The following is a 544,617-nucleotide window of genomic DNA, read 5'->3' on the forward strand; positions in this document are numbered from 1 at the left end:
TACACAGCTGTCACACTGCAGGAACTTCTGGAAGGGGTTGTGGCATTACATACTCTCAAACTCTGTCAAGGACACAGTTCACCCTCTAGACTACAAACTCTGTTTAGAAGAACAAATGAATTCTTACTCCTTCCTGCAGAAATGTTCTGGCAAAAACCATCACATTTGGTCAGTGCCCCTAAGCCCTGATGCTGAAGCATTTGTAAACCTGCCTCTTCCCACTGACCTAAAAGCTAAGATTTAGTTTACCACCAGTTAAGAAGCAGTCAGTCTTATTTGAAAACAGGAAACCACTTATTTCAGCTCAGATCTATTTCTAATAATCAGGAAAGTGCTAAGCCTTCAGTTTCTGTGATACACACAGCATATCTTGTGAAGTTACTGTAGTGCAGTGGTTCTCAGAGTGCAGACCCCGGACCAGGAGCACCTGGGAACTCGTTAGAAATGCAGATTTACAGGCCCCACCAAGACCTGAGTCAGAACCTCTGGGGGACAGGGCCCAGCCCTCCTCTGGTGGTTCTGCCCCGCGTGGACGCTAATGAAGTTCAGCCCACACCCCCTTTACTAGTGCACCCATCCCCTACTGTTGAGGGCCAACCAACCACCCACAGTGGCCCTTCTGGAGCACTGCCCTTGGCCAAAGGGAGCCACCTTGCCAGCCACGCTACCTGCTTCCCTGGGAAAGACCTCAGACAATGACCAACCGGTCCCTTTGCCTCAACTGGGACTAATTGTGCCAAATAATTCATATTCTAGTGCTTCCCAGTGGATGAGAATGAGAATGAAGCTAGACTGTGGTGGAGACCACTCCTGCTTATGGCCTTCCAGGGCCCCCTCCAGCTTCCGTCCTGCCCCTTCTCCTGAGAGCACGTACAGGAATCCCAGCACGGGCTCTGCTCCTAGGGAATCTGGTCCGGGGAAGTCACTTTCAGTCTCAAAAAGCTTACTATCACCACAACATGTCTGTCTACAATCGCCACAATTATTTCTCCCAGGGCAATTCTAAAACCAGAACACTCATATCTAAGATCAGACGAATGGGGCTTAGATGATGTGGGTGACAGGACACCACCAACTTGCAATCGTTTTTGGATCTGAATCTTTGTGTATTGTGGCCCAGGGGGCGTTTAGCTCCTGAGATGGTGTAGCATGGTGGAAAGAGACAGACCCGGGTTCAAATCCTGCCACGGCAACTGCCAGTTGTGTGAACTTGGGCAATACACTTACTTCTCTCTGCTTCCTCACCACAAAACAGAGATCACAACAGTGCCCAAGACGCTGAATTGTTACGGGAACTAACTGAGAAAGCGTAGACCACTCAGGGCCTTAGCCTTCTGCTCTCAACAGGCATGATTATGGAACTTACCTCAGAGAGCCTGTGGGAGGATACAGGAGATGACCCAGGTACAGTTCTTAGCAGCGTGCCTGGCACATGGTGTATACTCAACAGATGTCAGGTGCCAGTACAGCGAGCAGGCGGTGAACATTCATTCCTTTCCCACCACTGGCCAGGGGATTTTAGACCTGTCTGGAAGCTCCTTAAAGACTCCACTGCATCTCCCTATTCCAATGATCATAATTAAATTGCTGTGTAGTTCTTATCTCCGAGAACTGGATTTATAAGTAAGCTCACATATAGTGAAATTCTCTGTGAATTTTATTTTTGGTAGAAAACAGATATCTACAGCCAGAAGGGGCTTGAAGAATTGAGCCTTCCTCCAAGTCTTGCTTAAACTCACTTGTGGGCTTAGCGTTCGGGGCTCCAGCTGCTGACCAGCCCTATCCTGCCAATGCGGCTCACAGCACAGAAGTGTCACGCACAACTGAGCAAACGCTCAACGTAGGAAAAGTGTTCCAATCACAAGCCACAACTTCCGTTATATCCTGTGACCCCTCGGCCCCAAAATGAATGTTTCTCTGACATTATTTTTACTATAAAATATCACTTAATGATTTATAATTAGCCAAAAAGAAGAGGTGAGAAAAACATGCATCCTCCTGTTATCAGTTAATAATATGTTCGCTTTGAGGGACTAATCCTATTTAATCCAAAGTGAAAAGAAAGAGTGAAATGAAGCCCTGCCAGCTTGGCAGCAGGCAGGCGGGTCTGGCACCTGACCAGGAAAGGTAAGAAAAAGTCAACCGCGCCTCCCACTGTGTGGCCAGGAAGCGGTTTGTGTAGAAACGGGCTAGGATTCATTTGGCGACTTCTCAGTCAGCTGTGACAAACCGAAATCCTGTGAACTGTACCCGACACCCAGCGTGTGGAAGCCTGAGAGGCCGACATGCCCTTGAGCATGCGTGTCGCCCCCTGGGAGGGGCTGAGGAGGCTGCATGGAAAGACAAGTAGACCGAGACATGTTCCGAGAGACCTCTGCCCTAAGAAAATAAGATGTTACGAGACTGTGTTTTTTCTATTTTTATAACATTTTATATAACTCATAAAACAGTGCTTGTATAAAAATTCACACAAAGTTGCTAGAGAGCATACAATTTCCAAAAAATGTCCTGGGTTTTTGTTACATTCAGTTTTCTAAGGATGCACTCAAATCAATGGTAAAATGCAGACATTATGCAATATTTCATCATCTTTGGTAAAACTATCTTTATTATTTTGTCTCCTCACAGTATTAACTCTGATATCCACTTTGTGCAGGGTCTGCTATCACTAGGATGTCAGAAAATCATTAAGGCTGGATCTACTCGAGGCAAGTATTTCGAATGGCAGGAACAGCCCCTCGGCACCACCACTACTTCATATCGTCTATCCACATGGCCAGGCAGGGTGAGAGCTCAGTGACCTCCAGTTAGGGGTCTGAGACACCCCTCTCAACCAGGCAGGAAGCAAAGATTCAGGGAAAAGGTGGAAACGGAAGCCATCTCTACAGGAACCCAAGGGCCATGCCGTGGTGTGGACAGGCCAGCAACTCCTACCATTTAAACAGCTAATCCACTTACCACTATGTAGATCCCATTGGTTGGTTGATGATTGCTGCTGATGTGGTACCCCCTCCTCCCAAACTTAAAAAGAGAAAGGAAGTTTTGGGGCCAACACTGAAGGGGAGGGACACACTAACATCCATGACACTAGACATGACTTTATTCCCTGTCAGACGTTTGTTGTCATGTAGACACAGCCAAAGTGAACTGAAGCGGGATTAGAACATCTAGTACATTCATGACTATCTTCATACATTCTTTAAAACTTACTAACAGAGAAAACGAGGGACACTACCACCTATTGTGACTTGCTATTTTACTTGACAGTAGAACGTGTCTGTGCTAATTCTTCAGTCTTCTGGATAAAAGGTGAAACAAGACAAATCCAAAAAACAAACAAGTAAAAACCAAAAATTTAGATGGGGACAGGGAAAGGGTTTGCCAACAGATTTCATGGAAAACATTAAATTTTGAAAAAAATAAGTATTTTGTACTTCTATTGCTTCATGTAAAAAATCGCCCCTGGAGCCCACCGGGATTGCTGGAGAAATGAGGACACCATACAGACAGACACAGGACCTGCAGGCGTTTCCTGGTGAGACAGTCTGGAGGGACAGGAAACAGCTCTCAAAGTGTGTCCACCTCTCTTCATGAAAGGGGTTCTAAGATTTGGGGGGAAGAAGCCCTACCCAGGAAAGGTATGAAGGAAACCACCAAAGTGTGGTTTCTAAAACTTGAACATGCTCTAGGTTATAAAGAGACATATTTCATTTCCAGAACCTAGAACTTGTTGATTTCTGCAATGTGGGTAGACAGAATATTTTTATTATTAATACATGATTGTGCTTCTGACATTGCAGGGTCACATTCCACCCTCTAGAAAGCAGGGCAATTTTCACATGGCTTGGAATCCTCTTGGCTACATCCTGGAGACCAGAACAAATTCCAGGGCATCCGCCAAGCAGCAGGGCCAGCAGGCGAGTACCACCGCCATCTTTGGGTAGGGCGTGTGTGTGCATGTGTGTGTGCGTGCGTGCATCTGTGTGTTGGAGAGACTAAGGCATAGAGAAAGGCCCAAGTGAGGGGGAAAAGTGAGTCTCCTGGCTGCTCCAGTCCCTTCTTTCCAGGCACAGAGGTTGCAGGTGTTATTCATGTAGGTCCCCTTCCTCTCACTTCAGTGTTTTAGTAAGAAATGTGTGTGCACATGTAAGTGGATGAGAGAGCGTCATTAAGTCTCTGTGCATTTCTAAATTTCAATAATTTAGGTCTGCAGTTTTAAGAGAAATAATCTGTAAATGACATTTAAAAGCAAACTTACTAAAGTCAGACCAGCAACTTTACATTGCTCAAAATCCTGCCATTAAAAAAAAAATGCCCACTAGGTGCAGGCAAAATGATGTCACACAGCCCTGGCACTGAAGTCCTCATCAGCTGTATAAAGAAAATTCACAGATTGTTTCTATTCCTGCATTTTAAGGTAGCAAACGATGAAGGCATTAGGTCACTAACTGTAGCGTTCCCAGGGCTCCCTGACTGCTGTGCGTGGGCCAGTCCATGTTCTAGGTGTCTGGTAGGTACTCAGTTTGGGTTGGACTGTTTCCTGTTTCCTTTCCCTCTTAGGCATTTGGCCCCCAGAATCAGGCAGGTAAAAGTATTCTTTTTAAGGACTTTACCTATTGGGGAAGTCCCTGTTTGGAACTCCCAGAGAGCACGCCGCTGGCCTGGAGCAGTGCGAACTTCCCAACCAGCGGGGAGAGACAAGATGTCTCAACCTGAGGCCAAGGGGCCAGCCAGATGTAGGACAGCAGGACCTTCTAGGGGGTCTGAGGGGAAAACTCTGCGTGGACCCTGGGAAGGCATATGGGGACCCCATATGAAATGACCTGTGCCCTTCCAATACCAGGTGTCCCCAAGAGGGCCTGAGGCCTAGGCCCGCCCTGAGGAACAAGGATGTGTCCTGACTGGAAGAGCTAACACTGAGGTGTGGTGAAGTCACCATACAGCTCCCAGAACCTGGGTTTTGTACAAATACACACACGGGAAGTAAACAGTTCTTGGTAAGCCCAAAGGGGCCCATCCTTAAATCAAACAAGCCAAATAGCCACACACTGTTTTCCAAGGAAACGTGTCTGCTGCTCCAACCAGCATTCTGGTGTGGCAAGGGAAGGGGGCAGTGGAAGGACACAGCTCAGATGAAGACACTGTGAACGTGTTTCCACGTCTATCTACATTCATATCATCATCATTATCATCATCATCATCATCATCCAGTGTTCTCATCTACAGAGAGTGCGCACAACATTCTACCGACGCAGCAATGACGAACAGACCAGGCCGCGCACACACACCCCCTCCTTGGCACCACAGTGGAAGGGAGAATGCGACCATGGTCAGAAAGGACATCACTATTCCATCCCCTCTACTGCCATCCAAGGGGCATCTTGACTTTTCTAAAATCAGATGTAAAAGACAAGATTGGTAAAATCGGTCTCTCTACCACCTGAAGCTCTTATTAGCCATCATGCATGAACATGGCACTTCTAAAAATTTCATAAATCTGAAACCATCTTTAAAAAAAAAATCCTAGCAACTGAAGTCATCTTACAGTACTTCATCTCAAATATTTAAAAGATTTTTTCTCTAAGTAAAATGGCCCCCAAAGAGCCCAATGATTTTTTTAAAAAGGGTTTCTTTTTAATTAAAAAAAATTGATAAAAATGGAAGATGTAAAATGTGGGAAGAGGAACAAGAGAGTTGCTGGGTTTGCATTTCAAATTGCGAGGGTCAGGGAGGACACAGCCAGGGAGAGCGTGCCCCACTCTGAAGCCTCTCTGTTCTCACAGCTCGGCTCTCCCCACACTCTGCACCACCAGGGAACACAGGACAGAAGTCCTAAGTACAAGAGACCAAAAACGCAAGGCTTCTTTCTTGTGGTTGGGTGGGTGTGTACGTGTGCAAATGCAGTAAGCCACTCCCCAATGACATAAGGTGCGGGTCTATGGGTACCATACGCGTGCTCCAAAAGAAACGCTCGGTCCGCAGGTTGCCCATCACTTCTCCACTTTCTTGGCTTTCTTCAGGATGTCGCATTTCTTCCTGTTGGGGCGGCGGCACCGCTCGTCGATGCTGGGGATACATTCGTAGTGCCACACCTCCTCCATCTTCTCCACGGGGTAGACGGCTTCCACATAATGGCGGATGAGCCTCAGGCGCGTGGGGTCCAGCTGCTTCTTGTTGCAGGCCCCGGAGTGGTTGTACTGCAGCCGGAGGTTCTCGGCGGTGAAGAGTTCCGGGAAGAGCCGCACAAGCAGCCGGGCGGCGAAGTTGCCCACGGAGAGGCTCTGCTGCACGATCTCGCGCACCTCCTTGTCTGACAGCAGGTAAAGCGAAGGCACCGGGAAGTCGGGCGAGGGGACCACCAGCTCGTCCAGGGGGATCTTGCAGAAGTCCTTGCTGCTTCTCTCGGGAGGCAGCGGGGGGCCCTCAAATTCCTCTCGGAACCTCTCGGGGTTGATTGCATAGCTCGCCAGGTCCCTGCACTCGGGGCCGGGCACGTGGACCTTGCGCTGCTGCTGGTAGGAGCGCCTCTGCTCCGTGTCCCTGCGCCGGCAGCGCTCGTCCAGTTTGCCCACAAACTCCAGGGTCCAGACACGGTCGTTTTTGGCCCGGGGGTAGAGCAGCTGCACGTAGTGGCGGATGAGCTTGATGCGGGACGGGTCCAGTTGCTTCTTGCCCAGGGAGCCGCTGCAGTTGTACTGCTTGCGCAGGTTCTCGTGGGTGAAGAGCTCGGGGAAGAGGTGCACCAGCAGGCGCGAGGCGAAGTTGCCGATGGACAGGCTGCTCTCGTAGATGCTGCGCAGCTGCTCCTTGCTGAGCAGGCAGTCGGCGCCTGGCACCTCGAAGTCAGGCTGCGGGATCTCCAGCTTCTCGAAGTCGATGGGCACCAGCCAGATCTTCTTGGATCGCCGGCCGGGCCGCTCGCCCTCGAAGCTGTCCTCCACTTTGACCACGGAGATGTCGTCGGGCAGGCTGGAGGAGTCGTAGCAGTCGTCCCGCGGTGGCTCACCCTCGCTGCCCGCGTCCAGCCCCAGGCCCTCGAGCTCGTCATTGATGCGCTGGGCGCACTGCTGCAGCCAGGCCTCCTCCTCCTGCATGTCGGGGAAGTAGATCTCCGTGTAGTTGCGGATGATCTGCAGCCTCTGCGGGTCCAGCTCCTGCTTGCCGCCATCCCCGTAGCAGCTGTACTGCTCGCCCAGCTTCCGGTGGTCGAAGAGCTCGGGGAAGAGCCGGTGGAGAAGGAAGACGGCGAACTCGCCAGGCGAGGAGGCCTCATCCAGCAATTCCGTGAGGTCCTGCGTGTCCACCACGTGATCCGAGGCGATGGTGCTGCTCCGGTCCAGAGACAGGGCCTCCTCCTGGTCCTTGTTGTCCAGGAAGTGGCCGGCATCCACCTGCTCCGGCTCAAAGAAGCTGGCGACCTGGCCGCCCGGCTGGCTGTCCTCCATTTCCCGCTGGGCCCAGAAGCGGCTGAAGAAGTCGTTGAGCTGCGGCAGGCACTCGGCCTGCCACACGGCCGTGTCCTTCACCGACGGGTAGTAGACCTCCACGTAATTGCGGATGAGCTGCAGGTGCAGCGACTCCAGCTTCCGCTTGGCAGCGAAGCCGCAGGCACTGCAGCCGCGGGAGAAGTCCACATCGCTGAAGAGCTCGGGGAAAAGCTGCACCAGCAGGCGGCAGGCCAGGTCCCCGCCCGACAGGCTCTGGTCCACGATCTGCTTGAGCTCGGCCGCCGTGAGCTGGTACTCGGGGGGCGGCTGGAACTTGGCCACCATCTCCGTGGGGCTCACCTGCTTCTTGATGCGGCTCACCTCCAGGGAGAGCAGGTCCACCTTGCTGTGCAGCTGCGACATGTTGGAGGAGAGTGTGTTGAGCATGTAGAACATCTTCTGGATCAGAAAGTAGATGTTGGGGTCCCCGTCGGTGGCCACTGTGGCACTGCCGCAGTCCCGCTTCTGTGGCTCGTTCAGGAGCCGCAGCGGTGAGGGGCTGTTGCCCGCGTTGGCCTTCTCGAAGAGCTCGTAGGTGTTGAGTGCATCCCCCATGGGAGGGTTCTTCTTCTCCATGATCTTGTGCGAGATGCCATACAGAGGCTTCTTGTAGGAGGGGGTGGTCACGTCGTTGCAGGGCTCCTCCTCGCCCGGCCACACGGAGCCCGAGTTCTTGCCCCTGCCGGCCTGCTCCCCATTGCCCTGGCAGGGCGAGCTGTTCTCCCGGTTCCGCATGCCTGCTAGGAGCGCCTGGAAAACACAAAGTGTGTTAGGCGGGTGTTCTTTTTTTTAAAGATTTTATTTTTCCTTTTTCTTCCCAAAGCCCCCCGGTACACAGTTGTATATTTTAGCTGTGGGTTCTTCTGGTTGTGGCATGTGGGACGCTGCTTCTCCATGGCCTGATGAGCGGTGGCATGTCCGCCTCCAGGATCCAAACAGGCGAAACCCCGGGCTGCCGGAGCAGAGCGCGGCGAACTTAACCACTTGGCCCCGGGGCCGGCCCTAGGTGGGTGTTCTGATTCACTACACTAGACATGGATCTCTGTCATGCACAGGGGCCAAGGTCCATCTCAGGAGCATGTGAGAAACTGCTTCCCTCACCCTAGAATCCCTGTGCCCAGCCAGGAATGCACCATTAATACACACTTGCATCCTAGCGCCACATCTGCTCACTCTCCCACTTCCTGAGAGAGGCTCAGGCTGGACCCAGAAGGCTTCGAATTCCTGCAGGACACCAGTGCTGGACTTCCCGCCCACAGAGCCTGACCGAGCATAGAGGCTGGCAAAGCCAGGTGAGAACCCCGCTGGGATGGGAGAAAGACCATGGGAACTCAAGGAGCTTCTGTGATGGCCCTGCCCTGGGCAGGTCACCTCATCGACCCCATCTCAGCCTGCTCTCAGACAGGGATAATGATTCATGCCTATGGCAGCTCAAGAAGCAGCAGTGTGTCCTCCAGGCTGCAGCCTCTAGGAGAGCAGGCGTCTTCACTCAGGATGGCTCCTGAGATGCGCGGTGGTGGGCACAGAAGAATGGGGGTCTAGAGAGCGGAATCTGCTGCCAGCTGTACCACTGCCCGGAATCACATCTTATCCTGGATTGGAAAAAAGGCAAGCCCAGAACTTCCCAGAGCTGATGCATCTGTGAGATTCCAAGAAGTGATGGGAACTCCCAGATCTCTAAGTCTTGCTCTCCTTGTTGGTCCAGCAGCCTTTCTCCACCAGAATTCCAGGAGAGAAGCCCAACTGTCCTAAGGCACGCACTGTATGTAATGAATTAACCTCTCTCCTATGCATACTATCCAGCCTTGCTCAACAGAGAGTCTGTGAGAGAACTAAGCCCTACCAAAAGTGATCTACGGACTGTTTTCTCAACTCGCCCAAAGATGGCACACTCCGCAGGTCCACTCTTCTGACTCCCAGGCAAGCTCAAGATGCCCCTTAAGGAGCCCAAACCTTGAGTCCAAGCTCCACCACGGGTCAGACGAATGGCAATCACCCTGACCATCTGGAACCCAGGTGCTTACTGCTTTCATCAATGGTTTTCCCCATTGCCAGGCCCTGCATGTTTTAAGAGGCTTATTTACATATATATGGACAAGTGATTTTTGACAAAGGTTCAAAGGCAATTCAGTGGAGAAAGGATAATCTTTTCAACAAATGATGCTGAAACAATTGTATACACATATGCAGAAATATCTGTTTTTAATCCTATCCAGCCTTGCTCAACAGAGATTCTGTGAGAGAATTAAGCCCTACCAAAAGTGTGCTATATAAAAAAATTAACTCAGGGGTTGGCCTGGTTGAGCAGCGGTTAAGTTGAAACGTTCCGCTTCCGTGGCCCGGGGTTTGCCAGTTCGGATCCCGGGTGCGGACATGGCACCACTTGGCAAGCCATGCTGTGGCAGACATCCCACATATAAAGTAGAGGAAGGTGGGCATGGATGTTAGCTCAGGGCCAGTCTTCCTCAGCAAAAAGAGGAGGATTGGCAGCAGATGTTAGCTCAGGGTTAATCTTCCTCAAAAAAAAAAAACAAAAAAAAAAAACCTCAAAATGGACCGTGGGCTTAAATATAAAACCTAACTTAAAATTCTAACTCTTCTAGAAGAAAACATAAAAGAAAAACTTTGTGACCTTGGTTTAAGCAACTATTTCTAAGATACATCATAAATACAATTGATAAGAGAACAAATTGACAAGTTGGACTTCATCAAAATTAAAAACTTCTGCTCTTCAGAAGACACTGTTGAGCCAGCCCTGATGGCCTAGTGGTTAAGGTTCGGCATGCTCTGTTTTAGTGGCCCGGGTTCAATTCCTGGGCGTGGAACCACACCACTCCTCTGCCAGGAGCCATGCTGTGGCAGTGGCTCAAATAAAAGAACTAGAAGGACTTACAACTAGAATATACAACTATGCACTGGGGCTTTGGGAGGGAAAAAAGGAAGATTGGCAACAGATGTTAGCTCAGGGCAAATCTTTCCCAGCAAACAAAACAAAAACAAAAACAAAAAAACACTGTTAAAAGAATGAAAAACAAGCCTAGACTGGAGGAAAATATTGGCAAATCATTTATCTGACAAAGGACTCACATCCAGACATAAAGAACTCTCCAACTCAACAATGACATACAGCCCAATTAATGATTTCAACAGCCAAAGAGGACGTATAAATGGCAAATAAGCACATAAAAAGATGCTCATTAGTAACATGCTCAGTAAAACCACATCACCCCCACCAGAGTGGGTATAATCAAAAAGATGGACAATACCCAGTGTTGGAGATGACGTGAAGGAACTGGAACTCTTATATGCTGCCGGTGGGGATATAAAATGATGTAACCACTCTGGAAAAGTTGGTATTTTCTAAAAAAGTTAAACATACACGGGATCCTATGATCCAGGTATTCCATTCCTAGGTAGTTATTCACCAAGCAGAATGAGAGCACACAATCATACAAAGACATGTACACAGGTGTTCATGGCAGTCCTATTTGTAAATAGCCCCAAAATGGAAACAATCCAAGTTTTTTATCAACAAGTCATAAAGATAAACTGTGTTGGGGCCTGGCCCTGTGGCCGAGTGGTTAAGTTCACATGCTCCACTTTGGCGGCCCAGGGTTTCAGCAGTTCGGATCCTGGGCACAGATATGGCCCTGCTCATCAGGCCATGCTGAGGCGGCGTACCACAACCAGAGGTGCTCACAACTAGAATATACAACTACATACTGGGGGGCTTTGGGAAGAAGAAAGAAAAGATTAGCAACAGATGTTAGCTCAGGTGCCAATCTTTAAAAAAAAGATAAACTGTGATATATTCATCCAATGGGATACTACTCAGCAAAGGAACTGATGAAGATGATACTTCCGGAGTCCTCGCTTTTAAATAGAATAATCTGACTCGTATTAGAGAAAGGTTAATTTTTCTCTTGCATCTCTGCAAAAGAAAAGCTACTTTACTCTCTCAGGAATCTTTAGATAAAGGCATTTTTCTAAGTGTTTTAATTATCCCATGAAGCCGGCCAATGCTTTCTTCAGGATTCGTCTGTATAAGCTGATGGAGGTCAGAGGCACCTGGCCCCCTACATCCACCCACCCCACACACTTCCCAAAAGCACAGGACCAGGGGCGTGCTGGGATGGGGGAGCCTGTGATGGGTGGCCTGCCACCTGCCCCTCTCCCTCCGGGAGTCTCCTCACCGAGTTGTCTCCATCCTCATCACAATGCATGATGGTTACATGACGGGACCATGTCATTCTGGAGTCTATCCCTGGTGCCTAGCTAAGTGCCGGGGACACAGGAGAGCTCAATGAGTGTTTGTGAACCGCACGCATGGATGTTAAAGCAGGGCAGGGGTGCCAGCACTCTCAAATATGGGCTGTTCAGATAGGCCACCAGCTTCATGATTAACATGACTGCAGAGAGGTATAAAGGAGGGGATAAGGGCTCAGCTCAGGTTGTCCTCTGTGCAACCTTGGCCAAAGTATGTGATTTTTTATGCCTCAGCTTCCTGTGTGTACCGCAGGGATGAATAATGGTACCCACCTCACAGGGTAGTTGTGAGGACTTAATGAGACAATGTATGTACATAAAGCACTGAGCTGTGTCTGAGTCACAGCAAGTGCTTAATAAATGTGTACTGTTACAACGTGATTACTGTTCAACAATGCTACTCCCAAGCCAGAGCAGAGAGAATACAGCGGGCTTTTTATTAAACTAGCTGTGATGGTTACCCTCAGCCAGCAAACAAGAGGAGGACTTTCCCACAGTGCAGCAGGGGAGGGCACTCGTGGAAGGCACCTCTGAGGTCTGCTGGCCCTAAAGGCTGGGGGCAGGGAAGAGTACAGGAGAAATGAGCTGAAGGGGGGTTAAGCTCTTTCAAGTTCTTTTGTTCTGCTATCCGGCAGAAAGCAGAGGACTGTGAAGGGAGGGATGGAGGGTGAGAGGAAACCACATACCCACATCAGAAACTTGGAGAAAGGAAGGGATGGAGATGAAAATCTCTACCCCTAATGCAGCCTGTTTGGAACTGTGAGTAGTGACCTGTTAGTAAATGATCAAGTTGAATTGGTAGGTCATGACCAGCATAAGAAGAAAGAAAGAGGGAGGAAAAGAAAAGGAAAGAGAGACAAAAAGAAAAGCAGGAAGGACAAGAAAAAGAAAACAGGACAGAAAATATCAGAGGACATTGTACACAGTAAGTAAATTCAGGAAAGTTTTGTCTTATTTCTCTGTGTGCGCCTAGATATTTACATGCAAATCCATATGTGAGCTGTATGTCTCTAGAAGGTAGATTTATAACTGTGGGTCACTGTTGAAAAGCAGTGGCCTAATAAATTCAAAGTGCCTTACTTGCTAATTTCTGTAGACTGTAAATTAGATTTTTAACGTCTTATTCACCATTAAATTCTATTACACCAAAATAACCTTGGTGGTCCCATGGATCCGAAGATAACCATGAAGTTTAACCAATATAGAGAAATCTGAGTTTGTAATTCCAAACATTAAAAAAGTCATAACTAGGGGCCCCCGTGGCAGAGTGGTTAAGTTTGTGCGCTCCACTTCGGCGGCCCAGGGTTTCGCCGGTTTGGATCCTGGGTGCGGACATGGCACAACTCATCAGGCTAAGCTGGGGCGGCGTCCCACATGCCACAACTGGAAGGACCCACAACTAAAATATACAACTATGTACTGGGGGGCTTTGGGGAGAAAAAGGAAAAATAAAATCTTAAAAAAAAAAAAGTCATAACTACCTTAGGAGTGATTTTAGAAGAGGGGTTTTTGCTTTACCACAAGTGGTCCCACCAATACATTTAAAATAAGATTTGCTGCAGAGAGATCAGAAGCTCACACGCCACATCACAAGAGCACATGATCTCGAGGGAGGTCTGCCCTAATTAAGACCCAGAGTAGAAAACAAGTACAGGGAGAAGTTTCTGGGTGAATTGACTGAACACCAACAACAAACAGAAGTTGTCTGACTCCCCCACATTCCTACGGCAGGCAGAAGGCCAGAGTACACTGGAATGGAAATCCCCTCCACAACTCTCAATATTCAGCCTCATTAATAAAAATATTTCAGTTTCTACCAAGCATGTTAGAAACACTGCCATCAATAGAAACATGTTTGGCTAACTGGCTTGAATAAAACATTAAGTTAGAGTCCCAGTAGAGGGCAACATTCTTCACTCCCAGAGACCACGGATATACAGTTCAGCACAAAACACAACACAGCACCCAAGAGAAGGTTCTTAGATACCCCTAGACTGGTGTCCTGTCAACTCAGGGCTCCAATTAATTCCACAAATGCTGCCAAAGCGACGACGGGCTGGCTGCATTTGCTGCTGCTGATAAAATCTCTGCTCAGCTGTCTAGGAGTATCAAGAAATCTTTAAATCTGTGCTACTTGGCACTGGATGTCTGGCTGACACCATTCCCAATGCTCCCAGGCTCATCTTCCAACCATATGGGAACTCGGCTGCACAGCTCCAGCTCTGCGCTGCCAGCCTCGATCCTGGATGTGATCAGGGCATTTACTCTACCACCATGACCCTCAGACTCAGGAGGGAATGCCCAAATCTCTTGGCTGGAGAATCCGGTGAAAAAAAAGGGGTTGATGTTGGGTTACAAGTGAGGGGTCAGTAGACTGGGGAGATTTCCATGTGTCTGTGCCCAATGACATCCCAGGGACTGGGTCACCATGGAGATACTCCAGGCATTAAACATCTTCCTCAGGACTCCAAATCCAAGAGCAGTCACTGAATTCAGTTCAACAAATGATGAGTGGCTAAGTGGTGCCCAGAGAGTCAGCAAACTGGAACACCAAGAAAGCAGCATGCCTTTGAAAGAGCAGGGAGTCAAGAATTAATGTGGCATCAAGGCAGACCATGTGAAACACCTCCCAGGGGGCTGGCGTCACCACCCCCCCCAAATAATCAGGGCAGGGGTGACACTAATATTTTTCCTTTTCAAGAGAATTTTTATCTTCGTCATCATTAAATTTTATCATCATCCTCATCCTCATCATCCTCATCATCAAATGCCCAGACATAGTTAGCTATAAGGTATGGAAGAGCTCTCTCACTGAGAGCCCAATATCCGGCAGATACTGTGCAAGGCCCTGGGCACACAGGCAATAAGCCAGACACAGTCCCTGCCCTGGTGGCTTCTCCCCTCAGGGTCATCCTTATACTGCCGACAGGGTACAGTGAGGATGAAGAATGTGCTATGATGCCTAAGAATAAGAATCTGGGGAGAAGCAGCAACTATAATGAAGGGAAAAGAGAAAGACCTGAAAGGATGACAAAGTGTCAGGGCAAGACGTCCTCCAAGGCTCCTCACAGCCTCTTACAAACGCCCCACGGCCCTTTGGGCCGCCAGCCTCGGGTTTAAGGGCACAGCTCTGAATCGAGCAGGTTCGCCTGTGCTCACGTCTCTGAGCCTCGTCAGAATGGGAAGGGCCACAGGACCTCTCTGCTTTGGCTGCTGTGGAATTATGATGTCTCCAGCTGGTGCCACCCTAATGAGGAGGTGTTCAGTGCAGTTGCACTGAATAAATGAGATGACATTTCTGTTCTCCAATTGAAAAACAAACCACAGTGACACTTCAGGATTAAAAACAAGTAAGAAACAAAAACCCCAGGAGAACAAAGCTACCTTCTGCCTGGCACAGGGCTCCTGAGTATCACCCCCACTTCCGTGAACAAAAAGATGATTACCAATAAAAATGCTGGCTACTCACCTCCCACATCTGCTGTATTTGGCTACGGAACCTTTTGCGGTGGAGGTGCCAAATAAGTCTTTACACAGCCTTTTGTTAGGTTTTTTGAGGGCCGTTTTATTTATCTTCTAAGCATTGTACTGAATGTCACTCACAAACAAGCTGTCAGCACTGACGGAGTTTGACTATGACTCACCTTTAGCATCGGGGCTACCCCTCAACCTCCCCCCTTCGTCCTCCTCCCCTTTCCGTGGGGCTGGGGGAGAAGGTGGAAGGTGGTCTATGTTCTGACTTGGACGGAACTCAGAATCGAGGGTGCTCAGGCCTGCAGCATCCTGTAGGGCATCAGACGGCCTCCCTTGGCAATTCCATGCCACTCTCATTCAGATAAATGTGGAGGGAGGCAGCGGAATACTGACCACAGGGTGGGAGTTAGAGAAGGGGGTTGGGGCAATAAATAACCATTCTGAAGGTGGATGTGGGGCAGGCCCTGTGCCAGGCTCCTTACATGGGCCGTCTCACGATCCACACAAGAAACCAAGGAGGTGAGCAGGGTCAGCCCTCATCACCGCGGAGGAACCTCGGAGTCTGGGAGGCCACATAATTGGCCGAAGGCCACATGGTGAACTCTCCCCTCATTCTGGTATTTGTTATTCCTGTGGGCTGGATCAGAGAAGGTGGGGCTCACCTCCCTGGACAGCAGGGACCCCAGAGCCGGAGTGTTCCCAATCCTCCTGGCACCTCACAGTGGGAATGCGGCTGCCCCACTGGCATCCTGGCTGTAACTTACATGCCCGAGTTTGCTCACCTTTGTGGTGGAGATATTAAGTCTCTCATCATTGGTTTGATATATGGATTAAATGATACAAAATAAGGAATGGGCTATTTGTTGAGCAGGTACTTGATAACTTAATGTACTTCCTTTCCACTTTTACTTTTTACTTTTTAAAATTTTTTTAAAAAATAGCCCTGACCTAACATCTGCTGCCAATCCTCCTCTTTTTGCTGAGGAAGACCGGCCCTGAGCTAACATCCGTGCTCATCTTCCTCTACTTTACACGTGGGATGCCTGCCACAGCGTGGCTTGATAAGCAGTGCACAGGTCCGCACCTGGGATCCGAACTAGCGAGCCCCAGGCCACCGAAGTGCAGTGTGCGAATTTAACCGCTGCACCACCAGGCCAGCCTCCTCCACTTTTCTGATGATTATTGCTTGTTTCAGCCTCTTGATCCCTCCTGTCTCACCCTGTGGTGAAAGTGGTTAAGAAAGCCACATATACTCCCCAAATCGTGTTGATTTTTTGAAAAATCAACATATACTATAATTTCATAAAACTGATAGATTGTTCAAAAGTCCCCAGGTTCTGAGGCTACTGATAGATGAATTTACACAAACTTAAAAAAAAAAGTATTGTCTGAATTCACACGCCACTTTTCTACAAGGAGCACAAGAATTTCAGGGGCCAGCCCCGTGGCTGGAGTGGTTGGGTTTGCATGCTCTGCTTCAGTGGCCCAAGGTTTCTTTTGCCAGTTTGGATCTGGGGCGCAGACATGGCACCGCTCATCAGGCCATGTGGAGGCAGCGTCCCACATGCCACAACTAGAAAGACCTATAACTAAAAATACACAACTATGTACCGGGGAGCTTTGGGGAGAAAAAGGAAAAATAAAATCTTAAAAAAAAAAAAAGAATTTCAAAAGATTTATACTTACATACATTCTTTTTACAGAACAGGAAGGAAGGCAAGGATATCAACCTCACTTTGTTACACTAAGGAAAATGAACACAGCTAATAAAATACCCAAAATAAAATCCAGGACTTAACATGTTTTTTTCACTTCAAAATCTAATGGGCTAGAACTGCCTGCTGTATCCAATCCATTGTAAACATATGTGACAGGTTAGGATGCGTAAATTGGACAAGTCATATTAGAAATATTCAGGGCTGACCCAGTGGCATAGTGGTTAAGTTTGTGTGCTCCGCTTTGGCAGCCATGTTCACGGGTTCGGATCCCGGCCACAGACCTACACACCACTCATCAAGCTACGCTATGGTAGTGTCCCACATACAAAATAGAGGAAGACTGGCACAGATGTTAGCTCAGTGACAATCTTCTTCACCAAAAAGAAAAAAAAAAGAAAAAGAAAGAAAAAATATTCAAATGCATTTTTGGTTCCTTTTTCTCCAACAATGTCAGAATTCCTGCAAGATGCCTGAAGGTCTGGCTAAATTTTATTGCCTTCACAGATAATGACGAGCAACTGCACCCCACACCATCCAACGATGCTCAGGGGATCCCTCCACTATGAACCTCGATGGGGCTCGAGCACAGTGCAGATCTTTCTGACTTGCTTCACATACTGAAGGAGTCAACTAAAATATAAATCCTAAGAACTTTCTCCTTCCCTTTCTGCCTCCAAGAATACAAAGATGCTTCCTGCTCTATGATGCCATGACAACAAAAATTTACTGAATGAAAGGATAAAGAGTGACAGCATTTGTGCAATGAGACAACAGGGTCACCTCGGGTCTTCCACAAAGGCCTCAACCTGGCCTACGCGTGGTCAGAACTCCTTCTTGCTGGGAGAGCTTGCTGTCCCTTCCTGTGGTGAATTGTTTACAAAAAGGGCCCCAACAGCTCCCCCATCCTGTGTGAAAGCCTCTTTGCCACGTGACTTTGTTGCTCCTTCCACCAGGAGGTGAAGTCGGTTTTTCCACCACTTCAGTCTAGGTTTGGCCACAGCACTTGCTTTGACCAATGGGACACTAGCAAATGTGATGCAGACAGAGGCACGAGGAGTGTCTGCCCCCGGGGCTGGCCCTCTCTTGCTCCTAGAACTCTTTCACGTCATGTGAACAGGCCCGGACTAGCCTCCGAGAGGGTGAGAAAGCGCATACAGGGAGGCTGCAGTCATCCCGGCCGCCCAGGTGAGGTCCCAGAGATGGGAGGAGGTCATCCCAGACTACCCAGCCCTGACACGTCAGGCCAAATTGCAGAACCACCAGCTGACCCTTAGAACTGTGAATAAATAAAATGGTGGTTGTATGGGGGCTGGCCTGATGGTGCAGCGGTTAAGTGCACACGTTCTGCTTCTCAGCGGCCCGGGGTTTTCCAGTTCGGATCCTGGGTGCAGACATGGCACTGCTTAGCAAAAGCCATGCTGTGGTAGGCGTCCCACGTATAAAGTAGAGGAAGATGGGCACAGATGTTAGCTCAGGGCCAGTCTTCCTCAGCAAAAAGACGAGGATTAGCAGTAGTTAGCTCAGGGCTAATCTTCCTCAAAAAAAATAAATTAATTAAAAATAAAAAAAATAAAATGCTGGTTGTTTTACACTGCTAAGTTTTGGGGTGGTTTACCACACAGCAAAAGTGAACCGAGGGGTCGGCCGGGTGGCCAAGTGGTTGAGTTTGCGTACTCCGCTTCGGCAGCCCAGGGTTTCACCAGTTCAGACCCTGGGCACAGACATGGCACCGCTCATCAGGCCACGCTGAGCCAGCATCCCACATGCCACAACCAGAGGCACTCACAACTAGAATCTACAACTGTGTACTGGGGGCGCTTTGGGAAGAAGAAGAAAAAAAAGAAGAAGATTGGCAACAGATGTTAGCTCAGGTGCCAATCTTTAAAGAAAAAACAAAAAAGTGAACTGATACACTCAACTTTGTGCTCCATTTCTTGACCTCTGGCTTTACTTGCAAACTGGAAGTTTACAGACTTGATCATAAGCAGAAATGTAATGTGACGCACAGAAGAAAGTGATTTCAGGGGTTCCTTTAGGAACTTAGCATAGTGCTTCCCAAAGTTCTCAACATTTTCAGGAACAACCTCTAGGAATCTGACCCATAGAAACACCCACAGAAGGGCACTGGGCTTATGTATGTGGATGGTGCCTGTGGCACCATTTATAATGATATAAATGTGGAAAACACCTAAATATCAATCATTTGGGAAAGGGATAATATATTGTGGTTTAAAATAAAACATCAGAAAGAGCAAACAGATAACCATTTTTCAAACAAGCTATTCTACCAACCACCTTGCAGCTTTCATTTGCCACGGCAGGAATCTCAGGGATCCGAGGTTTAATCTGTAGTCACTACTCACTGCACTGGAAACGGCCGTCCCCGCATGACACTCTCCCCAGAGTCACAGCGTGTGCAGCACGTGGCTGGTTCAGGCAGTCAGGGGGGCAAGGGTGGGATATTTCTAATTAATCCTTTACAAAAAATGCTCATAGGTATTTAAAAAATTCAACTTTTTTTCTGGGCACTATAGCTTCTTAAAAATGTATTGCTTGAGTATTTCTCACAACAGTCAGAAAGTGGAAAAGGGGCCGGCCCCGTGCCCAAGTGGTTAAGCTCATGCGCTCTGCTTTGGCGGCCCAGGGTTTCACCAGTTTGGATCCCGGGCCAGACATGGCGTTGCTCATCAGGCCATGCTGAGGCGGTGTCCCACACAGCACAACCAGAATATACAACTGTGTACTGGGGGGCTTTGGGGAGAAGGAGGAGGAAAAAAAAAAAGAAGATTGGCAACAGATGTTAGCTCAGGTGCCAATCTTTAAAAAAAAAAAAAAGAGTGGAAACAACCCAAACGTCTATCAACTAAGGAATGGATAAACAAACTGTGGTTAATTCACACAGTGGAATATTATTTGGCCATAAAAAGGAATGAAGTACTGATACACGTTGCAGCATGGATGAACCTTGAAAACATCATGCTGACTAAAAGAAGGCAGACACAAAAGGCCACAGAGTCTGATTCCATTGACATGAAATGTCCAGAATAGGCAAATCCATAGAGGCAGAAAGTAGATTAGGTGCCAGGAGCTGAGGAGGGGTAATGAGGAGTGAGTGCCAATGGGTAGAGGATTTCTCTGCAGGGTGATGATAATGTTCTAAAATTTATTCTGCTAATGGTTGCACAACTTCGAATACACTAAAACCACTGAAGTGTACAATTTAAATTGGTGAATTGTATAGTATCTGAATATCTCAATAAAGCTGTTTGGGGGGAAAAAAACCCAAATAAATACATAAATGTATCAGTCAACATTCCATGATGGGGAATGGAGGTTGGCCCTCATTATAATGTAAACATGTATATTTAAATCCTGGTGAAAATCTTAATCTCATCATTTTGCTAATTAAAGAGAAGAACAGTTTTTACTTATTGAAGACCTATTAAGTCTCTAAAATCCCTGAATTCCCAATTTATTTGAATCTGCCCTGGCACCTCATAGAAGAGAATTAAAACCAACCAGTGACAACCCAAAGAGGCCCAGGCTGACCCTCGGTGGTGCTCTGGCTAATGACAAAGAGCCTTGAAAACATGGGCTGTTTTGGACAGACATGCACAAGTTGAAATGCCTATCTGGGTCCCCCCCAAAGAGCCTGTGTATGTGTGTCTGGGCTAGAGAGCTAGGGAAAACGTCCTTCTAAGAGTTTAAGATGTAACCTGCTTGGCTGTGGGGAGGCTCGCTGGTGAGGCAGCCCAGGCAGACACATCCGCATCTCCCACGGCTGCCTCCCTCCATCTTATCTTAACTGTCTTGTCTCACATCTGGACTGCAGGCTGCTTGAGGGGGCACCATGTCCAGTTCCATTTTGTGAGGAAGAGTGTTGCCGAGCTAACATCTGTGCCCATCTTCCTCTATTTTATGTGGGACGCCTCCACAGCATGGCTTGACAAGCGGTGCTAGGTCCGCACCCAGGATCTGAACCAGCGAATCCCAGGCCACTGAAGCAGAGCACGTGAACTTAACCACTACGCCACTGGGGTGGCCCTGTGTTACGCCTTCATCAACACTCCTTGTTATCAACAAGTTTTTGCTTTTCCTGTGGAGCAAAGCAAAATGATGAACTCAAAAGCAGCTGCAGAGGCTGGCCCCGTGGCTGAGTGGTTAAGTTCGCACGCTCCACTTCAGCAGCCCAGTTTTGCCAGTTTGGATCCTGGGCACAGACCTAGCCCCGCTCACCAGGCCATGCTGAGGCAGCGTCCCACACAGCACAACCAGAAGGACCTACAACTAGAATATACAACTATGTACTGGGGGGCTTTCAGGAGAAGAAGAAGGAAAAAGAAAAAAGAAAAGAAGATTGGCAACAGGTGTTAGCTCAGGTGCCAATCTTTAAAAAAAAAGCAGTTGCACTGGAAAGACTGCCCTTACCCCGTAATGAATCCAGACATAGACAACATTTCCAGTTAAAGACACCCTCTAGCAACTCAAGCCAGAGATGGGACAGCTGGAATGAAAGCCTTCTCAGGCCCAAAGGTTTAGCAGTTGCCCGATGCCCAGAGTAGAGAGATTCAACGTCTAATCAGAGGGTTGGAGCCCGAGCGAACCGTGGAAGGGGCTGGGCCTCACCTCGGGAATCAGCCGCCGCCTCTTCACGCTGGGGACGGAGTCGGGCTGGCCATCGCTGCCCGGCTGCTTGCGCTTGCTGGAGTCCTGGAGGGCAGTGAAGACGCTGTCCAGAGGGTGCTTCTCGGCAGACCTGGAGTTCACTGAGCAGTCCAGGGCAGCATCTTCGGCCTCTGTCTCCACTTTCACAGTGTTATTTTTTAGAACTGTGGCAGAGAAGAAATAGGGCTCAGTGGGAAAGATCACCGGGCCGCTCAGAGATTAGCAGGGTTCTGCAGGCGCCGGGTGTTCCCAGGCCGCCCCCCGCCACTACCACTCAGATAATAATGTCCAGTCACAACAAAACTGCACTTTCCAACCAAGTAATTTCATCTTACCACATGAGCGCTATACAATAAAACCATGTTCCAAGAACATTTTTTTCAAAACTGGTCTTAAAGTCTTTTAGGTGGGAAGGGCGAGGAGATGGAAGGAGAGAAACAAATACTATCTTTTAAATGAGGCTTTTTAAAAAGCAACTCTGGAAAGATACATAAGATATTCATAACGGGGGTGTGGGTGGGGGGGATGGGAATGGGGTGGGAGGAGACTTCATTGATTTTCATTAGGTATCTTGTTATGTCTTTGAATCATGTGAATGTATGACCTAAAAAAATATCAAGCTAAAAATAATTTTTTAAAAGAGGCATTTTTTTTACCTTCTTCTACATCTTCACTGAATTCAGTTGCGTTCATCTTCTATTTCACTAAAGGAAAAGACAAAGACAAAGTCGCGATTTACTGCTTGTTTGACTGAACTTGCCGTGCCCAGGAGAATGTCCCCAGCCCTCCCAACCCAGGCTCCGGGCGGCGGCAGGTTCAGCGGACGCTGCTCTGCCACATCCTGGAAAACTGCAGCCTCTTATTCTTGTTTGCAGTTGCTCCGAAGCAGCCAGCCTTCTGAGTGCCTGCGGGGAGCACTTCTCCAAGACTGTGTGCGCAGAACGCATCCTAACACACGGGTTGAGAGCCACTGACAGCGCGAGGGGATAGTTACTCGAGAAAATCAAGTCTTACAAAAGACCCCAGTTCGGATGATCTTCTGTGAGGTCCCTGCTTCATAAATTCCAGCCACAAAAGGAAAAGGCTGACTAAGGATGGAGGCTGTGCATCCCATGGACCCGAGCAGAGGTCTTAGGACCACAGGTGGTCCAAAAAGACCTGTGCTGTCCATGTGGCAGCCACTAGTCACACGTGGCTACCGAGGACTCCAAAATGTGGCTAGTCCAGATGGAGATGTGCTGTGAGTATAAAATACACACTGGATTTCACAGATTTAGCATGGCAAAAAAGAGTGTGAAATAGCTCATTAAAATTTTTTTATATTGATTACATGTTGAAATGATAATATTTAGGATTTACTGGGCTAAGTAAAATACTTTATCAAAATTAATTTCACTTTTTTTAATGTGGCTATTAGAAAATTTGAAATTACCTATGTGGCTTGCATTACATTTTTAATTGGATGGTGCTGGTCTAGCCCTGCCTTCAGAAGCAACAAGAAGAAAGAGGCACTGTGAGTTTTTAAAGCTCTCGAGCTCCACACAATCTGGTCCAAACCCTTCTTTTTATTGACGAGGGAATGGGGCTGACGAGAGGGGGCTGTAGGGTCTGGTGCAGAGCTAGCCTGACTCCCACTGCGCCAGCCGGAATGGAACAGACACCATGATTAAAAGCACCGTTGCAAGTCTTTGAGATTCTCCAAGTTACCTAAGTGTGCCCATAAATATATAAGGTATAAATGAGACACAAGCAGCCCTGGGGGTCTAGTGGTTAAGAGCTGGCATTCTCACTGCCGCCGTCCAGGTTCATTCCTAGGTCAGGGAACCACAACACCTGTCTGTCGTCATCATACTGTGGCATCTGAGCGTTACTGTGATGCTGAAAGCTATGCCACTGGGATTTCAAACACCAGCAGGGTCCCCCATGGTGGACAGATTTCAATAGAGCTTCCAGACTAAGACAGACCAGGAAGAAGGAACCGGCCACCCACTTCTGACAAACTGGCCATGAAAACCCCATGAATAGCAGCAGAGCCTTGTCTGATACAGTGCTGGAAGGTGAGAGGATGGCACAAAAAGACTGGGCAGAGTTCCACTCTGCTGTGCACAGGGTCGCGGGGAGTCAGAATCCGCTCGATGGCACCAACAGCAACAACAGCATTAACAACAAGAAATGAGGTAGTAACACTGGAAAAGAATACACATGGCAGCCAGTACTGTTGCCATTGAGGGGCTGTGGGTCCCATAACTAATTAAGCTGCCTGCAAATACTGAGGTCCTATTCTGGCCGAGGATCGGGAGAGCAGGACGAAGGAGCATCTCTATAAGGAAGAGCGATGCTATCTACACAGGTCAGTAAACCTTTTACCGAGCAGCTGTGAAGAGTGTGTGGGCCCTTGTTTTAGATGGACGAATGGAGTGAGGGGGCAAGGGAGGGAGTGTGTCAAGGTGATCCATGCACACGACAACTTCAAAATTCACTAACAGTAGCCACACTCATAGAGTGCTTATGACGTGGTGCACTATTCTCAGTGCGTCACAGTAACCTTATGACAGGCACAATTCTCTTCCTCCCTCTATTACTAATTTCCAGAAGAATGAATAAGAAAATTTAAGATTTATTTGAAACTGAAATTAATTTCTACTTACCAAACTATCTCTTACCTGAAAAACTGAACACACAAGGTGCTACTGAGGGAAAACAGACAATCAGGCAACTTCCAGGGTCCAAGAACTACTTTACCAGAGGTGACTGCTGGCAAATACAATCGCCACTGCATTCCAAGGAAATAAACCTCGAGTGTGATAATGTCACATGACCTGGGCGTCTGGGGGGACAGGCAGGGAGAACTCCTTTCTTTTTGGACAGGAAAGTTAGCCGACGGCAGGCAGGAATTCAGGCCGCCTGGGTTGCAGCCCAGTCGGGGGGGCCTCTCACGGAAATACTTCAGGCTTCACCCTGACACCCTGAGCTTGCCAAGTGCCCTCGGAAAGCCTGCCATGCGGTCACATACCCCACTCCCTCGAATCAAGGGCAGCGGCAGGGAAGCAGGAGAGACAGGAGGAATGGGGAAAGGGCTGGCGGAGAGGGGACAGTGCAGAAAACAACTACATTTGGGAGAGGAAAGGTGAGACACAGAGGAGATGGAGGATGGCTTATTTGGGGGAATAAAGGGAAACCCACGACGACTCTGGCTAAATGGAAACTATTAAAAGGACGAGCGACTCCCAGAAGAAAAGAAAACAGGGCTCGATGAGAAAACACAGGAGACAGGACCACAAGTGCTGCCCAGCACCGGATGCTATCTGATGCGACACCTGCCAGCCCTTTTCTCTGGAGCAGCGCTGAGCCCAGAAGGCAGGCGCGGGCCACCAGCGCGGGGCCTGGGGCAAGTGTCAGGGTCGCCTCTGTGGGGAGGGCCTTGAGGGGCAGGAAGGGGATTTTCTGAACAACCACCATGTGACATGACAGCAGGCAATTTAGCACCTGAGTTCTGAGCTCCTGGTGATCCTCTCATCAGAAAACGATGGTGGAAGAGCACACATCTGAGCCGCCCCGGGTGTGGGAGAAGGCGGGGTGTGGAGGGGAGGCGGGGAAGGGTCACGGGGGTGAGGTGGGAGGAAGGGGCTGCTGGCTTCCTGGGCATGCTAGATGCCCCGTGTGCATCTGCTTTAGAAAACATTTCCGTGTTCATTTATAGACGAGTGACAGATGCTAGATTAGCACTGCAGTATGGCGGCCCCTTCCCTCCCAGCCAGCAAGGAAGTCACACTCATCGGGAAGCTGGGGAAGGTCCCATGTGCAAGGCCTGGAAGCCCAACACTGCAGCTGGCTCCTGCTGTGGGGAGGGCGGAGGGTCCTCAGGGACATCTGCAGCCCACCGCACCAGGCCCCTCGTGTGCGCCCCCCTCATCCTGAGCGACTTGAATCCCAATCTCACCAGGAAAGAAAGTGAGGGCATACACCGTAAATATACACAAGTTTTATTTGTTCATTATACCTCAATGAAGCTGGAAAAATTATTTTGATATCATTTTGATTATGGAAATAAAATATTCAACTATTAGAAGGGCAAAAAGGAGGGCAAGTAACCTGCCCAGTGTCACACGGCTGTTAGTTAAGTGACAGAACTGGGATTCAAACCAAGTCTGTGTGTATCTCCCATCAGCCACCGGGAGAGGACATAACAGGATCCTCATTCTTCTGTTAAGGTTCTTCTGATGACACGGGGACAGGTCCCAGCCTTGGATTTCTGTCCAGCAGCAGCAGCATCCAAATCCCCCTTTGTCTCCCCGTAGCTACCCAGAATCCCCTCTCCTCCGTGCTTATAGACTCCATCCCACAGTACAGAAAAGTTTCTATGAGAGGGATGTGTGGGTCACTCCCCGGCATCTGAGGTGACGTGGTGACGGTACACCAACAGCGTCACGACTGGGTGGAAAGGGGATGGGCATCACGTGGCTCCCTCCATTTCCTGGTCACCTGTCCAGACGAGGTCACTGGCTTGCTCACCCTGGGTGGACATGGAGCATGCCACAGAAATTCCTTTCCTTTACATAATAACCTCAGGAGCTAGCAACCACTGCGGCTCCCGCCCACCCAGGCTGCTGGGATTACAATCTCCTGTGCCTGCTGGACTTGGTAGAATTTCTTATTTTAACATTCTCTCCTTTTCAAAACCCTCTTATTCCTCTCACCACGAATCTCAAACCGTGTCCTTGAAAATCAGCCTTCTTCCCAAGGGGTGGCGGTTCCCTGTTCTCAGAAACACCTGACCAAGGCGAAGGAAGACTCAAACGAATGAAGGGGACGTGTGTCAGAGACCCGCGTAGCCGGCTCCCCCCCGAGTTAACACACCACAGGTTCTAAGACATCGGGGACTTATCAGAGGGTAACTCTCAAATAGGACAAATCTCCAGTGGTTAATCTAATAAGTGGAAATGCTTGTTACATATAATTTTTTTAAACCAAATAGTCTAGGAAGCCACAGGCAAAGTGACCTGTCATTGGTACGGAAAGGTTTTAAATGTTGCAGAGCTTGTAGGAGTGGATATAATTTCATTAAAATGCCTACTGGTGTCTATCCTTCTAGAGTGAGATGGAGAATGTTCAATTTTCCATGCAGGGCACACGGGTAGGGAAGACAGAACGTCATCAGAAAAGCCTTCAGTTTACAAAAAGCACAAAAGGGAGGGTAATCTTGTTCAGAAATAGGAAGATACTTTAGCCACTCAAATATCAAATTACAAAGGATGAGTTGCTTAAATTGACTACATAAATGCAGTAACTGGCGGGGCTACCTCGGAGCCGGCTGAGCCTGACTCCCCACCAGCAGCATGCACCTGGCTCGGGGGAGGAAGAAAGCCTGTGAAGAAGGACAAGGGGGAAGGGAGGCAGAACCATTCGCGGATGCAGAGAAAGAACGAACTCTAAGAGATACCACAAAGAAATGGAAAAGCAGGAAAGATTTACAATTACAGGTCAATTTACATGTTCAGAGTTCATCTGAAGATGGGAAGATGTCTAAAATCTTTTTTTGGACTAGATCATACATGTACATGAAACAAAATTCAAAAGATATAAAAGGATATTTGGTTAAAAGGCCCACTGTCCCCCAGCACCAGGTTACTCTCCGGGAGCCTAGCATGTGGCTTTTCCTGTGTGTCCTTCCAGAAACATCCTGTGTCAGGTTCTCGAGTGTGATTCATCGACTGCAGTGGGCTGACTTACATCGGCTTGCACGGATTGTGTCTCCCCAACTCCACCACTAGTGGAGTCAAGTCATACCTTGAAATTGGCCACGGTGGGAGTATTTATACCAGAGAAACTGACACTTTTCCAAAGAGGGGGTTTTCTTTTCTTTTGGGAGAGTCAGTACATCCAAGACCCTTCCAGGGGGTCCATGAGATCAAAACCATTTTCCTAGTGACACTGAGATGTTATCGCCTCTTTTCTCTCACAAGTGTGCAGGAGAGTTTTCCAAAGGCAACATGATATATTGTTTGCAAAAGATTGAGTACAGAGGCAGATATGAAAACCCAGCTGTCTTCTATTAAGTCAGACCTTAAAGAGATTTGCAAAATGTAAACAATACCGCTCTTTCCACTAAGAATTTTTTTTTGGAAAAGGTATTTTTTCATAAAAAATGTTATTGACATTAACTTGTAATGGATTTATTACAGTTATTTTTAAATGAAGCAAATATTTAACTTATTTTTAGTTAATAAAAAAATAATTTAGAGCCAGCCCCAGTAGCCTAAGTGGTTAAGTTCAGTGTGTTCCACTTCAGCAGCCCGGGTTCAGTCCCTGGGCATGGACCTGCACCATGGGTTAGCAGCCATGCTGTGCTGGCAGCTCACACACTAAAACAGAGAGGAAGACTGGCATGGATGGTAGCTCAGGGAGAATCTTCCTCACCAAAAAACCAAACATTTCTGTTTTAATTTCTAACACGGTAAATATAGACAGGTATAACCCACATAAACAAAAGCTCTCTGGGGTCCTCAATAATTTTTAAGAGTATGAACAGATCCTGAGACTAAAAGGTTTAAGATCCTTGTTCCTTGTTTTTTTCACTTAAGCTATCATGGGAATGTCTGTATCACTTCTTCCTTCAGTTTGAGTTCTCCCAGAAGCAGATTTTGAGACAAGGATTGGGAGTGACCAGTACCTGTGGGAGGAGACAGACAAAGGCTGATGGTCAGCACGGGGCATAGTAACGGGCTTCCGGCAAGGAGAGCGTGCCCTGGCCGCAGGCAGTGCTGAGGGTGCTGATGGAGCTGTCCCAGGGGCAGGTGGCAGCAGGGGGCAGAGCCAGCCCCTCCGGTGACTCCTGAAGGCAGAAACCCTGTGTGCCATTCCCACCCACCTCCTCACCACGCTGCCCTGAACTCTGCACACTCAGCGGACACACCATGGAAACCACAGCCCACCCACATGGAAGGCGCTGTGCCTAGAGCTGTAAATTTCACCTGGCAATCCTAGGAGGTGGGAACTCTTGTTAGTCTCCTTCTACCAGTGAGGAAAATGAGGCACCGTTTTAGAGCCAGAAGGGAGCTCAGAGATCATCTTGTTTCATAAGTGTGGGACTCAAGGATCAGAAAGGTCTGGAACATGTTCAAGATCAAACCATCAGGAATGGGCCCCAGTCTCCCTGCCCTGTGCTTTGGTGGCTACACGCCCGGCTGTGTGACAGGAGCTATTGGTGCCGGTGGCGGGACTGTCCTCTGTGCAAGGGATCGAGAGCTTATTCACAGGGACTGCAACCAACACAGGGGCAGAGATGGGAGGAACAGGAGGGTAAGATGGAACCTGGGAACTCCGTCGGATGGGAGGACGGGTAAACACCAAAGATAAAAGTACTAGGAAGAAAAGAGCAGTCCGAACCCCAAGGTCAGAAGAAACTACACTAGAGTTTCTATGACAACCATAACTGACATGGAGTAAACACAGGCTTCAGGCACAGCTGTGCGGGCGACCACCCATGCTTACAGTTCTGTGATCCGGACACAAATAGTTTTAAACTCTAACATATACTTCCAAGACTTTTTTCCTTTGGAGGGAGAAATAATGTCAATCAAAGCAAATTCTAGGGGGAAAAAAATCTACTTAGGGAATAACTTGGTCAATGTTTAAACGGGCCTATCTTGATCTTCCTCATCACTTTCAGCTTCTAAAGACCTATAACCAAATCCTTCTGTTACTTACAGAGCCTCCCGCACTTGACAATTACGATTCGCAGTCACGGCACTGAGTAAAGGCCAGGAGGCCCAAGCACCTGGGCCAGGAGGTCTGTCACTTCCCAGTCGATCCTGGGTTAAGCCCAGCAGGAAGTCTAGGGTCAGACTGAGCATGGAAATCCTACCATTAACTGTTATTAATTACTGATACATTTCCACCCAAAAATGCAGAGAAAATGGGAGCAACAACAAAAGTGAACGTGACTTGGATTGAGATCACCTTTGACTATTGTTATTGCCATTACACAAAGTTAGGAAGTCAACATCTACACATTTTCTGAACACACAACTTCAAAACCTCTATTGACAGAAAGACCTGAGCATTAAATTAGGTGTAAAGATCCAAAATCAATTGTTCATTACAGAGTTATCCAGTCAATAACAACATACTTCGAAGTTCACTGGGGATATCTAAACTACATAATTAAAAAATGCCATAAAGCAGCTGGAAGGAAATATGCCAAAGTGTTAACTACCTCCAATTAAGAGGATTATGGATTATTTTTTTATTTATTCCCCGACTTTCCAAATATTCTACACTGGGTATGCAATTCTTTGATAATGAAAAAAAAATTTTTTTTCTTAAGATTGGCAGCTGAGCTAACCACTGTTGCCAATCTTCTTTTTTATTTTTTCTTCCTACTTTTTTTCTCCCCAAATTCCCCCAGTACACAATTGTATATTTTAGTTGTGGGTCCTTCTAGGTGTGGCATGTGGGATGCCCCCTCAACGTGGCCTGATGACTGGTCCACGCCCAGGCTCTGAACCAGCGAAACCCTGGGCCGCTGGAGCAGAGTGCATGAACTCAACCACCCGGCCACGGGGCCGGCCCCCCCAAATTTTTAAAAATGAAAAAATAAGTATAGCAATCTTTACTGACCAGCCAGGTCATATTCTAAGTTAGGTCCACACACAGCAATAAGCTAAGAATGGAAAATCAAATCACTTAACTTTTAAACACTTAAAATACCGATGCTCTAAGAAACAATATAATAGCTGATACATTAGTGAAGACTTTCATTTCATAACTGTCCCTGAATTATCGCGTCTGAAGGTGTAGAAAGCTCCTCAGCATGGGGAGAAGGGAGACCAGAAAAAAGTGTCACCTGACAAACCCACGCATGAGTGAGAAGGTGAAAAGATCAGCTCTGGACACTAAGGAAATGTCTTTCCTGGTGGGGGCGTTACAGGCCCTATCGATGCATTTGCCTGATACTTCAATTATTTTCTGAAATAAGTCAAATTTCATGGAAGGAAAAAAAATCACAATTCAGAGTATTTCCTGGATCAGGGATCCAAACTGACCCCTGAGGCCAGGTCACCGGGGAGGTTTGGGTTTGTGGCTGGCTGGGAAACTTATGGACTGGAGAGAAGCTGAGCAATCCACCAGGGCCAAGATGCCCAACCTGCGGGCTTCTGCATTCTGGATGACGATGACTGTGAAATGGGGTCCTTTCTTCAGGTTCTCTTCTGTCTGAACACCCTGGGAGATGTTCCGACCTGCACCTGGAGCCCTCCTTCCCTGACTGGGTACTCAGAGACCTGCTCCAGGGGGCCCTGGCCCAGGACAAAGCAGCAGGAGGCAGTGGGCAGAGAGGCGAGATGTGAAGGTCTGGGGAGCGAAGGCCGGGCCAGGCCACAGATAAAGGGAGGAGGTGAGGTCACTGGTTACAAGGAGTCAGGCAAGAATCTGCCTGGGGGAAATCCTCCTCTGCAGGAGTTGGGATGCAAGCTGACACAGCACCCCGAGCAGGGGGCACTTGGCGGGGCGACTCCTTTGCCTTCACAGGATCGCTGGTTTCTTTCCTAAACGTCCCACAGGCTTCCAAGGGAAAGCGTTCTCTGGCGCTGCCCAGTGGGGGCTGGGAGTGACCCGGTGCCTCTCTACCGAGTTCTTTCAAAAGACCCAGCCGCTGCGAGAGCAGTGGTCCAGGCTCCCAGGCTCTGGAGAGAGCTGCGTGAGGCCCCTTGGCGGCACAGAGGCTTGCGGCTGGCCGGAGTCACACAGGCCCAGAAATGGGAAGTACTTGGGCTTCCTGAAACCTCGAGGTTCAAAACCCAGCCAGCTGACTCAGGATTCTGCCCCACTAAACTGGAAAGGTCCACTGAACTCTGGACTCGGCCCCGGGCTGAGGGGCAGGGCCGGGAAGACGTGGCCCCGCAGCCCTGACCTCGGGCTGCTCAGGTGCAAACCCTCCCAATCTTCCAAGTCCTGTCTCCAGATGTCAAGCGAGGCAAACCCTTGACTCCGGGAAGGTCTCCCGGAGAATTCGAGCCCCGGAACAGGAATGTGAGTGGAACCCGAGACCAGGGGGATGGTGGCCGTGCAGCACCGCCACATCCGAAAGGTGAAGCAAAGAGAATGTGCTCCGACCACTGTGAAGGTGTTATTAACAAACACACTCAAGGATTCAAAAAGTTTAGCTAATATCTAACTAAACCTTACTTCACCCTTTTCACAACTGTCACACCACACGACGTGACTTTGATCTCTCTGTGCTGCTGGTCATACTGATTTTTAAAAATGAAACAGAGAAGCAGGGCAGTGGCTAACATTCACGCCGCGCCGGCTCCGTGGTCTGAGCGCTGTACGTGTTCCCCCCGCAGGCTCACGAGAGCACTCTGATTGTGCAGGTAGAGAAAGGGGCGGGGGGTGCAGTCTGGACCTCACTTGGTGGGGCGTGCGGGACGACAACACGGGACGGGACAGGACGGCGGACTGCAGACAGCAGGGAGAGGGAGAGGAGTGGGGTGGACCAGGGGGTGACGGCCTCGTGTCCGCCTTCCGAGAGGAGCTGGGATGGAGGAACGGGGCATGACCGTCCCCAGCTGTGCCTTCTCCCTTTCTGCGGAGCACCATTTGTAGGCTGGGCTGGGCAGGCAAGTCAACAGCCGGATGGGCCCTCCGGCCACCAAGGTAGGGACAAGTGCAGTTGATCTCAAAGACAATGGAATTCCCTGCTAAACTTCAGGGTCAGGTGGGCCGGCATGGAGCCCCTGGCTCCACATGCATTAGCTTCTCACACTGGGCAACATGCGTGCCCACCCAAGCCGTGGTTCTTCTGTAAAATGGGGCCCGACACACTACCTCCTCTCAGGAGAGCTTGTGAAAACTACAAAGGAGCAAGTGCCTGGCTCACAGCCCTCAGGAAATGTTACCCATTATAAAGCCCTTTTTAAAAAAAGATTTTTAAAGTGCATGTTAATAGTGAATATTTTAAAGAACTACAAAATTAAATTAAATGGCTTAAAACTTTTACAAAGTTTAGTAACTTTTAAATGGTAGAAACAACTGGAAGCGGGTGAGATCAAATAAAATGCTCTCCCTAAGGATGACGGGAAGAATGTTCCCATGCCATCCGCCCTGCGGGGCTCGGCTGGGAGCCGCAGGCCCCCGGAGCCCGGCCCTCTTGGCAGTGGTACCCTGCCCATGGGACTCGCGGGACATGTTTGCAATTTGTTTTTATTTTTAGACACATCTGCAAATGCAGTTTGAAAAATACCAGTCCTCACAAAACCAGGGCAATTTCCCCCCAAGTTTTTCTAAAGCTGTAATTGTCACTGCCTGCCTTATTCAGTCAGAGCACATCTTCCAGCGGGCCACCAAGTACAACCACACAGCCCTGCCTGCCCGCCTGCCCGCCCACGACGGGTGTCTAACCCTACGGACACTGCATTTTCCGAAGGTGACTAAACGTGACGTCTTCTGCAGCTAAGGGGTTCTACTTATCAAGCTCTCCCTGGTTTCATGAAGTGCTTCCTCCTTAGACACTAATAGCAGGAAGCACCAACCCTGGCACCCAGAAACTGGGGCTCAAGGAAGAAAGGTGGGCCAGCAGCCACTCATGTGACTGACTGTCCAATGGTCCAATGGTGACTAATTTTCCTGGGAGATAGAAGCTGAGTTTCCTATGTAGTTCCCACTGTTTCAAGCGTGGTGTCTTGTGACCACATGAGCTAATCAGAGTTGGGGCAGAGTCTGGCGGACACTCCCGCCCACCAGCACAAGCCTCCATCCTCCCACTTACTGGCTCCGTGCTCAACCAACAGCCCCTTGCATGCAGGAAAGACCAATAAACGATTTACTCAACTCAGCACTGTGTTTCACTGGCCAGTGATCACTGACAATCAGACAGGGAAGAGGAAAGGTGGACGTTGGTAGAGAACAAGAACCCAAGAGGGCTGACTTTAAAGACGTGTTTCAAGTGGGATTAAAAATGGAGAAACAGCATATTCCCAGGTGAGCTGCAGAGAAAAACTTGGCTCTAAAATAACAGTTTGTAAAAAGTCTGATCATTCAGTGACTAACATGTCACTCTGAGTGAAATAGCACTTCTCCTGTTTGACACACTGAAAGCCCGATGCCAGCACCGAGAGCTCTAGCTTGGCATGTGCAGGTCACGTGTGGCAGCTGGTTCCAGAAACCACAAGAGCTCTAGCTGAAACGACGATGTTGCAAGAGATACTGGAGCATCAGGAGGGGGAGAAGAGCAAGAGTCCAATCTGGAGGGGGAAGAAACAGCGAGAGCAAGGGGATGCTCACAAAGCACGGAAAATATTCATTTTGTCATACGCGCTTTTTCTGGACTTTGAATTTTATTTTTTAAAATTATCATACAGTAATATTTACTCTCCGGGGGGAGGGGTGTTCTCTGAAAGATACCACGTGTATACATCCCTGTGACCACCACCAAGAAGAGGATACCGAAAAGTTCCATCACCACAAGGGTTAATTCCACAAAAAATTCCCTCAAACTTACTTTAGCCAATATTGGGCACAATGAATAATCAGGATGACAGTCCTAATTCACCACTTATCGTCAAAATTAAGTGCCAGAAAAAAAACGCCACACCCCAACCTCCCATACACTAACACCGAATTATTTTTGCTGGTTGGCTAGCAACTTTCAAGTGTTTCTGTATTATAAAGTTTGAGGTATTTAAGAGACAGATTCCCCAATTTTTCATCATGGTGTCAATACAATCCATAAAAGCTTGTTTCTTTCTTCGTTGCTTCCGGGGCTTTCTAGACAGCTCTAAAAAGTGGCAGGTGGGACGTTCCTGCAGGAGATTAAATTCACCAAATCAAATCTGTCATAGTGAGTTCCAATTTTTCTCGTCCTAATTATCAGACCTCCTGCTATTCCTTTGCTCACGTAAGAGATGCTTAGGAACTCAGAGATAACACAAACAGAGACTGCGAAGAAAATGTTGCAATGTGTTGCAGTGCTGACCATCGCGTCTACTAGGTCCTAACTGGGCTCTTTTCTTGCTATAACTAGTGCTTCGTGTGTGGCGGGGGAAGACAAGGACATGAAACTTTTCTGTTAAATTACTTCCACAAGGAGATGGCGTCTCTAGTAAAACCCACGTTCAGTGGGGGAGTTTTTACGTGACAGATTTTAAAGGCTCGGGTTTTATCGTGAATTTCATTTCAAGGGCCATGCACACACCAGCTAACTGGCTAGTAGGAACAGGCTGCACTGACTCCACCTTTCTTCTAGAATCCAAGAGGCTCTCCGCTTATTTAGTAAACATTTATTGAGCACCTACTAAGTTATCAGACACTGGGGTCGTAGCTGAGGATGTAAAACGGTAAGGAAGATACAAAATCTTGCGCAAATCTCAAAGTCGAGGGTGAGGGAAGCTGATAGGGTTCTGTATGGTGATATGAAACCGAAAACTAGGGATGGGTAGTTAAAAAAACAAAAACTACGGGGGTGGGGTTGGGAGCATGGGTAACAAAAGGATCTCCTCCAGGCCTCTCTTTTACATACCGAGCTAGCCCAGGAGCTCACTTCCTAGCCTCAGTGTCCTGCAGCCGTAGCTTGCTGGCAGTTCGCGTTGCCCTTGGCCCGTTAAACATTCCAAAGTTACTTTAAGAAGGTGAAGTTGAACGTTGCCGACTCAAGCGCTACTCCTAATCTGCGCACTTGCGTCTGGTTAGCTTTTGCGTGTAAAATCCTGCCAGACGGACCACCCGGGCAGTCAAACTTGTTCACCTCCGTAAAAATCACCTTGTAAAAAGTATATATGCACCGGCACCCAAGGCCCTCCCGAGCTGCGGCACGCCGAGGGCTAACTGTGCGTGGGAAAGCGCGTTTGCCAGAAAGAGGGGAAAGGGCGGCCGCGAGGGGCGGCGAGCGCTCCGGGCCCGGCCGGGAAGGCCTCGCGCCAGCCGCGGTGCACACCCAGGCGCCGGGCCCGCCTCCAGCTCCCGGGCAGCGGGAACCGCGCACCGCGCCGTGGACGGCCGGGGAGGGAGCGCTGCGCCCCCTGGCGGCGGGGTCCGGCCCTGTCCGCTCCCGGCCGCCGCCGCCGCCGCCGCCGCCGCGGGCCTGCCTCGCTCCATTTGCAGACTCTGGAGGCAGCGTCCCTCCGAGCGGCGGCTCCTCGGGCCTCCTGCTCCCCGCTCGGCATCGCGCGGCAGTCCCCGCCCCCTGCTCCTGCTCTGACACCCCCTTCTCCGCGCCGAGCCGTCCCCAAGCAGCCCGGCCGAGCGCGAGCGCCGAGCCCAGCCCCGCCGCCGCCGCACAGCCTTCCGCCAGCCCGGCCGCTCCATCGCGGCGCCCGGCGGGGGCGCGGGGCCGGCGCGCGGCGCGAGTGGGGCGGCGGCGCGGACCGTTCCACTCCGTGTCCCCCCCCCGCCCCGCGGCGCGCGTGCTCCCGGAACGCCATGGAGCCGCCGCGTTCCGAGCGGGCACAAAGGGGCGCGCGGCACAATGGGCGCGGCGAGCCCGTGGGCGCCCGGCGCCCGCTCCGGCGGCCCGGCTCCGCGCGGGGTGGGCGCTCCTGCCGGCGGGCGCGCTCTGGGCAGCCCCCCTGCGCGTCCCCTCCCCTGCTCCCGCCCCCACCCCGGCATGGATGTTGCAGCGGCTCTCCCGTCCGGCCGCCCCCGAGCCGCCGCCGCCGCCGCCGCCGCGCGGCCGGCTCGATCCGCCCCGCACTTACCTGGGACACGAGTTCTGTACTTTGCCGAGCGGGCCCGCGCCGAGTTTGGGCGCCACGTGGGGGGGCGGGGGCGCGCGGGGCCGGGGAGCGGGGGCCGCGCGCGGAGGGCCTGGCCGGGGCGGCCCGGGCGGTTGCTGGGGGCGGCGGGCGGGCGCCGTGTATTTTCCCCTCTCTTTGTGTGTGTCCGTGCGCTGCGCTCTCGCGTGACGTGACGGGACTCCGTGTGTCATTTCCGCACAAGGACACAGGAGCCCCCGCTGCAGTGGAACCACAACCCCTCCGCCCCCACCCCCGGCCCGCCCCTCCCCCTCAGCGGGGCACACGCGGGACCGGCGGCGGCGCTCGGGCGTGAACGGCCGCGGCGGGGAGCTGGGGCGCGCACTCCGGGCCCGGCGGCCGGCGCGCTCGGCCGGCGCCGCGCAGCTCCACGTGGGCCCGCGCCGGCTGCCCGGGTGGGGGCGGCGGCCGCGTACCCACGGCGCCGGGGCAGCTCGGGCGCCCGGGGTCCCTTGCTCGCCGTGTGTTCTCCCCCCGCGAGGCATCTCCTGAAAACGTGCTTTCTCAGACCCGAGGAGTTGGACCTGAAAAGCCTCTTTTTCTACTTTTTCCCCCCCCCTCCCCGGGACGGCGACTGTGCGGGGCGTCTCCTCCCCTGGCGCCCGCGCCTCTCCCGCATTTTTGGCATCTCGGCGGTGGCCTGGCCCTCCCGTGCCGGTGTTCCCGCGCCGCGCGCGGCACAAAGACATCGGGGCGCGGGGACCCCGGTGGCCCCGCGGAGCCGGCATGGAGTCTGGCGGGCCGCGGGAGAGCGACCCCGGCGCTGGGAAACGCTGGCTCTGGCCACTCCCCCAGCAGGGTGGCCGCCCTCTGTTGTAAACCTAAGAGCTAAAAATCTGCCTTCGACTCGTAACCCGAAGTTTTGAGGGTGGAGGCTGCAGAGCGAGGGACTCAGAAGTGCGCGCGCTCGCAGACCCACTTGCCACAGACAGACCCACAGGGTATCTGCGCCGAGCGCTTAAAATAGGAAAACACGAGTCACCGACTCCAAGGCTGATTCTTTCGACTCCTGACTCCCGGCCTGGAGATTCCAAGTTGATAAATATGAAACCTACCCCTCGGGTATTTTCTCAAGTCTCGGTGACTTGGAGGGGTGTGGTGTTTGTGAGGGTCAGGGAAGCTCAATCCAACAGTTAAGCCACGTTTACATTTTAGGCAAACAATGAAAATGTAAATTTTTTAAAATCCTTCAATTTGCCGATCGAGGAAAGTATAAAAAGAAAAATGCAAATGATCCCATCTGCTGCTCACAGCTGACTGGCTGCAAGGGAGGACCATGTGGCCCAGCCCTGCGCGGTCAGTGAGGAGGTAGAATAGATTTTAAAAGAAGGCATATGCTAGCTCCTTCCTGCCCAGTCGCGGAGAGGGTTTGAATTAACGTATAGTTTTGGATTGCCATATCCTCTTCCAGACCACTCCAATTGGGAATTTAGTAATCAGACAAGTTCCTCCCCTTCGGGTCTGAAATCAAAAGGCACAACAAAGTTATCTAGGACCTTGAGGAACTACGTGGAACATTCTCGAACTGTATTTGGGTAGCCCATTTGAGAAGTCAGTACTAATTGCTATGCAAAATTAGCAAGCAGCCGGGAGCACCGAGCCCTGCATCCAGGGGGTGCTTTTATAAAGGAATCCATACGTGCCCAGTGTCATTCAAAACAGGATGATGAAAAGAATGGGGCCAAGATAGCAGCCCTTCAAATTCAAAAGACTAGAGTCGCCCTATCTACATTTAAAATAGGGCGGGGGGAGGAAGGGAGGAGGGCTGCTTGGAGGAGAATGGTTAATTTATACATTCCCAGAAGACAGAATGGAGGCACTTCGATTTCTGCCGGGAACTTGACTTTTACGCTCGCGCGTTAAATAACACGTAGGATACAGGACATCGCTTGACTTAGTTAACAGATACAGCAGTTTTAGTCTCACCTTCAATTTAATGTGACAGAGTCTAAAAAGTATAAGTTGAATTTCATCAGTTCAGTTTTCTAGGAGTTCCCAGTAGAAGAGTTAAGAATAGGATTTAAGCTCACTTTGTAATGTAATGTACTGTAATGTAAAATGACCTTGCTACATTTTTACCAAAGGGACTAGATAAAATGTGTGTTGTGAAGGGATATATCTTTAGCCAATCGTTCACAGTAACAACTCAGGTATTTAAGGAGAAATTAAATAATAAAACAATAGAAATAAAATAATAGAAATTAACATTTCTTTTTTCATATTGTTTGAAGCTAAAGACTTCGTCAAATACAATAACTGTATTAATAAATAGCATCTAAGGGTAAGCTGTGTGCTTAAGAGACATAGCTGACTTTTCAAAATCTCTCTCTGGAAACTACGAAGTGACCTTGAGGATTATGGTAAATTGTGTATGTCTTAATTTGCATAACTGGATCAATCTGCTTAACAAAGTAAGCTGTTTGTTCCAAACAAGTTAACAGATAGAAATAGAAGGTACTGCTATCTAGGAAAGGGGACCACCTACCTCAAATGGTTTTTGTATGTTTACGTGTTTCTTTTTCTTTTTTTTGAGGACAGGAAAATAGAACATAAAGGTGAAAATAACTACATGGGAGTAGTTGTATTACTGTTGTATTTTGGAGCCTTTAAAAATAATAGTTCTGAAAATGCTATTGGATAAAAGTAATGCCTTCTGAAAAAAATATGAATGAACATGGGGTAACTTGGGGAGAGGAATGAGGTATGAAAAACACAGTTCCCACCCAACAGAACCCTAAGTCAGCAGGAGCGACTGTTCATGTTCATAAGGATGCGTATAAAGACCTGAAAAAAATAACATGCGTTTTAGAAGTCTGCTTGATTGGAAATTTCTTAATTAGAAATGCATTTTTCAAGATTTCAGGTTAGAGCTGCTGCAGTTGATCTAATGAACTCATTTGCAATTTTACCTGAGTAAAATGCAGCAGGGGGAACCTGGCTACTTGGTCATATAAAGGACTCACAAAAAACAGTAACCGGAAAAACTCAAATGGAAAATGACACAGCATTTAGTAAAGAGTGGGATCTACATAAATAATGTAAATACATATGAGTGGCAGACAGACAGACATTAGATTTCAGATATCTTTTTACTGTTACTCTAAAGGTTTTTCTCATCACTAAAATATATTTATAGTTGCCAAGACAATATTTAGTAGGGCTTTTTTTTTTTCTTTCAGTAGTTAAGTCTTAAAACAACGCAACAGATTTCACTGTTACTTCTGAGACATTTCCACTCTATTTCTTGCCTGCTGGATGTCTAATTTTGCCAAGTCCTCAACTTCAAACAGAAGTAGCTGGCAGATCCAGATTCCGTGAATACTCTCACAACAGAAAAGTCAGAGGGAAAGAGTGGAGGGGCAGGAGAGAATATATTAACTTTATTAAATAGAACCGAAGGAAAGACATACCTTGCTAAATAACTTGCAAAACTGACTCGGTTGGGAAGTTGGGCTCGGGAAGTTAAGTTTAACCCCTCATGTGCTGTTGCGGGGGGCGCTACCTTTAGTGGAATCGGGAGCAGGTAAAGGACAGGTCACGACCCAATGTGGAAAAAAAAAATGAGGTTTTGAATGAAAAGCTGCAGAGAATTTGTGCTGGGCAGTTTTCCTTATGGGTAGAAGAACGAGTTAATAATTTACAGCAGCTTGCGATTTTAGGCACCCAACACAGCCATTGGGATCTGATTTTAGTGGAATATCTGGCTTGCACAATAGGATTCTGCAAAAAGGAACGTTAGGGAGAGTGAAAGCGGCAGCAGTCCCACTCTCAGTTTCAAGCCCTTGAGAAAACAAATGCCATCCGGACTTGAGCTCATTCTGAGCCCAGAGTGCTGGCTGGAGGCGCTGCAGCCACCAGGGCCCCGACACCCAGAGGGGTGCCCAAGGGCCTGCGGTTAGGAGTCCCCACACGGATCGCACACCAGCAGTGACAGGCAGGGAGCAGGGAGCCGGGCAGGCTGGTTTCCCAGCCAATCAGAGCCCATTAAAAAAGAAGAAAAAGGAGACATATCCTGCTCTAGGAACTGGCCCATTTTTAAGAAATTATTTCATGCTGTGGATCAAAAGCCTCTCTAAATGAAATGATATAAATACATACATACATGTACTTTTTTAGTCTTATTTGACTTGTCTAAAATCTTCTCTGCAAAATGAAACACCTCACAGAAATGAACTCGACACCCAGTGATCCCACTAGGAATCCATAGCAGAGTAACAATCAAGGCCCCAGCTACAGGAGTGTTCACTGCAGGATCGTTCATGAGAGCAAAAAATTGGATGCAGCCAACCCAGTGGCATCGTGGTTTAAGTCTGCGTGCTCCACTCCGGTGGCCTAGGGTTCAACGTTTGGATCTCAGGCACGGACCTACACAGTGCTCATCAGACCATGCTGTGGCAGCGTCCCACATACAAATTAGAGGAAGATTGGCACAGATGTTAGCTCAGGGACAATCTTCCTCACCAAAAAAAAAAAAAATTGGAGAGAACATAGAAACTAGTTAAATGACATGTGCTACGGCATACTACATAGGCTTCAGAAAGAGGGAAGGTGCTCTTTCTTATGGATACGGAAGAATGTCTATGACGTTATTGAGTAAAAGAAAATTACAGATCTATATATAGCATAATCCCATTTTTATACAAAAAGAAAAACATGTATGTACACATATCTGGGTGTGAGTGGAAGGTCTGGAAAATACAAGGGTGACAATGGTTACCCCTGAGTACAGGATGGCAGGGAGGGAAGAGGGACTTTTACTTTTCCACGTTGTACTTCCATTTAATGTTTGATTTTCTCTTTTCCCCCAATGGGCATCTATTGCTTCTGGAGCCCTTTCTACCTCCCACTGACTAAAAGAGAGTCGTCACCACAGCCTAAGGAGCAAAAGTCACCCTGGAGTGGGAAAAGTCATGCCGAGCAGCCGTGAGAACCGGGATTCGCTCCTGACACTGTCTCCCCTTCTACGTATTCTTAGGGCTTAGAAAAAAAAAAAAAAAGAAGGGAAGAAATCTTAGTAATAATGCTCCAAAAGAAAATATGCCATTTGGCTACAGAATCCATGGCTCCCTTCCCCCAAGCTTCTGAAGTGTCGACACCGTATTTTAGAGACGTAACTATGGATCTGTCTAAGGATTTCCCTAGAATCGTGGCACGCTGTTAGGGCCTGAGAAATAATAGGTGCTGACTGCCTGATTCGACCATACGGCGACTGAGGCAAAAAGGAAAGGGGGCTTGCCTGAGGCACACGGGCCTCTGGAAGGATGTTTTGGGTTCCTCTTTCTTTGCTATTCCCACCAAAGGCCAAACAAGTTTTAAAAAAAAGTCAGATTCTACCAAAGCGTGAAATATACAAGGTCTGTGCTTCATAGAGTTGTGTTTGTTTAAATTCACAGCCCCTAGGGGGCTGGCCCGATGGAGCAGTAGTTAAGGGCGCACATTCTGCTTCTGGCGGCCGGGGTTCACTGGCTCGGATCCTGGGTGTGGACATGGCACCACTTGGCAAGCCATGCTGTGGCAGGCATCCCACATATAAAGTAGAGGAAGATGGACACGGATGTTAGCTCAGGACCAGTCTTCCTCAGCAAAAAGAGGGGGATTGGCAGCAGATGTTAGCTCAGGGCTAATCTTCCTCACAAAAAAAAAAAAAAAAAAAATCACAGCCCCAGCCTCCAGCCTCATCCTTTAGTCCTCACGCAGCTTGGATCTCTTCCTCAGGAGGCCTCATGTCTCCCTTGTCTGGGTTAGGGGCACTGCTATGGCACCTTGTTTTTTCTCTGTCATTGGGACTGTTAGGGGCTGAATTGTGCCTCCCCCCCACCCCCCGCAAATTCGTGTGTTGAAGTCCTACCCCCCCAATAGACTCAGAATTTGACAGTATTTGGAATAGGGCCTTTCAAGAAGTAATTAAAGTTAAATGAGGTCATATGAGTGGGCCCTGATCCAGTAGGACTGGTGTCCTTACAAGAAGCGGGGGGTGGGGTCGGGGGGAGTGGGGGTGGTGGTGCCTCCACTCAGAGGAAAGGCCTCATGAGGACACAGGGAGAAGGCAGCAGTCTGCAAGCCAAAGAGAGAGGCCTCAGGAGAAACCAACCCTGCCGGCACCTTGATCTTGGGCTTCCAGCTTCCAGACCGTGAGGAAATCCATTTCTGCTGTTTAAGCCCCCCTGTCTGTGGATTTGCTTACAGCTGCCTGAGCTGATGCACAGACCCTGCTCACATGAAGCTATAACTGTCTTCTTATCTGTCTGTCTTCCCAACTAGAATGTAAACTCCAGGAGGGCAAGACCACGTTCAGACGCTCTGACTCTGTGGCTGAGACACAGTCAATTCTCGGCAAATATCTGCTGAAAGAATACTCGAACTGTTGTTAGATCTCATATGTTCCATTCCTCTTGCCCTTTTTATGGATGAAGAAACAAAGGGTCAAAGGTTAGGAGCAGGACTGCTCCTACTCCGTAAGAATGGTGCCTCCTGGAAGTGTCCTTGTACCACCGCTGCTGTTACAAGGGAATAGCCCAGAGGCAGGCAGCTAATTCATGGCGGGATCTGGGCCCCATGCCAGAACCCCCCACCTCCCAGTCTATGGCTCCATCCACCAGACCACACCAACTTGAATAATATCACACAGCTATAATGTTGTCTTGGTCTGCTCAGGCTGCCATAACAAAGCACCATACACTGGCTGGTTTAAACAACAGAACTTTATCTTCTCACATTCCTGGAGGCTGGAAGTCTGAGATGAGGGTGCCACGAGATCAGGGTGCCAGCATGGTTGGGTTCTGTGAGAAGTGTCTACTTTGCAGATAGCCACCTTCTTGCTGGGTCCTCACAGGGTAGATAGAGAGCAAGCTCCCTGGTCTCTCTTCTTATTAGGGCACTAATCCCATAGTGAGGACCCCACGCTCATTACCTCATCTAACCCTAACTACCTCCCAAAGGCCCATCTCCAAATACCATTACATTGTGGGGTTAGAGCTTCGACATATGGATTTGGGAGGGACACAAACATTTAGTCCATAACAATAGTGTTTTCAGATTTTGTCATCCTCTTTGCCATTGATTGCAGACCTGAGAGAGGTGGAACAGGTATATAACCTCCCCACACCAATCCATCCCTTTATTTTTTTTGGAGGAAGATTAGCCCTGAGCTAACATCTGCTGCCAATCCTCCTCTTTTTGCTGAGGAAGACTGGCCCTGAGCTAACATCTGTGCCCATCTTCCTCTACTTTATATGTGGGATGCCTGTCATAGCATGGCTTGACAAGCGGTGCGTAGGCCCACACCCGGGATCCGAACCAGTGAACCCCAGGCCACCAAAGTAGAATGTGCAAACTTAACCACTGCGCCACCGGGCTGGCTCCTCCATCCCATTTTCAACCAGATGAGAAGAAAATAATGTCCAGAGAGATTTCAAGGTTTGTAATTCATTCCTTCATTTAACAAATAATTATCGCCGGCCTAATATGTGCTGGGCACTGTGCCAGGCTCTAGATGCATACCTGGCAATTGGCATGACCTCCTTTATACCCTAAGTACTAATTCTTCTGCTGTTTCCCAATTAAGTCTGTTATTTCCCAACTTAATTGTTCAAAACATCAGTCGTGCTGACCAGAAGAGAATTGAATCTTTCCTTTCAGAGAATTTCATTCTACTCTAAGACACAAAGGCGCACTCAAGTGTTCCTTCCTGCTCAGGCTGGGCATTGCTGCCTCCTCTGCCTTTGCTCATGATGCTTCTATACTCCCCTTGTCAACTCCTAGTCCTCCTTCAAAGCCCAGCCAAATGTGCCCTCCATTGTGAAGTTTTCACCATCCCCCTTCCCCACAGAGGTAGCGCACCCAGGTCTATGCTCCCACAGTGCTCCACTCATACTCTTACTGCAGACAGCCCTTAACTCAGCCTAACTGGTATTACTCGATTAGACTGTTTATTCGTGTCTTCTGTGATGCTCTTGTACGGGACTCCATGAAGCCTCAGAATGCGTGTCATCCCTCCTGTTGCCTTCTGTGATAAGTATCTCAACTGGCTCTTCTTTGCTATGACTGTGACACATGCACTAGATGCTCCAGCTGACTGGGCTGGCGGCTGAGGCTTGAAATGTAGGTAGCCATCCAAAGCTTCTGGTGGACGATGTCAGACTTTCCTGGGTGGCTTGGTGCCAAGCCCTATCCAATAGGAGGACTCTGAAGAGGACGATGACAAATCCCCACAACCAAATCTTTTTAAAAAGAATACATGTTGGGTGGTGATGTTCTTTCCTAGAGCTGCCATAACAAAGTACCACAAACGGGGTGGCTTAGAGCATCGGAAATTTGTCGTCGCATAGTTCTTGAGGCTAGCAGTCCAGAATCCAGGTGCTGGCCAGGTTGGTGCCTTCTGAGGGCTGTGAGGGGGATCTGTTCAGGCCTCTCTCCTGGCGTCTGCTGGCCTTCTCCTTGGCTCGTGGATGGTGGTCTTCACGTCATCCTCCCTTGTAGTGTGTGTCTTTGTATCCAAATTTCTCTTTTTTATAAGGACACGGTCATATTGGATTCAGGTCCATCCTAACAACTTCATCTTAACTTGATCATCTGCAAAGACCCTATTTCCAAATAAGGTCACGTTCACAGCTACTGGGAATGAGGACTTCAACATCTTTTGGGAGACACAATTCGACTCATAATAGGTGGGAGAAGAGTAGCACGCTCACCTGGACTCAGTCCTAACATCCTAGAAGTACCGGGTCCCAGGGGTAATGTTCTGCTGACAAGGTGGCTCCCTCCGCTATAGCAAAACTCCAAGGATTTTTGCAAAAACGTCTGTCACTGCAGGAATCTGCCTTCCCTTTTATTTCTAAAGAATGTGCCTAATTTAATTTTGCTGCTGCTCGGGGACTCGGCCATTTGCATTCATATTTCCATGCCTCCACTGCTGTCGTTGTCCTGCAGAGAGAGGGGGGTGATAAATGCTTGTGCACTTGCCAACTGTAGAGCACAGGGCTTATGAGGTCGGACAGACCTGGACTTGAATCCAGGCTCCAACTTGTACTGAGTGTGAGATTTTGGAAGCTGCTTGAGCCTTAGCATGTCCATAATCACAGCATGTGGCAACCGCACCCTACGGGGTGGTTATAAACGAGGCAGTTCTGTGCGGCACTACACAGTGGCTGGCAGAAGGTTAGTTCCATAAAGGAGAGCTGTTATTTTTTTATTGGTTACGAATGAAGTGAGCGAACTGTTGAAATAACTAGCCCGGGCACATAACAGGGTTTTGAAAAACTCATTTCTGGTTTAGCAGCAAAAGCACAAAGTTTCATATGACCAGTCTCAACGCTGTCTGGAAGACACCCGTAGAATACCACTTTAAATTCAAACTCCACCCAGAAAGGAAAAAAAATACTACCATGTAATTCTAAAACATCCGATGGTCCCCAAACCACAATTCTGATGTTCCTTCTCCTTACTCCACCTGTAAGGAAAGGAACAAGGAGTCCTGCCATTTTTCTCCAGGGCAGGTCCTGGTAGCTTCCGTCACGTGTGCACACTGCTGCCACTACAGCCCTGAGCTAAGGAACCCAGCCAGTGAGAAAGGAGAGGTGGTGCCTGCAAGTCTCAGTTCATGCATTTGTGTGTACGAAATAACGATTTTCACAATTTACTTTCTGTTTTGAGCCCCATCCTTGTGGAGTCCTCCCCACCCCCACGGGCTTCCAGGGGCCTCTGCCCTGCAGGCACCTGCCCACATGGGTTCCTGCTGAGCTGGCCCTCACTCTGCTCGCCATGCCCTGCAGGCAGCGGCTCTGCCATGCCCAACCAGGGACATGGTCATCTCTTCGCAAGGCTGCCTAGAACAGGCCGAGGTGATGCGAATGCCTGCAGGGAGCACGCAGGGGAGTCTGAGAGTGAGGCAGGCAGTTTGCCTATTAAGCGCATTAGGAACATTCTTCACTTCCACAAAAAAACACACTAGCTCCTCTGTTTCTTTCAACATGAGCCATCTTCCGTCTATCTTTTGTTTCCCCATTTATGGAAAAGATCTTGGGTAAAGAGAAACATCCTCTCCTGTCTGGAACACAGCAGGGCAGGTGTCATGAGTGGCAGCTAACCCTTGGCCTCAGCGTAGGGACACAGCACGGACTAGGGAGGACCCTATGGGGACTCCGGGCACTGATTCCTTATCTCAGGCAGGCAGCCCTTTGGTGCCAGCACAGACTGAACCCAGTACAGCCAAATCTGCCAATTATTCAAGAGAAGCCCAAACCTGGATTTTTATGTGAAATTGCCTAGATTTTTAATGCTGAATGACCGAAATTCACACGGCCAAACAAAGTCAGGCCTCTAGCTTGTGGTCGCAGCCCACAGCCACACCTTCTCCCAGGGCAGGCGGCCTCCCAGCCAGGCTGCCGCAGATCCCACATGGTGGCCCTGCTTGTCCCCACCACCATGTCCAGGGTCCCCCTGCTTCTGCCCATGGCTCAAAGCTTCTCCCTACTGGGGCTTAAGCTTTTAGAAACAAAAAAAAGCTTGAGGGTGAGTTCAGCTTTCTCCTCTGTCTCCTGTTTTCGCTAAGACAATAAACCCAGACGGGAATATCTGCTAGGAAGCAGGGAAGGAAAAGGGGAAATACCAGGAGAAAAACTATAGATTAATGTCTCAAAAATAATATCCTGCCACACATACTTACTGAACATATCTGATCTGAGGTTATCTATCAAACAGTTGCAGAATTTCTCTGTGCTGTGGACTCTAAGAAGCACTAGGACAATCTTTGAGAGAGGAAATCCCAATTCAGCCAATTAATCAGATTCCATTTTTCACAGTAAAATAATATGTATCTAGCACAGCATCTTAATAATATATTATGATGTAACATTTAGTTTTATTAATATAGCACCTTGTTTTCTTGATTTTGCCATGGGCAATTTCTGAATTCAATAATAAGGTTTTTGAGAAAATATGTAATACCTTGAAGGTTTATCCACTGAGTTCATAGTAAACACATGATACTAGTTATTAATGAGCCGTCATTGGTTTAAAGGACTAACGTTATTACTGAGCCATTACTGGATTAAAGGACTAAAGCCACACAACCCTTGTGCTTTGGGAAGATGACAAATTTGGGAGCAGAAAGTTCAGACTCAAATCACTTCTGTTTCATCATTTTCTTTGGTGGTGGGAGAGATGCTGATCCCACTGTGTTACTGATTTGAGTGGTCAGGAGTCAGGCAAGAATATTAGAAATACACCAGATGAAAATCCTTCAAGTAGACGACCTTATTACCCTCCTGACCTATATAATCAGCTTGGAGCAAAGACAAATAATTGCTCTTTGGAACCTGAGTTTATGAGTTTGCAGGAAAAGGGGCCAGAGGAATTCAGTAATCCACATTACCTGCTTCTTCCCTCTGAATATTTTACATTAGAAATTAGAAAAGTTTGGGATTACTTTTCTCCAATAAAATTAAAAACATTTTTTTTTAAAGGGAAGTATTAGCCTCAGCAGAAATAAGTGGCATATGTACAGTGGCAGGGAGAAACTCATAAGTTTTGGGACAGACATGGCACATATATTGTGGTTCTCTAAGACTCAAACATTTCCTGAATTCTCTTTCTGGAGATACTGAAATTTTCAAATGCTATATATAATAAAATATATTACATCCAATTTGCTAGCTGGTGATTTAATAACACTTAAATATTTAAAAAATTAAGACATAAAAGTTACAGCTTCTGGAGTCATGCCAATTCTTCACGAGATGCTTGTTGCAATCCTGGCTTTCAGTAACTAAACTGTGTATTTGTGGAAACTGCATTTATTCAGCCTTGACATTAGGTAAGTAAGTAAATTATTTTAGTGCCAAAGGGATCTCTAGTCTGGAATACGTGAATGTGTTTTCCCAGTGCCCACATTCCCAGAGGATTCTTGTAGAGACAAAATTTGGCTCATTCAATTGTAGAGGGAGGTGGGAGAGACCATTTAGCACCTAAACACAGGGCTGAGCACCCGTGAAGTTGGCAGGAGGTGAGACCTCTCCGGAAGATGGCCCAACTGGCTTTAATGTGACAAAAGCTTTCAAAATTAAACAAATATTTATTGAACACCTACAACTGCAAAGCTTTGAGTCCTTTGGGGAATTAAGGAACGGGTAAGTGAGGTCCCTGTCCTCGCAGAGCTTTCAGTCTGCCCAAAGAACCCATCATGAACACTGGAAACTGTAATACAAAGCAGAAGGCGGCACCAGAGACACCCAGAGAGGGGGGAGCCAGGGAGCTGGAATAGATCCGGAAGGCTCTGTGGAGGAGGAGCCTGTACCCGGAGCCCGCAGGAAGGCTGAGTGGGATTCTGACCCAAGAAGCCTGGAGGAAGGGCATTCTGAGCAGGGAAGACTGCAGGCAGCAGCTGAGGCAGGAGACTGCAGGCGATATCTGGAAAACTATAAATAGCCCTTTTGAGTCAAAAACAGAGAGCCTTGAAGTTAGAGGGCAGGCAGAAGTAACAGGTAAGGTCAGAGAGAGCTGGTGGACAGATTAAGGCCTTTCTCTGGTCTGTGACACAAGTCTTCCAAAACCTGACACTCAGCTTGGTGCTTGACTATTTCATGGAAGACAAACATGACCTCCGGCAGCCACAAGCCAAGAGGACCCTCATTGCAAACGGCCAGCTCTCTCAGAGTGCCTATCTCTGACGTCCTTTTAGTGACCCAGCCATAACTCAGAGGTGGAAGGATGCCAGGAAGAGTGATGGGGACAGAAACAGAAACAGAACCAATAAGTGCCTCCTGCCCCCTCTACAGTCTTGCACCTACATGCAACTTCCAAGAGGCCCAATCTGTGTCTTCAAGGGGCGCGCCTAAGAACACTGGAGCAGGGCCACCTGTTTATATAGGGAAGGAAAAGCTGCCCCCCAAAACGGAGAAATTTAACAAAGAAGTAATCAAACGAAGAATTTCTGAGCCTGCTGGGTGACAAGAGATCATCCACAAAAGGCAACCATAAATTTAAAATGTCATGGCATTCAGGTAATAGGGTTAATATTCTCTGGATGGAATTTTCCACTTTGCATGTCATCCCTTTTTTTCCTGTTTGAATTTCAATAAATCTCAATCTAGTAATGGCTTTTTATAGCCAACCAGAAACACTTGCAGTAATCAAAGGCTCTAAAATAAAAAATATAGTGCTACTATCTTGTAAGCATTCATGGGATCCTTGATAAGCACAGTAAAACCCCATGATAATGCACACATCAGAAATAAAATTTTAGGTATAATGCAGAATTGGCAACTGGCTCTCATTCTCTGCTTAGCCCCTATTTGAGAACAGGACAGGGGTGAGGGTCAGGATGGGGGTTAAAGTTCTATGCTAGGGTTGGGGTGGGGGTCTTGGAGTGGAGGCCAAGGTCATGAAGATGAAGGAAAGGCATGCAAACTTGTTTCAGAAAGAGACGAGGTGAAGGATGAGTCTCTGGTTCTCAGTATTCTCCCAGCTGAATCTCTGAATCTGGTCAACTAACTGGGACATTTCTGGAGTTACTGATGCTCTTCTGCTGCCTCTGAATTCAGAATTGTCCCCAATAATATTTAAGTTGGAGCCAACCACCACCACCAGGTGGCACCAAATCACAGCTCGAGTTGGGCATGAATTTAGATAGGGCAGCTGGACTCCCAGAATTCCTCACCAGTTGGCTTCACACTGGTCATTTTGTTGTTAACTTTGCAAAAAATTGTGACCTTAGATTTCACATGACTGAATTCTTTGGATCTCACTTATCCAATTACAGTAGGGTTTTACTGTACTAATTTATGATAACCAACAATTGAGGCAAGTACTCTCTTAGTAGACGAAAGACCAAAGGAGACTAAATTAGATATTATGCTAATTGTTTTATATATCTTCAACAAACTAGGAGGTATAGTTTGAATACTATGAAACTACCATTTTTATAGGTCAAAAATTGTCAACTACTGACATTTTCACATAGTTCAATCTAATAGTTATTATTGAACTATTCCTTGGGTGTTGAGTTCTATATATACTTCATAGTTTGAGCATATTATTGTATTATTAAATATTTCAGTATGTGTATTTTATGTCTGCTTGATCCATTTCTGAAAGATGTAGTTAAAATCTTTTAACTATAATTTGATTTATCCATTTCTCCCTGCAGTTTTTTCAGTTATTCCTTTGTATATTTTGAGGCTGTATTGTTAGGTGCAAACATGTTTTTGATGGCTATATCTTCTGGCCCTATTGTTCCTTTTATCAGCATATAACACCATTCTTTGTCCCTTATATTTTTTTGCCTTATATTCCATATTGTCAGATATTAAGATTCTTCCCCCTTTTTCTTTTGGTTCATATTTTTTTCTTTCTTTTTTTGTTTTTGGTGAGGAAGATTGGCCCTGAGCTAACATCTATTGCCAATCTTCCTCTTTTTCCTTGAGGAAAATTGTGGCTGAGCTAACATCTGTACCAACCTTCCTCTTTTTTGTATGTGGGATGCCGCCACAGCATGACTTGATAAATGGTGTGTAGGTCCATGCCTGGGAGCCAAACTCATGACCCCGGGGCTGCCAAAGCAGAGAGCACGAATTTAACCACTACACCACTGGGCCGGCCCCTTTTTCCATCTTTTATTTTCAATCTTTCTGTGTTTTTTTGATTTAAGTTTCTCTTTCAGACAACTTATTATTGGACCTTGCTTTTTAACCCAGTCTGAGAGTCTGTTTTTTAATTGGTAAATTTAATTTATATTTATTATAATTCATTCGAAGTACTTATTTCTGCCATTTTATTCTATATTTTCACTTACTATACGTTTTATACTTCTTTTCCCCTTTCTACTTTCTTTTCTTTTTTTTATTGAGAGATAGGTACATATAACATTATGTTAATTTCAGGTGTACAACATGATTAGATATTTATATATATTGTGAGATGATCACAGCATATAAGTCTAGTTAACATCTGTCATCATACATAGTTACAAAGTTATTTTTCTTGTGATGAGAACTTTTAAGATTTACTCTCTTGGCGACTTTCAAATATGCAATGCAATCTTATTAAGTACAGTCACCATGCTGAACATTACATCTCCATGACTTATTTGTTTTATAACTAGTGATTCTATCCCCTTCACCACCCTGACTCCCCTGCCCTGCCTCTGACAACCACCAATCTGTTTCTGTATCAATGAGTTTGGGGTTTTTCTTAGATTCCACATATAAGCGAGATCATTTGGTATTTGTTTCTCTCCCTTTCTCCTTTCTATTGGAGAGTTTTTTTTTTTTTTTTTTTGCTGGCTTAAATGTTGAGCTTTCAGTCTGCCTGGAACCTCTTTTATTTCAAAGCTCATGTTCTGTCTGTTGTACCATACCAAGAATTAGATGTCAGTGGAACCTTAGATATTTGTCATCTACACCACTGGATGTAAAACTGGAGTGTGTGTGAGAATTACCTGGAAGCTTATGAGAAATGTTGATTCCTGGACCTCTTCAGAAATTCTGGCTCAACAGGTCTGGGCAAAGCCCTGATTCTAAAGCAAGCCCCTGATTTTGATGCTGGTGGTTCACAGGCCACATTGTGGAAATACTGTTCCCCTCCAACCCCGTAACTTTCCACATGGTAAGCTTTACACTGTCCTTGCCCTTTAAATATCACTTTTTCAAGATACACCCTGGGGCGGGCTCTGATCATCTCCTTTCTAGAGTCCTTCTCACCTTACATTGTCCTATATGTTAAAAGAAGTCTCTAGACCTACTTCCACAATCTATATTCTTCTAATTAGAGTTTGCAGTTCATTGCTCCTTTACTATTACTCTATTTGGCTTGCTTGCTTCATCATTATAAAAACATACGTCCTTTAACAGCACTTACTGAATGTCAACCTCTGTAACAGGTGCAGTTTCGGGCACTCAGCAGCCACTTTACTAGGAAGCATGACTGTCTCCATTTCTATAAGAAAGTAAGAAGAAACTTGGGGAATTTGCCTAATATCCCCTTCAGTGGAGAAGCTAGTATGTGAACCCAGATTTGTGTGTTCTATTTGTTATATTCCACTACCTTCAAAGCGAATCTGAGGGGTTGGCCCCACGGTCTAGTGGTTAAGTTCGGCGTGCTCTGCTTCAGCAGCCTGGGTTCTGTTCCCAGGTGTGGACCTAGTCCACTGTCAGCATCTATGCTGTGCCGGCAACCTACATGTAAAATACAGAAAGATGGGTGCAGATGTTAGCTTAGGGCAAATCTTCCTCAAGCGAAAAGAGGAAGATTGGCAACAGATGCTAGCTCAGGGGGAATCTTCCTAAGTGGAAAAAGAAAAAAGAGAGAATCTGATCCCAAGAAGCCCACAGGGTAGTGGGGAAGCCACAAATAATCTCAGTTTCCGGTCATCTTTGTATCCAAGACAATGCTTTGCACATAGTAACGTTAAATAAATGTCAGTGAAAAGAAAGCATGAATTTATCCTGGTTTCTTACTTCTTCCTCTGTTGATGGTTTCCAAGTCAGGGGAATTACAATCTGGTAAAACAAAGAAGCAGCAAAGAGGGCTGTTGGGGAAAACATGAATTTGGAGACAAAGCAGAAAGAAGAGCCTATGTCACACAGTGAGTTTCTTTCTCTGAACAGCTACTGTAACAGGTCATCGAAGTCCCATTATGTGAAAATTGTCCATTATAAGCCAGGGCTATTTTCATTTTGCATTCTTCAGTTTATTTTTCTAATTAATTCAATAAAAGTTTTTAAGCAATACAAAAATGTAATATTAGTATGATTTTCTCCTTCCGGTACTCAGTTTTATAATGCTGATGTTGGACATAATAGAGCAAGCAACTATAAGTAATTGTAGAAATTATTGCTGGGAATTTGCATATGAAATACACACCTTTTACTGCCTCTAGTTGGCATTGTTAACTAGGTTATAAATAGTACAGCGGACACATTGCAAACAGAAAGTGCTTTTTGATGGGCACATGCTATGAATGGAAGAAGTGTTCAACACAATGTTTAAGTCGAAAAGCATTCATTAGAACCAGCCAAGAGGGAAAGTGGCTTATTTCCTAATCACAACCTTGCTTAAGAATCCAGTCATATAGAAAGACTATGGTAATGCTTTCTAAAAACAGATATTTATGCAACTATTTGGGTAAACAAGTGATACATCTAGTCTATAAACATATTTTAACGGTGTTGATAGGCACTTTTAAGAAAATTGAGCTGTTCCCTTTGGATTAAATAATCTCGTACAATGTGCATGTGGAGCGGCAAAGGAAGTGATAGGCCTAAGATAGAAGTGGAGAGTGCAGTTTATATTTATACCACTCTTGGAGATAAAGCTCACAGTAGGTCATTTTGCTGAAATCATCTACTAGAATTTGAAAATTGAAAAACCTTCTTGAAAAATTTTATTGTGACAGAACAAAAAGATGCCATTCATTCTGATTGTATGACCATAAAAATTGTAATTAGTAGGGCAGTCTTTTTGCTGGTGTTTTATATTGCTAGAGGGCAAAAATTCAGTAAGTGTTACTATGCAGCCTGCTTCAATCATTATAAGGTATAGGTACAAAGACTGGTGATGACTTTTGAAATGACAAATATAACATTTGTGGACATCATTACATTTTTTATGGGCTGTAATAATTTGATTTTCAAAAGTTTGTTTTTTTTTGTTTTGTTAAATGGTTATAAAGCAACTATGACACAGAATTTTAATGATGAACTACTCATCCAGATGACAGAAGAGGTGAGGGGGCTAGGGACAAGATTTTCTTCCTACATATTTGTTTTTAGGTATCTATATTTGCCTGAGTGCCTGGATACCATAGTGATAGCCTAGCAACAGCTAGATACAAATTAAGGTAATCTGTCATGCCAGTGTCTGATCATAAAAAGTTGGTAGGTAGCATGCTGGGAAAGAAAACATAGATGTTTAGATGTTTAATGGTTTAATCAAAAACAGACTTGCTCTCTCTACTACCTGCCTTTGTCCATCTCCTTACCTCACGTTTATATATATGTGAATCTCTTCATAAAGAGATTAGAATCTAAAAAAAAAAAATCCCAAACAAACTCCTGTGTTATAATTGATGGAGTAAAACAAAATGTAAACCCTTCTTAACTAGGGAACAAAACAACATATTTTAATCTTTCTGAAATAGAAACTAATGGTCACACTAGTGCATGAACAGTGTTTTACAAAGACTTTTCAAAAGGACTTTTTCATACTAACGGGCATTTGATTTCTCTTGATAGCTGTTAGGATGACAAAGTTACATAAAACATCAATACCTTTGGACCAGCAGACTTGGATGACATGATGGATACTGCAATTTTTAAATTCAACATGCCATATGATGCCTTTCATTATCTTTATTGTGGTAATTTATATGTAAAGCAGAGAAGTAAAATAATCTGAAAGGAAGAACATAACATTTGGAAAATAAAATCACCTTGCTTTTTAGGGCTATTGATTTTATTTCAAATACCCCAAAATGGTAAAATATAGGTTAAAGCAAATAGTTGTTAGCTAGTTGAACAGAGATGGCAAACAGACGTCGAGTTGTGTGCCATCTCGGATAAATTAATAGTGGTTGCCTCGAGCGCTATGTTGAGGAGGATTCTGAGGTTCTGTAACAAAAAGGGCTGTGAATGATGAGTGAATGTCTGTTAGCGCTAGGAGGGAGACCAGACGGTAAAAGACTTGTTAAGTGGGATGCAGGGTGTGGAAGGGAAAGAGAATTAGTCCAAAAGACCCAAACACAAACTTTAAATTTATTTTTTCTTATATTTTATATTAAAATGAATGCAAATCTTACATTTAATTCCATAATATATATATCTGGCATGCCACAAAGTTTAAATCACCTGTAAAATTACCTAACCTCAACTTTGTAGAAAAAAAGTATGTTCTTAGACAATGTGCATGTTCATATCTGCGGCTTCCCACAGCCCCTGCAGGCTGCGAGTATCCCCGGGAGTCTCTGCACCCTGTTGAGTGAAGCCACGCCTAGAAGACGGAGAGAAATACAAGCGTTTAGATCTGTGCACGCTAAGGGAAGATTCAGAGAAGTTAAGTCACCGGCTTGTCAGTGGCGGAGCTGGCATTTGAAGATTCTAAAGCCCAATTCCCTAACAAAGACTCAGTCTTTTTTCTCCAAAGACAAGTCCCAGGATGCCCTGGGATTCAGGGTTTGGTACTAAAGTACTGATCTGAAAAATGACTTTGGGGGCCACAGAAGACCAAATAGTAACTAGTAAATTGGCAATTTTAGTATAGTTGTTAAAAAAGAAAAGCCTGGTTTCTGTTTGGGGTGGAAAAATTGTGGAAACAGTGGTGATGGTTGCACAATAGTGTGAATGTAATTAATGTCACTGAATTGTACACTTAAAATGATTAAAATGGCACATTATAGCATATATATATTGTGTATATATCTATATCCACAACGAAAAAAAGAAAAAGAAAAGAAAATCATGATTCAGGGATTGGAAGATTAATATTGTTATGATGGCAGTTATCCAAAATTAGATCTATAGATTCAATGCGATCCCTATCAAAACCCCAGCAGGCTCTTTTGTAGAAATTGAGAAGCTGATCCTAAAATTTTTATGGAAATGCAAAGGACCCAGAGTGACCAAAACAATTTCAGAAAAGAACTACCAGTATAAATGAGGAAATGCAAATAAGATTTGATGGATTGTATCAATGTCAATGTCCTGGTTGTGATATTGTATTATAGTGTTACAAGATGTTACTACCGGGGGAAACTGTAAAGGGTATATGGGATCTCTCTGTATTACTTCTTACAACTACTTGTGAATCTACAATTATCTCAAAAAAAAGTTTAACAAACAAGCAAAAAAAGAGTTAAGTTGGAGGATTTACACTTTCCAATTTTAAAACTTAATATAAAGCTATAGTAATCAATCAGTGTGGTACTGGCATAAGGATAGACATAGAGATCAATGGAATAGAATTGAGAGTCCGGAAACAAACCCTTATATTTATGGTCAACTGACTTTCTAGAAAGTTGCCGAGGCAATTCAAAGGGGCAAAGAATACTCTTTTCAACAAATGGTTCTAGAACAACTGGATGTTCATATACAAAAAAAAATTAATTTGGTCTAGTGGTTTTCAGTGGGGGCGCTTTTGGCCTCCCAAAGGGAGGGAACATTTGGCAATGTCTGGAGACAATTTTGGTTGTCACAACTGGGGGCAGGAGTGCTACTGGCATTTGTGAGTAGAGGTTAGAGAAGCTGCAAACATTCAACAATGCGCAGGGCAGACCCCACAACAAAGAATGATCCAGCCCAACATGTCAACAGTGCCGAGGATCAGAAACACCCATTTAAACCTTTACCTCACATCATATGCAAAAATTAACTCAAAATGGATGATAGACCTAAATGTAAGAGCTAAAACTATAAAACTTTTAGAAAAGAATATTGGAGAAAACCTTTGTGACTTTGAGTTAGGCAAAGATTCCTTAGATATGATACCCAAAGCATGATCTATAAAATAAAAAATTGATAAATTAGACTTCATTGAAATTAAAGACTTTTGCGCTTCAAAAGACATCATTACAAAAATGAAGTTAAGCCATAGACTGGGAGTAAATATTTGCGCATGATATATGTGATAAAGGACTTGTATCCAGAATATATAAAGAACACTTATAACTCAATAATAAGACAAACAACGGCAAGGGGCCAGGCCGGTGGCACAGTGGTTAAAGTGCACACGTTCCGCTTTGGCGGCCTGGGGTTTGCCGGTTTGGATCCCGGGTGCAGAAGTGGCACGGGTTGGCAAGCCATGCTGTGGTAGGCATCCCACATATAAAGTAGAGGAAGATGGGCACAGATGTTAGCTCAGGGCCAGTCTTCCTCAGCAAAAAGAGGGGGATTGGCAACAGTTAGCTCAGGGCTAATCTCCCTCAAAAAAAAAAAAAAGAAAAAAAGAAATAGGCAAAAGATTTGAACAGACATTTTACCAAAGAAGATAGATAAATGGCAAATGTGCTCATGAGAAGATGCTTAATATCATTAGTTGCTAGGGAAATGCAAATAAAAATCACGAGATACCATCTCATTCCTACAAGAATAGCTATAATAAAAAAGAGAATACCAAGGGTTGGCAAGAATGTGAGGAAATTGAAACCCACATGTGTTGCTGGTGGAAATATAAAATGATACAGCTACTTTGGAAAAGAGTTTGGAAATTTCTAAAAAGTTAAACATAAATTTACTGTAAATTTTACTCCTGGAGATGTACTCAAGAGAAATAAAAACTTATGTCCACACAAAGACTTCTACCTGAATATTCATAGCAGCATTATTCATAATAGATAAAAAGTAGAAACAACCCAAATGCCAATCAACGGATAGAAAAATGTGGTAAAGCCCTACAATGGAATACTATTTAGCAACAAAAAGGAACAAAATAATGATTAATGCTACAATATGGATAAACCTCAAAAACATTATGCTAAGTGACAGAAACCAGATGCAAAAGACTAAGTATTGTATAATTCCATTTACACAAAATGCCCAGAGAAGGCGAATCCACAGAGGCAGAGAGCAGATTAGTGGCTGCCTCAGATGAGGGTGCGAGTGGGGGCTGACTGCAGATGGGCACAAAGGACCCTTAAACCTGAATTGTGGTGATGCTTGTGCAATTTTGTAAATTTACTAAAAATCATTGAAAATTATATCCTTAAACTAGGTGAATTTTATGGTATGTAGATTATACTTCAATCAAGCTGCTTTTAAAAAAGAATGCAATTAAAGCAATTCTAATCTTCCAAAAAAAAAAGGGAAGGAAAGAAGGATAAAAAGAAAGAGAAGCGTGGTATGGAACTGCATAAACAGGCAGCAATTATGCAGCTCACAGTAAGTTGATCCTATTCTACGTACATAAGTTAAGTTGAAGTCACTGTGCAATTCATGATATAAGGGGGAGGGCAGGCAGGGAGACGTCACTAAAACGCCTAGAGACCGCAAAGGCATACAAATAGTCAAGTTACAATGATGAATTTAAGGAAGGAAAGATAGCAAGCGGAGCTTAATTCTTTGAGGAGGGTGTTGTTTTCTAGATCATGTAAAGCCTTAAAAAAAAAAGACCCAAACAAAACAAGACAATAACATAACACAATAAACCCATACTGTTACAGCATAAAAGACTGGAGTCAAATAAAGACTATTTGGTTTTTCTCAGAACAAACTCTAGGAGCTTCCTTCTCCCAAGTCTTTGAGGAAGCAAAGATGGCTTCTCTTCTCTTACAGAATGGTTTCTCCGTGGTCGCGGCCAAGAGCAGAAGCTATGACGATTGATGGAGGCCCTTTCCTGCCCTAGGAGATTGTGAACTTCAGCAGAGGAAAGAAGTCATCATACTGAAGTATGCCTGACTAAGTGAAGCAAGAGGAAGATACGTAGAGGTGTGAATCCATCTTGAGCATCATCTTGCAGGAAGGGGAACCACCAAGTGAAAAGATTAATCATTCAAGTTGAAGAATTTTAAGGGAGTGTGCTTCCCAGTTTTAACCTGCTGCTGTGGAGGACCTGCGGGGCACTATTTTTCCAAGTCAAAGACTTTCTTAGTAGCAGGTTAGGAGGTTGACTTATGAAGTCAGTCCAACCATTTACACCAGAAACCAGGAATAGAAATTCAGATACCTTGTTTAGAATTTAAGCTACTTTTTAATAATGGTCATGGAGACTGTAGCACTAGGGAAAAATGTTTATGATGTGTTATGTGAAAACAGCAGGATCCAAAGTTGAATTTATACTATAATTACAATCATGAAAAAAAAGATATGGCAGAAAAGGCTGGCAGAAACACAAATGAAATGGTGATACTGATTGTTAGCATGGTGAGATTATGAATGATTTTTTTTATATTTTCCAAAATTTCTTTAAAGTGGTTATTTACTGGGGCTGGCTCGGTGGTGCAGCAGTTAAGTGCGCATGTTCCGCTTCGGCGGCCCAGGATTCGCCGGTTCGGATCCTGGGTGCGGACATGGCACCGTGTGGCAAGCCATGCTGTGGTAGGCATCCCACATATAAAGTAGAGGAAGATGGGCACACATATTTGCTCAGGGCCAGTCTTCCTCAGCAAAAAGAGGAGGATTGGCAGCGGATGTTAGATCAGGGCTAATCTTCTTCAAAAAGAAAAAAAAGTGGTTATTTATTTAAATGTGTTCAAAAAGTGAAATTTAAGCTACTCCAACAGTCAAGGCAGTGGCTAGCCCACTGACACAGTGATGCGTACACTGTCAGAAGTGAGCAAATCAAGTTGAGAGGAAGCTGATGTAGCTTTTCCATGAAAATGGAGTCAGCATCTCCAAGAAGAAAGAAAAAGAATAAAAGCCTGAGAAACTTTTTCTTTCTATGGAAGAGAAAGAAATATATATTGAGGAAGAACATGCCTCCACCAGTATAGGCCTAAAACCTAGCACTTCAGAGCTCCAAGGGCAGGTGGGGTGAGCCAGAGGAGGGGGTGGACCCAATATCAGTGCTGGCCCCTCCGGACTCTCCCCAGGTGACATTTCTTTTTCAGTCACCTTTAGAAGTACGTTATCCCCTTAATGGAAAGGCAGGACCCATTCTCAAAGAATAAAACAGTTAATTTGAGGCAGGATCCCGAGTGTAGGAAGAGAAAGAAGTAAATGATTATCTTAGATTACTTTGTGTTTTTTAAAGAAGGTACAAATAACTGTGTTATTACTAAAACATGATTAACAATAATGGAAACTATTAATAATAATGGAATGACAATTGTGTCCTCATAGTTAAACGGATTAAAAAACCAACCCAATCTATCCCACCTTTTTGTGCTTTAGCAAAGCTGTGGCTGCCTTCTCTAGATTGAGGGAGCCATTACAGATTCTAAAGATAAATCCTGGAGCTTCTATTGGTCAGAAGGTGATCTTAACATAGGCTGACGAGAGAGGCAGGAAAGAATCTTCCTGAAATTAAGAACTCTAGCAAGGAGCTTGAAAAGGGTTTTCTGAAAAGTAAGGTTCTCCTTATCAGTGATGGACCTGCTGATTAGCTAGAGTCTTAAGGAAAAGGAAATAGGAAAAAGTATCCTTTAGCTGCAATTTTATTGATTACACACAATTCCCCAAATCCGCTTGCCCAAAGAGATCTGAGGTACAGCTGCTTGTCAGGATTTGAAAGGAGATCATCACGGATTATTCAGACTACTTTCTGAGTTCAATGTGCTGTCTATACTGGGCCTAAAAAAGATTTACATCTTTTTGGAGCATTTCACACTAACGTCTATGTCTTTTACCCTAAGTTTGTAGGTGTTACATCCTGGGCTAAGCAGCAATAACACTGTCATAATAAGATAAAGTCTCAAACATCGGGGAATGAGACCTGGACCAGGCAAACAACATCACTGATAACTTATTTTTAGGAGTGACTAGATAACACATTATATGAGCAAGAAAACATGAAGAGGATTTAGTGTTATCAAGTAAAACTTAAACTTTAATAATAGTCATAATCCTTATCTTCTTTCAAAGTGACTAATCGTGAAAGGCAAATAGCTCATTATATAATCAATATTTAATTAATATTGTTTTTTATGCCTGAAAAGTTTTTCTAAGTTGGGGAATTTAAAAGAAGACGATTTAGAGCGGCGCAGGAAATTGCTTTTTCATTTCTGGGGAAATATAATTTAAATGTTTAGAAAAGAATGTCCTAGGGATGGGACTGAGAAAGAGATGTGTCAGACAAAAGGAAGGATAGTCAGAGAAGGGAAGAATCAGAAGAGAGGTGGGGAAGCTGCAGTTGATACCGGCTCAACACAAGCTTGACATAAGCGAAGCCATATTGTAGAAAAGAAACCATATTGTAACTTTGAATGACCTCTGATTAACTAACCCAGACATGCTTTGTGAATTTTATGGCCCCTCCCAGCTGCTATAAGTTGATAACTTTGTTCTTTTGAGCTCCTTAGGAATGTGATGACCCCCAGGCAGAGTCTATGCTGACAGCTATCATCAATGACAAGTGAAAGATCAGGGTATGGGGCATTGCTCTGGTCTCTGATGCATATCCAGTGGAACAGAAGACTATTGGGAACTAAGACCAGATGTATGCCCTGCCTGGAGATCAGATGGAGGCCCCACTGGGATGAGGTCTATTTTTCAGGGACTGTTAAAATTTGGGTTGTCTATACTTTTTCAATTTTTTTTTTAAATTTTTCCTTTTTCTCCCAAAACCCCCTGGTACATAGTTGTGTATTTTTTTAGTTGTGGGTCCTTCTAGTTGTGGTGTGTGGGATGCTGCCACAGCATGGCTTGATGAGTGGTGCCATGTCCGTGCCCAGGATTTGAACTGGCAAAACGCTGAGCTAGTGAAGCAGAGCCCGTGAACTTAACCACTCAGCCATGGGGCTGGCTCCTGTCTATACTTTTGGAAAAAATTATTTATTTATTTATTTTTAAAGATTGGCACCTGAGCTAACATCTGTTGCCAATCTTTTTTTTTCTTCTTCTTCTTCTTCCCAGAGCCCCCAAGTACATACTTGTATATTCTAGTTGTAGGTCCTTCTGGTTGTGCTATGTGGGATGCTACCTCAGCATGGCTTGATGAGCAGTGCCATGTCCGTGCCCAGGATCCAAACCAGTGAAACCCTGGGCCACCGAAGCAGAGCGTGCTAACTTAACCACATGGCCATGGGGCCGGCCCCTAAAATGTGACGTTAGATGTTGTTCCAAAACCATTGAGCAAGGTACAAAATCCTAATAGTGCAAAATGTCAACCTGAAGCTGGGAACAAGAGAATATTTCCAAATGAGTGCTAAACAGTTTCATTCCTCCAACCCAGATCTATGCCCCAATTCAGCAGGAAGTAGCTAGATCGGTGGTCACCCCGAATCCCTAAAGAATAAGGAACGACTAAGGAATGGGTGGATTGAAACCAGCAGATAGTTAGCCATTGATGATTAGCTAGGAACTAAAGTGTTTTTTCCTTTTTGCAATTACTGATTATGGCTTTTAGCTGTTTAACCCACCCATCTTTAACTGTGCTGTTTAGGCAATACGCTATCTGACTCCCACTGGGTTCCTGCATGGATAACATCTCCCTGGAGCCTGGATCACCATGGTAATGGGTGTGTGAGCTGTTTTTCAGGAATTAGAACTCCTTGTCCACTTCAGGCCAGTTGAGACCATCAACCCATCAACTGGGCCCACGCAGATGTCCGATAAGCGACCTTTTGACGTCAAGAGGCTAAAAACTCCACCCTCAGATCATGCTAATGCCACCATTTTGTGAGCATGCGTCCTCCGAAGAGGCATGGAGTCTGACTATGCTTGCGCAGATCATCAAATCCCTCACCTCTCCTCATCTCCAATCATCTCTCTCCACATTTCAGACCACCTTGCCCCCCTACCCCATAAATATCCCTGAGTCCCTATTCTTGGGGATATGGGTTTGAGACTCATGCTCTCGTTTCCTCGCATGGCTGCCTTGTGATTAAAACCCTCTCTGCTGCAATCTCGTCATCTCGGTGTTTGGCTTTCTGGGCAGCGGGGGGAAAACGAACCCAGCGCAGTAACACAGTCAGTACCGTGAAATGCTGCGGGGAAGGCTGCAGGCAGGGGACGGCTCCAGACTTCACAGCGAGGCGGTTATCTCTGAACTGTAAGAAGGCCGTCTCAGTGGAGCAGGGCAGCGGGGACCTGAGAGATCTGTTGAACAAGTATTCTTTGAGGGTCTAAAGCCTGGTGCTGGTCCAGATGGTGGGGACCTGGTAGTGAACGACCCATTGCCAGGGGTAAGGAATTAGCAGACGGTAAGAAGGTACGCTGGTGAAGCTGGGAGGACAAAGTGGAGGTGGAGGACAAACGGGGCGGAGTGAGGAATCTCATTCCAGGGATAGGGACAAGAGGCACATTCAGAGGCAGCAGAGGAGACACTGAAGATTCAAGAATAGGGAGATGGGAAGCTACAGGCTCTAGATCTTTGGAAAGCAGGAAGGAGTCTTATTTGGAAAGAGAAGCAACGGAAGAGAGAAAGAGGCCCTATCTGCAAAGACTCAGATGGGGAGGTGGGGTGTGAGGGCAAGTCAGTCAGAGGTGGTCTTCTCAGCCGGCCTCTGCATCTGCAAATGGGGGCTAATACTTAGGCTCAGAGAGTGGTTGTGGGGTTTGAACAAGAGAGTATAGTTAAGGCCCTCAGCACAGTGCCTGGCATATACACGGAGCCCTCGCTAATGCAGCCTTTATTATACTTAACAAAGAAAAGACTCAAAGGGAGGAGAGTGCAGGCGGGTTCACGGGCCTGAAGTGAATGATGTTTGGAGGAGCCAACGCACAAGTTTGGGGGGACTAGGCGGAAGGAAGCAGGACAAGGGCTAATGAATGAATTCTTCCCCTTACCATGAAACTGGATGGGGGTGGGGGAGGGCAATGGAGAGGGGTGAAGGAGGAGACATTCTCAGGCCATAACTCTACCCAGTCAGTACGTTTCCTGCCTGTACTCGGGCAGTAGGCCGAGAAGTGTGATTAAGCATGTCTTGGTGCCCCAAATTTCTCCCCAGAGACTGTCTGAAATTATAAGAACTTCCTATGAGTTAATAAATAAATATCCCCGAAGAAGGGGCATGAAGAAAGACCAGCGGTATTTAATACTTAAGGGTGAATTAGCCAACGTGTTAGGTTTAACCAAAGCTTGCCAAGATGCTGAGGAAGTGAGAATTCTGCTAAGTAAGACCTGAGGAGAGAAGAGAGGCACGGCGGAGGCGGAGCTCTGTCACTCAACAGGGAGGGCGGGGCTGCTGCTCCCAGGGAGCCAGGAGGGCAAGGCGCAGAAGGAGTAAAGAAGGCAGCAGGGGAGATGAAAGGGAGGTAGGAAAGGTCCCAAAGGAAGCAGAAAGGTGGGTGTTGAAACAGAAGAGTCCAGGATGACACATCCTACACAGGAGAGCTGGGAATACTCGAGGTCACCTGTGAGGCAGCTCAGCGAGGAGTCTGCCATTAAGTTTTACGCATTTTTTCACAGTCTCTCTTTGGGTTTCACCTTCCCTCCTCTCTTATCCAGAAAGTCAGAAATGGCAAACTTTGAGAAAATAAAACAAAGCTGGAAGGGACTTCATAGATTCTCTCGTTTAACCATATTTCACAGATGAGGAAATTGAGGCTCAGAGGGAAGTGACTTGCTCAAGGTCACAGCAAACTAGCTGCTAATCCAGAACTAGAAGGGCCCTAGGATCCTGCCTTGGTGCCCTGTAGTACCTGACCCTCTGCCTGATGAAACCTTCAGCTTGCTTAAGTCCCTGAACACAAAGCACGACCCCTCCTTTGTGGAAGTTAATGATTAAAACCCAGTCTGATTGAAAGCATCTAACCATAGTTACTAATTAAGCCAATTTCTGTGAGAGAAGACATTTCAAACAGAAGAGTGTTTCCTTAAGCTAAATCTATAGGCCTTCAAGTTGCAGTAGCATAAGCTGTACAATTAGAATATTTCAAAAATACTTAAAAATATTTCACAGTACAATACTTTAAAACTCTGTAGCTTATATTTTCTCTTTATTGCAGGCCACATGCTGGGTCCTGATAAAATGGTTTTGTAACTTTTAGGGGGAGGAATTTAACTAAAATAACTTGACTTAGTGTTTGAGGGAACGAGGTAATAAAATCTGTTTGCTGTGTCCGCTGTCTCCAGATAGGGCTGTAATTACACCACATAAGGAAGAAAGGTAGCTGAGTCTCAATCTCGATCATTTATGTAAACTCAGCCTTCTTGTCAACGGCGTTCTCATATTGCATGCAAGCAAACCGCAGAAATCATCTCCTATGAACCACACAGAGACAGTGTCCGATTGCAGTCCTGTGAGATTGCTTATATTCTTTCTGTAATTGGATGTCTGTGGTTCAAGACCAAAATCTGACATTCTGAGGTTAAAAAAAAAATCACCAATGAATTCCCCTGTACAATAATTATATACCTGAAACTTGTAAAAATGAAAGGTATTCTCTACACCAAAGTATTACAAATGAATACATTTTACTTGAAATAAGCATCGTGTTCAGCTTTAAAAAAAAAAGTCTGGTTCTTTGAAATGTGTTTGAAAAAAATTTGGTCTTCAAGAAAGAAAAACAGGCAATTCCTACTACAGCCAAGTTAACATTTGATAACATTTTAATCTCCTACTTCAAATATTTGGCATTATCTTTTCAGCGATTTTCTCCCCCAAAATTACAAAAACCATTGAAGCACAAAGTAAATTCATACTGTATCTAAAAATACAAAGACATAATTGTGAGAAGACAAAGCATATTTTTTTTCTTAATCACTGAACTACCCTTCGTTATGCCAAACTGGTCAGTAGCTTTTGCTCTGACAGTCCTCCCTGGCTGGCACGGACAGTGTTTCTCTTGACACCTGCAGCTTCCATCTTGCTCTGTCCTCTCTAGAAGGAAAACCACAGGCCACTGCCCTGGCGCCATCCCTCCTCGGTCCAATCAATAAGGACTTATTTCCCGTCCATTTGCTGAGGTCACAGGAGCGAATCTCATTAATTATTTCTGCTACTGCAGCCTCAAGTGTGCTTCTGGCGTGACAAGTGAAAACTGCTTGACCTTTTTTTCTTCTAATTCTGTTTGTAGCAGTTCCAAAAAGAAGGCAGCATTCATTTAGCAATTTGATAAAAGGAAGAAAAAAATGTATACGTTTTTAAAGTCATTAACACATTTAGATATTTCATCAAGAAAGCTCTCCCGATCACCTCTTTCCCCAGTTTTTTCAGCTGATGAACAATAGTGTCTTTTTAATTTGGTGTCATGAAAATCTGGTCACAGCAAACACAATGTTTTCTAAAGCAGATCTGGCCTCCGAGGGAGGAAAGCTCTCCAGGGCCTCCAGTGCCTTGTTTCCATGGTAACGACACAGGTCAATAGCTGAAGTCACACCTTTGCCAGCTTTGATTGTTTCTCGCAACTGTTAAGAAACAAATGCACAATAAAAGTCAGTTTGTAAGGTAGCACAATTAAACTGGGGAGGAGAGGTGGAAGACAAAGAAAGGGAGAAACGATACAGATTCACTTGTTTCTGCTACCGTCCTCTGAGGTAAAGAGGACATCATTCCCCAATGACCTCCAGGCACTAACACGCCCTAAGGCTGCTTGGTGTCTGTGCTCCAGGGCAGCACAACAAGCTCCAATCGGCCTAATTACACCTCCTCCCAACTCCCACCCCTCAATACCAGGAAATGTGCCCTGCCAGGGGATCGCATAATGAAGGCAGAGGGCAATTATACCTCTGGCATCTTGAATCCAGCAGCCTGATATTATTATGTGAGGACGGCTGCACTAACATCCTAGTTAACTAATTTTTTTTTACACTGTATGTTGATACAATGGTCCATATGAAAATTCAAGAAAGACGTATAGCATTAGTTCTGAATGCTACATTATTATTACTTTTTGCTGAGGAAAATTAGCCCTGAGCTAACATCTGTGCCCATCTTCCTCTATTTTATTTGTGGGTCACCACCACAGAATGGCTGACGAGTGGTGTAGGTCCACACCCGGGATCTGAACCCACGAACCTGGGCTGCTGAAGCAGAGCACACCAAACCCAACCACTAAGCCATGGGTCTGGCCCCTGAATGCTATATTTTTAAAACTAAAAGACTTAATTTGACTGGGAAGAATGAACTAAAACACTCTTTGAAAAAATAAAGTAAATTCTCACCAACAAATGGAGTTGATTTCCAATCCCTCCCTTTGGTGGGTTTCCCTCCCTCCCTCTCTTTGATGTGGCAAGGACCAATAAAATGGTTAGACTTTAGAGCTGAAAAAGATTTATAATGATTTTGTCCATCCACTGCCCCTTGCCCTGATTCCATCTTCTCTTTCTCAGTGACGACCTCAAATGTCTGCCTAATTTCTAAAGCAGAAACCCGGGAGTCCTCCTTCATTCCTCGTGTCGTCAGGTACCACGGCAGTACTGGTGTTGCTGACCCATGACTGAACTTTCTGGCCCCCAGAGATCAGGTGGGGCCAAGTGACAAGTGCTAGTCCATGAATGATGCATGTCACTTCTGGGCTGTGGCATTTAACTGTCCATGTGAGTCACTGTAGAGCTTTTCCTCTGGCACATCAATCAGCCACACTGGAGAAGCTCCTCAGCCTGGATCCCAGGGTGACCACAATGAGCACGACCGTGCCTCTCCAATCTGCACGGAACACGTAGTGTGGGCAAGAAACACTTCTTGTTGTTTGATGACAGAGACTGTGAGGTTGTCTGTAGCCATCTTGACTGATACAGTCACTAAGTCCTAGCCATTCTACGTCCCTTACAGCTCTCAAATTTATCCTCTGCTCTTCATTCCTGTTGCCACTACATTAGTTCAGGCTATCATCATCCCTCGCTTGGATTGTTTTTTGCAATCACCTCCTAAATAGTCTTCCCACCACCGGTTCTGTGCCCTTGGACTCCATCCATCACGCTGCCAAGGAGATCTTTATAAAATGCAACTATGATTTTGCTTAAAACCCTTCGCTGCCTTCCAACGGCCTTAAGAAAAAAGTCCAAGCTCTTTCGTGAGGCATGAAAGACCTTTTCCTGATCTAGCTCTTGTCCAGCCTGTTCTTTTCCCCTTTCATCGTGTATTTAGGGAAACTACTTGCAGCTCTTATGTCCCCTAAGACTGTTACCCCCACCCTCCATCAAGCTCCCCAAATTCCACTTGAGTGGGATGCACTCAGCTAGGATGACAGCCCTAAGGGGCTAGGTACCACTCTTTCTCTGGGCTCCCTGTGCATATCTGGAGCACGGCATTACTATACAGCGTTGTATTTTAATTCTCCCTTCACTTAGCTATCCCTTCATTAGACTTTAAGCTACTGCATAATGCATGAAACATAAAGGAATAAAAGAAATAACCTGCTTTATTCCTCTAATCATATAGACGAGAGAACAGAGGTCCAGAGAAGCTCAGCAGCTCACCCAGGATCACAGATGGATAGTGGCTAAGCTGCAACCAGAAGCCAGGTTTTCTAACACCCTGTCCAGCGGCACTTAATACTATCCTCCCCTAGACTCGCAACACACCACAGATATTTCCACACTGCACGTGAACTTTAGGACTATTTCAGCCTAGGGTTCCCTGGCTTCTTGCCAATTGCTGAATGCATGAAGGCACTAAAATGGTGCTGGGTATCAGAGACAGCCAGATTCAAACTCCCATTCCAGCTTTATAGTCTTTGGAAAGCCATTTAATGCTCTGAGTTCTAAATGGGGACAGTTGGGAGACTACATGATTTAGCATAGCGTGCTTGACAGTGTCTAAAACACTACAGCTACCCAGAATGACTTAATTTTTCTTCCTCCTCAAGCCCTTAGTCACTGCCCAGAAAGCCACCTCACTTACCAAGGTTAAGTATATTTTAGTTTGATGCACAAACACCTCAAAGGAAGCTGGACTTGGATCAGACCAGCCTTAAAGATTTGGAAAAAAGGGAAAGAACATGCTCCCTATTTTCATTATCTTTAATTCTCTCAAATCTAAATTAGACAGGCCAACATTCTGTATTCTAAACTTCTAGGTTGGTACCTGCAGTCACATGGATATCTGCATGACTGGGTTTCAGTTGACAAGTATTAATTGAGCACATACTATGTGTAAGGAGTACAAAAATCCTTCTCTGTTTTATGGATCAGTAACTAATTACCTGTATATAGTGAAAAGCAGCAAAACCAGGTTACAAGTGTAGGACTGCAGATGGTCAGAGAAATGAGAGATCAACTTTATTTTATTTAAAAAAAAAATTTTTTTTTGAAGATTAGCGCTGAGCTAACTGCTGCCAATCCTCCTCTTTTTGCTGAGGAAGACTGGCCCTGAGCTAACATCTGTGCCCATTTTCCTCTACTGTTATATGTGGGACGCCTACCACAGCATGGCTTGCCATGTGGCGCCATGTCCGCACCCGGGATCCGAATTGGCGAACCCTGGGCCACCAAGAAGCGGAACGTGCAAACTTAACCACTGTGCCACTGGGCCAGCCCCGAGAGATCAACTTTAGTTAGAAGAGATTCAAGAAGGCCTTACAGAGTAAGTGGGATTTGAGGAGTGTCTTGGAATGTCAATAAGTAGTGATGTGGTTGGGGGAAGCAAGGGAATTGTAGGGAAAGAGTAGCTTGAGGAAAGGTACCGAGCAGACCAGAGTGCAGTGTCCGGGGAACAAAAACAGACAATGTGACACAACTTGTGGGAGTAGGTGTGAGGGGATGGAGGAGGGCTCTGAAAACCAGGCTAAGAAATCTGAACTTTAGTTAAAGGAATTTTTTTTTTTTTAAGATTTTAGTTTTTCCTTTTTCTCCCCAAAGCCCCCTGGTATATAGTTGTGTATTTCTAGTTGTGGGTCCTTCCAGCTGTGGCATGTGGGATGTCACCTCAGCATGGCTTAACAAGCGGTGCCATATCTGGGCCCAGGATCGGAACCGGCAAAACCCCAGGCCGCCAAGCAGAGCACACGAACCTAACCACTTGGCCACGGGGCCAGCCCCAGAAATTGTTTTTATTATGAAATATTTTTAAAGTACACAAATATTGAAAGACTAGCACAGGAGTCAGTAAACTATGGCCCCGGGCCAAATCTGGCCCCCTGCTTTTCCTAAATACAGTCTGTCGGCACACAGCCACGCCACTCATCTCAGCGTTGTCTAGGACTGCTTTCATGCTATGATGGCAGAGCTGCCGAGCTGAGGAGCTGCCACAGACTTTATGGCCTGCAAAGCCTAAAATCTTCACACTTTAGCCTTTGCAGAAAAAGTCTGCTGACTCCCAGACTACCACAGTGAATGACTACAAATCCTCTCCCTAGATTCAAAAACTGTTAACATTTTGCCATTTCTGTTCTTTCCACATGTATGTGTGTGTATTTTCTGAACCATTTGAAAGTAAGCTGTGGGTAGTGGTATGTTGGCAAATTAGCTCTCCTGGGGAGGAAAAAAAGCCCTATTTGTAGCATTTGCAGATTTTTGTGGTATAAATACTCCTGTCATAGCTGATTTCAAGCTACCAAGGGTTGTGGAATCACAAAATTCTTGAATATTTAACAATAGGCTCTGAGCTGGTTGGACTTAGCTTGGACACACCATGGGCTGCAGGATGCTTCACTCTTGTGTTGACACGCATCTCCGCAGATAAGAACATTCGCCCACATAAGCAGATACTATTACAACACAGCTAGGAAAGTTAACAATAATTGTCTATTATCTAATATCTAATCCATGTGCAAATTTTCACAATTGGCTCCAAAATGTCTTTTTTAGTCTTTTTTCCCCCAAACCATGATGAATCCTGGTTTACACATTGTACTCATTTGTTATGACACACCAATCTTTTTTCCCCCAAGATAGCGCCATTTTGAAAGGAGCAGGCTGTGTTGTACAATGTTCTATGTTCTGGATTTCTCTGATTGCTTTATTTAGTTTGTTACTCTATAAACTTTATTCAGCTAGACTTAACTGAATATTTGATGGTGATTTATTTGGTATTTAATTCTATAATGAAGAGTAATTCAGATTAAAGCAAAAGAGTACCCAGGATGACATTACTGCAAGTTACTCAAGCCCTAAAAGAGTTAATTTCTCTCACTCAACGACTACTGCACTTCCAGTTAATACTCAGATCTGCTCTCCACAGAGGCGGGCTCACAGGGCTTCACAAACCAAGGGATCTGACAGCTTCCATGTGTAAAAAACACCCATTTCATGACCCACCAGTAATATAATCCTTCATGGAACGTATTATTCCTTACAGACATCTGTATACACTTCCACCAACGAAACATAAACTATTGGCTCAAAGGAAGTCTTTTAGATATAATTAACAGACCATAAAAGAGACTCGTTTTTACTATAAATTAGAATACACAATAGGTCTATCCTGACAAAACAATCTTGTCCTTTGTAAATAAATGTGACAAAAGATATATTAAGCTGGAGTTCCTAAACTTGGCTGACCCTAAGATTCACCTGGGAAAACTTTAAAATGCAGATGCCTAGCCCTCATTCCTAGAGATAGAGTCAATAAGCCCTAAAAAATGGTTCTTAGGCCATTCCAATGATGAGCCAGATTTGGGAGTATCTCACTCACCGGGGCAAATATTTTGAGTTACTGTATTTTAAAATAGCTGTGTTGGGTTTATACCATTTTAACCACACTTCCAACTGGTTGTCTCTGCAGTGATCAAATTCAACTGAACAAGCATTTATTGGGCACCTATATGGCCTATGCATATAGTAGGGGCTGGAGACACAGAGAGGAACACATTTACTGCCTCCAGGACTACCTATGAGAGGGCCTGTCATAGGGCTGTAGAAGCAGAGAGGATTGAATGGAACACTGAGGGACTGGACCCGTGACCTTGGTTCTAATAGCTGTGAGAGAAAGGCCACAAGTAAAAAAAATTCCACTTTTGCCTTCACCTACGTTTCACCTGGGCAAATCCCAAACTGACGCATACAGAACTTTACATATTAGGATGTGGCCAAAAGTGCGAGTGTGCCCACTCTGTCCTTTATGGTTTGAAAAACACTTTAGAGATAGGATAAATAACCCCCCAAAATACAAAGAGATGAATTATCAGTCTGTTTTATTTCCCTGACATAGCACTTTAGGGCACTAATATAATTAAATCTTGAATTAAGTCAGCTGAATAACTAAGTGCAGCATCACCTGAAATAAATTAAGTCTAAATCCCCTGCTAGAGCATCCAATTAAAGATATTAACACAGAGAGAAGAGGATGCAAAGTACTTAAAGTGCATTATCATTGAACATTTATTAAAAGGTGTTATTAGACACCTTTTCAATGATAAATGTTGCTTTTATGAGACCCTGTTTTTTCTTTTTTTTTGAGGAAGATTAGCCCTGAGCTAACATCTGCTGCCAATCCTCCTCTTTTTGCTCAGGAAGACTGGCCCTGAGCTAACATCCGTGCCCATCTTCCTCCACTTTATAGGTGGGACGCCTGTTGCAGCATGGCTTGCCAAGCAGTGCCATGTCCACACCCAGGATCCGAACTGGTGAACCCCAGGCTGCTGAAGAGGAATGTGCGCACTTAACCGCTGCGCCACTGGGCCGGCCCCAATGAGACCCTTCTGAGAAATCCTTGTATGCCTCTGAAAACTATTTGGTTCAAAAGTCCTCTTAAAATATTAAAGACATGCCCCTGCCATGGGCTCTAAGTAGCTTTATGAGAAGCAGAGGCAGCAGCCACTTTTCTCTAGTGAAACCAGAGAAAGACTTTATGACCTAGAAGAAACCCCAAGCACACTTTTATCTTCTCACCTCGTTTTGCAGAAGATACTGGGATGAGAGAGGCTAAGTGATGTGCACAAGAGTCCACAGTACATTTGTGAAATAGCCTGGGTTTCATTACTGCACATCCAGAGCTCTTCCACTCTATAGCACCGGAAAGGATTTGCAGACAACCCAAGTTATCTTTCACCCAACCAGGCAGTGCTTAGAGAGAATGAGGATGCTAAAACTCATCTGGAACATGGGGTAGACCCTGTTCTAAAGAAACAAGAGTATGAAACAATATGTTAAAGTTTTTTTTATGGTTGAAAACACCTGGACAAGGGTAAAAGGAAACAAATTGAAGCCATTCTGTTATGGGAAGAGACCACGTACCTCCTAACCACGTGGTAGAAGAGGGCCACGCTTCCCTAATGGAGATCATGAAGCTGGCAGAAAGGTAAGATGCAGTAACGATAGGAGACTTCAACCTCTGAACATTTGCTAAAACTCACATTCTATAGTTGACAAATTCTTGGCGTGCCTGACTGATAATTTTATGTATCAGAAGATAGGAGAAATTTTTGCTTAATTATGTCAACATAATTATATGTAAAGGTGATAGAAATTTGGCAAAAAAAAAAAAAAAAGTAATGCCATCTTGGTATTAGAATCAGAGGAAGAAAGGACTAGCAGGCCTGGTTTTGGACACCCAGACTCTAGATTAGGAAAGTGCATTGCAAAAATAACTTTAGTGAAAGATTGCCATGATTCCAAGAGATAAGTGGAAATACAGTTCAAGGGTGATGGGAGTCTCTGAAAAACTAAATTCCAGCAAGGGGCATAATTAATTATGAAAGAGACCAAAATAATGGCTACAAAATAAGGTCTCTCAGGGCTCAGATTTGAAAAGGCCCAGGTGTACAAGGAGGAGCCTATCCCCTCTCCACTGCGGAGCCATGGCTGAGCATCTGCTCTGCACAACACACCACTGTCCAGATAGGATGTTATCCCTGATTTGAAAGAGCTGACAAAGGAGAGAGACAATGCTGTAAAAATTGTGTGGGAATCACCCATAAGTCTGTGTTATCACTAGGACACTTGTCATAATGTTTCAAAGTGCCGTACCCCATAGAAAAATGTTCAGAAACATACAACCTTAGAATCTGTGAGAGACTGATGGGGAGGGACGTGAGGAAAGGAGATGATGACAAAAGTAAGGGCCTTCAAAATTTAGAGGCTATAATATGTCAAATAAGAACAAGTATGCTCAAAATATTTGCAAAAGATAATATATTTATTTTTAAGAGAAGACAAAAAGGAAATAGAATAAATAAAGAATGACTTAAAAATTGTAAAGACTAAAATTCCATGAAGAGGAGCTTTAAGGATGAAATGTGCATTCAAGTAGCACATCGCAGGTTGTCAGGGGGACCTTGGATGCGGCTACCATCCTGGCTTTCCTCTGGCTCCTGGTGTCCTCTGCTTTCCAAGACCACCCAGCCTCCCATTCCAAACACAACCTTCTCCTCTAGGACAAACAACCATGTAGCCCTGCCGATCTCCTCCCCGCCGGCAGCCCTCTCACTCATTTTGTCTGCTGTCCCTGTTGGGCTTTCATCTTCTGGCACTTCCTCCTCTGTCTCACTTTCACTCTGGAGACCTGGTTCCCAGTCCAGAGCACCTTCACAGGGGCGTCCACCCACCTCTGTCCTGCTCGTGCGTGCTCAGAATGCACATCAATGTCCTTCCCAGCTATTGAAAGACTATGAGAGATCTCAGAGCTGGGAGATTCAAATGACTAATGTCCTCAAATGTAGAACAAAAAAGCAGAAGATGAGGACAAAGGTGCATTCTGGAACACAGACCAGTGAATTTATGAACAAGTATGGCAAAATTCCAGAAAAGGTTATTAAATAAATGGTTTGTGAGCTCTCGAAAAAAGGCAGTGGTGGTCGCAGCCCCAGGATGGGTGGGGCACAATGGGCAAGTCATGACAAAGAGCTCTCATTTTTCTTTTGATATGGCTACTTAGCTATTCGCTTCAGAAACAGTCAAAACAGAGTATATTCAGATTTTGGAAACTCAGTCCTTCATGGATAAGACATAAAAGTGGGGTCTGGATTAGAGTGTGGTAATATCGATTCACATATGTCAAACAACTATTGTTAGAAAATGTTTAGTAGTGGATTGAGCAGAAAAGCTATCTCTAGTGTTGTGCTTGCTATACGACTCAATACTTGGTTTCTTACCCTTATCACAGTTCTACGCATTGCTTGAATGAAGATGGAGAAGAAATGCACATTAAATTTTAATTTTCAGATGTCATACAGCCAAAAGAGAAAGATAACACATGGATAGCATCAAAATTTTAATGATTCTGACACGTTGAACAATAGATTGACACTAGCCAGCTGAAATGTAACAGAGGTAACTGTATAGTTGTGCATTTAGGTCAAAATCAATTGTAGGAGTGTAAACCTCAGTTTGGCAGTGACTCATAAAAAATGTTGAGGATCTTTGATAAACACATTCTTTATATAAGCCAAGACTGTGATGTAGATACAAAAAAAGGCAGTTGCAAACTTTGGCTGCATCAACAGACGTACATGCCCAAAACACAGGTGGGAAGGGGCTTACTGCACTTTTTGATGGTCAACTCACATTTACAAAACTGTGTTCAGTCCTGGGTGCCATGTGTCAAGAGGGGCAAAGACAAGATAGATTGGGCCCATTATTAGGAGGACGAAGTATTTGGAAACATGTCATCTAAGGAATGTCTAACCTGGAAGGAAGGCTTAAAGGAGGATATGAAAGCCATCTTCAAATATCTAAAGCAATTAAATGGAAGGAGGAGCAGTCCTGTTCTATATGCTTCAGGGGGCAGAACAAAGAGCAATACGGTGAGCTTCTCTGGGAAGCAGATTTCAATTACAAACAAGAAAAACTTTCAAATGACCAGAGTTGTCTAACAACAGAAAAATTATTTTTGACAAGCTGTGAACTCCCTATTATTGAAAGTCCTCAGTGGCTGGATGACCACGTCAGAGAAAGCAGGAACGAAACTCTTAGCTGATGGGGGAGGTGGAACAAGGCTGCCACCAAAGACCCATCCAACTCCAAGATTCTAGCTGACAGTGCTTCAACTGAAAGATCTGGTCAACTTCTGAGCGGCAAGGCTTAGTACAAAAGGAGAAAATACAATTGAAACCTTTCTCTAATATAATAAACTGTTAAATGCATTGCCAACAACACAAAAAGCATTCCTTTTACTTAGAGGAACAAATTAAAAGAATCTATAGAAAAAAATCTATTGATCTTAAATATCTTACTTTGATAAAAATGGAAGGAGATGGAAATAAGAGAATTTTCAGTGATTTCCTCAATCACACGAATTCACATGCAAAGACACAGTAAGAATGGTAGTGCTTCCCAACACCAAAATAGCAATAATAATAATAGCAATGACAACAAAGACAGTCCCATATCATGTGTGTGCAGCACTGTCCTAAGATATCTAAATCTATATCTATGTATGTCTATGATAAGATAGACATAATAGTACCTACGTCAGAGGGCTGTTGTGAGGACTGGAGAGAGAGAGAGCTATATATATATATAGATCCTTAAAAATAAAAACTTATTTTTGCTAAAAATCTCAACCAAAGACTGACTGTAGTAGTGGTACATGGGGTTTCACACAATGACAGGACATTGCCTCATGTCATTTTCACTATTTTTAAAACCAATCTCAGAGTTCATCATACTCTAAGTCATTGGATAAAGGATTAATGAGTTCAAAATGATAAATATAATTTATCCATGCTTCAAGAATTTTACTGTTCTCTAATAAAACATCGGAGTATTTTTCTTTTGTAAAAGAGCCTATAAAATTCCTGTAAAATAGATTTGTATTGAGCTTTAAGATACTTTTTCTTTCTTTCTTTTTTTTTTGGCGAGGAAGATTAGCCCTGAGCTAACATCTGTTGCCAATCTTCATAGTTTTGCTTGAGGAAGATTGTCACTGAGCTAATATCTGTGTCAATCTTCCTCTATTTTGTATGTAGGATGCCACCAAAGCATGGTTTGATGAGTGGTGGGTAGGTCCACACCTGGATCCAAATCCATGAATCCTGGGCCACCAAAGAGGAGCATGTGAATTTAACCACTATGCCACCAGGCCGGCCCCAAGATACTCACTTTTTAACAAGTTCTCTTTATTCTTTTGCAGAACTAAAATCATTCTGTGTAATTGTGTGAGAGTGCATGACACACACGCTATCTTCCACTGCTCTCCTTTTCCTGCCGAGTCCTGGGACCTGAAGCCCATGGACATGGGAGGTAAGAGGGAAGGTGGGCTCTAGCAGGGATGAAACACCACTATTTCCATCATGGTGGCCCTCCAAGCACCTTGGAGCAGAATCCCCCAGATGAAGCCACACAGGAAGCTTTTTTTAATCTTAGAATGAGGAGTTCTCCTAAGACTGATGAATTCATTTCTGCTGTTTTATACCCATAGAAACAATAATCATGGATAGGCAGCGAGCAAACGTTAGGAAGGAAACTCTGGACCTGGACATGTGTGACCTTGGGCAAAGCAACCTCTCTAAGTCCACCTCACCTGTAAAATCGCAAAGAAATATTTATACCATATGGAATTATTATGAAGAACAAGTAAGATAATGTACATGAAATTACTTTGACATCAGTAAAATGCTATACAAATGCAAGGTGTGAAGGAGAAGGAAGCATGAGGTTCACTGCAAAACTTCATGTAACGTTTACATAATGCACCTGGCTTTAATTATAAACCTTCATGGACCATTCTACATAGATTCATGAAGGTGATTTAAATCTCTGATTATTAGTGAATTGGAAACATGCTTGTTTCTGAAAAATGAACTTCCAAATCATCTTGACCATTTAAAATTTAATCTATTCGCCCTAAAAGGAAAAAAAATGATAAAGACAGGTTTGGTATCATTTTTCTTGCCCTGTCCGCCACCGGTGTCTATTAGGCTCAGTCTGGATGGTGTGTGGCCTCCTGTTCAAAGTGAGATTTCAGAATTGATCTTAAGGCTCAGCCTCTCAGCTAGGACATTTAGGAGTCCATGTTGTGGACTAACTATCTACAAAGAGCTGCCCATAACCAGATGACTCATTTCGTATAAATTATCATGTCTGAATAAATATATCCTGATTATATGTATAAATACCCCTAAATCATATATATTGACATACCTAAAATTTAGCATCCCTACAAATATACATAGGTAGTTTAGCGATATTTTCATGTAGTTAAAAACATTTCACTGGCATACTCAAAATTGACCTAAATTGTTGACTCTATGGCAGAGAATTCAGGCAAAGAGCTACTTACTAAGTTAAGAAACAGAGGTCAACCTGTAGCTCAGGGTAGAAGCAGATGTGCCTGACTTAAAAATGTAATTAAACAGAACAAAATGTACTATTTAACTCTTAGTTTATAAACTTTCACTAACATTTGACAGGTTGGACATTTGAGGTTAGTAATATGGAATTATATTAAATTGAGCCTTAATTACATAGGAAAAGCAATCACTGCTTATGTCTTCTGAAAGAAAATTTAACAATGTATAAATAATCACAGATTTATCCATATTCTGATTCAAAGCTAATTTTTAATGTTAGCATCATATTCTAAAGAAGAACTTATTTCTACATATTGAAATTCAAAAAGCAAAACTGGGACTGTGAAGTTTTTTAGCAAACTCTGTAATAAAAATTCAATAAGCAAAACATATCATAGGTTGTAGAATGCAGCGATGAGCCACTCTTGCCTGTAGCTTTTTTAGGAGTGAATCAATAAACAGTAAGCTCTGTAATCTCATGACAAATACTATGCCGGTTATTTAATTAAAAAGAACATTGTGGGACAAGAGCACTCACAACATGTAGGTATCAAACAGTCCTGGGGTTATTTGAGGAATACATAAGCTATGAATTCTAGTTTATTCTCCATGAATTAAAAGTTCATGGAGAGTAAATTTGGGTTTCTGTTATTTTGTTCGAGTCCATATCTTACTCTTCCATTTCTTAAATCCTTCTTATGTCCCAAGTTTTCCTCTGCTTTAGTATTTGGATGCTGACACCTGAGGATCACTTGCTTCAAAACTACTATCACTACCACCACCACCATCTGCCTGACCGTAGGTTCCTAACATACTGACATGCGCGCTGATACAAGATGAGCTCAAAACACATTTTTGACTTCCATCACCAGAAAGTACCTCAAACAACAGAACAACTCTATCTACTGAGCGTAATGACAATGAAATAAATTAATACTTCAGCCAAAACTTCCAGGCCGGCTGCATCACACTGGGGGCAAATGCAGGAATCAATGTATGGAGTGAAAAAGTTACTCTCTGTGCCATGTAAATGTAATCATATCTGCACAATTAACATCTCTTCCAGATGTAGGACGTCTCTAATGTTACAGTGTAATTGAAGATGTATATGTTATCTAGATCCGTGCCTCCCTCAAGAGAATGGTGATGAGAACTTGTTTAAATGGTTATGTCTATAAAACTTTCTTGGAAGAGTGAACAATACTTACCAGTTAAAAAAAAAAAAATCACTGGGACCAGCCTGGTGGCATAGTGGTTAAGTTTGCACATTATGCTTCAGCACCTGGGGGTTTGCCAGTTCAGATCCTGGGCACGGACCTACAAACCATTCATCAAATCATGTTGTGGCAGCATCCCACATACAAAATAGAGGAAGATTGGCACAGATGTTAGCTCAGCAACAAGCTTCCTCAAGCCAAAAAAAAAAGGGAGGAAGATTGGCAACAGATGTTAGATCAGGGCCAATCTGCCTCACCAAAAAAAAAAAAAAAATTACTGTACTGGTTTAGCAAACATAAATCCTAAGACAGTCATTTACTAGCCAATCACTATTTCTGAGATCAGAACTGTTAGATCACAGAGTAATGCATATCATTTTCTAGATATGTGTAAGACCAGAGCCTATATACAAATTTTCTCTTACTCCTTTTTGTAGCATGTCTAAAGCACCCTGAGAAGCAGTATGGTGGTAAAGAACACACACTGTGGAGTCAGCAGACCTGGGCAGAACCATGATTCTATGAGATACTAACTGTATGAACACTGCTAGGTTATTCAACCTCTTCTCCATAAAATGAAGGGATTCAGAGACAGAATTTGATAGAACCACTTGATTACAGTGCTTAGTGTGTCTTGACCAGAGTGCACACTAAAAACCATGCATACGATGGCGTGCATCTTAAAGAGATCACAGCACATAGAAAGGCCTATGACCTTTCCTAAGAGGTACACACAAACCTCGTCAGGAATGAATCAAAGATAAAGGTTAGCATAACTTCCTTAGATCTAGAACTGGGAGACCTTCCACAGGGGGCACCATTGCGCCATGCACGAATCAACCTTCAGAGGTTCTGCTCTGGCTTTATTATACTCTGGTGGATAGGTAAGATCTTTCAAGCCAGAAAGTCAAGGACTTTCGGGAAAGGGACAAGATTTACTCGCCCGTAATCTTTAGTAGCATCTTACACATCACTAACCTAATGTTGTAGGTCCTGTGATCTCTACTGCTACCTCAGTAATTCCGTTTGAAAATTGAGGTGGCACAGCCACCTTGTTATTTCAGGAAAGGTGGTTAAGCACATCCGGATCAACACTCTGTCTGAGGTGCTAAGTGGGGAGGTTAAGTAGTGCCTATAGACGCTGCTTAGGAAACAAGGGGGAATGGCTTCAGATGTACCAACTAAATGATTTAAAGCTTTCTGATAGATCAAGCACCTTGAAATCACAAAAATCCTTAAATCTGTACTAAATCAGGCTGTGGGATTAGTGTGAGTTTGGAATATCAATCTAGGTAATGACAAAGACTTCTAACTTACTAAAACCACATTCAGCATCTACGAGAGGTCTCTCTCTCAAAAAATACAATTTTGGAAAACCCATGCCTCTCAACTGTTTTTTATGACAAGGAAAGAGGCTTCCCTTCAGATCTACTTAAAACTGTTTCAGTAGACTAAACAGGCTCCTCTGTGGGGACAGAAGGCTCTGCCCTCTACATAAAGGCATATAAGCACTCCCTGTGCACAGGTGGCTCCTGATACCACAAACTGGGAGCAATAATTGAATCCAGCTATCCTGCAGTGCAGAGCATTTACCCACAGAACCAGCCTGGTGGGCATTTTTCGTTAGCTTTCTAGACTAAGATTCACAAGGTTACCCCAACTGAATTTGTTTCAACCCAGGGAGTGCAGGGCATTGAGGATGTAACCATTTGATTAAAAATATACTCGGGGGGAAATAACAGGAGCAAAGGTGCAGTCCAATATGCCTTATAAATTAGAAGAACAGAATATAGGCACAAACATCTGGCGTATCTTGGGTTTTCCTGAATTCAACAGTAGTTCAACAGGTATTTACCGGATACCTAGTACGTGCCAGCACTGTGTTAGGCCCTCAGGAGATAATGGTGAGCAAACCAGACACGATTCCAGGCCTACAACAATGACCTGGTGTTCATTAAGCATCCAAGTCTGCCTTAGCTTCCTGATAAATGTTAGATATTTTGTAGACATGTAATTTTTTAGGGGCCAGTAATTCAAAGTGGTAAATTTAAGAATGTGAGAGACTGCCCCACTAAATATGATTGTTATGAACTAAACAATTTAACATTTTAAATATAAAATTAGAAACCGAAGAGCAACAAGCTAGGAATATATGATTTGAAGAAAAACAGAGCGATTTACAACTGCCTAGAGGACTGAATTCAAACAGTATCAATAGGGGCCGGCCCAGTGGTGAAGCGGTTAAGTTTGCACGCTCTGCTTCGGTGGCCCGGGTCTCGCCAGTTTGGATCCCAGGTGCGGACATGGCACCTCTTGTCAAGCCATGCCGTGGCAGGCATCCCACATATAAAGTAGAAGAAGATGAGCACGGATGTTAGCTCAGGGCCAGTCTTCCTCAGCAACAAAAAGGAGGATTGACAGCGGATGTAAGCTCAGGGCTAATCTTCCTCAAAAAAACAAAAACCAAAAACCAAAAACCAAAAACCAAAACAGTATCAATAGTATTTGGGCTAACAACTGAGAGGGTGGCATATTTTATGATGTCATAAAGAGGCTTATCATTTATATCATTTAATAATTTTATTCATGATCCACAAGAGAATAGAGATTATGATCATTAAATCTGTTGATGCCATTGAGGTGTGTGGGATTGCTAACACCTCAGAGAACAAGAATCTAATTTTAAAATAACATTAAGAAATTAGAAGAACAGATCATCAAAGCAAGATGATAGTCACTGGGGACAAATGCAAAATAATATATTCAGAGACTTACGGAGGAAAAAAAACTAGCTTGATGACAGGGAATGAATGCATGTCCAGAGGGCAACTGTTTTGAGAGAGGACTTGAGGGCTCATAATAAGGCACAACTCTGGTTCAGCAGACTAACTGCCGCTTGTGTGATTGGAATTTATTTTTGGTTAAAAGTTTCACATGGTACAAAAGCCTCTCTGCTTTATTATAAACGGAAATTGAGCAGTGATTATTTTTCCATCATTAATAATTGTATTTTGAAGGAGATTTAGAATCAAAGCCAAAGTTGCAAAATCTGACTTTAGGAAATTAATCGTTTTGAAAAGCAGATTGAACAAAATATAGTCATTATTGCTGCAAGGAAAAACACTTGTCTGAAATGTGATTGCCAAAAGAAAAATAAATGGTTTTATCTGATTTTTAAGGAAACGAGGAGGGGAGGATTTCAAACTTTCATACGGCGGCTCTGGCAGCGTCTCCGGCAGCGACCCCGTGCTGTGGGCAGGCCATCAGCCCAGCGCCTGCAGCGTGTGCTCAGTGCACTAGCTCTCCATTTCCTCAGCTGTCCTCCAGCACCTCAAACACTCCTTGAGGCCAAGCCTAAAAATTCACAGTGTAAAAAATCACATTTTCCAACTGCATTTCTGCCTATTGCCAAAGAAGCAAGCAATTCTTTAGGAGCCGAGAATTAAATTCTGGTTATGTCACTAAAAACATGACTTCGGGCAAGTTATTTTTCAGTCTCATAACCAGCTCAGGTCATAATCTGGAAAAGTTCCAATTCAAATCAGAGTCTACACTTTTAAAACAGAAATCTTTATGCCTTTATTTACATTTTTACGTGTTGTCTTCCAGTCTTTATCAAGCATATAAAGTTTTACATAGTTGCACCCATATCATAATGGTATTTGGATTTTTTTCTTTAAACTCTATATAAATATCTCATCCATTTGGACCAGAAGTCCTTTATGGAAAAAGATGGGAGAAGAGAATGTCAATGCTTCTACACGGTCTCCATAATTATCACTAAAGCAGAAATGCTAAATGTTAAGACACCTTCAAGAAGTTAGAGGAAATGAGAGACTTAGTGCATACAGTGATGCTGTATGGAATATTTTACCAAAGGAGCTAATGTAAAGTCTCAGGGTAGGAGAGGCAGCATCTGCCCAAGAAAGGCGTACAGGGAAGAGAAAACACAGCAACATCTGGTCTCTAAACGTGCCAACGTGAAAAGCTCAGAGCCAGTTAGCTAGGGTTACGGGAAAGAACGAGCACACAAAAAGAAGAAAAAAAAGTCTGGCTTTGTCAGTAAAGAAAGGACAATAATATTTATAGAAAATTTTCTATACTCAAGGTTCAAAAAAGTTGAAGTTTGGACTCAATATGCAGTAAAATGGTTGAAGCAATCTATGTATAATAAAAGAGCAGAAATGGCTAAAAGGACAAACCTTGGAAAGGAGAATCATGACATGAGAGGAAAGACTCTTTTTTTTCTCCTTAAAGGCAAGTGATGGTATGAGATCATGCAAATGCAAATGTCTGTGGACAGCACTGTTTGCTGGTGGGAAGAGAATTTTAATGTGCACCCTATGCAAATGCGTTTTATAATAAAACAAAATGTGCAAGGCCTTCTGAGGGCCGGGGGGCGGGAAGAAAAGAGCAGCAGCTCCAGACACCGAGCCTGAGAGGCATGGGAGGACAGGCCGAGGAGTGGGCCATCGCAACCCTGAGCTAATTCCAGGGGAGAGCGCATGGCAAATGCCCACTCCCCACAAAAATCGCTCTTACATTTGACTGAGAACTGGAAGCCTAATGAATTAACACCTGCAAAGTCTTTCTTTATTGAGTGCTTAACCTTGAGCAATTCTCTGTGCTTAGACTGAACCTCAGTAAGAAGACATTAAAAAAACTCAACTCTCTGTTCTGTACTGAGTCATGGGGAAAATTATATGAACTGCACAGTAAAGATGGAGATGAATAAAAAGAGAGCTCCTATAAACCAGTTCGAGTCTTTGTGTCAAAATTAGCATGAACGTCAAAGCCCATTTAAGGCCCAGGCCCGGGCACTTGTGAAAGAATGAGCAGGAGGCCGACTTGCAGTGCTGAGAGAGTCTGGTTTTGACCAAGTGATATTTAGTCAGATCTGTATATCTGAAGCAATTATTAAAAAGACTTTGGGAAAAAGTCTCTGTCTCTGTGATGGAGATATTTAAGCCAGCCATTTTGAAAGTGTTAAAAAATTAAAATTGTGGGAAGCCGAACCATAGGTGCCATGTTTTGCCTGAAGTGGTAGAAATACCATCTGCCTCGGTCTTTCAGCAGCATGCGTATTTCAAGTAGCAGGAGGCTAAGCTGCAGGCATACGCTCAGCTCCAGCTGGGGAAAATACACAGACGTTTGTAGATGTTTTTCTAACCAAGGGTAGTCAACATACTCGTTTTCTTTCAGACGTATATATTAGTTACCATAGCAAACCAAGCGTGAATGTGGCCCGAGAAGCTTCTCCACTGGTCCCCCACATGCCCGTGAGTTTCTACTGTTCAATAGGTGGCGCTCTTCCCTCCAGCACGGCGCTCAGTCAGCTGTGCTTAACCTTGGGGCCGGGAGCCTGGGGAACATGGACTAGCCTGCGAGATGCACAGCCAGGCTGCAGACCAACTGCTGTAATTTAGAGTCCCATAGCACTGTGCCTATGAGCAAAACTGTTAGCACCAGTTTTTTGGTCACAATTCACTTCCGGTGACTACATTCTGTTAATAAAACTTTTCCTGCAGTTTTAACTAGATAAGATGTTCCCTGTTCTGCCATTTTAGAAGCTACTAGGTAGAATCACTTGATAAACGGCTTCCATCCTTGCCCAGTCCCCAGGTGGACAGGTTTCAGTAGTGGGTAGAGTGCTCCTGTGCTGGTGTTAACCACTTACAGAGGTGAGAGAGAGCTAATGAATTAACAGTTGTCGAGGGGCTGGCCAGGTTGCATAGTGGTTAAGTTTGGGCACTCTGCTTCGGTGCCCAGGGTTCACTGGTTTGGATCCCAGGTGCGGACCTAAGAACAGTTTATCAAGCGATGCTGTGGCAGGCATCCCACATACAAAGTAGAGGAAGATGGGCATGGATGTTAGCTCAGGGCCAGTCTTCCTCAGCAAAAAAGAGGAGGACTGGCAGTGGATGTTAGCTCAGGGCTAATCTTCCTCAATGAAAAAGAAAAAAGTTGTCGAGTGCTTTGATATCTTGAGATGAGAGGCATTGCAGCAGTGTAAAGTATTCATATCCAGGTTCTATCACAACAAGAACTCAATTAAAAAGTAATTCAATTTCTTATCTGAGTGTTTGAGGCCAGACCACTGTTTTGCTGAATGTGACAGACATTCTCGAGATCCAGCTGAGACTGATTTTGAAATGATCACCTCTTGTGCCCTCTCCCCTACTTCGTTGCCATTCTGAAACTTGACAAAATTTGAAAGATGGCATATAAAGCCACAGAGCACATGGCCAAAATAATTTTCTGTGGTTCTTGAAATCTGATTTTTCAGATAAAATTTGGCTCTTGAGTAAATACTCACCACTTAGAAATGAAGAAATTTCCACCAACAAATAAATTTCATGATAGTCTCCAGAAACGGCTGGTGAGTTTTTTTTTTTTTAATTAATGTTATGATAGATTACAACCTTGGGAGATTTCAGTTGTACGTTATTGTTAGTCATGTTGTGGGTACACTTCTTCCCCCTTTGTGCCATCCCCCCACCCCCCCTTTTCCCTGGTAACCACCGATCAGATCTCCTTGTCAATATGTTAACTTCCACCTATGAGTGGAGTCATATAGAGATCGTCTTTCTCTGACTGGCTTATTTCGCTTAACATAATACCCTCGAGGTCCATCCACGTTGCTGCGAATGGGCCAATTTTGTCTTTTTTTATGGCTGAGTAGTATTCCATTGTGTATATATACCATATCTTCTTTATCCAATCATCAGTTTCTGGGCATATGGGTTGGTTCCACATCTTGGCTATTGTAAATAATGCTGCGATGAACATAGGGGTGGCAAGGGACTCTTGGGATTTCTGATTTCAGGTTCTTAGGATAGATACCCAGTAATGGGATGGCTGGGTCATAGGGTATTTCTATTTTTAACTTTTTGAGAAATCTCCATACTGTTTTCCATAGTGGCTGTACCAGTTTGCATTCCCACCAACAGTGTATGAGGGTTCCTTTTTCTCCACAACCTCTCCAACATTTGTTGCTCTTGGTTTTGGATGTTTTTGCCAATCTAATGGGTGTAAGGTGATATCTTAGTGTAGTTTTGATTTGCATTTCCCTGATGATTAGCGATGATGAACATCTTTTCATGTGTCTATTGGCCATATTTATAGCTTCTTTTGAGAAATGTCTGTTCATGTCCTCTGCCCATTTTTTGATCGGGTTGTTTGTTGTTTTGTTGTTAAGCCGTGTGAGTTCTTTGTATATTATGGAGATTAACCCTTTGTCGGATAAGTGGCTTGTAAATATTTTTTCCCAATTAGTGAGCCGTTTTTTTTGTTTCAATCCTGTTTTCCCTTGCCTTGAAGAAGCTCTTTAGTCTGATGAAGTCCCATTTGTTTATTCTTTCTATTGTTTCCCTCACCTGAGGAGTTATAGTGTCCAAAAAGATTCTTTTGAAACTGATGTCAAAGAGTGTACTGCCTATATTCTCTTCCAAAAGACTTATTGTCTCAGGCCTAATCTTTAGGTCTTTGATCCATTTTGAGTTTATTTTGGTGTGTGGTGAAAAAGAATGGTCAATTTTCAATCTTTTGCATGTGGCTGTCCAGTTTTCCCAGCACCATTTGTTGAAGAGACTTTCTTTTCTCCATTGTAGGCCCTCTGCTCCTTTGTCGAAGATTAGCTGTCCATAGATGTGTGGTTTTATCTCTGGGCTTTCAATTCTGTTCCATTGATCTGTGGACCTGTTTTTGCACCAGTACCATGCTGTTTTGATCACTGTAGCTTTGTAGTATGTTTTGAAATCGGGGATTGTGATTCCGCCAGCTTTGTTTTTCTTGCTCAGGATTGCTTTAGCAATTTGCGGTCTTTTGTTGCCCCATATGAATTTTAGAATTCTTTGTTCAATTTCTGTGAAGAATGTTCTTGGGATTCTGATTGGGATAGCATTGAATCTGTAGATTGCTTTAGGTAGTATGGACATTTTAACTATGTTTATTCTTCCAATCCATGTGCATGGAATGTCTTTCCATCTCTTTATGTCGTCGTCAATTTCTTTCAAGAAAGTCTTGTAGTTTTCATTGTATAGATCCTTCACTTCCTTGGTTAAGTTTATCCCAAGGTATTCTTTTCGTTGCGATTGTGAATGGGATTGAGTTCTTGAGTTCTTTTTCTGTTAGTTCATTGTTAGTGTATAGAAATGCTACTGATTTATGTATGTTGATTTTATACCCTGCTGCTTTGCTGTAGTTGTTGATTATTTCTAATAGTTTTTCTATGGATTCTTTGGGGTTTTCTATATATAAGATCATGTCGTCTGCAAACAGTGAGAGTTTTACTTCTTCATTACCTATTTGGATTCCTTTTCTTTCTTTTTCCTGCCGAATTGCTCTGGCCAACACCCCCAGTACTATGTTGAATAGGAGTGGTGAAAGTGGGCACCCTTGTCTTGTTCCTGTCCTCAGAGGGATGGCTTTCAGTTTTTGTCCATTGAGTATGATGTTGGCTGTGGGTGTGTCATATATGGCCTTTATTATGTTGAGGTACTTTCCTTCTATACCCATTTTGTTGAGGGTTTTTATCAAAAATGGGTGTTGGATCTTGTCGAATGCTTTCTCTGCATCTATTGAGATGATCATGTGGTTTTTGTTTTTCATTTTGTTGATGTAGTGTATCACGTTGATTGACTTGTGGATGTTGAACCATCCCTGTGTCCCTGGTATAAATCCCACTTGATCATGGTGTATAATCTTTTTGATGTATTGCTGTATTCGGTTTGCCAGAATTTTGTTGAGGATTTTTGCATGTATGTTCATCAGTGATATTGACCTGTAGTTCTCCTTCTTTGTGTTGTCCTTGTCAGGTTTGGGGATCAGAGTGGTGTTGGCTTCATAGAATGTGTTAGGGAGTACTCCATCTTTCTCAATTTTCTGGAATAGTTTGAGAAGAATAGGTATTAAGTCTTCTTTGAATGTTTGGTAGAATTCTCCAGAGAAGCCGTCTGGTCCTGGGCTCTTATTTTTGGGGAGGTTTTTGATTACCGTTTCTATTTCCTTACTTGTGATTGGCCTATTCAGAGTCTCCATTTCTTCCTGATTCAGTTTGGGGAGGTTGTAGGAGTCTAGGAAGTTGTCCATTTCTTCCAGGTTGTTCAATTTGTTGGCATATAGTTTTTCATAGTATTCTCTTATGATCCCTTGTATTTCATTGGTATCTGTTGTGATTTATCCTCTCTCATTCCTAATTTTATTTATTTGAGATTTCTCTCTTCTTTTCTTGGTGAGTCTGGCTAAAGGTTTGTCGATTTTGTTAATTTTTTCGAAGAACCAACTCTTTGTTTCATTGATCCTTTCTACTGTCTTTTTTGTTTCAATATCGTTTATTTCTGCTCTTATTTTTATTATTTCCCTCCTTCTACTGACTCTGGGCTTTGTTTGTTCTTCTTTTTCTAGTTCTGTTAAGTGTTGTTTGAGGTTGCTTATGTGAGCTTTTTCTTGTTTAGTGAGGTAAGCCTGTATTGCGATGAATTTCCCTCTTAGGACTGCTTTTGCTGCATCCCAAATGATTTGGTATGTCGTGTTCTCATTTTCATTAGTCTCCAGATAATATTTGATTTCTTCTTTAATTTCTTCAATAATCCATTGTTTGTTCAGAAGTGTGTTGTTTAGTCTCCACATGTTTGCACCTTTCTCTGCTTTTTTCTTGTAGTTGATTTCTAGTTTCATAGCATTATGATCAGAAAAGATGCTTGATATTATTTCAACTCTCTTGTATTTATTGATGTTTGCTTTGTTTCCCAAAATATGGTCAATCCTTGAGAATGTTCCATGTGCACTTGAGAAGAATGTATAACCTGCTGTTTTTGGATGAAGTGTTCTATATATATCTATTAAGTCCATCTGGTCTAATTTTTCATTTAATTCTATTATTTCCTTGTTGATTTTCTGTCTGGATGTTCTGTCCATTGGTGTTAATGGTGTGTTGAGGTCCCCTACTATTATTGTATTGTTGTTGATGTCTTCTTTTAGTTCTGTTAAGAGTTGCTTTACAAATTTTGGTGCTCCTGTGTTGGGTGCGTATATATTTATAAGTGTTATGTCTTCTTGGTGGAGAGTCCCTTTTATCATTATATACTGTCCCTCTTTGTCTTTCTTTATTTGTTTTGCTTTGAAGTCTACCTTGTCTGATATTAGTATAGTGACACCTGCTTTCTTTTGTTCATTATTAGCTTGGAGTATTGTTCTCCATCCCTTCACTCTGAGTCTGTGTTTGTCTTTGGGGCTGAGGTGTGTTTCCTGGAGGCAGCATATTGTTGGGTCTTGTTCTTTGATCCATCCTGCCACTCTGTGTCTTTTGATTGGGGAGTTCAATCCATTTACATTTAGAGTGATTATTGAGATGTGGGGGCCTACCACTACCATTTTATGTCTTGTTTTCTGGTTTTCTTCAATTTCCTTTGTTTCTCATCCCATGGTTTAACCTGTTCTGATGAAGAGCTGCTACTCTCTGTTGTTGTGCTTCTACTTATCTCCTCTGCTCTTGGTTTTGTAGCCCCTTTCCTTTTTTTGATTTTTCAGGAATGAGGGTTTTCCTGAGGATTTCCTGAAGAGGTGGTTTTGTGGCAATGAACTCCCTTAATTTTTGTTTATCTGGGAAAGTTTTTATTTCTCCATCGTATTTGAAGGATATTTTCGCTGGCTAGAGAATTCTCGGCTGTAGGTTTTTGTCCTTCAGATTTTTGAATATATCATTCCACTCTCTTCTAGCCTGTAAAGTTTCTGCTGAGAAATCTGCTGAGAGCCGATGGGGGTTCCTTTGTAGGTTAGTTTCTTTTGCCTGGCTGTCCTTAGTATTTTCTCCTTGTCGTTGACTTTTGCTAGCTTCACTACTATATGCTGTGGGGTTGGTCTTCTTGCATTGATAAAGTCTGGAGATCTATTGGCTTCTGTCACCTGAAGATCCATCTCTCTCACCAGATTTGGGAAGTTCTTAGCCATTATTTCTTTGAATAGGTTTTCTGCCCCTTTCTCCTTCTCTTCTCCCTCTGGTATACCTATAATCCTTACGTTGCATCTCCTAATTGTGTCTGATAATTCTCGGAGAGTTTCTTCATTTCTTTTTAGTCTTACTTCTCTCTCCTCCTCTGCCTGCAGCATTTCTATATTCCCATCTTCCAAATTGCTAATTCTTTCCTCCATATTATCAGCCCTACTGTTCAGTGCATCTAGATTTTTCTTAATCTCCTCTATTGTGTTCTTCATTTCCAGTATTTCTGTTTGGTTCTTCTTTATCGTATCAAACTCTTTTGTGACATAGCTCCTGAACTCGTTGAGTTGTCTATCTGAATTCTCTCTTAACTCATTGAGTATTTTAATGATGGCTGTTTTGAAGTCATCATCATTTAGGTTATATATTTCATTTTCTTTGGGATTGTTGTCTGTGTATTTGTTATTTTCCTTCTGTTCTGGAGACTTAAGGTATTTTTTCATATTGCTTGATGTTGTAGATTTGTGCCTCCGCATAGAGATAGAGATTAGTTGCTCCTTCCACTTGTTTCTGCTGGTGTGGTGGGGGAGCAGCTGTTTATACTGCACCAACCAGGAACCCCATCCTCAGTTGCTAACTGGGCCTGGGACCCTCCTCGTAGTCACAGTGGTCCTTTGGATTCCCTCTTCTGCCGTGGGGGCTGTCACGGGGGGGCTTCAGGCTGCTGGTGCCTACTGTTGCAGCCCACCTAGACGTGCTCCCTCCTTGGGGTCTCCAACGGTGTTATGGGCTTTTCCAGTGGCCAGGGGTAGGATCACTTATATTTGCCACTCCGTCACTGTCAGCACCCACAAAATTTCACTTGTCCACTATGGGTCGCAGTAGAGCTATTGGCATCTTCTACAGTCTGTGGTTAGCTCACCTAGCTATGCTACTTTTGTCCCGGGGTCTTCCAGCCTTGTGGCTGCCGGATGGGTGCTCTCTACTAGTGCTGTGCAGAGGCTTTCGCTGAGGCTGCTGTGAGTCTGTAGGGTTTCCCCATAGGCTACGGAGACAGGTCGCTGGAACTCCACCCTGCCCCAGTCCTGTTCCCCAGGAACTCGGGGAGCCCTTTGCCCTGACTGGGGGATAGCCGGAGATCCTGATTCCAGTGGTAGCTGGTCAGCTGCTGTCCAGCCTGATATTCTCCTCTCTGGGACCCTCCTGGTGTTGTGGATGCTGGGCATAGCCCCTCCGCTAATGGCAGACAGAGAGTTTTGTCTGCTGCCTGGGCGGAACTCTGGAGCTTCCCCCCTGGGCCGTGGAGCCGGCCTCTGGAGCTCCAGCCAGCCCCAGTCCTTTCTGAGATCTCCGGCAATCCCTTGCCCCACGGGGTGGGCAATGGCAGCTGGGGGTCGCCGCACCCTCTGGGATTCTCTCCGGGACTTTCCCGGAGTTGTGGATGCTGGGAGTGGCCCCTCCGCTAATGGCAGACAGAGAGTTTTGTCTGCTGCCTGGGCGGAACTCTGGAGCTTCCCCCGCTGGGCCGCGGAGCCGCCCAGCCCCAGTCCTCTCCGAGATCTCCAGCAATCCCTTGCCCGGCTGTGCAGGCAGTGGCAGCTGGGGGGCTGCCACGCCCTCTGTGATTCTCTCTGGGACCCTCCGGGTGCTGTGGACACCAGGAGGGATCTCCCCGCCAATGGCGGGGCGAGACTCTCCCCACGGGCTCAGGTGTGTAACTCTAGAGTTTCCCTCTGCGTTTAGGAGTAATTGCGGGGGGTTTAGGTAGGGTTCTGGTCACCTGTTTCCACCGTCACTCCTCTGGTGTGTGCTCGCTCCTGCCCTAGGTGTGTGTTGATCTTCTGGGGGCATCCGTTGGAAGAAAGCCGCGTGCAGGTACTAGGCTGTTCGGTCGGGGTTGGAGAGTTTTCACCTATCTCCACCTCCTCCCAGAGGGAAGTCCGTCCACCTTCCGATGTATAGTCGCGTGGGTCTCTCAGACGTCCTGAGATGCTATCTGGATATCCTTTGTTAAGCAATGAGTGTCCAAATAATTGTAGACTCGAAGGGGGAGAGACAAAGAGGACTACTCACGGCGCCACCTTGGATCTTCTCCGGCTGGTGAGTTTTTTAAATGTAGTTTTACAGAAAAATCTACCAGAGGAGCCCTAAGCTGCTAAGCACGATGCTTGCATTGGTCAGCATGGGCACCATGACCATACTACAGGGCCATGATACACTGAATAAGGGACAATATTGCAAGCTGTACCCTGCAGACATCTCCCTGATACTTGGTAGGGATGGTTATAATCTTTTTCCCCATGTTACTTGGGTTTAGGTCTATGTAAGGATGATAGGTCTGGATTAATTGCCTAGATCAAGTTATGCCCTTAAATATCAGAATAGCACCACATATTCCAGAGGGGTTTCTGTTTACTGGCATGAGAAATATCATCTCTAGCACTTGGCGAGGCAAGCTTTGGGCTACTGAACATTGGGATGGACTGTGTTATACAGTCAGTATACTCTTAAAATGGCTAATTGGAGTCTGCAATCCTCAATTCCAGACCACTCACAGCCTCTTGCATTTCTCCTAGCATAACACTAATGCAACACTCTTCCACACCCATTTACCAAGCACTCCTATGTGTAAGCCTGTGCTGGGTACTGACGATGTAGCCACGAACAAGGCCATCAAGGGCCCTGCAGTCAGAGGCTCTTACATTCCAGTGGAAGAAGAAGGAAACAAGTAACTAAATAAAAATAATAATTTTAGATTATGATAAATGTTAACATTTTCATAGAAGAAAAAAAGTAGAGCAAAGGGAGAGTGGCCACTTTAGATATGGAGATGTGAGTCAAGGAAGGTGCGATGGAAGGCCTGCGTCAGTCGTGTTCACAGTGGTAGTTAGCGCCAGCACAGGGCCTTGCACATATGACATATCAAACACTTAGTGGTTGGGTGGATGAACGGATGAAGGAATGAATCTGGACCTCAGGAGTACACAACATAAGAATGTTCCCCCCACCCATAAAAAAAAGAATGTCTCCTCTCAAATTTGGGCCTAAAGAGTCGAATAGCACTCTTCTAAACTGCTCATTTTGTACTACGGAAACTGAGGGAAGACCAAAGAGGTTAAATGACTCACATCAGATTCTGCAGTGAGTTGGTGACAGAGCCATTTCTTGATCCAGGGGAGTTTCCCTAATCCAGCCTGGGGAACCAGTGAGGACTTCCTTCAGAAGATGATCCTAAATTAAGCCTTACAGGAGGAGTACGGGTAGCCAGATAAAGGGGAAGGGCATTCCAAGCAAAGAGGACAGCATGAGTCAAGGCATGGAGAATAGACACAGTAAGTGTTATGTAATCTGGTGCTGCTGGAGCACAGGGTGCGAGGAGAAGAAGCTGGAGAGTCCCTCTAGGGAGTGAGACTACACAGTGCTTTATATGAAATCTAGTAAACCTTGAATTGCCTTTGAATGTTGTCATGGAGCCAATGAAGGGTTTTAAGCTGGAGTGTGAAACTGTCAGATTTGTGGTTTAGACAGACATTCTGACTGGTAATGGATCTGTGAGGACAAAAGAGAAGCACGGAGACCAGTCAGTAGGCTTTCCAGTGGTTCAGATGAAGAGACTCAACATGAGGGAGAAAGAGCGATCAAGAGGAGGGTATGGATTCAAGAAAACGCAGGCTCTAAAGTGGGCATGACTTGGCCATGGAACATAAGGGTGAGGGAGTAGGAGTCTCACGTGGTTGACTGATGGGATGACAGTGCCAAGATCAGGAGAGGGAATAAGTAAAAAGGCTGAGAGATACAACACTAAGAGTGAACCCTAATGTGAACTATGGAACTATGAGTGATAATGATGTGTCAATGAAGGTTCATTGATTGTAACAAATATACCATTCTGGCACAGAATGTTGACAGTGGGGAAGGCTGTGCATGTGTGGGGTTGGGAGGTAATGGGAACTCTCTATACTTTTCACTCAATTTTGCTGTGAACCTAAAACTGCTCTAAAAAATAAAGTCTATTAAAAAAAAAAGACCAAGGATGTCAGCGAAAATGCCGAGCTCAGTTTGACACATTGAGCTTCTTTACCCTGAGAACTCTTTACCTTCTTTATCTTGGGGAGACCCAAGAAGAAATGTCCACAGCCCACGATTGGGTATATGATAAGGCTCAAGCAGACATCTAAGATAGAGTGACAGACATAGAAGTCTTTAGTTTAGAGATGCTCCTATTGATCCAATTTTTCTTGAAGGAGGCAAAAGTTTGTAAGGCAGAGGAAAGGAAGGACTGCACTTCAGGCAAGAAAAAGAGCTAGAACAGAGGCATGGAGCCACGGGCGTGCACCTCGGGGCTGTCAGGAGACACAAGGTTCCGGATCAGCCCTGGAGAGATCACGGTATGGTTCAGTTGTGCTACTGCATGAGGAGCCCTTACAGGTCATATTTCTGCCTCCTCGTCTTTGGAGAGCAGGTGTGCTCACACCCTGGATATTCCTGACTGTTGCATAAATCAGGTGGCTAGCATGTTCCTCTCCTCTAGCCAAGCAGCTGTATGCATCCCACACACGTGCTAAAATGTTCCATTTGTCCTGAGGAGCAAATGGAATGTGACCCAAGAGAGTTCACAGACTCTCACTGGGGCACAGAAATCTGAACTCCTGTGGCAGTTTTTCAACAAGGCTGTGTCAGAATTATCTGTGGAGCCTCTTTTCAAACCCTTCCATCCTGGCCCTGCCCTGCTCCCCCTGCCAGGGGATTTTGATCTGGTGAAAGAGGGTGTGACGCTGCGGTAACCTAGGCACGTGTGTTTTCAAAAGCTCCACAGGTGATCAGAAAACGACCACCTTTAGGAGTCTAATGGGCCCTGTATGTGCTTCCCAGGTATCATGCGATGGTGCTAAAAGCTGTTTTCCATCCATTGGCCAATGGCATCTTTCCAGCAATGGTTACTGATCTTACCCAGTCAAGTGTTTTTTACAGCACTTCCCACAACCTGACATTATATTATGGATCCACTTAGTTATTTATTGGTTATTGATCTCCTCCATGAGACTGTAAATGTCATGAAAGGAAAGACTTGATCTGGTTCACTGTTGTATTCCCAACACCTAACACAGTGTTTGGAATGAAGTAGGCACTTGATAAATAAACTTATCGTTGAACAAATCTTACTTTACCTGCTAATGCCTGTTACTTTACAGGGACTGTCCCTCAGCTTTGAATGAGATGATTCTCTTTTGACCTTTCAAATATAAACAAAAACCAAGTACCAAATTGAAATGTATAAAACTGTGTAGTATGTATAAAATCCACCTACCTTAGCATAGTCTAATCTTCCTTTCTCTTGAGCCTAAAATAGAAAAGGGGGAGATTAGTTAGTTCTTTAACAATTACATAGTGCTTCTACAATTTTTGCCTCTCAAAGAATAAAAGTCAACTCTCTCCCCACTTTCCTCTCCTCTCTAACTCTATAGTGAACTATATAAAACACATAAAACTTTCAAAGATATTGAAAAGTTGAAAGAACAGTGCAATGAGCACACATACACTCGCTGTCTAGGTTTGACAGTGTAGACACCATGACTTCACGCCCCCATACTTCAGCACACATCTTGTAGCATAGGACATCATACATGACCACATAACCACTATCACATTTAAAAAACTAACAATGCCATATCATCCAACATACAACCCATATTCAAGTTTCTCCAATTGTCCCAACAATATTCTTTATACTTTTTTCCCCAAACCAGAATTAATCAATATTCACATATTGCATTTGGTTTTTATGTGTCTGTCCAGCCTTTTAAATCTAGAGAGTCTGTCTTCATTTTTCAAAAAATGAAAATAAAAACTGTTAACGTTTTTTTGTGAAAATCATCGGCTTTTTGAGGAGATCAGGGAAGCTGTCTTACAAAATGTCTCCCTTTTTGGATCTGTCATATTATTTCTTCATTGTGTCATTTAACTTATCCCTGTTTTGCTTGCCTACTGAAAGTTGGGTCTGAAGAAGCTTGTTTAGATTTAGGTTAAACATTTTTGGCAAGAATACTTTATACGGAAAATTATGTATTTCATGTGGCATCAATTCAGGAGGCACAAAATGTCAGGCTGTCCAACTCTTAGTAATGCTACACATTTGACCACTTGATTAAGGTGGTGGCCATCAGATGGCTCCACTGTAATCACATATTTTCTCCTGTATAATTAGTAAGTAATCTGTGGGGTAAGTTTATTTTTCCACTTCCCTTGGCACAATTTTTATTATGTTGTATTAGGTCAAAAGCCCTCTACCTCCATCAGAGATGAAGACAGGGAAGAAAGGCAGACGCGAAGGAGGCCTCCTGCGTAAGGTTAGATTTTATTTACAAAATATTTTTAGTTATGAAAAAACAATTTAAAATTAACACTCAAAAGTGCTATATATCAAATCTGAACGTAACAGAGACGATCAATGTGTTAGTCTTTGCCGATAGGTCAGCTCAACTTCAGAATAAAACTTCTCCTGTCACCTCTGCACAGAACAACGGCCCTTCCACTTAGGAATAGGTTAGTTTTTGTTTCTGTTCTTTTAAGACTGGCACCTGAGCTAACATCTGTTGCCAATCTTCTTTTTTTTTTCTTCTTCTCCCCAAAGTCGCCCAGCACATAGCTGTATATTCTGGTTGTGCTATGTGGGACGCTGCCTCAGCATGGCCTGATGAGCGGTGCCATGTTCGCACCCAGGAGCTGAACCAGCGAAACCCTGGGTCGCCGAAGCAGAGCGCGGGAACTTAACCACTCGGCCAGGGGGCCGGCCCCCTGAATACGTTAGTTCTTGAGATGATTTTGTTTCCGAGTCCAAAATGACACTATACAGATAATGAACATGGGCAGATTACTTTCATGAGAGAAAAGGAAATGTTTATAATTGGTCCTGACTCTTCTTGCTCCTTTACAATCTTTAAAAAGTTTATCCAAAGATGCCTGCATTTTGTTTTTCTTATTGTCATAATAAGCAACTTAGAACAAGACACTGCTCATGTATAGCTGTTGGGACCATCACAAATCACTCTAAGTTAAAATTGTGACTTGAATGTTTGAAATGAAACAAAAGTCCCCTGCAACCAGTGTACTATGAAAAAGAAGTTGGGGTTTTCAATCTGCTCTTCAAAGTTTTTTGGGGGGGGGTTAGGATTTTCAGTGAACTAAGTCCTGAGCTGCATTACACCAAGGGGAGTGTGAGTCAGTTCTTAGACAAATTTTAAAACCAGGCTTATTCCTGTCTCTGATCAGGTATTTTATATTTACTTGTTTTGTCTTTCTGTCTATGGACATCTTTTCCCAAACTAAAGTAGTTTTGTCTACACTGAAAATGCCCCTCCACCCGCTGTAACTTCAGCAGTGGTAGGGAGCCCTGGAGCACCTCTGTATACGGCACTCGTGACTTACCGCTCCTCTGATGCTGTGCAAATGTGAACTGGCTTTGATCCTACGAATAATCCATGGCTTGTGACCAAAATTTCAGCAGCAGCATTTCGCAATATGCTTAGTCTTTAAGTTCTCAAACTCCCAGCTGTCTCTTGAATTCACTTTAGCTTAACAGATATTTGACACTGAGGCTGATCCTGTGGTCACAAGTGTCCCACCTTTTCAATTGTTCGTCCTTTTCCTCGTCTCCCGCTGATTAGTATGGATTGCTCAGGCACGGCACTTTCCAAATGCTGCACGAACTGGACGCCCTACAGAATTGTTCCTATTGCCAAACAACTCACTCCCGAAACATGTACCGTTTCCTCATGACTTTAAATTTTGTTTCCGTTCTAACCAGCTCCTCTTCATTCTAGCTCCTTCAACATCCTCATCTTTCAGCGTTGAACAAGAAGGATATGTTAAAATGTTGAAAGTGGTATTTGTTGAAAGTTAGGAAGTTGAGGAGCTTTTGTATCTTGAGATTGTCAGGTAAAGCACGGAAAACTAGACAATTTACAGGGACTTCGGGTGGACTTTTCCTTTTGGAGGTATTGAGCCATTTCCCAATTTTGTCTCATAAAGAAAATCAACAGCAGTTTCTTCAGGTAGTAAGTGAATATAATGCTGCTTATAGGTAAGGAAATCTAGAGAGGTCATCACAAATTTTTGTAAAACCATTTTTCCCATCACATACTTTGTTTATAAACTAACCATCTTAGGGATATTATTTTGAAGCACTTGTGCTTAATCAATCACAAGCTATTTTCAAACTCTTTCATTTTATTTTGTATTCCTAGCTTGGCCACCACCTTTCACCCAGTAGAGATGTACTTTCTGGGGGCAACGGCAGAGAAACACCACATATGTAAATCCTTATCTGTTCAACATCAGCTCTTAAATCTTTTGGAAGCTGAGAGATTAGAAGCCTGCATAAAATGAGAGCACGCTTACCACAGCCATTACAGCCTGAACAGACTGTAACTATTGATATGCAGCTCACTTGAACATCCTTTTTATTTTGTCACAGTAAACATTCCAGTTCTATGAAACCATTTCATTCTTAACTGCTTTAGCTTGTACATAAAAGGATCATTTATTTTATAAGAAAGTATTACAAATATTTAAATCTTTAGGTATATATTTCCAGCTGCTATGTGGGTTAATATCTACATATGTCATACACACACCTGAAGAGTACATATTCTGATGTAAATTTTTTTTCACAAAAACCTTTTAGAGTTTATAAAAACCTAGCAAATTAGAAACAAATGCAAATGATCATTTAATCCCCCACATAATTAATGCTTCTCATAAACATTATCGATTCTATTTCTTTTTGTAAAACAGTTAATTTGAGAGGGGCCATAGTTTCTGTTTTACCTAATTGTTGCTCATTCATTCAATCATTATCCACTGTGCACCTATCCTATTGTGTGTCAGGTAGCGCTTAGGCACCGGAGACACAGCCATCAACAGAACAAATATAAACTTCTGCCCTCGTGGGGCTTACCCTGTAGGGAGTCTTGTTTTAGATAGGCTCTACATACGATCTCCCTCTAGAACTTAAGCTCCATGAGAGTAGGGAAATTTTCTCTCCTGCTCACAACTGTTTTCCATGTCTCAATCAGCTCTGGCTATATATAGTCAATGTTCAGTCATTGTGAATGGTGAATAAATGAATAGATGGATGAGGGCTTTTTCTTTATATGTGTCAGTTATGTGCTGTCTATTCAGGAAACTTACAAAGCAAAGTTCATTTTACTCACTCCTAGTTCCAGGATTGCGGGGTGGTTAGGTCTATTATGTAGTTAATGTAGAGACATTAGCTGGTGCCTTACAAGTAATTTTTACCCATATTGAACGATACTATATTTTCTCTTTATTGCCTAATTTTTATTTATAAGTAGACTAAGGAAGGGAATCTATAGAAAATAAATTCAAACAATTCATGAAAATCCAACAACAAAAGGATAGAACAGAGAAGAATGATGGAGTAGCCTTCTCACAGATGCAGTGGCTTAGCGTAATTAAGTGCCTCAACCTTGAGAGCAGTGTGTTGAAGTGGAAAGAGCCTGGAACGGAAGTCAGGAGACCTCAGGAGATTTTAAGATGCACATCTCAAAGCCTCATGTGTTAAGCAGGCCTTGTCTATGCAAGAAAGCAAGTGGCCTAAGATCTTAACTGTGACTACTCCAAGAGGCATGGTGACCTCCTGGGAAGATGGATCTCCTGGGAGCCAGAAAATATGGTTTCTGGTCCATAATAGGTTAATACCTCCAATAATGTTTAAATTTTTAATTGGGTCTTAATTTTCTTATCTGTAAAATAAGAACATTGGACCAGACCAGATGTTCCCAAATGTGGGGCTCTCACGAATGCTGGGCTGGCTGTATCAGAATCACCTGGGTAGCTTGTTAAAAATGCAGATCCTCAATATCCTAGCCCTGAGATTCTGGTTCATTTGAGGATCACTGGTCTGGACTATGTCTAATGTCCTTGTTAATTTATGCATTTGTATGCATCAGAGTTTACTTTAAAGGCTAGAAGAGAACAAACTCCTTAAGTCTCAAGGAGAATGGAGTGCTGTAACTTTCCCCCCTTTTTCTGACATCTGCCACTTATCATGTATATTTCTAGCAGAGCAAGATATTATTAAAATAACTTTCTCACTGGGGCCCAAAATAGGCTGATATAAAATAAATGCAGACTGTATTTCAACAGCCAGCAGTCCTGAACCTCTTCCTGCCACACTGTTCATCTCCAGAAGACACTGTAAATTCTACCATACACGGCAATTCCCTGAGGGCTTCATTACTAGGGTCTTTAAAAGGGATTCACTCATCTTTTTGCCTCCTGTAGGTGTGCTTCTTGTCAATCCAGGTCATGAGAAAAGAAAGTAATTTTTCCTAGTCTTTAGCAGTTCACAGAGAATGTGTGGTTTGAACCTTGTTTTATCTTAAAAAATGTGAAAATAGACAAGATAGTGTGCCAGTGCTCGTGACACTGGAGGCCTCCTCGGACAGCTATAGTGAGCACTGTAAAACAATATTCGGTACAAAAGCAAAAAAAGCCAGCACTCTGATTGAGAAGATGCGCAGAGGGATTAATTCCAAAGGTTTATATACCAGTCTCTGCAGACCAAAGGCAGATAGATTCCCTGTTGGTAAGTAACGGATGTACAATGTGGTCTTTTACTTTAAGAAACAAATGCTTTTTTATAAGTCAGGTAACAAATAAGCATTGGATGACATAAATGAACTGTTTCCAATTTCCAGCTACTGTTATCTGGACTTGAAAGCTGGATATGAAGAAACCTCTTTCTAAAAGCAGAAAACTAATATTCCACAGCAGGGAGTCCAGCCATTGCTAGAGACTCATCATCTCTACTTAGCATGTTATTCTTCCCAAATGCTATATTTTGGAATAACAGTCTTTTCTTTTTTTTTTTTTTTTAAGATTTTCTTTTTAAACCTTCAAGGAAAACTACCTGTCTCCTCAAACTTTTTAGTTGAAAGAACATAAGGAACACCCATTTGCCCTCCATCTAGATTAATCAATTGCTAAAATTCTGCCATCTTTGCTTTCTCTCTAGATGATCACTTGCTGACCATTTAAGTTGTAGACATTGTGATGCCTCATCCCTGAATACTTTAGCATTTCTCTCCTAAGAACAATGATATTCTCCTACATAACAAGTTTAACATTTACTCTAACAGTTAAGATACAGACCATATTCAAATTTTCCAAGTTCAACCAATAGTCTCCTTTAGAGCTGTTTTTATCTCAGTCCAAGATCAAATTAAAAATCATACATTTCCTTTGGATGTCATGGCTTTTTACTCTCTTCTAATCTACAACAGTCCCTACACCACTACCTTTTCTGTCTTTCATAATACTGGCATTTTTTAGGAATCCAGATCAGTTGCCCTGAAGAAAGTCTGATTGTTTTCTCACAACTAAAGTAAAACATGTTTGGCATGACAGCTACACAGATGATGCTGTATAGTCTTTCTCCATTACATTAGGAGTCACACAGTATGTTTGTCTCATTATTGGTGAAACTAAGTTTGTTCACTGCTTCCCTCTGTATTTAATCAGTAATCTGTAGATGGTTTGAGTCCATATGAATATTCATTTCCCTACTAACCATTCATCCAATGGTCCTAATGGATCATCCACTAATGATTCTGGTTGGAACAAAAGATTACAATGGTGGCTGCAAAAATAATAACATTTTAAAGGTCTTTTGCCTTGGCACTGACAAAACTATCACTGGCTCCTTTAGAGAAAACAAGTCTTACTGAAAATAAATTCTCTGTACATTTGCATTGATATTAAGAGGTGGAGCTTAGTTTATATAAGGGAGGTTTGCTGGGGGACAGAGGAAGGGAGGAAGGACACCTCCATCCTCATCCCAGAATAGTTTGGGTATAATGCATGAGGACTTAAAAAGGCCACAAATCAGAAGTCTACCAGATCTACTAGCCCTGAAGTTGAAGCAGTCCGTTGAGTTTTGGCTTGGTAGGAAAAGCAGGCCTTGTATTGGTGGGCTCTCCAGTGACAGAGCTGGAAGAGAATCAGAATACGAAGGAACAGGGCAGGCTTCTTTGCTATCCTGACCATTCTTGCCTACTAATAAGAGAGCACAGAAGGCATCTGCAAGGAAGTCAACACCATTCAGAACTAGACTGCTCAGGTACCTGATTTTATCATCTCTTTCACCTGGGAAAGCTAATTTTCGGAGGCAAATGTGAATGTCCATGAAATTAACTTTCTCATATTCTCTTCCTGTTATCCAAGTTCAAAATCCTGGTTTTGGCCTCTGACCGCCTCTCCCCAGTACACACCTGACAGCTTCTCCCTATCATCTCAGTTCTCAGGTCCTATACATTTTCTCTGAAATGGGTTTTACATCTCACCTCCTTACCTTCCCATTCTTGTTGCCAACATTCTGATTGGGACTTTTCTCCTGCACTTATCAACAGGTTCCCAAAAACTTCCTAACAGATCTCGTTCTCTCTAGTATCTCCTTGTTCCTTTCGCCCTATATAATGCAGCCAGATATACCTCCCTAAAACACACTTCAGACCTCGACATTACCTGGCTCAAAACTTTTCAATGTCTGCTCCATGACTTCTGAATCAAGTTCATTTTCCACAGGCAAACAGCCCAACGTCTTTTTTTCTCAATTGAGCTAAAATTCACATAACATAAAATTTATCATTTTAACCATCTTGGTATAATTCAGCGGCATTTAGTATATTCACAATGTTGTGCTATTATCACCACTACCTAGTTCCAGAACATTTTTGTCATGTTGTAGCACATATTAATACTTCATTCCTTTTTACGGCCAAGTAATATTTTCTTTATCCATTCATCATTTGATGGACATTGGGTTGTTTCCACTTTTTGGCTATTGCAAATATTGCTGATCTGAACATTCATGTGCATGTTTTTGTCTGAACTAAAGTCTTACAGGCGTTATGTACTATTTCAGAGCAATTCTTCATCTGTCCCCAAATTGCCCCATGTTTTTCACATTCCATCCAAATTATAACACCTTTTTTTCTTTGAATACATTGTATGCTTGCTCATCTGCATCACCTTTTCATGGCTTCTGCCGCCTAGGAAGCCCCTCGTTCCCATCTTTGCTGTCAAGATCTTCTTCTTCAAGGACTCTCTCAGATATCACTTCCTTCAGAAACCCTTTCTTGACCTTCCCAACTGGATGTGAACTCTCTTTCCTTCAAGCTCTCCAAATGGCATCAATTAGTTTTCCTTATATTTGTGTGTTTTTCTTATCCCCTTTTTACAAAGCCCGCAAACCTGCAGGCAATTTACTGCTATATCTCCTGTGGTCGAGCACTTTGTTTCCTTAAGTGCAACAGAAAACTTTAAAAAATACTTTAATTTAGGAGACATCTAGAAATATTTCAGTCTTTGTGCTCTCATATATAGTTCTTTCAAATGCCCACACCATACACCCTCTAGAGTGGAGGATGTTGTCAATGTTACTCCTTTTGAAACAACTCAAAATAACATAAATAATTAGAAGATATCACATGGCATCAGTGAGGACTCTCTGAATGTGCATTTTCTCTTTTGTTTAAGAATATACATGTGTTATATTCATGCACACCAGTCTTGCCTAGCAATCTTTTGAATAAGAGATAATAGTAGGATATCTAGGGACAAACCAGTTATAGCTCAGCATTGGTAATATGTAGTTCACTTAAGGTAGTTTATGGCTAGTTATGACAGTGTCAGAATGTCACAAGCCTAAGTGACATTTCAGTATTTTCAGAAATAGCCAGGAAAATATAATCATAATTCTTATTTCTTCAGGTGACTTATAATGGCAGCTGAAAACTAGAAGGATCATTAAAAATAAAGCTTGCTGACCTGCAGTAGCCCCTGGACTCCCTGAGAGAGTCAGAGCTCTGTGGTTATCTGAAGGATTCTACTTTCTTTTATCAGGAATCAAAATGATAACTAAGTAATGACTTCACCTCCCTAGGGTGAATCACCCATTCACTATCAGTACCGTTACCTGATCATTATTTTTCAGCAGCTACAAATTTAAATTTAAAATTAGGGTAGGGAGGGATCTGTAGAATTTAGTATGGAGACATTGCTCAACAAATATTTTTCAGCTGTTTCAGGTCTGGTCTGGTGCTCTGAACTGACTCTTGTGAAAGGATATGGGGTGTGTGTGTGCGCGCGCACCTATGGGTGTGATGGAAGAGGGCTATTTAATCTTAAGATTTGGGGAGCTGGAGAGGAGGCAGGAAGACCTGATATGAAAAATTCCAGAGGTGCTCTTCCAGGCTTCATAATGATGTTGAACAGGCACTAAGGGTATGTGATCTCCTCCTCCGTTCCTGGTCTAGTCATTAATTCTCACTCTCCCCAGGCAGGAAATCAAAAGGGTAGATGGGACACAAACCTGTCTGAGCAGAGCGGGAAAGTAATTTTACATGTGATAATAAGAAATCATAGGAGATTTCCAACATTGGGAGCAAGACTTTTCTATTTCTCAGTGTCAAAACTAGGATTAAGCTTCTAATAGAGATAAATATTTTTCTTACAGTGCATCTCTTGCCTAAGAGACCTATTTCTTAGATTTATTTGAAAGCTGAAAGGAACCTTAGAAACGATCTAGTTCAATGCCATCATTTTACAGAAAATAGTAACAAGGATGTGAAAGACCATGATTAAAGTTATACAGATGCTAGTGAAGCCCAATCTAGAATCCAGGTCCTCCATGGGCCATTTCTGCTACGCCAGCTTGATTCTTTCTATTTAACAAAAAGGGCTGCCACCAAACAGTTACCCTGTGAAGACCATTCCACACAAAATTTTTGACAAATATTAATTGGATGACTATTCCATGTACGTCACCACGCCAGGTACTATGGATAATTCAAAGGTGAATTCACTATTACTCTTAAGAATCTTGCAATAAAATTCAAAACCGGGGGTGGGGGTGGGGGGGGGAAGATTACAAAAATGAAAAGGAGGTAAACACGAAGAATTTGGAAAGAGCACCAGAACTAATTTCAAGATTAACAAGCAACCTCCTTGAGATTCGAGATAGAACGTCCCTCTTAAATGTTATGCAAATTGTGCTCCCTAACTATGACTAGGGGGCATTCACAGAACAAGATCATTATCTTATAGCGCTTAATATAAACATGAATATTATAATTTAGAAGATTAAAATAAATTCAAGTAAGGAGTCTTTAATCTGAAGAATGTTGCCCCCTGCACGACAGAAACTAACTCCTTATTTCTTATTTGTTTCAGATGAATTCATCTTCTCTTCATCAGTGACCCTGTTCATGACTCAGACATGTGGATATAAGGAAAACAGCCTGAAGTCTTGGAGCAAACTACAGCAGCCTGGCAGGGCCTTGAGGGGGGCAGTAAACTGCCCGTCTTTCCTGAAGGATGAGGATTTGGAGATGATCATAGGGGACCTAGGCTGGAGAGCAGGCCATCATCTGCTCACGGACTTCCCCTCGACAGGGTTTACTGACCTCTGGACAAGATCCATTTGATTTACGTGGGTTACTGCCTGCAGCACAGGCTATTGGGAAAGGCTATCCCTTGAATCTAAAATCAAGTTTGGGATGATCATTCGGGAACATTTCACCAGCTGTTTAGGAAATCCTGGACTCTCATGTTGCCTACATTTACAACTTTGTATGCCTGCAAAGAAACTAAGAGTTAAATATGTCCCTTTCCTGTGAAGCTTCTTTAAAATTCACATCTCTGCTTCTCTTTCATGTATGTGGATAAATATGAATAGCCGAGGGAGAGTTGGTAGCTTTCATTTAACATATTTAGCTGGATCTTTTCAACCGAAATGTAAATCTGCAATGTATTCTAATGTAACCCAATTAGAGTTACTAACACCATCTGTATAGATATTTTTGGTTCAGCTGTCGAAAAACACACAAATACACCCTAGTAATACAATATTCAATAGCTGTGTGATATTTCATTGTACTATACGTCATTTATCCCTTTTCTATTTTTAAATGGATTGATTTTAATTTTTTTTCCTTTTTGAATTAATATTTTACTACTTATTTCCACATTAAGTCTGTGCCCACATCTCTGAGATTTTTTTCTTGGGATAGATTGTTAGAAGCGGAATTACTATAGAAAGTATATAAATTTTTACACTAAAAGTCTTGAAATAAAAACAAATACATGTATAGTATTTAAGAAGCCAAATAATACAAGACTTGTAACAAAACAACCTAGCATTCTCCAGACCCTGTCTGTCCTGTGTCCCTCTCTTTGGCTGTTTCTTCTGCTGTTTATCTTCAAATATTGTTCTCTCTTGATTTTTAAATTTTATACATTATCTATTGATCCTACCATGAAAGGAATAATCACATTTCTTACATGACCAAACATCATTTTCTCTACTCTCCTCGTGCTGATTACACTTTTTGGTTTAAATCAATATTCAGTATTTACGTTTTTATGCTACATAAATGTTATTCTCTAAGCCATGCAGAATATTATGATTACATTTCCCTTCTTATATAAATTTTTCACTATAGCTAATAGCTGCCTCATTTTATTTCATATATTTAATGTGGCTGTTTAAAATGTGGGCCCCAAATTCTTTGAAACTCTTCCCATTGATAGGTGAGGTCTACAGCTCCTCCCCTTGATTTTGGGTGGGCTTGTGACTATTTTGATAGGAGACCATGGAAATGACTGTATGACCTCGGAGGCTGGTTATAAAAAAAGATGCAGCCTCTGCCTTGTTTGCTGGAACACTTGCGTTTGGCTTTCTGAGCCAGCAAGTAAAAAGTCCAACTATTCTGAGGCTGCCATGCTGTTAGGAAGCCAAACTCAATGGAGGGTCCATGTAAGTACTCCGGTTAGTCAGCAGCCTGGTTTTCTCGATAGCTCAGCCCGGGCACCAGGTGTGAGTGGAGCTTCCAGAGGAAACCAGTCCCCAGCATCCCTGAGTCACCTCCAGTCTCTAGGTCTTTCTAGCTGAGGCCCCAGACACAATGGAGCAGTCATGCCCTGTGCGCTGCCCACATTCCTGACCCACAGAATCCATGAAAGTGATAAAATGGTTATTTTAAGCAGCTAAGTTTTGGGGTAATTTGTTATGCAGCAATAGTAACTAGAACACTTAGTTTTCTATGTATCCATCATTAATCTGTCCCTAAATTCTCAGTATGGTCAAGTACATTAGGTGATCATCAGTTCCATTTTTTTCCTTGGAGATTTCTCCTGGAGATCTCTGTCCTCTTGTCCCAATCTGGACCGGATGCATAGCCATCAGCCTAGGATTTGCTTGGATGAGAGACAGTGTAGCACATTACTTAAGGACATGGGTCCCGTAGCCAGGATGCCTGGGTTTGAATCCTGGCTCCACAACTTGCTAGCTGTGTGACTGTGCACAAATTAGTTAATCTCTCTGTGTCTCAGGCTTCTCATTAGAACATAGTAAGTGCTCTTCTTCTTGGCATTACTGTTGTTGTCGTTTATTCTTCCCTTCATGTTGTCCTGGGAATTCCCGTTGCCTCATGCCTATATCTGATCCCCTAGTTCCTAAAATTCCATGTCTTTCTCTTTCTTGGTTATTCCCTTGTCTTGACAGAATATATCACCTGCTCCCTGAAAAATGATGCTTGGGAGGTAAGTTGAGACCATGTTTATCTGTTTTAAATTGTCTTTATTTAACGTCACACTTGATAACAGGACTGGCATAAAATTCTAAGTTGGAAACAATTTTCTCTTTGAATGTTGAAGGTATTACTCCACTGTCTTGAAGCTTTCAGTGTCACTACTGTGGCCATTCTGATTCTTGATCCTTTGTACGTAGGTTTTTCTTTTTCTTTTTTGGAAGTATTAGGAACTCTTCTTTATCCCTCTTGTTTTGAAATTTGATAATCATGTGACTTGGTGTGGGTCTTTTAAAGTTCATTATTTAGGGCACCATTTCAATTTGGAGACTCAGATCCTTCAATTCTCGCATTTTTCTTTCCTTTTTAAAAAATTCTTTGTTAATTTTCTTACCTCCATTTTCAGTTTTCTCTTTCTGAGACTCATAATATCAATCTCTTAAAGTGGTCCTCTAATTTTTTTTATCTCTTCTCTTCTATTTATTACTGTCTTTTCCCTCAACTTTTGGGGAGATTTTCTCATATCTTCCATTCTTTTTCTGATTAAAAATTTTTTTTTTCATGTTTTTATATTTTATAATTCTGCTTTCTTATTCTTGGATTGTCCATTTTTATATATCCCCTGTTCTTCTTTCACGGATTTAATATCTTACCTCACTGAGTACACTGATTACAGTGCTTTTGAAAACGTGGTTCTTTCTCCCACGTCCCTGTCCTCTGAGTTCCCTCCCTCAGCTTGCTCTGGACTCGTTCTTTCATGGTACAGCCTTTTCTCAAACGCCCAGGGCTCCTCTATCACCTAGTCCACTTCTCTTGCCTATTCTGTGCACTCAGATACTCTGAGGTCTGTCAGCTGGTGGGCCTCACTGCAGGTGGGCTGGTCAGGGACATGGCACGGTGACGGAGGGAGCCCCAAACTTCCACATCTGCAGGTCTTTTCTCCTGGGTTTGACAGTTTCCCAGAAAGGAATCCTCTCGTTTTCTACCTGATAAATATGAGGGATGTTAAGCTAGCTGCCAGCATTTTGAGAGCCAATAAGGGAGCAAGGGTAGCAGAGGGAAAATCTTATCTTTCTGAACGCAGATATCACTTGGGCTCTCTCTGCTTTAGGTATGGCGGCGGCTAGACCCCCTCAGCTGTGCCTGGTTCCCCATGTCCAGAGTCTCAGATCAACCCAATCAATTAGAACCATGAAGTTAAATAAATTCCATGAAGCTTTGGATAAAAGGGCAAAGACTTTTTATACCAGAGTTTCTGGATTAAAAGAAAACCAAAAGAGTACCCTCTCATCTTTCACACCTTGTCTCCTCACAAAAAAAAAGGGGAAATTTACCCAGTTGATGCCCCTTTACTCTTCCCAGTTAACCATGCCCTTTTTTCTTTGATAATGCCTCAGAACTTGAGTGTTCAGGGTCCAAGCTTGTTTTAAAATAACCCAATGAGCTGACAGACGGAGCTCCTGGAATTCTGCAGCTTGTGCTACAGTCTACAGATGGGAAATTGCCGTCAGTTAAAGGGTGGTGCTATTACCATAGCCCAATTTTTGAAAGCCTTTAGAAAAAAAAATCTGAGTTAATTAGCATTCACCACAGGCACTAGTTTTGGGTTGCAGTATTCTAGGAACTCAGATAATAAGAAAACACAATATTGCAGTTTCTAACTTTTAACTAACACTTCAGGTCTTAAAAATGTAGATTATAAAGTAAGAATTTTACCTGTTACACTAATAGGCTGACCTATATGATCTATATGGCTGATGTCTTAGATCATCACAAAATGTGAATTATGTTCTAAAATCAACTAAGTACTACCGGTACCTAAAATGGGACTAATTTCATTTTACCTCTCCGATCTGCTTAATCCACAAATCTCTTCCAAGAAACTCCTGATGTAAGACTACGGGAGCTGAGTTCAGATGAAAAGTTGTGGAGTCACTGGTCTTTTCTTTAATAAAAGGCTGGAGATCAGAATTTATCTAGAAGGAGTAGTCAAAAGAATTAAATCAGTGAAATGCATGTACACTAGTATGTTTTAGCCATATACAGAAAGCATGAGTTAATACAATGAAAAATGAAGCTTAAGGAATGCAGTTTTTAGATGTACTTTAACAAGCAAAAGAACAGTCTGTACGATTAACAATAATCTTTAAAATTCTTTAAAATAATTTTTCCTTAACATTTCTTTTTTATTTGGCAGTAGCCTTTATTTCACTTTTTAATTTCAAGGTAAAAATTTAGAAAAAGATTTAATACATATAATTGCTTAATAAACTAATCTAAGATTTAATATATAAAAAACTCATCTGGAGATATTATCTATATAAGTATACATTCCCCCCTCTTATAAGCTATTTAAGCAACATCTAAGAAATACATATTAAATAGAATTTTAAAATTACATATACACAGAGAGAACAATATAACAGCCAATCTTGGGATATTTTATATTTCATTATGCCCATTCAAAAGAATCAGCTAATGGAACTAAAGCTTTCAATTTCATTTAGTATATTTCTAAATTTCATTAACATTTCACAATTCATTTCATATAAGGAACTATACGGGAACTGTAACAAAAATGCAAATATTCTTCCATTCTGTGAATGGCAACATTACACGTTCTTTAATAATCTCTAAGAATTCTTTCAAGAACCCTTTCAGGTGGTAAGAAAAGATAAATATCACAAATATGGTTTAAGTAAGCTGTAGCTTTCTATGAAAATTACACAGTATTCACTAATCATACTGTTTATATTACACAATAATCACCATCTATGACTGATAGATTTTAAGCAAACAATAAACATTTTTTGAGATATAAAAGCAGCTTATTAAATGGTAAAAGGTTTCTTGTCTATCATTTTTGTTATTTAAGTACTGGAAAAAGAGAAAGGGTGTACAAATACCTTATGACTCATGGCCATGTGCTTCCCATACTGAAATGCCATATCCTGAACCTCAGCACCATGCTTTGCTAATTCCATTGCAGCTTGGCAGCTCTTTGCTAATAAGGCACCATGGGAGAGAAAAGTCTGCTCCTTCCAAGTCGATATTCCAATATCATCTGTGATATAATTTTCCTAAAAAATGCAACAAAAGCCAAGATAAAAAAAAGCTTTAGGAGTAATTTAATTGTTTCAGTTTTTGAAAAATAAGAGTTAAGAAACGAACTATTCAAACCACTCAGGCTATTGCAACAAGACAGAACTAAAGATGCTGAAGCTCAGCTCTACCTAAAGAGAACTACGGAGGTGGGAACTGCTTTTTTAGGGTAATGGGGAAGAAAAATGAAAGAAATGCTGAAGCAAATTTTATTTTGAGCTGGGGAACTTCTATGAAGAAATATTTTTAGGATAAGGCAAAATTAGAAACTTGGACCTCCGAACTAACTCCCTCCTATATTCACATCAGATCTTAAGTGCTAGTATTCTAAAATGCAAGAATCCTATCGCAAATGTCAAGGGCATGATGAATAAACACCAGTTTCTTATAAACAGTTAAACAGAAAAATCAGAGAGGAGGTAACCCATTACAATGGAGTACGATTTATATTACATTACTCATCAAAGTTTATTCCCATAAGAAGAAACAAAGTGATAAGGGAGAATATAACTGTGGTTTATTTAATTTCATCTTTTTAAATTTTGAAAAGCGTTGTAATATCTGTAAGTATACACACACCTACTGCCTCTAGACCAGTGAAGTCTAATAAAAACATAATGTAAGCCACATATGCAATTTAAAATTTGCTAGTAGCTACATTAAAAAAGTGAAAAGAAACAGGTAAGGGCCGGCCCCGTGATCGAGTGGTTAAGTTCATGCGCTCTGCTGCGGCGGCCCAGGGTTTCGCTGGTTCGGATCCTGGGCATGGACATGGCACCGCTAGTCAGGCCATGTTGAGGTGATGTCCCACATGCCACAACTAGAAGGACCTGCAACTAAGATATACAACTATGTACCTGGGGGATAAAGCAGGAAAAAAAAGACTGGCAACAGTTGTTAGCTCAGGCACCAATCTTAAAAAAAAAAAAAAAAGAAACGGGTAAAATTAATCGTAATGACATTTTTATCTATCCCAATATATCCAAAATATTATTTTGAGATATAATCAACATAAAATTATGAGATATTTTACATTTTTTTAATATTAAGTTTTCAAAATCAGTGTGGATTTTACGCTTACAGCACATCACTAGCCGAATTTCAAGTATTCAATAGGTACAAGGAGCTAGTGACTATCCTATTGCATAGCTTTACTGCAGGCAGTGAGCTCTCTGAGGACAAGTGTGATGAAGCAAATATATAAAACAACATCCATTTTATGGTGTTTCTTTGAAATCTCAAACTAGAACCCATCTAGAAAGATTAATTTTCTTTCAAACACTTTCCTTCCTGCCATCCATACCATAATCCTTCTCCTTCCGCCATTATTATTTATTTTTTTTGAGGAACATTAGCCCTGAGCTAACATCTGCTGCCGATCCTCCTCTTTTTGCTGAGGAGGACTGGCCCTGAGCTAACATCTGTGCCCATCTTCCTCTACTTTATATGGGATGCCTACCACAGCATGGCTTGCTAAGCGGTGCCATGTCCGCACCCGGGATCCGAACCAGCAAACCCTGGGCCATTGAAGCTGAACGGGCGCACTTAACCACTGCGCCACCTGGCCGGCCCCTCGGTAAACAGGGGCCATTGAAAGGTCAGCTCAGATTTAGCCCCACTTCTTTCACCAAGCTGAAGGGAATCTTGAGTGCACTGATCAGACCAAATTCTCAGCTTAATTTTATTAAGCCTTTAAACAAAAAGAGTTCCATTATGACAGTGGCAAATATGCAACACAGCATTGTGTCATAATCAAAAAGCTACACAGGGGAGACACAGTTCATAAACTTGAGACCTGCTTCATGAAACATTAGGTATAAATAAAAACATTTAATTTTAGAAATCTGAGAATGTATTTTAAAATGTGCAAAGTTAATATACCATATTAATAAACCTAAGATAAAAACCATGTTATCTCTTCATGTATACTAAAGAGGCATTTGACAAAATTCAACTCTTATTCCTGATGGGAAAAAGAAGTGCTGAATAAAATAGGAACAGATGTGTATTTCTTTAATATGACAGGGGTGTGTGTCTGTGTGTGTGTGAGTATGCACCTGAGTGTGCACCCAAAAGTCAGCAAATATTTTATGGGGAAATACACGAGCCTTTCTTCCTAACATCAGGAATAAGACAGAGATGCACACAACACCACTGCTATCTAACAGAAGAGGCAAGAAAAGGACATATATATAAAAATTAGAAACAAAGAGTTTAACCATCACTATATGAAGACAATATAACTGTATGCTGGGAAAAACCAAGAAACTCAACTAAAAAACTACTGCAAATAAGAAGATAATTCAGTAAGGTAGCAGCATATAAAATTAATATAATTTATAATTAATATGATAAATGTATTAACCATAGCTTTCATACATAAAAACTAATCAGAAAGTATTATAAATAGGGTCTTTGCTTCCATTATATCTATGAAAAGAAAGATTAAAAAGCTGGGACTAAACTCAGATATATACAAAATCGATACAAAGAAAATGTTAAAATATTACTGAAGGAAAAAAAGTAACCTGAATGAATATAAAGACATATCATGTTTAAAGGTAGTAAGATCCAGCCTCATAAAGTTACTCCAATAAAACTAACACCTTCTGTCCCCCACTCCTCCCAGCTCCTCTAAACCAGGCAAGCTGATTCTAAAGTTTACACAGGGAAAAACCAAACAAGAATAGGTAGGAAAGAGCGAGCTTGATGGCCTACTGGTTAAAGTTTGGTGAGCTCTGCTTCAGCAGCCCGGCTCCAGTTCCCAGGTGCAGAACCACACCACTCCTCTGCCAGGAGCCATGCTGTGGTGGCAGCTCACACAGAAGAACTAGAAGGACTTACAACTAGAATATACAACTATGTACTGGGGCTTTCGGGAGGGAAAAAAAGAGAGGAAGATTGGCAACAGATAGTAGCTCAGGGTGACTCTCTCCCTGCAGAAAAAAAAGAAAAGGCAGGAAAGTTATGAAAAACAGGGGTTGGGGGGGAAGCAAATGATGTCTAGCTCTACCAGATAGTTTAGCATACTATAAAGCCTCAGTAATTTTTTGAAAATGTGTACTTTTTAGACAGACAAACAATGGAACAAGATGGAAATCCAGAAGTCAATCAAACTGTGTACAGGAATTTACTATATTTTAGGGAAACACCGGACTTTTCAGCAAATGGTGCTGGTAGGACCGAATAACTATCTGGAAAAAAATAAAGACTGATCTGCATTTCACACTATTTACCAGGATAAACTCCAAATGGCAAAAACAAAAGAAAAATAATCACAAAACCATAGGCAATGTGAGAAGACAAAAGACAATAAGGAAAAGTATTTGCATTTCCTATCACAGATAAACGGCAAATCTCCCTGTGGTACATTGGTGGCTCCCCCCCCCCCCCCCCCCCCCGCAGAGATGTCCACACCCTAATCCCTGGACCCTGTGACTATGAGCTCACACAGCAAAAGGGACTTTGAAGTCACGACTAAATTCAGGATCTTGAGATGGGTGATTATCCCACATTAACTGGGTGGGCCTAAGGTAAAAACGATCCTCATAAAAGGGAGGCAGCAGGGTCTGTGATGACAGAGAGAGGGAGATTAGAAGATATTATGCTGCTGGATTTGAAGATGGAAGATGCAGCCACAAGCCAAAGAATGAAGGCGGAAACTAGAAAGGGCAAGGAAACAGATTTTCCCCTAGAGCACCCAGAAGGAATGCAACCCTGTCATCAATTTGATTTGGGGGTTTCCGACCAATGAAAAAAAAATTTCCACCTCCCCAAATCTTCCATCTTAGTGTTGGTGAGGCTGGGAAGAAACAGGTGTCTCAAACATGGTTGGTGGAAGTGAAGACTGCATCGAAACGTTACAATATCTATCAAAATTACAAATGTATTTGCCCTGTGAGCCAGCAATCCTACTTCCAGGAATTAATCCCACATATAAACCCAAACACATGTGAAATGAAATATATACAAAGTCATAGTTTATTGTGCTGATCACCCAGCTGCCAGGGTGATCCTTTTAAAACATAAATCAGACAGACCACGTTGGCCTTCGTGCTGTTTCTCAAGCGCTCCAGGCAGACTCCTCCTTGAGGCCTCTGCACTTGGTGTTCTCTGTCACACACTCTCCCCAGATGTTTGCTTGGCTCCATTTCTCATTACTTTTGGGTCTGTAATCAAATTTCAATTCCACATCCCTCCCCCATCATTTCCTGTCTCTTTATCCTGCTTTAAACATTTTTCCTTTGATACTACTGGACACCTGATACAGTTATCTCCCCTTCACTAGAAAGTTGACTCCCTGAAAGCAAGGACTCTGCCTGTTCTGTGCTCTGCTGAAACATCAGCACCCAATATAGTTCATTAGGTATGCAGAAAATGTTTGCTGAATCTCTATCTTTCTTTTGGTATCTTTCTCTTTCTCTATTTTCCACCTCCCTTTATCTTTCTTAAATTGGACATAATAAATAAACTGAAATAATTCTCCTTGAATGCCTTCCTACTGTCCACAGAATCAAGAAAAACTCTACAGCACAGCATTCAAAGCATTCCATTTTGGTACCAAGCTTCTGGCTCCATCTCCTATCCAAAATATCCCCTTTGAGGGCTGCATTTCAGTAACACAGGACAAATTGCTGTTTCTTGAATAAAATACATATTTTCACACTTGTGTGAATTTTAAAATATTATTCCTTTTAAAGGGAATGTCATCTCCTCCCATTCTCTGCCCAGTAAATTGAACACATCCAGTTTAAATACCACTTCTTTGGGAAGCATTCTCAAATACTCCCACAAATACTCTCCTCTTTAGACTAACATTATCTTATTTATATTTCAATGTAGAACTTATTCTCTCTGAATTGTATGACTGCTTATTTTTCTGTTTCCCTGAGGGCTGGATATGGTTACCTTTATATTTTTTAATCTCTTAGGCCATATTTAATTTTAAACAAATGTTTGCTAAATGAATAGAACCATGTTTATTTGTTGTATTTATTAAGTAATTGAATGTTCTTTTAAAAATTTTAGAAGCTAATGAGTAGATATATCCATACAATGGAAAGTTATTCAGCAATACAAAAGAAGGAACTGCTGACACATGCTATGCCATGGATGAACCTCAAAAGCATTAAGCTAAGTGAAAGGAGCCAGCCACAAGAGACCACATACTGTATGATTCCATTATATAAAACATACATTAGTTGTTGCCTGGGCTGGGAGTGGAAATGTAAATGGCCATGAGGCACCCTATGAGTGTGTGTGTGAAAATGTTCTAAAACTGATTTATAGTGATGGTTGTATCACTCGATAAAGTTACTAAAAGTCATTGAATTGTATGCTTGAAATGGGTTAATTTTATGATATGTAAAATATATCTCAATAAAGTTGTTAAAAAAGACAAAAGGTAATGAGTATAAAATTTTACATTTCTTGGTCTCAAAAGCTTAAATTAATGTTTAAAAAATTTATATGACTCTCAATTAACTTTTTGTGGTTTGTATACCACCCTCATTTATTCATACAACAAACAGCTATTTAGGTTCTATTATGGGTCATGTTCCTTGCGAAGCAGTAAATAGATATGAAGATTAATAAATAGCCTGATCTCAAGAAGCTCTCAGTTCAAGAACAGCATGTATATATATGGATATAAATATATAGATAAATCAATTTGGTTCTATTTCAGAATAATTCTTGCAGGATCTCCAATGATCAAAGATTCAGTTTTGTTCATTATATTTTTTCTTATTGTGATTAAGATATTTTATTATTCATCATTTCTACATTTTAAATTATGCAAGTAATACACGATCACTGAAAAAAATTAGAAAATTCAGATAACCAAGAAAGAATTAATTTACAGTCCCTTGAAATCTGCTATCATAAGTTAATCAGGTCACAAACAATAATTCAGTACCTAAGTTAATCAGAAATTTTATTCCCTGAACACTCAATTATTACCTATTGTGACCTTGATTACAAATGAAACAAAGTCGCTCCATTCATTTCCATCAGTTTGCCATGTATATAGTAAAAGAGAATGCTCTTTTACAAAGGAAAAGTTAATGTACGATTGTAAAATACCAAGAAATCGGTTTGATAACCACATCCAAATCAGTATCTTCAGACATCAGATACATAGAATTGGTGTGAAATGAATGAATGTAGTCAGAGTAAGTGAGATTTAGATATACTTAAAGCATCAACTTACATATGTGCAGTTTTTACTGAAGATTTTATGATATATAAAAGGAAGATATGTTTGGTGGATATTTTACTTCTGATGGGATTTTTTTTCGAGAAAGGTAATCTATGCCAACATACCTGTTGAATGACTGTCAGAGAGAAGCACTTTAATTTTAAAAATGCAGGTCTCTTATTCACTGTCACATGACCTTTTTACTCAAGTAAGGCTGGTTCAAAAAACACACATGAAAAAAACTGAAGCTTGCAATATGTTGTTTGCCTAAGATAGTGGCACTGGTGGTTTTGCTCAGATATAACATGCTGTTCTCCTTCTGAGTTGTCCAGGGGACATGTACTTCGAATTGCTTTTTCTTCTTTTCTTCTTTCTCTTTTTTCCCTCCCCAAAGCCCCAGTACATAGTTGTATATTCTAGTTGTACGTCCTTCTAGTTCTTCTACGTGAGCTGCTACCACAGCATGGCTACTGACAGACGGGTGGTGTGGTTCTGCAACTGGGAACCAAACCCGGGCTGTGGAAGCTGTGAGAGCGCCAAACTTTAACCACTAGGCCATCAGGGCTGGCTCTTGAGTTGCTTTTCTAATGACAGTAATACATTTGTACATCCCTATGTGTATGAGGCCAAAATGCATTTGTAAAGTGGTGCTCCGGATTAAAGGTCTGGTCCAAGGTCACAGAACAAAGGCAAAGTAACTGACCCAGGAAGATGTCAAAGCTCCAACTAGAACCCGCCAAGCCAACTTCTACCCTTCACATGATGAGAAAAGAAGAGTTTAGGAAACTAAGAAACTGACTACATGTTGAGTTAAAAGTACTTTAAAGAAAGTATGCAAATATTTCCTGTTTTCATGCTTTCTACTTAAGATTCATACTCTGAGCTGCTATCTTTATAAACGCAGCATAAATTTGGGTTTGACAAGAGACAAGATCTCTCTAATGCCACATTTCACCATTTTAGATATTTGATTTGAATTGTCCTTTTCAGTTATTCTGAGAAGCTAACCAAGAGCCAAAACAGTTTACCAACTTTGTTTAAAAAAAAAAGTTAAGGTCAAGAAACTTTCAATAAAGACTCTATCTACATTTAGGGATAAGAAGGAAGCAAGGAGGAGAACAGAATCTAACATTTCCTGAGAGTTAACTAGGTGATGACATTTTCACATTCATTATCATACTAGCTTTCAAAAATCTTAATTGTCATTATTCCCACTTGATAGATAAGGAGATTAAAAGACTGTATTTCGACCCAAATCAGATATTAGTAAGTGGCAGAGATGGGTCTCAGACATATACCAATTAGATTCTATTTTGCTTAATACATGGTAGAAATACACACAAAATACCAGGTATAGTTTAAAAAGTAGGTTGTATTTAAGAGTCAATGACATTCATATATGTATCAAAAAGGCATTTTAAACCTGTAAATTAAGTCTTTTAAGAATATCCATTGAAGAGATTCAAGAGTCTAGAGCACATAAGTAACAAGATTAGAAATAGTAAATATCTTAAGTATTTTTTCAGGAATCCCAAGGAAGGGGAAAAAATACGATATTTTAACAGCATCATCTAATAAAATGAAATAATTTGTTCTAATTTATAATCCAATTACATTGGAAATAGTAAAGTAGCTATCTGGAAACTTTACATCTATGTAAATCATGGGAGAGAAACTGGTAAGATTTGATAAATGTGTATAACTAAAGTCTATTTTAAAAAATACTTCTGTACAATAAATAAAGCTATTAAAATTTTACTCACAAATTAGAGAGAAGAGTTGCCAGGGAATTTAAAAATCAGGAATTCTTTGGTCTAAGGCCAGCCAACTCCTTCCTGCACCCCCCCCCCCCCCCCACTAGCCAGGACTTGCCGAGATGTACGGGAATGATCATGCTGATGAGGGGTCAGGATGGAGAAGGGAAGACTATTTTACAGCACAAATCCATCAGCAGGAGGGATGCTCGGGATGGGGTTAGTTTCGGAAAAGTAGAGGGCAGCAGATAGTCTTCAGATGGGTTGCACAGTAAGGGCAGAAGGAAATACTGAATAATTCTTTAAGATGAACAAACTGGACAGCACCAAAGGGAAACCTGGCTTGCTTTGAAATGCACAATGAATGCTGGTGTTGGGCATACCATGTAAATGTGCAGTAGATGCAACTCAATTGATCTTTTGTGTGCTTACTATATGCCAGGCACTGTGGATTTGAGAACTAGGCACTATTCCTTGACCTTTAGTATGAGTTCAGCAGGGGAGAAACACCGTAATTAGTTAGAAAGTAGTTTGGTATGTGAAAAGAGAGCTACGCTTACAGTACAGAGAAGGGAATGAAGAGTTCTATTAAGCAAGGGTTAAAGAAGGCTTCATTGGGGGGACTGTTAGTTAAGCCTGGTTCTGGATAATAAACTGGAATTAGCCAAGAAGACAAGGTAGCGGATGACTTTGGGGCATCAATATTAGTTTTATATTGCTGAAGCATACAGTGGGAGAGGGAGGTGAAGGAAGACGAGACTAATTAGCTATGTATGAGGCCCAGAGGTTTGGATCTTATCATTTAGGTGCTAGGAAACTATTTTCAGCAGGAAATGATATAATTACATGTGCAATTTAGATTGATTGCTTCAGAGGCAGTGTGGATCAGAGTGGCAACAACTGGAAGGTTCGTTAAGGGGTGAAGTGCTATATTCTAGGTGAGCAGGGATGAGGTAAAGTGGTAGCTAGTGGGGAGTGAGAGGCAAGAACAATATGAGCTGCTCAAAAAAGTGAAACAAGACAGCTCTCTGTTGTGGACATGACGGTCACTCAACCAGGATCCACTTCCCTCTCCCTCTTTACTAACAAACCTTGATTTTGTTAAGGTGGCCACTGCTCTTGCCAATGATTAATTTAGGAACAGGTATGTGGTCCAATTCTAGGCAATGAGACACGAGGGAAGTCTACCAGAGAGCTCCTAGAAAGAGACCCAGGTAGAAGTGGCAACTGTTCCCTTTGGATTTTGCTTTGTCTTGTTGAGACACCCAGGACTACTGTAGCCAAACTGCCACCAGCCTGATAATAAATAGGACACTAGGAGGCGGAGCAGAGAGACAGAGAAAACTCTGATATCATGGAGCTGACATGTTAACCATCCCTGATACCTGACTCCCTTTGCACGTACAGTTAGAGTAAAATGTATTTCCTTACTTTTGTCTATTTAATTGGATTTTCCTTTTTTTGCGGCTGAAAGTATTCCAATGAATTCACTCCTTAAGATGAAAAATGTTTACACTATATGAAGTCTATACATGCCAACATTAACAACTGCTAAAACATTTTAGGAAGAATTTCCTTAGGATGCTGTATTAGTTATCTACTACCACATAACAAATTACCCTAAAACTTAGCATCTTAAAACAACAAACATTTTATTATGTCACAGTTTCTAAGGGTCAGGAATTCAAGAATGGCTTAACTGGCTGGTTCTGGCTCAGAGTTTCTCATACGGCTGGTCAGGCTATTAGCTGGGGCTACAGTCACAAAAAGGGGCTGGAGAATCTACTCCCAAGCTCACTCAGGCAGCTGTTGGCAGTAGGTGTTAGTTCTTTGTCACATGGGGCACTCACATGGCACGGTAGTTAGCTTCCCCAGAGCAAGTGATACAACAGAATGAGAGAGAGTGAGAGTATATCTAAGAAGGAAGCTTCGCAATCTCTTATAACCTAATCTTGGAAGCCACACATCATCATTTCTGTTGTGTGCTATTGGTCACACAGACCAACCGAATACAATGTGGGAAGGGATTACACAAGGAATAATAGAGGTGGGGCTTACTGGTGGCCATCATAGAAACTGTTCTACAGATGGAGTCTATAATTAGAATTACTGGGTCAATAGATCTGAACATTTTAAAGTCTCTTAAAACACTCTACAAGTTGTTTCACAGAAAGGTTCTTCTGATGTGCACGCTGACCAGCCAAGTTTGAGACTCTCTTTTTTCTTTTACATTTTTTTTTCAAAGATTGGCACCTGAGCTAACATCTGTTGCCAATCTTCTTCTTCTTTTTTTTTTTTTTCCTTCTTTTGCCCACAAGCCCCCCAGTACATGGTTGTATATTCTAGTTATAAGTCCTTCTGGCTCTGCTATGTGGGATGCTGCCTCAGCATGACTTGAGTGGTGCTAGGTCTGCACCCAGGATCCGAACTGATGAAACCCTGGACCGCCAAAGCAGAGTGCACGAACTTAACTACTCAGCCACAGGGCTGGCCCCAAGACTGTCTTGCCACCGAGTAGAATTATTGTTTTACTTGTGATTTTAACAGGTAAAAAGTGTATTTCATTTAGATATGGGAAGTCATTTCATTGGTTAGCCATTTGTATTTCCTCCATTTATTTATTTGTTAAAGATTTACTGAGTATCTTTTGTGTACAAGGCACTGTTCTAGGTGCTCACGATGCTGAGCAAAAGGAGAGAGTCCTTGCATTCCTAGTTCTTACAGTCTAATGGGGAAGCCAGATAATCAGATAGCCAGACAAATACATACAAACTACAAACTGAGATACTTCCAATGGGGAAAATGAACATACTTTTATGACAGCATGTAATAAAAGAACCTGACTGAGACTAGGGCTTTTGGGGATGGTTTGCCTAAGGAAGTGACACTTGAGCTGAAACAGGAAGGATGAATAAGGGGTAAGAAGTAAAGAAGATGAAGAAGTGTGCTCTAGGTTGCAAGGATTGCACATATGAAGGAGAACAGCACGTCTGAGGAATCAGAGAAGGCTATCAAAATAGGGCTGACATGCAGACAGTGACAGTGAAAATAACACAGGGCAAGGCTGGTGGGAAAGATTGGGGTCAGACTATGCAGGATCTTTTGAGTCACTTTCAGGATTTTGTTCTTTAGCCCAAGAGTGATGGGCTGAAATGGAACCACAGCAGCATCAGATTAGCATTTTGAGATTCCTGGTAGTGTGGAGAAAAGACTAGAAGATGGGAGGATTATACACAGGGAGGCAAAGGAGGAGGTTATTGGAGTAGCTCAGACAAGAGAAGATGGACCATGCAAAAGGGGTAGGCATGGGGTAAAGCCAGGCTGCAGCCTGTGCCACTGATGGTGGGAAGTGAGGGCATAAACAAGGTACTGGCCTTGACTACGGTTATGGACTGAATGTATGCGTCCCTGCAAAATTCATATGTTGAAGCCCAAAATGCCACTGTGTTTATATTTAGAACAAGAAAGTAATTAAAGTTAAATTAGGTCATAAGGGTGGAGCCCTGATCCAGTAGGATTAGTGTCTCTATAAGAAGAGACACCAAAGAGCTTGCTCGGCTTTCTCTCCACCATGTAAGCACACAGGGAGAAGGCAGCCACCTGTAACCCAGGAAGAATGCTCTCACTACAAACAGAATTGGCCAGAATCTTCAACTTTGGACTTCTAGCCTCCAGAACTGTGAGAAAATAAATTTGTGTCGTTTAAGCCCCCCAGTCTGCAGTATTTTGTTATGGAAGCCTGAGCTGACTAATATAACTACCTTCTCTAACAATCTGAGGATTCAATCAGTGATGTTTTGAAAGTATATTTATACTGTTCCTCCCAACATCTTTTCAGCATGGTCTTAACAGACATCATGTTAACATATTGCCTTAAAATTTGTCAAAAAGATCTGTATTCTGGTTATCTATTTCTGCATGACCCACCACCCCAAAACACGGCACAAAAAACAACCACCATTTCATTAAGCTCACAGATTCTGTGGGTCAGGAATTCAGAAAGGGAACAGAGAAGATGGCTTGCCTCTGTTCCATGATATCTGGGACCTCATTGGGAGGATCTGAAAAGCCGAGGATTGATTCAAAGGGCTGGGGCTAGAACAGCTAAGTTACCAGGGACCTACTTCCAATGAGATGGCTTATTCACCCACACATCAATCAGATGCATCTGGGACTGATGACTGGAGTACCTCCCCATGGTCTTCCTTCATGGCTTCTCACAGCACTAGTGGTCAAGTTTCAAGGGGGAGAAGACAGAGCAGTGTTTCAAGAGAGCGAGCATTCTGACAGACCCTTTTATGGCCCAGCGTGAAAAGTCAGGTAGTGTCACTTCTACCATGTTTTATTGATTGAGGTGATCACAGTCCCACAGAAATTCAAGGAAAAGGGACACAGATCTTTACCAGTGAATGGGAGGTGATGGGAGGAGAGTTAAAGAGTTGTGGTCTTTTTTTAAACCACCACATTCTACTTTTGAGGAGAATGCTCAGGAGAGCAACTGCTTTCTCTGCTCCCTCCCAGTTATGCTTCTGGCTAAAGTGATGATACAGGAGATGGAGTAAGGCAGCCATGGGGGTAAGCATAGTGAGGGGCAGAAGTATTACGGATGACTCCTAAGTTTTTGACTTAAGAATCTGGATGAATGGTGGTGCTCTTTGGGAAGACAGAGAACAACGGAATGGGTTTGGAGGGAAAGATCATATATCTGGTCATATATGTACTGAGTCCAAGATGCTTGTGAGATCTCCAAGTGGAAATATTAAGTTAGCACCAAAATATTTAGCTCTAGAGCTCAGGACTGATCTGAGATGGAGCTATAAATTGGGACTCACTGGTATATACACAAATCATAATTGAAGGCTTGGGTTTCACTTTCTGAATGGTCTATTCTCATCCTGTGATCAGAATGATCCTCTGTAAAACAATTTACATGCCTAATAGTGATGCTTTATCTCTCAGGCAAATAAACTGCCTTTTAAGATGTTTTGCTGCAACGGCCATCAGTGAGTGACCCAGAGTATCTCTAAATGGTGTACAAATTCAATTTAAACATTTAACAAATAAAAACGTTCACCAACCAGACCCACTCTAAACTTGAGGGTCTACTTAATTGGAAGGGCTGTTATATGTACTAAGCTTTCTCAGTCCCCAATAGCTCTTCTGCCTTCTCAATATCTGTATCGACCTTCCCTTTACCACCTTTGCACATCTAACCTAATACTCCTATATTTGAGTTCTAATATGTTTACTTCATAATACATTTGCTGCTTTTTCCTTTAAATAAAAACATTTTGTGGATTAAAAAATATTTATAGTACTATTTCTTTTTTTTACAGAGAATAAAATATGTTTTTATTCTATAATATGGCCTATAGTTACATTTAGTGAAATTTGTACATAGCATTCTGAGAATTTATAATTCTTTTAGACAGATGATAAAACCACACTGCAAAGAGCGATTTCTATAAAAGCTGGAAAGTTGTTCAACGTCTCCATTTGGCTCCTTGTCTCCTGCTTTGGGTTAAGATTTCTCTCTTCTTTTTGCACCAGGGCTGAGATGGACAGCATTGTTTTTCTTACGTATGTAAAGTGCCCAGCTAAGCAGAATTATTATTTTTATTCTGGGCTTGAGGAGGAAAGCATTCAAAATTAAAATTTCACATTAACTTATGGGCAAAGTCTACATTCAAAATGAGTAATCAGAAAAGCAAACAGAAATACAATAAAGCAACCAGACTGAATACATGTGGTCACTTTATTGAACCAACCTGACCAGCTAGGATAAAAATAAAAAACTTTATTTTTCTCCTGCTGGCACTTCACACCTGCGGTGTGGAGCAAATTCTTTTCATCTCCGGGGTGTAATCTTTTTTTTTTTATTGTGGTCATAATAGCTTATAACATAGCGAGATTTCAGTTGTATATAGCACTATTTCTTAAATGTGATGGCGGGCACCAAGGTGTTTTATTTTATTACTATTCTTTAAACAGTATTTATCTGTCATGTATTTTCTTTTGTATGCTTGATACATTTCATAATAAAAAAACATTTTAAACCATACTCAATAGCCTTTAAATCTGAATAAATTCAACATTTTTATTTGCAATGAATGATTTAAGACTGTGTCTACTTTATGAAAAAAGGATGTTAGTAAAATTATAGGTATTTATTATCACCACCACAAGCATTTTCAAAGTTTTGGGTATGTGAGTGACATAAGCTTGAATAGATGCCCAGCAACAATAAAACATGACATAGTATGTTTTATTAGCTTGTTAATCCATGCCTTGGGTCCAATGTGAGGGACAGGTTGTGAGTAAATGTGCCAGTGAAATACACCCCAGAGGACCTTAATGCTTTTATCCTGCGCTCACTGTTTTACTTTTAAACCTCTTAAACTATGTTTTCTTTTTAAGGTAGTTTTTACACGTATATATACTTGGGATATTTTTTACTTCAAAGAAAGGAAAATGAAGTTTTCCTATTTCAAATCTACAAATGAAAACTTTCAATGTGAACTCCCTTCCACTTTGCTAAGGTTAATTAGCTTCTTTGAACTCAAACTCAGTGGTTTCCTCTTGGGTCAACCTCTCCTGGCCACCTTCATTCTTTTTTATGAACACAGTCTGCACAGCCCTGGATTCTCCATCATTATTCTGTGCTTCTGCTTGTACACTGCACAATAATGTCTCCATATAAAACACTGCAGTCCTCTCTGGCTGCCTGAGGATCGACTGCCATCGTGGTAACTATCCCAACCAGGAAGTTCATGACCAACCAACTACTTTAGTGGAAATACATGGTCATTGATGTCCTTTATCCTGGGAAGGCAACAGTACCTAAGGCAGAAATTTAGGAAAAACTCACTAAAATGTACAAAACCATACTGGATGTCATCTTTGTATTTGGGTTCAAAACCCATTTTGGTGGTAGCAAGACAACTGGCTTTGGCACGATTTTATGATTCATGAACTCAAACACAAATTTGCAAGACATGGCCTGTATGAAAAGAAAAAGGCCTCCAGAAAATAGTGAAAAGAACACAAGCACAGATTGAAGAAAGTTAGTGCCGGCAAAAACAAGGAGCAGATTCTGCAATGACTTTATCTGCAGTGACAGTGCAAATTTTTCATAAGAGGATTAATAAACTATAAAAACTTTAAGAAAAGCACAAAAAACCCACTATAGGTGCTTCATGAATAGTCCTGACATGGCTTTCCTGAAACTCCAAGTACCAAACTTCCACTCTCTCCAGCCTGGGGAGGGCTGGTACTCCAGTTACTTTTAGTAGTTCCTAGCCCTGGAAGGCAGAGCTCGATCCTCACGCTAGAAGTCTCCAGTCAACTCCTCAAATCAGAATCCTAATGACAGGCGTGGCCTAGACCTCCAGGTCCCACAGATTCTCTGACTCCATCTGACTCCAGTTCATTATTGGTAAAGCTACCCCCACACTCAGTGGCGTTAAAGAGTAATCATTTATTATTGGTCATGTGTCTGTGGATCAACTGGGATTCGGCTAATCTAGACTGGTGGCTTTGCTTTTCACTGCACACCTCTGGGTTGGCTGGAGAGGCTCTGCTCTAAGTGTCTCTCATTCTTCTTGGACCAGCAGTCTAGCCACGGCACATTTTTCTCATGGTGGGACAGCAGAGGCCCAAGAGAGCCAGCCTCCTATTGGCCAAAGCAAGTCAAATGGCTGAGCCCAGAGTTAAAGAGCAGTTACCCTGCCCACAGTGGGAGGGCATCACAGTTACATGGCAAAGGACATGGATGTGCATATTAGCTATCTATTACTGCATAATAAATTACCCCTAACTTAGTGGCTTAAAACAACTAATAAACACTTATTATGTGGGTTAGGAATTCAGGAATGGCTCAGCTGGGTAGTTCTAGCTTGGGGCCTCTCATGAAAGATAAGAAATGCTGTATTCTGCAAAGAGACTGAAATGAACCTGTACAAATACCCTACTGTCTACTACTCTTTAAAACAAATTTTTTGTACAATGCAATAAACTTTATGGGAAAATGTTATTTAGAAGATACTTAGCACCAAAATAAATGACTGTGATATGTTAAGAACAGGTTAAAAGATGGTGAATGCTGACTCAATTCCACATAATACACAGTAAGAGAGTAATAAAACAGGAGACATAAATTGCAAATCACTTAATAAGTTGAGAGATAGGATACCTGCTGAACTCCTGGGTCCTTGCCCTACTGTTTCCATTGCCAACAGTCTTGTTTGTTGCTTCCCACCTGTATTATTTCAACACTCTTCCAGCTGGTCTCTCTGCTTCTAATTTCTCTGGCTTCCAATTTATCCTGTTCACAGCTTCTACAATAATCTATCAAAGATCTGATTGTATAAGATCCTATGGTGCTTTCATCCTGCTTACTATTTTAAATACACACTCTCCTATACAAATGTTCAAGATCTACCCACTGATTCATTAATCCGTTTTTAAATTATCACCCTTCCCTAGCAAGGTCCCTTTGCTCCAGCTCTGACGACAACTTTGTCTCCATCTCAGCTCTCAATACACATGTACCTGCTTTGTCTAGCACAGCTGCTAGCATATAAGAGGTACTCAAAAACATTTGTTGAATGATCAGGCCTAGAGTAACAACTAGGTAACCCTAAAACAAAATTACAAGTTTCTTTCCTTAGGTTTAGTTGAACCTGTGTCCAAAGCACCTTCATGTTTACATCAAATATATTTTCATAACACCTTCTGCCTCTCTGAACTCGCCTCCACCCACTCTTTGTTCATCCACCATGTTTTAGCTGGGTAGGCCTTCTTTCTATTCCTTGGATACGTTCAGCTGGTTCCTCCGTCAGGCCTTTGCCTGAGTTGCTTCCTCTTCCTGGAAGCTTTTCCCTCTGTTTTTTCACACTGCTAGCTGTTTTTTGTTTATTCGGATCTCAGCTTAAAAATTATTTCCTCAGAGAGGACTTCCATGAACATCCAGTCTAAAGTAACTCCCTCAAACCTTCACTATCACTTCTCTCTACTCAATTCTTTGCTGTGCAGTATACTACTATTTCTCTTGTTCATTTATTTACGTGATTAACTGGCCTCTCCACTAAGCTGTAAGCTCCCTGAGGGCAAAGATGTCTTGTTCACTGAGCCCTTGTATTGCTAGTGTCTGCCATAAAGCAGATGCTCAAAAGGTATGTTAAATGAATGAACAAATCTGACTTCCTAGCCAATGCTCAAAGCCAATTTCCTGATCCCAACAAATGTCAACTTCTCCTAATTCATTTCTACTATACCTTCTAAGACTCAGCCTAAAAGAAAATTACCTCCTCCAAGAAGCTTCCCCTGAAATACTGTTAATTCTTGAGGCTGCACTTTCTCCTACACATTTAGCCTGTACCATATAAAATTACATGCGGTCTTATAGATAAATAGCTCTCCAGTGGTTTCATGTGCATGTTTTTCCTCTGAACTAGACGTATCATCAGATCCTTGAGGGCAGGTCTGTTTTTTTGTGTAGCTTTGTTTTGAATGTTCTGGCAGCCCTCAGTGTGCTATTGTGCACACAGCAGCAACTCAATACTGGTTTACTAATAAGCACTTTATCAAAACTGCCTAATAGAGCTCTATGGCCAATGTAGGATTCATGATAACAAACAATTTAACCAGAATTCAGTGAGAAACACTTTATCGAGATTTCCCCAATTCAATCTCATTATATTAAAGGATCAGGAGAAAGAATCTTACTCTCTCAGTTGTCCGTCAAAAGAAATATCTTCACTGAGATATGAATTACTACATATCCTCTGATTTCTGAGTAGATGCTGGGAGAGTTGGCTCTTTGCAATTTTATGTTGAAGGCCCTATTCACTATATTCGCTAATATCCTTTACATAAAGGTCCACCACATATGTCTCTATTTGTTTAATTTTAGGAAAAATTTCTATATAAAAATTATCCGTAGCATTAATCACCAAATAATGAAAAATTCAGAACACAACCTATTTCTCTTTCACTCTTAGTTGGGAAGAAATAGCGTCAAATTCAAAATCCACTTACAGCACATTCTGCTAGTACTGATAACCATTTTAACTTCCTCTCCATATTATCCATTTTATTTTTATTTTCCTAAATTTTTTTTTTCTTTGTCCACCAAAATTCATTTACGTGTAAGTCTACCAAAAGGAATTCTTACATTAACCTCTCTGGAGCTCCTGACTCTTTCATCTGGAGAGTCTGCCAGCACCTGAACATTAAATTGACATCAAGTAGACTCATCCACTCTATAACCAATCCTCTTTTATGTTAACTCTACTATCCTTTTTTTTCTGGTCAAACAGTGCAAGACACTGGAGGGATTTCTGATTTCTTATTCTCACGGCTGAAGTATCCAATAGACACACTAAAGAAAACACTTAGGGTACCAGCAAAACAAAGCACCATAAAATTTGTAGGGGAAAAGTTTTACATTTGTTATTTTTAAAAAAATAATTCCAACACAAATCAAAAAATAAAATCATGAGGACTGGCACTTCTAGCAAGATGGAGCAACAGGACTACATTTACCCTTTCACCTAAAACAACTAAAACACTGGGCAAAATATACGAAACAAGAGCTTTTAAGACATTTGAAATCAGGCAACAAAAGACAGTGATCTCTGAGAAATGGGAAATAAATGAGTCTTATAATTGTTCCAGCTTATTGCCTGGAGAGAATGCCAGGCTGCAGTAGACCCTAACAGTTTCCTTGGGTTGAGGCAATGGACCTAAGTGGGTAGGGAGGCCAAAGGCATTAGAGTCAGGGACTAGAGTTGACGGGGCAGAGTACTCAGGATTAGAGAGCTGTATAGAGGGTTGTGGAGGTGTAGAGGGTTTCCCCAAAGTCTTCAGCTGAGTATTACCAATGTGTAGACACAAAGAAACTATTGAGAAACTATTGAAGTCTGGGGAAAGAATCATTCAGACGGTACAGATAGAGCAATCCTTAGAGCTCACATAGGGTTGGAGACAGCTCCTGTTCCCACCAGTGAGAATGGAAAAACTCGTAATTCACAGGGTATCAGCAGAGTACTCAGGAGGATTTTGCCTTAGCAGTGGGGAAAATTAGCCCTAGACTAAATTCTACTCTGGTCCTGCCTAACAATGCTTAAAAGTAAGACATCAAAGGATCAAACTGTTTCCAGTAACTTAACTGTATTCCAGAAGAAAGCTCAAGAATATTTATAGAGATACAAAAATATCTAGCGTCCAACAAAATAAAATTCACAGTGTCTGGCATCCAACCAAAAATAACCAAGCATGCAAAAAAAAGCAGGAAAACACAATGCAAAATGAGGAGAGAAATCAATTGAAACCAACTCAGAAATGACATAGATGATAGAATTAGTAGACAGGGATATTAAAACAGTTTTCATAACTGTATTCCATATGGTCTAAGAGCTAGAAGAAACATTGAACATGTAAAGGAGAAACATGGAAGATGTAAACTGGTGAACTTGAATGCACATCAATAGAAATTATCCAAAATGAAACACAAAAAGAAAATACTGAGGAAACAAACCAAATGAACACAGCAGCAGTGGGCTCTGTGATAACTTCAAGCAGCCTATTACACACATAATTGGAGTTCCTGTGAGGGAGGAGAGAGGAGGAAAGATAGAAAAAATATTTAAAGAAATAATGACCAAAACTTTTCCAAATTTGATAAAAACAATAAACTCACAGATCCAAAAAGCTCAATGAACCTCAAGCACAAGCAACATGAAAAAACTGACACCAAGGCACATCATAATCCAACTTCTCAAAATCAGTGGTAAAAAGAAAATCATGAAAACAGCCAGAGAAAAAAACCTGTCAATCTTGAATTCTATATCCAGTGAACATATCTTTCAAAAACAAGGTCAAAACAAAGACTTTTTCAGACAACACAAAGCTGAAAGAATTAATCACCAGCAGACCCACACAATATGCAATGTTAAAAGAAATCTTTTAGAAGAAGGAAGATAATACATGTGGAAATTTGTATCAACAAAAAACAAAGCAAAGCACTGAAGACAACTATCTGGGTAAATATAAAAGACTTTTTAAAAAACTTAAATCCCTTTAAAATAGAATTGAATGTTTAAAGCAAAAATAATGATTGTGGGATTTATAATATATAAGTAAATAAAATTTATGACAATGATAACACAAAACCTGAGAGGGAAGAAACAGAAATATACTTTCGTAAGTTTCTTACACTGTAAGTAAAGGTATACTGTTACTTGAAGGTAGATTGTGATAAGTTAAAGATATAGGCATACCTTGGAGATATTGTAGGCTTGCTTCCAGACTACCACAATAAAGCAAATATGATAAAGCAAGTCACACAAGTTTTTTGGGTTTCTGAGTGCATATAAAAGTTATGTTTACCCTATTCTGTACTCTATGGAGTGTGCAATAGCATTATGTCTAAAAAGACAATGTAGGGGCTGGCCCAGTGGCACAGCAGTTAAGTTCTCACGTTCTGCTTTGGCAGCCCGGGGTTTGCCGGTTCGGATCCTGGGTGCAGACACAGCACCGCTTGGCAAACCATGCTGTGGCAGGAGTCCCATGTATAAAGTAGAGGAAGATGGGCACGGATGTTAGCCCACGGCCAGTCTTCCTCAGCAAAAAGAGGAGGATTGGCAGCAGATGTTAGCTCAGGGCTAATCTTCCTCAATAAAAATAAAAAGACAATGTATATACCTTAGTTAAAAAATACTTTATTGCTAAAAAATGCTAACCCTCCTCTAAGTCTTCAGTGAGCTGTAATCTTTTTGCTGGTAGAGGGTCTTGTAAAAAATGCAACATCTGTGAAGTACAATAGAGTGAAGCACAATAAAATGAGGTATGCCTGTATATATTATAAACTCAATAGCAACCACTAAAAGTGCATCAAAAAGTTATAGCTAATAAGTAAAATAAGGAGACAAAATGGCATCATGAAAAATAATGTAAGAGAGGCAGACAAAGAAGAAAAGGAAAGAAAGAACAAACGGGATGAATGAAAAACAGATAAGATGGTAGATTTAAACTCAACCATATGAATAAACACATTAAAAGTAAATGATCTAAATATACAAATTAAAAGGTAGAGATTGTCAGACTGGATAAAAGAGTATGATCCTGCATATAAATGCTGCATACAAGAAGCCACTTTAAACATAAAAAAGTAAAAGGATGGAAAAAAATATACCATAAAAATTTTAATCAAAAGAAAGCTGGAGTGGTTATATTAATATCTGATAAAGTGGATATCAGAGAAAAAAATATAAAGAATGATACCAGAGATAAAAAAGGTCAGTTAATGATAAAGGGATGAATCATCAGGAAAACAATATGATCCTAAGATAATATAACGATCCTAAAGGTTAATGTGCCTGAAGCAGAGCTATGAAATATACATGAAGGAAAAATGGATAGAACTGCAGGGAGAAACAGAAAAATCCACAATTACAGTTAGAGACTTTAACACCTACCGTCAGTAATTGATCGAACAAGTAGAAAGAAAATAATTACAGATATAGAAGAACTTAAAGATACTATCAACCAAATCGCCATTTATAGAATACTGCATGAACAATAGCAGAATACATATTCTTTTTAAGGGAACATGAAACATTTACCAGGATAGATCATATCTGGGCCATAAAACAACTCTCAATAAATTTAAAATAATTCAAACCATATAAAATATGTTCTCTAAACACAATGGTATTATAAACCAACAACAGAAAGACATCTGGAAAATCTCCAAATAGTTGGAAACTAATGAACTTTCAAATAATTCATAAATCAAAGGAAAAAGATCAAAAGAGAAATTAGTAAGTAGTTTGAACTGAATGAAAACGAAAAAGCAGGGGCTGGCCCCGTGGCTGAGTGGTTGAGTTTGCACACTCTGCTTGGGCAGCCCAGGGTTTCGCTGGTTTGGATCCTGGGTGCAGACATGGCACCGCTTGTCAGGCCATGCTGAGGTGGCATGACACATGCCACAACTGGAAGGATCCACAACTAAAAAATACACAACTATGTACTGGGGGGATTTGGGGAGAAAAAGCGGGGAAAAAAAAAAGAAGACTGGCAACAGTTGTTAGCTCAGGTGTCAATCTTTAAAAAAAAAAGAAAATGAAAAACCAACATAATGGAAGTTTTGGGGAATGCTGCTAACGTAGCACTCAGAGGGACATTCATGGCTCTAAATGCCATATTAGAAAAGAAAACAGGTCTCGAAAAAATGATTTCATCTTAAAAAACTAAAAAAAGAAGAGGAAATAAAACCAAAGCAATCAGAAAAAAAGGGATAATAAAACTTAGAATGAAAATCAATGTAAAAGAAAGGAGAAAAAAAGAGAAAGTTAATGAACCTAAATCTGATCCTTTGAAATCAATAACATTGTTAAGCCTCTAGGAAAAAAAGAAAAGACACAAATTACCCATATCAGAAGTGAGAGAAGTGACATCACTACAAATTCTACAGAGATTAAAAGGATAACATGGGAATATTATGAAGCACTTTATGTCAATAATTTGACAACTTAGATGAAATAAAACAGTTCCTTTGCAGACATAAACTACCAAAGTTCACTGAAGAAGAAACACATAACTTAAATAGCCCAAAGTTTTTAAAGCAATTGAATTTGCAGCTTAAAAAACCTTTCCTACAAACAAAGGTCCAGATGGCTTCATTACTGAATTCTATCAAACGTTTAAGGAAGAAATAGTACTAATTCTACACAAACTCTTTCAAAAAATCAAAAAGGAGGAAATACTTCCCAATTCATTTTGATACTCACGCCAGACAAAGACATAACAAAGAACTGAAAACAACAGACCACTATCTCTCATGAACATAGATGCAAACATTAACAAAATTTTTAGCATACCAAATCAAGCAATATATAAAAAGAAGACTGCATCACAATCAAGTGAGGTTTATTCCAGGAATGCAAGGCTCATTTAACATTTGAAAATCAATTAATTCATCATGTTAACAGACTAAAAAAGAACCTAAAAGAGAAAAAAACTAAAAAGAAAAAAGATTTATATATATATATATGATCACCTCAATAGTTGCAGAAAAAAACTGTCAAAATCTAACATTAATTCCTGATAAAAACTCTTCAGGAAATTAGGAATATAAGGGAACTTCTTTACTAATCAACAGCCTCTACAAAACAAAAACAACCTATAACTAACATCACACTTAATGATGAAATATTGAATGTTGTCCTCCTGGCATCAGGAGCAAGGCAAGGATGTCCATTCTCACCACTTCAACATTGTATTGGAGGGTCTAGTTATTGGGTTTGAGATTTCATCTTACCATACATACAAACTAATGAGTTAGCTTGTTATTGTTCTGTGGTTGCTAACAGAAGACACAAGACGCCTGGGTCAGCGACAAACAACTTTACTATTCATGGACAGCAAGAAGCCTGTGCACCTGCATATTTGTGTTCGTTACCCTTGGCCCAAAGTCCTGCAGGGGAAACACTCAGATGGATGCTATGCTTTCAGTGGATTTGTGTTACAGCTAAACACTGAGTTTGGGGAATCCACTGCTTTTGTGTAAGCAGCAAGCAAGTCTGCTCTTTGGGAGTGATGTATATGTTTATTATCTTGATTGTGATGATAGTTTAATTGGTCCATATATATATCAAAACATAGATTGTGCACTTTAAATATTTGCAGTTTCTTGCACATCAATAAGGCTGTCTAAAAAAATGAGAAAGATCTTCCATTCCAAGCATTCTAGGCCTTTCTATATCATTAATTTTAACAAACATTTTTGGGCTACTCCTAATGCGCTAGGCACGCACTATTCTGGTTTGGGAATATAATGCGTTAAAAAAAAAAATCCCTCCTCCTATAGAGTTTACATTCCTATAGGAGGAGACTGGAAATAAATAAGAAGAAGAACATCAGATGGTGACAACTCTGATTAAGATAACCAAACCATTTAAAGAGCCTTTTTTTAAAATCACAGTTGTGTGGCTACTTCAGACTGGGTGGGTGGGTGGGGTCTCTCTGAGAAGGTGAAATTGATGCAGAGATATGACTATCAAGAAGGAGCCAACCATGTCAAGGTGGCAGAAGAGCACCTTCGGCCTTCACTATTATTTTGGCTTCCCAACTGTTTTCATTTCCCCTCAATCTCCTGTAAACCACTGCTGAATTAACTTTCCCAAAAGCTAATCTGATTATATAATTCCTTTCTTTATAAAGCTTCAATCCCTCTCTTACCTCAATTACTAAATATGGTATGAGCTCTACATTCTGGCATTATAAGTCTGCACACATGTGACAAAACCCACCTTTCTAGTCTTCTCACTACTCCTTTTTTCTTACATGGAAGAAGCCCTGATCTTAAATACGCTTTGCTACTTTTGATCATGCTGTTTCCTCAGCCTGGAATGCCATCCTTCTCCATCAATAGATATTTCTCATCCTTGAAATGTCCACTTAAATATCAAATTCTCGTTAATGTCTTTTCTGATTTTCCCAACCAGATGTGACTTTTTGTTTACATTTCCCTTCTATTATGTTTTTCAATGGGTAAAACTCATCTTACTCATCTTTTTATTAGATAGTGGCATAATGCTCTGCAGACAGGAGATAATCCATAACTTCCTAGTTGACTGAATTATCTTATGAAATAGAGCAAAGTTATATACACTAAGATGTTTACCACAATGTTGTTTAAATTAGTAAAAAAAGAAAAGAAAGAAAACAAGGTAAGTGTCCAAAAATAGCGGAATGGTTCAGTAAATTATAGTACAGTAGTATAATGAAATATTAAATAGCCATTAAAATTATAGTTTCGAAAACTTTTAATAACAAAAATAATAATCCTGGGGAGTGAATCAGCACAAAATATATATATATATATACAATAATAACTCCAAAATGGGAGAAATACAGAATGAAACCTAGAAAGAAATACACTAAAATGTAATCATGATTCATTTCTGGGGGATGATTTATACAATTTTTATTTTCCTCTTGACCTTTTTCTAGGCTTTCAGTTTATATTTAATAAACATGTATTTGCTTTTCTAACTAGAAAACAAGTTACAATAGTAAGATAATTACATTTAAAAGATTTTAGATATAAAGGTCTGTGGATTCAAAGCCAATTTTGCTAAAATGTAAAATATTTAGTACATACAGTGAGTAACATGAGTACAAATGTATAAGGCAGAGTTTGACTGGGGAACTCTTAGAATGGTAAACAACTGTTTAAAATGTAATTTTTGTCTTTAATATGCTTCTTTCTTCAATTAGCTAACAAAAAAAAACAGGTAGAGGGAAGACAGATAATATAAACACCAAAGAAAGCACAACGATTAATTTTTATTAGAAAGAACAAATGGTTCACAAACTAGCAAGTACAAAAATAAAAATGTTATTTTTCAATGGATAGAACAAAAGATGAATTTCCTAAGTTACTTTAAATGTTTACACAACTTACCTACAATTTGTTATGTAACGTAAGTCACACAAATTTTCATAGTTTTGAGGAGGATTACATAATTATCTACAAACTTCTTCTGGAGAAGGAGATTTGGCAGAATGAATTCAGTTCCAGTTTCCCTTCATTTGCTTTAATGCGTCTACCCTAGACACACAGATATTACCCCACGGAAAGCTACCCAGATTCTCCATCACCACATTAAGTAGCCATATAGAAAACAGACCGCTATTGTGTCCTTTTATCCCTAGAGAGATGAAATGGTTTGTAGCTTATTTTAAATCACAAAGCAATTCTTTTGTGTACTGAATTGGCCCAAGGCTACGGAGGTTGTGCAACTCACTTCCCACATGACCTCCACTTGTGGCTGCTTCCTAATCATGCCAGAACATGAAAACCTTGAAGGCGCTCCACATGGGGCGGTGCTCTTTCTGCCTCTGAAGTGTTTCCTGGGCCTAGTTAGAACAACCAAATTCTGAAAAGCCATTCTAATGGCAAGCATACTCAGAGGGGAAAAAAAAACCCAGACTTTTTCTGGTTAGGACGGGAAATGTGGTTAACCTAAATTGGACCTGGGGCGCAAATGGAGGCATCAAGAAGCACTCCCAGTGCTTCAGTTCAACTATGCATTTTTGCTTCCTTTATTAAAAAAAAAAAAAAGGCTCTTTAAATGGTTTGGTTATATTTAGAAATGTAACTGCTTAAAAAAACTGCTTTAAAGGACCGTGTTTGGGGAGGTGATGGGGAAAGAGGGCAGATGAACAAAGCTTTGCTTTTGAGTAAACTTATTAGCTAATCAAAGTCAGCAAGCAGTGCTTGCTAAGTAGCAGTTCACGTATGATCAACAGTCCTTCAAAGACTGTTGCTTCCTCTTTTCTCTTTCCCAGGAAGAAACATTATGTGGGGCTTGAAGTCAAAAAACCTGGGTTCAGATCATGTCAATGTCAAACATGCATTAACAATTTCCAGACACTATGCTTTCCTGCAGTTTGTCATCTCTGAATTGCAGGATTTTCCTCTATAAAATGGGTATACCAACAAATGCCACCCTTTTCATAGGTGATTGTGTAGAAAGAAAGTATAAGCAAGCTTAAACTGCTATCTAAGTATTTATTATTGTTGTTGCTATTAGGTCTGCCTGACATACAGAAAGTACTTAACAAATGTTCACAAAATTACTAATGATCTGGGCTAATTATAGTGGACAAACAGTAAGAGCAGATAAATCAAGAACCTTAAAACCAACAATAACACTTTCACTTAAAAATTAACAGATATTTAACTGTAAATTATTAATATCTTATATGGAACAGGGGCCGGCCCCATGGCTGAGTGGGTTGGGTTTGTGCGCTCCGCTTTGGCAGCCCAGGGTTTTGCTGGTTTGGATCCTGGGCGCGGACATGGAACCACTCATTAGGCCATGCTGAGGCGGCATCCCACATAGCACAACCAGAGGCGCTCACAACTAGTATATACAACTATGAACAGGGGGTTGGGGGCGGGGGAGCGGGGGGTGTGCTTTGGGGAGAAGAAGAAAAAAGAATCTTATATGGAACAAAGATGAACACCTTGAAAATGCCCCAGGGGAGAACAATGTCACAACTGCCAGGAGAGGTCACTGTAATCATCACAATTTGGTGGGATCTCAGGTATGGCAGAGGGATGCTAGCAAATCAGGTTTCCTGGAGGTATAGAGGCAGTAAATGAGAGGGTGAGAGCCTGAGCTCCAGAGTTCAAATCTCAACTAACAACTTGTGTGCTCAGGGGCAAATTACTTAATCTTTCCTAAATCTCAGTTTTCACATATGTAAAATGGGAACAGCAGTAGTACCGCTAGCAGGATTTCTGTGAAGATTAAACGAAGAAATATGGGTCAATTACTCACCACAGTGTTATTTGCTTAGCTATCATCATCTTCATCATACTATATACTGGGTGACTTTCTCTAAGTGGAACTAGACCAGGATCCTCCATTTTACAATCTGCCATTAACCCTCAGCCACGGTAGTGAACTATGGGATGTTTCTGAAAAAATGCAGCAAAGGGGGTCCACTGTGGTCACATCTTCTGCCAGGTCCCTATATACCACTATGCTGCTTAGGTGAAGTTAGATATGCCTATCGGGAACTGTGATTCCCTGAACCAAATGTTACCAGATGTCCAATGTACAATTTTTCATATTTCACTAAGTACTCTCTGAACTATCCTGAGTCCCTGGGTTATACTTTTAAATTTTAAGTTTCTTATCCAAGTTGCTCATGCCCTATGTTTCACTTCTAGTAAAATTTGTCTTTCTTTTTTCAAATGGAAATGCCAAAAAGCTTAAGATGTGCACACATGCATATTTTTTCTAATTTGCAGTGAATGAAATCTTGCTAATATAGAAGCTAAAGAAGTTAGAATAATGAAACACTGAGATAGGAGTCCCTTATAACAGTATATACCACATTAAATGATGGTGATGGTCAATGAAGCAATAGCTTCACATTCAATATCCTTCTGAAGTGAAATAACTGCATTTTAAGGAAATAAAATCTAACCCTTCTTGAGATGTCCTGCTAAATGAGTCAAAAAACCCTAATTCTAGATCTATAAAATTAATCAAAATAATCCAGCTGTGCAACCATCCTACTTCTTATCATAGAGAATGTAATAATGCAGTAAATTTTGGATCCTGGATATAAAAGACATTCCTCCCTCACACACCCAACAGTCATCTTCTTGGGATCCTGGCCACTCTTCTGGGACATCTGAAGGCCCTTTGCTCTGGGGAAAGGCTGGGCCTGGCCACCTCAGGCTGAGCTGCTCCTCCAGCCTGCCAGCTTTGTGATAGTGCTACCTGCCAGCCAGCAGCATGCTGGTGTCTACTGGGCTACTGCAGATTGAACAGATTGTGAATCCAGCCAGAGGATAAGAGGTTGTTTTAATTGGCTAAATCTGCTATGTACTAAGCGTATGGCCATGAATTCATAGCCAAAACACTAATCTAAAAAAAACTGTCATGTACAATTTAAACACAAAACAAGAATGACATTTTTGCTCATCAATCCTAGTTTTGCCACGAGCATTTTTAACCTAACATTTTATAATGGTTACCAAATCTTTACCTTTGCTGAAGTAGAATTTTCATGGTATACTCCTTGTACCAAGTCCATAAGGGCACTTGCTAGAAGTTCCACAACCTAAAAAACAAGAACAAAAATTAAAATAAACAGTTTAAAAAGTTTATCCCTATTTTTACCTCAGAATACCTCAGAGGGCTTAGTAGAAAGGTGGTATTTGTGCTTGATGGAAAAAACGGGGTTATGTGCAAAGATCCTGGCAAATAGCATTGCCCACCTGGATATCAGAGCTGTGATCCAATTTTTTTCAGTCCTAATTCAAGCCAAAAACCCAAAAAAGTCTTGTATGTGTAGCATTTAATATACATGAAAATCCAGTAATAGCCATTTTAAACAAGCTTAAATTTCAGATAACTAATGAAATCTTAACTCAATTTATTTTCTGTATGTTTATTCCTGTTAGGTGAACACTTTTTCAATATCTTCATTCTGGGAGCCATTACAATGCTAATTTTCATACTTAATACAGAAATAAAAGCAAAAGCAAAAGAATGGTTAAGCTTTCAAATGTGTTCATTCTGTTATACTAAAAATGCACTGGAGGGCTTCTGGGTCAAATGTACCATAAACAGTGAACATTTTTATAGAACTGCAATATTAAAATCATATTCATCAAACCTGTATTATTTTCAAGTCTCAGGCTATTAAAAAAAATGATCAAGCAAAATCAAGAGCTTTGAACTTGTTCCAGAATGTAAAACAAGCAGAAAACAGTAAATGGTCTCTTTGGAACTACTGTACAATTTAGAGTTGTTTGTATAAACCATCTTAATTCAGGAGGACAAAGTAGTGGTATTTATTATAACGTTTGATGCAGCCATTTCAAACAATAATTCCTGAAGGCAACCCCATCCGCTTCTTATGAAGTCTTAATATCTTGTATACTTAGCTTTCTATATCATGCAGTCCTGTATCAGATTTCCACTCTTTGCTTCCTAAAATTTAGCTCGGTTTTGATTGAATTAAAGGATTTTGTTTCAGCTTTTATCATTCTTGTAATGGAAGACACTATTAAGCCAAAGGATACAGACTCAAACAACAAGATACTTCAATATCAGGTACTCTGGATTTAATAAACATTTTTTTAGAGGCAAATTACATTAATTTGTAGAAAGACTTGCTTTAAAATTTTAACACGAGTATTTATCTCCAAATTTATATTTACATTCATACTGCATAATACACACAGAGCTGCTGATATGGAAATTTTGCTGATTAAAGGCATATTTTTTTCTAGCTTTGCAGATGGGTTAATTTGTAAGACCTATACAAAGTCTTTTTTTTTTTTTTAAATCACATTGCCCTTTAGGTAACCAAATACTTAAGAAATATTGTAGCAATATGAGCTGCAGAGGAACTGGAAGGACAATGATCCTACAGTGTTACCAGATGTGTTGAGTTATTTAAGTGGGGAAGAGAGAAAAATGAATGGATTTTTTCCCCCTGAAGGTATCAGATAAGCCCTATTCCCAAATCCTAGAGGATAGAGTATCGCCAATAGGTCTATGAAAGACTGTAACTAAATGCACAGCATCAGATTGGATTACAGTTTATACAAGCAACATCCCAAGATCCCCCTGATGGCTGGACACATAATACAGATCAATCACTCACTAAGAAATGTTATGGTTTTGAAACAGTTTGAGCTCTGAGACCAGCACCGGTAAAGTGAAGAGGGATTTACAAAGAGAAAGTCCAACACTCAATGTCAAAATGATGGCATAAACTTTTAACAACGGATCTGGCTCTGGATAACCACAGTGTTCCTTCACCTCCCTGAAATTCCAGACCAGACAGAAGTAACAAAAATATTTTATTCTCTGATGTTTTTTCTCTTAATGCCATTAGCGAATATAGGAAGACCTGTACTTATAAGTTCATAATTTATAAGTGACCTATACTTCCAAATGTTCATAATTACTTGAGCAGAATACTTCTTCATAGCCAATGACAACCATCAAGGAGAAAGCTTTGGACTTCCTTGAGTTAACAAGTCAAGGAAGGTAAGAAATTATGAAAAGCAGGAACAGCCTAGGGGAGTTCAATGTGTCCCAGGCAAGGGTAACTTACTCAATGCACACATAAATCTCTTCCCATTGCCTGAAATGTCTACTTTTAAAATTATACAAGAGAGAGTTGTGTTTAAGTATCATCGTCATTTAAAATTGCAAATATTTCTAGGAAGACCACAGGGCTATGAGTCACGCGTACTTTAACAAGACCACGAATGATCTGGTCTTCTTTTTCCCATTACGTGCCTTACTACCACAGGCGCTCACCTGTTTAGATATCTCCTGCATTTAAATATAAGAAAGCACTTGCTTAATGATACTTTCTCCCCTCAGATTCTTGAGGAATGATTTGTTCAAGCAACCCCAAATGGTAGCGAGGATAACAGCAGCCAGAGGAAAATCCAGAGCCTAACTGCCAGGCCGCCTGAGGCTAAGAGCCCAAGCCCCAGAATTCTTGGTGCTCTAGACAAGAGCCACTATGAGAAAGATTCAAGGACTTTCGTGTCTCAAGCCCAGGAGGGCAAGACAACACCTCCTACTAGAAAAAGAAAATAGGCTAAAAGAGCCTCCATGGTGGCCAGTCTAATAAGCCCAACAGTTTAGAGCACTGTAATCAAATTAGAGGCCGACTATCAATTTCATTGTGAGATTTGGGGCAAATCAATTAATTTCTCTGAGCTTTGGTCTTCCTCAACTATAAAATGAGGGGAGTTGCAAAACATAATTCCTTAAGTTATCTTCCAATTCTAAGATTCTGAGCTTCTACAAATGCAAATGTTAGTATTTATAATTAGGCATGGAAATTTGAAAACTGCTTTTTTGTAAATTTTGATGAGACATGTTTGCTCATACTATTATTTTCATCTGTTCTCTTCACGTGGACCTTTCCCGCTGTCTGAACTCTCCTGATTACTTTCTTTGTGAAACTTTTTGTACCCAAACTCCCTTGGTTCCAAAACCCAGAACATAATGAAACAATTTTCATTTCTTAAACCATTTTAAATCGTTTCCATTTTTTAAACCACTATGACCGGTAGCCCACCCTACCAACCGATGAAGAGGTCCTAGTTGGGTCAAATAAAGGTCACATTGCTGAGTTCTGGGTCTTGACAGGCTCTAATGCTTGGGAATAATTCATACATATCAGATTCAGAATGACATCAGGTTTAAGTGCAATGTTGCATCAAACAAATAATGGCACTAGTTGACCATATCACTTCCCTCTCTAATGAGTAAATATGTAGAGACTTAGAAGAGATTCTGGAACATAATAAGCCTCAGTGAGTGTTAACTTACTACTCTTCTGTACTTTTATATTATTACTCTATATTCAGTACAAGTCCTGGATAGATGAAGGGCATAGTACAGAAACCAAGATTACAGCGTTTTTTAAAAATTGTGTGCCCAAATATTTTGGAAGAAAGTGGGTTTTAATTCAACAGAAAACATGAAAAGATTATTTTAACCAAAATCAGAGATCTCTGTAACACTGACTTACTGCATCCTGAAACATTATTTCAAATTATATGACTGTCACCCCATCAATATTACAAAGTTTACTTTAGCTATCTAGAGAGTAATCAAACAGGAGATATAGTTCTTCATTTCTGGAGGTTGTGAGAATAGGAGGGTTGCTTACCTGTACATGCAAATGCAATAATGCTTTTCTCTTCAATTTGTGTCATATGTTTAAATCTGACTCTACAGCAATGCCATACATTATCCCCCAATCGTCTGAGTAACACCTTAGATTTCAGTGAGCCAGAAGTGGTAACCACAGTGTCAGTGATGTGAGCTGGCTTCTCCTGCCACTTTGTTTTGGCTACTAGGGAGGAGGTCACATAGGAAAGTAAGTGTATAGTGCACATCTAAACTGCTATTCTCAAGAAAACTCTTGATCTTTCCCACTTCAATCCCCACCCTCTCATCAAAGATAAGGAAGCGGTAGTATCCAGGTGCAGCTGAACCTTAGCACAGTTACAGACCTGATAATAACTGATCTTTGGAGTGAATTTCTTAAACGGTTAATTTATAGGACAAATTTCACCAGTCTCAGGGGAATATGTAATTGCTTCATTCTTTATCTTTTGGCAAGGGTAACTACAATTCAATGATTTTTTTAACTGAAAAACTAAAGTGATGCATACCCTCACAAAATTATGATTATGTCCTGAGCTATAATAAAATTCTCATCATAAAAATTAGAAACTGAGAGAAGTGAGGGGTAGTAGGAGAACAACAGTAGCCAAAAACATCCTCACTGTACTGTATACTGCTACACAAGGGTGTCTGCGACGTATTCCTAAGAAAAAAAGCTGGTTACCAAACAACAGCATGATAAGCACTCTGAAAATGAGGTCAATCTATGTATTTATAAATACAGAGAAAAATGTCTGAAAGGAGAGACAACAAAATATTACTAATAATGATAATGTGTAAGTGGTAAGATTCTAGATGATTTTTTTTTTTTTTAAGATTTTATTTTTTTCCTTTTTCTCCCCAAAGCCCCCCCGGTACATAGTTGTGTATTCTTCGTTGTGGGTTCTTCTAGCTGTGGCATGTGGGACGCCGCCTCAGCGTGGTCTGATGAGCAGTGCCATGTCCGCGCCCAGGATTCGAACTAACGAAACACTGGGCCGCCTGCAGCGGAGCGCGTGAACTTAACCACTCGGCCACGGGGCCAGCCCCAGATTGTAGATGATTTTTAATTAAAAAAACAACTTTTCTGAATGGCTTAAATTTATAATTGCTAAACTTACAATTTCTTAAATTTACAATGTATTACATTTTCTCTCCCCTTTTATTGTCCTGCTTTTATAATCAGATAAAACAATAAACCTACTTCCAGGGGGTGAGGTGGGGAGAAGCATACTCTGCTTTTAATCTCAGAGGCTTCAAGCTGACCCATGTTCACAGATTGGTTTATAGAATATATCAATCAATCGTCCTTAGATTAGCAAAAATAAGATCAGTAAGTGGTGGTAAGCATTCTGTGTAGTCAAGTTGTGCCTTTTTCAATAATTGTGATTCAGGAGTATTGTCAGTTAGCATTTGACAGATGGAATAGATTCAACAGAGTTGTCAATCTTTAACTAGTAAAACAGACCACTTAGGTTTGAGGAAAGGACACTCACGCTAAATTAAAAAGTAAAACACAACTAAACCTTTAGAAAAATGTAACTATAAACTAATGTGGCTCAATTAATGCTCAAACCGGCATATGCTGAGGTGATATATAATAAGGTAGTACAGTTGTATTTTAATTCACTCAAAAAAGGTTGCTATGTACTTAATTTGCTTGGTATATAAAAACTGTGGCAGCTATTACAGATTTATAACTGTCTTTCAAAAACATGCTCTGGAAACGTTATTTTAATGACGGTTTTTTACTACAGTGTGGAATGACAAGACAACGTGAGATCCATCACTCTATTTAAGAGGCAAATGAACACACAGCCCCTCAGCCTTTACTACTCTTAACAGCTGCTCGCAAAGGAAACAGTCATGTGTGTGCACACATCTGCAGTGCTGATGGCATTAATTACACACAAATTTATTGCACTCCTCCTTCCACCCCCAGGAACAAATACCAACGCACGAAGCAGTAACAAAGGTAAAACGCCCTTGGGGAAGAATTAATTCTTATATACATCTTGAGAGAAACAAAAGATGGATTTAGTGTAAATATGTCCTTTTCAAAGAGCTTTGGCATTTGCATGGATTTTTTTTAAGCCACAAAACTACACTGTCAGTGAAGTCTTGCAGAAAAATACTTTTATAGATAAAGATGCCGAATACCTGCTAATGGTAACCAGAGCAGTTAGTTTCACTCTTTAGTTCCTCTTCATACAAACGAAGCACAAAATATTTGAGAGATGCATTTAAAGATGGAAAGATTTACTTACATTACCAAGGTAAGGTCGAGAAGGACTGGTTAAGGAGTAGTGCTCTCCTACAGAGACCAATATTAACATCTAACATTTGTAAAGCACTTTATCATTTACAAACTGGGTTTAAGCAAACTATCTCATTCCAGGTGGATTCAGTCCCCAGTGCTCAGCCAGAGCTTGCAGGCTGGCAGCCTCAGTGGAGAAGCAACCTCTGAAGAGCCCAGGGAACAGCAGCAGTGGCCAAATAAGGGGTGAATCTACTCACCCACCACCTGGGCACAAACAACCCAGATGAGCCCTAATCTGCATGCTGATTAATATAAATGAGTGGCTTTAATAAAGCCATTGACGAAGTCGATGAAAGAATGGGTCTCTCCACTCCTTCCTACCGGGCAAGGACCAGGTTTAATGAAGACAATGATGAAAGGTCTGTTGCAATAAACACACTACTAACTCACAGGAGTTCTGGAGGAAGCTTCTAACTCGGCTTTTTGAAGGGAGCCTTTTCAATGCTGCCAAATGTGTAAGGCCATGCTTATTTGTGGGAGGGATGGCAATCTGTTCTAGTGAGCTGGAAGTTCTTTTGGCTAAGGGGGAAGAGCAGAGAGAGAAATGGCACTACCAGTAGGACAGGTGCAGCAAAAACTAAGCAAATTGATAATCTTAATTTTTAATTTAGAACAGCTGATACATTGGTGTATAAACTAACTACGGATAACATTTGTCAAAAAAGGTTCAGGAAAATTCCATGAACTACAGAAAAGTATAAAATCACAACTGATAAAACTTAAAAGAAATAGGCCACAAGTTCAGGAAAATGGCTTGAACATGAAGTCTTGAAATTTAATATTATATTGGCTAGTGCACTCATTCTATTAACATTAGTAGGTCGATACCCTACTATGTGCCTGGAACTGTACTAATGAAACTAGTTATAGCCTTACAAAGACAGAAGCCATTAATCTGTCTTTGATCACTCAGAAGGGTAATACATGGATGAGCTGCATGCCCTTGGGCCAGCCATCTCACTTCTCAGAGCCTCAGTTTGCCTATCTAGGTAAGAGGCATCTGCACGTTATCGATAGTAAGCCCTAAGATGGGAAAACTAAATGTGCGTCTCTATACATCTTTTTATTCATAACAATTGTAAGGAATAGTCAATTAGCCAAAAATGTAGATTTCTTTTACTAACAATAAAAAACTAATCCAAAAACGTCATTCACTTTTTGAATGGAGGTATGTGGTTCTTGGCCGACTGTTTGTCACTGAATAATGACAAATATCATCTATTTATTTAAACAATGACTAGGTTCCTGAAAAAGTTGCAGATAATTTAAAATGCTTTCATCAAGATGAAACTTTTCATAAGAAATAAAGGGAAAGGAGAAGCTTTCCAGTAGGCTAAAAACAGTTGGTTGTGTTGTGCCATTACTATAAAAACTGTGGTTACTGAGAATTGAATGCTTAGTCATGAAACAGAGAAAGTAATTCTGACATTATCAGACAACAGTCAGTTGCTTTATTTTCCACCTTCTCCAATACGGGCATTCCTGCACGTGGAGTCTGCTGTATTCAGGATGTTCCACGTTACTATGTTCTTTACTTAGTGGCACTGTTACCCCTTGTTCTGACTGAACTTTCCCTGAGAGAATTATGTCTGTCATTTCAGTGATCAGCACACTTTTTCCCACGTAGCTGATAACCTCCAGTTTGCTTTCACTGCTTCTTCATTTGAGGGCCCTCTCAGTGATGTAAAGTGATGCTTTCCAAGTGTGATTTTACTGAAAAGTTAATCACACCTTTGAGAAACACAAGTTCACAATGTGAAACTTCGGAACACCAGAATCAAAGTACAGTATTTCATTCAACTGAAAGAATGCTGCTGGATGAAAGAATGCTGCTGGCTAGAAGACTCCCAAATAGTATCAAAAATTTTAAACTGTAACCCACAGTAAGAACTGTATTTTACATCACGACACGGTACATGCATATGTATGAGTGCAAATTTTCATTAAAAAGTTTCATTATCCCTCTATTCTCTATTGCATTCCATTAAAAAAAAAGTGTTGCTGGTGATTTGCTAAATGGATTTCACCACCCACCAATAAATAGGATGTGATCTGTGGTTGGAAATATTATCTTACATCGTACTGATATATGCGATAGCTCATACTGTGGTTAGCCATCTTAATTGCACACGGAAGACTCCATATTTTTTACTTAAACATTGTTATTGTTTAATATTATCAGCTTAAACATTGTTATTCTGAAATATATTTGTAAAAGTGTTAATTTCTGTATCACTTTATACCAGAAACATGTAAATTAGCTGAATGTGAATAGAGGGAGGAGGCAGGATGAAACAATCACTCTTGGGTTCTATGGGGTAATTCTGTTAGGCTGTTTATCAGTCTTGTTGGTTTATATCACTGACATTGACTCTTAGCTTTGATTTTACTAGATTCATGAAAACAAATTGGCTCAGACCACATTTGGCCAAAGACTTAAAAATTTCAGGATTTTTCTGGGATTCACACATACATCTTACAAATTCTAGGGAGACCATGTCTTTTGGGTAACATAGTTCACTTTCCAGCTCAATCACTTCCTCTTCAAATTGGGCCACACTAAAAGGCAGATGTTTGTAATTTACAGACATCCCAAGGTTTGCACTTCAAAGGCAGCCACAGAAATAAAGGCATGACTCATATGCACTAAAATCCATGCATCTTGTCTAAAACTGTAATTGTATTTCTTCCAAATACCTTCTCGGCTCTTCAAAATCTGTGATTCAATAGAATTCTAAAAATAACTGGCTCTACTGGTACTGCGTTATAGAAAATTAGGTAATTCTTTTTTTCCCTCCTTAAAAAAAAAATCAGGTAGTAGAAACTTGAGACTAACTGCTTTGTACCCTTGCATCAAATAATGAATGCCCTTGGGTTAGAAGTTCTCCAATCTATAAAGATACAATTGGCTTTTAAACTGGTATCTCCCATGCTTGGCATAACACACACACAAAATTTTGTTCAATTACCAATACTGTCCTAATATGTGAATTAGTTATATAAATCACAACTATTTCAAAATAAATTTGCAGTTACCACTATTTTCAGAAATTTATATTTGCATATCACCTTATGGCTTTTAGAATAGTTGATAAATGAAGTCATATAAGTTTCTCATCACAAATCTGCCAGAAAGGTGAGGTCATTAATTTGGAGTATTGCTTTGACTGCTGAAATATGTTTATAAATCTCCAGATCTCAGACATTCATAAAAAATTTTGAGTTCTCTATTATATCTCTGATTTTATTAACAATTTTTCTCGATTCCTTTGTTTTTCTTCATATTTCATGCCATTTTCAGGATCTAGTTACGTGTTGTAAGTTTGGATTCTTTCCTACAACACTCGGAATTGTAAAATACTGGAATTGACAAGAATGTAGTGGATGGAGATAATGCTGCCTTTATTTTACAGATGAAGAAACCAAGAAAACAAGTCGCCTTTGCTTACTAGTTATTTCTGTAGAATGTTTCATAAAGCCCCTATTGATGTTTGCACTGAAATGTTTATTCCAATATTTTAAAACAACTAGTTGTTTAAGACATTATAAATTCCAGGATTGATAATGCAAAATTGCTGGCAAAAAAGGTATCATGGTGGGGCCAGCTGGTGGTGGTGAAGTTCATGTGCTCCACTTTGGGGACTGGGGTTTGCAGGTTCAGATATTGGCACGGACCTAGCACCGCTCATCAAGCCACACTGTGGCGGCCTCCCACATACAAAATAGAGGAAGACTGGCATAGATGTTAGCTCAGCAACAATCTTCCTCAAGCAAAAAGAGGAAGGCTGGCAACAGATGTTAGCTCAGGGCCAATCTTCTTCACACACACAAAAATATAATAAGATTAAAAAAAATGAAAAGGTATCATGGTTCTTTGTTGGTTTGTTAGTTTTCTACTTTAGTTAAGCATGAAGATTTTGGAATTAGATTGCCTGAAATTAAAGAGCAGCTCCACCATTTATTAGCAGTGTTACCTCAAGGAAATTACTTAACTCTTTCCTGTGCCTCAGGAGAGATTAAATGGGTTAATATACATGAAGCACTTACAACAGAGTCTACTATATAGTAAACACTCAAAACTATAAGTTAATATTATTTTTTAAATTAAAAATTATTAATTGTTAAATGTTTGATACTAATTTTAATAAATTTTAAATATTATACCTTATGAAGTTTCTAATTTCATTTGTAAAATGGAGTTTTAAGACACTAGATAAATAGTCTGGAGAAAAAGATGAATGATCTTAACTAGAATTCTGAGAGGTAAATGAGCTGTCCAAAGTTAAACGGCTAATTAAAAAAAAAAGGGGCAAGGATAGGAAGTAGGTCCACAGACTTCTACCCCAGGGCTCTTTCCACTTCTCTTTGTTCTTTATATGTTATCTCTGAGAAGTATAAAATAGATAAGAGCTATATAGCTCAACACATTATGAAAACATAAGTGACCCACAAGAGTGTAAGCTGAAGCTGCTTAGTAATGAAATAGTTAATCTGATATTCTAAAGAGGGAAATTGTCCTTTAAAAACTAAAGATTGGACATACAGTATAGTTTTGGTGTTTACTGATGTCTGACTGACTTGCTTTGCACAGTGAAAACGGCACCAGAACAAAGGCAATTAAGCCACATGAATAATAACAAAAAATTTAACACATTTTCCAAAATGTCTAAAAAGAAAGTTCCTTGGCACAGTCACACTTTCCAACAAACCCACTTTAATGTTTCCATAGTTTACAAAATCAGAAATGACCTCAGGGTCAGGCATTTGTCAGTTAATGACCTGTTGGGCTAATGGCCTTCAGCTTTGCCTTGGGCACACAAGTCCTCCAGTAGGTCATTAGCTGCCAGAAAAGGGCTCTTCCCCAATCACTATTGCTAAATAAATAAAATTCGCTCCTGGGTTAAGGCCCATAAGCCAATTTTGGCTTAGAGTGAATTTTTTCATTGAGTATTTACAACTCTGAGGATTCAAGAAAATGATGGGAATGCTAAAGCCAAAATTGTATCAATACAACTGAACTATATGTGGCTACTAATGAAAAGTAGTCACGTTGATCCTTTTGGATGCTCTTAAATTTTCTTTTGCTTATGGTGTTCAAATTCAGTATTAATCTAATACAGCAGGCACCAGACTACAAATGCACTGCATTCTGGAATTACATCTATAAGTCAATTGTTTGGAGCTCAGACCACATTTTCCCAACATACGTTATAAATGATTGCTAGGTTCTCAGGGCAGCCCACAAAAGCTTGGTTAGTCCTTAACGTTAGAAATACCATATAGTTGTAATTAAAAATAGAATAGAAAACCACAAACTTACAGTACCTGCAACTGAATAAAACAGGAAAACAAAACTAAATAGAAAATATTTAAAAAATGATTTCTAGGGGCTGGCCCCGTGGCGGAGTGGTTAAGTTCGCGCGCTCCGCTGCAGGCGGCCCAGTGTTTCGTTAGTTCGAATCCTGGGCGCGGACATGGCACTGCTCATCAGACCACACTGAGGCAGCGTCCCACATGCCACAACTAGAAGAACCCACAACGAAGAATACACAACTATGTACCGGGGGGCTTTGGGGAGAAAAAGGAAAAAATAAAATCTTTAAAAAAAAAAATAAAAAAAAAAATGATTTCTAAACATTGACAGTTACAGGGAAATTTACTTTAATAAGAGGATGAGAGGGTAGATACTGGTTCTTTCTTATGCCTATTTCATTTCTAATTATAGAATTTTCCTTTTTCTTAACCCAAGAGTATACTAAGCTTTACTCTGATGTTTTTCAACTCCAAGTAAAGTTTCTTGGTTTATTTTTCCTCTTGAAAGGAGCAAGGAGAAGGCAAAAAGGTGGACGGCAATTTTTCTGAAATAACAGGTAAGAGGAGAAAAAATGAAAAACTGGAGGCAAAGGGTTGAAGAGGATGTGTATACAGTTTGGAGACTACCTGAGATGAAATTAACTAAACTGTGAACAGTAAGAGACAAAGAAAGGGGCACTGTGTCCAAGTCTACCAGAGTGGAGAAAGGATGGGTGAAGAAGAGACATCAGGCCAGGTAGCTGAGGACGCAAAGGAAGGAATCTGCTCTTCATCTGCCCAGGACCTTGGAAACTCCTAACTCAAGAAGTTCCTCTTAGAAAGGCAGGAGTACTGAATAACTCAAGCTGGAAAATACATTTTTTTCTCCTTCTGGCTTTGGAGAAATAGCGATTTATGTCAGTGAAAATGGAGGAAAAAAGGCTGGTTTTAATTAATTTTATTTTGGAAAGCAGAAAAAGGATTTTACAAAAATTGAGTTTGCCAAGCTCAGTATGAAATTGCCATAATCAACACATTTCTACCTCTCATGGCCAACCATGGTGTGGGGTTCAACTCTACCCATTTCAGAGGATGTATTTTTTGTACAACACAGACTTTTTTTTTTAAATGGGCTTCTTTGAATGCCAGGCACATCAAAGAAATGCTTCTCTTACTCTTCTTCCTTGTAATCAGGTTTCTGGTTTGACACAGACACTCAGAGAAGTGTCCATTTTGCATGATGGTATCTATGCCCAAAACATACTTCATTCCACTGTTTAATGGCATGAAAAGGGCAAAGTTAAGGTTTCAATGAGATAGTAAATTCTAAAAGAACATAATACGTTCTCTTCTTATTTTTAGTACACTTCTCAAACACTAATCTTTTATCACCTTTACTTTAAAGAGCAAGGAAGCAGGCTCAGAAAATGGTCATAGTGTCTGTTTAACATGTGGCTATGTTAGGAAATGATAAGAAAAAACTGGACAAATTTGTTTGGGGATTTTGAAATTGTAATTTTATGACAGCATTTTGACTTCTCTACTTATTTGATATGGAGTTAGTTTCTTTTATTGTTACAATATATGACATCCCAGTTACCTTCTATACCCATTAACACTAGTCATGAAAATATACACTTGAGTAGGTTATATGTAGAAAAGAACATTAATCTTGGGTGTCGAACTAAAGAGGTTAAAAGATATTAATTCAATAATTTCCACAAGTAAAATAGTACTAAGACTCTAAACACACAAGGTCACAATAACACTTATTTTAAATGTATACGATAGAGAAAAATTTAAATTTCATATGCTATAGCATGTTTTTAGGTTTCACTTTTCAATATGAATTTGAAAGTAAAATTAATATAACAGATAAGATAAACATCAACTAACCAATAGCAGCCTCTTTATTAAAATATATAGACGGTGTAAAAGGAGATTTATATGCATAAATTAAGCATATTTATACAAACAAAATTCTTTCTTGTAAACAACATATTTTTGCCTTTAGGAAAACAAAGTTAACATAAGGAAATACATCAGCTATGTAAGAAGTACATCTGTGCCACTGGTTATTTAGAAATACAAATCACTTAATAGAACAGCTCCCAGGAGTGACATCACGACAATGTTCTAGGGTGTTTAGACCAGTCCCAGGCTAACTCACAGTCTCCCACCTGAGGGCGAGTGATAGGTCCATTAAGTGAAAATGACTACAAAGGTTAAAAAAAAAATAGCATGGTGAATTCAATTCTTGAAATACTAGGATTATCACTATACATATAAAACATTGGCTATTTAAAAAAAAAAGATGACAAGTAGTAATCCACACAGTCTTATTTGCACTGTGGCTAAATCCTAAAATATAAATCCAGTCTACAAATAAACATAGGGACCAAGGAAAACCTGTAACAGTCAGCTAGATTTCTAAATTATAGTGTTTTTCCATTTCATGATTTTTCTCCAATTATTCAGCATGTCTCATTGATAGACTGATGCTCAAACACTAAAATTTTAGATTCTGCCATGACCCCATCATTTCAGCATTCAGTGATGCTCTACATGAACACAATACAGAGCAACTTAATTCAATGGAGTTAGGGAATTTATGGCTTAAAAAGGCAGTCTGAGGTCTTTTAGTCCAAGGTCTTTATATGGTAAAGAACTAAAATAAAAAGTTGACCTTAGGTTCCATAATTGAAAGTGAATGAAAACCCAAGCATTAATTTTTAAACTCACTCTTGAATTCAAAATCTTGTTAATTCACATTTATGTGACTATAGCTATAACAGTTAGAACACAATTACCAAAGGATTAATATATCAACTTCCATACTTAGAGATATTTAAAAATCTAAGTGTTACCTAAGGCAATTACCTTGAAGACCCCTAATATCTTCAGGGAAAAGCCAAAGGGAGAATAATTGACTTTGTTAATTTTACTCTTGGCAATCATAAAATAGCTCTGAATTTCATATGACTGCACAACTCTTCATCTAATGGTCTGCCTCAGGAGAATTAAAGAGATAAACACATAATATAGAACTTCAGACAAGAATCCAATAGCATAAGAAAATGAGAAATTAGTAGAATGAATAAGTCATAAAAAATTAAAGTTGCTACAAAGATGCTAACTTTAATTACCAAGTTAAATATACACCCTCAGAGGAAAAGCAGACTGTGACTGTCAAAAAACAGTGACATACTACTATATACAGACATTCTGTATTCAATTCTGCCTGCTCCCTCCTTGCTGTGGTCTCTATTTACGTTGCCATTGCTGACAATTTTTCTTTTTTATAAAAGAAAATTAAAACAACATTACATAGAAATCTAACTTTACCAAGACATTAACCACATGTTAGAGAACTTAAGAAAACTTAATACTACCCCAAAGAAATATTTATTGCCACGTCCTCCTCCCCCCCACAAAAAAAACCCTATTAATGGTTAGTATTATCCTTAATCAACTTAAGCTTCTGGGAACTCATTTAATAAAATTAGTCCTCTTCTGAGATATAACTTCACTTTCCTTAAAAAAATATTCTAATGGGAATACTGCCAAGTATTTAAATGAAAGGAACTGGTTCTGAATTTGGGGGAGACACTTTATCAAAGAGAATTCTTGACTTTCAAGCATTTTAGTTACCCCTTACAATCTCCTCATTTTAAAATACAGTTCACATGATTTGGAAATCATCTATTATGATTAAAAGAGGGCTACTAAAAGCCTCGATTTGTAGAAGATCAATTACAGACCCCTGGACATGGTACTCAAGGTCTTTCATAAAAAGTGAGCCAGGGAAGCATCTTTTGAAATTGACCTTGTAGAGCCTTCAATGACCCTTTGAAGAACAAGGTGCAAAAGATCCATGTTTTGGATGAATAGGAGGGTTGCACAGAATAAAGGGTTCAGTTCAACACACAACTATCAAGTTGAAAAAAAAAACATACTATGGCCTAAAAAGAAAAAAAATTACTGACCAGATAAAGGTTGATAAAATGCAAATCTAAGGGTGCAAACCTGTGCAGACCATAAAGGTATAGGGCTCACTGAAGGGGAAGGCAATGCCTGATCATTCTTATTTCAAGGAGAAGCTTCAGGCTGAACTGTTGCTTGGATATGCTAAGGGTTTTTTTTTTTTTCTTTCTTTCTTTCTTTCTTTCTTTTTTTTGTAAATCAAGTAGTGCTACTAAAATCCAGTGCCTAATGGAGCAGATGGTGGAGGTCTTAGACTCTGGAACATTCATAGTGATGCTTCTGAATGCAAAACACCAAGAGTGGATTTCACAGACTGTGAATCTGATTTGATTTTGATGGGAGTAAAGCCTCCATTTTCTCTGAACTTGAACCACACTGAAAGAAAGAATGTGTGAGTGACACAAGCTGGCTAAGAGAAAGGAACACATTAAATATTATTCCCGTAAAATGAAGTGCTTAAAGCAAGTGAATACTTGTGTCATTATAGCATGATTATATTGGTACTAAATACCACAATCTTAATCTTATATAAGATTTTATCAGAATAGCTTAAAGTAAGTGAAAACTGATGATTAGAGAAAACAAAAATTTGTCTAAAGGCAACAAGTCTTGTTTTTTTAAGGTGGGGGCCAGGATGAGGGCTAATTACTGAAATGTGGACCTAATTAACTATGTCTATAACATCTCTTCCTCTCAGGTATGTGGGCTGAATCCATGACTAGACAGTGTGGCTAGAGCCAGTCATGTGCAGCTCAAGGCACCCAGAAACTATACCAGACCTGCCCTTTCTGAGGCCTCTTCCTTCTCCAAGGCCCAAAGCTCATCAGAGGCCACAGCAGGTATGGTGAAGAGACGAGACAGATGATGCAGTCAGAGTGGCTCCCAGGGACAAGGGATCACTTACCCTTCTGCTAACGTGCGAATTACAGTAAAGGAGGGAATTTAGCAAGACCCATCAAAGTAGACTATACACAGAAAATACAGCAATTTGAGGGTGAAAAAAAATAATGTCCAAAAGGCAATAAATCTCTGGAGAGAGATTTGAGATTATCTATTATTCCATTTTATATGGCCAATTCATTTCTTTTTTTATTTTCTTTGAAGATTGGTACCTGAGGGGCTGGCCCGGTGGTGCAGCGGTTAAGTTCGCACATTCCGCTTCTCAGCGGCCCGGGGTTCGCCAGTTCAGATCCCGGGTGCGGACATGGCACCGCTTGGCAAGCCATGCTGTGGTAGGCGTCCCACTTATAAAGTAGAGGAAGATGGGCACGATGTTAGCTCAGGGCCAGGCTTCCTCAGCAAAAAGAGGAGGACTGGCAGTAGTTAGCTCAGGGCTAATCTTCCACAAAAAAAAAAAAAAAAAAAGATTGGCACTTGAGCTAACATCTGTTGCCAATCTTTTTTTTTTTTCCCTTTTTCTTCTTCTCCCCAAAGGCCCCCAGTACATAGTTGTATATTCTAGTTGTGAGTGCCTCTGGTTGTGCTATGTGGGATGCCACCTCAGCATGAGTTGATGAGTGCTGCCATGTCCGCACCCAGGATCTGAACCAGAGAAACCCTGGGCCACGGAAGCAGAGTGCGCAAACTTAACCACTAGGACATGGGGCCGGACCCCAATTCATTTCTTACTTTAGCTTCCTTTTCATGTGAATATAAACTATATATTAAAGGTACTATACTATTTTCTCTCTAAAAATCAGCAGGTCTATCTTACGAAAATATGTAGCTTAAAATATGATGGGAAGGTAGGGAAGAATGCTACTTATCTCCCTTCTCTGTATCTTCCAGATTTTTGGCAGGGTATATGGTTATCCACAATAAAGTCTACATTTCCTAGACTCCCTTACAGCTAAGTGTGGCCATATCACTAAAGTCTGGTCAAAAGGATGTAAGCAGAAGGATCTCAGATAGCTTCTGAGAAATGTCTTTAAAGTGATGACACTATATAATTTATTATCCAAACTGGGACACTTGAGAGTAAAAGGGAGTGCTAAAATAATTAAAATTTTATACTTTTTGAAATTTGCATTTATTCACCAACAGTCGATTTTATCATATTGGTGGACTTGTTAACTAGTTCTACTCAAAAACTATTTTCAAAAATAAAATTTCAAAAGAAATAGAAATAACACATATCTATGTATATTAAAACAAAATGAAAAAGAATTTCTTTACATTGATTACCTGAATATTAAAAAACAGACAGTAGAATAATTATTCTTGGTACATATTCACACACTTTAATTTGTTTCTTAGCCATATCTGTCTCTAATATTGTGTAACTGGCTTTTTCTGAAGAATGTGCTTTTTAATATATGGCATTTTAAAACAAAACTGCCAGTAATATTCTTCACAGTTGCACTGTATGATTAATTAATTTGAAATTATTGATACCTTCAATTGATTCTTATTGGTAGATCACTATATCTTTAATTGAGAAAATGTTCTTTCTACAGGTTCTGAGTTAACCTGGTAAGCTCAGAGCAAATTTGCTAAATGGCAGGGATACTCAATTCTAATTTTTTTAATGATGAAAAGTGTAACTACTCCAGCTCAAATATTTTCAAGGTACTGTCTTTTTTTGCTTCCTTCAGAGTACCTTTCTTTGACAAATGTTTTTATTTTTATAAGACAACACTTGTCAGATAAATTGTTTCTATGATTCTTTTGAATGTTTTGCCAAAATTAGATGCAAAATCTAGCCTTTCTCAATTTCATTTCATTCCTGTGTGTGTATGCATAATTTATTCAAAAGAGGAGCACGACCAAAAGATTCTTCCTGCAAGGTGAGATATTCCAGATCATAATTATAGAATTGCAAAATTTAATCCTGTGTAGTATTTGAGTTGTTACAATTTATTTTGTTCAGTTCTTTCCTTGCTATTGTAGGGAAAAATTCCAATGGAAGCTTTGTTTTCATTAATTATAATTCCCTAAAAGCTTCATTTGCTGTTCCATTTGTTGAACACTTGATTTAAGATTTCTAACTGATGGGGGCTGGCCCAGTGGCGCAGCAGTTAAGTGCGCATGTTCCGCTTCAGTGGCCTGAGGTTTGCCAGTTCGGATCCCGGGTGCAGACATGGCACCACTTGGCACGCCATGCTGTGGTAGGCGTCCCACATATAAAGTAGAGGAAGATGGGCATGGATGTTAGCTCAGGGCCAGTCTTCCTCAGCAAAAAGAGGACTGGCGGGAGTTAGCTCAGGGTTAATCTTCCTCAAAAAAAAAAAAAAAGATTTCTAACTGATTTTGAACAAAATATCACGAAAATTTTGATGACCCATTTATAGCAAAGTTCAATACCATTGTTGGGTATAAAGATTTCAAAAATCTCATTGATGACAGGCAACAAAGAGAGAAAGCACATACTGCAGCGCTGAAGTGTATTTTTATACTCAACATCAGATATATCCCTCAAATCTTGTACTTCAGAGACTCTGACTATAAAGATATTTGTCAATTTTTATAACAATAGCTTCTATTTTAATTAGTATAACATTGACGCTTGTTTGGATGCAATTATGAATTATGGGCATGCCATAACCAAATCAACTACTCACAGGTTTCTCAATGTAGGGAGAACATTGTTTTTGCCATAACAGTGTGTATTTCACCAAAATTTGTCCTTTATTATTATTATAAACAAATAATTTTATCTCCCATATTGAACTTTCAAACTGAATTTCCAATCTCACTCATAATGGTTTTACCTCTGACAGAATATACTTCCAAAAGCTTTACCTTGATTCCATGAATGGATAGAAAAAACAAATCATTTTTAGAATTAACTAAAATGATTTAATTGTTTAAAGTAGCTGATGACAGACAACTAAAACTGGAATTATTTAACTTTTTTGCCAAGTTCTTCTCCTGCCAATAGAGCTAACAAACAAAGCTATTGCTTCCCTTTTTCTACGTGCACATAAAAACTTGTAGTCAAGAATGAGTGAAATTAACTTGGAAGAATAGTAATTTATCTAAATAAAAGTTAGACTTCACAGACTGCTATGCATATATATCTTCTGCAACTGCATGTATCAAATCATCATCTTCAGGAAGTCTCCTTAAAGTAACTACTAACTTTGGAAGTAGATCTTGGCACTTTTTCAGCAGATTTGACTCTTCTTGTTTTCATGTGGTCAGTGACACTGCTATGGCCTCCACAGAGGATAGTAAATATCAACAAACATTTTGTGCAAGTTACACATTCCTTACCAACTTTCTCAAGAAACAAAAATTCAGTACTTTTAAAAAATGAAACATATACTCTAATTATGTTGAGCTTACTGCTGCCAAAAGGGTTTATTGCAAAAACAAAGTGTTACCAAATAATAAAACAGCTATAGGCTTACATCATACAAGCAAGCAGGCTCAGTCTACTCCCTCTGCAAAGAAGTGATCAGCCTTGATTTCTCATACATACTTTATAGACACCAAACCTCTAACTTACACTATTTCCCACTGAGATTTTGGACTGGTACTTGGTGGCTTTGTGACTCTTGAAGCCCATGCATGGGCCATAGTACAACGGGGTGAAACACTAAGTGACCAGCTGGGGCAGCAGTGTCAAATCCTTCTGCCACCCGAGACAGGAAGGAGTTACCTGTCCCTAGACATTCAGTGCACTTTGTTGTATCAGCAATTGCCCTACATTCTGTTCCTGATTGGGAGGTGTCTGAAAGGGTTGGGAAAAGAGATGAGTTATTGCTGGTTGTCTTTCAGATATAATAAGACCTTAACATGAGAACTCTTTCCACTGTACATGGATCTCACACACTATTAGCCTACACTAGACAAAAACTGAGGCAGAGGCTGGACATATGAAGTGGAGATCTATGAAACCCACCCTGGTTTATTCTAATGTAATTATTAGTAATCATTCTGTTAAAAATGAAAAATCCAGGACAAATGCTAAGTCAGATAGGATTCTGGGAGAGCAGACTTAGACTGAGACTGTCCTTAGCAAACCAGGAGGTATACTCACTTGACCTTCAGGGGAAGGAGATGTGCCCTGCTCTGCTCCACCCCCACCCCCACCCCCACCCCCAGACTCTGCTTCCTTCCAACTGACAGGAGTGAGAACATGATGACAACTACCTTGGGCCATAAAGTGGTAAGACAGAAGGAGCCTGGGTTCCTGACTTTGTAGAATCACCATTCTAACCTTGGACTGACTAGTCCTGGATGTTTTTACATGAGAAAAAATAAACTCCTATCTTGTTTAGGCTACTGTTATTTTATAGTCAAACCTAATTCTAACTAACATATAAGAAACACCTCTACAGTCTTTCTAGAAAGCAGCTTGGCAATATGTATCAAGAACAGTAAAAATGTTTAAACCCTTTGAACCACTTTTAGGTATTTATCTTAAAGAAATAATCTGGAATGAGGAAATTGATGTGTAAAGATGTTTACTTCAGATTTACTTATGATAGTAAAAAATTAGAAGCAACCTAAATTCCAAAAATGAGGAATTTGTTAAATAAATATTTCATCTAAATAATTTAATATTATACAACCATTAAAAAGTCTATGAAAAGTGTTAATAACATGGGAAAATGCCCATGTCATAATATGAAGCGGGAAAAAACAAGCAGAATTTTACAAAAGCCTTATATGTGCAAGTTGTTACCTATGTTACAAAAAAAATTCACATACATAAAGGTAGGAATAAACAAACAAACAGAAGACTGAAAGGAAATACATCAAAATATTAACTAACAATGATTATCTCTGGGTAGTGAAATAGGTAATATTTATTTATATCTTCTATATATTAAATATTTAATACTATCTTATAATTAACAAATAATTTCATTTATAATCAGAAAAAAATATAAACTCATTTCAAAACTTTCTTAGCATTTACCACTTTTACTGGGTGTTGACACTGCATCAACAGCAGCAAAACTTTACTGAGCATCCACATGAGGGGCGTTGGGTGCACAGACCTCCGTGGCTCCAGCCATCAACCAAGAGCCACCTAAAGGTTACCCAGACCGAGGCAAACTCTGCTTTACCTTGGTGTTCTGTAGCAGAGCTAGTCCATTGCAGGCATTTGCTAGAAGAAAGTCTCCACTCAGGATAGCTATTTTATTTCCAAATTGCATGTCTTTCAGTGGCCCATCAGAAGATTGCAATTCATTTAAATTTACTATCCCACGATGTACAAGGAGAGCAGTATGGATAAGTTCTGTGATCTCTGCCAAACTTCTTTGACTAAAACATAAAGGAAAGATTTGTCTGAGTGTCAAAAATACCCTCTTATCAGTAATATTGGACTTCAGTTTTCAACAATAAAATATTTCAGTGATTAGTCTGTTTTTTTATTATTCCTTTCTTATGAAGTTTTTTATAGAGTTCTCCCCACTGAGTAGTTTGGGATCTACAAGCAGATCTTGACACCTTCCTTCTTTATAATCTTGCTCACTCTCTATCCCAGGAGTAACCAGGATTCCCCAGAGAGAAGCTGGCCAGTGGAGGGCCACCTTCCACTATTCCATTTAGATACTTTGTTTTCAGTATACCTCCCCCGCTTCCGTAACTTTAGGATTTCTGAGAATCCTTACTAGTATCTAACAGAACTCAAATTTAAGTGGGAACATAAGCTGTGTCAGACATTAAGCCAAGTATTTTTATACATTACCTCTTTTAATCCTAAATGCAAAGCTATGGGCTTTACAGAGATGAATAAAATGTGGTCTCTTTCTTCAAGGACCTTACCTTTCAGAATAAGAACTAAGATATACACCTTAAGTAGTAAATAAGATAGAGAAGGCCCTTGCGGAGCTTACAGTATCATACTGTATCAGATGGGATTTCAGGAGATGTTTGGTTCTTTTTTGTATTTTTCTATAGTTTGTACATTTTCTACAATGACAAAACTATTACTTTTATAATAATAATAAAATCAGTAATTACTAAAAAATTTAAACCTCATAACCCCCCTATGATAGGTATTACCAACCTCTTTTTACAGGTAAGAAAATTGTTGCATATAGTTAAATGACTTGCCTAAAGGCACACTGTAAGGTGGAAATGGAAATCTGTTAGAATCTGTTATAAATGGCCCCATGTGAATCATGCCTCTTGGTTTCCAAGCTCCTGTATAGTTCCTTCCACACTAACTCTGGGCTTGGCTATGTGACTGACTTTGGCCAAAAAGACATTAGCAAATGTGACACAAGCAAAGCCTGATAAGTGCTTATACATTAAGGCTTGTCCAAAGCAGTGACATGAGTGACCCCAGGCAGAACAAGCATCTAGCCAATCCACAGAATGGTAAGAAATAAAATGGTTGTTTCAAGTCACTAAATTTTAGGGTAGTTCGTTATACAGCAATAGATATCTGATACAGAAACCGTATATCTAGGAATGGGGTGCTGCTCACAAAAGCCTCAAATATGCCTCAATGGCTTTGAGTCTCAATGGTGGGGGCTAAAGGAAAAGGCTGAAGAAAAAGCAAGCTCTTAGTAAAAGCTGGAAAGGCAGTAAGGAGATTGTTCCTGCAGGACTCAGACAGGACATACTGGTTTTTAAGGTCGTTAGACAATTGGCAAAATGGTTGCCTATGGTAACTTGAAAGACAGAAAATATATCTAATAAACTTATGGATCTGGATAAGGAGATTTTCCAGCAGAATGCAGCAAATGTAAGCTGGAGTTTTTTCACTGCATATGACAAGGTAACAAGAAAGAGATGAGCTAAAGGGAGAATTGTTTAGTTTGGAAGAATAATTTAGAGGAACAATAAAGGATCAAAGACTTGCTAGGTTGAAAATAAAACTGATTCACTTTTCCAGTCTCTCCAGGACAAGATTCTCAAAGTAAGAAATGGTATTAGAAAAAAGACCAAATAAAAAGTACGGCTATAAGAACTTTTGTAAAGACCTAAATATTTAAAGTGATGCCTAGTAGACCCCTTAGGTAGACAAAGGGTCTTTAAAGAACTATAAGGGTATTGTCCCATGGCAGCCTGACACTAACCTAAAGTAGAGAGGTCTGTCTCAAAAAGAATTATGGATGTTGTTGTTAGGATATGGAATAAACTCTAATGAGATTCACAGAAATCCCAAAAAGTTTTGTTCTTTTTTTTTTTGAGGAAGATTAGCCCTGAGCTAACATCTGCTGCCAATCCTCCTCTTTTTTTTTTTTTTAAAGATTTTATTTTTTTCCTTTTTCTCCCCAAAGTCCCCTGGTACATAGTAGTATATTCTTCGTTGTGGGTCCTTCTAGTTGTGGCATGTGGGACGCTGCCTCAGCGTGGTTTGATGAGCAGTGCCATGTCCACGCCCAGGATTCGAACTAATGAAGCACTGGACCGCCTGCAGCGGAGCGCGTGAACTTAACCACTAGGCCATGGGGCCAGCCCCTAATCCTCCTCTTTTTTGCTGAGGAAGATTGGCCCTGACCTAACATCCGTGCCCATCTTCTTCTATTTTATGTGGGACGCCTGCTACAGCATGGCTTCACAAGCAGTGCATAGGTCCACACTGAACCAGTGGACCCTGGGCTGCCAAAGCAGAACATTCGAACTTAACTGCTGTGCCACCAAGTCAGCCCCTTTTTTTCCTTTTTAAAGATTTTATTTTTCCTTCTTCCCCCCAAAGCCCCCAGTACATGGTTGTATATTTTAGTTGTGGGTCCTTCCAGTTGTGGCATGTGGAATGCCGCCGCAGCACAGCTTGATGAGTGGTGCTAGGTCCACGCCCAGGATATGAACTGGCAAAACCTGGGCCCCTGAAGCAGAGTGCACAAACTTAACCACTCAGCCATGGGCCCAGCCCCTCCTCCTCCCTCTTTTTAATGGAAGTGACTATTGTAGTTATCTTGTTCCTGACTCACCATTGTACGTTGGATGTGTAGTGGTGGTGGGGTTGGGGTAGATAACTTGTACTTTTAGTTCCCAGGTCCCTGGATTAAGAGGGGCTGCAACTCTGGAGCCACATCCACATCTGGACCTAACATAAGTTATGAGATCATGGACCTGGAGCTTGATGCCATGAAATAGATGAGACTTTGGGGTCTTGGGAGGTGGTCAGTATATTTTGCATAAGGGAGGAATGTGAATCACTGGGACCAGTGGGTACACTGTGGCAGATTGTTACACTAATGGCCACTAATGAATCACATCTCCTGATATCCACGTCACATGTGGTCTCTTCCTTTATTGACTCTGAGCTTGATTATGTGACTTGTTTGGCCAATGGGACACCAGCAAATGTGAGACACACAAGCTTGGAAAGCTCTTTTGCATTGGGGCTTACCCTCTTGGAATGCTGCCCTGAGACTATATGTGAAGAAATCTAGTCTAGCCTCCTTGAGAATGAAAGAGAGGTGCCCAGCTCTCCTAGCCACACTCAGCCCCCAGTTAACCTACCAGGTAAATGCAGCCACATAAATAAACCCAGGAAAACCCAGCAGAGTAACAGTCTAGGCAACTCACAGAACTATGAGAAACAAATGATCACTATTTTCGTTTGTTTGTTTTTGAGGAAGATTAGTCCTGAGCTAACATCCACCATCAATCCTTCTCTTTTTGCTGAGGAAGATAGCCCTGAGCTAACATCCGTGCCCGTCTTCCTCTACTTTATATGTGGGATGCCTGTCACAGCATGGCTTGACAGCAGTGCGCAGGTCCGCATCCAGGATCCGAACCAGGGATCCCCAGACCGCCAAAGCAGAACGTGCAAACTTAACCACTGTGCCACCAGGCTGGCCCCAAAATGATCACTGTTTTAAGCCACCAAATTTGGGGGCAGTTTATTATGCAACAATAGATAACCAATAGAGACTTCAAAACCCAATCTATTTCTACTATACTAGGCTGCCTCCTAAATATGCCAGTTAAATGATTTTTAAAAGTTCCTCTGAAGAAGGTAAATTTGAGCTGGGCCTTAGAAAGATAAGCAGAATTTCCACAGCTGGAGAGAAAGTGCAGAGACAACAGTAGGGATTAGAAACCCCAGAATAAGGAAGAACAGGACTTAAGACTTCGCAAAGGCAAGAATAGAAAAATGTGATCCGGGGTGAGGTCAGTTTGGCCAGAGTACAGGGTCTGCGTGGATAAGTGAGAAATCAGAATCTGGAACTAGGTTATGGCAGATTAAAGGGTGTGCATTTTATTACTTAGGCAATGTTTTTGAGAAGGGAGGATTATATATATTTTTTAATGATTTGGGAAGAATATTCTGAAGGTGATACGTAGAAAATCTGAAAAAGTAAAAAAAATGAAAGTAGAGAGATCTTTGGAAGAAGCTATTACAAAGGTCCAAGGGAAATGTAACAAAAGGGCTTGACCTAAAGGTCAAATTTAAGCATTTAACCTAGGACAACAGCCTTAGACACGGAGACAAATAAATATAAAATAATCAAATAATAAATATGAGACTCTTCTTTCAAAAAAATATGGTACTAGCTTAACAACCATAATACAATAACTACATAAAGATACAATTAGATAAAGGAGCCAAGCAAGGTGGCATCTATAAAAGAAAAATCACACTTTTAATTTCCTTTGTTAAAAAAAAAAAGTAAAAGAATATGTAAAAATGACCCAGTGGAAATATTGTACTTGATTACAAATTGGAGAAGAAGAAGATGAACCAGTGAGTTAAACAGCTTCTAAGAAAACAGCAAATTCATGATTTAGATTAAAACCTCATTATATCCCAGAGAAAATGACCAAGGTTGGAGGCTTCTAAGACTACTGAGAAGTTAACAGAAAACATTAAAAAATTTTTTTAAAAATTATCCTTTAAAAAAGTGACTCAAAGAAAGGAATAAAAATGTATTTTATTAGTATCCTTTTTCTGGTTTACAAAATCATTCACTGTAAAGATCCATATTGCCACATTTCACAAAAATTGCACAATGAGATTATGAGCAACTATAAAACTCAAGAAGGTTTAAGCATTGGATAAATCTTTTATGCAGTTCAGCTTATGAAAGAAAGTAATAACCAGGCATGCAAGAAGTTGTAGGTGTTCTGAATCACCCTAAGGATGAAAATGAATGATTATGAGCTTTTAATAAAGACATCTATAATCATAAAACAACATTCATTAAATAAATAGCAGTCCGTAAGTGCCACATGGCCAGAAACAACAAAAACAATGGTAACAATAAAAGTGAAAACCCATCATTTGTACAGTACCCACCATTCACAAAGAACTTTCATTTATGTATCAACTGTGAGTTTAATTACAGCAGGTATGGGGAGGTTAAACACTTGATCAAGAACATTCAGTTTGTAAAGGACAAAGCTGGAACTCAGAGCCACCTTGTCATAGTGACCAAGGATAACTTAAAATGTTTATTTACTTAATGAATAGTAAATGAAGCCGGAAAAGAAGCCAAGTTACCAATGTTACCAATGCTAGTCTATGCCCATGACAAACTTGTTCAATTTTCATCCCTAGTTCTAGGCATTACAGAAAAGAATTTCCTAGGAGAAAGCATATTACGAGCATACTTGACTTGTTCATAGTAACTGGGGAAAGCAGTTGAGTCGTTTCCAATCATTTGATCAGAACCGAATCAAGTGATTTAGCCCAATCAGGGATCTGGATACTAGTTCTACCTCCATCTACAACTTCAGACAGACCATGGGCAATCCCTTAAAACGCTCAGGCCCTTGGTCTTCTCATCACTGAAAGGAGAATAATTAGAGAAACAGTTTCTTCCAATTCCTGAATTCCAAGATTCAGGGATTTAAAAAAAACAATTACCTAGCCTGGCAGTTAATAGTTAAAAAGAGACAAAAATGTTGTGATTAATGACACCTACTTTTCTACAGGAAACAGAAATGAAATGATTGGTCATCTTTAAATCTGTCCTGCAGTTCCACCATCTAGTACTGCACTCTCAACTTCTAAGATTTTGTCATCAGATAAGCAACTCCAGATCACATTATGCAAGAGTCTAATTTAGTGTGTGGCAGAGAAGTAGCGACAGTATGAAAGAATCTGGGAAAATTTTCTTCTCATTATCTTATTCCTATTTTAGCCACCCAAAGCAATCTAGTAAACTTTCAACGTACTGGATTTTCAAAATTATCTTAAATAAAAGTCTTCACGTCATTTTATGTACACATATTTTAGTACTCTTGGGTATTTTTTATGCTAAATCTTGATTGGAAAAGAGTCAAAAATGAATACCACTTATGTTAAGTAATCAGAAAAAGGAAGTAATTACCAGATTGAAAGAAACCCTGAGGATTAATTGATGTTTTCACAAGAATTTTCACCAAATCTTTCTTTCAATTATATGTTAAACAACTTCACGTGCTTTGATCCATTTTCTTCCAACATTTCTCCTAATTTTTCAGCATCCTAGGCTTTAGAAGTAAGGATGGCAGACATTGCTAGTTACCTATCCATTCTTTCCTTCCTCACTACCAACATACCTTCAACTATATTTGGAGTGACTATGTATTCACTTAAAATACTCACTTCTCCAAGATCCCCTGAGGCTAGAGGTGATTGCGGAGCACCTTCTGGCCAAGAATGTAAGTAGAAATCCACTACATGGAATTTCTGAGAAATCTACTGATTTCCTGGACAGATTCAGTTGGCGTGCACCTTTGGCATTTTGGGCTTTCCCCTTCTTCCTGTCTAGAACATGGCACAGCTGCATGGAGGCACAGTGGAGACTTGGGGATCCTAAAGAGGGCCCCCAACCTGGGGATGGTAGAGCAGGAAGAGAACAGAAACCTGGACCCCTGATAATCTACTTCTGTGAGGGCTATACCAGCTCTGAGAAGCCCATCTCTAGACCTCTTGTTATCTGAGATAAATAAACACTGCACTCTTTTAAGCTACTGTTTGTCAGAGTCCTGTTATATGCAGCTAAATAAATTCCTGAAAAATACGGTCAATAAAAGTTACACCATAAAAATGGCAAAGACATTTTACCCACATACTTCTACACTCTGGTTTTATTCACCTAATACTATCTTTTGGAGATAGTTGCACATTATTTACAAATACAGAGTTTCCTTGTTCTATTTAACATCTCTACAGAGGTCCACTGTATGGATGTACCATACAACTTTTGCTACTATAGGGTAACTAATAAATCTATTTTCAACAAATTTTAAAAAATCAGCCCATGTGTCACTTCTTTTGTGAAGTCTTTCCTCATTTCCCCAGAGATAACCCCTTCTACGCTTGAAAGTCTTTGAACATAGCTCATTCATTTATTCTGCTATTCCTTATGTTCCTTATGTTCACTTGAAATCTCTTAAAATGTTTTACATGTTTAAGTTGGTGTTAAAGTAGTAGAAGGGTCAATTGTGTTTCACCACACAGGCAAGGGAGATAAAAGACAACAGTCTTCTTTCTCTTTCTTTCTTACTCTATTTTTTTCCTTTTCCTTCCTCCTTCCCTTGTTTTTTGAGAGGTTTGAAAAAAATACAGAAAAGTACAGAGAATAATATAACAAATACATAATATTCCATCTAGAAATAGAAAAGGCTTACACTTTGTCATTTTTAACAAGTTTTAAAGATGCGTTTTTTTTAAAAACCTTTCTTTTGGGAATTTTCAAACATACGAAAGTGGTAAATACAGCATAAAGAACCTCTGTGGACCCTAATCTTGTTTCAGCTATACTTTTCACTCTCCTTCCACATTATTTTGAAGTCAAGACCACATATCATGTCATTTCATCTAGAAATATTTCAAATATCCTATTTTCAAAAATGCCTAATAGATGGGGCCGGCCTGCTGGCATAGCGGTTAAGTTTGCATGTTCTGCTTCCGCGTCCTGGGGTTTGCAGGTTCGGATGCTGGTGAGGAGCTACACACTGCTTGCCATGCTGTGGCAGGTGTCCCACATAAAATAGAGGAAGACTGGCAGCAGATGTTAGCTCAGGGGTAATCTTTCTCAAAAAAAAAAAAAAAAGCCTAATAGCGATTATGGCTCCCTCTGACTAAATTATTTATTACTAAAAATGAAAAAGATCAGAAATTAATTACTACATTAGTTTAGTAATTACTTTGAGCCAATTAATTACTGTATGCTGAGCACTTTCTATAAAATAATTTTCCAAGCATAATAATAACTCAATTAACAGATTAATAAAATCACGTAAAACACAACAGCTCTCTGAGGTAAGCATTATTATCTCTATTGTACAGAGGCAGCTGGGCTGCCAGGCTAAGTAACTTGCTCAGGTTCACATAGCTGGTAAACTGCAGAGCTGGATGCAAGCCCAGGGTTGTCTGATTCTAAAGCCCAGGCTCTCTGCATATCAATAGAAAACTAATAAAAATCCCAAACACAAACTGTACAAAATTCAGAGTGTTTCTGTAAGTACTAAATGTTAGGCAAGAGTCATTTATTTAAAATCATTTTATTTGAATTCTAAAAGCTTTTTTAATTGGAAAACTGACTTTTATGTTCATGCAAGAAGAATAAATTTGAAAATTACAAAGAAAATTTTGGAAAAGAAAGCAAATTCCTGCCATTCTAGATTTTAAAACTTATTGTGAAGCTATTGCAATTTTAAAAAGTATAGTAATATGAGAATAAACTAATTGATTAGTGGAACGGAATCCAGAGATACAAACATTTTTGGAAAATTATTTATAGTAAAGCTAACACTTCAAATTGTTAGTGAAAAGATTGATTATTCTTACAAAAGACATTGGGGCAGCTGGCTATTAATTAAAGGAAAAAGTAATAAAGTTATATCCCTACCTTACACCAAGAATAAAAGTACATTTAGAAGGATTAAAGATTTAAATGTGAAAAACAAAATTATACATTTAGGAAAACATTTTTATGACCTTGAGGTGAGAAATCCTTGTAAAATAAAATAGGAAGTCATAAAGAAAATAATGGATAAATTTGAGTAGTTAAAATACACAAAAATGTTTATTAGTAAAATAAACAACTTTTAAAAAGACAGGCAAATACAGACTTGAAATAAAGTATCTGTAATGCAAACAATAGGCAGAAAATTATATTCAAAATATGTGTGGAGCTTATTGGACAAGAAATTAAAAGGAAAAAGATAAACAGCTCAAGAGCAAAATGGGAAAGGATATTAAGAGATAATTCCAGAAGAAACACAAATGGCCAAAAATCATATAAAATGTTGCTCAATCTCACTAATAATTTGGAAAAGGAGTATAATAATAATGATGATGATGATGATGAGATAATACTTTCAGTTGATTAGCTTGTAAAAATGAAAAAGATCAGAAATGAGGCAAGCAGAAAGATGAAGAAACATGTGATCCATCGCTTCACTCCGCTGCTCAAACCCTCCAGTGGTTCCCCATCCCACTCAGGGAAAAAGCCAAAGTCCCTACAATGGACTCCAAAGTCCAGGACAACCTGCAGCTCTTCTAACCCCTAACCTCCCTGACTTCCTGCTACTCTCCTCCCTTTTTGCTCACTCTTCTCAGCTCCGTTAGCTTCCTTGGTGTTCCCTGAACATGCGAAGCCTGTTCTTGCAAAGGCCGTTTCACCTGTCTGGACTGATCCTCCCTTATATATCTACAAAGCTTGATTACTTGCCTCCTTCAGGTCCCTGCAGAGTGCACCTGATCAGTAAGACTTTCTCTGACCACTCCATTCATAATAGCAACCCTCCCATCCCTACCAGTTCCTCACTGCCTGCTTTTTTTCCTCCATAGCACTTACTGCTATCTGACACACTAGCTGTTTTATTTGTGTTTTGCTTTTCTCCCTGGCCCCACAGAAACAAAGCTCCATAAGGGCAAAGGATGGAGTGGGTAGGGGGAGGAGCAGAAAAACGTACTTCAAAAATACCAAAATATGAAAAATATCAAGGCATATGAATGATAATAAAAAGGAAAAGTATACGCTTTTAATGTGAAGAATCTTTCATGGTGATAACTAATTATAAATGTCAAATATTAATTTTTTATAAGTAGGACAGATGCAAAGTTCCAAGAAATTCATTCAATTCATTGCAATAATTACAGAAACATAATGATTTTCCTATTTTGCCATTTATTCACCTTGATAACCTAAGTGAAGATAAAAATTTGAATTTTGAGTTTGCCATGATCACAGCATTCAAGACTAGTTTTGATTCACTTTTGCATTTGGAAATGAAAATTCTGATTTTAAAAACAGGCTATTGAAACCAAAAATCTCAACCATTAAAAGCAAAATGCCAAAACTATAGGCTGTAGTAATGGTGACCTCCAAATAGAGATCCAGTCACAGGTTCAAGGGATGAAAAGAATGACCATGTACAAAAACAGGCACACAGATCAATGGAACAGAATTGAAAGCCCAGAAATAAAACCACACATCTACGGACAGATAATCTTTGACAAAGGAGCTAAGTACATACAACGAAGAAAAGAAAGTCTCTTCAACAAATGGTGTTGCGAAAACTGGACAGCCACATGTAAAAGAATGAAAATAGACCATTCTTTTCTGGCATTCACAAAAATAAACTCAAAATGGGTCAAACACTTAAAGGTAAGACTTGAAACCATAAGACTTCTAGAAGAAAATACAAGCAGTACACTCTTTGACATCTTAAAAGTATCTTTTTGGACACCATGTCTTCTCAGACAAGGGAAACAATAGAAAAAATAAACAAATGGGACTTCATCAGACTTCCACAAGGCAAGGAAAACAGGATTGAAACAAAAACACAACCCACCAAGTGGGAAAAAATATTTGTAAATCATATATCTGACAAAGGGTTAATCTCCATAATATATAAAGAACTCACATAACTCAACAACAAAAAATCAAACAACTCGATCAAAAAATGGGCAGGGGATATGAACAGATATTTCTTCAAAGAAGATATATGGATGACCAATAGGCACATGAAAAGATGCTCATCATCACTGATCATCAGGGAAATACAAATCAAAACCACACTAAGATATCACCTGACACCTGTTAGAATGGCTAAAATAACCAAAACAAAAAATAACAAATGTTGGAGAGGTTGTGGAGAAAAAGGAACCCTCATACACTGCTGGTGGGAATGCAAACTGGTTCAGCCACTATGGAAAACAGTATGGAGATTCCTCAAAAAATTAAAAATAGAAATATTATATGACTCAGTCATCCCACTACTGGGTATCTATCCAAAGAACTTGAAATCAGCAATTCAAAGAGACTTATGCACTCCTATGTTCACTGCAGCATTATTCACAATAGCCAGGACATGGAAGCAACCTAAGTGCCCATTGACTGATGACTGGATAAAGAAGATATGATATATATATATACAATGGAATACTACTCAGCCATAAAAAAGGATAAAATCGTCCCATTCACAACAACATAGATGGACCTCGAGGGTATTATGTTAAGCAAAACAAGCCAGACAGAGAAAGACAAACTCTGTATGACTCCACTCATATGTGGAAGATAAAGACATGGAAAAAGAGAACAGATTAGTGGCTACCAGGGGAAAGGGAGATGGGGGGTGGGCACAAAGGGTGAAGTGGTGCATCTATAACATGACTGACAAATAATAATGTACAACTGAAATTTCACAAGGTTGTAAACTATCATAACCTCGATAAAAAATAAAAAAATAAATAAGTAAAAAAAAAGAATGACCAGGCCTTACTTCCAGCTCTGACCACACACATAAGCAACCAGTGAAAGTACTGAGGGCTCTGTGTCTCTTTCAGGAAAGTTCATCTGACATTCTAAGTTAGAGTATACAGAAAAGAGGCAGAAAAATAAAAAGCCTTTGCAGCTGATCTCATTCAAAGAGATTAGATACCCAAGTCTCTGTTAGAATCTTGCTATGCCATGAAAACACAAGGTCTGGAATGAGGCGGAAAAAAGAGAAAAATCCTTAAGGAGTACTTCAATAAAAACCTCTAAAACAAAGTTTTCCCATATTCAGTACTGTAATTCTGAACTACTGGCAGTTTTTCAGAAACATAATTTTAAAATAATCACAGCTTAACACAAAGACTTATCTGTCTTAGTTTATTTCCAAAAAAGAAAGCTCAGAATTTTTTAAATTTTTAAGTAAAAATTGTATATATTTAAGGTGTATAACATGATGTTTTGATAAACATACATAGTGAAATGATTACTATAGTCAAGCTGATTAACATATCCATCTCCTCACATGATTACCTTTTTTTTTTTTTAAAGAAAGCTCAGGGGGCCAGCCCAGTAGAGTAGTGGTTAAGTTTGTGTGCTCTGCTTTGGCAGCCTGGGGTTTGTGGGTTCGGATACCAGGCGTGGACCTACACACCACTCATCAAGCCACACTATGGCCGCATCCCACATACAAAATAGAGGAAGACTGGCACAGATGTTGGCTCAGCAACAATCTCGCTCAAGCAAAAAGAGAGAGATTGGCAACAGATGTTAGCTTAGGGCCAATCTTCCTCACAAAAAAAGAGAGAAAAGAAACAAACAAACAAACAAAGCTCAGTATTCATATGTTCTGTAATGAGTTCCCTCCATACCTGCCAATCAATCTACAAAGAGGTGAGCTGCCTTCAGTGGTGGTAGTCATACTGGAGAAGGCAGAGGATGTTGGGATTCAGCAAGGAGTCACCACAGTTATTACCAGAAATTAGCCAGCCAAAATGAAATTTGTAATACATTTTCTCTTTATGCATGAACATAGTGAAGTTCTGCTTAGTGATCAACTAACACACCTATGAAACGAATAAAGCACAACCAAGCCAGTTAGCTTGGATTTAAGAACATTTTAAGGAACATTATTTTGAGTAACTAGACACAAACTTGACATTGCCAACACATAATTATCCTGCAGGTCCACTAGATGCTTACTATAAGCAGGGAAAGGGGTAGCTAATGAACAGCATCTGGTTTCTGGAAACGGTTTAAGCTGGGCTGTTTTCTGCCAGAGAAGCAAAGGGAAAGTCTAACTAGGATGCCTTATCCAGGTCTCTAAAAGTACTTTTGGCTTGGGTATCACAAAAGGGGTTAAAAATACTCAAGACTACCAAAAAAGGCTAACAAGACATCTGGGTGCTGCGGCTGTCACTGTCAGGGCAGCCCTTGGAGGGAATGCCCATATCAATTCGGTTTATCAGATGGACAGCTGATCAACATTAAACAGACTTGCTCTGGGCAGACTGAGCCGTGCTTCCTGACATGAATTCCAATGAGAGCCCTCTGCACTCTACCACCGAGCTCTGCCATTTTTTACTGTTGCAGCTCCCTGGACATATGGGAATCCCTAGTGATGAGCACATAAAGCTGCCTCTAACTCAAGTGACGGCTCATTTCTCCCGGCTGAAGGCAGACATTAATATCCTGAGGAGATCAGACCCGCCTCTCTGACCCTCATCTACCGAAGCAAAACGACTGTCCTATTTCTTCATTTAATAAGCTTTTAATGAAGAAAACCCCAAACCCCCTCTCTGACTGCAGCACAGTTCTACATGAAAAGGTTACACAAATACATCCGATTCCTTGTCAAAGTTTTCCAAAATATCTGTCCCCCTCCCCATTGGATGTCAGTGCTGTCACTCGCCCTCCCATTCTTCATGCTGCAGTACATGAGTTTAGTTCTCTGCTCCGATAATTATGAGCCCTCTCCACGTTATGGCAGGTGGAAGATTAAAGAACTGATTACAAAGAGTGTGCTGCTGTTTCCATTTTCATTACAAATCTCTTTCCTCGAAGGTTCATCATTTAGCTATGAAAACTGCTTCAGGCACAGCCAAACTGGGAGAAATGACAGTCCAGTCACAGCCCAGAGAGTACACCAGAAAATGCTTCTTAGCTAAATTAGAATATGAGAAAGCTAAAAATATTTGGTGAATTGGAGTTGGCATGCATACTTTGGTTTTAGCAGGGATTAAAGGAAGGATGTGCAATGGCAAATGAAGACAATGACTTGATTTTTACCTGTGAATCTTGGAGACTGCTTAAAAATAAGGGGACTCTGAACCATTACCGAAGTCTAGTGGTGGGCCCACTGCCTCTTGCCGGGGCTCTGTGAGTTCTGAATGGCGTCACGAAAGGCTGAGGTTTGAGTGTTGTCTTCTTCAGAAGGCACGCAGGGGTTCGGAGACGTGTGCAGGCTGCCTGTTAAATGGGCCCGGGAAGCACTGCAGGAGGTAGATGCCACTCCGCAAAGTGCTCTCGACTGAATTACGGGAGGCAGGGACAGACCGAAAAGGAAGCTTCGGCAGGCTTCATTTAGACCACGAAATGTGTCTGAGGCTGGGAAATATGAAGATAAGGTGAGCATAAAGGGGCAAAGATCTGTTTCCTATGAAAAGGGTGTCAGGGCAAAGGCTGTACAGTGATATGCTTTAAATTAGGTTGCTTACACTGCTATCTAATCATCCCAGGTATCGAGAGTCACAAGAACAATTCTTAGTGTTCCCCCCAAATATTTCAGCAGGTCTTTTCATGTATAAAAGCAGAGTGGTCCCCCAGCATGTTTAAACTATAGACAATAAAAGCTATGGGCAGGTACTCAGTATGCAGGTTAATGCACAATTCATAACTTATTACATCCCAGATACTATGCTTTTTTAACATAGCATCTTATTTAATCTTCACCAAGTTTAGTTATTAACTCTATTTTATAGATGAGGAAATGGATTTCCAAAGGGGAAAAAAACATCAGAAAGCCTCTATAGGAAATATTATCCAGGAGAGGGAAAGACACACAATCTGAACATTAAATGAAAGGAAGATTTAAAATCAAATGACATTCCAAATTCCCCTTAAAACAATCAGACCCCACAAATACTCTTGTTACCATGTATAGAATTATTTTCAAACTACAGATATGGCTTTAAAAATTCTTAATAGGGTCACTAAAGGCTACTTTATCTTTTTTCTTTTTTTGGTGAGGAATATTGGCCCTGAGCTAACATCTGTACCAATCTCTCTCTATTTTGTATGTGGGATGCTGCCACAGCATGGCCTGATGAGCGGTGTGTATGTCTGCTCCCAGGATCTGAACCCATGAACCCCAGGCCACCAAAATGGAGCATGCAAACTCAACCACCGTGCCACCAGGCTGGCCCTGGCTTTATCTTTTATTTATTTATTTTTTTAAAAAAGCTTCATTGACATATAATTTACATATCATAAAATTCACCTGTTTTTAACTGTACACTTCAATGAATTTTAGTATTTTAGAGTTGTGCAACCATCACTACAATCTAATTTTACAACGTTTCCATCACCCTAAAAAAATAAACCCTATGCTCATTTAGAGTTATTCCTTATTTAGGCTATTTGTCTTGATTTTCCTTTCAATTTTTCAAGTATTTGGAATTTTTAATGAAATTAATTATAAGGAGCAACAATATAAAATGGAAATGCCAACATACTTTCACTGAAAAAATGTTATAATCTGTAAAATATCCACATGATATATATGTTCTTCAAAGCCAAATATAAATGACAGATCTCTTAGGCATCTGAAAGTAATGCTTGTCTGTAAAAACTGATTCCAAGGCATCTCAAAGGACGGATGGAGAAAATGGTCTCCATATACAACTTTGAGGAAACTACTTTGAAAGGCAAATGTGTACAGTTTGTTTATTCACCAAAAAATAAACATTACTTTATAACCACACCTTATATCCCAGCAACCCTTAAGTTTCCTATTTCTTCTTTAGTGTGTTTTTTGTTTACATCCACAGAAACAAGAGAAATGTTCAAAAGGCTGCCACAGCCTTGCAAGGAAAGGAGTAATATATACATAAAAAGTAAGGAAAAAGTCTGTGAATCACAATTTAGATGAGATAAAAAGCTAGCCTCATTCATTCTTTCAAACTGCATCACTTTATTTAATTTCAGTATAGACTTCATATGTGTTCACTGGGATGAAAATCCACAACTACTGATTTCAAGGGAAACAAGTATGCCATCCAAATTTCTTTTTCATAGAAAAGTGATAGAGGAAGATTAAAAGGTGAGATTAAAGCTCACCTTTTAAAAACATCACACCTATTAAATGATCTACTTACAAAAATAAATCACACAAGTCAGATGAGAGCATACTCCTAGTGTAAACAAATCACAACAGTATAAAAGTATATAGAGCTCAGGTGTTCAGTGTGGTAGACACTAACGCCATGGAGCTATTCACCACTTGAAACATCACTGGTCTGAATTCAGATGTGCTGTAAGTGTTAAAGACAGTACAAAAATTTGAAATATCTCAAAGATAAGTGCTTTACATCAAAGACATGTTGAAAATGATAATATTTTAGATATATTAGCCTAAATAAAATATATCATTAACAATTTCACTTATGTGTTTCCTTTTATGTTTTTAGCATGGCTACTAACAAATTTAAAATTATATTTCTTTAGGGTCCCACTAGGTCCATCATCCCTCCATCCTACTTCCTTCCCCATAAGTTCTCTCTCATAGTTTAGCATATTTTCTTTCAGACTTTTGCGATATGTTTTCAAGATATGTTTTTAGATATGTTTATAAGCATATAGCAAATGCAATGCCTTTAGAATCACAGAGCAAATGTTATGCATTTTCCCATAAAAATGAGTTCATACCACAGGTACTGTGCTGTAACTCGCTTTATTCACTTAATATAGTTTAAAGAATTTTCTTGTCACTACATATGGGACTACCTAATTCTTTTTGATGATGGATATTTATCCATAGTATGGATGGACCATAATGTTCTCCAGACCCCATTAATACGTATTTAGGTCATTTCTTATTTTCTATTATTATAAACAATGCTACAGTGAACATCCTAATACATAAATCTATGTGCATATGTGGGAGTATTTCTGTAGGATATACCCATAGAAGTGAAATTACAGGGTCAAAGAGTATGTCACTTAAAATTGTGTTAGATACTGCTAAATGGGCTATTCTACTTTTAAAATAAAAAGATAAATGATCTAGTCTGTGACAGACTATAATTTATCCACGAGTCTCTGAAATGACAAGGACATAAGCTTCCTGTCAGGGATTCAATGAAGAAAAACAATTCTAACCTGTGTCCTGAAGTCAGCCCAGACTCAGTGAATTGATGACTCTGGTGGGCACCTTTGGGGTGATCGCCGTGAAATGATTCCCTGTTCTTTAGAAATGCCGCCTCCCCACCCCTCACTGAGATCATAAGGTGGGTAGCCTCTGACCTGTTTTTTTTTTTTAAGGAAGATTAGCCCTGAGCTAACTACTGCCAATCCTCCTCTTTTTGCTGAGGAAGACTGGCCCTGAGCTAACATCCATGCCCATCTTCCTCTACTTTATACATGGGACGCCTACCACAGATGGCTTTTGCCAAGCGGTGCCATGTCCGCAACCGGGATCTGAACTGGCCAACCCTGGGTCACCAAGAAGCAGAACGTGTGCACTTAACTGCTGCACCACGGGGCCAGTCCCTGACCTGTCTGTTCTATGTGGCCCTCAGTCTTCTACCCTGGCTGAGTGATCCAGAGTTGAGCACCTGGCCTAGTCACGGGTGCTCAGATTCTGTCTCCAGGGAATCTGAAATTCAGAGTTATCTGGGAGTTGCTAAAGGCAATGCTCCAAAGCAGGATTTATGAACTACAGTTACTCACGTATCACTTTTGTCATTTCTCATATACCACATGTACTCTTATGTATTTAAGGTTTTCTTTAAATCTTATCTTTAAATCTTCTTTTAGGATTTTGTCTAAGAGACACCATATAGCAAAGACCTTAAGAATGTAGATTCTGGAGCCAGATTCATATCTCAGCTCTGTCACTTATTAGCTGTGCGATCTCGAACAATTTGCTCAGCCACCCTGAGTACCCAGTCTTTTCATCTGTAAAATGGAGATAACAATAGCACACGTCAGTGTTGTAGGGGTTAAATGGCTGTATATAAGTAGTTCTTAGAACAATAACTTCACATAACAAGTGCTCAATAAACGTTAACTATTACTGCTTTTAAATCAATTCACCTTAAATCTTGAAAGGAAACTTTACATCTCAGCTATTTGGTTTACATTAAAGACATGTTGAAAATGATAGTATTTTAGATATATTAGTCTAGAGTACAGGTCAGGAGTGAGTCACCTACACAGCAACAAGACCGAAACCTGTGGCGAGAGGGAGTCATCCTTTATACCACCATAGGCATTCTTATGGGGGCATCCTGGGCTTGGGGTCCCCTGGACTTCTTTCTGTTGTTGTTGAGGAAGATTCGCCCTGAGCTAACATCTGTGCCAATCTTCCTCTGCTTTATATGTGGGTCACAACCACAGCATGGCTAACAAGTGATGTAGGTCTGTGTCTCGGATCTGAACCCTTGAACCCAGGCCACTGAAGTGGAGTGCACTGGACTTAATTAACCACTCCACCACGGGGCTGGCCCTCCTCTGGACTTCTGGATGCCTCTTTTGGTGATGGGCAATCTTTTCCTGTTCCTCTAGTCCCATCCCCACCCCCTACCCGACCAGCCCTTGAACTTCTCTGAATCTGGGAAAAATCACTCACCTAGACCAACACATAAACACATCTATGTTACAGATGAGTAACTGGCAGATTAGAAAGGTCTACTGAACTACTTAAGGTCTTATGGGTTGTAGCTATTACACCTAAAATCCAGGTGCCCTAACTCCCATCTCCAGTGCTTTCTCTTCTAGAGCCAATAAATATGTTTTATGAGCAAAGAAAATATTTTCTTTTTTTCATATTGATAGTTCACCTTCTTGAAAAGAAAACTGCTAAATCTTTCAAGTAATCGCAGTGGTTGGGCCAGGTACAACTCTAGAAAGGTGGTAAGCTTGATTTCTAAGTCCCTATCTCCCTACAGCACTTGATCACCTTCCACCTCAAGCTTCTACTGCCCTCTTGTTCTTTTCTTGTCTCCCCACATCAGAACTTTTTGAAATAATCACGAGTCATTTATAATTTAGGGTGAATTAAGCTTATCCAAACAGTGAGTTTTGTTATCAGAAAACTCTGGTTTTAAATCCCAGCTTCATTTCCAAAGAGCTGTAGAACCTTACAAGTTATTTCATCCCTCCCAAGTCTTGGTTTCCTCTTATGTGAAAGGGTAAACAGGTATTTCATAGGACTTTTGCAAGGAGGGAATAAACTTCATTCATTGAGCAAGCAATAAAGATTTGTGGAACACCAACCATCTGCTGGATAGCGGACAAGACTTTTCCTAATTACACTGATTGCTTAGTGGGGTAGACAGATAAGAAATGTCTTTTGTTTCTTTCATTTCCTTTTTTACAAAGTGGGCCTAGTACTCTACCTTTATTTATTCATTCAAGAAACATTTATTAAGTATCTGTTACATGGCAGGTACTACCCAGGGCACTAGGAATACAGAGTAGGCTAAAACATGGTTCCAGAAACCTACAGTGCAGTGGGGAAGGGGCGTGACATTATTCTTAGACCTTCCATGCTGGACACTAAATTTAGGACTTTTCAGAGTAGAGGGATAATGAAGACCTTGGGTGTCCATCATCCCATCCTGCTGCCTCAGTTACAGCTGTAGAAATCGAGGTTCAGAGATTGTAGTACTTTGTTTAGTACTTTGTTCAGGGCCATACAGGTAGTTATCCATACAGGTAGCTGGAAGTACAACCCTTATCTTCTAATCATTCCTCTACATTAATGCTGCTCCAAGAAGCAGACAAAATAATTTAAGGGTAAGTTTTTTAGATGGAATTTTCTCAAAAAATTTCTGTTTAGTGATAAAGTCAACACAGAATAATCATTCTTTTATTATGCTGGAATGTATATGTTGCAGAAATTATAACTTATTAGTGGTTCTTCAGATATGCATATGGTATGCAAATATTTCATTATACAGAAATTTTAAAAAAAATTGAACTAGTATTTGACAAGCAACCTTAAAAACCAATTAATATTGATTACATGGTACTAAAATAATCAAACAAGATCACAGAGATGAATTGTGTAATCCAATTTGTGAAATCTGTCTTTTCCTGCATAATAAACAGAAATAGAGACATCTAAAAATGGCTCCTGTTCACCTCAGAAAATACCTTAACTTTACAAGATATGTTAGGTTCACAACTTCTGGCTTTAAGCCCCAAAAAGTCATAAGCATAAGGATTTGATTTTCCCAGAGCCCTCAAAGACCACATTACTTTTGGTTGCACCTTCTCCCCCGCCACAACTATCTTTCTCTTTTCCAAAGTCTAACCATGACTTCTCATCCTGGCCTTCTGGATCTACAGTGCTCACATCTACTCCTGGAAAGGCAAATAATATGATTTATTAAAATATGCACATATTTTAAGAACATACATTTTAAACAAATAATTAATAAAATGTACTTTAAAAGTATGGCCAAATTGCACATGGCTCCACCAATCTTGTATTTCGTGACCTCCCATGATGTGGCAGGCACTGTGCTTGGTGCTGCCTTGACACCGTAAACACATCAGAGTCCTGCTCCCAAGGAGCTTAAAGCCTGGTAGTGACAAAAAATAATGAACAGAAACAGAGATATCTGAAAATGTCCCCTGCTTACCTCAGAAAATATATTAACCTACGCAAAAGGATAAAACTACACATTCTGATCAGCAAACATTTTAGTTGTTTTAGACCAAACTGTACAATGTCTCTCTAATTTTCCAAGTAATCTGATCTTTTTCCATTTCTTGTGGGTTTTATATTGCCTTTCATGCCTTTATACATTTCCACCTTTAATCATCTTGGCACTCGGCTACCATTACTGTCTTGCCTCGGCACTGGTCTAGTTAATTCCTATGTCTATAGTATGATTTCCTTAAAGGAAACCATCTTCTTTTCACCATTCTGCATTCTTAGATGTCCTTCCAACCAAGTCCAATCACTTAAAGAGTAATCTAAGACTACAGTAATTATTTTAAAAATACTGGTGACTCCTCTTTTTATAAATGAATGTTTTTGTAAGTAAGCTTTAAAAATAAGAAGGCTGTAAGGAATAAGATAAACCTGAAATATCTGAGTACAAGCCACCAACTTCCCCTATTAAAAACCTCCCTGATAGTTGATGATACCAGAGGTTCACAAGCCAATTTGGAAGCCAAAGATCAGCAGAACATAACAAGAAAGGAGAGTCATTTAATAAACACTTGATTCAGATTAGATCTAGTCCCATTACAACAAGCTAAAATATGTTCACCTTAATGTTTATATATATTTCCTGACCACATGAAATAGTCCACTCCTGAGTTAATGTGGAAAAAAACTTTAAAAACAAAATATTTTGATTTTTTGTACGTTAAATGAGTCAGAGAAGGTGAAAATCCAGAGAACTGTGAACCTGAATTATCTGATTATCATTATCCTCAATAAAATTATTAATAGAATATCTACTATGTGTCAGATCCTAGAAATATAAATTCCATCAATGATTATGTATCAAAGGGTGAGTGTTTATGTATTCTCTCTCTTAAAGTAGTTTAAGACATGGTCTGTGCCCTGAGGGCTCATAGTTTAGTTGGGTATATAGCACAGTAACACAAAAAGATTTAACAAGAAAACTATACTGCATATAACATAATAAGTGTACAATGAATGCCATGGTCTGTAATTGCTGTAGGGATACACAATTACGATCACTGAGGATTTGGAGGGAGGAATGGGAAGGCTCCATGGAAGAGGTGACAGGAGAGTTGGGCCCTTCTTGGAAGAGGAGCACTTAGATCAACGAGAGCAAGGATGCTGCTGCTCGCCCCCACAGTGCCAAGCGTGGCTGCCACAGCAGTGCTGGGTGGGTGGGGAGAACTCTCCAGTTGGCTTGCCGCCGCTGCTGCTGCTGCTGGACCCAACAGGGCTCCAGTGACCCTGCTGAACAATGAACACAGTTGACAGCTGCCATGAACTGGTTTGAGAATGGCTGCAGCCAGCAGACAGAAACAGAATAATGGGTGGAGCATAGGTTTAGGACAAAGGCTTGGGTGTCTCCTCTCGGATAGGGCCTGAGAGGAAAAGAAATGAGAAAATCCGAGAAAAGGAGGAGAAAAGTCCAGGAACATCCTGCGTCTTCTGGCCACAGCCCCAAATGACTTGGATAAATTAAAGAGAACAATATAACTGAATTGCTACTATTTGCCAAAAGTCACTCACACAGAGATAAAAAGAAAATTAACATGCTTCTTATTTATATTTTGCTTAAGTAAGGATACCTAAACCAAAGAAACGCGAGTTAATAGTTGGGTCTTAGAAACCGCAGAAAAATATTCACTGCCAGTTAATTATCAGAATGTCAAGTCATTATACTACCTCATTTCACCAGCATACTTTCATCTGGACACAAGTGCCCTGTTTGTGGTCTAAAACAGAGGTCTACATGTTAATCAGAATGGTCTGGTAGCGCTAACTCAGTTTGAAGAGGGTGGAGAAATGCATAGGCTAACTTAGCCCTTTGTCTTCATCGTCATTCTAAAGAAAAGAATGCAGTGAAGACTATTAGGGGAGGTGGTGCAGAGAACACCCTGGCTGGCCCTTTTAGCAAGTCCTCTTAAAAGATAAAAATGTACCCCCAGTTCAGCCTCCTAGGGCCTAAAGTTTAGGTGATAATTTAAATAGTTCCTAAGTGAACTGTCTTCCACTGTAAGGGTCTTGTCTTCCCAGAAGCCCTTCTTCATAGGAAAGGACTAAGCCAGGATTCCTGAGGGAAGCGACTGCTGGTGAAGCTGTGGTGCCTGCACTGGGGAAAGGGAAGAATGCCGGGTTGTCCTCCGGTGGCTAACGGCAGGTGGTTATCATTCTGGATCCCTGATAACGCCATCAGTTTGATTTTTCTGCATTTCTATAAAGACCTTATAATTATTCTAATTATATTATTAATGGCCTATCTTGAGTTACTGTACCCTTTGTTGGATATTTATCATGTTAAATTATCAATTACAAACATTTCTTCATATAACATTTGATTTAAATCCTAAAGCAAGAAGATCTAGAATAACCTACCCAGCGATATCTGCATATGGTTTTTACAGTTTGATAATACATTAAGTCAAAAGAAAATTACATTAAACTCTGCTCATTACAAAACACATTTAAAATTCAAGTTCAGTTAGCAAAAAAATAAGCATGTTTTAATATTCCGTTCTTTCTTCTCTAAAGCACAGTTTTGACAGGATTTGGGGTAAAATACGAGTAAGACACAGTGCAGTGCTTGAAGGGTTTGTAATCAGATTATGAGAAAGACAAAAGCAGACAATGTCAACATAGAGTGGTAAATATACTGCAGTTACTAGGACTGTGAGCTTGGAGTAATAAAGACTTGGTTAGAATCCCAGTCCTGCTCCTGGCCGTGTGATCTTGGCTAAATCAGCACCTCCAAGCTTTACCGTCCTCATCTATACAAAGGGGATATCGTTCCTGACCCTTTAAGATGGCTCTGAGACGTGAATGAGATAATGTGTAATGCCTGGTTCAGGGTCTGCTCAGTACATGGTAGCTATTACTGCTGTCACCACTAACGTTTGTATGGACTTATACACAGTGTGCTTTGAGAGCCCAGAAAAGGAGCACTTAGATCAGCCTGGAGTTACGGAAGGTTTCCCAGAGAAGATCAGAGCTGAGCTGTGTCTCAAGGAATAGGTAAGAGTTAGTTAGACGAAGAAAGGTAGGAACAGTGTTCCACGCTGGGGAAAGAGCACAGTGTACACAGAGCATTGCAAATATTTGGTATTTGCTGGTAAGCCTAGTGCAAGAATAGTCATCACTCAGCTCCCCTTTCCTTGGCGTCCTACAGCATAGTAGCTTCTCCCTCTACATGGTTTACCATCTATCCTCCCCAGAAATACACACCTACCCCTGACAGCTATGCTGGTTTGTCCTTTAAAGATAATTCAGTCTACGAAGGCAGGTAGGCCTCTTCAGGACCCTCCCAGAACCTACTCTGTCCCTTTGTCTTAGAGACATGAGAAGGGGTAAACGGCAGAGACAGCACAGCTGAGTGGCTAGGAGTCTGGGCTCTGGCGTCAGGCTGCCTGGGATCAAGTCCTGGCCCCAGCACTGTGTCACTGTGGGCAAACTGCTTCACCTCTGTGTGCTTCAACTTTTTCTATCTGTTAAACGGGGATGGTAATAATCTCTTACAGTTACTGTGAGGATTCAGTAAATTAATGCATGTAAGCAAATGAGAACAGGGTCTGCTTGCTAATAAGTATTAGCTATTATAACCTAACAAAATTAAAATTCATGTTTCATAGACAAGACATTCTTGAGAAAGTAAAGAATGCACTAGATTAGAAATGTGGTCATCTGTGGGAGGCAGAAGGAAGAAGAGAGAATAAAAGGGCAAAAAGAAGTATAATATTTATTGAGTACCTACTGGTGCTATAAGTATCGCATTAAGTGCTTCATATGCTTTTTTCAAATGATCCTCATAACAGCTGTGCTAGGTAGGTGGCATGGTCCCTATTTTTACACATGTCAAGAAATTTGTCTAGACAAATGGACAACACCATGATTCAAAACCATGGGTGGATGAATACAGAGCCATGCTCTCCCAACAGCTACTTCTCTTCACCAGAATGGTGAAAATGGGCCTCCATTTTCTTAGCTTGAAAATTATGACATCAAACTTCACATTACTAAGAAGAAACTTGAGAGCTGCCTAAGTTTTCACACGATTTTCTAGGAAATATAAACATTTGTTCATGTTCTGATTTCACGTGCAATGCTGAGGATTCTATTTCATAAAAATCATGAACAATAGTATATAAATCAAGAATACATTTCCTTATCCAGAAGTTATATTACAATTACACAATGTACAGTTACACAATCCTACATTTTCAGACATAAACTGACTACACCTACATTTGTATAACATGAGGTAGGCCCAATGCTAATCTTTAATTTACATTTTTTCAAGCCTAAATATTGTGTAAAGTATTCTGTGGGTCCTTAATATCTTTGTGATTCATATTTCATAGTAATTTGGCTTCTTAAGTATCCTTTTTCTCCCACCAAAGAACATAAATTTCTTATAACAAAATGAAAATAAAGTTAGGAAAAAGTAAAGTTAAAGAAAACCAGAGGAAAGGTGAATGATATGAGATTGTCTGGTTAAAAACCATTAGCTTCATGAGCTGAACCAAAAGTATAAACTATAGTCTTATGGATCTTATACATACAGGAAAGGAGCTTTTCATACTGTCGCTTCTTTGTCAATCGAGATGCTTTTCTCAAGTGTGGAGGAAAATCTCTCTCTCACTTCTCAATCTCTTGCTCTCTCTCCTTCTCTCTCTCTCTCTCCTTCTCACACACACACATACACACACACACACACACACACACACAGGGGTCTTGTCACGTGTTGGCCTTATATTGATAAAAGAGCACCAATCCTCAGGGGGAGCTTCAAATACTCTAAGACAAGAAGCTGGAAAGATGGGAGGAGGGTACAGACCCTCCTCTATAGAGACATTTTATATACATATATACTATTTTTTTAAACCTGAAATACATATAATTTTTTTCTTTAATTACAGTTTCCCATATAACCATTACTAGGTTCCAGCGATGCAAGTCATATTTATTAGAGGCAGCATGTTAAATAGGAGTTGACAATTACAGTCTCTATCAATACATATTATGCCAGACGGTAATGAGCCATCCACAAAGGGCTAGCCATCCAAAATAATCACGCCGCTTTCCAGAGAAATGTCGAAGAGGTTATGGTTTATTACACAGTGCTCATTAGATATACAGTGGCAGCATTAGCAATTTTTCCTTCATTTGCGTCTCATTTAAGGATCTGCCCCCACAAACACAGTCAAATTAGTACACAAGGTTAAAACCATTATGCCTAGAAAAAAATTAAGTTGCATTTTATTTTACAGTAATGGTGGATCAAAGGTCCTTGGAATCTATTATTTGCGAAACCATTATCTAACACAGAATATTAACAAAAGGGAGAAGAAAAGCAATGCCCCGCCAGCACGGCTTTGACAGGAACAAAGACAGACTGTTTGAAATAAGCAAACACCACATTACTTAATTAAATACTCCTAAAAAAACTATTTTAAAAATAACACTAAGGTTGTGACATCAACTGACAAAAGTCACAAAATTAAAGTTAATGAAGTGCCAACCTATACTTTGAAATGCCTCGTTTACATCAAATTATTTTTAAACATTTCTTACACTGCCTTTGTGCACAATTTGGTTATAAGTTCAATTTACTGCTATAAATACTTATTTTCTTAAAAAGATAATCTAGTTTCTCATCTTTGTAGCAAACCCACATTTACTGATATTTAATAAACTGAAATTTTGCATATAATTATTGTAACTAGAAAGAGTTGGTCAAGAAGGCAGATCTTGGAGTAAGTTATAAAAATTAAAATAGATACTACAAAATAATAGCTACTTGATGGATTCTGTCAAGTAATCAGATAACTGATTAATGTAGCATCTGAATTACTGACAGGGTAAACAGTTTGTAGCAAAGAGATCTTTTGAAGAGATTTCCAAAGTCCTGATCGGTTGTTAATAAAATGTTAAAATTCATTATAGTTAGAAGGATATTTCAAATATACTTTCCCCATATTTTATTATTAACAGCCTGTAATTGTAGTGAATTTTCAAGGATCCCTTGCTTTCATTTAATGAACATTTATTGAGTGCCTGCCCCATGTCAAACTCTGTGATGGGCTCTGAGAAGTCATCCAAAACAGAAAAAAGAAAAGGAAACCATAGCTCTGACCTCAAGAAACTCATGGCTACAGCAGTGAAGGATTTAGACAAGAATCCAAATGATTTCAAGCCTGGGCAATACCTGCTATCATAGAAGTAAAGACAGGGTGCCAAGGGAGCCCAGAGGAAGAGGACCTAACCCAAGACTTAATGGAATAACACCTAAAGTGGGACCCAAAGGAAAATTCTATCTAACAGAGAACCACGGGGGAGAAAGACACAGAGAACGCGGAGAAGTGGAGAGCAAGGGGGCTGAAGTAGGATCATACACCTCAGATTACTGGAAATACTATTTTAAGAGATCTCTCTTAAAAGCTGATCCAAATTAGAAAAAACATTTTGAAGTTGGAATGATATACTTTATGGAAAAAAAAATGTATCTTAAGGAAAACATTCCCTGGTCAGGTCCATGTATGGTCATTCAAATTTCAGAGTGAATAAATGTATTACCCATTTAATGTTAACTATGAATCTGAATGAATAACTTGCCATGACCAAATTTTGAATTTCATTGGCTATTTTAATTGCTCTTTACCCCTGTAAATAAGTGTCCTTGTCTCTTTCCCCTTAAACTGATGAAAGGGTAAGCTATAATATGTTATATGTCTAATATATGTGTGTCTACTCTCAACATACATGTAAGAGGTAATAAGCTTTTAGGGACAGAGAATAGATTGATTTAATTCTTTTGGTATGGGACCCAGAACAGTGCAGGTGTAATCAGACACCTACAAGAGTTGTTGTTGTTGTTGTTTTTAATGGAAATGCCATTGTGTCCTAGCACAACAACTATATATAGCTATGGTCTGTGATATGGTGGATTCCTCAGTGGATTGTGGCATTATGATAGTAATACTTCATTTCTTCCAGAGCATAACAGATTTCTTCTTTCTGTGAATATTGTTATATTTCCAAACAAGGGCCTATATATCTATGCTGATTTAGTTTTTTTACATGATGGTCATTTCCCCTTCCTAAACAGTGTTTTAATTCAGCAGTATTTGATCTTCCAAGATTCTCATCTATTGAACAAATAATAAGTATAGATTCCAAAGATTTTTAAAAGCCATATATAAAATGACATCGCATTCATCTCCCATTATCCTTGTGTGACGGAAATGTGATCACGCAGGAGTCACGTGCCGTACATGGGTGGCTCCCACGTGACTACAGGTTGCTGAAACGTGGCTCCCACATACTCAGTCATGGCTGCCACGTGGCTCACGCATGGCTCAGCTGTGTTTCATGTATAACTATGTACAAATTATGAACATGTAGCTTTGTGTAAATGGTTACAGTATCATTCCTGACTCTGAATTTTGCTTGGTTCAATTTTTTTCTACCAGGAAAAGCTCCAGCTAAAGAACATCAGGAGTCACAAAAGGCAGGGAGCATAATGAGATGGTCATCGTAGTACAACAATAGAAGTTACACTGTTGGACTATAGATAAGGAAAAAGCAATGGGGCCCCACACTAGCCATTTATTGTTCTAAGTTCATTTCATTACTGTGTGTAATTATGAACTTCAAGGAACAAAACAAGAATGAGACTGCTGAAGGTGCATACAGAGAAGAGCATGGGCGGCCCACTTCACAAGGGCATCCAGAAGCCCTGCCAGATGGCCATTTTGTCAGTGCGTCTTTTCTTCCCAACACTCTAAGGACCATAATTTATTCATTTGTTCTCACCTCTGCCTTATTCTAGAGAGTTTAAGGTAGTTTAGGTATAACTAAATGATGTTCAATAACAGATATGAAACACAACCAGTAGACGTGGGGAAAATATGAGACATGAGTGTGACAAGAGATAAAGTATCATAAATTGAGAAAGGTACAGAATAGAAGGGAGGGGGAACCCATGGCAATAGTTTGAATTATAGACTTGAAAGGAGCCCGCAGAAATAAAGCCTTTTTCTTTGTGACAAACCTGCTATTTTATCTCAAAATGTAAAGATGTTTGAGTTTTAGGTTTGATGACCAAGCATTCTCTAAAGATAGTACATAGATTAAAATCTTGCCTGACCTCCCAGTTTTAGGAAAGAAGGGGAACTCAATCTTGGAAGCCATCAGGGCTTTGGGGTACATCTCCAACTTCCATGGGTGAAAATAAAAGCTTCTGATATAATAATTATCACTGATAATAGTAACAGAGGGGGTCACCTTTTACTATTTGAAAATAGTCACCATTTCTATAGCAAAAATGTTTGAACACTTATTGCTTGATGATACTGTTGAGATCAGTAGTTCCCTGCCTGGATTTCCCAGATCTTTAAGGATTCTTTACAGTAGGTGAAGAATTCCTCACAGAGTGAGTTATTTTTCCCTTTCCAAAATGTCTAAGGAAAGCCATTCGTTCAGCCTTGGATAAAGGTACATCTGTTAATAAAAACGTCAATTTTCTTTAGTTTTGTACTCAATGATAAGATGTGATAGCAGTGGTTATCTTATGGTCGTCAGACCCTCAGATTGCCAGTTGCAAATGTATTTAATAAAATGGAAAATCAAGTAATCACTATTTTACATATAAAGCGTTTTTGGTAAACAGACTCTTTTACAAGAGGCTGGGAGAATAGCAAAAGAAGTCCTGGGTGGTAAAGAGGTTGGGAGGTTATCATCTGAAGGTCTACACTGGCTAAATTCCCTCCACTTTTCCTTGGCCACTCCCTTTCCTTCACCAAGGCGAAGTGCAAGTAGCTGTCCACTTCAACAACACATCCAACAGCAGGCCAGAAGAGGTCAGTGGAGAGCAGTGCTAGGCACCCCATCCTCCCACCCAGAGGGCTGGACTTAGGCACATCTCAGGTCTCTGTTTTGGTACCCAAAAGGAAGAAGCCAAGAAAACAGAATAAACCACTACACTCAATTTCTTACTCTGACACAATCAGAAATGACTTTAAAGCTGTTGTAATGTTTAACTTAAAAAAGAAAAAAAGGCTTAAAGTAGAAAACAAAGAAATTCTCCTGTGTGGTTTTAAATATAAGTTTTTATAGCAAAAAGTTCCTTGAAGAGGACAAGGACAATAAAAGTGACAAAGCCCTGATGTTGACATAACAATCCTATTTTCTCTGAGATAATAATCCATTATTTCTCAAAAACATCTGAGTTGCACATGTACAACAATTCCCAATCAATATCTGATTGTTATGAAAAAAGAGTATGTAATTAACAAGAATTGATCAAGTATTATAAAGTCCCAAGTTTCTAAATTAATTCTTAAACAAATAGGAGAACAGAACAATTAAACATTCTGTTTTAAATATTTAAATGTAATTTTTTCCTCTCTTTTACCTTCAGGGAAGTGTAAGCTAAACAGAAAGCTCTCCCCTGCTTTAGAGCTGAAGAATTAGAAGGAAAAAGGCTATAGACTATTAAACACCAGTTCCTGTGTTTTTATTGTCTCTCTTAGGAACTTCTTTCATGGAAGGCCCACCTATAAGCACAGCACCTTTAGTGAGCCTTAGCTAGTCCTTCACAAACAGCTACTTTCCCACCAAAATGGAGATGATGGTCTGGGGTCTATTTATTGAGTACAAACTTGCAGTGGTGTACCAGGCACAGACAGAATGGCAACCCCAAAAGACTACGTGGTATCTGAATTTTGGGGCTTTATGAATCTAACAGTGGAATCAATAAAATTAGGAAATGCTAAGGAAAGACTTAAAATGGATGGATATATTCAGGGGATTACAGAAAAGTCCAAGTTATCTTGCCTACCCCTTTAATTGTTCCTAGGAAGATTAACTTCCAGCCAAAGTGCTATAGACAATATAAAACAAAATTTGCATAAGGTACCTTTAAAAATAATAAGTTGCCCATTAACACTGCAGGTTCATCAAAAAGAAAAACAGATTTTGCAAAATTAAAGCCATAAATTGAATTAAACACTAATAATTTAGTGTTATTTCATTTAAATTCCCTGAAAATTCTTTTTTCAGTGTATTGTTTTTGTTAAATTAGAATTGCTCTGACCTGTCTATAAAGAGAGATAAAAAGTAAATTCCAATTTTTTAAAGTTCTGAATTGAATGACATAAAATTAAATACAGAAACGCATTTTAAGTGCAAAGTATCCTTCCACTGTTGCCAGAAAACAACTAACAAAGGGGAGTTAAGTAATTTCATAGTCATATTTTCTCACTCTCCTTCACTGAGAACACAGTCGTTTGCATGGCATAATAAGCTGTAAGTTATAAACATTTTTACATAGCCTGCTGCAAAGAAAAGTCTTCCAGCTTTCTACTATATTGGATAGTGTTCAAGTGATTAACTACAGTTTTGGAAAGAAGGGGTGGAAACTTGTTTTGCATCTCAGTTTGTTGGTTCTCTTATGCGCAGCCTCTAAAAATCCATTACATCATTATTTGCAATGAATATGAAAGTAATCATAGTAGAGTAATAGAAGCTCCATATTACTGCAGGATGTAAATTACCCGTGGACAGCAGCAAAACTTGTAGATGCGTAACTATCTAAGTATTTCCTTGAAACAGGTCTCCAATGAGTATGAACGTAATGGTTTTCAATATCAAAATTTGTAGCGCTGAGCATTTCAGGACTAATGATAAAAGAAACACACTTTGTTCTCTGTCTGTAGGGGAAGTCCATTAGATAGAACATCTGCTTGGGGTACAAGTCTATCTAAAAAAATGGTTCCTGTATCAAAGAAAATATACAAGTGTCTGTATTCCTCACAGATAAAGAATAAATCTGTGAAAAGAAATGTGCAATAAAGAGATATGGCCTGCAAATGTAGAAGTTTTTAGTTTTATAGAGCACTATCATGATCCACAGTCAACCTCAAAATAAAGGAAATTTTGTCTCAATAAATCAGTAAAAACTCATGGAGCTCTTGAGTGCTCATCACAGTGTTAGGGCTTTGGAGGCCAAAGAAAGTCTATAACTTGGTTTCTATTCACTACACAATTCAACGCTACCAAACATAAAGACTGGTGCTCGGCGCTGAAGATGTTGGGATGAATAAGAAAGCACGCATAGGCTACCCTAATCCAGAGGCCATCTACAGTAATGGAAAGACCATGGATTCTATGGTCAAATGGGGTTTGAATCCCAACTGTCATTTACTTATGCTATAAGTTTGATCAAATTATTAAATTTCTCTATGCCTTTTTCCCAAGAAAAGCAATTTTTTGGTAACCAATGTTGTAAGGATTAAATGAGTTAATACATATAAAGCACATGGAACAGTACCAGATACATAGAAAACTAAATTATGTGTTAGCGGTAGTATTATTATTTTTCTATATTTATCACCGTCAGCTTTGCACATAGCAGGTGCTCAACAAATGTTTGCTGAATGAATGAATGAGTCAGTCAATGAGTGAACGAACAAATCTAGTAGAGGGATAAGATAGGTATATAAAGTACTACAAGATAGACAAGAAGTGTCTCAAAAGTACAAAATGTAATAAAAGGCTCAGGGGTGGGAGAGCTGGTGGGTTAAAAGATGACTAAAACACAAGCTCTGACCTCTAGAAAGCACCGTCTAGTGGGAAAACATACACATAAATCAGTCATTACAAAATAACGTGTTGAGTGTTCTAAAAATTCACAGAACATTCCCTGTAGGTTCTGGCTCTAATTGAACCATAGCTTTTCCTGGGGTATCAAAATCCCTGTATTTTTGTGAGTGGACATACTGAACCTCTGACAAGGCACAAACTGAGGAGTTGAGAAGTGGGACCAGTACCCATTATTTCCTCACCATCTTAAGAAACCACTGCTCCTTTGAAGCCAGCTCTACTTTCCGCCATCACTCCTCTTCTCTGTCAGGCCACATTCATCAGTCTTTGGAATCTCAGTTCTGTTGCTCTCCTGGTTAACTTCAACCATGTCAACTGCCCACCCTGTAGTTTCTCAACCCACAGTCATGCGTTGCTTAATGACGGGGAGATATTCGGAGAAATGCGTCATAGGGAATTTCGTCTTTGGGCGAACATCACAGAGTGTACTTATAGAAACCTAGATGGTACAGTCTACTACACACCTAGCCTATGTGGTGCTAATCTTATGGGACCACCAGCATATACGTGGTCTGTCCATTCCGATGTTGACCAAAAAATCATTATGTGGCGCGTGACTGTACTCAATTCAACTTCTTCCATATTCTGTCAACCCGACTCTCAAGCACAACAGGCACTTACCATTCAGAACTGCTCTACTTCTGAAATCTCAATTTAAATATCCTACTATCTACAACCTCCTAACCTCTCAGCTCTCTCACCACATTACACTTCTACTCCTATAATATGAATCATCATGATCTCCAGTCCTTGATCACTATTTTCTCCCTAATTTTGGACTCCCTCAGCCTTGCTTCCTTCCTGATCAAGCCTAAACAACTTTATTAGGTCAACCATTCTTTTGCACATACCCTTTTCTTGGTGGGCAAAGAAAAATCACTATGACGCTTTAATTTTCTTCACTTCTACTCTAGGGCTGCTAGGAAGTGCCTGTTGCTATGTTAAAGAATTTGTATTTAACCCTGTAGGGAATGGGTCACCAATGAAGAATTAAGGATATTTCACTCCACTTAAAAACCTGAGCAGAAGAGGAGGGAATGAGGGAATCTTAATCATAGAAAATGGAGAGTCAAGATGCCAGCAATTACAGAGAGGAAGGATGACAGAGTTAGAGATAAGGAAGTGGAGAATCTGCTCTCTTTGCCTCTATTACCACCACCCAGCTACACTGTCCAAGAGTGAGACGAAGAGCATAGTGAGAAAGGAATTCCTCAGGCACTAAGCCTCCTGTAGATGCCAGTTCTTACCCAGCATCTTACATGAGAGGTGTTAAGGACCATCTGTCTTTAAACAAAGGGCTGCCAGTGGACATGGGTAGACTGCAGACCCCATAGTGAATATGGCTATAGCTCTATAAGTTAAGTTCTAGAAATAGAGTTCTAGAAACAAAATTGCATCAATAGTGTGAGAAGGCTACCAGATGCATAAATTGTTTCCTTACCTTGTCACTTGAGGCCAAAGACTATTTCTTATTAATATTTGCGTTTCCTCAATGCTCAGTCCTGTGCCTTGCAGAGAGGAGGTGGTCAGGATGTGCTATATTGGACTACAAGCTACTCGATTCTAGCTGGATATGTGCCCTGTTAAGTTCCCTGACTTGAAGCCCATTGTTATCCCCATGTTATAGATAAGTAATCACACAGAGTGATTAGGTGACTTGCTTAAGGTCAAATAACTAATCACTTACAGATTTGGGGCAAGAACCCAGATCTCTGGCCCTTTACCCATGTCTCTATTACACCATACTGTTTACCACTGGGGGTGCCTTGAGTTTGGGTTCAAAGGATCAGCGTTAACTCTTGAAATGATTAGGCAAACTCTGCCATTAAACATTTTAAGTGACTGCAAGACTGCAAGTATTTTACTGAATAGAACTAACATTTTTACTATGATGAATATCAAGAATTAAGCATAGTTTAAAAGGCAGAATTAGACACTGCACAATGCCTTTGACTGTGGCTTCTTACTAATCAACATATACCCCTTCTCTAAGGAAAAGATCTAAACTTTCTCACCATTAACCAAACAATTTATGCAGCTTGTTTTTTGCTGTGATGTAGTCAGGCAGGCTAATCTATATCAAGATATTTATATACGATAAACTCTCAGCTGAGTAGATTAGTAGCTGAGCCCACCTACTTTTTGTGGTTAATTATACTTGTTTTGTAAGAGGTTGTTCTTATTTTGTGTTTTTCCAACAGCTCTGGTAAAGTAATGACTTCCGATGTACAGTATGTTGAACATAAAGAGCCTTCCCTTTTCTTGCTCAACATATAATTGCTACATTTGTGCATGCTGCGTAAGTTGAAAATACCAATAAAAAGTTAATGAAGAAAATAAGTACTAGTTGCAATGAATTAGTAATATTGCTAGATTTGTATCTGGAGTTTATTTTTATTGTTGTAAGTGGAATGCAATCAATAGGAATATGTAATCAAACTGCACATGCTTTCATCTCTTGAGAAATCTCTGAAAAGGAGCTGAAATATCTTCAGGAAATTATCTTCAAAAGCTACTCTAAATTCAATTATTCAGCATAATCATTTTAAATCATTGTTGGTCAATAAGCACTCCTCATTTTCAAGGTTCTTGTAGTATAAAAAGATACATTTTTATATAAGTTTTAATTGCCTTTAAGTATATGAAATATAAATTCCTTTTAACTTTCAAGTTAATTTTAATTATACAAAAATAATATGAATAGATTCTCTTTATTAAAAAAACTGAAATATAACATACAAAGTCCCCTTTGACTACTCCCCTGTACCTGTCCCCAATCTTCCCTCCTCCCCACTTCCTCCGACCACTGTTAGGATCAGGTGGGTGAGGTCTGTTTCATACTCTTTTCTATGCATTTACACATATCATCTTAAAAAAATAATAATGACCATAACTTTTTACATGCTACACATTTCAATGTTAATTATTTCACCTTAATATAATTGAGCTCTAAATAAATAATATGATTAAACATGCTCCTACTTAAGCCTCATTTCTTAAGATGTTTTTTGATTTGGTCAATCCCCAAGGGAAATGTGGTTTGTTAACTTTGTTTGGTATTTAAGCACTAGACAAATTCAAATGTGTGGTATGAAGGTGAGGATTGACAGTCACAGCCTATTGTTACTATAATTAGAAGTCATCAAAAGCTAATTAGTACCGCATTAAAATGATAAATTATGAACTACAATATTGGCAGCTGAGACCAAGACCAATTCCCTAAATTTAAAAATTTAAAAAACTCCAGAATTTGCTTCTTTCACAGCTTTTTGTCTTTTCCACTTCTTTCCTTAAATTAAGATTTTATTTAGGCCACCAAGTATTCTACCGCCACTTCCTCTAGCAGCACACCAAGCCTGACTACGTCTCACTTAGAGGCGAAATTAATGTTGAGATCAGTAATTTGATTTTAAGCTGTTTTCTAGATTTAACTTATAGATATGTTTATAATGGTTTTTTTTGTGATTAGTTCTCGAAGCCCAACAATTACCTTAGCATGTATATCATTAAACTAATCTTAATCAATGGAATAATATACTGAGTTGAATGAAGACAGCACAGTTACCAAGAAACTGATGGTATCCATTTTAACATGGATAGTAAACCTAAGACAGTTAATCTAAAGATATCACTTTTTTTTGCTTCATTTATGCTTTCTTTATTTAGAAAAAAACTATAATTTATGCATTTTCATAGGCTATTTGATCCTGTCCAAGAGAGCAAAAGATAAAAGTTCAAGTCAGCTCAGGTACTCTAAAGCCCTTATTTCAATAGCAGGATAGAGTTTCTAAGCTAACTGCCTTCATCCAACCAGTTTTCACCAGTTTTTAAGAAGTGCATAAGTAGGGCCAGCCCAGTGGCGTAGTGGTTAAGTTTGTGTGCTTCACTTCAGTGGCCCAGGGTTTGCAAATTTGGATCCCGGGTGTGGTCCCAGGGCTGCTCCTCAGGCCATGCTGTGATGGCAGCCCTAACAAAATAAAGGAAGATTGGCACAGCTGTTAGCTCAGCAACAATCTTCCTCAAGCAAAAAGAGGAAGACTAATAGGCAATGAAGAAGTGAAACTCTCACTGTTGTAGATGACATGATCTTATATATAGAAAACCCTCAAAAATCCATTGGAAAGCTATTAGAAATAATCAATAATTACAGCAAAGTTGCAGGGTACAAAATCAACTTAGAAAAATCAGTTGCATTTCTATACTCTAATAATGAACTAATAGAAAGAGAACTCAAGAACACAATCCCATTTACAATTGCAAGAAAAAGAATAAAATATCTTGGAATAAATTTAACCAAGGAAGTGAAAGACCTATACAATGAAAACTATGAGACTTTAGTGAAAGAAATTGATGATGACGTAAAGAAACAGAAAGACATCCCATGCATATGGATTGGAAGAATAAATATAGTTAAAATGTCCATATTACCTAAAGCAATCAACAGATTCAATGCAATCCCAATCAGAACCCCAATGACATTCTTCACAGATATAGAACAAAGAATCCTAAAATTCATATGGGGCAACAAAAGACCCTGAATTGCTAGAGTAATCCTGAGAAAAAAGAACAAACCTGGAGGCATCACAATCCCTGACTTCAAAATATGCTATCAAAGCTATAGTAATCAAAACAGCATGGTACTGTTACAAAAACAGACATACAGATCAATGGAACAGAATTGAAAGCCCAGAAATAAAACCACACGTCGATGGACAGCTAATCTTCGACAAGGGAGCTAAGAACATAAAATGGAGGAAGGAAAATCTCTCCAATAAATGTGTTGGGAAAACTGGACAACCACATGCAAATGAATAAAAGCAGACCATTATCTTACACCATACACAAAAATAAACTCAAAATGGATCAAAGACTTGAAGGTAAGACCTGAAACCATAAAACTTCTAGAAGAAAATATAGGCAGTACACTCTTTGACATTGGTCTTAAAAGGATCTTTTTGGACACCATGTCTTCTTAGATAAGGGAGACAAAAGAAAAAACAAATAAGTGGGACTTCATCAGACTAAAGAGCTTCTACAAGGTAAGGGAAAATATGATTGAAACAAAAAGACAAGCCACCAACTGGGAAAAAATATTTGTAAATCATATATCCAACAAAGGGTTAATCTCCATAATATATAAAGAACTGACACAACTCAACAACAAAAAATCAACCTGATCAAAAAATAGTTAGGGGATATGAACAGACATTTCTCCAAATTAGATATACAGATGGTCAATAGGCACATGAAAAGATGCTCAACATCACTGATCATCAGGGAAATGCAAATCAAAACCACACTAAGATATCACCTTACACCCGTTAGAATGGCTTTAATAACCAAGACAAAAAATAACAAATGTTGGAGAAGTTGTGGAGAAAAGGGGACCCTCATACACTGCTGGTGGGAATGCAAACTGGTGCAACCACTATGGAAAACAGTATGGAGAGTTCTCAAAAACCTGAAAACAGAAATACCATATGACCCAGCTATCCCATTACTGGGTATCTATCCAAAGAACTTGAAATCAGCAATTCAAAGAGATCCATGCACCACTTTGTTCATTGCAGCACTATTCACAATAGCCAGGACATGGAAGCAACCTAAGTGCCCATGGACTGATGATTGGATAAAGAAGATATGGTACATATAACACAATGGAATACTACTCAGCCAAAAAAAATGACAAAATCATCCCATTCACAAGAACATGGATGGACCTTGAGGGTATTATGTTAAGCGAAATAAGCCAGATAGAGAAAGACAAACACTGTATGATTTCACTCATGTGGAAGATAAACAAACACATGGACAAAGAGAACTATTTAATGGTTACCAAGGGGAAGGGCGATGAGGGGTGGGCACAAACGGTGAACGGGAGCACCTATAAGGTGACTGACAAATAATAATGTACAACTGACATTTCACAAGGTTGTAATCTATTTAAACCTCAATAAAAAAATTTTTTTAAAAAGAGGAAGACTGGCAACAGATGTTAGCTCAGGGCCAATCTTCCTCACACACACACAAAAAGTGCACAAGTAAAACACGTACACAGCTAAAAATAATTCAGACCACTGAAGAGGACATAAAATGAACAGTTAAAGTCTCTCATCCCACTTCCCCCTGCAATTGCCCCTCCCCAGAAGTGACCTGTATTAACAGCTCTGTGTGTCTCCTTCAAAGCACTTTCCATGCATATAAAAATCCACTGCCTGCCACTCAAGTCCCAATGGGATCAAACTATAATGTGTTTCTGCATCTTGCTTTTTTTTATATGTTCTTTGAGATCTTTACAGATTGGCACATACAGATCTTGGTAATTCTTTTAAATGATAATTTGATATTCCCTTGCATCAATAACATAACGTGCCCTACTGGTGGACACTTTGGTTGTTTCCTTTTTTGTTGTTCTTGCAAAGTATGCTACAAACAGCATTCTCATACATACATCTTTGAGATGTCAATACGTCAATACACAATTTTGCTAAATCAAAGGATAGCTGAATTAAAATAAAATTTATAGCTACTACCAATTGCTCTATAGCAACTATATTAATTAATGTCCATATTCACAAAGCATTCAGGTGTCTACCTCCTCACACACAAACACTGGGTATCAAACTTCTTAATCTTTGCCAATCGGACAGGGGAAAACTGTGATTCTTGTTTTAATTTGCCCTTAATGAGGAGGTCCAGGCTTTTTCCCCTTTTGTTTACTAATCATGCATGATTCTTCTTCACTGAACAGCCTATTCATGTCTTTCGTCCATTTTTGTGTTGTATTGTCTTCTCCTTCCTGATTCATAAGATCTTCAACTGACGTGTTTATTAAAACTTGGCCCTTTGTCATGTTTTATTAGTTAAACTATCATTATTATTGTTCAGCCATGATCAAATAGTCATTGACTGCCATCTATGTGCTAGGAATATGCAGAATGCTGGGGTAATAGGGAAAAAATGGATCATCTGAACTATGTTGTTTTTTGTTTTTTTGGTGAGGAAGATTGGCCCTGAGCTAACATCTGTTGCCAATCTTCCTCTTTTTGCTTGAGAAAGATTATTGCTGAGCTAACATCTGTGCCAATTCTCCTCCACCTTGTATGTGGGACAGTGCCACAGCATGACTTGATGAGCAGTGTGTAGGTCTACACCTGGGATCTGAATCTGTGAACCCCAGACCACCGAAGCGAAGTGTGCAAACTCAACCACTATGCCACCGGGCCAGCCCCGAACTATGTTTAAGAGCACATAAAGCACACAGTCTTGTCTTATCAGCATTACAAATAAATACAGAAAATAATCAGTCCATAAGTTTATTCTTATTCATCAGCTCACCTGCCACCCAGAAGTCAAATAAGTAATAAAACAGAAGTACTTGTTTTACAAACAGAATTCGCGTGGTTTAAAATCTGTCAGCACCCATAAGTGTCTTGGGCAAGAGACCACCTAAAAGGCAGGAATACCAACAATCACTTTAATTTTGACTCATTTAATGCTTTTTCATTCTTGCAGGTTCTACTTATCACTGAATGTGTTTCTAGCAAACAGAGAAGAGACAGAGCAAGGTGGGCAAGGAGAAGGTGATAACACATCTATAAATGAACGCACATCCCAGGACACTGCAGAGCTTTAATTAAACTTAGCGGTTAGGCCTGAAAATGGCAGGTGTGCCTTGTGGTTCCAGAGGTCGGGCGGCTCTGCTACAATTCTGATGGCCATGGGAACACTCTCTCTGCACTGGTCCCCCAGCAGCAGCTTCTTCTCCTCCTTCTGCTGCTTAGAGGAGATGGAGCGGGGGGCCACAAAAACTCAGAGGAGTCCAAAACCTATCAGCAAAACTCCAAGCCATACAGACAGCAGGACAGAAGCTGCAGATACAGAGGGGAGTAAAGACAATGTAGTAAGGAAGGAATACACTGAAACATGAAGGAAAAAATAAAACAAACTTTTGATGGGATTCTAAAAATTTCAGATATTCTGCAATATTTTCTTAATGTTGTGTCATTTTTTGTGATATTCCACTAACACTTTCCCTCCCCTTCTTTAAATCTCACATTATATGCTGTTTTACATAACAACAGAGTAAACAATTAAGACTGTTCCATGAACAGCGCTCTGGAGTCTGATTACAGCTCACACCTGGAATCAGAGGCTGGAGAGGACATAGTAAGATACAGTCGCTGAAGTCACAGGCCACCTTAAACTACTCTGAAAGGCACACACGCGAGAAATGTGTGATTCAAATGTTCATTCTGGTCTAGAGCACTTATGTTATGCTGAAGATTCAGTCGTCCAGACAAAGATTTAAAAGAATACTACGTCCAAGGCACTGGTGAGATATAAGACGTACAAAGCCAAGTGCCTGCCCTGGAGGAGTGAGGAGTCTAGCAGAGGACACAGCAGCATGATGGGGTCTGGAATAACAATGAGAGACAACACTTTTTAAGCACATTCTATGTACAAGGCACTGTTCTAAGTGTTTTACTTATATTATCTTCTTCAATCCACCTGACGAACCCATGAGGCACAGAGAGGTTACCTAACTTGTCTGGGGTCACACAGTTAATAAGTGATAGAGCAAGGATTTGAACTAAGGTAATTTATAACCAGTATGATCTATTTCTTCTCCTTTTTGATCACTTAATGTAGGATCTCAGAAAGTCACTTCACCTCTCTGAGTTTCAGTTCTCTCACTGGTGAAACTATTTCTGCCTCATAGAGTTCCCATTAGGGTCCAAAGCTAGGCACCCTGAAATAGAATACCATCTACCAAACTTGTGCAGCATTCCACAAGAAGTGCTGCTGACAGGGGTTAAGGGGCTCTGTAGTCAAATAACTGGGAAACAACATCTCTTCTTAAAGATTCATGATGCATGCCATACGTACATAACAACTCTGGAGATCTCTGAAATGAAGAAATCTTTTTAACTTTGTTTAACCTGGCATGCCCAAACTTTCTTGACCACAGGACCTTTGTCCCACTGAACACCTAGCTACATACATCTTCAGCCTTGGAGCACAAATTGGGAAACGTCGGTAGAAAAAAGGCATGAAATCAGAGGACCTAATGGGTCTGAATCTGGCTCAGCCAATTTCTAACCTCTTGCTTTGGGTAAAAACCCCATAACCTCTCCAGGTCTCTGTTTTCCCTTGCAGCTCTTGCCTAGACGACTCAGTAACCCCTTGGCTGATTCTCTCTACCTCTTGGACTTCAACCCTCTGGCTTCTCTCCTAAGCTAATTATATTACAGATATATTAATGCAGCTCTTTTGCTTAAAGACATTTACAATAGCTGTGAGTAAGAGCAAACACTCACAGAATGCTCACTATGCTATGCGTTACTCTATTCACTCACTTAATCCTCAAATCCAGCCTCTGAAGTATGTGCTGAGGCACAGCTGGTAAGTGATGTGGTCTGTTTCCAGATTCCTAGTCTACTCTGCTGCCTCTTGGATGGCTCCCCGCTATTCCTCAGGATACAGCCCTAATTCTTTAGGCCCGTCACAATCTGACTTCAACCTCTCTTTTCTATGCCATCTGCTCATCTCTATTCCATAATATTATAGTTTGCTAGGGCTGTGAGGGTAGAACCTGTTCCATGCCTCTCTCCTTGTCTTGTAGATGGCCATCTGCATGGTCACAGAGTGTTCTCGCTGTATATGCATGTCTGTCCTAATTTCCTCCTTTTTTATAAGGACATCAGTTATACTGAATGAGGGCTCATTCTAATGACCTCATTTTAACTTGATTACCTCTGTAAAGACTCTATCTCCAAATAAGCTCACTTTGTGAGGTATTAGGGGTTAGGACTTCAATCTATGAATTTTGGGGGGACACAATTCAATCCATAACACCTACACACATACATAATGAAACTAGTCTCTGTTCTATAAATTCATATACTCAGATGACAATTATGCCCTGAGTGCCTCTTACAGTGCCAGCACTGTTCTGGGCCCTGCTATAGACTTCCATACCCCATGTCTTTGGTCAGCCAGTTACTTCCGTACTTTGCCTAGGATACAACCACCTTTATTTATTTATTTATTTTGTGAGGAAGATTCACCCTGAGCTAACATCTGTTGCCAATCCTCCTCCTTTTGTGCTTGAAGAAGATTTGCTCTGAGCTAACATTTGTGCCAAACTTCCTCTACTTTGTATGTGGGATGCATCCACAGAATAGTTGACGAGCGGAGTAGGTCTGCACCCAGGATCCAAACCCGCAAACTCCAGGCCTCCGAAGCAGAGCACACAGAACTTTAACCACTTGGCCAGGGGGCCGGCCCCCACAACCACCTTTTCCTGAGCCCCTTGCCTACCTGCTTTCCTCCAACTGATGACCTCCTAGTGACCTTCAAAACTCACTTATAACTTCCTTATTTTGTAAAGCTCAAATGGGCCCTTTTTCTGAAATTTTCTCCTTTTCTCCACCCAATATACTTAATTCCTCCACAGAACTCTGTTAATACTCTACTTACAGCATCTGTAGCATCGTATTACAGTTGTTTGGAAACTTCTGTGTTCCCTGGCTCGATGCTAATAAGGCTGCTGAGGGCAAGTATTATGCACTATTCAGCTTGTATCTCCTGCACCAAGGGTAGTGCCTGGCACATAGTAAGTACCTAATAAGTATTTGCTTAATGAGTGATCCAAGCAGGACTGTAGGGTGCTCAATTTAACAAGACCTAATGGTAAAATTTGAAGGAGGAACATCTAGAGACAGGGAGACCAGATAGATAGCCATTGCTAAAGTCTAGACAAGAGGTAACAAAGGGCTGAAGTAGGAAAGCAGTGAATGGAAAGAAAGAAAAAGAGACTTGGAGAAACTAATGAGTTGGTGGTTTGTTGGGTATGGAAAGTAAAAGAGTGAGAGTAATCAAAGATGACCAAATTCTCTAGGGTAACCAGGTGACAGAAACAGTAAAGATATATCAATTAAAATAAAATAATTAAAAAATGTTAACAGATAAACCCTAAAGTTCAAGCAGTTTAAGAAACAGATTTTTTTCCTCTCATACATCAAGTCTATATGGATATTCCCGCTGGGCAGGTGGCTCTCCTCCAAGAGTGACTCAGGGATGTAGGCGGCACCTCTCATCTTGAATAGGTCACTTGAAAGATCATTTGCTCTAGGAGTATTCAAATGTAAGATTTTTATGATCAGAAAACAGTAACTATCACTTCTGCTCATATTCTATTGGCTAGATCTCAGTCACACGGCCCAGCCAACTACAAGGGAGGCTGGGAAATACAGTCTAGCTGGATATTCGGAGAGAAAAGAAAATGTGTTTGGCAAACTCGCTTCAATCTGTTCTAACACAGTTAACAAGCGGTGTTGGGAAATTTCAGGGAATGAAGGTAGAATGAAAATATGTGGTCTGTTTTTAACTGTTAGATGAGAAATAATTGATTCAATTCTTGCTAACACAACTGAGAAAGCTGAACCATTAGTCAAAAAAATTCATCTGAATTTCTTTAAACTTAATAATCTTGTTATATTAGATGTCTATATTTTTTAATACTATGTATAATATATTACAATGATCTATATTTTGTACATAAAGTAACAATATCCTATCATTAATAGAAAAGGAACTTCTGAACTTATTTTCTAAGCTGTGGCTAGGGATATTTGCAAATTTGGTAATACTTTTTTGCCTGACCATGTTGGTAACCAATTTTTTTTTTTAAGATTGGCACCTGAGCTAACAACTGCTGCCAATCTTTTTTTTTTTTTTCTGCTTTATCTCTGCAAATCCCCCCCCCCCCCCCCCCGGTACATAGTTGTTTATCTTAGTTGCAGGTCCTTCTATTTGCGGCATGTGGGACGCCACCTCAGCATGACCTGATGAGCGGTGCCATGTCCGTGCCCAGGATCCGAACCGGTGAAACCCTGGGCCGCCGCAGCGGAGCGCACGAACTCAACCACTCGGCCACGGGCCGGCCCCCTGTAACCAATTTTTTAAAAGTCAGAGTTGGTGGAATAAACCTAAAGCCCATAGTCTTGTTGGAAAAATGCTATGGTAGACATTTATAGTACATTTTTATAAATGTGAGTCTCTTTTCAAAATGTACTTATTACATTTTAGCCTAAATTCTACCTCTCTTGGCCATTATGTTATAATTTCACTAGACACAGCCACAAGTCATACCTATCAGTTATATCCTTAGGCCAAACAAAAGAGGTCACCTAACTCACTTTTGGTCCCTTAGGTAATTTACTCAGGTTCCATTATCTGACATCAAAGTCAAGTTTATGAGAGAAAACCACCAACAATGTAAATCCCAGTAGTTTGGAGGTGAATGTTAATGTTCCTAAATCAGTACTTCCCTCAAATGTTAAATAATTCACTGTAGCATCATAGATGCAAGCCTCCAGCAGAAGTTACGCTTGAACAATTAAGGAAGCAGGAGCCAAACAAATGACTTCAGTGATAGAGAAACAAATTAACGGCCTCTCATAATACTATGTCAAATTATATTTTCACATTAAGAACTGTGTAAAACACCCAAGCATCACACTGACTTACTAGATCAAGTCTGATTACAGAAAATAGCCTAGAACCACACACCAGGATTATTCCCTAAACGTAATTGTGGATTCTATACACTTGGGTATGAACCCATTTATGTTATTCAGAAAAATTTTTATATTCATAATGTACCACCTGCTCTTTTGCAAAGTTCTGTTACAACTGCTCATATTACAATGACCGTATACCAAATGCACTATGTTCTCGTGAAGGATCAGAAGGCGAGGCAGCTGTTTCTTAGAGGCTAGATAAGAAATTCGAAACATGAGGCCACATCACAGTGCACTGTGGACATACAAACAACGGCACCTGCAGTGTAGAAAGGGTACACAGTTTAGAGGAAAACCAGGATTTAAATCCAAACTCTATCACTTTCTACCAAGAGGATTTTAGACAAATATTGATCTCAGTATCAGTTTCTTTTTCTGTAAAATGGGGATGATTCGTTTATGCAGTAAATATTTATTGAACACCTATCACGTGTCAAATAGTACTTTCCAAGGGTTACTTTCGGATTAGACATAAGAAAACGTAGCTAGTGTTCATTAGAGGTCTGTATGGTTATCCAAATGCAAGCCAGGATGACTGAACAATGAAGCAGGGTCAAAGTCGGCCAATTGAAAACCAATAGAATCCCTAGCAAGAAACAGAGACACGGGATACAGTGGGATGTGAGGTCTGTTTCGTTTCCAGGGACTAACAGGTTATTGGTATTCATTGGAGATCTTTATGTATTTTCTCTAGTTATTTCATCTAAACTCAGCCAAGAATTTTCCACAAAATTTATAAGGTAAAGTTCTGAGCTCACATTCAAACAGGCTGGGGGAAGGATGTAGAAGTATTAAAGGCTTGCCAGGTTGTTTCCCAGTCAGAAGCTTTTAAAGATATACTTACAAGATCTTTTTTGGTGTATTAATTTAATGGCTTATCTAGTCTACAAGTGAAGTCAATTCTTTGAATCAGACTAGGAAAGTGGAATGGAATCAAGAAAAAAACCCATGAGATTTGGAAGGAAGAGAACTATACTTAGAGCCTCAACTTTTCTCATTTGCCAACTGTGTCACCTTGAAAGAATCTCAAGATTTTTGAATCTCAGTTTTCTCAAGAATAAAATAACAATTCTCACCTATGCCATTATTGTAAGGATCACATGGGATAACTGTCATTAAAATGATCAGTAACCTACAAAGCACTAAACAAATATAAATTATTTCAAAGTTGAGTAGGAACTGAAAATGACCCCAAGATATCTCTTCCACTGAAGATACTTGTGCGGATAAATGGTAGAAGGTCTGCAAAATTATTGTGGCTGGAGGAGGGGCCATTTGTAGACACAACAGTAATAATCTTAGCTTGCTTATTAGTGAGGAAGGATCATTGGACTTCACAGCTGGCAAGCGATAGTCATCTCTAAATATCACAGAAGAAAAAAACATTTATGGTTAAGACTTCTAGAAATAAAAAAAAATCTACGATGTGGACTGATTTTTTTAAGTAAATCAATAAGCTATATTAGCCATAAGTCAAAGTTCCTGGAAATGCTTCTTTTTGTGAGGAAAATTTCCTTGTCATCCTTGTTTTAGGGTAGCTTTAATTTGACGTGCCAAAGTCTACTTGCAGATTGTTACCTCCACACAGGCTTTTACCACAGTCTCAAGCACACTGCTAAGATTAAATAAAGCTATTGCTGCTATATTGTTACTAAAAAATATGCAGTGATTTTTTAAAAAAATAAAACTGAAAATTTTAAGTTTGTTTCACATGTAGCAAAAATGACTAATACACACTCATAAATTTATTTTTTAATCTAAATGTGAGATATAAAAATCTCTTATTCCAGAAACTTCAGTAAAAACTTCTTCACCATATAAATACTGAAAATAAAGTAACTGATACAGCACTGAAGTAGACTACTTCTCCTAAAATGGTAGCTACATCATTCTTTTACAGCTAGGTATATCATTTTGAGTAGGTTTAAAAATCATCAATCCTGGACTAAGGGACAGAGAGGACCCTACAGAGATACAATGATACCATGTTGGGAGAGGAGGGTTAGTGATGAAAAGAACATTGTAAATGCCCAAGGTAGAAATGAAAGTATTTGACATAAACGTATGGGGAGATTTACCAGAGTTATGCACGGAGCAGCCAAGATGATCAGATTTATTAAGAACAATAAAAATCCATTTTTTAACCTTACGAAATATTTTAATCTATCTTTGAATCAGGGAGTCACAAAGAACTAAACAATGATTTCCAGTGACCACTGCTCAGTAAAAGGAAACACAATTTAGCGAGCAACATTAAAAGACTAATTTCTTCTTACCACGAGTAGATCCCACTGACCATGTCATAGTTCTGACATGAAGCCTTCATGCTGCTGGGCCCAGCTGCTTTAGAAATAAGTAGCACCACCAAGCCCCTCAACTGCAGGTTATGCCGGCTGTCGTACACAAGCCCCCTGCCAACAAGGAAAGAGAAAAGAGGATTAACACACCCTCACAGGATCAGTCAGATCAAGGTCAAAAACTGCTGCAAGCACATCCATACTTCCAAATTCGGACAATGGGACTTGCTGAAAAGAAACAGGACCGGGGGAAGAAAGTTAATAGGGGGAGGCAATGAGTTCAGGAAACTAGAGAAACCTATGGCTGGTTTTAAAAGTGACAATCTCAAATTGTCAGGATCGATAGGGCTTCCTCCTCCTTTCTGGGTTTTCCCACTGTCTCTAACCTACCTCGTAATCTTTAGCGTTTGCTCTGATAACAACAGGAACGCATAGTTTAAACTGCTTCGTGGAGTTGATAGCAACTGAAATACAAATTGTACAGCTCGGATGCAGTGATATTATCTGGTGATGACGGTGGTAAGGGGGAGTGGTAAAAAGCAATTTCTGCCTTCACAGGTAGAGAAGAAGCTCAGAGAATGAAAGGATTAAACCAAATCCAAATGACTCAAAAATTTATTTGATAAGTAAAATGGAAATGAATGCCATCAGCAAAAATCTTGCCATTTCCTATTACTTACGCAAAGAATTATCATTCTACACAAAATAAGGCTTTAACTTAGTATGTCACCTTTTTTTGCTATGAAGATTGAATTTTTATAATTTCTACTATAACTAAGGTCAGGAATACTTTCCAGGAATACATTATTTTTAAGTATTACAAGTGGCTGTCATACAAGAACTAAATGGCATTGTTAAAAAAGAAAGAAAGAAAACTACGGGCAATATATTATAATAAATTAATATTTAGAACAATGTTCATGGGCACTAATAAAATAGATTACATTACAGCATACATAAATAATATACAAATATAGCTCTTGAATGTGGTGAAAAAACATTAAAAATTTGTATTATAATACTTCATTGAATTATTAAGACTTCCTTGGTGAATTCTGAACAAAGAATCAATTTAAATGAATTAAGTTAACATAGCCAAAATTGATGAGTTAGTCCATTACTTAAGAAAAATCTTGGGGCTGGCCCCATGGCCAAGTGGTTAAGTTTGCGCTCCGCTTCGGTGGCCCAGAGTTTTGCAGGTTTGGATGCTGGGTGTGGACATGGCACTGCTCATCAGGCCATGCTGAGGCGGCGTCCCACACACCACAACTAGAGGCACTCACAACCAGAATATACAACTATGTACTGAGGGGCTTTGGGGAGAAGAAAAAGAAAAAAAAAAAAAGAGAAAAATCTTCACCCTCATACCTCCAAACTTAAAAGGGCCCGTTCTTACTCTTTCATTAGTTTCAAGAAAGACAGTTCTTCAGGCTCTCTGCAAAGTAACAGTTACAGCTCTTTCTCTATTTATATTTTCTCCTCAATCTAGTAAGTGATCTTCAGCAAGTTAGAGGGGTTAATGACTTTTAAAAAGAAGTTCTAATTTCCTAGGAAAAGTAAGCTAATTTAAGGTAACTAAGCTATATCACAATAGAAACAAAGAATCATCAGTAATGTTTAAAGCTCTTTATTATCATTTAACAATCTACTTAAATCCTATAGACCTAATTGCAGGGAGGCTGGGAAGCACCCTATTTTGGAAAAAGAAAATGCAAAATGGGAGCTCTTTCTAAATTTTCTGCTTTGAATTACAAGTTTTAACTTACGCTACTAGATCTTTATTTATGCATTATTTACAGTGAATCTTTTATTCTTCCCTGTTGTACAATAATACTAAAGAGAAAGTCTGACTGGCTCTTAATTCTAGAAAGGGAAAAGAGGAAGGTAAGGCTGTGTGTGCGTGTGTGTATGTGTGTGTGTGTGTGTATTTTGTGGGTTGGGCCTGGTTAGGGATGAAGGACATAATGACACAGTCAGAATTCTAAGAGGTGAAACTTGAAATAAGTCTGACCAAGTTAGGCCAATGAAACAGCTCTGGCAACAGTTCTGACAACATCTTCCTCATAGTTCACAGAGACGGGACCTTTCACAGGAGAGACACACACAAACTAATAATAATAATAATAACAACAACAACAACAACAATAGCAACAAACGCTTACATAGTGCTTTATATGCCAGGAACTGTTCTATGCATTATAATATATATTAACTAAATTACTTCACAACAATTTTAAGAGGAAGGCACCATAACTACCCTGATTTTCAGATGAGGAGAATGAGGCACACAGAGAGATCAAGCAACTGGCCAAGATAGCAAAGCCAGTAGGTGTTAGAGCCTTGATAGAGTCAGGATATGAACACTGGCCGATTGGCTCCAGAGTCTATATACACTCTTAACCATTATGCTCTAATGACTCTGTATCTGTTTCATCTCATGTACAAAACTATTTGCTAAGTCAAATTAGAAGAGTCCCACTTTAGAACCAGGTTTGAAAAATTCTTCTGCCAGTGACTAGCTGAACGACTCAGAGACTGTCACCTTGTCTATAAAATGAGATTAACAACATCTGCTTTCCATAGTCATTGTATGGCAGAGACAACATGAATAAAGTATATAACACTACAGAGCACATGGTAGGTGATCAGGTGATCATAAAATTACATTCTCTTTCCTTATTACTTTTTTGCCATCTATTTTCTCCTCAACTCTTAGATTTTCTCTTTCTTCTGCTCTGTTTCTCCTTGTATCTCTCAAAGTCTTCCCTACTCTACCAGCATGCATAATCTCCTACAAATATTGTTTCCTTTTAAGATAGTCTGTGGTCGTGGACTGGAAGAATTAACATAGTTAAAATAGCCATACTTCCTAAAGCAATCTACAAATTCAATGCAATCCCTATCAAAGCTCCAAAGACATTTTTCACAGAAATAGAACAAAGAATCCTAAACAACAAAAGACCCTGAATAGCCAAAGGAATCCTGAGAAAAAAGAACAAAACTGGAGGCATCACATTCCCTGATTTCAAGATATACTACAAAGCTATAGTAATCAAAACATCATGGTATTGGCATAAAACAAGACACACAGATCAATGGAATAGAATCGAGAGCCCAGAAATAAAACCACACATCTATGGACAGCTAATTTCCAACAAGGTAGTCAAGAACATACAATGGAGAAAGGAAAGTCTCTTCAATAAATGGTGTTGGGAAAACTGGACAACTACATGGAAAAGAAAGAAAGTAGACCATTATCTTACACCATACACAAAAATTAACTCAAAACAGATTAAAGACTTGAACGTAAGACCAGAAACCATAAAACTTCTAGAAAAAAGCATAGGTAGTACACTCTTCAACGTCAGTCTTAGCAGTATAATTTCAAATACCATGTCTGACCAGGCGAAGGAAGCGAAAGAAAAATATAAATGGGACTACATCAAACTAAAAAGCTTCTGAACAGCAAAGGAAACCATCAACAAAATGGAAAGACAACCTAACAATTGGGAGAAGGTATTTGTGAACTACATATCTGATTAGGGGTTAATATCCAAAATATATAAAGAACTCATATATCTCAACAACAAACAAACAACTCAGTTGAAAAATGGGCAAAAGATCTGAACAGCCATTTTTCCAAAGAAGATATCTAGATGGGCAACAGACACATGAAAAGATGTTCAAAATCACTAATTATTAGGGAAATGCAAATCAAAACTACAATGAGATATCACCTCATGCCAGTCCAAATGGCTATAATTAATAAGACAAGAAATAACAAGTGTTGGAGAGGATGTGGAGAAAAGGGAACTCTCATATACAACGTAAACTGGTGCAGCCACTATGGAAAATAGTATAGAGATTCCTCAAAAACTTAAGAATAGAACTACCATATGATCCAGCTATTCCATTGCTGGGTATTTATCCAAAGAATATGAAAACACGAATGTGTAAAGATATATGCACTCCTATATTCATTGCAGCATTATTCACAATAGCCAAGACTTAGAAACAACCTAAGTGCCAATCAAGGGATGAATGGATAAAGAAGATGTGGATAAAGAATACTACTCAGCTATAAAAAGGATAAAATCTTGGACCTCCCCCATGGCCGAGTGGTTAACGTTCTGCACGCTCCGCTTTGGCGGCTGGGTTAGCAGGTTTGGACCCCAGGTTTGGACCTACTCCACTCACCAACCACACTGTGGGAGAGTCCCATGTACAAAAAAAAATAGAGGAAGATTGGCACAGATGTTAGCTCATGGCTAATCTTCCTTAAGCAAAAAAAAAAAAAAGAGGACTGGCAACAGATGTTAGCTCAGGGTGAATCTTCCCCAGCAAGAAAATTAAACAACAACAACGAAAAAAAATGAAATCTTGTCATCTGCAACAACATGGATGAACCCTGAGGGTATTATGCTAAGTGAAATAAGTTAGACGGAGAAAGTCAAATACTGCATGATCTCACTCATACGTAGAAGACAAGAACAACGACAACCAAACACAGAGATACAGAGATTAGACTGGTGGTTACTAGAGAGGAAAGAGGGAGGGAGGAGGGTGAAAGAGGTGACAGGGCACATGTATACAGATGGTATTATCATGGATGGTAATTAGTCTTCAGGTGGTGTACACGGAAATTGAAATATGATGACGTACAACTGAAACTTTAAATATATTGTTTCCTTTTCTATCTCCCGAAATAACAAAGGCAGGGCATTCTTCCCCTATCCCCCATCCAAACATCATGAGACACTTGCCACTCTCAGAATGCATTACTGAAAAGGTCAGGAAAAGATACTGAAAAGGTCAGGAAAAGAAACTGTAGTGGACCGGTTGACAGAAAGCAAGAGAGGAGTCAGCAAAGTACGTCTTATGACCACTAATTTTCATGTATGACAGTAGTTAACAATCCAGAGAACAGGTTAACAGCTTGAGTAAATTAAATAACTGTTTCCAAAACACCACTTCTTTAAACTCACTTCATTAACACCTTTAGAAAAAACAGCACTAAGATAAATTGATAACGTCCACAGCTCAAAAATTAGCCCACAACCAGAAGATAATATGAGATTTTGCTCCTGAGCATAAAAAAACCCGTAGGATTCTAAACTTACAGAGATAACATGTTTCATATAGTTCGGGTCATACTTCATCTGGAAAACTGTGATTTATTCTCAGCGCCTCTCTTAAGGAGGGACCCTGACAAGCTGGAGCATCTCCCAAAGATGGTGAAATCATATACGGCCACACATGGCGCTGAAGAACAAAACCTACGGATGCGAGCTGGGAGGACAATACAGTTCGTATTCTCAAATTTATTCAGTCAAAAATGTGGTGAATGCTTACTACATGTAAGGCACAGTGCTAAACAGACAGTGGATGAGGTGACGGCGAGCCCTGGAGAGCTCTGGTCTCCCTTCTTGGGGATAATACAGTCTGGATTAAAAATCACAACGAAATGTGGCAAGAGCTACTTTAGAGGATGAACTAGGGCTGTGAGAGCACAGAGAAGGGGCAACTAACATAGCAGAGGTGAGGAGGGTGAAAGAGATCCTCCTGAGACGTAAAGGATGAGGAGGAAGTAGCCAGGGAGCTGAAGTGGGGAGGGGAAGTGAAAAGAAAAGTGTTCCGAAAAAGCAGCATATCCGTGAAGGGTTAGAGGAGAGAGAAGAGGACACGGCTGTTTCCAGAAGCAATATGGCAGGAGCACAGTGTGGGAGGGGAAGAGTGGAGAACTAAAGCTGGAGGCATGCATGACAGCTGTCTGCTCATTTGAAAGGGTCCCGTATGGATGGGAGACAGACCCAGGAAGTATTACTTTAGAGACTGACACTAATGAATAGAAAACACAGCAGGCCAATTTTGGCTCAATATGAAGAAACTAAAAAGCAGAGTAGCCTCTGTTGAGGCTGAGTGCCTTGTACTAGAAATATTCAAGAAGCTGCACAGCCTCTGACATAACACATTAGAGAGAAACCTGGACTATTTGACATTTGAAGTTTTTTCTTACTCTGTGATTTCTTTATGACCTCACTTCACTACATTTAATTATCTGGTACTCTACAATAAGTACAATAGGCATAAAAATTGGAAGAATTCTCTACTGTCATCAACGTGTCATAAATGAAAGTAATATTTAGTATCTTGTAATCTTTATCACTAAAATTCTACATAATTGTTTTCTTTTAGCTAATATAAACAAACACTTCATCATTCATTCATTCAACTAATATAGACTGAACGCCTTGCACACATCAGGCCCTGTGCTAGGCACAGATGCAATGGGGAGCAAAACCAGGCACATGGCTTGTGAAGCTTATGATCTAGTGGAAGAGACTGGTAATAATGAATGAATCACAAATAAATGTAAAACTACAACAGTAATAAATCCCACAAAGGAAAAAGAGAGATGGTATTGTGAGAGCTTATAATTCGGGAAGTAAACTAGCCAGGAAAGCCAGAGGCCTCTTCAGGAAGTGATGGCTGAGTTGATATTCAAAGGAAGAAGAGACGTAAAAGTGGGGTGAGGGAAGAGACCTGGTAAGGGGAGTGTATCTGCAGCTCAAGAATGAAAATACGCAAGGCTGAGAGGAACACAGGGACTAGAAAACACGCGTTGTCACATCCAAAGAGCAATGTGAAGCCACTGCAGTATTTTATTAGCCAACAGTAACATATCCAGGTATTTTTAAAGACAAACAAAAGCCCCCAAATCCTCTATCATCAGTGTGAAAAATGACTTGGTGGGGGAGGGGGGAGGAGGAAAACAACGAGGGTGTGAGGAGACCAGCTAGGTTTCTGCAGAAGCCAATGAGAAATGTGGGGGTAGCTGGGTGGACACACCAGAGATCTACCAAGTCAAAAACATATTTCAATTCAATTGAAATAGATATTGGATACTATGCAGTCCTGGAAAGTTAGTTAATATGGATATATCACTAATTTTAAATAATATCATCCTGAAAAGTCTATAAGTAGAATTTTAGAGGGAAAAAACTTGGCTTCCTCCAAAATTCTGCTCTAGATCTACAACAGACAAACAGTAAATGTTAATATTCTAATACCTATACAGTTTCATGGAGATAAGGATTGACTAGGTGAAAGTTTGTGTAACTCAGATCTATATACCCTTCTCACTTTATGGTTTCTATAGCTAACTGCAACTCTCACTGTGTCATCATACTTTCCATAAGTATTATCTAATTTCTCTTCCTTAACCCAATCCTATATGTATTTCAAATTCTCAGATCACAGCTATGGCACCTTTCCATACATCCTCTCAAATCCCATTTCCTCAACACATACGTACCCAGCACGAGAGGTATACAAAGAAATAAGAAGTGTAAGAAAAGAGCTATAATAATAGATTTAAAAAATGGTGCATTGAATAATACAAGGAACAGATAACAAAGATAGCAGAGTAATAAAAAGCAGTCAGTACACAGAGGAATAAAGAAAAGTCCTTCTTGCTAGAGGTACCCCTCATGGTAGCGGCAGCATCAAATTTCCCCGAGCAGAGAACAGAGGTAGGAGTGGGATGGGTTACTGGAATGCAAAGAAGGGCATTTTAGGAGAAAGAAACAGATTATGCAGCGATGAGGAGAGAGAAGAATGAGGAGCAGGTTCAGGAGCTGCGGGGCTACCTATTTGGGCAATGTGTGAAGGTGAACAAGCCCAGAAAAACAGACAGCCTAAAGAGCGAAGGGCCTTGAAAGACAGGGTTTGAGTCAGGACTTTATTCTCAGGCAATCTGAAGGTACGGATGGTTAGTCAGCAAGGCAGTAATGTGATTAGAGCTAAAGACTAAAACTGTTACTCTGGGCCTAATACTGTTACTCTGGCAGTAGCGTGTTGGGTGCAGTGGAAAGAAGAGAGAAGATTAGTTAGGAGTAGCTTCTTCCAATAGTCCAGGTGGGAGATAATGAGGCCCTAAATTAGGGTCGTGGCAGCAGAGATGGAAAAGAAAAGCTGAATAATGGCAGGAGCATGGAGGTGGGACAGGCTAGTCTGGCCAACTGACTGCATGAGGCAGATGTCAGAAAGGGATCAGAATGCAAAGGAAACATAAGGGCTGAATTTAAGATTCAAACCTGTTTGCTGGAGGTGATGATGCTAGCACGAGCAGGGATTGGAAAGAATAAGAAGAGTTAATGGGGAATTAATGAGTTCAGTTTTGGACATGTTAACTTTGAATGCATAAGGACTTCCAGATGGAGATGCCCAGCAGGCAGCTGGAAATTCTATGGGTATAGATTTGGGAAGCAGTTTCATAGAGGTGATGGCTGAAGCAGTAGGAATTGATGGATGAGTATTTTTGAGAGGAGAAAAGAGAGAAAAGAAGGGAAGGGAAGGGAAAGGAAAGGAAGATATGGGAAGAGAAAAGGAATTTTGGAGAATTCCTATACTTAAGGGACTGAGGAAGGATGAATAACCAATATGAAGGAACACAGTATGTCTGTAAACAAATACAAGGGGTCTCCACAGACACCCAGAAAGAAGTGTGAGGGGCTGGCCCCATGGCCTAATGGTTAAGTTCAGCACACTCCGCTTTGGTGGTCCGGGTTCAGTTCTCAGGTGCAGACCTACACCACTCATCAGCAGTCATGCTGTGGTGGCGACCCACATGCAAAATAGAGGAAGACTGGCACAAATGTTAGCTCAGGGTGAATCTTCCTCAGCAAAAAAAGAAAGAAAGAAAGAAAAGTGTGGACATACATGTACAATGGAGAAAGAACTATGACAGTGCAGTACACAGAATCTAGGACCAGTAGTTGCTCCTTCCATGAGCTTTCATGGTACTTATTATAAACTTATGGTTTGGGACTTAATACACTGAGTAATAAAAATGATAACGACACAGACAACTACCATAACATAGTATAATGCCAGGCATGTGCTGTTGTACATGCACATGCTCTAATTCTCACAAACACCAGGCAAAGGAACTGGTCATATCTCTTTACAGGTGAGGAAAATTAGCAAGAAGGCTTAGAAAAGTTAAATGATTACTAGTTGTAACAGTCAACTAGTAATGGAAGTACCAAGATTTAGACATAATTTGGGCTCCAAAGCCCAGGCTCGCTTAGGCTCTGCGGCCTTGCCATTTAATTTGTTTGCAGGCACTCCCTCCCAAGTCTGTGAGAACCTTGAGGGCACTCAGGTTTGGCCGTCTTTGGATGCCCTGCACCCAGCAGAGTAACTGACACAGAATAAGCCTCAAACAAATGCAAGATGAGAGAATAAATGGCTTCGAGAAGTAGAGCAGCAGGCTCTCTCTTACACATCTCACCCAGGTAGACCTGTTACCATGCCCAGCTTTTCTCATCTCTCCTGTTATCCATTTGCTACATTCAACCGTTCAGCTCTGAATCTTGAGTCCCTCTTCCTAAATCATAGTGGATTCTTTAAAAGTGACAGCCATACAGAAGAAAAGCCACAAAACATTCTAAAAAACATGCTGAGATTTATTTTAATGCTATGTTGAAAAGTTACTGTATATAAGAAGTATGCCATGTCAAAGGACCTATTCCTTAAGTTTTAAATAGAGAGAACTCAAAACATGGGAGTGTTTATGTGTTTTGTTTCTTCATTTAGGAGAACTGACTGAATTCGCTGCCACATCAGTGCCCATGAGGGAAGGCTGCCCTCACTTTGAACAGAAGGTAGGGGTAGTTCCAGATGGAGAGCTGAGGTAGGGTGGCAGAATTGAGGCACAAGAGAAAACTTTTGGGATTCATGCTTGGGAGTTCAGAATTCTAACTTACGCCAGTGATCCAAATCACAATCTCTTGGTAAAGTTATAATCAAATATTAAGAAAACAATTTCCACCTACAAGGGACCATCACCCTTGAGTTAGCTCAAAGCACCTCAAAGTAAAACTGAATGGGGAAGAGTCAGCAGTGCCCAGACCCACAGGGGAAGAACTCCCCCCAAGCTAACACCTAGCGGTACAGAGTTTATTTTACTGTTTTATTACCCCACTTTTAATATATCCAATTCCAATAAATCAATCCAGAAAATGTAAGCATAAAAGATGGATGTCAAATCTAACATATATGAGGTAGGTTGATTCATAAGATTCCTAATAATGCTTGTGACTGTGACCCTAGTTAAAACTTTTAAAAATTCACACACAGATACCTGAAACAAAAGGACTGATCACAATGTGCACAGTTTTTGCCAAAGAACCATAGGAATACTCTGATCTTTTCTACTCTTTTTTTTTTTTTAACACTGACTGCAACCTGCTAAATTGATTTTGTGACCTATTAATGAGTTGCAACCTGCAGTTTTTTGAAAAACAGTGTTTTAAGTCAGGTAAAGTATTTGATATGTTAAGTCAAAAGAACTGGAAGTATAATGCAAAATTAATTAAATAGGAATAGAAAGATCACTATTTACAAACAAAAAATCTGCCATACACTAGAAGAAATTTAGTGCTGCAACAAAGCATTAAAAATTTTTAATGACATGGGGAAATATTTAACATGTTAAACGAAAAGATAGAATGTAAAATTGTATATATAATACAATCTCAATTACATTTCTATATATGTACATACATATGCATATAAATAAGGCCAAGGACAAAAACTAGAACTAAATATGGCAAAACATTAACATTTTAAATCTGGATATCATTATACAGGTGTTCAATACACAAAGCGTCCTTGTATTTTTCTGTGTGTTTAAAATATTTTGTTTAAAAAAATGAAAAGAAACAAGATAGGAAGAAAATACCCCCAAATGGTAGCAAGTGTTAATCAATGGATTTTTAGATTAAGGGTAATTTATTTTCTAAATTGCATAAGAGCACAGATCTCTTTTTAAGTCTGGAGAAAAAAATACTGTATTTTAAAAATAACAATTTTAAGAAGGCAGATGACTTACTACATTATAGTTGTGTTTCTCATTTGCAGAAAAAAATTCAATACACATTTAATGAACCCCAGAGTCCTATGTTGGGTGCTTTTGGGGTTCTCATATTTCATGTTTAAATTCTCTAAGATTTAGACGCAAGGCCAAAGTTGAAATGGTATCAAAGAAGTCATGTTAAAAAATATAATTAGCAATTCAATGACAGTAACATTACTCAGTTGTAAAAGAAAAAAATTAATAGTCATGAAAATTGTTTTAAAGCACTATAATTTGAGGAAGACTAAAAATAGTCTGCATGTCACAGATTTTTATATAAAATTAGCAGAAGAAGTGGAGGTTAATTTCCATTGACAAAATGACCCAAATTGTATTATTCCTGCCATATCTATCCTGAGACTAAACTGCCCTAGACTTGAAACAACTTCAGGGCCTGAGGTGACCAGCCTTTAGAATCTGGGAGCTGCAGCAGTCACTGACATGGCTCGAGGGCCACATGCACATCCCACCCGAATTAAATCCCCAAGGGACAGCAGGGCCAAGGAACTGCCTCACCAAAGTCCTCCCAAAGCTGCAATTAGGGTTGATGGGCATGTGGCAGAAGAGAGGAGCCAGAAAAAAAGGAGTCAGAGAGAAAAGAAGGTAGAATAGGGGTAGGGCACAGGGGTTGTTGAGCAGGGGGGGAATCAAGCCAGGAGCTTTTAAGAAATGTTACTCAATACCAGTAGTTTAATGAAATATGACTGAAATAAAAAAAGTAAAAAATAATGCCATAATCGTCAAGTTTGCAGCAAGATGTAGGCTGGCCATCTTAGAATTAAACATACCACCAGAGATTTCCCTACTCAATTGAAAATTTATTTAAAAATACTAATGAGGTAAAGTAGGGCCATTTAAAAAGATATTTTTCTCACACTGAAAACTCTCTTAAGATCATCTCAGACAATAATTTTTTCATACAGATTCCTTCTGTCCACATTAAAAAATCAACTTAATGTTGAAGCAAAGAGGTAGAAAAATTGAGTGCTGGAACACAGGCATCATTACACTACACAGACACACGAGACTCACACTACCACTCAAGCAGTGACACCGGCTAAGAGCGAACGCGCTGTGAATTACACCTCCCACTACCACGGTCCGTCTGTGCAGGGAGTAAACCAACCAAACGTGAATGAGTGCTCTTTCCCTTAATACGCAGTGTTTTTCTCCACTGGCATTTCCAACTGCAACAGACTCTGCCACTCAAATCCAAGAGAACTGCTCTCAGAGTAATCTTCTGTAATTGTCTGGGTTTTACTCAGCTAGTAGAAGAGCGCATTTTTATCAAAAAGAATGTCTCAATGTAAGTAATAATATTTATTCAGTAATTGGTGTATTAGTGCTATTAGCTAATGAAGATGGTTCAGTTGTGCAAAATTTAGAATATTTGCATTAGCACTAGTTGGAAAAGACAAAAGGTAGAAGTCCACTCAATTGGCTTTTACATAACATATTATTAAGAGGCTAAAGCCAAATGTAAAAGACACAATAGCAGACGGGAGAAGCCAGTAAAAATAAAGCAAGTAGGAAAAAAGTGATGAAACACTTTATAGAGAAACAGAAAATACCTCCAGGGCAAACTGGGATGGGGTGGGAAGGTAGCAAAGTGAAATACATGGATTTTAGCAGGAGAAATGAGTTCTTAAAAAAGGAATGGAAGAACAATCAAAACCTAAAACTACATTATTACAACATGATGGTTCAGAAATCAAGTGCAAAATTTTTAAGAATATCTCATTTATTTTTCCCAAACCGACACTGACATCAAGGTACAGGAGACCAAAACATGTGGTGAGACACAAACTGTGGTCATCTTCCACAGAAAGAATTTCCTCCAGAGAAGATTCCACGATCCTAAGTTCAAATCTACTAGCTCTCATAATCACAAATATTGTCACCCAAATAACACTACGATCTTATAAATATTTAGAATAGCCACCAAGAGAAGTAGTAAAGGCAAAAGATTACTATGATAGTGGCAAATTATGTGTGTCAATAGGAAAACATGATTCAATTTTTTAAAGTTTCGTTTACATGATCTTAATTAATAGGATGGCACTTACTGAATGAAGAGAGAGATGCTTAGAATAAATTACATACAGATTATTCTAGCCAATTTAATCCTCAGAGAACAATAACACTTGCTCTACTCTAGTAGGTCAAAAGGGTCTAGGAAGAAATCCCTCATTTACTAGATTGCCAGCAAGCTACCTGGAGGCAGACTGTCTCATCCGCCCTGGGATAACCCGAAGCCTTCACGGGTGCTAGCTCATCTAATCTGACAAGCATCCTGTGAGGTCGTAGTTTACCTCATTTTATTAATGAGGATACTGAGGCTCACACTGCTAGTTTATTTCTTCCATATCAATGATTATTACTGACACACTACATATTTGTATTCTTTTATTTTGGTTACTATTTATCTTTCTTGACTAGAATGTAAGCATGTTACAGAATATTTACTTGTCCACAGTTGTATCTCCAGCACTTAGAATAGTGTCTGACACAGACATTCAATAAATATTTGTTAGATGAATTAATAAGGTGACCAGTCCAAAATTATACAGCCAATGAGTGAGAGACCTAGGGTTCAACTCAGATGTCTGCCTCCAAAGCCCATACTCACCCAACCTAGAGCGAGAATGATCACAGCAGCATTAGAGTACAAAGAGTAAAACGGACGACGGCTTGAAATTAGGGCTGAGAAAGTACTTTACAGGTAAGAGGAGTAAAAAAAAAATTTAAGTTCATCTCTCCTGAACAACCCCTTGAAACTCCTCCTGATTAGAGGTCTGGTGTACTGAGAGCTGGACAAGCAGCTGAGCGCAACCTTCTCCTTATGGGCAAGTTCAGCAAGACTCCTAGGCAGCACAGAGCCGGAGGATTTGTGGTCCATTAAACACAGGGCAATGGGAAGCCTTGAATAGCCCCCATTCACACAGAGCCTGAGAAAGTTTGCACTGCAGTGAAAGTGCTGTCCAGGTTAAAAACCACAAGTGAAAAACAACAACAGAAACCCTCACAGACTACAGGAGCAGCCAGGGTCTCCACCACAGCCATGGAGCCTTACACCAACCAAGATGAGGCTCTGCACAGGCTCAGCTTGTGGCATACAGCCCTGTGCCCTTCTGGTGGCCTGTGACAGCTGATCCTCTAAAATAGTACACAAAATTATAACTTTTAGGGAAGGAGGAGATCACATTTTTCATCACTCTTTTCTGAACACCTTGGGTCCTTTCTTTGAAATTGGGCAGAATGTGAATTTTTCCATGGAAAGAGTTGATTGAAGGGCTACTTACTTAAAAGAAATAATTTAGATACATTCCATGTTTTTATTTCTAGGAATATATTAAAATAAGACAAGAAATTTATGTTTGGAGACTTTTTGTTCCCATCCTAATAGCTGTATTTTGTCCTAATTCATACTAAACTAATTCATTTTGCTAAGGTAAAAGACAGTAAAGGACAGCACTATAGCTATAAAGTGCTGGGAAATGTCGAAGATGCTGTGGTCATCATTAGGCTTTGCCTCATTAGGATGTCATTTCTTCCCCACCGTCGTCCTTCCCGAAAAGTTGTGGGGCATCAGCTGAAAATGATAGCCTTTATTTCAGTAGAAATGAGAAAAAAGTAACAAGATAAGTCATAGATTCTCCCCTCCCTCCAAATAAGGCAATGTAACTTATGGACATCTATCTGCCTATCCTTTTCACTGACTTTTTCGGGGCAAGGGGATGGGCAATAGGAGTGGGAGGGTAGGGAGCAAGCTACTATTTTTACAGCACATATGTGACTGTGGGCTGTGCACTTTATATGCACTTAACAATTCTATTAAGTACTAGTTATCTCCATTTCACAGGTGAGAAAGCTGAGGCTTAGAGACAGGCTAGCTTCTTGTTCAAGATCAAAGAAAGTGGCAGGGTCAGAATTCAAAATGGAGATTGTTTGACTCCAAACCTGCTGCCTTAATCACCGGTTATTCACTCACGTTCTTTAGTTCTCAGGGACCAATAACACTGAGGCAAGCAGATGACTCCAATGTGAAAGGGCAGATGGAACTTAGAGGAAAACAAACAAGCTAGGTTTTGTTTCTTATTGTTTAAAGGCTCTTCAGCCTTGTATCAATCACTGGAATATCAAGCTAAAACAAAACAGCTATTGTTAGTAGTTTTTAAACTCTGTAACTACCCATATAAAATTAATATCTACATTTATTTTGATGTGCTGACCTGTAGCACAATATTTATTTCATATTTCTAAACTGAAATGTTTCCATCAGTACAAGCCTATTTTATCGCAACAAACACACAATATAGCCCAAGATTCTAAACACTGCTCATTGATACACTAGAGCCCAGTCTTGGCCACTTTATCTTAGAAAGGTAAAAGTAATAAACCCAAATGATAGCTAATATCTATTGCACACACTACTCTTAGCATTTTATATGTATTTACTCACTGAAACCTCACACAAGGCTTTAAGGTACCATTTTTTATCCTAATTTTACAGATGGGGAAACTGAGACACAAAGAAGTAATAAGTAAGTGGTAGGCCGATAAGTAGGTAGTAAGGCCATGATTCTAACCCAGGCATTAGGACTCTAGAGTCCACATATTTCCTCACCCTCTCCTAGACTTTTTCAAAAAGACAATCTCAAACTTAGAGAAAAGTTGCAAGTACAGAACAAATAATTTTTCTTTTCTTGAATCATTTTAAAAGTCAGTAATATGTAACTACTAATTCTCAGACCCCATTCAAGTTTCGCCAATTATCCCAATAATATTTTTTATAACAAAAGGATGCAATTCATAATTATACATTGAATTTGCATGCCATGTCTCTTTGGTTTCCTTCAATCTGGAACATTTTTTTTTAATTTTTTAATTTTTTAAATTTTTTTGAGGACGATTAGCCCTGAGTTAACTGCCACCAATCCTCCTCTTTTTGCTGAGGAAGACTGGCCCTGAGCTAACACCCATGCCCATCTTCCTCTACCTTATATGTGGGACGCCTACCACAGCATGGCTTGTCAAGTGGTGCCATGTCCACACCTGGGATCCGAACCGGTGAACCCCGGGCCACTGAAGCGGAATGTGCACACTTAACTGCTGCGCCAGCGGGCCGGCCCCTGGAACAGTTTCTTAGTCTTTCCTTGACTTTCATGGCCTTGACAATTTTGAAGATTACAGGACAGTTATTTTGTAGAAGTTCTCTTAATGTGGGTTTGTCACACATTTCTTTGTGATTAGATTCAGGTTATGCATCTTTGGTAGAATTATCACAGAAATAATGTGTTCTTCCCACCTCAATTTCAGTTTGTTTCCTGGATTTTAACTTTGACTATTTGATTAAGGTGATGTCTAACAGTTTTCTCCACAGTAAAGGCACACTTTTCACTTTTAATACTAACAAGTTTTGTGGGGAGGTACTTGGAAACTATATAAATACCTATTCCTCACAAACCAGAGCACGCCAGACATTGGCGGGTACTTATAATCATTGCTTCTCTTGAGCAAATATGTATCATTAGCTCAATAAGGTAAAAACAGAGTGAATTGGGAAGATAAAAATGTATTTCTCCAGAGACAACTTTTATTGAATGAATAAAAAGAAACAAAATGTATCAGGTCTAACTGATAAGCAAATGATCAAACAGTGAAAGTTTCAATATTTGAGACACACAGTCATTATCCTGTCCCCGAAAAAAATTCCACATTTAGTGAAAGTGGTAATAAAAAAAGGTCACAAATACAGATTCTGTTTTAAATGATGGCCTAAAAAAGACAACTGCAAAATAAACAAGGTCTGAATTGAGCAAAGAGAGGGAAACTAGGAATGACACAAACATTAACTTAGAGAGACAAAAATGTTTTCTACCATGTTAAAAGTAAAGTTGATCAAAGCAATCGGACAAAAGCAATTACTCTCTCCACATTGTCAATACAGTTCCAAACCTTATGAATTTGAGGACATTGATAAAAGTATGAAACCTTTGCCTCTGAGTGCATCTGCCAAAAACCTAATGAATTTCAGAGACACGTAAGAGACATTTTGGTCCCAAAATATAGGCAATGATTTCCCTTGGTATAAAGTTCTAATGTGGTTATGTTAATAAAAATTTGATTATCTGCATCACCTGATATCAAAAGTTTCTTCCTTCCTCTGAAAGCAGCCAAACAAATTTAAGGATGGGGCGAATCCTGTGGCCAATATATTTCAGGAGTATTTTGCTTTGTTATTCATGCACAAATGGAAACTAGAAACTTAGCAATAGATTAGTTAGGTCTATCAAAATCCTTGACTGTTTGTATATGTTCCTCAGCTTCAAATATTCTGTATTTAAGTCAATGCCTGGTGAATGGTTCTCACTGTTTCATATTATGGAAGAGGTGAAAAGCACCGACAATCCTCACTGTATACTCTGGTCCCCATTCAATCTGGTCTCAAAATGTGATAATAAATACCATGCAAGCTCTTGCCTACATAAAAAGTTATAGTTAAAATGCACAGTTATTTAAGTACATCTAAAAGGTCTAATATTCTCATTCGTTATAAAGGAGCTGTTATTCCCTATGTCTGATTATTCCAAAATGTTCTTTAGTTAACTGTACTGAGATCCAGTAATTTCCTACAAAACAGCATTAACAGAACCAAGTGCTAATATACATTTCTGAAACTATCAGATGATAAAAAATATTTCCATATTTTTATGAGATTTTAGGGGAATGCACTAATAGCTAAGACTTTTTGGTAAAGAAATGTGACGAATCACAGAAACCTGATTAACTTTATCAATTCGGAGGCCTGCTGAGCCCCATTTCACAATATCACCATTTTAAAATGCTGCTAAGAAATGCATGTTGTATTAAAGCAAAACTTCATTAGAAAATGCAGCAAAAACAGTCATGTTTTACAAAAGGAGCAGAAAAGTAACAATAACTATTAAGTAAGTGTTGCTATTACAAGTTTGTCGTAAAGGGATTCTTTAACTTTGTAAGAATGGGCCATAATTGACCATCTTCTAACTTTTCAATATCACAGAAAAGATTCACACAAACTTAACTATATTAAATATTCCTACACAAATCAATAATATGAAAACAGAATAACCTTAGTGTGGCATTTATAGTTAAATATATGGAAATAATAAGGATTTCCTCTCATTTTTCATATATGAAACTCAGTAAAAGATTGTAAAATTCTATTATTCAAAATTCTGTTTTATGAATATGTAATTTTAGTGCAACTTACATTAATTACTCCATTTGTTTCATTATGGTGCAAAAGAGTTTTCAAAATTCTGGATAAAAAGAGTTATTGTAATACACTGGTTCTGCTTAAGTTACTCAGATCAATACGTGAACAAAACTGGAGAGTAGCTGGTATTAGAAATGATGATGATAGAGGGAGACAGCATGTAACAGCAGGATGTGATTTACTATTTCTACCAGGAAAAGATTAAACTGCTAACTCATCCCGTGCAGTAGTTCAACTGGGAGTGAGTTTAGTCCCCCAGGAGCCTTTGGCGATGTCCAGAGATACTTATGGTTGTCACAACTTGGGGGGGATGCTGTTGGCATCTAGAGAGCAGAGACCAGGGTGCTGTTGAAAATCCACAACATACCTGATAGTCTCCCACAACAAAGAACTATCAGCTTAAGTCAACAGTACCAACGTTAAGAAACCCTAATTTAGAGAATGTACTGTGTACTTACAGGACTCACCTCAGAGGATTATTACAAAGCTTAAATATAAACATTTATCATGTAAAATGCTAGGTATACTCCTTGGCACATACTATGTGCTCAATATGCATCAGTTATTACTATTATCAGTATTACTGTTGTAATCCATAGTCAATGATTTTTGGCTTTAGTGAAAGCTGGAACTGATACAATCCTATCTTACCTGCCCCCACGTAAAAACATAAAGAATAACTTTCAAGAAGTTGAAAAAAAAGATTTTTTCTGAAGAATATAGCAAACAGCTTCTTGAGTGTTTATGTAGGCACCAGGTTTGCATAAACAAAATACGTGGATGTACACAATCATTTGGGATTAGGAAATATTAATTCTAGATTTTCACTTACAGTAAGAAAAATAGTAAAACATATATTTTACTTCTTTCTTCCCTAGGCAGGATTCTCAGGAATATCTATTGATTTTATTTATAGTTATTATAACAAAGTATTTTCTAGTAGCCACACTTTTTAAAAGTCAGACCATTCTGTTGAAAGCCAAGTACTCCCCTGCTATAATTTTTCTCCTGTTAGCTAACATGACAGCAATAACTAAATGTGGTCAGCCAGTGTAATTACATTACAACTGCCTTTCCTCTCAGATATCACATTATTATATTTGTTACCTCTTAAGACTCCTTTTTATTTTTACACCAATAAAAAGTTTTTCTGAAGAAGCAAAGCCTGTACTTATAAAAAGGTAGGTGACACCTCTCAATAGGATAACGTTAACATTTTCTCCCCAGTTCTTGAAAATACCAAAGATTCTTAAATTAAGAGTCCCACAATTTAATTCATGAAATCCTGGGGCAAAATATCAGCCGAGAAATGATAAATGAATTTTACAGAGAAATGACTTTTAGAAGATCACTGGAAATTTTTTAATGTATTTTTCTATTCTTTTTCTCAGGAAAAAAGCTTATGACTTTAAAAGGTTGGAGAATTTAAGCAAACACTCAGTGGTTTTGGAAATGTAGTTTCCATGGCAACCAACATGGTCTTCTTTATATAGCATTATAAACAGATGGTAAAGAGTGGTCATGTTTGTTTCTTTGCCAGTATATCAATAAAACTGCTGTAATACTGTATTGAATACACTTGAACTATTTAATAAATTTAATATACTAACCACACGATCTAGTAATTTACACAGACAAATATAATTAACTAGTATCTGGGTTTTTCTTTTTCTTTTTAATAAACACATGAAGATCTTGAACAGTGAAGTCACTATACTCCATAGAGTCAACAGTCTTCCTTGGCAAGACTTTGTACAAATGTTTTCTCAGCACTTGCCATGCAGGACATATCACCACAAATATGAATCTGATGAAGAGAAAATAATGGATTGAAATAACAAAAGTGGGATCGTGTTTGGAAATTTATCCCTTGGCCACCTTTTCTTAAAGAACAAATGAGAAATTAAGAAGCACAAAGAGTTTTGTTACAATAAACAATAGGTTGTAAAGCAAATGGCAAAATTGTTTAAAAATCAGATTCCATCCCATGTACATAGTAGTGGCTTTCAAAAATGCAGGTGTTCTGAATTCCACTGGTTTAACTGTGCTGACTTGCTAGGTACTATTTGGTAGAAATCTAAAATAAGCCAAGAAACTATAAATGTGATTAGTCTGTCAGTAAAAGTTTGAACAGCCAATTCCTGCATGTATTATCAACATCTTTGAGGCAGTGACCCTGTATCTGGAAGGCAGGCAGTCAGAAGGGGCTATACATGAACCTGTCGCTCCACAAGGGCCCAGGCAACCCTTCTTAATAGGCCCATCCTAGGGGCCTTGATGTATTTCCCAAGGTAGGTGAGGAATGCTTACCTTAAAAAAAACTTGGGACAGTATGTACTATTCTTAATTACATAAATAGCCATTTTGATTACACATATAAAGCAATATTTGGTAAATGGTACTTGTCCTACATTCTCCTTCTCATGCATCTATCCCTAAATTTGCTGATTTTTATCATTTACAGATTGTTTCTATGCTTCTCACATCAAAGAAAGTTCATTGGAAATGAGATATTTCATTCTGTGGAACAATCCAGGATGAAAATACAGAAAAATAGTATGCATATTTATGAAAGGAGTGAATTATGTAAAGTAAATCACAGTTTAATTGAAAAAATAAAAATTTTCAATTAAAACATTTTAAGACTGGTAGAGACTGTCCTAGATTTATATTTGACTCAAAACTGGGAAAAAATTGATTAAATTATGTATCTTGGATGAGCCACAGTGAACTACACGGTCTACCAAAGACTGCTGCCATAATACAATTTTGGGGAATTATTTAAACCTGGAGAACCTAGGAAAGAGCCTCCTTTCTCATACGAGGCTGGAGAGTCTCCAAGAAGGTACCAAGCTCATCCATCCAAAAAACATGCCTACCTACAGCGAGTGATCACTACCTGCATGACCACAAAACGGAAGCCCTTTTCAGAGGGTTTCAGTTTGCCGCCTTCTACGGTACTTGTAGTGTGGGAAACTGTCTAGCAAACAACAGCTTCTAGTTTAGCTTAACTTCTTCTCAGACGGGTTTTCAACCCTGGTGACAAAACAGAATCATCTGAAGAGCTTTAAATATGACAATACCCACATCCTAGAATATGCCAACTTAGGCACAATCATCAGAGGTGGGGACCAGGTATGAGTATACAAAAAATACACCTTAGGTGTGATTCTAATGTGCAGCCCCATTAAAAAACACCAGACAGACTGTGATTCACGTTTTTCTTTATCCCTGATGAGAAAGAGATCTCAAACCACCACTTTCATCTTTTCAGGATACACAATTCAACATTAGATTTCCTTTTTATTACAGAGAGGCACAAGACTTAAGAAAAGGAATTGCTGTACTGAATTATTTGGTGTAGCACATTTTATCATAAAGGAGTTCAACAAAATACTGAGATGTGAAAAAAGTTTCCCTGGGAACTACTCCAGATAGTAATGTTTACCTCTTACAAAGATTATCATTATCACGAAGACTTGTGAATAGTGAATTCATTTTCACTCCTTTTGGGATATACTCAGTGTTTGAGCTGGTTATAATGTATTCTCCACTTTGAACAGTCACAAAATAAATGCTTTCTGGGTTTCCAGTGCATTTAACAGATATTCTGAAGAACTGACTTAAATGATCAGCGTGTAATTCTCACTTATTACTTCACAGATATGATATTCTCTTTTTCAAGAATGACCTTTAAACTACAACCAACAGTAGTGAAAATTCAGGCATTTGGAGAAGGAAAAGCTGCAGAGGTAAGAAGGGCTCCTTCCACCTTCCTCTCTAGCACATAGTTAAAAACAATTTTTAAAAACCTGTTAACATACTGTCCCCAAAAGAGAGGAGAAATGAATGCCGTAGCTCACAAATGTTATTTTGAGCCACACATTCATAGCGAAATTCTACCATGTAGAAAAATGTAAATATCTGGTAGATTGTGATGGTAGTTCTTTATACATATGGTTTTCTCCTTTCAAATTATTTTCAAGAAGACCGATCACTTTTTGCTAGATATGAAATAGCAAATAGAAATAAAATAATTACAAACTCTCCAAATTGTCAGCGATGGAGACTAGGGAGGAGAGTGTACAGTTAAGTAATCTGACAGGATAAACCATGATGATACCGGGGCCTTAGAATTGATTTCTATATTTTTGTTTGCTTTCTTACATTTCCACAAGCTACTAAAATTTCCACAAGTCATTTATTCTTTCTTTGAGAAACTTTATTTGGCTATTTATGTCTATAGTGCTATTAACTCATCATAATTTTACATCAAATCCTCATAACATAACATGATTGGGGTTTAATTCTAAAAAAAATTCACAAAACAGGAAAAAATATCACCCTAATGCATTTTGGAAGAAACAACCTATTAAAGAGAGTAAGTGTGTCTGGCAGAATTCTAGAGATGACAGAAAACAAGAGGAAACAACATTTCTTAATGTTATTTAAATATGCACACAGGAGACAGGGAGATATGCTAGGACAGAGAATCAACAGGAACTCTAGTCTTCCTGCACATAAAATAGAGTTTCATTAACAATAAAGGAACAGGTGTCTTGGGACCCATTTATACAGGCTATTAACTATTATGAGCTGCTGGTATCCAAATTTATTTTAGTACTAGGCAACTGATTAAAAATAAATACAAATTTAAATTCCATCTATTAGCATGTGGAAGCAATGCCTAGCTTCCGAGAGTCTAATTTAATACAAAGGTATTTTCCTATGGTCCTGATCACAGAGGATACTGAAGTTCATATACAACATTTCCTAAGTCCCAAAACAAAGACTTTCATATTAATCCTCATTTGAATGTAAAAAATTGATGAGTAGCCTTTTGTCTTGACCTGACAAGACCAAACAAGCTTTGTTTACTAAGAAGTAAATTTTTATTCAAACTTAAATATTGAAACATGCATCTATCTTTTTAAAACTGGGGGAGGGAATCACACATACACTGCATTTTACCACATTTTATACTTATTTTGAAAAACGTGTCGCAATGGTTATCCTCTAATAATTTTTACTGTTTCATTATAAATACTGATTAATAAACTAAATATCTGAAGATTTATAAGGAATCACCTGTATATCTGACTAAAGAATATTTAGAATGTCAGAGTTGGGACTGCAGCATGGATAATCTAGTTCAACACACATTTTTACAGAATAAGAAAATAAGGCACAGTGAGGCTCAGTAATTTGCCTAAGGTAACCATAATAGCAATATTTTGACCACATAAATTATCAAAATTGTAAAATCAGTATAATAGTACCTATCTTCCAAAGATGATGTGAAAATTCAATGTGTTAATTGTTGTTGATGTTATTTCAAACTGTTACATTTACCTGCATCTAGTTTTTGAAAAAAATCATTTGGTTTATTCACTGATACATGTTCTGGTGATATTATTTCCACTTATTCCAGAAGTATTAAGTGATTACTCTATGCTTTCTGTGACACACTCTATGAAGAATAAAGATGGTATAGCATGATCTACAGCCACAAGTATCTAGTAAAAGCCTCTGTAGAAATGAAATGGTAAAAAAATTTAAGAGGTTGATGAGCAAGCCAAAGATAGAATCATGATTCTTAAAAATATGGTGATATTTTAAATGGAAATAATTTGCTAAAACTAGGGTTTCTCAACCTTGCCACTATTGGCATTTTGAACTGGATAATTTTTTGTTGTAAGGGTTTGTGCACTCCAGGTTGTTTAGTAACATCCCCAACCTCTACCCACTAGATGCCAGCAGCATCCCCCAGTTGTAACAACCAAAAATGTGTCCAGATATTGCCAAATGTTCCCAGGGGGGCAGAATCATCCCTGGTTGAGAAACACTGGATAAAGCCAACTAACACTATACCTTATGTTGCTTTCCAAGCTAATGATACATATTAAATATCACCTAGAGGCAAAGCAAATCTGGAGCTTCGTTATTCTTTTAAAAATAGCTTCAGCTCTAAGGCATCAAGCATTAGGGTATTGAATAGAGGAATAAAATCACAAATTCAATATCAAGGTGTGGCTTAGGTTTTGAATCTATGGTTTTCTGCCACTAACTGCCAAAAAGTCTAAAAAATATTAATCAGTCCATGTTCCTAATGGGAGAAAGATATCTTTCATTATATTAAGGTTTCTCAAATTAGAAACAGCTCTGTGCCCCTCCAAGAAACCCTTAGTACTTTCTTTCCTACTCTTCCAAAATATAACTTGTCATTTTGCTAAAGCACAATCAAGTACAACTCCAGGCTGGTGTTAAGGAGAAAGCCATTTAGTTCATGTGTAATCTATCCAATGACCTAGAAGCATTAAAACAATGTGGTTTTGTTCTCTGTATATGAATTTTGTGAGAAAAAACTGTTACAAAATCATTCTCAAATTTCATACTTTCCAAAGATCTCAAAAACATTGAAGGTTTATTACAATGGATATTTCTAAAATGTTAGATTAAGAACCAAATAATTGAGGTGTCAAGCAAACATCAGGTCTATATAATATATAAAGGGGAAGGACTGACCTCCTCTGCCTCATGCATCTTCTTCTCTTTCTCTCTTCTCTAGGCTTCACATCTACTTAATTATCAAACTTTGAAGAATTGACTGGTAATGGTAGCACCTCACTAAAAATCTGATGCATAGGGCATATGAAAGTATTCTACAAGAAAACCACTAAGAGATAAAGATGGAAAGGAATGTTCCATGAGTTGGCTCAGGATCAATTTTTAAAAGAATTAGGGCCACTGTAGGCATAGTGCATGAGACAGGCCTGCCAGTAGTGCCCCCTCTGCTTCTGGGAACCTACAAGCTCCGTACTGAAAACAAACACACAACAAGTAGTCTGGATAACTGATGAATTTGGGAATCATCATCATCAAGAGGAGAGTGTTGCTCATTTTGGTTTTGCCTTCACTTGAAAAGTTACCAAGTGGTCTCCATTTCTCACACTCAACAAACTTTTGTTTCTTCAACATTGTGAAAGAAGAGAACGGTCTATGTTTTCACAAAGGGATGCCTACAGGCTGAAAAGTTCTGTTAATACTGTTTTGTTTTGACTCTATGTATAGTGATATCTCCAACATTAGAAATTTGGACATAATCTGCTAAATCTGAATTTACATACTGGGCAGTATTTCCTTTAACAAAGTCTAATTGGAAGAGCATTTTATGGTACATGAAAATTTAATTTCAAATGTTAGAGATACAGAGAAATCTGATTTAGATAGAAGACAACTTATTTTTAGCTACAAAAAACTGCAATGCCAAAGCACTTTGCATTTAATGCTACAATTTACATATATTACAATATTCATGATACATGATAAATACCCAAATCCTATTTGGAAAACCTTCATTGTGAAAAAATTAGAATTTTAACAAAACGGTGCTTCACATTTTAAAGAATGTTCTCATTTTAAAAAAACTCAACATAGCAATTTGACATATGACATTAAGCCAATTACTGATAAATTCAGATGCCTTTGATATTCCTTAAATAATTCTTAATATTGAAGGTAAACACCACATATATGCTAACAAATTTCTAAATTTATAAAATAAAGTAGCACCCTGTATTTTAAGTAAATATTGTGCACATTTCACACAGGTACAGGATTAATTTAACAAAGGATTCTTTAGTTATAACAGGCAACATGCTGCAACAAACTAAAGAGAAAATGGCTCTGAAACAATGGATGCTCTCTGACTCATTTCATGTTTCAAGGAAAACTTTTAGGGTTGACATTTTCCACTTGACCCTACAAATGTCTTTTCTCTAAAGTTTTATTTCATTTGGATAACAAATCATCTATATGTCTACACAATGGAGATGAAAACTGCCCCCCAAAAGACTAACCAATGAGACATTATTTATAAGTAATACCAACATAAAATATAGGATCACACATGTAACACAACTCAAATCACTAGTGTTTTACAATGTATAGAGACTTCTGACTACATCATGATAGAGTGAGGTGGTTCCTTCAAAAGGCAACTATAAAGCTGAACAAAACAGTCAAAAGCAGTAATTTTAGCACTCTAGAATTCAAAGGTATACACCTCATGAAAACTGTCGAACTTCAGGGAGGAACAGTGTGAGTCGATGGCATCCTTGCCAGGGACTGCTCCCACCCCTATCCCTGGCTTTGGCAGTACAGTAGCTCTGTCAGGGCAGGGCAGACTGGGAAGCCAGCAGCTCTGTCACCTCTGTGGCGGGCATTCACCTGATCTGGAGCACTATCAGGGGTGATCTCTGTGGCAAGCAGCACACTAGCAGATCAGCCAGGGATTTAACAGGGAGTTCCAGCAGGTGAGTCAGCCAGAGGAGGCCTGACCCCACATTTTTGGGGTTGACCTGAGGCTGTGTGCATTGCTGCTGAGACCAGAGAGGGCCCATGATCCCTGGATGATGGAGGCTGCAGGCACGTGCAGGTGAGACATGAGAGGCCCAATAGGAAGCAAAGGCCAGGGCAGCCTGAAGTTTGAACGTGCTTCCCAGCTCACACACAGCTCCATCAGGAGAGATTAGAAGCCTTACTAGCTCGAGGTGTTTCAGCACAACTTCTGACCAATCTTTGGCTGATCACCAAGCTACACAGACACAGGGGCAACCCCTAGGAAGCCAGGCTTACAAAAAAAAACAGGGAAAAAACAGCGAGCTGAGATAGCAGCAACTGCACACTGCAGGGGATACAGACTTCAAAGGTTTGGTCCAGGCAAGCTATAAAACACAGAAACAACACACATCACAATACACAACACACACACAACAACCAACATCAACAACAAAGGGGGAAAGTCACAAACTAGAATTGCTACAATACATTATCTAAAATGTCTAGTATTCAACAGAAAGTTATGAGTTATGCAAGAAACAAGAAATGCGATCCACAAAAAAGCGGTCAATAGAAAATATTTCTAAGTGTCTTTAGATCTCGTACTTAGCAGATAAAGCCCTCAAACTAGCTATTATAAAAATGCTCAAAGAACCAAAGAAAACCATGTTTAAAGAATTAAATGACTCTGACTACAGAACCTCAATAAAAGTTCAGAGCTTATTTTAAAAAGAACCAAATGGCAATTCTGGAGATGAAAAGTACAAATAACTGAAATGAAAATTTACTAGAGAGACTCAGCCATAGATTTGAGGTAGAGGAAAAAGAATTAGTGAATTTGAAGACAGATTAATAGAAACTACAGTCAGGCATCACTTAACAATGGGGATATGTTCTGAGAAATGCGTCATTAGGTGATTTCATTGTTGTGCAAACATCATAAAGTGTTCTTACACAAAGCTAGATGGTATAGCTTACTACACCCTTACTGTCATACATGCAGTCCGTCATTGACTGAAACATCGTTATGTAGCACAGGATTGTATACAACCTAAACAGTACAGAAAAAGAAAGACTAAAGAAAAGTGAACAGAGCCTCAGGGACTTATGAGACAATATCAACTGTAACAATAGACGTGTAATAAGAGCCCCAGAAAGTGAAGAAAAGCAAGAAAAGGACAGAAAAAATAATGGAGGAAATATTGGCCAAAAACTTCCTAAATTTGATGAAAAATTTATTTTATAGAGGCAGGCTACTCAATGAAACCCAACATAGGACAAACACAAAACATGTAAACACATCATAGATAGACTGTTGAAAGGCAAAGAGAAAATATTGAAAATAGCAAGAGAAAAATGACTCATCAGGTACAAAGGAACCACAACACAATTAATGTTCACCAGAAACAGAGGAGGCCAGAAGGCAGTGGAATGATCCATTTAAAGTGCTGAGGGAAAAAAGTTTGGCAACTGAGAATTCTATATTATATAAAACTATCCCTTAAAAATGAAAGTGAAATAAAGACATTCTGACATAAATAAAAGATGCAGAAAATTTATCAGACTTGCCTCACAAAAAATACTAAAGGAAGTTCTTCAGACTGAATGGAAGTGATATCAGATAGTAATCTGAATCCACATGAAGAAACAAAGAGTGCCAGAAATGGTGACTATGTGAGTAAACGTAAAAGATTCTGTAAACATATTTTTTGTTATTTTTTTAATCTTCAGTTTTATGAATGATATAAGATTATATAAAGCAAAAATTATAATACTGTATTGATGGCTTTACAACATAAACAGATATAATATATATAATAATAACAAAAAGGGGAAAAGGAGACACTGGAATAAGTTTCTATATTTTGCTGGAATTGAAGGTAGTATGATTCTGAAGCAGACTATGATAAATTAAGATGCATACTGCAATCTCTAGAACAACCACTAACAAAATAACTCAAAATCATATAGTTAAAAACACAACAGAGAAATAAAAATGGTGTGCTAAAATATATCTACTTAACATAAAAGAAGGAAGTAAGGGAAAAACAGGGACAAAAATGACATGAGATAAATATAAAACAAATAGAAAAACGATAGACTTAAATCCAACCATATCAATAATTAGATCAGATATGAGCAGAGTAAATAACCTACTCAAAAGGCAGGTATAATCAGACTAGACTAAAAAACAAGACCCAACTGTATGCCGTATCCAAAAGACACACCTTAGATACAAAGACATAAATAGGTTAAAAGTTAATAGGACAGAAAATGATATGCCATGCAAATAGTAACCATAAGAGAGCTGGAATGGTTATGGTAGTAGCAGACAAAAACAGACTTTAAGAAAAATGTTACTGGAGACAACAAAGAACATTTCATAATCATAAAAGCATCAGTACATCATGAAGACATAATAGTTATAAATGCATATACACCTAACAATAGATATCCCCAATGAAGGAAAAACTAAGAATTGAAAGGAGAAATAGGCGATTCAGTAATAATTGGAAGTGGAGATTTCAATACTTCACTTTCAATAATTGATAGAACAACTACACAGAAAATCAACAAGGATATAGAAGACTTTAACAATACTATCGACCAGCAGGATATAATTGACATTTATAGAGTACTCCACACAATAAGTGCAGAATACACATTCTTTTCCAGCACACACTGAATAGTCTCCATATGTTGGACTACTAAACAAGTCTCAATAAATTTAAGACGGCTGAAATCATTAAAAGTATGTTCTATGACCACAACAGAATTAAGTCAAAGATCTCAAGTGGAAAGATATCAGGGAAAACTGACATATTTAGAAATTAAACAGCACACTTCTACATAGCATAGGAGTCAAAGAGAAAATTATAAAGAAAATTTTACATATATTTTGAACTAAATGAAAATGAAAACAATATATCAAAATTTATAGGATGTAACTAAAAAAGTACTTAGATTGAAATTTATAGCTTAATCAGGAAAGCTCTCAAATCAATAATCTAAGCTTCCACCTTAAGAAACTAGACAAGGAAAAGCAAACTAAACTGCAAGCAAGCAGAAAAAAAGAAAATAATAAAGTTTAGAGCAAACATCAATGAAATAGAAAATGAAAAATAGAGAAAAATCAATGAAACTAAAAAGTGGTTACTTGAAAAGATCAATAAAGTTGACAAACCCTTAGCTAGACTGATTAAGGAAATGAGAAGACACAAATTACCTAACTCAGGAATGAAAGAAGAGATCTCATTACTGACCTTACAGGAACTAAAAGGACGACAAGGGAATATTATGAACAACCTTATAACAACAAATTAGACAACTTAGAAAAGATGGACAAATTCTTAGAACCAAATTTCCAAAACTCATTCAAAAAGAAATAGAAAACATGAATAGACATAACAAGTGAAAAAAGTGAATTATTAAAAATCTTCCCACAAAGAAAATTACAGGCCCTGATGGCTTTTCAGGAAATATCTATCAAATATTTTAAAAAACAAATACCAATACTTCACAAACTCTCTCAGAAAACAGAGAGAAACTTCCCAACTCATTCTATGAGGCAAGTACTACCCTAACACCAATGCCAGATAAAGACATCACAAGAAATCTACAGATCAATATCCCTCATCAATACAGACAAAAAAATCCTCAACAAAATATTAGCAAACTGAATCCAGCAACATATAAAAAGGCTCATACATGATGACCTAGTGAGATTCACCCTGGGAAAGTAAAGTTTGTTTAACATTCAAAAGTCAAGTAATATAATAAACTATATCAACAGAATAAAGGATAAAAAACACATGACCATTTCAGTAGACACAGAAAAGGCATTTAACGAAATCCAACACCCATTCATGATAAAAACTCTCAATACATGAAGAATAGAAGAGAATTTCCCCAATCTAATAAAAAGTATCTATGAAAAACATACAGCTAACATCATAAAATCATTAAAAATTGAATGCTTTCCATCTAAGAATGGGAATAAGGTTAGAATGGCAGTTCTTGCTACTTCTATTCAACGTTGTACTGAAGTTTCCAGGCAGTGCAATAAAAAATTAAAGACATTCAGACTAGAAAGGAAGAAGAGAAAATGTTTTTATTGGAGAATGATCATCTATGTAGAAAATACTAAGAATGTACAATAAAAATACTAGAATTTATACATGAGTTTAGCAATGTCTCAGGATATATGATCAACATGTAAAAATCAATTGTATTTCTATATACCAGCAAAAAATAATACAAAAATAAAATTTTTAAAACAATTCTATTCACAATAGCATCAAAATAATACTCAGGAATAAAGTGTAATATTTGACATTGAAAACTATAAAATTTACTGAGAGAAATTAAAGAAGATCTAAATAAACTGAGAGACACTCCATTTTTATACACTGGAAACTTCAATGTTGTTAAGATGTTAACCCTTCCAAATTTGATACATAGATTCAACACGATCCCTATCAAAATTCCAGCAAAATAGAAATGGGTAAGGTGATTCTAAAATTTATATGGAAATGCAAAGTGCCTAGAATAGCCAAAATGACTTTGAAAACAAAGTTAGAGGACTTATACTACCTGAATGTACTGTAAAGCCATAGTAATTAAGGTAGTACAATATTAGCCTAAGGAGAGGTACAGAGATTAATGGAATAGAGTTGAAAGTAAAGAAATAAACCCTCACATTTATTGTCAATTACTTTTGACAAAAGTGCCAAGAAAATTCAATGGGGAAAGAGTCTTTTCAACCAATGGTGCTGGGGCAACTGAATAGCCACATATTTACGACTTGAATAAAACCAGTTTTACTTCTTCCTTTCCAATCTTAATGCCTTTTTTTTTTTTAAATTAAGATTATGATAGTTAACAACCTTGTGAAATTACAGTTGTACATCATTGTTAGTCATGTTGTAGGTACACCACTTCGCCCCTAGTGCCCTCCCCCCACCCCCACCCCCTTTCCCCTGGTAACCACCGATCAGTTCTCTTTGTCTATATGTTAACTACCACCTATGAGTGGAGTCATAGAGAGTTCGTCTTTCTCTATCTGGCTTATTTCACTCAACATAATACCCTCGAGGTCTATCCATGTTGTTGTGAATGGGACAACTTTGTCCTTTTTTATGGCTGAGTAGTATTCCATTGTATATATATATACCATATCCTCTTTATCCAATCATCAGTTGCTGGGCACTTAGGTTGGTTCCATGACTTGGCTATTGTGAATAATGCTTGAATGCCTTTACTTTTTTATTGCACTGGCTAGAAACTTCAGTACAATGTTGAATAGAAGTGGCAAGAATTGGCATTCTTACCTCATTCCTAATCTTAGGTGGGATACACACACACACACATTTGTTGTTAGTGACCTTGAGTCGATTCTGACTGCTAGTAACCCTGTGTACAGCAGAGCAGAACCCTTCCCAGTCTTTTCACACCATCCTCTCACCCTCTGGTGCTGTATTAGATAATGCTCTGCTGCTGCTCAGAGGGTTTTCATGGCCAATTTTTCAGAAGTGGGTGGCTAGGTCCTTCTTTCTAGTCTTAGTCTGGAAGCTCAACTGAAACTTGTCCGCCATGGGTGACCCTGCTGGTATTTAAAATACTCGTGGTATAGCTTTCAGCATCCCAGCAACATGCAGCTGCCACCGCATGACAACTGACAGATGGCGGGTGTGGTTGCCTGACCAAGACATGAACCCAACCACAGGCAGAGACAGCACCGAATCTTAACCACTAGACCACCAGGCCTGGCTATATACACATACACATATATATGAACGTAGACCTTTACCTCACACCATACACAAAAATCAATTCAAATGAATCATAGACTTAAATGTAAGAACTGAAACTATAAATCTTCTAGAAGAAAAAACCACCAAAGAAAATCATTGTGACCTTAGGCCAGGGTTTGTCAACCTCAGCATTACTGACATTTTGGACCAAATAATTGTTGCGGAGAGTGTCCTGTGCGTTGTAGAATGTTTAACAGCATCCCCGGCTGGCCTCTGCTGACCAGGTACCAAGCTCCCTCATAAACAGCTGTGACAACCAAAAATGTCTCCAGATATTGCCAAATGTCCCCTCAGGGGCTAAATGGCTTCCAGCTGAAAACCACTGGGTTAGGAACTTTAGATACAAAAACACAATCCTACAAAAGAATAAGTTAAACTTCATCAAAATTAGGAAGTTTTGCTCCTTGAAAAACCTTAAAGTCAAGCTACAGACTGGGAAAAAATATTTGTAAATTACGTATCTGTTAAAGTCCCCAGAATATACATAACATTTACAACACAACAGTAAGAAACAAAACAATCCAATCTAAAAATAGGCAAAAGAGGGGCTAGGCTGGTGGCATAGTAGTTAAGTTTGTGTGCTTTGGTAGCCCAGGGTTTGCAGGTTCAGATCCTCGGCATGGACCTACACACCACTCATCAAGCCATGCTGTGGCAGCATCCCACATACAAAATAGAGGAAGACTGGCACAGACGTTAGCTCAGGGCCAATCTTCCTCACCAAAAAAAAAGTGCAAAAGATCTGAATAGATATTTCACCAAAGAAGATACATGAATGGCTAATAAGCACATGAAAAGGTGCCCATCATCACTGACTAATTCAGGAAACGCAAAGTAAAACCAGAATGAGACACCAATAAGTACCCACTAGATTGGCTACAATAAAAAAGACAGACAATGGGGCTGGCCCTGTTGCCTAGTGGTTAAGTTTGACACACTCTGCTTTGGCAACCCAGGTTTGGTTGCCGGGCACAGATCTATGCCACTCGTCAGTGGCCATGCTGTGGTGGCGACCCGCATACAAAACAGGAAGATTGGCACAGATGTTAGCTAAGGGCAAATCTTCCTCAAGCAAAAACAGGAAGATTGGCAACAGATGTTAGCTCAGGGCAAATCTTCCTCAGTAAAAAAAACAAAAACAAAAACAAAAACCAACAGACAATACCAAGTACTGGTGAGGATGTGGAGAAACTGGAACCCTCATATACTGCCAGTGGGAATGTAAGATGGTAGTTACTTTGGGAAACAGTTTGGTAATTTCTTACAAAGTTAAACATAAATTTACCATAGGATCCAGCAATTTCATTCCCAGCTAACTACACAAGAGAAATTTAAACATATGTCTACTCAAAAACTTGTTTATAAATGTTCATAGCAGCATTATTCATCATAGCCAAAAAGTAGAAACAGTCCGACTGTCCATCAACAGGTGACGGATACCATACCACAGGACACTATTCAGCAATAAATGGGATGGATACACAAAACACTGATACATGTCACAATGTGGATGAATCTCAAAAACATTATCCTAAGTGGAGGTAGCCAGATGCAAAAGACTATATATTGTATGATGCTGTTTATATGAAATATCAGAAAAGACAAATTTAAAGAAGAAAGCAGATCAGTGGTTGCCTGCGTCTAAGGGTAGGAGCAAGGCCTGGCTGCAAATGGGGTCAAGGGGACTGTATGGAGTGACAGAGATGCTTAATGACGGCTGGTGATGGTGATGACAGCTACACAATTCTACAGACTTACTAAAAATCATTTATGATATATAAATAACGTCACAATAAAGCTGTTTTTTAAAAAAACAGCAGTACAAAATCGACTTTACCTTTCTTAACCAAAATAGGGGACTGGGTTAGGGTATGGGCTGCTGGCTAGTTGAACACCTTGAACACGGTGGACAGGGTGGACGGAAGACTTGAACACTAGATTTCATTTTAAAGCAGTGGTTAATAAATTGCTCAGGAGGCAGAGTACTTCTAAACTAGAGTAATATTGGCTTTTTCCTAGTTCCCAGAGAAAAGAATGTTAAAACGGGCATAGTCTTCTCACTTTTAAGTATGACTTCTCGTAATTTATTCTTCTAGTATAACACTGGTTTATAATGTCACCTCTGTCACTAAATTGCTTTATTTAAATATTTGCTTTTAATTTCAATATTTATTTTTATCTCACTTTGTTCCATAAAAAATTTAAGTGACTTTTTTTAATGAAGATTTTATTTTCTAGAGTAGTTTTAGGTTCACAGCAAAATTGAGGTACAGAGATTTCCCATATACCACCTGCCCCTACACATTCATAGCCTCCCCCATTATCAACACACCTCACCAGTCTGATACAATAGTTAAAACTGATGAACCTATACTGGCACATTATAATCACCCAAGTCCATAGTTTACATTAGGGTTCATTCTTGATGTTGTACATTCTATGGGTTTGGACAAATGTATAATGATATGTATCCATCATTACGGTATCATACAGAATATTTTCACTGACTTGAAAATCCTCTGTACTCTGCCTGCTCATCCTTCCCCGTCCCATCCCTACCCCCCAGCCCCTGGCAACCACTGATCTTTTTACTATCTCCCTAGTTTTGCCTTTTCCAAAATGTCACATAGTTGGAATCATGCAATATGTAGCCTTTTCAGGTTGACTTCTTTCACTTAGTAATATGCATTACTCCATGTCTTTTTATGGCTTGACAGCTCAAATCTTTTTAGTGCTCAATAATATTCCATTGTCTGGAAGTACCATAGTTTATTTATCCATTCACCTACTGAAGGACATCTTGGTTGCTCCCAAGTTTTGGCAACTATGAATAAAGCTGCTATAAACATCCACGTACAGGTTTTTGTGTGGACATAAGTTTTCAATTCCTTTGGGTAAATACAAAGGAGTATAACTGCTGGATCACATGGTAAGAGAATGTTTAGTTTTGTAAGAAACTACCTAACACTCTTGCAAAACAGCTGTATCATTTTGCATTCTCGCCAGCAATGAACAGGAGTTCTGTTGCTCCACATCCGTGCCAGCATTCAGTGTTGATGGTCTGGATTTTGGTCATTCTAATAGGCGTGTAGTGGTATCTCATTGTTGTTTTAAGTTAGGTGACGTTTCAAAATCTCATGTAACTTTTAAAAATTTCAACTTATACTTGAAAGAGATAAAGCAATATGAATTGAACATGACAAACCATGAGAAATACTAGAAAAAAAGTGATATATGAAATATACTTTCAAATAACCAAATTAAGTATTGCTGCTTTCTTTTACCTCTAGTCTCAGATATAACGCTCTATTACAGCCAGTGGATCTCAAACCACGCTTGGCCTTCAGGCTGGTCCAAGTTGCTAAGTACTGAACAATACCGAGTTTTCCCAATTAAAAGAAAAAAAACCCAAAAAGGACAAAACTTTCTCGATTAAATTCCTCACACTTTCCATATAGTTTTCTTCAGCTGTTAATACCTACAACTATCTGAACTACAATGCAAAGGACACCTGATTTTGATTATTTTGGGCTAACCAAATTTCAGTTGAAGCAAAATGACTTCACTGTACTCCGCCACTTAATAAATTTGAGGATCAGTCCAAGACCACGCCACAAAGAGACTTACTACAGGATCCCAGATCTCCCTGGTTTTTCATTCCCAGACCCAATGATCAGTCAGAAACAGCCTGCACTCTTAACACTGGCTTCATGTCAGAACCTAGTGGCCAAGCAGTTCTAAATTCATTTCACCCCAGCAATCTCCCGTCTCAGTTCAACATCTGTCAACCCATTTGTGTCGTCTGGTTAAGTCTGTCAGTTCCACTAGATTATAAACTAAACTGAGGGGAAAGGTTATGTTTTATTCATCTTTACATCTCTTCTGTATTATAGTGCTCTATACACTATGTCTTTAATAAAACGTCTAGAAGATTTTAATGTATCCTTTGTATGGTTTCTTAATACTAAAATTTTTACACATTTGTTCTTAATAATTCATCTGTTGCTTGAACAAAATTTCCTTTTCAATTTCTAGTGCTTATCTTTTTTGTTTATGTGAGATAGCTTCTCCAGAAACACATTAATAAAACGATAAAACAGGAGGACACTTCACTTTGGAAAATACCTAACCCATTTTATTTCTCAGATACCAAAGGCAGCTGTGGAATACAAATAGGGCACTGGATGTAAGTCGAGCAATATAGGCTTGACATCAGCTTGACCGTTAACTACCTGATAGTTCAGCACAAATCACTTAACTTCTCTGAGCTTAAATAGCCACGTTAGTAAAATCAGGATAAAATCTACTCAGAGCGTTCTGTGAAGATTATAGGAAACAGTCTGGAAGTAAGCTCCCCTGACCAGCCTTCACTGAATCTGAGCACCAGAGATGTAAACTGACTTAACTAAGAACTCAAGTCTCCATTAGGGTTCTTTCTACTTCATTAAAGGTAGAGTACCACAGAGTAAATCACTGCCAATCCATTCAGAGACTCCCCTTACACAAGAATAAACATATTTCACCAAGTGTTTGGTATATATTTGAGATAAAAAGAATATATAATTCTTATGACACTAAAAAATAATTAATCAAATGTCTTTCAGATCCAGCTTTTACGTGTTCTTCTTTAGGCATTCAATTTGTTGTCCAGACTCAACTATCTCTTTAAATAGATCAAGTGAATTTTACGGTACTGATACTTTATTAATATACAACAATGTGTTTAAGGGTGTTTATTTGTTGTTTTCACATCAGATAAAGTTAGAGTATACACACAGACACATACAACACTAAGGGATAAGCATAACAACAGGACTAATATCTATGGGATTATTTATAATTGAAAATCTGGAAAGAAAAGGTCAGATAAAAAGGAAATGGTTAGATTCAACTAGACAGAATGTTAGAAAGTCATTTAAAAAATAAATATGAAGACTATAGTAATATGGAAAATGTGTACATTCAGACTAAATTAAAAGTAGAACACAACTGCATATGCATTATGATCACACCTATGTAAAACATACATAATGAATACACGAATAAATTGGAAAGCAAAAATACTGGAAAGCTGCCCAGAAATATAAATATGTTATATTATCATGATAGGATTATACGGAAATTTATTTTCTTTTAGTGCTGATATAACAAATTTATATCATGCATTTGTTTTTTTGACCCATGATAAAGCTGACAACTCTTTTTTGTAAAAACTTTTAACTGCTAAGAGAAAGGAATCAGAAAAGAGATAACACACATATTTATACAAAACTTACTACTAAAAACATATTACTATTAAAGATTTTAAAGAACTTAGTGTTCCCAATAAGCAATTTAAAAGTACAGAAAGAATCCTAAAAGACTTTCATCAATGAGAAATAGTTTTCTCAACTCTAAAAAATAAACCACAGCTTTCAACTTCTGAGTTGATGAAGGAGAAAGAGAGACCTTTGAGAACGTCACCTAACATCCCATAGTCACAGTTAACTCTGGATTATGCTCAAGAGTTGTGGCAAGTTTGTTTAAACTTTACAGAATCATCACTCTAGGTCCACATATTTTAGTACAAATTACTGACAACGTCTTGAGTAATTCAGAGAATATTCACCAGTGATTAGTGGGCTGTGTTTCAGTGAAAGCACCAGCAACTCCTCACTGGATCATTTACACAAGATCACCTTCAAAAGTGATCCCAGTTAGAAGAAAACAAGACCATGCAAAGATCCGAATAAACCAGCAGACTGATTTCCACAAAGAATTTAATCAGTAAAACAAAGCTTCTTGATCTGCAGTTTCCATTGGGAACTCTGCATTCAATAACATCTGCAAAATTAAAGAATCTCCAAAGATAGCATGGTGTGGTTTACAATGTTGAATTTTAAGTCTGCCATCTAAGCATAACTGGAGTGTATTTCAAAGATAAGGAAGTGCATATTAAAGAATAATGAATTTTTAATTTCTCCCTCTCAGTTACAATGCAGGGTATTCAAGTATCAATTTTGTTCTTTCCCCATTTAGCAAACATCAATTCTAGACCTACAATTGAGATAACAGCTCTAGAATAATGTATTTTATCACCACCTTTCAAGTGGCAGAAGGCAAGATAGTTCTTTAGGATGCTAAGAAAATCTGGGTACCTCTGAGCCTCCAGTTTCCAGTTCACAATCAGAGCAATCTTCCTTTTTACCTCTTTAAATAGAGATGTAAGGAATGTTTTAAGAAAATGTCAACTACCAGAAGCCAAAGAAAAGCATACTGAATATGAGATTTCCCTGTAAAACTTCATTAAGAAAGGTCTATTTATAAGTTACCACAGTTATTCAACTTGGAATAAAAGGATCAACTTCTTTCTACCAAAGGATTGGGGTACCCAAAATTCAGGTACAATGGAAAAGGAAACAGAATATTTTAGATTTTCTTTCTAACTTCCATATTAAGGGGGAAAAAAAGTCTAAACAATATATCAAGATTCAAGGATAGTCTGAAGTGGCAAAGAATTATCTACAGGTTACATTTTCCCATATTTTCATTCATTTCAACTGACAGTTATCTTTGTAATCTACTAAATAATTATTCTAGCTCCTTTCTCAAAGTAAATGTTAAATGCTCCATGGCATGTTGATTTAGGTTATTTTCGAGTGAAAATACTCCTGAGGAATGTAAAATTGGTAACTATATATTAGTAAAAATTAGTAAAAATGAAGGGAGACAGACAACCCCAGGACCAAAAAATTCAGCTGCATCTTAAAACATCTTAGGCTCTGTGATACGTTAGATAACAGTTCCTTAAGGAACTATTGACAAATTAAACAATTTGTCAAAGGCTCTAACAAGAAGGGAAGGGACCTAATATCTATTGAGTTTCTATTCTGATGCAGGCCCATGCTAGGAATATACATTATCTCATGTCATCTTCATAACAACTCTGACAGACAGGCATTTTTTTCCCTGGCTTGTAGAGGAAGAACACTTGCTTATAATGGAACCCAGGCAAAATTCAAACCAAGGACCTAGACTCTTACTTTTTCTTTTGTATCTTTCTACAACCATTTAAAGCATTAGAGATACTATTCTTTTAAAAGATTCAATTAAGAAGAAAGTAATAACCATTTATTATTTCCTGATGTTTGGACTTCCTATATTCTACTGGACAGTGAGGAAGGTGGTCAACAAACTGTGGGCTGGAGGTAAGGTATCTAGGCAAAGTTTTCAGCAGGTACAAGCTTTCTTTTTTCATCCTGGCTCTTAGTTTCTCTCTCACTGTTATAAACTGGTGCTTTAAAGAACCACAGTCATTAAAAATGAGTGAATCACAAAGCTCAGTGGTATAGCTATTCCAAGAACTTTTAGGTAGATTGCTTTTAGGGAAAAATCATGGCAAGTGGATTTAGTTATGGGGGCAAGAGATGAAGGGGGCAAAAAAATTCTCTCCTTGGTCGAAAGGGTACTTCATCAGTGTCATATAATTCATGCCAAACTATTATCCTTCTATATTAGCAAGTGAAAATTTTGAATTATTGGGTTCCAATAAAATGAGTAATAAATTTAAAGCAGAATTTAAATAACCAATTTCAAGTTCTAGGCCTCAATTTTTCATGTTTCCTAAAATATATAGGCAATTGTAAAAGAGTTCCAAGACTAAAACTATGTACTTGATTTTTTTTTGCTTGATAAATCCAATAATCCATTTTATAAGTTTGTTGAGTAATTTCTTAGTATATGAGGCTGAGTGAAAATAACAGGCCTTGAAAAGTTTAAAAGAACTAGAACTAACTTAAAATGAGTTTAACTCAAAGAAATAATTTTACCTTATTTGTTGCAATATTTTTACATTATTATGATTAATATTACCTATAAACAGAAAGCAAGGTGTTAAATTTACATTTTTGGGGTTGTTCTAAATCTAGACACGGCTTATAATCTTGTTTTCTTCTCCACTGTTCCTTGTTTCTGCACAATGTCAACCAGGAGTTCTCAAGCTAGGCCCGTATTTTTTTCTGCAAAAGTGCCATCAATAACTTTTACATAAAGCTAAAAGGAGAAAGAAGCAACCCTTCTTCTCCTGCCTTGAGTCACATGCCAGTCTAACGTCTCTCCACAAAGGCCTGAGAAGAATTATCCCCACCTTCTCTCTGCTCGAGACCAGGGTTCATTAAAGCACAGAAGCTATGGATCTGGGGATGAAACCCGCTGCTTTTTCTCACCCTGGTTAATGGATGAAGTAGAAGTTTTAGCATGGCCCTCTGCCCCATTTCCAGATCTAGGTTACTACTTAGGATAGGAGGGAAACCTCTTTTCCCTTAAGCAAACGAGTAAGATTTTCTCTTCAAAAAGGAAGATCCAGTGAACATCTCATAAATTAAAGCAACTAAAGGCAGCTAATACTCTTAAGTACTGTTGCCAATGTTAATGCTGAATATTAGGTAGAAAAACTTGTTCCCTTCATGCAAACTGATCAACTGAACTGATCTAATTTTGGATTTTTATAATTCAACATGGAATTACACAGTCTTTATTCAGTTCAAAAATTACTGAGAACCTACTATGGGCCAGGCACTGTGCTAAGCCTTGGAAGTCAAAAGAATAAAGTCCACTTGATACCAAATCAATGTGCTCAAGACTTAGATTGGTTGGGGTTGGTGGTGCTAGGGCATAAAATGTTAACAAAGTGTGTGAAGTGCCACAATAGGGATTTGCACAATTTATCACAGGGTATAGGAATCACTTCCTAGAGGAGATTAAGCTGAATTTGAGCCTTTTTCATAGTATTTCTTTCTTTTGGGGTTATTTTCCTTATTTTCTCTCTTTAATCATTTTAAACATTTATTTTATAGCCCCTTTCATACTTTTCTATATCTCAGGTTCCTGAGGTGCTAACCCTCCTGCTTCCTTTCATTTATGGTATGTAATATCCACAAATTTATAATTTCTGCTCTTGAGGTCACCACTAAGTATTATTTTCTTTGTGGTCATCTTATATAGCCTGGATTCTGGAAGTGCTACTCCAAACCAGTTTTGCATTTGTTAACACTGCAGACCCAGCAGACCAAATTATGGTGTAGTTCCAATGGAACCCCCGTTCCTGATTCTAGGCTTGAGGATCCCATACCACATGGGTAGGATAAAATCAGATTGAAACTCACAATCTAAGAGGAAGGTTTGTGGATGATGGCAGACTATATTTTCCAAATTTGGCTGCAACAACACCTCCCATTTCAAATATTCTTCACATGGGACCCTGACATTCCTCCCATGAAGTGGTGGATCTGTGTGCTCTCCCTCTTGAAACTGGTTGGGCCTTTGTGACTGCCTGGACAATATGGTAGAAGTGACAGTGGGACTCCAAAGGCTAGGTCATAAAAATGCCAAACACATACTCCCTGTTCCTTTGGGATGCTCATTCTTGAAAGTAGCCAAATGCTGTGGGGAAATCAAATCAGCCCATGGAGAGGCTCACATGGAAAGGAACTGACACCCTGGTCGAGCTTCCAGCCAACAGCAAGAGGCGACATGCCAACCATGTGAGTGAGCCATCTTAAAAGTGAATCCTCCTGCCTTAGTTGAGCCACCTCAATGCCATATGGGGTGGAGATGAACTGTCTCTAGTGAGCCCTGCCAAATTTGCAGTTTTGTGAGCAAATAAAAGACTGTTGTTTTAAATTACAAAGTTTTAGAGTGGTCTGTTATGCAGCAATAGATAAATGGAACAGATTCACACCTTTTCATTAGGAGGATTTTTTTTTCACCGAGTCTCAAGCAGATATTGTTGAAGAAATATCCCTCTATCACAAAACAGTGCTACATGCCAATACACAATGGAAAGGTTTTACTGCACAAACAATACGACCTCTTTCAAATGTATGTTAACAGCACCCTCGCTAAGTTACCTTTTTGAAATTGCTAACTTATGACTACAAACTTGAGCTACCCCTTTCCCATGTATGTGGCAAGGTCTCATGTCTTCCACCTTGAGTGTCATCAATTCACCCCTCCCTTGCTGACCACAAGGCAATTCTATGGGGGTGTGTGCGGGGGGTGTCTTCAGTTGTACTTTTGTATAACAAAAAGCCTATTATTCTGATGTTTGAAGGAACCAGAGTATGGTGGCCCCCAGCCTCTTGTTGGCAAGCTCTGTCTTCCTGCCTGCCTGCAACGCAGTCCTTATCATGGAGTCTTATTTTTTAATTCTGAATCTGCGACCTTATATTCTTCAAGAATACACCATTTCTTACAGTCTTCCCGAGTCAACAGAAAGTTTCTCTAGATCCCCTTTGCCTGTGTGAGTAGCCCTTCAAAGGTTTTGGTGTTATACAGGGGTATACAACTCTTCACATCCTAAAAGCCCAAGGGTTCATTTTCTGTCCCTGAATAGACATTAAAACTCAAGCCCCTACTCAGGAGGATCTATTTCTGGGTCTAATAACACTCCCTTCCCCTAAAGGTCATGACAACACTAGCTTATAATATGCTTACTGCTGCAACTTTCAGGTACATCTTCCTTTCTGGCAGCTTGAGATTTCCCTATTTTTCTTGTGAGTTAAGCTATGTATTTAAACTATGTTGTTGTTTGCTATATACTGTCTGGCACCCTTGGGTATTTGTAGCAAGAAGGGTTCCATTTCATCTTATCCTACCATGTTGCCAGAACAATAAGTTCCTCAGTTAGCCAAGTAGAAAGAGAAGGAAAAATATTCTAGATAGAGGAAGTAGTATCTGCAAACACTCAGAGTTTAGCAACAACTTGGTACACCCTGGAACTCTAAGAAATCTGCTGTTGTTGCAGGGTAAAAGTAATAAAAGGTGATGAGGCAAGAAATGAACTGGAGAGGCACACAGTTGTTAGATTGTAAGTGCTTTGTAATGCAAGCTAAGGAGCTCAAATCTTTCCTGTAGGAAATGGGGAGCCATAGAGTGTTAAGACATATTTCAATGGATCATTTCAACAGATTGTGTGAATGATGGATTTGGGTTGGGGTTGTGTTGGGAGGCCTGACAATAGAAAGATCAGACAGGTATCTTCTGGGGGAAAAGAAAACCAAACACACATATGCTAAAGATGAGGATCTGAACTACAGCAGTAATAGTAGTGACTGAGAGGCAGGTAGAGATTTGAAATTTAAGGAATTACAATGAATAAGGATTAGAGAATCAGGAAGAAGAAAGAATCTAGACTATCTTCCAGACTTGTAGTTTGAGCAACCAAATGGATAATGAGGCCAATGGGGATGCAGGAGAAATGGGTTTAATATGAGGAATTCAATTTTAGACACGTAGTCAATATCTTCACAGAGATAACCAGTGGGTAGTTAGATAACCTTGCCAAAGGGTAACCAGGAAATGGAAGGACCCTAATTCCACCGTGGATTCCATTTTTATTCTAGGAATTTGTATGCCCAATACTATCCAGTTGACATTAATAGCATCAGGAGGACAAGTGTGGTGGCTAGTATAGACTCGTCCTAGCAATCCAGGAGACTGAAGTGAAGCCTCTGAATTTAGGTATCCAAGCTACAGCTATGGCAACCATACGTCTCAGGTCTTCTGAAACACTCAATTTTTGGTTAGAAAAACACCTTTACTGAAGCTATATCATTCCAACACATGCACTGAGAAAGGCATTTAAGCCACATTTTTCTCTGAGAAGAAAAGCAGCATCAAGTGCCGGAGAAGAAAAAAAGTGGTCCAGGGTAGAAACAAAATACACCATTTGTACAGCCCTGTGTACTGGACAGATAACTCAGGGTGTTGCTTTATATTTCTAAAGCCTGTCCTTTCCTTCCCCAATAAGACTAAGAAGGAAAGGAGAGATTTATGAAGTCCCCCAGGGAGGACAGATATTAATTAATAACTTTTCAAGTGCCTTAGAGGAAAACTCCTTCTCTTTTGTTGAATAATTTTTCTCTTTTAACTTTTTATTTTGACATAATTTTAGGCTCACAGAAAAGTTGTGGGACTAGTACCAAGAATCTCCACGTCCTCTTCATCCAGATTCCTCAAATGTTAAGAGCTTACCAATTTGTTCTATTCTTTTCTCTATATAAACTACTCATTTTTTTCTGAACCGTTTGAGAGCAAGTTGCTGATATGATGCCATTTTAACCCTAAACATTTCACTGTGGAACAAGAACATTCTTTTATATAACTATAGTAGAAATATAAACATCAGGAAATTAACAGTGATACAATATTATCTAATCAACAGACCTCATTTGGTTTGTCAATTGTCCCAATAATGTCTCTCACAGCTAAAGAAATTCCCAGATCACACACCACATTCAGTTGTCATGGCTCTTTAGTCTCCATTACCATGGAACAGTTCTTCAGCCTTTTTTTTCTTTTGACAGTAAAACTTTTGAAGATTATGGGCTAGTTATTTTATAGAAAGTCCCCTATTTTGAGCTATTCTTCATTTTCCTCATGATTAGATATCAGGTTATGCATTTTTGGCAGGAATGTCATGGAAGGGACGTTGTGTTCTTTTCAGGACCTCATACTGGGAGGCACACAATGTTAACATGTCTCAATATTGGTGATGCTGGGTTTGCAACTTTGTTACAGTGGTGTCTGCTAGTTTTCTCCAGGTACTACTTTTCCTTTTGTAATTAATAAGAATATTATGAGTAGATATTTTGAAACTGTCAAAATATTCTGTTACTGATCAAACTTATACCCACCAATTTTAATACCTATTGATTCTTGCCTAAAACAATTATTATTATGATGGGTGCCAAGGGTGATTTTCTACTACTCTTTCTAGTTTTATAGTTGGCATTATACTTTAACAAAGAAATTTCCCTTCTCTCTTGTGTATCTATTCCTTTTTATCAGTATGAACTTATGCATTCTTATTTGGTTCAATGAATTATAATTAATTTATTATTTTCACTCCTATTATTTTCGCTCACATTATTTGAAATTTGGTCTGTGGGGAAGTTCATACAACCTGGCACCTTTGTCCTCTGGACATGTCCTCATCATTTTTTGAGCACTTGCTACTTTTGGTCACAAAAAGATGGTCCAGGGTCATCTTGTACTTTTGCAGGGAGCCCTGGTTTTTCTTAGTGGAAAAAGTATGTAGAAACCAATATATAGCATGAAGTGAACTCACCACTGGGGTATCATTATTTCTAAGACCTCTCTGCAAAAAGAGGTAGGAAATAGATGGGTATATGTGTGTCTACGTTTATTTATACATCTATATGCATCTATCTAGCTAAAAAATGAGTTTCTATGGCTACCTCCAACTCCAAACTGCTGGAAATGGTAAACATGAAAGTAAATATAAAATTAATATTTTATTATTTATAATTGGTCTAAGAGGTAAATGAGAGTCTAAAGCAAAAAAAATAGTAATGATGTATTGTATGCTTATAGCATACACAAAAGTAAAATGTGTAACAATAGTATCACAAAGGATGGACCAAAGGATTGGGAGTATACAGTTGTAAGGCTCTTACACTATATGCAAAGTGGTATAAAATTATTTGAAGGTAGACTATGATTCATCAAGCAGAAAATTACTAGCGAGATCATAGATTTGAATTCAATTATATCAATAATTATATTAAATGTAGATAATCTAAAGAAACCAAATAAAAGATTGAGGTTGTCAGACTGAATATAAAAGGAAAACCAAACTAAATGCTGTACATAAGCAACTGTCTTTAAGGACATAGGTTAAAATTAAAGGATGGAAAAATATATAATCTAAAGACTAATCAAAAGAAGAGTAACTATATGAATATCAGACAAAGTAGATTTCAAACATGGATTATTATTACCAGTGACAAAGAAGGGTGTTTTAAAATTTCCTTTAAATAATAAAAGAATCAATCAAGAAAATATGACAATCTTAAAAGTACTTTAAGTCTTAATTTGCTTCAAAATATAAGAAGCCAGAAATGATAGACCTGAAAGAGGAAATATCAAATCCAAAATTATAGCTGGAAATTTCAACACTCCTGTCTCAGCAGTCAACAGAAAAGGCAGATAGAAAATGAGTAAGGATATAGAAGATCTGAGCAATACTATCAACCAATTCAACCTAAGGGACAATCATAGATATTCCACCTGACAACAGCAGAATACACATTCTTTTCAAGAGCACATGGAACATTCACCAACACAGACCACATTCTGGGCCACAAGACAAATCTCTGCAAATTTAAAAGAATTGAAATCACACAAAGAATGTTCTCTGATTATAACAGAATTAAACTAGAGATCAGTAATAGAAAGATATCCAGAATGTCCCTGAATATTTGAAAATTAAATATAAATTTCCACATAATTTACAAGACAAAGAAGCTATCATAAAAGAAATTTGAAAATATTTTGAATTATATGAATATAAAAATATAACATATCAAAAGTTCAGGAACGCAGTGAGAAATTCATAGTACTAAATACTTATACTAGAAAAGAAGAAAGGTTTCAAATCAATGCTTTCATTTTTCATCTTAAGAAATAAGAAAAAGAAGAGCAAAATACACCCAAAACAAGAAGAAAGGAAATAATGATAAAAGCATAAATGAGTGAAATAGAAAATAGAAAAAGAATAGAGAAATATCAATGAAACAGAAAAAAATTCCTTGAAAAGATAAATAAAACTGATAAACTTCTAGCCAAAATGACTAAGAAGTAAAGATAAGACACAAATTACAAATATCAGCAATGAAAGAGGAGACCTCACTACAGACTTCACATACTTCAGAAAGATAAGCGAATATTACAAATAACTTTATAACCATAAATTCAACAACTTGGAATAGACAAATTCCTTGAAAAATACAAACCACGAAAACTCACACAGGACCAGGCTCAGTGGCCTACTGGTTAAGTTTGGTGCACTCCACTTTGGCAGCCCAGATTCAGTTCACGCGCGCGGACCTACACCACTCCTCTGTCACTGGTCATGCTCTGGTGGTGGCTCACATATAAAAGAAGGAAGACTGGCAACAGATGTTAGCTCTGGGTGACTCTTCCTCAGCCAAAAAAAAGAAAAGAAAACTCATACAAGGGGCCAGCCCCATGGCTGAGTGGTTAAGTTTGGGCACTCTGCTTTGGCAGCCCAGCGTTTTGCTGGTTCAGATCCTGGGCGTGGACAAGGTACCACTCATCAGGCCATGTTGAGGCAGCATCCTACATACCACAACTAGAAGGATCCACAACTAAATATACAACTATATACTGGGAGGATTTGGGGAGAAAAAAAAGAAAACTCATACAAAATAAATAAATAAACTGGAATAGTTCACACCTAGATGTCTTTACTGGTAAATTCTACCAAACGTTTAAGGAAGAACTCACACCAGCTCTTTCAAAATACAGAATAGGAAGGAACACTTCTCAAATCATTTTCTCAGGCCAGCATTACCCTAATACTAAAATCAGACAAAGAGAGAGAAGAGTGATGTCAGGATCAAGGCAGAGTGAGCTCTCTCTATAAACTCTCCCCTCAAAGATACAACAAAAAGGACATTCACCTTCCAACAGAGGACATCCACACAACACAAAAGACATCTGGAGAGACCCACACAGGCATATGTTGGAAGGTGGAGGTGCTGAAGCCCCCCCAGGAGAAGTGGAATGAGGCAAGGGAACACTTCTCTTCTTCCCCAAAGGAGAGCAACCTAGGGATTGTGCATGGCCTCTGGGAGGAAAGCAGGGAGGGAGCAGTGGGGCTGCATGGGAACACCATAGATCTCTGAGGTCCCTCACAGCCTGGGAGAAAGCCCCCCACAGAGGGGACTAGGTATCATGGGGGTGTCTTCATCAAACCAATACCCCAGGAGAGCAGATAGCGAGGGTAGAGCAAGAAGTCCCAGAGATCAGGCAGGAGAAGAAAGCACCCCTCCCCTCCACCCCATGCCCCAGCCCAGCACCTTGGAGCTGTCCTTGCGGATCATAACAGGCTCAGAATATGCAGCTCTTGACCCCTACCCAGTGGTGACAGGTAAAAGTGGCAATCAAAAACTACCACGATGCAGAAGCACAAATCCATGCCAACCAGCAGTATGAAGAAATATATTGAATCTCGAGACCAGCAGTAAAATGACAAGTACCCAGAAATCAACCCTGAAGACACAGAAATCTGTAACCTAAATGACAGAGAATTCAAAATAGCTATCATTTAAAAACTCAACAAGTTAAAAGAGAAAGAGAAAGTTCAATGAGTTCAGGAGCTACTTTGCAAAAGAGATTGAAACTATAAAGAAGAACCAGTTGAGGGCTGGCCCGGTGGTGTAGTGGTTGGGTTTGCGTGTTTTACTTTGGCAGCCCAGGGTTTGCTGGTTCAGGTCCTGGGCCTGAACCTACACACCACTTACCAAGCCATGCTGTGGCAGCATCCCCCATATAAAATGGAGGAAGATGGGCACAGATGTCAGCTCAAGGCCAAGCTTTCTCAGCAAAATGAGGAGGGTTGGCAGTAAATGTTAGCTCAGGGCTAATCTTCCTCAGGAAAAAAAAAAAAAAGAAGAACCAATCCGAAATATTGGAGATGAAAAACACAATGGATGAGATAAAGCAGAATACAGATTCTCTGAATGGTAGAGCTGATATCATCAAGGAATGAAATATAGAAATATAGAAATGCTTCAGATGGAGGAGGTGAGAGGACTAAGACTAAAAGAAATGAAGAAAGTCTCTGAGAAATATCCAACTCAAATAGGAAATGCAACATAAGGATTGCAGGTATTCCAGAGGGAGAAGAGGAGAATGGAGCAGAAAGCTTATTCAAAGAAATAATAGTGGAGAACTTCCCAAACCTGGAGAAGAAGATGGAAATCCACATGAAAGAAGCCATCAGATCTCCAAACTATGTTAACGCTAAAAGACCTACTGCAAGACAGATAGTAGTGAAGCTGGCAAAAGTTAATGACAAAGAAAAAATACTATGGCAGCAAGGCAGAAGAAAACAACCTACAAAGGAACCCCTACCAGGCTTTCAGCAGATTTCTCAGCAGAAACCTACAGGTTAGGAGAGAGTGGAATGATATATAGAAAAACAAAACCTTTCAACCAAGAATATACTATCCAGCTAAAACATCGTTCCGATATGATGGAGAAATAAAAACTTTCCCAGATAAACAAAAGCTAAGGGAGTTCATTGCCACAAGACCCCTTCTACAAGAAATCCTCAAGGCCCTCATACCTGAAAAAAACAGAAGGGGTTACAAAGCCCTGAGTAAGGAGATAAACAAGTAGACAAAATCAGAAAATTGGAGCCATCCAGAAGAACAGCTTAGTAAATACTCAGGTAAAACATTAAAGATAAAGGGAAGGAAAACACCCAAAACAAAGATAATCTGTCATTTTAACCACAAACTCTCAACACAAGATGGAATAAGATGTGACAAAAACAACTTAGGAGGGGAAGAGGAAAGGGACTGAATAGGCTTAGTCTAAAGAATAAGAGTTCATCATAAAATGGACTATCTCATCTATGAGATTTTGCATACAAACCTCATGGCAACCACTAAACAAAAAAGTAGATTAGAGGCACAAATAATAAACAAGGATAAAACTAAGAAATCCACCATAAAAAACTACCAAACCGCACTGGTAGTCCAAAATACATGGAATGAGAAACAAAGGAAATGCAGCAGAGCCAGAAAACAAGTGACAAAATCACAGCATTAAGCCCTCATATATCAATAATCTCTCTAAATGTAAATGGGTTGAATTCTCCAATAAAAAGACACGGAGTAGCAAGATAGATTAAAGAACAAAAGCCAACAATATGATCCTTCCAGGAAATACGTCTCAGCTCCAATGACAAACACAGGCTCAGAGCAAAGGGATGGAAGATAATACTCCAAGCTAATGGCAAATAAGATAGACAAAGAGAACACTGATATTAAAGGCAGACAAAAACATTACAATACACTTATGAAACAGTACTGGAATGCAAAAATCCTCAAAAAATATTAACAAATCAAACCCAGCAATATATAAAAAGAAGGGAACTTCTGGGGGTTGGCCCAGTTGCATAGTGGTTAAGTTTGCATGCTATGCTTCAGCAGCCCAGGGTTTGCCGGTTTGGATTCAGAGCACAGCCCTAGCACCGCTTGTCAAGCCATGCTGTAGCAGCATCCCACATAAAATAGAAGATTGGCATAGATGTTAGCTCAGTGACAATCTTCCTCAAGCAAAAAGAGGAAGATTGGCAACAGATGTTAGCTCAGAGCCAATCTTCCTCACACACACACAAAAAAGAACAACAACAACAAAAGAACTGCCACAACCTAATAAAGGGTATCTACAAAAACCCTAGAACCAGCATCATACTTAATAGTGAAAAAATGAATTTTTCCCCTAAGATTTGGAACAGGGTATAAATGTCCACTCTCACCACCACTTTCGGCATCATACTAGATATTCTAGCAAGTACAATAAGGCAAGAAAAAAAATAAGAAGACATATAGGCTGCAAATGAAAAAATAAAGTTGTCCCTATTTGCAAAAGACATGGTCATCTATGTAGAAATCCCAAGGAATCTATAAAAGAGCTACTACAACTAATAAATAAGCTTAGCAAAGTCACATAATATAAGGCCAATATACAAAAACTAAGTGTATTTCTATATACTAGTAACGGATAATTAGAACCTGACATTTTAAAAGCAATACCATTTAAAATAGCACCAAAAAACCAAGAAATACTTACACATAAATCTAACAAAGTGTTCAAAATTGGTAAGCTGAAAAATACAAAGCTTTGATGAAAGAAACCAATGAAGACTTAAGTAAATAGAGAGAGATCATGTCTTTGAATTAGAAGACTCAATATTGTTAAAATGCCAATTCTCCCCAAACTAATCTGCAGGTTCATTGCTTTCTATGTCCAAGGAGACAAATTTTGGTAAACTGTATCTCCCTTGATTTCATTTATACTTTCAATTTATTTGCACAGATATCTGTAGAGTATTTTATTTTTAATTTATTTTCTCTCGTCTCAATGGTCACTTCCTCCTACTCATGTCTTATTTTGCAAATTTCTGCTTTCTCTCACTTTGATGAAATTAGCTAGTAATTTGTCTATTTTTTAAACTTTGTTTTATCAATAGATCTATTTTTCTTCATTAATTTGTTTTACATTTAGTATTTCTTTTGGTTTACTTTGTTGTTGGTTTTCTAGTTTTTTGATCTCTGGACTTTCACTTATAAAAGGGATTGAGGCTATGAATTTTCCTTTGATTACTACTTTAAATGTATCCCACAGAATATGATACATAATTTGTTGTTGTTGCTGTTGAATTTATTAAACTCCATACTTTATTTGGATTTTATTAATTTTTAACAATGTCCCATTTCCACCATGTATATCTTCTCCAGGATCCCATCCAGGACATCACACTACATTTAGTTGCCATGTCTCCTAGTCTCCTCTTGGCTGCAACAGTTTCTCAGACTTTCCTTGTTTTTAATGACCTTGACAGTTTTGAGGAGTGTTAGGTGTTTTTTAAAATGCCCCTCTATTGAAAGTAGTCTGTTTTTCTCATGATTAGACTGGGGTTCTGGGATTTGGGCAGGAGTATTATACAGGTAAATTGCCACACATAAAATCAACGTGATTTATCACTGCTGATGCTGACCTGGATCACCTGGCTGAGGTCATGTTTGTCAGGTTTCTCCTTTCTGTCCTCCCCTCCCACTTTCCATACTGTACTCTTTGGAACAAGTCACCATGCCTGGCGCACACTCAAGAGTAGGGAGTTATGCTCCCTGTCCTTGAGGGTGTAATATCTATATAAATTACTTGGAATTCTTATGTATGGGAGATTTATCTCTTCTATTTATTTATTCAATCATTTATGTCAGCATGGATGCTAATTTTATACTTTGGTTTTTTTAATTTATAAAATAATTTTTGGCTTTATTACATACTGATCAGAGCATGTACCTTGTAATATTTCTACATTATGACACTTATCTGATGTTTACTTTTGTTACTTAATATGTGGTCAATTTTTGTGAACATTTCACATGCACTTGAGAAAAAGATGTATTTTCTATTATCAGTTTGACATATATATACATACGTACCTATTTGGTTATGTTGCTTAGGCCTTCTACATATTTATTTTTGTCTGTCTTGTCTTATACTAAAAGCAGCGTGCTAAAGTCTCCCATTATAAATAAGCATGCTTATGTTTCCTCGAATGTCTTGAATTTTTTGCTTTAAAAACTGTCGTTGCTGTGTTCATCTGTTATATGGATACTCATAACTGTTATATCCTCATTTTTAATTGTGGATTTTTGTATTGAAATGGGTTAGTCCTCATTTTTAATGCTTTTTGGCTTGACTTCTACTTTGGAATCAGGATTATAACTCCTGCTTTTAAGTCATTTTTCCATTTGTCTGGTATTCCTTTACTCATCCTTTTATTTTTAGCTTTTCTGATTCATATTGTTTTAGACGCGCCCCTTGTATATAGCATACAGTTTTTTTAAGCCAAATTGAAAATATTTTTTGTTAACAGGTGAGGTGAGGTGAGGCTATTCACACTTACTGATATAATTCATATGTTTGGTCTTAACTATGTCATATTATTTTGTAATTATTAAGTTTAATATGTTTATCTGCTATATTTTCTCCACGTTTCCTTTGGTTTATTATTTGTAAGATTTCTTTTATGTTTAGGAAGATTTTCCCCCCTTGTTCTAGTGATTGCCTTTGTGCTTTACTGTAAACAGGTCTTTAGTGTGAGGTTTTGTTTATTTGGCTAGGAGTTAGGCTGTGCTTAATGTTTACTATAGCTGTAGGTGTCAGAAGTTTCAATTTCCTCTAGTGCCTTTTTTTTGGTCTCTCCTGTTATCTTCGGGTTTCCCTAGAAACCTCTTCTTAAATAGGGTGTGTGTCTTGCAGCTTATAATCCACTGTTAGTTTACTGGAGCTCTGTTGACATGGTAGGAAGGTACTGTGAAGAGGAAACATTTTCTGTTCTTATGACTAAATCTCAGCTTTTTGTGTGGGCCTGAGCCCCTGGGCTGTGACCTTCAGAAGAATTTCTCACTCTTTTTTCCATCCCCTTATGTGAGACAGGAAGGCTAGAGTGGGCTGAGTTGTCTAACCGCCCTTTCCCTAGCTCTGGCAGTTTCCTTTGAGGGCTGGCCTTCCTTACCGAGAATGGAATACTGGGAATATTTCACAATGATTAGTTTCCTCCTTTACTCACCAGAAGAATGAGGGGATTTTTCTCAGATCTTTCACTTGCAAAGGTGGTGCAACCCCTAGAGATAAAACTCATGAAAGTGTGGGAACCTCCTTAGACTGGGTTCCCAGGAGTTTTTAACTCTCAAGCTAGTCCACACTCAGTCTTCATTGACTAGTCAATTATCATTTAAGTGATCCTACCAGTTGCAGCAGCTTGTGCTCTTGGTGAGCTGTGATTCTCTGTATTCACCTGTCTCTCTAGTTTTCAGAGTAGTGATTTGCCCCGTGACCTCAATCTATGAAGAGTTATTGATTTTCAGTTTTGAGCTTTTTCTTGTTGTGAGAAGGGGAGTGACAACTTCCAAGCTCTTTACATGTCAGAGCAGAAACTGGAAGTCTAAAAAAGTACAGATTTATTTTTCTATGATTTTTTTCTTTCCCTCAAAACAGTTAACAATATGAATTAAAGAATGGAATATGCTAGATAAGGCAAAAGGAAAATTTTAAGGTTTATTTTAGCATGGGAAAGGCAGTACCCATTAGACTGTATTATATGCCAGCCCCTCATTTCTCTTTATTAGTCTATCCTATTAACTCCTAAATTGTAAACTCCTGACAGTAGGAGCTTTTGTTGCCATAACATACTGTATCCCCAGTACATAAAACTGTATATGACACATAGCAGGCACTCAATAAATCTTTGTTAGATCAATGAACCAGGATATAAGGTGCTTTTATTGACTCTGATCTCCATTATCATAAGGCTGGAAGGTGGCCAAATCTAGCCCTTGTCTTCCAAGTTTTTTGTGCTCATCACCAACTGAGAGAGAAAACAGGTTTAAATCAAAGAGCTTTTAAGCATATGCAAAATACTATGAAGTACTCAGTAACAACAGAATTTCTTCATAGTAATAGAAAATTGACTCATCCTCTTGGCCATTTTGGAAATAAGATTTTTTTTTACCTTGTTCATGGATATGTTCCGTTTTCTTACGATGCTGCTTATATTTACTAACTGTATCCAAGAAATTGAAGTTAGGCGTTGTTTAAAGCCAGGCAGTATGATCAAAGGCATAATTTAGTATTTTAGAATATTTGACACATTCAAAGACCACAATTAGACTATTCTGGTTAGATATGCTGTGATCTAGTTTCATGTAATGCAACTAGAATGCTTTTATTATGAGATAACTTGTGCAGCTATACTTTTTGACTTCCATATTAGCATGTCAACATATTCCTTTAATATACTTCATCCTACTTATAAATATTTCATTAAAATTATAGCATTTAAAGTATATTCCACTATATTGGCAATATACAAGCCAATATGTTGAGATAAAAAGAGCCTACTGAAAATTTTTTACAGCTACAGATGAATTTTTTAGAGGTTTAATACTAGCTATACAGTTCATAAGTAGTATTCACGAAAGAAGACAAGACAGAACTTACTAGAAGCTAATGTTGAAAAAAAGTTCAAATATAATTAGATGAGGAACTTGAACTTCATCCTGAGAGTAATGGGGAGCCACTGAAGAATTTTAGTCGGGAAAGTAGGCAGACTACATTTATGTTTTATACAGATTATTTTGTTTAATTCCTTTCATCATACCATCTAACTTTTTAAAACTTATCTTTTGTGTTTCCCCAATTAGAATGTAAAGTCCATAAGACTACAGATCATATCTGACTTATTCATCATTATATCCCCAGTATCTATATAATGCAGGTATAGCAAGTAAACAAACAAAAACAGCTGAATGAATTAATGTAAAGAACCAGTTAAGAAGCCAATGCTTTTTTTCTCTTTTTTTTTCTGGCCTGGGAAACAACAATAAACAATTAAGATCCTAAACCAATGCATTGTTAGTGGGGGCACAAACAGACCAGTCTGAGAAATATTAAAAACTAAAAATTGAAAACTGGTGACCAAAACAATGCGGACAATGAGGAAAAGGAAAAAATCATTTGTGGGATTTCAAAACTTACCACAAAGCTACAATAATAAAGACAGTTTGCAAATGGCATAAAGAGACACATAGATCAATGGAATAGACTTGAGAGTCCAGAAATAAACCGTTACATCTTTGGTCAACTGGTTTTTGACAAGGTTGCAAAGTTCATTCAATGGGGAAAGAATAATATAAATAGTGCAGGGACAACTGGGTAGCTACATACAAAAGAATGAAGCTGGACCCTTACCTCACACCATATACAAAAATTAACTCTAAACGTAAGAACTAGAACTATAAACTCTTAGCAGAAAATATAGGAGTGAATCTTCATATCCTTGGATTAGGCAATGGTTTCTTAGATATGACACGAACAACAAAAGACAAAAATAGATAAATTGAAATCATCAAAATTAAAAACTTTTGTGTTTCAAAAGACACCATCAAGAAAGTGAAAGAACAATCTACAGAATGGGAGAGAATATTTGCAAATCATATAGTTGATAAGAGATTTGTATCTAGCTTATATGAAGAACTCTTACAACTCAACAATAAAAAGATAACATAATTTTTAAATGGGCAAAAGATTCGAATAGATAGTTCCCCAAAGAAGATAGACAAATGGCCAACAAACATGAAAAGATGCTCAAAGTCATTAGCCTTTACGGAAATGCAAATGAAAGCCACAATGACTACTCCAAACCTATCAGGACAGCTAAAACAAAAAAGACGGACAACAGCAAGTGTTGATGAGGATATGGAGAAATTGGAACCCTCACTCATTGATGGTGGAAGTGTAAAATCATACAGCCACTTTGGAAAACAGTTTTTAAAAGTTAAACAAAGTTATCATATGATCCAGCAGTCCCACTCCTAGGTACATACCCAAGAGAAATGAACACATACATCTATACAAAAACCTATATGCAAATGTATATAACAGTATTACTCATAACAGCCAAAAAGTGGAAACAACCCAAACATCCATCAACTGAACAATGGATAAACAAAATGTGGTATATCCACACAACAGCATATTATTCAGCCATAAAAAGAAATGAAGCACTGATACATGCTACAAAATAGATGAGCCACGAAAACATTATGCAAAGTAAACGAAGTCAAACACAAAAGGACTAATATTTTATAATTCTGTTTACATGAAATGTCCAGAATAGGTAAATCCACAAAGACAGAAACTAGGTTAATGGTTACCTAGGGCTGGGAGTGGGGGGTAAGGGTACGTGAACACTAATAGGTACAGTTCTTTTGGGGATGATGAAAATGTTCTAAAATTAGAGGGTGGTGATGATTGCACAACTCCATAAATATACTAAAACTCACTAAAGTGTACACTTTAAAAGGGTGAATTTTATGGTATGTGAGTTATATCTAAATAAAGCTGTTATTAAAAAATACACACACACATACATGTTGTTTGCAGACCTTTGAATAGATCATTCTCCCCCCGATGCTTTCCAGCTGACTGATGCAAAATGCTCAATTTCTACAAATAAAACTCCCCCAGATTTATAAATAGAGGGCTGAAAGTTAATTTAAGGAACTGTTAGAATGCGAAGTCCTTGAAGGTCACAAAAGTATCAACATCATAGTTCTATTTCCCTTCATTCCTGACCCTGATGTTTATCTCCTATCACCAGTATCTTCCACATAGCAAATGCTTGATAAATGTTTGCTCAAATGTTTGCTCTTCAAAAAAGAGACTAGGGAACCTGAATGGTTAGAAGAAGTACTGTTATAGTGAGGCTTTCCAGATGAATCCTGATTTCTGAATTTGATTTTTATTTTGTGTTCAGCCAGTTTCTTTAGGAGGAGAGACTTGAGAAATCTTCAGAACATGACACTAATATAAGGGATACTATCAGTACCTTCTTGAATGATTTAATTAAAAACATCCTCCATGCAGCGCATTGCTATAGCAGAGTTGAAACAAAACACAACAAACATCCTGTTACCCGCTTGGATCAGGGAATGGGGTATTCTGGTTAATATCAACTTACTATATATAGATTGGTACTTGCCAAATGAATTGGAACAAATATACAACAAACTGAGCTGACCATGATCTTCTCTTTCTGGAATAAATCAGAAAACACTTGAGTATCTTGCACTACCTTAGGGTCATCGTTACAACCAACTATCATTATTCTCTATGTTGGGCTGTCGTTGCATGTGTATTCAGTGAGGAAGTTTCAGCTGAAAGAATGCCAGGTAGACCAACTTTTACTATAGGACAGTGAAAACAAGAAAATCGATAGCTTAAGCCTGTAAGCTGAAACATCTTAAGGAAAAAAGAGAGAAACAGAAAGAGAGAAATAAAGTAAGCAAGCAAGCGATGGGCAATTCACCACTAAATCATGAAAGGAAACAAAAAGGCTGAATGAAAGCTTAACTAGGAGGAACACTGGCATCCAGGAATCCTTACAGAGGAGAGGGGTCAAAGGAGGGAGTTTCATATAACCCTTCAAATACGAAATGTTTGACTCCTGGTGGGATGTAAACAGGGGAGGAACAGAAGGAACTCTGCAAATAAACTTCATTAAACTCTAGTTTAATGAAGACACAAAAGAGAAAAGTCCATTTATCTCTTTGTGCCTTTCAATGGCTTTCTCTGTGTCCATTCCAAGAAACAGACAACCACACTAGGCCAAGCACACATGGATGCAGAGGTATAATGATCCCTTAGGTGTAGGTACACAGTAGCAATTTTATGTGGCCTGGAACTTTCACCAAATCTGTAAGTTTCCAGGTGCTGCCAATTCTACCTTTAAAAGCAACTATTGTACATCAGCAAAAATACACAGCTCAAAATATGCAACAGGATTGCTTAGTGGAACAAGGGATATCATTCCCTGAAAAGGACAGTAACAAGTCTACAGGAAATCATATGCGATACTTAAAGATCTTACAAATTAACTGTTATGTAAATAGAACATCTACCTTGGAACGTCACGTTAAGTGAAGGAAAGTCAACCTCCCTTTCCCATCCTCCTCATTCTCTAGCCTGTCCTCTAAAAAAAGCATCTTTGAAAAGACAGCTACAAATTTTTCTCTTCAGAAATCAACTCAGATACATTTTTAAAAATTAAGATTGTATTAACTATTTAATAAACAGTTATATGTCTTCATAGGGAAAAGAATCTGGCACTGAACACAATGATCTACTTCTCTTCTGAGTTCCGATATACAGGAATCAAAACAAAAGGATATTTGTACAATGAGGAATAGCAGACTTAAAAATTCAGTCTTGGGGCCAGCCCAGTGGCGCAGCAGTTAACTGCGCATGTTCCGCTTTGGCGGCCCGGGGTTCACTGGTTCAGATCCTGGGTGCGGACATGGCACTGCATGGCAAGCGATGCTGTGGTAGGCATCCCACATATAAAGTAGAGGAAGATGGGCAGGGATGTTAGCTCAGGGCCAGTCTTCCTCAGCAAAAAGAGGAGGATAGGCAGCAGATGTTAGCTCAGGGTTAATCTTCCTTTAAACAAAAAATTCAGTCTTATTAAAAAGTGACTTCATGCTATTACATACAGAAAGGTGATACTTGTAAATAGTATTATACTGGAGATGAAGATTTAAAAAAAAAAATCAAAACAAAACCTGACAAGTTGATCCTATATTAAAATGTCATTTGAACACAGTAAACATTGTTCTGTGATCTACCAAGGCTCACAGCAGAACTAGGCTTACGTTTAAATCATCAACATTATTTGGTAATTACTCATTTTAGGGTAAATTCTAATATGACCATTCATGTCACAAAACCACAGACTATAAAGTTGGAAGGTATCCAAGAGCTCACTAGTCCAAATCTCCTCAATTTACCAAAGAACCTTCCAGGGCCAATGGAAATTAGCTGACTTGCCCAAGATGCCTGGTGATCTCAAGATTAGGGCACAGCATAGCGCTAGTTGTAATTTTTTTTTAAAGATTTTATTTTTCCTTTTTTCTCCCCAAAGCCCCCTGGTACATAGTTGTGTATTTTTAGCTGTGAGTCCTTCTAGTTGTGGCATGTGGGATGCCACCTCAGCATGGCCTGATGAGTTCGCACCATGCGCACCATGTTCGCACCCAGGATCCGAACCAGCGAAACCCTGGGTGGCAAAAGCAGAGCGCACGAACTTAAGCACTCGGCCACGGGGGCGGCCCCTAGTTGTAATATTTTAACATTGAAGCTAACTCAACTACATTTAACCAGGAAGAAGTATCTTTCGAAGGCTTACTCAATTTTGTTCTTTCATCATAAAGTGATTTTCTTAGTTTGAAAGAGAACATGAAGATCAACTAGCAATCAGTTTCAGTAATAAAGGAAATCTTCAAAATATTTCCTAGGATCTAAAGCAATTAAAAATTTAAAAATAAACCAGGAAAGTCCAAAGTTAGGGTTCTCCCTGCTATCTTTCTCCCTTAGAAGTAGGTGTACAATGGTCTTCCACTTGAATTTGGTCTAAGGACAGGAAAATCACTAGTGAAGCAATTTAATCCACAAGCCACCATCTCCACAAATAAGTCTCACGGGTTTGTCAATTTTCTGCCAACCACTGCACTCTGCTTCGGTATTCTGACAATTGGGACTGGACATTCCCAAAGAGGGTCTGACTTGACCTACTTAGACCATGACACCGGGAAACTGCAGTGTTCCCCAGCTTCTCTCCACCACCTGTGTAAAAGGCCAGAAGGTTTGGCTGGCTATTCCTGAAGATGAGATGACAGGCCTGCAGATGCACTTGCAGCCTCTGATCTGCGAGCAGAAGTCTCACTTGCATGACTAAAAGAAGCAACAGTGTGGATTTCTAGAAATATTAGCAGTTTTCATTTAAGCAAACTGTCTCTAAAGACCCTGGGTAGACAACATGAATGAACTGCTCAAAAATTTTCTCAGCAAACTTGAACTCTCATTTTTGCAGACACCATTCTTTTTGTATGAATAAATAAGTGATTACAGAGACAGAAGGCAAAAAAAATTTTAAAGAAAGAAAAGCACTATTTGCTCTAACTGTTTGGTTTCACAATAAGGCAAAAAGGGCAGTGCCCAAGGCTAATATGTAGCATGTCAAAGGTATAACTTAAATATGTAACGCTGGAATCCAAAGAATAAATATGAAGATTAAAATAACACTGAGGCATAAAGATCTGAAGGATAACAGGTACTCACAGTTATTTTGCAGGAGTTCCAAGGACAAAGATGGCTTTTTGGCCTCACTGACCATCCCTAGAGGCTTCAACTGCGAGTGTGATAGAGAACTACATGAGAAGCTGCAATGAGTGCTAGACTTCAGATTTATGGAAACAAATGTACAAAATTACCTGTGATGCCACTGAAGAAAGTGAATAGACAAGTAAAGAGTGGTTATCAAGATGAGCAAACTCACTAAGAGACTGGCACTCATTACATGATGTCAATCTGATTTATCAAATGAATTAGTTTACTCTGATTTCCTTTACCTGTTTTTTCCCTTATTTCACCATTATTGAAATTAGACTATCTGAAATCATGCTGCTAATGAGGAAAATCCTATCTCTCAAAAAAAATCCTGGACTCAATTTCTTCACCAATACAGTCAGAAAACATAGGAAGAGAAGATAGAACATGTCAATATGTTTACTTAAAACAGCATAATTTATCATCCAAACCAGAACACTATTGGAAGTGAAAGGGGGCACTATTAAGAATTACACTAGGCGAGGATGCAGAGCAACATGAACTCTCACTCATTGCTGATGGAAATGCAAAATGTTAACAGCCATTTCAGAAGACAGTTTGGCAGTTTCTTACAAAGTCAGACATAGATTCACTATATAACCTAGCAGTCATGCTCCTAGGTATTTACTCAAGTGAACTGAAAACTTATGTTCATGTGAAAGCCTATATGTGAATTTTTATAGTAGCTTTATTCATAATCACTAAAAACTGGAAGCAACCAAGATGTCATTCACCAGAGCAGTGGATAAACAAACTGAGACATCCATGCAATGTAATACTATTCACCAATAAAAAGGAACAAAACTACTGATTCACACAAGATGGATGAATCTTTTGTTGTTAAAGATCAGCACCTGAGCTAACACCTGTTGCCAATCTTCTGGTTTTTTTCTTCTTCTCCCCAAAGCCCCCCAGTACATAATTGTATATTCTAGTTGTAGGTCCTTCTGGTTGTGCTATGTGAGATACCGTCTCAGCGTGGCTTGGTGAGTGGTGCTAGGTCTGCGCCCAGGATCCAAACTGGGAAAACCCTGGGCTGCCGAAGTGGAGCGCACAAACTTAACCTCTCGGCCACAGGGCTGGCCCCAAGATGGATGAATCCTAAATGCATTCTGCTAAGTGAAAAATGTCAGATCTAAAAGGTTACGTATTACATGATTCCCTTCATATTACATTCTAGAAAAAGCAAAACAGTTAAGTGGTTGCCAGGCGTTGGGGGAATGGAGAGTGGTTTACTATAAAGGGGACACATAGGGGAATTTTTAGGGTGATGGAACTAATCTATATGGTACTGGGATGGTGGATACATGATACTATGTATTTGGCAAAACCCAAAGAACTTTACAACAAAAAAAGTAAACTTTTAATGTATGCCTATGTAAAAAAATCAACCAAGAGATTGGGGACCCCAGGACAAAATGCAGACTACGTCAAAAGAATCTAACTGTATTATAAATGTAGGGCATAATCTCACTGAAGGGGCTGCAGGAAAATAAAAGGAGCTAATCTAAATAACTTTGGAAAATCACGTGCTGACTAGAAACAGTAAGGCTAGAGGCAAAAGGAACTGTACATAAACACAGTTTTCTAGTTGGTAAGCTGTTTCTCACAGGGGTAGGAATTGACATTTCTGAAACTGCTTTACATATATACTACAGTTGAACAAATAAGTAAATGGATGATGGATGGTAGAAGCCAGGTTACTCACAGTTGAGAGGGAAGTTACAGACAAACAAAGGAGGAAGGCTAGAACAAATCCTGAGGTATTGGATTAGAGTCAGCATCATTAGTATGAATTCATGTTTAGCTTAATATAGACACAGATGGAAAGATACAGAAATAATTATAGATACGTGTGTAGGTATGAGGGGGTGTGCCTTTATAAATATATACATTCCTTGCTATGTCTGTTCAGAGGGCCTAGAAACAGTGACATTCCCAGTAGCAATGAAAACACTTACTGCCCAGATATTGGTTTCTAAAAGCCACTATCCAATAAAAGGAGCCAGGGCTCCTTGGAGAAATGGCTGGTTCTAGCACTCGGGTAGGCAAAACACAAGATGAGCCCAGAGCATCTTGTAGAACCAGAAAGTAAGGAAGTGTTCAAAAAAACGAAAGTATAGAGGTATCTAAAAGGGACACAGGAGCTATCCTGAAAGAGCTCCCAACAGCCAAGGTTGGAACCATTTGAGCAACAAAATAACACAGTTAATAGGTCATAGTTCAAAGTATAAAATAAATAGACATGAGTTCCATACTGATATAAATAAATGATTGAAGAAATAAATACATGAGGAATAAAGGACAGATCTTCCTTACAGAAGAATTCCAAATAATCTATGTACATACTCTCTAAGAGCTTAACTTACTCCCTCCTTTTGAGTCTGGGCTGGACTTAGTGACTTGCAAAAAACAGAGTATAGGGGATGGGGGTATCTTCACAGTGGAGAAGCCTGGCAAAAATTACCTTGGCCAGATTATCAAGGTTAACATCAGTAATGGTAAGTCATATTGACAGAAGGTATCCCTAATATCATGTGATGAGAAGGGCAATTCAAGTGTCGTATCATTCGCAAAAAACCACATTCTCAGTCTATACAGGAAAAACATCAGGCAAACCCAAACTGAGGGACACTCCACAAAAGAGTTGACCAACATTCCTCAAAACTTAAAGTCATGAAAGATAATTAAAGACTGATAAATTGTCACAGAACAGAGGAGACTAAGGAGACATGACATCTAAATGCAATGTGGTATCCTGGGTCGGATCGTGGAACAGAAAAAAAAGAGTGGTAAAGCTAGTAGAAACTGAATAAAGTCTGGAACTTAGTTAATAGTAATGTACTACTGTTGATTTCCTAGTTTTGACAAATGTACCATGGTTATGTAAGACGTTAACAAGAGAGGAAACTTGATGAGGGGTATACAGGAACTCTCTATATCTTCGCAACTTTGCTATAAATCTAAAATTATTCCAAAATAAAAAGTGTATTAAAAAACTATGCCAGGAAAATATATATAAACTAGAACTGTCTTGGAAAAACCAGGACATTATGCTCATCTGATGTGGGATCTCAGTCTACCTTCACTCTTAACATCCTCTATTGAAAATCTAGAGAATAACCATTGAGTTTGTGCTATTCATTGATCAATGGAAAATCTAATTGGATTCCATCGCTGCTAAAACAATTTTTTAAACTTTCTTTTGTAATTCCTAACTGCACAAAATACAAAATAATGCTTCAAATAAGTCTCCTTTTACTGATGAGAGGGGAGAAAATGCAGAAGAAAAGATGATTTGTGACTAAAAGACTTATTACTTAGAACTTCCTTTCCATTCAATTTTCATATTTAAGGCTTAAGTATTTTATTCTTGTGGAAGAGATAACAACAACACGGCTATTGGAAAAGAAACCTCATTACTCACAAGATAAGTGGTGAACTGGGAGGCCCACCACACTAGACCTATAGCTCAAGAGAAATAAGAAAGAAACAAATTAGTAGGGTTAAAAAAAAAGAAAAGACTACTCTTAAGGATTAAGGGGGAGTTAAAGAAGATACTGAAAACTGACTAACCATCTTCTATCCTGGCTGGCATCCTGGCTGGTAGTAAACAAACTGTATTTTTAATTAACTCTTTGTACAACTCTGTCTGCTGTGGTGAGGACTAACATTCTCCTTAGAGAGCTCTTTGCTGCCAGAAATAGTTTCTATTCCGAGCAGGGGGGAAAAAATTACAGAGAGGGTACAGAAATCATTTGGAAGCAAATATTTTTCTTGATGCTTTTCCCCCTTCAATCTTGTATGAGGAGGGTAGGTGTTGTAGGGAGTTACAGGTATTTCTAATATACTAAACTGGCATAAACTTACATATTTCATTTGTGGGGGACAACAAACTAGAATTTCTGCCAAAATGACTTTCCAGTATGTCCAATATATCAATGCATATTATAATTAAACCTAATATAATAGTAATATAATAAGTATTACCTTTAATTTTCCCACAAAGTCCATTTCATTCATTCATTTAGTCAATAAATATTTACTTTGTTTCTTACACATTAGGCACTTTTTGAAAACGTCTATAGGTTTTGAAAAAAAAGGGTACGTGCTCATTATTTTAAAATTCAAGCAATTCAAACAAACAAAAAAAATGAAAAAAGGGGGAAAAAAATCACCCCACAGCCTACCACCCAGAATTTAACATTTGGTAAAAAAGAATCTAGACATCTCTCTTTGCCAGGCACATTAATAAATGTTTTATAAAAAGCATTTTAGCCACTTTTCAAATAAGAAAAGTTTTCTTAAAAAAAAAAAAAGCTGTGAAGTTTGAATTTTATATCAATATTAATCCTAGACTCTTCTCTTATTAAAAATAACCTGAGAATTCAGCCCAATGATTTTCCTGAAATAAACCAAAAAGAACTTTTCTCTGCCTATCTCTACTGTAGTCAATAAAATGGCCAGCTACTATCTGCAGCAGTAAAAAGCGACAGTTAAAAAAAAATAAAACAGTAAAATACTCACTGTTGAAAATCAGCTTAAAAGCAGGGGAGGGGACCACACAAGCAGTTGCATATTTCTTCTGATTTTCAGTTCCATGTTAAGCTTGAAAATTCTCAAAAGAAAAATTTTCAGGCATGTTCTTACTAAATACAATTTTAAAGGAACTTGAGCATTATTCATTAGCTTAAATCTGAGTGAAAAATGACCACATCGAAGGCTATCACAGCATCTGAATTTTCAATGCATAAATAGAGTCAAAGTATTTTCACAAGGGAAAAACATTACTCTCTTCTAAGTGGTAGGTTATTTTCTCCCTTTGCCTTTCATTCTCAGTTAAACCAATATCAACAGATGACTTGTTGGGTCCACTGACTTTCATCCTGGCCTCCCTTCACTCTCCACCTTACTCTACCGTCAGAAGTACAGGCACGCCCACCAAGACCTCAAACTAGGCACTCCCCTTTTGGAAGCTGAGCCTCTGTGTTGGCTCCTCTCTTACTTCGTGATACCAATAAACTACCTTTATGCCCACCTGGGGACTGCCCATGTCACCACCTACTCTTCTTCTCAATATCATTTCTGATACTGGTGAGGCTATTGATCTTTTCAAAAACCAGCATTTTCTTTTATTAATTTTTCTCTATTGTTTCCATTTTCTATTCCACTGATTTCTTCTCTTTATTACTACATTCCTTCTACTCTGGGTTACTTGCTCTTCTTTTCTAGCTTATTAAGGTACAAAATTAGACTATTGTTTTAAAGTGATAAATTCCCCTCTAAACATCACATTAGCTGCATCCCACAAACTGACATGTTGTTTTTTCATTGTCATTCAAACTATTTTCTAACTTTCCATGTGATCTCTTATTTTACCCATGAGTTATTTAGAAGACTGTTGTTTAATTTCTAAATATTTAAGAATTTTCCAGATATCTTTCTGTTAGAGAATTCCAATTTAATTCTAGTTTTGGTCACAGCAGACACTCTACGTGATTTAGAAACTTTTAAATTTATTGAGACTTTTTTTTTTAATCACCGAGCATATGGTCAATCTAGGTGAATGTCCCATGTGCACCTGAAAATAATGTTTATTTTGCATTGTTGCGAGGCATGTTCTATAAATGTCAAGTTAGTCTATAGTGTTGTTTGTCTTCTATATCCTTATGAATTTTACCTACACTTGTTCTACCAATTACTGAGAGAGGAATGTTGAAATCTCCAACTATAATTGTGGATCTGTCTATTTCAGTTGTCAGTTTTTGCTCCATGTACTCTGAAGCTCTGTTATTACATGTATATACATTAAGAATAGTTACACCTTCTTGATGAATTGCCCCCTTTATCATATTTATCCCTTATAATATTCTTTGTTCTCAAGCCTACTCTTAGATAAAAACAGCTCTTCTAACTTTCTTATGATTAGTGCTTGTGTGGTACCTATTTTTCCACCCTTTGGCCTTTATATTTAAAATGAGTTTCTTACAGACAACAGTCTCTTGCTTTTATATAGTCTGAAATTCTTTGCCTTTTAACTGGAGTATCAAGACCATTTATAATTAATGTATTGGGTACATCTAATGTAACATATTAGGTGAGACTGGGTTTAAATCTACCATGTTGCGATTTGTTTTCTGTTTGTCCCATTTGTTCTTTGTTCCTTTTCCCCCTCATTTCCTGCCATCCTCTGAACTGAGTATTTTTTTTTTCAGTATTCTATTTTATCATCACTATTTGGCTTATTAGTTTAGTCTTTTTTTTAAAGTGGTTATTCTAGGATTTGCAATATGCATCTTTTACTTACCATGGTCTACCTTTAAATATTATACTCTTTCATGTATAATTTTTCAACAGTATACTTCCATTATCCCCCTCCCATCCTTTGTTCTATTGTTTTCATACAATTTACTTCCTCATATATTATAAGCACCACAATATACTGCTATTATTTTTGTTTCAAATACTTATTTTTAAATGAGGAAAAAAGAACTCTGTTATATTTATCCACATATTTAGCATTTCTAGAGCTCTTCATTCTTCTGTGTAGCTCAAAGTTTCCATCAGGTATCATTTTCCTCTGTCTGAAGAATCCTGTTTAATATTTCTTGTAGCAGTGGTCTGCTGGTGATGAATTCTCTCAGCTAAAACTTATCTAAAAAAGTATTTCACCTCCTTTAGTGAAAGATATTCTCTGTGGGTATAGTAATCTAGGTTGACAGCTTTTTTTCCTATCAATACTTTAAAGATGTCATTCTATTATCTTCCGGTTTTTAAAGTTTTTTTTTTTTTTAAAGATTTTATCTTTTTCCTTTTTCTCCCCAAAGCCCCCTGGTGCATAGTTGTATATTCTTCATTGTGGGTCCTTCTAGTTGTGGCATGTGGGACACTGCCTCAGCATGGTTTGATGAGCAGTGCCATGTCTGCGCCCAGGATTTGAACCAATGAAACACTGGGCCACCTGCAGCGGAGTGCGTGAACTTAACCACTCGGCCACGGAGCCAGCCCCCGGTTTTTAAAGTTTTTGATAGAAGTCTATGATAATTATCTTTTGTCCTCTGTACTTAACGTACCCATTTTTTTCTAACTGAATTTAAGATTTTCTCTTTATCACTTTTTTTCAGTAATTTCATTATGAAGTATTCTGGTATGATTTCCTTTATGATTATCCTGCTTGGGGTGTGTTAAGCTTCTTGGATCTGGAAGTTTATATTTTCCATCAAATTTTGAAAATTTGGGACATTATCTCTTCAAATACTTTTCCTGTCCCCACCTTCTGGTGCTCCAATTACTCATATTTTAAACCACTTGATAGCGGTCTAAATATTAATGAGGATTTGTGAATTTTTTCAGGCATCTTTCTATGTTCAGTCTGGATAGTTACTATTTTTGTCAAGATTATGGATCTTTTTTTCTGCAGAATCTAACTTGTCTGTAATCTCATCAAGTGAAATTCATTTAATATAGTTTATATTTCACCTATAGAAGTTCCATTTGGTTTTTATATCTTCCATTTCTCTACTTACAATGTTCATTCATGTTTTCTTTTAATTACTTGCGTATACTGAGCATATTTATTGTAGCTGCTTCAACAGTCTTGTCTGCTAATTCTATCATTTCTGGGTTTCTTTCTCCTGAATTTCTTTCTATTTTGGTTATGAGTTACACTTCCCACTTTTTCACATGTCCAGTAATTTTTTTATTGTATTCCAAATATTGCTGATTTTACGTCCTTGAGTGTTAGATTTTCTTGTATTCCTTTAAAGAGGACTGGACTTTATTCTAGTGAGCAGTTAAATTTGATCCACATGGGACTACTCTAAAATTAATTTAGTCCCACTACAAAAGTATGACCCTTCTGAAGTCTTCCTTGAATAACCTGTGTATTCAATGAGGTCTCTTTACTCTGGTGATGGGAACTCAAATGACTTCTGGTCCTGTATGAGCTGTGGGAGTTATTCAGCTTACACTCCCTCAGTAACTTTTTTCCTAGAAGTTGTTTTTTGCCTAGCCTCATGGAGTTTCACCATAACCATGTGAAGGACTCAAAGGGACTCCTATACAGCTTTCTAGAGCTCTTTCTATGCATAATTCCTTCCTCTCTGTACATGGCCCTGTAAATTCTAGCCACCATGGCTTCCCCAAACTCTGATCTATGTCTCACACCACTTAACAACACCACAGGGTTCTGTTTGGGTTTCCCCTCCCTGCACCACGATCTGGAAATTGCCTCCAGGCAGAAAGCCAAAGTAATCATAGAACTCATCTCTTTGGTTTTCCTTCTTTTAGGAATCACAGTGCTGTGTTGCCTGTTGCCCAATATGTGAAGACAGTTCTTCCAAGTATCTTGTCCAGTTTTCTAGTTGTTCACAGAGAGAAGGCAATTCCAGATCCTATCACTCTCTCATCGTGAGAAGCAAAAGTTCTTTCTCATAATATTTGATTGTATGTCAAACAGTATTTATAAAATAACTGTAGAGACTGTGGTTGATACTATTTCCCACAGAGGATTGCCCTTTCCGCTGTTAGGCAGAAAGGACTGAGCTGGCTTGGGACTGGAATGTAGCTTTAGTTAGACTCTATTCACCTCTATTTTCAAATGTCTCAAAGGTGAAACTGTTGGATGTTTGTTACAGGCTCCTTCCTCTAAATCAGTGCTTCTCCAGGTATAGTCTGTGAACCTCCAGGGGTCCCTGAGATTTTTTCAGGAGGGGGTCCATGAAAGAAAAACTATAATATAATAATATTAATATATTATTTGCCTTTCTCACTGTGTTAACATTGACACTGATGGTGCAAAAGCAACAGTGGATAAAACTGCTGGAGGCTGAGTACCAATCAAGGCAGTGACACCATCCGTATACTTAGATCTTCAGTGTCATGCACTCACAGTAAGAAAAACGCCAGTTTTACTGAAGATTATCTTTGATGAAACAGTAAAAATAGTTAATTTTATTAAATCTTGACCCTTGAGTATACATCTTCATAATCCAAGTTACAAAATGGAAAGCATGTATAACGCATTCTATTGTGTACCAAAATATGGTAATTGTCTCAAGGAAAAGCAGTTGTGTTATTCTTTGAGTCACCATCTAAATCAGCTGTTTTTTTCATGAAATACCATTTTCATTTGAAAGAACAATCAACAGACAAATCACAGTCTTTCAATTTACACATTTATCAGGCATTTTCTCGAAAATTTTGCAGTGAGCCTATTACTTAAAGGATTAAAAATAAAAGTATTTCTTGCCAATAATAAAATTTGAACCTCAGGCGAAAATCTGAATTTCAGAAAACCTCTATCAGCCACCATAACCTTGACAACTTTCCAATACTTAACAACTTTTCTGATGAGGTCAGTGGTGATATTAACAAATATGATGGGTTTTTTTATATTGTACAATGAAACATCAGTATTTGGAAGACTCGCATATCTCAGTGAACCAATATTTCCAAATGACCAATGCATGATACAAAATTATGAATGGGTAAAAGATCCATTCAAAATACAAGATAGGAGTGACCAGAGTGACAGCAGCATCATGGCAGAATGAGCTCTTCCCTTACTCTCTCTTCACTAAGATGCAATGAAAAGGACATTCATAAACCAACAGAGGACATTCACACAACACAACAGACATCTGAGAGATCCACAAAGCTATATGTCTGAAGGTGGGGGTGCTGGACTACCTCAGAAGGCAATGGAAGGAGGTAAGGGGATCGCCTCTCTTTCTCATGTGGCAGCAACCTAGGGGCAGGACCTGGTGACAACCAGCACATGACCCTGAGAGGAGAAGGGAGAGAAGGCAGCCTTCCTTGGGAACACTTGCACTCTCAGAGTTGCCTCCTAGCCTGTGGAAATGCTCCACACCAAGGTGGTGAAACAATCGTGGGGGCATCCACACCAAGCCAGTCAGACAGTGAGTGTAGAGCCTGGGCACTTGGGATCGTGCACATGAAAGAAAGTACCCCTCCCACCCACCACCGGCAAAACCACTCAGCACAAGGGCCTGAGCAGGGGGATCCCCACCAGAGAGCATGTGCACATGTTTGTAAAGCAGTTGTGGCAAGCAGGCAACACAGACAGACCCTACAGCTTAGCTTCCAAAGGAGATGCACAGATGCCAGAGATCGTGGCAGGCTCAGAATACACAGCTCCTGAGAGCCCCCCAGTGGCAGCATGTGGAATCTGAAACCAGACACTACCACTATGACAAGGCACAAATCCACTCCATCAAATAGTATGAAGAAGGGTGGGCCTGGTGGTGCAGTGGTTAAGTGTGCATGTTTTGCTTCAGTAGCCCAAGGTTCGCCGGTTCAGATCCTGGGTGTGGACATGGCACCGCTCAGCAAGCCATGCTGTGGCAGGTGTCCCACATATAAAGTATAGGAAGATGGGCATGGATGTTAGCTCAGGGCCAGTTTCCTCAGCAAAAAGAGGAGGATTGGCAGCAGTTAGCTCAGGGGCAATCTTCCTCAAAAAAGAAAAAAAAAAGTATGAAGAGGTATATTAATACTCCAGACCAGAAGGAAAATGACAAGGACCCAGAAATCAATCCTGAAGACACAGAAATTTACAATCTAAATGACAGAGAATTCAAAATAGCTACCATTAAAAAACTCAACAAGTTACAAGAAAACTCAGACAGACAGTTCAATGAAATCAGGAATAGAATTAATGAACAGAGGGAATTCTTCACAAAAGAGATTGGAATTATAAAGAAAAACCAATCAGAAATGTTGGAGATGAAAAACACAATGAATGAGATACAGAATAATCTGGAGTCTTCAATAACAGAGCTGATATTATGGAGGACAGAACCAGCAATTTAGAGGACAGAAATATGGAAATAATTCAGATGGAGGAGGAGAGAGAACTAAGACTAAAAAGAACTGAAGAAATTCTCCAAGAAATATCTAACTCAATTAGGAAATGCAACATAATGATTATAGGTATTCCAGAGGGAGAAGAGTGGAAGAAAGGAGCAGAGAGCCTGTTCAAAGACATAATAGCTGAGAACATCCCAAGCCTGGGGAAGGAGCTGGAATCACCAGTCTAAAAAGCTAACAGAGCTCCTAATTACATGAGTGTAAAAGACCTACTCTAAGGTATCTATTAGTAAAACTCGCAAGTCAATGACAAAGAAAAAAATATTAAGGGCAGCAAGACAGAAGAAAATAAGCTAAAAAGGAACCCCTATCTGGCTTTCAGCAGATTTCTCAGCAGAAACCTTACAGGCTAGGAGAGAGTGGAATGATAAATTCAAAATTTTGAAAGACAAAAACCTCCAGGCAAGAATCCTCTACCTAGTGAAAATATCCTTTGATAAGGAGAAATCAAATTGTTGCCAGATAAATAAAAGCTGAGGGAGTTCATCACAAGACTCCTTTACATACAAGAAATGATCAAGAAGGTCCCCATACCTGGAGAAAAAAAGGGGGGTTTACAAAGCCTTGAGCAAGGAAATAAATAGGCAAACAAAACCAGAAAACTGCAGCTCTCTATCAGAACAGGTTAGCAAACACTTAATTAAAACATTAAAGATAAAGGGAAGGAAAACATCAAAAATAAATATAATCACTTCATCTAAACCACAAACTCACAATACAAAATGGAGTTAGTTGTGACAACAATAACTCAGTTGGGGAAGAGGAAAGGGATGGACCCTACTTAGACTAAGGAAATAAGAGGCTAACAGAAAATGGACTATGTCACCTTTGAGATCTTTTATACTAATCTCGCAGCAACCACTAAATAAAAAATCAGAACAGAGACACAAATGACAAACAGAAAACTCAGGAAACCATCATAGAGAACCACTAAACTGAACTGACAGTCCGAAATACACAGGATAAGAAACAAGAGAAATACAGAACAACTGGAAAACAAGTAATAAAATGGCAGCATTAAGCCCTCATATATCAATAATCACTCAATGTAAATGGTTTGAAATCTCCTATCAAAAGACACAGAGGCGCAGGACAGATTAAAAAACAGACCTAACATATGCTGCCTCCAGGAAACACATCTCAGCTCTAAAGACAAACACAGACTCAGAGTGAAGGAATGGAGGACAATACTCTAGGCTAATGGCAAACAAAAGAAAGCAGGTGTTGCCATACTTATGTCAGACAAAGTAGACTTCAAGATAAAAAAGGCAATGAGTGACAAAGAGGGGCAGTATATAATGATATAAGGGACACAATGCTTATAAATATACATGCACCTAACACAGGAGCACTCAAGTACATAAAGCAACTATTAACAGACCTAAAAGGAGATATTAACAGCAACACAATATTAATAGAGGACCTTAACACTCCACTTACGTCAATGGATAGATCATTCAGACAGAAAGTTAACAAGGAAATAGTGGATTTTAAAAAAAACTAGACCAGATGGACTTAATAGATATATAGAGAACATGCCATCCAGAAACAGCAGAATACACATTCTTCTCAAGCGCACATGGAAAATTCTCAAAGATAGACCATATGCTGGGAAACAAGGCAAGCCTCAATAAATTTAAGAAGATTGAAATCATAGCAAGCATCTTCTCTGAACATAATGTTTTGAAACTAGAAATCAACTACGAGCAAAAAGGTGGGAAAGGGACAAATATGTAGAGACTAAACAACATGCTACTGAACAATCAATGGATCATTGAAGAAATTAGAGGAGAAATAAAAAAACATCAGGAGACAAATGAAAATGAAAATACACCATACCAACTCATGTGGGATGCAGCAAAAGTAGTCCTAAAAGGGAAATTCATAGCAATGCATAGCAAGACCCATCTTAACAAAGAAGAAAAATCTCAAATAAATAATCTTAAAGTGCACCTAACAGAACTAGAAAAAGAAGAACAAAGTCCAAATTCTGCATAAGGAGGGAAATAATAAAAATTGGAGCCGAAATAAATGAAATTGAAACAAACAAACAAAAAAATAGTAGAAAGGAGCAATGAAACTAAGAGCTGGTTCTTTGAGAAGGTAAATAAAATTGACAACCCCTTAGCTAGACTCACTAAGAAACAAAGAGAGAAGGCTCAAGTAAATAAAATTAGAAATGAAAGAGGAGAAATTACAATGGATACCACACAAATACAAAGGATTATAAGAGAATACTATGAAAAAAATATACCAACAAATTGGACAATCTAGAAGAAATGGATAAATTCTTAGACTCACACAACCTCCCAAAACTGAATTAAGAAGAAATAGAGAATCTGAACAGACCAATCACAAGTAAAGAGATTGAAACAGTAATCAAAAACCTCCCCCAAAATAAAAGCCCAGGACCAGATGGCTTCTCTGGAGAATTCTACCAAACACTCAAAGAAGACTTAATACCTGTCCTTCTCAAGCTATTCCAAAAAATTGAAGAAGATGGAACACTTCCTAACACATTTTATGAGGTCAACATCACCCTGATCCCAAAGCCAAACAAGGACAACACAAAGAAGGAAAATTACAGGCCAATATCACTGATGAACATAGATGTAAAAATCCTCAACAAAATATTGGCAAACTGAATACAGCAATACGTTAAAAGGATCATATACCATTATCAAGTGGGATTTGTACCAGGGATGCAGGGATGGTTCAACATCTGCAAATTAATCAATGTGATACACCACATTAACAAAATGAGGAATAATAAACACACAATTATCTCAATAGATGCTGAGAAAGCATTTGACAAGATCCAACAAAATAAAACTCTGAATAAAATGGGTATAGAAGGAAAGTACCTCAAGATAATAAAGGCCATATATGACAAACCCAAGGCCAACATCATCCTCAATAGGGAAAAACTGAAAGCCATCCTTCTGAGAACAGGAACAAGACAAGGGTGCCTACTCTCAGCACTCTTATTCAACATAGTACTGGAGGTTTTGGCCAGAGCAATTAAGGAAGAAAAAGTATCCAAATTGACAATGAAGAAATGAAACTCTTGCTGTTTGCAGATGACACGACTTTATACATAGAAAATCCTACAGAAAACTATTAGAAATAATCAACAACTACAGCAAAGTTGCAGGGTACACAATCAACTTACAAAAATCAGTTGCATCTCTATACCCTAAAAAAGAACTAACAGAAAGAGAACTCAAGAATACAATCCCATTTACAATCACAACAAAAATAATAAAATATCTAGGAACAAATCTAACCAAGGAGGTGAAAGATCTATACAAGGAAAACTATGAGACATTATTGAAAGAAATCAATGAGGATATAAAGAAATCGAAAGATATTCCATGCACATGGACTGGAAGAATAAACATGGTTAAAATGTCCATACTACCTAAAGCAATCTACAGATTCAATGCAATTCCAATCAGAATCCCAATGACATTCTTCACAGAAATAGAACAAAGAATCCTAAAATTCATATAGGGCAACAAAAGACCCCGAATAGCTAAAGCAGGCCTGAGAAAAAAGAAACAAAGTTGGAGGCATCACAATCCCTGGCTTGAAAATATACTACAAAGCTATAGTAATCAAAACAGCATGGTACTGGTACAAAAACAGACACACAGGTCAATGGAACAGAACTGAAAGCCCAGAAATAACACCATACATCTGTGGACACCTAATCTTTGACAAAGGAGCTAAGAACATACAATGCAGAAAGGAAAGTCTCTTCAATAAATGGTGATGGGAAAACTGGACAGCCGCATGCAAAAGAACAAAAGTAGACCATTATCTTTTGCCATACACAAAAATTAATTCAAAATGGATTAGACAGACTTAAAAGTAAGACATGAAACCACAAAACTCTTGGAAGAACATATAGGCAGTACACTCTTTTTGTCAGTTTCAGAAGGATCTTTCTGAATACCACATCTACTCAGGCAAGGGAAACAAAAGAAAAAATAAACAAATGGGACTTCATCAGACTAAAGAGCTTCCGCAAGGCAAAGGAAACCAGGAACAAAATGAAAAGACAACCTACCAACTGGGAGAAAATATTTGCAAATCATATATCTGAGAAGGGGTTAATCTCCAAAATACATAAAGAACTCACACAACTCAACAACAGAAAAACAAACAACCTGATCAAAAAATGGGCAGAGGATATCAACAGACATTTTTCCAAAGATATACAGATGGCCAATAGGCACAAGAAAAGATGTTCAACATCACTAATCATCAGGGAAATGCAAATCAAAACTACATTGAGATACCACCTTAACCTGTTAGAATGGTTGTAATCACCAAGACAAAAAATAAAAAATGTTGGAGAGGATCTGGAGAAAAGGCAATCCTCATACACTGCTGGTGGGAATGCAAACTGGTATAGCCACTATAGAAAATAGTATGGAAATTTATCAAAAAACTAAAAATAGAAATATCATATGACTCAGCTATCTCACTATTGGTTATTTATCCAAAGAACTTGAAATCAACAATTTAAATGGACTTATGCACCACTATGTTCATTGCAGCATTATTCACAACAGCCAAGACGTGGAAGAACCAAAGTGCTCATCAACTTATGAATGGATAAAGAAGATGTGGTATCTATATACAATGGCATACTACTCAGCCATTTTACAAAAGACAAAATCGTCCCATTTGCAACAACATGGATGGACCGTGAGGGTATTATGTTAAGTGAAATAAGCCAGACAGAGAAAGACAAAGACCATACAATTTCACTCATATGCAGAAGATAAACAAACACATGGATAAAGAGAGCAGATTAGTGGTTACCAGAGGGGAAGGGGGTTGGGGGGTGGGCATAAGGGGTAAAGGGGCATATATATATGGTGACTCACAAAGAATAATGTACAACTGAAATTTCACAATGTTATAAACTATTATGACCTCAATTAAAAAAAAAGAGACAAAACAATGGATTTTAATGTAATAAAGTATAAAAGTTCAGTAATATGGTTTCAGATTCCACAATGCAACTAAGCTTTGAGAAACTACCACCTGTCTAGTGTTTTCACAATTATCTGAAAAGTGATTAAATTATCCCTATTTCCAACTATTTGTCTGTGTAAGGCCGAATTTTTTTCACTTACTTCAACCAAAACAACACTTCGCACAAACTGAAAGCAAAAGCAGATATGAAAACTCAGCTGTCTGCTATTAAGAGATTTGCAAAAATATAAAACAATTCACTCTTCTCAATAATAAATTTTTTGTTTTGAGAAATGTATTTTTTTCAAAAAAAGTTTATTAATGGTAACATAATGAGTTTATTACCATCATTTTAAAATTAAAACATTTTAAATTTTTCTGATTTTTTTTTTCCTGAGGAAGATTCTCCCTGAGCTAACACCTGTTGCCAAACTTCCTCTTTTTTTTGCTTGAGGAAGATTAGCCCTGAGCTAACATCTATGACAGTCTTCCTCTATTTTGTATGTGGGTTGCCACCTCAGCATAGCTGACCAGTGGTGTAGGTCTGCACCCAGGAACCAAACCCACGAATCCAGGCTGCCGAAGCAGAGCATGTCAAACTTAACCACTACACCATGGGGCCAGCCCCAACTTTTTCTGACTTTTAATTTCTGAATTTCTGATATAGTAAACATCAACAGATATAACCCATAGAAGGAAAATCTCCTTGGTGTCTTCAATAATGTTTAAGATTGAAAAGAGGTCCTGATATCAAGAAGTCTGAGAAACCAGTAAGTCTCCTAAGCACCATGAGACTGCGAGATTTTACCCGGCTTTTCCAGGCTAGCTGCCAGCCTCCCACACTACCCCAGCACTTAGCAAGCGCCTAGTGGGGACAAAAAGGCTGTGCATTTGTGGCTCACCTAGATTTCCATCTGTCAAACCAGCCCACACAACTGTTAAAAGCTCTTCTGAATTCTCTTTTCCCCTGTGGAACCCCTCTGCCTGGCCCAAACCTAATTCTAGGAAGATGCCCATACTTGGCAACTGCTCTCAGGAAAAAAACAGCTGGCCATCTCAATTCACATGAGGAGTGAACTTCTCTGTCTAGAATTCGAGTTTACCTCCTCCTCTTTGCTTCCATAGCTCTCTTATAACTTTAAAAATAAGATTTTTGGAATTTATCCATTTTTTACACAGGAGCTGTGGCCTGCCACTACTTACTATACACTACTTAGAGGTCTTTCATCCACCACCAAATAACAATAAGTAACACATATACCATTACTGTCTGCCAAGCAATATTCTAAGCATTTTGTATAATGCTCAGAACTCCTTTAATTCTCAAGACAACATAATAAGGTACCCTCACTAAAGTCACACAGTTTGTAACCAGTAAAGTCAGGATTCAAATCCAGGCAAGATGGTTTCAGAGACCATGCCTTTAAACCTCTAACAAGCTATCCTTAGCCTTACCTACCACACAATTTTCCCTCAGGAAACTTAGCCCATTTTCCTGGTTACTACTATCACCTCAAGGTGGCAGATGTCTCAGTCTTTATCCCCAGATCTACCCTTTAACTGTTTGCTGAGCTTTAACCTGGACATTCAGCATATACAAAACCAATGCGTCTTCTTTACTCCTCAGAACTTCCTTTCGCAAACATTGCCCTTTCACTGGCACTAGCTCTTCCTCCATCCTTTCCACCCTTGCTTAATCCAGGCAATTATGATTTTCCTTTCCTCTAAATTTCACAACCATTGACACCAGTAATTCCCAAACACTGATTCACAACCAAATTTACAACGGTGTAGAGAAAAACTGTAACAGAATGTGCTGTTCTACTTAAAAACCTGTCCTTAATTCTGAGAGAATTCCTACATTTTACTGGTAGAATGTCTTTCCTTCTATGAAATAGTGATAATAGATTTTTTTTAAATAATTTTTTCTCGGTGAACTAAAAGTTGACAACACTATAATGATTCCCAAAGTTATTTGCTTGATTTATTTTGAAAATTTACTGAACCAGGAAATTCAAAAATCTGCAAACCATTGGTCTATACCAGCTTTATCAGTTTATCAGAATCTGCCTTTGACTCTCCCATTTCTTCTCTAACATAATCGGGTATATCCAATCAGGTATCCTGCCCAAACAAAAGTTATAAAAGTTAGCAACTTTTGTGGCTATATCAAAGAGTTATAAAATGTATTGAAATTGTTTCCAAATGTTATCAGTTGGCTGTTCAAAAAAAGATAGTATTTTCTTAGTGCTTTTAGGCCCAGTTATCCATTCCTAAACACACTCCCTTCTTACTCACTCTACAGCCCCACTTATCTACACAGTAAGGAATTGAGTTACTCTATTTCCAATAGCTTTGTTACAGAAACCTTTTTGTAGCCTTTATCATGGTAAAACAACCTTTACCAAGCACTTTCTGATATATAATCTTATTTGATTCACAAAATCCTAAATGGATTTCCATCAAGTTTTGCTTTTACCACCATGCTGACACCAAGTAGCATGTTTTAAATGATAGAATATGAGAATTAGAAGAAATCTTAAATATCATCTACTCCAAATCTTCATCTCATAAGTAAGAATAGTGTAGCTTAAAGTCACACAGCTAGTTAGTGAACGACGCAGCTGAGACCAGAAAGCTAAGCCTTCCAGATATCTACAGAGTTGCATGAAAGTTTAATTCACAGGAGAAGAATGAAAAGTCAGATAGAACCAAGTTGGAAATCACTACACTCCTAGAGTTAAGCAGGAGTGTGAGGTAGGATAAGGCTGGAATATACATAAACAGCTTCAGTAATGGCCAAAAGAAGCAGAATACCACCAAAAAAAGGAAAAAAAAAGAGAATTTTGGCGGTGGGAGGAATTTTTGGTTTTCTATGCCACTTACCAACTTGTCAGCTTGTTAGTTATGGGTTATTTCCCTTTAAAAAACTCTTCTTGAAAAAAATAATAAGTTCAAACATTTTCATCAACAGGTAACATATTTTGACAAACTTAGAGGAATTACAGGGAGCTCCAGAAAACAGTTCTGACAGCAAAACCAGCCCTGATTGGCCAGTACTGCAGTTCTTATTAAGTGTTTATTTAACCATCCTATACTCACTTCTACAAGACATCCATTGCCATTTTTAAAATCTCATTTACCAGGAGAGGGGACCAAGGACTTCCTTGGTCAGAATGTCATAGGGATGGAAGATCTCTGAGTGCATAACTGAATCAGCTCAGCAGATCACTGGTTTTAGCTTCCCTTACTCTTAAACTAATAGTGTCCTACTCGTCTATACCAGGTGTCACAATCTCAAAGTTTAAGAAGCCAAAAGCCAGAAAAAGAAAGTAAATTAATGAAGCAAAGGGGATGAATCCGGAGGGAAGCAGGGAGACAGAGCTATGGCAGCCTGGAGTGTTTCTGTCACACCTACAGAGCACTGCCAATGGCTGCTACCCGGTAATGCCAGCCCACTGTTGCCATACCTTCTGAATTTTCAAAAGAGCCTGGAAATTCAGATTTTTCAACTTACTCTACAGGCTGAGCAAAACAGATCTGAGAACATCAAGTAGTCTACAGGCCCCCAGGATGTGCTGTCTGCTCCATGCACATCCTTCTCCAAGCTATGAAGGAAAATGATAGGAAACAATACTTCCCAGTTAGGCACATCTCAGTTGGATCTAAGAACTCCAATTCCCTGAGAGCAGGGCATCAGGCAACATTCAAGGAATGTAAAATAAAGAAACTAAAGGAGTCAACCAAAAGGCAATTTTCTTAATACCTACTCAATATATGAAAAGTAAAAACCTGGCAGTTAAAGAATGTGTTAAAACAATCTACCAACTTTCAAAATGTCAGGAACAGAGATGAGGCCACGGTAATTAGAGAACACTTGAAAAAAATATTAAGCAGCTACAATATAATTTTTAAAACTCTTCAAAGCCACCCTAAAAATCACGCAATAGGGAATATGACCCCAGTGATTCACAACAAATCTGTTCCCTATGCCACAACATGAAATGTGTGTTGTTATCATCTTGGATCCCATTGTCTTGAATTCTACCTGATTTTTACAACTTTGGCTGATATGACAAATACAGATCTGCAATTGGATGTATTAATTCCAAGATTCCAGTTGAAAAATTCTATTTTCGGTTTTTTTTTTAAACTGGCTGCTATTTGATTAAAAAAACAAGAGGAAGAAACGCAACTGGAAAACAGGAAAAAATATTTTGGGAAAAAAGCCGCTTTCTTGGATTTTGACTTAGATACAGGAGTCAAGAATAGAGGAAGAGTAAAAGCTATTTTCTCTTTCTCTTTTCACAAAAAGACTATTACTCCTCTCCAAAGGTAATCCTTTCTCTGGCCAAGGAGAGTAACAATTCTTCCTTAAACTTTATCCAGTTAATTTACTCACAGTCTCATTTCCTTTTACTAAGGAAAAAAAAAAAAAAACCTATAGCAGGATCTAAGTAGCATTCTGTGCTTACATGGTAGGCACTGTGCTAAGCACACAGCATGTATCATCTCATTTAATCCTCACTACCCTGTGATGTGAGATAGGTACGCTTATCTCTGAACAAAGTAGACATGGTCCCTGCCCTCATGAGGCTTACTTTCTAGTGGGAGAGACAGACATTAAACAATCCCAACAAAGAAAATACAACTGCATTTATAACTGGAGTTAGAAAGGAGTTGAACAAGGCACTAGTAATGCATAGAAGAGGAAAATTTGATCTTATCCAAGGAGGCTTCTCTATGGAAGTAACATGCTGCCGAGATCAAAGGATAAGCACATTTTAACTAGGCAATATCTCTAGGCAGGGGGAACAGTGTGAAAAAGGCCCTGTGATAGAAGGAAACACAATGAGTTTGAGGTAGAGAAAGATGGCCAGTGCAGGCAAAGCAGAGAGGACAAGGGGCAGTGTGCAGTGTGGGAAGGCTGAAGAAACAGGCCATCCAGGGCCTTGCAATTCATCCATCCTCAGAGCAACAGAAACAGCTAGAGTTAGGAAAAGGAGGAAAGAATCAGATTTGTTGATATTTTTATGCATTTTTAAATCAAAAGAATATAAAATAAAAAGGAATATTGTTACACTCCCAACCTGTCACTATTTACTTGACTTCCTCCAACCCCAGAGGTAACCAGTCTTGGTCTTTCCTACGTAGTTTATATATCCTGATGTGAGCACGTGCGCGCGCACACACACACACACAAACTTCCCTTTCTTACACAAAAGATAGTATGCTATACATATTGTTCCGTACCTTGCTTTTTTCACTTAATATGCCCAATCTTTTTTAGCAGCTCATAGCATCCCATTGTTTGAGTGTACCATGGTTTATTTAACCAGTACCCTGAGAATGAGAAGAAAGTCCAACAACTGCTACTGGATTTTGCTATCACAGACAATCTTGTAAGTAAGATTGCTCAGTCACAGGGTAAATGCATTTGTAATTTTGACAGATATTGCTAAACTGTGCACTCCTACCAACAATGCATGAAAGCGCCTGGACCAACTGGTTGAGTTACGAAACTTTTGGATTTTTATCAATGTCATAGGTGAGAAAAAACGTGGCAGGTCAAGCTTTAACTTGCATTTCCTTTTTTAGGGTAAGGTTGAGTATTCTTTCACATGTTTAAGAGCCATCTATATTTCCTTTCCTGTCAACAATTTGTTCATGTCCTCTGTCCATTTTTCTATTGTGTTTCTATGAGCTCTTAGTATATATATTTGTCTACAATATTAGTGACAAACTTTTTTCTTCAACTTGTATTTCTCTTTTTTTAAACTAAAAAAATTTAACTGAGATATAATTGACATAAAATATTGTGTTAGTTTCAGGTGTACAACCTAATGATTTGATAAATGTATATAAAATGATTACCACAATAAGTTTAGTTAACATCTATTACCATACATAGCTACAAATTTTTTTTTCTTGTGATGAGAACTTTAACAATCTATTCTCTTAGCAACTTTCAAACATATAATACAGTATTGTTAACATGTCATCATGCTGTGCCTTACATCCCCAGGACTTATTTATCTTATAACCGGAAGTTTGTACCTTTTGGCTACCTTCACCCATTTTGCCCACCCCTTACCTCTGGAAACCACCAACCTACTCTCTGTATCCACGAACTCATTTCATTTGTCTTTCACTGTAGGACTCATTTCACTTAGCATGATGCTCTCCAGGTCCACTCAGGTTGTCACAAAGGGCAATATTCCCCTCTTTTTTATGGCTGAGTATTCCATTGTACATATACCACATTTTCTTTATCTATTCATCCATTAATAGACACAGGTTGTTTCCATGTCTTGGCTAGTATAAATAATGCTGCAACGAACATGGGGGTGCAAATATCTTTTTGAGATAGTGATTTTGTTTCCTTCGGAAATATATCCAGAAGTGGAATTGCTAGATCATATGGTAGTTCTATTTTTAATTTTGGGGGGAACCTCCATACTATTTTCCATAGTGGCTGCACCAATTTATCTTCCTACCAACAGTGCATAAGGGTTCACTTTTCTCCACATCCTCGCCAACACCTGTTATTTCTTATATTTTTTATAATAGCCACACTAACAGGTGTAAAGTAATATCTCATTGTGATTTTCGTTTGCTTTTCCTTGATAATTAGTGATGTTCAGCACCTTTTCCTGTACCTGTTGGCCATTTGTATGTCTTCTTTGGAAAAATGTCTATTCAGATCCTCTGTCCATTTTTTAATCAGACTGGTTTTTTTTTTCTATTGAGTTGCATGAGTTTTTCATCTATTTTAGATATTAATCCCTCATCATATATACGATTTGCAAATATTTTCTCCCATTCAGTAGGTTGCCTTTCATTTTGTTGACGGTTTCCTTTGCTGTACAGAGGCTTTTTAGTTTGATATAGTCCCATTTGTTTACTTTTTGCTTTTGTTGCCTTTGCTTTTGGTGTCAAACCCAAAAAACCATTGCCAAGATGAATGTCAAGGAGCTTACCCCCTATGTTTTCTTCTAGAAGTTTTATGATTTCAAGTTTTATGTTCAAGTCTTTAATCCATTTTGAGTTGATTTTGTTCATGTTATAAAACAGTGCTCCATTTTTCCGAACACCATTTATTGAAGACACTATCCTTTCCCCACTGTCTATTCTTGGCTTCTTTGTTATAAATTAATTGACCATGTATGCATGGGTTTATTTCTGGGCACTCTATTCTGTTCCATTGATTGTTGTGACTCTTTTTATGCCAATACCATACTGTTTTGCTTACTATAGCTTTGTAATATAGTTCAAAGTAAAAAAAAAAAAGTGTGACACCTCCAGCTTTGCTGTTCTTTCTCAAGATTGCTTGGCTACTTGGGGTCTCTTGTGGTTCCACACAAATTTTAGGATTGTTTTTCTATTTCTATGAAAAATGCCACTGGAATTTTGATAGGGATTGCAATGAATCTTGTATTTCTCTTCTGACTTTGCTTATGGTGTGTTTTGGTCATACTGATTTTCAAAAGGCAAATTAACCAACCTTTCAAGTTCAGGATTTTGAGTCATAATTTTAGAAAGGCTTTATAACTCTAAGGTTATAATTAAATTCTCCCATGGTTTCATGTTTTATGTTTAAACTGCTGACCAATCTGGAATTTATCCAAGTATACAATGTCAAGGATGGACCTAACATTCTCTTTCCAGATGGCTACACAGTTATATCAACACCATTTATTAGAGTCCATCCTTACTCCCACTGATAAGAGATACTGATTTTACCATAGCCTAAGTTGCAATATTTTCTAGTCTATTTCTGAATTTTCCATTCTGCTCTATTAGTCTGTCAATTCAAGCACCAGTACAACATTGCTATAATTGAAGCTTCATGGTATGTTTTACTACCTGGAAAGGCTGGTCCCCTCTTATTGCTCTTCTTTTTCAAGGTTTTTCAGAGTTCAATATGCACTTTATAATTAGTTTTTCTAGGATTTTCATTGGGATCACTTTAATTTTTAAATTAAGTATGGGGAATCAGCACTTTATGATGCTGAGCCTTCCTATTCAAGAACATGGTTTGTTTTTCAATATGTTCACATCTACTTTCATGTTCTAAAGGATATGAGGAGTACACTAGAAAGAGGCCAGGTGGGTGAGGTTAGACTAATGCAGATTGTTTCTGGTAATGAAAGGATATGGCAGAGATAAACTGGAGAGAAAACAGAGTGATAAGAGGGCATAGCAACATTTAATCACCTGGATGAGCCTGCCACAGAAGCAGGGAAGGAATGGCTAGAAAGTTAGAAGAAAATCAAGTAAAGAGTGTTTTTTAAGAAAAAAGAAACTGTCAACAATATAATTAGGACACAGACTAAAATAAATCCATTAGATTTAGTGATATGAAAGTCATTAGTGATCTTAGTAAGATCTATTTTGGGGAGTACTAATAAGGCTAGAAGCCAAAGTGGGACTTTCATTCCAGTATGGCCAAATATAACTATTTTACTCTAATTTGATCCTAAAAGGGTCTTCTTAAAGGTCAAAATGCCACTAAATTCAGAATATAACTGTATAATTATTATTCCTAAAATGGAGTTCAAACATAGTCTTAGAAGAAGGTTCTTGAATAATTCATGCAAATGCACAGATCCAGAAAATACTGCCAATAGTAGGAAGTATCAAGAACCAGAGGAGGAAGTAACAGCTATAGAAGGAAGGGGATGGCAAACATGAAGTAAATTTTCTCCAAAGCAAATGAGGCTGCAGCTTCAGAGAAGGACTTGGCTTGGAGGCAGCCCCTGCTAACATTCTCAAGTACAGCCAGAGATCCAGATAAAAAAGTGGCTGTCTAAACAGGATGCACAAAACAAGCACCTGGCTGCTCAGAGACACTGCCTTCTGCATCTTGTTGAGATACCACTCTGTCCCTCCTTCAACTTATCTCAAAATCCTAACTGTAGTTTCTCTTTTGGGTTAGTCCCAAAAGAAGCACATAGAATTCCCTGGTAGAAAAGTAAGGGTATTGGTAAGAAAGTCAGTGTAAGAATTATTACTAATTCTTTCCTACTATTCAGACAGAATAGCACACAGGATCCAGCTTCAAGGAGACAGTAAGAGGGATCAGGAAACAGAGGAGTCAATAAGATAATAACAATGCCTTGCTCACATCCAAACTGGGGCTGAACAGGCCCTAAGGAGAATATCCCACGGGAAACTCCAGAAACCTGGGACTGTGTGAGGGTGGAGAATATACAGGGAATGAGGCAAGGAATTCAAGACACATAATCATAGAATCGTAAGGGGAGACCTGAGATATCATCTGGCTCAGAGAGAATGCTTTAAAAAAAAAAAAGGTGATCTTACATCACAATTTTACAATTCATGTTTATGCCAAATAAAACAAGGACTCTCAAATGGAACTCGTTAACTGAGCACTTCCTGGGTAAAAAATTTAAAAATATAGTTCCTACAGAATTCCTCAGAATAGAAAGAAATTTCAAGCCCACCTAAGCTGATCTGTATGCCGAAACCAATTTCCAACATGTAAAAATAGGGTAAGCGAAATAGACCAATATCTTTTTACCTTCCATTTTAACACAAATTTGGGCCAAGAATGGACACAAAAAATCATAGCACTAAAATGCAGAAGTTACAGGTCCCCTCTATCCCTTACCATCTGTACAACTATAGGCTCATTTGTTGCGACAGTGTTATATCAAAAGCACTAGTGAGGTCTCTTCTAGGTGTAAGATCCTTGTTCATAAAACAGGATACTCTAGGATAAAGGTTTATTACTCTCTTTGGTTGCTAAAGATACTAAGCAGGATCAGTAGATTCAACTAGAATCATTAACATAGAGGCAGTGGAGAAAGAAAAAAGGGTGTCTGAAACAGGGAAGGTAATTAACAACTTTTTATTGTAACTCCATCGAGGAGGCTGATGATAAGTTTTTTTAGGTTGTTCTACACTGTTTTGTATCCCCTACACTTTGGCCCCACTCCAATGCCCACCTAACATAGTGGTAGTCAAAAAGATTTGGGTCAACTGAGGAAATGTACTACTACAAACTTATAAATTATTCTGTGGAACTAGTGCCATGGGCTGTTCATTCTGTTGTCAGCCTTAAGTAGTAGAATTATAAGAAGGTACGCCATCAGAGAACCGCATGCACTTGGTAAAATCTACTCCCTGATATCAATTCTCTGTACAAGGTTGTCTCAAAAGAAAGAAACAGGGGCTGGCTGTTGTTTCAGTTTAATTTAAGTACCTCCTTTTTGGGACCAGGGGAAGTAATAGAGAATATTAAAGGATGTGGTGGCTATTCTAGGGAACAAAGTTTTTATTTCTTTAAGAATTCGAATTGTGCTAGTTCTTACCAGGACAACAGGGAATAAATCACATCTTAGTACATTGTGGTGACAGTTTATTCTACTTACTGTTACTGGGAGGAAATGTATTTTATTTCTAGGGCAAAGCGACAGAACTCTGTTCCTAGGCATGTGCCTAACCCTTATTTCAAGAAAAAGAATTCGTAAGCACAAGATTCCACCAACTTATAGCAGGCAGGGTGGGGGCACGTGAGCCATGAAATGGGAAACAAACAGGAAAGAAACCCGGCACAGGCATTTGAGGGTAATAAATATGATAACAATCTAGAAGATGAACAGTTCATGTTGTTTATGATTACAGACTGATTATTCCTCTAAGTGCAAAGGCTATCCAATAAGTCATATCCGGGTTGATTTGTCAGCAAGGTACTTTCACCAGATAATAAATTAGAATGTAATTAAAGTGCATTCTGTCTGTTTATCATGGACTAAGATAGCTTCCTATAATTCTCAATTATCTGCATGAACACACAAAGTGACAGCATGGTGAATAAACCTTCTAGGAAAGGGCAATAAACATCTTAGAACTGCACTAAAATTGCTAGATTTCTTCTCTAGTCCTTTTAAAAACTTGTTTCTAATTTTGATAAATTATGTAAACGGAACCAAATTAATTTGGTACTTGCTTTGGTACAGTAAGTCATACAGTAAGTCTGGACTCATGAGTCCCCAAACTTCTTAGCTTGTTAGCAATTTGCTAAGGGCAGTGACTAAATCAAGAAAGAAGTAAAAGTAAACAGAGCTGATTATTTGCTGCGAAACCTTGTTAGGTAGAAAAACTTACACATAAAGAAAATAAGCAAATCACAAAGGAAAAATCAGATATGAACATTTAAAGTTTTTAAATGTGTGTTTAAAAAGAAACATTTGTGGCATATAAGACAATTTCACCATAGAAAATGTCATAAGGATTAATAAGAAACAAATGAACAAAACACATAAAGAGAAAGTAATAAACAGAAACATGAAAAAAATTTTCAAGTAAATTACATTTAAATCAGGGTAACATTTTTCACCTAATTAGAAAAAGTCTTTTTTAAATGATCATGGCCAAGACTGGCGAAGATATAGTGACACTGGTACTCTCATATGTTGCTAATAGTGTTGCAAAATGATTAGAACTCTTCAAAAATACAATTTGGCAGTTTGAATTGAACACTTCAAAAATATTTATAAGTTTATCTCAGTATTCCCACATGATGGGATCTATCTAATAAACAAAAATATTTATCATATCTTGATCTACCAATAATAATATCTGAAACAACATAAAAAATTCAACAACAGGGTAAAGACAATGTAAAATATGATATAATCATGGATGAACTATTATGTAGCTACTTAAAATGATGGTTATGAAGACTAAGTAGAAAAGGATAGACAATTGTATATGCAAGATGATCACATTTAAATAAAAACATGCATATTAAAGAAGACTAGGAAGGAAATACCAGAGAGATCATCATTGTGTTAAGCTGGTATGGAAGGCTGATTAACTGCCCACCCCCGCCAAAGATGGCCAGGTCCTAATCCCCAGAACCCATGACTGCTACTTTACTTGGCAAAACGGAGTTTGCAGGTGTGATTCAACTATAGACTTTGAGATGGGGAGATTATCCTGGAAGACCTGGATAGGCCCAATATGATCACAAGAGTCCTCATAAGAGGGAATCAGAAGGGTCAGTCAGAAAAGAGATGTGACAACAGGGGCAGAGGTTAAAGTGAGGCAGCCACAAGCCAAGAAAGGCGGGAAGCCTCTAGAAGGTGGAAAAGGCAAGGAATGGATTCTCGCTAGAGCCTACAGAAGGAACTCAGCTCTGCCGACACCTAGATTTTAGCCCCATAACATCCATTTTGGACCTCTGACCTCCAAAAAAGTAAGATAATAAACTTGTGTTGTTTTAAGTCACTACATTTGTGGTAATACGTTACAACAGCAATAGGAAACCAATATAGATGGTAAGACTGCCCTTTCTAAACTTTCTGTAATGTTCATATTACTTCTATTGTACTCTAATATATGAATTTAGCTAAAATTTAAGATTCTAGATGAAAACTTACTCTGCTGCAGTGGTTCTCAATCCTGGTTGCATATTAGTATCAAGTAATTAGCTTTAAGAAAAAAAAAAGCATACCAATGCCATGCTTTCTCCTCATTCCCAGAGGATGATTTAATTTTTCTTAGGCTCGAGTATCAGTCCTTTTTAAAAGCCCCACATGCTAATGTGCAACCAGTGTTGAGCACTACTACTCTAGTATATCAACTCATAACTGACAGGTTTCCCTAACCCAAAGCAGGAATGTGTATCAACCTAAAATGACATTTCTTTCAAGAATTCTGCAAATGAAAACACTCAGCAACAGTCTGTCTTGGTTTAAATTTCGGACTGGGGGCTGCATCCTAGTTTAACTGACACTCTCGAAGGAAAAGAAAAAAATAAAATCACTCTACTACCTCAATGTTTCTCATTTGTGGAGTTCAAAGGACTCTTCAGAGACGGAGTTCTCCAAGATAAAGGTTCTTATTAGCTGTTACCCCAAGGCCCCATATTCAAATTAGAGTAATTCACAAGATATTGTGCTTCCTTCACTTTTCTACTGACAACTGAATTTATTATAAGACTACTAAAACTATGTAAGGTATTTAGTCTTTGAATTTTTATAGTATATTTTAGAAATGGTGTAGACTAGCCAAGAGAGTCTGTCAAATTCCTCTGATAATGCTTCTTTACAGTCATATTTTCCCTCTATTTTCCAGGTATGTTTATGAGCAAATGTATAACAAAGTTTCCTAACGTAAGATTCTCAGCTATAGGGAAATTATTGACAAAGTCTTCTGCATCTCTCGGTCAACTCCTAGCATCACCTCATATTATTTCAGCAGCAAAATCCACATATGAGAGACATCGTTATCAACCAAGTATGTCCAAAGATTGATCTCCATAGCAACTGCAACTCTGCCACATGTAGTGTATAAGGCATCAGAGTTAACACCACATGCACACAAAGTGTTGGTATTATGTAGTCCAGACCATGGTTGCTGTAGAAACCTAAACCCAAGTCCCTGACAACAGTGGATAAAACGAAAACAACAACAGAAGGGTCCTTGAGTACTTAACCATCTACTCCTTTGCCTTCAAGCAGGACAATGCCATTCTAAATACTTTATAAAAGTCTTGTATTGATATCGCTAAAGGAAAATTTTCTACAAAAATAATTTTAAATGATGTCATATCTGTTTAACATTAGGAACCATTTCCTACTCCCTAAAAGATTCTCCCTCCCACCCCTGCTCAGTTGGACATTTAGAAGCTCCCCCCAAGAGAGTACTGGCACCTTCTCCTGGCCTCAGTCAGAGCTCCTCCCACACACAGTCAAGCTGGAGAGGTGCCAGGTTTTGCTGCCACCACTGCAACAACTACGACAGATACAGACAAGCTTATTCTAAAAGAATTTTGCAAAAGAAGAATGAAGTAGGCGGAATCACTTTATCTGATAAGTCTTACTATATAGCTATTGTAATCAAGACAGTATGGCATTGGCAGAAGAATAGAAACATAGATCAATGGAACAAAGAACTCAGAAACAGATCAACACAAACACATCAATTGATTTTGACAAAGGTGCAAAAGCAGTTCAATCGAGGAAGGACAGTCTTTTCAACAAATTGTGCTGGAACAAATGGACATTCATAGGCAAAAAAAGTAATGAACCTTGACTTAAAACTTATGCTTTATACAAAAACAAATGCATAATAGATTATGGATTTAAATGTGAAATATGAAACTACAAAACTTTTAGAAGAAAACATACAAGAACATCTTTGGGACCTAGGGCTAAGAAAAGTGTCCCTAGACATCACATCAAAAACTCAATTCATAAAAGAAAAGAAAATCAACAATTGGACTTTATTAAAATTAAAAACTTTTACTTTGTGAAAGATCCTGTTAACAAGATAAAAAGATGAGCCAGAGACTAGAGAAAATATTTGCAAATTACATATCTGAAAAAGGACTTGTATCCAAAATGTGTGAAGAATTCTCTAAACTCAATAGTAAGAAAACAATCCATTTGAAAATGGGCAAAAAGACTTGCACAGACTCTTCATCAAAGAGTTAAGATATGAGAATGGTAAATTATAACATGAAAAAACGTTCAACATCATTAGTCATTAAGGAAATGCAAACTAAAACCAAGATGAGATACTATTACAAACCTGTTAGAATGGCTAAAATAAAAAATACTGATAATACCAAATGCTGACAAGGATGTGAAGTAACTGGATTTATCAGACATTGCTGGTGGAAGTGTAAAACAATTTGGCAGTTTCTTATAAAATTAAATATGCATTTACCATATAATCTAACAACCATACTCCTGAGCATTTATCTTAGAGAAGTGAAAATTTATGTTCACATAAGAACCTATATATGAACGTTCATGGCAGGTTTATTTGTAATAGACAAAACTGGGAGGGGGAAAACCCAAATGGTCTTTATGGTAAATGGATAAACTATGGTACATTCATACAATGGAATATTAATTAGAGTAAAAGAGAATAAACTACTGATACGCACAACAACTTAGGTGGACCACAGGGACATTACGCTGAGTGAAAATAGCCTGTTTCAAAAGGTTACATACTATACAATTCTATTTCAAAATGATAAACATATAGAGATGGAGAACAGATGAATGAATGCCCAGGATTAGGAAAGAGGTGAGGATGAGACTATAGAAGGGTAGCACTAGGAAGTTTCTTCATGGTAATGGAACAGTTCTATATTTTGATTGTGGTAGTTAACATAAATATAAACATGTGATCAAAGTTTATACAACAGACACACACACAAATTGGGAAATCCAAATAACATCTGTAGTTAACAGTATTATACCAATGTCAATTTCCAGGTTTTAATAATGTTCTATATATATGCAAGATGTTACCATTGTGGAAAGCTGGATAATGGCGACAAAGAACGTCTCTGTACTATTTTTGAAACTTCTTGTGAATATATAATTATCTCAAAAAAGAAAAAAAACAAAACTTCTGTTCATAAAAAAACTGTGATAAAATTGGAAAGAAATACATTTGAGAAAAAATAAAATCCTTAATATACAAAGAGCTCTCATATGTCAATAAAGAGAAAAAAATGCAATTAATAATGAGCAAAAGATACAGACAACTCACCAGAGATAAAATTGGCCAATAAACATAAGAAAAAAGACTCAATCTCACTAGTAATAAATTCTCAAGACAAAACAAGATATTTTTAGCACCTACCAAATTGGCAAAAATTGTCACTATCCAAAGTTAGCAAGAATAAGCAAAAACAAGCACTCCCATATACTAGGGATAGAAATTAAAATGTGAAAATATTTTCAAAAGAAAATATGCATGCCCTTATTCCTAAAAATTCAACATGTAGGAATTTATCCTAAGGAAATAAACAAGTATGCAATGACATACAAGTAAATTTCTTCATCACAGTACTATCTACAACAGCAAAGAATTTAGGGGAAAAATGTCCAATAAAAGAGGATAATTAATTATATTACATTATATCCATATGATGGAATACTATGTAGTTATTAAAAATTATGTTTATTTACTATTAAAAGCAGTTCTCTACACACTGCTAGGAGAGAAAGGCAAGAAACAAAAATATACATATAGGACAAATTCATCTTTATAGTCTTGTAGGCTATATACCAAAATATTAACACCAGCTATCTCTGAGTGGCAAGATTATGGATACTTTTAAAATAAATTTCTATATTGTTTAACAGGGACATGTTTAAAATGAAATTAATTTTTTAAAATCAAATAATACATGCTAAACTAAAGAAGGCTCTATCAACTAGAGATTTTTATATATAATAATGTTAAAAACCCTACTCAATTTTATAGTTTCACAGGAAAAATAAAACTACCCTGCCTGACACAGCAACATTTGCTTTTTCTTTATGATTCCTCCAGGTCCCAGAAAAGATTCGTTGATTACTAGTCTAAAAACAAACAATACTTGACCAGATTTGCTTCAAAAACAATCCATGCAACCCAAGGAGTGTGTACGCCCATTCACCATGAAGTTGATAATCTCTACATCTCCATTTATATCTAATTGTAAATGGCAATGAGTACAGATTTAGATATTTTTAAACAGATAATTTATTAAAACATGCTGACAAGTGTACTCTACCATAAATATAGTAAGGGAAAGATGGACAGGAAAAAGAGAATACAATGACAAGAATGATAATATCTTCCTCAACATGATCTTGAGAAAAAATAGAATCAGTTCTGTTGTGAGGATAAGGAAGAAGGCAGGCATATAGGAAATTTTTCCTCTTTTGCTTGGTAATTTGTATCAAGATCAGAATCTCTGAAAGATTATTTTGATGCTCTAGAGTTACCAAGGGTTATTGTGCAACTGAAAGTTAAGGTTTCTCTAGTGGAGACACATGCCTTCTTCGTGTGTGTTCTTTCCCTCAGTTAAACTGCTTGCAATGTCCAAGTTTAATAATACAGTATTGCTGCTTTCATAGTTTATATCCTGGATGGCATCACTTTCTCTATGCCCTTCATTCTCTATGGACATTGTCTTATGCCGGTCACTTCTCTATGCCCTGCAGCATTTTAAAAACCTTTTTGTTTTTGTTTTGTTCTATAGGCCTGAATTAAGGGGGCTTACAATATGCTGAAATCATCAAGAGGTTTTCTCAGGCTCATTAAGTTAAAACTCTCCCGTGTAGTTAACTGTTGATTTTGACTCAAAATTAACATGATACTAACTGTTCTTCCTGACTTCCACACTTGGTATTCCAGTTAAAGGGAAGGGCAGAAATAACTTCTTCCTATTTTCCATCTATCCAAATTCTATCCATTCTTCAAGCAGCTGCTCAAAATTCTTCTTCCATGAAGCCCTCTGGTTTAGCCAGCCCACAGCGGTCTACCCCTGCCCTGATTTTCTCTAACACTTAACTAAATCCTTCATTTGGCAATTACTAACAATTATGATGAAATTCTTTTATTTTGTATCATCATTTAAACTTCATATGTTTACATCGAGTTTCCTCAAGAACACTCTAAGTTCTCTGAGTACAGGAACCCTTTTTACCTCAACATATCCATCACGGTCTTTTAATACACAGTAGATGGACAATAAACATTGGCTGACTAACTGCAACACAGCTACACCTTTCAATTCCCCTCCTTAATTGAAACTAATGTTTTTTGCAACACAGCTATTATTCCTCCTCCCTCCCCTCTGTCTTACGTACAGGGACAGAACTACAAAGCAGAGGCTGAAGAGAAGGGTTTTGAAGGGCACTGTTTTCTCTGTCTCCCTGCAGCAAAACTTGTGTACACATGTGAAAAGAGAATAAAACTAATACATTTGGCACATGTCTTTCAGAGTAAAACCACCATCATTTAACAAGAAATGTCACCTTTATTGGAGACTATTCTATGGGAAAAGAGAAGGAAAAAACCCTTGTGCACTAATGTATTGCTTTCCTCTTAAAGCACACACATGAACAACTCTGTCAGTCTCGGTTCCCAATACTCCCAAACTCTGCACTCAGGACTTGTGGGAGCCTTTATAAATTCAAAGATATTTTTAAGAATCACGTGAATTCTATCTATCTGAAAGCATTTTTCAATACCAGAAAAGTTTTAGGATTAGGATCCATTCTTTTAAGAACATTTATACTGTCTAAATAACTCCAGATGTTTTGCTTTGGTTTTTGGTTAAGGGGCGGGGGCAGGAGGGCAGAAATCAAAATGAGGACCCTCCCAATTAGAAATATTTGCCATTCCATTCTAAATGGAATTCCATCTTTTCTTATATTTCTGCTTGGAGGTTCCAGAATTTAAACTTATGCCACTCGTGTCTAATGCCAAAATATGAGGATATAGATAGGATTGTTACTAAAAAACTGGTTTGTAGATAGCTTACATCTAAATTATTTTTATAAATCATAATCATATAAAACCGGAATTGATTCCTGCATTTGTAATGAATTTGCCAACAGTATGAAGTGTTATTTGAAAATAGCTGTCTTTGATAGAGGAGCAAATTATGGAATGACAAATTTCACATTCTTGCAGAAGTTGTACACCTGCTGACTAGAATTTAGCCTCAAATTCTAAGTCAACAATGTCTTAAAGCTAATATATTTTCATATTACATATTAGATATAGTCAAAATTTTCTGAAACATTTTGATCGCTCACTAGTACACTGCACAGACTCATAAGGAATTTTATGTTATTATTCCCTCTGTCTTCAAGAAGGTGTATGCCAAACCCATGGAAGATATCAAAATAAAGAGAGTAACAGCATCTCATGGTAATCTATTCCTAACAAATGCTATAGCTAGGAAAAGTTTTCCTACCTAATTTTAATCAATCCTGCTACAATTTAAATGCATTTTTTTCTTTGTCTTTAGGGAGAGTTGATCACTATCTTTAACCACGACACTCTATGCTATGAAGAATAATCTGTAAAGTAAACCATAATCTAATTTAAAGTAATAACTAAAGCGAAGGTCAGGAAAAGGGCAAAATCTTCTGGTTAGGAAAGGTTTTACTCCACTCAATTCAATTCTGTGAATACTTACTGAAGGCTTTCTATGTGTCAAGTAGGAATATAAAGGCAAAATCATCTCTTTCAAAAAGTTCAGTCTTAGAAACACTTATACCTAAATCGGAGGTCCAAAATAAAGGATCCAGACAGGACAATTAATCCATGAAGTAGACAGCTGTAGCTGAAGCATCTCAAATGGTGAACTAGAGAACATATGCCCAATCTTTTGTTTTTTCCAGCTTTACTGAGGAATAATTGACAAATATAATTGTTTGTATTTAAAATGAACAACATATGCCCAGTCTAAGGTAAGCAGCCACCACTTGACACCAGCTGATCAAGGCCATGGAGAATGCAAGCTCCATGGTGTCATATCTTCCAATTTTTTGAAGAGACAGTAAGTTGGAGGAACGAGCAATTTATCCTAGAGAAATCAGAGAATGCTTAGCAAAAAAGCTAACACTTGAGTCCTGAAGGTTAAACAATGCTCACTAGGTATGAATGTAGATGGTTTACTTGCTGTGGCTACAGCTTACGGTGGAAAAGGCGTAGAGGCAGAAGTAACCAGAAAGGAAGGAAGGGGCGTGTTGCCATGCATAGACCAAACTGTATCCCACAGAACATGGGAAGCTACTGAAGAGTTTATGACTCCACATCATAGAAGGGTAGAATATATCTGTCTGCAGGGAAACTTCACCAAAATGCCATTCAGTGAGATTGCAAGATTTGACTGGTAAAGAGGCAGGCACCTTGCTTATAATCTATAAAGTAGGCATCACCATACCTAAACGCTTTTGTTAGGCCCCTAACTATTGAAACATCTAAGTGCTCACATGGTTCCAGTAGCAGCAATGGCTGCTTAAACAGCAGCCAATGTACCCATGGAGAAGAGTATACCAAACCCAGAAAGAAAGTTTTGTGACATCTGCCACCCCCGGATGTCTCCTCCCTATTCTTGGCAAGGGTAAAAAAATGGCAATACTTTATTCATTATTCAAATGACTTAGAGTTCACAAAACCTCTTGACATATATTATTCTCAACCATGTAAGAGACGCTCAGCTCCCTATTTTCTACTTTGTCTAGGTTTATAACACATTCACAGCAAACAACTGTATTCATATTTTGAACTCTTTTTTTTAATGCTAAACCACTTCAAGAGTTCTAAAATCTAATTCAGGGCCACATATTAACCAGCAACCCCTACTTTCTTCATTCTCCTAACCCATTAGTCATCCTCCTAATCCATTGGTCAATCTTATTTTACTTGCAATTCATTAATGAAAATATAATAAACTCCAATGCAAAATTAATCTATATTTTGCTTCAGAAAGGATGTTCGTTTTTGCCAAGGACATTTCCTATTCTCCAGTCAGGAAGAAGGAAAGAAAACTATGTGTTGCCTCAGTCTTTCATTCAAGCCTCACAAGAGATAGGTATTATTATTCCACAAGATAAGTACTATTATTCCCATTTTCGCTGATGAGAAAACAAAAGGTCTGAGAAGTTAACTTGCTCAAATGGCAGCTAGTAAATAACATAAGCTAGGTCTGAACCCAGGTCAGTCTGCTTCTAAAATTATGTTCTTTCCACTATATCACACAGCTTCAACTGCTACTATTTCTAAAAATAAGTCATAACACTCCACTTGCACCTTATAATTGTACAGTGCAGCATACCTTTCAAATCATTTTCATCTGTAATATTTCTGTGCGTTCCTAAAACTATCCTTCAAGTAACTTAGGCAAAGAAAATAAAAATGACTAACCTTAGATCACAGAGAAATGATTATTAGGCATAAATGATAGCTGATAACAACAGCTATGCTTATTGAGCACTTAAGCCAAACATTTTACAGTGTGTCGTCTCATGTAATCCTCATTACAAACCTGTGAGACAGGAATACTAACAATCTCATCTATTTTACAGATGAGGTAACAAGGCTCAAGGAACTCTAGAGTTCACACAGCTAAGAAACGGCAGCACTGGAATTCAAGTCCAGGTACTGGTAAACTCACAAACCCCCACTCTCATCCACAGCCTCATATAGTACTGCCTCCCTAAACGGCAGTGTTCTTCATAGAATATTATGCTTGCACTGTAATTAAGTTAAACTAAAACTGGTTGGAATTCCAACTTAAAATTAAAATCAGTCTGCATTCCCTAACCCACTACTAAATGCAAGTGGCAGAAGTAGCACAGGGTGCAGGACAACATCTACTAGGAATTTAAAAGAAATTTTTCACTGGCTGACACATGGATAATCAGAAACTCAATTTAATTTGGGAGGAAATTAAACCATAAAGCTCCCAGGATTGTCCTCGACGAGGCAAAAGACAGTACCCTGACCATCTAACAAATGAATCCACTATTTTAACATACATTCAAAATCAAAGACATTGTTGTTTTTTTTTAAAAAGATTGGCACCTGGGCTAACACCTGTTGCCAATCTTTTCTTCTCCTCCCCCTCCTCCTCCTCCTCCTTCTTCTTCTTCTTCTCCCCAAAGTCCCCTGGTATATAGTTGTAGATCCTAGTTGTGAGTGCCTCTCGTTGTGCTATGTGGGATGCCACCTCAACATGGCCTGACAAGCAGTGCCATGTCTGCAACCAGGATCCAAGCCCTCGAAACCCTAGGCCCCCGAAGCGGAGCACGCAAACTTAATCACTGGGCCATAGGGCTGGCCCCCATTATTTTTTAACTTATCCAATGAAATAGTAAAAATCATCCAGGATGGAAAAGCTCCACCCCAGTTTCTTCCTAAGTTGACCAGGTGTATTGATTAGTATTTTAAAAGTTAGATTAAAATGCTGGGGCCAGGACCACCAACTTCTAGATGTTTCTGGAGCTCCTTTCTACATCCTCATAAAATTGTACAATGCATACTCTATTGTCACACTTGTTTTTAATCATGGGTACTACAGAATAAAAAGTATGGGAAAAAATATATAATACTTAAAAATAATCAAACTACATAAAAATGCCTTTAATAAAAGCTTTGTATATACTATAGTATTAGCCCTGTGAAACTAAATGACATTTCTTTTAAATACACAGCAACATAAAAGAAATAGCATAAAGTCAGAGAGAAATATTGAAGTAGAAGATTCATGAAGCCATTTTTATTCTGAGGATAAAATAATTTCATTTATTTGTTGATATTTAACAATTTAAGATATAGAAAGCACCTGTCACAAAGCCCCTATAATTATTAAACATTACAAAGAATATATTCATGCAAATTATCAATGTTTGAAAAATTCAAAACATTACTGCTAAGTTTTTAGAGTATGATATAATGTTCACTAGACCTATCTCTAGCCTCATAATTTTAGAAGTAAAACCAATTTAGTTTGCTAAAAAATAAAAATAAAAATAAAAATCTTCGAAGCAAATGAAATAACCCTCCAAGGAGATTCTGAGAGAATGGTAATTTTTAAAGCTATTTTTAAATATTTGTTAAAATGAAGTTTCAGTACACGAAAATAGAAAAAAATGAAAGGCTTGGAGGAGCCTTTGGTGAGTCATAGGAAGAAAAGCAAATCCAGCTGCACTCCATAAACTAAAGATTTGTAACTAGAACTTTGAAGAAGCTTTAAATCAGAAACAACTATCTGAATCGTTAACATCTAATACTCATTTCAAAAACGTACTCCAGGGTAGCTATTTTTGGAAAAACATTCATTAAACTCTTCAAACCACAAGCACAGATGAATATTTTTTGGTCACTAAAGGCCCTCCAAGGTGTTTAAAACACATACACATGAAAATATTCTGAATCCTATTGAAGAATAAAGAAGAGACAATTATAGAACACAGTATTTTGAAAAGCAGTTGGCAATACCGTGGTAATGAACAATATGAGAAGAGAGATGTGGGCATCCAACCTAATTTGTTAGAATCTAAGCACAAAGAATTAAGTATTACAGCACTTAAAAACTTATGATCTGGGACCAGCCCTGTGACGGAATGGTTAAGTTCATGCACTCCGCTTCAGCAGCCAGGGGTTTGATGGTTTGGATCCTGGGCACAGACCTACACGCCATTTATCAAGCCATGCTGTGGCGGCATTCCACATAGAAGAACCAGAATGACTTATGACTTGGATATACAACTATGTACTGGAGCTTTGGGGAGGAAAAAAAAGAGGAAGATTGGTAACAGATATTCGCTCAGGGCCAATCTTCCTCACCAAAAAGCCTAAAGAAAACCTTCCGATCAATTCATCCTTACTAACTGGGCCCAGAATTAAGAACACAGACTAGTCAGTATTCCTCACCCTTAAGTAATATATGGAATGTTTTTAAAGAGTAAAAATTCAGTCATCCAGTATTCCCTTAAGTGACTTTTATCAAAATATTATTTAAATATGCATAAATACAAAAATTATAAACACTGTATGGTTACAGTTCTTATACAACTAAAATAAATAAAATTACAAATCGAATACAAAACTTATTCTAATTGGCATTAATTTACTATGACAGATGACGGTACTTGACTGAAACTAAACTGTGATTCCCAATATGAAAATGGTTCTGTAGTGGTAGTTCTTTGGAATAAGAGAAGCCTAAGGTGAAGATGTTATTCTCTCACCACTTTTCTCTATTCAAACTATATAAACTTTTATTCATATAATATATTGCTGTTATTATGTCTCCTAACTGGCCCCAGAAGATTCTCTCTTCAGTCTTGACGCAAGAAATAGACTGATCAGGGGCACACCACAATCATTACTAATCACTTGAGCAGCTCTTGTTGCCAGGGCTAAGAATTTTGGTGGGAGAGACAACTGAAATGGACTCCCTGAGTCAGAAAGCGATAGGAGAAGCCCTGGGGAGGCTGGGTCCAGGTGGTGGCAATAACTGCCAGAAGCAAAGTGGCCACGGTGATCCTAACAGGCAGCAAGGATACGGGAATTTTAGGTCATCTCAGGCTCTGTTGTGATAGGCAGAAATCCACGACTAATTAATCAGATCCAAGAATTCAATTCAACAGGCATCCCACTGACATCTGTTTTGATTTAAATAACCCAAAACGAACAACTCCAGGTCTGGTGAACAGAGACCGGTCCAAGACACTACAGGAGAGTCGTGGCCTCTCCCCCAAATCTGAGATCCACAGTTCTTGAATGAAGAGGAAGCCAAATCCCTCGTGGAAGATTTTCTTTCCCCAAATGGATCTCTGGCCACTTACCGAGGTAATCACGAGCTGACAGAAAAGGGAAATACACAATCCTCTTAACGATTCCTACCTACTAGCTCTGAGCGAACATTAATTCTTAGGAATTAAGAATACCCCCTGTCCACGACTCTGACTGACTATGAAAGTCAGGTATAGGGGGTGGAGTTCTAACTCAACCTCTTCTCAGAGTCGTCATTGTGAGAGCCCAAAGACATTCTAGTTTTCAGATATTCCCCCAAACTGACAGAGTCCCCATAATGGCTCCCTGGCTTAGGAGGAAGGAATATTACAGTAAGAAGTGCAAAGTAGACGCTGATCAAATTCCCTTTCCTAATCAGAATCATTGCCTTTCTAGGGGAAATTTTCTAAAATTTCTGAAGGAAAGGTGAGATGTTATAAGCCAAAGGGGTATAGGTTCTGGGAGGAGCACGCTTGCTTGAGTAGCAGGTGTACATACTGCCCTCCTCCCCCACTCTATTACTGTACAGGCAACTCAAAAGGTGCCTCCACCTAAAATGATGTTGTATTGAACCTGTGAAAGCCCCAATGAATACAGCACAGCCCCCTAAGGTTTTGGAACAAGGCCATGGCCCTTTCAGCAAGCAACTGAAGCAACTATTTCCTTTTGAGAAACAGATCCTGGCTTGCTATTAGACTCTGGTGAAAACTGAATAGAAGAACATTAAGTGACCATGCAACTAGCAGTTCATCATTAATTATTATTGGATGCTTTTAGTTCTAAATTCCAGAAGGCCATGATCAAGAAAAACAAGCGTAGGCCCAAACAGGATGTGAAGGCACATTTCAGTTGCATATCAGATCACTTACACTCCCTAGGAGCGTCCTGTGCCCTGCTACATGCCACCTCTCCCTCAAGCTGCACCTATGGCTTCATGAGGAGTACCCCACGACTAGTGAGTTTAGGACTGAGGGGGCAAAATTCCTCCCTGGTTACAGAAAGACCTGAACAACACATTGGCACGAGCTGCAAGAGTACTATTGTTACATGACAACTCCATCCAGGGGTGATCCTGAGAATAAGCCGAGAAGAGAAATCCTCTCTACAGGGAGGACCTAAAGCAGTGCATCTCATTACTCACTTTGCCTGGAAATAATATGAGGCCTGAGGTCAGAATCTACATGCCAATTTCTGGCATTTCTAATAGACTGGCTGAATGATCAGGACAAGGAAGGAACACATTCAGATGACTAGTGACAAGGTGGTTTGGGGAATGGATATTTGGATAAATCTCTGAGAATGGGACCAGCATCTGAGAATATCTGTGTTCCATGTGACTTCTCAACAAAAATACCCCCACTAAGAAGAGGCTCTTAATAAGCAGATGCACAGGGTGACTGTTATTGACAAAGGGGGCTACTCTCCTTATCTAGTCAACTCAGCACTTGACAAAGCAGTAGTGGTGGCAGGTAATGGTGGCTACACATGTGCTCAACAACAGGGATTTCCTCCCACCAAGGCTGACACAATGGCTGTCATTGCTAAGTGTCTCTAGATGATATCCTCCTTCCAATAAACCACTTACCTCATAAAGGATGAACTCCAGTGACCGTTTTCATCCTGGAGAGATGAGCAATTCGTTCTCTTCAGAAGAGATCTTTATTCTGTGTTTGGATATGATTTCCCTGTCAGGCTGCTACCGACACTACCATCTAGGTCTTACTTGTGTTCTAGCATGGTACCCTATTCAACACTGCCTCTGATAAATAAAATCAATTCCCAGCAAAAGTAAGGCAACTGGCTAGTGACCCAGGGCTTCTTTAATCTTAACACGTACCCCACCCATCTTTCAGAAGCAGCCTGGCCCACACAATGGTAACATAGCCTACAACAACATAAGCAAGGCTTCAGCTGGGAGTTACCGTGTTGGGAGGCTGGGCTATTGCTGCAAAATGCAGATTATGAGCTAAACCAGCATTCTTCCAGTTGGGTAATGGATGTGACATTTCTCACAACTACAATTAATGATCTCTCAGAAGTTTGCTACCTGTCTCTAAGCCTGGCAGTTGCTATAAACTTTTGTGCCCAAGAATGCTTCCATAAAGAAACACAATAATGGTGTGTCTGAACTGGAAGCTGAGCGTGCTACCTGGCTCATCATTGACAGAAAGGACAAAAGAGATGCTTAAATAGAGTGATATATCAGCTACCAAGAGGGCATATGGATACTGGCATATAATGTGAGCCAGGAGGAATATAGATGGCATGCAGGAAACGCTCTGGAGTGCTTCCGTAATAACGTACAATGAAAGATACTGCAATTCTATATAGGCTAGGCCATCAATGGCATAACCCTTCAGGATGAAGATATGAATCAACCCATGAGGCAAAGAACCTTGACAAGCTGGAGTCATAGCCATTTGCAGAAATAATGCAAATTCTTTATTTGATGTGTATATTAGCTAGGATCAGGTATCACTGATTATGACATAAAACTCAAAACAACAGTTTAAGCAATAAGCAGTGTATTTCTTTCTTATGTAAAAGAAGTCTGAGGGGCCGGCCCAGTGACATAGTGGTTGAGTTTGTGCACTACACTTCGATGGCCCAGGGTTTGCCAGTTTGGATCCTCGGCGGGGATGTACACACTGTTCATTAAGCCATGCTGTGGCAGCGTCCCACATACAAAATAGAGGAAGATTGTCACAGATGTTAGCTCAGGGCCAATTTTCCTCACCAAAAAAACCAAGAAGTCTGGAGAGGGTAACCCAGAACTGTGTGGAAACTCCACAAAGATGTCATGTTCCTTCACACTCTCTAGTCTACCATCCATAGGGTGTGGCACTCATCCTCATGGTCAAAAATGGCTTCTAGAGCTCCAGATACCACATCAGTATTCAAAGTAGAAGGATAAAAGAAGGGACAGAGAAGGGTAGGCCCCCTCCCTTTAGGAGACTTCCCAGAAATTCCATATACTTCCACCAGTATCTTTTTTTGGCCAGAAATTAGTCATAGAGCCACATCTCTTTTCCAAGGTAGAAAGAGCATCAAAGTTGAGAAAGGCAACCAGCAGTCTCTGCCATGGTGGGTCAATAGTTCTTGGTGTTTCCTCTGCCTTACTACTTCTTCTGCCCATATAGGTATAATAGTAGTGGGCAAATTTACCATTTAGCCCACAGGTTGAAGAATATAAAAACTGGGTCACAATACAATTAGAAGAAGATTGAATATCACTCAAGACTTGATAATGAGTTATTTCTTTGGGGAGGTGGTATGTTTTTAGTATGAGTGATTAATTACATCATTTTAGGTGGAGGCATCTTTTAAAATATCTATTCAGTAAGAAAGCAGGGAGGGCGGGCAGCAAATTCAAGCAAGGGTGTCCTGCCCAGAACCTGTCCCCCTTTGTCTCATAACAACATCTCACTTTTCTTTTCACAGAATTCATTTCTCTTATTCTGTGAGGTCTCAGTAGGCCTGAAATACAACAGTTTACCCCACAGATGACCAAAGGAGTGGCCAATGGCCCAGGCAGGGCCAATCATAGTACACCTTTTGATCTACATTATGTATAAGATGAAAGAAAGGCTGAATAGGTCCTCTCTGATGGGAATTTGAGCCTTGAGGAGCCACAGAAGGATGAAAGGCAGCTACAGCCAAAACTTCCTGACAACAGTGCTGTACTGTAGAGGAACTAAACTATCCGTAAATTCCTGCTACTGATATCCCTTAGAGCTTCCCCAGTTCCCATTCTCCCTAAGGCCTGATTTTTTAACTCCCTCTTCAAAACTGTGATCTACCTAGCGTCCTTCCAACAAATTTCCTATTTTTGCTTAAGTAATCCAAAATGAGTTTCTTTGCTTGCAACTAAACAACACTCATATACAGTCATGTGTCGCTTAACGACAGGTATATGTTCTGAGAAACACATTGTTAGGCAATTTCATTGCCGTGTGAACATGATAGAGTGCACTTACACAAACTCAGATGGTATAGCCTTACATACCTAGGCTCTATGATACTAGTCTTATGGCACCACTGTCATATATGCGGTTGGCTGAAATGTCATTATGCAGTGCACAACTGTAATTCTACACTCCTTTCCAACCCTAGCTCCAGTGTCTACCTCCCTAGGAGCACGTGACCCATTCCTAACTGCACTTTAGACATATCCACATGCCACAAACACAAAATTACCCACTATACTCTGCACCCAAACATGCGTCTCCTCCTGTATGCCCTCTGTCAGTTAATGGTATCTCAATATATTAAATTACGCAACTTGCCTAAAATCTGCTCTCAAAATTACCAAGTCCTGTCAACTCCACTTCACAAATGTAACTTGAATCCATTCTTTCCACTTCATCTCCATCACCTCCACCACCACTGCCTACGTTCATACCCCACCTTCATCCTCCTCTACCCTCAAGAACACCTTCTCAATTTTCAATATTCAACTCAAATCATCTCATTGAGACTTTATTTGTTTTTTGTTGGGAAAGATACTCTCTGAGCTAACATCTGTTGCCAATCTTCCTCTCTCTCTCTTTTTTGTTCTCTCCCCAAAGCCCCAGTACACAGTTGTACATTCTAGTTGTAAGTCCTTCTAGTTCTTCTATGTGAGTCACCACCACAGCATGGCTACTGACAGACAAGTGGTGTGGTTCAGCACCCGGGAACCAAATCAGGGCTGCCAAAATGGAGCATGCCAAACTTTAGCTACTAGGCCATCAGGGCCTGCTCAAGACTTTCATGATTCATTAGCCCCCTGCTCACTGGACCACTCTATTCTTTGTATCTTCATTTTACTTGGAAACATTTTTAGCCCAACACGTGTAACATTTTATTGCACTTATTATTTTATACACCTATTTCCCTTATTTGAATATAAATCCTGGTGAGGAGTAAGGGGAAGCAGTTCAGTATCTGGTGTTCTTTGCAACCCCTAATAATAAGCACAGGACCTAGCCATTAAGAGACACACTTAACTAGCTGCTGAAAGAAGAAAGGAACGGAAGAATGAAACGGCACCCCTATCTTACACCATTCACAAAAATGAACTTGAAATAGATTAAAAACTTAAATATAATACCTGAAACGGTAAAACTCCTAGAAGAAAACAAGCAAAAAGCTCCCTGATATTGGTCTTGGCAATGATTTTTTGGATATCACACCAAAAACCAAGGCAATAAAAGCAAAAATAAATAAGTGGGACTACATCAAACTAAAAAGCTTCTGTACAGCAAAGGAAACAATCAACAAAAATGAAAAAGCAACCTACAGAATGGGAGAAGATATTTACAAACCATATATCTCAATATCAAAAAACCCCAAATAATCCAACAAAAATATGAGCAAAGGGAGGCCATGCTGAGGCAGCGTCCCACATAGCACAACCAGAAGGACCACAACTACGATATATACATTTATGTACTGGGGGGCTTTGGGGAGAAGAAGAAGAAAAATAAATAAATAAATAAATAAATAAACATGAAGAAGAATGGCAACAGATGTTAACTCAGGTGCTAATCTTTAAAAAAAAAGAAAAAAGAAAATACAAGAAAACGATCTGAAAAGACATTTTTCCAAAGAAAACATACAAATGGCCATTAAGTGCATGAAAAGGTGCTCAACACCACTAATCAGTGTACACTTTAAATAAATTTACTTGACAATTTTACCTCAGTAAAGCTGGGAGCAAGGGAGGAGAAATGAAAAGGCCATAGCAATCTTCTGCCAGGTCTTCCTGCTCTAGTTTTTCTTTTCTGAAATCCACAAGCTCCACAGCCGCGAAAGCCAGCTTTCAAAAAGGCATTTCTATTCAGTTCTCTACTACTTAATCTTTATAATTTAATTTTCATGTATAGGTACAAGGTCCATTTCAAGGTAACTGTTCGTTATGGTATGAGGTAAGGATTAAGGTTCTTTTTTTTTCCCCAGCACGATTTGCTGAAAATACTATCTTTTACCCATTGGATTACCTTGCTACCTTTGTCAAAAATCGATTGACAATATACATGTGGGTCCATTTTGGAACTCTCCATTTGGTTATACTGATGTATATGTCTATCTTCACACCAATCCCACACGGTCTTCCTTATTGTAGCTTGGTAGGAAATCTTGAAATCATTTCGGTAAATGCTAGATTTCTGGAGCCTTTCTCTACATGCTCCCTCTTCTTCTATATTCTGTCCCACAATTTCCAGCTGCCTCAGCCTCTCCAAAATCTGATCTGTCTCCTCAACTCAGCAGCACTGCCATCCTCTGCTTGAGTTCCCCCTCTCTGTGCTGCTATTTGGACAGTATCTCCCAGCAGAAAGCCAGAGTGATCACAGTTGTCAACTCAGTTGTTTTCCCTCTAAAAGTGTTCACAACCCTGTGTTCCTGTGCTCTAATCGGAATATAGTCGTTTCACATATTTATCCAGTTTTCTACTATTTATAGTGGAAGGGTGAGTCTAGCATTAGCTACTCTACCTTGGCAGACGCAGACATTCCCAACCTGTCCTTTTTGCCTTATCCCATTCCATCCCATGTTCAGCTCACACCAAACTACTACTTCCTTACACTTGGCTAAGCAATTCCTTGTACCTTAACTGCTTTCCCTGCCCTGGTCATTTCCTTCTCATCCAACATGACCCAACTCTTATGTCATCTCACATTTGAAAGTCTTCAATTTTCTGTAGAGAAAGACTTTTTCACCTCTCTGTCTCTACAGCATATTGTTCACACATACTATAGCATTTATCCCAAGATCCTCTTGACTATTTGCATGTCTCCTCACTAAAATGAATTTCTAATAATAATGATAACTGCTAACTTATGGATACTTTCTATGTGCCAGGTACTGTTCTAAGAACTTTACCTATTTTTACCCATTTAATCTTGATAAAACTCTAAGATATAGGTACTATTATTATTCTCATTTTACAAATGAGGAGAGTAAGGTACAGAGAGATTAAGTAAATTGCCTGAGATCACACAGTGGTAGAGCCAGGATATGAATCTGAACAGTCTGACTCCAGAGCACATGCTCACTATACTGTCTCCCATGAACTCCTGAAGGGCAGCAACTACGTCTTATTCTTGTTTGTACACCCCATGCCCAGAGCACCTCAAACATTTGTGGAATGAATTAAAATTTATAATTTTCTCCGAGTCATCCAAGAAAAAGTCCTTCATGAGCAATGTAGGTTTTCAGTCAGTAATTACAGAACTGAATCTAGAAAGGGTCTTTCATAAACATAGAAGAGACTAAAATTAAATTTCTAATAATAAATTCAAAGAGCTCTGAAGAATTTTACCATGCAAAAAAGATTAATAAGGCTTCTTAAGTAGCTAAGTAACTGTAGCGAACTCAGTCAGGAACAGAAAGTCTCTACCAAGGAATCAATACTCCCTAAGAGAGAGACTAAACGTCATAATTTGTCACCAATAAATGGATACTAAATTAATCCCATCTATCTAAATCTGAAGTAGAGATCAGATTGTTTTGAGGGCAAAAGTCAAAAGAGTATTTAAGAAAATTTAATCCTAAGAGCCAAATCTGTCAAGAATAATCAATGAAAACAAATAAAGCCACATTGCTCAGTGAAATCAGCTATGCTGAAACAACAAAAATTTAACCAATTCTATATATTAAAAAAAAAAGTATTACTCATCACCTTTGAAACAATTAAGTATCCTCCATATGATTATTAAAAGCATTTAAGTTCTTGACAGTCAGTAAATAGTACACGAAGGACGGATAATAGCTCCCTTACTTGCCATATTCAGTGACAACACTAATTTCTACGGTAGTCTAGAATTGGCAACACCTTTGGAAATCATTTAGTCAAACTCCTTACTTCATTGCTTAGGAAACTAAAGCCCAGAGAGATGGAATGACTCGCCTACAGTTACACTGTCACCTGCTGAAGATGAAGCTAGAACCACAGGTCTACTGTTTCCCCAGCCTACTGTGCATTTGTGTGCCGTTCATTCATTCACTCCACTCCCCTTCACTCTCGATTCAAATGATTTTTTTTAGCTTTTCAAAATAATGAAATAATTATAGAGTCACAGAAAGTTGCAAAAATAGTACAGAGTCCTATGTATCCTTCATCCAACTCCCTCCAATATAGAGCTGTAGTACGCTATCAAAACCAAAAAAATTAGCAGTGGTACATTAGTGCTAACAAAACTACAGACCTTAATCCATTTTCAGCACGTTTTTTTAAGATGCATTCATTTGTGTGTGTAGGTGTATATAGTTCTATGCTACTTTATCACGTGTATAGATTCATGTAACCACCATTAGAATCAAAACATCAAACCGTTCCATCACCACAAAATACCTCTTTGTATTTACATCCCTCCCTGCTCCCCACACTATCTCTGATTCTAGCAAACACTAATCTGTTCTCCATCTCTATAGTTTTGTCATTTTAAGAATGCTGTAAAAAAGGAATCAAACAGGGGCTGGCCCATGGCCTAGTGGTTAAGTTTGGTGTGCTCCACTTCAGCGGCCTGGGTTTTGTTCCCAGGCATGGACCTACACCACTCATCAGTGGCCATGCTGTGGCAGCAACCCACATACAAAATAGAGGAAGACTGGCACAGATGTTAGCTCAGAGTGAGTCTTCCTCAGCAAAAAAAAAAAAAAGGAATCATACAGTATATAAACTTTCGAGATTGACTTTTTCTTTAATTATGGTAAAACATACATAAAATTTATCATCTTAACCATTTTTAACTGCACAGTCCAGTAGTGTTAAGTATATTCACACTGTTCTGCAACCAATCTCCAGAGCTTTTTCATCTTGCAAAACCGAAACTCTATACCCACTAAACAACAAATCCCATTTCCCCCTCCTTCCAGCCCCTGGCAACCACAATTTTACATTCTGTTTCTCTGAATGTGACTACTCTAGATACCTCATATAAATGGAATCATACAGTATTTGTCTTTTTGTGACTAGCTTATTTCATTTAGCATAACGTCCTCAAGGTTCATTCATGTTGTAACATGCGCCAGAATTTCCTTACTTTTTAAGGTTGAATAATATTCCATTATACATATATACCACATCTTGTTTATCCATTGATCTATCAATGGACATCTGGGTTGCTTCCACCTCTTGGCTATTGTGAATAATGCTGCCATGAACATGGGAGAACAAATATCTCTTGAGACCTTGCTTTCAATTCCTTCAGCTATATACCCAGAAGCAAAATTGTTTCATGATATGGTAATTCTATTTTTAATTTTTTGAGGAAGGTGATTGACTTTTTTCATTCAGCATAATTCTTGTGAGATTCACCCAAGTTGCTGTGTGAATAAACAGTTCATTTCTTTTCATTGTTGAGTAGCATTTCATTGTATGGACGAAACACAGTTTGTTCAACCATTCACCATTGAATGACATCTGGGTTGTTTCCAGTTTTTTGGCTATTACAAATAAGGCTGCTATAAACATTCGTGTATACATTTTGACAGAAGTTTTTATTTCTTTGGGATATGTGTTCAAGAGTATAATTCCTGGGTTGTATGTTTAATTTTATAAGAAACTGCCAACCTGTTATCCAGAGTGGCTGTACCATTTTTACATTCCCATCAGCAATGTATGAGAAATCTAGTTTCTGTGCATCTTCACCAGGACTTCAAATTGTCAGTACTTTTTATTTTAGCCATTCTAATAGGTATGTAGCAGAATCTTGTCATGATTTGAATTTACATTTTTCTAATGGCTAATAATGTTTCATATGCTTACTTGCCATCTTTTTATTTGTTTACTTGCCATCTTTATAGGCTCTTTTTGTCCATTTTCTAAATGTACTTTTTGTTTTCTTACCACTGAGTTTAGAGAGTTCTTTACATATTCCAGACACAAGTCCTTCTTCAGATAAGTAACTTGGAAATATTTTCTCCTTGTCTGTGGCTCCTCTTTTCATCCTATTAACAAGGTCTTCTGCAGAGCAAAGTTTTTAATTTTAATGAAATCCAATTATCAATTTTTTTCTCTTATGTAATGGGTTTTTGGTGTCAGATCTACAAACTGTTTACCTAACCCTAGGTCCCAAAAATGTTCTCCTATGTTTTCCTCTAAAAGTTTTATAGGTTTGTATTTCACATTTAAATCCATTTGCATTTCACATTTAAATCCATTTACATTGATTTCACAATGATTCGTTTTACATTTTTTTTTAATATGATGTGAAATTTAGGTCAAGCTTCTTTTTTTTTTTTAAAGATTTTATTTTATTTTTTCCTTTTCTCCCCAAAGCCCCCCGGTACATAGTTGTATATTCTTCGTTGTGGGTCCTTCTAGTTGTGGCATGTGGGACGCTGCCTCAGCGTGGTTTGATGAGCAGTGCCATGTCCGCGCCCAGGATTCGAATCAACGAAACACTGAGCTGCCTGCAGTGGAGCGCGTGAACTTAACAACTTGGCCACGGGGCCAGGCCCTAGATATCCAATTGTTCAGCACCATTTGTTGAAAAGACTTTTCTCCCTCCACTGAAACGCTTTTGCACCTTTGTCAAGAATTAATTGGCTGTGTTTGTGTTGGTCTATTTCTAGGTCTCTATTCTGTTCTATTGATCTGTCTGTTCCTCTGCCAATACAACACCATCTTGATCAATGAAGTTATATATATAAGACTTAACATTAGGTAGAATGTTTCTCCCACTTTTTTTCCCCAAAATTGTTTTAGCTATTCTAGCTCCATTTCATGCTGCTCATTTTACTTTATTGCACTGCTTATCCTTTTTTTAAGGTCCTCCCTATACCTAGTAGAGGTATGGCAGCCAGAGGAAGGAAGGAGAAAAAAGAACCATGAAGGAAACAATGTGTAATATACTATCACCACACTAAAATATTATCCAGGTAATTTCGATCCATTCATCCTAATGACACTCCAATTTCTTCATGAAAGGTTCTCTAGTATTCCAGGACACTTCAGTATCTCTAAACGTAATAGCTAATATATCTCCACTATTCATTAGCCACAAGTCATTTACTTGCTTCTGTTAGATATTGATATATATATGTGTCCAACACAATGTCTCTTCAACAAGGGAAATGGTCCATGTTTTAGACTTCTTTATATTCCTCCATAAGCTTCAATAAACATTGAATTAATTAATTGAGAATTATTTTTTCTAACTGGAACTTAAAACAGAAAGATCCTAGAAAATCTAGACGACAAAGGTAAAAAATCAGATAAATGCTACATTGTACCTAGTAATACGATAATTATCTCCCCAAATCTCAAGGTTTTAAACTTGATCTCACTTCTGAATTAAACTGTTAAAGAGTATACTTCTAGGCTCTTTTCCTTTTCTTGATGGAATTGATGGGATGGCTTATGTAAAAAAGAGAAGTTAGTGAATAATAAATTACAGTGATTTCCTTTTTTTCCTCTTGCTGTTTGCCAAAAATGCTACCATTCATCTACATTTTAGGGCTATTAGACATGATTCATCCCTAACGTACTGTATAGATTTACCCAAAAAGTAAAATAACCCAAGGGGTTCTTTACTGACTTAAGTAAATAGAAACTCAGAATGTCAGATGGAACCGTAAAAGAATTTACCACGTCTGGTTTTCTATGGTGCTAACTAAATCAACTACAAGGGGTCTTTGAGTCCTCTGGCTAATACGCTGAGTGACAGCACCTTCCTCTTAATTACCAATGCTTTGCTGACAATATTTCAACAAAGCAAGGTGTATAGCATTTGAAAAAATATAGCTACTTAATCCATGTTTTCAGCTATAATTTACAATAACCACAGTCTTCCTACCCAATGGATCAAATGCCTGCTCCTTTGCTAAGACAGAAATATACACAACTCCCTCCTTCAAAGGTTTTTATTCATTGGCTGCCTGTGAGTTTAGACTGTTTCAATAATTTGCAACACACTATCAAAGCAAATGTAATAAAACTATATGCGGATTCACTCTTTCTTTTCTTATAAACTAAAGCAATTCATATATGTTACCACAACAGCTTTGCTGAAACTTATTTTGTTCCTCTCCAATTCTTTCACTGTAGTATGGGACTAGGTAGGCAGGGCAGGCTCCAATCAGGAAAGTTTCAGAGCAATTAGTCTTACAAGCTTTCACCCAGTGTGTCTCTGGTGGCTTCAGAAGGGATCTTCTCCAAGACCCCATTTGATGCTCTGGCAACTAAGCAGATGAACTGCAATTCTCAGAAGATACTCATCAATAAGGGTCTTTCTAGCTCTGCACTTTTAACTTCAATGCTTTGTTACAAAGACTACAATACGCACAATGCAATATACTACCACAACCCTCACCACTAACACTACGGTTCCCACTACACACAGACAGACCCACTATCTGATTAGCAAAAATGAAGAAACTTCGGGAGCTGGCCGGTGGCACAGCAGTTAAGTTTATGTGCTTCACTTCAGTAGCCTGGGGTTCACCAGTTCGGATCCTAGGCACGGACCAATGCACTGCTTATCAAGCCATACTGTGGCAGGCATCCCACATGTATTTTATATATATAGGAAGATGGGCATGCATGTTAGCTCAGGGCCAATCTTCCCCAGCAAAAAGAGGAGGATTGGTGGTGGATGTTAGCTCAGGGCTAATCTTCTGCAAAAAAAAAATTAAGAAGCCGGATGGTTCTAGTGCTGTGAGAACAGAGTAACCTGAACTCAGACACTGCTCTGGGAGTATAAACTGGTATACATACCTTGGAAAACACTTGGTATTATCTACTAAAGCTGAACATGTGCATACATTCCTGTATCTACTCTCTCAAGACAAGTACACCAGGAGACACGTGCGAGCATATTCACAGTAGCATTTGTCATAACACCAAAAAATGCAAACAACCCAAATTCTGAGTGAAAGAAGATTGTGGCATATTCACACAACAGGATTTCATACACCAGTGAAAAACTAATGAAGTACAGTTAAATACAACATGGATGAACCTTAGAAACAATGATGAATAAAAAAAAAACCAAGTCATAGCAGATTATATGCAATAAACTACCATAGTTATAAATCTCAAAACTGAGCAAAATTAAACATGCTATTTTTTAGGGAAACACTCATGTAATTTTAAAAAGGAAAAATAAACACAAAATCCAGAACAGTGGGGGTCAGGCAGATGGACTGGGGAATACACAGATAGCTTCAACAGGATTGGTAAAGTCATAGTTCTTAAATTGAGTTCTTAAACTCATCAGTTTCATTGTTAAGCTTTAAAACATATATGTGTGTGTGTTTTGAGTGTGTATCATCCAGAATCTCTGGAGAACTAACATTCCAGCTACAGGACAAGTTTAGCCCACTCATAAGATGACATTCCTGATAACTGGGAACAACACCAAGAAATAAAATCACTTTACTATTGCTATTTGGTAACTTTTGTAGTAACAAAGAAGTGACAGGTGTCTCATAGAAAATTATAGCAAGGGGGTGGGCAAGGAAATGGGGGTGGCTATAAAAAGGGCAAGTGAGGGATCCTTGCAGTGATGGAAATGTTCTGCATCATGACTATATCAGTGTCAATGTCCTGCTTGTGATATTGTACTATAGTAGTGCAAGATGTTACCATTGAGAAAAACTGCATAAAGGGTACATCGGATCTCTCTGTATTACTTCTTCCAACTGCATGTGAATCTATAGTTATCTCAAAATAAAAGTTTAATTTAAAAAAAGAAACAGAAAAAAAGATAATTTTTGTCCAGGGTTTCTCCATCTTGGTACACATTTTGGGGCACATAATTCTTCACTTAGGGCTGTATTGTGCATTGCAGTGTTTAACAGCATCCCTGGCCTCTACCTACTAAATGCCAGTAGCATGCCCCTTGTGACTACATCTCCATACCCTGCCAGATGCTCCCTAGGGGGCAAAACAGCCCCATTTGAGAACCACTGCTCTAGTCATAAAAGCGAAGAAGAGCTGTGGAAATGTTCCCAAAAGAAGGAGACATGGCAACTAAATGCAATACCTGATCCCAGGCTGGATCCTGTACTAGAGAGGAGAGAATGCTATAAAGGACATTATTGGGTCAATTAACAAAATTGGAATATCAATGGTAGATTAAATAAAAGTATTGTATCAATATTAAATGTGCCTGAATTGATTACTGTAATGTAGTTATGTAAAGAATATCCCTATACTTAGGAAACACACAATGAAGTATTTAGGGGTAAAGGATCACGATGCACGCAATCTACCCTCAAATGATTCAGGAAATATATATGTGCGTATGTGTATATATAAATTTTACATATACATGTGAATAGTATACATATGTACATAATAGGTGAATCTGATTAAAGGGTATACAAGTGTGTTCTTTGTATTATTTTTACTCTTGCAACTTTTCAGTATGTATAAAATCATTTACAAATAAAACGGTGGGTTTTTTTAAGTGGAAACAAAAGTTGTGGTCCCTAAAATCCTAACGGCAAGTTTCACAGTGTAGTAGACCAGCATAAGTGATAAAAATCCCAAGAGGATAATGACTACTGACCGGATAAATTCCTACTTCAAGCCTGGTTCGTCGAAAAGAACTGCCTACCTCCAGCCTATCTCCCCCTCCACATTCTTTCTGGAGATGACCTCTTAAATAGGGCGAAACGGAAAATGAATCTATCTCATTATTAAAAGACCATTTCTAGAAAGTGACTCAAATCCTCATCCCTACTCGATTTCTCCACAAATCCCTGAGGTATCTTCGCTCTCAATAGTCAAGAAGCAAAAACGCGAAAAGGGTACAAGTGTTTCTCAAAAGAGAATCACGAATCCGTTCGGCTGAGCAAATGAAGAGAGAAGGTTAAGGTGAGCGTAGTCAACTAGAGACAACATCGAAAGTCTAAGAAGGCTGAGGAAAGGAAGGAGTAAAAAGAGACAAGCAGGGAGCCAGTATGAGCGAGGAAGGGTGTGTCGGCCAGGAAAAAGGACTAGAGTGGGTGCCAGCGTCAGCGGGACAGAGAGTAGCTCACCTGGCTGTGGTAAGCAGAGGGTGCTGAGTCCCCACCAGCTTCCGCACCTGCATAGCGATGTTGCTGAGTTCGTCGCTCAGCAGGCAACGGAGGCTCATAAAGGACGTGGGATAGCCCACGATCTTCTCTGCCTCTGACACCACTTGGTTCCAGTGGGCTGGGGACCTGGAAGACTGACCACGCCAGGAGCCCACCAAGGAGATGGTGTCGAGGGACGGGGACCACCACAGGCGACGCGGGGAACCCGAGGCCCCGAGATTACGGGGCAAGCGAAACAGCCGCTGCCGAAGGCTCATAGTTTGAGTCTGACAGTGTCAGGGACCTGGGGGTGTCCGGAGGTGGCGCGGGGAACAAACCAGGGGCAGAGGAGGAACTTGCAGGGACTAGTTAGAAGCAGCGCCTCAGAGCGGGGTGGGTTCCTGGAGCCGAGAATAGAAAGGAACTTTCACTGCAGCTTTCTGCAGCATGGGCTAGATACACAACAGCCCCGGCTCAGCACCGTCCCCGGCCATCTGGGTAGAAACCACGGCCCCTGCCTAAATGGAGGACGCCATATTGGAGGCGTGGAAAGCGGCCTGCCGTAAAGATAGGGGCGGGCTGTTCAGGAGCAAATGTTCTTTGCTTTACGGCGCAGTCGTGAACGCCCCAGAGGGGCGGGGCTTTGGAGGTGAACCCCGGAAGGTGAGGGGTAGGGTGAAGGCCTCAGCTCCTCCCACCTAACACGCCCCAGTGCAGGCCTGCGAGGATCGCAATTGCGAGGGACGCAGGGCGGCGCGGAGCGGTTCTCCAGCCTCTGGAGTCTGGGCGGAGTCTGGTTTATGAGAGCATGCCCAGCGCCCAGCACAGAGTGGACATACAAATGTTTGTGTCACGAGCGAGGGTCGGTGTCCACCAACTCTCTTTCCCTGGCCCCCAGCTCCCGCGGAAGGAAGGGCGGCAGGCGGAGGCGCCCGCTCCTCTGGAATGCCTCTCGTAGCTGCCCGCCGCTAGCCCCTGGCCGTGGTAGTGGAGCGGCGTGAGCGCGGCCCCTAGGGCTGCGGGGCTTCGGGACCTGCGGCCACGGCTCCGGTGGGACGCAATGTCCAGGCGCGGGGCGGAGCCTTCCTGCCCTCAGCTGCCAACCAGGCGGAAGGTGGCGTGGCCCGGCGGAAAGCGTTCTTTTTTCCAAGGAATGTCCTCCATCCTTGTCCGAGTCACTGGCTCCTCTGCCGGCCTCGGTTTCCTCGTGTGTACAGCCCAGGCAGAACCAGCAGTGCCTCCACAGGGTGCGGAAAGGCCTGCGCCCAGCGTCTCTCGTCGTTCTCTTTAGAAGAAAGCTCTGCTGGCCATCCAGGATTCAAAACTGTATCACTGACCCACCCTAGTGCTTTCTACTTATAGCTCACATATGTGTTCATTTAATCCTCAAAACAACTCCATTAAGTAGATAGTGTTAGTATTCTTTATGTTTCATATGAAGAAACTGAGGCACAGCCAAGTCGTGTCAATTACCCAAGCCCACACTAGACTGGGATGTGAATCCAGGTACTCTGGTTTCTGATTCCATGTCCCCACCCCCCTTTTTAAGGTTGGCACCTGAGCTAACATCTGTTGCCAATCTTTTTTTTTCTTCCTCTTCTTTTCCTCCCCAAAGCCCCCCAGTCCATAGCTGTATATTCTAGTTGTCAGTGCCTCTGGTTCTGCTATGTGGGATGCTGCCTAGCATGGCTTGATGAGCGGTGGGTGTTAGGTCGGTGGCCGTGATCCTAACCTGCAAAACCCTGGGCCACCAAAGTGAAGCTGGGGAACTTAACCACTGGGCTATGGGACTAGCCCCATGATTCCATGCTCTTAACCACAATATTGCACTGTCCCTCTAAGTAGCAAGCTACCAACCTCTTTATCCTCGTTGCGGAGGGAAAGCAGTGGTTATCGTTTTCGTAATGCCATCTTTTCTTTTTTCAGGTATGTCTAGCATCCTCACCCCGTTGTCATCACCCAAAATGAGTGTTAACAAACCCTTGTTAGTAATAAACAATATATTGCCCAATTTTACACTCTTAAAAATAGCTTGTAAAACTCTCTTCAACTTTCAAAATTCTTTCAAATCCATGATTGATATTTTTAAAATTAGCATCATGCATAATATTGGACTAGACTCAAGCTACATATAAAACCTTGGACTTAAAGGGCGTATTAAAGAGTAATTATTCACTTTGCAAAAAAGATGCTTTTCTCTACAAAAAGTGTATCTGCAGACTCCCTTCGAATGGCAAATTTCCCTTGTTATTTATTTATGCTGAGGAAGATTCACCCTGAGCTAACATCTGTGCCAATCTTCCTCTATTTTGTATGTGGGTCATTGCCTCAGCATAGTCGCCAGGAGTGGTGTAGTCTGTGCTGCAGAACTGAACCAGGGCCACCCAAGCGGAGCCTGCCGAATTTGACCACTAGTCTACCTCCGGTCCCCACCTTGTGATTTAAAAATCTGATTTTATTTCCAAAAACTCAATTTAGGCATAACTTTTCAGGGGTACATTTTAAATGAACCCCACTTACTTATGCTTGTAAGTATTAAACACAATCTGAGCTCACAAAATAAGTAAGGCAAGCTGAAGTTCAAAAATAATTCCTGTGAAAGAGATAAACTCCTGGCAATAAAATTCAGGTCTTTCTAGATGAAAATAAATGTGGAGCGTCAGATACCTTAGCATTCCAGAAAGTTCCAAGGCCGGAACTTTCTGGGTTATCCAAGGTGAAAGAAGTCCTGAAAAAACAGACAGAGATAAAGACTGAATGTGATATATTGTGCACCTGAGGCTGTTTCTCCAGAATCATGGTACCTTAAGATTAACTTTTCATGCAGTTTCCTTAATACCAATTCATAGCATGTACTTTAATTTCTCCACAGAAGCCAAGTGCATTATTCTCTGGTCATACTCTATTAACCAAGTTTCTGATTATTCACGGGACTTTTGGTCCCATTTACTTTAAATAATCGGCACTTTTCTTTATACTTACAGTTAAAAGATTGCATTATACCTAATAATAATCAGTTTTTAGAAGGTTAAAATGGTATTTGTTCTTCAATCTTCCAGATTAATATATAACTCCTTAGAGTCTTTCTGACTAAAGAGATTTCTGAATTGCTAGTGACTTTTGGAGGAGCAGGGAGGGGTAATATCTGTGATTCTGCCACTGATAATAGTAATTTTGGGGATGTCTCTGAATGGGTACATAAAGAAAGAAAACAGCAGGGTTTCTCAACTTTGGTACTATTGATATTTGGGGGGCACCCAATTCTTTGCTACAGGGGGAGGGCTGTCCTGTGCACAGTAGCATGGTGAGGGGCATCCCTGGCCTCTACTCACTAGATGCCAGCAGTACCCCTCTCTGAGTTGTGACAACCAGATATGTCTCAGAACATTGCCAAATGTCCCCCGGGGAGCAAAATCACCCATGAAAACACAGAGAAAAGGGAGAACCTGAAAACAATGTCCATCATGACATTTACTCCTACAAAACAGCAAAAGAAAAGGTCCTGGGTGTGAACAGACTTGCAGTTTAGAAAGTGGATGCTTACTTCACAATCTGTAGAAACCTCCAACCATACACAGAAACTTCTCCTTGGCGTTGGGATTGTTCTGGAGACAGCAAGCTGACAAAAGATGATCAGGATTCCTCCTCCACTTTTCTCAGGATCCTGAAGCTGGTAAACTACAAGTGGGCTTCACTCACTGTGTCCTCTCTGCATTCTGCTGACCTTAGAAAGAAGGGAGGTCATATTTGATGTCTTTTTCTTTGCCTGGAAACCCGAACCAGCCTTTGGAAGCTCAAGGCCTTAACAAGAATGGTGCATACTTTGGGCTTTGGCACTTCCACGATTAGGTGAGTGGAAATAGATAGGGACACTGCAGCCACCCTCCTCCTATCACCCTCAACACAATCACCTATTGTCTATGCTAAGAGAGTTCTTCCAAAAGCAGATGAAAGTCTCGTGGTCTATCTTGGGGCAGAATGATAAAAGGAGGCAAGTAATCAGATTAGCAGAAATCCAAAAGTTTGACCACCTACTGGATTGGCAGGCTTTGGAGAATAGGGACGACACATATTGCTAGTGAGAGTGTAAAATGGTACACAGCACCTACCGAAGGGAATTTGCTAATCCCTAGAAAAATTGTGTATACGTTCATCCTTTAACCCAGAAATCCCAGTTCTGGGAATCCTTCCCAAATACAAAATGACTTATGCATAAGATTATTCATTGCAATATTGTATGTACTAGCAAAAGGTCAGAAAGAAGCCAAATAACCACAGTTGGGGACTGGTTGAATAAACTTGGGTAGATCCATACCATGAAACACACTGTGCAGCTCTGAAAAAGAATGAGGGCCATCTCTTTATGCTGATGTGATCTCCAGAATATATGTTAACTTTAAAACAACAAAAAACAAACCAACGTTCAGAACAGTATAGTATGCTTTTATTGTAAGATAGGTGAACTGTGAATATGTACTTGCATATATTTGGGATGGGAGGGCAGGTGGAGGAGGGGAGAGGCATGGAAGCAGACTACTCTGAATATACCTTGACTATATAGCTTTGACTTTAGAATCACGTTTATATTTTACATATTCAATATAATTTTAAATTCAAAAGGAAAATGCAATTCCTAAAATTTGAAAACAAACTGAAGCAAATGATCTAACTGTATATTAAGTTGGTGGCATAATCACACCAAGTAAACAATTAACTGACTTTAGAAAATACTGTTTTCACTCTATGTTCATAGTGGAATATGCTCTCAGGATAAATACACCAACAAAGAAATCTTAAACTTCGTTCAGCAGTCTTATTGCTAGTAGAAATATAGGTATTATTATTTTCAAACTCTTCTTGTGTATTATAGGTAAAAACAAATATTAGAGTTCTCAGGAACAATGAATTTCAGAGTAAGTAGAATTCATGTAATACTAAAGTTGAACTGGAAATAAAATGAACTGTGATTTGTTCTTTTCAAAAATGTTTCTTATGTCCCAGTAAGAAAAGTTTTTACATTTTGGGGGAAAATAAAAGAAGCATTTTCTTGCTTTGTCCCTTGAAAAGGCCTGGAAGTAATGATAATCTGGTAGCAATGAGCACCTTTAGCATTCATATTGTACTTTCAATACATCATTCCCTATTAAAAGGAACAAATTCTTTCTAAAATGGCAGATTTCAGGCCGGGGCGAGAAATGCGTGTGATGAGCCTGGGACACCCTGTTGTGCCAGAAATCAAGGAAGGTATTAAAATCTAAAATCTAATGGGACAGGTCAAAGGGACAAAGGGATCAGCATAAATGAGCTTCCACTGGCTGAAAAGGGAACAAACTGAGCATCAAAATAGAGTAAGAACTACAACTGATTGAAATTCATTGATGACATATAATTCCTTGAGTTCCTTATTAGACATAACCAGGGCAATACTCTGAATATTTTCAATGTAATGAAAAAAATTGAACATTTATCCTGACTTTCCTGTATGAATTACATTTAGTGGTGTCTTAGCCTGACTTACCCCCTTGAAAGCTGAACCTGAGACAAGGGCTTACTTTTAGGTAGTTTATTTTGGATAGTGATCTCAGGAAACAGCAGTGGATGACTAGGGAGAGTAAAATAGGGAAAGTCAATACAAGGGTGTTCTTGAGTTAGTCATCTCTGTGGCCTTGAGCCTGCCGGGACTCTAAGTTACCATGTAGAATATACTTCATAATTGTCATCTTGATGCAAGAGAGGATCAGTTATTTACCAGCTCCCATCTCCCATTGATCCTAATTTCCCCCCTTGGGGCCTTAGCCTCCTCACGTTTCTAAGCTGTGATATGAGTGCTAGGCAGATATCCCACCCTCATGGAGTCAGGGGAACTCTGTGGGCAGAGTGTGAGATGTATACGTGCATATGAGGAGAGGTGCTGTCAGGTTACACCTGCAGGAGGCAGGTAGCATCGGCAATGGCTGTAGTAAGAGGCAGGCTGAGAGGATGTGAAACAGGGAATGCGTCGTTTCTAATGTGGTAACCACATAGCCCAGGCTTTGTAACATTTATAACATAATTCCATCTAATAAAAGAGGAAGAAAGGGTAGAATTAAGAAACCACCATTTTGGAATTCTTTATGAAATAGGCAATTCAGGCAACAATCAGATGAGAAGCTGATGGGGAACTTAGCAATGGAGGCCTCGAGCTGATACCACCTGCAACCACTAATTAGTCTCAGAATCACTAGGAGTGGGGAATCCAGACAGATGTGCCTCCTGATGTGGTGCATTCTGAAATACACAGCATCACCTATGAAATATTTTTGCCAAAATAGTTGAATCTAAATCTCATCAAGCCTGTAGGTCTAACATCATTTTCTAGTGAAATAACTTCACAAGGAAGCAAACAGACCAATCCGGTATGTCAGTCATTCTACAAGCCAACTGACTGGGTTTCTTCAACAAGACAACAGGATAAGATGGGAATGAATAAAAGGATTCCTCTAGATTGAAAGATTTTGAGAGGCAAAACAAATCAAGCATAATGTATGGACCTTGTTTGGATCCTGATTCTAGCAAACCCCCTGTAAAAAGTAAATTCTGAGACAATGAAAGTAATTTGAATTATAGTTTTGATATATTAGATATTGCAAAGGAATTACTATTAATTTTATGTATGAGTATAAAAGAAAATGTCCATATTTTTAAGCAATGCATACTAAATTATATAGAAATAAAATAATACAATGTCAGGAATTTGCTTTAAGACCCTTTAGAAGGGAAAAAATGAAGCAAGTATGCTAAAATCTAGAAAGTTGTTGATTCTGGATGATGAATAGATGGTATTTGTTATACTAGTCTATTTTGTATATGTTTGAATATTTTCACAGTAAAATATTTTTAAAGAGGCAAGTAAATATCCTCAACCCTTTTTTACAAATGAAAGGAAGTGAAATGACTTGCCCAATGTTATAAAGCTGGAAAGTGGTGGAGCTAGAATTAAGGCTCAAAATAGTCTCACTTCTTCTCCTGTGTCCCGTTGTCTTCAGAAACGAAGGCACTTATTTACTTACCCACTTATTTTCTAACATAACATTTCATAACATAACATTTCACACATAACTGCTTTTTGACACACTTTCATCATTGGTCCATGCATTGTTCTTTTTTGTTTTATCATGGTGATAGGCGGCTTCCAAGATGGTCTCCACTGACTCCTTGCAGTCACACCCCACATGGTCCTCTTCTACATTGTCTCAGGGCTGGTCCTCTGTGAACATCAGCAGAAGTGATGGTATGTCACTTCCAATATTAGTTTTATGAAAGACTTTGCAGCTTCCGTTCTGGGCTCTCTCTTGCTCATTCCTCTCTCTCTCTCATTACTTGCCCTGAGAGAGGCCATGTCATGAGCAGTCCTATGGAGAGGGCCATGTGGTGAAGAACTGAGCCTCATGCCAATAAATGAATGAGCCATCTTGGAAGTGGATCCTCCAGCTCTTTCCGAGACTGCAGCCCTGACTCAGAGCTTGACTGTAACCTCATGAGAGAACCTGAGCCCAAACCACCCAGCTAAAATGCACCCAGATTCCTGACCCTAGCAACTATGTGAAGTAACAAATATTTACTGTTTTAAGTTGCTAAGATATGGAATAATTTTTTATACTGTAATGAATAATACTACAATCTATTAGTCTTTGTTTAATACATGCAGTGAACCCACCACTAACACAAGAACTAGAATATTGACAATAGACTTCTGTCTGTGTGTACTTCCTCCATCCCATTCTCCTTACTTCTTCAATCCAAGGTTATCTTTATCTTTAGTCTTATATTTATCATTCCCATGATTTCTCAAAAACATAGTTTAATATGTATTCCTAAAAAGCATATGTTATTTTTAACTTCAAAAGGACGTTTCATGCTAGATATAATTTTCTGTGACCTTTTTTATTTCCTTAACATTGTTTTACCGAGATTCACCCATATTGCTGTGTATAGCGGCAGTTCATTTGTTTTGACTGCTGTATAACGTTCATTGAGTGAATATACCACACTTTATCCATTCTCCTGTCAATCAACATTTGGATTGCTTCCAGATTTTTTCTACTACAACAATGTTGCCATGAACAGGTTTATAAATGCTTCCAAGTTCACATGTCAAGAGTTTATATGTAGCATTGAAATTATTGGGTTGTAAGGTATGTGGATATTCAACTTTAATAGATAATGCCAAACAGCTTTCCAAAGTGGCTTTCACAATTTATACTTCCACCAGCCATTTATGAGAGATCCTGTTGATCACACCCTCTCAGCACTTGATATTGTCAGACTTCTTATAATTTCCAGCAAATGGGTATACAGTACGGATCTGTATTCCTAATTCAGGAACATTGCTGACTGTCCTTTTCATCTTGCAGATTAACCCTCAAAGATGATGTGGGAAAGAGTACGTGACTATAATTCTTCATTGTAATTTCCCTGTTTGGTTTAATTTTTAGGTCTTCCCTTCTCAGATCCTCACTCCCCATGATCACAATAGTCCTTTCTTGCTGTCTCCTTCTAATGTTCTGAGTGTTAGAAGAACTATAGTTAAGGAGGAAATAGACCAAGACCTACTCTCTTTTTTTCCTAGTTTCTCTCCTTACAGGGCAGCAATGTGGAATTGACTAGCAATGCTGCTAGTTAATTTCACACTAGGATTAGCTCAACAGGGGAAGAACTTGGTTCTTTTCTTTTACAAAGGCTCTTTCCAGGAGACTAGTTTCTTTAGGAACTTGGAATGAAAAAAAAATCTGCTGAGAAGGTTTTTACTTGAACATAGACAGCATTATAAAGTGGCCAGCAATCTGGGTTCTACAACCCTGTCCTAAATAACTATATGATCATAGGCTAGTCATTAACCCTTCTGAGTTTAAAATTACTTATCTATAAAACAAAAGTAGATGATCTCTTGGGTCCAGTTAAGTAACAAAATGTTTTTATTCCATGGATGAAATTAACTAATAGACTAATCTGGTCTTTATGGTGATTTCATTCTCTCTCTGTCTCTGTCTCTCATCCAACCAACCTGATTGATCTTGGCATTAACGTAGGTTGAATCTTGAGGCCCACAGCAAGATTTCAGAGAGGGTACTATCATTCTTCTTTAATTGTTTTATTGGCCATTGCATTCCCCACTCTTAATACAGAGTCTGCTGAAGAATAAACACCACATAAATATTTGTTGGCCAGTTGAATGAATAATGAATGAATGAGCTAGGTCTTTATTCTCCATTCCCATCATCATTCCACCATCACACTCAAATTCAGAAGTTAGTTGAGTTGTATTTTATTTATAAGATATTTATAAGATCAGGAAGCCCAGAATAGAGAATGTCTCCATCACTACAAGTTCAGTTAGTTCTCCATTGCTGTTTAAACATTTCTTAGGAAGACCAAAAAGTCACCATAACCAACTGAATCAAAATTCTGGGCCTGAGGACCAGGTATCAGTATTTTTCAAATACCCCTTAGGAGATTTTAATATGCAGTCAGGATCGAGAATTGCTATTCTAGAAAAATTATAATCTAGTCTTTTTTCCTGTTATTTCTTGTTGCTTATTTTTTTCCTCTGTCTCTCTCCCTTCCTTTCTTCTTTTCTTCTTTCATTTCTTTCTTTCTTTTTTAAAGAAATATATGGTCAGAGTCCATTCCCTAGGGTTAGAGAAATTCTGATGGAATTCTATACACAGAAAAACCCTCTTTTTGTTGCATAGAATGCATATATAGGTAATATCAGGTAAAACGGAGTCAGGACATACTGTATTTATTGTATGTATAGAGATTGACAACTTCAAACTATAGAGTTGTCAAGGCATCTTGTCAGCAACTGCTGCTGTATAGTAATAAATATAACCCCTGAATTACCTGAAAATATTTCCTCTGTCTTAAAATAGTTTTCTTCTAAAATTGGGAAATGTTTCATTCAGGGGTGGAAGTATTCTATGGGTGAACAATCAAATCAGTATGGTTAGTTAATTCTAAGAAATTTCTTTTCACAAATTTACTGATAAAACCCATTCAAGCCCTTGTTTAATAAGTTCAACGACCAATTCAGTTAAATGTCAGTTGAAGCCCTGCATAGACTCACACTAAGTCCTTTCTAGAAATAGCTATTAAAAGTCCCCCAAAATAAAATCACCATATTCAAAGGCTATTATGATGTGGCCCATAGAAAAATGGACCCTTCAAAACTGTTTTTTCCCAAAAAAGATGATATATCTGAAATGAGAGAGAAAGAGAGAGAGAGGGAAAAAAAAGAGATTCCATTATTAACCTTGGAAATATGGAAGCAGTGATATCAACTTGCTGAGCTGAAAAGAATTTGTGAAAGACCATCTGAGGAGATCGAGTGATTAGGAAAAATCATGTAAAGTCATTTCCCAGAAGCTGACACCCACATAAGAGAGATGTCATTGTCAACTACTATGGTGTCAGAGCTGTTTCTCAAAATTATCCAGGTTTAAATCAATGAGAAGAACTTGCTGTGATGTTTTCTGTTCTTTGAAATCCTGCCATAAACAAACATCTGTAATAAATATGTTTGAATATTATAGGGGTGGTGTGACTATGTTGGGAGTAATAGGTTTGAAGTGCATGACAAAATAAAAAGAATACGCTGATGTCAAAGGGAGTAAGAGTTGCTTTGTTTTTCTAAGAATAAAAGAGACTGGGTCCCCAAGATCCAAACAAAGAACGACTCTACAAGACACCCTTTCCATAGAGAGTGACAGAGCTTGGTGATTAAGGGATCAGAAACAGGAGCCAGATGCCCTGCATTTGAATCCCAGCTTTGCTATTAACCAATAGTGACAACATTGGGCAAATTACGTAATTTACTCTCAGTGCTGTGGTTTTTCTAGTTGTAAAGTGGGAAGAACAATAATACCTACATCAATGGGTAATTCTGAATATTAACATGAGTTCATAAACATAAAGTACTTACATCAGTGTCTAGCACATGGTAAGCTGACAACACGAACCCAATCATTCTGCACTATTCAACCATGAGTCCTCCCAACTTCAAATCAATAAAAAATACAGATATAAAGTGCTTTTCCTTCTTGTTCTTCTGAGACAACAGCTGTTTTTAATTCCAGAGCAAATCGTACAATTTGTCCACATAGCTATAAGCATGTATATACATACAAACGACAGTTGAAATGCTGTGTTGCTTGTGAATATTATGGTGATGTTATTTTAAGGATGTTGCAAGTTACATTGCTTAGAACTCATCATTTTATTTCAGAGAGAAATCTATTCACTGTTGAAGGCATCTTCTGGATTAGATTTCACTCACAATGGTCTTTTTTTGGTGTTTTTAAATGAGCAATTTTTTTTACTCTATATTATAGTTTTCAAACTTTACACAAAAGTGGAAAAAATAAGATAATGAGCTCTTATGTAATTATAATCCATTTTTGGCAATTACCAACATTTTTCGCTCCCTTCCCAACAATGCTGGAATATTTTGAAGCAAATCTCAGACATCATAGTATTTTGCCTGCAAACACTTCAAAATTTATTTATAAGAAATAAAGACTTCATTTTTTAAAAAAGTAACCTGAGTACAATTGCACCTAACAAAATTACCAAAATTCTTAATATTCAAATTGTCCCCAAAATGTCTTTATACCATTGGTTTGTTTAAATCAAGATCCAGACAAGGTGAAATGGGTAGTTTAAGTTGTAACTATTTGGTTTTCTATTTTGGAAGATGTTTCAGCTTTACACTGATTTTATAGGGAACTGAATGACCACGGCTGAAATAATCATAATAATAGAGAAAGCTGGAGTGAGAAATGGGAGTCTCCCAGTTGGTTTGGGTTTTACTTGTAACACTGGCCTAAGGTTCTATTTCAGGACAGTAGATTCTGTTGCTACCGTAGAAAGAGGAAAAATAATCCTTCTAAAGTACTTGTGGTATAGGGAGCATATGGAGTTCAAAAACAGCCTGTCTGTGGGCATTCCAAGACACTGAAGCTGCATGAACTGGTCAACATCTCAATCTTTGAAGTCTCCTGGGTGTAGAACTCCCTCCTTCTTCTCATCTGTCTCAGACTCTCTCTTCTCTTCCTTAAAAATATTTCCAGAGGATTCGTTTATGACATTTGTACCTTGGTTCTCATGTTTTATTATCATTTGTTGGTTTTATTTCTTTCCAGACAGGACGATTTGCATGCCTCTTAAGGCTTGAATCTAATGTTTTCATTGGACTTCATTGTTTTCAGTATAGATTTACTATGACTGCCACTGAAGCCTCCAATTGCTTTTACAAGGGGACACTTTAAAATCGCTTAATAGGTTACTCATAATTATCAGAATAAATGAGATTTCTCTTTCAAAGTAGGTCGATAGGAAATAAATAACAAAGGTAGTATTCAAATAGATAGAATGTTCACATATTTGTATGATGGGGGCAATCTAAAAATAGGTAAACCCATATCCTTCTGTGGATTTCTACAATATAACCTTCTGCAGCTATGAAAGCTAATGAGAAAATCGTCTTCATTGATTAGGATCTCAAAATAGTTAGCATCTTTTATCTTGCATATTTCTTTTCCCAGGATCCTATTTATTATTGTAAAATTACCACTGCTTCAATGTTTTCCTGTGTTTTACCTTCTGGAGTCTGGTTTGTTAAAATCATGTAGAGTAATAGTTAAGATCCTAGCCCCTGGAATCAGACAGCCTGGATTCAATCGTTGGCCTCGTCATTTCCTAGCTGTATGTCTTTGAGTAAGTCACTTAACCTTTCTTGCTTTGGTTTATTAGTCTGTAAAATGGGTGTAAAATATATATGTGCCTATCTTATGATATAATATATTTGATTATAGGTCAGCAAATATTCGCCCCCAGCTCCATGGGGTATTTCTTCCTCCCTATCAATGTTGGTCTTGGTCAGGGACTGTAGGTAGAAAGGACAGTGTGTCAGTTCCAAGCCTGGTATCATGTGTTTTCACTTGCCCTCTTGCACTTCTACCATCACCACGAGAAGAACATGCCCCAGCTGTTCTTCCCAGAATGATGAAACACATATGGAGCAGATCTGAACCCACCACACACCCTGGAGCCAAGTCTCCTGCGCCCACAGCCTGAAGCAGAGCTATGCAGCAGAGCTCAGCCTAGATCATCCAAGCCACAGTTGGTGCGCAGACTGATGACAAAGACAATAAATGCCTGTAGTGTAAGTTACTGGGTTCTGGGGTATCTTGTTACAAAGCATTACTGTAGCAATAGCTGGCTAATACATAAGACTATTGCAAGAAGCAAACAACATAATTTATGTAAATTGTTTAACCTAATATTGGCGTATAGTCTGTGCTCTACTCAGTTAATGTTTAATATTATTTTTATCATCATCATCATCACTATTGCTATTATTTTATTTTTTTCTGGGTAAAAATATCCAAATTATACACTGTGATTAATTTATAACACAGTGTTAGACCATATACGGTGAGCAATGTTGTGAGTTGGCTTCCATACAGCCCCTGGTATTGACAATAGATAGTGCCTCATCTGGCAGATGCTGACATCTCTCTAACTCAGCTTGTGGCTCATGTGGTTCCAGCCCTTCCCTCCCTCAACCTATTCAGCCTCTTATCTAGTTTGGGGTGTGTGTGTGTGTGTGTGTGTGTGTGTGTGTGTGTGCACGTGAAAAACTTGTTTCACAAGCATGAATCCAAATATTTTGTCTTATGTTTATGCCAGTGGCTATTGAACTCCATTTTTGCTACCTTTGTTCTCCAGTTATTCTCAAAACAATAGACTAATATCTAGCTGGGCTAGATATTAAATCTAGCTAGACTAATATCTGGCCAGATAATTATCTATCTAAAATGGGCTATAGAGGGGGACAGATAGAGGAGGAAGTCCTTTGGGATATAAATCAAGAAATTATATGAGGTAGTAGGGGAGTCGGGACAGATGAGAGATAGTGAAAAGTCACAGCTTGGGGCTGGCCCCATGGCCAAGTGGTTAAGTTCGTGTGCTCTGCTTCAGCAGCTCAGGGTTTTGCCAGTTCAGATCCTGGGCGCAGACCTAACACCACTCATCAAGCCATGCTGAGGCAGCATCCCACATGCCACAACTAGAAGGACCCACAACTAAAATATACAACTATGTACTTGGGGCCTTTGGGGAGAAGAAGGAAAAAAATAAATAAAATCTTAAAAAAGCTTACCTTTTTCTTAGGTTTGAACTTGGCTTGCTATATAAATTTTAGTTTCTATTACAGTTAACACTGTTACATACAATACGCTAAAAAGAAAATGTTTTTTATCAAAAAGACTATGAGTAAAAATATGAACTCCACATCATCATATATATAATATCAAGTCAACAAATATTTATTTGGCACCTGCTATATATCTCGTGCTAATATATGATAACATATACAATACACACCATTTTTTTAATTCTAAGACATACATTTTTCACATTTTAACATCTCTGAAATCAAGATGCAGGTTACAGTTGGTGGCCTGTAGTAGTTTAAGTGTCATAGCTTCTGTTGTGATTACCGATATCTCAGTGGCTGACAATGACAGTTATTTCTCGTTCACGTTATGGAGGGCTGTGGGTTGGCTGTGGCTCCAATGGCCTTTGCTGTGATGGGTTTCTGGGCATGACTCAACTCTGCACTGCTACAGGTGTCACTCTAGAATTCAAGTGGAAGGACTAGCCACTATATGGGACTATTCTACCACTATCTTATGGTTGAGGGAAGGAGCAAAAGCTGAGTCTAACCTCACAAGCACATTTCGAGCTGCCTGGATATGGTGTTTGTCACATCTACTCACATTCAGTTGGCCAAAGCAAGTCACATGGCCAGTCCTGATAATGGAGTGGGGAAGTGTACCCCATGCATCATGAGGCTGGGAAGGGGCGGTGGGAACAGCAATTGGGAACAATAACACAATCTGCCACAGCAGCGTTTTTCCTTTTGTCACGGTACATAAAACAATGGTGTGTCTTACAATAGTTGGCATCTTAGAGTCAATGTAATACAATAATCCATATTAGGGCTTAAGAAAATCTGTTTTTTAGGCATAATACTTTTATGAGCTTCTTTTAATTTTTCCCTAGTTGGGTTTTAAAGACCAAAAGCAGAGACTCATTTACTATTTCCATTTCTTTTTCCTCATTAAATCAGAACACTTGATGGTGGAGTAAAAGAGACTTGTTGGCATTCTTTTGTTCATCCTGAGTTAAGTCATGACTGCTATCTAATTTATCCTAATTTCAACGGATAAAGGAGGCCGAATTATGAAAAGTTACCGAAGGGCTGAGTTCTTGGTATCACTGATTATTAATTCATTTGTTTATTTATTCACACAACAGATACTTATAGAACACCTAGTGTGTACAGGCACTTTCTTGGCACTGGAGATTCAGCAGGAAATAAGGCAGACAAGGTTCTTGATCTTATGGAGATTGTATTTCATGGGAGAGTGACAGACGACAAACAAATAAATGAGAACATTTTGGGTGCTGATGAGTGCCATGAAAAATAGAACTCATGATTATTTAATAGAGAATCCCCCCTTTAATAGAGGGGAGGGTATTTTGAATGGAACCCAATAGCAAGGAGTCAGCCATGGCGAGGAGTTTGGATTATATTCTAAACATGTGTACTAGTTATCTATTGCTGCATCACAGATTTCCTCCCAAATGTAAACACTTAAAATCCACATTTATTACCTCATAGTTTCTGTGGGTCAGAAATTTTGGAGCCCCATAGCTGGGTCATTCTGGCTCAGGGTCTCTCAGGTAATTGGACTCAAGACATTGATTAGGGCTACGATCATCTGAAGGTTTGACTGAGGCTGGAGGATCTGCTTCCAAGATGGCGCATTCACCTGTCTGTTGGCAGAAGGCCTGAATTCCTTGCTAGCTTTCATCAGGGGGCTTCAGTTCCTTGACATATGGACCTTTCCACAGGGCTGCTTGAATGTCGTCATAACATAGCAGCTGGCTTCCCCCAAGCAAGTGATCCAAGAAAAGAGAGCAAGAAGGAAACCACAATGCTTTTAAGTTCTAATCTTGGACATCATAGACCATTACTTTTGCCACATTCTGGTTTTTAGAAGCAAGTCACTAAGTATAGCCCATAGTCAAGGAAAAGGGAATCAGGCTTTATTTTTTCTAAAGGAGAAGCATCAAGAGAATTTACGGACATATTTTAAAACCATCACAGTAATGATGGGAAGTCATTGGAACATTTTAAGCAAGAGGGTGCAAGGTCTGTTTTACATTTTTAAAGAATTGATTTGGTTGCTTTGTGGAAGATGGATTGCAAGGGGTAAGAGTGGAAGCAAGGAGCCCAGGTAGGTGGTGATTACCGAGTTTTGGCAATCGATAAACGGGCCTAAGATTAGTATGGGTGCAGTGGAATTAGAGAGAAGCGGTGAGATTCAGGACCTGTTTCAGAAGTAGAGCAGACAGGATGTGATAAGATATTGCTGAATCTAATGTTACTGGTTGTCACTTCCTCTTCCTGTCCTCAACTGCAGTGCTTTCTCAAACTGACTGATCATCAGAATCCTTGGAGAACTTTAAAAATATGGATGGCTGGTCTTCACTTCCAGACAATCTGCTTCCACAGGTCTAGGATGGGGAGATGATTAATCAAAACTGGACTCCACTGCTCTGCTTATTCAATGAGCTAATTAGAAGTGTATTTATTATTGTTGGCGTCGTTTTTGCAAAAGAGATAGTTACTATGCAATGGGCTCTATTATCCAAATACTCATTTCTTCATCTTCCCTCCTTGCATTCAACAAGATATTAATTCCTATGGATTTTGTCTAAGGTAACTTCTACAGAGAAAGAATTCCTCCCAACTGCTACTACACTAGTCTAAGCAATCATTTATGACCTCTTGGACTAGGGCAAACACCTCTCATGTAATTTCCTACCTCTGGTCTCCCCTTTTGCCTTTCACCTGTTGTCAGGGTGATCTTCCCATCCCCCATTTATGATCTTATCACTTCCATATTAAAAAAGATTCTCAGTGGCTTCCTAGGGGGCCAGCCCAGTGGTGTAGTGGTTAAGTTTGCACACTCCGCTTCGGCAGTCCAGGGTTTGCAGGTTTGGATCCTGCGCGGGGACCTACATACACTCACTAAGCAGCATCCCACATACAAAATAGAGGAATATTGGCACAGATATTAGCTCAGTGACAATCTTCCTCAAGCAAAAAGAGGAAGATTTGCAACAGATGTTAACTCAAGGACCAATTCTTCTCACCAAAAACTAAAAAAATAAAAATAAACAAATAAAAAAGACTCACTGGCTTCCTAGGACTCTTAGAAATAAGTCCACACTCCTTTATGATGGTATTTGATAATACCATCATTGACAATCTGGTCCCATCCTACCTTTGGAGTGTCCTCATAGCCCCCTTTAACACACTCATCCTAGGCATACCAAATTATTCACACTTGCCTTAACTCTATTTGTACTTTCACATCTTGACACTTGGCTTCACATTGTTCTTTCTGTCTAAGATGCTCCTCTTCCTCCCTTCCTTGCCTGACACTATCCTACTCATCATCCTTCAAGGCCCAACTCAGATGGTCGCTGCTGCTATCACCCTCACTCAGAATTAGTCATCCCCTTTTCTTAATCCTTGCCCCACTTTTAAAATACTTTTATCATTTACGTTTATCTTCACAGTGCCTAGTAGTGCGCTTGCCCTTTGTGGGCTCCAAATAAAATTTTTGCACGGACAGAATTTATTTCTTCCTCTTTACCCAATTTTTATGCAATGGGGAAACCCAAAGGCAAACACATCAGAAGTTTGGTTAATGAAATGTACGTGGAACATATACCCTGGCATCTGTACACATTTAGCACAGTCTCCACCCACTGCACTATACAACTACACATGGTGGCATTCTGAGATGTTGCAAAATCTTCACAATCCAAATATTTTATTAAGAATTCCAGTGACAAGATCTGAAGGCTTAATCACATTTAGTTAGAAATTTAAGTTAACAAGAACATTCCATTCCCTAAACATTCTAATTAATGGGTTTCCAAATTTGTCTTTTCCAAGTTTGCATTTAGAAATTGCAAATACACTTATTAGGATGAATTTCCAGGTCAGTCAGGTTTTGATTTGCAATATTTAATGTTTACACAATTCCACCTTTGCCTGACCTTTCAAAATGATTTTAACAGACCTACATTTACTTTCCTGATGGAATAACTTGCTACAAAGTGGCAACAGTGGGTAGTCTGGGAGGACGTTGTAAACTTCCTTTGGCTGTCAAAATCCATTTGTCCTTACATGTGGGGGAATTCTTCATTAAGTGTGATCTTGGGATATAGGACCTTGCCTTCCACTATGGAAGCCAAAGAGTTTGAATCTCATTCTCCCCACACGGAATACGGAACAGGAGCCCTAATACCTGGCAATGGACCCTCCCAATCAGGCCTGTGCACCCCTAGATGAAGGAAGAACATCTGGGGCAGCTCATGGGGGAGTATGATGTCCAGTGGTGGTTTCTAGAAGGTGTGTTGCAGCAGAAGCAGAGATGGCGGCATCTTGGATAGAGTCTTCCTATAGCCTGGCCTCCTGAAGCCCTGAGTTCCTGCCTATTTCCCAAGTCTATTCTTTAAGCCTTTTGGGCTCTATAATCCCTCTTCCCTCCAATATTTTTTGTCTCCAGACAGAGCTAATTTTTGCTGCTTGCAAACAAGAAACCTTACCAATACCATTGGTAACAGGGTGGCAGAGAGAATTCTAGACCCTGGAGTCAGACTGCTAGCTCACTTACTGGGCTAATGCTTAATCCCTTTAACTCTCCATTTCCTCATCTGGAAAACAGGACCAAAACCAATAATTGTGTCAACTGTGTGAGAATTAAATAAAATAATCTCTGTAAAGTATTTAGCATGGTCCCTCGTGCATCAAGAAGCATTCAATAAATAGGAGCTTTTGTGTTACTAAATTCTATGTAATTGTTCATGTGTTCAGGCCACAAACTCTACTGCTCACCACATAAAAAGAACACCCCAGTGCATATTCTGTGTTCAATGTTGCACTTCATTTTTTCCCATGCAGGGTTTTGTTTTGTTTTGCTTTGTTTTCCAGTTTGGGACATCAGCGCCTTCCCAAACTCTGCATCCTGAGACTTTTTCGGGGAGCACAGCTACCAGTCACTGTACCTGGCTCTTCTCTCTTCTGTCTGTCCTTGCCAGCTCTCCCTCACCTCCGGGTCTTCAAAGTAAGATCAGCTGCACTAAAGACCCACTGACTTCATATGGAAAGGGCAAAACTGCGTTGAAGCAAGAGTCCTTTTTCAGCATCTGGTATACAGATTGAGTAGCTTTAATGGAATCTTCTTTTTAAAAAAACCAAACGCACAGCCTATATCCCAAGACTTATTATGGAATCCTTAATTTACCTACTTAGGTTTGGATGAATTTTTCTTTCTTCCACAGAAATGTATAATGTCCTCTTGTATTTAGACTGCAGAATCTTTTCCACTCAACTTCCTCCCTCTGGGATGTAATAAACAGACAACTTATGGCCCAACAGCACATTGGAGACAAATTTTCTGTGAAAGAAAAATGGTTTTTTACTACATGTGATGTTTCTCAAAGGAGGTGGGTCAAAACACAGATATCAATCCTCCATAACTATTTACTGAATATCATACTTGGTTTGAGAATATTAAAATGGAGTATGTTATTTTTGAAAGCTTGAGTATTTTGTTATGGCTGTTTTAGTTTCCCTAACAGCCATGTGTAAATTAGAACACAGAAGAAATTAGAATTATTTACCATATCTGCATGCTCTATTTTAACCAAAAAGGTGATAACAGGGCTGAGCAGAGAGGAGTAGAGTGCAGTGTAGGTGAAAGCATAGCTCATCTGTTTGGGAATTGGTAGACTGGGGACTTTTTTCCTGAATCAGCCACTTCCTAGTGTGACCCTCTGCTCCTCCTCACTCTCCTAGGGTGTGAAATGGGAACAATTACAATCTCAAGCATGGTTGTGAGATATAGTGACATAGTATGTGCAAAATATTTGGCTCTTAGCAGGAATCCAATACATGATAGTTGATGATATCACTCAACATAGGATTGTCAGAGGTCTTATAATTTTAATGGCATTTTATTATTTATCTAAAGGAAATATGATATTATTATGTCTATATTAATATCTATGTAAATCAAATAAAGAAAAGAGTTCTGATTTTATCAATGGATATTGTCAAGGAAGAAATGACAATTCAAGATAAGACAGATACTAAGTCATCTGAGTTATCTAGATAACTCAGTAGTTTTTGTGTTTACCAGAATTTTGACTAATTACTGAAAATGTTCTGTGTTTAAGTTGGTCTTATTATGATATTAAGGCCATAACCCCAAAGAAACTATTTTTTTTTGGGTGATACCATTTAGATATTAAATAATTAGGCAGATAATGCCCCAAATGTACTTCAGAAGGCAGAAAACTCCACTTTTTTAATTGCTTAAAAGCAAATTTGAGTCATAGGATAAATATATGTGTGAGCTATAAGAATCAATGTAAAAACCTCAGGTATTTGCTACGTGTAAACTTCTTTATTTCTTTTAAACTCAATCTCTGTTTCTCAAGACTACTACGCTAGGAGGTGGAAATGAAACCTCCAGATAATCTTGGTTGACTTGGTCTTCTCTTGTGCCCAGCCCCTTCACTTTTCTCACTGGGCTGGCATCTACATGGCAGGTGGGTGGGTGGGCGACTGCGTGGCATCTACCCCTCAGTCATGGTCACCTCTCCAGCTGGCATCCTCTGAGATGGCAGTCTTCATGGAGTCTCTAATGAAACATTTGGGGTGCAGGCCTACTGCAATCTGAGTCACACCTGCTCCACCCTCAGTCACACAGGAAACACATTATGGTGAGTGCTGAGTATTTATGGCCACCCCAAGACCTTCTGCCCAGGCTCCTTCACACCACTGTGCCTACCTGCACTGTGCTGGGCTGGTCTGTTCTATAAGGCTTGCTGCTGTTCCGGGCTCCATCTCAGATGGGAGGCATGAGTCACCTCTGCCCTCTGCCCTCTGCCTTCAGATTCCCCAAACCCTAGCAAGAGTTCTAGTTGTTCCTCCCACTTCCCAGGGCACTGGGACCTGGTTGAGGATCTACAGGGAGGCTCCTTCCGTTGTCTAAGCTCCTTTGCTCGTTCTTTCTCCCAACCACACAGAATTGTGATCTCTTTCTGGATTGGGAAAATGTTTTTGGCTTGTCATTTCTTTTTCTAAAGTTATTCTTTATGGCATAAACTTTTAATCTAAATCCTTCAAGTCACTGGGTCTTGATGCTCAAAATCTAGACTTTTGAAACTCAAAGAAAACAAATTTCTCTCCAACTTTTTTTTCTGCCTTGAATGTCATAAGTCCATTTTAAATCTCAAAATTCACAGACAACTCACACTTTTCTGTGAATTTCTTTTGTAACATCCTTATCCTGAAGCAATGGATGCCAAAGTCTAGTTTGAATGAATGAGTGCATGGAATAGAAAGGAATTAGTAAGTACAAACAAAACAAGGCACTTCCTAATACATGAAAATATTATCTCCTCACATATAGAAGCTGCCTTACACCTTGATCCATTTTCTTCTTAGTCTGACTTAAATTATTTTCCAGTTAATGGCTTGAGAGACTGGCTGTACAAATGGACAACGGCCAGACCATATATGACAATAGAACTCTGACCCACAACCTCTGAAGCAACAAGCCAGAGAAGCCAAACCACCGTCTCTGCCACAATCAGCCCAGAATGGTTAGAACTTAGTCAATGACTGCCAGTTTCCCAGTCCCTCACCACCACTCACTTCCAACTCAGGACCAACTAGAGAAAGCCAAATATGCTCCCCAAATTGCGTAGGATGTCCTGCTTCTAGTTAGCCCACCTTCTGTTCTGGTTAACCCTTCTCCAGCTTCTCCGTGCTAACAGACCCCAATCAGAGCACACCTGAAGCTGTTTTTTTCTTTCACTACAAAGCTTTTCCACTCCCATGCCTGCCTTTGAGTCTCTGCCAAACGCAAGTGATGGTGACAGACTTCCTTACTCTAAATAAATAGCCTTTGTTTGTTCTCATTTGGGTGGTCTTCATTTATTTCCACAGGCTTACTACACATAAAGCTGTTATATTCAGATATACATACATTGATAGTTGAGCTTAATATATATTTTTTCAGCATAGAGATGCTTGGGATAAATAAATACTGGACTTTGATCTCTACTTCAATGGATAAGGATTAAACATTACAACTCAAATTGACTTTTTCCTTGAATTTATACGTATTGGCTTGCTTGCCTCAATGGGTACAGTTGAAATGGTCTTGAAAGCATATGTGAAAATCTCATTTTTATAAATTAAAATTGTTACATTCTAGCAAATCACTATTAAAAGGGATCCTGGTGTACATTATTTTGAAAATGAAGAACAATTTTATTATATAGGCAATTATTCCTCATGTGTCAGGTTTCCTTAAATTGGCACACACCTGTATTAGTCTCTACATACAAACTCAAGGCTATCATAAAACAATAATCATGCTCAAAAGAGCAGATAATACAATTTGTATACAGAAATTTGTAGTTTTATTTTTAGTTCACTTTAATAGACATTATGTGGTCATAACAACAACACTCCAAAATATAACTTACTATCCTCATTTCACAAATGAAGAAATGAAGACAAAGGTAAAATTACTTGCTCAAGGCCTCACTAAAGGATGAAGCCCCTTATTCTCCTGCAAAGAAACTCAAGTCTGTTTGAAGCTACTAGCTGGGGAGCTTCTTATATCCTTGTGACTAATGGAAGGCACTCATTCTTCTGGGAAGGTCATGGTCTTCATCTTGACACCATGGTAAAAGGGGTGAGGATATTCTTGGAACAGCCAGCGGGGAAAGGGATCCCACTCAAGGATGTGCCCAGCTAGGTTCACCTCCTGTTTAATGGCAGAGCCAATGATGGCCAGATCACTTGCACATACAAGTAGTGGAGCCAGAAAGAAACTTAGCCTTTTCCATGCAAAGGAGGGTTTCTTTACACTGTGCATTTGTCCACTTTGTGCTTCAGATAAAATTCTGCTCCCTTACTATGACCTACAGGCCCCATATAATCTGGCCTCTGCATTCCTCTTTCACTATATTTCCTACCATTCTCTTCCTCATTCTCTATACTCCAGATAGCTTTCAATTTCTCAAATATGCTGAATGCATCCATTCTTTAGCTCCTTTAAAATTCTGACCAGAACATTTTTCTCCAGGATTCCAAGATCTCTGCATGGGCAGTTCCTTCTCATCTTTCCTGTTCCAGGTCAAATTTCTCCTTATAAAGGTCCTACATGACCATTTTAGCTAAAGCAGACCCCCGATCCTTATACCCACCCTACTCAAGTTTCTCTCTAGCACGCTGTTCTTTCGTCATCTCTCTGTATCTAAAATTATCTTTATTACTTGTTTAGCTTATTTATTGTCCCCTCTCCAGACTATAAGCTTTGTGAGATTTGGAAACTTGTCTTGTGTTTGCTACTGGATTCCAAGCATCCAGAACAGTGCCTGGAATATAGTGAGCCCTCCATACATATTTGTTGAATAAATGAATGAATAAATGATGAACCCCAAGTGAGAATCTTATGACAGAGATGTGTCGATTCCTCAGAAAAAATGCACCAAATGTTTTGTATATGATTTCAGGAGGTTCCAAAGCCCTGGCAGCTCATCTGTGGACTCTGGTTGAAGCCCTTGCATTACAGTTATGCTGTTTCATAACATTCTTTTTGAAATTGATTCTGAATTTTGTTCTTTGAAATTAAACATCAGCATGAACTTTGAAAGTATGTTTTAAAATAGAATATAACAAATCACAGGCCAGTCACTGCTCACCGCTTTTGAATAAAATAGACCCCCGATATGTATATTAATTGATCCTAATGACTATATTTCATTGAATGAAGATACCTTTGTGGTATAAATGTAAAATGCTCACCCATATCCAGTTCTCCTCTCCTCTGGGGAACATGGGAGGATTAAAATTCCCAGCTTCCCAAGCAGTTGGGCAGAGCCATATGACTAATTCTAGCCAACGGATTGGAGGCAGAAATGACATACGTCACTGCCAGGCTGGAGCTGGTGAGAGATCCTCCAGGGCTCCATCTTCTCCCACAGCGGTGACTGTGGAAGCACACGCAGGTATGGAGATGCAATGCCAAGCCATCATATGGAGGAGAGTTGCTATGCAGCATCACACCGATCTTCAACAGACTCTGTGTGAGCAAGCATAAACCTTTGTTGTTTTAAGTTCCTGAGATTTTCTGATGATTTACTATTGCAGCATAACCTAACCAAATACACCATTGATTGGAAAATGTCCTACTATTTTATACACCATTCAGGGGAAAAAAGCTGTCATTTATCCTTGTAAGAATTTATTCTAAGATACACCACAATCTCAGAGATGTCAAAATGTGAAAAATGTGGCCCTTAGATTAGATAAAATATAGATTGTTAAAAGGCATTAAAGGCATTCATTAAAGAACATTAGCATAGGGTCAAGAACTCCAAATCTAGGTTTGGACAGAAAGTTATGGATTCAAATCCCAATCCTTACTAGCTTGTGAGTTAATAACTTAGCTTGTGTAAGGCTCAGTTTCCTCATCTGTGCAATGGGGATAACAATGCCTCATAGGATTTTGTCACTATTAAAGCAGGTAATTCTTATAATGTGTTCAGCATAGTAATTATTTCATGTATTTTAGCCTTCATATTTGACTAAATCACAGAGCTTGTTCAAGAACGGCATTAATTTCAAATAATACATAGGAAAATCTCTTTGTAAGTTTGTTATTATATCATATTAATCAATCAGCAAATATTTATTAATTCCTTACCAGGCATGAGGACTGGGCTTCTGAGTTAGGTGTTGTTGGAGATAACAAAGAAGCAAATCTAGAGGTTAAAGGCCCAAGGCAGCTCACCCTAGCTTCTTCCCATCCACTCTCTGATGTATTTTCTAGGCGAATCAGGCTAGAATGAACACCAAGAGCAGCCTTGAAGAGTAAAAGAAATCACAAAAATATACCTGGGGAATATATGAAGTGTCGTCCTGTCCTGTCATGGTGACTGGCAGGGGTAATAAAGGGAAAATTGAAGACTTTTTCTATGTCCAGAGCCTTGAATGTATACGTGTGTGTGTGAGCTGGTGATTGGAGAGCATAAGGGTAAGCCATAGTAGCGAAAGAGTGGTTCTTCCAGGAGATGTATGAGATTGTTCCTATCCATACAGGGTTATACTCTCACAGATCAGACTGTATGAAGTTACCCAGGGAACATTATTGGACTCATGGTACGTCCAGATTCCTAAAGCAACAACTCTTGTTACCATTGTCTTTATCTGTAGTACATTTGAAGAAACTTACATCTTGTCATTAACAAGATGTAACAATTATTAGCTCTGAAGTTTATTCTAGACTGAAAGTTTCCTCACACACACTTTGTGAGTTGTCATTCTGTCACTGAAGATGTGCATTGTGGATTCTAACACAGTGTTCTCACGTCAGTTTTCTGGAGGACCATAAGCCTGTGAAGGAACAGGTGGCTGATTGATATCATTATTTTCATTAAATGCCTGAACCATTGCAGAGTAAGTAATTTTCTTTAAAGGAAGTATAGCTGCCTCTAAATATAACTCTGGGCTACAGTGCACCTTTTCTGTTTATTTTATTCTTAACTTGTGAAACTGTATCTTAGGACTTGGGGTATATACCCTGTTATTTGATATCAGCTGAACAACAGTGAATCAATTGTAATGGTTCCGGCACCAAAGGAAACAGAGGGAACTTAAATATGTTTCCAGAAGACAAAAAGCTTCTCTTTGTGTACACTTTACAACATATGTTTCTACAGTTTTAGAATATTCAAAAGTCCAAAAAAGTTTTCTCACTACTTCTCATTAAAGACCAAGAGGACAAAACAGAGAAAACAAACTAATTCCAACCCACATATTATTTATCAGATGTTTTGGATGAAATTCAGAGTTAAAAACCAAAAAGACTTCCTCTTCTTCTCTCCCTTCCGGCAACAGCAGCAGAATACTATTGCTCACTGCGAAATACACCCACTCTCACCCACTCGGGAATGTTGTGTTGTCGCTCCGGGAAGGGGAGAGTAGTGTTCCTGCAAACAAATTTGGGCTTCTCTCCGCATCCTTGCTGCTGCGGTCGCCGTAGGTCTCTGTTATGGGCTCCTGCTGGCTGCGTGACCCGGCCAGAAGACTTGGGCTCACAACCTGTGAATACCTGGGTACGCTCCCAGAGGCTACTGGAAAAATCTTGATTAGGGGATGCCTGCATCGCAGAGCGCTCCCTAAAACCTCATCAATCCTCCTCTTTCGACTTTTCCGCGTCCCAGATAACCGCCTCAGGATTTTTAAGTCTTCTTGGGGGAAGTGTTTCGCATGGACCCCTTGCGGGCGCCGAGCCTGGTTCGGCCCGCTGCCTCTGGCCTCCTGACTCGCCTGGGATCCAGCGAGCCACGCGGAGCGGTGCGGCTGCCCCTCGCTGCCTCCAGACAGAGGCGAGAGGAGATGCTCAGTTCTCTTGGGTACAAGCTCAAGTATTTGTAATTGGCGTTTACGAAACAAAATAATGCTAAAAGGCATAATCGTCGACGAGGAGGGGCTCAGCCCTCCTGAGTGCGCTCCCAAATTTCTCTAACTTGACGTTTAGGAAACAAAACAATGCTAAAATACAAATCAGGCAATGTAATACCCAGAATGAGCCTCGTTTGACAGGCCAAACTGAAATTTTAATGGAAAGCTTATTCATATCTCCACATCAAATTCATTCTATCTTTAAGCACTTAAAAAAGATTGTGTAATTTTAAGTTCCACCACTGTCATAATGAACACTCCACAATAACAAGCAGTGGAACAATGGACACCCCCATATCGCATTGTGTCAGGTAATTACGAAGTGTCGCGGCGCGGGAAAGAGAAGCCGGGAACGTCACTGTGTCCCTCGCAGCGTGTACGAGCGTTCAGGGCTGCGTGTCTCGCCGAAGTCTCATCAAACCCTTCACGCCAATGCCTCAACCCAGAGAGGGACAAACGCAGTCCGAGCTTGGCCCCGGGCGGGGACCGAGAGGGCCAGAGAGGCGACGCGTGGGCGCAGAGGGAGGGCGCACGGCCGGGGGGAGAGCAGAGGCGCGCGGGGAATCGGAGGGGAAGGAGGGCGGCCGGCCGGGGTGGGGAGGGTCCCGCCCCGGCGTGGCGAATGGAGCCCTTCGCGCGACCCTGCGCTCCCAGCAATACCCAGTCATTTTGGGGTTAAACCCAGGGCTCCAGGACAAGGGTGCAAGCAGGGTCACAGGGTAAAGCTGTTACTTTGTAGTGAGACACGTGTGTGTGTGTTTGTGTGTGTGTGAGAGAGAGAGAGAGAGAGAGGGAGAGAGAAGGAGAGAAAGAACTGGAGGGAAAAGAAAGAAAAAAGAAAGAACAGGGGGCTGAAGGCCGAGATGTCCTACTTCCAAGTGGTTCATTGAGAGGCAAAAGCTTTCTTGCAAACGCAGCCGTAGCCCGAGCCGCTTTGGGGACCAGCGGAGCGCGGCGCGGGAACCTCTCCAAGGGGCCTCCAGCCTCCATGCGCCCTGAGGTGGCCCCCGAAGGGGGACACTCTATCCTGGCAGCTGTGAGGAGGGCAGGGCTGTGGTTTCTTTCCTCCGAGACCCCGGCGCTGCAATCCAGAGGCAGCGAGCTCAGTGTGCCTTCCCCGGGGGGGAGGAAAGCGACCCTCTCGCACAGCGACCTCGGGTCCCTGTTCCCTCCCACTGCCCAACCACCTCCCCTCGCCCCCATTCATTTTTCCGCAGCAGCTTCTAGGACGGGCTCAAAAACCGACTCCAAACCCACTCGAGCCCACATCACGCAGCTAAAGAGAATGGCTGGGGTCCGAGCGACCCCGGGGGGCGTCGCGCAGAGGTGGCGGCCGCGAGGGGCGCCGCGTCCCGCCCGTGCCCGCCGCGGATGAGCAAGCGGCCGCGAGCAGCCCCCGGAGCCGCGCAGCATCCGCGTATACAGTGACGGTGCAAGCCACGCCCGCTCGGGAGCTGGGGGCTGTCCTAGCCCCCCCACCTTTCCCCCTCCCGCCCGCCCCCTCCCTGCCCCGGCTCCCTCCCTCCCCCTCCTCCCCGCGCCGGCCCCCGGCCCGCCCCCGGCTCGACTCGCGGGAGGCGCTAGGCGCCGGGGCTGGCGCGCTCTCCCAGGCGCACACACACATCCACGCACGCACGCCCAGAGCAGCTCTCTCCGCGCTTGGCCCCCGTTCCCTTCGCCCATGCAGACGGACAGAGCGACGGAAGATGGCTGACGACTCCACGGGGCACCGAGGATGCAGCCCGGCGGCGGCGGCGGCGGCGGGAGCGGCAGAAGCAGCGGCGGCGGCAGGGGCAGCGGCGGCAGCGGCGGCGTTGGTGGCGGCGGCGGCGGCGGCAGCGGGAGCAGGAGCGGCGGCGGCGGCATCCCCGAGACTCCTTGAGCTACCTTTCCCTCTGACAGCCACTGACGTTCTCCGCCGCTAGAAGAGACCCCGCTTCTCCGGCGCCTGCCTTCCCTCCCCCCTCCCAGCCCCAGCCCCAGCCCCGCCAGCACCGCTACCTCCGCCAGCATTGCCACCATCAGCACCACCTCCACCACCACCACCACCACTACCACCACCACCGCCGGCGGCGGCAGCAGCCATTTCATCTCCACAGAAACCAGACACAAAAACATGGCAGAAATGGAGAAAGAAGGGAGACCTCCGGAAAATAAAAGGAGCAGGAAACCGGCTCACCCAGTGAAAAGGGAGATCAATGAGGAAATGAAGGTATTTTTGGACTTCGGGGCTGGAGAGACGGAGCTCTTTCTTCGGCCCGCTCCCTTTGGGCCGTGGTGTGGATTTGGGGGGTACAAGGGAGCGCTTGTCAGTTTCAGTAAGATGCCCAGAACGCCTCAGCTCCTCCTCCAGGTGCAAAACAGAGGCCAACTCGCGGGCTGCATCCCCGAGATTTGCCTACCTCCGATTCGATGGGGGTGAGGGGCGGCCGGGAAACCACATACTATTTAACCTTATAAACCCCAGCTTGGCACAGGCGCGTTTCAGGGGGAGGGGACCGGGGCCCCAAGTGGCGACTGGGCATGGTGAAGACGCTTTCTTACTCGGTGGTGTAGTTTTTCCCCCTTCTTCGGAAACCATCCCTCGGATTCCTCTAAAGTTGGGAGCTGCCGGGCCCAGGCACCCCGGGAGCGCTCGGTTCCACCCTACTCCCCAGTTCATCTCTCCTCTCCACGACCCCGCTTTCCCCGGAGTAGCCAGCTGCGACGGTGTAGTGAGGCTGTCAGCGCCGGGGCGAGTTGCGGCCCCAGCCGCTCGGGTCTGGGTACCGTTTTGACGGCCGGCTCGCTTCGCCCGCCCCTGCCGGCGCCTCTCACTCGGCTGCCTCCGCCTCCCGATCGCCTTTGCATGCTTCACTTCCCAGTTAAACCGACCCGGGCAAGACCCGCTGAAAGATAGCTGTCTGAGGGGCGGCCTTAGCAGAGCGCCTGCCCATTGTTCGGAAAGGCCAGCCCGGAGTCCTCTCGGCGAGGCCGGGCTCCCCGCCAGGCCAGCGGTACTCCAGAGGTGGCGAGCGCAGCAGCCTGGCGCTCCAGCTGTTCGAGTTGGTGCGATTGCATAAGAGCACCGCTCAGCTCCGGATCACCCTGTCCCCCCTTATTTTCCGTGAAGTTGCAGTTTTTGCGAGGCGAGGGTTTCATTCTGTGTTTATTTCACGAGTCTCTCTCTCTCTCTCTCTTTTAAAAAAATATTTTATTTGTATTTTTTGTTTCCGTGAGTTACAAACGAGTAGATTTCGGGGGACTTTAGTTTTCATTCTGCAGCCGTCTTGGTGTTCCCCATCTTCTGCATAGAATCCTCAATACTGCCAACCGACTTGTTCAGGTTGCTGAAGTTTATATTTAAAAGACAAACGGGATGAAAATGGCATGCAACTAAGTGAAATTTATTGCATTTTGACGTTTTCTTGATTGGATCAAGCATATTCTATGAGAGTGCCTTGTCTGAAGCCCATGCTTAGAAAGGGGCACGTGGAATAATATGTCCTATATGGGTACCTAGGTGCATATACTTAGCTTTCCTTTTCTCTAGGAAACGTCTATAGCAATCTAAATTTTGGAGTTAGGGTTTTTCTTGCTGGGTGAGGCACGTAGTACCTGGAAGCATGAGGTGCAGCATCAGTCCAAGGAGAGTTAAGGAAGATTTGCCTTGGAAATCAGTGCCGTTGCTTGTGATGGAAACCACCATTGATTCCAATGATAGCTTTTTTTTTTTTTTTCCAAAAAGAGACCAGTAGGAGTTGTTGTCTTCCTATGGAGGTAGAATGCAAACAGTCTACAATAATCCTTCTTCCTCACTTACCTTTCCCTCCTGTCCTGCATTTCCAGGTCACTTTTCCTTTTCATTTTAAATTGGGGGTGGAGGAAGAGGAGGGAGGTGAAGCTACTAGGCAATCGCAGTGTGCACTGGCCCTTTAAAACACTGCTTAATGTGATCTATATGGATGGCAGCTTTTAAGTTTCATAGGTTCTAGAATTACAAATTAGCTAATTTTAATCAAAACATGTGAAATGTTATCCCGGCTGGATATAAAGGCTGACTGTGCTCTATGCTTGGGGCTCGCGTTGTTGACTTTGGCTGCGGGCGTACTCCGTGGTTTGGGAGATAGTTGTCCTTCTACAGTATAACAGATGTTTGTCTGAACTGGTGAGGAAGAAACAAAAACAACATTGTGTGAAGGGGAAAAATTACACAATTTTTAGCCGATGCTACAGGACTAAGTATGGAATTAACCTTCGTGCACAGAATTTCCTCTTTTTAAAATGTTATTTTTCTTCCAAATCACCACCTACTATTTGAAGTTTTAATCCTTATCGTTTCAATACAGTGTAGCATTAAATAAGAAGCTTTATGCAGCAAATAATTCAATTGCCTGTAGGATCAGTATTTTCTCTCTGCTTTGGAACAACGTATAGGAGACCTCTGGCTGAAATCTTCAGTCATGTTAACATACACCATACCAGTGAGTCATGAAATCTCATTTCTAGTGGAATAGTTTAGTAGACATTCTTCAAATATAATAGCACCAAAAGTCCTCATTTAAAAAGTGACTTCTCAAAGTCAAATGGTGGAAGGGTTATTTTGAACACATTAATATTTTTCTGCTTTTAATATTAATAACCACATCAATAAAACTCCTCCTCAAAGCTCAGGGTATTATTACCCCTCCATCTCCCCAAACCTAAAGTGTAGAGTAGCATAACAAGTTGGTTGCTCTGTATAAAAATGTGTGTAACAAAATGTCACTGAGAACACAATGTGGCCTTGTGAAGCTTCATATCGGTGCCGCTGGAGTTGCCTGGCTGTGTTTGCCTTCATCTGAATGGCTTTCATCTGGACCAGTGTAAACTAAGCCCTGGTAAGTAATCACTGCCCGGCAGAAAGAAAGGAATGTATACAGCTAGCACGGCCTAAGCTGTAAAAACGGAAACCTGAGCCCCCACTGCGGATCACATATCAAGGCTTGAAGGTAGGGGAAATGAAAGGGGGAAAGAGGAGAGAGCGAATGGAAAAGTCAGCCTGGGAAGTGGGGGATCAGGAGGAGGCCCCCCCTTGGGGAGATTTGGCTCAGGGATTAGGGAATTTTATCGTGGTGTACAGTGACCTACTCAGGTTTCAACACTGGTTGGATCAAGTTGCTTCTCTGCGAGCTGAAAGAAAAAGGACTGGTGTGTATGTGATTTTTTTTCCCCTTCGGGTAATAGAAAGGACATTGGTACAAGTGTCTATTTTAAGTACAGCAAATGCAGGGCACTTAGAATGAGCAACAAAATTGCCTCATCATAGAGACTTCCTTCAAGATTTCCTAATTGAGATAGTCACATATTTATTTAAAAATGGCTGGAGAGGACAAACTGGCTGAGGTTTAGCTGACACCAGTAATGGCAGTGGAGATTGTCTTCATGTGGCTAGGCGCTAATGTTGGTTGCTGTTTCACTGGATCAGATATTGAGTTACATTTTCGTTATCACTCGTTTAATGTACATGGCACTTGTAACAAATTTAAATTTGATACAATATAATTTTGTGTGTGAAAAGTACATGACTTGGCATAGCTTGCTTATGTGTACTTCAGTGAAAATATCTTCAAGTAGACATGTTTGTCTCATTATGACTTTTACGGTGTTTCTTTATCTTTCCTTTTCTTCTTCCTCCCTTCGTCCTGTTTTTTCTTGATTAAAAAGGCTTGTTACTTTACTGTACTTACAATCAATATGCCTTATTTAATGAACAATAGAGAAAGTTTTAAAAAATCAGATGGCAATGCAATTTATATTTTGGCTTCTTTTGGTTTCTAAAGTGAATATTGTGATGGTCTCTAATGTAGTATGTCTTCAATATATTGTTAGCTCACAAATATCATAATAAATAGATCTTAGGAGGGAATTCTGACATATGGAAGGGTTAATTCATTTCAGGAGTTCTTCCAGAACATGGTAGATATAATATAAAAATGAGTTTGTACTATTGGATGTCTAAATGTAAATATATTTGTAAGTGTAAATATAGTCGCACTTCAGGGATGTACTTTGTGCACATAGATTTTAGTGAATATGATTAGTGACTACGAAACAGTAATACAACTCACAAAATCTAAACTATGAGTGGAGATAATGAGTCAGATTTTTATCTTTTAAAACTCTTTGATAAAACCAAGGTGATTAGATGCAGCACTCTGCCCTGAAACTTTCCTAAACAAACCATAATTAATGCATTTACAGTGTTTGCCTTCTTTATCAATTGCTAAGCTACAGGATAATCTGAGTTAAATGTCTTAGGGTCTCCTTTGCTGAAGAATTTTCTGTCTATAAATATTTTCAGTAAGTAATTTGTACCTAAAATTATGCTTCAGTCCTGATGCCTACAGTTAGAATCGGGCACATCTGTTAGAGTTTAGTAGTAAACTCACCACAAGATTTTCTAGTTTGGTTTCTGATGGTCTCCATTTGGTATTAGCGATGACCTTTGTCAATTGCGTAGACAATAAAGCAAGTTGCGGAGCCCAGCTGGTGAGTGCAGTGAGATAAATAGCCTGGCTTTAAAAAAACAGAGAGAGAGAAATCAGAGTGTGGATTGAAAAATCAGCATGTTTAAGGTTGAAAATTTGTTACTAAAACAGGTATATTTTAAGTTTTGCTGGTGAAACGCCACCCTGGTGTCAGACATGGTAAGTCTCAGGAACCTAGAAAGTAGGCTCAGGACCAGATCTTGCTGTGGCATTCACAAATTATGTCAGACCTCCCCAGCTGAGCAGTGGCCTCAGATGTGCCACGTGGCAGGGCTGGGGACTAATGTTAGCTGGGACATGGCTTTTGCTCCTTGTGAGCTGGTATAGGATGTTCCTGAGCCCACCAGCCTTGTTCTTCACATTGTTCTCGGTTGTCCTGCTCAAGGCTCCAGTCTAAACTGGTAGGAGATGATCCTAGGAGGGCACAGACAGCTATGAATTCTGCTCTGTTCAAACCAGGGGTTTTCTGAAAAGAGTCTCTCCATCTGTGAACCTGTGAATGTGATGTGCAGTAGAGCGAGATTCTCTAAGCCTTATACAACTTGCAGGTTCCAGAGACGAGGAAATGGAAAGGAACCACTCCACTTCCTCCCGAATCTGAAATAAACATTTAAACTAGAAGAAAATGAGTCTGACAGACTCATTCCCTTCTGCGTTTCCTGCCTCTGTGCTTGCCAAGCACTGCTATGAGAAGCCAAGCCCTACTCTCCTTGTGTGAAAGACAGACTCATAGAAACCAAGTAGCAGAGTTTTTAAAGGAAAGTCAAAAACAGGGCCTCAAAAAAGGCAAATGAGCGCAAGTGACTGTCTGCAATAGAGTTCTAGGGAAAAGTAGTGTCTTGTTAGGGTGACTAGACTTTTTATATCTTCTAAGGAAGTGTCCTTTTTATGGAGTCTTTATACTTCTTCTCTTAAAAAAATTCGTTGGAAGTAGTAGAAGGTGGATCATTTAAAAATCTCTGAAGTCTAAAACTTCCTCTGTGGAATGGGAAGTCAGCCACACTTGCACTCTCCAGCTAATAAGATTATTGAATATTTTCCTAAAGGGGAAGGGATATTACAGGGTAGAATGAGAAAAAATAGAGTACTTTGTTTTTGATGGTGCCAATTGAAACATGTAAACAGACATGAAAGCATGTGGTGAGTGAGATTTGCTGAATGTATATTTAAGGATCTGTAGACTGATGGGTGTTAATATCTCTTATGTAACCAAACGGCTGTAGAATTCTGTCCTGCTTTAAGGCCAGTGGCTTTGGCACCGACAGGAAAACAATGTAACAAGTCTTGGTGATTTTTAGGGCAGTTCTGCAGCTGTGATAGGACACAGCTGCACACAGCTGCACACCTGCCATGCCTGCCACAATGTTAGCCTGAGGGCTGGTATCCACAATTTCACAGCATTGCTTTGACCTTTTTTAGGATATTTGATGTCCTGGCTACAGATTACAATGTGAGGACATAATTGTCTGTTCTGAGTCACAACAAGACAAGGAAACGACATAGATTTTATATGTGGAAACACACAATTTTGGTTTCATGTGCCAATTATACAGCCATCCGATTCAGGATATATCAATAAGACAAGAAGACTTTCTTCTCAGGGCTGCTGCAGGCTGGAGATGGATTTTGGTGTTATGATATCTCCTCTGCCCTTAAAACTGCATTATAATCATTGTGTTGGGGCTGAGAACAATGCCGCAAAATGAGCCAGATGGAGCGCAGCGATTGTCTTCAAAGGATTTCGAGCTAAAAAGCTGTAGTTCAGGTAAAAACAGCAGGGCTCAATGGGTAAAGTCTGCACCGAGTGTGAATCTGGCTGCTCTTATTATTTCATGCATGTGGATGACCCTGTAATGGGTCATCTCTGGGGAGTGGCTCGTCCTTAGGATACCATCTCATCCAGTGGGATCATGAATGTGAAAGTACTTTGTAGTCATAAAGGGCTCTTCCAATATTTGTTTTGTGCTATTTAAATTTTTACCTCCCGACCTTCTTCTTGGCAGACCCTAAAATAAAACCCATCCACTGGGTCTGTGTTAAGAGAGATGACTTAGCCTTACCCCTAGGCCAGACCTGAGACTAGAGCTAGAAACTGACTTCTGATCAAGTTCAATTCCTACTTCACTCTGGAACTCTGAACAGGCTCTGCCCCTCTTTTGCAGACCCCAACCCCCTTTAAAAAATACTCACTTACTGAGTCCAATGATGCTGAATAGAAATCTATCTTAGAAGTCAGCCAGAACAACATGGAGGTGAAAAGGGAGATAAAATATTTTTCCAAAATAAGCATTATTCTATTATTCATAACCTCAACTAGCAGAGATACTAGCATTTTTCCCAGCCTTATAAATTGCTCAGGATTGGTGGTTTCCTTTTCCTTTCAAAGTATTTCTCATATGCTCCACTTGGATAATGAGTGTCAGAGTGTTTTGAAGTTGAGTCATGTAACTGACAGACCCTTTTTATTAGGACTGTGAATATGGCTGACATGATTGGCTATGAGAAGACTGTGTGTTAATTTTTAATTAAAACTATTTTTTATTTTTATGATAATAATACATGGATATGACAGAAGTGGTAGAATAAGCAATACAAATAAGCAAAAAGAGAAAGAAAGCCTATAATTTTCCCACCTAGACACAATTACTATCAACATTTTGATGTATGTCTTTTCGTGTCCTTTTATGTGTGATACATAGTTTTTTTAAAAAACAAAGATGGTCTTATAGTGTACTAACCTTCCTTTTAAAGTTTAATATATTGTTAATAGCCTTTCACAGCCGCAAAAATTTATCTATGGCATATATTTTAGTGGCAAAATAGTATTCCATTTTAGTCGTTCCATGACTAAGCTATAATTTATTTAACCAAATTCCCATTGTTTGGCATATAGCTTGTTTCTAAGAAAACAACACTGAGATAAACATTCCTGAACGTGCATATTTTTGCACTTATTTCCTTAGAATAGTGTCTGCAATGCCTAGAAATACAATTGCTGAATCAAAGGGTATGTAAATTTTTAAGGCTTTTAAGGCATAGAGTCAAATTACCTTTTCTAAAAGTTAAGTCAATTTAAATTCCCAATAGTATGAGAGTGCTCATTAACACTGGACATTATAATTTTTTTTAGCTTTCACATATTTATTTTTGGAATCAGTTTTCCTCAATTTTGTTTGATCATTTTTCTGTATTTATACATTAAAACAAATATTTGTGAACATATCCAAATGTATTAGCATGTTTATTGAGTACATTCTAAGTGCTAGGCATTGTGCTAGGTGAGACATAAAATGAAATAAAAGGTTTCTGTCCTCAAGTAATGTACAGTGTATTTGGGATTGGTGACATATTTTACCAGAACTGTGGGGTGAGCTAGGACTTGGAGGGAAATGGGAATTATGTTTGTGGGGAGAGGGAGCACATGGCTTTTCCCTCATTCAAATGAATGGTTTGGAGCTCTTTGAAAACTTTCTGCTTTCTTGGGTAGGAGACAAAATTGAAAACACATCAATATTTAGTTATGCAAGGCCTGGGATGAAAGAAACTAGTAGTACCTACCTATGTTTTAAAATGTTTAGTATTTTCAAAGTAAGATCATTTGTCTTTTTTGAAGACCTTGAAGTACTTGCATTTCAGAGGTGTTTTGAGAATTGGTAATTACTGAGTTTTTCAAAGTGACTTGAAGTCAATTCTTGATTATTTACCTGGTGAATGTTCAATTAAAGATCATTTAGATTGAACTTTGACATTTGTATAGTACTTCCAGTTGAATAAGGAGAGTGTCTAATGACTATCCTGGGAATTAAGTTCCAACAAAAATAAAGTTTGCCAGTATGGAAAGAACTCAGAAGAGTGGGGAAATAGTAAAATGTCCTGCCTTTCCACCATCTTTCTTCTTTTTTTTTTTAAATTCTAGGAAGAGATCATGCTTTCAGACTGAATATTAGGATTGTCTTCTTTTCTTGGGAGTCCTGGAGGTGAGAGATGGGAGTTGGAAAAGGGCAAGGAAGAAGTATGGGGGTACAGTTTTAGAAGTGCAAAGCAATTAGAGTATGATGTGATGTCAAAAAATTGTCAAAATGAGAAGATTAAACTTTAATCGTGAATTTTGAGAACGCTCATTCCAATACTACAAATAATTAAGGAGAGTAGGGGCCAGTGATCAAATCTGAAAGCAAGAGAAATCTTAACATAAGTAGATATGCCCCGGTTGGAAGGCTCTGTATGTGATATTGACATCCTATGGGATGATTTCTTTTCAACTCTTTGATTGGTTCAAGGAGGTACCTTCTTTGGGATTGCTGACACATTAGACTGTGAAGAATTTATATTAGAAAGAGGCCTGGTATAAGAATCAGAAGATCTGTGTTTTCCTTCTGACTGTACTAGGTGATCTCTCATGCCTGTCATTTACCTTCTGGATGCTCTAAATTTTCTCTTGTAAAATGATGTCGCATAGGTTCACCAAAAGTTTATTGTGGAAATCAAATACCTAACTCATAGGGTTATTGAAAGGAACAGCAGAATTAAAGGATGTGGAATGACTGTAAAGTGCTATAAGCGTGTTAGACATTATCATTATAATTATAGTGACCTATTTTCCAAACCCAAATTGGACCACATGGTATGAGAGAGGATTTTTGTGCCACTTCCAAGGGCAAGAGGCAGTCTGCAAAATGTAACTTAGATGCCAGAATATTGAAATTTCTGGCACATTTTGATGGTATATGGGAACAATGATAAAATATTTGAAATAGTGGCTGTTCAGTAAAATTTATGATGTATGATCACTATAATTATGATATTTCTTTGCAAAATGTATATTATCTCTTGTATAAGTGGAAGTTCTTTGATTTCACAGAAACTTAGAGCTGGGAGGGACTTTAATAAGAGACTCTACTTCAATTTTCTGCCCTCAGTCTCCAGGACGAATGCTGGGTAAAGATTTGAGGGGAAGCAAATTTTGCAGCATCCCTTGTACAGTAGCTTGTCCTGTTATTGGACGGCCGTACCTCAAAATCTCTCTACATTTTAACTCTTATCATCTTAATTTTTTCACCATTTAGAAAAACATAACTTACTAAGAAATTTATATAGGAAAGGAATCATTTTTTTAATGGAACACTTTTCTGTAAAGAATAATGATGCAAAAAACGTTGAAAACATAACCTTGAAATTCTCTACCAGAAGGACTTGAAAATTCATATGGGCCATAAACATTAATTCATTTCTCCTAGAATATGTTATGTTTCTTAGATGATAACTTCACAAACCTATTTCATTTCCTTTGATTTAGCACCGTAACAAGCCCACGTGATACCTGGCACCAAATTCTACCCAGGGATATAAAGTTTTAAATTATTTATTCCCTGGGGTTTTTTAGTTTCTTAATACCGGAGTGTATAAGACAGAGGTAGTAGTCTAGTTCTTGTAGTTATACTATAAGAAACTGTGGTGTTTGTTTTCTCTTTCTTTCATCTTGTTCCTCCTTTCATGAAGGTTTGAGATTTATGGCTTGAGGCTTTATAAACCTTTTGTTTTCTGCTTTTGCGGTCATATATCAAAACATTAAGGTGTTTATTTTTATTTTCAGTGACAAGAAAGGGAATGCTTTCGAGTTTATTTTCACTGACATTTATAGTAACTTGAAAATCGTGTAATAGATCAAGTTCATATTGATTGTCCCACGAAGCCTCTGAATTTTCAGCACAAACCGTAAACTAAGTGAGGCAGTTAGGATGCCCAGATAATATGAATGTGGTGTTAATAATCCAGTTGAGGTTTCAGTTTTTACCCAAATGTCTGAAACTTCTGGATCCCATCCCTGGGATTGGTTCTGAAAGGCTGAATAGATTTGCAGCTGGACTAAAACAAACAAATCTATATCCTTTGCTGGGAGGCTGCGCCATGAATTATGCATCTGTAGCCTTTGTGTCACTTCAGAAGTTAGATAGATCTGGAGAGATACAAACGCCCAGCTACAAACAGTCTAGAAAATTGGATATGGTGGCCAGGAGTTACTATGCAAAAGATTTGCTGTCTTGTTGGCACAGTTCTCTTAGAGATTGGGACAAATAGCACACAGACCAATGGGGTGGCTTGGACTTGCTTTTAACGCTGTTGGGAATTGGTTTTTTGATGCAAGGTATAATCCGTATCCTTGGAGATTTCTGCTGCCAGACCACTGATGGAGGACCTCGATTTGTGTGCTTAGGGACTGTCATTCTCCAGTCCAGGCACTCGGCTCAGTGAAAGAAATGGGGTGTTAGGGGAGACAAATGTCTCACTAAAGGGATCTCTTTTGATCGAGTAGAGCAGCATTTAGCTGTGTCCCCCTCAGTGAGATTCCAGAAGTTGCTGAGCTTATTATACATATCGATCATATCATCTTTGTGCGTTCATGAAAAGAATGTCTATTTAATGTGAACATGACCAGCCATCAGAAAGAATAAATGCCTCACTGAAGCTTGATATGGCTGACTGTTGGCCTTATGGATGGTAACACGGAATCAATCTGGCTGGATTTTTTTTTAATTGCTTGTGCACTACACCATCACAGATCGACCCAGTTGCAGCTCTGAGCTTAAGTGGGTACTAAAGCAAAAAAAAAAATCTAGCATCCTGTGGGTGGTTTGAAATGCCACATTTGCTTTTGTGGATTCAGTAGAGTAGTATCTTTTCTTTTTTATGCACCCCCTGCTGAAATCTAAAGTTGTGAAATTCAAGAGAACATGGAACTCACACGTTGAGGCTATGCATGCTCTGGTTAAGCTTTGGTGCTTTGTTTCAGCTATATAAATTATACATCCCAGTGTAATTCAGAAATGACAGCTTCTAGGGAGAATGAGAAAAGATTCTTTGAGCCACAGAGAAGGTTAGAATATATAGTTTTCCTAGCTCAGTCTAGGAGGCTCAGGCTGCCTTGCCAGATAGAGATGCTTTTTAAAAAAATTCATTCAACAAATATTTATTAAGCCCTTACTCTGTAGTATAGAGTCCCTTTTGCTAATTAAATTTTTTTCCAGCTTTATTGAGATATAGTTGACACATAACATTGTGTAAGTTTAAGGTGTACGATGTGTTTATTTTATACATTTATGTATTGCAAACTGATTACCACCATAGTATTAGCTAACCACCTCCATCCTATCACATAGTTACCATTTCTTTTTTTGTAGTGAGAGCATTTAAGATCTACACTCTTAGCAACATTCAACTATATGATACCGTATTATTAGCTATAATCACCATGTTGTACATTAGATCCCCAAACTTGTTAATCTTATAACTGGAAGTTTGTACCCTTTGACCAATATCTTCCCATTTCCTCCACCTTCCAACCTCTGGTAACCCCCACTCTACTCACTATTTCTCAGATAGAGATGCTTTAAGGTGTATGCAAGCGTTAAGATCATTAACATACACAGCACATCTTGTATCAATATCTAGCAGTTGTTAAGTTCATAAAAAATAGTCACCTGATATTAAAGCTTTAAATCTGTCCAACTACACCCATTATTTTCACAGTTTGATATCTATAATAACAACAATAATAACACCTTGCATTTATATATCGATTTATAGTTAATAATGTGTTTTCATATGTTATCCACAATTGGGGTTGGCTGGCTGGTAACCTTAAAGATATTTGGTACTTCTATGTTATTTGTCAGAAGACAATCATAGTGACCTCTGATTTCATGGAGAAAGAATCTGTCACTAATGAAATTTGTAAAGCAAATTATGCTTTGATTTTTAAAGAATACTCTTGCAAAAGGAGAAATTAAAAAGGGAGACCCTTGTAGCCTATTCAGCTTTCTGTATGGTAGTGGTTGACAATTGAGAAATTATTTCTTTGCTGAGATTTTGCTTTATCTGCGATGAGTCGTGTTAAGAAACAACACCTGAATCAGAGAGCAATTTTGATTTAGATTGATCTGAGCCACAAAAATGTCAATTGTTTTCACTTTCAAAATATTTCCTCAGCTGTTTTTGTGCCTTCCCTTTCAATATTTTTCTGTTAGTGTGGGATAGAGACTTTGCAGAAGAATATGCTAAAATATGACTTCCTATTCGTAAGCAAAACTGACAAATACCTTTTTTCTTATTATCACTAAATTGCAAATGTCTGAAGGCCTGTCATAATTGAATGCGTCATCCTGAGATTTAAATGCATTACAATTTTTGAACGTGATTTGAAAAATGAACACGACTCTAAGGGAGGTGAGGCAGAGCTGGCAATAAATGGGTAGTGCAAACAGAATTCAATTTATGCATTCTTTTCAAATAGTTATTGATTATATAAATAAGTAGCCTATGCTTCTCTTTCAGAACTTTGCAGAAAACACCATGAATGAACTCCTTGGCTGGTATGGCTATGATAAGGTTGAATTGAAAGATGGTGAAGATATTGAATTCAGGAGCTACCCTACAGATGGAGAGAGCCGGCAGCACATTTCTGTTCTCAAAGGTAATGACATTTAATGTCCCTTTGTTCATGCAAAAAGGATTAACTATCTCAACCTGCCAGAATTAAGTTGCTTTGGGACTCATTTTGTTGATTATGCCAATGGTCGATTTAAATGTACATCCCCAGTAGTACTTTCTCATAAGCAGCATGCCGCAGAATATAAGAGAGCAACATAAAACAAAAATAGATGCCGCTTAATCTCCTTCCAGCAATGGGCGAGCTAACTAGACAGGACTAGGGATTTTAAGTGCTGTGGTCCTGCCCACAAATTTATAGAAAGGGGCAATGTTTGCTAACTTCTCCTAGTTTCCTGAGCCCTTTGATATATCAGTTGTTGGGGACTGGTGCTTTTTTTGTTTTTTTTTTTTAAAGATTTTTTAAAATTTTTTTCCTTTTTCTCCCCAAAGCCCCCCAGTACATAGTTGTATATTCTTCATTGTGGGTCCTTCTAGTTGTGGCATGTGGGACGCTGCCTCAGCGTGGTTTGATGAGCAGTGCCCTGTCCGCGCCCAGGATTCAAACCAACGAAACACTGGGCTGCCTGCAGCGGAGCGCACGAACTTAACCACTCGGCCACGGGGCCAGCCCCGGGGACTGGTGCTTTTTAAGTGAAACCATAAGGGTTTTTTCAGACTGCAAGAGAGAATCGTGGTTAGTTTGGTAGTTCCCCCCTCCCCTGTTTCTGGTGAGAATTCTAAAAGAAAGCTCTATTTCTGGATTGCATGTGAAGTTTTTACCCTTCCTTCATCCCCACAGTATTGGATAGGGTAAGAAGAGGAGGAAGAGTGTAGTACATGATTGAATCCTATATTATTCCAGAAGATTTTCATCAGATCCCAGTTAAAGAGTAGAACTTAGAAGCTTGGCAGAATTGAATTAACGCTGATTCTACCAGTGGATCGCAATGCCAAATATCTCATAGGGAAGGCTGGAACCATTGGTGGTTGTTGATATGGATAGTGAACTTAAGAACCTAAATTTGGAATGAGAGTTTGTCAAAGAAAGAAAGAATGTGAAGAAGCAACCAATTTGGGGAACTTTAATAAAATGTGGGTGAAACTAATTGTGTGTCATCATTGGCAACTTGATCAGTATTTGCATTGCACTCAAAATCTGTTGGCATAAACTACCTGTTCATGCATTTTATTTCCAGTCTCTAAGATAGCGCTTTTCCTTCTTATATGCCAAGCAACGAAATGTAAATGAGCTGTCCTGCAGGCATGTGGAATTGAACGTACGTGACAAATTTTATGTTAAGCTTGCTATGAAATTGTGCACATCATGTTATGGCGATAGTATCATCAATTTCACTGTAAATGAAAAATGCAAGTCATGAGTTTATATTCTATAAACTAATAGCTCATATAATACTTGGTCTAGGTAATAATCTTTGCCTCTGGGGAACATGGAGAGAGTGCCAGGATATGCCACTGGAGGGAAAAAAGTTGTTTTCCCTGGTTGAGTTGTTTTTTTTTTTTTTTTCAATGATTCACATGCAAGGATAAAATTCATACAGTTCATATCATTGTAAGTTTTCTTTATTTTCATTTTTGTTAATTTTTAATGGGTGTTAATGGGTTAATCTAATGGGTCTACCCTGTGAAACAACAGTTTTATTCCTCTGCTTCTTTCTCATTGGTTCTTTCGGTTATAATCTGACCCAAGGTTATAATGCAGTGGGACCTAGTTGCAGTGCTGGGGGGCACTTTTAAGCTTTCCCTCTGGTAGCTAGAGAGCAATGCCTGCTATATATCACTTTGTACATGGAAAAGGTTAATTGCCTCTCAATTTTCTATGGGCTTTTACAGTGCTAAAATTCATCACCACGATGCAATTGGGATGTTAGCTATCATAGTGGAGCAATTATAAAGGACCCCATTGGAAATTTATGGTAACAAGACTGAAAAGGTCCAGGATGGTCTGTGAAGCTCTGGTAAAGTGTTTAAAGATTTGCAAGGAAAAACATATTTTATTACACTTTTACTTGAAAAAGCCATTTTACTTGAGAAAATGTAGTTTTAAGGAAAATAAGTGCTTTTGTCATATTGAATGTGATTTTTTTCTCTTACAGAAAATTCTTTGCCAAAACCAAAATTACCTGAGGACAGTGTTATTTCACCATACAATATAAGCACAGGCTATTCAGGGCTTGCCACAGGAAATGGACTCAGTGACTCACCTGCAGGGTCAAAGGATCATGGCAATGTGCCCATTATTGTACCTTTAATTCCGCCACCTTTCATAAAGCCACCAGCAGGTAAGTCGCTATGGGGTTTCCAATGATAACGGTTCATAGAAAGTTGTTTTAACTATCTTATGAATAATTATTAAAGGTTCAAGTGAATTTTGGAAAAGACCACTTTAGGAATTTTGTAGATAAGAAATGTTAGTGCATTTATTATTAAAAGTAGTATTACTATATTATGCGAATTCCTCAGTCTACTGCTTAGGACTTTCACCTGACAATGAACTTTTCCTACCATTAACTACAAAAAAGTTATTTTCTTTCTCTGAAATCATCTGTTTAAAATAAAAAAGGATGAATTAACTTAAAAAATTACATACTGGCTGGTTAGCAAGAAAAAGTAACCGTGGTTGAACTGGTGGTGGTGTTGTGAGGACCAGGTCTCCTCTGTGGGTTTTCTGGAGGAAGGGGAAGTTTTGTAGAGGGTGTGTGGCAGGCTTGTTCCTCAATGTGACTTCTTTGAAATCCACTTAAGAAACAACCTAGATCACCCATCTCCGCCACAGAGTTCTTTCTAATTCCTGGAAAGCTCTCTTTGAGAGCTTAAAAAAAAAAATGGAGATCTGAATTTCACTTGCATGAAAATGTAATCAGTTCTTTTATATTTCCAGAAAATTAGATAGCAGTGTATTAAGCTAGATGGCAATGAGCTGAGCTTGATGTGATATTGCAAGCTAGGTTACAGATATGTTCTACGCAGAGAAAGAAGTTCAATAGTACTGTGTCTGGCTGCCTTAAAATGTTAGAATTATGCTAGAATATGTAATTGCTACACTGGTTATTTTTCTGTATATTGAATTGAACAATGATAAATACAGAGTTTTGACAGCAGTACTTATTGTAACTTACTGAAGGTAATGCTTGTATTTTTTTTTTTTAGAGAAGATAGGTGTTTGGTTATGTTCCCATAAACAGTGAAGATATTTATAGATACAAGTTCCTAGGCTTGTGTTATAGATATATTTAACACTTCTAAGTGTTACTAACATTTTTCTTCATGGTATGGGCATATTCTCTTGCTTGGTCTATTATATTTTAGCAATAAAAGTGTCATTTCGTACTGAGGTTCTCAGATATATCATTAAAATCCACTTACCTGTCAAAGTCACTTGTAATTGCATTTGTCTACTAATTACTAACATGATTTGTGTATCATGTAAAGTTTGCCTTTCTAATGCCACTCTTCTTCTTTGGTTGATTGTGTTGTGATGCAGAGGGGCCTAAATATATCTCCCAAGGGCCAAAGACATATTTTACATAGGCCGGCTGGAGAGAAGAGGGGTAACTAATTTTGTAAATGTAGGGTTCGTGTTTGAATGACTGTCCTGTGACTTAGGTGAGTGGTGATGATGCTGTGTGACTGAGTGAAAAGAACATGGGCTTCAGATTCAGACAGATGGGGTTCAAATCTAGGCTTTGTCACTTACCAGCTTTGTGACTGTGGACAAGTTACATAAGCTGTCTTCTCCTCAGTTTCCCCATCTGTAAAGTGGGGATCACAGTTCCACCTCATGGCTTTATTGTGGCTGTGAGACCAGAAAATGTATGTAAAGCATTTAGCATAGTGCCTGGCACACAAAAACCCTTCTGTAAACACCATGCCTCTTTTTCTTTTTTCCAGTCCTTGTTCTGCCCTAGAGTTATCATGCACATAATTTGTGCATAAAAAGGTGTGCATCCAAATGCAAATTCCCCTCTAAGATTTATTTGAGCAAAGCAAACAGCTTTAGAAATTAGCATAGCTGAGGCTAACATGAGTCTGGCATGCCAAAAAACCTGCCCTGGAGTTTCCTGCTGAGCCAGCCACGTGGAATTCAAGCACACAGCTCCTATTTAACTCTAATTCCACATCAGATCAGGAAATAAATATGCAGAGGGATAGAGGCCAAAAACTGAGCCTTGGAAGTCTTAGACTTAGGAACTCTGAGGAATCAGAAGCCAGAGTAACCGAATGCCAGTGGTTTTATGCTGTCTTCCATGCAACTCCAAGGCACTCGTCTGTTGAAAACAAAATGTAGGGAAGGACGTGTTTAATTTTCTGTATCTGCTCTAAACCTTGACTCAATCCTATTCCAGGGTTCTACATGACAAGACAAAGATACAGAAAGGTTCTCTGCTTTCAAGGAGCTTACTCTATTAGTCCCTAAGCAGAAACTTGCAGGAGAGAGGACTTTTCATTTAGTTATATTATCTAGTGCAGGGGTCAGTAAACTTTTTCTGGAAAGGGCCAGATAGTATTTTAGGCTTTGGGGCTGTACTATTTCTATCACAACTACTGAACTCTGTTGTGGTAGCAGTAAAGCAGCCACAGATAATACGTAAACAAAGGGGCATGGCTGTGTTCCAATAAAACTTTATTTATAAAAAAAGGCAGTAGACAGGGTTTGGCCCAGGGACCATAGTTTTGCTGATCCTTGCACTAGGGTACGGTGGCAAGTCTCATGATAACAAGAAGGTGAATAGAGTTTCTAAGAGTCAGGCTGTGAGCTTTGCCAAGATGCTCCGTATACTATCATAAGGAAGGCACAGCAACAAGGGCAGGAAGATTGTGAGGTTTTCAGGGTATGTGGTGAGCTCTGGCACATACTAGGTACTCCACAAATATTTGTTGCATGAATGAATGGATGACTGATATTCAGGTTCCCATTGCACATACACAAGACAGTACAGGTTACTTTATTGTTCACTGAGAAAATGCTAGTACCTTGTCTGAATTAGTCCCAACATGTCTGACCTTGACCATAGCCTCCCTGACAGTGATGTCAGTAATTATCCATGGATAAAGAAAGTCCATGAATTATCCAAAAACTTCTGTCTTGTTAATCATTTCAATACTTCCTTCTGGTAAAACTTTTACCAGAGTGATTATTCAACGTAATCGAGTTGAGGGACACTCACTGTCAATTTTCAAGTCATATGTAGATTAACACGGCATTCCTGAGGGAAACTAATAAATGGTACAATGGCTAGAAGCAAAAGGCCCCTCTGTAATCAGCCCTGAGTAATTTAGAGTTGACTGTATCACGCAAGTGTCCACCCCTTGGGATAGGGAAGACGAGGATCATATGTGTACTTTGGATTTCTGGGAAGAAAATATTAGTGTCCAAATTATTCCTGTTGTACTGTAAACTGGCTATGTGAAAATGCTAATAATAATAGTGCTTTATGTTTATATTAAATCCTTTACAGTTTATGAAACTCATTCACATTTGTTATTTAATTTGATCTTTACAGTGACCCTGGGAAATAGCATGTTAGATACCATTAAATAAAGAACTGAAACTCAAATAGGTTAAATGGCTTTCTCAAGGTCATGTGGCTGCTAAGTATGTGAGCCAAGACCAGTACTAAGGTCTTCTGACTTCTTATCCAATTTCTTTTTAATTAAAGTTGCGTTTTCAGCATATTTGTACAAAATTTCCCTAGACTGTGTCAGAATACGAATATCTGTTAATCTGCTACTTCAGATTCCCCAGTGACAAGGGATACACCTTGTTCCTGCAAAAGCTTATTTTTTAAGGTCCACATCTTTTGGGAGACCTGATGGGTTCTCTAACCCTGGGACTCTGTGAACTGGGATGACCTAGGAAGAGTAAAACCCCCGCTTAGTTTTAAAGTGTTTGCCATCACGAGACAAGCTGTTTCTCCTCCGAGGTACTAGAGGGCTCCCATCTGGTCAGGCACTAGTTCTAGGGTGTTTCATGTGCTCGGGCAGGCTCACCCCTGGATCTGATCCGTGTTTGGCAGCCAGTGGGCCCAGTGGAATACTCGTGATTGGGAACACGGTGATACCACACTTGCTTGGATTTCCACCTTCCTTTTGCACAGCTGCATACGAAAGTGTGGGTGTAGCTTACTTCTGGGCCTGGGGAACTGCTTTTCTGTTCCTGCCCCCCTTTACTTCAGAGAATTGGAGCTCCCTGTGCTTTGGTGACTACCACAAGCATTGACCTTGCTTTGGCCGCACGGGGTTGTGTTCCATTGCGTCTGATTTCTGGGGCTAAGCTGCCCTTCCCCGCTCAGAGACAGAATCTGGCCCTTGGTGTAGGGTTTGTGACATCACAGTCGTTACTATGGTAATAGACTTGTTATAAACACAGGATAATAGCCCTGATTTTGCTTTTTTTTTTTTCCCTCCAAGCAGTGAAGGGAATCACCATGATCCTTCAATAAGAATTGCAGACTTTTCTGCAGACTCAAGGAAGTGAATAGAGTAAGGCTTTGCCATACGGAGCAGCGATTAAAAAAAAAGCTATTAGAAGAATAATGTTAGAAAATAATAGAAAGTATTGACCAACTCTTTCTTTTTATGCAACATTCCTTTATCTTTTTAGTTTGAACAAATATGAAAACCTCCTTTGCTGATTTAAAAATCACAGCATGAGCATAGTCTGAAGTGGCAGAAGATATATCAGCAAGAGTTTTGAAAGATAACTCGGGTTAATTATATTGTAACTTTGCTGTAATTCTTCTCATATTAGAGATTTTATTATGGATTCAACCTTTGAGACTTCATTCAAAGAGGGTTGTGCCAATAAGGACTTTGGGCCTGGATTATAAGAACTGTGCTATGGTGAGTCTCTGTCAAGATATTATGCCTGCCCTGCTCCCCTCCATGTTTGACTATTGAAGGAAAGCCATTCACAATGGATTTTAAATACAGTTTTTTTACAAAGGTTTTACAAGTGTAATGGCACTTGGCTCCATTGACCAGACCTCAGTCCTCTGCAGCTGTTGGGTACATTTGGGTCTCCCCACCTTGTCTACCTCTGCTCAAAGTAACCAGTTGAGACTCACCAGGATTTTTATCTTCTAGTTTCAGACTTGCTCTGTGACAGCATTTTGCTCGCAAAAATTTTTTAAAAAATCAATAAAACCATTCATGTAATTGTTTTTGTTCATGAGGAAAAGATGAAAAGCAGCAACTTTTTCTGGTGAAAGTTTCACTGAGCCTTGCTGCAGAAAACACTGTGTTTCTAGGAGACGACGTTTTAGATCTGAGTCTTGACAGGTTTTCCCAGAGGCTTACAACTTGCCTGTTACAAGTCCAGAATCCCTCTAAATCCCTGAATACTTTAAAATGAAATGAAATGTGAAAAAAGGAGGAATATTCTGGATGCATTTTTATGACAGTTTGGCATAAAATATCTTTTACCTCGAATGGTAAGTGACCTTATTTATATTCCCCACCATGTGAGAGGTGAGAGGTGGGGTCCATCCACACAGCACACACGGGTCTGTGTGGAGGGAGATGAAATCCAGCTCCTAAGACCACCTTCATTTCCTGTGTGCATCGCCTGTCTTTGAAACAATGACCATTTCCTGTCTTCCAGGATGGTTTGCTTTCAATGAGCTTTCTAAGTTTGTGTTCAGTCATAGTCATGGAAATATGATATATTTTTTCAGGCAAATCTTGAAATTCTTAAGGGGTTATAAGAACTGGGCTCTAAGGAACCATTAGCTTAACTGAGAATATGGAAACGTTCACGTGATCTGCTAAGCTCTATGTATATAGCTGAGTAACCCACAGTTAATAAGCATGTTACTTTTTGGCTCTTATAATTCTTGCATGGAGTTGTACTTTCAGGGAAGTAGGAATCAGAATGTGGTTTGCATTATGATCGTTATTTATTTTATCTGTTATTCAATATTCTTGGGGCTTGCATATGAGTGATGTGTTCCAAATAGCCATTGAAAAAACAGGATTTAATCAAAATTGCTTTGCCATTTATTTATTTGTCCAACTTTTAAAATATGATTGTTAAATAAAATTACCTAGAGTTAATGGGATTTGGATGACTTACTATTTATGTAGCAGATACATTTCTCAAAAAAAAGAAGTGGTTCAGTGAAGCCTCAGATTTGGAGAGTTTTCCAAATCACTTAGGACAAGGACAGGAGGAATTATGGTGACTGGTAGGAAAAGGAGTAGTAGTTAATAACAGTAATGATATAATCTCATCATAGCTAATATTTCTTGAGCACTTTTTATGGGTCAGGCATTGTACCACTAGGTTATCTCATTTAATTTTTACAACTACTCTGTGTGGATGCTGTTATTAACCTTGTTTTACAGAAGAGGAAACTGAGACCCAGAAAAGCTAAGCAACTTGACTGAGGTCACCTAGGAAATAGCTGGCAGAGCTGATATTTGAACGTAGGCATGATGTCTCCTTAACTCAAATTGATAACCGTTGGATTATCCAAAACGCTATGTCAGTCTTTCAGTCAATTGTGTACTTACTGAATGTTTTTCACTTTATATGAGATAACACAAATATATATATATCATCGTCTCTAACCTCCAAGAATTACAGTGTAATTGGCATATAATCAAAACATCATTCTAGTTTGACTTTGGAAATTATGATATAATTTTTTTCTTTTACATTTTAAAATTTTATTTTTTTGTAGTCACATTGGTTCATAACATTATGTAAATTTCAGGTGTACATTAGTATATTTTGGCTTCTGAATAGACTGCATCACATTTACCACCAAAAGTCTAGTTTCCATCTGTCACCACACATATGTGCCTCTTTACCCCTTTTGCCCTCCCCTCACCCACTTCCCCTCTGGTAACCACCAGTCTGTTCTCTGTATATGTGTGTTTGTTTGATCTTCCACATATGAGTGAAATCAGGAAAGTGTGATATAATTTCAGCAGCATCTGGAGGGTATATGGTGGGAGTAGAAAGGCACTTAAATGGGGTAGCAGAAAGTCTATGGGCAGATAATCAAGAACTGTTATATTTGTAAAGTTGAGGAGAAATGACACCTGAAACATAATGTAGGCTAGAAGATAGTCATTTGAAATTCAAAGTGATAAAAAAAAGACACAAAATGAAGCTTAAAAATGTTATCTACTATGATATGGATCCTGTTTTTCATCTTTTTTTATACCACTGAGAAGTCTTGAAAGGTCTAAGTCAAATTTCAGTATGTTCAATTGTTCTTAATGGCAGATGGAATGTGTAGTTTGAATGGTAGCATGATGTGGTGGAGAGACTACCAGAGCAAAAATGAGGAGACCGGGGTTGTTGATGCCAGCTGTGCCATTTACTGGTGGTATAATCTTTGATAAGTCACTTAGCCTCTCTGAGCCTCAGTTTCCTTGTCTGCAAAATGATATAGTTAGCTTAGGTAATGTATAATTTCCCTACATTTATAAAATTCTTATTTTGTGACTTGATAGTGAATTGCTCGCCTGATTTTATGACGTGATGATAATTTAATGTAATTGGAATACATTAAAGTGGAAAATTTATGTCATCATGAGCACTGATTCAAAAATCCTGAACAAAATCATAGCAAACCAAAGCCAGTGATATAAACAAAAGGATATTACTTCATGACTAATTTGGATTTTTTTCTAGGAATGCAAGAATGATTTAAATTTTAAAAATTGATCAATATAATTAACCACATTAATAGAATAAAATTAAACGTCATACAATATTCTCAGTAGATGCATAAAAGTAATTTGATAAAATTTAACATAATTAATCATAAAAACTCTTTGCAAAGTAAGAATAGAATGAAACTTCCTTAATATGACAAAAAGTACCCACAAAAACCTGCAGCAAATATCATACTTAATGGTGAAACATTGAAAACTTTCCTCTTGAGATCAAGAATGAGAAAAGGATGACCACTATCACCACTTCTATTTAATTTTGTGTTGAAATTCATAGATAATGTAATAAGGCAAGAAAAAGAAAAAATACAAGATTTGAAAGGTAGAAATGACATTTTGTTTAGAACCTCCCCTACAATCTACAGATAAACTATTATAATCAATGAGTGCATTTGTCAAGGTCTCTAAACACAGCCAATAGCCCCCAAATCCATTACATCTCTATGTATCAGCCACAAAAAAATTAAAAAAACAAAACTTAAAAATACCTTTTAAAGTAGCATCAAACCATCAAATACCCAGAAAAAAAATCTAACAAAATATGTGAAAGATTGTTACGCAGGGAACTATAAACATTGCTGAGAGAAATAAAAGAAGACCTAAATCAATGGGGGCACACACTATCTTTATGGATTGGAAACTAAATATTTTAAAAAGGCAAATTCTTCCTAAATTAATCGTATGTTTAATTCAATTCTGATAAAAATCCCTCCATAAAATTTTGTGGAAATTAAAACGCGGATCCTAACATTTACATGGAGATGCAAAGGGGCAAGATTAGCCAAGACAATCTTAAAGAAAAAAAAAATTGGAAAACGTATGCTACCAGATCGCAACACTTATTATAGGATTAGAATAATTAATGCAATGAGATAATGATGCAAGGATTTACATATAAACCACTTCAGTGGAGTCTGGAAGCAAGTGTAAACAGATACTTCATTTATGACAAAAGTATTAGTCAGCTTGGACTTCCATAGCAAAATGCCATAGACTGGGTGGCTTAAACAACCAAAATTTATTTTCTTGAAGTTCCGGAGACTGGAAGTCTAAGCTCAAGGTGCCATCAGAGTCGGTGTGTAGTGAGGTCTCTCTCTTTGGGTTGCAGACAGCTGCCTTTTCCCTGTGTCCTCATGTGGGGGAGAGGGAGAGGGGAGGGGAAGAGGGGAGGGTGAGAGTGAGTGGGAGAGGAGCTCTCTGGTGTTTCTTCTTATAAGGGCACTAATCACATCAGACAGGGGCCTTACTCTCATGACCTTATCTAACCCTAACTGACTCTCAGAGGCCCCATCTCCAAATACCATCACATTGGGGGTTAGGGCTCCAACATATGAATTTTGGAGGGACACAGACATTTAGTTTGTAACAACAAAGATGTATGTGGAGTGAAATACAACATAGAGCAGTAGCAGTGAGGAAAGTATAGTCTTTTCAATAAATGTGCTTATGGAAAAAAATCTCTGTTGATTCGTTATTTCACACAATTCACAAAAATCAGTTCTAGATGGATTATGCATCTAAATGTGACAGATAAAACAATACTGCTTGTAGAAGAAAGCCCAGGAGAATATATTTATGATTTTGGGTAGGCCAATATTTCTTAAACTATACACTGAAAGCACTAACCATAAAGAAGAAAGTTGATTAAATAGACTCTATTAAAATTAAGAATTTCTGTTGATTAAAAGATATCCTTGAAAAGAAAGAAAAGGCAAATCACTGCATGAGAGATGATGTTTATAATGCATGGCCCACAAAAGACTCATATTCATAATATATAAAGAGTTCCTATAAATAAAAAAGAGCCCAATAGAAAAATGGGGAAAAAACATAAATAGGCACTTCGTTAAAGAAAATATCCAGGTGGCCCATAAACATATTCAAAGTTATTCAATCTCATTAGTTACTAGGGAAATAAAATTTAAAATAATAATGAGATACCAATACACAAACATTAGAATGGCTAAAATGAAAAAGACTGATAATACCAACAGTCGAGGAGGATATGGAGCAACTAGAACTCTCATACATTGCTGGTGAGAGTGTAATTAGCATAACCGCTGTTGAAAGCTAATTGCCATTATCTATTAATGCTGAACATACACATATCCTATTATCCAATAATTCTATCCTAGATATGTACTTAACATAAATTTGTATATATGTGAGCCAAAGACATATAGAAGAACCTTCATAGTAGCATTTATTCATAAGAGCTAAAAACCGGAAACAATCCAAATGTTCATCAACAGTAGTTAGCATGGTCTCCCAGGGGTTCGTTGGGTGAGCTGAGGTGAGTAAGTGAGTGTGGGCCTGGAAGTTGGATGTGAAATTGTGTGTGTCTCCTGTATGCATAATTCAGGGATGAAGATCCTTGTCTCAAAAATACGAGTCCTTGACTTAAGAGACCTAGATTTCAAAAAAATTTTTTAACTCCTTCTTCTCCTGATTTAAGCACTAAGCCCTAGAATGTAATTTTAACATTTTAATTCTGTATCTAGGCTGTTCACAGCTTTCTCAAATCAAGTATTTAAAATGTCATATTCCTTCTTCTTAAGGAATTATCATCTATTTAAATGAAATATATCATGGTGAAGCCTATAAAGGCATAAATAAGCATAAGGCATAAATATCCCTCACAGTGGTCCACTTGAGAGATGCTTTCGATGTGGTGTGAAGTAGAGAGAAATGAAGGGCACTGGGTGGGTGACAAAAGTAAGATACACAATACTGTACACCAGTGGTTGTTTATTGGGGGTAACCTTGTCCTCCAGGGGACATTTGGCAATATCTGGAGATATTTTTGGTTGTCACAATTGGGAGAAGGCCTGCTACTGGCATATAGTGAGTAGAGGCCAGGGATGCTACTAAACATCCTACAGTGCACAGGACAGCCCCACAGCGAGGAATTATGTGGCTAAGAATGTCAATAGTACTATTTTTGGCAAACCAGGCTCTACAGTGATGACAGCTCTGTGTATGGGACACCTCTTGTGCACCACTCCAGATCCTCTTGGCCCCAGCTCTTACTCCACTGATTGCTTTAGTACTTTGACAGCCTAGGCACATGCGTTCGCGTTCTTAAAGGGCCTTACCTCACGCCTGTGGCATATGTCTCTGGCTTCTCGCTTTGGGGCTTCTGTGATATGGCAGCTTTTGAGCATCATGTAAATCCTTTCAGCACTCACTCACACACGCACAAACCAGATGTGTGGGAAAATTAACACACTAGATCTATGGGGCGTGAGAGATGACAAACAAATTCTTCCTCCTTTTGTCCCCTGGGTGAGTAGTTACAAAATGTATTTCATAAACTCCAAAAAATGTTCTTTATGATTGAACACCAGTCTCCCTTCGTGGTGGCCAACTCAATAACACATCGTTGTGTTGGCTCTTCCTCCTCAAGTTCATCCCCTTGTCTGTCCCTCCTACTTCCTGGAATCACATGCCCAATAATCCAGCTGCATGCAAGTCTTTGTCTCAGATTCTGTTTTCTGGGAAACTCAGGATAAAATACCATGTGTGGAAGTCTGCAGCGAAAGATCAGAAATTAATGGAAAAGAATATGGAAAGTTAGAATTTTATGAACATTAATGTTTTTCCTGTTAAAGTCCAGCATAAATATATAACAAAGGAGTAAAAGAGAGTACCAGATTCTTGGTGGTGCAAATATTGGAGAGCTCAGAAAGGGCCACTTATAAAATTGTCCCAGCAGCCAAAGAATTTTCTAAGCTTCTTGTGGTAAGGTTGAGGGACAACAGTGGTGGCCACACAGGAGAACAAGGGGAAAAATTAAGTCAGGAGTTCAAGAAAAAGAGGAAAGGAGAAAGAATATCCTCTGCCAGCACTCCTTTAAATGGATCTTGTTATTTTGAGAGATTTAGAATCCTGAAATTCTAGTTAGAAGGGACCTAGGAGATCGTCTTGCTAAATGTCCTCTTTTACAGATGAGGAAAATAAGGCCTGGAGAGGCTAAGTGACCTTTTCAAGGTCACTCAGTTGTGTTAATGGCAGAATCAGGGCCAAAACTCACTTCTGAAGTGAGGACACCATTTAAACATGGATTCTAAATCACACACCCCTGTGATTCCTGAGGCAGCCTGGAACTTCTCTTGGCATCATCTAAACTCTTCTTGAGGGTATGACCTAGCTGGGAGAGTACTTTCAGAACACCCAGCCCTAGGTCATCAAGGAGCTAAGATGCTAACAGGAAATCTGAGGAGATGTCAGCTGTGCTTTCCCTTCCTTGTAGAGGGTGGCTGTGTTTCTGGAATTAACCTAGACTTGACTGAACTGTTTTGCTGTTAATTATTTGAAGGTATAAATAAAGTTTGGTTAAGAGAGAGAAGTGATGGTGAAGTTGGTAATTCTTGTTATTCTAGGGACATTCCCAGTGCTGACTTCTCAAAGTTTCTGTTAAATTGAGAAGAATTAGTTCGTGAACTTGGCCAAGGATAGTGGAAATAATGATTGCATTCTGTGCTGGGGCTTTTCACTGGTGTTTCCCTCTAAGGCAACTTTGTTCTGAGTGATTACCAAAGATGGTGCCCTTGGCTTCCCCTGCTTTCCTGCCCCGCAAGGAATCCAACCACCCAAGGTGCACCTAGTTTTTCTCCTCCTTATGCTAAGGCCCAAAGTCAGACATTTCATTCTAGGGAAAAAGACAGGCTTGGTCCCTGTCTTAATTGGCCCACTGGCTGTTGGAGGAGACAGACATTAAAAATAAATCTCAATCAAGTCTGATGATGATCAAGTCCAGAGTGCTATGGGATCTGACCAGGTTTGGGGTCAGGAAAGGCCTCTCTAGGATGAAGTTTAAGATAAGCTATGAAGGAGCGGTAGGACTGAACCAGTCAAGGATTTTGAGGCTGTGGGTGAGGAAGCAACACTTGGAAAGGCTCAGAGTGGAGAGGGAACCTCAAGGAAAGGAAAAGAAGCCAGAGGCCAGAGAGTAGACAAGCTGAGAGGCTAGCCTGGTCATGGGAGCTGTGGAGCTCATGCTGAGGAGTTCCAGCTTCTTTCTGAGGGCAGTGGATGCCACTGAAGGGTTTTGAGCATGTGAGAGCAGTGATGAGATTTGTGTTTCAGAAGAATTCCTCACATCCAGAGTGGAGGGAATGAACTGGATGGGAGTGAGATAGGAAGCCACGTGTAGTGTGGGCAAGAGGTGTTAGTGCCTTCACCAGAATGGACTGCAGGAAGCTCCATGAGGACAGCGCACCTAGAATAGTGTCTGGGCATAAGTAGACTTGATAAATATTTATTGAATGAATGAATGAATGAATGAATGAGTGGGTATATTATGAAAATATTTAGGAAGACCTGATGATTCACCAGAATGTGGGAGGGAAATGGAGAGAAGAGGCAGGAAAGATGCCAGATTTTTGCTAGCAGGTAATTGCATGGCTGGTAGGGCCAGGAACTGAGGTGGGAAACACAGTGAAGGAGCAGGTTCTGGGGAGGGGTGTGTGTAGCTTTGAACATGACAAGTTAAGATGTCTGGGAGGCAGCTGGGAATAATATCTCATGAGAGATAACTGTGTTGATTTGTAAATCTTCATCTTATGGATGGTAACTGGAGTCACAGGAGTCCATGGATGATATGGCCCAGGGGGAATACGTGGAGAGAAGAGAGGACTCTGAAAGATTTCCAGTTGCTGTGCCCTCCACCTTTCCCATAGCTGGGCTGTTCTGGCATGTTATGTCTGATCACATTCCTGAGTGGGGATTGGCATGGGGCCCCTTCAGAGTCCCTCAACCATTAATTACTTTCATTCAAAAAATCTAAATAAATATTTCAAGATGGGAAGGATAAAGAGGGAAGTAAGTTATCTTGTTGACAATGATCCACAGCTTCACCTTGGTTCTTTCAACAAATTTAGTTGAGTGAGGTTCTTCCTACTCTTCAGTCTACTGAACTTGCAGTTCAGGACATGGAGAGAAGAAGAGGTGCCGAGGAGAAGGAAAACAGTGCTTCACGTGAATGCACAACCCCTCCCAGGTGTCCCTTTCACCCGAGTCTCTCTCTGTCAGTTCACCTCCCCTAGGATGGTAGCCCCAGCATGGTATGCTGCTTGGCAGGACTGCCTGGAATGCTGAGAGGTGCGACTTGGCCTGCTGGTCAGTCATGATGGGGCTGCTTATGCTCCCTGCAGCAGGACTGCTTATAGCCGCCCCCCCCCCCGCCCCCCCCCCGGTGGTCGCCAAGAATACCTGGCTGCTATGACCTGCTAGTGGTGACAGAGCCCTGGGAGCAGGCCTGGCTTTTCCATGATCCTTTTCTACTGAATGTTGGCGTTTTACACTGACGGCAGCCGTGGAAAGCTCCTTGAGGACTGGAATCATGTCTGTCTGGTTTGCCAGTGTATTTCCAGCTCCTAGTATAGTGTATGGCACCAAGTTGAGTAAATAAATGAATCCTTTGTCTACAATCAAGGTTTCCCCTCTGGGGACATTTGTCAACCACTGTGGGGCCCATTAAGTGTAATTAATGGGATAGCCAGATTTCAGAAGGGGAAATGAGCCCTTCAGATAAATAGTAGGTGATGGAAATACTTTTCTTGCTCTGAGGTCCTATAAAAAGCAGCTTGACCCTTTAGTCCTAATATGCTGCCATTTGTATTTCCTTAGAGATGATGCCACTCTACACAGGATAGGGGCTTGGAATTGCTTTTCCAGCAGTGATGGATTTGCTGGTGCATACTTTTTGACCTTGCTCCCTTGTCCCTAATCACATGTATTTGTTTGGCTAGATGCTGGGGCTTGGGGTTTGGTGAGGGGACTTCAGCCTTGTGGGAGAGAAAGGTCCAGTGGAGGCAACCCCATGACTGCAGCATCACTATTTCAGGGCATCTTAGATTGGTCAGAGAGTTAGATCCAGGGCTCTGGGATGGGGGACAAGATTTTACTTGAGCTCCTTGTCTATGGCAACTACCCAATGAACATGAATTATTCAGACTGTTAAGAGCAGTGTTATTACTCTCCTGTTGCCTTATTGTTGATTTCTGCCATTTTCTCCATAGGACTTTACTGGAAAAGTCTCGCCTTCTCTATATTTGACGCATGAAACAAACACCGCAGGATTTTGTGGACCATGGGTGTCTTTGTTCAGTCAGATGTTGTTTATTGAGGACTAGTAGGTGTTAGCATGCCCAGCACTGGCCACATGGCTGCAGGCCTTGTCTTTCTGCCCAGTGCAGACAAAGGAGGCTCCTGGCAATGGAGGATCCAATTCTGGGCAAAAGAAGAGAAACCTTCCTGAGAATTAATGACCCACATGGAAGTGCTCATGCTTCAGTGCTAATGTAGGGCAGTGGAGCAGCACATCCCAGGGAGACTTCCTCAGAAGTCCAGTCTTGTGGATTCTCTGTGAAAAGATATGTCCATGGTCAAGTTTGTGAACCACAGCACATTCTATCTCCCTCTTGAAGATTCCCAAATATACATTGGTGGACCCAAAAAGACTTAGAGTGAAAAGCTTAACTTAGTTTAGCCCAGTGTTTTCCATACATAATTGACCATGGAAGTCTTTTTAAAAATAGCACCCATTTAAGTATCCCACGGAATTACTGTTCTGTGGAACGTGCTTTGGGAAATGTTGCATAGAGGACTCTGGATTGTCATTACTCTTAAGCTCTGCCCTCTCCCTTCTTATTCTAGTTTCTTAGAGTTAGTATATAGGAAATATAGACTCTCTACAGTGAGTACTGAGGAAGTGGAGGTGAGGTTGTTGAGGAGACTTATAAGAAGAAGCCCCTTCACTGGCACTGAAATTCTGGGGAGATATTCAAGTTAATGGTGAGGAGCCGAAGGCACATGTGCTTAGTAGTGTCTTGTTAAAGAATCCAGGTTCAGTACAGTATTCAAGAGAGAATTATTATTTTGTGACTTTATGAGATCTCTCCTTTTATTTTCCTTCTTTGTTTGAATGTGGGAAAATACGTGAGGAAGGGACACCGGAGGTAAAGAAAATTCACCTTGTTTGAATTTGACTACAGAGTCAGTTTCCACAGAGAACTCTTTGGACTTTTCCCTGGTCTGCTTTGAATAGACACACAGGGAGATGAAGTCTCTGAAATCTGAATTATTTCTGGGTGAGTTGCATTCCTACATGTTGGTAATTGTTTTAGTCTCACTCTTAAATCTGTCTTCTCCTTTTCATTTCCACTGTTACTCTGTAGGTTCCAAACCTCATCTCCTTTTCTCTGCATCCATCCATCCATCCATCCATCCATCCATCCATCCATCCACTTATTCATTCATTCAACACAGTTTAAGCACCGCTATGTGCTAGGCACTGAACACACAAAGGTGATGAGACATGGAACCTGCTCCCATGTTGCTTACTGAGACTTCTAGATGTGGAATGAGATGCCAGTCTTTCCGAATTCTGATCTGCTGTGCTGGACTAATGTTTCTCAGCACATCTCTGATCCTGTCACGTCCTACTGAGAGACATTCAGGAACTCCTTCTTATCTGTGCAATCAAGATGAGCTCCTCCTGTCCCACAGCAAGATGCCATTCAAGGGACAACTTGTTCAGGCCCCACCGGCTCCAGGCTAATCTCCTACTTTTCTCCTCATTCACCCTTGGTCAGCTGACTTCAAGTCTCCTCCCCATCGGTGGGCCTGTCTGCCACTTCCAGGCTACTGCTGTTCCTCTGTCCTTTCTCCTCTTCTCTTGAACTTTCTTCCCCTCCAAATCCTTCAAGACCGAACTCAAATGCTGTGCTCTCTGGGCTCTGAACCTCTCTCTTACCACATTCTGCCTGTCATATAATGAGTCACACACATTTCTGTCTGTTCTCTTGGGAGTAGGACCATGCCCTATTCACCTCAGCATTCTTGACCAGTTAGCTGGTGCAGGGACCTACATGTAAATGTTTAATTCATTCTGGAGTCACATCTTTTATATATATGTATATATATATAATATATAAATATATTTATATGTATTTACCCACATATATTTATATATACATTACATACATGTATAAATAATTAAGAATTGGCTAGAAAAGTTCCATCAGAAAATTGAAAATTAATTTTACATTCTATCATTTTTCTGTCATTTTGTGTTAATATGCACTCACTCTTTTTACTTACTGGAACCACATTTTAGTTTATGTGTAGAGGTTTAGATTTTATTTTGGGCTTAAGTACTGCTCTATTTAGAGGGGTGTGAACAATTTAAATTCTTGAAATTACTTCAAATAATTCTATTTCCAAAACAGGAATAGGAATAATTTTAGGTACTATAAAGAATCATAGTTGTATGGAACCTCTTATTTAATTGCATCTATCCTTTTAATGAGAAATAAGTGCAATAAAATTTTATTAATTCAGACTCTATTACTTGGCAATTTTTGATAGTTCAGTTACCAAGGTGGCAGATATTTACTTTTTAAAAGAACAAACTTCTCAGGCACTTAGAAAGATCCACCCATGTGTGGATAGTTGATGTAATAATTACAAAAAATTCCCGTTGTTAATTACAGAATATCTGGCAGTATAGTGATATATTTGGCAATAGTTTGTCAACTGTTAATTCAAGTTAAGTAATTTTTTTGAAGGAATACCGTAAATGAAGCTTTTATTAAATCTAATGGCTGGACTCTTAAATAGTCTGAGTTAGTGATATTTAACCAGTTACAGGGTTGTTGTCTGTATTCAAAAATAGTGGTTCTACAAATATCGTCCATGAGAGGGGATGTGATTGAGGAGACTGGTGCCCGGTCATCCGAGTCTCTCCAGATTGCATACAGGTGATACTCTCCTTTTCTTATGGCTCTTGATTGCCAGTAGTAATCCTAAGGAAGGCTCATTTACATGTAGAATACGCCTACTTTCTCTCGTTTGGTCCTCACCATGGCTTTAGTTAGGGTGGGCATTACTGTGCCTTGAGGGACTTGCCCATGTCACACAACAAGAAGGGGAAGCAGTAGTATTTTCCCCAACATCCTCTGTCTCCATGTCTCTGCATGCCATCACACTGTCTTTCAGATAGTAGCGACTTAGGTTTCCAAAGCAGCGCATATCTGTAACTTCATTTGCTTAAAAAAAAGTGACCCTCTTGAGATGGGAATAAGTGGATCTGGCTGTTGCTTTTCTTTTCTAGCGATCTCTAGCTATATGTCCTTCCTCCCACCTCCTTCAACTTCTACTGTGCTTTGTGTTCACATCTAAAAGGCACTCTGAAAATATTTGACACAGTGCTACAGGACGATCAGACAGTATTTTTTTCTGTCCACCCTGCCTTCGCTTGTCTGCCCTCATCTTGCTCTAGCTATATGCCCAAGGCTAGATGTTAGCAAAGGAGTGACTAGAGGCTTCTTGTGCCCTAGCCTCTCCCGTCTCTGCCCTCTACCTTTCTCATTGGAACCCTGTCCTCAACCCTTCTTCCCACTCTCTGTGAAACTCGTTCTTCAGAAAGAATCACTCATTTTGAGTCATAAATCATTATTGACAAATAATATCAAGCCTTCTTGCCTTCAGGCAATTTGTATTTTAATGGGATATAAGAAAATTTAGCCAAAGAAATGACTCTTTACTGGTAGAATTTAATCTTAGCAGTTGAGGGATAGTTTTTGAAGCTGGGATATCTTATTGGTACCTTTGAAATTACAGATTTAGTGGCCCCCCATTTCACCCACATGGAAAGTCAATCTTATCCATGTCCTGCTGTCATGCCCCCTCTTACAAAAGAGAAAGCTGACTAGACTATTGCTCGCCTGTGAGTAGAACGACTGCTTCTTAAGATCCGAGTACTGTGGGTTCTGTCTCATCATCGAATGTTTAAGTAGCACTTGCTGGTGCAGCTCAGACAGAATGTTTGCAGCAAATCCATGTCTCATAGTCATAAAAAATAAAGGCCTTCACTGTGGGCCTTTGACTTGTTTTTTGAAAAAATCAATCAACAAATATTGATTGAGTAACACGTCAGCTGGTTCCTCAAAGACATTTTGACCTCTTTGATTCCATTTTCTTTGTCTGTTTGTGTGTCATGGAGCAGCGTGCTGTGTAAGTAGCAGAATCTGTGGCAGCTTTTAGTCCTTTTTGTAGAGGGAACTCTGTGTGGATGTGTGTAGTTGCACATGCTTAGGAAGGCTGTGGTCTCTAAGGTGTAGTGGGCCAGAGCTTGGTCCCTGGAGTCAGCCGGCCTGGTCTTCATCCAGGCTTTGATACATACTGGCTGTGTGATTTGGAACAAGCTACCCTCGAAACTTCACTTTCCCCATCTGCACAATGGGGATAATGTTAGTCTCTACCTGGAGGCTGGTGGTTGTCATTCAGATTAAATGATGGATTTGAAAAACTTGGCACTGTGCCTGGCACCTAGTAAGCATTGAATAAATGGCTAGCTATGATTATTTTCCTTTTGGCTCAGTGGTCCAAGTTTTCCGTGTGTCTCCTTGTACATTCACTTCTAGAACACAGGGACTTATACAGAAGCTTCTATAGGACTCTGTAGAGATTTTTAAATTGGACTCCTTTAGAGTTTTTAGAATTGAAGCATTCCAAGAAGTGCTGCAAAGAAAGTAAACTTTAACCCTAGTTTCTTGCCTGGCTTTCAGGCCACATCTTTATTCTGTCCTTAAATATAGCTGCTCCAACAAATATAGATTGATGGAGTGCTGCCTGTGCCATACTTTTGTTTCATGGTGTGGGGAATACAGAGGAGGCAGTTCAGACTGCCTTACAACTTGTCTCAAAATGATTATCTGGATGCGTGCGTTTTAGGAACGATTGGAGGAGAGAAACACCACCAGCAAATACTTTCAGATTTTATCCTCAGTCTTGGAGTCCCATGAAAGTTACAGAGGGATGGTAAATATACAGTTTGATAGCTTGGGGTCCATTAAGACCCTCCTGATTTTCTTTGGGCTCTGGTCAGATAAGCTGGTATGCGTGGTCATAGCCAATTCAAATGTCCCTAGAAGATCACTGACCAATGGCCATCCTTATTTTTGAAAGTCACCAGATAAGGCAATTTCTTAAACAGCTTCAGCAAGGCATTCCAGAAATGCTTGATCTCATACTTCTCTGCACTATGATAAATAAATACAATTTTGATTTCATCTCAGAGTAATTAATCTGAACTTCTCCTTCTGGGATGTAAAGTAGAATAATATTCTATAGCTCTTTGAACATTTGATTGGAAAGAAAATGCCCTAAACATTTTGCTTAATTAAATCCTAAAGAGGTAGTACAAACTTTTCATGATTAATTGAAACATGCATATTTTTACTGATGCATATTTATATGATATTATCATATGAAAATTTTATCATGTTATACAAACTATTCGCTTTGGGAATGTGATTTAATGCTGTAAATATTTTGCATTTCTTGTTGCATTGTTCATTATGAAAAATACGCAGGCTAATAGCTGTAGGGAAAAATCTGTTATGTGAATCTCTGTTGAGGTAGTCTCAAGTCTCTAATCACATAGAACTTTAGCATGAATATAAGAGAGGAAATTAGATTTTCATAGGTTGAAGAAATTTTTTTTAAATAAAAAAATTTCAAGCAGATCAAATTAGAACTGAAGTGCTGGGGCCTTCTATTTTGCCAATGTCAAGCATACATGTTATTTCTGGGTTTCAGGTAAAAAAAAAGATGTGGTTGTTGAAATGAACCAGTCCTTCTGGCTTTCAGCACTTAGGAAAAGTTCACTTTTCTATGGGTATAGTCATACTGCTTAACATGGGGCACCGTCTCATGTCTGGTGACAGAATTTTGAGATATGTTTTAGTTGACAAAGTTAATTTAGCTAATTATGGTTCTTTCTGAGTTTCTTAAATATAATATTAATATGTGACCTTATTAAGATGAGAATACCTGGGAAATTGGAAAATGTTTTCTTGAATTTTTGGAATAATCCACTTAATCAGACTCTTCTTTGGATCATTAGCCATTGAAAACAGTTTGATGACAGAAAAGGAGAAATCTGATGGAAGTTTTCCAAAGTGTTTGCCTTTATGAAATGGAATTCTATGAAAAACGGATTGGAATACTGAATTATTTAACAAGACAGATGCTAACCACCATTCTACGAGTTTTTCAACAGCCAGATCCAAAACGAAAGTGCACAATTTCTTTTGTCTCATCTTCTCATATCGTTACTTTGTAGTATGAATGATTTATAAAAATAATCTGCTTTAAAATTCTACTTTTTGTTTATTTGTTAGGTCTATTATAAGCAAATATCCTTGCCTTCCCTTAAAAAAATGACAAATGGGTCTGTCTGGTGATGATGGAGTGAACCATGAGAAGACCTGCCAGCTGCCTTTTTGCCCCAGGCATCCTTCCTCCCGGCCAGGCCAGAGTGCAGGCTAAGTGCCCGGCCTTGTCATATCATAGCTTTTCTCTGCCCTTTGTCATCTCAGTTTTAGTCCATTATAGTTAAAGATCTAGGACTTAAAAATCTTCTGTTTTGTTTCCCAAACTAGACTATTTAAAGGAAGAAACAATGAGGGGAATCTAATGCATGTTTTAAAATAGCTCCTTGGGAAGTGGGCTCTCCTCTTTGAACTGTGAGGCCAAATAACTTCCCCCATAAAATTTTTTTCCTTACAGATTTCACCAGAATCAAGCTTATTGCCAGTGGATGATTTGTGAGAACTCTGCTATATCAACTTCTTTTTCAGGAATTTAAGATTTTAAAGCAGCTAATCGATTGGGAAAAATAGAAACTATTAGAGCTAGTTAGTTTAGTAATGATTATTTTTAAAATATACTATTTCTAATCTAATTTAAAAAACTCCTTTATACTGTAAGGTAAATTATCGAGTTTTGTTGATTTTTCCTATCGTGTAAAATGTCTATATGTAGACAGATGCTATGTTAGAAATCATATAAAATATAAGTAAAGCTTTCTTTGAATAGAACAAATTATTAAATGCAGTAATTGTATGACACTTGAATTCATGTTGTAACTCCATTTAAAGAAAGTTATGTTATTAAAAATGTTTGATTAACATCAAAGGTCATTTTTACACCATCTCATTTGATAATTAACAATAAATCACAATATGTAATTTGTGAAATAAAAATGGTCATTAAAATGACAATATTTATTCCATTAAGGTAAATAAAATGCTGCACATAGTTCTGAGTGATGACACTTGGGGGAAAAAAAGCCGTGTCACTGGACTACAAATTAGTTTGCTTCTAATTTTGCAGGCTGATGACCCCACTGCCTCAAACCAAATCTTTTCCCTGGAAATGGAATGATTGCATGACAGACTCTATGAACCATGAATATGTCAACAACTCATGGACCAGGCTTGCTTAGCAATTAGTCTTTCAGGGATTTTACTCAGAAATGAGACAACACTATACCAGAGCTTGTTGGGGATTTTGTGATTACCATTCATGTCTGGAGCATGAGTCTGGGTTAGTACAAAAAAAAAAATCCATGAAGGAAGAGGAGATGTGACTAATAGTGGCCATCAATCATGCACACGCACATTGTCAATTGGGAGGACCGAGAAAACTCCTAAGAGCCCCTAGAAGGCTGCAAGGAAATATTTCTTAGAATTCTACTTAAAGTCTCCTTTTATTCCCCCGCAAAGAGGCCCATGTTTCCCCGACTTCAGTCATTTGAATATCACCGTCACATTTTTGTCATAACTTCTTACCACCTACACTGTAATTTAACTCAATACATTTTATTAACTGACTCACTTTAAAAGCCTTTGTTTTAAGCAGTAATATTTTATTTGTGATATCATGGGCTTGTTGTGCTAGTTAAATTAGTTTTCTTCTCCTACAAGAGAAAAGAAATACAGCATTTTAAATATTGAAAATATTGCATACCACCTAACATCATTTTAAGCATATCCATGACAGAGGTGACAGGTCCTACAGGAGCTGTGAGGACCATCAGTCTGGCTGAGAATGATCTGGGCAGCCTTGTGATCTCAGGTCTCATGGCTGACACCCCCATTACCATCCCTCCATCCAGGGACCATGAACCACATCCCCCAGAGGAGAATTTAAATCAGGCCTGCACCTCCCTGAGGACACCCGTGTGGGAAGGCTGCATTGTAGGAGACTGCTGAGTGCATGAGGCTAGTGCCTTTCCATCCTCAGAATCTGGCCACGCCCATCTTTCCTCTTTTGACTAACCATATGACTTGGGAAGCATTATATTGCAAGAGTAGATAACACCCCTTATCATGTAACAGTAATAGGGAAGATGCCAAGGTTGAGCCTGGCTCCTGACAGTCAAGTTCACATTAGGGCATCACATTTGTAGATTAGCACTGGATGTCCCACCCATGGCAGATCTTGTAGGCTTACAGCCATACCTTTGAAGACGTGGGTCATTTTACAAGCTTCATTAGTACTGAACCTGGTTTAACCAGGCAGAATAAGCATTTTTACCAAGCTAAGAAGCCCTGGGCACCCTCATGGCTCTGCAGTTATGCTCTGGTTTTTAAGTAAATGATGTCTTTCAGAAACTTAGAAGCCAACCAAAAAAAAAAAAAAAAAAAGAAAAGAAAATAGAAGAAAAAGAGCACTGAGCCTTCTCACCAAGGGCTGGCTGTCTTACGGGGTCTGAAAGTGGTGAAGTACCAAAATGTGAATCAGACCTCCAGTAGCTCTGTGAGGTTCAGGGTGTGTCTAAGTTTGAAGGGATGTTTGCTTCTGATATGAACATTTTTCTTATACTTTTATTATAGAAGATGATGTGTCAAATGTACAAATAATGTGTGCCTGGTGCCAGAAAGTGGGAATCAAGCGCTATTCCCTGAGTATGGGAAGTGAGGTGAAAAGCTTCTGCAGCGAGAAGTGCTTTGCGGCCTGCCGACGAGCCTACTTCAAGAGGAATAAGGTAAGAGCCCGTAGAGAGAGGGGGCCCTCGCAGGCCTCAAAGACCACGTGCGCATGTGTGCCTCTTAGCTTCTTGCTGAAAACACTGCGCACCTTTGACTTTGATTCTTTCTGATTTGTCTCTTCTCTTTCTCTGTCATACTTAACCTTTTGGAATAAGGAGTCCCCTTCTAATGTGCAACCTGTTCTTCAGTTTCTCTTGTCACGGTGTTTGAATTCTGAGAGGGTGAATGAATCTGATGAGGACATGGTGATCGCAGCTGGTATCCTACGAGACTCTCTCTCCAGCAGTAGAGTCCATAGACTAGAGTCCGTGAAAGATAAGTGGTAGGGATTTCTTACAAAGGCTGAGAAACTAGCCACAGAAGCATGGCCAGAAAGCGTTAGTCCACTCAGTTTAATATCTGTTCCCAATGGGAATATTGCTCTGGCTCTTTCCAAAATCCGATCCACAAATTCTAATCAAGAAAAACGTCAAGTCTCTCTTGACACTTTATATTAAAGTTGATTGATATTGAGAAAAGGTGAAATAATGAATACATGAACCGACATTGCTCACGCAGACAAGCGTTTGTGAGAAGCTTGGTGGGTAAACACAGGAACAGCCATAGTTATAGTTTTTTTTTTTTTTTGGTTTTTTTTTTTGTTTTAAGACATCTTAGATCTGAAAATGTTCTTTTGGAATAGTATTAGCCACCACTGATGGGAAATGGCATGCGTGATGTTTTTACCCTCACACGCACACATACACACACAGCTAATTTCTTAATCTTTAAAGGACCGCTACAACATTTTGCCACCAGTTACTGAAGTGGATTGCTAGTTCTTGATTATTTTCCATTGATCTGTAAAGCTTCCTCAGTTCATAGAATCGTCCACATTTTGCTAACCATTTCCATTTCCATAATACAAAATCAAAATCTGTCCTTTCTTGAAGCAAACAATTAGTATTTTTTTTAAGTGTGATATTTGCAATCCTGAAATGCTACTCTTGGGCTCACTGCATTGCAAGAAGCACTGTTGCAGCAAATTACCTCCTGCAAATTTGGGTCACATCATTCTGCCAAAAAGCATAATGCCGAAAGAATTAGGCTGCAGGATTCAGTGGGGTGGAATTTTAGTAGCAGTCTCTAAGAATTAGGCTCATAATCTTCACTGGAACAGAGAGGCAAGTAAGGAAATTGTTTGGAATTCTTTTGGGACAGTCACAAGTTGAGTTCACTTTCCCTTGGGAGAGGCCAGTGAGGCTTCAGAGGAGAGTGGTTGGAGCAACACATGGGAGACACGTTTTGTTTTAATATAGGAGGATTAAAATGATCTCTGAAACCCTGGGGCTCCCGTTTTGAATGCTGAACACTGGGGTGACAATCACAGGAGTGGACCCAGTGCTTTTGTCTTCAAATCCCTACTTACCACAACAAAATACTTTGCATTCCATCCCAGAAGATGGCTATAGAACAGGGATTTTTGTCTTTCTATGATTCGGAAGGGTTATGGGTGTTATGGGTCTGAATCTTGATGGACTTCCTGTAGTGAATAAAATCAAGCAAGATGAATATGTCACAATCCTGGTGATACGTTACACTTTGCAAAGCCATCTTACTTTAGTAAGCCTTTGAAGAAAGGCACCTGATTCTATGTGAAACAGCAGCCCAGAATACTTTATAAAATAGAGAATGTAATATAAATAATATACATATAATATTACATCATAATAAAGTTTAAGGTCAGACTTAATTTAAACTTCGATAGCATATAGTGTTAAAAAATGGATAACCGGGGCCAAGAGAAGAATTAGCGTTTGGAATACTTACAGTAGGGAAAATCAGCAGGGGCAGGAGAGCCATTAACTTTCACAGGGTAGATCTTTGAACATCCTGCAAAACCTGGGAGTCGCAGGGGCTTGAAGTTTAGCCAGTAACTTTGACGGCTGATCCCAGCAGCCCATTAGTGTACATACAATACCTGTCTTCTCTGCCATCTTCACTCTTATTTATGTATTCAAAGCTCTGCCACACTATATGGTCTCGCTTTTCAAACAGAGAAATAAACTGGTCACATGGCTTGCTGGATTCTTTTTTCTTTTTTTTTAATTTTAAGAGTGTTATCTCTGCAACAATATCCTATTGTATTACAATAAACATGTACAGCTGCTGCATTTCTGTGACCTGATAGGATTTTGTGGTCATTTCATTTCGGGCTTGGGTTTCCTAATGGATTGTATTTGATACCAGTCTCCATCCTGCCACGTCTAAGAACTGCTGTAATAAGCCCCAGGGTGTTCCCCCTGAAGACAATAGCAAATAGCTACTTCTCATATCATTTCACAAAGTCTTTAGTCCTCATTATTAAAATTGTAGAGTTTCTTAATCTAAGCAAAAGGAGAAAATTCTGCCCTTTCCCACATAAAAGATTTTTAGGCTAAATTCTACACTTTTAAATATTGAGAAGTAGATGGAAAATAGGGTGAATAATGTGTGTGTGGAGCAGAATTTTACCTTAGGTATAATGTGGATTTTAAAAAACATGGAAAATTGATTATGCTGTAAATTATGCTTTATAATGACAGCCTGCTTCTTGGTGGATAGCATGCCAGGATCTAAAAATGGTCTGTAAGTTGAACCCAAATTGCGAGCATAACTTTACAAAGAAAAATCCTAGCAAAAAAGGTAGCTAATTAGGAGAGCGTTCAGCTGACCTCTGTTTTGTGTCTGAGCAACACCTGCATTTGTGAATGTAAATTGGACAGCTGTGCCTGCGGTTGCTCTGCTCTCCTCTTCACAAGTGCTTGGGTATAGCAGCAGGAACTGATTTTCTGCTAAAAACAAGGACAAAAATAGCCCAACTCTGAAAATGAAGGCCCACTGAAAATTGGCTCTTTAAATTTCATTTGCTTCTCGAACGTTCCATTCTCTTTGGGTCTCTGTGTCTGTTTGATGGATTAGATTAAGAATGTCACCTACATCTCTCAGAAACCCTGGCACTATGAAGTCGGGATGGATTGAAGCCAAGTTACTCCTTTATGGCATGTAGGTTATATTTTTAAACTGAATTTAAAATTTTATTTGAAGAGTCGTTTGGATTGCTGCAAGTGTGTAGGCTTTCTTCAAAACGCTTCTGCTAGGAGAGGCCTGTGAATCACAGCTGTATTCGTTTAAGGAACCTAACTACTAGCTTACGCATTTCAGGATGTTGGCTCTAAGAATTAGATAGTGTTAATTCATAATTATATTTTGTAGAATCCTTATCCCCCACAGGCTCAATTGCTGGCTCAAAACCTTTTGAAACAGTAGATAAGAAAAATACTTTTGTAGTCTATAGGCATTGGCCAAACAGTGGGATGTCAGTCTCGTTGCTTCATGCACTAAGGACTTGTCAGAGAACTGATAGCTCATTCTTTTCCGCGCCCCTCTTTGAGGCCACAAGCAGAGAAGGACTTGAGGATGTTTCTAGCTGAGCGATTCTCCTAGGACTCAGAAAGTTGCAGAGACTCCTCATTGGTTTTGCAAGAAATACTGAAGCATTTAGTCCAACAAATCCCAGTTTTACTTTGCACAATAAGAGACACTTAAAAATATTCTTTCCTAAGGGAATAATGCCTTGTAACCATTAGCCCTTTAAAAACGAGTGTAACAAACAAGACAACAAATAGTAGTCATTTTCAAATATCCTGTATTTGATCTTTTTCCTTCTTCATAGGAAGTATCCTGTTGTCTAAACTAATGCCCACACATCAAGCAGGAAATCAAAACTCAAGGCAAATGGCCAACGCAGGCAATGTAAAGGATGATTGTGTTCTTTCTTTGTTCAGATCGCAAATTTATGATGTTCTTTGTGGATTAGTGGCATTGATATTTTGGTAATAGACACAAATTCCCGAGAGCACCAAAGTTTTGATTCCTTGTTCTAGTTTTTCCATAATTTGAGACAAGAATAGATAGAAATACTTCTGTAATATCATAATGCTACTGTTCCCCAACAGACCACAGTGGGAAGAAACCTGTGTGGATAAGAGATAAGGATAAGGATGAATGAAATATAAAAAGGGTATATAGATATAAACAACATTTGCAGATGATGTCATTAAGATCTCCTAACAATTATATAATAATAACAGATATTCAACTAGGGAAATATTGTAAAATAAGAATTTCTTTTACTTTCAAACTATATCCCTGGATATAGAGGGATATAGAAGAGAGCTTGGAAGAGATCTCTTTTGGAAGAATCCTTTGCTAATTAGCATGTATATTATATTATTTGGAGCTACATTTTATTTAGACTATTGGTCTTTATGTTAAGCTTGCATATATCCTGGGAAAGAGTCTCAGTTTCAGACTTAACCCTAGAACCTAGTAGTGTAGAAGAAACATGTAACAATCGCCCTGTTAATCTAGTGATTAACCTGTCTACTTTTTTTCCCTTTAAACACCTGCGAGATTTAATTTGCAAATGGCTATCATTCATGAAGTTTTGGGGAAGGATATTAAGGAATTACTCGTAATTAATGTCCCCTGACTGCCTGAAGCTCAGGCCACAGACTTGCTTTTGCCAGTTGCTGGCAAATATTCTCAATTGACAAGTCAGTGCGCCCAGGGAGCACCAGAGTTCTTTCTGTGGCTTCACTTTGTTTTTATGGGGCACCAAAGAGCCTGTGGGGTCTGTCTGCCTGTGCCCTGGCCTGCAGGAGGATTCCTCTGGTTCTGCGGTGTCCATTGGAACTGTGCTGCTGGCTCCCCCGCTGCCTGCGTGTAGAGGCCCTGGCCTCCCAGGGCTTCAGTCTGCAGGCCCGTGGCTGCGATCCCTCTCTGTCCCAGCAAACAAGGGTGTCCTCAGGAAGCTTTGAGGGAAGAACAACAAACCCAACTGTTTTCTTGTTCTCTGGTATTTTGAAATATGGAATGGAATATTGATGAGCTGCTGCAAATGAGAACTTATGAAAAAAGCAATAGCAGAGGAGGGGGCGGTGCCAGCCCTTTGAAACAATATGGTGAGGGTGGGGGTTGGGGTGATTAGAGCAGGAAAATTCTGGCCAGTGAAGTTAAGATGTAGGTCAGGCTAAAGTGATGCCTAGGCCCTTGAAGAAAACCAGAAAAGTTTGCAGGGCAGAGGTTCTGCAGGGTGGGGCACAATGCCCTAGGAAGCCATCAGAAGCTTGGGGGAGAGGTGTGTGATCCTTATGTTTACCAGAACACTTGGACACCACTTGAGAAACCCTGGTCTGGGGATACCTCAGACTCATACAAGATGGGGCCAGTGAGTTTGTACTGAAAGAAAGGAATAGCCACATCTAGTTTTTTTTTTTTTTATTTTTTTTATTTTTTTTAAAGATTTTATTTTTCCTTTTTCTCCCCAAAGCCCCCCAGTACATAGTTGTATATTCTTTGTTGTGGGTCCTTCTAGTTGTGGCATGTGGGACGCTGCCTCAGCGTGGTTTGATGAGCAGTGCCATGTCCGCGCCCAGGATTCGAACCGACGAAACACTGGGCCGCCTGCAGCGGAGCGCGCGAACTTAACCACTCGGCCACGGGGCCAGCCCCGCCACATCTAGTTTTTAATGGGTTACATTTTGGGAGGTTGTGGAGGAATCAGAGAAGTGATTCTAAACTGTTAACCTAGAATGGATGTCAACTTCTGAATAATGTTAGATAGTTTAGATTAGATATGAAGAGGTGATTAAAGCTCCAAATAGCTTCAAGCCCCAATCTTTGTTCAACATTTCTTTTCAATGAGCACAAGGAAGAGGGAGAATTTTTCATAGACACGAATCTGGTCGCCCAGAGATCAATATACAGGGCTATTGACATATATGCTTGAATGTTAATTTTCAGACATAGTCAGTCTCTGGCCATCCTTCTGGTGATAGCTAATGCTGTACATTTGAATCAGGTTTTGCTCCTGTGAACTGCCGGTAATTATCCAATCCATCTCAAAGGCACGCTCTCTTTTAACATTAACCACAGTGTCAGATTGCATCAGCTACATTGTGTTCTGGTGACTGCGGCTACAGAGTGATGAATGTGCGTGCTTTGAGTTCAGAGTCCAGCTGTCTGTTTGGGCAGGGGGCAGTTCAGTGAAATGAACGATTAGGAAGGGATCTAGTTATTTGGGACATGCGTTCTCCTTATTGACCCAGTCACTTGCATTGCCAACTTTCTCACCTTGCTGCTAACGGTGTTCAGGTTTATCTGAAGAATGAATATTTAAAGGATTATCTAATGGGTCATTTTGATGTGCTTCTCCCAGCATAAGCTCCATCCAGCACCGAGTTACTCTTTCTGCCTGGCTTTAAAAGGAAGGTGTGATGAGACCTTATTAATAGAGATCAGAGGAAGGAGAAGTTTCTAAGAGTACTTAGGGCACTGTCCAGAGAAACGAAGAGAGATTGGATTGTGCGTTTTCCTAGGATTATAGTTATGCTCTGTTAATTCAAATGCTTTGTTGAAAATGTTTAGCTTTCTAAATAAGTGCATGCCTAAAACAGGCCAGGTGGCTTGCCTTGGGATATTTAAGGTAGTAGTTTGAGTCCAGCATTTCTCTGGTACACTTTTGCAGTGTCTGGTCACAAAACCCGGTACACTCAAAAGGGCCATATGCAGGAGATGCCAACTATAGGCACACCCATGGTTATTTTTATTCCTCACCCAACTCAATACTTCTGGATAGCTTTTGTACACGTAAGCAAAACTGTGAAGTGGGCAAGCCATGTGTAAATCTTGGTTCATTGGGCTCTTTGCTCTTTGTTCATATTATCATAGATTGAGATGGAGTGAAGAAAATCTTGTTGCAGATGGCTACTTAATTCCTGCCCTGGCAGTTCAGACTGAGAATGGGAAATTCCCTGTGTTACAGTCCACTCTTAGGGTGGCCATGCACACAGTGGAATCTAATGTCTGCCGACAGACTGCCTTTGGAGGTTATAAACGTCAGTCTGTTGCATTCTCTGTAAACACAGGCTGTGGGCCAGGGCTGGACACTACTACAAGCACTAGAAGGCAGATCAATGGTTTAATGAATCCATAAAGGATGCTTGAACTTGGCTGCAATTTACTGTGCACTCTAGTTAAATGAAACTCCTGTAGTCTTTAACAAAGATAGAGGTAATCAATGGCTGGGGATGGAAGCCAATGTCAGTAATCACAACCTTTCAGAATTTGTGTTGTTGTCTCATTGCTAGCAGAGGCTTAGCCAGATCCAGGCTCTGAGCCTCACTATGTCTATATTGATGTTTTCTCAGTGTTTGAGCTGACTGTGGCCCAGAGATGACATAATCGTAGTAGTGTTGCTTCTGTGAGGACTGTTTTTAAGAGCTATGGAATATTATTTAAATAATATTTCTTTAAAGCACAAGAGTAAGCTCAAGAATTACATTTATTCTAACGTGTAGAGTCTTTGTATGGCATCCCCATGATGAAACGTAAATGGAGGAATAAAATCCATTTGTGATTAAGTCCTCAAAATGTCAAATTGCATGGTGTTGGAGAGCTCTGATTAATCCTTCCGTGGTAAAATATTCCTCATTAGTTTGCTATGGCTAAGGGTTAACCACTCCTATTATAAATTCAGACATTAATGTATTTTATGCTTAATTCATCTTCTGATAGAGGAAAATATAGTTGGTAGATATGAATTTTTTACTTCCAAATGTACTTTGGAAACATTATTCTGATTTATGAGTGAGCTTTGGCGGCATATAGGAGAATTCCTTCATAAATATGTTGAAATGTATTTAAAAGTAGTTAACCACTTTTGATTGTGAAAAAACTACTGCCTTGACTTTGAAATGATTATTTTTTTCCACAGAGATAGGAGAATTTATGACATAAATCAAAGATTTTGCATCCGATTTTTGTCACACAAACTTAAACTTTCTAAGTGTTTCACTTTCTTGATTAGCTAATTAGCATTAAGAGAGCTGGATCCCACTCTGATAAGTGTATTTTGAGGGTTCAGTGGTTAATAGGAATTTTGAGGTATGTTGATTGCTAGTCTACTTCATAGGCCTTTTGCCAAACATTCCATGATAAGGTGGTGATTTCTATATGGATCTGATAAGCGATGTTATCTTGTAGTCTGGTTCAATGGGATGATTTCATATCATTTCAAATATGGTGAGCTGTTCTATGACTGCACATCCAACTCTTTGTTATAAGAAGAATCTTTGAAGGCCCTGACACTTTCTGGGATCATTTGTAGGGTTGTGTGTTTCATAAGTTGGAGCAATTTAAGTTGTTGGTGTCAAAGGATTTAGGAATACAGAGACCCAGGGTCAGGTGATGCGAAGCTGGGCAAATAGTTAAAGATGAGGAGGATTTGCCCAACAGGAGACAAGTGCCTATGTTCTGCTTGCTTGTTTATTTTTAGCCAAGCTTTAAAAAAACCTTGTTCTTTATTCGTTCATTTATTATTATTATTAATTTCTTTTGGTGAGGAAGATTGGCCCTGAGCTAACACCTGTTGCCGATCTTCCTCTTTCTGCTTGAGGAGGAGTGGCCCTGAGCTAATATCTGTGCCCATCCTCTATGTTATATGTGGGATGCTGCCACTGCATGGCTTCACGAGTGGTGTAGGTTGGCACCCAGGATTCTAACCGATGAAGTTGTGTTGCTGAAGTGGAGCGTGCTGAACCTAACCACTATACCACTGGGCCAACCCTCATTCATTCGTTCTTAAAAATAAAAAATAAAAAGGCATATTGAGCCGTGGTGTGCTAGGCACGTTTTTAAGTTGAGTGGATCCTGAAAAGTCCCTGCCTGAAAGGGATTTACATTGTCTAAGGGAGACAGAGAATATACAAGTTAAAAATATGTAGGTCATGTGCTGCATAGCGATCTTTCAGTCAGTGACAGATGGCATATACGGTGGTGGTCCCATAAGATTAGCACCGTATAGCCTAGGTGTGTAGTAGGCTATACCGTCTAGGTTTGTCTGAGTACACTCTGGTGTATGCACAATGACCAATTCACCTTTCTCAGAACATATCCCCGCTGTTAAGTGATGCAGTATGGTATATATATAACACGATTTCAGGTAGTAATAAATACTGTAAGAAAGAGCAGGATGAGGGGATGGATAGTGATGGGTTGCTGTTTTATATCTGGTTGTCATGGAAGTTCTCTTTGAGGAGGTGACGTGTGGGTAGGGACAAAATGAAGTGATGGAGCTGGTTGTGTGAAAAGCTTGTAGCAGAGAGTTCCAGAGGGGAGGAGGAGCAAGAGAAAAGCAGAGGTCCTCGGGGGGCACAGGCTTGGCATTTTTGAACAAGAGCAAGAAGGTCAGAGTGTCTGGAGTTGAACGATCAAGGTGGTTAGGGGCCAGATCATGTCAGCCACAGAGTTAATAGTTTGGATTTTAGTCTCTGTGTGATGGCAGCTGTTGGGAGTTGTTGAGCAGGGTGTGTGACGTGATCTGATTTTCGTTGTTGATCGGATGTCTGTTAAGGAAGTAGTACATTTAAGATCCTGGATGCAAAGGAGATTTGGAGAGTGAGAAAGGCAAGAGCATTCCCATTGAAGTTGGGTGTGTCTGGCAATAGAAAACTAAAAATATTGTATTCACTGAATTATTCACTAGCAGTTATGAAACATTTTCCAGTAGCAAAAGTGTGTTGAACTAATTTAGGGTTTTTTGTTTTTTTTTTTTTTCGGAAAGAATGGGAGGAAATGAACCAAGGATGGACGTTGTTGGTTAAATGTTCTGACACAGTGATTTTCTTTCTATAGGGTGGATGGGCTTGCCCCCAACCCAGTGAGGAGCTTAAGGCCTCAGAAGGCAGGTTCAACACAGAACCCAGGTCTTGAGCTGAGACACCTGTAGCATCCACGGGCCTTCTCAAGCTCTACCCCTAGAAATAGTGTGATGAAAAGGAGGTGGTAACTTTGAAGAGACCGTCTTTGGGTAAAGGAATTAGTCTGAAGTTTATTTTATTCTAAGAGAAGACTTAATTTGGTGATTCTGTATAGGATGTATCAGGACTTTTAATGCAAGTAACAGAAGACCCAACTCAAATTGGTTTAAACAATAAAAGGCATCTTTTATCTGTTGGAACTGGCAAGTCCTAAGTTAGGGGATGCTTTAGGTGAGGTTGATCCTGCAGTGCAGTGGTCTTATCAGGGTCTCACTTCTTCTCATCTCTATATTCTTCTGTATAGAGTGTTGGCTATATTCCAAAGCAAGCTCCCCAGACATTATGGGATGGCTGCTAGCAGCAAGCAGGGCTATATGCTTCCTCGTTCCCATCCAATTGAAGACAGAGTGCTTGTGTCCTAGCATTCCAAGCAAGAGTCTTGAAATTCACACTCATTGTCTATGTGTAGGTCACATGCACGTGCCTGAACTGGGGACTGTGAGCTGGCAATGTTCTGATTAGCCTTAGCCTGAGCTAATCAAGGCTTCTTGCTGATGTTGGAGTTGTGCTCATTTCCCTGTAAAGCCCATGGGAGGCTGCATGGGGAAGGGTAGCTCCTAGGATGAAAATCTGGAAACTATTAAAAGAGAGAAGGGGTCAGAGTGATGACTGATGGTGGGTGCCAGCAGATGTCCACTAGAGAGAAGGAGAGGTGATCATGAGGTTATCTCATGAGGTTGAATTCTTTACACAGTGAATGTGTCCTGCCCATCTACTCTTTTCATGTGGAAGAAGGAATCCAAGTGTGGATTGAAAGAGAAAAATGTGGTTAGCAGTCATCATAGAACTACTTCTTCCATCCAGGACCAGCTGCTTTGAAAATCTGATTATTAAAATGTTGGCTTTAGTACCAGGACCAAAAGTGCTGACTTTTTCTATTCTTTTTGGACTTTATAGAACATGAGATCACATAGATGTAAGAGTAGGGGATTGTGGTTAGCTGTTAGTTGTGCTCACTTGTGAAGAGGAACAGTGGTCAGTTAGAATAGCAGATAGCCCAGGATACAGTTTCATCAGTGTAAGTGGCCTGGGAGATGTTTGCTAAGGACTGTATTGGATATGGGGAGGCAGATGCGTGGGACTGGATGGGTGATGGGAAGAGGCTGCTGTTACCCATCAAGAGTTCGCCCACCTCCCCACACATTTAAGCTACTTTCTGTGTGGCTGAAAACTGTCTGTTAAACGAAAGGGAAAGGGGAGTGGTCAAACAAATCGTGATTTAGTCTGAGGCTGAATGCATCAAGTTCGGGTGGCTGAAGGAGCAGAGATCTTGAAGGCTGCAACTTTCACAGTTGTTAATCTATTTATTCATTCAACAAATATTTGTTGAGCAGCTACTATGTGCCAGGCACTGTGATAGTCGGTGGAGTTATACTGGACAAGAAAAACCTGGTTCCTGCCCTCATGAAGCTTACAATCTAGTGGGAGACAGACATTTATTTAAATAACAGCACAAATGTGAAATTGCCACTGTGGCAAGTGCTACAATGGTGGGGCACAGAGAGAGTCTCTATCAGGGAGATCTGACTAGCCAAGCAATCTGGAAGCTTCCCTGAGGAAGTAGTGCTTGAACTGAAATCTGAAAGATGAAGAGGCATTAACTAGAGAAAGGATGAGCTTATTGGGCTGAGGACACAGCTGCCTGATTTCTGATCCTGGCCCTGATTAGCTACTTCTTTGCTAATTTCAAGTTCTTCATGAAGGGATGGAACTCTACCGACAAACAAGAAAACAATTAAATATTCCCTGGAACAATAATCTCATTTATCCATTTGTTTGTGTATTCATTCATTTGTTCATTCATTCATTCTTACCAGCCCTTGGGGATTCATTGCTTGCCTGCCGGCTTCTCCCTTCCCTGACTTTTCACTCAGCTTCATCGACTATAGAGTTAGAACATTACTACTAACTCAATTCAGGGAGTATATTGACAGCTTGTAACTCCTGAAGCTAGAAGCATTTGTAAATAAATAATAATAAAAAATAACGATGACTGTAAGAGCCTAAGTGTTTTTACTTATCAAATGTATCAGAAAAGCAACAATGACAACAGAGAAAAGATTGGGTGAAAATACACTGAGTTAAGAGAGGAAAAGAGTGTAATTACTATCTGACAAATATGGTGGGATGATTGAAAATAAATGCGCTAAGTCACTTTTTGATGGAGAGAGCCACAGAAAAGGCAGATCCCCCCCCTCCCACCTTCCCCCCACCGCTGGGTGTGGAAAGAGATGTGGTTTTGTTGTAGAGAGAGAACTATAGAGCTATGTTAACATTAATGCAAGGGCAGACAGGAAGTTTGGGCGATGATAAATTCCAGGATAGAGGAATGCTTATTGATGCTCAGGTCCGCAGACTAGACAACTGTGATAAAATGGACACAGAACAGTGTGTCTCCTGGCACGATAACGGAGGGCGATTCTCATGGCACAGTGGTGTGGCGGGAAGGGAAGAATTCTCTTCTCTTTCTTTGTATTTGTTTCAGCCTGGTATCTCATTTAGTGCTTAGGATCATGATAACAACTCTGTAGAAATGTAGTGATAAATAAATAGGCAAGTAAGTAATTCAGATTTTATCTTCCTGGGTCTTAACTGGCTGATGTGGCCGTGGATATTCTAAATGAAGGTGTCTGCGTCTCTCTTCAGGATGCCAAGTAGAGGAGATGACCCTTATCAAGGCTAACCATACCTGTACCTGCCTCAGGTGACTGAACAGCTGGAGTCAGTGGCCCCCTCTCCAGTTCCAGTAACTTCTGAAAACCACACATAGTGACAGTCGTTTCCAAAAGAGGCTGATTTTAAAACTGTGATGAAAATGGCTAACAGCAGGCTGAAGGTTAAAGTAAAAAACTTAAAAACCATAAAATCTGCCTGGAGGCTATTTAAGCAAACTGTTTTAGAGGCACAGATGGTTCATATACCTCTGAGCCAAAAAACAAAAAAGTAAAAAGGGGACAGTAAAGCTGGCGTGATTAAGCAGACAAGTATGAAAGTTTTATTAGTACTAAAAAGGCATCCTTTAGAAAAGTGAAAAATCTGTCTCAGGAAATTCGGAAGACCTGTTAAAGATCAGTGGGAAGTGGAGAGGGCAAACAGATGACATTTCAGAAAGCAATGAAAGATAGTGGAAACACACAAGGTGCTTATGCACATTGAGTATCAGAAGCTGTGCTGTAAGGAGATGAGAAAACAGTGTGAGAGAAAGATGTGGAGAGTTGGCTGTGGCTTCCCTGTCCTGTATTTTTGATGTAGAGCAGTTTTTAATAGGGATTTGGTGCAACTAAAATGGTGCTTTGAATCTCCAAGGAAAATCAGCTGGAGCAAATTTGAGATGCTTAAGTGCCATAAATCAGAAGGTCCAAAGCATATGAAGGGAGATAAAGTATGATGTTGCAGGCATACCTGAGAACTGGGAAATCCTTGGGGTCTCTCCGAGGTATCCCTCAGTGCTTACAGCTGCAATCCTCCAAGTGTGTTCCTGTGCGCGTGCAGGGGCACACACACACATGTACACAGAACGACTCTGGATTTTAGACTGGTGAACTTCCATTATCATAATTTGGCCAAAAGTCAGACTCTGAAGAAGAACAGAACAGTACAGAGTTTGTAGGGTTGCCATTTGAGAAGCCTCTGAGAAAAAAACAGAGAAAGTAGTACTTGTGTCTTGAGTTAGCATTCAATATAAACCTAAATAAAAATGACCAAATATAGCCTTGCAAAAAGTAAGGTAAGTTGTTTGGATTTTCAAAAATCTAAGTAATTCACTTAGAGTTTGGCTGACTCCCTCCAAAGGGACCCTGGAGGAAAATAAATAACCAAAGGCAAGGAATAAAGCTTTGCCTTGGATTAAGAACCTGGGAGGGAGTGGATGATATTCCTCAGAGTACAGATAAATTAATAGCATACCATCCCAGGGGTTTATATTAGGAGTAGTGACACTTAATATACTTATTGCTTATTTGGAAGTAGATGACAGGAAGGAGGGGAAGTTTGCTACTTTCTCTTAAGTTGCTTTCACTTGAAAAACCACAGAGGATTACCTTCTCCTCCACTACCCTCCCCCACACCAAAAAAAGCCAAACCCTGCTCTACAAATATATAAATATAATGAGGTAACCTGACATCAGATGCAATTCCATTCACGGAGCTGTCAGCTAGCAGAGGGAACAAAAAATTTCAGTCCTCATACTCCCTGATACAAACTGCCTCTCAGCATCCTGAGAGAGGAACGTGGTCCAGTGTGAAGGGGCCTCAACTGTGTTCCTCGCCTAGAGTAAAAAAATAGCTTTTAAATGTTTGCATTAAAGACAGTTTTTTAAAGTGGACAAAAGTACATCAAACTATTCGCTGATAATCAGGCTATGTCCCATCTTCACAGGAAATGTCTAGTTCATTCTTCTTTAACCTGATTTTTATAAAAGGCTAATGCTGAACTTTAAGAGAGTTGACATAGAGGATTAAATATATTTTCATTAGACTCCAGGCTAAATAAATATGGGATACAGGAGCCCGAAAAGGTATTCTGTTGAGGACAAAAGACCCTATGATAAAACTAAATAATTGGGAAAGATAAATGTAATGAAAGTGTGCCCTGCCTCTTAATACTCAGGGGTAACCTTTGCAGTTGGCCACTATGGAGAAAGACTGGGTCAAACTCTGTGGCAGATGGTTTAATACATAGTGCATACATTAATCCACGAAGGCGGCGCTGGAAATGCAAGCAGGTTGTTAATGATCGTGTATAGCAGTTGTGAGCTGCTCCAGCTCTTGCAGTAAGGTATTCAGATGTCATGCTTCAGGGTCCAAGTTGATGAGTTTCTGGGTTGGGAAAACATTTCCCCCTTTGTGTTGCACTGCACAGCTGATGAGGCATGCTCCGGGGAAGGGGTGGTTAAAGTACTTCAGGTGAATGGGAGAGAGAGAAGGTGGCCTCACATCCCAGGTCCTTGATTTAATTTGACAACTTCTTACTCCTGGTTAAAATGGTACCATCGAGAGTATATTGAGTATGAGAAATTTGTGAATCAAATGTGAAGGCAGCAGACACCACTGCTGTAAATCTAATGGAGCTTCAAACCTGATTTTCAAGTCACTACTGATTAAAAAAAAAAAGAATCCTCAATCTTATGGTCTGTTGGCACCAGAAAAGCCTTGTACCAATGACATAATTTTCATTTTCGTCTACCCTGAATTATTTAATAAGTAGAAAAGAATATTGGCCTCCCAAATTCCACAGCATTGAACTTGACTTAAAGAGTCAATTAAAAACAGATAAACCCCCTATACCAGGAATGGAGCTCATAGAAATTATTTGTATTTATTGACGCTTAAATCAAGACAACCAGAAGTAAATAGAAATTCAGGAAGAGTTGGTTGCAAAGTTTAGATGTCTTACAGTGTTTCATTTAGGGCATTGTATATTAAATGTGATGTGAGGAGAAAATGAAAGTGCACTAGAGTAAACAGAGGTGAGCTTGAGTGAGCATTTCCATTCCTCTACAAGCAGAACGTCTTGTTTTTTTTTTTAAAGATTGGCACCTGAGCTAACAACTGTTGCCTATCTTTTTTTTTCTTTTTCCTGCTTTTTCTCCCCAAATCCCCCCAGTACATAGTTGTATATTTCAGTTGTGGGTCCATTCTAATTGTGGCATGTGGGACGCCACCTCAGTGTGGCCTGACGAGCGGTGCTATGTCCACGCCCAGGATTTGAACCGGCGAAACGCTGGGCCGCCGAAGCGGAACGTACGAACTTAACCACTCAGCCACCAGCCGGCCCCAAGAACTCCCTCTTCATTCAAGCTCTTTTGCTCGCTTCCTTTCTGTTTCTAATGCAGACATTTAGCACTTAATAAATGTCAGTTAGGTTTACTTCTTTATGACCGTGTAATTCAGCTGTGGACAAGGAGATGTTTGACATCCCCAGAATCTAGATATTTGGCTAAATATTTGATCAAGGCTAGTAATGGTGATGTGGACCTCAATTTTTCTCCTGTATGTAGGGAGATGGGATGGTATATTGAATAAAACCTATATCAACCTGATTATTTTATTTAGCTCCCATCACCTGTACTCTCCAGGAACATCCAGGGGCCCAGTAAGTGATAGCCACCACTGTATTGCTCTAAACCAGCTGTGCATGGGAGGAATAGAGAGACGAGCCTCACTCACTCCTGGGCAGCCCAGCACCCATGGGACCCCCTCTTCTCCACACCTGGAATGCCAAGCTTGCCCCTAGTGGGAACAGGAAGGAATTTGGTTGTCTCCATCTTGCTTTTGGGTCCTGAGGCTGAAATAATGCCTTTTGTCACTCAGCCCCTTGTCAGAGGCTGCTGCTAGCAGGGGCAGAGACAGTTTGACCCACAGTCTTGGCTTGGGCCAGGATACTGGCATAGGTTGAGGAAGTGAAAGACTGGAGAGAAGTGCAGGAATGAATATTTGGGTACAGATCAGTGTCTGTGCAAGCAGTGAATGAACCAGCAACTCAGGTCCTCAGAGGCTGGGACCTGTCTCAGGGCTGGGTGCCATGGAACACAGAAATCTGAGATGTGGTTTCTGCTCAGAAGAATGTCTGCCTGAGTGTGTGTTTTCCTGTGCTTGTGTGGAAATTGACCTCATGCCGCACATTTATTCACTTACTCACTTAGTGTTCACGATGTGCTGGGCATTGTTCTGTGGCTGGGGATACAAAGATAAATAAGGAGAGGTCTCTGCTGCTAAGGCTCTCACAGTTGAATAAGGGAGACCGACAAGTAAACAAATGATATTGTGGGAGGTGTGCTGGAACAGATGTGGAGAAGAAGAACTGGGAACCGCAGAGTGACTTCCCCAGCCCAGGGGCCAGGCTCCACGCCTGAGTGAGCACATGCTAGGATGGAGACCAAAATGTAAATTCAGGAAATGGGATGGATAGGAAAAAAGCTAAGGACAGTGAGGCAGAAAAAAAAGGATCTGAGTCAGGAATGAGAGCTCCACATGTCACCCATTAAAAAACAAAGGTATAACCCTTATTGTAATTCCCGTATTATGTTTTAACATTTTAAAATATTACAAACTTTATTGGAATACTTAAAATCATATTATATGATTTAAAAAATAGACTTTTGATGTCCCTTTTTCTTTGGGTTGTGTTGTGAAGAAGTCTACAGGAGATAAAGGAGGCAGAGAAGAAGAGAATATACAGACAGGGCTCATCACAGACATGTGAGAGTTGAATGCCTACCTGCACGCTTCCTGGACTGTTAGAACTGGAAGTGACGTTAGACAGCTCCTGCAGCATCCTCTTTTTATGGATGAGAAAACCGCAGCCCTGAGAAGAGAAGTGACTTGCAGGGGTCACACAGTTAGTGAGGGCAGAAACCACAGATGCTGAGACTAGGATACGGTCTCTGAAGTCAACAAGAGGAGAATGTAACGGCCGCTGCCTAAGGGCAATAGAAACCACTCTTCCTTGTGATTAGGACATCAATATTCAGTAAGCGTACATATAAAATTGATTAAAGGGCTTAGTATGGTATTTTTCAAACTTTTATTTACCGTGAACCCATAGTAAGAAATACATTTTGCTTTGTAATTTAATGTACACACACACACACACACTCATACTTTGTTTCATAATATCTAAGTCACTTTGATGCTGGCAATTTCTTGATTTTACCAGAAAGTGTCAGCAGAAAATTTTTACAGAATTATGCCGCAACTGCAACCTGGCTGACAACAATTGTAAAATGCATCATGATTTCAGAAGTATTAAAATGTGAAAACTGTTTAGGCTTTGGAATACACAAAACAGGGCATAGCTATTTAAAACTGAAACAAAACTTTCATGAAACAATACTTATTTTTCTATGGGATGAACTCTGATATTTTCTATTTGTTTTGTTCTATTTCATTAAAAAGTTGCTGGTTGGGACTCATTAATGGGGTGAGAACCCAGCTTGAAAATACTAGATGAATAGATACATTTGTATGAAATGTAATTATTGTGGCAGGATAGGGGGGCCTTTAAGCCCTCTCTATTGGATTCTCCTTGACCTTAACTGCAATTTCACCAAGTTAAACCAAGGTATTTCTCTCAGTTAATTAAAACTTTCATTGTGGATTTTCTCAGCGGAGTCATACTTATCCCTTAAAATGGCCAATGGCTGCCCCATTTATAATTTGTTTTTAAGTATGCATTTGTCGTGATGGAGCAGTGGGGGCAATGGGTGTATTGACCAGGTAGTAAAAGGGAATGCTCAAAATTTAAAATGTGCTGAGTCAATCTCTTGTATCAGGTGGAAATGAACTAAAGGAAGGCAGAGATGACTTGGTAGGGATGGAGTAAGCGGGTGGAGGAAGGCCAGACAGTGAGGAGGTGCTGGAGAAGTGAAGTGAAGCAGGAGCGGCCTCCCAGGCAGCTTCCCACTGCAGTTCTGAGCCTTGGGCCAAAGGTCACGAGGAGCTAAATGGAGCCATAGACTGCCACCATGTTTGGCCTGGTCTTCATGCCATAGTCAATGAGATGCTGCCCAGGCCTGTTCCACAGAGCTGTGCATGAGGCTCATGGCATGAGGCTCATCCTTCACAAGGACTGGCCCACATCAGGGGAGTCATTTGGGAGGACAACTTGGCTATCAAGAAGAAAGAGTGGTTGAATTTATTTTAAAGTAGGCTGATAAAGAAATGATGCTAAGGCTTCCCTATTTAAATAATTTGATACCCACAGCAAGATTAGAGGCGAGGTGAGGGTGGACTGTCAACTAGCATAGAAAACTCTCTTAACCTCTTGTTTGAATCATGGCCTTCTTGGACAATCAGAAGAAAACTTTAGAGTGCACCTTTTCTCTAGGAAATAAACATATGCACAGAATTTTACGGATAATTTCATGGGTTCGTGGACTTTCTGAAGTTTGTTCCCGGACCTCTTGAATCTAGGTTCAGAATCCTAACTGAGGGTTATTGGATGTGGGAGCATTCAGCTCCCCATCTGCTTTTCTAAAAACTAGAGTTCTTCCCTTAAACTAGAGGTAGAAGATGGAGGGTTTTCTAACCTATGCAGCCTGAAGTAGAGGTTTGGAACAGGTGGATGTGACCTGTTAGCATGAGGGATAGTACAGGCAGACTTGGGGTTGACTGGTACGGCTTGACGTCCCCACGCAGATTTTTAGAATAAGCGTCCAATAATAAACTTTACTGTTTTAGGAGAGAGGGCAGTTTCGCCTCGGTGCCACAGAGGATGCTCCTTCCAGGATGTAGGCCTTGAGAATCAAATGACACAATTTTTCAGCAATTTATCCAATACTTAGAGTAGACAGATACTTCTCAAAATGGATGTCATTAAAGTCACAAAACTGGTGATATTATGGACAGATTCTTCCATTTGCATTATAGAGACATAACAGATGTAGGGAAGCTCCCAGTCTTAGCAGGATGTTAGGTTAAATAACTCTTTCTGCCTAGATGTCCTGTCAGACACACTGTTATGCTTCACAGAACTCCTGGCTACCTCTTAAAGGAATTTAAACTGTCAGCCCATTTAATGTTCATCTCTAAGGTGAAGTTTTTAGATGAAGCCAATTTAGCTTAATTTACCAAGGCATCGCTTCATATCTGGGGTCGGGGTGGGGCGCAGGGCTGGAGTCCATTGGAGCTGCCCCTTTGCAGAAGTCTGGAACACACAGGACACAGGATGGCTTCTGTGGGTCACTGTGGCATGTGTTAAGGAAAAGCAACGTTACCCTCTAACTGTCTCCCACTCCTGCTCTTGAAAAAAGTGTCATTCATGCTGCCATTCCAATAGACACGGGAATGATCTCAGAAAGCAACTTCTCTTGGGTTTCTAGAATGGTCCAAGCATTGACTCTTCTTTCTTCGGGGTGGGGGTGGGGTGGGGAGAAACTATTGTTCGGAGAGCCCGCCTGGGCCTGCAGATGGAAGGGCTTGATCAAGTACAGCAACATCTTTGTGCTGCCTTTAGTGGTTTTACTTTTTTTTTTAAATCCCCTTCTGAGGGAAATCTGTGATGACAATTTTTTCCTTCTCTGCACAGGTGCTAGAATGCATTGCGCAAATACAAACATATCCCACTTCATGAGAAAATTTGGAAGTCATTTTCCTTCCATCTGTCTGAAGTAGACTGTGCTCTAAAACTGGCCATCCACCCACCCATTCTCCTACGCACCTTCTCAGTGACAAGGAGGGGATGGCATTGTAAGAGAATGAAAAAAAAAAAAAAGATAAACCCTGTGAGGCATTTAAAAGGATGGCTTATTAGTATCGTTTGGGCAGCTATGAATAACACATGATAGCTTCTGGGGCTGCATATTATTCACAGAGGAGTAGCCTTAATATTCCCTCTCCTCTTTCCCATTCCAGTGTCCCTTTATTACAGATACGTTTCTCCATCTAATTCCCAAATCCTTGCCAAACCTGAGTGTTCTTTGATCACATGATTTTCTGATGTCCACAGTGAGTTCTCGCCCACGTAGGTAGGTAAGCAATGTTCTTTTAGAAAAGGGAGGCAGTGCCTGCTTCCAGAGGATGCTGCAGCTGTAGACGCTCTGCAGTCAGACAATCAGAGCCCCAGCAGGGCACCTTCCGAGCGCAGCTGCACAGCTCTCCTCTCGAGCTCTCCAAGGCACTACGCCCTGCGTGCGGATTCCAAGCTACATTTAACACAATTGCCCATCAGCACTTAGGAAGCAGTTACCACAGAAACCCAGCAGAGACCAATTAGTCACATGATTAAATTAATTAAAATAACCCAGGGCATCTGCCATCTTGCCTCTTTCTGCTACAGATAGCGCATGACCCAGACAGAACTGTAATTGGTTAGCAATGCTGTTGTGTCTCCTAATCCTAGAATTGTCTTCTTACCATGGAAGGGGGTTCTCCTGATTTGCTTTTCTTTCCATAAGAACTCTCTTGGGTTCTTTTGGAAGATATTGCTCCCCTATAAGCCAGGCAGTATCAAATTTACAAAACATCAGATTTAATAAACAATGGGATTTGTTATGTTGGGGATAAGAGAATTTGGAAACATTTCCAATTGCACAGTTGAAGACTTTGGAGGTTTTTTAATGAGGGCTTTAACAATATGTGCCAGAGGGTGCTCTGTAATATGCATTTACACTTGACCTGAGAATTCTGTGGCAAGTCGGGGAAACCAGACCATGGCTCTGCTTGTTAAAGTAATAGAGGTGTTATAACAGGGCACAGGTGTTGTAAGACAGTCCTGAGCCAAGGGTGGTGTCTAATAATCCCACTGAGTGGCTTGTCATTTGTAAAAGGCAGAAATGTACACTCTGAAGCTGAGCAGTAAATCAGCACTTTGTCCTTGATATGCTGAATGACCTAATGATGGCCTCTCCAAAATCTCCATGTAGTCAAAGGTTTTCTATTATACCAGTGCCACACTTCTACGCACACACACAAATCAGCTTACCTGAAATCTCATAGTGTTCACAGCAGCATGATTTCTATCACTTCAGACACTGGAGACCCTTCTGATCCATCGCACCTGAGAGCCAGTGACTGAACACAATTTGGAGATATCAAAGGAGGTCATGGTATGGTTTCCTAGTGCTCTTTCTTTGTGAATTGGCTTGACAAAATGGCATGAATTAATTATATAATTTGACTGCATTAATTTGTGCCTAACAGAGCAAGTGGCACGGTCTCATCCACAGACCTTGGCTCTGAGCAGGAGAATCATGGATAGACGTGGATAAGAGGTAGCACATAGATCCTGGGCTGGGACAGACCTTTCAGCAGCTGTGGGCAGTGGGCTGGTTTGAACCTTACTTCTTCCTGGGTGAATCAGAGTCTAGTCAGACCTCAGAACAGATGTGTCCATCTGGCAATTCCAAAAATCAGGTGACTACAAAAGATAACCACGTGGTAATTCAAAAAACTATGGTCTTCCATATTATATAATGAGCGCCAAAGGAAATTAATTGATAGGATCTCATTAGTAGCAATAATAAGAATATTCATTTGTATCACATTTTATAATTTATAAAGCATTCACATACCTCCAGACTTTGACTTAATCTCTCCTCTCTGATCTTTAGCAATTCTTTTATTTAATGTCCATATGTTGTCTGTGCAGTTGGCACACTCATTTTGTTGTTGGTGCAAGGATTATTTTCTGAATAAGATAATCGTATGGCTGACACAATTTTAATGTGAATGCAAAGCAGAGCTAAAACTAAAAAATATAGTTCACATTTTAGAGAAATTTTTCCTTTGAAATCAGCAGAAAAATGAAAACATATCAAACTTTCTTTGCATAAGTAATTAATAAATACCTCTGGTAAAGGTGATTCAGAAAGTAAAAAAATATATTTTTAACTATTTTATTATTAAATAAAATATTAATAAATATTTGTTAAATAAAATTAGTGCTTCTGTGAACTATAGGCTTGCTTTTACAAGCATAAATCTGTTTCTGCTATCTCCATATAAAATTTTTCTTAAACTATTAAAAATTATGGAAGATATAGCCACTTGAAAACTGTTAATGGCTACTCTTTTGAGAATGGCAAAATGAACCACGCATCAAAGTGTATCTTATGTCCTTTAGGTGAATATCACGCTTGGTTAAAATAAGTCAGACTTTCAGAAAGTTATTATAAAATGTTTCAACAGATGGACACTGAGTGCCAAGTAGTGGATTTGAAACAGAGGTTTCACTTCATTTGCTCACGTTGTGTGTAGACTCCACTTGATTATCCATGAATTGAGTTTTCCTAGCAACGCAAAGGTTGCCTGTCGTCATCATCATTCTAAATTCTGGCTGTTGAGAGGACCTTTGAGGGGCCAAGGCTGGTTATGGAGGGGGCCGTTGGTTGTGTGTGTTCCACTGCAATTTTAGGTTATCCTTTGTCTTGTGTCATTCAGACTTCACCCGTTCTACCAAGGAAGATCAGCAAAAGATGATTCTGCATAATTTCTGAATAATTTCTCCCTTCATTCTGCCTCCACCCTTCTGTGTCGTTGTGACATTCATTTACATCACTAGAATGGGACATTTGAACATTTTAAAGTTAGGATGCTGACTACAGGATCGATCCTGATATGCTTGTGAGACTGACACATTGTGGAAAAAAGATTACCAAGTTAAATTTCTATGAAAATTGTGATTATAAGAAGTAGTGGCTGCCTGTATTGATTTTTAGCCTTTTCATTTGATCTTCCTGGAAAATCTTGGTTCTGAGTACTTACTGACACACTTAGCTTGTCAAGGAAGTCAACTTGAGATGAGAGAAAATGAAATACTTAGGAAATGAGTTTGTGTCTCTACTATTTTCATAAAGATCTTGTTCTCTAATAGCGAAGAGGGCAATTTGTGCAACTATATAGTAGCTCTACCATAAATCCTTTCAGGAAAAAGGCAGAGTACAAGTAAATTAATAAATAAAATTGAATTAATTGGTAAAAGTGCTGAGTATCATGGTTACGTGTCTGTTCTAACATGCTAATTCATAGCACACTTGGGAGATGATTAGAAAAATTTAAAAGTTGCCCTAGTGATATTAAAAATTGAGCACTTGTTATTTTATTCAACAAATATCTATTTAGATCAGCAGCCCCCATTACTCTTCAAATTCTTACAACTGCTTTTGTTTTTATAGCATATAATCCCACTGGATATCATATGCTTTTTACAGATGTTTGTCTATTGTCTGTACTTCCCATTATAATAAAACCCCATGAAGATAGTGACTTTCTCTGTCTTGTTTACTGATGTATCCCCCAGTGTTTAAAATTGTGTCAGCCATATGAAAGATTCTTGATAAATATTCATTGAATGAATTAATAAATAGGTCTGAACTAAATGATGAACTAAATAATCTAGGCCTGACTTTTTGAAATAAGGAGCATTGAAAGGAATGTTAATTTGCTTACCAAATTAGATTAATTAAATGTTAAAAAGAGCTAGTTTGTAGGCTAATAGATATCCTCATTTCTACCATCAAGTGTTGGGTGCATTTTTTGAAACTGGGAATCCATACAGAGGATGTGGAGGCTGCAAAAATAAAGGGTACACTAGGTAATTGTCCTATTTTTTCTTTTTCAAAATACAGATCCTTTAGTACAAAGAATCTAAGTGGATTGGAGATGAAAAAATTCAGATGAAATTTATTTTAACTAAGAAAACAATAGAAACAGGCATGAAATAAGAAAAAGAGGAGATATTGGAAAAAGATTGAGAACTACAATGTGTATGCATAATACTGTCTGGGGTAAATGGACCCAGAGTCAGGGGGTCCTTAATCTCCTGATCATCCATCCACATAGCTTTGTCCCTGAGTCACTGGGTTGTATAAAACCTTTGCAGATTAACTAATCCGTCTTCCCGGGTTTGTAGTAGTAGGAATAATTATCTTATTCTTAGCTATTCAGTGGTATCACCAGACAAAACGTCTTATTTTGTATTGTGTGAGAGAATATGGATTTGTACAAAGTTTGGGTGGCACATAGATCAGGTTATTTTCCATTAATACCATCCACATATAGTTTGTACCTTGCAGCGAACACAGACTCTTATAACCTAAAGTAGAAATCTCAGTCATGAGTCCCACTCACTGGTTTGTAATGTACGTGTCAATTTCTTTCTCCTTTCAAAAGGAATGATGTTCACTGCATTGCCTAGAACTGAGTTTTAACCTTATGGTGGGGGGAGGGTGACTGGAGGTGGCGTTCTGATGCCCCAGTGTGTGTCAAATGGAGCCCAGGAGAAGGTCGAAAATAACTAATTCAAAATGACCTTTTCAACAGTTGAAGTAATACTGTGTGCCAAAAAAGAACCTTTCTTCTTTCTCCTCTTGTCTATCTGGTGTTTTCCTCTTTCTTAGCAGCTACCTGCCTTCCGTTTACCAATCAGCTTGTAAAAACCAGGATTTCAGGAGCCTTACCTTTCCCCATCCCAAGTAATGTTCAGCTAAGCTTTACGCAGCTCTCTCCACGGTCTCCTGAGTAGATCCTCCTGGTAAGGCTAGGACTAGCCCAGGAAGGATTTGGGGGTTTTCCTGGGGACCTGCCTATAGGGCAGTGCAACACCGGGAGGGAGGCCAGCCAAGTGCAGGAACTCTGCCTGCCCAGGGTCTCTGCCCACCCCACCGGGGGCCCCTTCATCGCTGGTTCCTCTCCTTCAAGGACTTGGGTCCCCGGATCCATTCTCTCTTTCTCCCAAATCCTGGCCCCAAGAGCCTTCCTGACTGCCAAGGGTTAGTGCGTTAGCACCCTCTCCATACAACTATGGCTCCTCACAGTTCCTCCTATTTTTAAAACGTTCTTACAACATCAGACACTGGGCTAAGCACTTTATGTTTGTTTAATCCTCACAATAACCTGATGAAAAAGGTATTATTGTCCCCATCTTATTGTCCTCGCTTACGGGAGGCAACTGAGACTCAGAGAAGGTCAATAACTTACCCAGGTCAGATGGTCCATAAGTGACCAGGTCTCCTTCCCCGAGGGACTGAGCTTTAGACTCTCCCCGAGTCAGGCTGAAGGTGGGTGTGTGTGCCCAGTGGGTGCAGCAGTGCCCCTGCAGGGTCCCTGCTCTGTTCTGCCCCTCTTCTTGTCTCTTACTGACACGACCTGAATCCCTGGAAAAGCTCAACCACCTTTTCAGGCTTTTTTCTGAGGGACTCAGAAATGTGTGTTTGCTGCAGTGAGACCACCGTCAATATTACACTTGCTTTCGGTTTCATGGACGCTTTGGATGCCCTCTTTCTGGAAAAGTCTGTTTCTGGGGTTATCTGACCTGTCAGGATGAGACGCCAGTTACATCCATGTGCAATCTAGACACATCCAAATCAGGGCTGTGCCAACCCTATCGGCACAAGGACTGTGGGCATCGTCACTCCTCCTTGGAAGCGTTCTAGCTAGGAGATGGAAGTTTGGGTGAATGCTGCTTCCTGCTTTTGAAACATTCCAGCTTAGTTGGCTGGAAGACATTATGAAAAGGAAAGCAAGGAGCATATACTTCATGAGGGTTTCTTTAAGTTAAAAAAAAAGCAAGAAAGAAATCCAAGCTGAAATTTCATTATTGTCTGGAGAGAAGTTGAACTCAGTGTTTTCAGCCAGATGTGTGGACAGTTTCTCCAACTGTAGCCTTTTAATGGGAATTACATTTTCCATAGCCTTTCGTTTCCTTGAATATTCTGTGCTTGCATAACATGACTCCAAAAACCCCTGCCCTGGCTGAGGAGGCCTTCTCCATGAAGTTGAGACAAATCTCTGGCCTGGGCTGGGCTGGGCTGGGCTGGGCCAGGCTGGGTCATTCTTCTGGAAGGAGTCACATTTTCTAACCTAGTCCCATGTGTGTGCAGAGCTGCCGGTGAGGAGCTCCGAATATAATAAAGGAGCTTGGCTCGTCAGATTCCTTGTCAGGTTAAGAAGCCCTTTGTTTCTGTTTAGTTTTCTGAAACAAGACAAATTATTATATTTTCTGTTAATTTCTTTCCTTAATGAGTTTCATTAAAATCAAAGCTTCCGGAAGACTGAGCCTTGACAGCTGTCTAAGGGCTGTTTCATTTACTGGGGGCTGCTTAGACTGAATAATTATTACAGCTTGATAGTTTAAAAAGAAGTAAGAATAACAGAGAGAAATAGATCCCTTGAATGGTGTGTCATACGTTTCTGTTTCTTTCCAGTGTCTGGGATTCTGCGGTGTTCAAAAGAGATCATTAAAATCATGTATTCTTTGAACTAAAATGTTACTAAATCATCACACGCCTGCTTCTTAATGGCTCCCTGGTTCTTAAAATACTGAATTTTGCTTAATGATGGTATATTAAAAGGAAGCCTTTTAGAGGTTAATAAAATAAAAATTTTTTAGAAGATTGTCTTTGGACACTGGCAGGTCATTTGGTACATGGTACCATGATGTCTTGATGAGAATGTCAGCAGCAGCATATTCTATCTTATGGTCACCGAGTAGTACAGTTATGCACCTACACTTACCTTCTCCAAATAATTTCTATATGCCAATTTAAAGAGACTTTAAATTCATCGCCAGAATTTCATCTTTCATGATGGAGTGTTCTTATTTGGGAAGCAAACCATTTTTTTCCCCTTACCCTCTACAAAGTAGAGACCAGTGAATGTGACATGTTGAGATGCTGAGATCCCCTGAGTAAGGGACTGAAACATTCTGAGATCGTTTACTTAAGGACCAAAGTTGAAAAATCACAAAAAAAGGAAAAAAAATAATATCAAAATTATGTAAAAACTGATAGAATGAAATGTATACTGCTGTATGTAGGGATGAAATGACTCAAAATTAAATACTTCTGCAAGGAAAAAATGAAAAGAAGGGAGGGATGAAGTAAGTGGGGTACAAATTTGATAATTATTGAAGCTGAGTGATGGAAATTTGGGGATTCAGTATTAAATAATCTTTATTTTTGTGTATATTAAAAAAATTCATAATAAAAATTTTAAAAGTGATAATATGGTAATAGAGGCAAGATATGTAGGAGATAGAAAAATAAGAATCATAGACTGTAGGTCTTTGGTCCAAAATAATTTCACAAGAAAAGCTTTATGTCATTAAGAAAAAAATATGTATTACTGGGTAATTTACATCATTGAGAAAAAAATTAATGAGACCAACTCTGGAGTCATTCAGGTTCTGATTTTTTCAGCAGATAAATTGTCAACTTAGGCGAATTAAACTGGGGAAATTGTATGTGGGGGAAGGATTTCTAGGAGCAGAGCTAAAATTTCACAAAGGAAGCACCATTAGTAAAAATGAGTTTAGTGGCTCATGGGGAGGAAAAAATAGTAGGATATAAATAGTTGAGAAACAAACTACAGAAAAGAATAAGCATTTTCATTGTTCTTATTTTGTCCCTAGCTATTTAAAAAACTTGAGACAAAAGGGCATTACTCAAGGATTCGCCAGTATGGCGAGAAAAGCCGAGGATGCTCCTCCCACAATGGTATTTGTCTTGTAGGGGTTGGAGCCTCATAGCCACACTCCCCATGACTGTGGAGGTTCAGGAAAGCACAAGGAAGACCCCACAACTTTAGACGGAGAGCGGGCCAGCACTAGCTCTTGGCAGGAGTCAGTTCCTTTGGCCGTGGTAGCCTTTGAGAACATCCCTCTGGGTTTCATAGTCTCTCTGGAAAACTTCTAAAGGCAGGGAACTGGTTTCCATTTTTGTGCAGTTCTCCTTAGTGATGGAGTTGAATGGGTAGTTGGACCGGAGAGTCTCTTAGTTCCCTTCAAATTCTGAGATTCTATGATTATATAAGACAAAAAGAAATGAAAACACACGCAGCGGTAACAGTTGGATACAAGATAGGTATGTCTGTGTGAGTGTGATTGCACAGTTCCCCATAAAGGAAGACGTATCCATATTGTGAGCTGTAGGCTGGCTGCCCACCAAGTAGCAGACTGAATGTAATCTGGCCCTTCTATTTCTTAAAGCTTTTAATACTAAGGAGCCTGGTCTCTCTCAAGAACTCCTCATTAAAGTATAAAACACTCTCCCGGAGTTTTGACGCTAGGAAGGCGCTCTCCTTCCATAAAGTCTATCGCTATCTTATGGAAATCTCTCCCCCAGGAGGTCAGTGAGCCCAGAGCTGCAGCTGTGTTTTAATAAGGGCTGGATAATTTTATGACCAATAACATTTGTCGTTACACATGCTACAAGAAGGTTAATCAAATCTCAGCCTTCAGGGCATAATCTGGTTCCCACAGGAATTTTCCTGCAGAATTCTATGTTTGGCTGGGGAAGCTTGCTTCCCTCCTCACACATTAGTTGTTGATCGTGGCTCCATGATCCTGGACTTGTGCTGCCATCATTTCTCTTACTGTCACTAGGATATTTCAGTATGAAAATTGTTTGCAGGCACAAACCTGAGTGGCACGGCTTTAGGAGGCCGGCTTTTAGAGCTCCATGGTTTCAGGTCAATACTTTATCTTTCAGCTTGAAACTTTAGTGAGACTGGAGTTTTCAATCTATCTGTTTCATTTGCCTCAGGAAGTCAGAGTTTAAGGCAACTTTCAGACCTGAGATACCAAATATTTTTCCAGCATTTCTCTGTTGCTTAGGAAACTCATAAACTGGTTCAAACATCTCACTTGGGGAAATATTGAAGTGACATTTAACTCAGAAACAAACTGCCTTTGGTCTGCTAAAGAAAACAGCATCTCTGTCTGAAAGGGCAGCAGATCAAAATAAAGAGGGCAAGAGAGAAAGAAGAGATGGCTATGGAAAGCTGAAGTTTGGATGACTGCAACACAAATTTTGAGATTGTCCATGTTTTCTCTTTGGTTTGGATTCTATGACTAGATCAACCTGTGGTCCTTCAACTCTTGCTGTAATGAAGGAATGAAGTCCCCTTGTGATTTGAAGGGTCAAGAGACCCTCAGAAGTTTTCTTCTCAGGACTCAGTGATATTTAATGAAGCAGAGGAGTTGACGTAGACAATCAGAAATAAGACCTAGTTGTCCATAGTTCCAGAGTCTCTGTTGGGTTCCATTGAGCTCCTCTCTGTCTTGATGTGCTGTAGTCTGTCTGCACAAGGCTGCCCTCACCGGGTCAGTCTGATCGAGGCTAGGTTGCCTTAGAGTTTCCACCATCACAGAGAGTACTGCTTTTCCACACTCCTTCTCATACTGGGTTCCCTGAATACAGTGCACAGCAGGTGCAAAGGGTCTCTCTCAGACTGAGTGATTACTGGAAGGTGTGTGCATGTGTGTGTGTCTGTGTCTGAGAGAGAGAGAGAGAAAGACAGAAAGAGGTCTAAAACGGACTCAGTTTCCATATGGTCATCTGGGTGGGAGATGACTTGGGCCTATTCCAGATTCTTAGGGCTCCTAGGCTGAGAATGGAACCAGGCAGGTGTGGGGTGGGGTGGATGGAGCCCAAGGAGAAGAGGCACGATTCAGGGAGTACTCTCCACTCCTTGGCACTTCCTTAGACTTCGGCCATAACTAAAGGTATCTGGAGATAAGTGGAATGAGTAAGTAATATTAATTAAAAAAACAAAACCAAAAACAAAAAGTGAAGTTCTATTAAATTGTAGAAGATACATCTAATCTTTAGGTGTTAGTGCAGAGCCAGGGTCTGGAACATCCGAGGCCACCTAAAAGTGAACCTAATCTGAGTATTCAGGTTAATTGACCAGTCTCCACCCCTTCCAAAACTGTACCCTGGAGTATGTGAGAAGGAAGTAAAGCAAATTAGGGTGGGAAGGCATCCTAGCTCATCCAGCCCTACCATACAGGGAAGGAGGTTGATGCCGTGTTCTCCAGTTGCTTCAAGCATAATCCTGTACTTTCCCCCAGTGGGTTTCAGCTCAGTTTGTGTCAGCTTATGTGTACAAACAGATTTTTAAAAATTGTCCCCTGCTAAGGGAGCTGACATCTGCCACTCTCAGAAATTAGAAATGACAGATGCCCTGAAGGGTGAAAGGCCTTGGCTGATTTTCCGTAAAAAATAGAATCCACTCAGACTCCACCACTCACCAAATGGACAGCATTGTCTAATCCATGCATTTAGTGGTGATTTCAGGTGACGAAGGAAAATGGGCAACCTGGTTCCGCTTGTTAACACTGCTATCTTCTCTTGCAAAACAACACAGAGACCATTCTCACATGTGCCTGCCCTTTCTAAGATTTAATGCGGTGTCCAGTCCATCACAGCAGGTGATGGAGGTTTGTGATGAGATACTTGATGGTTTCAAAGTCCTCATGATCGTTCACCCTTTGAGACTCCTTCCATCTGTGGTAGCCACTTCCCCTCTCCACCATGGGAGAGAAAGAAAACAAGCCTCAAGACTTTTGAAAGGGAAGAGAGTGGAGCTAAATTGAAGACAGAAGATATTACAGTCTATTTTAGCCAGGCTCTTTAGGCAAGGGGGGCTGGAATTGGAACCAGAGAGCAGTGAGAACTCAGGCAGCTTTTGGGCTTGGCTTCTCTCCACCTCTTCTCTCTTGGTATCTCTGATTTTCTCTGGCGGTCTGCTCCATGTTTTTCTCTCTATCAACCAGATTTCTTCGCTTCCCTGTAGTTCCTGGTCCACATCACTTCAGCAAGTATGACTCCATCATGGCCTCTCCAGCTCCTCTCAGTGTTGTGACCTTTAGGTTTAACCCCCATCATTATCTGCTGCCGTCTCTTCGTATATTCTAATTCTCATTCCTGAGAGAAGAAATCTGATGGAATCAGTTCATTTTTTTGGAACAAGCCACCTCATGGGTTGCTGGACACCTTATCTAGTGGCTGCCCTTGGGTCACGTGCATATACTTGGTCCAGTCAGCTAAGGCTGGGTCATCTGGTATAAAACATGGTACACAGTCCCTTAGAAGGGTATGTGGTGGGCAGACACTTTGACTGATAGCTCAAGTCCAATGCCCATCGTTTATTGAGCATCATTTGTGTCAAGCACTGAGTTGGGCATCAAGGGCGGTCAAAAGTCTGTCATTCATTTCCTTTTTACGTAGTAAAGAGGGAAGGAAAAAATGACCACAAGTAGAAGCAGATAAGACATAGCAGGTAGCATGTGGGAAGATGGTAGAAGTTTAGGATTTAATAATCCATAACCAGACTTACGATTCTAATCTAAAATCCAGAGCACACAAACGCATGTTCTTCTTCAGTCTTGCTCCATGAAATTGAAAGATGGAGACGTCCTTAGAAATGGCTAAAATTCCTATTGAAAGCCTACCTCCAGGGCTCAGCTAAAATCCCATCTTGGCCTGACCACTCCACCCCAAGAGGATGCCCCTCTCCCGCTGGCTTGCCCAGCAGGGCACATGTTAAAACAAGAATCTGCCACTTTTTTTCTCTCTTTAATGTGTTGATGTCTAATCTTCTTAACTAGACAGAAAACTCCTTGGGAGAAGGGACCAGATATTAACCTCTTTCTTGTAATTCCCATAGTTGACGTTCTGTGAGTTGAGGTAAAATGAATTCAGAATACTGGAAGAAGTTCCTCTGGGAGGAGCCTTGGTTACTGTTGAAGATACTATGTATTAAAATGCAATCCTATCCTAGAATTTGGTTAGTAAAATATGTAGATATTTTGATGATACAAACCAAAATAGCAGTACTTGAAATGCCCAAGACTATAGATTTTGAGGAGGTAAATTTCTTGATCAAGTAAGGACATGGTGTAAAAAGTGGTCACTCCTACAAGGGCGAGCTGTGATGTTGAAGGTGTATCTTTGCTCTGGGAGGCCTGGCACACGTGGGATGTTCAAAAAGGAGAACGAGAAAAGAGACTCTGAAGGTAGCCCAGAGGATTTCCCCTGTTCCGCCTTTTCTGGCTCTGGAGCGGGTGTGGGGGAGGAGGGGCAGTTTTTAAACTCAGCTGGCTGGTTCTCTAATGACTTTGTTAAAAGGCTCATTTTAAGAACTTGAGGCTTTATCCATGTATGTAATATTTCTTTCCCTTCGGTTTATACATACTTCTCAGAAATCTCCATTTAACAATTTCAGATGTATCGTTAATGATTATCACACACTATTGTTAATGAGTTGAATGGCGAGAGTCATTCCCAGTTATCGACTTTATATTTTCTGTATATTTCAACTCATTAAAAAAGAAGCGCGCCACAAAAACAAGACAAAGAAGAATAGAGCCGGGCAAAGTGCTGCCCAGTGGAAAGTGTGGCAGAGTTGCCTGTGGAGTCCTTATAAAACGCAATCTTTTAAATATGTATTTTATTGTTTCTAGCAACTCGACAAACTAAAACCATATTGAAAATGAACAACTGACTGAAAGGAGCCAAAGCATGCCTCAGGCAACTCAAAGCTTCCACCAGTCTGGGGTTAACTTCTATCACTCCTAACATTTGTGAGAGGATGATTCTAAATAACATGGAAACTAAATCACGGATTCTAAGCACAGAATAAATTAGGGAAGGAGCAGCACACACTTCAGCGTTATTAGGCCTGCTGCTCCTTTACACCTTCTGACGTTGCACAGACGAAAGGGTTAGGAGGGGAGACGGGTGTCCTTGAATAAGAAGGAGCTGCCAGCAGATAGTGGAGGCAAGACCGGGCATCACCCTGGGTACCCACTGCTCTTTTCCTCTGATACTTTGAGCAGTCAGGATCTTACCAAGAACCTCATGTTATGGGTCTTCCTCTGTGCCTTCAGTTGGGTTACCTGGTTACGTCTTGGTTTCTTCATTTTGAAGATGTTACCATTCTCAGCAAGTTGGAAAAGAGCCATAGAAACCTTAATGCATTGACCCCTCTAAAAATTGTCTTCGTTTATTAAAGAAATCTGTACACTTTCACACTTTTATAATAGAAAAGAGAGGAAGATCCGTGACTTAAAGTAAGAAACGATTTTTATATCAATCTCTTTAATTAGCGACCAGTTGTTTTAAAAGAGTTATTTAAAAAACATCCTTCCTTTGTTTGGGGGCCAGGTAAAGGAAGAGTGGGCAAGAAGGAAAGCCAGAATCTACCACTTTGCCCCTTTTATATCCCAACTATTCAGGGTGTTCTGAATCCTGAGCGGTATCAGATTTTGCTTTTAGAAACACTTAGGAAGTGAAAGCGATGCCAGGGTCTCGCTAAGGGCAGTGGCATCCCATTGCTGGATGGCAGGCTCAAGACCTCAGGATAAAACAGAGGACAAAAATAGCCATTTCATTACTGTCCCCTACCAAGGTAAATCTGAGAAATTCACTGAAGTTTTTTTTCCATATAAATTTCCAATATCCCATAAAATAAAGCAGCAATGGATATGGTTCCCAGAAGGCTTCATGTGTATGGTAGGGAAGCCCATTCATTGGGCCTGAAACCACAGAATGAAGGGGAACGAAATAAATGCTGGCTGTGAGTCCCCACCTTGCAGAGCTGCCTTTGTTGCAATGAGCGTGAAGCACACGCCTTAACTTTTAGTTACTTTGGCTTTTTTGGCTGGTGTTGCATCTTAGAAGTCACAGTCTAGCTTCTCCTGTCCGTATTTTTACTGCACAGAAGGTTTCCCAATTTGCAAGCGTTTGCAGCACGGCTGGGCCCGGAGATAAAACAGAATGTGTATGTAGTACAGTATGCATTCAACTGATGCACAAGATTCTTTCCACCATATGTGCAAAGTAGTGTGCTTTTCACTCGAGGTGCCACTGCCAAAATTGCCAGGAGCACATGAATAAGTGGAGGAGAGAATCTTGTATGCAATGCCCACCAGGCCTCACCCCCTTCTTGGAAGGAGACCCTGATTTCAGCAGCCACCTGCATTTGTGTCCCCTCTTCAGTTCATTGGTCACACCGTTTTCGGCTTACCTTTTTTTACACAGTCTTACCCTCATCCTTCTCCCTCAACCTTGACCTATGATGCCAGCCATTGTTGAGGTCAGCGTGGAGTTCCAGGTACCCTTCCAGTAGGAGAAGACGGGGGAAATTAACACTTAATGCTAATGAGGATAACAAGACTGCAGTTAAAAACTCATCAGTTACAGAGGAATGACATGAAGGGAAAAACCAGCTAATGCTTTTTTCTCCCCTTAAGTGTTTATTGTCTTCATCTCATGCAAAGCGTAGCTTCCCACGCCTTTTTACAGGAAAGTAACATTGGTCTAGTCTTCGAAGGTAAATCTTGCAGTGGAAGATCTTTTGTGGATAAGAAAAAAACAGAAAAAAAAAAGTGAGGGATATAAAAGAATTCTACTTTTCCCTGACCTTTTTGAATTTGTCTTTAATATCCTTGTATCCTTTAGCCTAAATAAACCAATCTGGAGATTTTTTGGGTTAACTGGAATTATTGCCTCCTTTGGCTTTACTGAAAACTTAGTATTTGTTTGTTTGAAGCCTACAGTATTTCTGACCTGAAGATGTCAGTGGGCACACAGCTTAAACTCTTTTCTTGAGCTATATGATTGCTATAACCTGGCGGTTACCACCGCTCTCTCATTCAACCAAGTGTGGGTAACAAGCACTAGCCTTGTGTCACAGGTGGGAAACAAAGACACAGGGCAGTAACTTCCTTTCACCTGCCCTTCTGTTTCTTCAGCCACTAGTCTGGGAGGTAGGGCTCCTCCACCCATGGGCCCTGCAACAGGGCATCTCTGACAGCCAGAGAGGGTTAGTCTACATTTGATGAAGGTCACCTAAGTGTAATTATAATCAATCTGTTGTAAATAAGTCATCATCTCAACTTTCTACCTTGACTTCTTTTGAGTTATTTGCAGTCTCTCTCTCTCAACATGTTATCAAATAACCTTTGGGCCAATATAAAGTGTGATTTTTGTGCTTATATTTTTCATGAGTGCTAAAGGATTCCCTGCTCTTGTTTATATCCACAACACAGAACAATGTAGGCTCCCTGGGGACTGCCCCACTTTTCCTGAGCAGTAGATCTGGGGAACCCCTTGCCTGATGAGGATATGCTTGGAATGGCAGCGCTCGCGGGTTTCAGCCTTGTCCTCTGTCACTGTGGAGTCTGGTAGAAGGTGATGTATGCCACAGGGGAAAGAAAGGGCTGATGGCGGATACTCTTCACGTGGAAATCTGAGTGGGCAGGGAGACGTCTGTGCTAGTGGGTCCTCAATGAGAGGCGAGGGTGATGTTCTGGGAAGATCAAGGACAGGAAATGGTAGGGACATTGAGTTACCAGGGAAATCTGACTGACCGTCCATGGTGGCTCTGTTAGAATCTTCATTCCTAAGGGGAGGGGCAAGAGGGGAAATGTCGTGCACTTTGGTGAGCTCATTGTAGAGTAGGAAAGCCTTCTCAGCCTTGGAGAGCATCCTTGGCTGGGGAGGAGCCCATCAGAGCCTCCCCTTTGAGCCCGTGTTTAGGATGCACATCCTTACTTTGCAATGGTGGTGACAGTCACACTGGAGCTCGATTCTCTTTCATTCGGTAATTGGTTATTTTTACACAAACTGTGACTAAGGAACTTGATTACACACCTGTCAGCCATATGATGGGAAAGAGAGCTGTCTGTGAGCAGAAGAACAGGATGCGTTTCTACCCGGGTCTCTGTGGAGTCTTCTCCATCAAAGATGTCATTTTTCATTTTTCCCTGGAAACAAGACAGACGTTATAGCTACTGCCTTGTCTGTATCATTTATAGGAATTGCTGCCACAGATGCTAATCTAAACTAATACAATTTCATTTTGATTATATCTTTGTAGACATCAGATCCTAGAGCACAGGAGGCCAGGTTGTACTATAAAGAAACAAATGAGCATAAACGTTATATGGTACCTGGAGAGCAGCTTCTTGTGACGGGGCAAGGGGTAGGGAGGAATAGAAATGGAAATGTTTCATACAAGAAGGACATTTTACTGTAAGATGAAATAAATCAGTAAAATAAAAGAAAGCTGTTTCCGACTGCACAGGCGACTAAGGGAGGGGGGTTCTCGCTTATGGAGAAGAGATTGCCAGGTGATTGAGTCCTGTCTAAGGGTTTTGAAGGAGAGTTGATGTGTCCGAAAAATGGGGATGAACACATGAAAAAAAAAAAAACCTCAAAGGCAACAATTTTGAACTGAATTCTAAAACAAATAAGGACCTAATAAATGCTACAACATTTAATTAAAAAAAATATCCCTAGCCTTTGAAATAAGAAAATAATCCACTTATTTGCACATTTTTCTGAAGATGGTGAACCAAATATTAGATTGTTCAGAAATTCCCCCTCTCCTTTTTTTTTTTGTCTTCTCCTGTCTGTCTGTGTTAAGGCCATTCAGCTTGGAAAGAGTGTGTGAGTTACAATGTATGTGTGCCCAACCCCTGCCGAGCAGTTAAATCAGCAAATGATACAGACATCTTCTATTACTGAGGTAGAAACAGAGTTGATACAGGGTGAAGTTAGTAGCTGGAAAAAGAGGAATAAAGGGAGATGACATGAATGGTGATGAAAGGGACCAACAATAAAACCTTGGTCAACTTCTTTGACAGAAGTGTGGTGAGGGCTGTAGACTTCAACGTATTGCTGTCTCCCTGAATCCGGGGCTGCTTATGTGTGTGGGAGCTGCTCAGACAGTGTGGAAAGTTTCTTGATGGAGATGCCACTTATGAAACACAAGAGGAGATGAAGAGATAAAAAGAAAACAAAACTATGCCTTATTTGCAGGGAGCAAATTGGGTAGTCAGATGGCAGAAAAGAGAGAAAAGTGGTCATTAAGTATCCATGTGTCCAGATTTGTAGAGGGTTAGGATCCTGATTAGTGGGCGTGTTTATGAATTTCTGAAAGTCCTCACATTTTCTCCGGTGTCTCCTGATTGGTATTTGCCTTTGGCTGCTGAGCATGCTCCATAGTTGCATGTAACTCAATTTTAATCAAGACTTTAATGATAAGAAAAGATAGTGAGTACCCATTGCCTTCCTGCCAGCTGAGTTTTTCTTTCCAGAAAAGAGAGCGTGTTTGTCAAATTTAAATAACTGTCATTTATTGAGTACTTACTCTGTGCCAGGCATTGTGTGGGACGTGTGTTGGATTATCTCATTTAATCCTTGCAATGAATTTCTGAGCTGGATTTTATGTCCCCACTTTACCAGCGGCACCAGAAATCAAACTCAGCTCAGTATTGGCATGAAATGGCCCTCCTCGCCCCTTTCTATACTAACATCCTCAACCAAATGGCACATGGGTCGCTTGGGCATGGGCCTTTAAGAATTGGCTCTCACTTCTTGGTTTTTACTTTCTCAAAATTCTAGTCTGCTCACAAGAATATTTCCTACTTCTTGACTTCTGTAGTTTACATTTATTTACCTTTTAAAAATTATAGTTATTTAAATATCTTAATTTTAAATAGGATATAGATGTATGATACTTGGCACTCCAAACTGTGCATGGTTAGACCTTCATTTTATTGTTATCATTGAACTTAAAAAATTAAAATGTATTGAACATGTGGGCTGAATGCCATTCATTTTAGATGCTTAGTTGTTCGATTGCCTATAACTGCTGGGCACATGGTAGACACTCAATAAATGATGTATGAATGAATGAGACCTAAGGAAAAAGTTATGTAAGTGCTCTTCTCATTACTGTCTGCTTTCTATGGGATCGCAATGCCCAATAATACAATGGTTTGGTATAAATATACAGCAGTGCAAACTACAGTTGACAGAGTTCGACAAAACATTTTTATAATTCAAAGGCAAAGGTCTGTCATTTCTTAAGGCAAAGAAATGAGTGAAATTTCTTTATCACATTAGGACACTTGATTGCATGTAAACCCTGCTGGGTTTTACTAATAAGGCAAAGCTGATATTAGTAATAATTATGTCAAGTGGTAGTTCTTGTTCCCCTTTTCTTAGTTTCAACGTCAAACCATAACAGTTTTCTGTTCTATGATTAGGCAAGAACCGCTAAAAGAGTTTTATGGATTTAGGATCCTTCGTCCTTGAAAACGTGTCTCAGTCTCTCTTGATACCCAAGAAAGGATTTGGGCTCTCAGTCTCACCTTGGAATCCCATAATTGTAGGATTTGTAGGATATGCAAATGAAGCTGAAATATAAGAGGGATTTCAAGGCGTCAGGCCCCTGATGAGAAGTCTGTCAGCTTCAAGAATGCGTCCTTCCCCATCTCCATGCAGCGTTTCTCCTGCTGATGTACAGAAAACTCCCTTGGCACACTCCCATTTCCACGTGTACTCCCATCCTTCCTCTCCTCCCATCCTTCTGTCTTCTCTGGCCCACAGCTCAAGTGTAGAAGATGTGGCAAGGCCATTGCCTTCCATCCTGGTGGGCTTAGAGTTCGGATCTGCTCAGCCTTTGGCTGTGTTCTTGTTGCCTGTGTTGCCTTTAGCCTAGTAGATCAACCCTCAGTCCCTTGTGAGGTGCTGCTCCCTTGATCACCTCCATCTGGGTTTCTTTGGGCATCACTGCTTCACCATGAAGGGAAGACACCAGAGGGCAAGTGTCCCTGTCTCCCACAAGGACCGACAGGGACGTTTGAGCCGTGGCTTCTCTGCCTTCTGGTAATATCTAGTTCTGGTCGCTCGTAGTAAGCCCACCTTCCTCTGCTGACTGTGCTGCTGTGGAAGAGTCAGTTTGGTGTGGGGGTTAAGGCCTGCGCCAGGTGTCGTCACACCTGCGTTCTTTATCAGCTCTTTAGCCTGGGACAAGTTACTCAACTTCTCTACACTTCAGATTCTTTGCTGGCAAAATAGAGATGGTAATGGTAATGGTAATGGTAATATACACTTCATAAGGGTTTGAGGAGCTTTAATGAGCCGAAGTCTGAAAAATTCTTAGCTCGGTGTCTTGCACAGAACAAGTATTAAATCTCAATGTTTCTGTCAAAGTGACTTCTCTCTTGAGTTTTCTTCGTTTGTGGTGACAGCTCCATGAAGCAGTCATTGAGTTGGATGTTTCTGGAAGTGGTGATGTTCTCTTCACTGGGGTCTAGTCTGTGGTCTGTGTGGCTCCCAGTTATCTCATATCTAGAACCACACTGCTGGAGAAACCGGGGTACAGAGGAACCTGGATAATTTGGGAATTTTGGTAACCAGAAAGCTTGGGTAAGGGAGGGAACGGAGCAGACGGGGACAGGGCTGCTTACTGTGCAGGGGAAAACCACATCTTCTTCTCAGTTATACGAAAAAGGGAGAGGATGTGGAAACCTAGGTCACTTTTGTTTTTTGTCACCTGGGCTTTGGTTCCAAAATATACCTTCTGGAGAAGTAATACAGTTGTGTCCCACATAACGTTTTGGTCAATGATGGACTGCATATATGACCGTGGTCCCGTAAGATTAGTACCATAGAGCCCTTGGAGTATAGTAGGCTACACCATCTAGGTTTGTATAAGTGCACTCTATGATGTTTGCACAATGAGGAAATTGCCTAACGAGGCATTTCTTAGAACGTATCCCTGTTGTTAAGTGATACATGACTGTAATAATAATAATAATAATAATAATAATAAATGATAATGGTGACAGAGGAGCAAGTGTTAACTGAAGTTGTCATCCAAAAATAGACCTTAACTTGATACTGAGCTGTTGGCTTCAATAGGCTCTTCCCTCAACACCAGTCAAATTCTGCTCGAATCATTATCCCCTATTTAAACATGCCACAATCCCACCTTTTATTACTTCCATTCATCATCTGCAGAATGGCTGGGATTTAAAATTAAAACTCCAGAGAGTGTCGTTCAAGCAGAGGTCGTTATTTATGAAGCCCCTTTGCCACCATCTTTGCATTTGGCTCCTCAGAGAGGCTGATTGGTCCTGGGTTTGGAAACAAGGTAATTTAGACTTTGTTCCTTTAAGCCTGATGGTGCCTCTCTTAACAGGTCGAGTGGCACATGAGTTGTAATTGAAGCTGTTAGGAGGACCATCCTGTTCAGAATCACATCCTAACTTCACATTCTGAAAGACCCAGAGTGCAGAGCAAATAGATGTCTCTTTCCTTTGCCCGCCTCCACTGACGTAAACCACAGCCTCACTCTGTGTTGGGCAGAAAATTCGTGTGGAGAGTGCACAGTAAGAGTCAGGATTTTACTCCTAGTCCTGCTCTCTCTTCTTTGTGATCAGGCTGATGTTAGATCTTTAGAACTGTGCATCATTTTCACTTATATTTCTTCCTAAAGATATCTTATCATTAAGACAAATTGTGTTCAGGGCACCAGTATAGGATGCTGACTGTAAAACTGTCCCAGGCCAGCGCTGTGACCAGAGTGACCCTTCTGAGGCTGTCCAGAGTGGAGGACCAGAGTGGCTGGTCCAAGGCCACATCCATAAGTGACAGTAAGCTCCAGTCAGGTGAAGTGCACAGATCAAAGGGTCTGAGGCAGGGCCAGAGTCAAGGGAGAGGATTGAGAACTGGGAGTGGTTTGGAAGGGGGCTCCAGGCCAGAGATGGGAGGGAACCAGTGACAGGAGTGCAGGATGATTACCGAGAACAGTCGTGGGGCATCTACAGGCCTGCTTTGCAGGTTGGTGGCCACCCAGGGGATGGGGTGCGTACGAACCTTCCAGAGAAGACGTAGGCAATCCCATTATATCTGGAGCCTGATTATGGCGTTTCTGTAGTTGCTGGTGGGAGAAAAGAAAGTTAAGTTTGTCTGGGAACTGACCCTTTATGACAGATAACTATTGTGACATCATGGTCTTTGACAAATATTGCTGCTAATTCAGAATTTATAGTCCTTGACCTCAGAATTAGAGATGAATTCAAGGACACCATTTGTTTCAGTTTGTGACTCATAGCTGTTCATGACCACCGTCACCAGGGTATGCCCTTTGAGTTATTTCTTCCAGAAGTAGTGACAGATGTGCACTGATTTATCCACATCCTCTCACATGTTTTCTGGTGTCCATCTCCCCTTTGCCAAGACCTGTATGTGTGTGATGTGGCAGGTCATGATGAAGGGTGTATTCTGTGACCAGGCATAGAGAAAGTTAACTCTCCCAGGACCGTGACCCAAGCCTCTTGCATCGTCCTCCCACCAACTGAGCTAATTATCTGTGGCCCTCATCAGGGCTGTGTTGTCCTTGCTCTGTCTCAGTCATCCCTAGCAGTGGAGGGTGTGGTGGTATTGAGCAGGGGCCGGGGAACTGCCTTTTGGCGCCCCATCTTTGAAGAATCACCATAGTCCAGGCCTGTTTCTCAGCTAGGCAAGTCCAGGGACTCAATTTCCCCAATTCGTCCAAGGGTCTCCATTGCTGTGATGAACTGACTCATCTTAACCAACGTCACAGTCTGCATTTATGTACCAGAGTGCCAGGACGACATGAGATAAGACACACAAACGTCCTTTATACTCCGTACAGCATCATCTATGGGATAAATAAAAAATAATATGATACTATTGATAATGCTTTTAGAAATTCACAGGGGAAATTGCTGAAGGATCTGAAGAGTTTAGTGAACTCTGTAGGATGTCCTTCTGGAATTGATGGGTTTAGATGTCGTAATCAGTGATCTGAAGATTATTTACTAAGAATCGGGTTCAAAAAATTGGTTTGTTTTAAGGATTAATTGGATGAATTTTGAAGTACCGTGTCCCTCAGGCTGTACCAGAGACCTACTGACTTGTGCTTACTCCTGCATCTCTTTTCCTAGGCTCTTTGCAGACCGCCCCGCCCCCTTCAGTTAGATTGGGCATTAAATACCCTCCTTTCCTAATTTCCTTGGTGTATTCAATCTTGGAATGTTAAAACCGAAGAATTATGAAAACCTCCCATAATTAATAAATAATCTATATATTTAAGTGAATGACGTCAGTATTTTAAGTTATTCCACACTGAATTGTTTTTTGAACCATTGGCAGAGGGGTAACAGATCATCAGGGTGCAAGAGTGGGGACTCTGGAAGCAGATTGCCTGCGTTTGGATCCTGGTTTCACCACTTGTTAGCTGTGTGACTTTGTGTAAACCACATAAGCTCTCTGTGCTCCACTTTCCTCATATAAAAAATGGAGATAATGATAGTACCTACCTCACAAGTTTTTGTTTTAGTCTATGTAGGAGTGTGTGTTAAATGCATTATGTATATAAAGCACTTAGAATGGTGTCTGGTGCGTACCTAGGAGCTGTAGGAAGGTAAGCTGTTACTATTAATCCCTGATCATATCCAGAGCAGTGTCTGCATCTGCTTCTAGTGTGTTTCCTAGTCCCATTTGAGGCCGGGTTATTTCGGGGAGACTTCCTGTGGATAGTAAATCTCTACTGTCAAGCCTGGATCCTTTCCTCACCTCATGGATGGGGTCCAGGAGTCCCCTTCCCAGCCCTTGCCTGTTTCCCATTTTCTCTAATTTCTCAGGTCCCTCATCAGAGTAGTAGATAAAGCCCTGAGTTCAGCCCCTTCTGCCTAGTGATTTCAGAGAACAGGAATAAAAGGGCCACCTGAAATGCGTAGATTAGGCCAATTATTTAAGCATTTTATAGGCGCTGGCTGGTAGCAAAGTGGATTCATCTGTGTTTCCCTGCCTTTTGTTTCTCCTCCTCGGGTCCCTGGGTAATAGATGCAAATGAACAGTGAGTGGGGAAGCCAAAAGGCAAGCGGTGGGCGGAGGCAGAAGGTGGGGGATGGGGAGCAATCAAGGAACCTGGATAATCCACCCCAGATTAGGCATCCTGGGATAATCAGTAGCTGCCCGGGATGTGATGGCCATGTGGCTTTAGCAGAGAATAGAAAAGAACAAGGTTGTGTGCCCCAGCTGCTGGGCGTTACCTGTGAACACTTTGAAAAAACAGTTCTTAAACCAGACAAAGACACCCAGGTGACCTGACAAAGAGCAGCGCAAGATAAATCTGTAAGGTCACCTGTCCAATAAAGGAAAAATAGATTTAAAAAATGAAAAGCCAAAACAGGGATTTTCAGAACCACTTAGCAACTGCTCTGATTATTCCAGACACAGCTGTAATGTGCTGGGATGAGCATGATATATTTTAGCTCACGTGGTAGCTGTATTTCAGGCTGATGTGGAATCTGTTGCCGTAACTGTCATGCAATCCATTAGGGCCCCTGAGTAAGGGCAGCCATTAATCAGCCACCAGATCAGCTCGGTAGCCTCACACGCTCGCGGCTCCAAGTGGCTCTGACCTGACATCGTTTAAGGAGATGCTCCTGGAGGCCGTAAACGTGATTCGATTCCCATTATCTTCATGTTGCATATTTGTTACCGTTATTCTTTGAAGCCTCCAAATTGGATATTAAAAATTTATGATATATATAAAAGTTTGCATGGAATGAAAAAATAGCTGCAGCAAATAAGTCTGTCTCATCTATGAGAGATGTGCGAGCTGTCAGAGCTGCCTGAAGAGGTATGGAGAGAGCTCCTCCGCTTGCCGGTTGAGGAAGATGGAGAATTAGGAGGAACTTCGCTGTGGGCACAGCTTTTTCCTTGGCTTACATGCTCAATGGGAATTTAAAACATTTTTTTAAAGGAGCAAAGTAAAACAGCACCACTGCATTGACCATAGTCAATCTTTGATGACAAGCTAATGAAAGGGAGGCCAAGGGATCCTGATGCAAAGATTAGTAGGAACGTGAATTGAGCAGATGCCTAGGTCCAGAGGCTGATGTTTCTGGGGACCTGGGGTATCTCTAGAGCAGAGTTGATACCAGGTGGGAGTCCTCTGACCAGGGGAAAGCTCTCTACCCAAGCTGCACACACGCACGATCCTGTCCATGAGCCGCGCAATTCTCTGTGACCTGTTCAGTGACTTGAACACTTGCCTAGAAACAAGTCATACTTAACGGGATCCATTTGTAGAGCCTAGGCAATTCAGAGTGGAGAAAAGTAGAACACTTGTGGGCCTTGGTTTAAGGAAGAGCAAAGGATTAATGAATCCATTCAACATGCATTTACAGGATCGTTTGTTATACAAGATATTCTACTGAGCTTGGGGGCTTCATACATAATGCATGATCTCTGCCCTCAAGGAGTTTCCAGTCTGGTAGAGAAGGTAAGACGTGAGTCATAACCAAGATGAGTTACACCAAGGAGTACCAGCCTGACTTGGGTCACTCTGACCAGATGAGATACCAGAAACAGGGAGCAAGGTGCCAGGTTGGTTAATCTAAGAATGGGCGTTTGGGAATGAGAGTTTGTTAGGCACAGACCAGAAAGTCATTCCAGGTGGGAGGTGGAGGAGAGAAACATGTGGGACAGAAGGTTTATTGGCCAGAGTCCAAATTGAGTACAGATGGTCCCCGACTTACAATGGTTGGATTTACTATTTTTTGACTTTATGGTGGTGTGAAAGCAATACGCATTCAGTAGAAACCATACTTCAAATTTTGAATTTTTATCTTCTCCTGGGCCAGCAATATGCATTACGATACTCTCTCGTGATGCTGGGCAGTGGCTGCGAGCCGCAGCTCCCAGTCCGCCACACGATCACAAGGGTAAATAACCAGTACACTTCCTACCACTCTGTACCCATCCAGCCATTCTGTTTTTCACTTTCAGTATAGTATTCAATAAATTACATGAGATACTCAATACTTTATTATAAAATAGGCTTTGTGTAAGATGATTTTGCCCAGCTAATGTAAGTGTTCTGAGCACGTTTAAGGTAGGCTAGGCTAAGCTATGATGTTCTGTAGGTTAGGTGTATTAAATGCATTTATTTTCAACTTAATGATATTTTCAACTTACGATGGGATTATTAGGACATGAGCCTATTGTAGGTCAAGGGAGATCTGTACGAGAGCTTCAGTGAGGCTGAGACCCTAGCGTCCAACCAAGCGGGAGGGACAGGGGCAGAAGTGCACGGAATAGTCAGTGAAGGTTCAGGTGTGAGGCAGGTGCGAACAGAGAGCTCCGGCAGAGGCCGGCTGAGACTCAGGTGTGGAGAGAACTGAGGACTCACCTCAGGACTGGAGTGCAAGGCGGAATGTCTAGTTGCTAGGGTTGAAGGATAGGAACCCATTCATTCATTCATTGACTCACCATTTATGGAGCCGTCAAAATATGCCAGGCACCAGACGAGGCTCTAGAGATCTGCAGGGGACTGGAACACAGTTTAGGCGCTCAGGGACTTCACAGATGAGTGGGGAGGCAGACATCTAGATGGTCATGACACAATGCAATAGACAGATATACAGGGACAGAGGGGCTCAGAGCCCAGGTTAGGACCAGGAGGAAAAGGTCTCCAATGGCTTCCTAAAGGACTGCAGTCAGAGTGAAGTCTTAAAGGATGCATAAGAATTTTCCAAGAGAAGTGGAGAGGAGAGACAGAATCTGGTTTACCCTGAGAACATGGGGTAAAAGACGAGAACCCAGTAGAAAGGAACTGGACATTTAGTGATGAGGAGTTGGGCCACCGAGAAGGTAATAACTGGGCAGTGACTCAAGTGGAATCAGGAGCTACTCTCTGGGGCTCCCCAGGTTATTCCAGCCCAGGGCCAGCACTGGCTGAACTCCACTGAGGGACAAAGAAACCAGGCTGACCTTTAGTCCAGTTCACAAAGATGTTCACAATACACTGAAAGGCAGCCTGTGACAGCCGTCTGAGCTTCCCTAAGAGAATGTGTGTGGGTATTTGAAAAAGGAAGGATAGACCAGAAATGGGATATCAGAAAATGAAATGCTAGGAGTTTTCAGAAGTGGTGTCCCTGTGCTTTTATCTTGAATTTTGAAAAGAAATTCTATTGTTTCTGGTTCAAAAAAATAGCTATAAAATATAATTTTTTTTTCTCTACGACTATTCATCCCAAAACTTATTCCCACAACTTTGAGATGCACTATTTTTTATGTTCCCAAGTCTAGTAATGACACCACATGTGTGAGCTGACATGGCTACATCTGTTGCAGCGTTGGAAAGCTAAGTCTGGAAGCTCTCCTCCCGCTCTGATTCCAGGCACAGCCTTCCCTTCTTTTCAAAAGAAATTGGGAAATCACAATGACACGGAGGCGTAAACGCCCATTCATCACAGGAGGTATTAACTCCAAAGCCTCATTATCTTTGCACTTAAATGGCAACAGTGTTAACCTTTTGATGAGTCAGAAACTCTCACTTTTCTGGGGTAGGTCAGTGGAGCTGTTTTTAGAATGTTCCACATTTTCTAAAGGAGCCCTCCAGAGGAGAAAGAATACTGATCTGTTTGAATATGCACATGGCACCATGGCTTTGGCCCAACGGAAGAAGTGAGCTCTTTGAAAGAGAACTAAGGTCTGTTCGATGTAAGATTGAAAATAAAAAAGTGAATTAGTGGTGATTCACAGGGAAAGAGAGGTGAATACAAAGTTTAAGCCAGAGGTTTTGGAAGCAGGGAGGCAATTAGTGTAAGTTTCTCACGTAATCTAATATTTATTCAGATGCTAGGCACCAAACGAAAACAGATGCATGACAGCAAGATGGGGAAATCCCCTTGCAGTTTAACTGAAGGATTTTTATCTTTATTTCTATTTTATGGCAAGAAGTGAAGTCTTCTTAGAATAAATAGATCAAAAATGTACCTTTGGTTTGACAATTACATTTGTAGTAAAATGCAAAAAATTGTTTCCTATTTGCTTTTCCCCTTCGTTGGCATAAATATCTAGTGTATTAGTCAGAATAAAGCTGTTGAGAATAAGACACATGGAGACAGTTAGTTCGTCATAACATGTCTTGACATTCCTTCTATCAGAACCGGTCACTCCAGAACAAAGTCAGACATCAGCACAGGTCTCCCGGCCCCAGTGGATACCAAGAGCCGGCAGTGGGGTGGTCGGCCCCGAGACAGGCAATTAGAGAAGGCATCGTCTGCAGGGAATTTAAGAACAATAATAAAACCAGCTGAAAGTCAGTCTGCTTTATGTTATTACTATGAGCGGTGATTCTGAACATCTTCAGGGTTCGCACACCCCTCCCTGCGGGGGTCATGGGCTCCTTCTGTGCACCCCCCTTGATACGCCATTGTCTGCCACTCAAAATGGGGCAGATGCAGAATAAAGTGCCGGCTTCCATATATAAGAGGTTATTAAGCATTCTGAAAGGATTCTGCATGTGGCATAAGGAAGTTCCTCTGGACTTTGTCTAACTTTGCCACCCAGTTGCTGTGGAAGGATAATAGAGCTCATTCCTGCAGAGCATCAGCTATGCACCAGGCAGTGGCGGGGCCTGAAGATCCAGTGATGAGGAACCAGACACCATCCCTGCCCTTAGGAAGCTTACATTCTAGTGGGGGAGACAAGAATCACACCAACCAGTGTAAGGTTGTGCCTGTGTCAAGTCTAAGAGAGGAGATATTTGACTTGGTTAGAGAGGTTCAGGGACGCCTTTTTAAAGAAGTGGTATAGTAGTTCTTTCAGGATTATTTGTCACACCAGAAACTAAAAATAAATAAACAAATAAAGAGAAGTTTTTGCCTACAAGCAGCTGGCCATGTAATCTCTTGAATCTTTAGAGTAAGACCCATCTCAGGGGCCACATCCTGTGTCCTCCTAGCGTTGCATAGTGGTTCACTCCATTGGGCTTGGGACGTGGTTAGGGACTATTCTGCCAACTCTGCCAAGGGCCTCCTTTTGCTCGCGGTAGGCACTCTCCTTAGATCAAGGGTTCTCAGCCCTGCCTGTACGTTATAGTCACCCATGTCCAGGCCCTGCCCTGGGCCAAAGAAATCAGAACCCTGGAAAGCTGAGGGAGAGGGGGAGGTCAGGCACCAACATGTTAAAAAACCAACCCCTGTGATTCTAATATGCAGCCAGCGTAGAGAACTATTGCCTTAGATGAATGCACTTAATTTCTCTTAGTCTGGTGATAATAATTTAAAAACTTACATGAAACAACTTCCTAAGGCAAAGGGAGTTACTTTGTTGAGAGTATGGGAGCGCTTGTGTGCACACATGTGAGGGTGATGGTGCTGGGTCTCCTGGCACGTTGTGTGCTTTCCATCTCTGCGGCATGTGGTGGAAACACAGCAAATGACTGGAGGAAGGAATTTCTTGGACGCTGGAATCAGATTGCTTGTCAGAGGCGGCCCCTTCCCAGGGCCGTGTAGTTTGATGCAGAGGCAAATATACAGCTCAATAAAGAAGCAGATTTCTGGCTTTCTCTGTCTACTTCCAATCCCCCCGATTCCCCTCTCCTTTCTCTTCCACTGCTGCTTTATTTAACCTTATAAATTATGAGGCTTTATATGAAATCTATAGCCCCTTTGAGGAAGCACATTCAAATCATAGATAATAGGATTTTTTTTGTCCTTTAAAAACATAAAAAGCATTGTGAGCACCTTACATGTAAGTGGAATGAATGTATTTTTTCCACTAATGTTGAAAATATCCCCAGGCATCTGGTGTGTATGAATGTGTATACATAGAACATGCATAATAAACACATTCCACCTTATGAATATTTATACACAAGATACATATATATTGAATATAGACATACATATGTAAATAGTAGCCCTTGTAAACTATATGCAAAGCGTGTTTCCAAGCATATGCATCATAGTGCATCAGGAATATAATAAACCTCCCACCAAGTTTAGCATATTTTGAGGTGGCATTTTCTACAGAGTTGTTTATGGTAGGGTCTAGTTACTGTCCATGTATGGGGTTTTTTTTCATCACTTAAATGTTTGTTAAGTACCAACTAAAAGTAAGGCCCTGTGCATGGCAGAATATGAAAGATGAAATAGATGTGGCCCTTTCTTCAAGAGACCTGTACCTCACAGAGTGGCTTCAAATTCAGTTATGAAGACTGTAACATCATTGCTGCCCATTGGCATCTTACTGCTTTCTCATGGCTGCCTTTTATTTATACACTCCACTTTAAAACGGGTCCCATTTAAGGCTGTATTAACTTACACCCTGATGTAGCTGCAGAGTCGAACTGACGCAGAGAGAAGGAAAACCACTGGTTTCAGTGCCTTGATAGCCATTGGACATGAACAATACTTACACTTTTTTCTTTGTCACATATGGTCCAAACCCATGACTGCATTTTTATTTTACTCTGATTTGGCAGGAAGAAAAGGTACAATAAAAAGGTACCAAATCCCAGAGAGGTTCATAAATCTCAAAAATGAAACTGAAACAGAGCAATCTCTTCTCCCACAAACTTCTTGTAACCCAGATATTACTGCCCATGACGTTCCGCTTCCAAATTCCATCCAGTTCCCTCCCTGCATTAAGTAGCAGAAGCCTTTATCGAAAGACAAGCGATACATTCTAAAACGTACAAAATATGGATTCCGTTCTAAAATGACAATCCCCAGTCTAGCCGAGGAGCTCTGAGTGACACTTGTCGGCGGGCAGGTCTCACTCCATTAAAGGAGAAACAATACATAAGCGCTGTCATTGCTATGCCACAGACGTATGCTCATTGTTTTCTCCCCCTCGATCCATACATCACAACAGGTAGTTCTCAGCTGTTCCCCTGGTGCCAGACATACATTTTATCTAAAGAGACAGCAGACAGAACTACCTGCTGCTTCCTGTGCGGCTCTCCCTGTGTTTCTCTCCTTTTTCCTACTTCACTTGGGCTTTTTAAAATCAGCTGGCAGGGAGCCAGGAGCTCATCATTTTAATGCAGTGCAAAATGGAATATGCATAATTATATGCAAGCCATATGTGAGGGAGACAGCTCAGCTGTGAATTTCAGGAGGCCAGGAAAGAGAGAGCAGTTAGGGCTAAGATGAGATGAGAGCAGAGCGGAGTGCAAGTGTCACCCAAATGAATGGTTTAATGAGTGTGCTCCGGACACGCTTCCTTTCACCTACCTCTCCCTTCTCTCCAACTCCAAACCAGAAACCGATGGAGATTAGAAAGAGAAGACTATGCAAGCGGTATTGCTAATGGGTTCTGTTAATGTCTCCATTTAAACTTCAGCTTTCTTAATTAACAGTGTAGATCAAAATAACCAGTAACTTTTAATGCAGCTTCTTAATTAAATCTATTTTTTTTTACTGCATTTGATTGAAGAGTCATTGTTCTTACTAGATCATTGCTCCTTTCAGATCTTTATTTAAAAATTGAGGGGAATCAGTTTATCTCTAATAGTATTACAATGCAAAATATAACTATGCAAATTGCTTTTCTTATGGCCTTGCTATTAGAATTTTTTAAAAGTGCATTATCTAGAGATTGCTTAAGCATGCCAAAAAGTTTAAACACGTATGTATGTCATATAATCTGAAATGTGCACCGAAAGTCGCTGGAAGACTAAAGTGGTGGTCATTTCCAACAAAATTATTCGATTTTGGTTTTTGCTTCGTATCATTTAAAATATTACACCACAATGAATTTGCGTGTTCAAACTAAACTATGCAAAGAAAAATAAATCCCAAATTTTGATATCTAAAAGGCGTACTGCGTATTTAAACAAACTTCTTAATGATGTTGTTATTTCTGGATTCCCGTTTGTTTAATGATCTGAGCTGTTATGCTTTTAGCTTTTTTTTTCTTCCATTATTTGTAAGTCCCTAAATAGGCCATTATATTTCCCTTCAGGCTAGAGATGAAGATGGACATGCTGAAAATTTCCCCCAGCAGCACTATGCTAAGGAAACTCCAAGGCTTGCCTTCAAGAATAACTGCGAACTACTTGTAAGAATAACATACTTACAACAAGTCTAGAATGTTACTTTAGCACAGTGAAAACAGTTTTTGAAAGGGTTTGTTCATTATTACATAATTTATGAAGTATTATAGTTTTTCTGTATAGAGTTCTAAATGCTGATTCTGATATCACTGAATATTAATTATACAATCTCAAATTGTTTGCACCTCTTTTATATCTGATTATAGAGCTTGAATGGCCCTGTCTTTATTAGCTTGGTTTGTATCGTAGTTTATAAGCATCCATTTGGAGAATGGCTAGTAAAGTTAAAAATACAGAGAAAGACAGTTGATATATGTAGCTTGGAAAAAAACCTCAACAATCACCACCCTGCCCCCCGCTTCCTAATTGTACACTATTTTAAGAGACGACATGGTAATATTTTGTTCTACTAGGAAAGATAGCGGAGTTGACACGCAGTACTCCCTTTAGAATTCAAGTATTCCTACACTTTCTTGCCAAACTCAATCAGGCATTTTCATCTCTCCTCTGTGGAAGAAGTCAAAGCAGCGACAGGATGCGGGGATGTTTACGAGTCGTGAGAGAGAGCATATCAGCTGTGACAGGACTCTGTTCCAACGAGGGTTAATCTGCTGTTCATTTTAGCATTTACAACGAGACGAGATGAAAAGCAAGCAGGAATGCCTATTATATTTCTATTAAATGAGTCTCTTGGGACCTAATGTTCTTGATTAGCTTTTGAAAATGAGTGCTCCGCAATGCGTTTTCTGTTTACCTAAAGTAAACAGAGAATGAATTGTCATTTATTTAGAGATTCAAACATTGCTTTTGAAAATGAAACTTTATGAGGGATCTAGCGATGTTGTCCCTAAATGTTCTTTTCTTTTCAATTGCATTAAAGCAAAACATTTGCTCCAACTCAATGAAAACACTGAAAGGGAATGAGGATGCTCAGTTGCTACATTTTGAGGTAGTCTCCTTTCTGTTTAGCTTTTTGGTCGAGTACAGTCCAGCTCTGCCAGGTCTCTGCGTTAGGAAATCCCACATGTAACAGTCTTTGGACTTAGCTTTGATACCAACTGTTCCTTAAAAACAAAGAATCCAAAGAGCAGGAGAAGTGAGAAAAATACAGTTCTTACCCATTCTAGCCGCAGTAGCTAGATGTTGGCGGCAAGAAACTTCTTCTCCCGCTCCACAGGCTGCACGGTTACAATAGCACCACTCATTCTGGGTGTAGCTCCTTGACCAACCCATCCACAGGCACATTTGCCGCTGATGAATGCAATTTTTTCTCTAAAAATTTAACTCACCTTATATTTTATCTTTGGGCTTTTAAACTTCCAGGCCTGCTAGCATTACCTATTTTGGGGAAAACCTTTCCATTCGTTTCTGTTTTAAGGTTTCACTCCATAACTATGGTTATCCAGCAGAAGACCGTAGAGGCCATTTATGCTATGTTTTGGTATCAAAATGCTTTTGGGAATAGCTCACTTCTTTTTAGAGAAATTGTTAAAAGAAATATGCCATGTTCGATTTTTTTTTCTATTTATTGGAAAAGTGAACATACTTGAGTCTTGTCTGGGGTCACTTTGCACTGGAGGAAGTAAAACGTATATGTGAACATCTTTTTCCAGCTGTCTTTAGAGAAAATATATGATGAGTCATTGTTGTGCTTAAACACAATATTGGGTTGGCAGTAGTTTTGAGAGATTGGTACAATCTTTGTCCTTCTAGTCACTGTTAGAAATGCTTTATTTTGGTCAGCATACTTTCTTGTGATAAAAGAGAAAAACCGAGAAAGCTTATTTCTCCAAAGAGAAATTTAATTTTTTTCAGCTGCAAGAGAAGCGATGGTGTTTGGCTGGTTATGAAGCCCTGAGAAGTTATGCTTCTATGTGACAGAGGCTTGTTCATTCTTAAGAGAGAAATAGGAAGTCCTTGGAGTTTTCTTAGCGCAGCTTAGAGCAAATTTTAGAAGACTCCGTGAGAGAAGATGGCAAGCTCTGCTCCAAAGTGCTTTCTTAGCTTAAGGGTGGTCTGCCATCTTGTGTGGTTCGCTGCAGCGAGAGCAGTGGTGGGTTTAGAGACTGGGGGAGTCTTGTAAGGGATGCTGCTGGCTCTAGGGAGAAAGCATTGAGGGCGCGTTTACTTCTAGGCTCCCAGGTAATGAGGACACATGACTGGCAGGCTAACCCCTTGGATCACAGGTGTGACAGAACGTGCCCTGTCCAGGCAGACAAGACATTGCTTCTGACTTTATTACTGACTGTTGATTGTCTCTGCCCTCCCCCCACACCCCCAGCCTCTGATTCTTGGAAGAGGGAGGAATATTAAGTAACCTACACAAAAGCAAAGTAAAATCGATGCCTGGAATACACAAGTCGTGTAATCAGAAGGCACTGACAAAGAAAGCATTGGCTGATAGAAAAATCTGCCGTGCGACTGTAGATTTCCTGTAGGGTATTGATTTTTCCGTTTAAATCCCAAACTGTGATCTGTGCCTTCACACAATGTACAACACAGATGACTAGATATTTAGTTTGGTGGCCAAAATCCTTTGGTTGGTGATTTTGCAGCAGTTTCCTTATGCTTTCTATTAATTTTGAAAATGCAAGGCTGTCAAGATGAGTGACATTAGATAAAACTTGAGTACTATTTGATATATCACAATTCAAGGTGGCCCTGTCTACCTCTTCACAGATAGGTATGTACACACGCACACACACACTCACACACATCCCCCCGCCCCAGGGTATTTTGTTGGCATATCTAAATTTATGACCAAAGCAAATAACTTTCAATAGAAGAAAACACAGGAAATACACATCATGGTAACACTACAGCAACATGACTTATGAGAGCCCAGAAGAAGGAACATTTAGAGCCAGCCATGGGCAACTAACCCTTGCCCCAAATTCCAACTCCATTGCTGGTCCCTTTACTGCTATTGCCTCATTCTTTTGGAACTAAAAGGCCTTCTGATTTCCCCTATGAAAATGCTCAGTATCGATGGTGGGAGTTGGGTAAAGGACTAGTGTGAGAGGACCTTAGTCACATTATGAGCTCACACCTGCTTATCAGCCAGTACTTTCTCAGTCCTTGAAAGCAGGCTGGGAGTAAGACCTTGCAGAAATATAGCATGAGCTGGGTCCTTGGAGGGGGAAAGACCAAAAGCTAGAAGAAGAGGAATATTGAGAGGGTTTGGGGGAAGGAACTGAAGTCAGTTGAGCCTTCTCCCCAAGCGTTCTTAGGGCCCGTCCAGAGAACATCACTGTATTCAGGAGGAAGGTCACAATAGAGTCAAAGAAGAGCAGCAAATAAAGTAGTGTAATCTGGTTGGAAAGAAACCAGGTTTAGGAAGTCTGAAAGGGGAAATAAGAGAAAGGAAACTTGGGGGAGAATCAGCCTGTCTTCCTCGGTTCCAGAGTCCCAGGTCATCATGTAGACAAAGTCTGACTCCCTTTGGCTTTTCTTCAGGCTGCTAGAGGTGGGGGTTTGCAGAGGGAGGGAGAGGGGCCCGCAGCTGGGAGGCTAAATAAAAATAGCATTGGGGAAGAATTCTTTCTGGTCACTTACAATGCCACTGTAGGGAGAAGAGGAAAACTATTTTAGTGTTGTGGCCTTGTGAACAGAGATGGTGGGAGGAGAGGTGCTTAGGCAGCTCTTCTGTGGGCTGATGTGTTCATCTCATTTCCTCTTGGAGGCAGACAGGTGGATTATGAGAGTTGGACCTAGGCCTTAGGCAGAGCTGCTCTGTATTAATGCAGTGTTCAATTAACAAGACATTATTGAGCATCTTCTAGAAGGCATTGTACTAGACAGCGCTTGGAGGGGACACAAAATAGAAAAAGACATAGTCCCTTTCCTGTGGGGGCTCACAATTCAGTAGGAAGAATAGGCATATACAGTATGGTTGTCGTTGGGAATGTGGGTTCTCAGGTCTTCCTGAAGGTTAGAATTTTGCCCCAGCTTGACTTTAATTTATACTATGTCACTCTGGTGGTTTAGGTAAGGATCATAGGCACAAAGGTGTAAAGTTTATGGTGATACAGCTGGCATCACATCACCTTATATCCCTGTTTTACCTCTTGGACCCCTCCGAGCTTCAGATCTTCACCTGTAAACTATGATAATAAAAGGTAATAACCTCAGAGGATATTGTAAGGATTGAAAGTGATGACCTATTTAAAGTGCCTGATATGTAGTAACATTCAGTACCTATTAGCTGCTATTATTATGATTCTTCTTAGTCTCATGATTGTTATCATTACACAGTGAGCTGTGCCCTAGGAGAGCACTAGCAAAGTTCTAGAGTACAAGGAAGAAGAGAGAATTTCCATGCAGTCATTAGAGACTTAACAAAGAAGGATACCTTCGGTCTAGGCCTTACATGGGTTGGATTTTGATAGGTCAGAGCTGGGTGTAAGGGAAGGGGGCATTCCAAGTGGAAGGAAGTAGCATGGGAAAAGGCAAGGAGGTGGGAAGGTACAGGCCAGGTGAACCATACCTCAGTTGGCATCTAAGTTGGCTGGAGCATAGAGTACCTGAAGGATACAGGGTGAGCTGGCAGGTGGCCCATTTGCAGAGGTCTCAATAACTGACACCCTCCTATCAAGTCTGGCCTTTAGTAGATCTGCTTCATGGAAATTCCTAGTACTTCTATAGATTAAAAAAAATTACTATGGAAAATTTCTAACATACACAAAAGTAGTGAGAGTCATAATGAACCCCATATACTTATCACCCAGCTTCAACAATGATCAACTATTAATCTTACTACATCTATCCCTTTACCCTCTACCCACCCCACCCTTTTATTCTGCAGGAGTATTACGAAACAAATGTGCTTTTATGTTTGTTTGTTTGTGAAGACTTTAGTACTCTACTTCTCTGGCTAGAGAGAATCCATTGACACTGATTAGATTGGGAATTGGAACCTTGGGACTATGTATACATAAAAGACTCTTGGTTACACAGTGCACTCTTCCCCTCTACTCAGCACAGCCTTGTAAGGCTTGGACGATCAGATCCAGTTTAAAAAGCCCTTAAGGTGAAAGACACAGCACAACACCACTGATGGTTGAGTCTTCTCTGCTCTCAGGCCCCTAGTTTTAAATGTATTTATTTAACAATAAGATTAGATCTCTTTGCAACCCAGCCCAGTGCACCAGTACATGTTGGCCTCATCACAGTAATGAGGGGAAATTTCTCGATTGCTGTCAGATACTAACTATTGCTACGACTTTCCTGCTAGATCATAGAGACTTAATGAGAACCCCCAAAGGGGTGATAGAAACTGCCACGTTTCACTTGAAACTTGATAGGCTTTTCAAAAGAGGTATAACTGACCAAAGACCCTCCCATGAACACTATTGGTTGAACAGAAAGCCAGATTCGTGCCCCAGCTCAACTTGAATTTACACAGTTTCTGTGACGTTGCAGCTGAGCAGCAAGGCTCTGAGAATTAAAATTCATGGTGACACGCTTGGACTTGCATGACATCAAATAAAATATCATATGATGTACACATATATAGTACGCTGTGTGCCAGTTTCCTGAAATACTAACTGTAAAAGCCCCAAAGGTGCAAAATGACCCAGAAAACCCCAGGGGCTGGTTGCTGTCTAGAGAGAGTTGTCCTATCCCACCATTTTTTCCACCCACTCTCCGGATCCCTTTAGTCTGGGGCTACTCCTGTGCTCTTAAAGTTTTTTGAACTACGTTTTAGAAAAATAGAACTTTGTAGAAGGAAAAGGACCAGTATTAGACTAAACAAGGGGCCATTCCAATAGAGGGGGCACAATTATGCTCTCCAGCAAAATCATCTAGTCTTTAACACAGGCGGTAGGAGTGGATTCTGCTGGAGCTGTCCTGTTTCGCCTGCACATTTCTGTTTACATCTGTCCTCTTGTTTCACCCTGCTCTCCAGCTGGGTCTGCTGTTCTCTCTCTTTTCAGCTTCTTGGCTTCCATTGCTGCCATGGTCTCGTGGTTCAGAGCCTTCTTCTCCTGTACAAAGACCCTCTGTACCAGTGTAGACCATCTCCCTTCAGCTCCCACCCAAGCAAACCCTATTTTAACTCTCTCTTCTTAGTTTCTTTATTTGGAGGAGAAGCCATCTGGGGGAGGACTAGAGTTCCCCAGCTTCTGCCCTGGTCTTCGGACTTTTCTTGGGGTTAGAGACCATTGATTTGATTGGAGACCGTTGGTCCCCAGCAAGCTCCCTTTTCCAAGGCACAGAATTCTTTGCCTTTCTAGTTTCAGGCCATTGCACAAATAGCTCAGAGGCATAATGGTTTGGTTTTCATGCTGGCTTCTAGTACATCATAGTGGTTCCTGGAGCCAGAGAGAGCTATCGAGGACCATGTGTTCTCCAAGGGAGACACTGGTGTGGTGGATAAGAGTGGATGTCCCGATCCCTGCTTTGCAGACATGCCGGCTGTGGAACCTGGGCAAGTTTCTTGCTTGCCCTGAGCCTCAGTGTCTTTATCAATAAAATGAGGATAAATACAGTACCTACTTCATAGAGTCGTTTTGGGGAGTAACCAAGAACATGTATATGAAGCACTTAGTATGCCTGGCACACAGTAGAAGTTCAATAAGCGATAGCCCTATTACTAATAAAATGGAGCTAGTTGGTGGTATTAGCTTAAAAAAAATCTTAAGGTAGGTACTGGGAGTACTTGCTGTTATTCTCTAACTAGAGTCTCTTCCCAATTGGTTTGGATAGAAGTCCATATGTAATATTTTAATTTAGGACAAAGAACTTCAGAGAAAGCCTTGAGCATCCACCCACTTGACTATGCCGAGGGCACTAGAGATGCCTGTTGACTGCATAGCAGATGTTGCTGATTTGTGAGGTACTTTGATGTTGGAATACTTTTTTGAAGAATACAAAACTTCCAAAGAATAGTATGCTGTTGTAGTAAGGAGGTTGGACTTTTGAGCCAGACTATTTGGTTCATATTCAGGAATCTCTACCACTCCACCTACTGGCTGTGTGACCTTGGGCACATCACTGAATCTCTCTGTGTCCATGTCCTTGTCTGTAAAAATGAGGACAATAGTATCTATCCAGTAGGATTGGTGTGAGGTCTAAATAGATGAATACCCATAAGGTGCTTAGAACAATATTTGGCAAACAGTTGGCACTTAATCAATGTTGTTGTGATTATGATTATGATTGTTTCTTCCAATGTTGCTTACTTTCAAGTGCATCACAGAATACCACTTGACCAAATTTTCTAGCAATAGATTGTCTAAAAGTCTTGAGTACGCACATTTGTGTGCAAAAGTCACAAAATTTCCTTGTGAACAGTGAGAGGGACAAGATACATTATGAAGATAATTCTTAGAGCTGAGCTTTTTTTTCTCTTTTTTTAAGTATAACTCTCAAGGAACACTCTACATGATCCAAGACTCCCTCATCTTGCCCTACCATTTAATAATAAAATTGTTAATCTTAGAAGTATACAACTAAGAAAAAAATGCAAAGCAAAGAAAAAAGTGTAATTTACACATGGAAATATCTACAGTAGCAAATGGATGGGCCTCTGATAAGCCTGCTAAGGGAAGGAGACAAGAAATCGTATTTTGTAGAGTGCCTCCAATGTCCCATCACTGTGCTTGGTCTTTATAGACCCTTTTTTAGACTCTTTATTCTCAATAACTTTGCTAAGTAGAAATTGTTATTTCCATTTTACAGATGGGGAAATTAAAATTCAGAGATGTTGTGTTTCTTGCCCATGGGGAGGAGAGGGGATTCAGTGAGCAGGCCCAGAAGCGAGGATTGACCATATCTCTCTGACGTGCTCAGGTCAACACACACTGCTGCCTTCTCAGGATAGGGACCAGGTCCGATCCATCCTTCCACCCCAGGGCTAGAGAAGGGGTTCAATCTATGTTTGTGAGATGAAGGAATTAAGAAGTTAATTCTGAATCACTCTTCCTAGCTAATTTATAGTATCAATTCTTTGGTAGAATTCTGAAGCCAGAAAGAACATCTCTGGGAATATTAGGAAGCAGAGTTTATTCAGAAAGTCATGTCAGTGTTTGAGAATTCCCAATGCGTAATAAATTGTGGAGGAAGGAACCAAAGGATATATTTTTTAATTTGGTAGACTGTAGAAAATATATTTTTCAATGTGATATAAGCATTTGAGTATATTATTTTTTTAATCGGACAGCAATAAATTATGTATGATAAGTGCTAAGTCTTCTTTTGAGAATTTTGTTTAGTAAGGCCGTTTGAAAAAGGCTAGACCTCTTTTGATTTGGTATGGTTGTTTTCCTCGGAATGAAGTGATCTATTTCCTTCGAGACTTCTGGCCATCAAGTAGCATGCTGGAGTCAGGCGTCAGTCATATTTTCCCTCATTGTTTTAATTGCTAGAACTGAACAATTTACCTAAAATACCAAAGAGAATTCGCCTCTGATGGCTTCACGGAAACTCTAGGTCATATATCAAGCAAAACCAGAAAATCAGATAGGATATCAATTATCAATATAAAATTGCAGAAGTAACCAGCCAGAACTAATATTAATCAAATTCAGTCATGTGCTTGCTTTATGGCTAGAAGAACAAGCTAACGAAAGTCTCTTGGGAGGAAAAGGGAAAGGGTATAAAAATATTTGGAGTTGAGAAGAAAGACATATGTGAGTAATAAAAGAGGCAAGAAATTGGAGATGGGGATGTGGAGGTGATGAGGAACGGCAGAGAGGGAATTTTAAAAGGGAAGAAGGAAGATAGAAGCCAATGATTAAGCTGCAAATAGCAGGTTCAGGCAAACAAGTCTTTAAAATAATGTATTTTCTCATTGCATTTGGCTTGAAGTGTCTTTTGTACTTTGTACATTTGTACATTTCCTACTCTTCTGGTCTGAGGTGTCAGGCTTTCCTGGAGGGCTCTCTCCCAGCCCGTCCTCCCTACTGCATAGCCACAGACAACCAGGACTTGAGAGATCCTCTTTTCATTCCAGATGAGGCTCCCTTCTGCTAAGAGGCAGGAGCTTTGTCTTGTTCCTTGCTGTAACCTTGAGAACTATGGTTGGCCCATACCATATTTCGTGGATCCCAAGATGCACTTTTCCCCCATAACATTTTAAAATCTCAGAAATGGGATCTTTAAATTGGCGGTATTTTTCCCTAGTGATTTAAAATAATGACATCTTAACAATCAGTGGTGATAAAGATTCAATGAACTGTAGTGGTTGGTAGTCAATAATTGTCAAATGAATGCGTGCAACACCATATTCCCCTGGTTCAAGTGCAGGTAAAAATGAAATCTTTATAGTTGGTTCTGGATTGTGGATTGGCCACTGACGGGGTGGAATGGAGGGTTGGCCTGTGGTTGTTTTGGCTGAGCATCTTACTGCTGTATACTTTCCCTCCAGTGGAGCTGATAGGTAGCTTTGTTCATTCTTCCAAAGTGAAATGTTGAACCAGTTAAGACATACCCCAAGCCAGGTTTAAAATAATAAGCAGTACTCTTGCCTTAATTATCCAGAAAATTGCTTACTGTTCTACTTTGGTTTGCATATCCATCAAGATTTCTCTTGAAAATTCATGAAGCTACGTTGGTAGTGTAGCAATGATTTCTTTTTCTCTCTTGATAGAACAAGCTATAGATTTCATTAGGATAAAGTTTGTTTTTTATAAATTAGGATGCGCTAATCCATCATCATCACCATCACTGTCATCTCTTAGGGAGGATCCCAGTGTACAGAAAAAAAAGCACACATCAATACATTTCCTCCACTTCAGAATTTTTTAATCCACATGGAGGATATCAACTTGTATAGGTTAAGTTATACCCTAAACTTAACTATGTGAAATACTCTGCGGTTCTGTAGCGTTCAGGTCTCCATATAGTTTGGTTTCCTTTGAATGGAAAATTTGAATCTGATTCTGATATTGCAGCCGGATCTGTTATACACTTATTTGTATGAACAAGGAGGGGAAAAACCATGTAAACATTTTTAAGTCTCAAAGCCTGAGATGGGAAAGGAGGCAATATTTAAATGTGCTAGGGTAAAGGCTTTCCCATGAAAAGTGTCCAGATTATTATGATATGTGAAATACTTTGGGGGCCTCCATTATATAACCATTTCCATCAGTGGTGTTTTTAACTTCTAAATTGTCTGATAAATGTGTAAGGGCATTCCCAGGGAATTAAACACCATTTTTGGCTTAGAGAAATATTTATATATTTTTCAGAGAGCTTGAATTTTGAAAGTATGCAACATCATTGCATATATACACATATAAATTACAACATGTGAAGGCAAATTTATATATCCTATGTAGAAATGTGGTTGTGTATATAAAGGAAAATGAAAATAAACTAGAGCATTACAAAAGTGCTATGAGCCTATGGCATTTAATGCATCTCGATCATTTATGCAGTATTTTTTTAATAACAATTTGATGTTTACATATGAATACAGAAAAATAAATAACATGGAAAAATAAAGTTGTAATGAAATTTTTATTTTTCTTTCTCCTTAGCATTTTGATTTTTAAACAATGTTCTGACTGTCATCAAATCAGCCAAGCTGAAAATTGAGCTGCATCAGTGGAGAAAGTCAGTCTTGATAATTCAAACCCAAAAGACCTTTTCTTGAGGGATATATTCTCTCTGGTTTATTTGGTCTGAATAGTGTCTTATATCTCTAATTTATCTTTGGTATACACTGCATGAAAACAATGGCTATAATGCAATGCAATGTCTATAAAGATTTAAGACCTTTTTGAAAATCTGGGTATTTAGTGTCATGAACATATCTCAAGAAGTGGAATTAATATGAGAGTAGGTGGTTATGGGGTGTGTATATGACCTGGAATTTAAAGACATTTGTCTTTTAACTGACATGCATTGATTGAGTGCCTACTGTCTTCCCAGTGCTGTGCTTAGAAGTCATGTGTTACAGTGCAAAGTATAAAATGTGGAGCCTTCTCATAAGGCGTTTACAAACTGTGCTTCTATGAACAACGAAACTCCGGTGTAGAGTAAGGTGCCAGATGGGGTGGTATGATGATTACAGAATAGAAATATTAAAGTTTTATGTGTGCAAGAAGGAAATAAAGGGTCATTTAGTGCGGAAGAGAGTCATCAGGATTAGATCCTCAGAGGAGGGGGGTCCTGGACTGGGCCTTGGAGGGTGGGTGGGGAATGGATGGGGTCCCAGAGAAAGAGAAGACTGTGGGCGGAATGATGGTGAAGGAGGTGAGCAGCGAGTACTTGGGGGACCAGTTGAGAGACTGCCTGGCCTGGCATCCTTTTGGGAGTGGTGAGAATAGAGGTAACTCTGTAGGTTGTGGTCAGATAATAAAAACAGTGAAAGCCAAGCCGCTAATTTTACACTCGGTGCTTTCGGCTCTGGAGATCTGTATTAGGTTCCTGACAAGAAAGTACTGTTATGAAAGCAGTGCTTTCCCAGGTTGGAGGATGGGAGTGGGAGATGCCTGGAAGGCAGTTAGAAGGGTCCAGGCACAGTGCAATGAGGACAAAGGCTGCTCATAGCTGGGAAGGCGAGAAAGAGACTGCAAATGACTGTCCCAAAAATATTGGTCGTCAAGTTCTTATGACAATGTTAATATATAAGTAACTGGCAAAGATTTTATCTCAAGCCAATTTTCTTGTAAATTTAGATGTTGGATAACAGTCTTAATTAAGTTGCTGGTTGTGTGCAATGGGAAAAAGATCAAAGTAGGAGCAAGACGCTGAAGTTTAAGATCTTTGTGATCCAGAATGATTCATGGATCAGTGTGATTTAGACTGGAAAAATACAAACTAGGAGAAAAAGGTTCTTAAATTGGGATTATTTACAGAGGGACCGAATCTCCATGACCAAGAGTGCAATAACCCCTTCTCTCAGAAGACAGCACAGGGGCCATGTAGGGTATGCGCCCTGGAATCACTGACTCGGTCCCCTTCCAGGCTATGTGAGTCACTCACTCTGTGGCCTTGGGAAGGTCAGCTTCTGCATCTGTAAAACAGGAATAATAGCTGGATACACCATTTAGGGTTGCTGTAAAAGCTAAAGGACATAATACATGCAGTGCTTGGCCTATAATAAGCACTCAGTAAAAGGTAACTAATAAAGGGAATAAAATCTCTCTTTTGTACTCATCTTTTAAGAGAAATAAGGAAATGCTAATAAATAAAACACACACAAGTATTCACAATCCTTGCTTTTTGAAAGCAAAGGGAAAAGTCTTACAATACATAGCTTTTGATCGTGTAGACTTAGTTTATTCTTTACACCATGCATAGGTGAGGACTCTAGAAGGAGAACTGGTATGCATCCAGTAATGACCCTAAAGATCATCAAGATCTTCATCAAAGAGAAAATGTCTGACTGAATTTGCTGCGTTTACTAAGATAGAACGTTAGACAAATATAAAATGATTTGGGGGTGGGGTGAGGAAGAAGTCTCACACAAAAAAGGGTTTGCTAGTTAATCCCCCAAATTAAATTTCCTATAATCCCATATTCCCTAATTATTCTAATTACCTGACCATTTAAAATTCCACTTTTCTTTTGGAAGTAAACACCTTACCCACTTCTTGGCCATCTGCTTTGTTCATATGCTGATCAGTTTTGGAATATATCAGTTAGGCACTTAATTATTGATCTGATAAATCAGTTTTCCCTTTGGTCTGACTTAGCTCTGTGGAATACCCTTGGTACCTGTTACAGCTGTAAAAATGAAAAACAAAGAAACAAACATCCAAAATAATGTGAGCAAAATGTCATTTAGTGAACATGAGAAAGCTGGAGAGCATCTCTCTTGGTAAGAACTCCTCTTTGAAATAGTTGGGCTGCCCCTACCCAGATTATCAAGGTCATGTTCAAGATTAAAATGAGCTGTGGGACCATAAATTGCCCATTACAGCAGAAAAATAGACAAACAGAAAATGAGACCTAATGTTTTTCTGTATGCTCTGATTTTTTTTTCTTTCTGAGCCTAATATACCTATTTAGTCCAATTTAGTTTTAGCTTTTGTGATGCTTTCTAAAATTACAGTGTGTATGAGGATTGGAATTTTTTTCTTCCAGCAGGAGTTAGAGTATACATAAACTGCTTTTCTCTCCTCCTTCAGGGAAGGGCAGGAATCTCCTATGTCCCTACTCACTCTGTGTCTGGTCAGTCGGCAGTGGGGACGCCTCTCATGGGGCACGTGGTGGGAGAGGTACTTCCCAGAACCAGCAGCCCCGAAGTCTGGCATCCAGGAGACTGGCTCTCATGTCATCAAAGTGTTGGCCCCAGCAAACAATGAAAGTACAATCACTTTGTTAGATTGTGAAACAAACCTTACAACGTTATTTTTAGATTTGGAAGCACAAGTTTAAAAAAAATGTGATTGAATCTACTGTTTAAAAAAAAAAGATGCCAATACATGGGTTTCCATTTTAAGTTTTCTATTGCAAGAAGGAAATGACAGGACTGTTAAGGATGCTGATGGTTGGGGCAGAAACCTGGGAAGAGAGAAAGGTTCTGGAATCAGTTTCCCTTCAGTCTCAGCTGCTACCATTCCCATCTCTTTGGCTTATCCTGGCCAAGGCTTAACATTTCTTAAGTGTTTCCTTAAATTAAGTAGAGAACTTTATGCGAGTGCCACACACTGTCCCGCTTTCCTCAAAGCCCACATCATCAATTCCTTCCATCATTCATTCAGCAAGCTTTCACTGAGTGCCTACTATGTGCAGGGCACAGATCATCTTGGATGGGTACAAAATGGACTACATTTTTACAGAATTCCACCCTTAGTTTTTATAAGTTCTTTATACATTTACTTTATATTATTTATATACTATATAGATATAGACATAACTATATAAGCTCATCTTAATAAAGGCTTTGAATAGGTGCTGAAGAAATAGTATATGAATGAATGAACAGCCCATGCTGGTGTGGCTCCCTATTGGCATTTTCCCACAGCGGCTCAGACTCCAAGGTCTCTCCTGTGTCTAGGAGTCGTCAGGAATGTCTGGAATGCGGCAGCGTTGGCTGAGTTGAGTTCCTCTCTGACACAGTTCTGAGTTGTCCAGTTTCCTAGGCAGAATGAATAGTGGCAGAAGGTGTAGAAACTACCCACCGGCTCTGAGAACTACGTGTGGCCCCCTCCCTAAACTGTGGCAAACCCCATCCTCTCTCCCAACCCCACCAGCCCAGGGTTGTTTCCCAAATGAGAGAATACAGTCTGGAAAGAATTTTCTCCAAATTGCATTCAACTCTCCATATTCATGTTTATGTTTGAATTTAGCTACTAGAGTAGGTATCAAATGTAGTACTTAAGGCATTATATTAAAAGATGTATATTTTTTTCATTCTTTTTGAACTATTTAAGATTTTAAATGAGAGAATTACTCTGGAAGCTCTACTACATTCCTCGGTTTAAGGGAGACACTCACTCTGGCTGGTCTAGGATGGTGAGCAGACCTTCTAGAATGTCCCCTGTCCCCCTTTCCATCTGCCTCTCTCTCTCAGGTGATTTTCACACAAAATATCAGTGGGTCCAAGATGTAGTTTTCTCTGGAACCCTCATTCTGCTAAATTGGCCCCATAGAATTCTCATACTTCCTTTTGAAATAGAACTATGCAAGTCTTAAATTTTATTACAGAATTTAATACCAATAATTACTTAAAATTTAATGAATTTCACTACTGACTTAATTGCTTTTGAGTAGTTCCACTTAACTTATTAAAGAGAAGCAAGGACATATTCATTTAATGAGCAGCAGAAGTCTTGCCCTCACATCTGCCTACATTCTCTTTTCAATTAATCAATTATAGTCCGATGCTGTGTAATTACACATTAAGAAAGTTATTGGATCGCTCAGCCTGCCTGTCCCAGGGGGCTCATGAATACACTAATATAACACACCTGTAATGACCTGCGCTCAGCTCTGCAAATTGGACTCATTTCTCTCTCTCTTTGCTAGATTAAGATGAGAGCAATTACCATTAACTTTTTAAGTCACATCTAGTCAATATGATATGGAGAGAGAAAGTGAAAAAGAAAGACTGAAAGAAAAGTAAAAATGGAAGAAAAAGGCTTTATCTGCAAGTATAAGTAATTTGCCTTTTAAAATTAGCTTCCTGAGACTGGGTCCTGTCTTGAGAACTATTGCAAGGTCTCAGAGGAGCAGTGGCCGTCCATCTGAACTCTGTCTATTGAATCATGCTAAATACTTGAGAAAATCAGGCCAGCATTATTTGAACCCAAATAGTGACGAGCTTTTCAGCTTCCTTCAGTCTCCTGATGAGAGAAATGGGAAAACAGGAAAACCTTTGGAAATCACATTCGGGCAAATTGCTTGGCTTGTTTCAGATCAAACCAAAGGCTGGAACTGATCCCCACGCTGGAGCGCTAAGCCTCCGCATAGCAACTAAGCCGCGTTAAAAAAAAAAAAAAAAGAAAAAGAAAAAGGGAAAGAAAGAAAGAAAAAAGAACCCACTAAAAATGCAACGCAAAGCACAAATTTTACTATATTAATGGCCTCGAGGCTTTGGTTATGTGAAGGGGTCTATTCCACGATGGCCTTCTGATTTATGCTAAATCAGTAAAACTCAACAAGAACCTCTTAATCTAAATTATATAGTCAGAGACATTCTAAATGCCTAAACCAACCAAGCGATTTTAAGCAAAATGCCCTGTTAAAATAAGCTTTTGATGTCTGCACAACTCCAACTCAAGGAGCAATCTGTTGACATTTTCGGCAAATGCTATCTTAGTCTGAGACAGAGGCGGCGGTGGCTTCTTCAGATTATTCTTCAAAGTAGAGTGATTCTTCTCGCCTTTCCCCCCTCCGCCCTCACAAAAAACCCTGCTTCTTTATCCACTCATTGAGGTCCTGACAAGGTCAAATCTACTGTGATTAATGGCTGTCCATCAGATTAGAAAGAAGGATACATTGATACTCAGCCAGCAGATGCTCATGAACATGCAAATGAATGTGGTGAGCCTTCTTGGGAGGGAAGGATTTGCTTTGTTGATGTTTTTAACTCTACAGCCAGTTTGGGGCATTTTGTGTGCTGTTTTCCCTCCTTGCAGCCACTGGCCGCGCACGCCCCACCGTCACTTGGGCAAAGCCTGCCTCTCCATGTGCCTCTCGGGGATGCCCAGGACCCCTCTGGCCCCGGACGGAGGATGTGTGTCAGCCGCAGAGGCACCCCCGTGTACTTTCAGGGTGTGTCCTTTCCTGGCACGCCTGTCCTGTGGGGACAAATGTCTCTGCCCAGGGGGCTGTCTTCCTGTGTGGGCTCCATTTGTGGCATCTCATGAGCCTCCTTGGGGTTGAATTGTAAATAGTGGCCGCCACATAAAACATGCCATCTGTACCCCTGTGGGTAGTAGGATGGAACACAAAAAAGATTTATTCCAGGAATATGAACTGATGTTTACAGACATGCCAGGTCTGGCTTTTAAAACAGTGGAAAACTGTTTCAAAAGCAGTTTAAGTACCATGTAATAGAAGCCTGAACAAAGTGCCATAGGAGCATGAAGGAAACCTCTATGCCTAGAGAGATGCGTCAAGCTGGTATGGCCTCACCAGTCCCCTTCGCCCAGAGATGTGAGATACCCAGAGGGAAAGCAGGGCCAGAAGGCAGAGGGTACCTGTGGGTCTCATGCTTTGGGGGCCTAGAGTGCCCCCAACCCCCAACACCTGTAATAATTCCTTAAAAACTGGAGGGTAAGAAAATCAGTTTGGATGGAGCCAATTGGATTGCCATGGGTTTTCCTTATTTGCTGGGCTGGGATTCAGGGCTGTGTTGGGGGGCATCCTTTGTTGGGGGGTATCATATCCACAGGCAGACACAGGCACCTTGGCTATTGGAGTGTTGACCACATGTCCCCGGAATTGCTCAACCTTCCCACTTTTGCATAGATTGTGTGTTTTCATAAATCAGTGGTCCTCAAATGAGTTCAGGTGCCCAGCATTTGGAAATAGTGTCACTCTTTTGAGAACACCATGAATTATTGACCTATTTAATCCCCATTGTGTGACCTGGGAGTAACTTTTGCCATCTATAATACACATATGAAATATAAAGTCATAAACAGGTTTGCAAATATATAATCGAGCTGTCTAAGTGAGACTGGCCGTTTCTGGCTTTTCATTAGTATTCCTTTGCCGCTTGCTTGTGGATTTTGTCATCTTTGAATGCTTGTTAGCAGATACAGCCGTCTTGGTCTGTGAGATAAGTCCTTTCCTACGGAATTTGGATAATTCTTGTTTATGCGTGCTGTGGTTTCTGTCTTGTGATATGAGTTTATTTCCCTGCTCATCTTGAGCTGGAGACCTGGCCACTCCATTTTCAAAGAGACTGGTGTCTCATATTTCTAAACTCAACCCTGCACCTCCACCCTCACCCCCGTTGCCACATCTCTCCCCTTCCCACCTCCTTCCCTTGGAAACCAGGAAGGGTGAGGGCAGTGGACAGGCAGGCTCTTTACTACACTATGCCTCTGAGGGCGCCCCCTAGTGATGTGTGGTATAATAACACCCTGCAAGCTGGCCCTGAAGTTGGGTCCAGTGTCTGGACCCAGGCCTGCCAATTACGCCAACAGTTGGGACCTGCGAGTTCGATATTTTAGATCGCTGAGCCAGACTCTGGTGTTTGTGCATGCAGCAGGTTTCACTGAAGGTTCGAGTCAGCGAGCGCTTTTATATCACAGTACTGTGAAAAGCTTAAATATGACACTTCCGATCACAAAAGTTCATCAGCCACCTGCCCTGAGGGATGTCTCCCAGGCCACATTTCCCCACAGGTTCCAGTCACCCGTCAGTCCAGAGCCATCTTCCCCTCCTGCACTTCCTTCTTTCCCCTCTCTGCCTGCTTATCCCCCGTGCTCAAATCCCCCTCCACTTTTTTATGCTGAACAGACCTGTTGTCACCAGGCAGCCTTTGTGCTTCCTGTATTCTCTGGGTACATTTCCCTTGTGTTCTCACATATTATATACTGTAATATCTTTATGGGATATAAAGAATAAAGTGGGAATAAAGCAAGTCAAAGGACGGCTGACGCTTGACCAGGCAGCTGCATCTACAGACCCATGCGGGGCCAGCAGGGCTGAAGTGGGGGGCCCCCAGAGGTGGTGACGCTCAGGAGTCGCTGCCTCTTGCTCACTTAGCTGCCCTCTCTTACCAGAGATTATCCTGCCGTAGCTAAATCTTGAAGGCTTCTAACTGAAGCTGAGGAAAGTACGTAGGAGAAAAACATAAAATTGCAAAATCAGTGCATTGCCATTTCTCCCCAGTGGTCTGGGAGAAAACAAAAGTGGTTTGATTGCAGTAGCAGCTTCAGCTGGTCTAGCTTACAGGCACACAGTGGGTCCCCAGCAGCTGAGTCTGAGAACCACTGCCCCCAGTCTCTGAGAACGTCCCAGGAAGGGCGAAGCTTCAGCATCCTGGTGCGGCTCCCAGACTGTCTGTGGCTCCAGGAAGCAAACCCAAATGCTTCCTCAGACCATAGGCCTGGTTTGGGGTTCAGAAAATATGGTCCCCTTGACTGTGGGCTGACCCTCCAACCCCAAGTTGCCTAGAGCCCTCACTACTCAAAATGTGGCCCACCCCCAGCAGGGCGGACTCCACCTGGATGGTGGAAGGAATGTGGATTCCCAGGCCCCGCCCAGATATCCTGAATCAGAAGCTGCATTTTCACGAGATCCCCTGGGGGTTCGTGTACATATTGAAATTTGAGAAGCGAGGATATGATAGATTTTTATCCTGCAAATCTGGGCCTGCTTCAGTGGGCTCCTTATCTTTACAGGACACGAGCCCACAACACATTCACACTCCACACTCCTTCCCCCACTGCCGGAATCTCTTTCACAGCCATTGAGAAACTTATCGTGGACAACAGATAGAAGTCTTACCCACGGCTGAGAGAGGATCTCCCTGGCAGTCTCTGCAAGGAGCAAGGTGGGGTGGAGCAAGGTGGGTGTGCAGCGGCGATGGGGACACAGCATCGAGAGAACGCAGCCCCTCGGGAAGTTCAGCCCTCTGCTTTACTGCCGCTGCGTATTTGATGGCTGAGTTGTAGGGCTCCAGTTTAGGAAGAAAAGATAAGGCAGCTAATAGGAAACTAAATCCCTAACTGCCTCTGGTGCCTGGAATTTGGGCTTCATTATTTAATCCCTGGAAGGGAGAGAATGGTTCCTGCCTCACCTAAGGGGAGGTGGCCCAGCCGCGTGGGACGGGGGTGGGGGTCCACAGGCTGGGCAGGGGCGAGGATGGGGTCGGCAGGGCCTGCACCAGGATCCACCCCCCTGCTGTCTGCCTGCAGGACCAGGAGATGCTGGACTCACCTGGCCTCCCTCTGCTCAGGCAGATGACCGTGTGTAGTGGGAAGGGTAGTCAGGGCCCTCCCAGCCCTGCCCCACGACTTCAAAGTAGCTGCCTACAGTGGTGCCCAACTTGGGGCTTATCACCAGCCCCTCCCTCCCACGTACTTTGAACTGGTGAGGGAGCTAAGCACATGGCTGACTGGGAGGCCTTGGGTTTCTCATAGTCTGGGGACAGAGTCTGTTGTCCATACCAAGAAAGGGGACCGGGGAGAAGGTTGTGTGACAGGGGACTGGGGCTGCTGAGCATTTGACCTTACGTCCAGTCCTGCGGTCATGCTCTGGGTGATGTTATTGATATGGCTACTGTACCTGTTCCTGGACACCTGGTGTCAGATGTTCTGCCTGTTGTCACTATAAATCACTGAGATGACCTGGGGCTCCTGCTATACTCCCCAGTCTGCCTTACACACCCCACCCACGGCAGAACAGACATCGGTCAGATCATGTGTCCTGACTTTTTTTTCAGGCAATTGGTGACAATTTATTGCACGACAGGAAGTGGACTAACTTAAAGGATCACGTCTATGGCCACAGGGAATTTCTGGGAGAGGCCCAATGTAAAATATTCTGGCCTGTTATCCTTAAGCTCCCAGGGAACACTGGTGCACCTCCAGCTGGACCGTTGTGTTCTGCTGCTGATGTCAAATACTGGCATTGCAGCAGAAAAAATTAATGTAATTTTTTCATTTAATAATTTCTCTTCTAGTTTTTCTTAAGCACTTGGGACCTATTGTAGCAGTTGACAAACTGAATAAGCAATGGGAAAAAATTAGTGCTGAAGAACTCAAAGAGAGTTGATCGTGTGGGCAGTATGTGGCTTGAGGTCGGGTTTCTCAATTGTGTCTGTGTATATAGTTAAAATAATCGTGTTTTCTGGATATAACATTGTTTTTAGTTTGAATGATAGAATTAACCATATCAGCAGTTCATAGGGTTCTGTAGAGAGCTTTGCCCTCTGACCAGGCATGAGACCCTGTGTCAGTCTAGGGTCCTAATGGCTGCTGGAGCTTTGGACCTCATTATAGGGCCAGCTCTACAGAGAGGTGGATTGGTTTGTAGCCATGAATATACTATGATTTGAAGAGCTACTCATGTGGAAGGGATAGGCCACCCGCTTGCCTGAAATTCCACCATTAGAGATTATTTTCTTTGGGTTTTTAATGCTATCTAAAGTATGAAAGCCTTATATGTAAGGATTGACATTTTGAGTTTCACTTGCCTAGGATCAGGGCCATGAAAGAAGGACAGATAACCAAGAGGCAGGAAAGACCGATGAAGAAGAAGGTGGGACAAATATTTTACGTCTTATATATATATCATAGTTTTGTCTAGAACTGGGCTTGTCTCTCCCTTGATCACCCAGGGGAACAAAATGCTGTCAGTGATTTGGTTGGAATGTTTATGTTGTTGCTTCCCTTCACCTCAGAAGTTCCTAAATGAACTGGCGCATGATGAATGAGAAAAATGAGGATGCTAATGTTTAGATACTTCATATGGAGGCATAAAGTCCTGGTCCTTTTTGGGGAAGAACAATGTTTTCTTTCTGAGATTATGTCTTTCTGAGTTGTGTGGTATTAAATTGCCATTTTTCTTTTCCTTTTTAAAATGGAAATGGCAGTGATAATAAATAATGATTTTAAAAAGTCTTTAGGTAAAAATAATTCAGGGGACTGACAGTAGCTTAAAAGCTGTTTTTGAGAGGCTGGCCCCGTGGCCGAGTGGTTAAGTCTGTGCGCTCTGCTGCAGGAGGCCCAGTGTTTCGTTGGTTCGAATCCTGGGCACGGACATGGCACTGCTCATCAAACCACGCTGAGGCAGCGTCCCACATGCCACAACTAGAAGGAATCACAATGAAGAATATACAACTATGTACTGGGGGCTTTGGGGAGAAAAAGGAAAAAATAAAATCTTTAAAAAAAATTTAAAAAGAAACCAATATATTTAAAAAAAAAAAAAAAAGCTGTTTTTGAGCTTTTATTGACTGTGGAATCCAAAGCCAGGGCAGCACTGTCTAGTCCCCAGTGACCTCACCATAGACACGGTCACCTCTTTTAAAATGAAAGCTTTGATTATGTTTCCAAGTGTTCTCCATCAGATACTATAAGCAAGGTCTTCAGGAGATGAGTTAACAGACACCCCCCTCAGGGAGCTGGGAGCCTAGAACAACGTAATAAGAATTCAAGTGATGTCACAAATTACAGTGACGTGTGCCTTGTGCCAGGAGGGATCCCAAGGAGGAACAGACCACATCCGATCAGGGAGAGGGAATCGGGTGGTCTGTTAGATTTGGCATCAGAAAGCTCCTTGGGCTGACACAGACACAAAGGGCATCCATCAGTTTTGATCTGTTCTTCATCCCCTTCCCAAAGAAAAACCTAGGGAGTATCATCCAACACGCTCCTCCCCACCCCCCGCCCCAGCCCCCAGCCATTCGCACCCTAATCTGCTGCTTTCAGTGTTTCATGAAAAGTGAGGCCAGACTATGCCACCCAGCCCCGTGGTCTCAGCAGGTTTCTGATTACACACCCCGCCGGGAAAAAACATTAGACGTTCTGCTATTTTCTTCCCTTACTTCAGTGGATCATTTCTGCACCCTCTGGGGGACCCCACCTCATCTTGAAGATCGCCACTCTAGAGAGGTGTGCATAGGCTGTTGAAGGAAACTACATTGTGTAGTAATTGCTCTTATAGACAGGAAAAGCCCCAAGGTGTAGCCTGTTAGGCTACACATCCTATTCCTGAGCAAATCCCAAGAGTGCGTTGGTGTCTATGGGTGGTAGAGAGAGGTTACAGAGCCACTGCGGAGCACAATGCTGAGATTCTTTGTCGTAAATCCCCTTGTAGTGCAGAGTTTGCATTTAACCCCTTGGTAGCTGATCCATCCCCCAGGACCTCTCTGCTTGATCCTGAGGAGTTTTCAGGCTGGAGTAGCACGTGGTGTTAGCAGCCCCAGTGAGCCGGCTGCTCTTGCCTACTGGCTCCATTAGGCATTAGGAATCCCAGGTGGAAGGAGGACAGAAGTTCTGGGGACCCCTGCACCCCCCCCAGATCATCACTATCCCTGGGGAAGACTAAACTGGGAGGGAAGCACTAAGTTAGGATTGGGCAATGGGCTCATGAGCTTAAAATGCTACCTGCGTGTCCTCAGGTCTTGATTATCTGGCGCGCTTTGACCAAGGGCTTCTGGTTCTCTGAGGATCCTCCTACCATAAACACAAATCTCCCAATTTCCATAAGCCAAGTTGGGGCTCACAGAGGGCTCACTTGATAGGAATTCACTCACAGGCACCTCTTCTTAGTCGTCACATCTGCTCTCCCGGTTGGAGGCCACCTATGTTGTGAGCCCTGGGAGAACTCTGAGAAAGCACTCAACACTGCGGCCTCTGTCAGGCACCCAGCAAGTCCAGGCCCTTGGGAAGAGCTGGGAGCAGAATGAGGCGGATTCTTCCTTCCCACGGGGCTCATTTGGTCTGGAGCTGCCTGGGGTCCCCCAGAGCGAGACAGCAGGGCCAGGACTGCAGAGCTGGCCCATCTTCCTTTCTGGGGGAGAAGGAGCCGTAGTAACTCTCTGGACTGTCTCCTATAAGATGTTTCACAGCCAGAATCCTCGCTAGCTTCTTAAGAGGGGGGCGTATCAGAAGTGACTGGTCCACAGAGGCCGCAGGGAGTCAGGAAGGGTGGTCTGGGGAAGAAAGACACAGCACGTCTAAGCAGCCTACGGATCCATGAGCCAGTGTGTGACCTTTGCTCAGGAGGTCCTGGCAGGGGCCATGTGGCTGCCACACAAGCCCTCAGGGGGGCGCCACCCACTGCAGACCAGCTGAATCAGAATCCCTGAGAGTGGCGGCCAGAGAAGAATCTCCCCATGTGATTCTAATGTGTTGTGAAGCACCTGGAGCATCTGAAGGTGCTGAGGTCCTGTTCCAAAAAGATCTGGCTGGTTCTGAAAACACCCAGAGCAACTTTGCCATCTGCTCCATCCCCCCTCCTCCGCATAGCATATCTTTCTTTCTCTACCTCTCTCATACACACACGCACACACATGCACACCCGATGGGCAGGAGAGAGGGAGAGAGAGAATAATAAAGGTAATTGAACACTCGCCTTGAGAGGAGTTGAACATTTGCTCAAAATGCATCATTACCGTAGTTACCATTTGCTGGGTGTGAATTTAATACCTCAAAAACAAAATTATCGCAGCACGCGGTGGGAGCAGGCTGTTGGCTTGGCTGGTGCAGGTGTGGCTGCTGAGTGGGTCCCAAACACAGAAGCCTTGCCCTTCAGTTTGGCTTCTCAACCTGCCCAGCCAATCCCACCTCGCTCCATCTTTTCCTCCTGAAGGTCAAATGATTCTGCCCCTTGTAGCTGCCCCAGTTCCCTCTTCCCCAAAGAGTTCAAAGGCAGAGGTTTAAGATAAGAACTGAGAACCCATGTGAGGGCTTTGTGGGACTGTCTGAGCCGAGGGTGTCTGTTATCATTCTGAGTGGCGTTCCCCAGGGGAGGGGAGAAAGGAGGGGGCCCTGGAGGAGCCAAAGAACCATAATCTTTGGGAAAGAAAGAAAAGGGCCAGCAACAGCAACAAAAACTTCCTGCAGATGTGGAATTTGAAGGAATCCAGAGAAAGCAAGCCTATTTTTAGCAGGAGTAAGAGTGCAAACCGTGATAGGCGCCACAGGCTGCTGTCACTAACATTTGGCTATAAGCAGCATTTTCGTATTTAAACATGACAGCCCTGCAAATAGAAAAGAACCAACACTCTATCTGCTGGCTGAGTAAAAGCTGTCACCTCCCCTCAGCCCCGTGGGAGGACCCGCTCCATGTGACGTCCGGCCTGGCCAGGCATTGGGTTCACCTGTGTTGCCATGGATATTTGCGTGTCAGCCATTGATGGCAGGCTCCTCCACAGTGGTGACGAGGATGCTGTTCTTTCCGGGTGAAGAAGCTGCGCAGTGTTACCTCTGTAGGGAAAATGTCCAGAGCACTTTGTTTAATTAAGCATGCATGTGTGGAAATACAACACTCAAATGAGCAGGAATAAAAATATATTAAATTTGAAGAAGTTAAGTAATACCATCGGGAAAACCAGTGAACTTGAGGTGAACCCAAGAATGTCAAAAAAGAGAATCGCAGAAACACGAGCTCTTCAGCAGTTTACCAGACCCCAAATGAGACATATGCATTACGTCCTCTATGCCCCGTATGAATATCTTGCCCAGATCAATATCAGGAACCCTGGCACACAAGTTCTTTTGAAACTTTAAGCAGCAAGCACTTTTCTAAGTGTTATTAGAAAATAATTTGGGGCCGGCCCGGTGGCGCAGCGGTTAAGTGCACACATTCCGCTTCAGCTGCCCGGGGTTCGCCGGTTCCGATCCTGGGTGTGGACATGGCACCGCTTGGCAAGCCATGCTGTCGTAGGTGTCCCACATATAAAGTAGAGGAAGATGGGCACGGATGTTAGCTCAGGGCTAATCTTCCTCAAAAAAAGAAAGAAAGAAAATAATTCACTGCTAATGTGGTGAATTTGGATTTGGGGGGGCTAGATTTCTGAGGATGAGGCCTGGAGGGTGACTTCATTCACTCACCCCCAATTCTGATTTGCACCTGTTTCTGCCCTGCTGAAGTGGGTGTAATTATTGGCATTCCTACGGTCAATGGCAGCTCAAAACTGAGTGAGAAAAAAAAGAGGAAGAAAACCACAGGGCAGGACCGATACCTCAAGCTGGCCAGAATGCAGCTGTTTTTGTTATGTGTTTCCAGCGTGTGTTGACATTGCTAGAATGCACAGAAGTTTGAGCTCTTCTAGACAATCACCAAAGCAGAGCAAGATGAGAAGAGAGGCTGAAGGGTTTGCTCAGCCTCTCTGTGGGCTTAGAGCAATGGTTTCAAAATGTGGTCCCCAGATCAGCAGCATCAGCACCAATGATGGAAACTTATTAGAGACGCAGGTTCTCGGGCTCCATCCGAGACGTACTGAATCATAAACTCTGAAGATGGAGCCCCAGAATCTGTGGGTTCAAAAGCACTTTTTTATATTGTAAAATATATATAATAAAACATTTGCCATTTTAACCACTTAAGTGTATAATTTAGTGGCATTCACAAAATTGTGCAACCATCGCCACTATCTGCTTCCAAAACCTTTTCATCACCCAAACAGAAACTCTATAACCATTAAGCAATAACTCTTCACTCCCCTCTCCTCACTACCCCAGCCCCTGATAACCTCTAATCTGCTTTCTCTCACTATGAATATGCCTGTTCTAGACATTTTGTACAAGTGGAATCATACAATATGTGATGTTTGTGTCTGGCTTCTTTCACTTAGCATGTTTTCAAGGTTGTAGCATGTATCGGAACCTCATTCCTTTTTATGGCCGCATAATATTCCATTGTATGTACACACAATATTTTGTTTGTCCATTCATCTGTTGAGGGACACAGGCTATTGGGCTGTTTCCACCCTTTGTTGTGCATAATGCTGCTATGAACATTGGTGTACAAATATCAGGAGTCCATGTTTTAACAAGTCCTCCAGGGGACTCTGGTGTACACTCAAGTTGGCAAAGCCATGGTCCAGAGGCCCAGAGCTGTCTCTGTGCTGGAACTCAGAACGCTCAGTGGCGGATGTGTGCTTTACTGCAACTTCCTCCATCTCAGCCAGGGGTCAGGGCTGTGGCCACTAACCTTTCATTTTTGCTGCAGAGAATCAATATTTAGAGCTTCTCAATGGTCCTCCTAAGCCTGGGCCCAAGACAAAAATACTTGTCCAGATTAGCGGTTCTCTTTGACCTTGTTTCAAGGGTGGTGCATCAAAATATTTTAAAGGGATGGCAGAAAAATATTTATTAAAAACACATAACCATTTGACGTGTTCGTTGGAGTCTCATTGAGAGGCTTTATGTCACTCTGTGACTGCTTCGATATTAGCTGTAACAAGGACTACCCTGCTCTTATCTATGGAAATCAGGTCATTTTTCTGAGAATTGTTAAGGTAGTAGGTAAAAAGAAAAGAAAGAAGGGGCTGGCCCCGTGGCCGAGTGGTTAAGTTCACGCGCTCTGCTGCAGGCAGCCCAGTGTTTCGTTGGTTCGAATCCTGGGCGCGGACATGGCACTGCTCATCAGACCACGCTGAGGCAGCGTCCCACATGCCACAACTAGAAGAACCCACAACGAAGAATACACAACTATGTACCGGGGGGCTTTGGGGAGAAAAAGGAAAAAATAAAATCTTAAAAAAAAAAAAAAAAAGAAAAGAAAGAAGGAAAAATGTGTTTGCTGTAGGCTCACAGATGCTTGGCGAATGTTTGATGATTGTTGTCTTAAGAATTTACAGGCCCCACTACCTTCTTCTTAACTAACTCTTTCCTATTCAGAGAGGTTCAATAATATGCTTGTGGTTGCACAGCTAATAAATGACAAAGCCAGGATTAGAATCCAGGTCTCAGTCCAAAGTTGCCAAATAAATCGATTCATACTGGCTGCTTTTGGCTGAAAATATTACCTCCTTTGGGGATATTTGAATTTTTAACAGAGGACTCCTGGATATGTAATGTTTTAACCTAAAGAAATAAATCTTCAAAGATAGAATGTCATACCTGAGGAATAGGAGAGGGAGGCCCTGCAGCAACTGCAAAATCACACCACGTTGTCTCCTGCAAGCTCAGCTCTAGCCGTCCCTGGAGGGCAGTTTCAGAAGAGCATTGCATTTCGTCTTGGGTGTCGCATATTGAGAATGAAATGGTGTCAGATGGAAGCAGCCTGGACTGTGATGGTCTGAAAGTCCTGATGCCTTACGGACAGTGGAAGCAACTGAGGATGTTCCTCTCGGGACGAAAAGGTCAAGGGGACACATCCCGTGTTGCCAGGTGTCTGAAGGGTGGCCATGTGGGAGAGGATGTGGCCGTGCTGAGTGGCTCTGAGAGCGAGGGCCAGGCCTGTGGGTAGGGTTTTGCAGGAAGGCTGATCTCTTCTCAGTATCAGAAGGAGTTTGCTAACAACAGTAGGATGGGCACCCTTGTGAAATAGTGAGTTCCCCATTGGCATCTTGGCAGAAGCATCACAGTTGAGTCGGCTGACCAGCCAGGCATATTGTAACAGGGCTCCCAGCTCTGACTAGAAGGTAGGATGAAATGACTCCCTGCTGCTAGTCCAACTCCAAGGCGTTATGACCCCGAGCTTCCAAAAGTTGCTGAATTGTTATATGCTGAAGGCAAGACCAGTATCAAAAGGGAATCTGATATGGATCGATCATTTTCACTGTTTAAAGTATGTCCCTCCATTAAAAAAAAAACCACTCTGTGTCATTGATGGAAATTTCTGAACCATTTAGAGTTAATTGCTCTTTGGGGATTTTGTCTACTTCTGTTTACAAATTCAGTGGGAGCATCAATTTGAGTGTCTTTTGATCACTGTGTACTGCTCTGACCTATTGGCATTTCCCTTTTATGCTAATAATTAGAAAACTCGAAGTGGAGCCACTCCTTGGGTATGGATCTTGGGGGTTCACAAAGCAGGAAAGACCCAGCGCACACAGGGCCTGTTTGTGTTATCATCCTTTCTATTGCTCTCGGATCACAGTAGTGAGGTCTGAGGATTTGGATGGTTGACATGATCATGGTCTTCAGACATCTGGAGGATGTAAACACCAAGGAAGGAAGGAATCTATTTAGCTTGGGGGACATAATTAGGGAGGAGTAAGGGAATGAAATTAAGCAAAGAAAGATTCAGACTGAATATTCGTGAGGCACTTCTAAGCAATAGATTTATTAAATTTTTAAATAATTTCTAGAGAATGCTGTTCTGTGTTTTCCAAGTTACTTGAAATCAGGGGGACCGAGACTGAGATAATCTTGAGGAAACCACAGCCTCTGGGGATCAGGCAAACAGAATGCTTAGCTCCGTTTTCCTCTGGTTTGGATCATAAACATGAACAGCTCAGTGGGCGATCCCCTTCTGAATCACTTCTGTAACAAGTGCTTGTTTTTCTTAAAACCGGGGATTATTCAAAGGATGGTGTGTTCCCAAACGAAAAATCTGAATGTGAGAATCAGGGGACAGTTCTGGAGAGGCTCTGGGGTTGGGTAGACACCTGACTCCTCTGCCTGCTACTTAGTCCTGCCTCTGGAGGGCGGGAAGAGGAAGCGAAGGTTATCCATTCCTGTGATTGGTGGGAAAGGATCTTGGAATTCTGAGTTAGAAGGAGATGGCTGCTACCGGGAGGATTGAACTCTGCTGCTGAGGAAGTTGGAGGCCTCAGCCATTGCAGAGCCCTGAATAAAAGCCTGGAGCTTTTCTTTTCTTCTGGAGCGTTTCCCATAAACGCTAGGAATCTACTTTCCTTTCCAAAGTCTAGTATGGATGGCTCTTCCAAGATGGCCCCAGCTTCTGGTGACCATCAGCCACTGTTGTAGGACTTGTGGCCTTCCTGGACCAGGCATGCTGGGCACCCATACATTGCCTGGAGGGTTCATGGGACCCAGGCTCCCTTCTGAGACTGGAGACGTTTGCATTGAGGTCGTTAGCATTAGCCATTCAATAGTACTGACAGGTAAAACAAAAACAATAGAAAGATAGACTGACATTTGCTAAAAATTTTTATGTTTAATCTCTTGGGAATGTCACTACTTCTGGCTTCCTCAGCGGTCACAGAGGTGGGCAGCTGGGGGGTCTCTTTTTCCATTACAAGGGTAGCTCCCATGTAATTTCCCACTTTGAATCCTACATCTTTATCAAGTAAAATGGTGTTTTACTCTTTAAAACAGACCATGACTGGTCTGCGCTGCCAGCTTTGTCTTAAAAGGGAATAAAACTCTTAAATTGAAACCAAATTGGACTGTTCTGTGGTGCGCTCTGTGAGGGGCCGAGTGCAGACGTGGGTCTGATGATTACGTTGACTGCGGAAGCAGAGGGGTCAGCGATCTCTGGAGCAGTGGACACTTGCTGCCGTCGGTTCTCCCCATCGTTGGATTTAGACAGCCCTTGATTGTATAGATCAATCATTGATTGATGGCTTAGAATTCCGGATTCCATTGAAGTCCTACCCCAGGCTGTCCTCTTGGGCAGCACCAGTTCACTCAGGCGTTTGGGAAGGGCTTGTCTCTGTTCTTGGGATGTTCTGTGTTTGAGCTGGGAGAGGATGGACAGGCAGCAAAACCTGAGTCTGAGACCCCAGCAGCAGAGAGAGGGGCACCCAGGGTTCCTGACAGGGAAGATGAAATGGGAGGAGGGAAGGACACGAGTGAAAGCAGCAACATTCACCCTGAAGGAGAGTGGCTGTCGGGCCCCTGGGACAAGTCCTCTGGGCATGAGGGCGCAGTGTAAAGCAGAATTAGCTCTTTATGAGCATTTTATGTGAGCTCCGGGTTTTGAATTTTTATGCTGGAGTCTCATTACAGTGTGGGATAATATCCAAGGAAACCCTCACGTGCCTTCCACATCCATTTCCTAATCCCGGTTCTGAAGAGGGCAGGGTGCCCCCCACCCAGAGATCTCATTGAGATCTCATTATAAGGGGCATTAAAAACTCTCAAAAGAAGATTAATCTGGATTCTTTGATAATTTTAAAAGTCAGTGTCATGACTCATCACGTTTCAGCATGTGAGTGTGCTGAAAAACGGAGCAAGCCGCCTTCTAAAAGGTGGGGTAATTATGGTATAGGATTGAGTTGAACAGAGGGTTAGTGTCACATTTACTGTTACTGAAGAACAAAGGTGTCGTAAGCTCGGAACACAGTTGTCTATCTCAGCATGACTCCCATTTGCTGCGTGTCAAGCTGCAGGAGGTCTAGCTGATGTAAATAGATTAATATTTAAAAAGTAATACAGAAGAATGAGGTTCCGAACATGTAATGTTTAATTATTAAAAACTCATAATGGAATTCCAATCCCTACTCGTGTCTCTCGTCTCAGTGGTGATCAGCAGGAAGCTCAATTAGCCAGTGAGCCTGCTCACTCCACGGCTCATTTTGACTATCACAGGGCCACGCCCAGGTTGGCTTAAACTGTGTAGCAACATAGATATGGCAGTGTAGGTAGTGTTGTGCTTTATTAGATTATCATTGCAACCCTTTTTAGTTAAATGGATGGATAAAATGACTGTACAGTGTTAACAGGACTTAGAAAAGAATTTGAGTTACTTCCAACTGGGACCTGGGAGAGTGAGGTTACCTATTAGAAATCAAGGCATCCATGCCACCGTTGGGTTTATCAGGCCATGGAGTGTGTGTTACAGGATGCAGGTGTCCGATTAGAAGTATATACTTAGTCCAGGAACAGTTAATCACCCATTTGTCTTTTGAGACCATAGTTGTTCTGGCCCTTTAGGACACGTGTGTCACTCGCTGTTGATAAGGGAGAACTCACCCAAAGACCTGTGGCAGAGGATGGCCAAGGGAAGAGATAACTATGAGGGTTTATTTCAAATTTATTTCAAAATCAGTGTGCCAGCAAGGCTGGTTGAGGTAGTATTTCTTGATTTTATGTTTTTATTCAGCAGGCAGATAAGGACGGTCCTTTGTATATGAATATGAAAATACAGATAGACCATTTGTTGTTCTTGTTGTGCTGTGAGAGTTTGCTCCCTCCATTTTGGCTGCTCGTCCTTCAGAAGATGCTCATGGATTCATCTGTAATGCAGAAAATGCAGTGGTGTGACCTCAAATGCTTTCAGGTGGAGCTTCAGGTTTTGGAAGGTCACGCTCTAGGTAGTGGCATTCACGACATCCTGTCGGCCCCGCGCACTGTGTGGGGTAACTGGAGCTGAGAGGACAGAAATTGAGTTTGTAGTGACTGCAGAAGCTGAAACCACAGTGTGAAATGTAATCGGGTCTAGGCCTGGGCGAGCACAGGAAGCTGGTGGGAGGTGAGGGGGGAGCCGCAGAGCTGAGAAAAGTGCTACCAGGGGACGAATAACCTTGATTTCCGGCAGGACAGAGCCTGCTGATGTGCAGAGGGGCACAGGCTGGGAATCACCTTGGCCTTCTCCTACAATTCCATGAACAACCAACAGTTGCATATGAAACCCCTACCACGTGTGAGACAGCAAGCCAGGTGTAAAAGTTCCTTGAGACCACAGAGGAAAGCTTTAGTCAAAGGAATAATGGTAAGGCCTAGGTTTCTTGGCTCTCTCTTATATGCATCCAAATCATTAAAGCAGCATTTTCCCAAGTGTTTTTCTACAGGATCCTACTAGAAAAAAAGAATTCTATTTTTGGAAAATTGAGGAAACTCTGGATTAATGAAGTTAAACATGTTTCTTTTCTGCAGAACTTCTCAGAAGCTTAAATATGGCAATGTGCATTGAGAATCTTAAGAGGGGCACAGGGTATGCAACGTTTCCCAAACTTATTTGAACGTGGAACCCTTGTTCAGGGGCAGGAAGGGATGAATATACTGTAGGCAATAGAGAGTTGGGGTCGGAGTGGTCTGTGACAAGGGGGCAGTTGCAGTGGGTTTGGGAGTGGGCAAGCACCTGATGTGGCAGTCACGTTTCCTTTCTGTGGTAACCCTTGGAAATAGTGCTGGTGTAAAGAGGCACGTCCTGGTGTCAGCTTCCTCCTGCCCTGGGCTGAAGCTGCCCTGGGCACCCCACACCCATAGCAGGGTACATGGTGGTAATGTGCCACAAGGCACTTCTTAACAACAGGAGGAATTATTGTGGGATCACGCAAGGACTTTGAAGTCATTGCCCCTTCCTAGATTTCCCTCATCTTTTAATAGAGATTAATACTGATTAGAGAGTAAGGATTAAATCAGAGAGATTTAATTTTAATTTAATAAAGCTGGGTTAGATTCTTGGTCTTCCTGAAGTTATGGAGGCTTGCTATAAAGAAGCCCAAGGAAATAAGTAAGATGGGAATAGCCACTGCCCGTCCTCATGGAGCCTGGGTGATTGTTCTGGCATCAAAGATGGTCCCACAGTGCTAATAACTGGGCAACTGGACTGTCTTACTGCCCCCCAGGAGCAGGCATTGTTCCTTCCTGTTTTAGCACATGGCTTCTGAGGACTTGCAACTCCCTGCCGCTTAACTTCCATTCCTGCCACTTCCAGCCCCTTCTCCCGACTCTGCCTCATGACCTGTGCTGCCCCATGGCTTCTGCTTACTGCCTATCCTCTGTGGTCCCCTGGCGTTATTCCCACAACCGCTATCCCCATCGCTACTTAGTCTCTTGGAGTTATCTTGATTCCCATCTTCCCAAAGAAGAAACTCTGATTGGTTTGTTGAATTACTCTGTTCCTGTTTGGCAGAGCCACACCAAGTTCTTGAGATGTCTTTGGGCCCAGTCAGCTGTGGCCAGAGAACAGCAGGGCTGTGGCCATAGCAGGCACTCAGTGTCTAATGGGTTCTGTTCTGATACAAAGGTAGTTAGTACACAGTTCTTTCCCTCCTCCTCTTTCTTCCTTTTCCTCTTCTTCTCCACTTCTCTACATGCCAGTCTGTACCCAGGGCATGCCGTGATGCAGCAGAATATAGCCAGTAATGCCTTTTACTTCACTCATAGATACTAAGCCCTAGGAGAGATGCCTAGCCTCACATATTTAGATTCTCCCCCAGATATGCCTTTTTTGTGTGTCTTACCAGATCTGAGGCCCATTGTGCAGGCTGTTTGGATTAGGCAGCTCTGTCATACTCCTTTCTCTTTTTACCCGGGAGCCAAGACTCCAGTTGTATGACAGGTCAAATGGAAGTATTCTTCTTCATTTTGTTTCTTTCTTCATAGACCAAAGAATGATCTGCAGTCATGCATTGCATATCAACGTTTCAGCCAGTGACAGACTGCATATAGGACAGTGGTCCCATTAGATTAGTACTATAGAGTCTAGGCGTGTCATAGGCCATACCATCTAAGTTTGTGTGAGTACGCTCTATGATGTTCGCACAATGACGAAATTGCCTAACAACGCATTTCTCAGAATGTATCCCCCTTGTTAAGCGACGAGTGACTATAGTTGGTTATACAGGGATGATGAGATGGGGGCTTTGACCCAAATACTGACAACTGATATATAATTGCTGCTAGTTTCAATTTGCTTATCTCTAAAATAAGTATGTTATCTGGCTGCTTATCTCTTTACAGACTTCTGGTGAGTGATACTGTGATAGTGTCTATTGAGCCACTTGAATTCACTGGGAGAAAGGAGTTATATAAATAACAGGTGTGTTTAAATATGTATGAAAACATCTCTTTGTCCCAGGCTGTCTCTCTTCACACATTTGGCCCTTTAGACGTTCATCCTGGATGGAGAGATTGGGTGGGGCTGACCCAGGATTTGCTTATGAGGATGCAGTTGTAAGAGGGATGCTCTGGGCAGAATCTAGCATTAGTGGAGTGTTGGCTTTCAACTGGGTAGTTAGTACAGCAGGATGGCTATGTTCATGGGACAAAGATGGAAGAGAACTAGGCAAACCAACAGTCCACAAACATCCAGGAAGCTTTTCAGAGACAAAGGAACCAACATGTAGATCCAACATCAGAAGCAGTCCAGCATATCCCTCCCAGATACCTAAGACCTGTCACTAAGCTGGTGCTCTCACACAGGTCTTAATTAACTAAGAAGAAAAGATAATAAGCAACCTAAGTTATTTCTTTTCCCCAAGTTTGTGAGCCCAGCACTCTGGGCCTTTTGAATTTGCAGCATTGTGCACCAGATGCCATAAATGTCACATTTGTGTGTGACTGAGCATAAGGGATTCCACTGGTGTCTCTGGGCCCGGCGACTGGTGCTGGCCTGAAGCTGAGCCTAGGGCTAAAACATCCATAGTGAGCTTAGGACCACAACCTGGCCTGCAAACCTCCTCATTATTGCAATTACATTACTGTCAAACACTCCACAAGCCTTTGGAAACAGTGGCGAATTTGGGGGTCAAGCGTTTCGTTGACTTGGGTTTCTGGGTTTTATTTTTGTGGTGTGCTTTTTACTTTGAAGGACACATCATAGGAAAATTCATGGTAGAGGATTTTGTCTTTGTTTTTTATAAGTGAGACTTAATAGGAGAATAATGAGTAAATAAGAGTAGAGTGTGGGTAAACCAGTTGGCTCTATTTTAAACCTGTGAAGCTAGACACAATGAAGGCAGCATGTCTGACACAGGAAAAGACGGGATATTTAAGAAGGGGCCACTCCTTCTCCAGAGCGAAGTCATGCAGAGGAATAAACAAATGGATTCTGACATCTGTCTACCAACGCAGAGAGTGGGAAGGACGGGGTTATCCTGGATTGTGGGCGCAGAAAGATAAAAACAATCTCAGAGATACCACTGAGCCTTGGAGGGAGGTTTATGCCTAGACTAGAGCTAACATGTAGAACTAAAATATAAAACAACATACCCCACCAACATATCTAATAGGTGGGTAAATCTCAGGAAAATAAATCTTTATATGGCAGTCCATGCACTTGGGGGGAAATGCAAGATGGGAATTTTAGGAAAATGAAAGGAAACATCAAAGGAATTATTTGGGGGTATTGAGTACAAAATCTGAAGCAGACATTAAAAATAGATTAATTAGCAAAGAAGCAAGATATGGGGCAATTTACCTAGATATCTGCTAAGAATTTCATTCTCATAAAACAGAGCAATTGATCATTCTTTCCATGCCTTGCAGATAGCTCTGAGAAGGTAAAGGAGCAATGAGGAGAACCCTACTTTGACCACCACTTTGATTAACATGGGGGAAAGCTGCTTGGTATGTGGATAGAGTGGGGAAGAGACCCAACCACCTTGGAATGTGCAATGTCAGAGGGAGACAATGCTGGATATGATCAGCTACATTCCTACAATTTAGAAAAGCAGATTTTTAAAAAATTTCCAAGGAAAGGTGGGTTTAGTCCCACAATCGGATGCTCAGTGTAGTTGGGGCGAGGGGGGCAACAAGGCAGGTAGGAAATTCTGAGAAGGAGTATTGTGTCAGGAAGGCTGGGGTGCATGAGAGGCTGGACCCTTGGGGAACTGCCCAGGTTAGTAAAAGGAGCTATTAAGGCTGTGCTCCTGGAAGGAGCAAGAAGTAAAACTGGACAGGTCAGTGTTTAGAGCAAATGGTGTAATATTTAACAAAAGAGAGTGAGAAGGCAAGGCTGGGCAACTTTTATTTGATTTCTCTCAACTTTCTCCATAAAGAGAACGTTCTCATACCAGAATGGGTAGGGCAGATACCATAAAGAATGCTGTGAATCCCAAGTTAGGGGCAAAGAAACAGGCAGAGAGCACCTGCTACGCTAACCAAATTTAGATCGCCCAGCCACTATGAGGAAGTTTGTAGATAATTTCATATCTAATTTTGGGTAATCTGTTCTATCATGATGAATGAGAGAGGTTTCAAAACAACAGAAATGGACAAATGTTGACCACATTTTCAAAACCGGGAAAGAGTTTCTGATTTCTGAAACTAGACCAGTAGGCTTGACGGCTTACCCTCAAAAGTCCTTGACTATATCATTAAACGAATGGTTGATAAGCACTTAGGGGAAAAAGGTTTTGGTTGACCAGAAACTCAGCCTGAAGCAAGCAGCGTGGTGGGGTGGAAAGAGGATGTGTTGGAAGGTCTGGATCTGGATCCTGGCTCCACTGTTTGTAGGCTGTGAGAGCCTAGGGAAATGCATCATCTCTTTGAAACTTTGTTTTCCCATTTTTAAGTAAAATAGGAAAAACAATAGCTCCTTTACAAGTTTGTGGTCAGAATTAAAGGAGATAACTTAAGGGAAAGCTTCAAGCCTGGTACATAACAGATACTCAATAAATGTTTGTTTTTAGAAAGTAAAGACTTCACAGCGGGCTATAACTGCTTAAAAAGCACATGCATTCTTGGGCGGCATTAGTGGAGGTATAGTTCTACATGAGGGAGGGGAGAGTTCCCTGGATTCTGTGCTGGTCAGGCTGCTGCATTCCATTCTGGGCTCCACCCTTTAGGAGGGGCCTTACCCAGGTGAAGTATATGCCTGGGTAAGAGGCACAGGAGGACAGACAGGATAGGAGGGCTCTGGGAACTCGTCCCCTGGGGAATGGGCACAGGAACTGGGGAGGTTTAAAAATGACAATCTGGGGGAAATATGATGGCTCTTTTTAAGTATTTGAAAGGCTGAATTTTGGAAGAGTTGTTGACCTGTGCTGGGAGATCCTGATGAACAGAACTACTTCCCGTGGGTGGAACTGACAGGGATGTGGAGTGGTTCAACTTTCTAAGAATCACAGCTGTCTGGCAACAGAACAGCTTGCCTCAAAACAGGCTGCGCAGGGCTCTGCAATTATCTTGCAACCCTCCTTCGAAGGCCGTCGAAAAGTCCACGCAAAGGAGGAATTTCACTCTGTGGGAATCACTCTTCGGCTGTGTGGATGGATCTGGTTGGTTCTCCCTGTCACAGGAAGTATGAGCGCCACCTGGAAGACCACCTATGTGTTGAAGGAAGCCCAAGGTTCCCAGGGGAGATAGATTGGTTTGACCTGTGAAGTTCCTTCCAGGTCTAAATGTCTGTGATTCTGGAATTTCAGAACAAAGTTATTATCAAATATTAGCCAACATATTAATCCTATAGTTTTAAAGGAAAATGCAAAAAGTCTTTGAGATAGTGGGGCAGTATGGGCTTTGAAGCCAGACAGATGCAAGTTAGAATCTGGATCTGCCATCTGTTATCTGCATAGGTCATCTTGGGCAAGTTCTTTAACCTACCTAAACCCCAGTTACCTATATGATAAGGTACTTGTGGAGAGTGTGAGGCAATCCATGTAACATGCTCAACACAGTTACTAGTGCTTAAATAATGCTAGCTGTTGTTACTAGTATAATCTATTATTATTACATCAGATTGGGGCTTCCAGAAGGCACTATAATAAAAGCCATAACTTTTGATGGAGTGTCCTGGAGAGATTTGAGGACTGTGCAGAGATGGACACCAGGGACTGAAGTGGAACAATCCTGAGCATCCACAGATAGAAGCTGGTTCAGTCTATGACTCAGGGAGCAGAGAAATGTGCAAGAGACTGTTAAAAGATGATTGACTGAGGCATTGCAAGTAAAGCCCTTAGCCAAGTGCCTGGCACGTTCCAAGCAATCAGTCTGTCGTTGGTAAGTGAATGAGAGGTCGCCAGGAGTTGCTGTGAGCCTTCAAGAAGCAGCCAGAGAGGGAGCTGAGGTGCAGGATTGCCAGAGGGGCCATTAATTCTGCCCAGCAGTGTCCTTGACCTGGACCACCGGTACACACACAGCCTTGGTCCTATGGCATATCAGTGGTGCTGCTCATCACAGATGCCAAGACATAGCCCAGGTGGTTGAGGAGGCTGGGAGGCAGATTCAAATAAGATCCCTAGGAACAAAAGGCTGCTTCAGATATCACAGATAATAACAGAAGTCCTTCCAAAAAGTCCTGTCATTGATGTATGATGAGCCGTGTTGTGGAACTAAAGCTAGGTGTTTTGAGATAATGATTTTTGCCATTTTCTAAAAAGTCTGCATGAAGGAAGAAATGAAGTGAATGACCTCAGATAGAAGCCAGGTAACCAGCACGCTTCACTTTTTTAATCTATCAGTTTGGTGAGTCTCCCTTTATACTCAAGAACAACCCAGGGTCCCTCCCTGAAACTTTTTCAGGCAGAGAGAGGGCTCTTATAGTCACAAATAATAAAACTTCAAATATTCGAGCATGCATTTAGAAAACGGAAAGAGTCATGATCAATGAGATCCAAGATACATTTGAAAAGAGATTCAAATATGTATTTTGAAAACAAGGAGTTCCAATAACCAAGGTAAAAAAAAAAGATTCAGATATACATTTGAAAAAAAGGGGAGACAGTGAGTGTTGGGTTAGAAGGACAAAGGGGAGTCTGATATTGAGAGAGTAAAATATTGACTATTTTTTAGTTAAAAACTGTCAGTTGAATTTTAACCTTTAGAACAAACCTGTTGATGGAGGGAGTGCAGAATATTTCTGGGGAGAGGAGGTGTGTGCAAATTTCTATTGTGACTGTTAATAGACAGATTTTGAGCTCCTTGAGGGCAAGTACTGGACCTTTCCTGTGCTGTTCCACTGTCCATTTCCTTTTTGAGCACAGCTCAGCACTTACTTTTGAATGAATAAAAGCATTACAGATAGAAGCTCAGTTTTTTCTTAAGCTTCAGTTTGTAGCAAAGATGGTTAAATAAAAACAGAACGAAAATGTGCAGGCCCCCTGTTTGCTGCAGTAGACTTGAAGCTGTATGAGGGCCAGGGACGCATCTTACTTATACCCCAGTTCCTTGTACAGTGCCTGACACATGCTGGGCCCTCAACACACGCTCGCTTATGAACAAATAGATTGGATTATGTGATGGCAGATTTTTCAGGGCAGGTGATAGTTACAATATCTGGAGTTGATAAAAAGGAGAGAAAATTGAGTCACAGGGCATGACAGTGGGAGACGGGGTAGGACACCGCTCTCTGCTTTTATGTGGCACATTTTCCGCATCTGCAATCACTCGCTGGTTCTTCCTCACTTGTTTCCCAGGGGGGTGCTGTTTCTATTGACGATCTCATTTTTACAGCTGAGCACCTGGGGCTCGAAGTGATTAAGCGCCTGGCCCCAGCAGGAGCTGGAGGCTGGAGGAGTGGACTAGATGTTCTCTGAGGTTCTTTCAGGGCTAAGTTTCATGACTTTGAGATCTCTTAGGCTATTTTTGTGTCTTCTCAGGGCCAATAGTTGGAAAACAGAGAGGCAGACATTTGGCACCAGGTAGACCAGATTTTCCGATGTTTGAATTTTTCAGTGTCCATCTGGATGACTTGTGTTAGGAAGATGTAAGTTGCATTTATCCAGCTTAAACGAAGCAGAGGTGTGTGATGATATGCTAATGCTTGTAGGCAACCTAAACTGTCATACCAAAGGGTAAAATCACCTTCTTCTGCATCGTGTGTTTGGCTATGAGGATGGCCCCTCGGTCACTGAATCTTGGTCACTGCCAGGATTCCAGCTCTTGCTTTGGCTGTAGAAACAGAGACGTGGGTCAGTAATGAGCCGTTTGTCAATGCTCATTGAGATCCTGAAAACCAAGCCCATCTCTGCTCTCCCTTACAGAGCTCATGGCACATGTGAAAGAGAAGGATCTGCCCTGACGACCTGGGTCTGAAATCTAGCTTAAAATTTATAAGATAAGTAGAATTTGAGTCATGGTATAAAGTTCCTACAGGGCAGTTTTCTAATGAGATTTTCAATTCTTATAAAGATGCTTGTTGGCCTCCCCTTGAGCTCCAAATCCTATTTGAGGAGAGAGGAAGAGAAATTGAGAGAGAGAATAGAGATCAAACTATAAAGCAAAACAAAAAGCCAAATAAGACCCTTAAATATAAAGAACTATGTAGCAAACATCATCATGTTGGAATCTAAACCTGCAGAAAGTTTATTTTGAAAATAAATTTCACCATGAATTTGCTTTTTCAAAAAAAAAAAAAAATAGTCCTTACTAGTTCTAAATCCTCTCCTGATTTCCGTATGGCTTTGCATATCTGTGGCTAGGCCATCTTTTTCCTTCCTTCACTCTCCAATCCAACTTTGCAAGGAAACTTGGAATGGTGAGCTTGGTCCCTCCATCAGGTGTTAGTGCACCCTCCCCCCTCCATGGGTGCTTTCCCTCACACTCATTCTGCCCCACGGGGGGTTGGGTCATCTTGTCTTAAAGGCGTCTGATACTGTGGCTTCTGGCCCTTCCTTTGGAAGATTCTTCTGCCATGTAATGAGTCAAGCAGATCATTCATCAGCTCTGTTTTTTAATAAAACATGAATAGCACAGTTTATGGCTTCCACTATTCAAACAGCAGTTGAGCCTAAGAGGAATTATTCATTTTAATGGTTCTAATACTCATTTCCAAGCAGCCATGCTGCTTTATCAAGCTTTTGCCCGAAATAGAGAATGATTGGCCTTGGAAAATGAAGACGGCTCGGCAGGAGTTGAATAGAGCCTTCTCAGGGTGATGGGCAACTGGGACGCACACACAACTTTCCTTGGTTCCTTGTCACTGTGGACAGCCCCTCTCTTAGCCCTGGGACAGAGTCTCCTAGGAAGCAGGGTGGAGGGCTGGTGTCTGTGATGTGCAGCATGCATTTTGCCCACAGAGAAACATGCCCCATTCTATCTCCAAGACACACAGGCTCACAGGAAAACTGTGGACGAAAATTTCCCTTTCTCTCCTCACACTGCCATACAAACATCCTCACATTAAGTTAAAATGAACTGAAACATGTGGGATGTTCCTGGGGCATCGGCAACCATGAGGGTGGCAGGCTAGAGCCTGAAAAACTACACTGTGTAACCAGCTTAGTGATATGCCTGGCACACAAGCATTACTTGTTACTACTTTTAGCTTCATTTCACAGATAAAGAAATTGAAGCTGATTTTCATAAGGTTGCACTGCTAGTCAGTAATGGAGCCCAGATTCAAACCCACATCTTCTGATTCCAAATCCACATGTGATTTCCATAGCATCCTTTGCTGCCCGGGTCCACTGACCTAGGGCCCTGATGGAGGCAGTGGCTAAACGCCAAGGGACAGCTGATGCTGGGACCATGGGACTCCAGGGTTGGGCTGGAAGCAGGTGTTCAGATGGGGTCAGCCTCAGGCCCTCAACTCATGCTGTGAGGTGACTGTTCACAGGTAGAGGAGACCCCAGACCCTTCAAAGCACTGATCACCTCCGCCCATGTCTCTTCATCCTCCTTTGCTTCACTCTTGGGTGAGCTCATGATTTTTTTGAGCGGGCCTGGACTCAAGATCAATGGCTGGCAAGATCAATGCCACATTTAACAAGCCAAGGCTTAGAGATCCAGCCTCTTATGGCAAGCTACAGTTTTGCCTAAAGAGCTGTAACTTCTGAGCTGTTACCTGGATGCTATATTCGTGGAAAGTCAGGAGCATGTGAAGATTGTTTTGTTTTTCAAATTGTTGATGGCATTCAAGGGATTGAAAATATCCTTTTACTCTTCCATTGCTGCACGTGTCTTTGCCCAGATAAGAAAGGTTTCAGCAAAAGGGTTTCCTAATTAAATATTGCCTGATGCTAGATTACCACTCAGAAGGGTTCCATTAAAGGATGAACTTCACTCCCACAGCCGACAATTGATTAATGTCAGGAACCCTGTCCCCCCTACTTCCAGTCACCTGAATCTTCTCTTAAGCCCAGTAGAATGTATATCTAGTGCCCATGTGAGTAACCTCATGGCATACTTTGGCTTTGGCTTCGGACATTTATATAAAAATAAAGGCTTCGTCGCCAAGATGAATAGCCTCCTTTCTTTCCAGGGGAAACACAAGATGGAAAGAGTTATAGGAACCAGAAGTCTTGCCTTTCGGTTTTCTTATATCAAGAGCAAGTGATATTTCTGCTGAGGCAGTATCTTTTGAGCAGTTCCACGGTGTAGGTTGCCACACATTTATTTCACAGGAAAGGAGTGAATCCATCAGGCCACTGAGCTTATAAGTACTACCCTGGCAGTCAGCCACCAAAATATAAATACTCTAAATGGACTAAAGGAAATGTTCATTCTGTTGTTTAGAATTGGACACATCCCAGGAAGGTAAATTTAATCTTTTTGAGGACTGCTGTGAGAGGGTTGAATGGAACACGTATTTGTTTATCTCCTTTGTGATCTCTTTGTCTTCCTGGTGATACATTATGTATTTGTGATGCGAAGCATTTCAGCTGTCTCGCTCAATGGCATTGCATTAGCTGATTGTTCGGTCCCCAGATTGCCATCGTTAAACAGCTTCAGCCTCAGCTCTGTCCAATCTGGGACCTGTTAGGGAGAGAACTGGAACCAAAGAGGCCAGATTCCAACAGAAACAAAGCCGGGGTGGAATTAGGGGGAAATCGTTCCAGAGCCCAGTGAGTTGGCCTCTGCACTTCTTAATCTTTATCTTTTAAAATATCCGAAGGAATTTTGGTACTTCTTGGCATAATGAGGAAAAACTAAAGCCTCACAAAGTAAAAAAAAAAAAATTAAAGCCGTCTGTGGAAAAAGAGAATACCCTATAACACCACAATTCAGAAAACCATAGTTTATGAGACACATGCTGTGTATTTCATGGATATGCAAATGTTATTTTATTAAAGAGAGAGATCTACAGTATGTATTTTCACCTAACTACCCCATCTTAAGTAATCAGCTCAGGCTCTGATGATGAAATCTTTAATTACTAGAAGTGTGTCATTAGTTAGATGTAGAATGAATGATGGACTGCATTTTATTGCCTCACATGATATAGCCATTTGTGCCATAAATTCATTGACCTCATCTTAAATGATGTGTCCTGTAAGACAGACTTGATTCATTATTTCTTAAGTGACCATTTTTTTCTCTAGTAATTTTTTGCTTCATCAGAGAGCTTGCTTTTCTGGATTTTTACAACAGCGTTCTGAATTGAGATGTAACAAGGCAAGGATACACACACATTCACACTCACGTTACCCAAAATGAGATAGTCATAAACAGTCACACTATTACCTAAACACTGGGATGTTGCAGAAAACCAAGTAGCTAAGCGTTAAGCCTTTGCTTTAACTGGAAAGTTTGATGAAATAGAATTTGCTTTGAACTTTGATGTCTGTAATCCTTTTTATGTGGAAATAGATAAAATGTGGTGGGGAATTCTCACTTGATAATTGGAATAGATCTCTGTGCATTCCTTATTCATCAATGAATTATTAAAAGTGAAGGAAGCGAAGGGAGCACATTTAAGTTATATTTAGATTATTTTTTGTGATTTCACTTGAAAATATTTATTTAGCTTGAGGAAACAGAGGAATCCTCTGGAGACAAATAATTCAATCTGGCAATTTAAAAACCAATTAAGGATTTCAGAAAACTCTTTCCCCTTATGGTTAAAAAATAACTTCCAAAAGAAATATGCCAGAAAATTTGGTATATTATTTTCATTAGTTTAATTTATTGATAATGTTTTCTAGTTCATGATTAAAGAAGCTATATTTGATCCTTCACTTCAAACTTATAAATTTACATTTTAGTCTTTCTATGGATGTCTAATATTGAAACAGAATTAGGTGGCTTTATTTCATATTGGAATTTAAATGTCACATCATTATAAATTAACTGTAAAAATGATCAGGTTTTAAAAATAATAACTTACATGCATCAAACTTTCACTACTAGTTTATTTAACCTTTTCTAGATGAGAATTTTGAGGGTCTGATGGATTCTGCTTGTCTCTTCTCATCAGAGGCAATTCTGTACTTATCTGTAAACTGGACATCTCAACTAGGATTAAAAAAAATTCTCTTAATTCTGGAGAAACCTGAAACACTGTAGTGAAACACAGGAGGATATTAGCATTGAAAAAAAATTTTTTTTACAGCAAATATTTTGAAAGGGCAATTTGATATGAAACCAAAGGAAAAACTAATGTGTGCCAGTAAGTATTTGTTCTTCAGCCTTACACCATCGAGTATATTACCTGCGAATATCACTGAAAAAACAGCGAGAAGGAAAAGAGTGGATTTACCCATCCAGACCCACATCTGCCACGAGTGTGGGCACCCACAATCACATACCGGCATGCCACCACTGTTTACAGTCAAGGAAAGCTGAGAGTTAAATGAGATGAGGAATCAAATGCCCAGCATATGTTGTTTTTGCATTGTTTATGTGATCAATCGTTATTAAAATTTATCATCTTTTAATGCTATCAGTGTACCATAGTTAAAAAACAACACACACCAACAACAGACACCCTCCTCCACAAAAACAGGGTTCCATTTAGAGCAATATTGGAACCAGTGATTTACTGAAGACGGACTCGAAGTCAATAAACTCACCATTGCATTGCATTTCAGAATCCTTCCTCTGCTGCTGCATGGGTTGAAGCTGAGGAAATGACCAAAAAAGCAAAAAGAAAAGAAAAGAAAAAAAGATTCTGTGTGTAATGTTCAGTCAAAAAAGTAAGGCACTGAAAAAACTATTGAAAATTTTGACATCTGTTTATCTGTTTATAGCTATGGCAAGATTACTCATATTAATTCTTGTTTAAAATGCCATATGAAGGAAAGACATTTGTGCAAACAAGAGTCATATTTGAATTGTAGATCATGTCTTCACCATCTGTGAGAGCTGATGGTGTTGCAAAATTAATGTGTTAATGAAATCACAATAATTTCTCCAAAGTAATGGGTTCTGAAGCTGAGAATGACTATTTTTTGAACTTTGATGTCTAATGATTTCCAATTGGGAAAAGCTCTCAGCCTTTAATTAGTTCTGCAGCCCAACTTTAAAATAAATTTGGCGATGTCTTTCCTGTGCCAGGAGTAGCTCTGAAGGGGGGAAAAAGCCATAACAACTTTTGGAAAACGTTCTCTGGTGTTTGAAAAGTTGTTAAATAAGACTGCCTGCCAAGAAATGTCACCAAAAATTCTGACTACTGAGAGAGAGTGGGCAAACAGCTCAAAAAATAATTCTAGCTTGCTGCAACATCACAGGTTGGGAATAGCTAAACCTCACACAGACTTCATGACTAATTCCAAGTTTCCCCTTGGAAGGCAGACATAATGATGTTCCACGCTTCGTGTTATTGGCTAACACAGCACACCCTTTCCAACTGCATTATCGAACACAGTCAATAGTGTAAAGTGACTTTGCATGAGGAGAATTTTAAGGGGCTATATTTCAAAACCCACTGAACTTTCTGGAGAATCCTTCTCTCCAAAACTACTTAGATTTGCATTTACAACGAGCCTCTCTGACAAGTGAAAATGTGTGGGCAGGTATACATATTCCTTTTTGTCAGATCCACCTTAAAGTCATGCTCAAAGGGGACAAGAGAGTTTTGTTTCTTTCTTTTTTTTTTTTATAGGAGATGGTGATAATTGCTATTCTGAAGAGTTAATATTTATAAAGCAATTCTGGTTTCCAAGGAAAAATTATTTTACAAACTTTTCAGAATTTTACCTTTTCGAAGGAAACACTTCAGCCTGTTTGAAAGATTGTGATAAAGTCTGAAAGAACGTTTATGTGAAACCTGAAACACCATCTACCAGAGGAAACTGCTTATCTTTTTATTTATCTTTTTTATTACTGTGTTGTAGGTATGTGACTGGTGTAAACACATAAGACACACAAAAGAATACCTGGATTTTGGGGACGGGGAAAGAAGGCTTCAGTTCTGCAGTGCAAAATGTCTCAATCAATACAAAATGGACATTTTCTACAAAGAGACCCAGGCCAATCTTCCAGCTGGGCTGTGCAGCACATTACACCCTCCCATGGAAAATAAAGCAGAAGGCACCGGGGTGCAGCTGCTCACTCCAGACTCTTGGAATATTCCTCTAACAGATGCTCGGAGGAAAGCCCCCTCCCCGGTGGCTGCAGCTGGCCAAAGCCAGGGCCCTGGCCCATCGGCGTCCACCACCGTCTCTCCATCTGACACTGCCAACTGCTCTGTCGCTAAAATCCCCACGCCAGTGCCCAAGTCCATGCCTATCAGCGAGACTCCAAACATCCCTCCTGTCTCCGTCCAGCCACCTGCTAGCATCGGGCCTCCCCTCGGAGTGCCGCCTCGCAGCCCTCCCATGGTGATGACCAACCGCGGCCCGGTGCCGCTGCCCATCTTCATGGAACAACAGATCATGCAGCAGATCCGCCCGCCCTTCATTCGCGGGCCGCCACACCACGCCTCCAACCCCAACAGCCCTCTGTCCAACCCCATGCTCCCGGGCATCGGGCCCCCTCCGGGCGGCCCCAGAAACCTGGGCCCCACTTCCAGTCCCATGCACCGGCCCATGCTCTCGCCCCATATCCACCCCCCGAGCACCCCGACCATGCCTGGGAACCCCCCGGGCCTGCTGCCCCCTCCGCCCCCGGGCGCGCCCTTGCCGAGTCTCCCCTTCCCGCCCGTGAGCATGATGCCAAATGGCCCGATGCCCGTGCCCCAGATGATGAATTTCGGGCTGCCGTCGCTCGCCCCGCTGGTGCCGCCCCCCACCTTGCTCGTGCCATACCCGGTGATCGTGCCCCTGCCCGTGCCCATCCCCATCCCTATTCCCATCCCTCACGTCAATGATTCCAAGCCCCCCAACGGATTTTCCAGCAACGGGGAGAACTTCATTCCGAGCGCCCCCGGCGACTCCTCGGCGGCAGGAGGTAAGCCAGGCGGACACTCCCTGTCCCCCCGGGACTCCAAGCAGGGCTCGTCCAAGTCCGCGGACTCGCCGCCCGGCTGCTCGGGCCAGGCCCTGAGCCTGGCGCCCGCGCCCGCGGAGCACGGCCGGAGCGAGGTGGTGGACCTGACGCGGCGCGCCGGCAGCCCCCCGGGCGCGGGCGGCCAGCTCGGCTTCCCCGGCGTGCTGCAGGGCCCGCAGGACGGCGTCATCGACCTGACCGTGGGCCACCGGGCCCGGCTGCACAACGTGATCCACCGCGCGCTGCACGCGCACGTCAAGGCGGAGCGCGAGCCGGGCGCCGCGGAGCGCAGGACCTGCGGCGGCTGCAGGGACGGCCACTGCAGCCCGCCCGCCGCCGGCGACCCGGGCCCGGGCGCCCCCGCGGGCCCCGAGGCCGCCGCGGCCTGCAACGTCATCGTGAACGGCACGCGCGGCGCCGCCGCCGAGGGCGCCAAGGGCGCGGAGCCGCCGCCCGAGCAGCCCCCGCCGCCGCCGCCGCCGCCCGCGCCCCCCAAGAAGCTGCTGTCGCCCGAGGAGCCCGCGGTGAGCGAGCTGGAGTCCGTCAAGGAGAACAACTGTGCTTCCAACTGCCACCTGGACGGGGAGGCGGCCAAAAAGCTGATGGGGGAGGAGGCCCTGGCGGGGGGCGACAAGTCAGACCCGAACCTTAATAACCCCGCGGACGAGGACCACGCGTATGCTCTGCGCATGCTGCCCAAGACGGGCTGCGTGATCCAGCCTGTGCCAAAACCGGCGGAGAAGACTGCCATGGCGCCGTGCATCATCTCCTCGCCCATGCTGAGCGCCGGGCCCGAGGACCTGGAGCCTCCGCTCAAAAGGAGGTGCCTCCGAATTAGAAATCAGAATAAGTAAAAGGTTTGTATGTACGCCGCGGCTGTCCTCCGCACGAGCCAGTGCACGAGCCAGTGCACCTCTCCGTACTTCTTAGGAGGCAGAGGCGAGAGAGTGTATTGATAATCATTTTTTACCTTACATGTTTTCCAGTACACCTTGTGTGGTCACACACTATCATCATTTTGATCCAACGTCATTCCCATTTTACAGCTGAGGAAACTGAGTCACAGCATGTAAGTGCCATGCCCGAGGTCACTTACTTGATGGTAAAGCCCAGTCTTGAAACCGACTTGAAACACTATCTACTTAATTACACTTGCATTATTATGCTTTTCTCTGTAATTCACCCTGTTGAAGAAGAGGAGGATGTGGGGAGGAGGAGAGATTACTCTGGACCTGTCACTGTTCACTCATGCCGTTACAAGGCTGTGGTAAAAGGTGAGCTAGGCGGCTTCCTGGAAGCTGATAGACTCATTGGCAGAATGTCTCAACTCACCAAATTTTCTAACTCCTGGATTCCCATTTGCAAGATGAGAATAAAATCTAACCTTCTTACATGCTTACGCCAGCTGAACTGAGGCCACTCAACCCTGTTTTCCTGGCAGGGTGTTGGAGCAGTGGCTCATAGCTCCCGTTCATGGGGTCTCTTCCTTCATTTTGTCACCATCCAGCATTCCCCAGGGCAGGCCTCAACATCAGTGACCAGCTTTGCTTTCTTCCCCTTTTGGGCTCAGCGGCTCAGCTGGTGGGTAGAGAGTGGGGGCTTTGACAGGGAAAAGGAGGACGTTGCTGAAGTGGGTGAGGGTGCACATCTCTGACCTAATGGTAGGAATCCTGCTTGATGCCAAGTGAACCCTTGATAGTGAGTCCAGAATTTCAGTAAGGGGACAAGGAAGTAGCACGTGTGGCATTCCCACTATAGCCAGATGTGGCCTGATTTGGTCCCCCGCCAATCCTGGTGGAGTAGGCATCATCTGCATCTTACCAAGGAGGAAGATGAGCCTTGGAGACGTTGCCCAAATCAAAGCTGGTAAGTGGGGGAACCAGTATCCAACTCAGACCTGCTGAACCCAGAGCCACAGCTCTCCCCTCTAATCAAGAGGACAGCAAACTGGCTAATGTTCAGTTGAGGTTTATCAACTGTTATGGAGAGGAAAGGAAGAGAAATGAACATTTATTAAGCATTTAACTCGTGCACAGCTCCTTTTAGGCACTGGGGACGTAGAAAGGTGACTATAATGCAGTGGCTGCCCTCAAGGCACTTAACAGTCTTGGGGAGAGATAAACCAGGGCGGAGGGAGGCCTGGGCAGGAGAGGCGGGCCTTAGGAAGAACAGTTGCTCATGTTTATATGTGCAGGTCTCTTCTAAGTTTTTTTGGTAGTATTTATTTGGATCTGGATCCATACAATTATTATTCTTTTCATTTTACTGATGAGGAAGCTAAGACAAGTGACTTGCCCAAGGTCACCAAGTTAGCAGAGTCGAGATTCAAATCCAGGCTGTCTGCCTCAAGAGCTGCATTTTCTTTAGACCACCGTAGGAGAATAGGCAAACTGGTCCCTTTGTTACACTATGTGATAAAATTCTTTTATCCAACTCGGGTGTCTTTGGGGAAGTTCCTAGAGAAAAACCAAGCCTACCTACCAACTTCTCTAAGTGTGTAGACAGTGTTCATTTCTTGTTTTTCCGGCAACAACAACAGCAAACCTAGAATACCAACCCATTACTCCACAGTGGGAAATGTAAGTGTGGACCAGAGCACTGGATGTGGCGTGGAGATGGTTGTCTCTAAGTCAGCATGTTTACATGGGCGCCTGCCTAACTCATAGCCGGAAGTTTGCTTGGGAAGCACCGAGCCAGAGCGAGGGGGCTTGTCTCGTGGTACGAGAAGGGTTTCTCAGCCGCTGTAGTTTGGGGTTTCCTTTTCCACTGATGTCTTTGCCAGTAGCAGCAAAACACTAAAATTCAGTTCACCATTCCTTCTTGGTTTTACATTTACAAGTTCTGCTGTCCAAAGACAGATGGCCTCAGTCTTCTCCTAGTCACCTCAATTGAAAATGCCCCTGTTTTCTCCACCAGAGTAATTTAATCTGGTTGACAAAGCAGTGAGTAAGGTTGACAAAGCAGCAAGTAATGGGAAGATGTGGGACAAAAAAACTGATGGCCTTTAGAAAGCTGGAAATTGTAATTTTAAACGCATTCTAATATCGCTCATTCAAACAACATTAAAGGAAAAATGGGTGGTGTGCAAGATTTCATTACTATTACTGGAGTGAGAAGTGACCAGGTCAGGAATAGTGCCACGAGTCCATAAGTAGCATGGGGCCAAAAGAACATAAAAGCATGAAATGTATGATGGCTATTTGGATGATATATGTTTCTGAATAAAGAGTCAGGCAAGGGTCTTGTATGTGGACCAGAGTTGTTACTAGAAATATTAACCTGGCTTCAGCCAATTTCAGAAGATGCAATGACGAAATTGCCCAGAGCCCCTCGAGATTGGAGAGTTCTTTTTATGATGGGTCCCCCAAGAAATTACAGCTTTTCTCTAAAGTCGGAGACACTCAGCCTTTGCCAGCTACAGCGGGGTGACGAGGCAAGTGATTTAAGACGGGAGAAGAACGGCCTCTCCTCCACTAAATCACGTTTCCTCTTGGCCTCTGTAGTTCCACGTCACTTCACAGCGCAGTCTCAACCTGCCGTAATTCACTCACGTTCTCTGCCCTTCCTGATTTTCTGTGCACACGTGCTCGCTGTTTTTCTTCTAGGCCTTCAGAAACCCAGCCCATTCGTGTGGTTGAGGAAATTGAAAATGCATCCGTTAAATAAAGGACTGCATGGCTTTTGTGCCCTGACAGTGACCGCTGTTTGGTGATGAGTTAAAGCCAAAGTGGGAAGTATTCAAAACCCAAAACAAACCAAGGCGGAGTTGCAGTGGGTGAGGGGCAGGTGAGCGATTTCTCCATGGGCTTGCTAGTGGCTCATTACTATTTCTTAGGAAAGTCTGTCAGTAGCTTCAGTAAGGGCTCTTCATTCTTTTTACGATGCCCACCGTTCTCATACTATGTTACTATTATTTTATCATTTTAAATAGATTCAAAGCAGACTGTGTCTTGAAATCAACAATCCAGGCAGCCACAGTTGTCTTCAAAGAGGTCATCGTATTTGCTAGTTCTTGGCAAATTATAGTCTATATATTTTTTTCCATTTTGAAGTTATTCTGTTTCTGGTTACCTGACTTTATGCATTCTTGTTTGTTGATATGACTACAAGTGACTTCAATGGGCAGATGTTTTCCTAGATGCAGAACTAATTAAGTTTAGTCGAAGATTTTAAAAAGGTTGTAAACTTCCTTTAATCTTCAACTTTTGAGACTCCAAATACCAGTTCTACAGCTTCTGTAAGCTGGAAAAAAAATCCCCCCAAATAATAAGGAAAACAATGTATAAACATTTCCCAAACTATTCTATCCACAAAGAATTCCATTTATAAATGGAATACTCCCTTCGTTTCTTTGCCTTGGAGCTTGGGGGATAGCTGTTTCTATTTGTACATTTTCTGAATTTCTGCAGTTTACACTTGTTTACGGTACGTTGGGGAGTTCAGAGTAACCATTTGCAAATGTTTGAAGATATTCAAAAGAAAATATCCCCCCTCCTCGATTTTCCAGGGAAATGACATATTCTCTTTAAATAAAATAATCAATGGAAAAAATGTGTACCATGAGTAACCCATTCAGCCTCAATTTTTCCATTCCTGAGGAGCAACAAGTCCATACAACTTCCCACCTTTGTGGCTCCCAAATTTCTTATGTGTTTCTAAAACCAGAAAGAAAATATGAGACTCTGTTCCCTGGCCCCAATTCCGTGGTGCTCTCCCCGCCTCAGCAGCAGGGGTTCCTTCCACTTTTTGTTTTCTCTGGGAGAGCTCGAGGAGGGGGCTGTAGTTTGGGCTTTCGGGAGTTTAGAGTTTAATTATTAGTCTGGTCATGGAGCCACAATCCCAGAAAGGTCTATGTCAGAGACAGGGAGCTCACCTCGTTAGGAAAGCCAGACGGGTGCAGATGAGAGGTAACTTTCTGCCAGTTTAGTTTGTCCTGCTGAAGTATTAGAGAGTGCTCTTCCTGGGAAGTCAGTCCATCCTTTGGAAATATTACTCTGGGTGCCTACTTTTAAAGCAAGGAAAAGAAGAAAAATTGCCAGCGAGAAGAGAAAATCAATACAAATGGGATGTGCTCAGATCCCGTGCCAGACTTGAGATTTTTAACGTTCTAATAGTTGATTGCTGGAAAAGTTAATTGGCAACGTAATCCTTGATGTTAAAGTTTCGCCGTCTGTCAGGATGCAGATGGCTGTCCAGTTCTGGGTATAGGTCATTCAAAGAGCCAGCGAGAAGCACCAGGTGTGATCATGCACACAGGTGAGTGGTGAGGACCTGGAAGAGCGCTTGCCGTGGTCATTTGAGGCTGTAGAGGAGAGTTTGCTGGGATGAACAGTGTCAAGCTTGGCTTCAGACACAGCTCATTCAATGCTGCGGGGTCTATTTTAACCCTTTTGACAAGGGGATTGAAGGAGGGTTTTAATGTGCAGGCATCTGGCTTTGAGATATTATTCCAATCAGATTATGATGGAATAGGAAATGACATATGTGACTAGGTATTTATTTATTTCAGATGTAGCCATAACCCTCCGTCTTCAGCAGGCCTGGGACTAGAGTGAGGAAGGGGAAGTGCTTAGTGTGCAAACTTCAAAGAGTAATTCACTCTCCGGGTCATGCAGGTGCAGCCCTAGTCCTGGCTCTGATCTCCAGACCTTCGGATCCGTGTGGCAGCTCCCTAAAGCTAGTCTGCTCCATGGACTAGTCTTTGGATGGCCTTCAGCAATCCCCCCTGGAATGTCATGGAAAGTTTTATGTGCCCACGCACAGAGGCATTTTCTTGGGAGGAGAGGTCCATAGATTTTGGCCTCAGAGAAACTATGCCTTACATCTCTGAAGGATTATCTTATCACCATCTGAGTTGGAATTTTTCTTGTTACTCTGAGGAAGCTGAATTAATTATAAGTTTCCTTTAAAACTTAGAACTTATTTTTAGCAAATTTTGCTGTGGACTCAATATTGCAGAATCCCTCTTGCAGCTACAGAATGTAGCACTTGCCTCGGTAAGATTGCCTTAGTGACAAAATGCAAAAGGTTGTAGAGCTTTCTTCAAGTTACCATGTCCTATGACTGCCTATGGTGAAAGAAGAAAAGGGAAGCGAGAAAAGAAACAAGCTAGACACTTCCCCAGGACTTGGATGTTCAGAGTTTCTGCTGTGGAGGGAGACCCTGTCCTTCCATGAAAAACCTTTTACCCTGCTGTTGAGGCCAACGGAGCCGAATGGCGAGAGTCTGAGAAGTGCATGGTTCAGTAGACCCCAGGGCGTCGATGTGGCCATGTCTGAGAGTACTGCCCATCCTCCCTAGCTCCCTAGCATGCTTCTTCACCTGGGGAGAATGTGCTTGGAAAGGGGAAAGCCTTTGACCAGCCATTAGCAAGCCATTGCCCAGAAGGGCACTGAAAATAAGCTCCCTGTCTGGTTTCCAGTGAATCACTTCCTCACCGGCCTGAGCGGCTGCCTGGGCATCATAGTTCAATCATTTACACCTACCATGGTGCAGACAAGCATTGTGGAGGGGCAGAGGTGTTTGAGAACCAAAGTATACTACAGCATGGAACACTTACCTCATGGAGTGGAACGCTTACCTCCACCCCCAACACTCCGCCTTTTCCAGACTCTCTTGTCAAAGAGACTGTGCCAAAGGGACGGAGGGTGGCCATTCTATTTTCCTTCCCCCTGTCCTGTGCAGAACTATTTTGTATCCTTCAGATGCCAATTTGAATGCATAACACTTTATATGTGGGTACGTGTTAAGGACATGCATTCTGCCTGTGTAAACTTTTTTTTTAAGCCCCAAAAGCATAAAAGGAATCCATTTCAGAGAAAAATAAATTAGCTTTAAAAGATAAACAATTTAGTGCTGGCATCATTTAACAGGGTCCCATTCTCAAGGAAAAGGAGTAAATGCCGTTTTTAAATACTACTCCTGTAGAATTCTTCTCCATATTTGTGGATTTTCACAGCCTTCTGCTTGAGGAAAAAGTCTGGTGGGGTCAGGATTGAGGACGTGAGGCCATTGACAAGGAGGGGAAATACACACACACAGGTTATTTCAAGGGCCGTTTAAAAGATTCTAGTGAATAGACTGGAGCAAGAGCAAAGTATAATGACTGCGGAAAGTTGGAATTAGTCTCTCATGCTTTAATTAGCTCCTGAGTGTTCGAAACATTCTTACATTGGAAACCATCAGTCGAGTTGCCCCTGAGATCTCTTAATTTTACGCTCTTAGGACTGAGCTACAGACATAAGCAACAACATGCTCATGAAATTTTAGCGTGTTGCCCAAATGCACAACTGAATAGGGAGAAGGGAACACAAGAGCAGAACTGCCTTTCCATGTAGCCCTGGGGTCAGGATGGCAACAAATCAAAGCTGTTTAGGCTCCCCAGCCTCATCCCATTCAGATATTTGGTTGTGCTGCTGGTTGTCTCATCATTCCTCCTTTGAACCTCTGGTTTGTTGTCTTTCTTTGATAGCAAGCTGTGTTTTGTTTTGGGTCAAAGGGAAAGTAAGAATATGACTGATAGCATTTAAAGAACAGGAGGGAGAAACACACTTTATGGACTTATTTGACACGAATCATTGACCTAACGCCCAAAAAATGCAATTAAAAAGTGTATCTCTCCCTTATTTGCATGGCCTATTTCCCCAGACATATTTTTGGTATTGAAAATGAATGGTATTCCCATACAACATGTGTCTCAATTTGTAATGATATCCTCCTTGCAGCTGGCTTAGTTCTCCAAGTGTTTCTAAAATGTTACTGTCTTAAATTTGAGCCAACCTACAATAACAAATTATCTAGAAGCAAAGTGGCTAAGCTGCATTTGGTGAGAGAAGGGGAAACCCTATATTTCGTCCTTCAACTCTTGTTTTGGAAATTCAGGCTGTAACGTGATCTTTTTCTAGGGAAATCTACACACGCACACTTTAAAAATTGTGCAGATTGGGTGTTGTGGGAGCAAGAATGATCAGGTTCAAGTTTCTCTGCAAAGTTCTGCATCCCATCAACAAGCCCTTTTGATATTTTAAACCCGTACTTAGAGTAATTTCAAGATATTTGGAGCACATGTGGTTAAATGTAAAACTTTGTCATTATGATTTGTTAGATGCTTATACTTTAAATATTTATAAGCCATTTTTAAGTACTTTATCCAAAAGCTTTCTCCCATTAGACTGCTGTACTGGAGTGGTATCTGAGCATCATGATATATGGAAGATACCAGGGGGATGTCACTGCAGTGTGCATGCGCATTCTTCCTGCTTTTCTGGTTTTAATTCAAGTGACGTTTTTAGTAGATTTCAGCTTATTTAAAAAATGTATAAAAACTCATAAACAGGGTTGGTTGTCTGTGATTAAAAAAAAAATTACCCAGTCCCCCAAAAGTAAAATGTCCAACTTGAATCACGCTGAGTCCCACCTCTTTTTCTTATCCTGAGTAATTAGTAAAACTTTCCGTTAGGGTGTTGGATCTGGATCTGTGTCCACCTTAAACTTAAAGTGTCACATTGTTCCTCCGAAATGTCTTAGGGACAACTTATTGGTGGCTAGATTGAATTCTTACTATTCACCTTCAGCCATCTTGGGAACTAAGACGTAGGACCGTGGCTTTACCATAGGGAGTCTGTTCGTGCACTTAATGTGAAAGAGAGGAGAGGAAAAAACACTTTTTCCAAATTCAGAATCCATTTAAGCTTCGGAGGTTATAAATTTCAAACTGACCACAGACCTCTGGGGCTCACACTCTTTTATGGCTGGCAAAATACAACTTTCTGGGAAGAACGGGGGAAAAGAAGGCTTAGAAGGGCTCATAAACCTGCTTGGACATCTAATCGCTTGTACCAAGCAGCGTTTTCATGAGTTAAGTGTAAATGAGTCAGAAACATATAGATTGAATTTCTTTTAAAATACACATGGGTTTAAAAATTAAGGCCACAGTGCTTGGCAAAATAAGTTTTGGTTTTAGCCAAACCCCAGAAGTTTGAAAAAATAGTTCTACAATTTGCCAAACCAAAAATACATCCAGGTCCCTCCATCCTCTCATCTAATACAATGGCATCATAAACATGGGGCTTAATGTCTATTTTCAAATCAAGGTTTGAACAACATGAATCCCAGATGCTAATTGAAAACCTATGAAAAAGTTTTTGTGGGAAAACATTATGAACGTACAAATGAAGTTTCTGATTTCGGTTGAGGGTTCTGATTTCGACAGCACTCCTCACCGTCTGATCGTCTGATCAACTTGTTCTGTGTCTCAGCTGTGTGTGTGTGGCCTATGCACAGAAATAATAACTTATTAAAAATCCTATGTTTGGAGTTCTTAATTTATATTTAATTAATATATCACATTCTGCAAAACTTAATAAATTCCTAATCATATCCAAACAGAGGGGGGCAGTCGCTTTCACTTATTCATGGTTCAGAGATAGTCGTCATTTATTTCTCTAGGGGGTAAAACATATCCAATTTTAACTAACAAAATCTAACATTGACTTCCTGCAAGGACACTTTTATTAGGTGATATCAGGAAGGAAGGAGGAAGGAAGAAAGGAGAAAGGAAGGAGGAAAGGAAGAAAGAGGAAGGGAGGGAGGAAGGAGGAAGGGAGGAAGAGAAGAAGGAAGGAAGGAAAAAACAAGGGAAGAAAGGAAGGAGAAAGGAAGGAAGGAAAGAGGGAGGGAGGAAGAAAGGAAAGATGCAAGGAAGGAAGGAAGAGAAAAGAAAAAAAAAAGGGAGAGGTTGTGGCAGGGGTCCTTGAGTTGTTTTGAGGAGCTAATAACCTTGAGAGAGACACGAAATAACAAAATAACGAGGTCACTTTTACAAGCAATATGCGGAATCTGCAAACTGATGTGATACAGTACAAAAGCCTGTGCTGGCCGGCCGGCTTCAGCGAGGGCAGGGACTGGGGGCGGGTCACTCTCCCTTGTAACCGAGCACCTAGCTTGGGAGCTGGTAGAACAAGCTCGCAAGTATTTGTTGAGCAAATGAATGAGAAGAGTCTGAAGAGACGACTAGCCAATGGCGTTAGGCTGATAGCATTCCATAAAGCAGATGAATTTGGAGTTAGAGCCTAAAACCGGGGAGGGACGTGGACTGGCAGTCAGGAGTGGAGGAATAAGGAATGCAATTGGATGGCCCAAGCTGCAGAGGCAAAGAGCAAAGCCACGTTAGGGATGACCTTGCCCTTGCCTTGGCTGCAGCAGAGGGCTTGACTGCAGAAGGAGAGGAGCAGGAGGCTGGAGGAGAAAGGTGGTAGTGGAGCAGGAGGTTGTGGGATTTGTACTCTATACATTAGGCAGCGTCACCACGACCTCGAGCAGAGCAGTGACAGGATGAAATCTGGGTTTGAGGAAAATTACTTTAGCAGCTGTTTGTAGACTGAGAGGAAGTAAGACTGGCCTCGCTAAAGCTGATGGCTGCATCCTGATGACAGGCTAAGTACCAGCGGTTGATTCTAAACATTGCAGTATGTTATCACTACAGTGTGAGGGGCAGACACTGCTAAATCTATGTCTTAAGTATGGAAAGCCACTGTAGCCATGCAGTGGGAAGAAGGACTCCTTTCTTTGGGCCCAGAGTAGGCCTAAGGAGGCTTCATAGCACACCAGGAAAGGAAACCTCACAAAGCCCAGTCAAGGAGGGTGCTGGCCAGGCCCCAGATTGCTGTGGAAATGGGCTCCGCCCTTCTGACCAGCTGCTCCGAGCCTTAGGCCAGCAGGGCAGGGAGTGGTGCGGGCTGCCGGCTGTCGCCTAGTGGGTGCACAGAGGCAGGCAGTGGCTCTCCTGGCAGAAGACTTCCCTGATGATGGACACGGAGACTGGACAGTGGCCACAGTGCTGCCCAAACGCTCTGTCCTTGGCCTGAAGAGCAGCCTTGAGGCCTGGGTGTCTTGCTTTCCCCCAGACACCTTCAGAGATTTTCACAGAATCTAAGTCAGATCCTCCCACAGCCTGCAGGTCCTTTTAGGGGAGTTTGGCAACTTTTGGAGATGTTCTTTCATCTTTTTTAACTTCCTAGGCCATAGACCTTCTGAAGCTTCCACATGTGGCATCAGTGGGCTCCCAGGAGTGAAGGAAGGTGTCACTGTGGTTTCGTGGATAAGAACATCTGCTTTGGGGTTGGGCCGGCCTGGGTTCAGATCCTGCCAGAGCCATTTCCTAGATGAGGGAAGAAGTGACTCAACCTCTGAGCTATTAGTATTTTCATGAGTAATAGTAACAGTGCTGTGAAGGATAGGTAAGAAAACATACGTAGAGTGTGGCGCATCATTGGTGCCCTAGAAATGGCAGTTACTGTCCTGTTAGAAAGGCTGTAATGCCTGGGAGAAGAGCACAGGGCTGGAGTGAGGCCTGCTTTGATTTGAAAACCGGCTATGTTGCTTTCCAGCTGGGAGTTTGGAAAACTTTTATAACCTCTCTGTGCCTGAATCTTCTCATTAAATAATGGTAACAGCTAGTACTTATTGAGCACTTTTCCTATGTAGGCAGTGTTCCAAGTGCTACATGCCCACAACAACCCAATGGGACACCATTATTAAACTTATTTTACAGATGGAGAAACTGAGGCACGGAGAGGTTAATCTCCTACCGAGAGTCATTGGCCATTAAATGGCAGCACTGGGATTTAACTGGCAGTCTGGCTCCAGAGTTTCCACATAAAACCACTGAGCATATCTTATATAGAAAAAAACGAAGCTAATACCCCTACTTAGTAATAGAGTTGTCAGGCTCCAGTGTAAATAACATAAGTTAAAATGTCCAGGAGGTACCTGGCACATAGTAGGTCCTTAGTATAAGAATTGTCATGGTGGCCCCTGCAGCCCAGAACTTCTTCGCTCAAATGTGTCATGTAAGGTAATGAAACACTTCCATGCTGTTGTTCCAGAAATTGTCATAAGATGTCTGGTTCCACTTTTACAAGTAGAGACTGGGACAAACAGAGCGAATGCTCAATGTCACAGCGTGGCTCAGCTAGGATTAGAACCTGAGTTCTCATCTGCCTTTCCCCTCAGTGGGACACGGGATACGACCAAAGCTGCTTGAGTTACAAGCCCTGTGCCAAGGACCAGAGTCATATTTTTGCCACCCACAGCATCGCTTCCTCATGTTGGGCAGCTGATTTCAGAGACGAAATAGGTTGTACCTGAATACCTGGGGCTGAAGGGTTGAAGGGTTGCAGAAAAGCGATTATTAACCACGCTCCCCATCTCCTTGGCTGTTTGGGGTGGGGGCAGGGGGACAGTATGCTTGTTGTTATTTCTTACAGTGAAATTTCCATGAATATGGAGCCTGTCTCTCTCCCTCTCTCTCTCTCTGCTAATGGGCTGGTTGTAAAAAAAATAATAAAGTGTCATAAAGACCTCTTTTTTTGGATCTCATCTGAAAATCTTAAAATCTCTTGATCCATAGACCATAGCTACTTGCCACATAAAGCTGCTTTTTTCTCTAGGTTCTTTTGTTTGTTTTTAATACCTAGAAGGCCTGTATTCAGATAATATAGAGAAATAACAAACTCAATCTTAATACAATAAACATCTACCTTTTTTTGTCCAAGGCAGAATTTTTGGAAGGTGTGAATCAGCGTCGGCTAGTTGATGTATTGAATAGGACTTGAATGGAAATGCAATTAGTAATTTTTATCAAATAACTTCTCAGAGTTCTTGTTTGCAAAGCAAGGGAGCTGGACTATGTATGTCTCTAAGGCCCCTCACAGCTCTGATATCGTAAACCCCACCTGTCAGGGTAAGGAAGGTGAGCGATGAAACCTGGATTGGGGGCAGCACTCCCTGCAGGGGGTGTAACATTAGAGTCATAGGAGCTGGATTTTAGTCCAGCTTTGCCCCTTTCTAGCAGTGACCTTGAGCAAGTAGGTTCTTTAACCTTCCTAGGAAAGTTTCCTCATCTGTAAAATGGAGACAATAATAAACTTTAGAAGCATTGTTGTTTCAATGAAATAAGTGTATAAGTGAAGTCAGTATATAAGATATACCAGTTTTCAAGTGAAGGAACTATATGAAAGTTTCTAGTGCAATACTTGACATAAAGTAGGTGCTCAATAAAATTTGACTCCTTTCTTTGAAAACACTACGGCTTTCTCAAACCGTAATGGAAAGTGCTTGGTCCTGAAAGCCAGGGGCATAGGACTCTAGGCTCTTCTTCAAAGTTTCCTGCAGAATATTAGCTGGATCAGGTAATTCTTCTTTATTTTATTTTTGTCTTTTGTGAATGGATGTAGCTCCCTGCTCCAGTGTGTTGGTACAAATGTGCACTGTGAGTCACGAGTCCCCGCCTGCTTTTAGAAAAAAGCCAGAGATAGAGTCATTTGCTTTGCCTAAACTCCCAGGTTCCAGAAAGGACTGGAAGTAGTTAAAGAGGATCAGTTGTCCAGGGTGAAGATAAGGCCTTTGTGGGTGCACAAGAGGGGGTTCCCCGGTTCAGCGTTCTTGGTCCCCCAGGAACTTTCTGAGGTCAGCCAGAAACAGCAGTGACTCCTTATAAGAATAAACAGGCCTGTCTACCCATTTAACTCCTAGACCCAGCTAAGCAAAGAAAACCAGAATTTTAATTTCCGAAACAAAGAATTAAAGATGGAGTTATCTCAGTAGGGGGTCTTGTATGGTTGTGATTTTTATAGATTAAAGAGTAAAATAAGAGATACTGCTAAAGAAGAAAATTATTAAAAAAAAATTCAAGTTCTTAGGTTTGGTTTAATTTGTTTTCTTTTAAATATACATGGGCCTTAGCTTGTCAAAGCCAAGGAGTGAACAGCTCAGTGGTGACGAAGTTGTGATTCAGACCAGAGCCAGCACTGAGCTGAGCTGAAGCTCACCCCGGGCCCCCACACCCCTGTCCTCACCCTGGGTTATTTCCCATCGCAATCGCACTAAAAAGGAAAAAGGATTTTTTAAATTACTTTCATCAGTTAGTGAGCTATAAGGAAAGAGATGCCCTCCACTTCATTAATGAAAACCATTTCCAACTCGATAAAAGCCATTTCAAAGCTCTTCATGAAGCAGTGGTTGACGGGGGAGAGAGGGAACCATTTTCTTGGCAAAACCTCTCCAAGCGTAGCCCTTTCTGGGATAAGCTTGGTGCAGAGACCACTATCTGGCATCACACCTGGGTTTATCAGCTGCTGCAGGTGGCTCTGTTCATTGACCGTGGGGCTGTACCCTTGTGAGTGTCCCAGAATAGCTGTGGCTACCTGAGAGCAGTCCAGTCCTTGGGGACTCGTTATTGTCCCAGATAAACAGCGTGGCCAAAGCCAGAGTGTAATGGCTGTATTTAACCATGATAAGTGATGGGCCAACATGCTTGAGTGAGTGGCATCATTAGTGCGACCTGGGTTATTGGACAAAGGCAAGTCGGTTTGGCAACAGGCATTTCTTGCACATCATAGAGTTGATGCCACCAGATTTTAGACTCATGGGAATAAATATGACAGTCACGAGGAGCTTGCCTTCTAACCGGGTAAGACAGGACTACAGGACTATAGGATTCTGGTTATGCTAATAACATAGGTACGTAAGGAAGGAAAGAGGAATAAAAGTTTGGAAAATGGTTTAGATTAATCGAGGCAGGCTTCCTGGTAGAGGTGGACTCACACCACGGAGGGACTAGCTTGGAAATGTTGGGATGTAGAATAAGACAGACATTTTTCTCTGGACACACATTTTCTTTGGGGAATGGTTGCCTGGAAATTGTAAAATTTCCTTTTAAATGCTATCAGCGTAAGTCTTAGGCTGTACAGGCCAAGAAGAAAAGGTGAGAATGACCATATTTTGACAGTATCAACATTGAAAGAATTTATTAGTACTCAGGCACATTTTTGCTCTCTGTAATTCTCTGAAAATTCTTGTGTGATAAAGGAGAATGAGTAACTCACTCACTCTTAGCCATGCTTTTGTGATGAAAAGGAAATGTCAGGTGGACAGAGGCTCTCTCAGTGCATTTGGTGTGCAGTTATGATTCCATGAGGAAGACACTTCATTGCTCTGGCCAAAAGGGACAGGTGGGCCTGGAATTCTGAAGACACCTGGCCATACATGCCCACTGGAGACCACGCGTTATGCAGCTGGTCTTCATACACGGTACATCCATGGTATACAGGATGGGCTGTGTGTGTGTGATGTTCCATGTCACAGGGCCCTGGCTTGTCCTGCTTTCAGACAAACCCCCAATTCAGAAGAAAACCTGAATGTGAGGTGCAAATATTGCCACTTTCCCAGAACCCCCTGCATTAAGGGACATTCCAGAAATCTCTGCCAGTGCTGAGAATGTGTGTGTGTGTGTGTGTGATTAATAGAGAGAAGGAGACTCTTTCTGAAACTTCAGACTTTGAGGTCCAGAAATTAATAGTCTTTCTTATACACTGATAACAGATTAATATTCAACTGCTCAAGTTTATAATCCTACATACTAGATACTTGTTTTGGTCCAAAGATCCTACAATCACAGAATATGAAAGATGGAAGATATAATAGAAAATCTCACCCAGGCCCCCGTTTCATAGGAGGGATCAAGGCTTAGGGAGGTTATAGAATAGGTCCAAGGTCACACTGCTAGTTAGGGGTCACATTGGGCTGTAACTCACATCTGTCTCACTTTTGGTAGTAATTTCCTTTTCACTCAGAGCAAGAAATTCAGACAGAGAGGATGGATTTTCCCTAAGATCCCCATGCTTGGCAAGGGCAAAGTAGGAAGGGGCTCCGACTTTGGAACTTCCTGCCATGATCACTTTCTAAAACTCCAAGCTTGCTTCCTCCCCACTCTTGAGTTCTGTACCTCACATACCAGTAACTGTCAGGAAAGTGAAGCCCGAGCTTGGTTCCGTAGTCTCATTGATTCCAGAGTCGACTCCTGTGTCACCAACAGGGGGGCTGCCCTGTACTAGCTAGAGCCAGAAGAACAAGTGAAGATAACTTCAGGACCACCCCCTCCTCAACTGGTATCGGCAGAAAGGGATTTGTACTGCCACCATCTGGCCTTTGTGGGTGTCCCGGCCTCGGCAAGTGTGTGGTGAGAGGGAAGGAAACAGCACAAATTGTCTACTTTGCCATTCTCTTAAAATAAGCTTGGTGTGAGGAGGCTTCTGGAGGCAGCAGGAATGGGGCTGCAAAAAATAGCGTGTGGTACAGCTGCATCCTTTAGAACTTTGGGGGAAAACACATATTATTTACCAGACAATAATAGATACCAGCAAATAATAATGATTATTATAGTGTTTGGGATGGCAAACGCTGTAGTTAAGCTTCCAGAATGGCTCTCATTATAATCCCGTTTCCCCAGTCCCTTATGAAAGCCTTGAAATTTTCTCCAAGTAGGCCGATGCTGTCCATGTTTGGCCTTTGTCCAAAAGTGATTTGAACATAAGGAAATTTATTTGAGAAATATTTCACATTTTTGGGTCATGGTTACATTAGAGGAAAAAGCTACATCACTCAAAAGCAGTGGCAGCAATCTTAAGGAAGGAATTCAAAATGGTGGTGTTTTCCAGTCGCTGGAAGAAAGCATTAAACACCTTTTTTTTTTTCTTTTCCTTTAGAAAGAAAGAATTCAGAGGCCCCCTCTGACTATAAGATTTGGTCACTCTTGGTCTCAAGCCCAGAGGTGGGGACGGGTTCCCTTCCTCCACAGCAAGTTTCAGGCTGTGCTCCCTACACGAAAAAGAATCATCTACAGTAGATGCTACGCTGGTGTCTTTGGATCCATTTGTCATTTCTGAGGCTGCTTCCTGGTCCTTTGTGACTTCACATTTGGTGGCTCTTGGTGTTTTTGTTTCTGTGCCCCTCTCGCCATTGTCCCTCATTCTCAAAAAAAGAAAGGAAAGAAGGAAGAAAGGAAGGGAGGGAAGGAAGAAAGAGAGAAAGTGAGAGAGAGAAAGAGAAAGAAAGAAATTAAAGTGAGCTCTTTATTCAGAGATAAATATCCGCGTTTCCAGATCTGACCATGCCAAATGAAAAGGTTTCCATGGCCTTGTAATTCCACCCCCACTGCATATTTGTGGTGTTTTGCATTTTCACTTTGGTTATTTAATATACATATTAAATGCACACAGATCTGGTGATTTAATGTGATTTGGGGAACTCAGGCATTTCCTGTCATGCACATTCAGATTTTTCAAACCTTGTTTTTGGCTGATCGTGATTGTTACCATTAACACCAGGATTTGGATAGCCGGGTTCAAAGCACAAGCTTGGACTTCGTCCTCCCCTCGGGCATTTTGACCTCCTCACACTTGTGCTAAATTCATGCTACAGACACTCTGAGCAAGTTTCCAAGTCTCTTTATGGCCTCCATTTCTTCATCTATAAAATGAAGAAATTGTAGTATATTATCTCTGGGGTCCCTTCAAGTTCTAAATTCTATCACCTCCCTGAAGTTATTTGTTCATTGTTCTAGGAATAATCTCAACAGTTGTAAAGATGTTTATGAGTCCTCTGTCACCACCTCACGTTAGCCAAATTTTACCCATTCACATTCCTGACATCCCCAGTTATTGGCAGGAAAAAAAAGGTACTATTTTGGGGCATGGAGGACCAGAGCCGCTTGACCCTCATTCATTTGACAAACGTGTGTCGAGCTGAACTAGGAGCTGGGCATAGAGACATGAGCAAAACGGACACAGCCCCAGACCTCAGGGACTTCCCCGTTGGTTGGCAAACTTCTAAGTGGCTCCTTACTGGGAGTGACTGAGTGTCCTTAGGAGGTTATGTTTCAAACCAAGGGACTAGCAGCAAATGGAATAAGCCAGTAGGGGTGGAGAAGCAGAGCCTAACGGTGGTGGTGGAGTTGGGGTGGGCATTCCCCAGGTGAACAATCCTGTTTAGAACATCTGCCCTGGGATTCCAAGGCCTGGTTGGTTTATTGTCTTCCAGTCCTGTGCTACTGTTTGGTTAGGATATGAAGAGATGTGAATGGCTCACCTTTGTCAGCAAGACCCACAGAGAGGGGCATTTCTGCCAGCTTAGTTGCCTCCATAGGAAACCATAGGAAGAGAGGTCTATGTGTCCACAGTAAATTTTCATGTCCTAAAAAGTGAATCTCTTGGCTTTCCTCCTTAGCAGTAAACACCAGGGCATGGAGTACAGGGGTGAGGTCTGGAGCTCCAGGCTTGTCTGGCTTTGGGGTGACCTTGGGCAACTCAGAAGACCTTCTGCCAGTTAAGCGTGCAGTAACGTGGAGGGTGAAAGTTGCCAGGTCGCAAAGGATGCTGTTGTGGTCTTTGGGTGAGGGCGTGGTGCACCATGCTCATTGTGGTATTCCAAAAAGCGACTCGAGTTTCATTTCCTCACGCAGAGCTGGCAGGGCTGCATCCTGAGCAGAACCGTGAATGAAAGTCATGTCGAAATCACGCTGTGCTGCCTTAATTTTAGGGACTCATCTTAGGTCTGACCTGATGGCTGGAGAGTGTGCTGGTCTGACTCATGCCTGGGTTCTCCCCAGCGTGGGAGGCGGGGGGGCTGGTTTGGTCCAGTAGATGCTGACAGGCCCCTTCTCCTCTTTTTCCAGGAACGCTCACTCACAGGGTACCTTGCATGGAGAGAGGGCGCAGAGCAAACCATGTCACACCATCCAATGACACCAGCTGGTCAGCTCACCACCCCCTCTGGCTAAAACTCAAGCAAATAAAGCCGCTTCCTGTCATTAAGCATCTCAGAGGAAGCAGCCCTCCCTCCGTGGCCTCTAGCCCAGAGAAGCCAGCACGTCTTGGACCCACCAAGCGGGCCCAGCCTTCCTGCTGCCACCATCTCTGCTTCTCCCAGAGGAACTTAGGGATTTCGCCCCTGGTTTTAAAAAAACAAAACACCAACAAGCCACAAGGACCAATGTAGGTATTCTCCCCGCTCCATCTTCCAGGCTCAGAGGGTGAGGCTGGAAGATGATATGGATTTGAAAACAAAAATCTTTTTTTAATCTTTTTAAAAACTGCTGTGGTTTTGCTGCTACACTAAGAATTGTGATTTGCATTGTACGGTTTTGGACCTATACTGTCCACGTTTTGACGGCGGAGAGGGATCATACTGGAGTCCCAACGCTTCAGATTCATCTCTGTCCTGCCCAGGATGCACTTTTAAATGAAGAGTTAGAATATTTTATTGGCTAATATACTTTTCTTGTTATTTTTACAAAGGCCACCTTTATCCTTTTTAATGCCATATTTTCAGTGTTACACTTTTATGGCTTTTAATTTTCGATTTGACAGATGTAAGAAGCAGCATGAATAGTTTATACTGTGGTTTTTCAGAGACTGAATGCCAAGAGAACTCGGTAAATGTTTATTCTTCTCAGCTTTCTCTTTAAATTCCCCTAAATAGCGCCCCATTTGGGAACAGAGCAAGAGTGTTGAACTGAAGACCAAAATGCCCTCTAGGTGTAAAATAATCCGAGAGGGAATATTTGCTGGGCGTCACGAAAGACTTGGATGAAATTTCAACCCTGATGGTTTTCGGTGATCCAGGAAGTCAGTGAAGCAATCTCTCTATACGCAGAGCCCTTTCATGATAATTAGAATGGTATGGACAAACCAATGAAAACAAGAGGGAAAGTGAGAAAGATCACCCATGATTCTGTTTCACTGTTTGCTTTCTCCTGTCATGGTTAAGAGAAATGTGCAATTGGATCCTCAATCAGTGGGTGGAGGATAACAGGGTAGATTTTCTTGTGTGCACTTGTACAGTTGTAGCTGCGAGTCCAGAAGTCCTCTAGAGCATGTGTACTGGCACTGAGTCGGTGAGACAGTCGTGGAGTATCCCATTCTGATGAGTACAGAAAAAAAAAAAAAAGAGAAAAAATAAGAAAAAAATCCAAAAAAAGAAGAAAACTAAAAAAAAAAAAAATCAAATCACCTTGTGATTCAGTGTATCTGTTTACTAACTCAAATAAAGCAATTGTTCCCTCTGGAGGGGTCCGGGTGCCCCCTGCCCACAGGGCCGCTGAGCCGGCAGCAGGAGGGGTGGCGGGCAGCGGCGGGTGAGGCTGGGACGGTGTCGCGCCGGCCTTAGAGCCCCCGGGGCCGTGGGTGCAGTGTACATACTGTGTTTCTATATTCTCCTTTGTACAGAGTCACTTAACAAGTCAAGCTACTGTTTTACAGGTGCTCCTTATTTATTAGAGCTGTGAGAGCTTGGGGGACACACCTGGCGAGCGAGCTCGCTTTTTAAAAATGAAATTGGGGGGCAGGGGAAGGGAGGGGAGGGAGGGGAAGCTCGCAAGCCCAGGGAGAGATTTATAAACGTAAACAAAAGGAAAACTTCCGGCAACAAATTCCACCAACCAACCAACCCACCCCAACACCGAGTCCCCGCGCAGGAACCTGCACCCCTCCTCCGGGTGCTCATTTCCATGCTGGGCTCCCCCACATTCTCCTCTCTCCCTGACCGGTGTCAGATTCATCAAACGAAAATAAATCTCTAAGAAAAAAAAAATGCACTTACATGTGCTGATTTTGCTTTTCTCATTATTACGACTATTGTTGTTATGTTCCTTGTTACAGATGTTCACTTCTTTCCCCGAGGGAAAAATTTTTAGAAATAAAGTAAGTATGTTTTAAAAGATGTTGAGATATTGGGGTGACACTGGCCCTTCCCAACCTGCTGTGGATCATGCTGCTCTGTGAACAAGAGCCCACACGTGTGTTCCAGGGTCTGCTTCCCCACCACGTCCATTGTTGACAACACACACTGCGTGTAGAGCCGGTTCCTGGGCCTGTAGACTGTGGTGTCCCTTCCCGAATTCTAAGTCCCGGTCTTTTTTGGCTCCAAGGGTTTGGATCTAAGGCTCAAGAAGCACCGCACAGTGGATGCAAACTTCGCCCGTGGGTTCCCCTCCGATCAGTCGCATCTACTTGGAGGTGGTTTGTATGAATGGGAGGGGTCAATCTGGATTTTTTTTGGTACCTGAATTAAACATCAGAAAGTTTCTAAGGTAGAAAGTACATTAATACCTGGCTCTAGTCAATGTAGATCTAGTCTAGTCCTCTTGTTCTACATGTGAAAAAACTGAAGCCTAGAAAGGTGAATTGACTTGTCCAGAGTCCCACACTGAATTGGTTTAGCTTGTCAAAAAAACGAATGTTCATTAAAAGCTTAGGCACCATCAGCAATTTTCTCCAAATAGCCATCCTAGCAGAGGCTTCTGGATACCTGGTTTCTTTCTCTAGTGGAGCCTGAGGGAATCTCAGAGGTTCCTGGTGTGGGGTTGTGTTTATGACTCCATGGGAACTCCTCAGGCCCAGGTGAGGACGTGCCAGGACCCGGATGCTCAGCTGTGGCTGTCTGGTGCAAAGTGCCTGTTAGCGTTATTCATCTGGACTTGGCCGTAGAGTCAATTGTCCAGGATATCGATTTTGCTTTTGTGCTGTAGTCCAAGATTGCTGAGCAAATATTTTGACCTTTCTGGAAACAAAAGGTACCTTTGTTCCAACATGAAAAGATTCCGGGGCATCTCATTAGACATCGGCACACCTTTTCCTCCTTCCCTTCTTTCTCTTAATCTGAGTGTTCCCTGAGTGCGAAATCCTCTTAGTCCATCAAAACTATATATAAAGAGAAATAATACATAGAATAATTACATAGAAATCATAACGCAAATACTTATGAGCAAGTGGTGAGCGTATGGACATTAGCCTCATTTCATTTTCATGGTGACTCTGTGAGAAAGGTCCTTTTATTTTCCTTTTATTACCGGATCCAATCTGAAGAAAAACTGTTGACGTCTCCATGAATTGTCATTTTGACTTCCTGTCAGTTTGTGGCAGTGATTCAGCTTTGTTGAAAAGTGGCCCTCATTTTAAACTAAGCTAGAAAGTTGAGTGTTAACAGTTGCTGCTCACATACCATACTGAGTGTGGGGAAGTGCTGAGGCCACTCCGCTTTCTGAGAAACGAGTCAGGCAGTGCCTTCCTTGTTGGTAAAGCCCCGCCGAACCCAAGGTCCCATGTCTCATGCTGGGGGTGGAGACTAGAAAAGAGTAGAGCTCATAGCCCCTGCCGCAGAGCTTACATGGAATGAGAGAACAAGGCTGTGGACAAGATGGACCACTTCTTGGTCTCACCAGGGATCACTCTGAGTGTTTTCCAGGGTGTCTATAATTGCACATCTGGAGCCTTGATTCACAGCCTTGCAACCCACTCTCTTCTTGCAGGTGTTCCCTTGAGCCTCAAGCAGACTTGTAGGTGCCAGCTCATGCTGTCCACTTGCCACAGCCAAAGGCCAGGGCTGAGGCCCAGGTACAAAGGCACTCAAGACTCAGCCGACTCCTCCCCTCCTTTGCTACTCCTCCACCCCAGGGGCGAGAGTCTTAGTAGCTTCCTTGATCAGTTCAACAGGACCCCACCCTGGGACATGCCACACCCCGCTTACAGCTCTTCAGTGGTTCCCTGTGCCCTACAAAGGCAAAGCCACAGACCCAGTGTGGCATGCCAAGACCCCCCAGCTTTGGCCCCTGCTGGCCTCTCCCTGCCTGCCAGCCCCGCCTGCACTCCCCATGCTGAGTTAGGAGCTGCTTCCTGACACCTCTGCTCTCTTTCTTCCTTCTACATCTTTGCACACGGAGCTGCCTCTGCCTTCAATGTCTTCCCCTGTCTTCCCTGGGCAATTTCTGCAGCCCATCAAGGCTCAGCCAGCTACTGGGGTGATGCTCTCCTGGGTAACCTGCGGGCACCACTTCCTCCCTTCCCTTGCCAGGGCAGGTACCCCTCCATGCCCACCTCCATCCCAGTGCACATCACACTCTGCTTGTCCAGCTGCTCAGCTTTCTGTGCCCTTTGCTAGTTTCCAAAGTTCCTGAGGTTTGGGATCCTGTCTTATTTGCCTTGTATCTCCTAGGCCCAGCACATGGGAAGTTATTATGATTATTTTTAATACAATTAATAAGCCACCCCCTTCAAAGCTCAATTTACATGCCACCCCTCTGCGAAGCCAAGTCTGATTTTCCTGAGTTGCAATTAATCGCTTCTGCCTCAGGCTCTGTGGCTCTTGTTCAGACAGACTGAGGCCACTGCTCGCACTGCTCTTCCCGTGTCATCCAGGGTCCTAGAAGGTGGCCACTGTGGCCTTCCTAACTTTGCATCCTTGAAGAGCTCTTCTCCACCTTTGAAATGGGAAATGTCGGCTGAGTGGAGGCCCTTTTATCCTACTAGCCTAATGATAGGATAGTAAAACCCTGAAAACCAGCTGTGCAGCAAGCCCAGAAAGGCTGCAGAGTTTCGTTTCGTTTCTGGTGCTCAGGGGAGGGAGGTGCTGGTGTTACCCCCGACTCAGCAGTCGGTCAGTGCATCTTTGGGCTTCTTTTCAATACAAGGAGTGACACGAGGGGACAAGACTCAGTCACTGCTCTTTGGTTTCTGTGCTGTGCAATGATTCCAGGTCACGGAATATTATACTTTTTACCCAAAAGAGCCTTAGAGATCAGATAATTCCTCGATCCTTGGGCACACTTATAGATGGAAAGTTAATCTTCAGTACCCAGAAAGGGCCTCTCATTCTGTCCTCTTGACTGTGGCTGGAATGAACAGTTGTCACCAGTGTATGCGGTTGTTCTAGTGAAAGGAGGGGCCTCAGCTGAGAAACGGAAAATAGCTCACGTCCTTTAGGTGCTTACTCGGTGCGCAGCCCCATCTTCGAGCTGTGCCCACGTTCACTTATTGAACTCTCATAGCAGCCCTGTGAGGGAGGCACTGGTATTATCTACATCCCCATTCTATAGCCGAAGAAACTGAGGCATGAAGTTGCAGGGCTCAAGGCGCCGCAAAGAGGAAGAGGCAGAACCCAGCAGTGGGCTCCAGCACCCACGCTCCCCATGGCCGCGCTGAGCTGCCTCATCAGGGCCCAGGACGCCTGGCGGTTCAGGTCATAGGGCAAAGTTCAGGTCATTTACTTGGTGCCTAAACCATGAGATTGAAACATCTTTGACCTTTATATGGTGTTTGGAGAGAAAAATATCTACCTCTGCTGCTCCTGACACCTGGTTTTGAACACCGCCAAAAATCCAACTGTCAATATATCTGTCAATAAAGTGGGAGGGAGAAGGGATGGGGGCCTGTGCAGCAGCTCAGTGGGAAGAAGAGGAGAGAGAAGCACTTGGCCACCACGTTAACGTTCCTGGGGCAGGGAGAGAGGGAGCGTTTGGGCCAGGGGCTGTTTTCCATTTCCTACTGTTCTGACTTTCTGAGCTGCAAGCTGGGCTTTCTCGCATGGCCCTTGACTGGATAGGTGAAGGGACGCCCAACAAGAGCAGCCGTGGAGCTGCCAGGGCCACACGGGGCTGTGCTACTTTGCCCAGAACACAGGGGCCTGAATCCAAGCCACACAGGCACTTTTGGGTGGGGTCACTGGATCCCTGGTCGACTAGCTAACCGAACAAATGGACAGAAATATTGAAAGTGTCCACATTGCCAGACCCCACAATGGGGGCAGTCACTCAGACTATCTCAGGCAATTCTCACAAAGCCACACGCTATAGGCTGTGCGATCCTCATTTCTGCATGAGGAAGAACAGTCCAGGAAGGTTAGGGATCTGCTCGGGTCCCTCGGCTAGTAGGTAGGAGAGCCAAGATCTAAATCCTCTGCCCCCACATGCAGGGCTCTTTTGATGGCACCACAGCCCCAGAAATACGGCGTCAACTCAGGTCTTAATTCCGTTTGACTCTGAATCAGCCAATGGCACACATGCTTGATGATATCCTTCCAGACCTGTGGGAATGGATAATGCCCTCTTTCCTCACCCATTCTTCATATGCAGAGTTTTGCCAAACCAGCAGAGTGAACCCCCAAAGAAGGAATGAACAACACTGCTAATCTTAGTGGACATTTATCCAATGGGTACTAAATGCCTTTCCATTGCATTATTTTATTTATGCCTCACAACAACCCTGTGAGGTGGGTACTGTTATTATTCCCACTTTACAGATGAGGAAACTGAGCACATAGAAGCCTAGTAAGGGCAAAGCCTGGAATTGCATTTGGCAGTCTGTTACCAAGGCCCACACTTAACCAGCACACTCGCATTTTGGCCTCTCTCTTGTGGCCGGACAGATGCCTGCATGCATGAATAAAGGAGCATTGAATTGAGTACCTCCTGTGTGGCCAAGTTTTACAACAGTCACTTTCACATATGTCATCTCATTGAGACTGACTGGAGCATCAACCCTGAAAGTCATGCAGAAGAGCACAAAAGTGGTTCCCATCTCTTGAGTTATGGAAAAAGTCAATTGCCAATATTTTCTTTAACCTCCAATAAATTCCTGTCCTGGATAGAACTCTTCTTTGCAAACAGAGCCAGCCTCATGATCCAACAATGCTCAAGGGGAACGCTCAAGGGGATTCCCTCCACAGCTCTTTACTGTGCCTGTTTCCACTCATCTGCTTTCCTCTAAGAGCCTGGGGGCAAGGACCAGGGCTAATTCATCTTTGCATTCCCTATGTGCACCTAGCATGCAGCACTCACTCAGTGTGGAAGGACTGAGTTTTCTGGGCCATGGATCCTGACTGTTCTGCTTCCCATGCCCTGTGGGTGAAGAATTAGTTGGGTCCCTTGAATCTCCTCCACATCCTCTGTGTCTTCAAAACGCCCTTTCCCATTTCCTGTTCTGGGCTTCCCTCCAGAGCTTCAGCAGGTGAGGCTGCTGGGAAGCCCATGGTGTCAGAGCAGCAGGTGAGGGGCCACCACCTACCCAGCTGTGTGACAAGGCCAGCTTGGGAAGGGCACCAGAGGAGTAGTGTACAGCCTCAGCTGGAAGCACTGAGTCTCGGGGTAATAAGGGTAACCCCTAAATTTCCCCCTCCTACTTCTGGTGTGAACACCTCACATTCCATTTAAATGTTCCATATAAGATCGTTTCCGTTATTAGAAATACTTGAAAAAACTTTTTGTTAAGGGAAGGCTGGCATGTGAGTGAGCGAGCTGTGGAAGCCATGCCCATTGACCTCGATGAAGAAAGGGAAGGTGGATGCCTTCGGATATGTATCCAGAACCTTTAGGCTATGTGGTAATTTGTTTTCTTCTTTCTAGGTTGATTTAAACGAAAGGGCAAGACCATTACAAAATAAAAACAATGCAAACAATTATAGGTAGAAAGAAAGAACAGTTTTCTGAAACAACAGCACAAAACAGAGTTTTTTTTTATTTCACACTCCCTGGCACCCCCAAACCCCCACACTGCACCAGACCTTCCTTCCCAGTCTCTGCCGGTTGGCTCACAATGTCGACTTCACATACAGTAGCTGGATTAGGGCTCGGGACCAAAGGCCAGGAACGCAATAAGATACTTTTATACTTATTGATCCTTTAAAAAAAGAGTTTGTTTTCATGAAACTTTAATTCTTTTTTATTTTATTTTTTTTTAGCTTTTTAGCCTAACTGCTACACATTTTATCCCTGTTCTTTGTGAAATGCTAATCCAGCCCGGGGTTTTCGTTTTCCGGGTGTAACTTTTCAGAAATTGTATATCTGCCTAGCAACCCAGCAAGGGCTGCCTATGTCACGGTATCACATGTCAGAAAGATGAAAAGGACTCCAAATCTAAGCTCTCCACAAACTTGGCCCTCAAAACCTGGGGCAGAGCACTCCTTGGCCTTCATATAAATGGCAGGAGAGCCATTTCAGGGCCAGGGAAGTGCAAAGTTCTATCTTGTTGATGACAGAAAATGACACATGACCTCAGCTCCGCTCGGTGGGGACGATCAAACCAGAAACAAAGGCTGTATTTTTCTCCACTCTCGTCCCTGCTGTCAGCTTCCAAGTGCAACCTGAGCCTGGATTCCGAACCCAGTGTCCAGATTAGAGATTGTTGACTCAGATTTAGTGGTGAAACGTGAGCCCGAGTCTGTTGATGGCAGGCCTTTAAGGAGCAAGTTTACTTAAGCCAAGAGGGAGATTGTATGTCAGACGAGAGCCTGGCTTCTCTTTATCACAAACTTCCTGATCTGCCTCTGTTTTAATAGTTTCCACCACCACCACCAAAAGAGAGACAGCAAGAGAGAGAGACAGAGAGAAAGAGAGAGACTGAGTGAGTGAGAGACAGAGAGAGACAGACAGGAAACACTGTTCTCAGTTCCATCTCCTCAGTGTCATAAATCAGGAAATTAACAAGTGTGTAACTGGCCTTTGCCACAGTCAAAGACAATGAGCTTTTTGTGTTTCTTACCAGTGGCCAGCACTTAACATAATCAATGGAGAGCTCCACTCAGAAAGGATAAAAAATGGGGGCTTGATCTAGCCATTTAAAGTATATTTCCTAATCCTCAGGCACATGGCTTTTATGAGGCTCAAATATGGCTTAGAAACTTGCCTTTTCGGTCTGAAGGCAGGTCATTAAGAGAAATCATTACGTCGCTTTCCCCCGTCTCTCTCTCTCTCTCCATTTTTACTTTGGCACCCTCCCGGCTTTTCCTTGGCTTCTGATTTCAACCCTCTTTTAGATTCTCTGTGCCTTCAGTAATTTATGTGCAAGATATTTTCCCAACCTCCAAATGTTTTTCCATTTGGCAAACCATGTCCCGAAGCTTCCACACAATGTAACTGTAGAGTTCATTTATACTAGAAAACATAAGCTTGGTTAATGGAAAAGCCTAACAAGCCAATGTCGGTGACCCCGTGTGCCTGGGCGGCATCACAGACTGGTCCTCCAGGCCACCCCTGGGGATGCAGTGGGGGTGGGTGTCAGGGAGGAGTCTTCCAGGTTGCCGCAGATGCTTGGCTTCGACCTTTCTTGTCTCCGAAAAGGAAAGAATTTCTTCCAAGCCCCTTTCTCATATAGTTTTTGGAAGCTTCAGGGCACCATATGGAGAATCATTCCACAATTCTTCTGATGGTTTTTACGTGAGCAGCTATAAATTGGATGGTTTCCTTCAGGTCCCATATCCCTGTAGTACCTGCTTTGGATTGTCGAGAATAGTCCCTGAATATGTGAGTCCTGTGCTGTTCGTGACAGGAATGGAAACCCAGATCCTCTCGTGGTGGGCGACAGTGACTTTGGGAAATGGAAATTTGGGAGGAGGTGGGGTCTGTCACAAAAGCCTTTCCAATGGGTCACTAGGGTGCTTTATTCCATGACTTTTTCATTCCAAAGTCATAGATTTAGGACTGAGGCAGAAGTTGAGGCTAATGCCTCTTCCCCCAATACAGTGCTCATTAGCTTATCTCCAGGGCTCTTAATAAGCCAGGCAGGGCTGGGCCTCTTGGTGAGGTATACTGGAGGCTAATGGCCTGGGTTTATATCCAGTCGCTCACAGGGCATCTCTAGACAACATTTTGGCTTCTGAAATATGAGCTCTATTCATTGAGTAACTGACACTTTTCTTTCTAAACAGTTGCAATGATACAAACTCCCCGCATTTTACTTTGTTAAAAGGTGGCTTGTGAAGTGCTCCCTCAACTCTTGACCCAATATTCTGTTGATTTAATAAGCAAATCAAAAGCAGAGTCATTCTAATAAGGATAAGATTTTAGGCAAGTCTTTTTAGGGTGTTTATTTTTCTTGGAGAGCATTTCCTTGATTCATTGAATTTCTTTGGCCCTACAGAGGAGCGCCAGGAAGGCGGAGGTTGGTGAACATACTCTAGTGAACCACCAATGAGTGAGGAATCAAACCCGTACACCCCCAAACACGCCCGTTGAAAAATCATAGTACTGAAGATTGGTTGGCTCTGGGAACTCATTTACTCAGATGTATTTTTAGGCTTTTGTTTATCTTTCTTGATTGATAAAGTAATTATCAAAATGCGTTAGAAAATAATAGCCAACTGGTGAGAAAAGGAACAGTTGGCGGAAGCAAAGCAATGGCGGAAGAGCATCCACAGACTCTACTTCAGGCTTTCCAACAAAGCTCCATGAAAATGCGTCCTCTCTTCTGCCTTTCCCTTCTTTGGGAGGTTGATCAAGGCTCTGGCTTGATGAAGCCTCCTCTATCACACACCGTCTGATTAACTCCCCCAGAACGGCTTCTCTCGCCCTCCCTTCCCCTCCGGTTCCCCTCTCCCTTTCCTCACCTTTTCTCCATCCCTCTGCACTCTGAAGTCTGCTACAGGCCAACCAGAACCCCAGCAGATGTTTGTGGTTTATGAGCCAAGTAGGAGCCTGAAGGATCAACCAAATACCAGCCCCACTGAGAGGTGGAACCAGGCCATCTGACATCAGAAACACAGAACGCTGGCCCGTCCACAGGGCCGGGGCTTCCAGGGAGCAGAAGGAGGGCTAGATAATTAGCTGGCATAGCCTTCGTGTTGGGCCATTGCTTTGCCTTCTGAAGAGCACACAGAGGGCTTTCATGGAGGTTCAGGGAGGTTGGGCGAGACCCTCCATGAGTCCACCTCCCTGGCTGGCAGTCCTGGCCCACAATGGCCTCCCCTCATGCCAGAGCACCATGTGGTGCCCTGACTGTGGCTCCTGGCACAGGAACGAGCAGGAGGTTAAGGATCGCTACTGTTGGTAACTTGGAAGTGCTATGTGACCCAAGAGACATCCCTGCCCCCCACCCCACTGCAGGACCAAATTAGGAGGATGGACAGAGTGTGGTGTACAGATGGAAGATTGACGTTTCTGTCTCAGCTCCACCATTTGCTACTGTGTGCTGTTGGCTGTGTTTGTTTTAATGTCTCCAAGGCTTGGTTTCTCCAACAGTGATATGGAGATTATAATACCTACCCTTAGGGCTACTTCCAGAATTAAATGCTAGTATATATGCTAGCTCTGGGCCTGTTTTCCCTCAGACCCATTCCTTCACGTTTCCTGTTCTGCCTCGCATGGCAGGGCCCCTGACCCTGGCTGAGTTCAGCCAATGGGAACTTGGGAGAAGGTATTTCTTTCCCTCTCTTTCTGCCTCAGGCAGCTTCTCCAGCAACCTCTTCCTCTCTGCCATTTCTCCAGTCTCCTCTGGAAAGCCCTTAATACTGCAGCTCCCACAATGGCCTCCTCCCTTTGTCCCTTCAGCCTCAAGGTTACCTCACTGTCACCTGTCCAGCTTCTCAGCTCACCATCACCTGTGTAGCCAGTCCCCTTCATTGAATTCCCTTGCATATAAATGCCCGAGATGCTTTCTGTTTTCCTGGTTGGACCTTGGTTGGTAAAGTGTGTGAGCGTGTAAATGTGTTGCACACCGAGGTGGAGACAGACCTCCTGAAGATCACATTCCACAAGGTGCAAGGGGGCAGGGCTGCTCACCTGGTTCTTTTCACTCTAAGCATCAGATCCTGGACGTGGACCGTAAGGTCAGGATCTTCCTGAGCCAGCTGTCAATCTGAAACAATTTCCACAGGGGTTCTTCAACTTGGGATTTTATAAAGACAGAAACATGGGATAAGAAGTATATATGTTTTTATCATGTATTAGCTAAAAAATATATACTGTAATAAAACGTACCCAGGGGACTTCAGGTGTGCCTTTCATTTACTCTTTGCTAAGGAAGCTACAAGCAGTGTGGTCTGGTGTGTCTAGACTCTTCTAGATTTTGTGGACCTTTTTCTGAGTCTCCCGCTATTCCTGTTCCACACCTGGTAGCATTGTCTTGTTTCCCAGCCTGTGCTCCGTTTCAGTGAGGGAGCCATGAGTGTTATCTTATCTCTGCACTGCTAAAGGAGGTTGTCTCCATCAACCTCCTGCCCATCCCTTCCCAGGTTTTGCTCTGCCCTCTGTGCTGTTTGTCTCTGTCTGCCCTCTGTCTTCTGGTTCTGCTGTGCTGTGGGGATGGAGAAAGTTCTACTCCACTCCTTTTGGCAGGAAGAGTAACTTCCTCATTGAGGTCAGAATTGAAAATGGATTTCCCCATTGGGCAGAGAGAAGGAGGCCCACACTTCCTGTGCAGTGTTATTAATCGGAGCCCCTCCCCTGCCTGTGACTGCCCAGGCTCAGGCCGGGCCCTGCTTAACCGTTTCCTGCCCAACATTGTGAAGACCCAAAGGAACTGTGCGAGCTATAAAGTGCTTTCTATTTAATTGTTATACTTTGCGGGCCATCACTCTTTGGGTGTGGAGATACCTGCTGTGTGGGGAGAGCCCAATGGCCAGGGTATCCCACAGGAGAGGAAAGCTGAGTCCAGCGGGAGAGGGGCAGGGGCAGAGGAAGTTAGAACAGCAGTGCCCTTGCCTGAGGAGCGCATTTAGTACATTTTTCTCCCTCCCGTCCCCACAGGCAGAAGTATATTTCATCTCAAACTGACAGGCCTTCAAAGACATTCTTTATGGGTAAGTCTTCTCTCCTCTCCTTTGCCTGGATTTCACGTCACTCCTATTGAAAGTATGGTAATCAAACAACATGGGGGTATTTTACACACATCTGTGACCTCACAGATGACACTGTGCACTGAAGTTTACAGTTGGGAATCCTTAGGCTGGTGTGTTTGCACTACCCAAACCTCATGGATTCCATTCCTGCAACTTTGGAATCATCTCTTTCTCATATATTCATAACTCATAACAGGTTACAGCTGGAAGGGACTTTGCTGTTCCTATTGTTCCCTGCACCCATTTCTGCACATGAGGCGCTGAGATACAGAGAAAGGCTGAGTGACTTGGCCAATGGCAGATAGCTAGCAAGGGGCAGTATCAAGATGAGAACCTGGGTCTTTATGAACTCTTAATCTAGTGCTCCTTCCAGAGGCCACCATGTCAATTAAAACCAACTCAAGCTTTTGCTACAGGGGTATGAGTTGTGGTCCACAGATGTACAGCCCAAAGAAAATTAATGTTGCACTGGTAAATGTTTAACTATGGGCTCTCTGGGGAAAAAAATGCATGTGTATACAAGTTTGTTGAAAATTTTGCTGATATTAAGGATGTGTAGCACACAATTTACAATAATAATAAAATATACACCACTCTGTTATAAATTCTATAAAGCAAATAGGCTGTCACAAAATGCTTTTGTTGATTTGTGCTGAATTCTTGTACCTATACCTGATTGCCATTGCTGAATAAGTGTTCAATGATGTTTTCTCATATGTTAACACGTAAGACAGAACTGGAACCACAATGATAGAGGCTGGAAATTTGTCCATTCATTAATGACATGAGCAACTTCTTTTCTAAATCAGATATTAGTTTTCAAATACTGGGAGAATAGCACTTCAAATTTTTTTGCCACTCACAGTGTAACAGCCATAGACACTACATATTTTAAAGTTTAATCCTCATTATTAACATTTTCCATCACTTCCGTAAGTCTAGGCAATCAACAAAATAATAAATGAAGGCCTGATTTCTAGCATATGCTGATTTCCATGGTGTAAATATTTTCACCATGATCAATTTCAAGCTAACAACATGGTGTCATTGAACTCAGAGTAGGCAGGACTCGTGGTAGCAGCACCTCAATTTATACAGTATTTCCACTATTCAGACATAATGGACATAAATAACCTCAAGAGCATAGATAACACTATAACGTGGTAAAATAATTGGGGAGTGGTGCATTTTGAGTGTCTGTTTCCTTTGTTATTAACATAACTTATTTAATTGTCATCTGTATAATTTAATTTTTAATCATGTCTCTATTTAGCAACTAGCTCACAAAATTCCTGAAAATTTAGAATGGGCTTTTGTGAGCTGACCGGAGCAGCCGCCAGCACCCCGCTGGCAGGAGAGGGACAGGCTGCTGTGCTTTGTTTCAGAGTCTGCCCAAGGCACTGGGCCCAGGAGACCAGGTCAGCAGCCATCTAGGTAGGAAGGTAAGGAGGCCTGGGCAGGACTCATGCTGAGGGCTCGAGGTGGATGTAAGAGCGTGGGTCAGATTCTATGTAGTACGTAACTAAAGGTTTTTTGCAGGGCGTACGTCTTTCCAAAAGTGACAGAAACTAAATATTTTCAAAATATTAGATAGTTAAAGAAATTGAGAGGATAAAAGGGAAAAAGGGGAAAGAGAAATAAGGAGAAAAAGAACTGTTACTTAAAATGACCCTTTATTAAGAAAGTCATTTGCTGGCACGAAAGCTTAGGCCCGCTTTTGTGGACACTCCCACGGGCCTCCCACCGGCGAGCTGCGATGGACGCTGCCCCAGCCCCGCCCTGGCCATTCCCTCGGTGAGGACCTGACCTCTCGCTGCTTTGGAAGGAGAGGATGAGATTACCAGAGCTCCGGATCCATTTTTGGATCAAATGAAAACGCAGGCTAATCCTGAGCGTGTTCCTCTCCTCTTACAGATGCTGGCCTCCCTGGAGGGGTGGGGCTTCAGATCCCTGACAGTCCCAGCCCTAGGACGGTGTCGGAAAGTCACATGCTGCTCACGAGGTCTGCGCTGCCCCTCCTGACCTCCGGAAGCAGCACCCTTTGTGCGCCTGGTGAACCCATCTTTCCAGACAACTCCAGCGTCCCCTCCCCTGGGAAGCCTTCAGGGATGAAGCCCCCAGGCAGTCACCCACTCCCTCCTCATTTCTCCCATAGCGTTTGCTGTCCTTTGCTACACCGTTTATTCTCTTGTCTATGTTCTCAGTGGGACTGTGGGCTCTTTGAGCGAAAGAAGCTTTTTTTGTCGGTACTGGGTGCACAATAGGTCTCAATAAATCTTAGACCCCATGTCACCTTGTTTAGTGATTCTCAAACATAAGTGCATAAGAATTACCTGAAAAATGGATTAAAACGCAGATCCCAGACTCTAGACCCATGGCTTTGCAATCTGGGTCTTTAATAAGATTGTGTGACTCTGATGCACATATGTTCACAAACTACACTTTAAGAAATACAGATTGTTCAAACTTTTCATTTTATTGGTGAGGAGCCAGAGGGCTAGAGATGAAACGTCCTGCGTCAGGACCCTTAGAGTACTTAGAGTAATGGAAGATCACGGTGGTTTGAGATAGAACCGCCTCAAATTCTCGTTAAGTGAACTAAGCCAGTCACAGCCATACTGCTGATTGCTGTTAGGAATATTTAAAAATATCTTGAGCTAAAATCATTGCACACCGCCTCGTAAAGCAATGACAAGACTCTCCATATTTAGATGCCTCGACTAAAAGGGTATGAATCTAGATATCAGAAGTTACCCCTGGCCTATTACTAGGAGTGTCTCCTTAGAATTTGAAGTGTTTTCTCACTGATGTCAGAACAAGGCCCTCGATGATTTTTGCCTCTAAATTGTAATTAGCCTCAATGGCTGTCACAAGAGCCGTTTGCCACAAGCTCTATTTCCAGCAGAGTGTCCTCCGCCCGCCTCCTGATGCTCACAGTTCGCGGCGGCAGACACAGGGCCCCAAACTAGACCCAGTGTTCAGGTGTCTGGTTCATGCCTATTTTTATGAGCAAATCTGTGTTTCATCTGTCAGTTGTTTGGCGAGTGCCATGCATGCTGGTTACTGCCTTGGGCAGAGGTGCCACCTAGAGGGCCCTGTGACTACCACCGTGGCTTGGCAGGAGCTGGGCCGCCGAGGCCCTGAGGAAGCCCTGCAGCCACCCACTGAGGGTCACAGCAGCTCCTAAGCAGCCCTGGCACCATTTAGAGGAGAGGGTTGCCAGGGGAACCCGGGAAGGACAGAGGGATAGCTGGCTGGTTCTAAGCATTCAGCTTCCTTTCTCCATGTGATTCTGATAGGAACTGGTCTGGAACTCTGTTTCTCGGCCACAAGGTGTCAGCAGTGGGCTGGCCAGGTGCCGGCTCCCAGCGCAGCCCTGAGGAACGCCCTGGCGCACAGAGAAGGTGTCGCTGGCTGCCCTTTGAAATTTTTTGTTTGGAGAAGTTGCCTTTGTTATTAGTAGGGGCATGATTATTAAGTTACCAAAAGGCCACCCCTCCTCGGTCTTGCCTGTGGATAAGCCACAAGCCTCTATGTGCCTTCAGATGAATAAAATAGCCGCTGCAGGGCATCTCGACCAAGCCCGATGGTGGCTTGAAGAGGTCAACGCAGGTGGGGACAGGGGGATAACGCTGCAGAAAGCCATGATGTACGGAGTGTGGAGACAGAAGAATACAGGACAGTTATTTTTTTAAAAAAAATCTGGACGTCCATTCTGGCTTGTTTGCTTGAATTTGAAGTCTGGGTTTGCTTCTCCATCTGTAAAATGCCATAGTCCCCATTTTTCAAATGGCAATAGTCACAGGGTTGTTATGTGGATCAAATGAGACAAAATGATTTGCGAACTATGAGGTACTGTATACACACTGGCGCGGGTCTTGGGATTCGTTTGACCTGAGCTGTGTCACAGGGCTTCCTTCAGACGGGATGTGAGCTCCTGATCTGGCCTGATAGAGTCATCTTCCAATGAGTTTCTTCCTGGATGCCTTTCCGTGGCTTGTTTCCAAGCGGAAAGCTGGCAGTGGCTGTTCGGTCTTCCTTCTTCGCTGAGCCTGATTTTCCATACTGGAAGAAGATGAAATGCACATTTCAGAATGTAACTTTTTCCTGCAGGACACTATCCCCTATGGTGGAGTGATGGAGAAAAATATGAGATGAAGTCAGGGGATAACTGAGTAACATAGTGATTTATAAACTCATGGAATGAAATGAAGGCGTTTTTTCCACTGGTGGGGTCATTTATTATGTCCTAGCTGGCCAGATCCGAGGGTTGAAGAGGCTTTGGTTCCTGAGCAATAGAAATAGCAGGAAACAAGTTTCTCCATTGCTCCTCTTTCAAAAACATGGAATTCAGCTGATGTTGAAATATATCCCCGTCATAGGCCTGACTTAAGACTCCTGTGCTCATCACCTTTTTGGGGTCAATGGGGACTGAAGCCTAGACCCCGTCACCTTGAGATGATGTCAAAGAAGAGCCGAGGCTGTCACCACTGGTCATTGCTCTGTGGAGCTTTTCCTGTGACCCATCTCTTGGTGGAAGTGAACTACCCTGAAAATATCCCATGAAAACCTCTGATGGGAATTTCATTGTAATTTTACAAAGTTATATATTAATCTGTGCAAAAGTGACATCTTTAAGATATAGAATTTTTCCTTCCATGAACATGGTGTGTCTTTTCATTTATTCCGTTTCTCTTTTATGTCTTTCAATAAAAAATTTTGTTTCTTTATAAAGACTTTGCTCATCTTATATTTGATTCATTCCTAGATAAATTATAGCTTTTTTTTGCTACTGTAATGTATCTTTAAGAATATCTACATTTTCTAATTGTTGCTGGTATGTAGACAAATGTGTGTATGTGTGTGTCTGTGTGTGTATTGATAGCTGTTAACTGGAGCCTTATTAGTTCTAATAGTTTGTCTATTGTTTTGGATTTTCTGTGTAAACAATCCTATCAAATAATACCAGTTTTATTTTTCCCGTTTGATCCTGATATGTTCGATTTCTATTTCTTATTTCTTACAGTGTTGCTTAGCATTCTGAGGTCATCCTGCTACTCAACCTGACTTTAAGGGAAATAGTTTTTTTGCATAAATGTTTTATTTTGGAATAATTCTAGATTTACAAGAAAGTCACAGAGTACACAAAGTTCTCGTATACTCCTCACCCAGTTTCTCCTATTGTTAACATCTTACATAACCATGGGTTATGAAACTCATGTCAAAACTAAGAAACCAACACTGGTGAACCACTAACTAAATTCCAGACTTTGTTGAGATTTCAATAGTTCCTCCACTAATGTGCTTTTTCCGTCCCAGGGTCTAATCCAGGAGGCCCCAGTGTGTTTGCTCATTAACTCTCCTTAGTCTTCTCTGGCCTATGACAGTTTCTTATTCTTTCTTTCTTCTTCGTGACCTTGAAGTTTTGAGGAGTACTGCTTAGGTGTTTCGTCGCATGTCCTTTAATTTGGGTTTGCCGTTGTCTTTCTCACGATTAGACTGGGGTTATGTTTCCTGGGAATAAGACCAGAGAGGGTAAGTGCCCTTCTCATCACATCATAGCAGGGATCCATTCTGACAGCATGACTGATCACTGGTGAAGTTAACCTTGTCACCCCACCAAGGTCGTGTTTGCCAGGTTTTTCCATGGGAAAGTGACCCACCCACCCACCCCTGGCTTTCCGTTCTCTAGTCTTTGGAAGTAAGTCACTAAGTCCATCCCACCCTCAAGGAGGGAGAATTAAATTTTACCTCCTAGAGGACAGAATATTTACACATGTTATCTGGATTTCTTCTGGAAGGAAGACTTGTCTTTTCTATTCATTTAATTGTTTGTTTATTCACACGTATTTATATCAGCATGGACTCGTGTACGTTTATTTCGTACTTTGGGATGTACTATGTTATTTATTTTGTTGTTCAAATTCTTCCAGCCTTGGCCATCAGAAGCTCTTTCAGTTTGGCTCCTGTGCCCCTTCCACTTGCCCCCATCCTTTTGATTTTGGCACTTCCTTTCTTTCTGAGTGATGGCTGTGCTCATTACAACTGGAGTGTCACTGCCTCTAGGCCTCTCAGCTGACAGAGCTATGAAATAACTGTATGCATGCTAACCAATATATGCACAGAGATCTATAATTTTGTCTGTAGTTACCCATTTTCGTCTTTATTAGGTTAAACATGAGTTCATACTGATGTCTCAGATTCTAATCCAATAGCACATGGTTCATTCCAGGCTTCCCCCTTCTTATCCATAACTTCTCTCTCCAACTGTGAGAAATCCAGCTCCCACATCCACCATCCATTTACTTACAAAGGGAGTAGTTTTAACGTTCCACCACTAAGTTTGCTGAAATTTTTTGGGAGCTATCCTTTATCAGGTTAAGAATATTTCCTTCTGTTCTTAGTGTTTTTAAAAAATTTAAATCGTGAATTTTTAAGTCATACATTTTAAGTCAACCATCTATTGAGATGATGGTATGAAATGTTAAATTCTCTTTGTATTTCTGAGTCAAACTCAGCTTGGTCATAGAAGTTTTAAATATTAGATTGAAGCACAAGAAATTGCTGTGTTTGTAGGTTAAAAATGGTTGAATACCAGCAACTCAGTATATTGCTGGATTTTGTTTGCTAATCATTTGTTTAGGATTTTTTAGTTCATAAGTGAGATTAGCTAACAATTTTCCTTTCATTCACTGTTCTCTACCCCTGAAATACAAGGGCTTGCTGCTAAGAAGCCAGGAATATCTTTTAATTATCTCTAGAGAAGGTTATAAAGACTAAGGTTATTGCCTTTAGGAAAAAAAAGCAACGCATAGAGAATAGAGATGCAAGGGGAGGGGATGGTGACGGTGCTGGAGAAAGGAGGGGGAGTCTGGCTGATTCAAGGTGAAGCCCCCAGCCTACCAAACAGCTGCAATAACTTCTATTGTTTCACCCTGGGGTCCTCCCCGCACCTCAGATACTATCCCCACAAATCCCTTAGAATGGGGGAGAGGGACAAGATGCCCCCAGGCTGTTTAAGAGACTTGGTTGCAGACTATGAGCTCTGAATCCTATGTGCATTGGGGTGGACACTTACCTTTCTCTCCTCAGGCTTTCTTCCTTCTGCCTCAGATGATAGCACGCTTTCTTCCTTTAGAGAATTGCTCCTCCATGTCTGTGTCATTGGTTCTGATGAGGCCACCAGTCCCTGGACTTTGCCTCATGCCCCACTGCAGACATGGGTGTGTGGCCCAAGCTTGGCCTAGTCTCCGGCCTTAATGATTGGTCCATATGGTGGACAGGAGGAGACTCTAGTTGGTCTCATTAGAATCCTTCCATGAGATTAAAGGTGCTGATGGTGTTACTGAATCTCCCTTTCTCTCCTCTTGGAGCCTGACTGAGCTGGAAGGATGGAAGTCTGGAACTGCCTGCTGTCAGTTTCCCTTTTCTGTGTCCTGCCCGCTGGAGGGAGTTTCTTGGAGAAAGACAGAATGAGATCAACACAAAGAGAGAAGCTGAGATGGCAAATCAAGAAATCGTCCGGCTGATGTACTTTGAGTCCCTGGATCCACCCTTTTCCACTCCAATTAGATAAGCTGATAAGTAACTCTCCCTTTTTACTTACTTGGAGTTGCATCTCTTGATTTGTTTGTGGTAAAATCAGCTGAGTGAGGTCAGGCCTGAGGGTATTCGTGCTGCCTCTGTGTTCTCAGTTTACAAATCTCACTTGCAATCACTGCAGTCTGTGACAGTTGGTAGTGATGGTTAGACAACCTGTTGTCATTCACTGGCGGGTGGAAGTGGGTGGAGCCCCTTGATAGAGACCCCAGCCTGATTATTATAAAGAAATCCAGAGTCCTGTGTCATGAGGGTGAGGAACACGTCAAATGATGGAAAGTGGCACTGTAAAATCAGCACGCACATGCAGTGGTGTGTACACTTGGATGTCCTTTCTTTCATTGCCCTCGATGATGCACTTCAGCAGGAACACGGTGCTGACTCCCTGGTGTCCACGAAGATGGTGGTCGTGGCGGCACCAGATCATGAGGATCACATCCTTGGGGCGGCTGGCCAGTGTGAGCGCAGAGCCCGGTCCCTACCCCGCCCCTTCCCCCGCCTGTATTTTTTAATTATCAGAAATAAATTAAGATATTTTCAAAAAACTTTGTTCTTTGGCCTTAGATAAATCACTCAACTTTAAAGCCACCATGTGCATCACAAGAAAAAAACAATCGGAAATCACCATTTTGTTCATTGAACGTGTGTCTGATCTTTGCTATTTCACATCACTCTTCTGCACGTAGCTTGGACAATTGGACATTAAATGCAGCCGTGCGTCAGCAGGCTCGGACTTATGGTGGGTAGGAAGTCAGGGACACCAAGCAGCAGACAGGCTCTCCCTGACTGTAAAGTGGACCCCCCACCACGCTCCTTTATTAAATAACTCTCAGCAACAATGGCTTACCTGACGGAGGACCCCCTTTAAGATATGATGATGAGATATGCATACAGCATAGAGCTGTGCAGGGGGAGGGCCCCTGGACCCATCCCCCAGGGCCCCATCCTCCCCAATAAAAGAGATTTGGGTGTCTCCCTGGTCACTGACTCTTTCTGCACACCCTCTCCTGACTCCGGGCATCACCCTCACTGGAGGGGGCCTGCTCCCCCTCAAGGCTCCGCCTCAACCTCCTGCCTAACAGGCTGGCCTGCCCAACCACAGGATCTCTGGGCCCAGCTGTCTGCCCCCACCCCAGCCCAGCCTGCCCCTCTCCACAGGGAGAGGACTGGGAGGAACCCAGAGCCCCGGGCCAGCCTTCTGCTCAGCCTGCTCCAGCCTGAGGATGAAAGGTCTGAGGTTTCCTTCCTCCAATGTGCCCCTCTCCCAGCAAGCCTGCTCCCAGGCAGGCAGGCGCCTCTTGTCCTGCTCAGAGGCTTCTGGGCGGAGGGACAGAGGCCAGGAGCAAAAGTGTGAGCTGGAGCCAGTGTGTTGGTTTGAGAACAGCTTCTGTGGGGGACCCACCGCCTAGGGCCACCTCCACACAGGTCCTCCAAGGCCTACACGGGGTGCTCCTTGGGAGGTGCAGCCGGAGTAGAAGAGTAACTCCTCTCCGATCCCCATAAACGGTCTATAGACCGAAAAAAAGCCCCCCAAAACAAAAAAACGCAATGCTAAAAAAATGCAATAAAAATTAAGGAAATAAAGATAATCTAAAATCCCATGACCCAGACATAAGCAGCCTTTACATTGTGGTGTATATCTCCCTATCAAACAGCAAACTTGGAAGCTGAATCCAGACCCAAATTCAGGTTTCTTGGCGTCTTTTAAGAATATTTGTTTTTATTTATTATGATATATGTCAAATATATAAAAAGCATAGAAAATAATGGTACAAAAATCCATGAACCTAAGGCCCACATATTACAAAAGTTAGTGTTTCTATATTTACTTCAGATACCTTTTGTTTAATTGTGTTAATAAACACAATGTTGCTGACTTTTGACAACCACCCCATCCCTTTCCCCTCTCCTGGAGATAACCACTTTCCTGAAGTTGAGAATCTCTCTCCCTTATCTGTTATTATATTTTTCTATGTATGTTTGCATGCTTAATATAAAGTATCATTTTTGTGGTTTAAGATTTGCACAAATTATATCAATATGTATGTCTCCTTCAAGGTTCTTTTTTGCATGCACCATCATATTTCTGACATTTATTCATGTGGATAGGATACATGTATATCATTTTAGTTACTATATAGTTTCCTGTGGAAAGAATATATCTGAGTTTACTGTTTTCAGTTTTTAAAAATTTTTTAAATTAAGAAAGATTTTTTGTTTAAAGATTGGCACCTGAGCTAACAACTGCTGCCAAACCTTTTTTTTTTTTTTTTTTTGCTGCTTTTTCTCCCCAAATCCCCCCAGTACATAGTTGTATATCCTAGTTGTGGGTCCTTCTAGTTGTGGCACGTGGGACACCACCTCAGCATGGCCTCATGAGTGGTGCCATGTCTGTGCCCAGGATCCATACTGCGAAAACCCTGGGCTGCCGAAGCAGAGCGTGTGAACATAACCACTTGGCCACTGGCCGGCCCCCGAAGTTCATTTATCTAGTGCCTTTTTGATAGACTTTTAGGTTGTTCCAATGTTTTGCTATTTTGAACAATGTTGCCCTGCTGGACTGATATGTCCTCACCTTCTTGTGAACAGTTGTGAGAATTTCTAGAGGTGGAATTTTGACGTTGTTGTGTAGGTACATCTTCAACTTTACTAGGTATTGCCACATTGCTCTCTAAAATAGTTGTACACGCTGAACTGGATTCAGGTACTGGCCACCCAGATCCACACGTTCTCCCTGGATTTTGGCTGGAATGGCTCTAGCTACAGCTTGTGCTGTTCCGTCTATCTTGGAGCCAGATGGCTGCTGCCACCTCCACCACTGCCACGGACCAGGGCTTGCAGGCATAAAGTCACAATGCTTGAGGTAGTTTGCTTGTAAAGACAGCGGCAATGACCCCTCCTACTGCTACACACATGCCCATTGCGTGTGCCTCTCCTTCTCCTCCCATCAAGAGGCCAATGTCCTCTTCCTAGAATCTAGGCTGCCCTTGTGACTTCTTTGACCAGTAGAATGTAGAACCAGTAGGAATGACCTTGTGTGACTTCTGAGCCTCAGCCTCAAGAGGCCTTGCAGTCTCTTGTCTCCCCACTTTGGATCACAATACTGCCATGTCAGGAAGCCTGAGCTGGCCTCTTTGAGGGTAAACAACCCTGTGAAGAGAGACCCTGCCATTGACAAGCAGCAACTGCCCGACATGTGACTGTGGCCATCTCGGACCATTCAGCCCAAGGAACCCCCAGTTAAGCCACAAGATGACACCAGCTGTGTGAGTAACCCATGGCAAAACCAGCAGAAGAACCACTCCAGTAAAGCCAGCCCAAATTGCTTACCCATAGTACTGTGAGCAAATGAAATGGTTGTTGCTTTAAGCCATTAAGTTTTAGGATGGTTTGTTCCACAGCAATAGACAACTGATGCAATGCCTCTCCTCACATGCTGTGCCGCACATCTCTTGCCTCTCATTTTCTGGGCTTTCCTTTTACTATGAGATGCAAGATACATGGGACCCACGTGGCGCCCACACATACACAATCCAGAAATGGCAACTGGCAAACCAAGACCAATGGAAGACAGGAGTTGAGGACAAATCCTTCTCCCTTCTTCCCCTGGGAAGGACTGTTTGAGGACGGATAGTGTCATATGGCCTCTCTGGAGACATTCCTGCAGAACTGAGCAATCAGTTTCTCATGGAGCCATGGCCAGCTTGGTAATGCACCTCCTTATATTTGCTCTCTCTTTCTCTTGTCTTCACTTCTGTTTCCCTGGAATTCCATTCCCCAATAAAGTCTTAACATATAAGCTTTTGCTTGGCCTCTGTTTTCTAGGGAATCTGGGAAAAGACAGTCCCAAGAGTGGTCCTAGAAAGCAGATGCCCAGGATGGGATTTTGGAGTTGAATTACCCACTGGTCTGAAGGCACTGGGCCCCCATTGCTGGTGGTAAGTGGACTAGTAACAACCCATGATGTTCAGAAGCATCACTAAAGTCTGCACCTGTGGTTAATTGCGATGAAGTAGAGGTGGAAGATGAGGCACTGGGTTATCCAGTAGTTTCCAAACTGCTGCACATTAAAATCACGTGGGAGCTTTAAAATAACCGCATACTTCGGTCCCACCCCATACCAATGAAATCAAACTGTCTATGGGTGGAAGCCAGGTATCAGTATTTTTTAAAAATCATCAGGTGATTCTTATATGCAGCAAAAATTGGAAACCACTGGGATATCCATTGGCCATGACTCTTGATTGGTAGAATGGGGTAATTATAAGGATTATGGTAGGTGCTCACAGTTTTTGATAGCATTGCAACACTTGATAAAAAAAAAAAAAAAAACCTTCAGGACAGCTTACTGCCAGCTTAGAGTATGCTGGGAAAGCCAGAGGGCCTCTATGGCAGTCCTTAACTCTTATCTCCTGCATCCATGGGACAAACTGTGCTGAAATCAGTCTCAAGATCCGATAATAATAATATAGCAGAGCTGCAAAGGATACTGAATATGCAGCCTTAGGTCTCATATGTCAAATTCAAGGCTCTAAAAGTGAAAGAGTGGGACCCTGGGACTTGGGGTAGGGACATTGGTTGGAAGCACCTAAGAATCTTCAGCTATCAATTCTCCAGGCCAGTGGAAGCAGGGCTCTCTCATTCGACATAGGAAAACAACTTCCCTTTGCCCAGAGACAATGTAAAGACTTCCTCAGGAGCCTCACAAGATGGTACCTGTACTCTTCAAGATCTGCCCCCTGACCTCCACTCAACCCCTTGTTGCCTCCTGGTCAATAGCCAGGGTCAGGTCTCACACAGCTCAGTGAGGGAATACAGTCCCTGCTTCAGGAGGTAGGTGCTTACACACCAAGGCGTGGCAGGACCTGGCTCACGTCTGCTGGCAGAAACAACATGCGTGAAAGTGAATCTTGAGAGGCTGCACTGAGGAGGGTGGATGATAGCTGGATAAGGAAGACTTTAGTGACACGGGTCATTTGTCTGCCTGCCTTGGGATTCAATATTCTGGCAAGGATGTTGATCCTAATAGTTTGCTTGAAAGTTAGATACAACAAGGGTCTACAGTAAAGGATGGGGCCAATCTGCTGCTAGTGCTGTGTGTGTGTGTGTGTGTGTGTGTGTGTGTGTGTGCCTGCTGAGAAGGTGTTTTATTCTTGGCTTCTGTCAGGTGGGCCAGGCGGCAAAAAATAAAATCTCTGTCCATTTCTGTGCTTGGCTTCTCAGTAGCTTTTTAGAGGCTTGTGTTCCAAGTCTCTGAAAGAAGTAGAAAGTGTCCGTGTAGACTGAGGAGTGGGCCCCTGAGAGATGGCTCCTGCCTCGGACAGAGGCCTAACCACAAGACCAGATCACCCAGCCCTTCGGTCCTCATGGAGGCACCAAAGGCCTTACAGAGAGTCGGGGGCTCCTGCCAGCCCCTCCGGTGTTCTGGTTTGCCCCAGTACCGCGCTGGAGCCTGCCCTCCATGTGCTTACCTTGCCCTTCCAGCTCCCTTCAAGCTGGGGCATTTAAGGAATCAGTGAGATGTTTGCTGTGCGTGAAGCACCCAGAGCTGAGCCTGGCTCAGAAGAGGAACCATTTAGGAGCCTCCTTCTCCCCTGCTCTCAGTCACTTAGACAAGCACTCTCCCAGGCCCTGAGTTTCCTCCGGCCCTGCCCAGGAGTTTCCTCCATGCTCTGTTTGCTCTCTGCTGGTCCAGTTAAAACCCCCAGCTGGGAACTGGCTCATGTCACAAAAGCTGCCTTTTAGAGGGGATGCCGCCCAGCTGCATAATCAAACATTAGGAGCCCCAATGAGACATCACAGCTTGGAATTACGTCCAGAGCCTTGACCAGCTTCTCGAGTCATAAATCATATTCTGTTCTCCAAGAACAGCGGGTCATGGGGACCTCCAGGTACCTCATACACGAGCTGTTTCAAGCAGAAGTCACAGTGTGAGCAATGGGTGGGAAGCGAAGCAACAACCCGTCAGGCTCAAAACCTCGCTGCCCAGGGGAGTGATTCTGTGTCAGAAAAAGGGGGATAGAACCCCAGCATGCTTCGTCCTAGGCTTTCCAGAAGTCCACCACTCCTTCTGGCCTCCTCGCCAGCTCCATTCAGACACAGGCCCATTCGGGATTCTTGGAGGCTTACTGGATGCCTCTTTAAAGTGTCTAATTTCAACGAAGAAATCTTTCATCTGCCATCCTGCTTCCAGGAGACAAGTTTGGAAGGAATTTTCACAAGTCACTAAGGCCCTTGGAAGTGTGTTTGCTGGTGGAAAATGTAAGGCTGTGAGACATGCACAGAGATGTTCTCACTGGGGGTGGGGATGGAGAAGGCAAGAGGAGGAAATAAAACACTAAGAAAAAATGCTCCAAGAGCCAAGTGGAGGAAGGATGCAGTGGTGCAACCGAAAGGGGGAAATGGTTGACTGGAAATTTGTAAAGGATAACTCAGCCAGAAAACACAAAGTCCCTCCCCGGGGAAATCACATGCAGCTCTAAGAAATGCTAGGGACCAGGAATGGGTGGGAAGGGGTGGGTGGGGGGAGAGAGAAAGGGTGGGAGGGAAATGTCATCAACAACTGGAACGAGGTAGAGACTGGATACATACACACAACACACATACACCAGAAAAATTCTCAAATTTATCCCCCCTGGAGCTTTTTGAGCCAAAAGGAAAATAAACAAAACGAAACAACTGAACTGGAAAGAGGAGCGCTATGGAGATGGAATAGCAGGTCAGCTGGGTCTACATCTGTGCGTGCAGGGGGCGGTGCTCAGACACAGCCCGGCCCCTCTGGAGGGGAAGCCCGAGAGAAAGTCTCCACTGCATATTCTCCTGGCCCCCAGACACCTTTCTCCCAAGCACCTCCTGTCCTGTATTTTGCAAAGGGGGAGCAGCTTCCTTCGCCCCCATCTCTGAGGGGCTTCCACAGCACTTCCCATCAGCTGCACGATACACTCATTATTACATGACCTCCCCTTCCATATGGGACATGACACCATCTTGGTAGGAGGTCAAGGCTGACGCCAATGAGTTTAGCACCACCTGATCCTTCTCCGAGGTCTTGGGCCCCACAAGGAAAGGGATGGGTGCACATGTATGAACCCTCACAGTGGAATTTTGGCAGATGAGGCTGTGGGATTTAAACACCAGCAAGAGCCAAGGGCAGGAGTGGGGACAGGTGAGGTGGGGAGTCACAGTTCATAGGTTACTCTGAGAACCCTGTGATGAGATGTGAAGTGAGAGTTGCAGGGGTTAATGGAGATGGTTTACTTGAAAGACAAGACTCTCCTGGATCACTGAATCACTAGTAGACTAAATCCTTCAAGGCAGAGGAGCAGAGGGACCTGGGAAGGGTGGTACTTAGTGAGGATTTTACCAGCCTATGAATTTACTCTCGGAGGACACGAGAGTGACTCCTGCAGCTGGCGATGAACAAAGGAACGTTTTCCTACCTCTTTCTGATTCACAGTCCACACCAGCACCCAACGACGGTGGAGAAGGGAAATAGCAGGCTCACATGACTGTACAACTTTGGGTAAAAACGTCAGCCTGAATTACATGCAAAAGGCATTTTCAACGTGCTTCTGTTTACCCAGTTTCTGCTAACGAGATACCATTTGTAGATGCAAAATTTTTAAGGATGTTATCTTCAGCCTGGAGAAAGAAGCTGTAATTTGCAGCTTTTGCTAAGAGTGATAACCTTATTAAGTAATGGGATTCGCTGATTAATTGCTGCTAACAAAACATCATTGCCAAACCTGTTAGTCTGAAACCGGCAACAGAGCTACTGTCAGATCCACTGCTCCTCCACCTCCCGATCCCAGGGGATTTCACAGAAATATTTCTCATCTAAATAGCCTTTGCCTCTCAATATTTTTTTATTGCTTCCACTAATAGGTTAACAGTAAGTTAGGAGCCACTCCGAGACGGATAGCGAATCAACCTTGGTGAAGAGTTCAAGGAGAAAAGCACTTCCACTTAAAAAATGATTTTTTTTATGAAAAGGGTAATGGGAAAACGTGCAAGTTCATTGAGCACTAAAATGAATGGAAGTTCTTAGAGATCAGAAGGCAAGATCTGTCCATGTTCAATGCATGTGATGGCGCTTTGAATTCCTACAATGGAGCAGTATCTCTTTCACAGTGATGCATAGTATGCAGGAAATTCTCTTTTCTGGTAACCTCCCTGAGAAAATCAACTCCATTCTGTTCTTAAGAACTACTTTCCCTCGGGGCTGGCCCCGTGGCCGAGTGGTTGGGTTCGCGCGCTCCGCTGCAGGCGGCCCAGTGTTTCGTTGGTTCGAATCCTGGGCGCGGACATGGCACTGCTCATCGGACCACGCTGAGGCAGCGTCCCACATGCCACAACTAGAAGAACCCACAACGAAGAATACACAACTATGTACTGGGGGGCTTTGGGGAGAAAAAGGAAAAATAAAATCTTTAAAAAAAAAAAAAAAAAAAAGAACTACTTTCCCTCATAGAATCTTTGGAGAGAGACCCCTGAGGTAGGTCGTCATCTTGGTCTCAGCTCTGTGAACCTCTCTCTTCCCCGAAGGGCTTCAATGGGTCCTATCAGCTCAGGACTCTCAGGATCACGAAAACAGAGTCTAGTCATGAATGGCCTGTTCTACTCCAAAGCCGTAGACTGTGGCCCCCCCCACCCCCCCAGAGTGGGCCAGGGTGGAGATTCGGGAAGGTGGACCTCAGCTAGTCCAACTCCTTGGGGTCTGGACAGGTGAGCAACTTGCCCAATACCCTTAGCTGGTCAGTGGGAAAGCCAGGACTAAGACACAGTTTTGTGGCTTCTGATCCAATCTACCTTCTGGCTCTTAAGAAACAGGGAATGAGGCAAAGGCAGAGCAGATACATATGCGTGTTCAGGTGTGTACACGCCTGTACACTAGCTTCAAACCTCACCATGCATGCTGCTTGTGCTGTTTCTGCCCTTCAGTGGTGTCTGCTGCACGCCACACAATCATTCAATGCAGGGCAAGATGCCTCCCCACGTCATGGAGTCCCTCCTTGCTTTCTAGCCCTGAAAGGGTTCAGGAGGCCACATCTATGTTCAGATTTCACAGATAAAAGACAGAAAAACATGTAACACTTACTTCAGGATTTCTTCCTCTCTTGGACCTTTTATATTTAGGATACTACAGTTGGTACAACCACAACTAAAACTCGTCATAGAAGAAAATAAAGAAGAAACTAGTAATAAAAGCTGGGTTTCCAGAGCTTGCATCTAACCATTGGATGAGAGCAGGCTCTGAGAAGGGATACTTGGGACCTGGGTGTATGGGGGCACTTGTAGGTGCATTTTCTTGGGGTGGCTCAGGAACCTCATGGACATATGAGAAAGGCCACCTAGTTTGGACCTGTGCTGGAGGAGAGAGGGGAGAGATGAGCTTGAAAGTAGTCTATTAAGTTTTAAGCAAACTAAGGGCAGATAGTGAGAGAAGGTTTGGAGGTCTGCACCCCCAACTTTCCCCAAGAGCTGTCCCCAGGCTTCCCTTGCTGGCCCTACCCAGCGACAGAGAACACTGGCATGAGAGGATTCCCCCAACTCTCCTACCCACGGAATCGTTTCATTAGGAACCATGTTGCCTTTGTTAAGGATCATTGCAAAGCTCCAGGGACAGGATGGAGGCCTTTGAGCCAGGAATTAGCAGGTCAGGGTGTGGCCTGGATCAAAAAACAAGAGTGGCCATGACCCCCAAACAGCTAGGGTCACAGCCAATGGGAGTAAACGGCCTGGAATAGGTTTCTAGATTTAACAGACACTGTTCGAGGGGCTTTTACAAACACTGTAATTTATTTTAATCCTCTGACTACCACAGGAGGCTGTCCACATCCCTCATTGCCGACCAGGAAGGCGATCCTAGAGGAAAGACTAGTCCACAAAGACCCTGGGCGGACACTCACTGGGGATCTTTGATCAAATCTCAAGTTCCTTTTCTGCCCCGGGCTGCCTCGGTTGTGGTCACAGGCTGGAATAGGAAGGTCGGGGAGACAGGAAGAGAAGTTGAGAGGGAACCCTGGGCTCCTCTACCAAGGCACTCCTGAGGCAGAGCTGGGAGGTGCTGTGGGCGGTCGGTGGGAGGGGCCTCCCCGGCAGCTGCGAATCAGGCCTTTTTGGCTTCAGCTATCAAAGGATCCCCTTTGAAAGGCTTTTCCTTGCTGTCTACTTCTGGGAAATAGTTTTGATGAAATAATAATGAACATAAAGAAGTTGATGAGATAACATATACACAGGCTCACATAAATTCCATTCTTTATTAAAAATACAGAAATACTTTTTATAGCATGAACGGAAAATACTGCATTGTCTTGGAATCTTAAGATTCAGAAACTGTATTGACTTACTCCCAGGCCCATGATACACTATACTAGAAAAAAATACTGCATCAAAAATGAAAAAAAGCACCCCAAAATATTAAATCATTAAGGCCAGTAGTGTTTATTTAATGAAACTGTGCATATCTGACTATAGTGTTCCTACCAGTCACTCTTGAAGGGACAACATTAAAAAAAGCCCTCTAAATAATGAAAGAATTGGCCCAAAGGAAAAAGTTACAAACAATAAGAAAAACGCTTTGAAAAATTAAAAGCACATTTTGAGATGGTGTTTTGTATAGAATGGTCTATTTGTTAAAATACTGTACATTGTAAAAAATGAGCACATCTACTCGTTCCTAAAGATCATGCTTAGCTTGGAGTCTGCTTATTACAAATGAGAGATTTGTAAATATGTGCAATAAGAATACCTGTATGTTCATACACAGATAATGTATCTGTATGAACAGTATATGATGAAATTAAACAAGAGGATAAATAACTTGAATAAACTCCACATTTTTGAGGCACAGGAGAAATAAAATTCACGTTGTTTCTAAGTTATGGACACAGCATCCTTTCTCCCTCCTGTTTTTCATACCTAGTGTAATGCCTATTTGCATTTAACCTGGTTATCTTATGTTTACATGCTTTGCAAACTGAATTACAGAACCAAATTGCCTGTTATAATTTCCCATTATGTGACACAATTACAGAGGAGAACTTTGAGGTGAGAGGATTGTCCCAATATTAGGAAATGCTCATTGCATGGTGCTCTCAAAGGGCAAAAATTAAGGAGAGACTTTTTCCCCAGGTGACAGAGTTTACTGCTCTTTCTCTCCCGTGTAAATGCTGTTTCCCATTACAATGAGTTCTATTCACTGATTTCTGGTCTGCAAAATTAGATCCATTGGTATTTAAAAAAAAAAAAAAGCTAGGCCCTAAAACCACGCCATTTCCTAAGCTCAAAGCTCCACTCTCCCCGAGCACTTCTAAATAAAGCATGGAGTTGAAGTAAAAGTGAAATAAAAAGTCCATAAAAAGTGAAAGCACAATGAATTTTCAAGTCATTGGAGCATCTGCAGCTCATCCGCGGGGTCCTTCTTGCACACGCGCCTCGGCACAAGCAAAGGAGGCGCAAACTTCCTCTGGATGACCTTTGTCTCAAATTCCCAAACCCAGCCATAAATACACCTCTCTATGCATACACACACACACACACATCCTTTAAAAATCTTTAATTAGAAGGGAGGGAAGCCCATATAGGTAGAGAAAGGGGAATGTAGTCAACCCTGTTTTTCTCTTCCTGAGATGAGGAGATGACCTCTTTGGACCCTTGGTTAAAGACGGAATCTTTACCAAGGAAAGGGCACAGCTGCCACTCTTCCAGATGGAGAGAGATCAGAAAACCTCCTGTGTGGGCATATCAGGGTGGACATGCAGAATAAGGAGGTGGAAACATGAGATTAACTAAAGCCAAGTTGAAAGAAAGAATCTGAAAATAAACCTCTCAACTTACAAAACAAAAGGCATAACATTTCAATCATCATCACTCAACCTCGCGAGCTCAGAGAGCGTGGATTTCAACTTACTCAGATGCTCTCATTATTTGGCAAGAGCCTTGTCAGATAATTACAGCCTAGCATAGCTGGTAAAACACAAACCTTTTGGCCTCATGATGCTTTGTGATGTTACAATGGCACTTAAAAAGTTTTCACGGTTAGTGAAAAGAAAAAATAGCAACTGAAGACAATTACGATGAAAGGATTTGATTTCATCCATTTATTTTGTTTTCTTGTGTGTTATAGAATAAAAAGTGAATTTATCTACAAATGTACTTAATGTAGAAAATCTTTATATTAATAAAATTACTTCTAGGTATTTACAGGAGAGAAACAATCTAATCAATCGACGTTTACAAAATGGAAATATTTGCTATATAAAGCAACTGATATTTCAACATTTCTGGAGGATGAGGTGAGATGAGCTCATTTTTTTAAATCCTCAAATGATCAAAGATGTAGCTGGAAGATGACAGCAAATTAAATATTGTGGCTTAGAACACAACAGATAATAAAATAAATCAAAGTCCTCCAAACTTGGGCAGAAACACTTTCAGTTCGTGTGGAGAAAGCAAAGGACTTCTAGAAAGACCTTGAGGGTGTGTGATTGTGGTGGATAAAGGCCAGGAATAGAGCATCTCCTTTCCAGAATTTTGCTGCCTTTCTCCCTCCTGTAAACCACATTTTCCTTTGGGAAATAGACCATCATCTTTCCCTACCCAGACACAAGCCCCTTACTATTGCACACATCTCAGCAGACTTGTAAATGTCTGAAAACAAAACCTCGCCCCAGAAACGCTTCTGACGTAGGTCGTTGTGACTCATCTTTGACCCTAGCTGACCCTCCTCATTAAACTTAGGCACTGGCCTGGCTTTGGTACCAGGAGATGCAGTCAGTGCTAAGTGGGTCTGGACAAAGCTACATGTTCTATAAAGAACTGTGGAATGATTGGAATTGCTGCTGGATGTCAGAGTGACTCCAAGAAGATTGCAGGAGATAGCGTGGCTGAGACAAACAACCCATGCTTCTCAAGAGGTATGTCAGATGGGCTCCAGGTCACTTGGCTCTTGACCTTCAGGGCTGAATAAGGAGGGACATCTACTGGGTTGGGCATTTGGGCCTGTGCTTAAGAAAGGTTGATAAGGCGTGTTAGTGAGACACAGAGTTAGTCATCAGAATGAAGCATACAAAAGGGATAGGACTCTTGCTCCCAAAGTCAAGGACAGACTGAGAGGGCTAGACCTTGAGAAATGGAAAGAACAAGTAGAGATTGGGCTGGAAACAAGACGGAGCCAAGGAATGCTGTGGGCGGGTGATGATGGGACAGTGGGAGGCAGACAAGGGTTAGGACTCCTGGGCCAGGGAGAGAAGAGGCTATCTGTTAATTATTTATTTCTCCCTCCATCCCTCTGCTTCCTGAAAGCCATTTGAACTAGTGAAATGGTGAAAAACAGAAAAGGGAAACAAAGAAACACAGAGACAGGGAGAAAGAATGAAATGGAAAGCAAAAAATAATGAGAAAGGGTAGCAAAGTAATGCTTATGTGGCTTTAAGGAGGAGTTATGGGCCCATGAGAGAAGAGGATCTAGATGAGATCAGACAGGAGGAGAGGCAGAAGCTAAAAGTCATAAAATAGAACAGCAAGGAATGAATAGCCCCACTATTGGCCTTTGCTGAAGTAAACGGAGCTGTAAATGCCTTAAAAGTCATCTGGATGCCCTCCTCCTTTTCCAGATGAGGAGATGGCATTAGGGGGCAGTAACTCAGACAGCTTGTTTCTTTGGCACTGCACCATAATCTACCCCCAGAGAGTGGCGTGGAACCAGTGGGAGATGGTGTGGAGGCCGGTCTACACTGGAGGTGAGTAGTCCAGGTGTCCCCCAAGGCTTCTTCCTCCCAACCCCTCTGGGATTCTAGGGTTCTAGATATGAGGGCATTCTCTTCGTATTTGCAAACACTCACGATACCCTCAGTTAATGATGCCTGAAGATACAGCAATAAGATTACTTTAAAATGAACATGGTGAATGTAATACATCCAGATGATGTTGCCCTTCAAAGGAATCTGTACATTGTAGCTCCCTATACTGGTGGCTGCCTGATATGTTTAAGTTAACAAGTGAATTGTGCATGTTACTGTTCAGACCATTTGTATCAAACACATAAGGAAAAGACAAACTAATGAGTATGGAGACACATCATTTTACATCTCAAATGCATTGTTTGTGCTGTTTACCAGACGCAACCCCAGTGGCTTTAACTTGCTCCAAAAGAGAAAAATCCAACCTCCAGGGATGACTTCCAACAACACTTTGAAAAGAATGTGTCCTCGCTTCTAAAGATGACCCCAAAAGAGATGTGCTAAAAAAACACTTCAGGCAGTGACAACATCCTTGGAACAGATGCCCAAGCTTTGGAGCTGATTTCTTTGAAGATAAAACACTCGAAGTTTTGGTGTTGTTATAAAAAGAAATTGGTCACATGATTCTATTCTCAATGCTCTTATGGAACTACTTGGGAAAAAAGAGAAGCCTCTGATATTTCTGAATCTGCTCTCAAGGGCAAAGATAGGTAAAGAATGGAAAAGGACAGGGGAAGGTTCTCGTCTACCCATCTCCTGTGGGCTGCCTATTCTCGAAGTCTTGCTACCAGCAGCACGTACGACAGAGTGGCTTGTGGGGAGGCCCAGCTCTGCTGACCTGCCCTCCAAGATGAGCAAGGAATTGGGAATGCAGGTTCATGGAAAGAGTTCTCTGCCCCAAAGAGATGCTTACGCTCCTTGTACAGTTAACAAGCCAATGGAAACCTTACTCATTGCTGAGAGATGTCACAGATTGAGAAGGAAGAGGAAAAGATGTTTTAAAAGTAAAGCTGTAAATAATCAGCGGTTACTCTCTAATGCTTGCAGTCAAGCACTAGGCCAATCAGAATGGGAGATCTTAAGTCAGCAAGACGTGAGTGAAATGCAAATCAGTGACTGTGGAGGTTGACCTCTCTGGAGAGCGTTTGGAGAGCCAGAGGAAATGAAAGATCTCATGAGCTCCTTTTGGTCTGTCCGTTTGGCAATTCTGCTTTCAGTAAAGATAATGGGGTTCAAAAAGAAACTAGGGGCCTTTCAAAGAAAATACGAACTGGTCAAGCATTCATTCATTGTCAGCCAATGAATATTAATGAGATGCCTTTTCTATGGCAGGTACTATCCAAGGTGCTAACTGGTATCTACTTTTTCCGAGTACCAAGATTTAAGTATTTTCATAGAGAATCTGCTCCATAATCCAGAATTTTATCTACGTAAGCTGCCTAAACTACATGTTATATGTACCTTTGGGTCTGATTTCTAAATCAGTGCTAGATAGTTCTTCTGAATAAGATAGAATGCTCTAGAAAGCAAAATCTCCCTTTGCAATCCCATCTCAAGCCTTCTCCAGTTCCCACTTGTTGCATTAACTCACAAATACACACCCACTCATGCATGCACACACAAGCATGAAATCTAACTCGGGCTTGGGGTCATAAACTGTATAACTTTTTCATAAATTCACTACAGCCCATGTTTACTTTTCTATCATCAATTATAACTTGTTTTTGCCTAAACTAGAGCTTCCTTAGTTTGTTATATCACCAGTGAGTACAATTAACAGGTAGGGCCTCAACATCTCATCGCATCTTTTTCACAGTTAATGAGGCACATGGCCTTATAGATTCATTCACCCAAGGTTACATAACTCACATGCTTATGTGACCACAGCCAGATTTACAACTACATTGAAGATTCACCAAGGACACCCTTTGTGTGTGTGTGTGTAAGGCCACAAAAATTTTGCTAGTTTTCATGACAGGGCTGATGAATCTGATGGCCATGACCTATCTGAGTCCTACATTTCCATAAAGTGTCTGCTCCTTTACCCTAATGTGGTGGAGCTGGGATCTCCTTGCCAATGTCAATTTGTATTATAGGTGCAGTTAATGCACGGACAAGCTCTGTTAAAAAGAGAAAGATTGCAGAGCTGGCTTCATCTCAAACGTCTGTGTCTGATTCTCAGACATATGTGTCTCCCTGAGAAATAATTTTTTCGCAATCAGAGCTGTCCAACAGAGGAATAAGCTACTTCCTATGGGAGTGAACTCCCTCTAATGGGAAGTGGTCAGGCAGAGCCATTTTTCAGGGCTGTGGGGAAGGCGTCCCAGCATGAGATGGGGAGGTAGAGCCTTCCTGAGATTTTAGGATGCTACATTTATGATGGAGGTAACCTCCGGTCACACATGGTTACTGTAAAATGACACTCAGTGAGGGTCTGCCATTTCATAGTGAGCTGTTTGGAGAAGCAAAGCTTTGGGTGTGTTCCAAAGTAGGATCCAATGGAAGATGTTTGTATTGGCCTTTGCAAAAGCGTTTAGTGCGTGGAACCAAGTGTAAGGCTCAGGTCACATGGCAGAGCTACATTGCAGAGCACGGTGGGCTGGCAGCCTGGAGCAATTCTGAGCAGTATATTTACGCTCTTTGGACAGAAAGATGCTGCTGTCCCCACGCTGTCTGACATCATTACTTAATTGACTGCTGAGCCAGCTCTTGGCTCTCGGATGTGTCTCCACTCCTCTCATGCCCCCATCCTCTCAGTGCCGACTCTGGGTGCAGCACAGTGACCTGGAGGAAGGTGTCCTTCTCAAGCTCTGCCTGATGTCTTTTCCTCTGGAGAAAATCAAACTCGATGTACACTGTGAGGAGAACGCCCATACTATTTACGTAGAATTTTAGGAGCGCAGGTCTGGGGCCTTGCTTGGGAAAGCAGAGAATGAAGAAAAGCAAATCCTCCTCTCAAAATGTGTTTTTGCCCAGAACTGCTTCTAAGTTAGGGAAATTTCCTGAAGTCTGGGAGAGCTGGAGTGAGCGCTCTTCTCAAGCACAGCATTTTGGTGAAGTCCGTGTGTGATAATACCACTGTAACCGCAAAGGAATTTACCACAGGAAGTGGCTCGGCTGTTGCTGATTAGCATTAGAACAAATTACACAAAGCAAATTGTTAGCAGACATGTTTCCATAATATCTAACTGGTGGCAATAAATAGGTATGATTTTCTTTCAAGTAAATGCTAGATTTCCAAAAATCCAGCTTCCAATTGTCCGTGAAGGAATTGTTTTTGATTTGGATAACCGTTGGACGGAAGGGCACCCTGGAAGCTGGGGCTCTCTGTGCTGAAAGCTTAGGGGCTGTGTGTGAGTGTGGCGGGGCTTGCTGCTGGGGTGACATTGCAAGCTGGACACAGGAATGTTCGTACCTCTAGACATCTGACCAAGCGCTGGATTCACCTCTGGCTGCTCAGCATGGTCTGTCTTCTCACGCCACAGGGAATATGGCACACGGCAAGACAACGGCAGAGCTGGGCAGCCACTCAGTTCTAGGAGTGTTTATGACAAAAATAAACCACATCCACAGACAGGTTTTCACCCCTCTCCTTAACAAAATATTGCAGGTTTTAAAAAAATCATCTACTCCTTCACAACCCCATCTCTTGTTATCTGAAGTTTAAAAAAAAAGCGAGTCAAATCTCCTCACGCTCTAACCCCATGGGAGAAGAATTGAAAAGGGCCCGGTCAGGGGGCCGGCCCGGTGGTGCGGCGGTTAAGCGCACACGTTCCATTTCGGCGGCCCGGGGTTCGCCGGTTTGGATCCTGGGTGCGGACATGGCACTGCTTGGCAAGCCGTGCTGTGGTAGGCGTCCCACATATGAAGTAGAGGAAGATGGGCACGAATGTAGGCTCAGGGCCAGCCTTCCTCAGCAAAAAGAGGAGGATTGGCAGCAGGTAGCTCAGGGCTAGTTTTCCTCAAATAAAATAAAATAAAATAAAAGTGCCTGGTCAGAGCAAATATCAGACAGCACTCACCTTCTCACACGTATGGAAACCTGGCTATTTCTTTAGAAAGAAAGCGGGATATTTCCATCTTTCAAGACCTTCTGACAATGACTAAATTTGAGTCCCTGGTCACCTCTGGACATTTCCAATTATCTTCAGAGACATGATAAAATTCTCCTAAAATAATCAAAAAAATCATTTAAAGAATAATTTTAATTTAAAAAAAGAAATATTCCATACAGCACATAAATACAAAAATAGGTTATTGCAGCTTAAAGGGTTGGGATGGTTAGAAGAGGTGCT

The 544,617-nt window shown here is 40.9% G+C and overlaps 3 protein-coding genes across 12 annotated transcripts; 1 reads left to right on the forward strand and 2 right to left on the reverse strand.

The window, feature by feature from the left end:
- Window positions 1–1,645: 1,645 nt before the first annotated feature.
- BEND3 (BEN domain containing 3) lies at window positions 1,646–37,149 on the reverse strand. Of its 2 annotated transcripts, XM_044757349.2 has the most exons (4): window positions 36,301–37,149; window positions 22,267–22,314; window positions 21,572–21,774; window positions 1,646–8,237 (listed from the first exon to the last, which is right to left on the reverse strand). In XM_044757349.2, the coding sequence occupies exons 2-4, from the start codon at window positions 22,301–22,303 to the stop codon at window positions 5,991–5,993; spliced, it is 2,487 nt and encodes an 828-aa protein (XP_044613284.1). In that variant the 5' UTR covers window positions 22,304–22,314; window positions 36,301–37,149; the 3' UTR covers window positions 1,646–5,990. The 2 variants fall into 2 exon arrangements, with proteins under 2 accessions (XP_044613284.1, XP_070352489.1); XM_070496388.1 differs by lacking the exons at window positions 22,267–22,314; window positions 36,301–37,149 and adding an exon at window positions 19,241–19,372 and having other exon boundaries at window positions 21,572–21,704.
- A 17,538-nt stretch (window positions 37,150–54,687) lies between these two features.
- On the reverse strand, window positions 54,688–323,874 carry PDSS2 (decaprenyl diphosphate synthase subunit 2). 3 transcript variants are annotated; one of them, XR_006519200.2, is made up of 9 exons: window positions 323,293–323,874; window positions 207,669–207,803; window positions 160,672–160,870; window positions 139,391–139,465; window positions 110,665–110,838; window positions 109,603–109,734; window positions 95,455–95,487; window positions 82,421–82,561; window positions 65,473–66,288 (listed from the first exon to the last, which is right to left on the reverse strand). XR_006519200.2 is itself a non-coding variant. In XM_044757198.2 (8 exons), the coding sequence occupies exons 1-8, from the start codon at window positions 323,586–323,588 to the stop codon at window positions 55,150–55,152; spliced, it is 1,233 nt and encodes a 410-aa protein (XP_044613133.1). In that variant the 5' UTR covers window positions 323,589–323,874; the 3' UTR covers window positions 54,688–55,149. The 3 variants fall into 3 exon arrangements, 2 of the variants coding, with proteins under 2 accessions (XP_044613133.1, XP_014723883.2); XM_044757198.2 differs by lacking the exons at window positions 65,473–66,288; window positions 82,421–82,561 and adding an exon at window positions 54,688–55,338; XM_014868397.3 differs by lacking the exon at window positions 82,421–82,561.
- A 28,194-nt stretch (window positions 323,875–352,068) lies between these two features.
- SOBP (sine oculis binding protein homolog) lies at window positions 352,069–523,857 on the forward strand. Of its 7 annotated transcripts, none has more exons than XR_011497867.1 (8): window positions 352,069–352,202; window positions 364,831–364,969; window positions 367,041–367,226; window positions 390,321–390,472; window positions 441,193–441,288; window positions 486,671–488,620; window positions 488,750–489,037; window positions 506,275–523,857. XR_011497867.1 is itself a non-coding variant. In XM_070496633.1 (7 exons), exons 1-6 carry the CDS (start codon window positions 352,107–352,109, stop codon window positions 488,615–488,617), a joined length of 2,616 nt encoding a protein of 871 aa, XP_070352734.1. In that variant the 5' UTR covers window positions 352,069–352,106; the 3' UTR covers window positions 488,618–488,620; window positions 506,275–523,854. The 7 variants fall into 7 exon arrangements, 5 of the variants coding, with proteins under 5 accessions (XP_070352734.1, XP_070352735.1, XP_070352738.1 ...); XR_011497868.1 differs by having other exon boundaries at window positions 488,750–488,832; XM_070496633.1 differs by lacking the exon at window positions 488,750–489,037 and having other exon boundaries at window positions 506,275–523,854.
- Window positions 523,858–544,617: the final 20,760 nt, after the last annotated feature.

Source organism: Equus asinus, chromosome 24 (genome assembly GCF_041296235.1).
Source record: "Equus asinus isolate D_3611 breed Donkey chromosome 24, EquAss-T2T_v2, whole genome shotgun sequence".
Lineage (NCBI taxonomy): Eukaryota > Metazoa > Chordata > Mammalia > Perissodactyla > Equidae > Equus > Equus asinus.

What these genes read in the sequence shown, in the direction of transcription:
- BEND3 (XM_044757349.2), bottom strand. Translation starts at nt 22,303, where the DNA reads ATGAACGCAACTGAATTCAGTGAAGATGTAGAAGAAG. An exon ending in CAGTGAAGATGTAGAAGAAG is followed by an intron (nt 21,775 to 22,266) that starts GTAAAAAAAATG and finishes TCTCTGCCACAG; the next exon opens with TTCTAAAAAATAACACTGTG. An exon ending in GGCGGCGGCTGATTCCCGAG is followed by an intron (nt 8,238 to 21,571) that starts GTGAGGCCCAGC and finishes TGTGTTTTCCAG; the next exon opens with GCGCTCCTAGCAGGCATGCG.
- PDSS2 (XM_044757198.2), bottom strand. Translation starts at nt 323,588, where the DNA reads ATGAGCCTTCGGCAGCGGCTGTTTCGCTTGCCCCGTAATCTCGGGGCC. An exon ending in GTCAGTGGGATCTACTCGTG is followed by an intron (nt 160,871 to 207,668) that starts GTAAGAAGAAAT and finishes TTTATGTTTTAG; the next exon opens with TCAAAGAAGTTTGGCAGAGA. An exon ending in CTCTGCTACAGAACACCAAG is followed by an intron (nt 139,466 to 160,671) that starts GTAAAGCAGAGT and finishes CTTGTTTTTTAG; the next exon opens with GTTGTGGAACTTCTAGCAAG.
- SOBP (XM_070496633.1), top strand. Translation starts at nt 352,107, where the DNA reads ATGGCAGAAATGGAGAAAGAAGGGAGACCTCCGGAAAATAAAAGGAGC. An exon ending in TTTCATAAAGCCACCAGCAG is followed by an intron (nt 367,227 to 390,320) that starts GTAAGTCGCTAT and finishes CTTTTATTATAG; the next exon opens with AAGATGATGTGTCAAATGTA. An exon ending in AGAATAACTGCGAACTACTT is followed by an intron (nt 441,289 to 486,670) that starts GTAAGAATAACA and finishes ACTGTGTTGTAG; the next exon opens with GTATGTGACTGGTGTAAACA.